We start from the raw sequence: 576,716 nt of genomic DNA on the forward strand, positions 1-576,716 counted from the left end.
CGATCGGAAGTTCGGAAGTTTGCAATTCAAATCGAGGTTTTGGGGTTGACTCAGCCCATGATTCCTCTCGGGGGTGGGGGGGAGAGGGCGTCGATAACATTTGCACCGCGTTGTGGGGAAGTGAGCACAGGACACGTGGAATTTCCTGCGGCTGTCCCGGAGTCTGTAAACAGGAGGTGGGATCCGCCTCAATGCTCTTGCAAAAGCAGGATTCATTTTCGTGCATTTCTGACAATGCAACTAACGACCAAGAAGAAAACGCGCACACACCCAAAACGAGTCACGAAAAAAAAACCCACAGCCATCCTCTCACTCGGAAAGGAAAGAGGGACGTTGCATTGCCCCGTCGTCGGCTTTCTCGAGGAGCCCGTCCGCATTGTTGTCGCTTAATGGATTAAACTGGCACGTGGAGGCGCGTGGAGGCCAGTTGCATGGCAGACGCAGCCAGTGGAGGGCAGAGTTACTCTGTCGAGACCCAGGGCCGAGGGCTTCACATCAATTCACTGACCGACTCCGCGCAGTGAATGAATGAATGAATGCCATGACCCGCTCCGATTACCGTATTCCGCGTACAAATCGTCTCCCGTATGAAACGGGGCGCCTCGTTTAACGTGGTGATTCTCGATCAAAATGTTGTTGTTGAGTTTATTTCGTATCGCGGGGATATACTGCGAACGGTTCAGATACAGCGGATGGAGCAGTGGCACTCGTGGTTATTAGGGCACTACGGTATGACACCCGGTAGACCTGGGTGGGTTACATTCCCTGCCACGATGTTTTGAGTTGGCCTCTTCCCACTTCGCCAACCCACGAGAGCCATTGTGGTGAAGTATGGTCAAAGAACCCCCACGGCCAACATGGCATTGGGGTGTGGGGAGGGGGGCTTCATTCAGCACTGAATTTTTTTAAACGTTGTAAATTACGAATGTTATTATTTACAAACAATATCAGGGGTGTGAACCCCGAGAAGGACATTGATGTCAATGCCATGTTATATGGGGTGGGTGGGCAAGTCTTAGACAGCACAAACACAGCTGGCTTTTTCACAAAGTGGTACTTATTGTATCAATCGTGAAGAGATGATGGGCTGCTGAGTTGACCTCCGGCCCAAATGTGGAACAGCGCTCGTGAATTCCTGATCGCGACTGGAGCGCTCTTTACCACGGTGACGGAATCTTAAATAAAGTCATGTCCTTTTACAATTCTGCTTGTAAAGTAGTTCAAAAGGCATTAGATAATTTCGGCGGCGAAGAACAAACACAAACCACACCGTTCTCATCATCATCGTCAACATTATCAACAATAACAGAAAGCTTTGGCTCTTCTCCCTGCAGCCGCGTATTTACTCGGAGCAGAAAGGTGGTCACGGTAAAGGCGCGGCCCTGCAATCGCTTGTTCACGCCACTGAGAGGAAGGTCAATAGAGAATTAAATAAAATAATGAAATGTGTTTACTTATTTATCCCGGAAAGCGACACTGGGTCTTAGGAGTATTTTTTCAGGCGGGTCCTGCATGTAAAAAAAAATGTTTAGCCAATTAATGACGAGTGGTGATACACGTGGGGAGGAGGCCGGAGCACCTGGAGAAACCCCACGCGTGCAAGGTAGGAACGCTCTGTCTCCGTACAGATGGGAAACAGATGGTGACTAGTCTTCGTTGTGTGCTGGTGAGCCAGGCTGTTTTACCTCGGCACCCATGGGGAAGGAGTTTCAGGAGGTATTTGTCCTACTCGTCCACATTGGCCAGACGTCTTGGAGGAGATGGGAGTAACCACACTTCACCCCACTGCGCGTGTCCTGCCATTTGACTCTGTGGTGTACACATCTCCGATCAGCACGGTTGGCTACGTACGATGCTAAATACGTTCCACGTACATACATAGCTGCTGAATCGACAGACGGAAAGGGGGATTTAATAAAAACGTGTCCATTGTTCCAGATACTGCCACACCGGGAGATTGAATTGAAGGAGCGAACCTCGGGGTCAAGGCGAGTCCAGTCTGCCAGCCGTTATACCACGGCAGCATTCCCACTTTGAGGATAAACACGTTATGGCTTTGTGATAAGCAGCAGTGGCTTTAAGTCATGAGCCATTTGAAACACATCAGTGGGGCTGCGCCAATGACCTTGAAAACGCTCCGCCAACCATACAATATTCTATTAATACTGCCTTTAGAATCATTTTCCTTTATATTGAATGCTTCAATTTGGAATTGCAAATGTTAGAGCTTAGAAACCATCTCGGGAAGCTCACACGCTTGTCTTTTTTCACTTTTCTCTTTTGCAGCATATCCAGCTGTCATGAGCCACTGACACGTTTCGCTATTACAATAATGTGCTCCTTGATCTGCATTTCTATTTCTTTACGACGGAAATCCTTGTAAATGTCTCTCGTTAGAAAATCAAACAAACAAACAAGGCAGCTGTGGAGACTGGCTTGGAATGCTTCTCCTGATTTACTTGAAACAGCTTCATAGGTTTGACTTCATTTGGCGCAAGTGCATGTTTGGATATTTCCATTGCAGTTGTTTCGCTTATTCCACCGGCAGTTGAAATGATCGGCGCGTTTTTTACCCCCCCCCCCCGCTCTCTTATCAACCGCAGTGAGGCAATCGGCAAAGTCACGTGTCGTGGGGTAAAGTGGGGGTACTCGCACTCCTTTCAAGACGTCTGACCGGTGTGGAAGAGTAGGCAAAAGACCCGCTCTAGAGGGGCCGTCTAGAACTCCCTCCAGTAGAGGCCCTTCCGGCAGCAGTGGCGTGAGTATTTATAGTCAATTTGTTTCAGCAGCATCACATCATGAGATGACAATTACTCCCATTTTTATTTTTTTTCTCACAGCAACCAGGGACAGCATCGAACTCTTAGAGAATCGCTCCAGGATAACTACGTCAGAGAGCTACTTCTGAAGTCAATTGCAGAACAGGGTGCTATCCACACTCGCCGGCACACATTTTTTTATTTCGTGGCGAAGGGTTTTGTCGAATAAAAAAAAACCCAAACGTGTTAATTCTCAAATCGTGAATGTCACGGTGGTGGACAGGATAGTTTTTTTTTGTGTGGTCACTGATGGCTGGGATGAGACCATCAACTTGCTAAGGTTTTTTGAGAAGAGTTTAATTGCAGTCGGCTGCAAACCCCTAATTGGAAACCAGGACATGTGGTGCTGGATTACCGCTCTGCCCGTGACACTCGCCCCATAAGTCACGCAGCCACCTCACATTTATTTTGCATCTTCAGGAGGTAAAGGTGCAACCCTACAATTACCTTCTCATGCTGCTTGCTGGAGGCAGGGCTCGGCGAGAGACAGCTCATCTCGAGGGTATTTTGGCCAGAAGGGGACGTGTTTTGACCTGCTGTACGGTGGTTGAACGAAGTATGGATTAGGCTACCACAGCCATTCTGGTACACGGAGTTCTCAACATGGCGGGAAGAATCAATGCGTGAGATCACAGGGACACCAAACATCGTAGCGTTAGCGAGAGAAGAGTGATAAGGAGGCAAGGGTATGCCGGTGAGAGAGTGGCTGGAATGAATCGTCGAGTGATGGATTAGCAATTGCTCTTGCACTGTTTTACGTTGAATTATCTTCTTATTCTTTCTTATGGCAGGAAGGAAACACAACAGTTTAGAAACGTGTTGTAGCTTCAACCGATCCGAAGAAGCAGCAGTACATGTTTGTTACGGATCGCACCGGCACCGCCAGGATGTGCATGGATGGCGCGTTTGTCGATGATGTGTTTCACTTGTTTCTTAAATCTTTACCAGGTAAAGCCCACTGAGTTGTGTAGCTCTTTTTCAGAAACGACCTGACCACCACAAATGGTAGCTCAACAAATTGGCTTATCACGTGGATATTATAGCAGCCAAATACTGTGACCGCGTGTTTCTAAATGTGGAAGTTAAAAACCAGAGGACCCGGATACAATCTACACGACCACGGGGAGAGAGACTCCAAATATACAGCAGGCGTCAGGGTCGGGATGGAACCCACGACCTCCTGTAGACCAGGCGAGGTAGTTAACATCTCGCCACGTGCGGGCAGAGATTCCTCACGTTGTTCCTGCAAGTGTTGTCAACAATGCTTCCTCGTGTTGTAGAATTCTGTCAAAGTACAGGGAGGTAGGAACCAGGTGGCTTCCACCCCAGATATTTGTTTGTGAACCTCGGCCAACACCGGCCGTTACATTTTATTTCACGCTGGCAAAATGCTTTCGTAATTACCTCCGAAAGGTAACCGTCGTGAAGTTGTTTAAAGCAAAATTCATTGCCGCCGTGGGAATTATCTCAGCAGCAAGCGGCTCAGTAACCAACGCACCGCTGCTACTTAATAAACACAGACAGCTAGGAAAGAACATTTCTGAGTCTTAGACTTCATTTGTTGTCTACCGCTGACATTACCCCAGGCCCTGGCTTCGTATCACAGCTTTGCAAGCATTGCCGCACAGTCACAAAGTGGCGGTAAGTATGCGATGCCCGTGTTGGCTGTGAAGGTTTCATCACAGCAGCGATCTATTCCGCTCACCCTGACGCCCGAAGCGTGCGAACACAGCGTGTCTTCATCTTAAGCCACATTGCCTCAGCCTAACAGTCGACGCAGCGCCGTCCTTAGCTGGTTATGAAACCGGCTATCTTTCGGAGGTAATTGCTCAGATTGTAAATGTTGAGACTTTGCTCTCCAACACACCGGCGTGCTGTACTAGTAACAAATTGTCACGTTCTGTTTACTACACAAACCTTACTAATTGGCTGTGTCGGGTGGTGGCGGGTTTAACGGCACACGTATATACTTACGCGATCTAACCCAAAAAAACCCTCTATTATGGATGATATTGGTCGTGAAAGCCTCCTACTACGCGTTGAACACAAACCCGCTGCTTTGTGGCAACACGCCTGGAATTCGCTGCTCTGGAGGCGGGGTTGGTGGATTGCGCAGAGATCAACGTTCGTGAGCAGGATCCAGTCTGCGGTGCTGCGAGCTGATCACGGGAAGCAGGGCTGTTCATCCGTGCGGATTTTAGAATTGTTATCCCCCTCTCTTAAGCGAGTTGAGGGAAGCCATCGTATATTATCTTAACAAGGATGAACGCAGGCTTAGGTCAGATGGTGATATCTCAAGCTAAGAGGTAAAGGTGGAGCCCTGAGATCCAAAACTAATAGCAATTAATTTAGCAATTTACTGTCGTTTTTTGCCTTTTTCAAATTAAAAGCATGGCCCTGACATCGCGACACCTCAGCGGGAGACGTCGTCAACAAGTGTGCGTGTCTACCGTCATCACATTCTTTATTAATACTGAAGGAATTCCATGAGCTATAACGCTCGTTTTCACAGATGTCCAGGAGGGGTGGGTCAGAAAGTTACAACAAACGATACGTAAACACGACCGGGGTGCAACGTATAGGAAACGGTAAGCAGATCACTAACACTATCGTTATCTTACCAGGTAAAGCCCGCTGACGTATGAACTAATTTTTCAGAAGCGACCTGGCCACAAATGATAGCTCAGCAAACCGGCTTATCGTGTGGAAATTTATCGCAGCAAAATAATCTCCGCCGATGAAAGAAGATACGATTGTCACTGATCTTACGTCGTATAATATACTGATACTGTACCGTAGTCATCATCATCATAATGCAGGCCGCAACCCAAAGCACACGGTATTATCTGTGCCATGACCCACCAAGTCTGCGCTCCATAGAGGTGTGGGGCGACAAAGTCCGGCTTGCTAAATCAGAGCTATGTAATGTGGATGACGCCTTATCATTACAGCTGAGGAAACAAACAAAAATTCACCATAACAGAACAAAGTCAGCTAAACTATGCCACGGACATGTCTGGCGAGGTTTCGTATGCACGGGTCTCAGAAAAAAACTCGGTGTAGTATAGAATAAAATAAAACAAAAATTGCTAAAATTACATGCAAAATGACTGCTATGTTTAAGTCAGACTAAAGTTAAAGCCGCTCATCGCTGCAGGTGACATAATTGAGCTGTTTAAATAGGATAAAGCGCCTGTTTAGATAAAGGAAGATGATGTTCAGAAGTGATGGAAAGCTCCTCTGCAGAATTAAGTTTGGGAAAGTTGTGGAAATGAAAGCGTTGCAGCGTTATCCTGTAGACGATTCATACGACAGAAGCCGGCAAGAGCAAAATGTGGACTGCAACTGTTTTGTCCGTGTGGGATTTGAGTGTTTCCCCCTCAAGCGCGTGGGTTTTCTCTGGGTGCTCCAGTCTCCTCCCACGAGTAAACACTCATTGAATGGCTGATAACACCTCGATATATAGAGGACTGCAGAGCTGGGGGGGGGGGGTGGGTAATTTGGCACCGGCTCACCGCCTGGCTACTCCCCTCTCCCTCCCGTCCATGGTTCCTCGTCGAAATGATTATTGTGGCGTGAGGTGTCACCCTCATCGTCAACAAAGAACCAAATGCCTCGTGGAGGACACTGCGACTTCGCCCGCCTGGGGTTCGATCATCTTCGCCGTGGACTGCGCCCTGCTCGACGGAGTTCCGAAGCGGCCAAAGGCGCCTTCCTGGCTGCAGCAAGTCACGCACAGCTGGGCCCTGACTCGACTACCCGCACTGCAGCCGTGCTGCGAGAAGGCGTCACGTTCGCATTGCTTTTGTGGGATTCTGCCACGCCTTACGCACGTACCCACGTTGAACTTCTTTCACGCCGTGCGTAGCCAACTGCGGCAATCGGAGGTGTAATGCTCAGCACACTGGACTTGCAATCCTCCACAGGTTGGAAATGATGATGTTGCAAGTTGCTAAATGTGTCCTGCGGTTTTAATGGCAACAACCACAGCTTATTGATCCGACAGGTCACGTGTGATGGGGCAAGGCATGGGTGCTCCCAACTCTTCGAAGATCGCTGCCCAAATCTCCTGTAGAAGGGCGTGAGCGTTAGCGAGTTGGTGAGTGGGTTCACAGCAGGCCGCTCCGTGACCTCGGAGGTGTGAGTCCAGCTGCGCATTGAAACACACCGAATATCGAACCAAGTTCAACCACTTTATTTTTTTTTAAACTTTATCATTTTTTTTATCCTTGGCACTTAAAAAGGTAAGTTTAACGAATAAAAATCATAAGACCTTTAAGCTGCGAATTACACGTTACTGTATCAGATACTCCGTTTGGCGTTTTGGTCCAATCTTGATTTTTTATTAAGTCACAGAAAATAAACCGTAAAAGTAAAAAAAACATCGGAATGGATCGACTCATCTCTCCGCAAGCTCGGATCACGTGGTGTGTCACTCCGCCAGAGCTGCGTGAGTGGAGCCTTAGAGCCTCCTCCACTTGATTACACCGTCACATGTAAAAACAAAGGTGTGCCCAAGCATTAATAACTAAGAGCTATCAATGTGTTATTCAGTTCAAAGCAAATGTAAAATGGTACAGCTGATTTCATGTTAAGCTAAAGTACATATGATGCATTCAGGGCTTCTTCTCCAGCTACGAGCATGACAGTTAAATACAAAGCATTGTCACAAATACCAAGCCATTTCGTTTTACTAAGTCATATCTACTACAGTATACAGAAGAAGCAATTTTGTAAAAAAAAAACAAACGAAACAAAAAACGACCTATGCAATGATAACAACAAGAAATAATTAAAACGAAAGTGGAAAACAATTCCAACGGGAACGATAATAGTACATCAAAACACATCTTTTCCATGTATTTCAGTATAATCTCAATACCATGTCGTTAACAGGTTGGTAAGAGGGATATTACATTTACTTCTTGCGATGAAATAAAAACAAAATTATATAGACTACAAAGGAATTCTTTGTAAAGAAGCAGAAAACAGTTTTTGCTTTGAGCAAAACGCCACATCGTTAAGATCACCGACACACAAGTGAAGTGTTCACTGTTTTCAAACATCCACCTCAAAGGCTAACAATATACAAACTAACGTGTATCTGCTAAAATCATGCAAATTTATTTTTACAGCTAAGTGCAAACTGTACTTTATTTCAAAGAGGTTTAATCTAGTTGAGGTATGCATTCTAAAGATGTCACGCTTGTGTGTTATGTTGTCATAATTACACATTAACCTTATTTACAATAATATGCGACTTATATTCGAGCTTTAAGCTATCGCCTACTCGCTAACAGAACACCTGTGTGTGTGTTGTTTGTTTAAAGATATAGGGTCGCATTTGAGTTAATATCACCACACTACGTTATTCACTTCAGAATTTTTTCTGTCGTAAAATTTCCCAAATACTGTAACTGTGACAAGCCACCCTATGCTCTAGAGTAGGTATTATCCTTTGTAAAGCTTTGCTCATTTAGTGCTGAGTCGACGGAGAGCTTGGAGGGCAGTAAATGCATGAACTTCTTTGTAATTATTCTTCGTCCCCACGTCATAAACATCTTCACGGTTTTCCGCTTCCGGCGAAAGCGTTAAACCCGATTTTAAATCCACAACAATCACACAATGTTACATCATGCATGGATATCAGACAAACATTTTTTTTTTCAAAAACGGTTTCCTCAAAATTAAATGTTAAACCGTCAACATCACACGTGCGCTACGGATAACTCGACGCGTACATCTTAGTATCACGATCGATGCTTTTTTGTTTGTTTTAAAAGGTATATTTCTCGGTTTCGACAACGTATCTCGCTTCAATAACTCAACGTCTGTTTAACACGTAGGCTTTCGCGACCAAAAACGTTGATTATGAACTCAACGTCTGTCTGTTTGTTTGTTTTTTGCTCGCAATGTCCGTTTGTCGCCTTCGACCGGGCCCTGAAAAGGAGGTCGCGGGCCTCTGCGTCGACGCAACGCGCTCCGTGAATTGGAACAGAAACGGATCTAGCGGCGTGCTTCGAGCCGCGGAGATTTCATAGCAGAGAATTGAGCGTGGTAGTATGAGGCAGGGATGGCGGGTGGGTGGGTGGGCATGCTAAGTGTCAACATTTACCGCTATTTTTTTAAACGACGGTCGCAGAGAGAAAACTTTGGTTCATTACACTTCGCCTGACGTGAAGGGAATGCTTGCCTTTTGGATGCAATGCATTTTGGTCAACAGAATAGTTTCTTTGCCACCTCCTTAAAAGGGGCCCGCGTCTTGCTATTTGGTTGTTACTTAAAGAAGGTACTGTATATCCGAACCATCTTTGGCAATCTCAGAGATTACACTTGGCAAAAAAGAGCGAGCGAAATAAATATGGATAACAGCAAATGGTGTGTCTTTAAAATACGGGCAAACAGCACAAATGACCGAAGGTGAATCAAAGCCAAATTTCCAAGCATGTGGGCCCTATGCTGCCTGTGGAAAGCATTCAACATGAGTGTATTCAAAAGACAACATTTTATAAATTACCAGCGACTGACTTCTACAGTCAAGACCATTTAAATAGGGGTGCGCAGTGTTAATTCAAACATATATCGACTTAAACGAAAACAACTTAACTGAAACTGTTTAATTTAAGGTCAACCATCACAAAAGGGGGCGTTAATATTTACCATTAAATATTTAATTTAACAGTGAACGTATATATTTAAAAAAATTACAAAACATATTTTTGAAAACAAATCACGTGTCCAGAATTCTGGAGTTAAATACTGTTGTTATTTTTTTGTTTTGTAATTCAAGAGAACGGCTTGAATATTGTTAAATGTCGTCGTTAGTTGTTTAAATATATTTAAATGCGCGTTTGGATCGGTGATTGACATTTAGACGAAAGGAAACCAGGCTTTAAGCTCTCACCATCACCACGAATCCAATCCAACCGTCATAAACACCACACGTGCACAAACATGAGCAAGCGACAGCACCTGGCGACATGACACAGAGTGAAAAGAGTGTACTTGAGGTCTGTTGATAATTAGAGGGATTGTAGTTGGGATACATTTTTTGGTCTCTAGGAAGCATTGGCAATCAGGTAGCGATTTTATTAGTAGCAAGTAACTGTAGAGGTCTGTTGAGTGTAACACAAGTGCTTTAATTTGACATACCAGTGACACAATGTATACCTGTATTTATATTATTATTTAATAAGACCATCCTCCACTTAACTCTATCTCCTTTCCCATTGGGTTCAAACTTAGCTAAAAAAAAACCCAAGAAATTATTTTAGCATTGCCAATTCATCTTTCTCTCCTTTATGATCATGCCACCTTGCTCCGTGAAATTCCTAACACCTTGCGATATTTTTTAACGGAAACAAAAAATCAGTTTTCAAATCCCTCTTGTACGGCGAGCAAGGAGACGAAGACGATGGCAGTGCACAGGCGGCGAGAGAGAAACACGCTTGAGGGATCGTTGAGCGCTTTCGACATTTCGAACGCGACGTTTGCCACCGCGCGGTAAATCCCCGCAAGACCGAGTCTCGTGTGTTTGTTTCGTTTTGCTCTGCTACGCGACGTGCGTATTCTTCTCAGCGCCGTCCGTTCCAGAAGCGGGCGACACACTCCGGCGAGCACATCCACAAACGCGCGGTCGCTGGACGCCAATCCTCGTGTTTCTCTGTCGTGTCTTGTCGTGGCGGGGTCAGTGTCAAAGGTGGCCAAGGCCCCCCCCCCCCTCACTCCCCCCCCTCTCTCTCTGCAATCCTACAGAGACGTCCGTGAAGCAATTTGGTAGACGTGCCACTCACAGGGCAGGTAGACGGTGTAAGATAAAGCATTTTGTTTTTTGAGCATTTTGGAACGCCGCGGTAAACCTTTGGTTTGCACCGGTAACAAAAGAAATGAGGACTTTTGTATTTTTCTAACATCGGAGGTGAGCAGAGGTAAAGCGGCACTTAAGAGATCGGGTTATGCAGACAGACTACACACCGCAGCTTGTGCAGAGGGCTTTTTCGGCGTAGCGTTACAGTTGAGTTGCCCAGTCGCCACTACCACTCATCCTCCTCATATTCATTTGAGTGGCTCCCCTGTGTATTGTGAAGCCGCACGTTTCACTGCCAGTGTGCCACACACACACCAAGCCAGAGCCAGGATGTCAACACTTCACCAGCTGGGCAATGCACCTACCCCAACGCAAACTTGGCACGTTAAAACATTTATACACGACAATTAATTTTTAGTTTTTTCGAAAGTGTGTGTGTTTTTTTTTGTAAAGAAAATGCAAAAGTAAAAACGACAAATAACATTAATAACCGTATTCTACAACTGCACGTTTAGTCAATGCGCGCACCACGCGTGCGTCGTGAGTCGGTGTCAACTTTTCGAGAGCAACTTCAGCTTGACCAGTTCCGTGTAAAATTGGCGGCACGGTTTAACCGGCCGGCAGGTTGGCCCCCAGCCGGTACGGCTCCCAACACGGCGAAGGAGAGTTGCGCTCCGGTAAGTGCTACAGCCGGTGTTTAAAACGAGGAGGTGACGCCGGATGCCTTTGGACCGTAAACAAGACGGCCGCAGAATGTACACTTCACGTCGAGTTAATACTGGCAATGTCGTTTTTGATTAAAACCCTCCTCAGGTTGGGTTAAACGCCCGCTCCGTTCGTGCGTTTGTCTTCGATGCTGGCTTCCCGTCCGCAGGGGCGCAAAGCAAAATGGAAGATTTCACAGTCTCGTGGAGTTTTGAATGCAGCATCGACCGAGAAGAAGATGCTCTTCACGCCGTCGCTGACGCCGCCGCCACCGTTGTTGCACCACCGCCGTTGTGACCACGGCGATGTCAAACCACCTCACAATGTTCACGTGGGACCATCCGATCCTTTACAAAAGACATCATCGGCGTGCAGGGTGCGTACGCTGCTCACGGCAGTTTGTCACTTGTTTTCATACGTCACGTATTCTGACTTCTTGTTGTTCTCGTCGTTTTTCGGTCCAGAAAAGCAAGCACTGCCGCCACCTTGCGTAGTAAGCGCGGTGGGCGGCGGTGGAGGTGGTGGTGGTTGGCCTTTTGAGGATCGCGTCGCTGGGGAAGGGGGGGGGCGAGAACGCACGAGCAACGAGCAACGCGCCGCCCTTCCGCCCGTCCGCCGTTCTCCGAGCCGGCGGACGTGGACGCGTGCCCCCTCACGCCGTCGCCGAGTCGGCGCCGGCGGCCCCCCTCTCACTCCAGCTCGTCGTTCATCAGCGGCTCCTCCTCCTCCGTGTCCTTGTCATCCTCCAGCTCGGGGCTGTGCGGGGCCGACGCCATCAGGGAAATGGGGACGTTGTTGTCGTCCATCTCCAGCGGCTCCTCCTTCACGTGGAAGGGATGTCTGTGGTCGGAGGGGCGCGGCATGCGGCCCGGAGGGAGCGAGGGACGGAGAGAGATGGAGATGTGCGTAGACAGAGGTAGCCAGCCAGATGGAAGAGAAAGAGGAAGAAGTCGATGTAAAGATGGAGAGAGCGTCGGCAGAAAGTAACAGAAGGAAACACGTGGAGAGGCAGAGAGAGACGGCGAGAGAGACGGAGACACGGCGTGAGGCAGAGAGATGAGGAAGTCATAGAGATATGGAGGAAGATACCGTGAGAGAGACAGAGACAAAGGAGACAGACAGAGGTACAGAGAGAGAGACAGAGTGAGACGAAGGAACATTAAATACAACGTGGTAAATATGCACTGCTCAGTCAGCCAAACAACACGGGCTGGGAATAAATCGGTGGGGTTTGTGAATCGAGGAGAGATAGAACCACGTGGTATCTGTCCAGCACACCCGAGCAGGGCTGTTAGGGAACCAGTAGAGGAGATATCGTTTAATTTTTGGCAACAATTATCAGACTAAAATAAACATTTGCCAACACAACAAGCAAGCCCAAAATATTTCACGTGGCCTCTATTAATAATTTGTCTTGAAGACGAGTTAAAAGGTGGCCACTGCTTTTGCAAGGTCGTTCACATTCAGTAATACCACTGTTGCAGTAAAAATGTCTTGGCCACGTGGTAATGTGGAATTGTGCGAACATTTTTGGCAGTGGTCTGCTGCTTTTGTGTACAGTCACAGATATGACGTTAGCAGACATCACCTATGTAACGTTACCAATGCATACGCATTATAAAGTGTATACACCTGTACATATATATGAATAGACACATACCTACTATAATCACCCAGGAATGTCTGTCCTTAACGCTCGTGACGTCACTACACATCGACCAGCCCCCCTAATTAATATTCATGAGCAGGTGACGTCCTCCAAATTGACACCCCCGCAGCCCTCATTAATAATCATGAGCGGGTGACGTCACTCAATATGGAGTACTCCCCACCCCTCACTAATAATCATGCGCAAGTGACGTCACTCCACGTCGACCAGCCCCCCTCAATAATCAAGAACAGGTTACGTCCTCCACATGGACCCCTCCTCATTAATAATCATGAGCAGTTGACGTCACTCCACATGGAGCACCCTCCCCACCATTAATATTCATGAGCAGGTGACGTCACTCCACACCGAACAGCCCCCCTCATTAATACTCATTAACAGGTGACGTCCTCCAAATGGACACCCCCCCGCCATTGATAATAATTAGCGGCTGACGTCACTCGTCATGGGGGGGCGAGGCGCCTCCTCCCCCCTCCTCGGCGTCAACTTACAACCCTCACTACAAAGGCAGAACCCTCACGTCACGTGATCTCCCTACCGCTATTGAGACATGGAAGTAAAAAGGACGTCATGATGAACAAGGGATTATAACCTTAACATGAAAAAGGTCTGTGTCACCGCGCCCTTACAAATTGCACACGAATTGATGCAATGCATATCACGTCGCGGTCTGCTTTTCGCTTGCAAGTTTCAGATTTACTGCGAGACACCCGTCCTTGAATGGGCAAAAGGCGAGTCCATATATAAAAGACAAAGATCCCCCGTGTAGTCTTAACAGACTGTTGGGGCAAGTGCTGTTAGCGAGCACCTATAAATGCCAGCCTGGCACACGAGAGAATGGGTGACCAGCGCCACGCCTGGCTGCCCTTGACTGGTTAAAAAAATCATCACTGGTGTTGACCGTGAGCAGGAATTGAAGTCGGGTCACCAGGTTCGTAACGCAGTGCGATAACCACGAGACGACACCACCACTCCCCATACACACATGCCCACACGCGCATACGCACATGGCCACAAGCTTCAAATAAAGAACATATTTCGAATTTTGAGATGTTTAAGGACATTTTCAAATGTACTTTCTGATCGTTGCCATCTCAAATTTTGCGTTAAGGCCCTATTTCTGATTATTTTTTTATTTCCGTAATCTGAAATGAGGGCACCCATCCATAACCCTCACATACATCTGTATGTACAGTATGACAAGCGATGAATCTATTTCGATACAATTCCTGTTTATATATTAACCCTGATACTGTATATATAAAATAATAAGTGCAATGATATTGGAGGTCACTTTCCCGAAATGTAAATCGGCGCGTGTGTGACTGCGCATGCATTTAATATTCAGTCCCCTCGTAAATACGCACACACAAACACGCATATCAATAAACAAGCCAGGCCATACGCTCCCTACATTTATGAATCTTGTCTTCGCCCATGAATTTAGCAAAGGGATCCACGCGGAGCCGCGAGTGTGTGCCCGTCATCGGAGAGTAACTGCAGCGCTTAGCAGCACGCGATCAGTAGTTTATCTATCTTTCTGTACACAGTATAATCTATCTGTCTGGCGGTCTCTAATCTACCTATGTATGCACTCTGTGTCTATCATAAGTCTACCCCTCGGTCAATCTGAGTGCCGTATGGGGCAATTTGAACAATGCACAGGCAAGGGTCTGTTTTGTAACAAACAAGTACTTCTCTGCTCACGCGTCTCGATCGAGGATGTGTTTGTGTTGGGATTCTGTCACGATGTAAATGGTCAGCCCATTGGACTTGCAATCCGCAGGTCACCGGGTTCAACCCCCATAGGCGGTGTTTAAAACAACAATGGTGCAAGTTGCTGGAAGCCCTCCGCCTCTTGTCCACCCAGCAGTGTCAATGGGTTCAACCGCTGCTCATTGATTGGCACCACGCATGTGTGGCTGGAATGGAAGAGTAGGCCAAAGTACAATCGAGAGGGGGGCTCTCTTGAGCTTCCTGCGGTGCAGGCAACTTCCGCCAGCCAGTGGCGTGAGCAAGCAATTGCAGGGATGCACCTTTGTCCATAAGACGTCATCAGCGTAAGGGCCGCCACACATTTGAAACCGTTGTGGGTTTGACAGCAGCACGATGATGATGGTGATGGGGAGTGTTGTCACTCTGTGTGTATTGTCGGGGGCCGCACGTCAGGGGCCGCGCTAAAGGCCACCAGTGGCCACCAGTGGCCCGTGGGGGCCTTGCGAAGATTCACAGTATCTAGATTCACAGATTCACAGCATCTAAATTCACAGCTTCACAGAATCTAGAACAAGCTGTAGTTGTTGGGAGTGGGGGTGTGTGGTGGCGGGTTTGCCTCCCCCCCTCTCCTCCCCGCCCGCTCATTGACATACAATACGGGCGTAAACAAGACGAGCGCAGATTAGCGCGGCCGCCCCGCGCGATGAAATATTGACGGCGGCGATAAATAACGGAAGGCGAGCGGGCGTCGAGGCCAATCACGCCGGCTCGGTGGTGGGGTGTGGGTGGTCGGTGCGGGCGGCACAGCGGCAAACAGGCGCGCCACCGAGCGGAGCGACGTCGTCTCGGGAGACGGCGTCGCGTGCGACACGGCGAGCGACTGACGGGAGCTGACGGAGCCCGCGGGGGCCGGGGTTTGGTTCACGTCGGGGTTGGGAACGGCGGGTCAAGCGGCGGTCGCATTGGCCCCAACGGCGCCTCTGGTGAGCGCCGCTCGGTGCCCGCTGCGGCCGCACGATGGACGAACGTCGCTGCCACTGCCGCGTTGCAGGGGCGCACGGACGTCGCCCGAGTCGTTTCGAACGACCGCCGCAGCGTTAAGGGCGGCGATTTTTGTTTAGTCGTCCGAATTAAATCGTGGTGCGGTGGTGGCTAAGCACGTGGTCCTGTGATCCAGCACTACGGAGGCAGTGAGGGTTGGCGGATCGCGCAAACGTCGTGGAGAAATTCCCTTCCCGTGGATGCATTCTCCTGGCTTGCTTGCCAGGAGAATGCGGCAAAAATGTGGACTCCACTTGGTTCTGTTTGTATGGGATTGAGTCCCCCCCCCCCCTCTCGCATGCGTGGGATTTCTCCAAAGTGCTCCGGTTTCCTCTGGCATGTAAACACTCATTCAATGGCCCGTAACATCTCAATATTTAGAGACGTGCAGAACTTGGAAAGGGAATTTGGTGCCAGGTCATTGCGTGGCCTTTGCAGATTGTCTGTGGTTCCTCCTTGCACCTGAGTCTCTCTTTGAGAGTGAGCAAATTCCGTGCTGCTCACTACAAGTTGAAATTATTATAAAAGGGTATCGGTACAGCCCTGTGATTGCGTGCTCATGCCACTGCCGACAGAAGGGGCATAGTCCCACTAGTGGGTATTTCTGGCCTACTCTTCTACATAAGTTGTACAGGACTGCGGTGAAATATACGATGTATTTTTGCAAGCGAGAGCTGACTTTATTTGAAAATAAAATCTCACAGTGCTCTATTACGGAACGCCTTCTAGCAGGAGTGGCTACATTGCCATTATTTTTGCTGATTTCGGAGATGCGCAACAATTATCGTACTAGGAAATGTCAAAGCATCACAGCCGGTGTTACAACAGCAGTAGCTACAGCAGCAGAAACTACAGCATCCACAGCTACAGCAACAGCCGCATCTGCAGCTGCAGCAGCCGCAGATGCAGGAGCACAGCTGCAATAGCTACAGCAGCTGCTGCAGCAGGTACAGCCGCAGTAGCCGCAGCTGCGTCTGGACGCTGTTGTGTAGCCCCGCACTGCGGTCCACCCTCTGCTGCCGCTGTCGTGCAAATTAACTGACACTTTCTCGTATTTTAAATGCATGAAATTAAATTATTTAAACTTGCCATACAAATTATTTAGACATGATGTATAATGTACGTTCAAACCAATTTGCATATCCCTCTGCCCGCACTCCAAATACACAATATTTTAGCGTTGCAACAAAACAGCATGTGTGTGTGTGTACTTGGGGAGCGGTGGCGCAGTGGTTAGTGCACTGCACTACAGACCCAGCGACCCGAGCTCTCACTCACGACCGACAAGTGACGAATATTTGCAACGTTCCTGGTCCTCCGCTAGGTCTACGCAGCCTTAAAAATGGGTAGCTGGTGTGGTGTGTAAACATTACCACTGAGGAGACAAAGGCGGCCGGGCGTGGTGCTGGCCACCCACACCCTCTCGCGTGCCGGCCTTCACCGGTGCTGCTACTCGCTAACACAGCACTTGTCTCAAAAGTTTGATCGTACCACCTCTCACAGAAGGGGCACAGAGAACCCCGTGGGTGGCCTTCATAGGAAGATGGCGAGGTTTCATTTTCAAATAAAGCGAAATTAGACGGTGCATTTCACCATCAATTGTAGAACGTATGTAGAAGGGAAGGCCAAGCATATCGACTAGTGGGAGCTCGAGCAAGCAACCACAGAGACAACCCATTCCCTGTGTGTGACTTGTGAGGCAAGTGCTGTTAGCGAGCACCTATTACGCACAGCGCCGTCATCAGAGTTTCGTGTCACGGCGCTTGGTACAAATTGGTGGCCTTGGCTTCCACCCCCCCGCCGATAATGGACGACGTCACAACACTTAGTCCTCCTCATTTTAGTCTGAGTTAACCTAAAAGAGGTTCAGAAGCCAATTGCCAGAGTGGATGTTGTGCGTTATGGCAAGGACATGGACGCGGTTGCCTGGACCGGTATGCCACCGCTCGCTACGGATGTACTCTGGTCAATACCACACCTGGCTGCCACTGCCTTCACACCGTGCCAATGGTTACACACCGTGCCAGATTTAAGAATGGTTCGACCTTGGGGTGGCCCAGAGCCTGATCAGATATTCGCCACGGATTATTTGAACCCGTCGGAGGGAATGGAACGTGGGTCGCTGGGTTCGTAGCACAGAGGGCTGACCACACTCCACTGCAAATAAAAACACGCGCACACCTTTACACATCGACATCGCCCACACAAGCGTTAACATCGACGCAACTGCAGGTTTTTAATTCCTGCATTATTTTAACAAGCAGCGTAGCTTCTCTTTCCAGCTCTAAAGCATGACAGCGACTGGCAGCCTACACACACACGCTCTCTCCTTAGCCTTGCTCGCTGCGTCCCAACAGAATACCTGCTTGAGTATTCAATAATGGAGCACAACACATGCTGCTTAAGTGCCGCCAACAAGTCGTAACTAATCAGGGCAGGCTGGCATGATGGAGGGCGCGAGCCGCAACGCCCTCATCAGCATGCGGCGCCTGTCCGCCGCTCCTCTTTTCAAGACGACAACCCGAGGAGAGAATCTTCCTCCATTAATCAACTTCAGGCCGGGGACAACGGTGATGCATGCTGCTTTCGCTGGGGATTAACGACCGCCTCGACTTTCCCTTTCTTAAATCCCCCCCCACTCATCCACCCTTCGACACACCGAATGGGGGGGGGGGGCACGTCGGGCCGTCGACGCGGCTGGGGGGAGTTTGCCGGTGACAGGGATGACAACAACAACGACGACGTGCCGGCGTGTAAACACGTGCCCCCCCGCGCGCCGCTCGGCGTATTAGCCCGGCCCGACGGGAGCGACGTGAGGCGGCGGGGCGATGCGAGTGGGGGGGGGGTGGGGGGCAGTCAAGGGGGGAGGGGAGTCAAGGGGGGAGGGGGGGAGTCAAGGGGAGTGGGGGGGGGGAGTCAAAGGGGGAGGGGGGGGAGTCAAGGGGGGGGGTGGGGGGGAATCAGGGGGGGGGAGTCAAGTGGGGAGGGGGGAGTCAAGGGGGGGAGTGAGGGGAGTCACGGGGGGGAGGGGGGGAGTCAAGAGGGGAGGGGGGGAGTCAAGGGGGGAGGGGGGGGAGTCAAGGGGGGAGGGGGGGAGTCAAGGGGGGGGGGTGGGGGGGAGTCAGTGGGGGGGAGTCAAGGGGGGAGGGGGGGGAGTCAAGGGGGGAGGGGGGGAGTCAAGGGGGGAGGGGGGGGGAGTCAAGGGGGGATGGGGGGAGTCAAGGGGGGGGGGGGTGGGGGGGAGTCAGTGGGGGGGAGTCAAGGGGGGAGGGGGGAGTCAAGGGGGGAGGGGGGAAGTCAAGGGGGGGGGTGGGGGGGAGTCAGTGGGGGGGAGTCAAGAGGGGAGGGGGGGTCAAGGGGGGAGGGGGGGGAGTCAAGGGGGGGGGTGGGGGGGAGTCAGTGGGGAGGTAGTCAAGGGGGGTGGGGGGAGTCAAGGGGGGGAGTGGGGGGAGTCAAGAGGGGAGGGGGGGTCAAGGGGGGGGGGGTGGGGTGGAGTCAGTGGGGGGTAGTCAAGAGGGGAGGGGGGTCAAGGGGGGAGGGGTGGGAGTCAAGGGGGGAGGGGTGTCAAGGGGGGAGGGGGGAGTCAACGGGGGAGAATGGGAGTCAAGGGGCCACGTTTCCAATGGGCTCAACATAGACACGGTTTATAACAATAGTGATGATTGCCTTTATCGATACTATCTTCAACAGGTAATGAGTATTCCGGAATCTGCTCACCTACAGTGCATACTCGTAAACACAATATCAGAGCAACCACAATCGTCGCTTCTTTATCCAGGCAACTGTCGTCTGAACCTCAATCCTCTTTTGCAACAGGGCCCTGCTATGGCGCCTTTGGCCAATTCCCCTTACATTTGAGGACAGACATTTCTTTATATTTTGGCTTCATCTGAAGGCCTGCACATTACAGCGCACTACCGTGAAATATTCACTAAGCGTAATATTAAGAGCCCTATTAGGCAGCACACTGAGTGGCAAACGGTTTATTCCCAGCGACAGAATTATTATGATGATGATGGTGATTACGGGGAGGAGGGAGGCTGCGTCGTGTTGCAAGGGCGCTGTCAGCGCGCGCGTTGCTCCCGTGTCAAACAGATGCCTCGCCTCGGCTCCCCCCCCCCCAGCAGCACCCCGGGGGGGGGGGGTGGCAAGGCGCCACGCGGCCCAAAGAGCCCTCCGGTGCAAAGGGGGCCGTCCATAAATGACGTCACGCGATTTTGGACGATTTTTTACCCGATTTTTGACCCCCCCCCCCTATCGTCACACGGCGTCACAAAAAGTCAGACCCCCCCTCAAATATGACGTCACAAAGCTCTGACCCCCTCCCCCTCAAAAAAATAAAACATGCTTCAAATCGCTTTAAACTATTGTCATTGTAGTGCGTATTTAATTGTAGGAGGAAACATTTATTAAAAAGTATATTTAATTAAGTAGAACGTGTTGTCTATATTTATTTAAAGTTGCGCATTTTGATGTGACGTCACATTTCTCATCCCCCCGACCTCCCCCCCCCTAGGTGCGTGACGTAATTTATGGACGGCCCCTAAGAGCTCGCGACTTCGCCTCTCATTCGCGAAGTTCACGAGCCAATAACAGTTGCACAGCACGAGTTAATGGACAGTTCGAATTATATCTGTTGATTATGAGTTGTGTTATTTATTCGAATGTGTTCCTGCGAATGCAGCTCAGTTCGTAGCAAAGCAGCCCTTCCTAGTTGGACATTTGCAAGTTACAATCCTGTCCAGTGTCACTTTCACATCGTCGTTAAACTGAGTAATACAAAGGTGCAGTGCTGCAATTTCTTGCTCATGCCACTGCTGGCTGAGGGAGGCTATAGAACGCCCCTCGAGAGGGTGTTTGGCCTCCTCTTCTTCCACGCTGGTCAGACGTCTTTGCAAGAGGCGGGAGAGTATCCACACTTTACCCCACCGCGCGCCAGCGGCCAATCGACGACCTGTGGTGATGCACCCATTGCCACTGTTGGTGTGCACAGAGTTGGGCGAGATTTTAGAAACTTGCCCAACTGCCACGCCGGCAGATCGAGCAGATGACCTCTGGATTTCAGGTCCAGTGTGCCGTTACCCATTTCACCGTGGCAACATCTGTAACGTGCGTTTAGATGAGATTGTTTAGAGTATTTGGCTCAGAGGTCGCAACCGGGTACCCGATACCCGTACCCTACCCGATACCCGGCTACCCGTACCCGGCTGGGTACGGGTACGGGTACTCGTTTGCGACCCTGGTATGGCCGGGTACGGGTAGGCCGTGAGTCACTGGTGAGTCACCGTTTGTCACTCATTTCTGGTAGGGTACGGGTACGGGTAGGGAACGGGAACCCGTACCTGGCCGGATACGGGTACCCATTTGCGACCCTGGTGCGGCCGGGTACGGGTACGGGTAAGGAATCAAACCCCGTTTGCGACCTCTGATTTGGCTGCTGTACATTTCCGCATGATAAGCCACTTCGTTGTGCTATCGTTTGTGGCCAGGTCGCTTCTGAAAAATAAGCGAATAGCGCGGTGGGACTTACCTGGTAAAATAAAAAAAAATAGTTTAGTTTTATTTGTAAATTTTTTTAAAAGTGATTTGCTCGCCTTTCCTATACTTTGCACTCCTATCGTGTTTTTGTTTTGTTGTCGTAACGTCCTGACCCTGTGCCCCTACTGGGCAACTGTGACAGAGAGCTTTATAGCTCATCGGATTCACCCAGTAAAAATAAATATTCAGATTCTGATCTCCACTCTGGCTTCAGACCACAAATGGAGGCAAACATTGCCCCACGCTCATCTGAATGCGGAGACACTTTGACTGATTACATCAAGATACAAGATACAATAACCTTTTAATCAATCTATGTAAGAACCCACTGACATTACCTATCAGCACTGTATATGTACGTTATATTACACTGTATATGTACATACATTATATTACAATGTATATGTACATACATAATATTACACTTTATTTGTAACTAGTTCATTAAGCCTGTGTTCGCCAGGCAAAAGTTTTAACTAAATATAATAATTAACTTGATATGATTTTTTTTACAATTTTTATCTACGACATAAAAAATTAGATTTTTCTGCAAAGAAAAAAAATTGTTGAAGACTTGATTCAACTTGTTATATTTAAAGGCGTGCCCATCATAAACTGCTCGATTTAAAGATTAAGTTATCTTTTATTATAAAGAACAAAAAATAAAGAACTTAATATTCTATGAGGGGAAGCTCCTATCTTTGATCGTTTTCTAATTATTCAGATTTGAACACCATAAAATGCGTATTTTTTCGTTCAAAACCGCTTAAATCCGAAATATCTCAAAAACAATAAAGGATGAAACAACGGCTCTCGCTTTAATTGTATTTGCCGTTTAACGCTCTGTCAAAGGAAACAAAATGCAATTTGAAATTTTGAACGGTTTATGAATGACACGCATAAATATGTTCACGGGCACTTTAAATCGATATTTGGGGGGCTTAAAATGAAAAATGACGGATTTTCAGATTTGTCCTGATGTTTGTGTCATTAAAGCTACCTATGTACCAAATTGCAGCTTTCTATCTTGTCAGTAAGTGCCTTAAGAGATTTTTGAGACATACAGATTAAGGTCTTAATATAGATTGTCAGGGGTTCCTTTTCAAATCGGGATTTTGGCAGTCGCAGGCACACATCTATTTACTTTCAATTAGCAGTAGCATTACATAACAGTTTCGTAGTGAAAATAAAAGATACCAGTAATAACGATAGTGCTGTGAAGCTCATTAAGTTAGAATGAGCTTTGGGCCTTTAAACATGTAAATTGTGGCCATCTGCTTGCATCTGTGTGGGCTGTTGGAACATCTCGGTACTAAAGCTGTCCGGTCGAGTGAGACAAACAAAGACCTCACAATAACAATAACAACAACAACAACAACCCCGTTGCAAAATGGTAAAATGACAACAACCGAACGAACCATCTATTTGCGGCAACATTTCACAACCGAACATCCCTTGGGCTAATGCAGCGAAACCAACGATGAAAAGGGATATGCAGTGAATAACGAAAGACACTTGAAGATTCAAATCCAATGCACGCGTGAATAATTAATGCGTTATAAAACAATGGTCAGGAGCTCCATCGTTTTAATTGTGCCTCATATTTATCGCTCGTTCCCACAATTTGCTCTAAATAAAGTTGAGTGTGTGAATTTAAATGAACGTCTTAAAACACGCTCCTATTTAATTACTCATCAAACTATAAATTACACGAAAGATAAAATCCTCAGTTTTAACCGTCACTAATAGTCGGTTATTTCAGGCCATTATAGTGGCAATTCTGTGCAAGAATGTGCGTATTCGTTTAACGTTAAATGATCGCTGTAAGATTTCTTGGTGGAAAAAAAGTTCAATCGTGCGCGTGTTACGCAAATGTGTAAATGTGATAACTAAGTTAATGTTCACACCTACAATGGGACAATGTGGAACATTTTAAGCACTGTAAGTCTAATAGGTACGCAATTAAATCGAGGTTACCAAAAGGATATCCTCCAATTCTTAAACACCAAACGTGGTCTGTGACAACGGTGAAACGCAAAAAGTGAAACATCCCTGACGCGTCTCTGCTGGCCCCCCTGCGCCCAGAGATGGCCACAGGGAGGCGAGCGCTGCTGGAGGCGAACATCGCCACCAGCAGCGACGTGCATGTGAAGCAGCAGAGCAGAAGTGTACGCATGTGTGTTGAACTTCTTTCGCACCGTACGTAGCCAACCGTGATGATCGGAGGTGCGGGGGAAGGACAACAAACTCGACACCAAGATCAGTTTTAAAGAAATTAGTTTCCCATCTTGATTTAAGACGACGTAGCTCCAGTGGCTTCCTGATATGAAAGCGAGCGATGCAGTGGCCGTCTTTGTTCGATCAAATATAAAGAGGGTCACACATATAACGGAACAGGCATGAGGTTGTGGGACAGAGTGTGAGTGTTTGATTTGCAGTGGCAGCGCTTAGACAAAAAAGCAAAGCAAGAGAATTGGATCCCAGGCAACTCAAGAGACCCGGGAATTTAATATAACAATCACAATGAGATCTCCATCATCCCTATCACGTCTCCATCTCTCTCTCTTCTCTCATCTAACTTTGTTTACATCTCTTATCTCGCCACTGCTATTTATCTCCCTTCCCCATCTCTTGTCACTTCACGAGAGTTTATACATTAAAAGCCCCCCCCTCCCTCCCCAACCCCACCCCCCTTCTGCTCAAGAGCCCTCAATAGACCAGCATCACCACTGCTGATCGCTCGTCCCCCCACTCCCGCCTAACACTCTGCAACCCCCCCCCCACTCCTCCTCCCTAATTGCAAAACGTGATCCGTTCCCGTCTTTGCTGGCGCTCTTCCCTGTTTGTTCTACCGGTGCCGTGGACACGTGGTGAGTGCAGGAGCCGGGGCCACGCGGGGGGCGCGAGGGGCGTGGGGGGGGGTGACCGCACGTCTCTAACCGGCGGCGGTGGGGAGGTTCTCAACGCACCTGTGTGCAGGCGCATGGCTCATAGGAGCCCAAGGTCCCCGTGGTTGGGGAGACTCCACCTCTGTCCAATTGAGACTACGGGGAGAGAGAACAAAAGCTGTGCCACCACGCATGCGTTTCGCTTCACACGCGCACACACACAGGGACACGCGTGGGGGGGGGGGGGAGTGGGGCGAGGAGACACAAGGGGGCTTGAAGGGGGAGGTCGGGGATCCACGGTGAGAACACTTCGCTCTCGCTGACACTCACCCCGCGGCTGACCGTGAAGTGACAGGCGGCCGCGAGCGTGCACGCACACGAAGGTGACCCCCCCCCCCTCGCCCTGGGTTCAGCCGTATATGCTGACTGTGCGAAGCGCCGTCATGAGTAAGCACCTCTGAAGACCAATGGCCAGGACCACGCACGTGCGGGCCACCGTTTTTCTCTCCATTGCCAATGTTGACCACATCACTGTTGACCACATCACTGCACCAGGCGCTCGCGTTTTGGAAGTCGAACCCAGGGTGGCCCAATGCAGGTTCGGACGTCGACTGTAACTGTGATTGAGTGCGGCCAGGGAGTTGAACCGTAGTTTGCTGGCTTTGTAGTGCGGTATGCAAACCGCTGCATAATACCAATGACAAAAACCTCCCCCTCCTCGTTCTATCGCCTTCTATCACTCTATCACTCGTGGGGCAAGTGCTGCTGGCGAATCCCTGTTTGGTGCGGCCAACGTCATTCCTGGCCGGGTCATTGTCTCCCGCAGTGTCGGTGTTTACGCACCGCACTGGGCACTAATTTAAAGTTCATTTGAAGTAGGGGAGGCTCGGGACCGCTTCAGATATTCGCCGCTGACGTTGGACCCGGCCAGGAACTGGAACTCGGGTCGACCGAGTCCATAAGCGTCAGGGCGCTAACCACCGCGCCGCCGCTCACCGCTAAATTGTTCATGCACGTTCGCACCGCTGCAATGACCACTGTGGAGGCCACATTTTTTCGTAATTTCACGATTAAATCACACACGTGGACGTATGAGAGAGGCTCCGCGCTGCGTGCGTACGAGACAGGGAGATTTAGTGCGTGTGTGTGCGAGAGGGCCTGCGTGCTTATCGCACGTGTGCACAAAACCCAATGAATTAGCTAAATCAGACATAATTGAATAACCAATGGAATAATTCCTTCTGCATCGCTTAATTTTGTTGAGTTAAACATATGGGAAAAGCACTTTACGAATGTTCCGCATTCTTATTATTATTGAGCAGCGATTCAAATGTCCCAAAGGGATAGTTTTGAAATGGTGCTCTTTAAAGCCAAATACGTATTGAGGAAAAAAAAACAATAAAAAAACATTTCAATCTCACGCTTGCGTGACTGCAGCCTGACCGCGGTTCCTTTCTCTCCTAAAATTAGTTGACATTCGCGTAAGGGGCTTACGCACGGAGCGCAACGTGCGTTCCCTCTCAAAGACGCATACGCAGCTCCTGTTCAGGACAGCCACCGCTGCTGCTCAGCACAGCGGCAGTGCCAACGCTGCGCTGCGGACTCCAGCATCAACACCGCAGCGCCGTGTTACACGTGGCACTTGCCGAGGCCGTTTCGGTGCGATGCCAAGTTTCCACATCTCGTGAAGGGGCAAACCCCAATTTACGGTCAAACTAATTCCATAACCGCAGAGTGCAGACCTCTGTGAACTGCGATTGGCCTCCATCCGCCCCACCCCCCACCACCTTCGCTCGCGTAATTACAGCGAAGTGACTGGTGTCTTACTGTGTAGGGTCAGCGTCTAATTAGCCGCTCAGCAATGTCTTAATTTCCCTGCCGTTTGAGGTAGGGTAGCTGCAGCCCTGCCTCTGGCATCGGCGTGGGTGACGCCACGGCTGAGCTGGGGACAGTCGTTAGCTGAGTAACGCACCACTCACTCTGGTGGTGGAAAGGAATCGTAATGCTTCCCCTGGCCCCAGCTCCCACTCATTCTATTATCGATTTGAGGAGGTATCTGTGTCTTGGCGAGATGTTAACTACATCGTCTGGTACACAGGAAGTCATGGGTTCGATCCCGACCCTGACGCCTGCATATTTGTAGTTTGCGTGCTCTCCCCCGTGGTGGCTTAGATTTTTCTCTGGGTTCTCCGGTTTTCCCCTCCATATTCAGAAACATGCATTTAGAATATTTGGCTGCTATCAATCTGGACATCATCGGATTCCTCCAGTATAAATAAAGATTCTGATAAATGTCCACGTGATAAGCCACTTACTTCAATGGCCTATCATTTGTGACCAAGTCGCTTTTGAAAAAGATGTATACAGCTCAGTGGGCCTTACCTGATAAAATAAAAATAGTTTAGTTTTAGTTTAGTTTTGCTACACACTGTGCCAATTGCCCACACTTTCCAACCCTTCCATTCGTAGTTAACATACTCATACGCTAATGCGGCGTTGGGAACACGTTGTAAAAGCGTTCAGCGCTGTAAAATTTGATCGGGGCAGAGCAGGGCAGCGAACACTTTATGGACTCTCAAGAGGCGCCCAGTTAGTCCCAGAAGAAACTTCGTTTCACTCAGAAATACTGCGGAATGTATCCTACAATGCGATGCAGCCCATTTGACCTTCATGACCCTAACTTGGCCGTTTTAACGTCTTCCACACTTGAGTGCAATGCTACATAAGTCAATGCAGCAACTCCACTTGGCAAATTCTCTCTCATAACTCAGACCCCTTTCTCTCACGTTGAACTAATTGTTTTGGTGATGTTGCTTGGAGATGCTGCTGCTGCACTAGCACAATCAACAAGATAACTCAACAACGCAGTCGTCAATATCACCGTGTGGCCTTAACAGGAAATATATATATCGGGAGACATGTTGGGCAATGGGCATTCTTCATGTATGTGCCATGGAGAAGGGTCATAGCCAAAACGTCGTCTGTTTTATATTTTTCCTGTTAAGGCCACAGTGTTACGGACGAATGTACTGAATTGTTTTGTTAATCACACTGTACACAATATCACTTCTGAATTGCACTCAGAAGATATTTAAGTCTTCGTCCAGTTTTCCTTTTCAGTTGTGCAGCATGATTGTGTTTTTTGAAATTGGAATTTAATGGCTACATGAAGAAAATAAATTAATGGAAAAATCTCTTGAGGCCAAACTCAAGTAAGGCAGAATTCACATTAAGCGTGAAAAACTACAAGATGTAAAAATAAATAAACCCAAAACTAACTGACTGGAACTCTGTATTGTAAGCGGAGGCTCGAGTCTTTGCCAGTAAGTTCGACAGTTCACCAGCATTGATTCAAGGAAGACTGACTGCTGATGAGACACTGTGTGTCAAAACCGGTCAAGAGTTTGCTTGTCTTGAAACAATGCTGCTGAAATCACGCATGTCTCAGAAGGCCGAGCGGCCGAAGGTTTGTGTGAGAAATTATTTAAAAAAATTACGCGGAGAGACGGATATGTGAAGGGCCCGTACTCTCGCGTATTAATTTTTACCGGAGCACGTTTCATGCGCGTGGCAATGTTTTATTCCCATAACGTGTGTGGAGATTAAGATGTACTCGTCAACGCGAGGAAACGTAAAGCTCATATTCCCTAGCATTGTTTTTCATACGATGGACGCGTGCTTGGAAACTATCAATTATAAAGACGCACGTTTATCTGGTGTTTTGGAATTTGGCGAATCTCTGATCTTGCACACCTGGGGTTACCGCATGCCAAGTGTCCTTTGTTGTTTTCACCGTTTTACAATCCAAGTAAATTCTTCCAAATCCAGTGAACCTCACACTTCCACCGCTGCTTCACGTTGATGGTGAGTGGCTCAGATACATTCCACCGCAGTGATGCTTTAGGTGATAATAAATTGTAACACAACGCACAGTGCAATGTTATACAATACAACGCACAGTGTAATGTAATATAATAAAATGCAAAGTGTAATGTAACATGATAGAATGCACAGTATAATACAATGCAATCTAATACAAACACTACAAAGTGGCGGCATCATACACAATGCAATGCATTGTGTATGATGTACAATGCAAGGTGTTGGAATGGTAATACAATACGGTGCAATGTGATACAAAGAATGCAAAAGCCGTGTAAAATGTAAGGCAGTGTTACGCAACACGACCATTGCAATGTAATACAGTACAACGCATGATTTACAATAGATTTTTGGGTCAGATCGTGTTTTGTTGTACACCCTCCTCCACTTGACAATGAATGAAGTTGTTGCTGGAGAGAAATCCACCCACATTGAACAATTGGGTACAAGACGTTTCGCTGGTGGTTACAGGCAACATCATCAGGCAGCTGTTCCGAATTGTGATAACGTCCGCCAGTCGTGGGCTTTAAGTAGGTGGTTGTGCGATGTCATCAACGTGCAGCCACGAGGGAGTCAGGGAGTTGATAACTCGCGGTTAAAGCACTCTAAAAAATGACAATGCGATGGTCCATTACAATAAATCCTATTACATAGCTTGGCGTAAATACTGGCGTTCGGATGTCTAAAAACACCAAACAGACACCAATTAGGAGGCATCGTGTCTGCGTAAACACGCTTGCTCGTGGGAAAAAAAACCCCGCGACCAAATATGCTTAGATAATGTACGCAGTCCTGGAAACGGATTACAAACCTGTCAACCCGTTATCAGTGCCTACATTATTACAGACCAATTCAGACCGTAGTGGTCACCCCGTGCCCTTAAAAATCTCAACGTTAATCCTACAAAGTCCCATCACAAGGGAGAAACACAAACAAATACACATTTTTTCGTCCCGTATTGAAACGGCTGTACGCCGTATGGACCTGAAACTCAATTTCCCTGCACAAGAATACGGGCTAAACCGTGTGGATTGGCAGCGATGGGGTTTGCCTGCACCAGAGGCAGCCTCTGGTGCAGGCCTCGTCTGACCAGCGCCGGACCAAGGGTCGCTAAAAGGCGAGCAGCACAAGGACGATGCAAACGGCGAAGCGGGCACACGTGCGAAACCGCGTTCAGACGCGCGAGGAGCGCGACGGCGTGCGTGTTCAAAGCGGGGCTCACAGCGCGTGCGGGGGCGAGTGGCCGGCGCTGCTGCCGCTGCCGTTGCTGCTGGCGTGCTCCAGGAGTCCGTTGAGCTCCTCGTGGCTCGCCATGAGCGCCGCCGCCGTCACCGGGTTCCCCAGCCCGCCCAGCAGGGGCAGGTTCGTCTCCGCCAGCGCCGCCTGCGCACAGCGCGGACAACGACGACGGCGCACCGCCACGGGTGCCACCGACCCCCAAATACGATGGAGTCTTGTACACTCGCGAGGGGGAGGGGGGGGGGCGAGCTGTGACGCGACGCTCGATGACACCGACGCCGTCAATTTTCCGTGGCTGGGAATCAAACTTAGGTGTTTTTAGGTGCGGTGGTTGCAGCGTGCGCACACGCGCCCGCCAAAACACACGCCAGCGGACTGCCACCGCCCCCCCCCTTCTTTTAAGCGTAGCCCCCTAATCTTGCCTCGGCTGCTCAGTTAAGGCGCATGCCTCACTCTCAGATCACTTTCATTTAGGAGCTCACAATGGCACTGCTTTTCATGCACAAAGACAAAAATCACCCAGAAAGCCTTTAAAAGACTGTTGGGCAAGTGCTGTCAGCGAGTAGCGCATGGCAACTGAAGAGGGGTGGTGTGGCCAGAAGCATGCCCGGCTGCATGTGTGCAGAATATATTTTTGTTATTTCACCAGGTAAGGCCCACTGAGCTATGTAGCTATTTCAGAAGCGACCTGGCCACAAATGATAGCTCAACAAAGTGGAATATCACATGTAAATGTAGAGCGGCCAAACACTCTAGAGGCATGGACCTAGATAAATCCACACGACCACGGGGAGAGAGACACGCAAACTCCAAACATACAGCAACAGGCGTCAAGGTTGGTATAGAACCCACCGCGTCCTGCATACCAGGCGAGGTAGTTAACATCTCGCCACCGTGGCACCTGACAAAGCCAATCAAATCAAGGAGTCACGTCGTGGGCAGATGGGCCGAATGATTCTGTTTACAGCAAAACAAGAGGAGTGTTGAAAAACAAAGGGACATTTTGACATTGTTTAAAAATACGTTTTGCTCGGGAGACAAAAGACTGCCATAAGGTGCCAAAGGTAAAGGTGCAGCTCTGTACCTAATTGATCATGCCACCACTGGCAGAAAGGCCTCCACTACAGGGTGATATGACCTACTCTTCCATGTTGGTAGAATGTCTGGCAGAAGGTAGGAGTACCCACACATAAAGAATCTGATTCTGATTACTGCTGCGAGGACAGAGGCGTTCATGGGTATTTATTAATCCTTTACCGGCTGCGGCAGGGGGTCAAACCGGGGACCTCTGGATTGCAAGGCCAGTGTGCTACCCATTCCAACATCCCTATCCTCTGCGATACGAATGTGGAATTTCTACCGCGTGCCTGGGCTGCCAATGGAAATGCATACTGCCCCGAGCCCAATGAAGCACAAGACACTTGTACACGATAATTATCGTTGCCGGGACCGAGACACTGGCGTGATGCATGCCACAATCAGCAGCAATCCCATTACTTTGGGTATTGGACGCGGTACCTGCAGGTATCACCCTGCCCTACTTCGCAGCCCTCCCAACGCACTTGTTTGTTTGAGTCGCTGCTAATTGGGACGACTTGGTTGGTTCAAGAGGGCAACCAGGACCATCAAGGATTTGGGAAAGCCACGCCGCTCAGTTTCACGCGATCATCATGCTTCCACGGGCGGGGAAGGCTTCGGGCCACGCTCCGAACCCAAGGGGCCCAAGCAGTCTTCCACGACGCCTCCTTGCATTAGGGCCGGCGAAACGACAGACTGTCCCTTCAAGCCAAAGCGTGAATTATTAAGGGGCACGCGTTTGCTCTCCGCGAGTTTACCCGTGGCACCGGGGAGGTACGCTGCACGCCGCTTATTCAGACGGATGGATTTATTTTCTACCTTTTGTTTTATTGTCGTAAATGTATTCTTTATTTTGAGTTTAACCGCCGCTGTCGCTGTCGTGAGACGAACGACGGAGGCCCTTCTGGAATTACCGCGGCTGTCAGAGCCCCGCGTCAGGGAATGGGCCCGGGAGAGAAGGGTCGATTTAGTTGACGAAATTAGTGAAGATCATTATTCGTCAACAATGACCGTGGGTGGGTGGACGGATATCGTCAAGCGGCTAAATTAACGCTGCCTGCACGATGACAGCACCTTAACACGCCTCTCCCGCCAAATGCTAGATGGTGCTCATTCATACAGTGTCAGTAATTTATAATATTATGAATTATTATAGCGCGATGTCAAATGTTATCGATGAATATTGATTCTTACGTTAACGATAAACACACCAATGTGCATGCGTGCAAGACTACATGCTTTGTTATTCGTGTTTAAGCTCAAAAGACCACTCCAGAGGCTGCTACATGCAGCAAAAAAATATATTTTAAAAACATTCTTGCATTTAATTCTGTGCCTAAATCATAATTTATTGCATCATGGGTGCAGTTAATCTCTGCAGCCTTAGCGGTAATTAAAAACTGACCTGAGACCATTCCATTAGTAGCCAATGGCCACCAACATGCATACCTGTCCACCGTTCTCTAGCCACTGCACGGGGTGATCACTTTGGGCTAAGTCAACCCAAGGGAGATGTTTCGTCCGTGTTCTAATACCAGTTGCGACTGGTGCCAACTCTGAGGGTCAACAAAAAACAATAACCCGGGACATATCCTGGGAAGACTAATATGTCACGATGTCAGAAGATGGGAAGCATGCATATAAATACATTGTCTTGAGTGGCGCATCGTGAAACAACTAAAACTGGAATGTTGCAGCAAGACTTACAGATTTCCCAAGACAGATGCCTCAACAACAGAACGATTACGGCAACACCAAGACACCTTTCATCCAGCACACCGGTGGCAAGGGTTGGTGGGTTACGCACACATTCATGAAACTCCATACCCGTGGGTGTTGAGGTTGCCAACTCCTGGCTTGCCAGGCTACGATAGCAGTACAGCAAGTGGGCTAATCTACATCTGTACGGGGATGGAGTGTTGACCCGCTCGCACGAGTGGGTTCTCTCTGGGTTCTCCGCTTTACCCGCATGTGTATACACACATTCAGGAGTGGAGTTGGTCAAACATCCCAATATAGGAGGACCACAGAGCTTTGGATATTTGTTTGCACGGGATCTGGAAGCCTTTCCCCCGCTCGTCTGGGATTTCCCGCGCCTCTGTGCAAAAATTACGTAATTTGCATGAACGACGCTATACAAAACTAACTATTACAATTCAATAAAATATGATTATTGTTATGATCACTGTGTACTGAACCGGGTTCTCCAGGACCGTTACCGCCACTACACCGCTATCGTCTGAGTAATCTTCAACCGTGGTGAAACGTGAAAATGAAGCGATACCATTATCTCGTGCGGCGTGCTAAACAACAGGGGTGGAAGTTTTGATAGCGCGTGCTTTTTGAGACATTCTGGTGGTCCGGTGTGAATAGTTTCCTCACCAGCACCGTAATCCGCTGTGACGCAACAGCAGCCGCTGCCGATAATCGCAATTATGGAAACATTTTCCACTCCGCGCAGCCTATGAATATTCACATCACGCTGAGCACTTGTCATGCCCCTGCAATTATGTATTTACGCAACGCTGATTAAACGATCGTCGCTCGAGATCATGCCTGAAAAGAAACACCCATTGCGAAGTCGACAGTGACGTTGGCATGACTTTGAGTTTAAAATTTCAATTTTTTTACTTTTTTCTCATGAGAAGAAACATCCGTCACGATGTGAATCGAGCCAAAGGGACATTCAGGAAAGCGTTTGGGGCTTACTCTGGTTAAAGCAAGCCCTGACCCTGCTGATGAGACACTGGACGTGGCACAAAGAGTGTTGTGCGTATTAAACCAATGCTGCTGAAAAACATCATTCCCAGAAGGGCGTCCGGCCAATGGGATGTGCAATTCCCATAGAGTAACAAACGTGTTGTTTTTGCTTGTGCGCGCGCGTGTGTGTGTGGAATCATTGGGGACTGGGCTGAGATCATCCACTCGCTGCACTGGAAGAGCTGGCTTAGTCATGCGTGGCTAAGACCTGGATGTTACCCCAGGATCGCGTCTGTTGTCTCGGAGCTCTAAACAATTGGCGGTAAAGTGGCCAAGCGGTAGCGCACTCTTCTGCTCGTTGCAGATGTTCGCGGTTCAAACCCAGCGGCCACCTTGGTAGCCAAACACAAGAGACGTTAAAGATGCCAACGTCGCCTCCTACCGTGGAACTGCTGCGGGCTACGTCAGTGAAACGGAGCGCATTCGTGATGGCCGCTTGCTATGCAAATGGCGCGAATACCAAATGTCTTAATCATTCGATGTGAAGAGCATCATCATTATTATAATCCTGAGCTCGCCAGGCAGACCCCCCCTCTGTACTGGAGTGTTCATTAGCGAAGGCTGGGAGCCCCAAAGCCACCCCAGAGCAATGCATTGATTGTAACCTTCATGGGATGTGTTTCCAGGTGGCCGTGGGCTGAGTACACATGACCTCTGTGCCACGACTGATGTAGCGGCTGCGCTGCGCACGGACAGTGGTCAACATCAGGGCCTGCGTCTCGCTGCTCAAGAGAGGTGTGAGCTCGTGGTGACCGCCATGCGCAGCCTCGGCGGTTGCCCAAAGGCCAAAAATGCCAACGGCCCAAAACAAACAGCAGCACTGTCGAAGGCCGTGGTAGACAAGAGTGAATGAAGGCCGTGGTAGACAAGAGATAATGAAGGCCGTGGTGGACAAGAGTGAACGAAGGCCGTAGTGGCTAAAAGTGTGAACGAAGGCCGTGGTAGACAGAGAGAACGAAGGCGTGGTAGGCCTCGATTGCTGGATGAAGACCTACCCGACACCGTGTGGGTCACGGGGGTTGTTTGACCATACTTCACCATGCCGGTCAGTGCGGGTTGGTGAAGGGATGGGAATTGAATTGGGGGGGGATTTGGGGTCCACAGCACAGTGAGCTAACCGCTGTCCCACCACTCTCGCCGCAATCGACTGCGATGTCTTCTATACATCCAGGGAAGCCACAATGAGATGCAAAGCCTCCTTTGTATGGAAGTAACTTCGTATGTTTGGCCAATTTCTTCTCACGAAGGATCGTCGTGTGTGAGAGGAAACTAAAGAAATGCATTGCAAATGAGGACCTAACACTGTTCGATCACCTACCCGTATTGCTATGATGCCTGTTACCAATATTGTCATCTGCAAAAAGAGACACGTTTTCTCCGTGCTCTGAAGTAGAGCCATCGTCCGAAACGTCTTGCCTACGTATTCATATTTTTTTCCGATAAAGCAGCGGCCGCAGTCCTTGGACATTGTGTTTGGCGGAATGCCGACGGCTCAGGGAGAGGCCTTCATCCAGCAGTGTATTGACCATAGCCGATGGTGACGGCAGCGTTCACGATGAACGGTGCGAGTGTGCATATTCACGTGCGCTTATCTTGCGCTGCCAAGGCAGTCGACGTGTGGCTGTGTTCACACGCGAACTCGCCCACCCACGCAGGGCACTGAGCGGAGTGGACTAGAATTGGTCGCGTTGCTCGTAGGGGCGCCAAGGAGCGGTGCAGCGGTGAAACCATCGCCAGCGTGGACAAGGCCACGGCTTGGCAGCGGATTGAGAATGGTTTTCCTCATCACAGTCATCGTTAGCCACGTTCAATCCACTGCTGGATGAAGGCCTCCCCAAGGCACCGCGGCCTACAATGATCCCACAGTGTAATCATCCGACGAGCACCCTGCACGTCAGCTGATTTGATCGCTCCGTCTCCGCAGTGGATGTCCCTCGGACTGACGATGGCTTAATGTTCCGTAAATACCGGATCCTCCCGTCTAAATATAATTAAGGAATCCATTTAATCCCGCGGGGATGTGACTAATATCGCGTGATTGCAATTATTTAATGAATTATAATTCTATTTGAGCGTAATCTTAACTGTGCATTTGGTGTTTGTTCATTGGGAAAAAAATATTTAATTCATTTATATGGGGCGCATTGTAAGAGGAATATTTAATTAATAGCGAATTTGCATAACACATTAAGGAAGACGAATATTTCATGCACTCCTGCTGCCCGGCTCATTGTTGTGAGTGCCAAAGCAAGCGAATCACTCTCACCCGGCGCACAATGGAGTTTCCAACTATTCACTAGAACACATTATCATCAATAATAACAATGCATTTAATCCTGGGCACAGCCTTCACGGAACACGCCAATTGTCCCCAAATTAACTGCAATGATAACGGTTGTGATGAACAACGGCTTAATAGAGCTTTTTCACCCTCGGTAAACACACACAATCGATAGAGGCGCAGACCCCGCAATGCCTCGCTCGCGGCGCTGCTGGCGGAAGGGCCTCCACTAGAGGGAGCTCCAGGTGTTTGGCCTACTCTTCCACGCTGGCCAGACGTCTTGAGAGAGGTGAGAGTGCCCACGCTTTACCCCGCCACACGCGCGACCTGCCGATCGACCGACTGACTGCGGTCGGCCCCATTTAGACTGCCGGGAGGCCACAGAAGCCGTCGTTTCGATCACCGCGAGTCGAGGCAGTACAGGAAGTAGGCTGCCGAGCTCTGCGCACGGTGGATGGTGGGGCGCTTTCCCACTCGCAAGCGGCCGGCAGCGTTCTCGCAGTGGTGTCGTTTTTTCTCGGGGTGGTGGCTCAAAAAACACTTGGCCAGGTATCGCACAATGCACAAGCAGGACCCTCCTGAGAAGACACGGAGGGGCTTGAGACTCTGCGCGGCTGCCCACGATTAAAACAAAGGGGTATTGTTTAGCACCGCGTCGCGGGGCCGAGACGGTACACACCGTGATAGGGCGTGCGCTGACCACGCCGCTTTCAAACTTTGGCTACAATTTAATCAGAGTGCTCCGCGCGTATTAAATTTTCAGGACCGCGCCTTCATTTGCGTGAAAATTTCATGGTGGCCGACCACTCTTCAATCAGGAGCATCATCATAAACAGGAGCTGTCATGGCACATTATGGCCAAAAGCGTTGGGGTCACTGAAGAATGCCTAATGCCCCACATGCAATGCTCCGTGCGCTGCACACATTCATGTTACTGCATGCGTGTGTGTGCGGTTAGCGCGCTGCGCTACGAATCCAGCGAACCCCAGTTCAATTCCTGCTCACGGCCAACACCAGTGAGCATTGTCTGAACTGCTCGTGGACCTCCCCTAGGCCAACTCAGCCTCAAATGAGTACCTGGTGCTGTGTGCAAGCATCGCTACTGGGGAGACAAAGACAGTCAGGCGTGGTGCTGGCTACCCACCCCCTCGTGTGCTGTTCCGGCCTTCATAGGTGCTACTCACTAACAGCGCTTGCCTCAAGAGTCTGTTAAGGCTATACGGGGGATCTTTGTCTTTGTATGTTGGTGAATCTCATCCTCGGTGGCCACTTTGACACCGCTAGTCGTGGTCCTCGCATGCGGAGGACTGCTCGTGCGGTTATTTCAGCTGACAATGACGGTACAATTTATTTGTCAGTGTGCCTGAGATGCTGCTACAACCACCGATTAAAACCAAAAAAACATGGGTAACGGGGGCGAGACTTTTAATTGAAAATAAAATAGAGATAACGGATGCTCTTAAGGATGTTCTATGAGTGTTCCAAAGCCGTTTTTCACATTCTGTCATTACGTCTTTGTATCTGTCTGTTTGTTTGGACAGAGAGATCTCGGTTATTAAAGAAAGTAGGACGGTGATCTTTGTGTCAACGTGCAGCTGGTGACGTGGGGATGTGTTTGGCTACATACACTATGTACACACATTACAGAGTGAGGCATCAGTTGAAACACATTTACCTCGCAATCAGGCGGTTTGCGAGTTCAAATCCTCGTTGGGGTTCGACTCTTATCTTGTTTCATGTTTAAAGAGTGCCTTAAGGCAAGGCGCTTCACAGGTTTAGAAAGCGGTAACAAAAATAGAGTGATTTAGATGACAGAGGCCCATCAGTATCCCACAACCAGGGTCTATAAATTAAGTACCGATTTGTGAAAAGCTAAACAAATATAAATATAGAATTCACAAAATTGTCTGAGCTAAACTAGTTTATACAACATATATATTTAAAAAATAATATTACCCCAGGTCTCCCTTTCAAAAGAAACGCGATGTTTGTTGGCTCTTGTCTGTTCTAAATAAAGCCACGGCTCCTGCCACACGTTTGTAAACATCGTGAGATATGACGGTCCTTGGACGTTGTGTTGACTCTGCAACAACCGAGGGTTCAAAGAGTCTCAGAATATTTGGAATGATATAGTGCAAGATAAATAAACGTTATTAAGGAAGAAAACGATGGCATCAGCAGCATTGGCCGTGATGACCTCTGGACCTTGACTTAGCAATGTCCCACCCTTGGTTCGAAATATCTATAGGGGGAGTGGCGGCGCAGGAGTTAGCGCACTGTGCAATGAATCCTGCGAGGTGAATTAGATTTCCTGGCCACCGCTGAGCTAACATCGGCGGTGGATGTCATCTGAACCAGCTCTGCCCCCCCCCCCATTCTCAAAATCTGTACTGACCATCGTGGTGAAGTATGGTCAAACAACCCCCATGACTGACAATGGTGTGGGGGAGGCCTTTATCCAGCAGTGGAATTGACAACGGGCTGCAAATAATAATTACACAAATAGTTAACCGATTGTTTGTATGAACGCGACTTAATTCACACGTGACATTCTACTCCATTAAACACAACGAAAATACGTTTCTTCAAACGTATTAATTGGGAATAATAAAAAGCGTTCGTTTGATTTGTGCAGTGGAATATACAACGTAGATAATCCGTAAGGAGCAATGTGATTCCAATAGTGTGCAGGGTTTCTCGTTAATAATTAAGCACCGATAGTGTCACAAGGACCACCAGGCACCACATCACCTTTATAATTATCTCTCCGCTATATTTAGATGAAAAGGGAATGGGTAATAATAGAACCCTTGGCTTTGGAACATTTAGAACAATTTTTTGGTCTGTCTTTTGGCGTATCGCTAATGTAACCGAGCCGTGATTGCGTTCATAAATAATGCCCATTTTCGTTTAAGGGGTATGACATTTTACGGACGATAATGTCCTTAATGAAATGGAACGCCGTACACATCAACGCACAAAGTGACACAAACATACACACACACCAACATACGCGCATCATACATTTACTCACACATCCTTGACCAATGTTGAAACGTAGTGCTGTTAGCGAGCACATATCATGTCCAGCACGACCCATGCAGGGATGTTATAGCCACCGCTATGCCTGGCGACCTGTGTCTTCGTAACACTGATGTAAAACTACCACGTACTGATGCAAAGTTAGCGAAGCAGAGGCCAGGATTGGGTTAAGTGTGACTTGACCGCCTGATGTTGTGCAAGGCCAGGGATTGAACCTGGCTCATGGGATCATATCGCAGTGTGTGAAGCACTGCACCACCAATCCCCACACAAAAAAGGGAGCTGTGGCAAGTGGCAAGTGCTGTTAGCGAGTAGCGCCTACGAAGGCTGGCACGGCCCACAAGGGGTGGGAGGGCCAGCACCACGCACTCGCACCGTTGGTTTCCCCGGTGCTGACGTTTACGCACCGCCACACCAGGTACTCACTTAACGCTCAGTCGGCCTATAGGAGAGGCCCAGGACCTGTTCAGATATTGGTCACTGATGTTGATAGTGAGCGGGAATCGAACTCGGGGCGCCGGGTTCGAAGCGCGGTGTCTGCTAACCGCTACGCCACCGCACACAACACCCACGCTTAACGTAATCAATGCAAACGGGAAGGCTACTAACTTATCTAACATTCATGCCAGACTAAGTGCGACATACAGTGCCCTTATTTAAGCTTAAAGTTAAAGTGTGCGGCATCAATCGGAATCATGTTTGCATATGAGCGGTGCGTGGGCTCGGGGATGGCTCTCGCTCGCTCCGAGCGAGTGAACGAGTTCCGCCGCTCAGACGCAGCTGGCGCCTCCGCTTTGCGATGTTGTCGGGTGGTGCGTGCAAGCAGCTGCGGCCGCACAACCGAGCGTTCCTGCTGCGGAGCAGACAAAAGACTGTCTTCTTTTTCCGACGGCTATTTGGGACGGGCGCCTATTGCGTGAGGCGGCGCAGAACGCGCGCCGCCGCCACGTTTGTCTCCCCGCCGGGCGTCGGCGTTCACGCAATGCAACGGTGCCGGAGCTTTAGCGCAGATTGTGGCAGCTGGGAATGAGGATCGCATGACCTTTTGTTACTTTTACTCCTACTGCAGTATCTTGGAGAAAAAAACAAAACTCTCAATCAACCGGGCACGGCAAGGTGAGCGTCTCAATCGCTCCTTGGCTCCAGCTACTCTTCAACAGCACCATCGGCGCTGACGTTCACACATTCCTGTGATTGCTTCCCACCTCCTGATAGATCCTGTAGTTGCATGAAAGCAGCAATTTTCTCTCCAAACTCCAGACTTAAAGTTTACTCCTTTCTGGCATCAGTTGTCCTACTTTGTCCCGTGTGCGAAGAAACCGCCGCAATTCCTTCGCTGGTATTCTGCTCTTCCTCCCTACCACACATATCCCAAGTTCTACTCTGAACTTCCACGTTGCTCATCCTTATCTCCTCGAGGAATGCCGGGACTCTCTAAGCATTATTACCCTGTATGCAACATTCAGCAGCTTCCTTAAAGGTTGCTCTGCAACTTGCCTATCTTAATATTCTCATTTCCCATCGATAACAAGTGTGCTCAAGCTCCAGCAGGGATATCATTACTTGTTACATGTCTCCACATCCACGTGGACAATGGCTATTTGTGGCCCTCAAACATGTTAACACGTGGTAGGCTTTCGCAACCAATGTTATTCATAATGAAGGCATTTTTTCGTGGTTAAATCGCGTAAATAGAAACGTGTCGTTAACCCACACCAATTTTGTCAAGTAAACCAAACATGCCAATGAGTAACAACTTCAGCACACCGCTGTGTTGGAGAATAAACCCACAACATTTACAACAAAAACCTTCATTATGGCCCTGAGACATTGTCGCATATTACCAATGGCGGTGGAATTTGTTATGAATTCGCATTTTAATCACCCGCCCATAGGTGCGTTTCAGTGTCATCCCCTCGATTATGTGGGCATTCTACAGGCACTCTGGTTCACATAGAACCATGGTACCCAGTGATAATTTACCGCATTAATAAAGAAGTGGTATCATTTCTCCATGACTAATTGTAATAACGGTTTCCAGTTTTTAATCATTGGTGATTTTCATACTTTGAGGACAGCATTAAGACTAGGGCGGAGTGGTGGCACAGCAGTTAGCGCACTGTGTTTTGCACCCATTCATTGACCCGAGTTCGATTTCCAGCCACGGTGGTGAATGTTATCTGAACCGTTTGCTTTTGGCCCACCCCGACGCCAACCCGTACTGACCAGCATGGTGAAGTATGGTCCAACAACCCCATGACTGACACAGCATTGGGAGGCCTTCATTCAGCAGTGGATTGACAAAGGGTTGTAAGGAATTAGTCTTGTTGTCGACGTTATATTGATCAAACTTGTTGTCGTCGTTACTACTGATCAAACTTCAAACACGAGAGAACCCACTAAGATGTGCATCTGTTTTTCAGGGACACCCCGCGTGTTATTTTCTTTCAAGAAATGGCAGTATGCTTCGTGGACACAATGTTCATTCGAGATGGTGAAATTTCATCTGCTTGTTAAGTGCTCTGTAAAAAAGTTATCGACGGTGATGCTGATGACGATGACGATGCTTCACACTCTGTGTGATGGTCTTTCGCCCTGCCTTTAACCATTGGTGCTCTTTTGAACCAGGTATCCCTTGAAAAAGAGATTTCTAGTCTCAATGGGCTCTCACCTGGTGTTAATAAAATATAAATGATGACGATACTACTGCGGAGGCTTTTGTGCTTTTGTGTCTGTGCTGTAGAGATCTCCGACGGGTTTTCGGGTTGAACTGCGTGTTGTTGCTCGGCTCAATGTCCGACGTTTCGCTCCACATGCTAGGGGACGCTTCCTACTCACCTCTACCAGGAGGAAATAGATTCAGTTCCTGAAGAAGCTTTCAGAGCGAAAAACGTCGGATATGATGCTGAGCAACACGCGGTACGACCCAAAGAACACGTGGGAGAGCTATTTAAGATGATGCTGCTGCTGCTGATGATGATGATGACCTGATGTTGCTGGATGTAACAACTGACCTGCAAACTTGCATTTAACGCAGCTCCGTATCCCAGTCCGGTCTGCATAGATTTCACGAGTGAAGGGCTCCTGCACCAGAGACGCGCACGCAGACACACAAACAAACACGGCCAAGAAATCGCACTCCGTAAATCAAGCGGGCCGCGTCCGAACGAGTTACGCGTTCCGACGCACACGCGCAGGAAGAGGCGCGATGGGAGTAAAAGCGCGAGAGCTTTATTAGGGGCGCACACGCGCTCTTTAAATGCACATCGGCGCGATTGAACGGAGCCGGGCGATCGTTTGTGCTTTTCATTATCGCCGCCTGACACGCGGCGCGCACATGAATCTTGGAACGGCGCCGTTGTAAATTTGACAGGTGCATTAAATCCAATTGCATTTTTACAATCTGACAAGTAAATATGCAGTTTGTGCCATTGCGGGCTGGGAGGGGCGGCAATTATTTATTTCTTTCCATAACAAAACGCGGGCGGCACTTGTGGCGCACGCACGCACCCACGCACACACACACACGCACGCACACATGCACGCACACACACACGCACACACGCACGCACGCACACACACGCACCCACGCACGCACACACGCACGTACGCACGTGTGTGTGTGCCTGCGTGCGTGTGCCAGGGAACGAGGGGGGGGGGAGCTGGGTGGGGGGGTTAAAGGCGCGCATTTAGAGCCGAGCGACGCGCGATCAGGGGGCGCGTGCCGTTGGCGGCACGTCCCTGGAAGTAATCCGACGCTCGCTCGAGCAATTGATTTTGATTGCAGAAATATTAATACGCGGCTGTACGGAATTAAGTGGGAACACGCTCTCGGGACACTCACGAATTGCCTTGTTAATAAACACCCAGAGCTCCGAGAGAGCATAGGAATCATCCGGGGAATAAATAAACTGCACCGCGTGTGAACAAATACGGTGCGCGCGCGTGAACAAACGCGCTCGTCTTAGCCGCGACAAAGACCGTCGCGGGCACAGGCGTGTGGCGCGGTGTAGCTGGCACCGTGCACCCCGAGCCACCTTTGTCTCCCCAGAGACGATGTCAATACACGTCAGGGAGCATCAATGTTAAGTCGGGTCGACTTGAAGGGAGGTACTGGCCAGGTTCAGACGCCAAGCGACGCACGTGCTGTTGATTACGGCCAGGAATTGTACCGGGGAGAGTGGAGATCGGTGCAGTGGGTGTTGTAGCGCCGCAGCGCCGCCCCCACACCCACACAAACACAATGCTGATGTGCACACGTATATATAAGGCGCATTTAATCGGGGTGGGTTTTACATCGAATACAATTGAATATCAGTAACGCGTGCATCGCACGGCTGTATACATTTAGCCGGTGTCATAGATTGTATATAGATTCCATGAGCCAATTTAAGTACGAAGAAATATTCGGGGGAAATGATAAATTTCCTGTATTCTTTCTTCAGTGTTTAGGCAGTTGTTGTTGTTGTTGTTGTTTTTGTGCGCACGAACAGTGTGGTCTACATCCTTTTGGGATCGAACAGTACCACGCTTTCATAACTTCGGGCCCGTTCACTGACCTACCAGCTTGCTTTCCGGGGGTAAATCAATTGGAATTATTGTTATTATTATCAAATGAAAAAATGTTCTGCGATCTTAATAATAATTCAAGCACGATGCCCGCATACTTGCCACAAGAGTTATTCTACCATTTAAATCTCTTACTCTGCTATACACATCTCTCTGTTGTAAGCCAATGTTGTTCATGTCAACGGTACTGGCGTGTATTCCAGCCAGTGTTTAAACAACAAAAATCACTCTACGCCATGCCGCGATGTACTTGGCAGGCATCTGTGACAGTGGACAGTGATCCGAGTGAGTCCGTCACTGCCAACATCCCTCCTGTAACGTGCATAGCTCCAGTGGTTTCCTAATATTGGAAGAGCGTTCCAGACGGCCGCAGAATCGCATCTGAAAGCGCGCGATGCCGTCTTTGTTCTATAGCTTGCCAAAAGCCGCTGTCAGCATTCGCACAAAAGCTACACAAAATAGATGAATGACTCGCTCGGTAAGTCAACTTCTACATCGCCACTTTCACCGTCTTCCAAGATCTTCCATAGACACACCCTTGCATACCTCTCCCCTCTCATCTCACTCTATTCCACTCCACTCACTCTCCTATCTATTCCCTCTCATCTCACTCCACTCCCCTCCACGCACTCTCCAACTTCTCCCCTCTCATCTCACTCTACTCCCCTCCACGCACTCTCCAACCTCTCCCCTCTCATCTCACTCTACTCCCCTCCACGCACTCTCCAACCTCTCCCCTCTCATCTCACTCTACTCCCCTCCACGCACTCTCCAACCTCTCCCCTCTCATCTCAGTCTACACTCCACTGCTCCAATTGTTGAGAGCTTCATTTCCCCAGCCATCCGTACCATCACCTCTCTGCCTCGATTTATTGCAGGACCATGTCCAGGCTTGAGGACCTCTATTCCTTTTTGTCGAGGCTTCCACATTGCCACTGACCCTGCCCACCCAGCACTGCACTCCACAGTTGGCGTCTCGGCAGGTGGCGTGCGGTGGGGTAAACTGTGGGCACTCCCCACATCTTCCCAAGATATCGTGGAAGAGTAGGCCAACAATAGGCGCTTGAGGTCTCTCTCGAGCTCTCTCCTTGTTGAGGTCCTTCTGCCAAAAGTGGAGCGAGAGAGAAATTGCCGGACTGCACCTTCACCATTACTACGATTATTATAAACTATTTTTTATTTTACCAGGTAAGGTCCCACTGAGCTGTATAGGTCTTTTTAAGCTTTTTCAGAAGCGACCTGGTTGTCACATAAGATAGCCCAACGAAGTGTCTGACCATGTGGAATGTACAGTGGCCAAATACTCTAAACGCGCGATGTAAGGATTCTAAATGTGAAGGGAAAAACCGGAGGACCTGGAGAAAAATCCATGCGACCACGGGGAGAGAGAGAGAGACACGCAAACTCCAAATATACAGCAGGCGTCAAGGGTCGGGATCCAACCCACAAACTCCTGCACACCAGGCGAGGTAGTTAACATTTCGCCACTGTGACACCCCCCGGTGAGTGGGATACTGGGGGAGGGGGGGGGATGATGGGCAGTGTGACGCAGCGCCCCCACTCACCCGGTCATTTTCTGCGGCCGTCGCTTCTGAAACTCCATCTCGTCCACGGTCCACACGGCACCCTTCACGTTCTCCACTCGCACGAAGCACTTGTGCAGGCTCAGGTTGTGGCGCACGGCGTTCTGCAAGGCAAGTGCCACCACCGCTGGGCACGCGTCCACCGCACGCTCCTGCCGGCGGTTGCCGCGGTACGGCTGTAATACTACGATCGTCAAAGCCATCACCGTCATCGTCACAATCGGTCTTCGTCAATACACCGCCATCCCTCACAATGCTGCGAAGTGACAAGCCACCGAACACCGCCCGACACCTGCCCACGAGCTGCAAATCCGGTGGCCTGAGTTCGATCCCAAATATCGCAATCTGCCCTGGGCCACTCCAAGGTCGGCTAAGCCTCAAATGAGTTCCTGGTTTGGTGTGTAAACATCGCCACTGGGGAGACAAAGGCGGACGGGCGTGGTGCTGGCCACCCACCCCCTCGTGTACCGTCTCGGCCTAAATAGGTGCTCGCTATCAGCACTTTCCCCAACAGAATGTTAAGGCTATACGGGGGGTCTTTGTCTTTGTATAACGAGGTAGGGAAGACGGGTTATTTAATAATTAGCTGGGGAGCCATCTAGGACGGCATTCTTCATCGCAAGGCCCCCGCGGGCCACTGGCTGCCCCCCTGGTGGCCTTGAGCGCGGCCCCTGACGTGCTGCCCCCCAACAATACACAGAAAGTAACAACACTTCCCACCACCATCATCATCGTCGTCTGTGTTGCAAGGGAGACCTCGGGGTGATGCAAATGAAGAGGCTGGTGTAGGTTTGTCACCGAAAAACAATAACAATATAATGCAAAACTAAATTAAAAGATGAATAAATGCAGACAATGTAAACTGGCGCAACTTGTTTGAAAAAGTTGGGGCGAAAGAAACCCTTCAACATCGCGTACAATACATACAAAAATGAGATGCGTAATAAAATAATTTACATAAAAATAGCCCCTGCAGTCGGCCGTATTATTTATCAGCCTCCACAACAAATGCATTTGTGAATCTCACAGCTGTTCAATCCGCGATAATAAATAATTAAATGCTTCAGATTCTCGATTGCCTCGGGAGTGATTCAATTTTGTGATAGACGAATTAATGAGAAGAGCAATGACCGCTGCCACGGCCGAGCGACGGCCAGGGCAACGGCCTCGCAATGCAGAGGCCAGCGGTTGGATTCCATCCCCTGGTGGCACAGCAGTTGCGGGTTTCTTAACCCCCCCCCACACACACACGTACCACCGCCTTTGCATACACGGCATTATAAGTGGGTTCATTGCAGTTAGTCAATCAACAGGTCACGCGTGGTGGGGTAAAGTTTGAGTAATCCACCCCCTTCACAATGTCTGGCCTGATAATTGTTTTTTTACCCTTCTATCTGGCAACAAAATTGACACCTTTTTTACAAGGAGTCATGTTTGCATAGACCACAATACCTGCAGTCATAATGCAAACAAAAAACTGACTGCAGGTATTGTGGTCTATGCAAACATGCCAGATAGAAGGGTAAAAAACCAATTATCATATTTTTTACTGGCAAATGAGGTTCCAATGGTGATGTCTGGCCTCTCCAGATTTCCCTTTAGCCGAGGCCCTTCCGCCAGCGGTGGGGTAAGCAAGGCATTGCAGGGCTGCGTCTTTACCTTGACATTCGGTATGGGTGCTACAGGAAAGAAAAGGCGAAATCATTCCACGTGACTCCGAAGTTTCTTCTCGGGTGCTCGGGGGGGCCTTCACGGCAGGCCCTTGGCTGCCAGTCTCCATCCTCCTCTTCTGCCCTCTGACCTCGTCTTCATTCCCGCAATCGCCCCCTCTTCCTCAGCTCCCCCAGCATCCCAATCCCTGGCCTGACTCTCTCATTCTCTTCCCTTCCCTTCTACATTGTATGTATGTATATACGTTGAACTTCTTTCGCACCAGACGTAGCCAACCGTGCTAATCGGAGGTGTGGGCGAAAAGACAACAAACTAAACGCAAAATTCAGTTCGGAAGAAATGAGTTATCAATCTAAATTTGGCTCCAGTGGCTCCCTAATATCGGAAGGAAGAGCGCTGATCATCATTAAAGCGTCCCCTTTAAAGGACGCGTCCATTCCAGTTCCTCTCTGATGACGCCCATCGTGGTTCTTCTCTCGTTGACGACATTCAAGAAGTCTTAATGGGTCTTTCTCTCTGCCCAGCTGAGGTATCACTGGAATAGCTGCAGTATCTATCATTAAATGTGCGTATTGACAAACGTTCTATATGCTGCTGGAACGCGACAATATTTGTAACCAAACGGCATTTTTTCGAGGTTTTTTCGATAGATTTAGCAACTGGGTGATTCAGATTCAGCAACTCCGTTACGCTCTGTAAATTATAAACCCATTACGTTTTTACAACCGATCCATCCGTCTGTTACCGGCATTAATTAGTCGACCGCAATATCGAAGCCCTCGGCTATCTGAGGGATGTGATATATATATATATATTTTAAATCTGGGAATAGCCCGAACAAATCGTCAAACTTCGGCGCTCAACAAAGCAGCGCTGGGCGCGAGGAATTCCGCGCGCGAGACAGCGGGAAGCGGCGGGGGGGGGGGAATGGCAGACGCGTGGCGTTGTCTCCATATCTCACGAACACCTTCGTCAAAACGAGCTCCTTCCCTTCCCAGCGCGCGCTCCCCCCGCCACACCGCATCTTCCCAGCGCGCCGCCGCCGCCGCTATTGCCGCGTATCCGGCCTCGCATGGTAACGACACAGACTTGGGGAGGGGGGGGGTGTCCATCTTTGATCTGCTCAGCTTGCCAAAATGACCTGTCTGGGGATTACAGTGCTTAACCGTTGATAAGAGCTTGTAATCTGGACTGCGGGCCAGGCTTAGCGTCATAAGCAATATACCATGCGCGGCTTAGCGTCTGACCTGGGAGAGAAACCAGACGCTGACCTTGCTTCAATAGCTCAAGGATATTCATTTGCATGTTGAAATGTTTCATGAAACCTTTCAATATGCCACTTACAACCTGTGTAGGCTGCTTTGATGGGGGATGGAGCAGTGGGGGTGGTGCAGAGATGAGTGGGGGGAGCTGGTGGGGGGGGGGGGGGGGCTGGTGGGGGGGCGAAGCGACGTTCACAAAGATTGCAGCAAACCTTTTCTCTTCCACCTCCCCCCCCCACCTCACCCCACCCCTCCCCCCCAAAGCCACCACCAACCACTGCATGGCCCCCCTTCCCCTAATGCCACACGATGCACGCGATGACACGTACAGTGTCTGCGTGCCATTCATCGGCAGCACTCAAACACACCGTGCCACCTTTCCCGCGATCATTTGCATATGTCAAGTTACCCCTTGGCTGCAAGCAAAAGTCTAACAAGGAAATAAATAAAGAATATATATATATATATACGAGTGAGGCTGAGTGGTTATTGCGTCTGACCTGGGTGTGAGTGACTTGATTGATCTGCTTGCCTGAGGCTTCTCGTGGTGACGAGCCCCATGCAAATGAGAGTCAGCTCACGGCCACTCGCGTTATTGCATATGCAAGTGGTGTGGCCGAGGCCTCGAGATTCGCGGAGCCAAAATGTGGCCAGAAGACTTGGCCCTGGGGGAACATCTGAATGTCATTTTTTTTAAGTCAAAGTATCACGGATCCATTGGCACCTCTGAACCAAAAGTGAAAATTCCACATTACCATGGAGAGCCAAATGTCCCTCCGCACAATCCAGCAAACCGCTGATCTACCAGTGACGTCGCATTCATTGCAACGATTTCGGAGAGGTGCTTGGCTGCATCGACCACTAACGATGTGGTTAATTTCTTAAAACATTTACATTCTTGATTGCCAATTAGCGATGCAATTTGCCAAATTACCATCTTAATATAATGTACTTTCAGAGACTGAATGATACATCACCGGTCATGAATGGAAACCTCTGCGATTTGATGAGAGGCAATATAATTTATTTGCAACCAGACGAGGGGGGCCTTGGGAGACACTCTCTGTTTCGCGTGGGAGCCTCGGGCCTAAAGAGGCGTAGGGAAACAACGCGTGGTGAAATTCGGTACAAAATAACCACCGCCTGGAATTAACCTACACATGTCAATAAACTAAACTATTTTTTTTATTTGACCAGGTAAGGCCCACTGAGCGATGTAGCTCTTTTTCAGAAGCGACCTGGCAACAAATCATAGCTCAATGAAGTGGCTTATGACGTGGAAACATATCGCAACCAAATACTCTAAACGCGTATTTATAAATGTGGAGGGAAAAACCGGAAGAACCAGAGAAAAATCCACGTGACCACGGAGAGAAAGAACATGAAAACTCCAAATATACAGCAGCAGGCGTCAGGGTCAGGATCGAACCCACGTCCTCCTGTATACCAGGTGAGGTAGTTGACATCTCGCGACCAGCGCTGCTCTAAAGATAAACTAAATAGAACAATAGGCAACATTTCAGGAAATGACCTTTGATCTCTCTTCTATGAAGACAGGACACTGGCATCAACACCACCTATGATATCTTTGTGACCTTTTTGCCATGATGAAAATTAAGGTTTTAACATAGGATGTATGTTTTCCTCTGGAGGGTCAGTGTAATGAACGATTGCGTTCAGTTGTTGTGATTTGTCCAGAAGAGAGACATTCTCTCTTAGAAGCCTGCATTGCCTCTTCACAGCAAGGAGCCCAGCACATGCTCCTCTGCTGTGGCTGCGAGGTTTCCCAAGCACTCGGTTGACGCCTGCAGCTCAGCGGCATCACGATTCCTGGCGACCGACGTTCCCCTGGGAACATCGGTTGCCACGAGGCTTGCCATCGTGCCAGACTCCGCTTTATAAAGGAACGAAAATGAAGATCTATTCTGATTCAGGGCGTGTTTCTACGCAGACATCCGGTCCCACCCCCTCCTTTGGTGGAGAGTCAAGTCTATCGCTGTCAAAGAATACAGATGTCTAACGAGTAACCTTACGAAGACTGTAATGCAAAATAAAAATAAACTCGCGTTGACACCGCCCAACAAATTCACTTCAATCTGTCCACACCGATGCCCCTGTATATTTGGAATTTGCGTGTCTCTCTCCCCCCGGTCGCATGGCTTTTTCTCCGGCTCCTCCGGGTTTTCCCTTTACATTTAGAATCAACATAATGCGTTCAGAGTATTTGGCTCCGATAAATATCCACGTGATAAGCCACTTCGTTGAGTGACCATTTGTGGCCAGGTTGCTTCTGAAAAAGAGCTACATAGCTCAGTGGGCCTTACCTGGTAAAATCAAAATGTTTTTTTTAGTTCACACTGCGCTTTTTGAAATTTCGCAGCGATGGTTGGGGTGGTGGCATGGGCCAGCGGTAGCGCGTCAGCCGCTCGTCGCAGAGCTTCGTGGTTCGAATCTGTCAGGTCCCCTGGTTAACCCTGCGGGTGCATTAAACTGTACACTGTGTGCCATCTGCTTCGCAGTCGACCTCAAAAGGTCCCCGAGACGTAATTCTTTAAGAGTAGGCCATTACGTGTCAGTGCCATCTTGGATAAAATTTTGCCAAATTTGAAAATAACTCAATTGAGTTTGCCACTCACACATCAGCAACACCACCCCCTGTTGTAAAACTGCTGCCGACCATGTCTGTGAAACACGGCAGCGCCTTCATTTGTGATCGCGCTACGTAAACGACAAGCGCCAATACCGAATGTACTACGTTGTTATTACGGTCACAGACCCCTGCGTGAACGCCTCGTTGCGTTCCATCGTTGTCAACAGCTTGTGAATTCCGCCAACGTGTGCGGGAGTCGGGCTTTATGAAAACGCAGCACGCGATTTAATTGTTCTGAGGAGTGCCCACGATGGGTCCTAAAACACGCGACGTCTGGATTAAGTTCCTTAATTGTGGAATTTTCATTGGGATGGTTTGGGAGTTTTACGACCTCCAATTTGTTTTTCCATTTCCGCCCTTATCGGAGGTTACTCCCCCGGTGCCTCCCAGCCCCCCCTTGCAGGCGTTCGCCTATACTACCTGGTATGCACAAGTTTGTCACTCACGCGAGCACAAACCAGGATCGACCCGAATTGAGTTGCTAGAGGCGACGAGATCGGGGGGGGGGGAGGGGGGCACGGAGATTTCCCTGAAGGTCAAACTCATACAGGAGCTCTGAAATGCAGCTCACCTGAAATAAGATATTTTCAGTGTGTCCATGACCAACCGAGAGAGGAGGAGTGGTGGGGGTCGCATGCCAGTTATTATGAACTCGACATTTTCATGGCTGGGGATCGTCTGTCCATAGGACCTCACTACACAGATAAAGTCCCATCATCATATGAGGAAGCCACTGGAGCAGAGCCACTTTCATTCTCGATTGGAAACTCATTTATTTAGAACTGCTTTTTGTGTTTAGTTTGTTATCCTTCACCCGCACCTCTGATTGCCACGGTTGGCTACGTACGGCGCGAATGATGTTCAACATACTTACATAGAATACATCTACTGCTGGATGAAAAAACCCTCCCCAAGCTGAGCAATAACTGACCGGAGCACCTGCTCTGCTCGCGTCCTCTCGGACTCGCTCCGTCATTGTTCTCGATCACCCGGTCCCACGTCGTGTGCTGCCCCAGCCCACCATAAACCAAACTAAACTTTCATCTTACCAGGTAAGGCCCACTGGGCTATGTTGCTCTTTTTCAGAAGCGACCTGGCCACCAATGATAGCTCAACGAAGTGGCTTATCACGTGGACATTTATAGCAGCCAAACACTCTAAACGCGTGTTGATTCTAAACGTGGAGGGGAAAAACCGGAGGACGAACTACGCTCACAGGTTTGCGCGATGTCAGTCGCCTACTTTCTGTACCGCCAAGTGCGGGCCGCACGGCGAGCCACGGCCGTGGCCCGCAGCAACAGCAGGGACGGCAGCAACAGCAGCAACAGCAGGGATGGCGTGGCCGTCCGGGGAACGCGCGACGGTCACGTGACGCCGGTGGAACGCAGAAGCGCGATTCCCGAACGTGTTCCACCCGCGATGGAGGCCTTCTTCCTCCTTAACTCGAGAGAAATGAATGAAATAAGACGTCCCTTAACTCCACCCCGCCCCCCAAAACAATGTCGCCAGCCTTATCGGCATTGACAGCAGGGCGTTTATGCAAATAATGATAACAATGGAGGTGAAAATAGGCTTGAAGTAATGTACTGTTTATCTTACATGATGCACATATGAAATGAGTTATGTGCCGAATTGGGGAAGGGACGTCATTTGCATTACTGCTGACATTTTCACCTGGACAGCATGAAAGAAGAACGCGATTTTGTATGGCAAAGCGTGAACAATGATTTCACAAGGCAGGCCCTTTGTAAATCATAAAATAGGTGGGGCTTTCTTCTTCTTCTTCCTTCACTCCTGCCTAAACCACATAAAATATACCCTTTAATAAGCGCACATTCTTAAAATGTAAAAGTTTCCAGGAAAAATGCATTACGTAGAATCGTCGCATGATTTTTCCAGCGTAGTAAAAATGGAAATTATGGAAATGTAATTCGTGGGGGTTTTTTTTCTCTCCAAATCAACATCGGCCACGATCAATCCCATGGCTGGAAGAAGGCCTCTCTGAGACATCGATGTAATAATCCGCAAAGCACTGACGCACGAGCCGATTTCATTATCATTGTTAAGTTGAACGATTCATATGGCCCCAATTTTTTAAGTGTGAATTACCAGAAATCAGCAGGTATTGATTTTATTTACGTCTACTCACCGGCTCTCCAATGGAATCCTGAATCAACTACACTTCTCTGTCTGCCCACACTCACGGTTGCCACCTCTGAGATACAAAACCGTGGGAAAATAATAGAACAAGGAGAATGTTTCAAGTTTACTTTGTGAACCAGGTGATGAGAACTCAAGAGACCAGGATTGGGTCTCCATTTGCGAAAGTGACAACCGGGGGCATCGGTCTGCCAGTGGGTGGCGAAGTTTCCACGATAGGACGTGGCCAGAGGCGGAGCCTAGCCGCGCCTGGGGAGATATAAGCAGGGGCGGACGAGGGCTCGGGGTCCGTGTGTGGAGTCTTGGGTCCGGACTGCGTCGCTACTCGCCGCCATCTCTCTCCGTCGTCCGCCCACGTGGAAGATCTCCTGCGGGGTTCCATCACCAGCCAGCTAGCGGCAGAGCCGAGAGTGGACGGGTGGAACCACGCCGTGTGATCGACCATGTGTGTAGCCAGTAGAGACGCTAACATCTAAGTGTTGTACTCAGAATGAGAAGATAAGGTTGGCCTGTGTTGTGCCCGTTTGTGAATAAGTACCCTCTACACGACGTGTCTGCGGAAGTCGCTCATTACACGAGTAACGAATTGGTATGTTTTGTTAAGTGACAAACCTTACTAATTGGCTGTGTCACGTGGTGGTGGGTTTAACGACACAATTATGTTTCCGCGATCTAACCCAAAAAACTCTATTATGGACATTAATGATCCCCGTGACTGAAACGAACACACTATGCTGACGTCACAATAAATATATGCCAAATTTGAATATTACTTGGTAATTGACCAAATAAGGTAAAGCCACGAAGCAACATTGCCTGCTCTTGCGAAACTAGTGCAGACTACACCCATCTGTGCCACGAAGCGCCCGTGTGAGAACCTTGCACGATAAGACGAGGTCCAAGAGCACAAACAGCAAGTGCACTAATGACCTGGTGAAATTAAAACTGCATCGTATCGTATCATCAATCATTATCATCATCATCATCATCCTCTGCACTGGTTATACAAGTCTTACTCTTGTTTTTCGTGGCATTTTATTTCGTGGTTTTAAGATCTGCATTGAATTTTGCGTCGCGCATCATCTCCTCCACGTCACTGCTCCGCAGCCTCCCCTCGCTCTGTCGGTGTGAATCGTGCGGTGCGGCGGAGGCTCGAATCCTTTCCCGTGAGGCCCGGCGATAACGTAGAACTTCTTTCGCGCCGCACGTACGCCAACCGTGCCAATCGGAGGGGGGCGGGGGAACGAAAGGCCCCTCCTCGCTGCCTCGTCGAAGCGCGAGCAGGAACGCGGCTTGGATAGTTGAAGGCGGGATGAGACCACACCTCGTATTGTTCGTCTCCCTTGACACCCCCCCACCCTCCCTCGACCCCACTTCCCATCCCCTTCCTTCCCGAGCGCTCACATCCTGACAAATTCTTTTCTCCTGATCCACCCCCACACCCCCATGGGGGCAATCATCCGAGCTCCGGCACATGCCGTTTAATTATTAGATTTTTTTTGTCCCTCACCCACTCCTCCCTCCCGTGGCTCCACCTATAATTGCCCAAAAGCGTTTAAAGGGCTGGCAGCGTTTCAGAAATTAAAATTGTGCCGGAAGTTAAAAACGACGGCGCGAGGTACAACGTGGTGCGGCCGGCATCACGTCCCGACGCGACAGGCCGCCGCGGCCCACGCGGCCGCCGGACTGACCGCGGTCCGCGACCGCGTTCGACCTGCGCAGCAGCAGCCGCAGCAGCAACAAAGGCACACATCTCCCATTACGCCGTTTGAGAATAACGGGGCAAGCGCAGTCAGGAACGCCCTGTTAAGGTTGTCACAGCGCAGAATGTTGCTGCTGCTGCTGCTGGTGGTGGTGGTGCGGGTAAGAGCCGCGCGTGCACTGCTGCCTTCGTCTCCCCGGCGGCGCTCATTGATGACCGCACCCCACTTTACCGGATGCTCATTTTAGGATGAGCTGCCGTATGGGAGGCCCAAGCCAAATTCTCATTACCAATTGGCCATTGGGAGCGTTTTCTGTGGTCAAGAATGCAACGCGGGTCGCTGAGATCGTCAAATGGCAGTGACAACCACTATTTTCGATAACCAGGATCACTTATGCCATATGCTGCATTCTAAACACACGCGCGCGCATTTATTTCAGTGCCACCGCACAAAGTACCCCCCGCCCCCCCCCCCATACATCTAAAGCAAGTGTGTGCAGGTGAATTAAAGGGTTAAGTTCCTTCCAAGACTGTATATATTACATATAAACCGGGCCAGACTTATGCTGCCTCCTTAAGAACAAGGATAGCTTGGCTGCCCTTAATTAGGAAGCTGCTTATGAGGGCTGAGGAGCCATCACTCTCAACTAATGTGGTCGGCGCAGCGATCTAACACTTAAGGTGTAATTACAGTGTCAGAAACCTCCCAGCCTCCAAACAGCACTGTGCTATTAATTGCACCAAATTAGGGACGTGTCACGGTGAAGCATAAAGAATTATTTCTGCTGCTCCCCCCTCCTGAAGCGGAGAGCTTGATGGAAAAGCGAAAATGAGCTTGGAGAATTGCAATTTGGGCACCCGGGCATGTGAATTCATACGTGTAGGAACGGACACACGCGCGCGTACACGCACGCGTACACACACACGCGCGCACGAGAATATACACACACGTGCGTGTACACACGCACAGGCGCGCACCGTACACACACGTACACACACGTTTTCGCACACACACGCCCGCACGCATACACACGTACACACGCGCGTACACGCACGTGCACACACGCGTATGCATACACACACACGCGCGTACGCACACACACGCGCACGTACACGCACGTGCACACACGCGTACGCATACACACACAGACGCGCGTACGCATACACACGCGCACGTACACGCATGTGCACACACGTGTACGCATACATACACACAAACGCGCGCGTGCGCGCACGTACACGCACGCGTGCACACACGGCCGATGCGAGCACTGTCAGGTCCTTTGCTGTTGACATTTAAGAATAAGCGTGAAGTGCAAACAGCGATAATGAGAATGCTTACCGGCATTTAATCGCCAATAGATGTTGTGAAAGGCTTTCGGTGGAAATACACCGGCCCGGAGGTCACCAGCTTTGTTTAATGAGCGGTGGTGGCGGTGGTGGCAGTGGTGGCGGCGGTGGCGGTGGCGATGAAGTCTCGGGGAAATGTTGTGCTGAAGAGTGCCACCGAATGAAAGCGCTTTGCTGCGGCGTTAGAGGGTAAAAGCAGCTTGACAATGAGGCTGCGGCGCAATGGAACGGGGGGTGGATGTGCGCGGAAGCCTCGCTCAAGAGTTTGACGCAAAGTGGAGAAGGAAGGCAACAGCTTAATTAAAGACGATATTAATAATATGTCGCGATATTCAGAATCATTTCAATTTAATTTCTTCCTCAATTTCTTTTTTTCTAAATGTATGTAATAAGCAGTATATAGTAATTGCATATTTATAGCGCAAGAATTTGCTATCCCGTAAATGTGAAAATATAATGTGTTGTAATGCGGGCGGCAGTGGCAATACTCGTGCCGCACTGCAACAAGGACACGGGTTTGATTCTCGACACGGGCTGCTCTCTCTGTGTGATCTCCCCCTGTTCTGCGTGCGGTTCCCCAGGGTTCTCTGGGTAAATATCCCAACACTCAAATTGTAACTATAAATAACTCAGTAGGGATCGCACACAGCGGACACATCCCCTCGCCACACTGTGAAAACTTGGCAGGAGCCTCCTGAAAATCAGTCTTGAGACTCATTGAGGCCTTCCTGTGTAAACTAGTGTAGTGGTAATAATAACAAGCTCACGATGAGTGACAATACCATTCACACGATTTGTAAGAAGGGTATTGTCATTCTGTGATAGTATATGTCTTCATTCTTGGAGAGACTTTCATCCAGCAGTGGATTGACCATGGCTGATGATGATGATGACGACGATGTCGTTTGACTCCATAAGCAAGCGAGCTTGGGGCAGCGCTACTCTAAATTGGCAGTGCTGAGCCAGTGGAAGAAATTCTGCATTCCTATGGTAGGTGCCAGACTCTCCGAAACAGTGGCAACGGTTGTGTCCTTTGGGGCAGAGAGATAATGGCCCAAGTTGAACCCTGACTGGGATTGAAACTCAGAACCTTCAGATTATGAGCCGTGTGATCCAACCACTGTGCCGCCTTGCCTCCACTGTGTGGTCACGCCGTGAACGTATCGGAACGTATCGCTGCCACTGAGGTGTTGAGGTTAACCCGGCATCCGAGATAAAGCATATTGAGACTCAGTTGAGGCAATACAGTGCTGATATTAGCTCACCACTGATAATAGCCATGGCTGGGAATCAAAACTCGAATTGTTGAGTTCATAGCGCAGCATGCTAACAGCTGTAACACCGCACCACCAATATCCACCCTCCATCCCCACATCCCAATTATTAGTAATATATTTTCATCTTCAAGCGAGTGAAAGGTTGAATTGAACGTTGCCATCCAGCAACAAGAATGCCTTACGACTACAAAGCAAGCCCCCTTGGTCATTACGCTTTGTTTATTTTCAATAGGCTGTGATTCTGCAGCAGAATGTAAGCACATCAGTGGGAGCTGCCATGTGTACACTAAGTCAGACTAGTTTATGAGTCCGGGAAAAGAGATAAATACAAAGGGAATTACTTACGCACTGGGAAATAAAAACAAGATGTAAATCCAACATGTCACCCGCCCAGAAATCATCACGGCCCCGCAAATGCGTGGTGCACTGTTATTTTTATGGCACACAAGTTGCACGCTCGCGTCACTTACACAATTACACATTTATAAATCACGTAGGAAACGTGCCACTTTTTCAGTCTCGGAGCATCGTCGCACGTACGGGTCTCAGTGAAATTCCTCCGTGTGAACAGGGAGGGCGAAAGTGTAAGAACGACGAGGCTTACTGGCGCATCTCGAAAATCGTTTTCAAGACGCATCCCACTTGGGATGGCCTGACCAATTCCAAGAGCGATGTACGCAGAGAAACGTGTTGCCGGACTCATCAATAGGCCTGTGTGTCTCGAGAGACAATTCTTTTGTGCCTTACGAAGTCAGCTGTAGGTTTTGTAGCGCCTAGAATGACTTAGTAGGCCAATCCTTGAGTGGCAATCCTTGCCACAGCAATTGCAAGTGAATGCGGTGGCAGCTCCGGAGGTATTTGTTGCTTTTTCTTTACGTCGCTCCCTCTTGGTCTGCCAGGAAGTGTGTCTTTTCTCCTCGCCTCTCCTGAGGCCTGTTTTCACAGCCTGCTGCCAGCTGAGTCGGTCGCCGGCACTTTTCTCCCAGTCACCTGGGTTGATGTCGCAGATTTTCATGTCCCGTTTACAGACATCTTTGAAGCGCAGGACTGGGCGACCAGTGGCCCGTGTGCCTGATGCCAGCTCGCCGTACAAGACATCCTTGGGTATTCTGCCATCCTGCATGCGGCGCACGTGTCCAAGCCATCTCAGTCGTTAGCCAAGTTGAGGGCTGAGGTGTTGGGAATGCGATCTCGCCATCTGATACCGAGGATGCCCCTGAGACATCGGAGGTGGAATGTATTTGATCGATGTTCTTGATGGGCGTATGTTGCCCAGGACTCAGACCCAGAGAGGAGGGTGCTAAGGACACAGGCCCGATACACCTGCACTTTGGTGTTGAGCGTTAGAGATTTGTTCTCCCACACTCTTTTGGTCAAGCTGAACATTCCTGTAGACGCCTTACCAATGTGCTCGTAAATCTCTATGACGAGGGGCAAATTGCAGGTGATGGTGGAACCCAAGTAGGTGAAGTCCTGAACGACTTCCAGGGTGTAGCTGCCAATGTTTATAGAAGGGGTGTCCTGACATCCTGGCCCATGACATTGGTCTTTTTCAGACTGATTGTCAGGCCAAAGTTGTTGCAGGCATTGGCAAGGTGGTCGATGAGTGTCTGCAGACCTTGTTCTGTGTGAGCTGTCAGCGCGCATCATCAGCAAATAGGAGTTCTCTGATGAGGACATTGCGGACTTTGGTTTTGGATCTGAGACGACCAAGGTTGAAGAGTTTGCCATCAGATCTTGTATGGAGAAAGACTCCCTCTTCTGCTGTCCCAAAGGCACGTGTGGGCATAAGTTAGAAAAAGATGCCAAACAGTGTTGGGGCAAGCACGCACCCCTGCTTAACACAGCTGAGTATGGGAAATTCCTCTGAGGTGGTGCCGCTGTGCTGTATTGTTCCTTTCATGTTGTCATGGAAAGAGGAGATGACTGCCAGCAGCTTCGGTGGGCAGCCGATCACTTTGAGGAGTTTGAAGAGGCCTCCCTTACTGATGAGGTCAAAGGCCTTTGTAAGACCAATGACTGCCAAGTACTGGGCATTCTCTGTTCTCGATATTTCTCCCCACAGTCACCCTTGTTTCTATATAGTCCTCCTGATGTTGGAGTCTTTCATGTCTTGAGGCATTGCTCCTTCTTCCCAGCACTGGCAGATAAGTTCATGGAGTTTTCTGAGGACGGCGGGTTTCACACATTTCAGTACCTCAGGTGTGATGCCGTCCTGTCCCGGGGACTTGCCACTGGCTAGTGAGTTGATGGCGTTGTCAAGTTCCTTCAAGGCTGGAACATTGTCCAGTTCATGTTTCGTTGGTAGGGGCTTTACAGCAGCAAGGGCAGCTTTTGACACACCGTTGTCTCGTGAGTAGAGCTCTGAGTAGTGTTCTACCCACCTGGCCATTTGCTCTTGTTTATCAGTGATGATGGCCCCTGTGCTGGATTTAAGGGGGGCAGTCCTCTTGATGTTTGGACCAAAGGCTGTCTGGATGCCTTCATACATGGCATGGATATTACCAGTGTTAGAGGCGAGTTGGATCCTACTGCTGAGGTTCAGCCAGTAGTTGTTGGCGCAGCGGTCTGGCGGTCGTTTGAGCTGCACTGCGGGCAGCTTTCAGAGCCCTTCATGATCCTATACTTGGGACTTGCTTGTACTTCAGGAACGCCATGTGCTTGGCTTGGAGGATGGGTTCCAATATAGCCAGGTGTTCCTCAAACCAGTCTGTGTTCTGCCTTGTCTGCTTGCCGAATGTATTGATGGCTACATTGAAGATGGCGTCACTGATGTACGCTCACTTTGTCTCCACGCTTCCATCTGGTGTGTTGTGTAGGGACTGCTCAAGGCTGTGTTGGAATGATTGAGTGAGCTCTGGGAGGGAGGTTTTGGCAGATTTGATGCGTAGATAGCACTTGTGTTTGAGGCGGTGTATCTTTTTGGGGCGTAGTCTGACCTTGCTGGATCCCAGTGAGTGATCGATGTCACAGACTGCACTGCGGTAGCTGCGTGTGATGAGTAGTGAGTTGAGGAGGGCTCGTTGGGTGATGACAAGGTCCAGTTGGTGCCAATTAAGAGACATTTGATGTCTCCATAATACTTTATGGCATGGTTTTATGAGAAAGAATGAGTTTGTGAAAAAGAGATTGTGGTATGAGCAGAGCTCCAGTAGTCTTTGGCCACTGGCATTCATCTTCCGATGCCGTGATAGCCAAGGCATGCGGGCCACGCGTCGTCGTCAGCCCCAACCCTTCAATTGAAGTCTCCCAATAGAAACATGTGCTCAGAGCTGGGGATTTTGCGAATAATATTGTGAAGCTCTTCATAGAACTGGTCATGAATCTCCGGAGGTGAGTAGAGTGTTGGGGTGAAGACACTCAGGATGCTTACATGGCCAGAAGCAGTCTCATGGGCAGAATCCGCTCGGAGCCTGCGGTTGGTGGTTCTATCATGCCAAGGAGTGTGTTTTTGACGGCGAACCCAACACCGTGTTGCCTTGGTTCGTTCTGCTCTTTGCCTTGCCAGTAGGAAGTGTAGTCACTCTGTCGTAGTGAGCCACTGCCAGCAAGCCGGGTCTCCTGCAGTGCTGCAATATCTACGTGGAGTCTCGCCAGCTTCCTGTCGATAACTGCAGTCTTGCGGATGTCCTCAATCTGCAATAGATCTTTGGAGAGTCCAGAAGATATTGCACGTGCATTCCAGCTTGCAAAATGAAGGGCTGGTACCTTCTTTCCTTTTATTTTGCCTTTGTCTAGTGCAGGTGTTGCAGGCCACTTGTCTGGTGATGAACCATAAGCTCCAAGCACCCATTGGAGCAGGTGAGCCGTGGCGGGAAAGCACCTTATTGGCCGGGGGCTGCCCAGCTTGAGGCGGGTGGCAGTAGCTATCCATTGGGGTGCAATGACAACTCCCACCGACGATGGCAATCCGTGGCGCCCATTTTTAACGCCAATCCAAAGTGAGCTTATAACCCGTGACTGCTGCCATCCGTGTTTCTTGGCCACGATTAGGTGGCCGAGGAAGAGTGTCCTCTCCCCATGTTTGCACCGCTTGGTGGCGCAAAGCTTGGGCAGGTTACTCTGAAAATCCTGGGTTGCTCATGCGTCAGGATCCCCCCCTCGACCTTGCTGGTGAGGTCCAAAGGAGTGCGTAGCACGACGTTTGGTACCAGTTTGGCTGCAGGGTGTGCCGGGAATGTGCCGCTGTTCATCACAAAACCGCTTAAGGGACCCCACTCCTGATTTTCTGTAGGGGTTTACTCCCTTAGCCATTGACTCTCCCGAGACACTCACACGGCAGTGAGATTTGCCGGACTAGCGCTCAAAGATCCACGAGGACGGGCCCGCAACCCGCTTGCTATACTGCTTCCCGCAAACACATCTCTGCTCCCGCCACCATCGACACCGGGGCTGTCACAGAGATAATCCCCGCACGGTCCACCAACCCCCCCCCCCACCACCGCCGTCTTTGAGTCATTCTTCACAACGCGATGTGATATTAAAATAAAAAAAATACCGAGTTGCCCATTTTCGCGAAATAAGTTTCCCTGAAGCTTGCGAGTGCATTTCGCATTATTTATCCTCTTGCTTCTGTGCTTTGATGTACAGTACTTCCAGTGTGAATAAAGATCACTTCAGAGTTATCCAACTGCAGTCCACACATCATCATAATCCGTAGGTCTTACAACCACTGCAACTTCGAAATCTAAAGCACATAAGCTCATGCTGTCAGGCCATCCAGAAATCTGCATGACAAAGCACTACTTTAAAGGGTAATAGTGATAAAAAAAAACTTTAATTACTGCATCATTGCGAACGTTCATTTTTGTTATTTCATGAAGCAATTTGGCTGTACATAAATAAATATGAAGACAATTTTTTTTGCAAAGATATTCCTAATTGGACGGTACGATTATGATGGATCTTAAAGCATAGTGTCGCCAATTTGCGGCAAACTCTCTACACTTCTCTTCTCATCAGCAGAGCCACCCAGAGATTCCCGGAGGCCCGGGGCAGAATGCTGCGTGGGAGCCCCTTATCCCACCATCTGTAGTCCCCGCTTGCGGGGCCGCACGTACGTTGAACTTCTTTCGCGCCGTACGTAGCCAACCATGCTAATCGGAGGAGCCCTCTTTTGTGCGAGGGACCCAGGCGAACGGTTTGGGACATGTGTGCGCGCTACCTTCCACGTGGCGGCGTTGTGCCGGAAGTACGCAAATCTCCGGGTGAACCAGTTGTAGATCTCATTGAGGGTGAGCTGCTTGTCCGGAGATTCTACGATGGCCTATGGAAAGACGGGGGCGGGGGGGGGGAGGCGGGAGGAGGAGGTAGAGGAGGAGTAGGGAAAGGCAGGCGCGCCGTGCGTGCCGCGTTTTTACCTCTCAACGCCTTCGCCACGGCGCTCAACATCGCGCGAACGTAAAGGGCACATCAAAAATTCATAATCACTGTCTCATTATTACATTCCGGGGAGGCAGACTCGCACTTAATAACGGCGCCCGTAATGACCCGAGTGCATTTGAGAAGGCCCGGATAGAGCGAGCCATCACAACTCATTGTTTTTAAGTGTCTGCTTTTACCCACAAACGCGTTTCAAAGAGCAAAATTTGCATATGCGGGCGATACGCACCTGCCTGATTAGGGACGCGTACGTGAAGGGCGGCCGGACCTCGGCATTCTGGTAGAACTCCTGGTTCTGTGCGAGCTCTGTTGCGACAATCACATGCAGCGTGGCTGCGAAACACCATCCCGATTGTACACACAGAAACCGTGGCTGAGCACACAGGGCACAGGAGAACAGTCGTCGCGCGCACGCAGGAACCGCGGTGCTGCTCGCGCGTTCCGTGATGATGGGTCGTGACGACGAGACCCATTGTGTGTAAAGATGATGGTGATGATGAAGTCCATTGTATGTAAAGATGATGATGGTGACGGTGAGATCCATTCTATGCCAAGATGATTATGATGGTGGCGAGGATATCCATTGTTTCTAATCATGATGGTGGTGACGATGAAATCCCTTGTGCGGAAAGAATTTAAAAGTATGTCTTGATGGTCAACATAGTAACAGACTTTGATGATGATAATTAATTCATGGTTCCATTAAATGTTAGGTTTCCATGATTTTGATGTTTTATTCATTTTTCTCACCAATATATCTTATGATCGCAGTAATAGCCATTATATGATCGTCATGATTATGATGGAAAATGCAATTATATGATGACGATCGAGATTACATTTTGTTTTAAATCACTACACATTTTTAAACAGTATGAATCCCATTTCAATAAACCATTGGTTTAGAACTATACATTTTATCAGTAACAAAAAATACTTCCACAGTATATACACATCAATTCGTAGCAAATGCTTAATATATATGTATGCATTTATGCGTGAACAAGGCAAATATTTCACTGACACGGTAAACAATGACAACAGCGCGTGTTTTCGTTCAAGATTTTTTTTTTTACAAAAAAACATGCATACTGCACTTTATCATTTCAAATGCCTAATTGCAACGCAACGTAATGTGACACGGTGTTTACAATTGCGCCTAATTAGCGCAAATAAATACGAGCGAGCGGGCACGTTGTTCGGCACGCGTTCTCATGCACGATGGCGCAGCCGACAGTGCCACATCGGAGGTGGTGCCCCCCCACCCCCTCTTGGCTTTGCGGTGCCGAGGGCAGTGGTTAAACCGATCGCCGTCGCCTTCGTGTGCGACACGGGGCGTTAAACCGATCGCCGTCGTCTTCGTGCGTGACACGGGGCGGTTAAACCGATCGCCGTCGTCTTCGTGCGCGACACGGGGCGGTTAAACCGATCGCCGTCGTCTTCGTGCGCGACACGGGGCGGTTAAACCGATCGCCGTCGTCTTCGTGCGCGACACGGGGCGGTTAAACCGATCGCCGTCGTCTTCGTGTGCGACACGGGGCGGTTAAACCGATCGCCGTCGTCTTCGTGTGCGACACGGGGCGGTTAAACCGATCGCCGTCGCCTTCGTGTGCGACACGGGGCGGTTAAACCGATCGCCGTCGTCTTCGTGCGTGACACGGGGCGGTTAAACCGATCGCCGTCGTCTTCGTGCGCGACACGGGGCGGTTAAACCGATCGCCGTCGTCTTCGTGCGCGACACGGGGCGGTTAAACCGATCGCCGTCGTCTTCGTGCGCGACACGGGGCGGTTAAACCGATCGCCGTCGTCTTCGTGTGCGACACGGGGCGGTTAAACCGATCGCCGTCGTCTTCGTGTGCGACACGGGGCGGTTAAACCGATCGCCGTCGCCTTCGTGTGCGACACGGGGCGGTTAAACCGATCGCCGTCGTCTTCGTGCGCGACACGGGGCGGTTAAACCGATCGCCGTCGCCTTCGTGTGCGACACGGGGCGGTTAAACCGATCGCCGTCGTCTTCGTGCGCGACACGGGGCGGTTAAACCGATCGCCGTTGTCTTCGTGCGTGACACGGGGCGTTAAACCGATCGCCGTCGTCTTCGTGCGTGACACGGGGCGGTTAAACCGATCGCCGTCGTCTTCGTGAGCGACACGGGGCGGTTAAACCGATCGCCGTCACCTTCGTGTGTGACACGGGGCGGTTAAACCGATCGCCGTCGTCTTCGTGCGCGACACGGGGCGGTTAAACCGATCGCCGTCGTCTTCGTGTGTGACACGGGGCGGTTAAACCGATCGCCGTCGTCTTCGTGGGCGACACGGGGCGGTTAAACCGATCGCCGTCGCCTTCGTGTGTGACACGGGGCGGTTAAACCGATCGCCGTCGCCTTCGTGGGCGACACGGGGTGGTTAAACCGATCTCCGTCGTCTTCGTGTGTGACACGGGGCGGTTAAACCGATCGCCGTCGTCTTCGTGTGTGACACGGGGCGGTTAAACCGATCGCCGTCACCTTCGTGGGCGACACGGGGCGGTTGAACCGATCGCCGTCGTCTTCGTGCGCGACACGGGGCGGTTAAACCGATCGCCGTCGTCTTCGTGCGTGACACGGGGCGTTAAACCGATCGCCGTTGTCTTTGTGCGTGACACGGGGCGGTTAAACCGATCGCCGTCGTCTTCGTGAGCGACACGGGGCGGTTAAACCGATCGCCGTCACCTTCGTGTGTGACACGGGGCGGTTAAACCGATCGCCGTCGTCTTCGTGCGCGACACGGGGCGGTTAAACCGATCGCCGTCGCCTTCGTGTGTGACACGGGGCGGTTAAACCGATCGCCGTCGCCTTCGTGGGCGACACGGGGTGGTTAAACCGATCGCCGTCGTCTTCGTGTGTGACACGGGGCGGTTAAACCGATCGCCGTCGTCTTCGTGTGTGACACGGGGCGGTTAAACCGATCGCCGTCACCTTCGTGGGCGACACGGGGCGGTTGAACCGATCGCCGTCGTCTTCGTGTGCGACACGGGGCGGTTGAACCGATTGCCGTCGTCTTCGTGTGCGACACGGGGCGGTTGAACCGATCGCCGTCGCCTTCGTGAGCGACACGGGGCGGTTAAACCGATTGCCGTTGTTTTCGTGAGTGACACGGGGCGGTTAAACCGATTGCCGTCGTCTTCGTGAGTGACACGGGGCGGTTAAACCGATCGCTGTCGTCTTCGTGCGTGACACGGGGCGGTTAAACCGATTGCCGTCGTCTTCATGAGCGACACGGGGCGGTAAAAGCGATCGCCGTGGCCGCGACTCGCCGCCGTCGTTTGTTCGTCTCCGAGCGAGAGCTCGAAACGGTGAACAGATTACGTCTCAAAGTGGCTTGGAAGGTTGACGCGAGCGAGCGCTCGTTGTTTGCGCGATGTTGCTCTTTTGTACGGTGGTCTTCTTCGGATCGATGCTGGATCAGTTGGCGCGAACCCTGGCCCGACGCTAAAGTCACCCCAGTATGCGCTTTGAATTCTCTCGCGTGCGGCTATGCGGTCGGACGTGGGACAACATCGTGCGTGTACCGTGTGTGTACTTTGTGTACTGTGTGTGTACCTTGTGTGTACCGTGTGTGTTGTGTGTGTACTGTGTGTGTACCTTGTGTGTACTGTGTGTATTGGGTGTGTACTGTGTGTGTACCGTGTGTGTACTGTGTGTGTACTTTGTGTATTGTGTGTGCGCTGTGTGTGTACCTTGTGTGTACCGTGTGTGTACTGTGTGTGTATTGTGTGTGTACTGTGTGTATACCGTGTGTGTACTGTGTGTGTATTTTGTGTATTTTGTGTGCGGTGTGTGTGTACTGTGTGTGTACCATGTGTGTACTGTGTGTATTGTGTGTGTACTGTGTGTACCGTGTGTGTACTGTTTGTGCACTTTGTGTATTGTGTGTGTGCTGTGTGTGTGCTGTGTGTGTACCTTGTGTGTACTTTGTGTATTGTGTGTGCGCTGTGTGTGTACTGTGTGTGTACCATGTGTGTACTGTGTGTATTGTGTGTGTACTGTGTGTACCGTGTGTGTACTGTTTGTGCACTTTGTGCATTGTGTGTGTGCTGTGTGTGTGCTGTGTGTGTACCTTGTGTGTACTGTGTGTATTGTGTGTGCGCTGTGTGTGTACTGTGTGTGTACTGTGTGTGTACTTTGTGTATTGTGTGTGCGCTGTGTGTGTACTATGTGTGTACCATGTGTGTACTGTGTGTATTGTGTGTGTACTGTGTGTGTACCGTGTGTGTACTGTGTGTGTACTGTGTGTATTGTGTGTGCGCTGTGTGTGTACTGTGCGTGTACTGTGTGCATTACTCGGCAGACAGCTGTCTCCCCGTGCTCTTTCGCTTTGCGTGCCTTTGTTTTGGAACGCATCTACCGCATAGAGTGTGGGCAACCTAGGCATGAATATTAACACATTGGCATTCGTGACTGATGTGATATAGTGCAATTAACACATCAGCCGATACAATTATTCTCCATTGTTACTACACCTTTCGAATGTTGCCAAATCATCTCAAAATCCGAATCTTAATTTATCGTGGAGAAATCCGATGAGCTATGAAGCTCTTTTTCACAAATCTGGAACGTCCCCATCCTCCCCACCCCGAGATCGAGTCAGACCTCGCAAGCTAAGCAGGGTTGAGCCTGTGTAGCGCTTAGATGGGCAACCACCAGGCACACAAATGGCAGGTGCAGGAGGTGCCGTGGGCAGTAGAGGGCAGTGAAGGAACATCCACCGTGTCTTCTGCACTGCCCTCTCTGCCAACCCGCACCCACCAGCGCGGTGAAGTATGCTCAGGGATGTTTGTTATACCACCACCAAAGCGCGTCGTGCTGGCATTAATAGGTGCTTGGTAACAACATTAATCCCAACACGTTTATAAAGCAAAACGGGGGGGGGGGGGGGGGAGTTTGAATTTGAGGTTTCCGCAGCTCTGATGAGAATGCATTGTCCAGCTGCGTCAGGGTGCCACTGTGAGGGACTTCATCGTTTGTTGCTTTCAGGTCGCCCTGTGCCGCTGTGCGACATCGCACACGCACACGCAGTCACGCACGAAGTTGGGCAAGGAGTACACGCACACACAGTCACGCACGCACACGCAGTCACGCACGAACACAGCGGAGACACGAACAGGGAGTCGTACCTCTTTGTGTAATCTTCAGAAGTTATTTTTCCGTTTAGTTTCTTGTCCTTCTCCGGCACCTCCGATTAAACTGGGTGGCTACGTACGGCGCGACAGAAGTTCACCATACATACATACGGCAATCCGGTTGTGCGGTGCAATGGTTGGAGAACCACAGTGAAAAGAGTTTGCGTATGTACACACATACAAGTCATCTTTTCTTTTGTGCGCATCGAAATTTGGTGCTCTCCAACACAATGCTACGTCAATGCCAGAGAAAATCAGCTCCCAATGGTTGCCTTCAGCTTTTTCTTTTAATATCTCTCCCTCTTGGCTCCCGCGGACGGACGAGCGTTTTTATCGCGGCCCTCCACGGAGCTCCCGTCGGCAAGCACGTCGCAGCGGCGTGAGTGGCGGGCCAACAGCTCCGGCGGTATCGAGGTTAAGTGTGGTGGGATTCATTTGCAAGTGATGATGGTGGGGTGGGGGAGTGGAAAGAGGCCTTCACGCGTTCACACCTGTCTGGGTCTCCCGCGCTAGCGCGCGTTCGGGAACGAAAGCGGGAGAGGCGCCGGGGTAGCTCTGGTGGAGCCGGGCACAGGGTGGGTTACAGAGGCGACCGGAGATATTTTTCCACAAGCAGGTGCCACGGCTACCGCCATCGGGGGGGATCGTCGTAACCTTTGCTGGCTTTGCGATCGCAACCACCACCACCACCACCACCAAAATCTGCAGGATAATCATCAGTGGTGCAGCAGCAACAGAAGCGCTCTCACCTGATGACACGGGCAGGTTGTACTTGTCCGAGTGGCGCCGGCGAATGGGGCCCATGGCGTGCAGGCCGGGCGCGTGCAGCATGGGGGGGCCCGGCGGGAGCGCCGTGATGACGGACGTGGCGGTCGGGGTGCTGGCCGGGTGAGGCAGCATGCCCTGGGACGGAGACTCGGGGGTGCTCTTGGCCAGAGTGGCGCTCGACACCAGGTTCAGCTGCGGCAAAAACATCGCAAGGCGGGGGGCGTCATCGTTGCGCGCGTGCGTGAGAAACCCGAGCACGAGCTTGTGCCTCTCTTTTCCACTCACACCCCCGAGCCGTGCCAGCGTGGGTCAGGGAGCACGGCATTCGCTTTTCCACCGCGCAAGCCGTGGCGGGCAGCCGACGTCGAGACGCGTAAAGGTGACGCGGTGACGCTGCGTTCTGTGTTCTATTGACTGACGTCACACACAAGTTGCACGTGTCATTATCCCTGCCCCTAGCATGGCGAGATATTAACTACCTCGCCTGCTATGCAGGAGGTCTTGGATTAGATCCCGACGCCTGTATATTTGAAGTTTTCATATTCTCTTCGTGGTCGAGTAGATTTTTCTCCGGATCCTCCAGTTTTCCCTCCATTTTCAGAAACATGCGTTAAAGAAAATTTGGCTGCTAGAAATTGCCACGTGATAAGCCACTTCGTTGAGCCTTCATTTGTGGTCAGGTTGCTTCTGGAAAAGAGCTACATAGCTGAGTGGACCTTACCTGGTAAAATATTTGTTTAATTTAGATTATTTGAAATCATCGAAAAATGATCACAGAACCGATCCTGGGCTCTTAAAGTCGACTCACCCATAACTTGATATGTGGTTCAGTGTGTGAACATCATCCCCGGGCAGACAAAGGTGGAAGGTTACTGACAACTTCATATGCTCTGCGAGTGTAGGAGATGATGACCAAACTGTCTTATAAGGCAGGCTCGACTCTGCTGATGATGATACAATAAATGTCTAAACTGGTCCACAGTATGCTGCTACGTACTAAACCAATGCTTCAGAAAAAAAAATCACTCTCAGAAGGCCGTGTGGCTGATTGGATGCGTACAAAATGTACCTTTAGAGTTTTTTTTGGAGAGGGCCAGATGTAGGAAGGATGTATAAAGTCAATTGCTAAATGCATGTGGCCAGGTTCTATTCCCAGCCGTGAAAAGCATTCGTGCCACATGGCATCTGAAGTTGTCCGGGGACTCTCACCGATCGATTCTGGGGGTGAGTGGATGTGTAAAAGTGCATATGTTGAGCGAGTCTGTGAATGAGCAGTAGTGCAGTGGTTATGGACCCGGCGAGCCGAGTTCGATTCCCACTAACGATCAATAACAGTGGCAAATATTTGAACTGGTCCTGGGGCCTCCGCTAGGTGCTGGCCACCCACCCCCGAGTGTGCCCGTGCCGGCCTTCATAGGTACTCGCTAACAGCACTTGTCCTAACAGCCTGTTAAAGGCTATACAGGGGATCTTTGTTTTTGAATGTGAGTGTGTTTGAGGGTGTATTGAGTGTATGCATGCATGCATGCGAGTGCATATGTGAATGTGTACATAATAGGTGCTTAGTGCTGAAAGCACTTGGTGCCATGCTGTATAGGCTAACTGGAGGTCCATGTATATTGTCTCTATATATGTACTGTGTGTGTGTGAACAAATATAAACAATTGGGAACGTAGCACATGACCTATTACCCGCAAAGATCTGAGAAAGCTCAACAAAAATAACGTCAAGGGCACCAAACCATTTTTTAAAAATGTATTTATATGCGTTGCAGGGTCAGCGCACTGGACTTGCAATCCGGAGATCGCCGGCTCGATCTCCCGGCACGGCAGTTAGTCGATAGGCAAGCGGCCTTTCGACTAACTGCACGTTGACGATACAATACACACACGTAGTAGGATAAACATACAAAAACAATAATCACCCATTCGCACATGCGCGCAAGCGTGCGGGGAAATTAAGCGTGGCCAGCGACCAAAATCCCGGGAACCAACCAAGTTTTAGACGAAGATAAATAGAAAATGTGTACGGTTCCCAGAATGACTTTGGTGACACCACTCAGTGGTGGTGTTGCTAACAGGTTCTTAGCCAGCGGGCTCTCAGGGCTAATTCCAACAAGGGGCTGTCACAGGTAGGCCTTTGATTAGACGAGCGATGCTCGGCGGAAATCTAATGATCACTTGCGCCTCGCAAAGAGATTGCATCCCGGCGCGGGCTGCGCATGCGACATGCATTATTTAACTGTTTCACCCTACAGTCGACTTCATGAAGGCGTGAAATGAGGGCCCGTTGCTCATTCGTTTCACGGGGACGCTTCCCTCCGTAGCCCGCGCGGGCTACGACGCCGTCCGTCGCAAGAGGCCGGACTTTGCGAGCGGGAAAATAAATATAACAAATGCGATCGCGAGCACTTAAACACGAGGGCGTAATCAATTCACCGAAAATTGTCTGAAGAGGCATTCCGCTTCCGTGCGTGGGTTTGACGAAACGGGAAATTTGAACTCACGCCACAAGTATCGGGGGGGTTAATTTGACAAAAAAAATTAATGTCGGAATTGCCGCGCGGCTTTGGCCGCCCGTTCGAGTACGAGAGGGCCCCCTCCCCCCCCCGCACCTCCTGCAGAACGGGTGCCTTCTGAAATTCGCGAGTCGTGGGATTGAATTACCGCACTCCTCTGCAGTCCGTGGCACCTGCCGTACCGCGTCAAGGTGGGGTGGGGGCAACAGGCGGCGCAGCAGCGTCGCGCCGGGGGCTCCGATGCATCATCGTGCGCGAGCAGACGCCGGGGAGCGCAGAGGGCTTTGTTGTAATCTTTGCCGTCGGTTACGCCACGAACAAACATGTTTGTTCTTTCACGAGGCGCATTGTTTTGTTCTCCCGTTAATTATTCTCGGGTTCGACGCGGCGAATGTAATTGATGCACGGACTTCCCGGCGGTCCGCCTTTGCGTGTCCACGAAAGCACATTGGCGAATCTTCGTTAATGTCTGCGGTCGTAGCGGTCTCGCGCACATGCCACCGTGGTGTAAGGTTTAGCCTCCGTGGACTATTCATCCAGAGGCTGTCGGTTCAATTCCATCTCCCGGGGTGGCAACCGGAATGGTTGGACAAGTTTATTATATCGCCCGGCCCGTGTCATGCCCAGCAGAATAAAGGGGTTCCACCACAGTCGACAGGTCATGTGCAGTGGAGGCAAAGTGTCGGTGTCGCTACCTCTTTCAAGAAGTCTGGCCAGCATAGTCGACGAATAGGCCCAATACACCCTCTAGCGCCTCCGATTAGCGCGGTCGGCTACGTACGGCGCGAAAGAAGTTCAACAAACGTGCAGACGAGCTTGCCAGGGATGGATTCTAGGACCGCGTGGGTTTTCGCGGTAGGGTCCGCGTGGCTCTCTGCGATGTGTCACCGTGTCGAGTAACTTAGGCACGGTGTCCGACGTTTCTCACCGCGCGCTGGCTGGGAGCTTCTTTAGGAATTGAATATTCACCTCGTTTGAAAACAATGCGGTGGACGGTGCGGCCTCAGCTGACTGCAGAGGATCACGTGCGTGCAATCAGAAGTAATTAAAATGTAGAGAAAAGATGAAAATCATTTGATGCGTGTAGCTGTGAGCTCAACAATTGGAGGTGCATCGTTGCAGCCATAATAGGACGACTCAACCCTGTCATAGCAATGTGGAATCTCTACTGCCGGCTGAGATGTGCAGCCGTTTTGGTAGCAAACCCTTTTTTCATGTTTTAGGTCCCTTCTATATCGTGATTGTACCGAACGATTTAATCACAGCACAGAGCATGTCCACATGGGCTCTTTACCATGTGTTGTCAAACTCTCACTCCAATAGAAATGAGCAAACATTGACAAACTACTCTCATTGCAACCCGGGGCCTGGCCATCAAAAGGTTGCAGAACAATGAATTCGGTTTACTGACTCAGACCTTTGAGAAATTGAAATTCTTATTTGAGAATGCAACTTAAACGGTTACTTAAAAGATTACAACAAAGATTAAGGCTTGGCAAGTTTAAATAAATAAGCAGATTACCATTTATTCTTGGGTAATTCATTGCTTTCTATTGTAACTGACCTTTTCCCCACGCTGTAACGCATGGATTATTGCTGGTATACATTTGTGTTGTTCGTATGTGTTGCTGCGGTTAGCGGTCGTGCAGCGGTGAGCGCACTGCGCAACCAACCCAGCGATCCGGGTTCGATTCCCGCTCACGGTCAACAACAGTAACAGCGATTATCTGAACCGGTCCTGGGCCTCCCCTAGGTAAACTCAGCCTCAAATGAGTACCTGGTATGGTGTGTAAACATCACCATTAGAGATACAAAGGCGGCCTGGCGTGGTACTGGCCACCTACCCGCTCGTGTGCTGTGCCGGCTTTAATAGGTGCTTGCTAACAGCACTTGCCCCAACAGTCTGTTGAAGCTATATGGGTGACCATTGTCTTCGTTCGTACGTACAGAGATATAAATGCTAAGGTCAATCCGGCACACAGCATCCCAGACCATTAGGACCCTGGAGGGCCCTCTCTCTTTCAAGAGGGTGGGGAGGGGGCATTTAGCGTACCCTTGACACAAACCAGACAGGGCAATAGACACAGGGCTCACCCACACTGTACCCCACCACGAGCTACACGCCGCCGTTGTGGTGGGGGGTGATTGGGAGGTAAATGCACGATGGCGAGTCTCATCATCGCCGTTCAGTCTGCGCGACGCGGTATATAACCGTACACACACGTTGGAAAATTAAAACCATTTTGAGAGCTGCGTTAAACAGAAACACGATGGCAAATCTGGCCGCATTTTTGCACGATAAGGAACGTCTTTGCAGCTGCGAGGCTTCAGCCGACTGGAAAAATTTGACGGCGACCTTTACCCCGTCATTAATTTCAAATGATGGATAATAACACGCGCGCACTCGCCGAGGAATTGCATTAATTATAAAATCATGACAGAATGCAGCTGTGGAGGAAAAGAGAGGCTCGGAGAAAAGAGGGAGGGAGAGAAAATGTGTGCGAGCGAGAGAGAGAGAGAGGAGAGAGAGAAAAAAAACGCAGACAGACAGAACGACATGGAGCTAGCTGACCCATGCTGCCAGGCTTAATTTCCAGTTAGGCGCATGCCGAGCGTATTGCTATTATACTGTCTCACGTCAGTAACCTGCGCTGTTAATTTTGCCGAGAAGCGGCAGCGGGCTATGAATGCTCCGAGTGTGAAAATGGGTTTGAACCGTTCGACACCATCCAGCTTCCTCCCCTCTCCGTGCCCCCCACTCACCACGGCCCCCCCCCTCCAACTCTCGGTGGCGTAACCCCACTCTCCTCCCAACACCTCCCCCCGCCACCTCCCCTTCCCGCACTCCATTACCCCCCTTGGCTTCGGGATCCCAAATGCGCACCCTCTGGGCCCTCTGGGCCGCCACCGTGGCGTTCATCACGCGGGAGCCGCGCGCGTCGTTATCAAATTATCAGCGCCGAAAATCCATCGAGGTATTATTGTCCGACCTCTCAGCAGACATTAGATAAGGATCGTTCAGCTGACAAAATATAAATAAATGAACTGGCGTTTTTTTTTATTTATTTGGAGGGGGGGTCTGAAACAGCGAGCGATGCAGAGTAGCGAGATAATTGTGGACTCAAAACAAAAAAAGGGCGGCTGTGATATTTGCTCGAGTTCTTGAGTGGCTTTGTTCTGCGCGGCACAGCGGCCGGCATTGCCTGATGGATGAATACGATGGCGATGATTCACGATGACGATGATGATGCCGGCAATTACCTTGCTTAATGTGTGCACGTTGCATTTATTTCGCACACCGTACGTAGCCAACGGTGCTAATCGGAGGTGCGTTGGAAGGACAACAAACTAAACGCAAAAAGCAGTTCTAAAGAAATGAATTCTTCAATCTAGATTTTTTTTATTATCATGATGACGATAGGCGGATAGGATTTTTATCTGTCCCAATTTTTTTTACATTTCAACCGATCATTTAAAGCGACTGATTGTTGAAAAAGCGGAACGAAATATTTCCTTTGCAACAACAAAGAATGTGGCAAGAGAGACGACAGTGAAGACGGCGGTGATAACGACGGCGATCGTGAATTTAAACACCTGCGACAACCCGAGCACGAATCCAGCAATCGCAACCTTTGAATGGGGCACACGGAGACACGGGTTGGGCTGGAGACTATCACTCCAGGCATGGGCGCCACGGTGGCTAGGAAATGTTAATGACATTGCCTGGTATACAGGAGAGCGTGGGTTCGATCCCGACCCTATGTATATTTGGAGTCTGCGTGTTTCTCTCCCCGTGTTCGTGTAGATATTTCTCTGGGTCCTCCGGATTTTCCCTCCACATTTAGAATCAACGTCACGCGTTTTGAATATTCGGCTGCTAGAAATGTCTACGTGATAAGCCACTTCGTTGAGCTACCATTTGTGGCCAAGTCGCTTCTGAAAAAGAGCTACACAGCTCAGTGGGCCTTACCTGGTAATGAAAAAGTGTTTATAGTTGTTTTGTTATAGTTTACGGTTATCCACAATCACCCACGAGAGTTTCAGCGCGGTCCCCTGCTCTCCATCATCCCTGCGAGAGGGTTGGTCCCCGTAACGTTGTCCCCCCTCACACCCCCCCTCCCCCACCCACCCACGTGAAATGCAGACGTTACCTCAGGCGGGGGTTGGAAGCGCCCCTTGACACGGTTCCGGTTGGAGGAAATCGCCCGCCCGCGATTCGAGGTGCGGCCACGTTCTCGTAATTAGCGGCGGAAAGCTTCCAGCTCGCTCGGGGCTGAACCTCGCCATTACCGTGATTCAGATTTCATTCTGTCTCTCTCTCCTCGCCCACCCCCGGAAAAAAGGTGTACCCATAAAGTGTATTTAAATAAAGAATGAAAGGCTCTTTTATTCGCTGTTCACGCCATCAAAACGTGAAATGCTTTAAATGATGAAAAGTAACTACTTTTTTTAGTTGTTTTACTTTTCCGAAACCACGGAGATCAAACTTGTGAAAAGTGAGTGTGTTTTCACTTTTTTCGAGCGGGGCCCTTTCCTTTGGTAAATTCCATGCAGCCGGTTTTGAGCGAAGAACACCATTATTCTAAATCTGTAGATTTAATAATGATTCTTATCCAGCCGTGGCATGGCCACAAGGTAAGGTTTAATGAAGTACTGTGCCTCCAGTTAATGGCATAATATAACTCGGGTTGCAGCCATGCCATGTGTTCATATAGTGATAGTGCTAAGGGTACATTGATGGATCTTCAGAGCTCATTTCACCTTGGTAATAAATTCCCACTATTAATATTCATCAAATGCAAGGCTGTCTCAGCTTAGAGCCTTTGAATATGAGGACATAAATCAGGAGTATAGCATCAATTATGTTCGAATTTTTCTGCCCTATATTGCCCACTAAAAAAGTCATTTCAAAACTGCTTTCTGTAATCAGATTACAGTCCTGGCGAAAGGCGGGGGGTGGCCGTTTGTCTGGGTAGGGGCGCTTCTAAAGGCGGTTTAGGAAATACATAAATGGCAGCACCTCTTTAATTTACAATTGAACAAAATGGCTATTACATGCTGAAGGCATTTTAGTTGTTCTGTAATTACTCGAGGCTAGCATTTTTGAGAAACTATAATAATAATAATAAAGTGTCCCTGTACGCTGAAGCCAACTTGGGTGGTTCGTAGCACAGTGGCGGACATTCCACATTCCTTTGGCAGGAGCCGATGTCTCGATAGCACGGCCAGCTGTTTGATTCCCTACAAGGGAGGACGGTACTTATTTTATTGGCACCTCAGGGCATGATGGCCTCAGTCAACCTCCGACTGTAATTGATATTTTAATTGTGAAATGCCACAGAGCCACATGGACGGATTATATTCAAGAGTCCATAATTTTTTTGAAATGGGCCTCAATACTAATTTTTAAGAGTCCTGCTTGGAATGCATTTATAATGCATTTATTCATGATTTTTTTTTGCATTTTTCAGAAAATTGAGGGTACACTTGTGAAGCAACACAAGTCAATCAATCAAACTGTATTCATTTAAAGGCGCCTTTCTTGAAACCAAGGCCCCTGTTCATGAATTCTAGCAATATGACACTCCAACGGCGCACAGATAAAAGGGCAAACTACTTGCTGTACCCCCTCCTGTTACAAGCACTTCATTACCTTGTTAGTGGGAGTCTTGTGTGTTAGAACAGCTGCGATAAACACAATTATAAGAGAATATTTCTTAGCAAGTCTTTAACCTGAAGATTCTTACCCAGACAGTTCCAGAATGTTTTATAATTTACTCTGTCGTGCCATTAGGAGGGTGTTTTTATTTAATCGGCTGCTTTTTCATAACAGTGCGTTCGCTATATAATGGCCGTGTGGTAAAAACACAACACCACACAGGCATGGACGAGTTTAGTTGTGCATTCACGCCACTGACAGTGACATCTAATTATCATCACTCGTGTCGAATTGTATTGTTACTTACACCTGTGCACATTAACCTCATTGGTCATTTGATGGAAAATAAATTAAGACATCAAATAAACAAACATGTAACCTGTGATGCAATTTAGTTTCACCTGCAAATAGTCAAGGCAGACCATAGTTCCCTGTTCATGTGTAAGCATGCGTGTGTCAGTTCACCCACTGGAGTGGTAGTGTAGTGGGCAGCGCAGTGCGTTACAGGGCCTGCAACCCAAGTTCCATTTCTGCTCATGGCCAACGAATATATGAAGTGGACCTAGGCCTCCCCTGGGTCGACTCAGCCTCAAATGAGTACCTGGTGCATAACCATCAGTAGTGTGGAGACAAAGGTGGCCTGGCTTGGTCCTGCTTACCCACCGCCCTCATAGGTGCTGCTCATAGACAAAGACCCTCCTTATAGCTTTCCAAAAGTCTGTTGGAGCAAGGTGTGGGTGCCCAGCACCACGCCAGGCTGCCTGCCTCTCCCTCGTGGCGATATTTGACAAATGCCCCTCACAATTTCACAGTGACTGGTGTTCTGGGTAATAACCTTAGTGATCACTCCTTCATTTTTGGGGTGAGATCATCAGCCAGACCCAAAGCCCCCCCTAAATTGGTTGAGACGTACTCAATGAGACACTTCAGCACTCAGGCATTTACTAATGATGTGCTTCACTCGGATATTGACAAGGTCTGTGATATCCCCAACCTGACTACGGCTTGGGAGACTTTCAGGTACACGTTTCTCCAAATTCTTAACAAACATGCTCCATTGGTTAGATTTCAAACTAAAGGCAACCGCCCACCATGGTTTGATCCTTTGATTACTAAGTTCATGAAAACTAGTGACAAGGCTTGGGCATGTGCTCAAAAAAGTAATTTGGTCAATGACTGGCTCGAATACAGGATTTTAAGGAATAGATGCGTCACTCTCCTGGAATCACATGGAAATGCCAGGATTTTCTGGAAAACAATCAAATGTATCGAAAAGGCATCCAAAACAGATAATCTGCCCATTGAGCTTAACCGAAATGGGGAATATTTTTCAGATCCCCAAAAAATAGTTGACAATTTTAACCTTCATTTTTCTGAAGCTGGTAACCTTTTTGATAATGTATTGGGAGTCACCCCTGCTCATGCAAAATTCCTACACCCCTGTCCAAACATTTAGTTTCTAGCCAATCCACGAAAGTAATGTTCTGAAACAACTGTCCTACCTCAAAGGGTCCTCCTTTACCAGAGCAGATAGTATTCCCGTCTTTGCTCTACTAACTGTTGGTCACCTAATATACAAACCTATAGCCCATATTTTCAACCTGTCCATCAAAGAAGCATCAATTCCTCTAGAATGGAAACATTCCTATGTTCGTCCACTTCACAAAGGGGGCCCTAAAGATGATCCAAATAACTACCGACCTATCTCAATTTTGTCCCCGTTGATGAATTTTTTTGAAAAATTATTGAACTACCAAATTAGCAGTTTCCTGTCTGCCAAAAATCTATTACATCTAAAACAATCTGGGTTCCGAAAAAATACAGCACCACATCTGCTGCATTAGACTCTTTGAATCACATTTACAGTAGCCTTGATAATAAGCAGTACTGTGCCTGTCTTTTTCTTGACTTGTCCAAAGCTTTTTATACAGTCGACCACAACACCCTGCTTAGTAAATTAAGTTGCCTCGGTTTTTCCGAAAACGCAGTAAAATGGTTAAAAAATTACCTCTTTTCTCGCACCCAAACTGTATTCACAGATGGTTGGAGGTCAAACTGTGTTAAGATAACAAAAGAGGTTCCACATGGTTCTATCCTCAGCCCCCTCTTGTTCTCTCTTTATGTCAATGACTTGGGCACTGACCTGGATCATTCCAGGGTAAATCTTTTTGCAGATGACACGATACTGATTACTGCTGGCCGCTCTCCGGATGACGTGATTGCTAAGCTCCAGGGTGATTTCAACAAACTACAACATCAGCTAGTTGCTCTTAAACTAGTCCTGAATACCTCCAAAACCAAGGTGCTATGCCTCGCACCAGGACTAAAGCAGGAAGTTATTTTTCCCCAATTACATTCCTTAAATAATTATCAAATAGAGCAAGTCAAGATCTATAAGTATCTTGGGGTCATCCTGGATTCAAAACTGAATTTTGAAGTTCACATTGATTATATTGGTAAAAAGACAAACATATAAATTGGTTTTCTGTAACGACACAAGCACTGATTCCCCCCTATGTTCCGCTTGGAATTGATAAAAGCTACCGTACTGCCTCTACTTGATTACTGTGACATCGCGTATACATCAGCCCCCAGTACTGTACTGAAGAAGCTTGACTCAATGTATCACTCGGCCTTAAGATTTGCATTGAACTGCCCATATAGGACTCACCACTGTGATCTCTACATTGGGTCAAACTTAACATCTCTTAATGTTCGACGGCTTGTGCAACAGGTCTTATTTATTCACGATGTACTTACAAAAAAAACGCAGATTACCTGCTGGATCTACTCTCTTTATCAAATAACAAATTTGACCTAAGGTCTTCGCTCATTTACCAGCTTCACATTCCCTATTGCCGTACAAATACTGGAGGAAGGGCCTTTGCTATTGATGCCCCCAGGGTCTGGAATGCTATTGCCAATAAACTGCAAACTTTTATCACTACCTATGAGATCTTCACTCAAAACTGCTCTAGAAGAATTGTACACCTCTAGCTGCCACTGCTATTCAGTGGCCTAAAATAAAATGTTTTGCTCCGGATGACCGCTGCAAAGTATGATCTGTGTTTTGATTTAGTGTGCTGATCTTAAAGGTGCATTAACATTTTTTGATACTCAGTCTGATGTTCCTGCTGTTGTGGAGTGACTCATGCAGCCAACTATGGCTGCAGGGTTTGGTGGTACATGTTGTTTACGTCGTTTATTGTGAAAATTCGATCACAGTTCCTATGATCACTGTTACATTGCTTTTGTGGCTTTATTTTGGTGATTTCGAAAAGTTTTTTTTTGGCCATGTTTGTTTGTTATAGTACGGAGTTAGACTGATGGCTTTAATCTAAGTTGTCTTGTGGTTGTTGTTGTTCGACTTGCATCCCACTGGGATTTTTGCACACAGCGTTGGTGTACGGTGCTTTTTCTGCAATATTTTGCTGTCTTTCTTGGATTTTCTGTTTGCACATAGTCACTTTAAGATGTTTTCTTGTTCATGTTTTTGTTTTTTGTTTGTTGCGGTTGCACCCGATTCAAGAGCCGAATGGCTCACAGGGCTATACCAAATAAATGAAACTGAAAACTGAAAAACTGGAGGCCGAGGGCTGGTTCAAATATTTGCTGTTGTTAGTCGTGCACTGGACTCGAACGCAGGTGGCCATGTTCATATCGCACTGTGCTAACCACTGTGCCACCGCTCCAAAGACAAAGACACGCGCGCACACACACACTGCACACACACACAGCATATGATGAAACCCCAGCCCTGCCTCCACATCAATTCTCTGGTTGATGAAGGTGGAAATACAAAAGTGCATTCAACTCAGCGCCCAGCACAGCAGAGGGAAAGCATGAGAACTCTGTAGTGGGAATGCACATCTGTGCGTGCGCACCTGCATGCACGTGTGTGTGTATATACGCGTACCAACTCAACCTTAAATGAGTACCTGTTGTGGTATGTACACATCAGCACTGGGAGGACAAAGGCGGCCGGGCGCGGTGCTGGCCACCCACCCCCTCGTGTGCCGTGCCGGCATTCAAAGGTGCTCGTTAACGGCACTTTCCCCACAGGTCTGTTAAAGGCTACACGGGGGATCTTTGTCTTTGTGTGTATGTGAGTGTGAGCGCTTTGAGAGGGCGGCTGTGGGAGGGTTGAGAGTGGTGATTTGTCACCAATTCCAACAAATCACTTAGAACTACCCTGCCGCAATGGTTGAGGGATTCTCACTTTCTCTTAAAAGTTGCGACAGCCTCTATTCGTCATTGTTAAACAATAAATGAAGATGACCAAATTACCATTCTGCACGACAATCACCTTCGTCGCGTTCTAATATAGAAGCTGTACGTGGGAAAATAATTCGATACAAAAAAACAGATAAATGAGAAATCCATTGCGGGTGCCTTGTAATATTTGAGGGTCCCCCATAAATATTTGGGAAGGTGCCGTGGCGTAATAGTCATTAGCACATTTGGACTTGCAATCATCCAGAAGTCGACGAATCCCATCTCGTGATGGGGTCGTTGAAACTCTGGGCAAGTTTACTTCAAATTACATTTACACCAGCAGCGGCGTGAAAGAAGCCACGACAGGGCAGCGCCTTTATCTACCCAACAAAAAAATATATACCCACACCACCAAATGATATACTTTGTAAAATGTACACTAATTATGCAAATATCTTGACCTATTCTAAAATGGACACATTCTGCTATTTCCATGTTCTGCCCGACTCACACAGAGGGCAGCACTGGGCATTATTTTAAAATGGCGGCCGGCAGTAACACGGGTGAGCAGAGATAAGCGATTAAATTCCTAACATTTCAATGAATTCCTTGATTGAACAACGTACGGTATTTATTGTGGTTACCCAGTTCTCACATAAAGACATACATCACCATACAAGACGATTTTGCATTGGCAACTGCCAAATTGGGCGATTACACATTCAGCTTTGGCGGGATAGTTAACAGCGATGGTTTCACAATGGCCAACCACCTCTCTCATGTCAAATGTTAATTGCACCTCGTATTGCTTATACATCGGGCATCATTTTCATGTTTTATGCCACTGTAGTTTCATTGTCCACAGTGTGCCATGCAGCATTGGCACTGTCGCTTCTCCAGCGTGGCACCAACTAGAACATGCACTGTCTTTCAAAATACCATCTTTAAAATAAACATCTTTCCAAATATCATTGTTTTTTTTAATCTGTACAAACACCGTCTCGCAAAATACTACCTTATTGTGTCTGCAAATGGGTTTGGGATTTACAGAACTTAAGTTCTGTAGTTTTGTAAATGACAGAAATCAAGTTTTGAAAATCCCATCGCAAAGTAAGTTGGAGCTCATCACCACCATCAATCCTCGACGACGCCGCATGTTTCTCTGCCTTTCAACTGAACCCACTTCTTCACATTTGTCTCATGCCCAGCAGGCTGCTCCCAAGCACCACACGCAGCGCGTTCCTTGCCACCAATCTGGGCAGCAGACTCAGTGCCTTCATCTCGCTCGAGATTCGATCGCAGATTTCGACTTGAACAACAACGCCGCCACTTCACCCGCCCTGCTTTAGGACGAGCCTGGCACGTGCCCATGAACGGCACTTGCCATACGTGGCGCGCTCTGCTGCTACGACGAAACGGCTTTTAAACAACACGCATGATCGTGTAAACATCGCATAACCTATGTGCATTTCGCAAACAACAAAACCCCATCGGCGTTCCCTGAAAAAGCATGCATGTATGTATGTATGTCGAACTTCTTTCGCACCCTAAGTAGCCAACTGTGCTAATCGGAGGTGTGGGGGACGGACAGCAAACTAAACACAAAAAGTAATTCTCAAGAATTTAGTTTTCAAAGGAGAAGTTCATTGTTGGTTCTCTCGTCTCGTGCCACCAGAAACAAATAGGTTGAGCCAACGTGACCGACTGATAATAGGGTCCTAATACGCACAAAACCGGTCCACAGTTTTCCGACCTACACTATTATTCGGTTAAAATGGGGTTTTATTGTCATTTACAGATCTAACTTGAGTAACGTGCCTCACATAGGTTTCTGTTCACTATCCATATATGGGTAAAGACTTTTCGAGCAATTTTTATCTCATTCTCATATAATGCAAATACATTAGTGTGGGTGCATCTTATACGTTTGGTATAACTTTAGTGACACACGGGACGAGTCTGTGGTGCGTGTCTTTACTTTCACGAGGACCAATAATCCGGAGAATACGGCAATTTTATCTCAAAGCTGCACGCAAATAATTGGCCGCACGTTGAAATGTGTGGCCCTCTTCAAAAACAGCCTTGAGATTCGCCGAGGCTTTTCTGGATGAGTACACAAAAGGACTATTTTTACTATTATTATTGTAGGTGGTGCGAGTGTGTGTGCTTTGGATGGCAGCGTGGAAAGCCAACTGCGCTCGGGTTTGAATGGAAAAAAAGCAAGACGCGTATAAAAACAACACAACACTCGCTGCGACTTATGAAACAAATATGAAGCCAAATTCCATCTCTGGTCAGGGTTTAGATCTGTGGAGATTCCCACTTTCTCCGCGACACAAACAAGTCAACAGAGCTCTGATTGCCACCGAGGCTTGTGAAGACAGACAGATGACATGTGCGAGCGATGGCAGACACAATCTATTGCCACTTTAGTTCAGTGTCACATTCAATCTCGGCGGCGGCGGAGTCATCGCACGCGTGACACGTGGCGTTGTGTGTGTGCGTGTGTTTTTAAACAAGCAAACACGACAGCTGGAGGACGTAGCACATGCACGCGGTAAATCGCCGTGTAAAAAAAAAACAAGGCTGAGAAGAAAAATAAATATGCCAATTTCATCACCTAGATCATGACGAATATGCGACACTGTGTTGGCAGTTGTGGACAAGCACGAATAACAAATTGCTATTACACTCGCCCTGAAGAGGAAAATAACGTGGAAAAAATATTTAGTAGCAGTAGCAGAGAAACAAGGAGAGAAGTGACTCGTGCTACTGTTTACACATTGCACCATGAGAGTGTCTTGTCGAGACAGTAACACCGGTAGTGGCAACGGATGAACAGCAAGGTGGCAGACACTCAGAGAAATGCTGCTTGCTGAATTGTAATTAATTTGGGGAGTGTACGTCGGTATGCATCCATAAAAAACACGCAAAGTTCTGCTTTCTAATTAAAACTCTCTCAGTATCGTAAGGGCTGGTGGCCAGGAGTGGTGATGATGCACGTCTGTAAAGCAGTGATTTGCAGGCAAGGTTCGTGGATCACTGGGGAATTCCATCATCATCTTCATGAGATACCAGGGTCGTTCATATAGGAGGACAAACGTGAAGAAAGGTTGCCGAAGCTATCTGTGCGAAGTTTAAGTGTTATTCCTTCACGTGTCTGGGGTTTCCCTCGGAACTTCATATCCATCCCAGAGCAAGCAAAGATACTCAAACATAAGAAATGGCCAAACATCTGTCGTGAAACTCCTTTCGGATACTCGTATTATGAGTAAAAAAATACACCGCACACAGACACATATACCATTTGGCCTTAAAGACCACAAGTGGATGTACCGTTAGCAAGACTTAAATAAGGCCAGCATGAGGCCAGTACCATGACCACCTTTGTCTCTCTCGTGCTGTTGTTTACACCTTGCACCAGGTATCCATGTTGTAGTGGACTCAACTTGGGAGATGCCCAGGACAGGGTCAGATATCACCACGCCACTGATAATATCCTTCGTCAGGAATGGAACCCAAGATAATTGCATTGTAGGACATTCCACAGACCAATGCACCATCACTCCACACAGAACCCCCATACAGCTTCCAACAGACTGTTGCGCAAGTGCTGTTAGCGAACACCTATTAAGGCCGGTGGGGCGCCTCGTTTGATTGCTGCTTTTAATTGTTACACACCGCACCAAGTATTCATTTGAAGCTGAGTCGACCTAGGGAAGGCCCAGGACCGGTTCAGATAATTGTCACTGGGGTTGTCCGTGAGTTGGAATCAAACTCGGGTCGCCGGGTTTATAGCGCAGCGTGCTAACTGTTACACTACCGCTCCCCACATACACACACACACTCCCATACAGGCACACACAAACAAGACAACACTGCACTGTTTATTCGACTATGATTTAAAGTGATGTTTATAGTGATAAATGCTTCTGTTGGAAATCTGCATTTTTCCCACTGTAATAAATTATTCCTGTCAATGATACAAGACATGAACATCAAATATATAACATTTATGGTCATGAAAAGTGTTTACGACGGATAACATAATGCACTTTCCTGGAGGGAGCCTTTAAAAAATATCCATTAAATCGCCACTAAGAACGGTCATCGGTTAAATTAAATAAACGCACTACCCATTAGTTCAGTGAAGAGAATAAGCTGCAGCCAACAATTAGAATGGAGACAGTCTGAATCATGTTGCTGAAAGTGTTGTTTGTGTGTGTGTGCGTGTCGTTATTCGGGGGAGTGATAGTGCAGCGGTGAGCGTGCTGCGCTACGAACCCGATAACCCGAGTTCGATTCCGGCTCGCGGCAAACACCAACGATGATATTCATAACCGGTCCTGTGCCTGTCATAGGTCAACTCAGCCTCAAATGAATATCTGGTGCGGTGTGTGAACATCACCGCTTGGGAGACAAAAGCTGCCAGGTGCGGTGCTGGCCACCCACCCCCACGTGTGCCGTGACGGCCTTCATAGGTGCTCGCTTACAGCACTCGCCCCAACAGTCCGTTTCGGCTCTACGGGAAACTGTGAAATAAATGTAAGGAGCGCGCGAATGGCTTTCCTAGAGGTCCTGCTGGTTGTAGCCTCGTGGTCAGAAGCTTCAGCATTAAACGGGTTGGCACTCCATTGACGGTTCAATTTCCACGACAGCTGTAGACCTTTTTATTTAGCAAATTACACAAAGTGCTGTTTCCTGTGACGTCGACGTTAATGATTAAGTTTCATTCTTAAGTCAAGTTTCAGTTGTAATTTCAAGTAAATTTCGACTTGTGAAATAATATAACACTTGTCTGTGTTGTTTATACGAATGCCATATTTAACAAGGGCAGGCCACTGCATGGCAGTGAAATTGATCATTTTAATCCTCAAATATTGCATTTTGCCAAGGTAAGTGATAGACCAAATTTAATACGAGTTTTTTTTTTCAATGTTGTTTTGTGCAATCACCATTGACCGGGCTGAGACCATCAACCCGCTCCACTAGAAGACGCGGATTTTAATCACGGAACTCAAAAGAACCATCACCGGTTGTATTGGTCCAGTGTCACAAGACTCCCCGAGCCACGCACAGCCACCTACTGGAGTGGATTATCACAATTCTGTAACGCCACTTCACGTCGCAAGCACCGGCGTCGTGTTTCGTGGGTTCTGAAGCCATCTCCAATGCACAGAAGCCACAAAACAAACGTTTTAAACTACTCTCTGTTAAAAGCTACACAACAACAATAATAATATCGGTGAAGTATGAAGATTTCCCAGCGGCGTGTCGGTGGAAATTGAATTATTTTCGTGAAAATATTCACGCACAAGTACATTCACACCTAATATAGGTGTCTGTACTATACGTGTGTTGTTCAAGAGTTTCACGTTGATTGCGATGTATGTGTGTGATTGTGTGGGGACAGATGCAAATATCTACACACGCACGTGCAAATTGTAAGAATATGTTTAAAATGTTGGGCACATAATGCCTCGTGTAAATATGCTGATTACATCAGTTTCTACGAGTTTGTCGAATGAGGGTCAAGTGTGTTAGGTTTTTCTTCCTGTAGAAATTAATTCCCTTTGACAAACGTGGGGTACGTGGCAGAGGTGTGGACTCGAGTCATGTGACTTGGACTCGAGTCAGACTCGAGTCATGAATTTGATGACTTGCGACTCGACTTGGACTTGCATAACAATGACTTTGTCCCACCTCTGGTACGTGGTATCCAGGATGACCGTTGGAACGTTATGGGACCAAGACATGAGTTGGTCAATGTAGATCGTTATCATTTATTTGTGTTGTATGAGAATGTCCAGAGGTAACACATTTCTAAGAACGCAACAAAATCCTTTGATTACCCAGCATCACGTTGAGTTACATTTGCCATGAATTTATTCACTTATGAAATAATTACGATGTTAAATTGACTTAAAACAACACATCGGTATAATGTCTTAGACTATTCTACTATGCACGGTTATTTAATTGAGCAGTAATGCCATGAGTACAATAATGGTAACAATCACAATTGGGTAGGAACGATTTTAGTAATTGGTGAATATGATCTCATGGCTTGCTGATGATGACCAACATGCTGTCGATGATAAATAACGATGATCAATCTGACAATCACGACGGTAATAATGAACATCTTGTTCATAATTATGACGATCACAAGGCTTTATGTTGATGCTCACAAGGATTAATTATGATAATTTCCACAATACTTCACAACGACGATGCGATTGATTACACTAATCTAGTGATGACTTCATCACATCACAATGACGACACCCACCGTAATACTCGACAGCGCCGATCATGACCATGACACTGATCTCCATACCACTCCGTGACACCACAATGACCAAGACGATTAGCAGCAGGAAAACTGACAATGAGGACGACGGCGATGATGATTACGACAGTCACCACGACGGTGATGATGTACGTTGAACCTCTTTCGCACCTTACGAAGCCAACCGTCCTAATTGGGGGTATGATGATGACGACGACGATCGTGACGCCCGACAATTTTTTATAGGCCGGCTGTCTGTCGACGCGCGAGTGCGCCGGCCTGGCTCAAGAGAAGCGCTCGCCTCTGACCGACGTGCTACTCACAGGCTGCAGGGGAGTCCTGGGCTCTGAGGGGCGCATGTGAAGGTGGGCCATCATGGCCTGCAGCCTCTCTCGCTCCTTCTCCAGCTGCGGGGGGCCAACGCACAACACAGCCGTCAGCCATCAGCCACCGCGCACGCAAATCAAACTGAAAGGCCCCCTTTCCTAAATAGCGTACGGCTCCAAATAACATCATCTCGTCATGCAATTTTAAAGCCCAGTAAGGCAGATCTGATAAATATTTTAACAAACAGTTACTTACAGAAAGCTATTGCTTATTCATAGCGCCTTTCTTCAAGAAAGGCAGGCTTGCATCAACCTGACAAAGGCTGCTGTGTGTTTTAGCAAAGGTTACAGATACAAATTGCGCCGCATTATTTTTCTGGTCGCATTTTTTTTAGGTCAGCAAAATGTTAAATATGAAGGGGAAAAATTGCGTGCACGTTACCAATAGCGAAGCTTTTAGGAACCAAACTCGAGCCCTGGGGATGGCGTAAAGGATTTGTTTCCGTGAGCACTCCAAAGGAACACGGATTTTTTGTCTCTTTTATTCAAAGTTGTTCCTTTAACTGCTGCCACCAGGCCATCACGATTTTTTTGATGTGAAATATTTCCGAGTTATAAATGCCCTGCATATATTGCATATTTCAGGGAGCTAAAGTGTATCATATGCTTTTGCTTAGCATGCCATGTCATTCCTGGGGAGTGCCTTTATTAGATTATGCCCGCAATATTAACTGTCCCCAGCAAAATGTCAGTCTTGAAATATTCCAGGGCTTACGGCGAAATTCCGCTGAATTATTTTTGGGAAACAAAATATATAGCGCGTCGCTTTCACATTTGATTTGCCCGCCATTGCCTGGGACACTTAAACGTAATGCACAGCCGTCGTGACGGGCACAGAAAGGGCCGTCTCCTGCAACGCAACGTGAAGAGGCCCACGCGTGGCAAATTAAGTGTCGACCGTATACGTAACGGACGCGAACAACATCGCGCAGCGGTTCGATGTTTCAAAGAGCAGCGGCGCAGGTTGCAGCGCGGCGTTTTAAAATGACGACTGCGTCGATGACCTATTTTGTTCATTACGCGTCAGTCAAACACTGACCCCTTTTTTTTGTTGTTGAAAGGATGGCTTTTCTTGGAGTGACTTGTATGCACAGTATTATGAATAACAAAACCTGCTGACCTTGTCAGCAAATCATGATGGAAAGAGGAACAACACGTGTGAGAAATTTGCCGATGTTTCGGTTTGTTTGAAACAGGTTTGTTCAGAATCCAAAACACGTGAAGGAGAATGCTCGCTCGTGAATATTGTAAACGTATCTGTCACATCGATGCTACGATTAATAACATCACTGTCATGGTTAGGATTTGTTTTTAACGAAGGATTTTTCTTTCTTCAAAAAGCACACTTTGTAGAGAGAGATACCAACATTGCTGCAGAGTGGCCAGGCAGCCGCAGCATGAGGATTGTGTTTGCAAGGCGGGACAGGCAATGGGCCACAGCCCCAAACCCCCATGCGCTAATCTGCTTCTGCGTTCATCCGCCCCTGGCCCTCACCGCAATGCAAACGCTGACGCGGAATCTCACCTGTATCTCCAACTGCTGCACCACTTGCATCTGCACCCGGCACTGGGCCGTGCTCCGATCGTCCAGAGCGTGCTCGTTGTTGAGGTGCCTGCGTGCGAAACGAGACGCAACGTCTATCGTTTTTTTTCTTTCTCTGAACATCAACAACATCAACGACATTTGGCGACAGGGCAGCATCGGCATGGAGACGGAGCTACGGATCTCCGGCTCTCGCATCCCCTGCCAGGCTGCGCTCCGTCGCCCCGGGGACCTGGACACCGCCAGCGTCCCTCGCCGAGGGGCCTCGAGACGCTCCGGACGCGCTGCGTCACTCTCGCGATCCGGTGGTCCGACTCTGCCACAAACGTCACCGGGACCGAATCGTCGTCCCGTCGTCCCGCGCCGGTCTCCCCCACCGCAGAGGACCTCCTCGCCCGACACCGCCGTATGGGCCCTGTTTTGGCGCGCGGCTCAACTTCGACCGGACGTGTTCCGGCTCGCCTCGCCTCACCCCCCGCGCGCGGTCCAGCGTCGAGAATAGATCCGGAACAAAACCCGAGTGCACGTGGGCTCTCCCGCTCAAGGGGACTCGACTCGACGCTGCTCACGGATCATCGTCGCACCCGACGATGCGGACATGAAGCGTATCCAGGAGGCTTGGCGAGGTTGTCTACGTAAGGTGCGAATGAAGTTCAGAATGCATGCATAGGGGGTGCAGGACCGTGACACCTGGAGGAACATTTGATGCGGCCCATTGACGGCGAAGCGACTGCGACGACTGCTACTGCAGTCACCTCCTTGCAGTTTTGGCCCATCTCTTCCCTGTCACACTTCTCTCGCTACAACCATGGCTACTTTGCCCGTAGACTTTGCTCCATGATTCCTCCACCATGTTGAGGGCTCAGTCTACCAAAGTGACTCTTTAGGCTCATCCGCACTGCTACACACACTCTAAGACACACTCGCCATGCACACACCACACGTACACTCCACACGTACACTCCACACGTACACTCCACACGTACACTCCACACACCACGCGTACAACTGAGAGGCAAAACTGTGCTGGCGATTATAAAATCAGCCTCCGCTGCATTACGCGTCGCTTCGCGTATTTCCTGGTCAGTGTAATGTTTGGCTATATGCGAAAGATGACACTTCTAAGGCACCTGCCTGGTGACCTGATTGTAACTAGTAGCGTAATGTCCTCAAACAATTGTCACATGTGCGTGGATTTCTCTCCAGCTCACTGGCGCGGAGTGCTGGAACGTTTGTCCACGTGGCGTTAGTAATTGGCAGTGTCGGGTGGAGGAGCGTTCACAACACACACTTTACTCGCGCAACCCAATTCCGAAAATAAATTACGAATCGTAATATCGGTCGCGACAAGCCCGCTACGCGTCAAAGAGAAACATCCTTCAGAAGCAGTGAATTTATAGAGCTGTGCAAAGTCTCGCCAGGGTCACGAATGAGAAACTTCAGATTCCGGGTAAAATGCCAACGGCTCCAGCAGCCAAACTAAAGTAACTTATCAACGATCCCTCAGAGGAGTGCCGGGAGACACACCCTGAACCGACTTGGACGTCTCTCTCGCTCGCCGACGATCGACGTTCACGTAAAGATGCGCGTTGCGCGATCCCACGAGCGTGCGGAGTTCCGCTAAGTTCTGACGCAGGCGACGCAGTCGTGTCAGGCTACAGGAAACCCCGGCCAACAATCGCGCGCACAGTACCCGGGCTCTCTCTCTCAAGGCGATGGATCTGGTCCAGGTGAAGAGAGCGACTCCAACGATAACACGAGCGGAGCGTTAGAAGCCGTTAGCATTGGACAGCAGCCACCGCTTGGCGTGGTCTGTATCCCACTCTGACCCCGTGCCCGCGTCCCCCCAGGGCGTCTCGATGAAGGCTTGGGGCCTGAACGGAGAAAAGTTGCACTCGGGGGCTCTTTATATATAAAAAAAAAACTTGAGAAATTACCTACAAATCAAATTGAGTGGGGTGCGGAGGGGGGGGGGGGGTCAGGGGGGGGGGGATTCTCGCCACCACCCCGCAGTAAAGCGCCGGCTATCAACGACGAGCGGGGAGGGTTCACGCGGCACGCGCAAGGGCGGGATGAGCACAGGAGGGTGGGCGGCTCCTGTTCACGCTCGTCCGTGACCTCCGACGAGCGCGGTGCAGCTTCGTGCGTCGACATGCGATGCCCTGGAACGCAAACTTTACTTGGCTGCAGTGCCGAGCAAACGGAATGGGTTTTAGCCTCCCTGCTCCGATGTTGTACGGCTCTCCTCCCCTTGCCTCGGCGTTCCACCCTCGCCGTGCGAGAGCGGACGGGGACATCGACGCGACGCTGCGTTGCGCAAAAACGGTTTGTTTGATGGCACGAGTTGCATGCAAACTCATCGCATCATCACAGTGCATCATCACACTTGTATGCAAACTCACAGCATCATCACAGCGATGTCATGTCTCCGTAATTGCACCGTGAAGATGTCATCGTTGTGATGATGCGATGACGTACGCGTCACTGTGATGCTACTCACACACGAACGCAGTCACGTGACAACACTGGTATGGCGATGCGCCTGACTGTATTTTTATCAATATCAAAGCTTCAAAGGTGTGTTGGAAAGCCGCAGACACACAGCTCAGACGTGTAGCTACAAGACAGGAGCTGATGGTGACGTAGTTTAGTTGATTGTCTATCGCGTGAGAACTCGGGAGACGTGCAAGTCTAATTTTAAACGGTAAGTTGGGTCACTAATATGACAAATGCAAAACAAGCGACGTGCAGCAATGAGGCGAATAGAAATCAACACAAAAATAACTGCGGCACCGTGAGAAATTTAAAAAAAACATTGCGCAAACATAAATCGATGTTGAATCAAGGTTCAGTACTAAATTCCCTGCAGCGCGATTCGGCAAGCGCCAGGTTACCACCACATTGATCGCAGCCCAACACGCAAACTTGGAGCTGACGTAAAGCTCAAACGCAACATCCAAGCACGACGACTCCCTTTCTTGTTCCGAATAAGAACGTCCGCTGGCGTAAAAACGCCGTCAAATTCAGATTGTCCCCCTGCCTCAACGAGCAACGGGGGCCCCTGAGCCAGCGGTGGACATTCCACGTTCCCGTGACAGGGGTCGTGGGTCTGTCTCTCCATACGACGACCGCCGATGACTTTCGCACGAAGTTTGCGACACGGAATCCGCACACGAAGGGGTTGGGACGGGAGACGCCTGGTCACACCGCTCGCGTAATGCTGCCTGGAGGGCATCGGCGTGATCCCCGTCCCCCAGCTTGGCGTCTCTTCCAAACAAGCCCCTGACGCTCTCCCGGGGCTCCACTCGAGAGGGGATGTTGGACATTAGACACAGCATTAGTGTCGCCTGTGCACACGGAGCAGCACTTACTTAAAACTGAAAATGCAAAACGAAGCCTAAAAAGTACTTAACATGTAAATAAATACTATGTGTGTGCGTAGCCATCAGCGCGCTGCGCTACGGACCCGGCGAGCCGAGTTCAATTCCCACTGGTGATGATTTTCTGCATTTTCTGAACTAGTCACGGGCCTCCCCTTGGCTGAGTCACCCACAAATGAGCACCTGTGGCAATGTGGAAACATCAGCACGGGGGAGCCAAAGGCGGCCGGGCGTGGTGCTGACCACCCACCCCCTCGTGCGCCGTGCCAGCCTTCGTAGGTGCTACTCGCTAAGGGCACGTGCCCCTACAGTCTATAAAGGTTACCTTTGCCTTTGTGTATGAGTACATGTGCATCCATTTTGCCAATCCACTGCTGGATGAGGGCCACGCCATGCCGTGCTAGTTCTTGAGATTATATGACCATACTTCACCATGCTGGTCAGTGGGGGTGCGGGGCTGGTGAAGGTCAGTCGCACACTTGGGCACAAAGGGCTACAGTACAACATCGGAATGTTTCTGTGCTGCCCTCTGCTGCTCAGACACACAGCCCCGCAAGCCCTACGACAACCTCCTCTTGAGTGGTCGCTGCCCCATCAAAGCATTGTCCACACTCAACCCTGCTAAGCTTATACTCTGTGTTTTCGGTAAAGTCACGTGACTTTACCGAAAAAACTAAGAGTATGAATCCTTGCAGTCACGAAAGCTTAAAATCCTGCTTAGCTTCCCAGATTTGATGAGCACGTGCACAATGCAGGTAATTTGGTCATACCGTTGGCAATTAAAATCGCGGCATTGGTTTATATTTAGACCCAGTATGGGCGTAAATGAAACCTGCTTATCAACACGTAGAATCTCTTGACGTGTGTTTTAAATCAGAGTGCATAGGCTCAAATGAGTCCTGGAGATGATGACAAAGAAAACCATAAATGTGTATTGCCATGATGATGATTGGCAAGAAACAATAATGGCGATGACAATAGCTGGGATGACGGTGATGAAGACAATAATGGTGATGATGACTACAACAATGGGTTGATTTGACCCCTGTGACCAAGGTTGTGAACTCATCATTCCATGTTTTGAATGCGAAAAAACAAGCAATATACGAGCCTGTATGTAAACATATAATAAAACCTTTAAAATACAAATAACATGATATATGACCACTAAAAGCATTTTCAATAACAACGGCACAGCAAGGAGAAACTCCAAGAATATTCCCAGCCACGTAGCACTGTGCCCGTGTGACCATGTGGCCTATGTAGCTATTTTACCATAGAGTCGTGTGTCCATGAGTCCATATGCCCCCATATCCGTGTGTTCATGTGCCCGTGTGGCCGTGTGCTCCAGCGATTTAGAACAATTTCTTTTTAGAACGTCTCGCTGAGAGGGCCTCTTGCCTTTGTGAGATGTGCCTGCCCTTTATTGGACTTAATTGTAAACTCGCTATTACATCCAATTACCATAACTGCCACATTTCTCTTGCAGTCCCAGGGGAAGTGGGGAATGCAGCATCTACATATGCTTTCGCTGTGCGAGTGCTAGGCTCACTCTCCGCCCAGTCGCTCCTGACCCCCCCACTTCCACACTCTCACGTAAACAGCGGCGGCACAGGTGTGCGGTCGCACTTTGTGAACGCGGAGATCAGTGGAATGTTCTCCCCGATTCCTGCCTTGAATTCTTCACCTGGGGTTATCGAATTAGCGCTCGAGTAGAAGAGCACTCCAAATATAATCTGTATCCGTGCACGTACTGGTGTGTGTGTATGTGTCTGTGTGTGTGGGGAGCGGTGGTGCATCGGTTAGCACGCTGCACTATGAACCCGGCGACCTGAGTTCGATTCCCGCTCACGTCCAACATCAGTCACGATTATCTGAATCCTTCCTGGCCCTCCCCTAGGTCGACTCAACCTCAAATGGGTTCCTAGTGTGGTGCGTAAAACATCATCACTGGGGAGACAAAGGCGGCCGGGCGTGGTGCTGGTCACCCACCCCGTCATGTGCCGTGCCAGCCTTCATAGGTGCTCGCTAACAGCACTTGCCCAAACAGTCTGTTAAGGCTATACGGGGGATCTTTGTTTTGTGTATGTATGCACGTATGTTTACAATTATCAGTTTCCAATCTTGTAGGTTATTCGTTTTTCTTTGTAGGGATGTGTTACGGATTTTCAGGATTCATACAAAATAAAATGTAAATCCGGCATCAGGTTGACACCACTGTGGTTTATACTAAGACATTTTGTAAGAGTGCATCAATGCTATGAGACACAAATCCGAATTTTCTTCTTTAAAAAATCTACACTTTAAAAAATCTGAAACTTATCCTTGATATGTAGTGTCAGTATGTACTGCATGCAATATGTACACACGGATTTACATCAATTGTCTGTTTCAAATGTGGAGGTTATCGTGTACGTGCTGCTCGTCTGTGTGTGCCTCGCAGTGCACCTAGCCTGGCACAGGCGCCGTGGTGACGTCGCCACACTCAGTGGCGAATGGCGGCCGCTGTTGCCGTGGTATCAACATAACGTAGCATGGGTTTCTGGGAGAGAAGTACAACACCCCCACGATCCCCGCTTTCGTTCCTGGTCATGAACAGCAGTGAAATCTCAACATTGATTCAGACGTCCCTCGGTCAACTTAGCCTCGGGTGATCAAATCAAGAACAGTGACGGGAAGACAAAGACGGCTGGGCATGCATGGTGCTGCACACGCGATGGCCTTAATAGGTGATCGGGAACAACATTTCACCTAACAGCCGATGTGGCTAACTTGAAGGATGTAGCATGGTCAAAATGATCTTTGAGCGGTTCGTGTAGTACCGTACGCCCGTCGATTCAGCGACCTGGGTTGGATTGCTGGCCGAGGCGAACGAGAATCGTCGTCGAGCGATATCTGAACAAGTGCTGCCCCATCCACCATCGACACGGTGAAGAAGTGAGAGCGAGCAATGCCCGTGTGGCCATAAGCGTTAGTCGGGAAGGTGCTCGTCCACCAGCGGATTGGCAGCGGCCGTCTAACTCAGATGGCCAAGAGGACGGAGACATCGCACGGATTTGCTGTATTTTATCCTCTAAGAGTGTTGGTGTTAAAAGCAAGACATAATAAACACCCTTTGATCGTTACGGGCACAATTTGTACGTGGGCGCGCTGTCGCATGCGTTTGAAACCAACGCTGCTCTGACGGGTAGATAATATAATAATTAATAATAAAGATCGTAATTGCTTTGGTCACCTGCCAATTCGCGCGAAAGTGCACTGGGGGTGTGTGTGGGTGGGGGGCCTTCGCCACTCGCCCTTTGCTGTTAACAACTCGCCTCCGTCGCGGCTTAATTCCATGAAGAAAAAGAAGGGAAATTAATGAGATGTTTGTTTCGGCCGTCGACGGCGTCCCCCCCCCCCTCTCGCTGTGTGTGTGCGCTGTCCGCCAAACGTGTGCCCTTTGTGGCACCGATAGCATCCGTCGCGTAGAAGCGCGGGGCAGCTTGACGAGCTACCGCCTCGAAAGGACAATAATTGGTGACACGAGCTATGACGGCGGCGTCAAAAGAAGAAAGTGGCATTCGCGAGCGCCCGCGTCGCGATGGCTGAGAGAGAGAGTCGTGGGGGTGCCGGGAGTCGCCTTCTGACCGACTCCGCAGGCGCACAGGGCCAGCAGCCCATAACGCGCGGGTGAACGCGTCTGACCTCGTTAACGCGTGCCGCCACGACACTGCCCTCCGAGTGAGAAGCTGTAGAAGGGGCGGCGGGAAATAAAACCACGGCGCGGACAGACACTGCAAGCGACGGCAGGAAACACGCGCGCAAAGACAAAGGTGCCCCGTGTAGCCTTCAAACGGACCGTTGAGGCGAGAGCTGTTAGCGAGCGCCTATGAAGGTCGGCACGGCGCACGTGGGGGCGAGTGGCCAGCACCACGCCCGGCCGCCTTTGTTTCCCCGTGGCTAATGTTCACACACCGCATCGGATACTCATTAATGGCTCGCTCGATTTATTGAGCGGCGCAGGACCGGTGCAGGCAGTGGCCAGCTCACATTTCCCGCGGCCGGGAATCGAACTGAGGTCGCCGTGTTGGAGGCGTACAGTGGAGATAACCACCAGACACACACACACATGCACACAAACAACAGCATTGTAATGCGCGCACACACAGACACACACTCGGGCTGACAAACACGGGTTATTTGTTCAGCAGCAGACAAGCCGCACCTTGGGATCACTGCTGCGTTAAATGGCGATATACATATCAGAGCTGACAAGCGTCGCTGCAACTCTCGCCCTCCCCAGGGCTCGGCTGGCAGATAAAGCACATCATCATCATCACCACCACTATCGAGCCGAGGCTGTGGAGGTTTTTGTCGCTTTGCCAGCAAAGTCCTCCTCCCAGTGAAGTGCCTCGAGTGAGCAGTGCTCAGTGGACACGAGCGTCTGAAGCGTGCAATCCGGCACCGTTTTGCATTTGTCGGTGAAGGTGGCTGTGTGTGTGTGTACGTCTTTGTCTTTGTGCGTGTCTGCGTGGTGCTGGGCAGCCACGAGGCGACCCCGGTTCGATTCCCGCTCACGGCCAACACCAGTGAGGATTACCTGAACCGGTCATGGTCCTCTCCTAGGTCGACTCAGCCTCAAATGGGTGCCTGGTATGGTGTGTAAACATCGCTACTTGGAAGACAAAGGCGACCTGGCGTGGTGCTGACCACCCACCCCCTCGTGTACCGTGCCGGGCTTCATAGGTGCTCGCTAACTGCACTTTCCCGACAAGTCTGTTTCGACTATGCATGGGATCTCAATCTTAGTCTTTGTGGTGCAGTGTGTTAGTGTGCTGTGCTGCAAGCCGGCAACCCGAGTTCGATTCCTGTTCTCACGGCCAAAAATGGTGATGATTATAACTGGTCCTGAGCCTCCCCGAGGTTTACTCAGCATTAAATGAGTACCTGGTTTGGTGTGTAAACATCAGTCCTGGGGAGACAAAGGCGGCATGGCGTGGTGCTGGCCAACCACCCCATGTGCCGTGCAGGCCTTGATAGCACGTTTGGCTACGTACGGCGCGACAGAAGTTCAACATACACACCGTAGGTATTACTCGTTAATGGCACTTGCCCCAACAGTCTGTTAAGGCGACGCGGGGTGAGGGTTGATGCGTGTCTCTATTTATTTGTGCGAATGACAGAAGGGAGAGAGGAAAGAGCAGGCATTTACGGAGAGGGGCGCACACACGAGCCTCGCCGTCTCTCTCCCAACTACGTAGGTCAGCGGGACCCACGCCCCAAATCACAACTAAACACATTTAATGAAGACGATTTAGCAAACTGGCTCGATGCACTTCATATCCAGCGCATGGGGCAGCGAGTCGCTTAAAGTAAGACATTCCACGCCATCGTCGTCAACAAAGCAGAGTTTCCACCGTTCGCTAAAAGCAACTTTCACAAGCGCAACATCTTGCGCCGATTATTCCTTTTTCGTTTTTCAAATATTCTACAACTGGAAATACTCACACATCGGGTAAACAATTTTCCCACTCGTGCCTTTGCACGCGGGATTATTTTTTTAATGTGTGAATTTTCAACAACAACAAAAAAGGATTGACTCTCAATAGACCTCGGCATCATGGGGCGACATTGTGCAGTATTTTACGTTTGAGCCAATTTGCAGGGTAAATTGGCGCACGTTGAAAATCATGCACTTTGTAATTTACAACTGCTGCGCTGTTACTCCTCCCGTATCATATACATGGGTGTTGCACAAAATGTCACATTATTGTGTGCCCAACGTGCAAAAAGATACGGCAATCCGGTTGTGCGGCGCTGTGGTTGTAGCGCCACAATCAAAAGGTTGAGTTCAAATCCCGGTCAGGAGTCGACTCAGCCACTAGTCTGTAAAATAAACAACACTTTGAGGTGGCCGCATGGCTCAGGGATTAGAGATCCTGGGTTCGAACCTAGGTTTCAAGACCCTTCTGATCAAAGTGGGCTATCATGCGGAGTGAGTTGATGGTCCCAGCCTGGTCCCCAATGACTTACAGAGACAACTATAGACTCAAACAGAGACCCACCGACTCAGTTGTGACCAAACCGGGGTTCTCACGTGCAGTGAGTTGATGGTCTCAACCCGGGTCCCCAATGGCTTAAAGAGAGAACCAGTGAGTGTGGCTTCCCACTGAACTTCATAGGCGTAGCACAAACACTAAAGGGCAATGCAGCGGTCTACCCGCCAAGCCCAAAAACGCGGAGGCACTCGCAGATCCCCTGGTGGTCCTCAACGAACAGAGGGAATTCCACATTCCCTTGGCAGCTGCCAGCCTCTCCCATTGTACATCTGCAGTTGTTCAGATGATACTTTTGTTTAATAAAATATTATTCATAAACTGATAAAGTGGTGGGGTAGGGCTGATTAGCAGAGTGGTGGTTCAAGTGCGATCATTATCGGTGTCACTCGCGCCCACAATATACGGGCGGATGTGGGAAAAGGTCGGATATCGGAACATCTGTCGAGAATGACCGTTACACGGTGCATGCACGATCAGTTCACTTGGGTGTGGACGGTCATTGGCCGGGGCGGATATGCGACGGTCGCAACAGACGGCGTTGTACCAGGCGCATGAATGTAGTGCCCAGTTGTCCTTGTGTGTCGTACACGTGTACGTTGAACTTCTTTCGCACCGTATGTAGCCAACCGTGCTAATCGGAGGCGCAGGGCCACATGCAGACTTCGTGACAGGTTCTACGGAGTCACGTGCTGTCACCGTCCACACACTTGTGTACACAGATGAACCACAATCCCTGGCTGATCTTGTCCAGGAGCATAACCATCACGTGAGCTCCGGTCATCCTTCTGGCTGGCCATCGAACAAAGACGGTCACTGCATCGCGTGACGCTTTCAGATGCGCTTCTGCGGCCGTCTGGAACGCTCTTCCTCCCAATATTAAGAGCTATGCACTTTTAAACCATCTAGATTGAAAACTATTTTTTGCGTGTTTAGTTTGGCGTGACTCGCGTGCCGCGAGCGACTTGCACGCACAAACGGCGCGGACACCGCCGCTGCCAGCGGCCGTGCCCGGGCACCGGCGGCCGCTGCCAGCGGTGGGCGTCTCCACTCCGCTGGCTCTGCCTCGAACGGTAGAAAGGGCAAGGACACGCGAAGGCCCCGCGCACGCGCGCGCAGAGGGAAGGGGGGGAGACTGAACCGTGAAATTTCACGGACAAGGTACGGTTATTTATATATTAATCAGCGAACCATTTACTTACTCAAGGACGATTTTAAATACCGAACCGCCGGCGCGAGCCGTAAAGCAGAAGGCCCCCTTTGCTTTAAATGTGACTGTGATGAAGCCCATCGACATTTCGCTCTGGATAAGAGGAGGCCCCCAAAGGGCCGGTGTCACGATCGCAATGGGGTGGAAGCCCTGGATGGGCACGGTGGACAAGCTCCCTGTATGTCTCTTCTGTGTCTGTCTCTCTCTTTAATGGCCGGTGATGGAGATCGTTCCGAACAACGAGTGGTTGGTGACGCGTCTTGCCCGTGCCATTTCAAATGTGTTACCATGGGCAACCCGCCTTGAAATCCGTGCCCGATTTTTTTTTCATACAAAGAGAAATTAATTAACACCCGCGTCTCATATTCCCCGACCACTCTGGCGTACGTTACACTGCATCTAAGCGCGTAATGTTCACCCACACTCCCACCCAACCCAACCCCTTTGTTGAAGCGGCTTTGAAAAATGATAAATACGTCAATAGACACGAAGCTGAGGTCATAACGGCTAGACGTACACTAATAATAATAATCATTATTAATCCCGCTAAGACCCACGTGATTTCAAAGCGTCTGTCGGCGATCGTCCAGACAATGGACGTTATCGCACAACGGGGAAGCGGACGGACGCGTTCAGTTGCTCTGCAAATTAATTAGTAACGTTAACAATCACTCCCAAACAGTGCATTAGACCATCGCAACTGCATAACGGTCATTTAATATTGATTAACGCAGCGCTTGCAATGAATAATGAGTCAATTGTAACAAATATGAATGTAGCACATATACATTTTCCTAAAATGACAGTTTAATTTCTAATTCAGATTAACACATACGGGGATATATTATGCACGCAAAAATGAGATACGTTGTACATTTGGAATGAAAAAACATGCACTTTAAACATTATTCATTTAAATAAGTGAACAATAACATGTATATATTAATTGCTATGTTTATTTAATCAAGTAAAGAGTCAATGGAGTTAAAAACAAATATCCCCCTCAAGAGAGAATTGCGGGAGAGGAAAAATGTAACGTAACTGTAAACACGAAAATACGAAGACAAATAGGAAACCACAACATTTTACACAAACTAGAAGAAACTAATAATGAAACCGGGAAACTTGTGACGGGCAAAAACGAGCAACGTTTGCAACGTCACATGGCCGAGCGTTTGCCGCCATTTTCGCAAAGGTTCGCAGTTCGAACCCAAAGGGCAACCCTGGCTAATACTAGCCAGGTGCACCGACGATAAATACTACGCTTCGTTAAAGATCCCGCGCACGTTGTTCCAAAACGGGGTGGGCATCACAGTCCAAATTAAACTTCACCCCTGATTGGGTAGAACCACGCAGCGACATCGCGCACCAACAGGCAACGCGATACCCATCTGTGAGGCATAGCAGCTCCTTCGCGATAACCGTGCCTGATAAGAATGGCTCCAATACCAAATAATAATTCCAATTATTCTTCTTATTGTTAATAACTACTTTTATAGTAACTAAAATGTCGAATAATATTATATAGGTTTAGAAAATTATAGGAGCGCAGATAGTATATAATGTAAAAAAAGAAGCACACGTTAGTATTTTTACCATGATAAACTGACAACGTGCAGGGCTGTTGGTTAAGTTCATCTCAACTGAAATGCTTAGATTTAAGGATCCATTCAGGAATATTATTCTACATCTGATGAATGCCTGCAAACCACAAGGCACAATGTACAGCCACTTAAAAATAATAATAGCTTAACATTTAAGCGTTAGTTCAATTACCCCACGATAAAACATATTCGCAGCGAGGGTGGCCGGTTTCGCTGAAATTATTTTCTTAAACGAATGTCACTTTTGCGTGAAATCAAGTCCTTTATTCCCACGTGGTATCATCCACAGCAACCGGGCACCTGCCATCAAAGTGTGGAATTTCCACCGCCGACGGAGGTATCGCCCCTGTCCCACGTACATTCGAGCACTGAGGCACCCTCACCCTTTATTTTTTGACATTTCCCCCCCGACCGACATTCTTAACAACAAAACCAAGACGGCGACGGGAGCATTATTTGCCTCCTAACCATTTAATTAGATGCACTCTACGCGTCAGACTCGCGGAGGGCATTGCGCTGAGCCACACAAGCTGCCCCCGTGCTACGAAAATCCCTTAAGCTGTCACCTCTCTGTGCCCGGGGGAGAGAGCGCGGGGGGGGGGTAGAGAGAGGAGGGGGGGGCCTTGAGGGAGTCAGCAGGGGCGGAGGGAGTCGAAGGATTCGGAGCCGGCGAGCGGGGAGGAAGCGCTGAAAACCTGACTCTGTGCCGAGCTACGGAGATAATTATGTCATTACAGCAGCACCAATCGAGTGTGGCCAGACGCAGCGGAAAGACAACAGGAATAAATCAGACGGAACCTGTCTGCGCTGTGAATTATGAATGCAATTACACGTGATTACTTCACGCAGCGCCGATCATTCTTTTCGGAGCAGCCGTAACTATTATGAGTAACTAGCGGTGCATCGCATGCTGAATTCCTCATAATTTATATGAAAGGGGACGAGATAAGAGCAGAAAGGAGCGAAATGGAATTGCACGGTTTAATCAGCCTGTTCTGGATTTACAGTCGGAGAATGCTGCACTGGGTAGCATTTCATTCATCATTTAATCCCGGCCCTAATGTGCAGTTTGAGCTGAGGTTGCAAATGCCCTTTCATGTCTGTGCTTTATTATCGCCCGCTGCTAATGTGATGGCGTACATTAAACACGTTGGAAATTTGAATACATTTCTAATGTTACACTGGTCAAGTGGATTTCGCTCCAAGGAAAATGGAAGCTATGTTTCATCCGGCATGTAGCCCCGCTTTATTTTATACAAGAAATGGCCATTTGTAAAAAGCAATGTGATACCGCAGAAACACAAATTCAAGGGAGGGGAGCGTGGGTGGGGTGGATGGGTGAGTGGTTTGGTTTGGGTGGGTAGATGGGAAAGAAATGTGAATTGATGAATTAATCGGACTTAAAACTTTTCCCGAAACCAACTGGGCAAACAACCCAAAGCAAGACCCTCCTGACAACTGAGTCTTGAGACTAGGGTGAAATATTCCTGGGTGAATAAATGAATAAATAATTGTTATTTTTACAAATGTATTAATGAACACGAAACGTCATTGGCGTCATTATGCTGGAAATGGTTTGCGGGTCCTTCAAAAGCAACACACAAATACATTAAATTTAATTGTCAGAATACTAAAAAAAGGGTGACATATGGCTAAATTAGTGAAAACCACATGTAAAAAAAATGTCCTTGAGAACTACCAATCTTATTCACATAAGTACTATTACACTGAATAAATGCAGTACAATACGAATGCAAACCCACGTAAACATCTTATAATAATTATCGTCGCACACCGGTACACCACGAATGCAGCTCGTGCCGAGGTGGGTGTTGTATTTCACGGTGTCTTTCCAAGCAGGAAACCAAATTGAGGAAGAGGAAATCACAATATGACAAACGGATCTATATTAGCGGCTGCGGTCTGCCCGCTGAACGACAGGGGAAATCTCGCTTCGCTAGCGACGGCTCTCACGAGCACAGCCTCTCTCTGATGAAATGCTAAATGTGCACCACCGCACGGAAATGTCTTCACAGGCGCACGGCACTCGCGATCCAGAGGTCGCCGCCAGTTCCAGCCCGTTGTGCAGGTCGTGCGTGGCGGGGCAAAGTGAGGGTTACTCCCAACTCTTGCCAAGACGTCTGGGTCAGCGTCGAAGAGTAGGCCAACAATACCGCTCTCTGCAGGGGCTCCCGAGGACGCCCTCTAGTGGAGGCCACTCTGGCAGAAGTGGCGTGAGGAAGTCTCTACTACCTGTACGTTTCACTTATTTTATCTTCCTAATAGACAGTGGTTTGGGATTGTGCAATTTGGCCAGTTGGGGCTATTGGCAGAGCACCGGTCTCACTATTCGAAGGTCGTGAGTTCGAATCTGGGTCAGCAATCGACTCGTCTTCCCCATGGGGTTGATCAAATCTCTGCCACTGTGTGGACGTAAGCAGTGGCAGTCGCTTGCTTGTTTGGCTCTCCACAACAGCAATGTGGATGTTTTCTACGACTGGCGTGGGGCAACCACATCACGTCGGCACTGCCCCGTGCTCCTTTCCTTGAACGTTTGGTCTTTTGATTATTCACCACAAGTATGACACCAATCCAGGGTGTGCTTTAAACCAAGATGTGAGTTGCGTAACCGCACCTAGGCTGAGAACGTAATTTGGTTAATTAGATACGGGCAATTCGGTAGATTTTGTTAATGAAATATAGTAACATGTGAACCTCCGGTGCTTCACCACAGAACACGGAGAAAATTCTGTGATACGATGCAGAAGGAAGTAATTTGAATTGCGTTTTAATCTACCTAAAGGAATTGGCAGTGCATTGGCTTACATTTAAATGGGCAAAGTATACGGTTCATTCAGAGACCGCAAGAAATCACGTCTCTCAAGCCTAAAAGGCCACATTACGATGAAAGTGAGTATTCTTAGAGCCCAGGATTATCTGAATAATACATAAACTGAACAAAAATACATGTACATCGAACCCAAGAGGGAGATGAAAAGTCAGAATCTGTATTTATCCTGGAGGAATCCGATATGCTATGAAGCACTTCGGATTCTGCTTCTGAATGGCATTTCTCTCGCAGGACTGGATTCTGTCACTGTAAGCGAGCACCTATTAAGGCTGGTATAGAACTAGAAGTGTGGTGGCATGATCAGGGAGTTCCACGGCAGCGTGCATTTGCTTCTTCAGAGTTCCGGAGAGGACACGCTGAACCAATCATTCATCGCAGATGAAGTCAACCTCGAGGAGTCTAAGACCAAGGATTGATTTTATTTTCCACCGGTGTTGTACATAACCGGGAATTAAACTTGTGTCTATGGGAATGTAGTCGTCTTCCGATCTAACAGCACAAGTCATCTACACCCAAAGACAAAGATCTTCACAGACTGTCTGGGCAAGTGCTGTTAGCGAGTAGCACATATGAAGGCCGGCACGGCACACACGAGGTTGGGTGGCTAACGCTATGCCTGGGCGCCTTTGTCTCCCTAGTGGCTATGTTTACACTCACTACACCAGGTACTCATTTGAGTTTGAGTCGACCTAGGAGAGGCCCAGGACCGATTCAAATTATCGTTCGTGGTGTTTTCCGTGAGCGGGAATCAAATTCGAGTCGCTGGGTTCGTTGTGCAGCGTGCTAACCGTTGCACCACCGCTCCCCTTAACAGCACAAGTCACACACCCACACACTTCATGCGCATACACACAGATTATAGAATAATAACTACATACCAAAACAAAGCAAGCATTACAATTTTTTTACGTTAATGGATATTCACTCTATACAATACGCCTAACATTTCGGTAATCGTCGCGTGATAGTGTAAAATAAATACACTTTTGTAAATAGATATCTAAAAAAATATATTATTAAAATGCTACGGTTTAATGAGTTTAGGATCTGCTCAATACATTTAAATTGCTTGGCAATAGAATTTGGTTTCCAGATAGCGCGTCCGTTTTTTTCTCTTTTTCCAGAAGAGTGGTAAAATGGAGCGCTCAGAGTTATAACCGGAATACTCATTGTGACTTTGAAAAAGTGAACAGTAATAGGATTAGTTTCATTGCAGCTCATCACTTTATCCAATGTTACTAAAATAAGTACATGGTTGTGCATATAATGAATTTTTGCAATGAACAAGACGACGATTTCTGTCACGCTGCCAGGAATAAGAATGTGTAAACTGCTTTCAAAATTGGCCAAAGGTAAAACATGAACAAAGCTTAATTACAGCTCCTTCACATTGTACATCAATAATTACCAGCGTGCGAGAGTCTCACTTTTTGTTTCAAATAAAAGTAATAATTTGACTGTTTTCTTTTTTATGATTTCACTGCTTTCACAATTTCATCAAATGCGTTGTGTGTGTTTCATGTCGACGATGGCCGATGACTGGGAATAAATTAATTGAGTAGTGGCTGGATTGGGTGAAAACGCATCCGATCAGGCTTATGCCCTGCCGGGGAGGTGGAGCGGTGAAATACTGTGCTCGTGTGCGGGTGCCAGTAGGTAGCTGTGTGTGTGTAGAGGTGTGTGGATGGCTGTGTGTGTGGGACCTGGGAAGGTGGGTGCCGTGGGTGGGTTGGTCGGTGCCTAGCTCATTGCTCTGACAGGCACTGTGACCCACTTAGGCAATGACACAGAGCAACACTAACACCGATACGCAGAGTCACTGATGCGCTGCAGGTTACATCTCTTAGAAAAGGTCAAAGTGGTTTCGTGCTCAGATGAGAAGAGGGCTCTCGCTCACGCCGTGATTACGGCCTTGAGGAAGTGACGGGAATTCCACGTTCCTATGACAGGAGTTAAGGCAAGCACGCTCCATTTATTGACAGCGATGAAGCGCCGAGTTGGCACCCGGCTGGGATTAGAACTCTCAAAACGTCGGAGTGCGAGTCACGCACTCTGAACCACAGCGCCGGCTGTCTGGAATTAAGCGTGAAGCCCTTCATGCTGACCGAATGGCCTTCTCAAAGAACTGTGACCCCGTCCCGAAGATAAAGAACTCGGCGCACAAAGCTCAGTCGAGAGGACCGCACGTGGAACACTCTGCTTTGGTGAGCAATGCGCAGGTTTCGCTCGCTCTCCGCAGTGGTGGTAGTAGGAGTAGACGCATGCCTTCCGAAAGAGGGTGCACAAGGCGAAGCCTGCACGACATTGGGCGCACGGTCACCCAGCCCACAACGCACCGCACGCGGAGACCGCTGCCTGCCGAGTAGTGCACACAGTACACACACAGTACACACACAGCACACACACAGTACACACACAGCACACACACAGTACACACACAGTACACACACAGTACACACACAGTACACACAGAGCACACACACAGTACACACACAGCACACACACACAGTACACACACAGTACACGCACAGTACACCCAATGTCCCACGACTGACCACATAGCCGTGTGTAGAGTGAATTTAACCTCCATAACAGAGCGAATTTTGCGTAGTAACAAGTTCGCCGCATATATACAGCGCAAAATCGCGCAAACCAAAACCCGCATAGAGTGAGGGAAACCAACAATGTCCTGGCATCTCGAATGAAATAAACGAACGTCTGCTTGGGCAGCAGCATCAGCAAAACCCCCAACTTAACGTGCAGGTCCATCTACTGCGGCATCGGTGTTTGTGGTCGATAACTTGACTTGGACGAGTCCCGTTTATTTCTGGCGTAAGCAGCCAGAAGGGTTCATCACCCACAAGCAAACACAAACCGCGTCTGCTGTGAGACACGTGCGTGCGGCTCGCAATGGGCCTCGACCCGGCGACATCGTCGCCTGCTGCTGCTGCTGCTGCTGGTGGTGGTGGTGGTGGTCGGTGTGCTTGAGAAGCGCACTGCGAGCACGCAACGTGGTGCCAGAGGTTGGCTGAGGTCTGGTGGGGTGGGGGGCTGGGGAGGAAGGTGCTGTGGGGGGGGGGGGCTGTGGGGGGAGAGCTGTTGAGGGTCTGTGGGGAGGAGGGTGCTGTGGGGGGGGCTGTGGGGGGAGGGCTGTGGAGGGTCTGTGGGGGGGGGGGGCTGTGAGCGGGGCTGTTAGGGGGGCTGTTGTCGTTGTTTGCCAGTTGAGTGCCCAGGGTGTGGGTGCCCGGCTGTTCTGCGAGGGGGGTAGCGCAGAGAAAGAGGTCACAAACCCTCATCCGAGGCATGTGACAATTTTCCCTGATTAGCCTCTATTACAGAGCGCTGCTGTCTACTTGGATTACGTGATTGACGCATGGGGAGGGGTTTCGAGGGGGGGAATGGCATAGAACAACAAACAGCCACGGCGGGGTCCATTGTACTAAAAAAACCATCCCCACTTGTTGCTGGGCAACAGCCCAGCCTCGTGCCCGTGGCGCTCCGAGAGCGCGTGCACTCGAAGTCGAGTCAGGAATGTGCCGGCCAAACTTCGAGCCGTGGGGCCACAACGGGGTTCGGCCGGAGAGCGGCATTCGAATGCGTGGAGCATTTCGTGTCCACCGTCTCCTGGTGCCCCGCGTGGCCCAGCGGCACGGGCGTCGCCTTGCACCTCGAGCCACGTGTGCAGGCAAGGGCCACGTGGGCCACGTGGGCATCGTGCGGAGAAAGGAAGCGGCCACACGACCCGTCGGGTTCAAAGGGCGCGCCCATTGGAGGTCCAAAGGGAGTTCAGCTGCCGCTGCTACCGCTGTCTCCCCGACGCCGATGTTCAGCCACCGCGCCGAGTCGCTCCTCATTCGAGGCTCGTTGGATTTCACTTTCAGGTGGTGGCCGTCATGAACAAAGGCGAATGATGAAGATCCCCCGTGTAGCCTTGACACAGTGTTGAGGCCAAGTGCTGCTAGCGAGCACCTACGAAGGCCGGCGCGGAACACGAGGGGTGGGTGGGTGGCCAGCACCACGCCTGACCACCCATGTCTCCTGAGTGGCGACGTTTATGCATCGCAATAGGTGTCGTGCTCCTTTAAGGCTGAGTCGACCTTGGAGAGGTCCTGGACGAGTTCAGATAATCATCACTGGTGTTGGCCGTGAGCGGGAATCAAACTCGGATCACCGGGTTTGTAGCATAGTTCACTAACTGCTACACTGCCACTCCGCATACACACGAATGCACAAAGGCAACGTTCCCATATATAGCCATTCAAGTGCTGGGGTAAGTGCTGCTGGTCAACACATAAGGGGGGTGGGGGTGTGGCCAGACCCATGCCAGCTGGGTATGGGGCCAGCCACACCACACCAACGGGGTGATCCCCCAGTGGCATTGATACACACCACAGTCGTTACTCGTTTAAGGATGAATCGACTTAAAGGGAGACACGGGACCAGTTGATGTAACTCGGGTCGCCAAACTCGCGGCGGAGCGAGCTGACTGCTTACACCACGACACACTGGCACACGCAGTGCCACGGTGGCGAGATGTTAACTACCTCGCCTGGTATGCAGGAGGACTCGTGGGTTCGATCCCGACCCTGACGCCTGCTGCTGTATATTTGGAGTTTGCGTGTCTCTCCCCGTGGTCGCGTGGACTTTTCTCCGGGTCCTCCGGTTTTTCCCTCCACATTTAGAATGATTCTGAACATCACACATTTAGAGTATTTGGCTGCTATAAATTTCCACGCGATGATGATGAGCCACTTCGCTGAGCTCTCATTTGTGGCCAGGTCGCTTCTTAAAAAAAATCTACATAGCTCAGTGGGGCCTGACCTGGTAAAATGACAAAGTTGTTTCGTTGAGTATGTCTGAACCGCGAGAGAAAATAACATCGTTTCACTGGGGCAAGCGCCTTCTTTAACGTTCCCCTCCTCTATTTGTCGAGCGAACACAACAACCCACTTAGAAGCCCCCCCCACCCAGTGCCGTCCGCCTGACAGTGCCGGAACATTTCGAGTTAAGCCCTTGCTAAGGGCGCTCAAAGCTGCTACAACCGCTTGTCAATATAGTCAATCATAGCTCTGCGAGAGAGCTGTATAACACAGGGCCGACACAAGCAGCAGCAGCAGACATCTCCTGATAAAATATTTATTCACTTTATAAACAGCGGCGGCCCTCGCATATAGTTTAGGCGTGAACGCGTTAAGATTTACAGCGGCGGGCGCATTTGTCACGGTTTTGGACGCGCCCTGCCCGCTTAAACATTGGCCGGGCGAGCGAGCGGCACTGGCAGAGCGCGCGTTCTCACTGTCGGCTTATTCACATTTGGGGGGTGGGGGCAGGAGAAATCTGTTTGCGATAAACTTTCATCGTGTGACAAACAGCCCCATAAAAAAAAAAACACTGAGATGAAAGCAAAAATATACTGCAATAAATCCTACCGCGCATTTATTTCCGCTACTTTGGCGTTCTTCGGTTCCAGGAGGTGGGGTGGAAGCCTCGGATTTCCACCGTGACTTTTATTTTTTATTATCAACATCGCCAAGCGCAAAGGCCAAAAAGGCGTAAGCCACCGAGTGGCCAGTAACAAACGGCACTATTGACGGTGTCATAGATTTGAGAGAAAAAAAGACTTGGCTCTCGAACTGAGCAAGGTTGTAAGAACTTTGAAAGAATGAAGCGTTGCGAAATGTTCTCCCGAGCATTCCAAGATCGTTCTTGGCTAATTCGACCTGCAAGGAGTGACAACTTGGATACCGGGCCTTCGATAGCGAGCGCGGGAAGAATATTGTAAGGAGTTTTCTGCATGCGAGAAGAAACCGAAGTGCCGACAAAAGAGTCCGTTGCGTATCGGAAGACGACGCTCAAACGTGCACATGGATGAGTTCATGAACCCGCTCGCTGTGGTGCTGTCGACGTATGAACTCCCAGTGTATTCGGGAGTTCCACAAAGGCGTGCGATCCACCAACCCCTGCCTGTCCAGGCACGTGTGTATGGGAGCGCATCACCGTGCCTCGACATCCTGCGTGATCCACCAAAACCCGAACGTTTAAACCTCTGCCTTAGAAGCCACGATTCTTCCCCTTCACTCAGACCTCGTGAGCACTTCCAACAACACTCAGCACAACCACCAGGGCTGCCTGAGGGTAGGTGGTGGTGATGGCCCATTTGGAGCCCGAATCATAAATTACGTTTGGGAGCTCCCCTTAACAAATGTAGAAAATTCTAGGCATATGACGGAAGAGATATAGATAAGAGATGTAGATTTAGTGATGCAATAGAGAATGTAGCCAAAAGAGAGATGTAGTGAGGATGAGAGAAGAGAGACGCCAGCAAGATAAGAGATGATAGGTCGATTAGCGTTTAAATGGTAATTAGTTCATTATATTAATTAGGATTAGAATTTTAGTTGATATAATTTGACGCGCCCATATTTTAGGAATTCGGAGCCTCTCCCCCCCCCCCCCAGCGTCACGGGGCCCTTCGCTTTTGCCTGGCGTGCTTACAAGCCAGCGCCTCCTCACCGCTGCGGGTCACCCAGCTAAGACGAAGACGGAGCCACTTGAGTTCCTCTGTCGCCACTGTCGCTGGTTTAAGTGGCGAACCCGCACGCTCTTCCCCCCCCGCACCCGCTTCTTCCTCCCCCCCCTGCACCCCCGTGCCCAGCAGCCGTTTAATAGTCCCAGGACACATCGACGGGGGTGCCCTATTCAGAGCCGTAATCTGACGGGTTTTGTACAATTAAAGCCAAACAAGTGACATTTGGAGTATCCTCATGCGTGTAAGTGCAACTTGATCTAGACTGTTAACCTGCACGAATGGAAGCTACTGATGGGAGCGGGCTCGTGCCGCCTCTCTCCAGCTGGTAATTGCGCAATTATTCTTCTCATCAAAGCGGCTAATAATGAGCTAATTAAGTTAATTGTTAACAGAAGCCAGAGCAATCCCCAAGTGACCCTGGGCCACGTGGCGCACACTTGATGTGGAATAAATGCTGACAATAAAGCCAGGAGCTGCACAACACAGTCCTCCGAGCTGACGACAAGCAGCAGTATCACTGTTGCAAGCTGTTTTGCCGCATATGTTGTGAAAACGCACGTGCTAATTTTTGTTTGTTTACATTGTGTTTGCTTTTGTTTTGCAATGCAAGACGGATTTTCAGTTTTCTTTGCAATGCCTTGCTCTGGCAATTTTAAGAGGAAAGTAAGTGGCCTATTGTAGGCCTGGTTTCAAACTCCCCCACCCTCTCATTTTGCCTCAGTGGCCCAGCCCAGAGAGTTGACCTGAACCAGGTAAGGAATCTAGTCAATTGATTGTGGCCTGTGCAGGAAATTGCAAAAAAAAATTGCCATCGTAGGACAGAATAATATTGATATATAAAAGTCAAATAACTATGATAAAAGTTCCAATTTATGAGTTTAAAACAATAAAAACAGTTTTTATGTGGAATATCTCCACACATTGGCGACCATTTTATTTTTCCATTTGCGTTGCCTCTGACAACGCGAGTGTCAATCTCACGTGACATGACTCCAGCCCAATCACAGCGAGAGAGCAAGTGTGACAAGACATATATTTGAAATAATTTATGGACAGGGGTGAAGTTGGGTTGCAAATCAACAGTCAGGATAGTATATATATAATATGGAAGTTATATATGATATGGAAGTTAAATAAATTCAGACGCTATATTACACCAAATTGTATTTTATATAATGGCCTATTCTTGCGAATAATGCTACTGGAGAAATCGTAAACCTACAAATCACATCAGACGGTGCCAATTCCCAGCAGAAATTACCAGCTGCCTGGAGTGGGAATTAAACAATCGACACTTTGCAAACTGGCTCAGCGTTGATCGCTTTGGCTGCAAAGTTATACGCAACCCCTTTACCACACCAGCGATTGCGACTACAGTAGCAGGGAAACAAATATGAACTCAAACTGAACGTGAGTGAGTGAAGGAATGAGAACTGTGGAAAGCAGGTGGAGATGTACCGCTTGCAATGCCGTGCCTCCGTTTCCCTACAACACACGAGGCAAAAGGGGTCTAGTTGGTACCACTTGAGGTGACAAATGCACGATGGGCAGTTATCTCTGGCTGTGTTATGGACACACTTCATATTCAATTTCTTATTCCGTAAATGTTCCATATCACGCAAGTTCTTAAGTTTGTTGTCCTTCCCCCGCACCTCCGATTATCGCGAGTGGCTATGTACGGTGCGAAAGAAGTTCAACATACTAGTTTTTTTCTCCAAATGATAGTCTCTATCCAACACACTATGATACCTCCCCTGTGATAAAAACTAAAATTTCCTCTCCTAAAAAGCTATGCCCTAAACCCCAACTTACAAATTTGTGATCTCGAAATAAACATTTCAAGACAATGATTGGTAGCGTTTGTCACCGCAGGTGGTGGTGCCGACAAGCCATATTTCGGGGCCAATGGCTTGAAAATGACCGCTCGACTCTCCGTGCTTACTTCAAAAACTGTCCGTACTCTTCGCAGACCGCCTCGCAGCCCGGCCACTTGCACACGCCGTGCCCAAAGAGCGCGTGGCTGCTGCTGCTGGTGCTGCTGCCTCCGCTGCCGCTGCCCAGATCGTCCTGTGTGCCGCTGCAAACACACAGAGAGAGGAAGGAGGGGACCCTCGCTTACTTAAACGATACGCCATTCTTATTTTACCAGGTAAGGCCCACTGAGCTATGTAGCTCTTTTACAGAAGTCATCTGGCTATCACAAATGATAGCTCAACGAAGTGGCTTATCATGGGGACATTTGTAGAAGCCAAATACTCGAAATGCATGTTCCAAACCTGCAGGGCCCAGAGAAAAATCCACGTGTCTACGGGGAGAGAGATGTGCAAACTCCACATATACAGGTGTCAGGGTTTGCAATCGCACCCACGACCTCCCGCATATCAGGCGAGGTAGTTAACATCTCGCCACCGTGGCACTAAGTCTCACAGAGGTTTTCTCTGAACTGTGGGGGTGTGGATGCAGAGGGGCGGGATGCGTTTGTTCAAGTATATTCAAGGTGTCTGCTAAAGGTGCCAGGTATCTGCATCGCATGCTCCAAAGAGTGACCGATGAGTCCACAGAGTGACAAAGCGTGCCCGAGCAAGATCTGTACGCCAGCTCACAAACCCCACAGAGACCGCTACGTGGGGGGCTGCCAACTGTCCTCGTCCTGGCTTGACCAAGGCACCCTCTTGATGAGGTAGCTGACCAGGGAAATATGCCATTCACATCATGAATCCCAGGTTTCATCAGTTGCTTAATAGTAATAATACACCACTCAAGGCAGTGAGGTTCTATGTAGTTCTCCCCTCTTCCGGAATTATTAAATATTCCACTTCCTACGAGGCATTACTCATGTGTGGCTGAGTCGACCTAGGGGAGGCCCAGGACCGGTTCAGATAATCGTCAACGGCATTGGACGTGAGCGGGAATCGAACTCGGGTCGCTGGATTCGTAGCGCGGCGCGCGGACCACTGCACCACCGCTCTGCGTACACGCACTCACAATGTCCCGGTACGACGTACAGATTTCCCTGGACAGCACCTCCGATCAGCACGATCGGCTACGAAGCTGTGTGAAAAAAGTTCAACATACGTGTATGTACATAGATAGACTCACGAAGACAAATGACAGACACGCACACACGCCACGCAAAGGGTGAACACGGGCAGGCACGTTCAGTTCCCGCAACCACCGATTAGCACCGTTGGCTACGTATGGCGCAAAAGAAGTCCAAATACACGTGCGTACAACAGCAACGTGAGCACGAAAGTCAAGGATCCCTTCTCTGCTGACGCAATGAGCCCCCCCCCCCTCACGCCCCCCCTCCCCCCCACGAAGGATTCGCTCGCATTGATCCAGACGCCACGCTGAAGATGAACGCCTCTTGTTGGAGGTGAGCGCATGCCCTTTATATTTGAGCGCTGTTAATTGCTCTTGGGTAATTAACGGCGTTGCTAATTACGCAAATTGCTATTTATGCTAATAATCGTGCGCTAAGAGGAAGGGGTTACGTAAATATGATAATCAACCGCTAATTGAATTCCTAACAGTTCATTAAGGCAAGTGTAAGTGAATTAGTTTAATTAGATCAAACTTTAATGCAACGTGGAGCTGACAGACAATGAGCATTATGGATTTCATACAAACGCTTTCCTTGAGAGAACAAAACGAAGTGGAATTAAACAAATCACATTCGTTAATTTCGTATTTGCATAAAAAGCATGTTTTATTCATACGAGGGAGCGAGGTACGCTTATTTATTTACGCACAATTAAGCCAAAAAAATGTGTCTAATGAATTGTAACATGTTGTATCTTTGTCATCAATAATTGTATTCCGGTAATTATATTCGAGAAAGCAACGTCTACTGGGGAGATGGAGCGATGAAATCAGTTAAAGTGCAGGTGCTGCACAGATTGTTGCATCGCAAGAATGTGAGGGGTGGGGGCGGCGATGGTTGGCGGAGGCTCGGGGAGGCCCTCATCCAGCAGCGGATTGACCATGGCTGCCGCTGATGATGTTGACAACAATGACTGTACTGGAGCACCAAAGGGAAGAGATGTCGAATGCCTCCTGCCAGCAGAGCATTTCATCGCGTGGGAGAACGCTCTGCGCAGATGACACCGCCAGACATAGATGTGGAGTCACTTCAATAGACCTCTCTGCCTTCCAACGCCGGTGAACATCACACAGCGCTCCGCTTCCACAAGTCAGTTTAACCACCACGACAGCGGACGCGACAAGAACAGACGAAAGCGGCGGCGTTAGCGCGTGGAGGGAGGGCATCCGAGCAGCCGAACCGCACGCACCAATGAAGCAAATCACGGGGTGATTGCTGCTGCGGCTGCTGCGTTGGCAGCGGTGCAGAAGCACAGCCAACAACACCAATTCAACACGTTCCCTGTCAATAACAACACCGTGGCCTTAAAAACGAAAGCAATACGCTGCACGTAATCGGTGTCGTTGTCGGTCAATGGCCCTTTTTCATGGCAACAACGGGACTTTTCTGGTTTAGGAAAAAGACGTGTAAGTTAAACCACCCGTTCAATCAAAATAAACACGATTGCTACCGCTTGGAATATAGATTTGTTTTAAGTCATCGTCACAGATGCAGACTTTACATGCGCTCATCGTTACTACCACTTTCTCTTTACACCTTGTTAAGTGTGCATGTAGGATCCAAGCGCTCATATTTGTCATTAAACCAGCGGTTATAATGCAGATGTCAAAGTCGAATAAACAGACATTAAAGAAGACATCTTTACAACCCAAATGTTTACATTATACATATGGTTCTCCTGAATAGCAGTCGACAACATATGCATTTGTTAAGGAAGTGTTTTGTAAAGAAACAAGCTATTTTTTCACGATCTCGAGGATTATCCTGTAAATATGCTAACACTAGCAATTAATTAAGATCTGGTTGCAAAAAGTTATATGATTGGGGACTACAAACTTTATTTACTGTGTCTTGGTAAGAAAAACTTGAACGAGGCACTCCAATATAAGCTTCAACAGTTTGGGTAAAATCAATTTTAATATCTGATTTTAACAATTTAAAAACTACGTGCATGTTGCCAGTTTTTATTTCATGGATCAGAGACATGGTCCTTAACACATAAATAAGTAAAGGACACAACAAGCTTTGCTGATGATCTATGGAAATAAGTAGGTTCGGAGTAAGACGAAGAGACGGATGGGTTGAGGAATGAAGACATCACGAGCATCAAGGCCTCAGCGACGCTGCTGCCAAAGCAGAAAGAGATCCCGGCGCACGTGGGCAGCAGGGGAACAAGCGACAAGAGACGGAACGAACTCCGTGAGAGCGGAGACCGAGAGGGAAGTGACAAAGAAGTAGAAGAGATGGCAGCAGCAGCAGCAGCAGCAGCAGCGAGACAACGTCACAGAGTTCGGAGGTCATGAGTGGACAGGTCACGACTGGACAGGCACAGCCAAGGGGAGGGGTGAGTGGGAGAGACTGGGAGAGGCATGAGGCCAGCAGTGGAACGCTACAGGCTCATGTCAACAACAACAACAACCTAAATGAGCCGTACCTTAATAGACAATTGCCAATTTAACAATCATTTTAAGACGCATGGTGCTCATACGTAGCGGCAGTGGTGAAAAATGTGGACCTCCCACGAAGTGGTACCGGTTGTTTTTATCAGGCACTCAGGGATGATTGGCTGAATTTCACCACGAACCAGGAATTTAATTCACAACTTTCCACAGTAACACCCAGCCAGACACCACCGACACTGTACCTGAAATTAATTTCATTGCATTACGTTTAAAAGAAAGCTATAAATTGCAACAGAAAAGTTAGGCAATTTTGTAACGATTGCAGTCTGGTGTATGGAAGGCATGGCACATACCAAGTGGTTTAAATTACAAAAAGCAACACATTAGACACACACATGCACAACATACAGAGGCACTTTGTTTTTAACATTTGTTCATCCTTATATGTCTGCTATTTAAATCGTACATCCGATGTTTCACTGCTCCGGATTGCTATAATCACTCCACTTATGGTATATTGTATGCTTATAAATGTCTGGCAAGTCTGAAATTCTTAACCCGCACAAATGCTTTCCAGAAAAAAAAAAACGTCCCTATAAGGAGGCAGTCACGAGCAACAATTACTCTACAAGAGCATGTTATTTTAAAATAAATACCAAACTGTGGGCCGAAATCAGCATTGGAAAGTTACCAGTAGTTGGCAATTTCAGGTCAAAGAAATCTTTGCTTAGTTTAAGGCTTGGGGAGGAAAAAAATGTAGAATCGAACTTGTGGGCTGAACGATGCGAGTGCTCATGTTCGCCAAGGGTGGCACAGTCGGGTTTTTTACAATCGGGTTTAATTGTCTTCATATATTAAACCCGATCATCTGAGATTGGGAGAAATCCGGTTTAATTGGTTCTAATTGCAGAACCGCACTTCGCCAACTTCTCAACGATGGGCTTCATCCATTCCAAGCCAAGGAACTCACTGGCGGCGCCCACGATTGTGGAGAAGCTCGTGTTCATCAAGACCAACCTGCCCGCCGCATTCTACGACTACCCCGTGCCCGACGGCCCCGAGTACGATATCAGCACCGACGAGGAAGCAGCCTAAGCCTTGGATCAGAGTTTCGTATTCATTAAACCAGGTTTTAATTCCCCGAAATCGGGTTTAATTGTATTAAAGAAAAAAACCCGATGCCTGCCGCTGGAAAGATCGGGTTTTTTCTACCCATGATGTTCACCCACAAGTATAAGCATTCGCTCGGTGCTGGTGACCAGAACATTTTGAGAAGTCCGAACAAATGCTTAATGCCCACACGTGATAGACATGTGTAACAGGACACATGTTCCACTCAAAACCTGGAACGAATTTGAACAAATGGATTTCTCTTTTAAGAGAGAGAGAGAGAGTGGATAAATGTTGGCTATTTATGACGATCGCCTCGATAGAAATCTACAATATGACACGATATATATTTTTTCTCTCTCAATAATTTAAAGCAAATGTTGGGGGGTACGTCACGTGATTTGTGGCCTGCTATGACACCTGGCACACGCAAGTTTACAATTGCGCCTGGTCTCCTGTCCAACCTATATCGCCTTTTCCCAATGTTATGCACAGGCCACCGCTTCTGGTGTTGGCATTGCCAAATCTTGGGGAGTGGCATTGTGGTGCTGCAGGGCATATCAGGTGATGATCCACGTGGTTTGCTTCTCCCGACAAGCACATTGGTCGGTTGCGCAGAACCCCCAGTTGCGCTCAGTGCGCCAAACAGTTTCGAGACTCATGGCATTGTGCACCATTTGTAAGACAATACCACATTAGCAGTTCATATCGTGATGAGCACCACGATACATTCTGAGCGTGTGTGATGTTGACGCACGTTCACCCGTGTTGTATTTAGTCACGTAAGTGTGGTTGTTGTTGTTAGTGTCAACATATAGGGGGGGAGGGGGGGAGAGTACGTCTGACTTCCCGGGCGCGTCTTTTAATCGGCAGAATGTGGTACTGCTCGTTACTTCTGCCTCTCACTTACGTGTGCCTCTTGACCTCCGCTCACAATGGAACGCTCATTACAGATATTCATTGAGTCCAAGGGTAACTGCTACACGAGTCAAGATTAACTGTTGTCTATGAGACAAGGTTAAGAGCTTTCCGTGATTCATTACGAATGGCTCTTAACATTCACCGCAGATCGTTAGTGAATCAAAATTAACATCGTAAGTGAACGGGTAGGTTATTAGTAGTCAGTGCGACTTGGAGAGTCAAGCATTATATGCAATGTTAATATGCTATGTTAATATGCCATTATTGCGTATGGCACTGCGTTCAGGAGCCGCATGCCAATCTTGGGGTCTGCGAGCCAAGAGGAGAGATCTTCGGGAGAGAGTTTGCGTAGCTTTGCTATTCCCCCTCCATTGAAGGAATGCAGACTGCAGTGGTTTACTGGACGGTCCATGGTGACGTACCGCACTTATCCAGGCGAGCTACACGGAGTACAAAGACTCCCGTTCATCAGGAGGGTCATGCGGTGGGACATTTCGTCAGTTCCCTTGAGGAGTTTCTTAAGCGCAAGGCTGACGGCCATCAGCTAGTCAACGGCAATGGTGTCAACAGACCACAAGGCAAACAATAACAGCCGTCAATGAAGCGGTGCTAACAGGGATCCATCGATCGGGGTTAATTGCTGTCTATGAGGCAAAAGTTAACATAAGTTAATTATGCACGTTTAGCTGTTGTTAATTGGTGATAAAAACGGTTCTCAACGAGCGCAGGTTTACAGCCGTCAATTATTTAAGGATGAAATTTGTCCATGGGTCGAGGTTAATGATTGGCGATGAACCAAGTGTCATAGTTTGCCAAGGGACCACAAGTGGTCTTTCTATGAAGACGCTGGTCTTTGATAAGATGCTGGTCCCTGCCAGAGGAAATATGGAATTCCCACCACTGGCTCCAGGGCACCCAATGGTAATGAGTGGCATGCCATGCTCATTTAAGGCAGGAGTTCTGATTTCAAGTCAAATGAGAAAAACCGAGTGGCCGTCTACTGAGCCATGGCCAATGAGAATCCAGGCTCAAGTGGTCAATCGGGTCAATGCCACACCTGGCCATCACGACCTTCTTTCTCAATTGCTAAAACCCACGTGGTAACATCGTCCCCCCCCCTACTGGCGGACTGCACCCATCTTTGAAACGTAGTGCCATAAGAATTTCGCAAATACCAAAAGCGCTCGCGAGCATCATCACCATCATCCACGAGGAAATCTGAGCCTGTTACACTTTTCATATATCGTCTTAAAACTCACCCGTTTTTATAAGCTGCCTCAGTCACTTGGATGGAAAGTGCTTTGAGGCCTTGTGCGGATTGTGTGATATAAAACTGAGTTCATCATCATCGTTCTACACCGGTTAACTGCTTCCAACTCTATGAAGCAAAACGATTGTCAACGAGCCAATGGCGAGCGGGGCCCTCGCCAATTGGAACGGTCCCCGCAGCGTTCTGGCCAACTCACCTCTCCCGCCGCTGAGAGTGGCTCACCGGGCCCGCCTGCCCGTTGGTGAGCGACGGGAAGGGCAGGCTGGGGGAGGTCTTGGAGACGGTGGACGACGACATGGAGGAGCCGGAGGAGGTCACCGAGCCGATGGACCCTCCCAGCGAGAGGTCGAGGCCTCCGTTCTTGGCCGCCGGCAGGTGCGGGGGTGGCTCCTCGGAGCTGTGCGACGCCATCGCCGCCTCCTTCCACAGCTGCTGGAGCTCCGCGGGGATGAGGCCTGGTGCCAGCGCACGGCAGACGACAACGGCGGTTAGCGGGGCGGTTACCGCAGCAGTAACTGGAGAGTGGTCGCCGGCAGGTCGCAACGTTGAAAAGCGCACGGTCGCACTTTACTTCACACGCGTTTGCAATTTACTCTGCTCAGTCGGTGGTAGCCGCCGAGGGTGTGACGAGGTTGATTTTTGTTTCATTCCTGTTGCTCCGTGCCCCCTGCTGCAATGTGTACCAATTGCCGACTTCATTGAGGGCGATATCGGCACATAAAATAAATATTGATGTATGATTGATGTAAATCCCTGTTAGACCCAGCACGAGGTTCCCTTTGGCGGTTGACAAAGACAAGTAACACTTTGTGCCAATGTCACGGAGAGAATGGGCGGCGGCGGCGGTGGCTACACACGTGGTCTGTCATCCAGCGGCACTGTTGAGGCGGCAGTGAGGGTTGGTGGATCACCGCACAGAGGTCGTGGAACTCCCTTCCCGTGGGCGTCGAGGATCTGCAATACCCCTGGCTCGCCAGGAGTAGGCGGTACAGCAAGTGGACTAATTGCCATTTGTTTCCATCTGTATGGAATACGAGTAATGCCCCGTCATATGCTTGGGTTTTCTCCAGGTGCTCAGGTTTCCTCCCCACTTGCATAATAAACACAACTCATCATTAATTGGCTGACAAACGTCACAAAATAACAACCCAGACCTCAGTGTGGCTCTCGTGGGTAAATAAGTAAATAAGTATTTATTTAAATCACTGCCTGAGTATTGCCATGGAAACGATGAGACGACTGTGCCGGTCCTATTCCACTGAAGGCAGCTATCAGACATCACGTTTGGGTGTTGTCACCCAACTACAAACATTATACGCTGGGCAAACTACATAACTTAATTCACATCACAGTTGTGTGACATCATTGAGGTTATAGACGAACTACAATCACAATTGTTTCGAAAAGTGTCATTAGGATGAAGGGATATTTCAAAATATCTGAGTATGAGAAAAAAATTAGTTCACCCCTGTTTTTGTCGTGAGTCCCTTGGACTACTTGGGGGCCCTGAGCTTTTGCGCAGCCGGCCGGTGCCCTGGTACAGCCCAGAGGTCGAAAACGGGTTTTGATTTCTTACCCGTACCCGTACCCGGCCGCACCAGGGTCGCGAATGGGTACCCGTACCCGTACCCGGCCGGGTACGGGTAGCAGTTCCCTACCCGTACCCTACCCGAAATGAGTGACAAATGGTGACTCACCAGTGACTCACGGCCTACCCGTACCCATACCCGGCCGCACCAGGGTCGCAAACGGCTACCCGTACCCGTACCCGGTCGGGTACGGGTAGCCGGGTATCGGGTAGGGTACGGGTATCGGGTAGGGTACGGGTATCGGGTAGGGTACGGGTATCGGGTAGGGTACGGGTATCGGGTAGGGTACGGGTATCGGGTACCCGGTTGCGACCTCTGGTACAGCCCACTCGAGATGTGCGCCGCTCATGCCAGTTCGGCTGAGAGACACTTTGGCTGTTGTCTCGGAGCGAATTGGCAATTTATATTCACTGCCCTTTATTTAAACAGACAATAGCCCGCCGAGGTTATTAATCTCAGATTTCCATCCATTGCAAATGTACTCATTGTCATCTTCATTAGTGAGAGTAAAAAAAAAATTACTTCTTTTTAGGCCAGCGGCCCTTTCTTGCATAAATATTGACGAGAAAACTCAATATTACGAGCGACTCATGGCCGGTGAATGCAAAGTACCGCACGATCCCTTGGACAGAGTCGGTAACACAGACGAACGCGCACAGGTTGAGCGCGACAGAATGAACCGCCTTTCATGGACACAGAATAACGTGAGCCTCACTACGCACGACGGCAACTGTATTCACGCTTTGCGCGATTTAACTCGGCAACTGCACGCCGATGACGGACATTTTGTGCGAGTTGAGGGAATAAAAATTTGCCTTCAAATTAGTTTGGATATTTTAGCAGTCTTGTGAGCAAAAAAAAAACACGGCTGAGGAATTGGTATTAATTGAGATCCAGAGCTGCAAAGTAACACCGCGCCAATGCACAATCTCATTATTTCCTGATTAATATAAATTGAGAGGGAAAATCCAAACGTCAATTAAAAAAAGAAACACATACCTGCGAGGCTTAATAAAGAATGGTGTTGTAAATTAAGTTATTCCGTAATATTGTGCGTGTGCGACCGCGCTGATAACGTAACGCGAATTACTCGGCACTAAACGGAAGGGAGAGATCTGCTCGTACGAGGGGGAATCTTTGAGTACCAAAGCACAACATCGCAATACGTAACAAAGTGACGTTTAAACTAATGACACGCTTTGCTGTAAAATATAGTGAATTTAATATCCACGAGATACGCGAGACATTCACATTTAAGCATTACCGCTTCATTTTCTCAACATAGTCACATGGTAAAATGAATGCCAGTTTTATAGCAATATAACTACCGAATATTAATGTACCGGCCTCTTTGTATCCACTGCGGGGTGAAGCCCACCCCCCATGCTGTTTATGAAGGATGGTTGACCATACTTCACCACACTGGTGAGTGTAGGTCCGTGAAGGTTGGGGGGGAGGACAGCTTGTTCTGAACTCACTCGCCACCAATGCTGGCCGTGGCAGGACCACGGACTCGGGTCGCCGTGCTCGTCACGCAGCGCCGCTAACCACCGTGCCACCGCTCCCCTTGAACGGTGCTGAGTGTTTTTTTTCTTCCGCCCATTAAGACGTTAAGAGAGACTGGCACCTACCACAGTAATGTGGAATTACCACCACTGGCTCAGGGCACCCAATGGAGAGAAATACCACCTCACTCACAATGTGACTCAGTGTCGATGAGGTGTGACAAAGAATGGTTGTCTCTTTGTCTTGGTGAGACGATGTGAAACCCCGAGTTGACACCCTGACTCGTCTGCGAATTCACGACCTTCACAACTATTCGGTTATACGAGAAAACGGAGGGAAAATCCCGAGCCAGCCTCGTTTCATGAAGCACGTGGCGATACGTTGGCCATCTAAAGCAAAACACACACAGCCAGCCAGCGGCAGCAGCGCTGAACTATGAGGGGCGAGCAATGGGATACGACACTCGGGAGCTTTTTAACGAAATCCTACGTTTGAGCATCGTCGCCTAGGCCGAGGCACATTACAGCGTTTAACCCCCCCCGTGCCCCCCACCCGAGTTGAACGCGGCGGCTGTGACCCCGCGCCTCCGAACACCCCGGTACTTGGCTGCGAACCCCGCGGTGGAACCACGGCGATGTGTCGTTGGGTTGCACTCGCTGGAAGGGGGTAACACCGCAGCTGCATGGACGTGGCTAAAGCCCCATATCTGTCACTATCCATCACCACGCAAATGGGGTAGACTGCACGCCCCCCCCCCCCCCCATTTGCGTATCCCACCCCTATAACGAGAAAAAAGAAAACCCAAAACCTCCCTATCATTAGGATTTATAATGGAGGCCACAGTCGCTGTGCGGTTTCGAGTGGCGCGCTTGAGCGTGGCGCGGGGGGCCGTTGCCGCTTCATGCCCGTGGGCGGCGGTGATTGTGAGACCAATTGCTTAAATGCGCACGACGATAATGTTGTCGTCGTTGTTGTTGTCGGTGTTGCTGAGCGTGAGCCGCGTCAAAGACTTGTTGAGATAAGACCCCTTCTACTCCTCGCGTGCACACACACGGCTCAATGGAAACACCCCCGAGATGCCGCGATAAAAACAAGGAAAGAGAATACTGCATGAAAAATACATGTACATATTTAAAAAAAAAATCTTATCGGGACACGGATAATCCGTAGCCCTCCTTCTCTTGCTCCGACACGCAGCGTTTAATCAAGGGAGGCGTTGAATGTTGTGCACCCTTCAAGCAAACAATCTGATCGCTATCGGGACACCGTGCCTGCAGGGCTAAGTGAGAGCACAGCCATCAATAACCACGGCAGTCGCTACGGAAGATCCATTCGTCACATCCGCGCCGCCAGTGCCCGCCGATGTTGGTCGCCGCAGAAGCTACGAGTTCTTCTCGCTCCACCCCGCCACGCGCGGCCGTGGTGCCATTGCGCTAAACGCAATGGCACTCGGGCTGGGGCGATATATTTTTTCACGGTACAATTTCAAATGTCACGATGCGAACGGCAATATCGGGATCCCTCCCCCCCCTAACTTTGTAACGGTGCTTTTTCATGATGTGATTGTGTCGATTTTTTGTGATTTGATGTGCCTGTTGCCTGACTAAATATCACTTTAAAACTTGTTTTTAAACCGGCGTTCGCTCAACTCAACACTGCCCTAAGGCTTTTCTAATCATTTCAATATATGACGCGTATAACGCACAGTGCGTTTAGTTACGCTAAATATAATTAAGCTATTAAACAAAATCTTAAAACGATGATGTCTTATAACTGCGATGTTGTCATTTTCCTCCCAAAAAGCATTTGGCGAAGGGCGAATGTTACGGATGATTTGCAACTTTAATTATTGCAGGTTTTTTTAAATTTCACGACTGATTTTTGTCTCGAAAGAAAATCATGAAGATAAATAAAATGAGCAACGATAATTATGACATTGCGATATTTAGCAAAAACGGACGATATGTGTTATGTTTGCAGCATCACATCAAAGTGGGTTGGGTTCAGAGGTCACCTGAGCGGAGGTCAAGTGTCTGCTTCTGCTTCTGACCTTGAGGGACTGGAATTCTGTTTCACGACTTGCTCACTCCCCCTGCTCGGTTCCGAATTGAAGACTTTCGCACTGCGTAGGTTTGTCGCGGTTGCACCGTACAGAAATCCGATGCTTTTCTGGGTCGTGGCGTGCAGTTTCTGACCCACGCATACTAGACATCTGTGAAAAAGAGCTTCATAGCTCATCGGATTCCTGCTCAGACAGTCTTCATAAAGATTCACATTCTTGGGACCTTCCTTCAGGAACTGAATTTAAGCACTTCCACAACACTATTCAGTTCTGAAGAAGCTCCTAAAAGGTGGAGTGAAACGTCGGACATTGTGCCAAACAGCATGCAGAGTGACCCGAAAACGCAGCGGAGAGCCGTACAGCCCAGCCGGGAAAAACGATGTAGTTGTACTCATTTGACAAATGTTATATATCGTTCCATATTTGTGTTACATATCGCACATCGCTATATGCGTCACTATGTAGGTAAGTCATTGCTGACCTGAATGAGGCCAAGGACTCGCAAAAGAGGTGATACTCCAGTTCTAATCACAGCTGCAACAAAGGCACAATTTGACCGAATTCCAAAATAACACCGCAAATGACTCAGTTGGGAACTTAGGTAGCAAGCGCTTCCTCCGACTGGAAGACTAATACCCCCAGTTCACCCTTGAAAATTAGACTATCGCCTGATCTCTTCCAAGTTCTCGCCTGCTTAAGCAAAAATAAAAATCGGAACATCTATTTTACAACTTTCCAAAGAGGCTAAATTGTACGCACTCAGTTTGCTATTCGAAACCTTTCACTCTCAAAGGAAGTCTGTGTCTCCACAGAAGCACCAAACCCCTGCAACTGGACATGAGCGAGAGGAACATGTCCCGAGCCTTCCAAATCTGCCCATCCTCACACCTCCAAAGGCGATGTCAGTTCCAACTGCCTGAGATAATCCCCATCACGATCCACATGCCACTGAGGGTTTCAAGATCTTTGTTTGCTCTCTTGTTAATGTATTCCCAAAGCCAATCAAATGTCTGTGCCATAGCTTTGAAGAGCAAAGACAAACAGACTTTCAAGAAAGGCCCCCCCCCCCGCCTCTTAACGTGCTTGGGGTGGCTCAGGGTTTGCTAATGCCGCGTGAGACGACTGCTCGGATTCTGGGTTAAAATCCGGGTACAGGAGGAGGACATTAACGGCTGTCTCTGACTTTCCGCTGCAAAACAACGTGTTCTCTACGGGCAGTGAGCAGTAACAATTGACAGCCCATTGTGAAACCGCTGCCGGACGAAGGCCTTCTCACGCCATGCCAGACATTTAATTAACCGTGATGTGCCGGAGTTTATTCGTGTGGGTTGCGAAGAGGAGGCCGGAAATGAGTTTGGATTTCACTCACCGCTGACGTTAGCCATGGCCGGGAATCGGAGCGAGGTCGCCGGATTCATGGCGCAGTGTGCTAACCACTCTGCCACTGCTCCTAATATTTAATGTATGAAGTAAAACAGTGTAAAGTGCACAGAGGCAGCATTAATTGCGACAATTCGACTGTGCATTGCACCTCCTAGTAATGAATCTGCTCGTCAAGATTGAGTTCAAAAACATGCTGTATGTCCAAAGTTGTTTTTCCATGACTGTATTTATCTTGTTTAGTGGTTCCCACTACTTTTCTATATGAGTTATTACTTCTAAACATTTGAATAACTGTACAATCATGCAAATACACAAAGCCTAAATCAGCATGGATTCAAAAGTGGAAACTTTTGCAGCAATTTACAAAAACATCCGTTTTAGTTGATGTGTTCGCCACTGGACTACGCATTCAAAATTTGGCCCAGATTTGTAAAAAATTGGCATATATGCTACAAAGACAAAGATCGCGTCTATAACCTCCACAGACTGTTGTGGCAAGTGCTGTTAGTGAGCACATATCAAGGCCAACATGGCACATGAGGGAGTGAGTGGCCAGCACCCATGTCCAACCGCATTTGTCCCCCCTTTGTTGATGTTGATACACCACACCGGATACTTATTTAAGGCTGAGGTGACCCACAGGAGGCTCAGGACAAGTTCAGAAATTCAGAAATTCGTCACTGTTATTGAACTTGGGTCGTCCGGGTTTGTAGCGCAGTGCGACAACCATGGCACTACTGCTCCCCGTGTCAACATCTCGCACTTGGCGAGATGTTAGCTACCTCGCCTGGTATGCAGGAGGTCGTGGGTTCGATCCCAACCCTGAAGCCTATAAATTTGGAGTTTGCGTGTTTCTCTCCCCGTGGTCGCGTGGATTTTTCTCTGGGTCCTCTGGTTTTCCACCTCCAATATTTATAATCAAGATGCGTTTGGCTGCTGCTATAAACGTCCACGTGATAAGCCACTTAGTTGAGCTATCATATATGGCCGGGTTGCTTCTGAAAAATAGCTACATTGCAGCTCGGTGGGCTTCACCTTGAAAAATAAAAATATAAATATTTATAGTTGTTTACATACATACACACACATTCACACTCTGACACACATACATTCAACTCAGCCAAGTGCTACCTTCCTTTAACGAAGATGATCACCACAAATGTAGAACAAATTTCATATTCACCGATTCCAAACAAATTAAATGAAGGGGAAAGAACGAGGACAATACTTTCAAATTATTTAGCAGAATGCTCAACCCTCTCTACATTCGCTGTGCATATTGTATGGCATTAATTAATAAAACATTGCAGACTAGTTATTTTGACATGCTCTTTTGGGATAGAATTGTCCTAGCAGTGAATTTTAATTGCCAGCAGAGACCGGTTAGAAAAGAAAAAAACTGGAAATGTCTGATACTGCCTTTAACTATGTACACATACAACGGTCCCTTCCTATAACCTGCACAGAAAGTGCTGTTAGCGAACACCTATAAAGGCCGCCACGACACACGAGGGGGTGGGTGGACAGCACCACACCTAGCCACCTTCGTCTCCCTCGTGGTGATATTTACCCATTGCACCAGGTACTCATTTGAGGCTGAGTTGACCTAGGTGAGGCCCAGGACTGATTCAGATAATTATAATCATCACTGGTGTTAGCCGTGAGCGGGAATCAAACTCGGGTACGCTGGGTTTGTAGTGCAGCGCACCAACCAATACACACTATCACTCCCCCTGCCCCTCCACGCACGCATACACACGCATTCACACACTCACAGGGCAAAGCAGATGGGATGAAACATTGTCTGGAAGGTGTTAGGGCCCCGCTGAATTATTCTCAAGAATTTTAATGTCATACACTCGTACCCCCATACCCTTTGGAAGCTGCTGTTTGGACTACGAACACACACAATTCACTGAACACACATCCATACCTGGGTAATGCATATGGTGATGGTTGTCTTAGCCGCGCGCTGAATTTACAACTCTTAACCTTTACGATGTTGGCATTTTCCCACGACACCTGTTGACTTGTACTACTACACTTGCAGCTGAGGGCACCTGTTAATATCTCATCATCATCGTCATTATCAGGCGTGCTCTATTTACTGGTCACGTGGCACAGCAATCTCTCTATTTGCTGCACACGGACTGGTTCCATAACTCCATCTCCTCGGTGGACGACCCTATTGGATGCGCTCGGTTTACTTTGGGTGTCACTCAGTCAATAATTAAGGCGTTTTCATTTTCCTGCCAGTTAAAGTTACATCTTTGTGTTGAACTTATTTCGCACCGTTATGCAGCCAACCGTGCTAATCGGAGGTGCGATGGGAAGGACAACGTGCAGGGGTGCATGCTTGTTCTCTAATCCAACTGTGAATCTTCCTGTCTCTCCGTTTAATTACAAGCGTGCATCTCTGTACGCTAACTTGTACACATTTCGGTGTTTGCACCATTGTGAGCGTCCACGTTTTCTGATCTGTAAGCCGTCGAGGCTCTCGCGTGCAATGATCTTAAACTTTCTTCCATCTGTACAATCTCAATAAACATGGCAACGTTGGCCCAGCATAAGATTTCACAGCCAATCTTAATTTGCTTGGGAGTCGTTTTAAAACAACCACGTGGCCTAACCCAAAAAGCAATCGATCCTTGTATTTCCTACCAAAACCTATGGTTTCTGGACTTTATTATTTAAAAATGTTTTGTTAATATTCAGACCTTTGTTTGTGAGCGCTCCGGTGATATCATCAATTTCTACATGAACCGAGCGCCTTTTTATTGTCGAGATGATAGTGGAACTCCAGCAACTCTGAAACGCTCACGCACCTTGCTGAAGCCCAGGCCGGGGAAGGCTCTGCTGCATGAGGCCTTGCCGCTGCAGGTTCAGCAGGTGCTGCTGCTGCAGCTGCTGCATCTGTAGCAGCTGCTGCTGGAAAGCCAGCTGCTGCGCCGCTAGCTGATGCTGAGCCGGCTGCGGCTGCTGCTGCTGGTGCTGCAACGGCAAGGGACGCACAGACACACACACATGAAACAACAACAAAAAAATACTACTACAACAACGACGACGACAGCTGCCATTCCCAGCTAAGTGACAGTGATGCCACCAAAGTGTCACATGCACACATGGACGCACGTGGTGCACGCACACGCTCACGCGCCTACATAAACACACGCGCACACAAGGGCACGCGGACAAACACACGTACACCTGCACATTCATGCACATGTACGCACGTTAATATACGCGTGCACGCGCGCGCACACGCGCACACGCATGCATGCTCGCACACACATGCACGCAATGTTTTATTTAAAGTTGTTTTGCACTCACAAGAACCCTGGAGAACCAACCTTAAAGTTCATAGGTTAATGTTGAATATTTGATCTCTCCGATGATTATGTATTTCACTGAAAAGTTTAGGCTACGTTTAAAAAAAAATTGCTGAGGCATCAATTAATTTCAATGCAGGCGTTCATGTCACACACAACATCATCATCATACATCAACACTACCGCCACGTATCCACACAGGTGGTGTGCATTACCAGCCCACGGATTTGATAAAACTAAATCTAAAAGCACTCAACAATAACAACAACAATACAGAAGCAGTCAACAGCAGAGGCTGGCTTGTCAGTCGGCTCGGAAAATGCTTGCGATTGATGTGTGCGCAGATCTGCCGAAAAGGTGATCAAAAAGTGTGGGGCGTGACATATCACTTACATTCTACCGTAACATTAGGCTGCCATGGTGCGTGTTAATGGTGAGCAGACTGGGACTTGCGATCGAAAGGGCCGCGGTTTGATCTCCCAGCAGCTGCAACAACGGTGCGAATTTCTTACGCTCCCCTTCCCCACCTCTCCTGCCACAGCAAGCAACGTAAATGGGCGTCGGAGTTAGTCTATCAGCAGGGCGTGGGTGGTGAGGTAGGGTGTGGGTATTGTTAAGTCTCCCATGGTGTCTGAGGCCAACATGGAAGAGTAGGCCAAATGCCCTCCACTAGAGGGAGCTCTGAAGACGCTGACACCCTCAGGCGAGAGGCTTTTCGACCAGCGGTGGAATGAGCAACTTATCGCAGGGCTGTGTCTTTACCTTTAGCTTACGAGAACAAAGGGCAAATGTGCAGTCGAGAACTGCATTGAAAGGCAAATATTAATTTTCATTTGAAGCTTTCACGGGTTTGAAGCTTTCACGGATGTGGACCACGCAGTTGCAAAGACAATGCATATGCTAGCAGAGCATGTTTTTGTTTGCATGTTCACCACAAGTATGTGTGGTTAATGCAGGCATAAATCTTTGCAAACGTTTTCTCTTTGGTGTTTTAACATCTTACCACCTGGGTAAAATCAATTCTGACATTTTGATACTGGCTAGAAAGGTCCCATGAGTATGTTTTATTGTTGATTACGCCTGTACTGAAAATGTAGTTAACAACAAAACACATGACAAAACATATATAGTGAGAAAACTAACTCTTGCCATTTAATACAGATGTTTTATATAATTTTGCCCGTGTAAAATGTCGCTGTAATCTTGGTAAAATATCATACACAATGGTAAAAAAATAGGTAAAGCTATCAGACAAAATGTGGTAAAAATCCTTGAGATATTCCACAGTCACCAGACATGAGCCCAGTTGCAAACTGTCACTGCTTTAAAGAATCAAGTGAATTCCATTTAAAATGTTTCAATGAACTGGCGGCCCCACCGGCTCAGATTGACTTCCATGTTTCCACAGTTAAACAATCGCACTTGCAGGGAGAGTCATTCTCCAGCAAGAATGCGGCGAGCAATTTGTTTAAGCAACGAGTCAGAGATTTATTTTGGATGGGGATTGAAGCCTTGGGACGTTGATGAGATCTGAAGGGGATCGGGAATGTAAGTCACACCTTTTCTGTGAAGGAGGTCACTCATTTCTTTCGATAAACTAAACTATTTTTCATTTCATCAGGTAAGGCCCGCTGAGCTACACAGCTCTTGCTTAGGAGCCACAAATGATAGCTCAACGAAGTGGCTTATCACGTGCAAATGTATAGCAGCCAAATCATCTAAACCCACGTTGATTCTAATTGTGGAGGGACAAAACCAGAGGACCTGGAGAAAGATCCACACGACCACGGAGAGGACGAGCAAACTCCAAATCGACATCCGGCGTCAAGGTCTGGATCGAACCCAACACCTTCTGTTTACCAGGTGACGTAGTTAACGTCTCGCCGCTGTGACACTTTTCGAAACCACGGGCTCCATCATCACTGTTCATATCATGAACCAACAAGACTATTCGTCATTTATGGGTTTCAGCATAGACGACAGAAACGGAAGTGAAGCTGTGGCTGCCAACCAGCCACACAATTATTTAGCGTCGAATCCATGCCCTCTCCCAACATCGCCTGAGGTCGTACGTGGGAATATCAGATAGAGTCTTCAAATCCGAAATAACTAACAATGACTCTATGCTGAGATGAGCATTTCCAACACTCAGCCAGTGGTGGAAATTCCACATTTTTTTTGGCAGGGGCCAGTCTCTTCACTGGACAAGCACCCTCGCCGAAATTCACAAAACTCCACCGCTCATTTGTATCGACCCTTGGTGAATTAATTGTGGGCCCAGTCGACCCCCGCCTTGACCGCGACTTAAACTCGCGACCTTCCCACCGCAAAAAAAGTCCCATCGCACTCGCGAGAGCAGCCGCCCGGCTGGACGTGCATACGGCACACGAACCTCCGTCGTCATTGTTTTTTTTGTTTAAAGTGTCCGCCCTCTCTTTATTGTTTCTCGACGCGCTGCTGCTCTGGCTTTCTGCAAGGGCTCGCGGATCACAATGGCAACGTTACAAAGTTTAGTTTTTTGACACGGTGACCGCCCATCTGGGAATAAGTGTCCATTATGCGCGGCGAAAAGGAACAGAGATAGCGGCGCTGACCGTGTCCGTCCGAACCGTCGAGAAACGGGCGGGCGAAAGGTTCCGCGCTATCAGATGTTTTCATACACCCCGCTTTGTTTACCTTTCCATCGCGCACAAAAGGAGATTCTTAATCTGGCAAAAATCTCAGCTTCCTTTGATTGTGTTCACGCGCGGCACCGTTATCAGCGGAGACAATTTTTCTCAGTATCCTGTTTACATTTCGGCAGCAGGCTGTGGCTGCTGTCTGATGAGTGCGTGGTTCAGTTTGAAATAAAAAAAAGTAGGAAAAGGGGGGTGGGAGGGGGGGGTGCACGGGAGGCGAAGGGGGTTTAGGAGAACCGCTGAGGTCTGTCAATTTGATTTATGAGGGTGTCAGTGCGCGGAGCACTCCACCTGCCCATCGCTACCCTCGAACGAGGCACTCAATTAATCAGCGAGCCGGCATCCTGCTACCTCACAGCTCGCTTCACGCTTTAAACGTCAGGCTAATTTAACTGCACCTCCAGGAAAGGGGAAGACGAAACTCCCTCGCCGGCTCTCCGCGGCTCCGAGACGGAGAACAATCAGTGTTTTCGGGCTCGGCAAAGGCCTCCCTGGGTGTCGGGTGATTCATTAGCAAACATCCCAAATGAGAACTCGCGAGACCGCGGCTCTCCCGCCGCAAAAGAAAGCGAATACGACAGAAGCGGCGGTGGCGGTGGCGGCAGCGGCGGCAGCGGGCCGCGTACCGCCCACGTACCCCTCGGCACCTTGATAGCTTTATTTCGCTCGCTCGCTTGGAGCCTGCTTGCATGAAACGCACGATCGCGTTAACGCATGATCACACGAGCGCACGCGATCGTGTGTCTGCGCGTTCACGCGATCGTGCGCTCGGTTGAACGCGCAGACACACGATCGCGTTAACGCACGATCACGTGAACACGTGAACACGTGATCGTGAGCGCGCTTGCGTGGTGAACTACGGCGATCGTGGCTACGAGCAACACACAACACAGTGCGTTTTGAACCTCCGATTGTCGACTTTAACAGGCGAATAAATGATCACTGATCCACGATCATCCATCTCGTGAGATAAAATGTGTTACCCTCTTCTTTGGGAAGTTAATGGTTGGCAATTACATAGCTGGTGCCTGATATAGTAATGTGGAATTTCCATCATTAATTAGGGGCTTCCAACAGAGATGAAGGTCATTGTCGCCCCCATTCTCATGTGAGCATAGATATATCAAAACACCATCGTTAAAATGTGCGATGTTAAAGAGGATATCCCCAGGACTAATATACGCTCATAAAGAATTGACTAAACATCCCGAGCAAGAAATGAAAACGTTACCATCGTTATTTGAAAACACTACCTCTGCGAATGAGCGGTGAATTGATGCTCTTGACGCAAGGAGGGTTTAGCGACGAAAACCAAAATGCCGACATAGCCGCGCAAACACTTGTCAAGTTGTCACAGGAATTTCGGGCCCATTCCTTTTTCAAACGACGTTTTGTGCTCAGTGTATAAAAAACAAGGGCGGTTGAACCGGGTAGGTGTTGGGGGGTGGGGGCGTAGCGGCAGTAAAAAGCACTTTATAAAAATGAGCGATTTTTTCGCTGATAAGCATCAGAGATATACCGCGGGATTTCGCGTTAGGGGATGAGGCAAGGTAAGGGGACGACACTGAAGCCAGAAATGACAAATGTGAGCTTTGCTTGGCCACGATACGAGATAAGAGTTGGTGGAGCTAAGGAGAGCACGGCGCTAAATTGGAGAAAGAAAGACATTTGAGATGTGGAAGGGACGAAAGAAACGTGAACGTAACACAACGGGGCCCTCCGACGTGTCGTCGGGTCGTGCCGCGTTGTTTGGCAACGATGTCCGACGTTTCGCTCCAAGTGCCGGGGAGCTTCTTCGGGAACCGAGTTGTTCGGGAACTTAAATGGTTGCTGAACAAGTTCCCGAGCAAGTGCAGCAAAAGCGTCCAGACCCGATTCTCAACGACGCGAGAGCGCACGGCAGAGCTAGAAATACAACTTAGTATGATGTGGCCGGGTTGCAAAGAGGAATCGTCACATTTTTGTACATTTGCAAAGCCATTCCCCTCCAAGTGGCTTATTTATTATAGGAGTGTAATAATAATGCACTCACTGCCTTGGTCGTCAATAAACAAGAATGAGGCAATTTTGTTGGAGAGCTGTGCGCTGTGGTGGATTAATTCCATTGAGCAATTTTCGACATCGCTGCTCCATTTATCTCTATGCGGTAAAGGGTATTTCATCAACGCGTTAGCTCAGAGGGTATTGGTGGTTAATATCGTTATTAATAATACTGATCGGCACTCTATATACCGCTACGCATGTTCAAGAGAAGGTGATATTGTTGATGAGGGTGCATTTGTTACACTCTACGGATTGGCGTGACGTAGATTTCACAAAATAACAACAGTTACGCACACGTGAAGATATCTCCCATACATCTCAGAGAGACGATGCAGGCATGCGATGTCCGTGAGCACCGGCGGCAAGGCCACAACTACACCCAACCCGCTTGGTCTCTTCCCCAATGCTGATGACAAAACCTGCACTGCGGTAAGGGCTTTGCTCAAGGCTGAGTCAACCGGGAGTGGGCTCAGGTTCTGGTTGTATTTGGCCGACAGGTGAAGAACCCGGCTAAGATGCGCATGGGTAGCTACTGAATCCAGATGGCTGGTATTGGTGCGCAGTGCACTAACCACCAGGCCAACACACACCGTGTCTCTGCGCCAATACGGACGTGCAGAAAACTCAAACCAAAAATCCCTCAATGGAGCCCGAGCCGGCTGTTGGGGCAAGTGGCGTTGGCGAGCATGGCACACGAGGGGGTGGTGTGGCCGTCACCACGCCCAGCCACCGTTGTTCTCCCCGGTGCCGATGTCTACACACCGTTACCATGCCACCATTTAAGGCCGAGTCAACCCAGGCGAAGCCCAGGTGCGGTTCACAAATCCGCGGGGGGAGATTTGCCGGTCATTGAACTCGGGTCCGCCGGGTTTGTAGTGCAACGCTCTAACCACGACACTACCGCTTCCCACCTCGATCTGCGCTGATATACACATGGACACATGCAGACACGTGCGCACACGCACGCACGCACCTACACGTGCGCACACACGGGCATGTCGTACAAATTGCTGTGACAGGCGTTGTGGTCATGCTTGTTTGAGGGCCGACTCATCCCCCAAATTCACTGTGTATATTTATTTATTTCATTCCATCTTCACATTTCGCCCCCTTGCCTCGCTCGCCCCCAACCCAGCCGCAGTAATCTGTAGCAGCGTGTAACGTGTGCACTAATTCAAATCATCCGGCGGGAGCAGATTAATATTTGGGACGGCCTGTCGCATTACAAATCAGCCTCATGCATGCGGACACGAGGGGCGGGAGGGGGCATCGAATGGACTCTGGCATTCAAATGAGCAGCGGCTTTCTCCCCGGTGTAACGTGGCAGGCTCACGCGATACTCTGCTAGGCCTTCTCTACAAAAAGAGCTCGGATGAAAAGATCGAAGCGTAAAGCCAACACAACCCAACAGGTGTAATTTTTTCCCAAGTTATTCTCGATGATACCCAAACTGTCGTCATCAACAACAACAACAACTCTCTGTCTATGTGCCGTGTCCTTTCTCACAGACGTCGGTGATCGTGGCGTTCCATTTAGCTCTGTCCATGATATCTCGTCAAGAACTTTGCACGACATACTCCGAGTTGCATCCAGTTGTTCAAATCGCTTATGTACTAGATTAATTATTGTACCTTTAACATTCCCAGTGAAAACATTATATTCAATACCTTGTATTCTCATTGCATGTCCAACAACATACTATACCCATGGTCAAATCACCCCAAATGCTCCTGATCTTGTGGTATCTCAGAGGCTAAGCAGGAGTTGGTCATGGTTAAGAACTGGATGGGTGAGCACCAGAGCCTGCAAGCTGCAAGGTGTTCTGTAGGTGGTGCTGGCACAGGTGGCCAGGAGATGGTGGCTCCTAGTGCTGAGCCCTGCTGTGCGTGGGGATCTGAGCTGTTTCCCCTCCTACACGAAGCCAGACACTGATTATAATTCTTCTGGCATTGGCCAAACAATCCAGATGCAGGACCATCCTGTTCAACAAGAGTCTTGAGACTCAATGAGGCTATTCTTAGATGAACAAATAGTCTGATAATTAATTATCAGTGTTAAAAATACAACCTTCATTTACAGTAAATAACCTTTTTGGGCAGGGCGGCAAATACAAAACGATTTTAGACAATGTAAAACATCTTCACTTTTGACGCAGCATATGCGTCTATAAAAATGCATGATAAGAATACGTAATAACGATGGTTATTCATCAAGGCTCAATACTCCCTTCTCCTATGTGAGTCTCTTCTCAGGGAGCTCAGACTTCTGCACATGTGACATATCTTGTTCTGCTTGCGTTGTTTGGCCAATCCCAAGAAGGCATTCGCGTAGGCATTGGCCATTTAGAGAAAGAACCCTTGGGAAAATGTGGTTCAGAGATTCTTCTGCGGAAATGAAAGAAAACTGCCGGTGTCTTCTCTTGACAACCACCGGACAAAGATCTCTCCTCGTATCGCCACACAGATCACTGGGGCAGGCGTCGTTATCGAGCACATCTCAAGATTGGCACGGAGCGCGAGGAAGTGGTGTGGCCAACATAACCCTCACTGCCTTCATCTCATGAGTGCCGATGTTTACATATTGCACCAGGCACTTATTTAGGGCTGGGTCGACCCACGGGAGTCCCAGGACTCGGTACGGTTATTTTCCACTGATTGTGAGGCAGTGGCTTGGAATTGAACTCACGTTTGACGATATTCGCCACTCATGTTAACAAAGATAAAGATCTCCCGAATAGCCTTAACAGACTGTAGGGGCCAGTGCTGTTAGCGAGCCCCTATGAAGGCCGGAACGGTACACGAGGGGGTGGGTGGCCAGCACCACGCCCGACCGCCTTTGTCTCCCTATTGGCAATGTTTACACACCGCACCGGGTACTCATTTCAGGCTGAGTCGACCTAGGGGAGGCCCAGAACCGGTTCAAATAATCGTCACTGGTGTTGGCCGTGAGCGGGAATCGAACCCGGGTCGCCAGGTTCATAGCGCAGCACGCTAACCGCTACACTACCGCTCCCCACAACTCACATTAACTCATGTTAACAATCACACACACACACGTGCACAAACTACCTCTTTGGGTTGCTTATTTGAGTGCTGTTGTTGCTGCTGCTGCTGTTGCTGTTGCTGCTGTTGCTGCTGCTGCTGCTGTTGTTGTTGTAGAAGCTGCAGGTGTAGCTGTTCCTGCTGCTTCTTGTAAAACTCCTGCAGTTGCTGGTGGCACAAGAAGGGCGGAAATACGACGACGAGTGAGGAGAGAAATGCGACTGCGATGAAAAGGGAAAACGCGGCGATCCACTGGAAAATATTAACAACTTTATTTGGTGATGCTGCTGCTGCTGTGTTGGCACAGCTGCTAAGGTGCTGTGCTTGTGAAGCACAATTAACCAAATGAACTCAACACGTACTTCAATAAGACTGTGACCTTATAAAGGAACGTATATAAAATAGGCGATGTTTCAGTTAGCGGTCGTTCTTGTCCTCATATGATGTCACCGATTATATATATTTTTCCTTTGAAGGCAGTCTTACCGTCGAATGTGTTGGGTTTTTAAATGGACCATGAAGGCACAAAACAAGGGCTGAAAAATGATCGTAGGACAAGAGCTGTTTCGTTATTTCAGATTCAACCATTTCCTTATAATATTCGCAAGGGTCACACGCGCATCAAATTTTGAGAGCCATTAATATGCGTTTCGTTAAACATGAAATGCAGCAATAAATAATTGCTAACAGATCACGTGATCTCCGAGTTCATTCCGTGACCGGCTGTCGAACTGTGGTTGACATCGTTTGTTGCATCTCTCCCTCCCGTTCGGCATACCTCAGGCACATCCGCAACGCCTTCAAATCATCCAGAACGACGCCGCTAGACTAATTTTTCAACCTCCGGAAATCATCCCACATCGCGCAAACTCTAAAACCCTTACACTGGCTACCAATCAAATACAAAACACTTCAAAAATCATCCCATTACGCATCCACAGCAATACACAACCAAGCTCCACTTTGCATCAGAAACATCATGCAGATCAAGCAAAACAACCCAAAACACTTTTCCAACCACCTAAAAGCAAAGACAAAACCGTAGGGGACAGATCGTTCTCATTTGCAGCACCACACCTCTGGAACAATCTCCCCGAAGCAATCCGCACACTCAGGACTCCGTCACCACGACATTCAAGTGACAACTCAGCAACAACAACAACAATACATCTCTTTTCACTTGCACACTAAACTCACAGCTTTTATTTTTTATATTTTAAACAACTTTAGATCGTACATACATATTTACTGATTGTATAGAATTGTCTGTCCTTGTTTTTACACGTATCAATGTGATGATGGCGCTGTGCGTGGCAGATTTGTGCCAGAAAGGCCCCACACGTGTTTTAAACAAAAATAAAATTTACTTGTCTTGTTGCTCACGGTCATAAAGTTAACCAGATGACAGCTCATAGATATTAGACTTACACTCAGTGCATGGCAGACTTGAGCAACCATCGTGGTATATTAATATTATTCATCATAAATGTTTTTGGGTGAGATCGTGTAAGTATAAATGTGTCTAAATGTGATCCAACACATTTATACATATGCGATCTAAACCAAAAACATTTATTATGAATTACATTGGTCGCCAAAGCCTACGTGTTAAACGATATTAATATTATTATTGTGGTGTCATTGCCTATAAAGCTCTGGGTATCAACATCGATACACATACCTCCATTCAGTGTCTCCACATACAACACGGACGATTTAGTTATCATCCTTTTTGGCTTTCCAGACACGTTATCCAGCAGCATGTGTTTCAGCAATAACTCTGGAGGGATTTTGACTTTCTCGGTCTCATCGGCAGAGTCTAGCCTGTTAAGCGGACACAGCTGCCTGATGAGTCCTACTGAAGGCGAGTCTCAACAATGTCTCGCAAGCTGCTTCGTGATCTGTTTGTCACAAATCGTATCTCGGTATTTTACTTGTAAGTAAAACCTACAACAGGAATAACATTTTATTATTTGCGAATCCACAACATCCTTTTGTCAGCGTAAGACGGTGGCTCTTCAGCATTCACTTTGTTTTAAGGTGATTTTAATTATTTGAACATTTCGTGTAATTACTGAATAGACCGCTCCAGGATCAGACTCTGGTGAAGCCACTCGTCGCTTTCCGATTATAACAACATATATTTGCGTTTATTAATCTTGTAGAACTAGCTGAAAACACCTTTTTATTGTAACTGATCTGTGGTAATTGTAACCAGTGGCTCTGTCATATAACCGGATTGACCCCCAACCATATGAATGTGGAATTTCCACAACCGGCTCAGGGACAGAAATTAAAATGAGCGCTGCCCTAAATCCTCAACTGCGCAGGGGAACAACTTGGATGTATAAATGTGAGCTTTTGTATACAGCACCAACACACGAAGTTTGTCCCTGTCGGGAACAACAATCTCGCAGGGGTCTTTAAGGTGTACCGCGCAGCAGGTCGCACGCTTAGATAACTGTCCGCAAACATTAGCACACGGCTGTGGTGGGATGCTAATGGGGCCTGCAATTCCTCCATCGGTCAGTCTCGCTTTTTCACACCGAGAGACCGAAGAAAGAAACACTCATCAGATAAATGCAAATCGGAGGGACGTCGCATCGACGGTTAAGGAAATGGGGCTTGGGAAGGACAAGTCACCACATGGGATGATGGCCGATGGGGAAGACCGGAGATAGAATGGCAGCCAAAAAAGAGAGCATGGCCGATATAGCGCAATCACCGCGGAGACGGAGCGATGAGATCGGCTCCTGTGCAGGAGGAAGATGGACTTTGGCATCACTGGACTCACGAGGGATCGCGACGGCACGGGGAGGCCTTCATCTTAGCAGCGGATAGACAATGACTAATGGCGATGATGTAGTTGGAGTCGAGCCGTCATCTTTGTGCATAATAGTTTGTTGGCAAGGGCACTGACCACGAGTCCACTAAACGACGTCTCAAAGCCAAAGCACGAGCATTGCTTAGGGTAGACATGTAACTGTTCACATAAAAAAGAGTAAGACCTACAATTGCTGGTTCCAAGGCCTTCATTTCGCACCACACATTTAATTAATAACTATTCCTGGGGCAGCCAAAAGTTAAAGTGTCTCTCCTTGTTCAAATAAGCGAGGGTGCCGTGCATCCATAATGCGTGCGTCCTTGAGTCAGCGGTGGTGAAAATTGTCCATGAATATGGCGGGGGGGGGGCAGTTTATCCGAACGATGACATCTGTTGACGTTCCACAGAGTGGTGCTTTTTTAACGACCCCAACAAAATGATGATGATGATGGGCTGAGTGAACCCCCCCCCCCACCAAACCCACCCCCTCCTCCTCTGATTGGGGTTTGAACTCACAACCTTTCAATTGCGAGCCGAGCTGTCGAACCATTAGGCGCGCAGCCTGGCGATATAAATAAATATATAAATAATTCCGCACCAAAGAGCAGAACCCAATCCAGTTTTTCCATCTGCGGCTGAATTTCCCCTCACTTGCATCGCATGTTCCAGATAGAATAGGTCAAACGGCAGCACTTTGAAAGTCCCTGACCTGTTTTGAAGGTGGTGCTTCTATCTTCTTTCCCCTCCCTTTGACAAAACCATCATTATCTGCCTCTCCGCAGGATGCCAACACCTGCTGATGATGTTAATTAATCTGTCATCCCGCGCGCCCGAACCCCGGCCTGCCCCGAGATAAGGATCTTTGCAAATGAATGTAGAGCAAAGCGTTCCCCCTTGCTCGCCTGCCTTGCCTGTCGCCACACAAAGCCAGCCCCCCCCACCCCCAACTCTCCTCTTCCACCTCCAATATATATATTTTTAACACCCCCTCCCCATCCACCGCCGCCCTCAAACGCGCCCAGCACCTGAAGGACATGTTAATAAGGCAAACACCGATCCTTTCTTCTTTCACACCGAATGACTTCAGCCGAGCGTCTGCTGACGGAAGGGGCCCGCTGATTATCAGCGGTGCGCAGCGCTGTGTGCTCGGCGGCCGCACGAACAGCATGACTGATGTGATAATTTCACGACACGGGCGGCACAAAGGGGTGTGAACACAGCCCTGAAGGACGCGGCGCGGCGCGGAACACCGCCGGTGTTGGGAGTTGTGCGGTGGTGGGGGGGGGAGCAAGCAGATAAAGGTGTGGGGGGAGGGCGAACTAACGAGTGGTGGTGGTGCTGAAGGGATGATAGTGGTGGTGGTGCTGAAGGGATGGTAGTGGTGGTGGTGGTGAAGGGATGGTAGTGGTGGTGGTGGTGAAGGGATGGTAGTGGTGGTGGTGCTGAAGGGATGGTAGTGGTGGTGGCGCTTAAGGGATGGTAGTGGTGGTGCTGAAGGGATGGTAGTGGTGGTGGTGCTGAAAGGATTGTAATGGTGGCGAAGGGATTGTAGTGGCAGTGGTGAAGGGATTGTAGTGATGGTCGTGTTTGTGGTGGTGGAGGGATTGTAGTTCGGTGTGGTTGATGAGTAGAGAGGCGCAGCCCAAATAATTTTTGGATGCAAACATTTTTAACCGATTTCGCGAAAAGGCTGCAAAAAAAACTTGAGGCGGACGGCCACGCTGAGCGGTGTGACGCTGAGCGGTGTGACGCTGAGCGGTGTGACGCTGAGCGGTGTGACGCTGAGCGGTGTGACGCTGAGCGGTGTGACGCTGAGCGGTGTGACGCTGAGCGGTGTGACGCTGAGCGGTGTGACGCTGAGCGGTGTGACGCTGAGCGGCCACGCTGAGCGGTGTGACGCTGAGCGGTGTGACGCTGAGCGGTGTGACGCTGAGCGGTGTGACGCTGAGCGGCCACGCTGAGCGGTGTGACGCTGAGCGGTGTGACGCTGAGCGGTGTGACGCTGAGCGGTGTGACGCTGAGCAGTGTGACGCTGAGCGGTGACGCTGAGCGGTGTGACGCTGAGCGGTGAGACGCTGAGCGGTGAGACGCCACGAGTGACGACTCGGGGTGATGGTGTTACTGTAATCAGATTCATCAAGGCACGTGCTTACCGGCAAGCCCATACCGTGACTCCTATTTTGCATCGTCTGTCAGATCACCATTAATTAACGTGGACACAGCCGATGACTTGTGACGGTTATGAGATTGTTTGAAAAATCTGAACGAAAGGGGTGTGAATCGTTGTCGTCGTGATATTTCCCAGTTTAACACAACAAAGTACATCCATTTTACTTTGATAAAAGTAATCAGACAAAAAAAGACTTTTACAACACCAATACGGGATTACATTCTGTCACCCCTAAACCCTCACGTCTTCAGCTAATCGCACGCCGTACACTTTTCACACGCAACGCTTCTAAATAACCAAATGCCACTTGAATGACGGTGGCGTGCAGATACCCGGGCAGTGTGGAGGCTGGCGGCAAAAATGAAATGTCACCCAGACAATTGGCCGCATCCAAGATGCCCCCCCCCCACCCAACCGCCGAGCGGGAGCAGCGAGTCCTCACGGCGCTTGTCATGCACCTCGCTGAATAGACGCTTGCTCGCGCATGTTCCCGCATGCACGCACGCACCCCCGCGAAGCACGCAAAGCACGTGCACGCGTGTGCCAGCGGAGCACGTGCCACCAGAGCGTGCTATGCCGCGGGATTGTGAGAGCAGGCGGCGGGATTGTGGAGGCCTTTAGCTTTGGCCATGATGAAGTCTTGATCTTGATGATGACGACGACGATGATGTTTATATTTACATCCTGATGTTGTCAATACACTGGTGGATGAGGGTCTTCCGCATGCCTTGCAGGTCACAAGGGATATTTGACTATACTTCACCACCCCGGTCAGTGTGGGTATGTGCAGGACAATGGATTTTGGCGCACTGGCCTTTAATTCCCGCAGTGACTATCGTACGCGTATCTACTGAATCACGTTCACCCATCCACCCGCTACGCAGGCTCAGCCCCTGCTTAGCTTCTGAGATCTGACGGCCGACTGCAACGGGCGCCTTTAGCGCAGAGGCCTGGACACGGGATTGGTGGACATGCGGCCACGGACGGAGGCGGCTCGTGTGTGAGAAGCACCGCCCTGGAGGAATGCCTGCTGTCCAGAGCGTAAACTAACAATAAGTGGAAGTAATTCCACTTTCAAATAAATTGCTAAAACTTCAAAAATGTGTTGTCTGAAAGTAATATATATTTAATGACCAAACGGCACGAAGTTGTGTAAACGCACGTTTCTAAATGTGAATGGAAAAACCAGAGAACCCGGAGAAAAATCCACGCGACCACGGGGAGAGAGACACGCAAACTCCAAAAATACAGGCGTCAGGGTCGGGATTGAACATCTCGCCACCGTGGCGTCCCGATGGGGTGAGAGAGCTGGCCCGACATGGACCTGAACAGACCACTCCTCATCCGCCACACTCGCCTTGATAGACGCTCACTAACAGCACTGGCCCCAGGAGTGGTGGTTTTGTGCACTACTCTACAATCCGAGGGGGCGGGTTGAATTCCAGGTCAAGAAAAACCCTCGTAGAATTTTGCATCTGAACACGTCCTATACCGCTCGCGGATTAGCCGACTTGGTCAAAACACGGATCACCAGCGCCGTCGACCAACAGCACCGGCCCGCGAATCAACCAGGAACGAAGCACTGACCACGCGGGACCTTCAAACAACAAAACCAAGAATCTAAAAAGTGGACGCGGCCGAAACAAAGATGATGAGCGCGACGCCGAATGAAATCGACGGCCACGAAGGTGCTGCTCCACGTCGCTGACGCGGAGCCCGGGAGAAATGCGCTGCGCCTGAATTGGACGGCCTCTCTTCACTTCCATAACAACAACACCAACAACGGCCGTTGACACCGGTGAATGTTTGACCCCCTGTCCCACCATGGCAACCGAACTGGTGGAAAAAATCGCGGCGAAAGGCGGCGGCGGTGGCGGCGGGAGGGATGGGGGGGGGAGCCGGTTCGAACGTCGCGACATCACAGAGCTGTGGCGACAACAAAGGCGCGCGAGAGAGCGCTACGATTACCAGGAGGCAGACATTAAACAGTGGTGGCCCGGCCACGGCGATACAAAGCTCCCATTAAAGCAACAGGGGATGAATTAAAGCCAGTTTATGGCCGCTGTTGTGGGTAATAATGTTAACAACGCTGTCTGTTCGGCCAGTGGCACAAAGTTGCGAAAGAACGCGCGCTCCGTGTGTGCGCGCGCTGCGGATGCTTCGTGTTCATTGTGGCGGCTGTAACAGAGGTTAAAGTCTCTTAATGGCGAATATTGTTTTTTTTTTAACACTGTTGACTGATGTTACGTAGGCAAAGAAGAAGACCCCTTGGGTAATTTTAAAGGCCCGTTAGTGCTGTAGTTAAGAGCGCGAGTTCAAATCCCAGTCGGGGAATTGGCTGAGTCCATCATCCCCTCTGGGGGGTTGGGGGGGCGTTAATAAAATGGTTTTATCGCTTTCAAGCAACACCGTGAGCAGAGGTCGTCGTCCCTTCAATGGGCCGGCTCCTGTCAAAGTAAACGTGGGGACTTTCCAACCTGGGCCTGGGCCTAATAACAAAGGGGGTGCTGACCCACGGCTTAATTTTTTATTGAAGGTTTGTGACATTTACTGTGGTCAAATACTCATACACTTCCAGAGGATGACAGGACACACACTTGTGACTTGTTAAGGAGACTTCGCTGTTTAAAGTGTGGATAGTCGAACCGCTTTGCTTGAAATAATGTTCATAGTTGACAGTGCATTGGCATACATTCCATCGCATTCGCGTTCAACTTCAATTGAAGCTGAGGGGAACCGCGACTGAAGCGGTGAAGAAGCGCACGTTAAAGACGCCCCCAACTTTGTCGTCACGAATTCGCTGCTGCGCTTGCTGCCAAACGGCGTGCAACGGAGCGGCGACGACACGGTAAATATTGTCCTGCCCTCCGAACCCGGTGGCACCCGAGTTCGATTCCCAGCCACGGCTATCGGTGGTGTCTCAACTGGTCGTGGGGCCCTCTTCCACAAAGCCACGCAGGTCACCGTGGTGAAGTATGGTCCCACAACCCCCGTGAGTGACGCAGCTCGGGAAAAGGTCTTCATTGAGCAGTGACTTGACAAAGGGTTGTAACTCATTAATCATGATAATAATTATAAATGTCCGGCTGTGTGGCTCAGAAGGTTATGAGTTCGAATCCTGATTGGGGGAGACGTTCCGCTCAGTCCATCATCCATCTGGGGTCTATAAAATTAGTTCCAATCTGTGGAGACGACAACTGCCGTGGTTCTAAGGAAAGACTCGCCCCCACCAGAGGAACGTGGAATATTCATCACTGGCTCAGGGCTGTTATCTGGAGATGAGCACTGCAATGCTCATTTGACTTAGAAATTATTTTGACTTTTTTTATCCGACAGTGAGATAAACAGCCCCATGTGCGATGTCCTGGAAAGAACATATTCCTTGCAGTGCAGTACAACCACGAAAGGCGGCGATTGGCTATGGACTTTGCAGGAAAACAAATACAATCGTGAGTACCCGTGGTGTCTGCGCGATCATTCTGATGGCATAGGACGCCGCAGCATGTCACAGGCACAGTCTGTGGTAGCAAGCAGCTACCTTAACGAGGAATTGGCGCGTAATGTGCCATTTTGTCGAGGGCCTACTACTGCGTGGCGCTATCTTGGTGTGGGCTGAGATTGTTTCGTCGTTGTTTTTGCTGACTCGCCCAAGGTTGATAAATGAAACTTATATAAAAATGAATTTGTTATTTATTTAAATATTGTGATTTGGTTACGCTTTTATCTATTTTGCACTCCTATCGAGTGTCTGTATTGTTTGCTGTTGTAGCTTGCTGACCCGCCCATACTGGGCATCTGTGAGGAAAGAGCTTCAAACCTCATCGGATTCCTCCCGCAGCCTAAATAAACATTCCGATTCTGACAACGCACAACAGAGGGCACGTTTCAACGAAACAGCCGGGCAGGGGGAACTGCTTCTGTGGCCTTCTCCTTACCCCAGCATCTCCCTTATTCCCAAGCCTCATCGTCAGATGCAGCCCAACGGCTAAAGCATGCACGTGTGGGATGGGCAGTAACCGCATCGGCAAATCAATTTGGCGCGTGTAATTGTTTTAGTTGATTCCATTGCGAGAGAAAGAAGTGAAATCGATGGCGCGGTCAGTCACTGCGAAAAGACTTAAATGTTTGCGAGACTAAGCATACAAGACGTGATTGGGAACTGTTCCCTGTACGAAAAAACAGCGGCCCGTACAAGAGCAGTATTAAAATATATATATATTTATAAAACAGGTTTGTATACCAATATATAATATGGTAGAATACGTGGAAAAATGATTCCTGTATTGTAAAATAAAGTGATCATTTTCAGGAATATGAATATTATTAATATAGCTCTCAAAATGACGACAAGCATGTCTACTGCAGATTGTGTGTATGCAGGTGTGCACAAGCGATAAACCAAACTGTCAAAAGGTAATTCTTGGCATTTCCTATGAAATTCATCATCATCATCATGATCATGTGCCATCATGCCATGCCATTCATCCAAGGGTGGTCCACTCTTTCACATCATCTATTCATATCCTTCACTGCCTTCCTTTTGCCTTGCCTCCTTTCAATATCATGTTATGTATGTTTAACTTATTTTCCACCATACGTAGCCAACCGTGCTAATCGGAGGTGCAATCAAATCAAAGCAACCACATTAATTTAAATCCTGCACCGAATGCATTTGTACGACATTTTCCACTTTCGAGAAGAATGAATAAAAAAAACACACACACCTTAACCGCATAAGCAGATTTTTTTTTTTTCACCGACACGCTGTTGCTGTGATGTGCTGTGGAGTTGCAGCAGGTCTTGACTTATTGCGCTATCCGCCAGACACGCGGGGGGGGGGGGGGTGCAGAGTGGAACGCATCTCGCGCTCCTCCCGCAGGTGAGCCCTGGCAGGGTCACGCGCACGGTGAAGCCGCCGCCGCCGCCGGGATAAGTAGCCTCCGATGGAGCCATTACCGTCGCGCTCCTTCCAATTATCGAATTAAGCCACCTGCATGCGCCGACTCAGTCGGACTGTGTTCCTCTCCGCGAAGGCAGACAAGCGACTCGAGTCAGACGTGAGAGCGTCTCCCTGCTCATTTCCCTCAGTTGCGCTGCGTAAGCGAGCGGTGGAAATTCCACATTACTGTGATATGGATCCGTCTCCCCAAATATTTTCAAGATCGTGCTGTCAGCGTCACGTCATGGGATGAAGCATCCATTCGGACCTCTCGGAAAGTGGTGCGACTCTTCCTTGTTGGAGAACGCTCCACGGAAGGGGAAATGACAAAACTACCTTTGAGATTGCACACGTAAAAAATATTTACTTTGGAGCATTGTTCCTCATTCGCAAAACTTCACAATTATTTCCAGACAGCGTAAGACTCACGGCCGATAGGATGTCTTTAGTGTTCTTGGTAGCATAGTCTTTGTAGCAAACTAGAGAGCTCGACTTATTTCTCGTGGAATATTTTCCAAGGACCCTCCAATCGCCAACCCCTCAGTAGCGAGAGGGGTGGATGGGGTGAAGATGAAAAACATTTTCCTGACCTCAACCCCAGGACAGCTCCAGTTAAAATGAATCTCCGCCAATAATGTATTGGTAAGAAATTCTGCAAGTGCGTACTTGTATACATTTCCTGCAAGTGTTAAAATAGTGAAACGCTGACAGAAATACTGATATTTTAAATATCAACAGCGAGGTACAAATAGAAACATAGAAAAAAACAAGGCCAGGAATGCTCGTTATCCTGTGGAACATCTCTCAAAGTTTTACGCGTCAACTCCTGTGAACTAGACAACGTGGGCTCACGTCGTTACGAGCGCGGCAACGCAACATCAGACGCGCAACGCTGGAACGCGCTCGTGAAAAAAATCCATCACTCGAATCGCATTAAGTGGCTGATCTGGCAGTCACTCGATGTCCTGTTGCGGCGCTTGTGAGTAATGAGAGCCGGTTAGGAAACAAAAAAAAAACACCGTAGATTGGCGAGCGCGGCGTCTCGCGAACATTAACAATAAAACACCTGCAGCGGCAGCGGCGGCGGCGGCGGCAGTGGCGGCGACGACGGCACTCTGCCGTGAGCACACGCCACCGGCGAATTACCCGCCGCCCCGGTCGCGCGATGCGTCCCGCCGCGCGCCGCCGCCGTCGGAGCACTCGGCTCACAATCGCAAGGACGCCGGTTCAAACGACTCTCGATCGCCGTCGTCGCCGTCGTCTCTCCGGGGCTGATCAATGAGCACAGTGCTGTACTCAGAGCCGTCCCGAGGGTAACGGCGAATCGGGAACGGGTGCCCTGGGCCAGTGCTTTGGGGGGGGGCTGTCAGATGTAATACCTCCGGTTTAGTTGGAAGGTGTCTGGGAGACCCACACGGTGGGGTTCCACCTGCACCTCCCACCATCCCCTCACCGACGGCCCTGCCTGCACTGCTTGATGAGAATGTAAACAGCGGTCGTCATATGTTGGGAAACTGGCCACCGCCATAAGAATGTGGAATTTCCATCACTGGCCGAGGGCTACCAAGGTGAACTTGCATTACTAACATTTACAGCTTGCGCAGCGGATACTGTTGGTGGTAGCTACGCACGCCCATGATCTAGCGCTGTCGAGGCAGCGAGAGTTGGTGGATCACCGTGCAGTTGTTGCAAAAGTCCCTTCCCGTGGGCGCTGCGGTGCCATACCCTGGCTAGCCACGAAAAGGCAGAACAGCAACTGGATTAAACGTCATCTGTTTCCATCTTTACGGGGATGGAGCGTCGCCCCCTCGCGTGCGCCGGTTTTCTCCGGCGGGTGGTCCGGTTTCCTTACACTTGCAAAAACACCGATTAATTGGCTGACAAACATGAAAATAAAAATCCGTTGCAGCAAGCCCTTCCCTGAAAAAAGCGTCCTCAGACTTGGAATGCCTTTCCCGGATAAATAAGTAAAAATAAGTCAAGAAAATTCTCATCGTGACAGAAGGAGGGCGATGTCCATCGACGGCTCCTACTTGAATATTGCCCCCATATTGGGTGCATTTCGGCATTTGTTTTGGCCAAACGCCATGACCCCAAAGCGCGCTGGCGCTGTCCCCTCAAACTCAGCGTGGGAACGCGGTCCGCAGGGCAACCTCCATTCCCGGGGGCTTCCTCTCCGCGGGTCCCACCGTGCTCTCCACGGAATCCAAGCCCAGCCCACAGCCGGGCGTGGCTGTGGGCATGGGGCAGGGACAAAAAGTGTGACCTCCTTACCAAATGAACGCCGACCTTCTGACCTCGCGAAACTGGAGGTTTTAGCGCAACCGCCGCTGCAAGACGTTAGATCCCTCGTGGCGTCTTCGGGCCGCAGCTGAAGTAGTAACTAATTGGCACCGTTTGTTCACGTGACAAACCTTACTCATAAGCTGTGTCGGCTGGAGGTCGGTGTACGAGACAGTTACATTTACGCGATATAACCCCAAAAACGTTATCATGAATGTATGCATATAGAACTTCTTTCACACCGTACATAGCCAATCATGCGAATCAGAGGTGCGGGTTAAGGGAACAAAACTAAACACAATAAGCCGTTCCAATTAAATAAGATTTCAAGCTAGATTTAAAAGTGCATAGCGTCAGTGGCTTCCTAACATCAGAAGGAAGAGCCTTCCAGACGGCCGCAGAGGCGCATCTGAAAGCAGGCGATGCAGTGACCGCCTTTGTCACGTGGTCACACCAGGCTGCAAAGGCCCAATCATTGCACACCACGCACCACGAGGGCAATGGGAAGACGCCCCCTAACCTGATTGGTTGGCGATCGCAGCGACAAAATTAGAATATACAATTGAGGCTGCTGAGGCCTTAAATTTTGATGGCATTGTTTTTTTTCTTTCTGCGTGTAAAGCTGAGTGAAATCCACATCAGCGAGCCCCCCTATTAAGGGTCCCCTCTTGGCAAAGCCCCCAAGCGAGCCCCCTTCCTAGGCATCCCTCCTGGCCAAGGTTGCAAGCGAGCACCCTCCTCGCCGCCAAAAGCCACGTTATTATAAATTAGTACACTAAAAAAGGACCTTTCTACTGTGGCAAAGTACTCAACTCACAAATCAGAAGGTGGTGGAATCTGTTTTTAGTCTACGATTGACTTGCGTCATCATCTCTCAGGGTCAAAAAATTGAGTACCACTTTGTAGGATATCAACAGTGATTGGTCCTGTTGATGAGCTAACGTCCCTGTCGTTAGAATATCAAATGTTCATCAGAGGCTTAGTGCCACCTATGAATATGATGACTTGCCCAAGGAAATTGCTTTCACAACCCAATCAATGAACAAGTCACCTGGATATTGAGCAGATCACCTATGCCACCAAGGCAATGGATTGATGACAAAGACAACGAATAGGTCAACTTGCATTGAATATTTCAGCATGCTATTGAATGGACCACCAAGTCACGGAATTTAGGTTACCAACGATGTTGAATTAAGGATGAAAAGGTCACCGCAGCATGTAGACCTGGTCATCAGCGCACTGCAAACCATTACAACAATGGGTGGGAAAATGTAGTGAAATAATGACCAGTGTTTCAGCCATTGTGTGCTCTTACTTCTATGCGAACATCAATAAAAGTTAATTTTAAAAAGTCCATCGCTGCTGGAGTGGATTTCACATCTCCTTGATGTTGCCTAAACGTCGAATCGAGAGATTTTGGTCTGATGTCAAATAGGAAACTTAAAAGAAAGTGGAAGGGACTACCCCCGCCATTCGCCCAACCTGGAGGAGAAAATCCCATTTTACATTCTCACAGTTAACTCTTCATTGGCCGTAGAATCTAGTTTTACATTCTCACAGTTAACTCTTCATTAGCCGCAGAAGCTAGTTTTACATTCTCACAGTTAACTCTTGTTTCACCATAGAAGCTAGTTTTACATTCTCACAGTTAACTCTTCATTAGCCATAGAAGCTAGTATTACACGCACACGATTAGCTCTTGATTATTCGTGGGATGGATTATTAGGGTTGCGAATCGACCGTGACAATTCTCGCCATTCACGCAAGCGCTTGTTAAATTGTTTGGCGCTCCTCGTTCGTGGACGTCCAGTGACCACCCAGCAGCCACGCGGACCGTAAACACGTTGGCAAGTCCAACCGATTGTTCACAACCACATTACACACGGGCGAGACGCGCGCCTCCCATAGTCCCATGCCTCCGATTAGCACGGTGGCTACGTACGGTGCAGAAGAAGTTCAACGTACACACATATACTCGAGACACGCATTACACGTCTTCACCCACGATCTGCAAAGCCGAGCAAAGATATTCAAGTTTTAAAACCCAATCATAAGTTCTGCACTATCCGTGCGTTTTTTTTATATCTTAGTCACCATCCTCCCCCGTTAACCCCAGATTATCAAGTTGGTTGTATAGGTAAAGTAAATATTCTGCAATTAATACACGACGTAAATTTAACAAAGAGACAATTAATTGTGTGACAACATCAATGCATTGACTACTATTTCATTATTTGGCAGTTTCTAAGAATAACGTAAATTTATGTGAAGATTAATCAACTTAAATTTTATAGAGCACTATAGCTTATGTAATAAATGAACACATAAAAACGCATTGTAAGTAACTGGGGCTCATTCGCTATTCACAAAAGCTCTGTGAATAGTTTGATAATTATGGTGATGATGATGACGACGTACAGCCATTTCGTAAATCCACTGCTGGATAAGGGCCTCTCCAATGTTGTGCCGGTCACGGGGGATGTGTGACCATACTTCACCACGCTGGTGGGTGGGGCGTCCCACAGGCAGTTCAGGCAAGAGCCGTGGCTGGCAGTCGAACGCTCGGGTCGCCGTGCACGGACTGCCATGGCACCATCGCTCCACACGCAGCGTTTACAGGGAAATCATTCGGGAGGCAATAACCGCCGCCACTTATCGTTTCTACAATATCGAATGCACTGCAAGTGTGTACATTGCCGTAGTTGTCAATCGGAACTTGAGCGTGTGGGAGGGATGTTTGTTGCCACGGTTACAAGGCCGGAGGCTTAATAAAAACGTGTGTCACACGTCTCAAAGGCAACATTTGACCTCTGTTCCAGCAAATTTAGTTTGTTCCTGTGAACACCTCATTTCCAAGCCGGCTTTCTTCAGTCAACATTCGTGGTCACTTGCCCACAGGGATCCAATTAAAAACTTTGAATCCAGAAATAAAGAAAATCCAGTAACGAAAAAAAAAATACCGACATTTTATTTATCCTCTGCTCAAACACCCATCCCCTAAGAAGGGTCGGTAATTTTCATATTTAAGGCAATTTTTTTAATCTATTACCGTATAAACTCTCCGATTGAATGAAACCTTTCCACTGATAACCGCCATGGTAAAATGTTTGCCGAAATGCTGAACAGTCTCCCCCCTAAGATGACCGACGTTACGCCTACGCGCGTGCGGCTAGCGCGTGCCGGCGAGCGCGTGCCGGCGAGTGCCCGCGTGTGTTGTCTCGTGTCAGATTACGGCAAAGCAGGCGGAGACAACCGGCAGATTCCCCCCGGGCACCTGGCGAGCATTTTGTCTCGATCCGCCAGCAGGTAATTGAATGTTTTGGGGAATATTTTGCGCGATTTATGTGGCAGTCGTCGCCGCTGCCTTCGTGCCACCGCCGCCGCTGCCGCGTGCGTTATTTACGCCGGCTCGCAATGAGCGATGGTGGCACGCACCGTAAAGCAGGATACACAAAAGTGATGGACTGTTACACGACGCCTGTCCGATCCTTAACGCGCGTCCCAGGCCATGATGCCGGATAGCAAAGCGGCTCTGCCCCCGAGAGAGAGACCGATGGGAGCGTATGCACGTTTGCCCATTCGTTCGTTTACGCATCGCACCTTGTTAAACCAGGTGAGAGCGTGACGACTGGATTCATCAGTCCCGTTGCAAGTGAGAGTGAGATTTCAATTGCGATGTCGCAGCCACTGACGCTTTTATTAATGATAATGACGTTTATTGACCCGAGGATAAATTCAATGAGTGTCGAGAATTTTCAGGAGATTCCTGCATTTACAACCTCACGAGTGATTTTCAGTTCGAAGGTATCCAAGGCATTGAGGATGAGGAAACATCACCGAAAGCACCACACAGATGGCTTCCCAAAATCCATCTCCTGGCCACCCCATAGCTCTGTTTCTCTTTCATAATCGAGACAATTTTTGCAGGGTGCAACAGGACAAATTCAATATCAAATGAGAACTTTTTAAAGTCTGAAATTGAATCGGCTCACATACCCAAAAATTGTTAAACTAAGTGCACGGCCGTCATTGTTGTTATCTCTCGAGTTAGTTAACCACTTGGTTTTTCACTTTTTATTTATTAAATGTCAAAAGTCAACAAACCACTTCCACTGTACAACGTCTTCCGATGGTCGTTCTTTGATTCAAATGAAAACACATTTTTTGTCAACATTTTTTTTTCTGCAGGAGTAGAAAGCGCAAAAGCTTGCACATGTGAAAAACCTGCACAAACAGATGACTAGAGTAGCTCTATAAACATTTAAAATGTTTTATTTGGCCCAGGGAAACTGGAAACACAGCAACCTTATTTATTAAATGATGACATCACAGGTTCGTAGCTTTCTTACCCGCCCCAACTGGACATCTGTGAAAAAGAGCTTCACAGCTCATCGGATTCCTCCTCCAGAAAAAATACAGATTGCGATTCTGGGTCGCTGCTGCCACTTCTCACACCGTAGCGGGCAGCACCGTTTGCTAACTTGTGGGGGCTGTGCCAGGAATTGAAATGTCCCCTCGTCGCGCACTGACTGTGGTCCAGCGGACGAGCGCTCTCACCATGGGGCTGCCAAGCGAGGAGAACGCACATCCTGAGCACAGGCCCAAAGAAGTAGGCCCAAAGAAGTAGGCCCACAATGCCACAGTCATCAACGACGAGGTAGAACGGACACAATTATCGAACTGAGCAAGGTTAAAAGATGGGAAGGAATCCCAGAGTCGTGCAGTTTGGAAGTGCATTTGGTAACGGTGCGACAACACCCAATTTTATTCTACTCTTTCATACAGCAATACGTTCAGGAGCCGAATGCCAATGTCGAGGTGTGCTGGCCGTGACGCGAGGGAGTTCATGTAGTTTTGCTGTCCCTCCGTCGTCAAAGGAGCGTAGCGTCGTCGAAGGAGCGTAGACCACAGTGGTTTACAATGTGGCCCATAGGGCAGCTTTGCATGGCCACAATGGCCCTACTGCGGCTTTGCGGCTTTAATCTCCCACTTTTACGAAGGGGACGTGAGCACGACGACCGTGGTCCGTTTGTAGAGAAAGCATCGCGACGCGGTGGCCACCGGCGCCACCCAAACCGTCGCCCCCCTCCTTCCTCTAACCCGCCCCCGTCACGCACGGGGGGCACGCGCGTGCGTGCGTGCGTGTGTGCATGCGTGTGTGTGCGTCTGCGTGCGTGTGTGTGCATGTGCGTGCGTGTGGGGCGCCCCGCCGACTCACCTGCTGTATCATGACATTCTGCTGCTGCTGGAGGAGCGCTTGCAGCTGCTGCGGAGACAGCACCTGCTGCTGGAGCAGTTGCTGCATCTGCTGTGGGGTGATCACTTGCGGCGTCATCATGGCCATTGACACGGGCACCTGCGGAGGAGACACACGCGGGTTTGGGTTCCCGTCAGTGGGGTTGGTGGGCCACGCGCGCGAATGTCGTGCATGGTTCAGGCAGGTGTCATGCCATGGTACTCGTGGTGGTCTTGGTTTTGAGTCACCCTTGCAATAGAGCTTCTTAGCGCAATGGACTTGACTCGGGAAATGTACTCTTGAGCTTCAGATTCTGTTTCGATGGGGAATTGCATGCGCGTATGTATGTTGAACTTATTTCGCACCGCACGTAGCCGACCGTGCTAATCGGAGGTGTGGGGGGAAGAACAACAAGCTGAAAACAAAAAGCAGCTCTATAGAAATTGGTTTTCGATCAAGATTTAAATGTGGGCATAACTCTAGTGGCTTAATAATATCAGAAGGAAGAGCATTCCAGACAAACAGAAGCGCATGTGAAAGTGCGCGATGTGGTGAGCGTCTTGGTCTAGTACTCTTACACATTTCCACCTGCATCCGAGCCGGTATAAATGTAGCAGAGTACTCGACTTACGTTAGAATTGATTGAGAGTTCAAATACTCGAAACAAAATTGACTTCCGGCAATCATCTATCCAGATCCCCGCACTATCCCCGCACCCATCGGAGGTGGTCTGGGTCATTTGAACTTTTTTTAAATTTTATTCATTCGGGAAATCATTCCCTGAATTTCCAATGTTTATCCAATTCCCCGTTGAGCATTTTGCCTGCTGCAAGAAACCACGGCGCCCCCAAAAAAAACATCCGAAGAACAGCGGAGAGCCCTCAAATTCAGCACGGCTATCTACATACGGTGCGAAAGCAGTCCAACATACCTAGGTGCCAATGCACAGCCTGAAACATGGTCTGCTGGAACTGGTTTTTATAAGACCACGTCTGTGTAATTACTAAAAAACACCTTTGCCCACGAGAGCTCACGTAGGCCTGAATTAATTCCATGTTGATACTTAAGTCCATAACAAGGGCTGGCCTAAGACCTATCTAATGCCGTGTTCATGCTCCTGCAAAGCTGCATTCATACCAGGTGGATGCCGTAATAATGCCTGCGTAAGTCTGTGCCCACACTGGTGGTAAATCTGCATCCACACTCGCTTGTGTAAGCCGAACGCAATAATTCATTAAGCAGCTTTTGTACTTTGCGGAGAAATTATTTCCACGCACACATGCGGGCACACAAAGACAAAGATCCCCCGTATAGCGTGGACAGGCTGTTGAGCCAAGTGTTGTCAGCGAGCACATATAAGGCCGGGACAGCTCACAAGGGGGTGGGTGGCCTGCACCACGCCTACCCGCCTTTGTCTCCCCAGTGGCGATGTTTACACATTGCACCGGGTATTCATTTGAGGCCGAGTCGACCTAGGGGAGACCCGGGACCGATTCAGATAATCGTCACCAGTGTGTTCCGTGAGCGGGAATCGAACTCGAGTGGCCGGGTTCATAGCGCAGAGCGCTAACCGTTCCACTACCGTTCCCCACACACATGCAGGCACACACATACACACACACATAGTGCGGTGAGTGAGCACCTATTATTACTCGGACCAGCATGGCACAAGTGGGGACAGTCAGGCCGGGACTACACTCAGCCACCGCTGTCTCCGTAGCGCTGATGGTTAACGCACCACAACAGGTACCCATTTGAGGCCGAGTCGACCTAGCACGGGTTCTGATACACAGAGCGGTGCACGGGTGCCTCGCGCATCCCTCAATGTAGTGCACCGCGTGTGCTTGAGAGTGAACGGCACTCAGTCGCCTGGTCCAGGCTCATGCGAGGCTCTCGCGACTCTCTCGCGGAGCCCGACTCTCGCGGCGCGTCCCACGTGGCCACGCGCGGTGGCGTTTGCCCATCGATTTCATTTTTGCACGTCACGTAGAGTCGTTCGTTTACGTCGTATGCACGTGTGTATGTTAAACTTCTTTTGCACCGTAGTTAGCCAACTGGGGGAAGGACAACAAACGAAACAGTTGTAAAGGAATAAATTTTCAATCTAGATTTAAAAGTGCGTAGCTGCAGTGGCTTTCTAATAACGGAGCGTTCCAGACGGCCGCAGAAGCACATCTGAAAGCACACGATGCAGTGACCGTCTCTGTTCGATGGTTATAAAAAAAACCGTTAAGGACGTTCTTTTACTCGTGTCAGATACATCAAGGATGCTAACATTAGGATTGGGTGGAAGTCATCTGCTTTGTTGGCCATAAGGCACAGATGGAAATTCTACATTACTATACGAGCCACTCTTGATTTCCCGCAAAGTGGTACTGATTGCATTGACCTCGGAGGGGTGATGGGTTAAGTTGACTCTGAACCAGAATGTGAACTCAACTGCTGTGATGACGATGACGGCGATAATGTGATCACGATCATGATGATGAGTGCCGTCGATTCTGTACTCATGCTCAAATCCACGCTCGCGATCCCTCCTCCTGTTCTCTCTCCCTTTCTCGGTGACTGACTGCCTCCTTCTCTTTGTGAAATAAACACGCCCACTGTTCTGTGCAACGACTTGAGATGTGGTTGTTTCAGATGATATACGAATCGACATTGCATTGTATAATTAATCAAGTGATGATGAGAATGTGATTATGGTGATGGTAATGGGAAGATTGTGGCAATTAAGGAACGATAATAAAAATGGTGATCGTGATGATTATGGGGGTCAGGATTTGAACTCACGACCCCATGATTGTAAGTTTAAACAGTACAATGAAATGCAAAAAAGAAGTATATAACAGGGAAAAATATATTGTCAGGCAGAATAAAAACATAAAGTAACAAAAATAAGTCGTCAATAAAAAATGTGTAATTCCAGATGCATAATCTACATTCTTGACAACGATCACAATTGTGAATTTAACAATTGTGCAAAACAAATATCACAACAGCAGTGGCAACAACATTTCGGATATTAATTTAACAGGCACGCACACACGCGCACGTGCGCAGAGTGCGTGGCTTAGCACGTAACAACAACTTGGCACTGCCATGACGAGAAGGCACCCAGAGTGGCGTACATTTTTAAGCAAACACCACACGACCTCAACGTGCACGCTCAATGAGCGCTCCCCTCGCGATTCAACGTCCCAGGCATCGGCGACGGGAGCCGCCGGGAAGCGAAGCCATTCGTGTTGAAACAGCGGCCGAGAGTTAAACCTGCGCTGCGCGGAGCGGAGGAAATCGCGGCGCCCAAAAAAAGTGCTCTGCAGGCGACCACACGTTTGTAATTAAAAGCGGAGTGAAATCCGCCGCTCGAGAACGCTCGCGTCTATCTGTCGCCGCCCGACTCCCCCAGCGAAAGCGCTCTGCGGGGGGAGAGAGCCCCGGTGGCGTGCGGCGTCTTCCGCGGTGCGCCGCGCGCAATATCCAAGCACGGTGACCCTCCGCCGTGCATTAATTTCTTATATCATTGCCTCCGGGCAAAGAACGATCTCATAACCTCGGCCATTCTCATTCTGCAGTCAATAAGCTCCTCGCACCCTGATTGCCTCCCTCAGCTTATCTACCTTAATTTAAAGCCACAAATGAAGGTCAAACTTTATCACGCGTTCGCCGCCCGCCGGTTAGCATGCGGGATCGTCCGACGGGCGTCCGTCGCTCCGCCGCGCCGTCGAGGCCGCCGTTGGACGGGTGGAGGGGTGGCGGGGGGGGCGGGCGGGCGACCGCGGAATCGCACGCGGGAACCTTGCCGGGGAACCTTGCCAGGGACGCGATCGTGACCGCGTGAGCTTCCTGCCGTTGCGTCCCGGTGGGTTTCCGCGCGCGCGCGACCCTCCTGTCGGCCACGCGGCTCGCAGGGTTTTAGCGAAATCACCAATCGCCACAAAATCCTGTAGCAACGTCCGTCAGATTACATTAAGAAAAATAACAAGAACACGTATTGACTAACGGACATTGATGGACTCACGTTCGCGTCGTTCGACGTGATCTGGTAATTTTTGTCCCGTCGGTGCGCATTTCTGTCACGTTGTTCGCAACATTATTCATTTTTTTACTGCAGCAGCAGCATGAACTGAATATGTTTGTAAATTAAAAAAAATAATATATACATTCAAACGCTATCCCAGGATGTGTATAGTTTTTAACTCATAATGGGATTTAATGCCCATAGGAATTAATTAATTGAGAGTGTGGATCCTGCGACCTGCTTATCTCTGTGCTTTAATTCGAGGCAATGTTTAATGACCACAGGTGAAAAATATAAGCGTATATTTTGTGTATATTGGGCAATTCTTTCACCTATGCCACCACCACCTTTCACAAGCGCTTACATTTCACACCTCAGGTCTTCAGCTGTTGGCATCTATTATATCCCCGGAAGAAGGAGATTAAAATTAAACGAATGTTGATAATTGTACAATCGCCGTGTTCTTTGTTGATCAAATGTAATTTTTGGTTTAAAATGCAGGTTTGCATAAAATATGGCCATGCTATTGTGTGTGCTCTGGGCACAGAAATCACGGGTTCATCTGTTAAATTAATTGCACCGAACGTATGATGATGAATATATATTTATATACACTCATGTGAACGCGTGCGTGCGTGTGCAAGCGCGCCAATTATTACATCGAGAAAACAGTGGTAATATTGTAATACCAAAAAAAATACAAAAAGCACAAAAACGACACACATTTACTCGAACGAAAACAACCACCGCCACATTTGAACTGGCGATCGCAATTAAATGCGCGCGAGATCAACGCCGTGCGACAATCGACTTGAAACAACCATCACCGTGCAATAACAACATCGACAAACCGCCGGCCAAACATTTCGGCCGCTGTTTTTTCAATTGTACAATTTTAACAGCGACTCGTTTAAATTCCCAAACCCACGCAAAAGGAGGGTGCATTTCACGAGGGGGGGGGGAACAAAAAAGAAAACGCAAATTAAGAAACACAAAAAAGTAGCGCACATCTTACCTCTTAATCTGAGGCGCCCCGATGCGCGCTCGTGCTACGGAGGCACCAGACGCCGTCAGAAGAGCTCCCTGTATTGTCTAGCAGCGGGTACCAATCAGCCTTAAGGAAAAAAAAATCCTGCAATCTAAACTGCCGCTCTCCAAGCCGATGCGTGCTGATGAATATTAATACGCCTGAAATGCATGGTAACAGCTACACAAGCCCGTGACGAACAGCTCGCATTATGACAGTTTTTCCGGTCGGCTGTTTCAGAAAGCACGGGGAGCCCTGTGCCCGGAGATTTAGGTGGCCAATGAATACGTCTGCTCCTGGTGCGGATGCACTAAATGCAAATTATATTATCTAGACCCTATCCTGTCAGACATACATCAAGTCTAGTTAAATGAAGGCAGGAAAATTAATAGCTTGCTTGGTTATTATCTTTCCCTGACATGCCATAAATTTAATTTTTACAGACGCTTTCAGTTGCGTTTTAGTTTATGACACGATAATTACAAGTGTAATGTACTTGAGTTGCATAGCAGGCGCGGGAATATTTTTTCCTTCCCCCTCCCCACCGCCCCCTCACTCTCCCCGTGTGCTGTGCGTGTGTATGCGCATGTGTGCGTGTGCGTGTGTGCGTGTGTGCGTGTGTGTGCGTGTGTGTGTGTGCGTGTGTGTGTGCGTGTGTGTGCTGTGTGCGTGTGTGCATGTGTGTGTGCGTGTGTGTGCTGTGTGCGTGTGTCCCATGCCATCTGCATATGAAGCAGGATGCCTAAAAGATTGCAGTTGACCAAAGGCTGCCCAGCAGCATTGGCAGTAATGGTCAATGTGTATTTCACACGTTTTCATTACAGACTATTAATCTGTCTGCTGTCAATGCTAAGTGTGCACGTACGCTGAGACAAAAAGCATCGGAATGAAGGAGCGATGGGATGGGATGGGGGGGTGGGCGAATTCACGACGAACAAAATACTTTTTTTTTACCATCGTGCGGTTTATGTAATTCTGTCAGCTCCATTAACAAGAACAAAAGGGACACCGTGTGCCCATAAAAAAAAACATTTGGCAAAATATATAGAACATTATATACGGGTATATTAACATACGCTGCTGTGTTGAATGTGCATAACTTTCGCGGGGGGTGGATGGTGAGTAGATGCGAGAGGTGACAGATGCATCTGCCGACTCATACAAAGAGAAATATCCCCCGTATAGCCTTGGGGCGAGTGCTGTAGGCGAGCGCCTAAGAAAGCCAGCACGGCACACACACGCGAGGTGGTGCGTGGCCAGAGCCACGCCCGGCAGCATTTGTCTCCCCAGTGGCGATGCTTACACAACATGCCAGGTACTCATTTTAGGCTGAATCGACCTACTCATAATCATAAAGACACGCACATGATATTCACACACCCACAGACACACTGTGTGTGTATAAGCGTATTTGTATAAACACGGTCATATATATTGGAAATGCAGTTTTCCAATGAATGTGTGTATACATGCACACATATATACGTAGACATGAACATACACACACATATAGAGCATGGATCATGAAAATGCATATGTACTGTGATAGTCTGTGTTGTCTGAAAGTTATACGATTACTTATGTCACAGGCCACCTCTGCACGGACAGCAGAAGCTCACGCAATGCATTTATTCACACGCCACAAAGCAGTTACCATGAATAAGATACAAATACTTAAGATATATATTAACTGTTCATGGTTGATCCGCGTGTCGGTGTCAGACAATGGGGGGCTGCTTGACCATACTTCACCGTGCCCGTCAGCAAACACGGGCTGCTGAAGATTCCGCTCGCCACTGATGATAGCCGTGAGCGGGAATCAAACTCAAGTTGACGGGATCAGGGTGCAGTGCACTAACTGCTGCACCACCTCCACGAATAAGACAATTCATTATAACATTCTCATTATAATCCAGGAATCATTAGCATCACCAATACCATCATATGTATGCTCATTCTTACATTATATACAATACATATCTTTCATTAAATATAAGTGATTTCTTAAGAATAATAATAGTGGAAGAGGAAATGTATCTCCTGCTCAAACCATCGATCAGTGAGATGGCATTCGCCTGGGTTGGACACCCCCTCTGATAATGACGGAAATTCCACATTCACATGGCGGGGAAGCCTGCACCTCAAAGGGACGACCCACCCCCGAGTGGGTATCTACTTCGCTGATGCTGGGAGGATGATGGAAAACAATCAACCCCCGTACGGATTCATCACCCATACGGATTTGAACTTCCGAGAGCAAGACCTGCACTCAGACGGAGGCGATTATTTCACACCGGTAAAGTGAACTCACAGACCATTCATGGCCACAAATAAACAATCCAACAGACACTATGCAAGTGGCAACGTATTCATTAATAGTACCAAATGAGAACGCGTATCTATTAATATGATGACAAAACACCAGGGACAGCTAAATTGACTTATAATAAAGGCACGACACACATGTAACCTAAAAAGTCGGTTGAATAATGGCAATGAAAATAGAATCATAGAACTAATTAGACTTCCTGAACGTTAACAATACTAATATTACACGTGCACTTCAATAACAATAGCCATATACAAATAATAATTTGTTCCTATCTATCTAATGTACACATCGTTGAACCATGACTGAGGTAATTTTAAAGTAAGATACAATCCAACACCCCACCTCCCTCTTTTAATTCCTAAACTATGGCGAGACAGTGACTGGCTGTGCTCACCTCACGCTTGAAGCTTCCCTTAATCAGGACAAAACACATTACAGTTCACATCGGGCGTGTCATTTCAGCACTCTGGTGATGTCAACGCATTGATGTCGTAATGGAACCTGGAAGGTCACGGGTTACGTTGCAGTGATGCCACTCGGTTGGTAGCGGTGACAGGTATGGCCGCAGCTTTAAAGTACATCTCCTAATTCTTCTTCTACTGCTCATTATTGTTAAAGAAGCTTCGATCTTGCGTCGAACATTTCCAACGGTGGCAACGTCCGTGCGGCGACCTCACAACCTCCTCCACGAGAGGGACTTCATTTCTCATGGAATCATTTTCTGAAGCCCCCTCTGACCACCCCCCCCCCCCCCTATGGCCTTCCTTGCCCCGCCTCGAAAACGAGAAGATCCCGCGGGGAAGGAGGGAGGGAGGGTGGCGCAGGACATACAGGAGCTCAGCCCTGGACATCTCCGATTGAAATCAATCCCCTGGCCGGTAACGGGCAGCATTAGAACATTGCACCTCCTCAGCGATGGGTGATTCATGGAGAACCCACATGCCCATCATCACCATCACCACGATCATCAAGTTCAAGTTAATTTATTAGGTATAGCCCTGTGAGCCATTCGGCTCTTGAATCGGGTGCAACCGCAACAAACAAAAACATGAACTAGAATACATCTTATAGTGACTATGTGCAAACAGAAAATCCAAGAAAAGACAGCATCATCATCATCACCACGATCATCATCACCATCACAACCGAGTTGTGTTCCTATCCGCGGTGCGTTGTGCGCGTTTGGTGGCTGTTTGCTTGCTGCCCTCAGGGCCGGCCCTCCGCTGCCCGTGGGGCGAGCGCCTTCACGTCGGGGGGGAGAAGCGGCGCCGGTAACGACGCAGGGAGCGGAGCTCTGCGCTCTCCTCCCCCTCGTGCCGAGCCGCGCTCCCTACCGCGTGACCCCCCCCGTGCCCCTCAACCCCCTCGTCACCCCCCCCCTCCCTCCCCCCACCGACCGGCCCCCAGCCCCCACCCACTCTTGCCCTGAGGGGCCCTGCGAGCAGACATCACGGCAGCACAAAGCGGCGCAAACGAGCATCTAATGAGGCTCGACGCGCCTCCACCTCCCCACTCACTCCACCTTCCTTCCCGTCGTCTCTCCCCCCTCTGCTCCCACCCACGGACCTCCCCCTTCACCCCCTCCCCCCTCCTTCGAGGACTCGTCCACCCGGCCGGCCCCAGCAGAACCCCTCCCAACCACAACCACCACAACCACCACGCACGCACGCAGGACATTACGGGACGTGCAGGCCGGCCTGACACGATTGCTGTCGAGGCAGGGGGCCGTGGCGCTGCTGACACCGCCGTTAGCCGCTTGGCGCAGAGCTCCGCGGTCGGAGCCCCGCGGCCGCCCTGGTTATCGCTTGGGCGTACGTGAGAGAGAGCTTCATAGCTTATCGGATTCCTCCCGTCTCAATACATTATTGCGGTTTTGATTCTGAGCTGCGCGTGGGCGAACCCCTAAAAGCAACGTGCCGCCCGCTTCAGAATGGACGTTAAAGATTCAGTTTGTCGGTGTCACGGTCCAAATGTGACAAATGAGAAAATTACCCCCGAACCACTTAATTAGGTTAACCACAGAGCCTCATCGCCGCCGGACCGCCTCCCTCCCCCTACTGGCGGACTATACCCGTCTGCAAAAACCTGCGGCCTTGGTGATAAGTCTTTCTGTGAGAAGAGGGCAAATACCGAACGTAACCCATAATTACAAAACTCCCAGTGTGTCCGAGCTCAGTTGCGCGTTCGGCATGCTGTCCGACGTTTTTCTCCACGTGCCGGGGAGCATCCTGCACAGAGCTAAACATCTGGCCTATTTTTTAGGAAAAGCCCCCAGAGCAGTTTGGGTCGAAACGTCGGACATCGTGACGAACAACACGCGGCAAAAAAACCAGAAAACCCGTCAGAAGGATCTGTGTATTATTGTTGTTCATCTCTCCCTCTGCACAGAATCGACATCTCGCGGATCTGTGTCTCCTATACATTGCACCCATTGGACTCCATTGCAGGAGAGGCTTTTGTCTCAATGGGCTCTCACCTGGTTCTAAATAAAGACCCCCCGCTGCCCGATTGCATTTGCAGAGCCACCAGAGGCTCCTCGTGTCGCGTATATTCGAAAGCCTCGTGAGATTTCCAAGAAATCCTCCTCTGAAGGTCTCCCAATGGCAAGGGGTGGGGGTGGTTGGGGGGTCACGGAGGCACTTGAAACCTGCGGTCCGGAAAAGCCTTCGATGTATAAATAGCTTAAGCACGGCCACTTGAACTCCCCCCGCCGCTGCCATGGGCCAACGGGCGAGAGACCACGCAAGTAGCGGGCCCCCTGAGTGGCCAATTCTGTTTTGTGCGACGGCCGGTGGCGACGGCGGTGGCACGAACCGCCGCTCTCGCTTCCCGGCGCTTTTAATCAGCGGCACTTAGAACAAAAAAAGAAGAGACGTTCACACCTTCACGAATGAGAAGGGTAATGAAAGAAGACGATGTTTGACGACGATGATGATGATGATAACAGCGACGTGTTTGATAAGTAGCCAGGGTAATGCACTTGATTGGAGTGATGCGATGTAGTGTTGCAGATCGGTAATGATACATTGCTGTGCATTTCGTCGAAAAATCATGCAACCGCATTTTTTGAATAGATAATCAAAATAAAAACCGTCGTAATAATGAGGGTCCTGCTGTACTCCTCTTGTCTGGCAATCAAAATATTTAGTTTGTGTAGAATCAGACATTGCGGATCAGAAAGATACTTTTCGGCTGTAAACTACATTCGTATCCACATATTTTTCTAGTTAATGGCAATCTGCAAGAATGCATATTTCTCAGAATGTGCTTAACAAATACTGGGGGAATAAAACTTTTCCTTTCATTTTCGTGCGGGGTGATTTTCTGGTGAATTTGAAGTGCCGAGTCTTTCTTTCATTTTTTTTTTACCGGTATCTGCGTGAAATTTCCACGGCAAAAATAAATGTTGCACACTCACAAGAATGAAAAACGAAAGTGGCCAAGACAAACACGTCGCGAATTTAACAAAAAAAAGTATACCGCAAGACAGCAAAAAAGATGCGTTTTAAACAGACGCAGAATAATCTTTAAAAAAATAAAAAATTTTGGCACTTTGTCCGTATAAGCGTTACAATCGCAGCATTATTCCAAGCAACGTTTAAAATCCAATTGCAGGACATGTATTCCCTCATTAATTTACCAGTTACCACCGACTGCTGAACATTATTGCAGAGTGTTAACCTTACTCTCCTCCCCTGTGCCAAACACAGAGCCACCCCCTTGGAAACAGTTTAATTACTGCGTTAGACCCTAATGGGTTCCTCATTACTGTGGATAAACTAAATTACACTGTTCATTTCTGGCAAGCTCTAATTACAGGCTCAGGCAATGGTGGGCTCTTTTAAACCCATTTATAGCGCAATGTCCTTTCATTCTCCCCCCCCCTCCCAGACTGCTAATGAGCCTTGAGGCAGGCTGGAATTAAGCTCTGTATATCAAAAGAGCGTGGTTGATGCATACATGGGTGCGTTATATTGGTCAAATCTCCCCAGACAATTTTTTTTTCAACTTTTTCACAGATAATTTTCCATTTCAAATCTACTGCGTCTTTTAAAACAACTGAAAGGCTTATAAACCTCTCGTGGTTATATATAAAAAAAAATATTTAGCAACTGAAATACATGCGGTGAGAAATGAAAATGGTTATTTTTACCCCCCTCCATGAGAGATAGGTGGATTATGGAGAGATAGTAGATTGACGATGACGGGGAATTTGAACAGACACATGACAACGAGTACTTTATATGTGAAATTACTTTTAACATTTTCAACAAAAACCTGGGAAAATGCAAGTAATCTTATGTATAAAATGTCGGAAGAAAAAACAATTAACAAAACTATATATAACTAACACCGATAATGCGTTAACCACTACATTTTAAAATTACTCCACATGAAGACAATACCTTATTATACTCCACTTTGTCAACATTGTGACCGTCAATAACGCAGGTTTGTAAAACATTATCTTGAGATACGTCTGTATTTGGATGCATCGTAAATCTAATTTATCTAGGCCCCAATCGAATAAGAAAATGTCCATGGGAAGGCTGCAAGCTGGTTTAATAAAGCGTGTGTAGATTGCCTGGCACATGAATTAAAATGTCCACAGCTATCTCGTCGCGTTCAAAAATTCCCAATCCGCAGACTCTCAAGGGACGTCCATAAATGACGTCACGCGATTTTGGACAATTTTGACCCCCCACCTCGTCACACGGCGTCACAAAAAGCCAGACCCCCCCTCAAATATGACGTCACAAAGCTCTGCCCCCCCCCAAAAAAAAATAAAAATAAAACATTCTTCAAATCGCTTGAAACTATTGTCATTGTAGTGCGTATTTTATGTGCCGCTGCATTCTGCTGTTGTAGGAGAAAACATTTATAAAAAAGTCTATTTAATTAAGTATAACGTGTTGTCTATATTTATTTAAAGTTGCGCATTTTGATGTGACGTCACATTTCTCAAACCCCCCCCCCCCTCGTCACACATCGTCACAAATGTCTGACCCCCCCCCCTAGGTGCGTGACGTCATTTATGGACGGCCCCTCAGATGAGAGTCCCGTGAGCGAGCACCTATTGAGACCCACGCAGGCAGCTGAAGGGCTGGTGGTGACGGGCACCACGCTTGCCCGGCTCCGTCGTGGTCACTAGCATTGCGGATGATGACCAGGGATCGAACCCAGGTGCCTGCGATCGTGCCCTAAATGTTCCCCTGACGTACTTTTTGGTCTTTTTCGTTAAAGTCATGTAGGTAAAAAACTAAATGAATTAAAATCAAAAGAACTAAATTAAATCACGACGTTTCGGAGGGAACACAAGCGTCCCTCTTCAGGTGGAACCGCCACAGCAAAATTACTGTAGTGAATAAATTAAAAATGACTGTACCTACGTGACTTTACCGAAAAAAACAAAAAGTATGGATCCTTGCAGTCATGAAAACTTCAAATCTAGAATTCCCCTGACGTGTTTTCGGTTTCGACCGCGTGTTGCCTGCCACCGTGTCTGGCGCTTCGCTACAAAGCACAACTGCAAAAACCTACACAGCTGGACTAATTGTATTATTGCCCCCAACGAAGACAAAGACCCGAACCCCCCCGTATAATCTAAACAGACTGTTGGGGAAAGTGATGATAACGAGTAGCAGTCATGAGTGAGAATTTCACTGAGGTCACTGTGTTCACAGCGCAGTGCGGTAACCACTACACTACCGCTCCCGACACAGACAAGTTTACACACAAGCACACACAAGGTACATAGATTCTCGCTTTGAGATCTGAACACCTAAATAGATATTCTAGTCCTTGAAAAGACATACCAATTATGACAATGGGATCTGATTCGGTTAAAATAAAGCAATAAAAAAACCAGCAAGCGAAAATCAAGTCGTACTGTTAGATTAATTAATAACAGCCACAACGACGCCTGATTTTATCATCTTTATTGATAACGATCACCAACTTGTTGTTCCATCATGAGTCGCTGACTGACCACCGTCAAAATATAATTATTTTAATAAAATCAACCATAGTCTCCATCCTTAGCAACGAGCAGCTGCACAATTATGACCAGATTAAAAACTGACATCAGTGTTTCCATTACCTCTGGAAGTTACAACAGAGGGAATTAATTGTAAGTTGATCGCATGAAGTTACCAGAGTTGGGAGAAGAGAAGACGTACAACACACAACCTACGATCGGTTCTCTTATAGAACTAAAGAAGATAAAAGAGGATCGACTGACTTTTATAGACGAGTGTGGCACATCTTAACGAACATTATCGCACTCCTTTTATTTTAAGACCTCACCGTAAATCGTTAAGCGAATCAAAACTGTGAAGTTGTGCTTAAGCTCAATATGGGCGTTTGAAGTTGCGGTGGGCTGTGATCCAGAGGCTCTACCCGGGTCTCCCACGAGGCCTGGATTAGATCAGAGTTTACCATAACTGCTCCATGATCTGGGACGCCTCCCGCTGTGGCACAGTAGCTCTGGGTGTTTTGCAGAAAAACCCAGAAAGCCAAACGAGACCTCATTCGCATCGTCCACAGGCGCTAGCGACGCGCGCGTTGCGGGGGGAGGCAGGCAGAGCAGCGGTTGGGGCATTGCGTTACGGAACCGGGCGACCTGACTTTGATTTACTAGCTCACGGACGGTTTCAGCGGCGAATGACGGATCTCGTCTAGAGCCCTTCCCCGAGATCAACTCGACCTGGAATGATTGCCCAGTGTGTTCCGTAAACAGTAATGGGGAGACAAAGGTGGCTGGGTGTGGCGCTGGTCACACCACCCTCTTGTGCCACACTGGTCTTAATGGATGCTCACCAACGAGACTGTCTGTCTGTCTCTCCGGTTAAACGGGGGATCTGTATGGCTCTCCGATGTTGACTCGGGTTGTACCGCGTGATTTTTGACATGGTGTCTGACGTTTCGGCCCACCTGATTGGGGCTTCACACACGGGAGTGACACGCGGTTACAACCTTCAAAAAAAAAACCATCGAAGGGCTGCATGGCAAAAAAAAACGCCGAAAAATCCTACAAGGCAACAGATCCATGAGTATTTGTCAATTTGACAAAACAGCGCCTCCTGTGATTGTCACGTTTAATATGTGCTCGCAAACAGCACTTTCCCGAATAATTTATATGGCTAAACGGAGGAGGGGGCATATTTGCCTATGTGTGATCATGCACCAACTACACTGGCCTCCAATGCCCACTTTAAACAATGTTCCATATTTATTGAGCAATTCAAGCCGGGGGAGGTTGTTGCAATGAGAGGCAATGTGCGTGCATAATACACTCTGCAAAATACGCATTCAATGCACTCTTGACTTCAGACCAGAGGCACGTCATAAACCTCCCGCCGTTGGTGTGAGAAGAATGCAAGTTCTCACAGGGAACAATACGAGTTCCACTCGAGCCTCGTCGTAACACCTTCTGCTGCTGCCCATTTGGAATCCTTCCAAAAACTGCCCTGGAGCAGCTGCCTGCCAAAGTTGTTGAGTAGTATTTGTTAGCGAGTTAAAACGTACGAGTGTCATGCCCCCCCCCCCCCACCTCGCAAGTGCGGGCGTTCTCCGGGCACTCTCTGAGTTTCCTCGCACAATCGACACGCAGAGTTGGAATTGGGCAATGCTAAGGAATCCTCTTCTGGAAAAGCCATGAGGCTCGGTGGGGAGATTTTGTATGTTGGGAGTCTCTTCTTAAAGTGACTTCAAGTCAGGTTGATCGGCGAGGCCTCTCATTGGACGGTAACTGGCTAAGCTTCGGAAAAATGGGAAGGTGCAGCTCCACTAAAGGGAGCTCTAGGTGAGGGCATTTGGCCTACTTGTCCATGTTGGCCAGACACCTTGGAAGAGGTGGCAGACCCGACACTTTATCTCACTGCTGCTGGGTTAGAGAGAGAGGCGAGGATGGGTATGAGAAGCCTGCCTCATGGCTTCAGCTGCCGTGCGGGATATCGAACCAGGAACCTCTCTGGATTGCCAGTGCAATGTGCCAACCATGAGACCACATCTTGACTTAGCCCCCCTTTTGTCCTGATGACGACCATTTATGTTGCGATCGAAACGTCGTGGTTTTTTGTTATTTTCTTTGAACCTATCTACGCGACTTTACCGAAAGACCCAAAGAACATGAGACCACAGCAGCATCATCGGCCGTATCAGCACGAAGCCAGCAGCACTCTGCCCCTAGGTTCAAATCCAGGCTGCAGCCACCGCGGTAATTAAAGCAATGCGGATAGGGCAACAGTGGTGCAGCGGAATCAAACTCACGTTGCCCGGGGTTCTATGCACAGCGAGGAAACCACTACACCGCCGCTCTCCACGTGATTTAAAGAGTGATAGCAAATGTGATTTCGTGAAGCGTTCGCTGTGAAGACGACGACTCGGATGAGCCGCCGTTCCATTCCTTGCTTGCTGTCCGTCAGCAAGCAAGCCCTTCCGTGGCCGTGCCCACTCAACGTTCTGAACGGGCAACGTGACGCGTCTGTTCTCCCCTTCCTCTCCTTCACCGGATCAAGCACGCACGAACGCACGAGGCAATGCAGCAACCAAAGCACGCGGTTAAAAAGAAAGGCAATAAAAAAAAATTAAATCCATTAATCCTTTTCAGCCCTCTCACTCACTCACTCGCTCGCGAATTATTAATTTATTTGGGGCCACCACCGCCGCCACCGCCGCCGCATTATACTTTCCCGGGGGTATCTCTGGCGAGATGAAGGCTCTTGTTTACAGAGAGGCCCCTTGCGGTGGCGCTGGGGGTCACTCGCGACAACGCAGCGCGCCGCGCGCGCACGCCCGACACGCCCGGCACAAAGGAGAGGCTAAATAATAATAATATGTATCAGTGCGCAGCACGGGGCCACGGGCGAGCCGATGGCATTGTCACCGGCGCCGGCATCAATTCCAAATGGGGTACATGTGACAGCCGTGTTAAAGAGGGGGTGGAATCATTGTTGGATTCGCGCAGACGCAGATACACACGGAGACAAAGATCCCCGTTTAGCCTTCCACGTGTGGGGTAAATCACTCACAGTCACAGGCTGCTGGCGAGAATTCTGTTAGTGAGCGCCTGCTAATGTCGCGGGGAGGGGGGGGGCTGGTGGTGAGATACAGCACACCGGGCCCATCCCTCCCTGGTCACCCGAATGCCGATGTTAACACACACCGCACCGATGTACTCGTTTAAGGCTGAGCCGACCTAGGGGAGGTCGATGCTTATACATCGCTCCAGTGCAAAACGAGTACCAACTCTCGCCACCGTTGTCTCACCAGTGCTGGGGAGACAAAGGCGGAGAGGAGTGGTGATGGCCACAGTAACCCTTCAGGTGCCATGTCAGCATTTTGTAGGTGAGACAAAGGCGGCCAGGTTAGGCGCCAGCCACACCAGCCCCCGCACGTACCGCGCTGGCATTCGTCGTTGCACCAACAGCACCCGCTCGCCCCTATCTCGAGTCTGGAAGGCGAAGCGGGTGAGAAGCGCGCCCGTCACGACTTCTCCGTCACACCAGTCCCGACGACGTCGTCTAGCGGTGACCCCCCCCCCCCCCCTGTCAACGCTCCCTCGACTCTAATCCGTCGAGCGCTCGCCGGACGAATCGTCAAATCCCAACAGTCGCCCGTCCAGCAGAGCCCGGAGCGCTGTGCACTTTGTCGCGGGATCGACCGTGAACATCGGGGCGGCTGTTGCCTTCTGCTCTCTCCCCACGCGCGGTCATCAGCGACTGCACCGACACCGTCAAATAACACGCAGCGAATGTTATTTATTTTACTTCACCAGGTAAGACCCCACCGAGCTATTTATCTCGTGTTCAGAAACGGCCTGGCCACAAATGATAGCTTGACGAAATGGATCATCATCATCCTGTGGAAATGTATGGCAGCCAAATAGTCTGAACGCGTGATGTTGATTCTAAATGTGGAGGGAAAACCCGGAGGAACCGGAGAAAAATCCACGCACCCACGGTGGAGAACTTGCAAACTCCAAATATACAGCAGCAGGCGTCAGGGTCGGGATCGAACCCACGACCTCCTGTAGACCAGGCGAGGTAGTTAACATCTCGCCACCTTGGCACGCCTGTGATCGTGGGATAACCCTCACGCCCTGCCACCCGAGTTTAGGGTTTCGGAGGTGCTGGCCACACACACCCAGCGAGTGAGTACAGAGCAGCCAGCAACCACACGGGCGACAGCAAGTCCTTATCGAGGGGGTCGTGGGTGCCCAGACACCACCAACACGTTCAGATGTGGCTAAGAGACACACTTGTACAAGAATTGTGATTTTTTTTTTAAGTCGGCATATTTTCTCCCATCGACAATGTGACACGAACAACAATTGCGCGGGATGACGGACCCATTACATACACAGTAGCACGCAGTAGACTCAGTACTGAGGACAGCAACACCCCAGCAGCTCGCACTACATGCGAACACGTTGTCTGGCTGGATGGCCTGGGTGGATTCCTGTCCGGCTGGGTGCCGCGCTCCGAAATGCGGGTTGTGCGGTGGTGACTTCACCGCTCGCATCTGCGCGATGACATCACCCGCGGTGTCGAGTCGGGCTGCCGGCTTCGTGCCGACGTCACGCCAAGCCACCCACCCTCCCACCCTCCACTCTGGCCGTGCATCCCACGCAGATGTGCGGGATTACTCAATATTCACCACGGACTCTCGCTATCATCATACCCACACGGAACTACCATAGCGCGTGGAATCAAAGGAGGGAGGTGAGGGAGGGATATGGAGGAGGGAGGCCAGGGAGGGAGGGAGGAGGGAGGTGAAGGCGGGAGATCGAGGAGGCATAAGAGACGGAGACGGTCACGTGGTGAGAGTGACGGGGCAATGCAATGGAGGGGACAAATAGGGCACAACGGAAAGAGGAGAGCGAGGTAAAGTGACAAGCAGAGGGAGGGATGATTAGGGAGAGCCAAGAGAGATTGAGACGAGGAAGGGAGAGGTGGGGATAAGGAGAGCGAGGGTGAGAAGAGGTGAGAGAGAGGAGCAGGGAGATAGGGCGGAGGGCAGTGGAGGGAGGAGATGAATATATAGGGAGAGGAGGGGACGGGAAGAGATAAACGGAAGAAATCGAAATAAATTGTGATACACAGTGCAGAGAAGGCAAGTGAAAGGTGGAAAGAGATGGGGCTCTATATAAGATTAAAAGTTTTGCTGGCTGGCCGCGAGGGATGGACGGACAGTCACGGCCAAAGGACGTGTGGGTTGCTCGTTAAATGCAAATATAACATTTCAACTCCACTCACAAATAACCACCGGAAACCATTCCGAGAATTTCTGCAGCCCCCCCGTGTAGAGATCAGTGAGCCAAGGCGACTCCATCCACTCGCTCTCACTCGCAGAGACCACCTGCATTGGCAAATAACGAGGCAGCGGCATCTACAACGTAACCAGTCATCACCGGGAATCATTCGCCCGCTGCTGGTGAGGAGTTCCCCAACAACGACTTCCAGCACGTGGCTGCGCCCCTGGTCCCAACCGCGAAGCTTCGCTACCGTACAACCTCCTCGATTAATCGAGCCTTTTATTACAGGGCACCGCGAACCAACGCCACCCACTCCTGTTAGCCGTACCGTGCCGCCTAGAGGCTCATAATTACAAGGGGGGTGGAGGGGGGGGCTGGACAAGCTTCTTCCTGCGAGCGCTCCTCTGCAGGTGTTTACAATAAGGATATGACAAGCCGACTTTTCAACCGGGCAGAAATGTTTGCTCAGTGTCGCGGGGGGGGGGGCAGAAAAACAGCACCTGTGTGCTGGAATGTGTTTACCTTCGCTGTCTCCATTACTCCCGATTCCTGACCCCCCCACTCCCCCACCCCCTGGCATTCAGATTCGATAAATTAAAACAGACCCCCCTCGAGTAAAAACAATTGCTTGGGGGGTGGGGAGTGCGAGGAGAGAGAGGCACGGGAGGCGAGGGCAGAGGTTGTACGAGAGGGCTGGCGAAAAGTCTGCAACAGTACGGGATTGAGGATGAGGCTGTCAAAATGGCAATCAACCTTCGCGCGTCTCGTCGTCTCCTTTGGAGAGGAAAATACAAAAACAAGTGAGAGAGACATGCTGCGATGATTGAATGTTGTTTTCGGTTTTTTTCGGGAAGGACATGATGGAAGTCGACTGGACAAATTAAGTGAACACGCACACGTGGGGGAAACGAAAGACGAGAGTGTGAGAAAGTGTAACAATGCGTAGAAATACATTTCAACAAACAGGCATGAGACCTGTCAATCCATTCGCGTGAGTGTGAGGCCCGTTCGATTTTGACAAAGAACATTGTTGAGGAATAATATGTAGCTGTATAGCTTAAAAAAAAACGTACATAGTCCGTGTCAATCCACTACAAGTGGATTTGATCAAGGGTTGTAAATCACGTAGGCCACGTGCCTGTCATTTATTATCTGGTCGAAGCATTCTGATTGGCTGGCGAGGCCAAGGATCGCCCACCGCATCTTCTGATAGGCTCCCTCCACCCTTGAGTGACGTCGGGACATCAGGGGGGGGGGGGAGGGGCCCAGTGTGGGGTGAGGGGGGCAGAGGGAAGGGGGCACGCGGGGTGCATGGCACGGGTAGTCGGGCGGTGTTGGTCAAATAAAAGTCGAAATTGAATTTGAACTCTTAATAACACTGGCATTTTTGCCAAATTAATGTATTTTTGTGATGGTTGTCTGTGCAGTGCCTGAGCCGAGACTATTGGACTCTCGCGCACTTGAGATGGCCAACTCGCGTCAACCCATGCAGACGATCCCCTTTGGTTCGATCTTCCGCGAAGCTCATGGGCCACAAAGCCCCTCACTAAACCACATCCGCACACAAACCACGGCAGTAGATGCAAGATACTGGATGCACAAATGGAAAATAAAAACTCTTCGGCAGTGTGTGCACTGTGCAGAGACTGGCCACCCAAAACAGACCATGGGATTTATCAAGAACGAATCAATCCCCGATTCACAAATAAGTAGGAGGAGACATCATCATCACAGCGACGATTCGCCACTCCGATACTCCTGACGCAATTATCTGCCTCAACCACCTCAATGTAAAATTATAATTCTGGGCTAATATCAATAATAGCCAAACGGAGAACAACGTTTTCAGCAGAAGCACGTTGAGTTGCTTGCACCTATTAATTTCGGCCAAAATATTTATGGGGATTTGTCAAGGAGTGAAACTTAGCGTTTGGAAAAAAACACCACAGTGTTAAGATGTATAAACCTCAAAGGAGCTGTATTGACATAATGCCAAACTCCTTGCTGAGTACAAAGTAACTGCACGTACAGTGAATGGCCAATCGCATGAGCACACACTACCTTGGAAGCTGACTGCCGCCCACGCAATAGCTGAGGGATCTGGCAGAAGGAAATAAGCGATGGCTATTGGCGGTGGCGTTAGGCGTTGGCCATTATGAACTCCACAAGACGTCAAACCTTGGTCAACGATAAAACAGTCGTTTAACAAACTCAGCGAGAGAGCAATCACATTCGTTTGGCAGGGGCAAGTTTTTTCATAGGGCAGCAAACAATAACATCCCACAAAGTAGTACATATTTGATCGACCTTCAGATTAACTTCTAGATCAATGCCCCCGGCTGGGATTTGAACTCGCACCCTTCCAATCAGTGACCAGCGCACTCAGACCACCGCAATAGCCGTGCCGCACATAGCAACATTTATATTTAGACACACACAAAACACCAAAATTAAATTGTCCCAATATATTTTTTGCAACAAAAAAAAAACATTACTCGCTCTTCCACCGAAATGAGAAACAAACAAAAGTGTTCAGAAAATAGTCAACAAGCAAGAGGGACAAACAGTCTCTAAATGATTGCCACTTGAAGCTCCCACGAGAATCGAACACTGGTACAAGGCAAAGGCGAGAAGGATCACTGAACGCGGGCCGTTCTGCTCGCTCTTCCAATCCCAAGCCAGAGCAGCCAAACGCCCCAGCCGGTGCCGGGCTCCGTGCGTCTCACGTGGCAACATCGCCGTGTCAAGTCAGACACCGCGCCAGATTACAATGGTAATCCCGAATAACAAACAATTCACTTACAGTGATCGATAGCCCTTATCGCTACGCGACAACCGTCACTGCCGGGGCGCTGCGAAGCTGCGATCTTAGGGCTGAGCGGCCTGAAAGCCAAATGGCTGTAATAACTCACCGCCACTCACGCTCCCCTCACCCGCTGTGAACCTTCAGGCGATAGATGCTTGCCAGCCGGCGGAATGTCAGAGTGCTTAGGAGTCTTTTTTTGTGTGTTACGCTCTCCTCTCTCTCTCGGCAGAGGCGAGGTGGAAGCGGTGTCGAGGAGGGGAGGGGAGGGTGATGTGGTGCGCGATTGCGTCTTACGTTGCGCGCAGTCACCACGCGCGCGCTGGCCTGTGTCTTTCTTAGCGACAATACAATGTGTGTTTGTATTTTTTTTGTATCAGGTAAGAAGAGCCCCGCACTGAGTGAGCTGTTAGCGCTTTCATTTTTTTAAGAGGCGAGCTGACCGCAACGCGACGATTGCTCGTCGAAGGTGGACGTATGTTGAACTTCTTTCGTGCCGTACGTAGCCAACCGTACTAATCGGAGGTGGGAGGGAGTGGCTTATACCATTATATGTGGGAATTTATAGTAATAGATAGATAATCCAAACTCGCGTTTTTCTAAAACGTGGACGGGGGAGGGGGGCAAAACTGGAGAAACCCAGAGAACAAATGCACGTGACCACCACGGGGGAGAAAGAGTAAGAACACTCGGACCCCAAATATATAACGACAACAACAACAACGACAACAACAACGACACCGGGCGGCGTCGTCGTCAGGGTCCGGGATCGAACCCACGCGCTGCAAGTGAAGACGACGCAGCGTCTGTCCGCATCATTCCGCGGCCGCGCAGGCGTCGTCCAAGTCGCTGAGCTGGGAGGAGAAGATGGTCGCGCCCTCTCACTCCCTGGGCTCGCTCCACGTGAGATCGGAGCCAGGAGTGAGGCAAGGCCGACTTCCCCATCCCCCCTTCCCGCCCCCTCCGTGCCCATTCCCCCCGCGTGAGTTTGGGAATATTTTGGCTCGAACTTGCACGGCGTGCGAGCGGCCCGGGTATCATGAGCTGCTACGCAAAAGTGGAATATGTAGAAAAAACACAGGTGCAGCTGTGCAGACCGGATTTTGACATTTGTCTGGCAGCTCTTGATAATTCTCGTTGATGAGGGGCGCCTTGCTTTGGCACTATCCCGAGTCTCGTCCGTTTCCAGTGAATCTCAAGAAGCGCAAATGCGTCAGTTTGGCTCGGGCGCTGCTGTAGCACGGTGGGCCCTCGGGCTCCAACAAAGCATGAAATCAAGCCCTCTGGCTTCTCAAAATTAGAAGTAAAATAACACGGCGAAATTTCGTTTGCTCGCGTTCTGCTCCGTGCAAATGCCAGCGTCATCGCGGCAGGCACGGTAGCGTGTTCTAAACCATCAGATTGCTTCCCGCTTTAAGAATCTCGTGTGTTGATAATAATTCTACACGGTTATTTATTACAGCTACTTGTGCTGGCGGTTGGATTTTTTTCTTTCTCCTCCAAATGGCACAACTAGGCGTTATCCTAGCTGCCTCTTCATGCACCGTACGTAGACTACGATGCTCATCGGAGGTCCGAGGAAAGTACAACAGGCTAAACACAACATTCAGTTTTCAGTTTCATTTATTTGGTATAGCCCTGTGAGCCATTCGGCTCTTGAATCGGGTGCAACCGCAACAAACAAAAAACTAAAACATGAACTATTAAACATATTAAAGTGACTATGCGCAAACAGAAAAATCCAGGAAAAAAAACTGCTAAGTCTTCCAGAAAAAAAGCACTGTACACCAACGCTGTGCAAAAATCCCAGTGGGATACAAGTCAAACAACAACAACAACAACCGCAAGAGAACTTAGATTAAAGCCATCATTCTAACTCCGTACTACAACAAACAAACAAACATGGCCAAACCAAAAAACATGCAGTTAGGCAGCCCGCAGAGGTTTACCGGCCCTATCCAGCAGCCACCACGCAGGACACCACGAACGGCATTGACACTGGGCAAAGTCAACCCTGCCCCACTCTACTCATTCATTCGACGAGAACCCGATGCCGATGTGAATTCGCGACATGTGACTTTGACAGCGGGCTCCTCGCTTTGCAGTCCCAAAGAAATATGATCGCTGCAGCACTGCTGGCTCTTAAGTATTAATTAGCATGCGACCACACTGGGGAAATCGGCCACAGCTCCTCCCCACATCCGACCGGTACCGTCTTTGCAAATATGAGCGAGGATTTTGACAGCCACAATACGTATAAAGGTAGAGGTGCTGCCCTGCAATTACTTGCTTACACCACTGCTAGAGGGAAGGCCTCCGTCAGAGAGAGTTCTTGAGAGCACCTCTCGACCGTATTCTGAGGTAGTCTTCAATGCTGGCCAGAGGTTTGGGAAGAGGTGGGTGTACCCACGCCTCATTGCACACGTGATCTGCCGGTCGACTAACTGTGGCGTGGCCATTGATGATGTCGCACGGATGGATTTCAAGGGATTTAATACTTGGCTGTTCTTTCAGATCGAACTGGTGATCTCTGGATTGGAAGTCCATCCAGTGTGTTCACCATTACAGCACAGCAACATCCCAAGAATATATACACACATACACAGCAGACAAAATCAATCGTATGTCCATAGTGTGATGGTAAACATGCTGTTAGAAGATGAATGTTAAGGCTGCCACGGCACACAAGGGGTTGGTGGAGCCAGCACCACGCCCGGCCGCCTTTGTCTCCCGAGTGGCGATGTTTACACACCGCACTAGGTACTAATTTAAGGCTGAGTTAATCTAGGGGAGGCCCGGGACCGGTTCAGATATCGCACGCCACTGATGTTTTACACATGCAAGGAATCACAATCAGGCTGCCAGAAACGAAGCAATGCCTGCAAACTGCGGCTCAAACCGCGTGACGCATAAACGCCACAAAACAGCTGCGATTCGTTTGTCCAGGAGAGCCTTGCTGCCTAGCAAAAACCTCGCAAGACACTTCCAAGAGCAACCTGCACCAAATTAATGCGGCCAATTCCTACCCCCCCCCCCTACTCGCCATCAGTGTGATTTGCGTGCGCAAGGAAACGCGAGTACGCCGGGAGAACCCATAAGTATCGAGGGACAGCACTCAAAGGTGGAGTGGAGACGTGCTCGCAAACCTACTTGCTGTACTGCCACCTGTCGGCCATCTCACAGCCCGGGAAGGCTTGGGAGCTTGCACAGACATCTCTAGGTGATCCATCAACCCTTGCCTCCTAAAGTGCTGCTTTACAAGCATGCACCCGCTTCTGTGAGCTGAGCCATATGCCTGTGTTTCCGATTGGAATAGGAGATATCAATCGACTTACACGACTACAATGGCATTCACATTCACTCCATCCCACACGCAGAAACACGAAAACAGTTACATCTGTTGACGCTATAATTTGTATCCGTCCCATTGAAACACAACACCGTTTTTCTTTGAAAAAAAGCAACTCTTATTTGAGCCACATTCCCCACTATGGACCCAGCGTACGAACTCTGCTGCTCCTCGTGCCGTTGCGATGCGGGTATGTACGTACGTATGCAAGTTGAACTCCTTTCGCCCCGTTACGGAGCCAACCGTGATAATTGGATGCGTGGGGAAAGGACAACAAACTAAACACAAAAAGCAGTTCTGAAGAAATTAGTCTAACACGTCGGAGGCTTTTGCAACCAATATCGTCCATAATACAGGTTTGTTTTGGGTTAGATCGCGTACATATAAATGTGTTGTTAAACCCGCCACCCTCGACACAGCCAACGAGTAAGGGTTGTCACGTAAACAGAACGTGGCCAATTCTTTACTAGTACAGCACACCGGTGTGTTGGAGAGCAAATCCACAACATTTACAATCTGAGAGCGACGTTTCACCAGTAACTACAACAAGCTTCATCAGGCGACAGCCAGATTTGTGGCGAAGTCCACCTAGAGAGTTTTCAATCTAGATTTATAAAGGGCATGAGCTCCGGTGGCTTCCTAATTCGGGTAACCGAATACGGCACTAAGAACCATCGACGACTCTTGATGCTGCAACACAGCGGGCAGCCCATTAACACGCGATCACTCGGGGCGTACTTGCGTCCTTTTTATTTGCAAATAGATAATCAAACCTGATATTTACATGAACACCGATTTTTTTTCTCTCCAAATTTCTGGATTGGTTCAGTGAGTCGGACCGACTGCATTGTGAGATAGCCAGATATCAACATAAATGTGGGCTCTTGAACCCATCTGTGTGGACCTGTGAGTGTTCTCTCCTCATATTCTGGAGGTGTTCACCAGCTACAATATTCAGGTTGGCATGGCGCATTAGTGGGTGGCATGGCCAGTGCCATACACAGCTGCTCAGTTAGGACTAAATCAATCAATGTGCATCTATTCATGAATAATAAGCACGGTACTACAAGAAGACAACTATTCCCCGAATAGCATTTAATAGGCTGTTAGGGCAAGTGCTGTTAGAAAACACCTATGAAGGCTGGCACGGCACACGAGGGGGTGGGTGGGCAGCACCACGCGAGGATGCCTTTGTCTGCCAAGTGCTGATGTTTTATAACACACCACACCAGGTACTCATTTGAGGCCGAGTTCACTTTGAGGACACCCAGGATCGGTTCAGACGATCACCACCGATGCGAGCTGTGACCGGGAATCAAACTGAACTCACGTTGCAAGCACAAAGACAAAGACCCCCCTTATAGCCTTAACAGACTGTTTGTGCAAGTGCTGTTAGCATGCACACGCACACATGCAAACACACGCACGGATGCCAGCACCCACGCACGCGGTCCAACACAAGCGCAGACACAAGATGGACAAACGCACGCAGGCATGGACACACCTTGCGTGCGTAAGCCGGCTATAAAAGCAAGTATCCAGGAGGAACAGCAAAGTACATGCTTTTCGATACGTCTCGTAATAGAAGACACCGCATAACAGCCTCGGCTCTCTCATCACTGGCAGCCGCAACATCTCCGTTGCATTCACGATCATGACCTTCGTCCTGCCAACATAAATGTTATGGCGGTTATCCGGATGTCCCAAACTGACTGTAAAAGTGGAATAAATAAATAAATGCACTGATACTTCATCCGCAAGCTTAAAGCTATAACGCAAGCCAAGTGGAGAATGAAAATATTTTCTACTCTCGTCATTGGCTTAAAACGGCTTACAGTGGTGATCCCCCCCCCCCCCCTACAGTTGTTTAAATGCGCACATTTTCACACAATCGTTTATTTTGTTTTATTTCCCCGAACGTTTTTGTTGCTGACGATTGTCCCGGAACCTTCCACCAGAGTCTGTTTCCAACCACAGCATATTGTGTCACGAGTCAGCCGATCACAGGGCGTGGTGGACCTTGCCTGTCATCGGCCTCCTTGGAAGGAAGGGGGTTGGTGAAGCAAGCAGGCCAGTGTTTTTCACCAATATTCAGAGGGGAGCCACTTCCGCCGATAAGACATCGGCACGAGGTCCCCACACACATGTTAACCGTTGTGGGGTTTGACAGCAGCACGACGACGATGATGATGATGGGGAGGGTTCTCACTCTTTGTGTCTTGTTGGTGGCCGCACGTCAAGGGCCGCCAGTGGCCCGCGGGCCTTGCGATGGAGAACTTTGACGTAAGTCACTGAAACACCAACAACACACTGGGGGCCCCGACGTGGCCAGGAGATGGCAGTACAAAACATGGGTAAATGGACTCATCTGTGCAGGCCTGTCAATCTCATCCCCTCGGATTTGCGAGTTTTCTCCAGGTACTAGGGGTTTTCTCCCAAATACAAAATACTCATTGCAAAGGAGTTGCCAAAATGTCTCAAAACAAGACCCTCTGCCTCCTCCTGCTAATTTGCCTTAAAACCCCCCGTGAGGGTTTTCCGTGATAAATTCATGGCAATGTTACTGTTCATATTACCGTGTGACTTCCATAAGGAGCATAAGTTTGCACGCGAACAAAACAATGTGGGATTTGTAAAGCATCTAATACTGCATTTCACGATGCTGTAAACCAGGAGCGGGATATGCATTGGGGGGGGGGGTGTATCTCTAAACTACGTTTATAATTTCTCTCGTAGGGAAAGAGACAGTCGGAGGCAGGGGACAAGGGCACGATCTTGAGTCTCGGCTTGAACAGGGGCAGGAAGTGGACGATACAGATGGCCCATGGGAGGGCAGACGAAGAGCATTTTTTTCTTTGCGATGTGGGTGGTTGAACACATTCATTACATGCTATATATATGTAGTATATATACGTATCGCATGGGTGTACGTGAATATCCCTCCGTGCGATGCAAATTCAGAAGAAGAAAAAACTGGTCATCATACTCCTCCGAAATTCATAAAGTGCCACCCGGCATCAGCAGCGAGTGGCTGGCGTTTCACCTGTGTGTGAGTGTGCGCAATGTCTGTGAGAGAGCATCGTAAACAGGCGCTCGGCCCATCTGCGTGGAATCACATCCAAGAGGTTTTTTTTTGCTCGCAAATGCGCAGCGGCGACTGCCTTTTGTGCCAACGGAAAACTCTCCGGCAAGCAGATGGGCCGATGAAATACAATGCTGGAAAAAGAGAAGAAAAGCCCTAAAGTACTGACCATTTCCTGAATTCTTGTAATGGCCCACCCACAATTAGTGCTTGCCGGGACCAAGCCGGCTGAAGGGGAGGGCATTAATCTTGCTTGAGTGCATTAGTTGTTAAGTCACGTGATAGGCCCCAATTATTACTCAGTATTCCACATGCCTGTGGAAGCTAGCAGCGTTCTCTCGCGCAATGCGGTTAGACCAAAACGAAATTGCACCACGATTCAACGCGCGCACCGCACCGCGTGAAGCCACAGTTCTATTTTTGTTATTATCGCTACTAACACAGAGCATCATTTACAGCACAATGTCAGCCGGATTAATTCGGAGGATACGGTCACGGTGGAAGTGGCTGTGCGGTGGCAGTAAAGTTGTTCACGCTGCAGCTCGGTGGCGATAATAATTTAACAATTTTTAATCTGCCCACGCGTGCAATGGTGAAAGTGGATATGGTGCCAATGAAGGAGACGTAACAGATGATAAGACGCACCACCTCCAAATTCAAAGTATCTCATTGCTCACATGGGCACTGGTTAAAGTCATATCTGTTAACAGCCCTGAGTCTTGGATGTAAATTCCATATTCGCATGGCAAAGACCAGCATCGTATGTATGTATAACACGTATATATTTTTTTGACAGCTGTTTATTAAGTTTTACTACATAGCTAATAAGGCTGCTGTGGCACACAAAGGTGGTGGCATGGACAGCACCTGGCCTGGCCACCTTTGTCTCACCAGTGCTGATGTGCATACATTCGACCAGACAAATAGTTGTTTCTATCTGGTCTGGGTCAACCCCTAGGTTGGCTCAGCCTTAAATTAGTACATTGTATTAGTTTGTAAGATACCAGGTATGGTAATGCTCAAAATGTCGCATGTGTACGAGTGTTTATGTATTTGCCGTGTGTGTGTGTTTATCACGCATGTGTGAGTACGTATATATGTGATTGATGTAATTGCTCGCTAACAGCACTTGCCCCAACAGTCTGTTAAGGCTATACAGGGGATCTTTGCCTTTGTTTTTTTGTTTGATATGGATGTTCAGAATAAGCTCGGATAACAGAGCAGTGGGATTCCTACAACTGTAATGAGGCTGTGAGTTCAAATCCCTGACTGGGGATTTGAACGGAGTCTCAGGCCCCATCATCGTTACAATGATCACGACACTACGGTCGTGATTGTCACTCTAATCATTCCTCTACGGCAGGGGTGGGGAACCTTTTTTCTGCCAAGGGCCATTTGGATATTTATAACATCATTCGCGGGCCTTACAAAATGATCAACTTAAAAATTAGCCCGTTATATTTGGTCAAACATTTAATTAACTCACCCCTAATGTGATGGCTGGAACTGCTTCTCTCTGGCGAGGCGTGTGATGTTAGCTGGTATTGATGATGTTGCTGCTACTCGCAACTGCTTTTCCAGGTTTGCTCCTAGATTTATTGAATTTCGAGTCCCGCCTGCGGTTGCCTTGGCAGGGCCAGACTAAATGATTTTGCGGGCCTTATACGGCCCGCGGGCCGGACGTTGGCCACCCCTGGTCTACGGTCACTTCTTATTTCTTCCGTACGGCTGCTGATGTAGATGCAGAGCAACGACTACAATGTTCTGGATGACCACAGTAGTACACTACTGGAGAGATGTTAATTTTCTATTTGTGCATCATAGCTTGTGCATTGGATGCGGTTTAGGGTGGACCATGAGCTTCGTGGACGATCAAACACAGGTATCTTCTGTGTTGGGTCTGTCACGAGGTCACTAAAATGGACACACAGAAATTACCTTCTGAGGCTGCTGCTGAGCCACTTTCTGTCTCTGGGTAGACTGGCCCCTGCCACGGGAACGTGGAATTTGCAAGAATGGCTGACACTCATTTGCACATGGGTTTTTGCTTGACACACACAAAACGCAATTACATTATACAGACGTGTTATCAATTGTAATGGTAGAGGCATTTGCACATGTGGAGTACGTATACCAGTAAATATTTAGCAGTGTTGTATACAGCACAATATTTACAACATACAGACGTGTGTGTGTGTGAGAGTCCATTTAAGAGGTCTATAGCTGTCTGTGAATGTAAAAAACCTGCCCGATAGTTTTTGCTGGCTCTGCTAACAATGCTATCATTAATGCGTCTTGCATGGACTCATTACAAATAGCAAGTGCTCTGCTAATTAAAGCGTGCCCCCATGCTATAAAGGCTGCCTTCATTTAACTTTACAAGCAGGGACATTAATTTCAATCTTTCGCAAATATATTCTGCGTATGATCAACTTTAACTTTTACAGACGTTTCAAATGTTTGCTGCCGACCGTTCAGCGGAGGATCACCCTGCGCATGTGTGTGTGCATGTATGTGAGTGTGCATCTGTGTGCACGTATGTGAGTGCGTGTGTGTGTGTGCATGTATGTGAGTGTGCATCTGTGTGCACGTATGTGAGTGCGTGTGTGTGTGTGCATGTATGTGAGTGCGTGTGTGTGCACGTATGTGTGCACGTATGTGAGTGCATTTATGTGTGTGCGTGTGTGTGCACGTATGTGAGTGCGTGTGTGCGTGTATGGGGAGCAGTGGTGTAGCGGTTAGCATGCTGAGCTACGAACCCGGCGACCCGGGTTCGATTCCCGCTCACGGCAAACACCGGTGACGATTATCTGAACCAGTCCTGGGACTCCCCTAGGTCGACTCGGCCTCAAATGAGTACCTGGTGCGATGTGTAAACATCGCCGCGAGAGAGACAAAGGCGGCCGGGCGTGGTGTTGGCCACCCACCCCCGCGTGTGCTGTGCTGGCCGTTATAGGTACTACTTGCTAACAGCACTTGCCCCTACAGTATTTAAGGCTATACGGGGGATATTTGCCTTTTGTGTGTGTGTGCTGTGCCGGCCTTTATACGTGCGCGCCAACAGCGCTTGCCTCAAAAGTCTGGTAAGGCTATAAGGGGAGCTTTGTCTTTGGGGAGCGGTGGGGTAGCGGCTAGCGCACTGCGCTCCATACCCGGCGACCCGAGTTCGATTTCCGCTCACGGTCAACAACCAGTGACGATTATCTCGCTAACAGCACTTCACCACGCCGTTTGTTAAGACTATACGGGGATATTTGTCTTTGCGTGTTTTCAGGAAGCTGGAGCTACTAAGTAGAGAACATATCGCGCCGCAGTGCAACCCGGTTTAAAACTTCGTAACCTTGCCTGTGAGTTCATACAGGCAATTAATGAGACCATACGTCTCACTGTGTAGCAATGATTAGCACACCGCATACTACAAATAATTAAAATATCACGACGTTTTGATCGAAACATCAGGAACAGGGGTTTTGTTTTGGCGGGATGACGACCGCTTGTGTTGCGATCGAAACGTTGTGATATTTTTATTATTTTGTATTCACTTCATTTACATTATTTTATTGTTATTATTAATTATATCTACGTGACTTTACCGAAATAACCATAGAATATGAATCCCATCTCTCGTTAATTGAATACATCACTCTGCAAATTCACAATAAGCAATGTGTCATTGCACTGACAATCTAAAACATAACTCTCACCATCACCTATGCCATCACAGCCACGATCACAACAACCACCAATGCCTGCAACACCCCAGCCAATGCCACAACTATCCCACCACTACCACCAACACCAATGCATTCACCACCACATGCACAACAAGTGCCGTTACTATAACCACCCATCAGCATGAAATCCATTACCACCACCACCAAAACCGCCACCACCACTGCTGTCCGCTGCCACCACCGCCACCACCGCCACCACCTCGACCGCAAACATTCCGAGAAGCAGATGGAGACGTTTCTGTTTGTGAAGCGCAATTTAAGCGACGGTGACCTCACGCTCCGCCAAGAAGTTCCCACCACGCGTGTAATGAAAAGAAAATAAAGAAACAAAACGTCGGTGACCCCGAGAGGCGCGTCACCCGTTGCAGCGTGGGCGCGTCTCTCGCCAAAACAAACAGCCGATGGGAGATTAGCGCTCCGGGCCCTCGCTGTGGAAAGGCTGCCACGGGGGGCGGCAGGCCTGTCCGTTACTCGCGGGAAGCGGAGTTCTCTCTCGGCTCACGCCTTTCCATTTTGTTTGTGAAGAGCAAGCACGCGCAAGTCTAACCCATCGGTTATGTAATTCAGACTGTGATAGCGGGCAAATATTACTTCTTCCCTTTCTTCTTGTAGAAAAGGCCGCGCCGTGTCCGCCCCCACGCTTTAACGAGCGCTGGGACGCGCTCATCTCCCTTGACGATGATCCTGAGCCGGCGGGTTGAGAATTCCACGTTTCCATGACAGGGCCCGGTCTCGAGCATTGGCCAAACGCTGCTGATTTGACCACAAGGTTTTTTCCGAATGTGTCGAGCTTGTCCACTCGGTAGACCGAGTCAGCCCTCGACGGGGAGTTTAAACCCTTGCATGCTCCGATTTACCGTTGGTTACTGGCTTAGGTCACGATGTGATCTGGCCAAAAAAATGTGTGTCGTGCACCCTCTACCACTCAACACAGCCAACCAAATTAAATTGCAATCACGTGCTCAAGCGTTTAACTAAGCGCCCGCTATTATTGCTTTAGCTCTACGGTGGGCTGGAGAGCTACTGTCACAAGCAGCACGCTTTGTCACTATTGTACCAATCCAGCGATTAAAATTCCAGCCATCCTAAATCTACCAATGAATTTAGGCTTCCCCATGCTATGTGTTCGACCATGCTTGGCTTCGCTTGGTCAGGGTGGTATGATGAAGATAGACAGAGGAAGTCGCTGATGTGAGCTGTGGCCGGGAATCGAACTCGGGTCGCCGAGTTGATAGCGCAGCGTGCTAACCACTGTGCCACCGCTCCACCCACTCAAGGAACAGAGTGAAACGTTAAAGGGCTTTCACGTGCAACTCATGTTGCATCAAGACATTTGAGAAATTACACGAACGAAAATGTTGTGCAAGAACAATGAAATGAAATCATACCCCTGCACCGTGATATGTACTGGCATGTACCGAAATCTACATTGATGGCACCACAATGACGACGATGACGATGATGTCACATCCGTAGAAAAGTGTCCGGCTCGTGCAACAAAAAAGCCTCCATCTGCGGTCTGTGTCAGTAGATTAAAAAATAAATAATACGTTTGGTTACCCGGGGCAGCGGCCACAAAACACGCACGCATTCTGCGTGAATAAATATGCCGAAAATAAATAAATAGATGGAAGTTACGGAAAGGGGCGCGCGAGAGAAAAGGCGAGAGAAAGCCGGGACCCTAACTGCATATCCATGGAGACCGCAAATAAACAAGCCCTCGTGTGCATAGATGCGAGGGCACGAAGCTTCCACCCCCCCCCTTTCTCTCGTGGAAACTCTAACAAAGCCCAGCGGTTGTCCAGGGAGGAATTACTTCATGCAACAGGTGGCTCTTTTATGGCTCCGAGCACCAGGAGGTCCCCGGCGCGAGCACTTGTGGATGTTGTGTAAGCCGCCGCCGCCACCGCCACGGCTGTGCGAGAGGATCGTTTTTGTGCGGAGTAAGCAAGGCGCGGGCGCAACGCCGGCTCGCGTAGCGGCTGATGGTAAAGCAGAACTGTGCAGGGGGAATTTATGGGGCGTCTTAAAAAAAAAACTTGGAAGTTGCTTCGCGCGCTCGCGTACAGGCAAAGTAGCACGTGTGTAAAAAAATAAAGACAAGAATGTTTTCAATCAGCGCACGTCACCTGCTGTTACGTACGGACAACGGGCTGACTAAGGTCACTGCTATTGAGAAAACGGAAACCCAAGTTGAAAAGTGCGCGGATAAGCGCGGAGAGAGTTGCACGCTTCGACACAGATGGAAACACACGCGGGGAATAGAATGTACAGAGATTCTAGACATCGTATCGAACGTCAAAAAACACGGTACATAGGCTTTGGCAAGACGCGTCTCTGGACGGTGGAGACTCAGGATGGAGGGACGATGATCATGATACAAGCGTGTACACATATAACCGTGTGTGCATATATTCTGTAAATATATGTCCGACCAGTTAGCACCAAAGGAAAGCACTCGACCCCCACCTACAGTGGGAAGGTGGCGAGTTACAATGCCAAACGATCGACTCTGACTATTGTTCATCTCGGAGGGGTAACTGCTGCGCGGGAGATCGATCGCGGTTATTCCATAGGAATGTGGAATTTCCACCGATGGCTCAGGACCGGATCCGATGGAGATGAGAGTCGCCCCGTGCTAAACCGAGTATGGCAAATCAAGAATGTGAGAGATGTCCAATTCCCTCACCCCTTCATAGGGACCTGTCGCGCCGAGATCGGGTTGCCTTTGCGGAGTTTCTGTACCCCTTGCGTTTAGCGACCGGCGTATTGTAATGGGTTCGCGTCGAGTGGCAATAGAAACATTTACACAAACAATGTGAGAGATGTGAATCAGACAGCATCCGAGATGTAGAGGGACAAACCGAGGCAGCCTATGGAGAATCCTCCGTGTTTCTGGATAAATATCCACAGCGGGCCGCCGTGTGAATGCCTCGGTAATGATGACAACCCCTGTCATGTTACCGTTCCTCAATTTGGCCCTCGGTGCTGGGAAAAGCGAACGTTTGTCTCACGCAACCTAAAAAACGCGAAGACGTCAAGAATAAACTGACAAACAAACAACAGAAATGCCTTTGGCTGGGAATAACAGAGGCACGTGCAAAAACTGGATACTCGTGAACGTTTCAATAATTTTTTGAATAGTTGAAAACAAAGTGGAAATTGAGGCAGAACAACATTTCTTTTTTTAAACGAGAGCGAGCGAGCGTGGCGGAAGCCAACATTCTTTCGCCTTAAAAAATAATCCGGAATTTGTTCCGAGCAGCGCTACAGGTGACCCGTCCTTCGCCCCGCCGCGCACGCAGGCGAGGTAACGGCCGTGAGATGACGTGTCTGAGCGCGGCTTGCGCTCGAGGAAGACGGATCCACAATTAGCGGGGGAGAAAAAGAGACGCGTCCTCATTTTACGCTAACTTCTCACCCGCCCGGTGCCTCCGTCGTCCCCTCCAAGCGCTCGCTCGTAGCGGCGCGACGGCGGTCGGGGGCGGTGGTTCGCGGGCCGGTGGAACACAAAGCGTGTACTTGTTGGGCCTCCCACCGCAGGGCCCGGCCTCAATGACAATAGGCATCCTTATGGAGGCCAGGTGGTATGTAAGCCGTAATTTTCTAAGTTATTATCAGCAAGAATCATAAGCAGTTACTGATTGATTCTGCCTCGAATTAGGATTACATTTCATGCAATAAATCTGAAACAGTCCCTCTAACTGCCCTGCTATTAATGAACCTTTTTCCCCCATTCTCTCTCTTTTTTTTTACGTATTTACAACTTCCGGACACAACTTTCAACAAAACGCATTTCGGCCCGCAGCTGAGAAGACTCGAGTTACCAGATTGTTCGTATACTTTCCCCACATTCAGACAGGAAAGGATTTAGCTGTCTGTGATGGAGGAAATTACATCAGCCACCAAATAAAACAAAGCGCGGCGGCGTGCCGCACGTGTGTACGGCCAACGACAGTTTTCTGATCCCCCCCCTCCCCGCAAGACGCTCTCCCCCTCCCTGACTATTGCGGCGAGTTTACGAATATCGCTCGGGAGTGGCGATTGTCGTTCACGGGTTTGTTCAGAGAGGTCACGGCAAGCGACGCACGCAGCGTCAGCACGGATTTGCGCGGACGGGCAAAAAGCTCCCAACTTGTGACCCCAGCCGCACTGCGGTCTGCAGAGTTTAGTGAGCGCCTATTCGAGATTGGGCATCACACGGGATACCTGTGGCCAGTCCCGTGAACCATCTCCTTGCCTTTCTCTCCAGGTTATGTTCGATTTCGCCGATTCGTCGACGGACAATTGTAATCAGACACTTTTTGTTGTTGTCGGTGATTAGTCGATCGTGTTTAAAACAGGAGGTGGCCGCCACGACTTCCTGCCTGCTGAAGGCAGGAAACCCCCCGACAAAGCCACGCCCAGAGTGGCGCTGCTGGCGATGAGCGGGTAACGTTGCCACGCCCCGTCCGTCACCTCCCGTCCAGTGGCACAGAAAAGTGAGACCCCGCCCCCCTCCTACCCCACCCCCCCGTAACATTATTTTGTGATATCCGATTGGTTGAGTAATTAAACGGATAATAGGTAGTGTAATCAGTTTCTCACAAAACAATCCGACTCTTCTGCCTGCAGTCGCAATACGAGCACGAGGGAAACAAGGCAAGCCAGGTGCAGTCAACCAAACCATCCACTTTGCACCATGGCGGGCCTTAATAGGCGCTCACTAACAACACTTGACACCCCAACAGGGCTCTAAGGATCAACGAGGGAAGGGAGCGGGGGGAAGGGTGGAGCAGTTCTGATTTAAAATGCACTGTATATATATAGAGAGAAACAAACATTTATTTTCCTCCGTCCTTTTTAATTCCTTTTTTTCTTTTATTAATATATCTCAGTGGCTGGCGTGCTGGAGTGTTTGTGGAAACTTGAAATACAACCCTAAAGAGGCTAATGCGTTTTCCACACAAAACGCCGGCTGGACTGGTGCGCTGCAACAAAAACCACACCGTGCATTCTTTTGCACTTAGAATGTGGTCAGAACGCGGGGCCTGTTTTTGAAAGATGATCGCAATAAAGCTCTTGAGATGGTTACTCCGAGCAGACTTTTATAATATCAAAAACAGCAAACAGAAGTATTTGCTTTCCCAACAGAGACATTTTCAGCTGAATTGAGCACCATTTCCTGATACATCTTGTGCACTTTTAAAATAAAAATTCCTCATAGGTTTTTTTATTTTTTATATCTTTCGCTTTGAAGTACACCAGATGTAGGGTACATCTGGCGATGCAAATATTGTAGTTTTGTCAACACACTGGGATACACCTGCTTTCACATACACGGGTTTGTTTACACAGCGATTCTAGGTACACATCAACCAAGGTGAGATGAATCAAGCATTTACATTTCTTACTATGTTGAATCATTGCCATCGTCGAGAGTAGATTCCATCTCAGAAAGTTACGGAGTGTTGCTCATTTCCTGTTTAGGTGCCCTGAGCTAGCGGTGGCAATTCTACATTCCTATGGTAAGGGAAAGTCACTCGATCATCACCAGCGCTGCTCAATCCACTGCTATTAATAATTATTAATGTGTCAGTCATGTGGACTGTGCGCGCGCACACACACACACACACGTACACATGCACACACACACACGCACACACGCCGATTTTTCATGGTGTCACCTCCATGAAGGACATCCTCTTGGGTACATATCCTCCTTTTGGCGACAGGCAAGACCTTCATCTAGCAGTGGATTGATGGTGATTGTGATCATGGTGGCGTGACTCATCCCTGCCATAGCAATGCAGAATGTTTATCACCATCACAGGCCAAGTAAACAGGACATGAGCAACAATCCACACTTTCTTGAAACTGGATTCCACTTTCAAGAATGACGACTATACAAAATAATGGCTAGTCTTGGCCACTGCACCATCACCCCGATTAGCCGTTTTCTTAACGGTCAACATGAGTCACTCCACAGAAACAACCAATAAGACCTCCCTAGAATGTGGTACTCATTTGGGCAAGGGATGAAGGGGTTGAGTCATCTCCCTCCAACCAGGATTTGAACTTGCAACCTCTCGGTTTCCAGCCGCGTACTCTCGCCACTACGCGTAACTCTTTCATACAGTATTTAGAGTTTCACCGTCTGTGGGTCACCACCTTATATATGTAGAGAAAACCTTCCTACAATGACAAGTCACACTATTCAGCCTTCTCAGATGTGTGCTCTAAAGACGAGCCCCTCTGCCATTAATATCAGGCCAACGATATAATCAACCTTCTCTACGTAACACTTTGACTCGACCTTGGAAAATAGATTTCTTTGAATCTCGAACCGGCAAAGGATTTCCCTCCAAACGGAGATGCTACGGGCTCTTTGTAGCTATCATGGGGCGCGGGGGGGGGGGGTGATGGGGGCACCAGGGGGGGGGGGGCCCTTGGAAGGCCTGTTTAAGTTACACGTTTAAATTAAAAGCAAACATTGCTGATGTTTGATTCGGAGGAGAATATTACGTGCGGTGAGAGACACCTGCAAAGTGTGCCCAGTCATATAATACCCCAGTTCTACTCAGCTTTATTAGATCATAGGTGTTACTGTATCAGGGCACATCTGCCATTCATTTAGATGTCTGCAAAAAAAAAAGCCCCTGTACAACACCCAAACGTATCACATGGTACACATTGTAGACATGCGCACCCATAAAAAAACAACGTAACAACAAGGGCACGAAAATGCAGACAGAAAGAAGTGGAACCTTGACATATCACCGTCTCGGGCGTTAATAACCAAGCGTGTGAACGCTTCATAATGTGCATTTATAAGCGCGTTGCCACATGCAAGACAATGGAAACTCAACGCGCCATAAAAGTCGACAAATCTTTTATCAGCACCCACAAAACTTTATAGGATTCATATAATCGCTTGTTTTGTGCTCATTTTTCTGGCATTCTCAGATACAAAACACCTCGCGGAACAGCAAGAACACCATTACAATAACAACAAAACGGCAACGCCTTTTAAAGTCGTTGTTGCAGAGTTTCATAGTCGTTCCACGTAAAAAGTTTATCGAAATTGGTACAATTAAGCGTTGCCTTAGCAGACATTCACCTTTTGTCGAAACTAAGTAAAGCATCCACAGCCTTCTGGGACTGCATATTATTACCACCAGTATTGATCGGTTCAATGCAAGCATAACTGGACCGGTTTCAACATTTTAATGTCTGCTCGAACTAATGCTGGTGGACTGCCCAATGATTATCGGAATCTTCCTTTAAGAAATGGATCCGAGTCTGATGCAAAACTATAAAATCCACGAGACAAATCTGTACACATCGCCAGCATTTGTTGAAGTAAGCCTGACTGCTGATGAGACGGTCAATGTCACAACAGGTCCAGAGAGTGATTTTGTTAATTCTAGATTTGAAGCTTTCGTGACTGCAAGGATTCATATTCTTAGGTTTTTTAGGTAAAGTCACGTAGGTAAAAAAATTAAATTAATAAAAGTAAAATAAAAATAAAATAAAAATCACGACGTTTCGGAGGCAACACGAGCTTCCGTCTTCAGGTGGAACCGTCACAGCACGATAGCTGCATCGTGCTGTGACGGTCCCACCTGAAGACGGAAGCTTGTGTTGCCTCCGAAACGTCGTGATTTTTATTTAATTTTTATTTTACTTTTATTAATTTTAATTTTTTACCTACGTGACTTTACCGAAAAATCCTAAGAATATGATTGTGTTAAACCAGAAGGCCGTAACAGCCAAGGGTTGTGTTGACAAATACTTGCGCTGTTCACGTGGAGAGACAAATACGGTGGTGAACGGGGCATTATTTGGTTGGTAATTGACGTCCTCCACGATGACGCTTAATGATGACTTTGAAGCTGTAGAAAGTTGTCCTGTAAATGTGGCATTTCTCCAAACAGAAGAAATTAAATATACATTTCTAACCGTACACACGTATATTTTAATCCCTCCATCAACATCCCACACCAAGCGCATGTGTCTGGAGAATGAACGTCACGGAGCAAGGGTTGGCGCATTTGTCACGCACTTATGTGTCGGCGTGCACATTTGTATTCCTTTAGTGGTATTTCTCTCTCTCTCTCTCTCCGCTTCACAAAGGTGGGGTGTGCACGTAACACAATGAACAACAGCCAATTCCTCTGGGCAAACCTGTTGCGCGTGCGTTACACTTGGCAGCGCCTCGTATAAACACTTCATTGTAAACATGTGCAAAGTAACGGACTGCCAATGAAATGCTTTATACATGAACAGCACAGAGTTCACAAGATTTCGCTCCCCGATGCTGTTCAAAAACAGCGCGTTTACAAATCAATTTGCGTTTCGCGATGCGTCTCTTGTTTGTTGCTGTAATGCCACACTTTCAAACAATGCTGCGTAAGTAACGGAAAGGTTTTGTTTTTTTTAAGCTTTCGTGACTGCAGGGATTCATATTCTTGGTTCTTTCGGTAAGGTCACGTAGAAGGGAAATAATAAAATAATAAAAATATTAAACAATAAAAATTCTCACGACGTTTAAAATTTTCTTGCTGTAGATTTCACACCTGACGACGATTGATTGTGTTGCAGTCGAAACGTCGTGATATTTTTTATTGTCTATATTTTTATTATTTTATTATTTCCCTTCTACGTGACTTTACTGAAAGAACCAAGAATATAACGGAAGGGTGTCACGTGCAGAGTTGTGTACACGTATTTGCCAAAAGGCGAATGGCCTTAGTTTAACCGGATCGACTTCGTCAGGAAAGTGCTGTATGTAGTCCAGGCGGAAAATCGATATACAAGGACATCGGTAGTCCCGTGCCCCTGCAATAGCTTTGAACAGACTGTTGGAGGGCACGTTCTGTTAGCAAGCACCTATTATTAAGGCCGGCACAGCACGTGACGGCGATGTGACGAGCACGGCTTCCCTACATCACTCCTCAAGTGGCGATGTTTACGCACCACACCGGGTATTTATTTGAGGCTAAGTCGACCTAGAGTTCCCCCGCCACTGATGTTAGCCATGGCTGGGAATCTCAATCGGATTGCTGTGGCCATAGCGCAGTCCGCTCACCACTGCACCACCACTTTCCACACCTATAATCGTGTAAACAAACAAACACAGACGTACACATTTTGTTAAATACAAACGTACCCCCAAGTTGTGTTTGCTATATATGTGCGTATTCATTTTCGCATATGGGAATTGCCATTAATTTATTTTAATGTATTTCCATACTTATCTAATTGAACATTGGACGTGGGCCATACACAGTCTCTCTCTAGCAATCTCCCAAAAAACCCAATTTTCAGAACATTTCAAATTAACGTGCAATTTGCACCATTTTAATAATGCAGGTGGATCTACAACATCTTATATTTAGGGTGGTATTCAACATCACCGGAATATCAAGTGAGGCTGAGAGTGTTCATCTGTTTAGTCATTTATGTTTTAATTAATGCACATTTCACCCATCACAACTAAACAGTTAAGATAATAGGGCTTCCCCGAATTAATCCACCGACTCCCTGCGGGTCTGAAGCAGTCCATTGTTCGTTGATTTTAAAAACCCACCCCACATTTCCTATTTTTTTTGTTATCTATATATAATAAAGGAAAAATTTCCCGCCATCCACAGCAGCAATTAAAAGTCCATACTTTCATTGCGCTAAAAACCAAAATTTAATTGTACTTTTTACCGACATCTGATAATTACGACTCATATTTAATGCATGGCCGCAATGTCCTGCCACACTTAACCCTTTGAGTAAAACAAATCTCCGCGCGCAGCTCCGTCACATCGCTCGCGGGGATTGCGCCGTGTCGTGTCGCAACACTCGGGAGTTTGTGCATCGCCTGCGCTTCGTAATTCCCGACGTATACAGACGATGCTGGCGATCACACTCGCCTCGTAGGTGACATTTATTGTCCGCGGTATTATCGAACAAAGGGTGACTTGGTATAAACATAACAGCTTCATTTCTGTGGCACGCTGGGCAAAGCCGTCGTCAAAATGGTTAACTGACAATTACAAAGACATACATTAACAGTCTCGCGTAGAATAATGTACTTAAGTAGAGAAAGGAGTGCATTTAAGACAATGCTTGAATATATTAGGTTGTCCTGGGCCTTATTCGGACTTAACAAAAGGTGCATGCCAGTGAGTATAACAACCTTTAACTCCCCGGTTTAATGTGTTGCCCAAGAAATTTTTTAAATCAGGCTACACTCTCAAATTGCCATAGAGATTATTCAGGCACTTAAAATGTCATCGTTCAATTTATATCTGCGTTTCAGTTTTTCTTAGTTTTACTTTTGTTGAAACAGGGTGGAGGTGGGGGGGATATTTGACCGCACGAATATCAGAGCCAGTCCTGAGCCTCCCCTAGGTCGACTCAGCCTGACATTAATACCTGGTGTGGTGTGTAAACATCGCCACTAGAGAGACAAAATAGCAAACGTCTGTTAAGGCTATCGGGGGAGATAGATGTCATGTACTACGGGCATCTGTCCGTACAGATGCAGTCAAATACTTCTTCACATTGACTGCCGTGACTGAGAAGTGGGTCCGTTTCATCGTCGCTAAACTCCTTGCTGAGAAACATGATCTGAATCTGGAGGAGACTCAGAGACTGACGAATCGACCAAAGGTTAATTCAGACGTAGCAGATTTTTTTAAAGTGTTTTAGATTGATTTAACGTTGCAAATTACATAACCCTCATTGGCTATTTGTATTGTCAGAGTTTTGCAACAAAAACGGAAGACCCGAAAGCCAAATCGTGGGACGCTGTACGTGCAGTACTTGGAGGTCAAGGATCAACTGTCAACAGCTGAGGGATCGAGCAGAAGGAAGGAAATGATGGCCCAGGATTGGTGGCATCAACAGGACTGGTGAAGATGACCTCTTGACCTATTCTTGGCATAATTTACAAAACCAAAAAAAATTTTGTGCAAATATGACCAAAAATATTGACACGAACACGTGGATAAATGCAAACATTTGCTAAATAACGCAATTTTTTTTTTACAATTAAACACAAGCATGATACGTAACAGAAGCAACTTGAAGAACCTATTAAAATTCACATAGTTTTTTTCTAGATGATATACACATATATAAAGTGACCTGGCTCACACTAGAAAGTTGAAAATGTTTCTTATTGTATTACGCTAACGGAACAAAGACAACTTGTTCACGTTGCTAGGACAGACACATTGGTCTTGATCACACTGGTATCCTGAGGCGGAATTTGTTAAAACTATGAAGACTTTTTGTTGGGATAATTATCTGGGTTTAAAGTTGGTTTAAACGAGGCGGGGGTAAAAAAGAGACATCAATCATAGTTATTATTTCACAGTGATCATCACTTGTGAAAATGAGGTGAAAGTGAAGGCCGTTAACATGAAGCCACGATATTGCACGAGAATATTTTGAGGATAGTTTGCTTGCGAGGGAACACGTGTTAGTTCATTAACGGTTAATACATTGTTTGTTTTTTCAGCTTAATTAATGTGCGGCTATGACTAACATACTGCGTCGGTAAAAACAAAGGTAAAAGCGCAGTGTGTGATGAGCATCTCACCCCACTGCTGGGGGAAGCACCTCCACTAGATGGAGCTCTTGAGAGCCTCTCAAAGAGGGGATATTTGTCCCACTGCTCCCGTACCTTACCCCACCACACGCGACCTGCACCCTAGCAACCAATTTCAACTCCTGGGTGGCCCGAGGTGGTGGTGGTGGTGGGCAGGGGGAGAGTGGAGGGAAATGTGAAAATTGCACAATTTAAAGTGGCGGCCTCTGTATTGCAAGCCCATTGTGCTACTACACCGGGCACTCATTTAAGGCTAAGTCGACCTAGGGGGGAAGGCCCAGAACTGGCTTAGATAATCATTTCTGGTGTTGCCCATGAGCGAGAATTGAACTCAGGTCACCGGGTTTGCAGCGCAGTGTGCTAACCGCTACACCACCGCTCCCAAACACACAAACAATCGCACGGTTAATTTTAATGAATGTAAGTTCCATTAGTGTGAGCACCTGTATCTGGCCATACAAATCCACACGAGGTAATGCATCGGTAGTGGTGAGTAATTCACTCTTGCAATCGGATTACTAAAGCACGTACCAGTTATGACTTTAACTACGCGACTTGTTCATTCCTCCCCATAATTACGTTCATGATACAAAGAAAAAATAATTCCCAAAACAATTGAAAGGGGGGAAGAGACGATCACAGGGCACAGCTTGAGGGGATGCGAGGACATCAGTAGCCACAGTATCCACTGCTACTGATGATGTGGAGATCTTTCCATAACGCCTTACGCAATAGCGGGGTGCGATTACGTATAAAGTTACAGTGGCTTCAATCGTTTTAATTGAAAACTTTGTTTTATTCCATTAAATTGTAAATCCTGATGATGACGCTTGGAAAGCCGAATGGAGATCACAAGAAGTCACAGCCACCTCCTCCTGCTCCTCATCAAAGATCCGACAACGCAGGAGATCCCCGCGAAGCTCATGGCCACATCCGCACAGAAACCACGGCAGATGCGGACACTGGATGTACGAATGGAAAATGACGGAGACTGTGGTCAACACCCAGAACACAAACACAAAGGAGGCGGCATCGCCACAGCGATGATTCACCACTCCGCTACTACTGACGCAATTGTTTGGGCTCAACGGCCTCAATGTAAAAGTGACAATTGTTTCCCGACGTCGACACCGTCCAGAATAAGTCTGAAGGAATCAAGAGAGTAATCGAATGACTTTATAAACACCAGACGTAGGTGTAAGTTACCTATAGGATCTCGAGCGCACGGTAATCAGAAACGGCGCACGGGAATCGCACGGAAAGCTCCTTCACTCACGTGCCTGCATGTGCGATCTTGTGTGTTGCTTATACAACGATTTGTTTCCTGCGATGTTATTCCTCTGCATTGAGAGGCGAGCGATAGCGCGGCTTTTATCTCCATTGTTTTAAACTGATAACGGCACCATTGGACATTTATTTACGTTGTGGCCCCGCATATTTGTTCCCGTATTTAGATTAAAACTTTTGCACAATGCTTAACTGATACCGCTCGTGGGTCTTACATCATAATAATAGTGGGCCGACAGACCTCACAACTGTCACAATGTGACACGGGGGTCCATGCAACCGAACGGGAACAAAAAAGACCTCACTTCAAGTTATCTCCCCGCTGATAACATTTTAGCCAGTCACTTTTAACCGATGTTATTATCGTGCTCAAATACAATGAGCAAAGCGTGAGCCAAGGAGTTCACTAACTAATATTATGTGAAAGTGACCCTTCCCAGGACTTGCCACAGGCACTAAATAAACAAATCGGGGCAAGAAAAACAGAGCGCGAGGAGCGACCTCCAAGCAGTGCCTCCCAAAATAAGCGACTTTACAAGCGACTGTCTGGGGCAACACGTTTACTCCACTCAATGGGTGATAGCGAACGTTAACAATGACACGAAATAAAACATACGCACGCCAAGTTGAAGCGTAAATGAATGAGGCAGCCGTAACAGAAGCAGCCGAGCACGTTTTTCCTTCTCCGCTTACAAGGTCTGATTGGGTGTCGCGATTGGCTCTGTAGGGGCTTGACGAGGCCAACCTTCCCCTCGTATCCGACCCGTCACAAACCCGCCATGACCGATTAACCGCCCACACCCAGTGCGCTATTTGTGCACGGTGCAATCTGTCGCTTTCTATCGACGTTCACGTATCTGACCTTTCCCAGATATTTGTCTATGTACCTCAGTCCTCAGTGAGTCAGCTATGCTATTTATTACCAAAGCAATTTTGGGAAAGTCAACAGCGGTTGTCTGATGGAAAAATAAAAATGGGCCCCTTCATGTGAATATGGAAGTTTGAACACTGGCTCCGGGTCACCAAGGACGAGGAGGACATTTAGACTTATTTTGGTTCCCGAGTTTGTCTCCTTTTGAGTCTTAAGTCTGAAAGACTTCAGTCTTGACGATTCGGAAATCAAATGGTGCAAATGGACTCAGCGAGAGTGGCGAGCCAACGGACAGCACCACCGACAGACACATTGCACTCATTGCCATCACGGGGAGGAGACGTTAGTCAACACGAGTGCCACTCTTCGTAGCATGTTATTGACGATGCAGTGCATTGCTGCAGCAATAATGGGCGCAGCCCACGTGAAACATGAACAGTGGCAGGAGGCTGGGTCCGGCCTGCACCATCGTTGGGCACGGATCACGGCCGATTCCTCACCGGCCGAGCCAGTCGGCCGGTGAAAGACTTCCCTGCGCTCAACGGATCCCACGTTTGGCCGCTTACTCGGGCCCGTTTGAGCAAAATGCACGGGGAGATTAGGCTCCCCAGGGCCGTCAACTCCACCTTGACGCATAAACCATCTCCCCCAGCTTCTACACGCGGTGAGATCCAGCGGTCCACACGCACGCACGCACACGCACACGCGCACGCACGCACCCGGGACGCGAAGCCATTACGAATTCAGGCGAACGGCGGCGCGCGGAATTCTCCGGGTCGATACAATTTATTTACGGAGCGCATTCCCGCCGGCCGGTGTCAGTCACGCCCAGGATCAAAGAAGACAGGGCCGTTCCAACTCCTGGCATCAATTTAAATGCTTTGCTTTTAAGCGCTCTTAAACGTTATCTTTTGTTTAACTATACCAAAGCTGTTTTCATTCGTGCGTCCAAACGGCGGGGGTGTAAGGGGGTGGGGGGGTCTCGCGCCGTCTCTCGCCGCACATATTTTGACAGTTACCTAACTCTTTTTCTCCCGTCCTGTGACGCCAGCTTATCACATTTTGCTGTAAACACATATGCGGGGCAAATTCTTGAAAAAGCAAACAAGGCACGGGGCGCTGTCAGCCGTGTTTATCTTCAAAACAGTCTCGAAAAGCCAGGGGGGTAATGCAAAGTGCAACACTACGGAGGCAGTGTGAGTGTGTGTGGAGTACACTGCCTCGCCGTCTATTAATAACTGGGTACTCTTTTTTCGGTACTTAGCAAAACAAATCTCGGCACAAACACGCTGATTGCTGGCGCGGCCGGCCCCGCATGCAGTAAGGCCGTAATTATACACAAGTTGTTATCGTTCTGATTATGCGGGTTTTTTTCTCACTTTTTTTTTGTTACAGAATTCCGCTCAAATCGTTAAGGACAATAACCAACGAAACGTATGTTTCGGTGACGTTTGCACCTTTCCACAAATTGGATGACAAATGTTTCTAAACAAACTTGAGCGTTTAATTAAAAAAAACCGGCGTTTTAGATGATTACTCAAACATTGCAAAGTGCTTCTGGACAAGAAAAGTTCATAGCAAGACAAATGATGGTGTAAATCAACGGCTCTCATTGTTTTATAACAGCAATAATAATCATTTGAAACCCTTTTGTCAATCCACTGCTGCATCGAGGCCTCCGCACAGCAGCTTGCTTGTTTGGCCATACTTCACCACGCTGGTCAGCGTGGGCTGCTGGTGAAGGGTGGGACAGGTCACAGGACCGGTTCAGGTATCACTCGCTCCTGATTTTATCCATCGTTGGGAATTAAACTCGGGCTGCCATGTGACATTAAAGTCTGCGGATAGATCACGCAACGCACAATTGGAAGGATATCCCATTCGGGGGTTGAGAACCAATCATCTTTCAATACAATGAGTACGTACCACGTTGTGCGTGGTCAGAAGTGGTATTCTGTGCAGAGGCTTGACCTCCCACGCCGTAGGAATATGGAATTGCCACCACTGGCTAATGGCAGTGGCTTGAGGTGAGCACAGTGCCCCATTGATTAAGCGTGGAGACACGGAGACACATTTTAAACACAAAAGCAGACCTACACACCCATTTTAGCTTTCTTATACCGCAGAGAGCACTTCTGCCAACACTGATTATGGTCATTATGCACACAAACTTCACACATCTCGTACACTGGACGAACAAAAGTGTTATTTCACAAATAAGCATATACCCTTGTCCCCAAGAATTAACAGTGTGTGTGCTTAACACCTTCTCAGTATCAACACGTAAAGCGCACAAAGACAAAGATCCCCAATTGTAGCCCTCCCAGGTTGTTGGCGCAAGTGCTGTTAGCGAGCACCGGCGAAGGCCGGCACGGGCACACGAAGGCGTGGGTGACCTTCCTCACGCCCGGCCGCCTTTGTCTCCCCAGTGGCGATGTTTACACACCGCACCAGGTACTCATTTGGGGCTGGGTCGACCTAGAGAATTCCCACAACCCATTCAGAGAATCGTCACTGATTTTGGCCAGGAGTGGAAATCGAACTCCGGTCACCAGGTTTGTAGAAAAGCTCGCACGTAAGGCACTCACAACGCAAAGATCCCCCAGTATCGCCTTGACAGACTTTTGCCGCACGTGCTGTTAGCAAGTAGCTATGAAGACCGACACGGCACGCACGCGCACAAACACACATAGCAGGGCCTTTGGTCCGTGCAAGTTCGCGAGTGAAAACAGAGCGCGGCATTGTTAGCGGGCACGGTGAGTGCTAACGACAAAGAGAAGGGGAGGGAAACGGAACAAAAACCAACCCCAGAGACAGTGGAGGCAGAAGAGAGAAGAAGAAAAAAACACCCTCGCGTTACAGTTTGACCCTGTTATGCATTTTCGTTGTGCCGCTCGTTCTAATTAAATGTGTGTAGATCTAATGAGGAAGCCTTACTGTCTGTGTGCCGATAATGTTAATTAGATCGGCAAAGGTGCACGTTCACGCTTGAGGTGGGGATCACAGTCAATGTGCAAGAAAACGCTAATTACGGCTATCACCTCCTGTCGCCGAGAGAGCTGGCAATTTTTTTTTGTGTGTTGTCGGGGAAGGTGTGATCGTGGGGGCGAGATCCTGGGGCAGGCGAGCGAGGGTACGAGCGGGCGGGCGAGCGGGCGAGGAGGGAGCGGGCGGATGGACGATTCGAGGTGCCCTGCTGCTGTATCCCGGCCGCCACTCCTCTCGTTGCCAATGGCCAAAGTTGGGGGGGGGGGGGCAGGGCGAGTGAGCGAGGTCACGGGGCCCAGACGCCTCCTGGCCAAGTGTTCGCTTCGAGAGTGCAACCGTCGGTCTGCCCAGCTGTTCATTTTATTCAGCAAACTTGTCCACTTTCTCTCTCTTAATCGGAGAGTTCTTGGTTCGCTGTCTGCATCGCAAGTTAAGGTGCCGGGGATTTGTTTTTAACTGCCGTCAAACTGCACTATGCGTGGTTTAAATGTAATTAATTACAGTGCCAATGATGAGGGGAGCTTCATTGTCATTAATTTAATGTTTTATGAGTGTCCAAATTGCATACGTCTTCATTGTACAATCCTGTTTGTCTCTTTGTCAATGCAGATGAAGGCAACCATGTCAGTCAATGACCATACTTGACCACGCTGGCAGGTTGAAGGAGGCCTAGGACCGATATCACTCACCACTGATGTCAGTCATGGCCAGGAATCAAGCTCGCAATACTGGGTTGAGAGCACAGTGTGTGCTAAACATTGCATCACCACTACCCCCCATACATTATAGAAATAAATGCATAGTTTGAACAGAAATTGTCCGCCCTGTTTTTTTATTTCTATCCACCACTGGGTTGGCTAAAATGAGGGTCACGTGGGTTTGAGCATTCAATGACGTTGTCAAGAGTAAGGCCCAATCAACCGACACAATAGCTTGACAAGCTCCACTAAAACACGAATGTGTTAGACCCACCGCACACCGCATGTGCCAGAAGTATTTTAAACAATATAATGTGGTGTTTATTTTAATACTGATATGATTTGCGTGTTTGCTTTTTTTGTATATGTGTTTACTGTGTATTATTCGGGAACATATATACGGCAGGTTAAATACATAATTGAAACTGTTAAGGAAAGTAAGTGGGCTTGGAAAAGAAGAAATAATGGGTGAAGGTCAAGGATTGAAAACTATAAACTTTTTTTATTTTACCAGGTAAGGCCCACCGAGCTATGTAGCTCTTTTTCAGAAGCGACCTGGTCACAAATGATAGTTAAACGCATGATGTTGATTATAAATGTGGAAGGAAAAACCGGAGGACCTGGAGAAAAGCCCACGCGACCACGGGGAGAGACACGCAAACTCCAAATATACAGGCTTCGTCAGGGATCGAACCAACGACCTCTATGTATAGCAGGCGAGGTAGTTAACATCTCGCCACCACGGCGCCCATAGTGAAGGAGTGGCAGCCACGGAGTGGAACGCACTCAGGAGGACACCCTAGGTGAAGATGGAGCGATGAAATCACGTGGTCTGCAGGCTCTAGGTGCAAATTCACATCACAGAGCCATGAGAGATGGCGATGGCTTCAGGAGGCCTTCATCCAGCAGCGAATCGATCATGACTGATGAATATGAACGAGTGCCGACGTCTGCCATCAGAACGTGGAATGTTACCACCTCTGTGTCAGGACCATCACGAGTGCACTTGAACCACGTGTTGTGTACGTGCCTGCACGTGTGCACCTACTCTGGAGGGTGTTTTCATTTTTGTGCGCGAAGCACCAAATACAATTAGGCAGTTTTGTGACAAAGTAGGATTTAAGGAGGCTTTAACAAGCCAGCCGTCTGCAGGAAATATATATTTGCCACGGTAAAACAACCGATCCCTTTACTAACCAACATTTCAAAGCGTCAAAGGAGGTTAGCAAGCAATGCAGTGGTGATTAAACGCGCTTGCATCAGCCACTCTCCTCTCCGCACCGCCAGCTCACGTCTGTCCTTTCGTGTGTCGAGCGTTGCCTTGCAGTCTGCACTGCCACTTTATTAAAATGTTTAACAAGGCAAATAATTAAAAACAGTGACCTGTGCTTGTTTCACCTGCGCAACACGCATCATACTCTGCACTAGGTCACAAGTACAACCGGGAGCAACGGTTGCGGCAGCCTTGCGGTAGGCGTGATGTTGTGCTCTGGAAACCGGGAGGGAGATCGTTGATCGATGTTGATGATGGCATTATCAGTTGTGCATTTTCTCACTTAGCAGAGTGGGGGCCATCTTCCACGACTCCTGACGCAATGATATGGGCTCAAGCAGCTCAATTGTTGCTCAACATCAACATTAGCCATCACGAAGATGGAGTGCATCGCCTGCACCTTTAAAACAATGGCTCCACTTGGAGCCGCGTTGCCGTGTGAATTGTAGCATGACTCGGGTTTGACAATTAGCGTGCGCCACCCGGTCCCTTGGGATTCCAATGGTGCAAAGGCTGATATATGCGTGAACTTGGTTATGTATATTGTGGAGAAAAGATTGCAAGAGGGGAGGTCCTTTGGAAGACCGGGATGCAACGATTTCACGAGATGCCCGGCAAACACGTGTTTGGCAGAAAAAATGCCACCCAGCAGCAACAATAAATGTGCAGCTGTATTTTCGTTGCAAGTGAACCAAACATTGAAAGAAGCATTCCAGTTGAAATTTACAATGCATAAACCATACAATGCCGCCACTATGAGCACGTTCAGATCTCTGTTTAACTTACAAAATGCAAACTGCTGCTACTGTTACGATGATGATGATATTGTGGCATGGAGATATGGGAAAGATTCATCGGGTAGACGATGATGGTGGTTGTGGTGGTGATGATGATGATTATAATGCTTGTATTAACATGGAGACATGGTAATGACCTCATCAGTGAATTGATGATGATGACCTTGAAGATGGATTTTGCTGCCATTGCAGTGTTCTCCACGGCAGTGCACCTGAGTGTCCCAGCTGGTTTCATCTCTCACAGGGAGGGTAGACGGATGAGTGCGAGAGTTGATGGGCGCCAGCTTACCTGCAACGATGGCTGCTTGTCTGATTTTGGAGACTTCACACCGCCTCCTTGATGCTGCTGCTGATGCTGGTGCTGCTGATGCTGCTGATGCTGCTGATGCTGCTGGTGCTGCTGTTGCTGCTGCTGCTGCATGAGGTACTGTCTTGCTGCAGCATGAAGAACCTGAGATATTACATACACACACACATTGTCGTATTTTATTAAAGTTACACTTTTATTTGCGTGAAGGCCGCCCCTTGCCGTGTTGGTCATTGGGGTTGACTGACCATACTTCACCACACTGGTCAGTGCGGGTGGTGAAGGGAGGCCGCAGGACCGGTCACCGCATCACCACCCTTCAGGTGTACTTCTTATAGCCGTCTGGAATGCACCTCCTTCCGTTATTAGGAAGCTACTGGAGCTATGTACTATCGTATCTAGATTGAAAACTAATTTATTTAGAACTGAGTTTTGTGTTTAGATTGTTGTCCTTCTCGAGCACCTCCGATTAGCGTGGTTTGCTACGTACGGTGCGAAACAAGTTCAACACGCATACGTACACACATACACGTACACAAATCCCACTTTGCCTCTGATGTTAGCCACGGCCGGGAATCGAACTCAGGCGTCTAAATTGGTGGCGAGGGCGAGATAACCGCTCTCTCTCCACACACCAAAAACATCCCAGTGGGTGCTTGCACGGGAAGGGGGCAACAACGAGGGTAGGACAGGAGGGTTTAGTCGTGGCACGTGGTCAGGTGATGCAGAGGGAGCACGCGGAGGCAGTGATGTAAGGGGGCCCCCGTAAGATTAGAGTTCTTATCTCGGCTCCTGCCTTTTCGTTATGCTCTTTTACTACGTTTATCTTCCTGAAATGCCCACGTGCATGAGAGAGGACATTCACCGAGGACAATTGGGACGTTCCGAGCCGTGTTTGTGAGACTGGCTTCTGCGGATGCCGTGCTCTGATGGCCGGCGGACGTCGCGAGAAGAGGTCACGGAAGGGGTCGTAGCCACTGCGGCTTTTAGCATTATCGCGAGCTGCCACAATCGCGAATCCTAGCCGTTCAGTCGCTGCACAACCGCCTCCGCAGTTACAGAGGACAAAGACAACCCCACAACGAACAGGCGTGTCACATTTTGACGTCTCAAACCTGTACGCTTAAGTCCAATAAGGAAAACTTTGCGTGTTTTTACGTGTAAAATGCAAAAACGCAAGTGATATTTTGTCACTGGTGGTCCTTGCAATTAACAATAACAATTAATAATTCACGGCCCGATGGTCATTCTACTCGTGGATGAAGGCCTTGCCACGCCACGGCAGTCATGCGAGTTGTTTGACCAAACTTCTCCACGCTGGTCACTCGCACCGATACCACTCACCACTGAATTTAGGTGTGGCAAATAATCACCCTCCATTGACTGGATTTGCAGGCTGTGCGGTAACCACTGGGCCACTGCTGTTTAGCTCTCTGAGTGGACAAATTGAGGGCAGCATGGCACACAAGATGGAGGTGATGCCACCTTTGTCTCTCCAGCACTGATGTTCACAAACCATGTCAGGTACTCTGTTTAAGCCAAGCTGACCTAGGGGAGGCCCAAGCCAAGTTGAATTAACATTTTCCAACGGTAAGCGAAACCAGAAATAGAGCCCCAGTCGCCAGGATTATCGTGCACGGTCGACAATTCCAATGCACTCGCAAACACTCAAAACGCGCAACGGTAACGCTGATGCAAAATAATAGTTACGAGAAGAGGAATATTCGTCGCTTATTAAGTAAACATTTCCAGTGGCATGTCAACCATGCCCTAATCTAGTCCTTCAGTGCATTTAATTACAACTCGGCTATAACACGCACACAAAATACTGCCGCAGCCAAACAACCGAGAATATCCCAGAGAAATTACGGAGCCCCATTATTCTGCAACACTTCACGTCACAGCGGCAAGGAGAGTTGTTGCGAGCGGCTCTTCATTAATACCGCTATTATTTACTCCCCTGCTTTATTTTCCAATAAGCCGGCGCAAATACGACCAAGGAATGCCGCATCCTGCGCGGCTCGTTACCGCCGCGTGCCACGCTTAATGACGTCCTACCACGGGGACCGAAAAGATAACAGAGACCCATTACTGTCCTCCTGTCGACTTTGGTTTCGAGGGTGGTGAAGGAGAAAAGGGCCCTTCTTAATGACAAGAGGCAGGCTCGTTATGAACCGGGCCACAATTGTTTTAATGTTTATGGACATAAAAGATCCCATTAAAGTTGCACTCACATGAGTGGGCTATTTTACCACCGTCGTAAAAAGGGGGCAAATTGCCCAGGCGCTCACTTTTGTAAACACAAGGCGATGCCGTTTACAACGCCACCGCCGCCGCCTCGAGTGAATAGGTGAGATCTCGCAGGCACCCCGCGAAGGTTTAAGTGTGGCGCTAATATACGCTCGGTCAGTGGGTTGGTCGGTGGGTCGGTGGGTCGGTGGGGACAGGCGGCTCTTTGTTGAGATCATTCTACTTGCGAGACAAGTTCAAATCCCAGTCGGGGTGCGTGGGGGGGGGATTGACTCAACCCATAACCACCCCACCAGGGTCAATATAAATTACAACCACCACCAATTGACTGGTCCTTGTCATAGGAAAGTGGATTTTGATCACCAGCTCAGAGCTGCAATTTGAGATTAGCACCGCTCCACACACATTGAGGGTTTGGAGATATGTATTGTAATGCCTCCTAACCGATTTTAAATATTATTCGGTTAAGACACTAAGCTCCGGTGCTCCCCACGTCTCTGTTACTTCCGCTAACTTCAGATGTACGGTAGCAGTTGGCAGCGGCTAAAATGGCAGTCGGCAGCGATATGCCTGTGAAGCTGAGAAATTGCGTTACTGCAAAACCAATCAGTGGCGCATACGGTAAGCTGAGATTTCTTGTCAACCCTTAAGAATGATGAATGGACTCTTATAATATGAATAAAAGTAACAACTGTTTATTTATCCGGGAAAGCGTTCGCCGAGTCTAAATACTTTTCCAGCAGGGTTCTTTGCTGGGGATGTTTGGCCAATGTCTTAGCCGAGTATTTCTGCAAGTGGGAGGAAACGCGAGTGCCAGGAGAAAACCCGCACGGGTAGCGGGCGACGACAGTGAAACCGCACAGATGCGTTTGGCCGAGCAGCTCGCTGTGCGCTACGGGCAAGCGGTTGCCGCTCACGAAGCAAGATCTCCCGCGCGATCCACCAACGCCACACACGCGCACAATATTTATATAGAATGAAACCCCGTCGGTTAAAAAAGCACAGACGCAATTAGCGAGATTTCAACAGCTGTGGCTCAAAATTTCACAACGTTTCTTCCGCGACAAACCCAAGCACACCCCCCCCACCTCCCCCCTTAAATCTCCCCCTTTTTCCTGTAAACTTGTATAGCACATGCAGCACGTATCCAATTGCAAAAACATCATTTAAGAAGAAAAAAAGACGTGGAGCAGTGTGGATGACAAACCGAGGCAGGAAACGTAGAACGTTCAGAAATAACACTGCCGCTAAGCTGTGACACTATGCAGCCGGCCGCCTGTTGTGTGGCCACCGCACTTGCCGATGTGCGAGAGAGTGGATGGATGGCGGAGGCGAGAGAGTGGCCACTGTTTGTGCAGCCGACAAGGCCGAGCGATGCATGCCGAGTGGCGCTCACATCGCACGCTTGGTCTGCGTTGAGACGCCTCGTGGCTTCACGACGCTCAGACGCGAGGCAGGCAGCAGGTAGGGCAGCAGCGACAATGACGTTTTAATCGCGTGCCGTTAATTAAAGGGCGTCGTTTGCGTTCTTTCACTCGATGTTTGAGCGCGTGATGAACGTCGGGCGGAGGAGGGCGTACGACGCACATTCTGGTCGTGCGATCCGACCCAAAAATCAATTACGAATCGCAATATTTGTTCGCGAAAACCTTCTATGCGTTCAATTTGCGCAGTGGTGAATCGTAGCTCTGACGTGTTCGTATTTTAGACATAACTGTTACTATTACACAAACACAAACAACAGATCCCCCAATCAGCCTTGTAGACAACCGTTAAGAACCCCACACGCCACCAATGTTATCCGTGTCCAGGAATCAAACCCATGTTGCTGGGATCATAGCGCGGTGCAAAAACCACTGCGCCACTACTCTCCTATAAATGTCAATTCATTCTTGCGGGAAGGTCAGAGCAGGTGTTGTCAGTGAGCACTTATTAGGACCACAGGATCCTTGATGTAGGGGAGGTCTAGCAAGCGCCAAGCATGCCTGCATTCAGACGCTGTCGCCTCGACAGATCTGGTTTCACCTGAGGACGGCTGCTTGCGTTGTGGCCGAAACGTCGTGAGAATTATTTTATTATGTTTTATTTTTATTATTTTATTACTTCCCTTCTACGTGACTTTACCGAAAGAACCAAGAAGATGAATCCCTGCAGTCACGAAAGCTTTAAATCGAAAAATAATGCCTGCATTTCTTTGTCAGCCCAGTACTTACAGCTGTACTATAATAATGAGTTAAGTGCAAATGGCAATGCAATTAAAACGTTCAACTCTGCAGTTATTCATCATTGGAGTGACACGATTAGCTTTTTCTGTTACACAATGACCTGGCAAAAATGCCGAGTGCGGGGGCCCAGGATTTGAATCCGGCATCTAAAGCAGTGCCGGGCTCGGTGCTCAGACACGGGATTTAGTCACCCCACAAACAACGTGGCCTCCTCGTTATCAGTACATCTCAACGTTTATTTCAATGCCACGCAGACCAAAAAACACCCATTCCACGTTAAATGATATTGACAACTTCTGGAAACTTGGATCGTGTAGATGTAATATGGCTTTTACCTCAGGAAATTACTTCATTATATCGTACATTTGTGGCTAATGTAAAAAAAAATTATATTAACAATTAGATTGACCCAGTATGGTTTTAAGATGTCAATGGATGGAGAAATTCTTGGAAGAGTCAAAACGCTTTATCATTTTATAGTCACTTCTGTTCAAAGTCACAGCAGTTGTATTAAATGCCTCATGGGCAGATAAAGGCTTGGGAGACGTGGGAGGTTATGGAGCAGGGAGAAAGAGACGGCACACAGCTCATCATCAATCTCACACCACCTTGGACGCTCACCTTGCTGATGGGCAAGCTAATATTCACGTCTAAATGTGCTACGCATTGTCTGACAGTCTCATTATGCGCACACTCATATTCACTATGCAGACCATACTGAGCATCTTTATAAATTACAAAAGGTCTGAGCACATGTGGACGCATCTGTGTGTATGTATATATTAGTGTGGTGGCCCATTGGTTAGCGCGCTGGACTATGAACTCGGAGACCCGAGTTCGATTCCAGCAGTGGTGAACACTGTATATAAATTGGTCCTGGGCCTCCCCTAAGTAGACTCAACCTTAAACGAGTACCTGCTGTGGTGTGTAAAAATAATCGCCACTTGGGAGAATGAGCCATGGGATGAGCTCACACCATTGCAGGGCTTCGAGAGATGGTGACGCAGTGGGGAGGCCTTCCTCCACGGTGACGAGATATCGACTACCTCGCCTGGTATACAGGAGGTCATTGGTTTGATCCCACCCATGACGTCTGCATATTTGGAGTGTGCGTGGTCTCTCTCTCCCCGTGGTCGCGTGGATTTTTTTCTGGGTCCTTCGTTTTTTCCCTCCACATTTAGAATCAACATCACGCGTTCAGAGTATTTGGCTGCTATACATTTCCACGTGACGATGATAAGCCACTTCGTTGAGCTATCATTTGGGATAGCTAGGTCGCTTCTGAAAAAAATAACTATATAGGTCAGTATTGGGCTCTACTTGAATTTTTTTTTTAAATAGTGATAGTATCCAGCGATGGATAAAGGCCACGGCAAATAATGAGGATGTTCGCTGGGAGTGCCATTGTTGTGAGCGGCACTGCACCAGAGCCACGTGCGGGTCATGGCGCCATCCCTGCTGCCGCCTCGCCCCTTGCTACGGCACCACACGATCATGCCGGCAACCCAAGTTCGATTTCGTGATGCGAGCCGCGATTTCCAGTCGCACACGGCATCCGAAACCGTCCTCACCTCGGCCTCAAACGAGTTGGCGGTGCGCTGTGCGGCCATTGGCGCCGGAAAGACAAAGGTGGCTGGGGCAAGGTGCTGGCCACACCGCGTGGCAACGGGCCGCGACAGCCGTAATAAGCGCCACACCCAAAGCCACCTCACACACACGCGCGCGCGTATATAGCGTGCCGGCACTGCGATTAAGGGACATGCGCTGTTGCGAGCACACGGCCACCCTTCCATGAGTAGTTGCTGTATGCGACGAGCCGATTGCTTCTCATCACAAAGGCACGCAATCCAACAGCCGTGCCCCGTGAGCCCCGGTCGAGAGTGGAGGGGAGCCCTCTGAAGAGCAGGGGGGTTGCCTCGTGAGGGATGCGAGTGAGCGAGAGGTGAGCTTCAACTCTGAGCCACACTTGACCTTGCGCGTGACACCCAGAAGAGGAGGGCAGTAATGATGCAAAATAATTGGCTGCGATATATATACACTCTGACCGATGTGAGAGCAGTAGTCGTAGTAATATACATTGCCTTCAACATTCTGTCCGACGGCTGTTAAGGACGCTCTAAAGGGCTATCAAAATCAAAATGCCCCCTTGCTCAAACGAACACCGCTGTGGTACTCGTCTCTGTACGAGGCTTTGAGGCAGTGGTGTAAATTCCATGTTCCCATGGCTGGGGCGAACGCTGTAATGGAAATTACAAACTGCGAGTGAGCCTGGAGGGTGTATATTAAATAAAAGGTTTAGTTTTTTTTTTTGCGCGTGTGTGTTCCAAGACTCTCATTAGGACTGCATTCTCAAATGTTGACAGTCGTGCGCGAGTATGTTCTGCTCCGGGAGTTAAAGTTAATTGCCTTTTATTTTAGCCAACACTTAACCAAGCGCTCAAAACAACAGTCGCATTCACACGGCACTGAGAGCAACATCAAGAGGCAAGCTTCCGTTTGTCGCTGAAGCTTTACGTGGCGTGAACTACAGCCCTGGCTCCGTGATTTATGCCGTACGGTGAATGTAAAAATTATCGCTTGGAAACACCTGCACAGTCAACGCATGGGCAGGTGTGCACACACGCTCGCGTACAGAGACACATATGCAATTATGAACCTTTACAAAGAGAGGTTTTTAGTTTAAACCTCGACACAAGGTCAAGGTGACACCATGGCAAATGCTGTTCATATGAACCTCCCTCACTATCACTTCCTCCCCCCTGTGAGGAGCACGAGTGTTGTCGAGTTGACGTACACTAAACCAAAACTAAACTCTCGTTTGGGTCTGACCAGGTAAGGCCACTGAGTGGTGATGTCGCTGTTTAGCAGAAGCGACCTGGCCACAAAAGATAGCTTGGCGAAGTGGCTTGTCGCGTGGACATTTGAAACAGCCAAACACCACCAGGCCTTTTCGCTCCGTGGCTGTAAATCTGGTAATAAATGTAATAATACATGACAAATGCAACAATGTATGATTTACATTGCCAAGATGCATTTCAATGCACCCTGTATGGAAATCGACAAATCAACAAAACCTGCATGGTAAACGGACATAACTAGGGGGTGAAGGCCAATTGAAAGAGTTAAACAGCTCTAGAAGCGGTGATTGCCTAATTAGCAAAGGCACAAAACATTGCTCCACAGTCCGGGAGCTGCACTGGCAAAAGCCTCATCACATCAGGGACAGAGCCTTGACCTCCGAGTACTTAGAAGAAGGCGATCCAAAGACCCCAGGAATCTCGTTGGAGAGTAAACACGGATCGGTCCCTATAAATATCACGGGGCCAGCCCATTGGGAATAGCCACTGAAGAAGCTTTAGGTGGATATGGAAATCCCTTCGATGTTTTTACATTTACTGTTGGATCCGACATTGTTCATGGATGGCAACTCATTATAACGTTAGGGTACCCAGGTGGCACTGAATTACAGGGCCGCACAACACTGCTGATGCATCGATCAAGTCTTAAGAAGGCCATGGTTGCTTTGTCAAACAAGCAAGGAGAATTGGCCATGTCCTGTGGCATCAGCTGCTGAAGCGCTGGTGTGAACTCCATATTTATATAACTGGGATGAGTCTTTAAAAAAAAAAACACGACCCCTGTTGACCTACAAAGTTGGTGCTCTCAATTTGCCAGACAAGGAACGAAACGCGTGCCACAGCACGTCCAGCGGGGACAGCGAGCGACAAAATCAGCTCGCATGCTGACGCCAAGTACTGTCTTTACTCCCAGGATCGTGAGGAGGTGACGACGGATTGGGAAGGCATTCATCCAGCAGTGGATTGATCATGGCTGCTGATGATGATGTATGTATGTTGAACTTCTTTCACGCCGTACGTAGCCAACTGTGCTAATCGGAGGTTCCTGATGATGATTATTATTTTATCAGCCACAGAGGGATGAAAATATGAGTTTACCACCGACTGGGAATTGAACCTGCAACCCTCCAAACAGTGAGTCGTGCGCTTTCGGCATTGCATGCAGCAGCCGGGTCGAGCTGGACAGATTACATTTTATTTTCTTACAAACTTTCCAAAAAATGAAAAACGTAATTCATTATGAATAACAATAAAATAGCAACTTCAGCAGCATTGGCATCGTGAACACCAAACACTGGTATTTTAAAAAAATGTGTGCATAAATATGTATCAAAATGTGTACACGTCACTCTTAACACAATATAAATAAAATCTCCCTTCATATTAAAGGCTATGCATAATGAATCACAGCGCTTTAGCAGATGCCATAACGTATTTTGAAACTGCTTTAGGCTAAATGCTGCTTCCATAGCAATAGAAGACAATATTTTTTAAATAAATTTAATCATTTTGAAGGGGAAATAAAACAAGAAATGTAAAAAAAACCCTGAAAGTTCATATAGCCTGAGTTTGTGAAAACACAAGAACAGTCATTGTGATGCTTATCATTTGGAAAATGTTCAGAAATGAATTAGGTGCTGGTAGTGGCACAAATGCTTTAAAGCCCTAATGTTCTGTCTAAACGCACCAGTGCCTTCTGCGCAATGTCAGCCTCCAGATATCTTGAGTGTGCACAACTTCTGAGCCTTGAAGTTACCATTACAAGCACTCACATAAGCATTAGTGTGTGTGTGTGTTTAATAGTCGCAAGTCAGCGTCACATGAGAAATTGCATCAAGGATGTCGCAAATACCATTGCACATAGCCTTCTCGCCACACACGCCTTGACCATTGCAACTCTCTGCTGTACAAAGTCAAAGATCGCCTAAGCAGACGTCTCCAGCATCTCCACAACACCCTCCTTGGTCGTTAAGAAGAGAGCCATGTTCAAGGTCGCAGACATTAACCAGCTTACCTGTGCGGTACCATCCACCCACAGGTAGCGTCACGCAACCTGCACTCATTTGGTATTGACCATAATAGGCCCTGACTAACAGGACTGCTTTCAACACAAACATCGTACACACACGCGCGCGTGCAAATGCATGCAAGTGAAGACAAAGATCTCCCCTCTAACCTTCACAGACTGTTGGGGCAAGTGCTGTAAGCGATCACCTATTAAGGCCGGCAACGGCACGCGAGGAGGTGGGTGGCCAGCACCACGCCTGGCGGTCGTTGTCTCATTTAAGGCTGAGTCAACCGAGGGGAGGCCCAACATCAAATACTTGCCACTGTTGTTGGTTGTGAGCGGAAATCAAACTCGGGTAACCGTGGTTTGTTGCGAAGTGCGCTAATCACTGCCCTGCCACTCCCCCATGCAAACACACAGGCACACGTGCACTGACAGGCATAGACAACGATTCCCAGTATAGTCATGCACAGACTGTTCAGACAAATGATGTTAGCGAGCACCTTCTAAGGGCTGCAAGGTAACATGACGGGTGGTGTCTGGTGTGGCCAGAACCGCAAATGCACCAACGCTTTCATCTGCTCAGTGCTGTTGCTTACCCACCACGCCAGGTGCTCATTAAAGGCCAGGTGTGGCCCAGACTCTTGTTGACCACACCAAGAATTGTACCTGGGTCACCTAGACTCCGTAGCCCAGTGCACTGACCAATGTGCAACTGCTCCCAACAGACGTGAACAATGAAAACGTTCCCCGGTATATCATTTGTCGACCGCTGGGACGAGTACTGTTAGCGAACACCTATTAAGGCACGCACGACACACGAGGTAGTGGTGTGGTCACCATTGCACCCAGGGCTGCCTTTGGCTCCTCAAATGCGGATATTAACACACCGTAACAGGTAGGCATTTAAGGCCAAGTCGGTCTAAGAGAAGGCCACAACCTGGTTGGGTTATCACTCAGCGCACTGTGGCGGGTAATTTAAATAAGGTTGCCGGGCTCACAGACGCAGTGTGCTAACCATTGCACCACCACTCGGCGCAGACATAAACACACAAGCGAGCCAAGGGGGATGGTGGTGCGTGTGTGAAAACATGGCGAAGTTGTTTATCACAACTCATGGCAGTTGTCTACATCCCCGAGATCAAAGGGGATGCAGCACTTGCAACATGTGCTTCAGTTAGGAGGCAGTGCCTTCGCAGCATCTGTGGACTTCCGATTGTTTCTAAACACGACCTTGGCCTTGTATGTTTTGTTTGCGGCTTGAAATTTACACGCGGGGCTGAGTTCATTCCCATGGAGCGCATTGTACCTGCAGCGAGCATGGACAGGAGACGGGAGCAAAGGGAGGAAAAGTTAAAATGGAATGGAAATAATTTCCCATTGCAGTCATCAACAGTGTCGTAAAACTGCTAGGTGCGTGCTAATAAGTCAGGCGGCCGCCCTTCTTCAAAAGGTTGTGTGAGAGAGCGTGCGGACGACTGTCACCTACAATTTGAGGGCATTTTACAGAAGGTATCCCAGGAAAATAGATGTAGAATCACAAAAAAAACGGTTTAGTCGGGGACATTTATTTACCCCAGGAATTGTTTGCATTGGCATTGATAGTGTTGGCATTTCATTATTATATGCATTTTAAACGAAATAATATGATAAACAAGTTATTTTACTTAATAACAAAAAATGTTCGTGCAGTGTACATTTGCTGTTTTCGACACATGGGCACCGACGCTGGCAACGCGCCCACACAACCCACCTGACCTCATTGTGGCCAATCACGTGCGGATGGATGGGTCGATGGCCAAACGAGTGGATGGACAACTTATATTCGTATACATATGTAGTGACATAGAATGGGTCACTACGGCGCATAGCGCTGGTTACTGACAGAGAGAGGGAACGTGGGCGTAACGGCCGACCTGCCGGCAGAGCGGGGTGTGGCAGCCGTTCTGCCAGGAGAGCAATGCCACCGAGTGGGTCACTGGGGTGCGTGGCGCTGGCTGCTGGCAGAAGGGGGCATATGAGGACGTGGCACCCAGGCCGGTTGGTGGAGCACGTGATCGGCCAGGGTAAAGGATGTGGGGCAAAGGTGACCGAGGGGACACGTGAGGTATAGCCCAGAACCTTCTGGTAGGTTCCAAAAGGGGGCGTGGCCAAGGGCGGAGCCAGGTCATGCCGGGGGTGGGGGGCATAAAAGGAAGTCCCGATGCTGGATAGGGGCTGTCTGTCGGTGGAATGGAACCCAAGGTGCTACATCTTTGTCTCCGTCTCTGGCGTCGTGGGCCAGACAGCGTGCCGGCTGTTTATAGTTACCCCGTGTGTGTGAGCAGTGTCCAAAGGTGTAGAATAAACGCATGTTGCCTCCTGCTATTAGCGTCTCAGAAGTGACTCACTACACATACAACGGCAGAGTAGGTATGTGTTTCGTAACAAAAATCAGATTTTTGTGTTTTTTAAGGATAAATTCGGATTTATTTTTATTTTAGAGCAATTCGCATCTTGTAATACTTTAGCGTGTCTTTGTGCAAACGAGAGTGACCTAACGCTATGGTCACGTGATACCACCGTTGGCGAGAAAATTATGAAAATTCCATTTCCAGCCACCACATCAGAAACACGTTCTTCCCACTCCAATTAGCACGGACGGTTACGTACGGTGTGAAAGAAGTTAAACATACAGAAAGATGGGCATGTGTAAGATAGCCACCGATTAAATCCAGATCTTTAACAGACTAACAACATGAACAAAAACATTCAAAGCAATACAAAAATATAAAATACGTTACCACTTACATTTTCACATATAGATAAATAAAGGATGTGTTTTTCAAACGTAACCCTGTAAAACCACAATGTTTCCCACCCAATGACTAACCCCAAGATGCCAAATTAGACTTTAATGGCAGACACCACAGGTATTAAGACATAATATTCCATATAGCAGAGACATCACACTTAAAATGCTTTTGACAAAATGTTAGACTGAGCTTTGTAACAGCGCAAGCAGAGACAAATCATATCTTGCATCTCAAGGATTCCATCATGGCCCAAGCATCCTTGGCAAAGGGAAAGATTACATATAAATAATGAAACTCTTGTCAGCCCTTGCGTGCTCTTCTTACGCGTAGAGACAGGCACGGGAGAACGTGGATCAGGGAACAAACGCAAATCAGAGCTATCACAGCGATCACTGATAAAGTTACGTGGGCTTAGGCAGTGCACATCATCGTTAGACACAACGATGGCTGATGGATGAAAACTGTGACTGAAAACTGACCCACGCCGACACCGAGTGTCAAGTGCATCCAATTTCATTTTCGCCACGTGTAGGTAACGACAAACAACAAGATGCCCCGTACACCCCCTTAACTGCGCATCGGTTGGAGGCAGCATCGGGGATGCGGGGAACTTCTAGCGCAGTGGTTCGTACAATGCACTCCCGGGGATCCACACTCGCTCTCGGTCCGTGGTGAAAATCACCAGCAGCAAGTGGAGTCTGAACTTGTCCCGTGGGTGTCCTCTAAGGTCGCTGCCACCTGTACTGGATTTCCCCCCAGGATTAGCCCCCCCTTGTTGCGCAACGCTGTCCTGGGAAATCTGTACGGCTTCCCGGGCAATTAAAAGTCCAAGGATTTTGTCAGTCGCGTAATAATAATAATATTACACCGACTCAAGTAATATCATTGAAATGTAAGGTCTCTCCTATTTTGCTTTTGCAAGATGTTCTCCTTCTGCCCACGATACATTCTGAGTTTTTGGCACCTCTCAGATGGCAACCTTCGTGTCCCCCATGAGTCAACTCAACCATGAACGAGTACCCACTGTAGTTTGTCACACAATAAAATTCGGGGGAGACAAAGGCAGCCAGCAAGGCACGTGCCACCGTGCCAGTCTTAACAGGCGCTCGTTAATAGCACTTTTGCTCTCACAGTCCACAGGGCTGATGGAAGATCTCTGTGTGTGTCTGTTGACAGGACGGCGGCGTGATCTAGCAAAGCCATCTTCAGTTGATCTCTTGAACCGTTCGAATCTCCCTCTATGATAAATCTTAACGACGCGATGAAGGGGCCCTGCCCCGGGGCCACGCTATTTCAGCACGCGATTGATTTCCTGCTTGGTGCCAACAAACACCCCATGTCCCTAACAGTCCATAAAGTCTTCGCAAAACACACTCACGCACGCTCCCGCGTCTCCGCTGCAATTATATGGTTTACTGCACTGCAGTGGTTTCACGAGTTTGTGCACATCGGTCTGCAGTAAACCACCGTTGGCTATGGAAACACGGTCCACGATTTAATTGGACCCATAGAACGTTTTTTTGCGCGTTAATTTCGCCAGTTTACAATGCGGTCTGTGGCGTGCTTGGGCTGTTTGGATTGCTCCTTATCGAGGTCACATCCTCAACCCGGCCACCTACTCAGGCTCAATTAATTATCCTTTTGGAATGGACAAAAGAAGTGCCACTCTGTGGGAAGTCCATAGTGGCTGTCCTTACCACTGTCATAGGAATATGGAGTTTATATTTGAGGGCTGTAAACTTGTAATGAGCATTGCCCTAAACTAATTTGAAACAACTCCCAGTAGTGTTATTTTTATTATTGAAGGCTGGGAGGAAAAGTGAGGTCCCAGACAAACACCTTTGAGGAGATAGCACAAAGTAAAAATCACCAGCGAAACGCCACGGTATTCAAATTGTAAATGTCGTGGGTTTACTCTCCAACACACCAGTGTGCTGAATTAGCAACGAATTAGCACGTTTTGTTTACTTGACAAACCTTACTAATTGGTTGTGTCGGGTGGTGGCAGGTTTCACGACACATGAATACTTACATGCCCTAACCCCCCCAAAAAACCTCTCTTATAAATATGTAGATAAGTTAGAAACTGCTAAATACGACCTACTTTGGGTCACCCCGTTGCCCTGCGAATGGGTGTGCTCCTGGAGTGAACAATCCCAATGTTATCCACCAATTTTGTCTCAAAAGTGTGAGCCACAAGGTCGTGTACAATCAAGAGATATATCTAAAGGAAGGCCAAACTATCTAGAAAACGTAATGACTAAGAGACTTCTATCAGGACACGTGAGGCTGTGATTTACAGCCCTAGACACTCAGTACATTATTTCTCCATGGTCAATAAATTGAGCACTGCTTTGTGGCCAGTCGCAACAGATTGGCTGAGAGAATGTGACATTTCCACCACTGGCTCAGAGCTGCTAAACAACGCACCTTTGCATCAGCCGCACCTAGTTTACACAACAAAGGCTCATTCCTAGCAGCGTGCTTCAGCCGCACCGAACCTCACAAAAACAATATTCAGGGCCTACCTTGGCTCCTCCCACCCTCAACCATTATATATACAAATACTGTTTCTTGGAATTTCTCTCACTTGATACAGCTATCGTGCTGTGACGGTTTCACCTGAAGACGGAAGCTTGTGTTGCCTCTGAAACGTCGTGATTTTTATTTTATTTTTTATTTTACTTTCATTAATTTTAATTTTTTACCTACGTGACTTTACTGAAAAAACACAAGAATATGAATCCTTGCAGTCACGAAAGCTTCAAATCTAGAAGTAGCACAAGCCTCATTCACTAAATGTGGCAGAAAGATGCATTCAGTTTTTGTTTGTATACTGTTGTAGATATTGTATTTGATGTGCAATATAACTACAATTAGCACGAATACAACATATCTCCTGTGTAGCCTTAACAGACTGTTTGGGCAAGTGCTGTTAGCGAGTAGCACCTAAGAAAGCCGGCACGGCACACGAGGGGGTGGGTGGCCAACACCACTGCCGGCCGCCTTTGTCTCCCCAGTGTCGATGTTTACACACCGCACCGGGTACTAATTTGAGGCTCAGTCGACCTAGGGGAGGCCCATGACTGCTTCAGATAATTGTCACTGGTGTTGGCCGTGAGTGGGAACCGAACTTGGGTTCGCCGGGTTTGTAGCGCAGCGCAGCGCTAACCGTTACACTGCCCCTCTCCACGTGCGCACACACACCACGCACACACCTGCAGGCAAGCACACGCACAGCAAAACGCAGGCTTCACGCTGGGAGAGGTGCAGTCGAGTGCTTTCAGCGTCGTGTGAAGGGAATGCAAGGGAAGCGAATTATTGAGTTGGAGACGTCAACTACAGAAGTCTGACTTTACAGGAAAGTCCTACGCTACCTGCTCCGAACTGGGGCGTAACGGCGTACGAAATTAAACAGCCAGCGCACGTTTTACAACCACCGCATGGGTAGTTTCCTACATTTGACTGATTGTTTTCTGGTGGTAGCTGGGTGAATCGAGGGCTCATGATGCCACTGGCCAGGGCAACATGGCCCCGTGAACAAAGAGCTTCGCAGCCCATCGGAATACTCCAGGGTGTAACAAAGATTCCGATTCTGATATCCGAGGAGGTTCGGGACACGTTCAGCCGCAAGCGATGACGCCGACTGCCGCGAGATTGGTACTCTTAGTCCAGTCTCGAATAATTTCGTGAAAAATTAGGTTTTTTTCTCTTCTATTAATTCATCCAAGCACAGGTGTAAGAATTCCAAAATGATGAAAATGCAAACGTATAAGATCACTGATATGCAGCGAACCACTATTTACAAAGCAAAAGGAGGGCTGACTGGATGATGTAGCCCATCAAGACGTTCACAGCAGAGAGAGAGATTTACTCTCCCTCTCCTTTCAGGAAATGAGGGCTCATTGCCTGAAATGTCACCTATTACATCCAGTATCTTTTCCTTAGAGGGCCAAGTTATTGCAGAATGTGTTGAGTTTTCATCCAGCCTGGGGTAAGAGACCACCTGCATTCACTCGCATTCAGCGCAATCAGTTTCCAGGCCCATTGCCAGATGTGATACCTTGTTAAATGAAGAATTTTGTCAAAATAAGAAAAAAAATGCACTGCTTTTACACCGACTTTGCTACTAACACCTTGATATATAATGGTGCCTTATTGTAACGTGGATTTTTCCTTTAAACACACATTATATAAATATATATGTTGTCCCGACTGCATCACGATTAATGTATCTGCAAGAAATCTGAGTTGAAATTGGAGCAGACATGTGTGAGTGATGCCAGGCACGGCCTTTCTGAGCATGGGCCAGTGCCACTTTTACCTTTTAGGTCGTCGGATCTAGCAAAGCCCAGCGAGCTTTCACAGATGTTTGGCATGCGGCGGGATTGCACGCTGGAACCTGGACAATGTTACATTCTTACCCTGCCACCGTGCGGAGGGGGAATTCTACGATGAGCTAAGATTCCCGCGTGAGCGTGAGTTCGCGTGTGTGTTTGCGCACTCCGTGTGTGCATGTGTGCGCGCGTGTGAGCGTGCGTGTGCATGCCTGTGCACGCGTTGAGTGAATGGGATTGTGCTGCCTATGCGATGGCCTTGACAAAAAAATACGAAGCATCGTTACTTCGTCTAAGTCCAGCCGATGACACGGTGTTTACACGAAGTGCACATTAGGAGCAGAGTAAAACCTGGTGATGCGCGGTGCAAAACATTGATTCATTTACTAAAAACGTTAACCAAAGAATGTCGGCCTGTGAATGCGAAAGAAAATCAAAGTGGTGGTAGATGTTGTACTCAAGTGCCTTAGTGGCTCAAAGACATTCATAACAGCCACTTCAGAGCGGTGGGCCGTCAAAGTTGAGACAATGGCTTAGAATCCTGGCAGCCACCTGTGATTTAAGCAGCTGCTCCTGTGTAATGGCTCGGTGGGTTTAGCCCGATCACCAATTACCACGTTGGTGTTATTTTGTTTAATTAACCTACGCTCTGCATGGGGGATTGGGGGGCAGCGAGGGTGGGAGGGGGCATAGCGGAAGGAACAGAGAAATGATCTGCGTGACCGACTTGTGGTAAACCGACTTGTGGTAAACCGACTTGTGGTAAACCGACTTGTGGTAAACCGACTTGTGGTAAACGACTCGCTAGAGGCCGGGACGGGAAGCTGACCTCGAGTAGTCGCTGGGTGGGTGCTGGGTGAGTGATGGGTGAGTGCTGGGTGAGAGCTGGGTGAGTGCTGGGGGAGTGCTGGGTGAGTGCTGGGTGAGTGATGGGTGAGAGCTGGGTGAGTGCTGGGTGAGTGATGGGTGAGTGCTGGGTGAGTGATGGGTGAGTGATGGGTGAGAGCTGGGTGAGTGCTGGGTGAGAGCTGGGTGAGTGCTGGGTGAGAGCTGGGTGAGTGCTGGGTGAGAGCTGGGTGAGTGCTGGGGGAGTGCTGGGTAGGTGATGGGTGAGTACTGGGTGAGTGATGGGTAAGTGATGGGTGAGTTCTGGGTGAGTGTTGGGGGAGTGCTGGGGGAGTACTGGGTGAGTACTGGGTGAGTGCTGAGTGAGTGTTGGGTGAGTGATGGGTGAGTACTGGGTGAGTACTGGGTGAGTGATGGGTGAGTACTGGGTGAGTGCTGGGTGAGTGATGGGTGAGTACTGTGTGAGTGCTGGGTGAGTGCTGGGTGAGTACTGGGTGAGAGAGAGACGCCCGTTTGAGCTGCCTCTGAACCCTGTTGGCGTTATCTTCCATGCTGGGGGACGTTCCCTGGTGTGAGGTGAAGCTCTGCCGCTTGAAGGAGCCACCAGCTCGCGTATACGACGCCGATTGCGGCACACAATTGGGCACTCACAAATAACGCACTTTCCCTTCAAAACACGTGTCTGTATACAGATGATGGGGTACATATCGGTGGCTGTGTCTGTTTGTCTTTGCGTGTGTATGCGTGTGGTCGGCTCAGCCTTAAATGGGTATCTGGTGAATTGTGTAAACAACAGCGCTTTGGAGACAACCGATGGCCAGGTGCGGTGCTGGCCACACCACCTTTGAATGTGCCGTCCCAGCTGTCTTCAGTGCGTGCTCGCTGGCAGCACTTACCCCTGCGGTATTTAAGGCTAAATGGATGATCTTTGTTTTCGTCTTTGTGTGCCTCGAGCCCATCGAATTCAGAAACGTGAAATTTGGGTGGCATTCCACTCCGTGCGCTCAATTTCACCGTAAATAAAGAGACACCCCCGTCGTCGAATGCGTTTGACCTCAGATGCTTTCTTGGGTCACAAAGCAAACAACACAGCTCGTGCCCCTGAAGAAATTACATCCTCTACTTGATACCAGCAATAGTCGTCTTATTTTTTTTCACTCTTATGCAGCATTTTCTGCAACTTATCCCTGAAAAACAGTTTGTAAATGTTGCCATCAGCAGCGTGGCACAGTGACGTTGTTCCATTCGTTGTGGAACATGCTCCAGAGAGCACCATGTCCCTGCCCGCCCGGGAAAGACGCTGGAAGGGAAACCGCAAGGCCTCATTCAGTCCGACTCCTTTAAGGCGGCCGCAGGAGGAGAACTTCTTCATAGCGCGCAGCTAAATGTGCATTATGAAGTCAAAGTGGATCATCACTAATACGCATTCGTGAACGACATAGCCAGGATGAGAGATCATACGGGGCTAGTGTTCATCTCCTGTGATATTGTTTTTTGGGGGATTTTTGGTCGAAAAATTCTCGAAGGTGTCCCAACCCTACCTACAGTTCCTAGCTCACCACGTGCACAACCACCCCCCCCCCACCCCCCACGACTTCCACAACCCACACCATGACCCAGAGCTGCCCAAAACCCGTGTCCAGAGGAAGGGGTCTAGAGGCGAACAAGCGGGGCTCAAAAAATGAAGTGCGTGGAAGCAGAAACAGGAAGAGGTGGGAGGCCTAATCCGGAAGGGGTTGGGCCTAGAAATAATAGGGTGGAGCATACAGAGGAAGGGTCGGGTCCTAAAGAGGAAGAGGCAGCACCTAGAGAGGTTACATTTCCCTGTCGATGGCAGCTAATAAAAGCATGCAATCAAACACATGCAGCAGGCAGCGGAAGAGCTTTGGTGCCACAGATGTGGCCACAGGCTCAACGTCAATGGTAATAACGATCGTGCTTTGCTTTTGATTGAGACACCTTCCTTTATGCCGGGGCGTCTCAGGGCATTATATTCGCGATAACAGAATCGCATTTCATCTCAACGCGCGTGACATAAAGGGCACCCCCGCTGGCAGCTGTCCCTGTGCGACACAATGTTACTCAGAGCCTGGCGATGATCGCTTTGTGTAATCCCAATTGAGTAATTTTGACTCAATGGTGTCGAGTCAGTGGTGGGTATTGCGCATTCCCTATGGCGAGGGCCAGTCTCTCCATTGGATAACTGTTGTTGACAATACATTCAACAGTCATGTTTGTATGAAGAACGATTTCTTTTTTTAAATGTATGAATAAAGTTACTACATATCTGCTGGATTCATGACTTGACAATGTTTGCATGAAGCCACAATCCATGAACACGCATATCTCTGATTTGGTAGAAATGTACTCGGGCTCCAAGTCTCGGGATGACACCACACATGTGGTATAAAGCTTCAATCATCGTGCTCTAGTGACACAGCTTCAATGTCACTCGTTACATTCTGCTACAATTGAATGCCATGACATCACGAATGAGAGGTGGTCAACGAGGCCTCGAACCGATGTCCTCTGGACCGCACGAGCAGCTTCTGACGCGACACTCAATCTCTTCCCAACAATCCGCGTCCTAGATAATTGCACAATTCACTTTACACTCTATAACAACAACAACAACCGCCATTCGCCACTAAGTGGCGGTGACATCACCACGACGCTTGTGCCAGGCCATGTGCACCTTGAGGCCACGTGAAGTGTCGAACGCCCACTGGCAGGAGGTCACGGGGCAGACCCAGGTGCCACGGGTCGACTGACTGAGATGACCGAGACCGACTGCTATACATAAGTGCAACACATGCTGCTTGGGAAGTGTCAGGGTTACCATATGATAGGTTTACATCGTTTTTTGTAGTTGCTATCATAGTACCAGTTTAGTCCAAGATAAATTGCTCAGCGTTCACACTTAACCTCCGATGATGCAATCGCAAGGCACACAGAGCCATGGAGATGTGTTTGCACATGTTTCTGCCAGAGCACAATGCTTTTCTCAACAAGTTGTCGATTGCAATCTCGCACACTTTGGTTTGTTTGCTGTTTTCTTTGTGTCTCATGCAGGGGGGGGGGGATATTTGCATTAAGGCCAGCCTTGACCAGTCTGCCTGACTGGTATTTATTCTATCAGACTGGTACTTACTCTGGTCTCTGAAACAAAGTCACTGAAGCCGTCAGATTACTGTTTATACAAGCTGTCTCCTTCCTTCATGCCAGATTCCTTTTTTTTCACTTTAATTTTGTAACTCCCCAGAAAATTAATCTCCTTCCCCATGTGTGCACAGTGAGGTCCTTGACAGGATCAGACCACGGTCTGTAACTTATCCTGTTGTCCGCCCACAGACACGAGACACCCAAGTGAGAGCCGCAATGGAAACCTGTTGTGTCTGCAGGCAGATTTAGGAGGACCCATTTAAATGCAGTGCATTCCAGGCCGACTCACTGGATGACCAATTGAACTGCGGAAGATTATAACCTAAGGGGAGGAATTACCCACACATGCACACACGTGTGGGTGTGTGTGCGTGTGTATATACATAGGAGCGGTGGTGCAGCAGTTAGCGCGCTGTGCAATGGACCCCCCCCCCCTCACGGCCAATATCAGTGATGATTATGTGATCCTAGTCCTGGGCGTTATCCAGGTCGACTCAGCCTTAAATGAGTACCTGGTGCGGATTATAAACATGAGTACTGGGGAAAGAAGGGTGGCCGGATGTGGTGCAAGCCACCCACCTCCCTCTGTGTCCCGTGCTGCCCTTAATAGGTGCTCGCTAACAGCACTTGCCCCAGCTGTCTTTTCGGGGTCTCCAAATGTTTCTCCCAATGCTAACGTTTACACACGGCGCCAATAACTCACTTAAGGCTGAGTCCACCTCGGTGAAGCCCATAACAGGTTCAGATAATCACCGCTGCTGTTTGCCGGGTTGCCGGGAGTCGTGAACTTGGCGGTGCAGGGCTCATCGCGCAGGACGTGAACCACTACACCGCTGCTCCTCACTTGAACTGAATAAAGATTATAACCCGAGAGGCGGAAATCTTTTTTTTTTACCACAAGAACATATATATACAGAGAAAAAGATCCCCCATGTAGCCTTAACAGCCGGTTGGGGCAAGTGCTGTTCGTGAGCACATATGAAGGCCGCCACGCCCGGCCGCCTTTGTCTCTCCAGTGGCGACGTTTACACACCGCACCAGCAACGTATTTATGGCCGAGTCGACCTAAGGGAGGCCCATGACAGGTTCAGATAATCGGCACCGATGTTGGCCGTGAGCGGAACCTGATTTCGTGTCGCCGGGTTCGTAGAGCAGTGCGCTAACCACTGCGCCACCGCTCCACACATACATGTACACACATGCATACGTGTGTATGCAGGATCCCGAGTTCAGCTTCACAGATTGCAGGGACAAGTGAGTGCTGGGAGTCAGCCCCGATTAGGGACAGCACAGCACACACGGGGCTGGTGTGTCCAACAGCACACCTCACGCGCGCTGACAATGTGCACACTGCACCAGATACTCGCTTAAGGCTGAGTTGACCTAGGGGAAGGCCCCGGAACCAGTTCATAAAATCAATACCGATGTTAGCCATTGCCAGGGTTCGTAGATTATTGTTCAAAACTACGTCAGTACCGCTAGCTTCCCACACACACACACGCGCGATATGACGGTAAATTTATAGTTTTAGTTTGTAGGAATAAGTGCTATCTTGATTTGAAGCTTTCGTGATTGCAGGAATCCATACTCTTTGGTTCTTTCGGTAAAGTCACGTAGGTAGAAAAAATATTAATAGATCACGACGTTTCGATCGCCACACAAGCAATCGTCTTCAGGTGGGAGAGAATAAGTGCTGTTCGGGGGCACCCATTCAGGCCGGCACTGCACCACGAGGGAGTAACACACACGCCAGACAACATGAACGTATGAAGATTTTCCAAATAACAATTATTTTGAAGAAAAGGCACTTATTCGAACAAACACGTGCATTGTAAAGCAGGCTACGGGGTCATCGCGATCGTAACTCGGTGCTCGAACTGCTCCCGCGCCGCTACCTACACTTCACGCACGGTGAGAACTGCGGCATTGGAACGCACGATCAATGCTAATCGCATCGCTGTTTGCCAACTCCAGCTTTGTTCACGTGCATCATTGTCTGCTTATATTTAATAGAAACGTCAATAACTACATTTCCATGAGACCTAACCTTTAGTCCACAATGCATCTTGGACGGCATCCAAACAGCGCGGAATAAATAAATGAGTACAATACGCTAATACGTTTCACAGAATGCACATGTTGAGTGATCATATGTGAAGGCTGCCACACGAATGGCTTCAAAGTCAAGTGTCTCCCCCACTCAAACGAGCTGAGGGCTGGTGCTCGTCAAAATCAGAATCTTTAATTATACTGGAGGAATCCGATGAGCTATGAGGCTATTTTTCACTGATGTTCAGCAGTAGTCTCCTCCACTGGTTGCCCTGCGAGAGTGTCGGAAATTCCACATTCCTATGGCAGAAGCTAGTCTCTCCATAGCAAAGCTGCTGCTGTTAAATTCCGACAAAGCGGTATTCACTCGATCAATCAACCCTACAGGGACGATGGGATGAGGAAGAACACACGCGGAGCGTGACGCTCGGGTTTTAACCAAACTGTGATCCCAGTACATTATTAACAGTACGCGGCGAAATAAGGGGACTGGTGAAATGTCACGTGGACCCCGTGGCCCAAGAGCTGATTCATTCAAATTTCAAAACTACGAGCTAACAATCGTTGGAAATTAATATCAGAGGGAAGCGCAGACGCAACTTACAATGGATAGCAGCGGCAGCAGCGGCGCATTTGGTGAACGTGACCTCGTCACATCCACGCCGGCCTCCGCAACTTTTTGATAGTTTTGTTTGAAGACGATGTCCATTTCGAAACAATGCTCAGCTGGTGTGAGGTGTGACCCGGGCCTGCGATCGATGAATCCCTCTTTGAACCACGCATCCCCGATGAAATTATTGAACCGAGGAGACGAGACAGATAGACAGAAGGACAGGTTTTAGATACATTTTATTTATTTTAGCAGGAAGGGCCCAATGAGCTGCTCGTCTCTATTTCATCGGTGGCTTTGGGAGAACCGGCTGCTTTGTGTGAGGGACTAGGCACCACGGGTCGCTCGATGTTAAGTACCTCACCTGGTATGCAGGAGATCGTGGGTTTGATCCCAACCAAGACGCCTGTATATTTTGAGTTTGCAGGTTTTCTCCGTGGTCACGTGGATTTTTTTCTGGGTCCACCGGTTTTTCCCTCCACGTTTAGAAACACGCGTTTAGTGTTTTTGGCCGCAATAAATTTCCACATCATAAGCCACTTCGTTGAGTTATCATATGTGGCCAGGTCGCTTCTGAAAAAGAGCTCTATAGCTTGCTGGACTTTACTTGGTAAAAAACATAGTAAAACAAAACTCCAAGACGTTATGCATCCTTTGTGAGAGTACCTGGCAAGAGGGTCTATCGCCGTGGTAAACAAGAGGAACCAGCACCAGCTAAACAACACGTGGGGTGTGAATGGATGTGATCAGTTGAGGGGTAATTCTATCGCACCTGACAGAAGCTAAGAGGGCTACAGGAAAATGAAAATTCACTCGTCCTGTTCGATAACCGTGTACTGTTGATGTCCACATTTTTGTTAAAATTGGAGCGTCACACGCCGTGTATGCTTCTCGTGAGTTGCCCCCGGATGGGATTTGATCTCATAACTTTCCACTTGTAAATCGAGCACTCTGCCACAATCCACATTTACAATTTACTCAAGGATTACTCGAGTTAAATTCGAGTGAGTAACCGTTCCACGTATTCTTGCGATTGCCAAACAGTATGTATATATATAAATATATAGAAAAAATAATAGTACAGGATTTCCACGGGTAGTGTTAACCAAGCCCAAGCCCTGCCTGCCCGTTCTTGGCATGGGCCTGGCACTGCTCAATTTGCGTCACTTCATGCCCATGAGGATCTACGCAGGGTGGACCACCTGAGTCTGGTCAGTCCAATCAAACTATTTAAAAGATTTTTATTTTTTCATTTTACTAGGTTGAGGCCCACTGAGGTATATAGCTATTTTTCAGAAGCTATGTGGCCACAAATGATAGCTCAACGAAGTGGTTTATCATGTGGAAATGTAAAGCAGCCAATTCTAAATGTGGAGGAAAAAACCGGTGGACCCGGAGAAAAGTCCATATGACCACGGGGAGAACATCCAAACTCCAAATATAGAAGCTTCAGGGTCGGGATCGAACCCACTACCTCCTGCATATCTGGCAAGGGAGTTAACATCTGACCACTGCGGTGCCCCAGGATCCAGCCCCCTTGCCCAGGTAGTCTCGAAACTGAACCCGCGTTACTTCAATGTGGTCGTGGGAACGCAGCTTTCGGAATATACAAGAGAATCAGAGCGGTAATTGCTTCTGTATTTAGGTCAAAGGAAATTAAACGGTGTCTTTATAAACACAACCAAAAACATTGCCATTGATTTATATAATACACCGACAGTAAATTAATGGGTTTCGAACAACAAGGAATGTTTTTTTCTTGTTATTAAGGACCATTATTTGGTAGGATAAAGGCTCTGTGGAGTAACATTCCTTAATAAAGCAATGCTGTTTATGCAGCGTTAATTTATTTATTTATTCCAACTCAGGCTTAAAAATAAAATGCTTGGGAACTTAATTAGTTCCTCTTCAAACCCCTGTAGAGGGATGTGCCAAACATCATCGCCTGAAATTACAAAGGTGTCTTATTTAGCGAATGTGGTGCTCTATTTTTTACATCTGCTGGATGTATAAATATATTTGCAATTGTACATGCGTAAATGTGTACTGCGGCTTGTGCTAACCTGCCAACGTTGTAGATCAATTTAGTATCCTATCACGAGTGCCATTATCACATAATATTCTATGAGCAAACGCTTATCCGGCTGATTTGCCGGTGTCTGCGATGTTGCAATGTTGACCACAGCAGACCAAGTGCTCGTTCTCACTGAGTTGACCTAGGAACGGTACAGGTCAGGGTGACACGGCCCAGTGGAGGTGTCTTCACTATTTATTGCACAAGTTCACAGTTCGAATCCAGGCGCTGCCCTGATGAATACTGCAAGTGCATTAACCATCGCAGTGGATGTAAAAGATCCCGTGACGTCAGTGTGGCATCATTTTCAAATCCAAATTTGAAAATGATCTGCAAATCACTCAATTGGGATGATGCAAGGTAATCGTCACCCTCCTCCTGTGAAGACTTGGCAGGACCCTCCGGTGAACAAGTCACGAGACTCGTTGAGACATTGTGAGGTCAACAGGCTCTGGTGGAAAATTAGCAGCTAAACAAAAAAATAATGCATGTGGGCTGGAAACGAATTCCTCTGTATGCAATGTAATTCGTAACAATAATCACCGGCATGCTTTGTATTTCAGGTGGTATCACTGGCTCAAAAGGGCCAAGGCTGGCATTTAGAAGTGTACCAAAGCTCAGTCTTCGGTCACTGAAAGCAATTCCACATTCATATGCCAGGTACGAGTCTTTCCTGAATACCACAACTCCTGATGACTTACCGATAAGTGGTTAAAGCCTCACAAATTGGTTCCTATTTTACAGACCTCAGAGGGATTATTATAATGGGCGTTCTACAAATATACACCTATGGAGGTGCAGGGGGCGTTGTGGATTGCGTACTGCGCTGTGAACCGAGCAACGCACGTTTGGGTCTCATCCACAACTCACAGCAGTGATGAGTGACAGCTCAATCAATCCCCCCCCCCCACTCCACCATCCCTCAATGACCAGCAAGGGGAAGTATGGTCAAACAACCCCCATGACCAACACGATGCGGGGAGGCCTTCAGTCGGCAGTGAATGGATTGACAAAGGGTTGCCAATGATGATGATTATAATAATTATTATTTTAAACAAACAAACACAAATCAGATAGCACACTATATGAAATGATTACCGTACTCAAAGGAGCGTTTCGATATACAGCATTTCCCATGCACGTCGGCTAAGATGGTTCCCTCTCTCTCCCTGCTTGCGATTGAGGTTCTTAATTTGCGGTGTTATTAATGGACTGCGGGTTTTCTAGCCGTAAAATTGTCACCAGTGTGCAATCATTAAAGTAAACTGTATACATTCCTCACTCCCATTACGAGCATATTTACACAAACAAGCCACAAATAAAACGCTGCAGGATCTGGCTAATACAATCGTTAATATAAATAAGGTCACGTGTTAGCTCGTAACTTTTTGTTACGTTTCAAATCTTTAAGGTGGAGATGAAAACAAAATAAACCTGCAGTGTTGCGTGCGTTTATCAACGGGTCGTGTTTCGAGCTTGTTGTGCTTTCAAACATTTTCATTTTGTTGCATTAATAAAACATGCCCGGTAATTTGCCGATGTTTTCATTGTGGAGTGCACGCCGTGATTGTGACGCGAGACTGCTGGTAAAAAAAAACAAGTTCCACAGCACTGGACACGTGCTAGACGGCGCACAGGCATTATACACATAATCGACGTGTCTTGGGTTAGATTGCGTGAATAAAAATTGTGTCGTTAAACCCGCCACCACCCGACACAATTGCAAATGTTGTGGGTTCACTCTTCAACACACCCGTGTGCTGTACTATGTGACGAATACCTTACTAATTGATTGTATCGGGTGGTGGCGGGTTTAACGCCACAGTTATATTTACACGATAAAACCCAAAAACCCTTATATTATGGATAATATTGGTCGCGAAAGCCTACGTGTTAAAGCAAGCATTATACAATCACCTATTCGGACTTTCGGAACCCCTTTGTGAGAACAACGGTTCACGGGCAAGATTCAAAGCAAAGCGCTGCTGGAGGCACAATCCAAAATTAACTTCACGGGATCTGCACTCTTAATCTTCTTACCGTTATTATGTTTGAGCCCGAGGAGTTAGACCAAGCACAGCAAACTTAAACACAAGCGGCGAGTCCAACAACTCACTGGGCCCTTCTTGATGAAATAAAATCTAAATAAAAAAAGTGTTTTAAATCAGACCTGTGTAAATTCGTTACATTTTAAATGGCTGTGAAGTCAGACGCTGTGTATCTGGGTTGCAGGCTTCTGTTTATAGGGAAATGTGTGAACATTGCCAAATGTTGTCTAATAAGTAGTTATAATAATGATGACAATAATAACAATTATAATAACGCATTGCCATCTATCAACGCAAACTGTATCGTGGAGTTTGCTGGACCATGCCGGTTGGAGAGTGTGTGGGTTGGGGAATGGGAACCCGAGAAACGATTTGCGTATCGCTCGCCACTGAAGCGAGTCGTGACCTGGAATTAAACTCAGGTTCATAGGACTGGCGGAAAACCGCTGCACCACCCAAAAAGGTGAAAACAAAGGAAATCTTTACACTCATGAGTTGGCATTGAGGTCGTTGAGAAAATGTAAAATAAAGAGTTAGTTTCAAAATTCATGGAGGTAAACCAACGTCGGCGATTACGACAGAGGCCTCGTCTCCGCCGTAGCGTCACACTTTTAAATCAATCGGCGGATTGATCCCCGTTTCACTGTCTGCCTGGTTTCCATTGTAGCCGGATTCTCCTGTCCCGGGACAGGCTCCTCACTAGTAAATCATTAAAATTCCACCGTGTCAGAAAAAAGTAAAAAAAACACCAAAAAAAGCACTCATACGGAAAGTATGTTGCATTATGTCACTGGCTGCTCGTTTAACGCTGCCAGCTTTGGCGCTAAATTATTTTCTCGACCCCTTGAATTCAGCGTCGCACGCCACTCAATAAAGGACGCTGTCAAAACCAATGCTCTTTGGACGAACAAAAAAGCCACTCCTGCTCCCAGAGTATTCATTCACGCTGCACTGTCTGTGCCAAGTCCACAGGAGAAGGGGTTGGGGGGAGGACGTGGGGGTGGGGGCTTTTAACACGGCACCACGTGCCATTCTTGCCGGGTCCGCCGGCACCATGGAACGTTACCGCAGGTGAACGCCGGTGTGCCCCGAGTCCAGCCGGCGAGCGGCCCAACGCATTTCCTATTGAATTATTCAATTTGGCTGAGTGGACGCGTCGAGGAAAGCTGTCAGCCGGCATTTCATAACCTGTCCATACGCCAAGCCACTCGCCTATTTAGAATGTTGATGCGGCGGGCAGGAGCCTGATGAAGTCAGCATGTATGGAAATGCGGTGTGCGGAGGGGAGCTGACACGAAAAAAAAAGTGAGCAGATGTGCAGATGTCGGCCGTTTGTTGTTCGGTCTGAAGCATACTCCCGACATGATAGAAATAAAATTATTTACATGACGTTGTCATAATCTGCATTTAAAAGAGGAATGCGTTTGAAATGTCCTGGGAGTTTAAACTAAACGCAGGAGATGCATTATTTATTTGTACCCACTGCCAAAACGAACACTTTTTCCACAAGTGTCTTTCAACGTGGCCCTCCTGGCACTTTACAGAAGACAGAAGCTTGCCAGACAGCAAGTGCCGAGCTGCCTCTTACACATTCTGAATATTCAAGTTGGCATGCCATTAACCTCACCGCTTTCCATTCTCCTGCGACAGAATAAATTGTTCTGCCACCATAAGCATTTTATTGAGGTCCCTGATTAAACCAGGTGAGGGCACACAGAGGTTTGTTAGTTTATTTTCAGTATCTTGTCAATGCGGTTCACATTATCCGGCTGACAGAATTTGATTGTCAGCCATTGGCAATTAATATCTGAACTGGTCCTGGTCTTCCACACTTACCTCCCCCTTCAACTTCGGCTGAGCAGTTTGGCAAAGCACGGTCAAAGAGCCCCCATGACCAACACAGCATGGGCAGGCCTTCAGCCAGAAGTGGGATTAAAGTAAGAGCTTGTAAATGATCATCATCATACATTAATTCGGGCAAATTTCATTCCCATCTGGGGTAGATACAATTCGGACCGTTTTGTAAAATTTAACATCAGATGTCCGATGGAGATACTCGCCCCCAAGGCATGGCAAAGCGGAATGTTTGACCACCGGCTTAGAGCCACCAACAGAGGTAAGTGCCACCAAATCATTTTCTTGAGCGGAGAGGCACTTTTTGACGTTTGACTTGACTTTAGGCAAATTGAATAAGAAGTGGTTTAGCTTTGACCAAGATGCGTTCGGACTGTGACGGACCTGTTCGGGAACTTACTTCTCAGCGCGAATCCATTTGCGGCAATCAACGGCTGAGCTGCGAAGCGTGCGCGCGTGCTATGCAGGCGAAACAACCGGCTCTATTTTGGCACTGTCTATTCAACGGCGTTTAGAAAGAAGAGCCGCTTTCCACTCAATACGTCCCCCCCCCCCCCCTATTGACCGATTCGACAAAAGCTCAGCACCAGAGCCGGGAGAAGCGAACCCCACTTTCTCTTTTGCTGCGCGCCCATCTCGTGGAGGCTACTGGCGCCTCCACAGCCCGAGCAGCGTCCACGCTCGCAGAGCCGAATCCGAGCGCGAGTGAGCCCCACCGCCTTCTCACTGCCGCTGCGTGGCACGGTCAGGCGGGAGCGAGCGAATGAGCGAGCGAGAGCGAAGGAGTTTTTGTTCGCGGGCATGGAGCCCAGCGTTGGATTTCCTGGCCTAATAGCGGACACATAAAAAAAAGAAATGCTTATATATTATTATTATACTTTAAGCCCCCCGTGGCGGAGTATCTGGCATGAATGCTTGACCGCACACACGCATTGTTAGTGCGTGAATGCACAACCCAGACGGGGCTCTCTCCCCGCCGCCGTCCCTGAAAACGTATGCCGCATGTAAAAAAAACTAAAAAGGCACCCGTGACAAATGCCATGCGTTTGCTAAATAAAAATAAAGAGACCAAACTGACTCACGGCCTTGCCGACACACGCACCAACCACGGCAAAAGAATGTTCCGCTGGCTCCCCCCCGGAAAAATCATACAAAAAAAAGGGGAGAGAAAGAGATCCCACAAATTCCCGTAAATAGGAGGTGGCCCCTGAGTGTTTCATTGTCATTCAGACCGGGGCTGCTTTGACTGCGGGGATGCACAAATTTACCACCTTTTTTTTGTTTAAACAAAACATAATTTAACTACGGCAAACACCAAATGCAGAACTATTCAACAAGACAAATAGCAGGCAGGGCACACCATCAACCCCCTGCCCTTATCCCCGCTGTACCAACAGCATGCGTCTCGTGTCTCCGTACCAGGCGGTGACGAGCCCGCGCTGTGTGTGCGAGTGGCTCGAGCGGCTGACAATTCCCTGTTTACAGAGCGGCGGTGCGCTGTTTGGACACTGCACCCCTTCTCCCAACATCTCCGGGACAACAGCATTCCACGCAGCTTCAGCCCAAAGCCCCAAATAAGGCGAGCGGAGGAGAGATGGGGGCGATGGGAGAAAGGGAATTTTGTTTTTGTCGTGTGGGGGTGCAGGGGGGGGGCATCAGGCGAGTGAACTGTGCTCACCTTCAGCCGGCTTGCCGAGCAATGACAGGGATATTTAGAATATGGTGAAAAACAAGAAGACTTGCACCGTAGCGTATCTGATACGCCCAGGTGAAAGGCCCAGGTGTAAGCCAATTAAGAGTAAGCTATACACAGATACCACGCTCATTCGGGGGTCCGTAAGGCCCACTGAGCTACATGGCTCAGTGGGCCTTACCTGGTAAAAAAATAAATGCTGCGTTCAACCAGCACACTGCAGGTCCAAGCAACACACTCACCCAGTGACTCACTCCTTCCCTACCTCACCCACCCACCCAGTCACTCACTCCACTACTTCACTCACCCACCCACCCAGTCACTCACTCACTCCACTACTTCACACACCCACTCACCCACCCACTCACTCACGCACAACACTGCAGGTCACGACACTTCTCTTAATGCTGATTTCCTGGTCGACTTTAGCATTCGCTCCCATAGTCTCGTTCCCCCAAATTCGTATAACCATGCTCAATGGAAGAAACGTGTTAACTCTTCGTTATTAACCCTCTGGTCGTGCTGTTTGTTGCTCGCCGCTTGGCATTTTTTGACCTTTTGGGGCCCTGCGCTTGGAAAACGAACGGTGATTTACGGAGGAAGAAAAAAATGCAGAGAGAATGCCGTTGAAGTGAAAGCTGCTGGAAGGTTTACTCGGGGCCACGCATTAAAATTGTTTGTTTATGTTCAGGTGGAACAAGGCCATGGCCATTCCACACTTCGAGAAGGGAAACAACCGCTCCTAATGCGGAACAGAGCTCAGCTGTCTGCGCCCGAGAACGAAAAAAAAACAACCCCCCACTTCAAATCTCCCTGGTGGAAAAAATATATATAAATAAAAGAATCACACACTCGCACTAATTGTGCCTCTTTGTTCAGATGTTGTAGGGAATGCGCTTTTATCTTGACACGACACAAAGCCCGCAGACTGAAAAACAATCCCCGAGCAGTGTTGCCGTAATTGGTGTTACAATCTGCAAAAGAGGCGGTGGGTATAACAGAGAGGACACAGCTCTTGGCATAGTTGTATCACATAAAAGCCACGTGGCGGGGGGGGGAGCACAGATATGGAAAAAAGAGCGATTCTGGGGGGGTGCGAGCCCCTTTTTTGCGCTGCGAACAATGCGCAGTGCCTCTCTTTTTGTATTTTGACTGCCAATCACGTGCCTTGGTTGAGAAAGGCAGTTGTGACGATAACCCGCCCGCCTGCCCGCCTGCCTGTGGTGTCAGAGACGTGACGTGCGGAGGCCCCCGCGAGTGGGACTGGCGCGTTAACGGGGCGAGCGGCTGCCGCGGAAGCCGCATGCGCGAGGCACGAGGGGGTCGGCGCTAACGCAGTCCAAGGGCAGAGCGACGGGTGTCGAATCTGCACGATGCAGACGACGTGTGTGCCGTGCTTCGCCATTTTGGTCAGTGCCGCGATTGGTGAAGGGAAGGGCCCAGGACCGCTTCAGACGTCGCTCGCCGCTGATGTTTTAACCGTGGCCAAGAATCGAACTTGGGTTTGAGTGTTCTCACGACTTTCAAGCTCACGTTTCCGTTGTTGAACCGGGTGAGAATTCAAGAGACCGGATTGAGTCTCACTTTGCAAGAGTGGCCTGGGTCGCTAAAAAAAGTACTAAACAACACAAGGCACAGCGATGATGCAAAGCAATCTGGACAAAAAACTAAAATAATTTCACACGAGGAATCGAAAATATTTCAAAACTTAAAATAATTGTTTAAGTCAAAGAAACATACTCTTAGTTCTTTCGGTAAAGTCACGTAGGTAAAAAATGAAATTAAAATTATTGTTTAATTTTTTTAATTTCACTTTTTACCTACGTGACTTTACCGAAAGAACTAAGAGTATGAATCCTTGCAGTCACGAAAGCTTCAAATCTAGAATCAAAGATACATAATGAATTCCCTCTGCTTGGTCAGTTGATAACTGCTGCCCCGCAGCCTAATACTGTTTGTTGTGTAAAAACAAAAACTACATTTGAGATATCATCTGATGTCCACAAAGTGAAAAGTCCAAGTTTTCCCTGCTCACCTCTGTTGGTGACTCTAAGCCAGTGGTGGAAATTCCACTTTTAAAGAGCAGAGGCACGCATCTCACTGAGACCAGCATCCCTCCGTATGCACAACGAGTGTTGACTTCTCACAAAGTGGCACTCATTTTAATCGTCCCAAAGTGATGATGGGCTGAGTTGATCCCTGACCAGGTTTTGAATTTTTAACGAAGAAATTGTTGCTTGCGATATTTTTATAATTTCTACGCGAGAATTTACTTTTTAGTTTTAAAATGAAGAAACCAAAGTCACTGAAAAAAAACTCACACGTGGGAGGTCCTAACAAGGAAAATATATATATCTGGATAGGTCATCAAACCTACTTGCTGTACTGCCTCACAGAGGCAACTTCTGGGCCCTGCGGCACATAACAATCTACGCATGATCCACCAACCGTGCTTCCAAAGCTCAGGATTACAGATGTGTGGAACCACCGCATCACTGTACATATCTATAGAGTTGTTCAGAGTCATATACGACATATCAAACGTATCTCATAGACAGAAGGATAGTGACAGAATGTCAGCCAAATGAGACAATGTGCCTGAGAGGATGGCCACTGCGGAGATGGAGTGAATAGATGTGCAGGAGCGACGTGGATTGTGGAATCAGAGAACATTGAGTGATGGCGACGGCATGGAGAAGCCTTCGTCCAGCAGTGAATAGATCATGGCTGCTGCTGTCATGGGTTACAAAGTGCAGCATCTACGTTTACCCCACAGTGTGACATTGAATCGATTCTTCAATGAAATTGGGAGCCTAAATCACAATTCATTCAGTTGCAAGTGAGGGTGAATAATTGTACCTGTGGTGAATTAAAAACAATTATTATCGCATTATCATTAAGTAAAGAACGCTTGACTACCAGATGCAGCTGTCTTTCATTAGGGTACAATGCAGAATAATCCCAATTACAAAAGAGGGATCTGATATCCCGATGTACAGGAGTAAATTTGGCTTAATCATGTTTCAAAATAAGTTTCAAGTTAATGTGGAGTACTATTGATATTCTACTGACTACGGCTGCTGTTGATGAGGAGAGAGAAACTTTAATGTTACATCGAGGCGATTAAGCTAGATGCATGCGTCGGGGTAGCTGAGTGGTGCATCACTGTGATGATGATGCCCCCTGCTTCTTGTTTGTCAATCACTGAGTCGCGGTGGTCAGATGTTCACCACCTCGCCTGGCGTGCAGGAGGTCGTGGGTTTGATCCCCAGCCTGATGCTTGTATATTTGGAGTTTGCGTGTCTCTCTCCCCGTGGTCGCGTGGATTTTTCTCCGGGTCCTCCGGTTTTTCCCTCCACATTTAGAATCGACATGTGCTTAAGAGTATTTGGCTGCTTTTAATTTCCACGTGATAAGCCACTTGGTTGAGTTATCATTTGTGGCCAAGCCGCTTCTGTAAAATTATCTGTATAGCTCTGTGTGGGACCTTAGCTGGTAAAATTAACAAAGTTGAGTTGAAATGGAGTCGTTACGTGTTCCACAGTTCTTGTCAGCGTGACGAGTCATCCGCAAAGTGCCAGATTTTTTTTTATTTTCCATTTGTATTTTTTACGAAGTGTTGGCTTGAAATTAACACAGCGTTAAATACGACAACAACCTCCTTTTGATAATGCACGTGTGTACGTTGAACTTATTTCACACCGTACGTAGCCAAGGTGCGGGAAGGACAGCGCTTAAAGTAAGTACTCCACTTCGCCTGAGAAGAGTTGAACACTTTTTCAATTTTAATATAAACAGTGTGTTTTTTTTTGTAATGTACCACTCTCCCTCGCCCTGTTAACATTTAGCCTTAACGCTGCAACTCAGTCAGGGTGTTCGGATTACATAACACAAATGCGTTTTTTTTTATGAATATTAACGCAATCTGCAACTTTTAGTATGGTAAATAAATGAGCATTGGTCTACAGATTGCGACTCGGGGAGCATAGGGCGAGGGGGCGGAGGGAGCCGACGGACGGACACGGGGGGATTAAGTGCAGCGCGCTCACGGGGAGATTTGTTGGAAGAGACGGGATTGGGGACTCCGTTACCTGGACTCCCTTCATGCCAGAGCCCAAAGGGACCTCACGCCAAATGGGAGAAATTCACTCTCGCAACGCGCGGCGCTCGCTCACCGCACTACCCACTCCGGCGGTGTTCCCCCTCGGCCAGCCTCTCCTCATGTGCCTCTGCAACTCATTAACCTACTTGGCTGGTGTCGAGTTACGGGCAGCTTGGCTCGTTCTCAGGTCTTGTGCAACACATGCGCGCCACGGGTTTTTGTTTCTCTTCTTTACGATGTATATTATATCTCTCTGCCGTGGCCGCAATACGGAATCCTGGCACTTTCGCGCAGGCTGTCAAGCAGCTGCTGTTACAAAGTGGGAAATGACTTTACTATCAGCATTCGTTATATCGGCTTCTGGTTTAAAAAAAAAACCGCAAAAACCCGACGGCACACAAAACACGAAGTACAGCCTGTGTGCATTGCGTTTTAAAGCCGACTCTCTCGCGTAGTTATCTACATACAGCACGTTAATGCCCGTGACATTCATACAAAGACAAAGATCTCCTGTAAAGGCTCGAGGAGACTTGTTGGGGCGAGTGTTGTGAGCGCGGATCACCTGTGGAGGACGTCACGCATACAAGGGGGTGCGTGGGGTGGCCAAGCTACAATCCCGGCTGCCTTTGTCTCCCCAATGCTCACCTTTCTACATGACACCAAAGGTACTCACTTAAGGCTGAGATGACCTAGTGGAGGCCCAGGACCAGTTCAGATATTCGACACGTGATGTTGGCCTTGAGCTTTAGAATATATGCCCCCACCACTTCCCACCATTACGCTGATACACGCTGCATTGAGCTCACTTACTCTAATTGATTAACTTATATCTCGTGAACAAAATCTTTTGTATCCACTTAGTAATATGAACAGCATCCGGACACCTCAAACATTATTATTTTTATTACAAGAACTACTGGAATTAATAATTTAATTATCTGAATAGTACATAAGGAGCAAGGTTAAGTTGATAAAAAAATTATTTTACGAATAATTTATTTATGTTTAAAGACAGTTGGGCTCACCGATATGTTTATCCAGATGGTACAATAAACCTGACGTACAGATATCTATAGAGAACATAATACATTGCACACGGGAAGAGAAAGGCCTTATTCTACAAATAGAAAAACAAGGGGCTGAATCATATTGCTCTTCATTGTAAATAACGATAGTCTGTTAAACAATGGCTCCTCAGCGAGTCTCAAGACAAACTTTCAGGAGGGTCCTGCCAAACGATGTTTGACCAATTTCTCACGGAATAATTTTGCGAGCGATAAAACGAAACAAATTCTTTTGCAAGAATGCTCGATGTCATCCACTACTGGATGAAGGTCTCCCCATGGCGTTTAACTCTACAGTACTTGACCACGCTGGCCAGCCTTGGTGACTGAGGAGGGGCGATCACTTTCCATTTAGCCATGGCTGGGAATCGACCTTGGCTCGCCGGGTTCGTAGCGCAGTGCGCTAACCCACCGTGAGACCACTCCACCCAATGCCAAATACAGGCTAGCAATTTAAACGCGTTTTCACTTTAACATTTCCAATATTATAATTTATTGTCACTTTAAAAAAGTGTCCATATTCTTACGGCGCGTTTCCGCCAGCTAATGCAGCTATCGAGCGAAGTGTTTTGTTTCCCCTATTTAGAAATTACATGCTCACTTACAAACAGCATATCACAACAGTAAGTTTGTTTATTTCACAACGTGTGCATGCCTGTGTGTGTACGCGCATGCAATTACTTACAAACACAGCGACATGGGTGTTTAAATCCAGGAGACGAGAATTTAATCAATACTTGTAAACGGTGATGCTAATACCGCAAAAGCTCATTACACGCAAATTTTAAGGCATCCAATTAAAGAGACAAATTACTTAAAACAAGCTAAATTGCTTTCTAATAATAACAATAATCACATAAACAGGATTGCTGTTAGCACATCCAAATACATAAGTGGACGTGTAACAAGGCTCACCGTGGTTAGAGTCAATTATGCATTTTCAGGAATGATAATTTTCTCATGTCTAGAAGCAAATCCACGAAGCACCAGCCGTCAGCATCAACAAACAGTGGTTTGTCACGCAACCACGCAAGAGGGGAGAGGACGTTTCCGGGCACCGTCTCATAAGCGAGTCACTTGAAGTTTAAGAAATGAGATGACTCAATGAGTTCATGAAATAGGCAGTTGAAGCACTACGTATTGCATTTGTTTGCATGAATAGTGCGATAAAAACATAGTGTGATTGATTGATGTACATCACGTAGGCTTTCGCGACCAATATCATCCATGACAAGGTTTTTTGGGTCAGATCTCGTAAATATATAAACGTGTCGTTGAACCCGCCACCACCCGTGGCCACGTCCTGTTTACGTGACAAACGTTGCTGGCTGGCTGTGTCAGGTGGTGGTGGGTTTAACGACACATGTATATATTTACACGATCTCACCCCAAAAATAAAACTGTATTATGGACATGTATATGTATGTATACGTATGTGTATATATTGGCGAGCTTGGCACGCGGTTTGCGTTTTCAATTGGCTAAATGTGTAGGGCAAGACGGTCGTTTTGTTGACAGCTTCACTCTGGAAGCACCACGGCATGAGTGAGCGCATTCAAATGTCAATCACAATCCTCGACCTCCTCTTGCGCTGGTGAAGGGCCACTTCCCCAACCGATGCATTTGCTCACTTACAAATATTTTTTTAGAGAAAAAATGGCGATCCATTTATGGATACCCCACTACATATTATATGCAGAAATTATACAGAGACAGCGTTACATGTCAATGCCTCTACGTAATCGCCTCACCAATCTCAAGGCACTCAATACATATTTTTTATCACACTCCCCTCATCTCTTCCGCCACCCTCCTCTCTGCAAGACACGGAGCCATCCCTTTCACAAAATTCAATCAATCGCCCGTTCTGAAGGAAACGTGGCGAGGATCATTGGAAATCATTGGGGTAGCTGTGAATGGATCACCCTGAATATAGATCTCCGTTATGAGCGAGTGTTTGCATAGCTAAGCTATTCTGTGGTGGGTTTCCGCAGCTGGGGATATAAGCGAGGGGGTGACCAAAGAGTGCACGGCCTGACACGGGACGAGCGGTACGACACCGGAAGGTAAACGGACCGTCAAAGGGTGCATCGTTTTAAATAAATAACAACACGTTCTATAGAAATATATTAATAATGTCACGTTTTAAAGGGCATTCAGGGTCACCTCGCTTTTGTGTTAACCGAAGAATAGAGAAATAGGCTGGAAAATCTGGAAGGCAAAAAAAATAGGAAAACTCTCAGGGAAAAATTTGAAGGAAATTTGGGAATAATTTTGAGGAAAACCCAGAGTCATGGTACCTCGCTCCCAGTGCCTCCTGCATACTTCCACGGACACAACAATCACCTGCAAGAGGTGGAGTGATTTTGCCAGCGACATTAAAGTGCTTGTGTGGTGTGCTACCACAAGTGGTCGAGGTGGAAGACATCGTGGTCTTCCAGGTAGGGATTAACGACTTGGAACATGACCGAACCAAGCGCAACGCAATTAAGGGCCACCGTTTTAGAAAGAAAAAAAAACACAACTTCTTCATCAAGGTCACTCATCGCGTCCTAGGCTCCAGACTTTTCCGTGGGCGCTCACGCGTCTGTGCCGCCACCCACTAAGCCGCAACGGATTGTCAGCCCCGTGGCCACGTAAAAAGAAAATCTCACTTCCCGTGGCAAACGCTCAAACCTTCAGAAGGGTTCGGCGTAAACCTGCCAGGAGAGGTTTAAGGGGCCGGTAAAAATGGCCCCAAGTGCGTCGCCGCTCTGCGCAGAATTTTAAAAGAAAAATGCAGAAATGATTTGCAGGCAGCTAATATGACCTCGCCGTGAGGGGCAGGCGTTCCTACAGCAAGAGCCTCCTTCCATGTTTGCACTGCGCCTGCAGACAATTTTACAAAGACCTCGATTTGGCTGCTAATAATGCAGGACAAACAAGAATGCCGTGTGTACATTTCCCCTTCAGATGAAAATTTTTATTAGCTCCTTGCCAAGGTAAACAAAGCTGCCACGGCTTAACCCATTCCGCCGACGCCTTTTTGCGAACTCGGCAGAAAAGTCCCGACGCGAGAGGCCGCGAGTCGTCCAAGTTGCGCCGACGTGCTCACGACTGGCGCGCGCATTCGCCAATCCGGGTGCTGCGGCGAACGCGCAAAACGCCCGGCCACCCGTGCCCGCGCAAAGCCCGCGTCTCGGGCCACGTGCGGGCGTGCGCTTTCGAGCGATTTTTTTTTTGTCCGAGGAGGGCCGCGCTCGGACGAAGGCGAGCGTTTGCGTTTCTGAGCGCGGAGAGCGAGAGTGTTAATGTCGCCGGTGCATCGCGTACGAATCGGAGTCTCGCGTGGCGGCACAGAGGGAGGCATTCACCTCGGCCGAGAGGGGAGAAATGTCTGCAGCGACTAGCGGCGCAAGCCCCCTCCGCCGCGAGACTCTCAAAGGGAAAATAAAAAAAAATCCCGAAGCCATTTGGGTCTGCCTACGCGCAAAATCCAAAGCAAACACATTGGCCACTGGATGGTTGCATGAAGAAGAAAAAAAGCACGCACACACGGACAAGCTCAGAGCGTGGACACTGCTCGCCTGTGTCCAAGGTAAATACGGTCGGCAGTGGAGAGGGTCGCGGCTATCAATGCAGCTGCGAATTCTGCCACTTCCAAGGCAATTTCGTAAAGCTGTGCGAAAGCTCTCAAAACAACAGCTGCATTTGTGGGCCACGGCTCGGAGCGTTCGTGCAGCTCAAGGAGATTCTGGGGACACCGAGCAAACGCGAGGACGAACGGCTCGAATATTATGAATATTTACATACACACACACACACCAACAACAGAAGCTTTTAAAGAAAATATCTAAATTAAAGCAAAACAAACAAAAACAAGGCGTTTCGTGAGGTTGGGAAAAATATTACTGAGGTGTATTAACGATATATTGCGCTGATGCATGCTGAACGAAAACAAAAACAGTCGATTTGAAATGCATAGGCCTATAAGAGGGCCCCTCAAGATGCACTTGTGATACCATGTGCACATATTCCGTGATGATTCAGTACGTTTAACAGCAGCACCATTGGTATAGAGCACGTGGTCCGTAAACAGTTAACAGTGGCAATTCATACAATGGACTATACGTAGTATTTTTGCATATTTGTGAAATTATGATGTGCATCTTCAATGCCATTCATCCGCTGTTCTTCTATCCATTCAATTATTTACTATTTGGCCAACAGTTCCTTCAGGTAATAAGTAAATGACAGTACAGCAATGTCCGTGCCATTTATTTATCAGGAAAAGAAAGTCTCAATACTATTCCGGAAGGGTCCTGCATTTGGGATATTTTGATATTTGTATTTCAAGAACTTGTGTGAGGGGGAAAAATCAACAGAGAGACACCACGCATAACTCGGGGGGGGGGGGGGGGGAGGTTCACGCTCGACGCACCCACGTGTCCATGAACCCACCCACGTGTCCATGAACCCACCCACGTGTCCATGAACCCACCCACGTGTCCATGAACCCACCCACATGTCCATGAACCCACCCTGCAGCGCCGACTGGGCACCAGGCAGCCCCGCGGGTTAATGGGAGTTTTACAAATCTGCATAATCAAGCGAGCCTTGCCTCCAAAGAAATGAATATCTCGGTATAGGCCAACCCCCCCCCCCACGTGCGTCTAATCACTCCTTATCCTAGCACACGCCAGACCACGACGTCGTCATGGCCACAGCCCTTGATGCCACCACCACCAACACCACCGCCACCGCCACGTCTTGGCAACGCTCTACCCTCCCTGCGCCTCATCCCGTAGTTGCTGCGCAGGTGGCACATTGCCCTCTAAAAACAAAGATAAAGGTCCCCCCATATAGCCTTAACAGACTGTTGGGGAAAGTGCTGTTAGGGAGCATCTCTGCAAGCCGGCACTGTGGCACACGAGGGGGTGGGTGGCCAGCACCACGCCCTTTTGTCTCCCCAGTGGCGATGTTCACACACCGCACTAGGTACTCATTTGAGGCCGAGTCGACCTAGGAAAGGCCCAGGACCGGCTCAGAAAATCGTCACCAGTGTTGGCCGTGAGCGGGAATTGAACCCAGGCCGCCGGCTTCGCGGCGCGGCGCGCTGACGGCAACGCGACCTCCAAGATCCACGCCACAGACTCCCACCCCTCCTGCCCGTCATGCCCTCCTCTCGTTTGCCGGAATTGTGGAGGCCACTCCGATGGCTGCCTCTGTAACGGCCCTTTCTCCACCCTGGCGCCTTATTGTGTCCGCAGCACCAGTGCCGGATTCAGCTAGTGCGAGGCCTGTAGCATACGTTGTTATAAAGGGGACCTAAATAAATAAAAATGTAAATATAAAAAAAAATAATTACTTGCATAGTAAAGTATTTTTTCATTTGCTATACAGTCAGATAATACGACAAATCGCTAGCCTTAAACACCCAGTCGTTCATAAAAGTTGAAGGCAGTATATTACTATTGTAATAGAGCAAGTGCAGAATCACTGAACCGGAGTTGATAGCTTGAAAGCATTTAGCGTGGGGCCCTTGTAAGTGCGGGGCCCGTAGCACGTGATACTCGTGCTCCTGGGATAATCCGGCACTGTGCAGCACTCACCCGCCACATTCTCTTCGGGACTTCCGCGTGGCTGGTTCCTCTCTTACCACAACATTCCTGCCATCGGATTCCAACACCTGTCACTCAATTATCATGTTTGCGTATCAAGCTGCAATAAATATGTTTGCAGAATGTGTGTCTATGAATGTGCCTGCGGGTCTGTGTGTGTGTAAGCAGCTTCTACTCATAAAAAAACCCCGTAATACTGGCAAATACTAGAATTATTGTTTTACCGGGTAAGTCCACTGAGCTATATCAGCTTGTTTTGCAGAAGCGACCTGGCCACAAATGATAGCTCAACGAAGTGGCTTATCACGTGGAAATCTACAGCAGCCAAATATACAACAGTGCAACCCCAATGGCCACGGGAAGTTTCTATGACAAGGAAATCAGTTGATTGAGCTTAAGCTTTGTAAGAACAGCAGATTTATGAATGCGTGTAATTAGCTAAGCAATCAAGAAAGCCATTTTTAAGCCAATCACGCTTTTTCTTCTTTATTGACTCCCCGGTTTCCATTGTAAGCGTTTCCCCACACTGGAACAAACTGACTCTAACCTCTAAAACACGTACGCGTATGCACGCATTCAAAACGTGCACGTGACACACGCATGCACGGCCGATGGACAAGACTGGTGATGGAATGGCAGCAAAAGGAGCCAACACATCCCACAGAGAGAGAGAGAGAGAGCGGACACCGTGGAGATGAAGCAACTGGATCACTGTTGCCCCCCTCGTATTTGTGGATTTTTGTTTTCCCTTGGGAACTTGAGTTTCTTCCCACACGAAACAAAAACATTGCAACAGAATCGGTCAAACAACCGGAATTAGGTCGGATTCGAAGCGTCTTTATGCTCATAGTGAGAAAAATGGGGCTGGCACACTTCTCGACGTGGCAGGCTTAAGCCATTGCTAGAAATTCCACATTCTTACGGCAGGGATTATTGGTATTTGGACAGGACGACGGCGGAAATTGGAGACCTCCTGAAAAATATATCCTGATGTGGCTTTTTTTTGGGTGTGTGCGTACAAATACAGCTATTTCTTGTAAAACAAAAGAAAAAGTAAGAAAAATAACCAGCCCTTGAATTCCCATGCCGCTAATTATATTTGAGATGCAGCGATTTAGCACGAAAGATTGCACTTCTCACAGAGCAACCCTGGATGTAATAACGGGTTTTCTGTGTCTGCCGAACACATGGCCCCACCATCCTCCTCAAGCCCTAAATAAACTGACCAAGGAAGTACATTCACTGCAAACGCTCCCCTATAAAACATCCACGCGGTGCTTTAGATAAGGGTGAAAAGGGGGCTTGCTTGGAGCTTGTGGGTTGAGTGCGCTAACATTATTGTGCTCGGATTGTTTTTGAAATGGTCTAGCCCAGTCCAAGGAGTTGAAACTTAACGCTAATCAAAATTGATTGTACATCGGCACCCCCTGTCATTAAGCAAATGCTGCCTGATTGCTTGAGTGTAAACAATGCGACAGCACGCTGCCCGAACTTTATTTGTAACCAGGTGCGCAGCTCGCTGGGACAAGTCTCTTGCGATGGATACCTGGCTTGCAAAGAAATAAGAGAACACTACTAAAATGTGTTTGTGTATGTTGAACTTCTTTCGCACCGTACGTAGCCAACCGTGTTAATCGGGGGTAAGGACAACACAAATAAACGAAAAAGTCAGTTCTAAAGAGATTCGTTTTCAATATGAATCTAAAAGTGCATCGTTCCAGTGGCTTCCTAATACCTGATGGTGACAAGGTTGGAGACAGCACTGATGAACACGTGAATACAAAGTACAATCACAGTCAGGCGCATACACCTGTGCAGTACACAGCGTTGTAGGTAGGTGCAGGCGTTCACGGTCTCACGTCCTTTCCAACAGGAGCCCTTAAACAGTCACACCGGGTCACGTGACCAGGTATGCGATATGCATGGTACACAGTTGTACCCTGCCGCACCCCCTAAATGACTCTAAATGGTATTCCATGAACTACAAAATGTATCAAACCAACCGTCATAAATATATATATATAGGAATAAGGTGCAACCCTGCAATGTCTTGCTCACACCACTGCTGATGGAAGGACCTTCACTGGAGGGAGCTCTAGCGAACCCTCCCAGAGGGTACTTGGTCTACTCTTCCATGAAGCGACTCACGCTTTACCCCACCACGTCTGACCTGTCGGTGTTGCGCCAATTTATAACTGCTGGGTGGACTGAGGCCAGGCTGGGGTGACATTAAAAAAAAAGACTTGCACCATTTTGTTTTAACTCCCAATTGTGTCAACAATTCCGAGAGATGAAATGGAACCGGTGCCCTCTGGCTTGCGAAGTCCGCGTGCGGCTAGCTAACACGTCACTGTGGCAGCGTCCCTCTGTCTATGGGAGACTACATCAACGTCCATTTCGGTGATCAGGGTTCAACGCAGCCCTAGGCTGCTGAAGCCAGCCTGCTGACGTTTTCAGCAGAATTAATTTGCCCTCTGCACCCCGCGTGTGCCCTCCCCCAGGTCGACTTAGCCCAAAGTAAGTGTGCGCTGTTGGGATTGGGGCGCCGAGCGAGGGTTGAGAAAATAAAATAATGTAGTCAGACGCCGTAAAGGGAAACGCAGGCACCACTTAACGCAAGTGCGCACAATACAGATATACAACTGAACAACTACATTTAAGTGAGGACTTTGTCCCTTGTTACTTTAACACGATTTTTCCAGCGCTCAGCAAAACTGTCTGTTCTTGGTCTTCTGACAACTCTTGCGACTATTGTGCAAGTAGCTGCGCCCATATGTTTACCGTTTTAATGAACCATCGACAATTTCTCATTCATCTGTCTGGGTGGCCCGATGGTTATACAGCGACGTCGACTCGCATCATGAAGGTTGCCAGTTCAAATCCCGGTAAGGGCGTTTGTTCTAACCCGTCGTCCTTGTAGGTTCAATAAAGACGACCACTTTGTGGATGATCAACGGTAGTTGTTCCAACAAGAGACTGGTGCTCTGCCACAGTAATGTAGAGTTTCCATAACTTTCTGAGGGATGGCAAAGGGAGATGAGCGATGCCCAATTGCTCATGAGAGGAGGGAAATTATGTCCTGACAATGTATCACCGTTAAACTTCTCTGATGTGAAACATTTCAATTTATTCTTATTTTCATACCACCAAAAAATGCTCGTTGCTGTATTTGGTTTCCCCTCGTCTCAATAAAATCTCAACTGGTCTCGGCTGGCTCTAAAACCTCTCTCAACAGATGCATTGAGTCGTCTGGTTAGCTGTCGCTCTGTCGTACTCTTCCCATTGAGTCGCTTTGCCCAGATGGCCCATGGGCTGTGCACGAAGAAGAGGCGTAGGAGGAGAGTGCTAAGCGTGTCTTGGTGGGAAGTCTATTTTGCTGCAATGAAGCGGCTCAATGGGGTGACTATAATAGCGTAATTGCCCGAGCTGTCCAAGACCGCTGCATCCACGAGGCACTGGGGGAATGAGTTGCACCTTTTATCCATTTTTCAACAACCTTGTTCATAAGAAACGCGCAAACGCAAGCCTCGCATGCTCACGCGCACGCACGCACGCACACGCAGCCAGAGAGCCTCCCGACGAACGCCAGTCCGTTCCGGGCGGTAAGTGGCCGTGTTCTTCGTGGCAGTTACCCGGGCGGCCTCCGAGGCTGAAATGTTCCAACGGCTCCTAATCGGATCCTTCACCTCACGAGGGCCTCCCCCCCTCCCCCCCTCCCCCCCTCCCCCCTCCACCGCCTCCCGACCCCAGGTCAATGGAGCCTCAAATAAGCAACATTGGCACGCGGGGGCTCCTGAGTGCTGCCCAATGTTGCAGGCGAGAACCCCCCCCCCCACCAAAAATAGCACTTATTATCAATATCACACCTTATCGCGCGTGCACGTGGCGTTATTGGTCAGCTGCCTGCAGAGCACAAGCGCCGCTTTGTAAGTGGCCGCCCTTGGCCTGCTTCTCTTCGTATCGCACCGAGCGGCTGTGATTGCGACGCCGGGGCCCCGGCAATGTTTTTTTCTCTCCGACTCCCCAACCGCTTGAGCTCGGGGCCCGTGGCATGTTCAGTGTTGTTTGTCTGGCGCTCTGGCGAATGACAATACGTCGCTCATTTCCCTGCAGCGAACCGGAAACCGACTTCTCAGTCTCAATGACCTGCAGGCTTGTACTTTATGTTTTTCATAATTCTCTCTTTTTCTTTTTCCCTCCTTCCCCTGCCTCTCAGCAGTGGCCCGGCTTCCTGAGGAAACCATCAAGGCTGCGCTATTTAGTGGATCCAGATTGTGAAAATACACGTCCCAGGCGCCACTGCTACCGAAATTCCTCACCGTGAAACGAACGCGCGAGCTGCGCGGAGTCCATCGCCGCCACGGCCGTGGCCCGCTGGCAGAGCCCAGTAACCGATACGCGTTGCCTCGGACCCACAGCGGGGCCCGTGACAAATGTGGGGCACGTTTAGAAAAAAGAAAAGCATAAAAGGGAGTGGGAGTGTGTGTGGGGGGGCGATGAGGGGCACGTGAGAAACCCGGGTAAATAATATAACAATGTACTGCTAAACATGACTGTTTGCCGTACATCTTGAGGAATTTGTACCAGAAAACGAATTGAAACCGCTAGGGCCCTTATACGATGTCTGAAGGTCGACCAGAAAATGGATTTAACCGATTTGGCCTGATAGGTTATGGCTAAGCGGTGATGGAATAAGACAGCGTAGAGACCCCGGGGGACAGACCCAAATGTAAAATACAGATGTGAGAGGTATTCTGTTGATAGTATGAGGTGCTATGAAGGCGCTGGAAAGTATGTGTGGACCAAAAAAACGTGAGTTATGGAACTTGTAACCACAGCTTCAAGAGCAGCTGAAATCACACACTCACCATTTGCCTTTCAAATGATCACACAATCCACGAACTATCTTCATAAAAATACTTCCAAAGCCAATGCTTCAATCCTTAATTATCTGCCATATATGCACAGGTAAATGTGAACATACCTGATTAAGCAAAAATAAAGAAAAGATTATTAAACAGATGGATACACTACAAACATACAAGACGTTTTATTTTTTTCATCTGAAGGATTACCTTCAGATTATTACGCCGATGCTTAATAAAGAGCAGCCCTATGTGTTAAAGTGCTGATAAAAAAAAATACAAATACATTATTGCACAATTAAAGAGCGGCAGTGTCGCTTTCATATTGATGTTTGATTTTAAATTAGCACATAAGGCATGAAAAGGGAACGTCATTTCATCCTCAAACGGAGGGCACTCCACTCAGACTCCTCCCGATACAACAGACGTGCCAGTATATTAAAATATGTTGTGTGATTAGTGTTAGTTCATGCACATTATTATTATTATTATATTTCGCTCCCCCCCCCAACCAACCCCCACCTTTCCGCTATGTAATGACTGCTGCTCGCTCGGCGATCCACAATGGAGATCCCAGAAGGGCTGCTTGCTGTCAAGCGGGCACGAAGGAGAACACAATCATTCGTGAGCACACCCAGCGATGCGTGCAGACTATTAACACTCCGCTTGATTACAGCCAGCCCAGATTGCGCTTTGGGGAAAATTACAATTTGCATGAGCGGGTGTCAGTTGATGAGTGCAATTTTTGTCAAGACAACAGCATGCAACACCTCCTTTAATTTTCTCCTTTTCCCCAAAGGACGATAATGCCGACTGTATTGCCGGGAAACAGGATTTCTCTCTCCCTGTGTCATTTAAAATGTTTATATATATTTATTATCTCCCCCGCCAAGGAACTATCAGTTGAACAATGTAATTTCTTAACAGACATTAATTAAAAAATCCCTCCGGTGAAACCCGCGCTCAACAAACACGACAAATAACGCCGGCGCATGACGACTGCCATTAGCGCCCAGAATGCATGCGCGCACAACCTCAAGAACGTTAATGCTCGTGGAGAGAGCGAGCGCTTTATTATTTTCACACAATAACTAAACCCCCCCCACCCGCATTATAAAAATGCCACCCACTTACTTTCCCACCAATATGCCCTCCCACCCATAACATTCACTAATCCCAAGTTACCATTATCCACGTGTTCCATGGTTTATCAAGGCGTGCATTTCACCGTCGCAGCCTCAGAATCACATTTCAATTCACGCACTGAGCAAACCCTGTTGTGTATCCCGGCTGTACTGAATTGCCCGTGGTATGCTCACCAGTGTCCCAGTGAGGGTTCCGTAACAATCCACTCTTTGTAAATGTGGATCGCACGGCATTAGTTCTGCTTTTGAACGGTGGCGCGGGTGGCGCACGCCTCCAGTACGGCGATGCGGAGGCAGGATTATGGTAGTCGACGGTGCAGAGATGAAGTGGGCGAGACAGTCAGTGTAGTGAGCAGGTTGCTGACGTGTGTGTGAAGTGTAAGTGGTCTTCCTCCCGCTCGCGAGAGATTCCTCCGGGACACTTTGATTTCCTAACCCACGCAAATATATTCGGAAAAGGGAATTGGCCAAGCATCCCAGAGCAGGACCCTCCTGAAAACGAGTTTTGCGAATCATTGAGGAGTTCTGGGGTAGTCAAAACATGTATATTATTATTAAAATATTACGATTATAAGTTACAATATTCTAATTAATATGCGGGTTTTTTATACATAAGTTCATTAAATTATTATTTTACTGGAATAATTAGCCAAGTGGAGCACTTTGGAGGAAAGCGGACATTAAATCTGAGCGAGTTATGGAGTCATATAAGGCACCATTGCCAATATGTAAATTGACAAAGTCAGACATGTGAGTGTGCGTGTGAGTGTACGTGTGCGAGTGTGTGTGCGAGTGTGTTTTGGAGCGGTCAGCACGCTGCGCTATAAACCTGGCGACCCGAATTCGATTCATGGTCACGGCTAACACAAGTGACGATTATCTGTACCGGTCCTGGGCCTCCCCTAGGTCGACTCAGCCTCAAATGAGTACCTGGTGTGGTGTGTAAACATCGCCCTTGGGGAGACAAAGGTGGCCAGGCGTGGTGCTGGCCAACCGGCCTGTATAGGTGCTCACTAACAGCACTTGCCTCAACAGTCTGTTAAGGCTATATGTGGGATCTTTGTCTGTGTTATTGCTCACAGCACTTGCCCCAAAAGTCTGTAAAGGGGGGGAGATGAGAGGGATCTTAGCTTTTATGTGTGTGTCTTTGGAGAATGCACCACGATATGAAAACAGAGACCTGAATTTGATTCCCAGCCATGGCTAACATCAGTAGCAAGCGCTATTTGAACAGGTTATTAGCCTCCCCGAGGTCAACTCAGCCTTAAATTAGTATTTGATACGGTGTGTACACATGATCATGTGGGAGACAAAGGCGGCACCTTCGTATGCCATGTTGACCTTCATAGGCGCTCGCTAACAGCACTTGCATCCAACAGTCTATTAGAGATTATAGGGAGGATCGTTGCCTTTGCGTGAAATATAACAACAATGATGGGCACATTGCTGCTCTATTATCCTGGAGATCTGGGTTCATGTATTGGCCATGCATATCTTCAGTGGCCAGTGCTATTTGAATCTGGCATGGGTCTTCTTTAGGTCAACTCCAGCTTAAACGACATCTCCGGTGATGCGTGAACATCATCACTGGGGGAGACCAGTACGGTCGCAAGCAATGCTAGCCACTCAATCCCATCAGAGCCTTAATAGGCAGCACGTGAAACTACGGTCGCCAACAAAAACTAAACGAGCAAACTCTGTTTTCGTTTAAAGACTGGCACGCATAAAACACAAAAAAGCTCGACATTGATACAACACTAAACCACCATTCACATACTGACACTTAAGGCAAGTGGACATCTCATGCAGGTTCCATCTTTGCGTGATTCACCAGCCTTCGATCCAACAAGTCACTAGATTCCTGGTGGTCCCACACGTGGTATGTGAAACACATGACACCTTAATGCATTGCGCCTTAAGCAGGTGATGAACATGAAGATCTCTGATGTTGAATATCTCCCTACAGGTAGACACGCATTCATGTCTGTAGGTATTCGCATATGTATATGTATTGATTGGCCTCCTCATTATTTGGAAGCGGTTGTCATATTGATATACTGATCCCCTCCATAGGAATGTAGAACTTCCACCACCGGCTCTAGACAGACAAAGATGAGCACTGCGCTATGCTAAGTTGAGCACGGGGTAAAATGCCCTTTAAAATTAAACCGTGACCCAATATTGACCATATTTTTTAACATTCGATATTTTTCAAAGGCAAGCAGAACATTGTCCCGCAACCATTGCTGTTCATGATGCCATCACTCATTAGTCCCCCTCCCACAAAGCAGGCAATCAATGAGTTACAAATTGTGAGAATATTTTACATCAAATTCTACCTATTCCAATAAACCACGGCCACCAGCTTCTCTGCGCACTTGCCTCACCTGCCCCACCGAGCCGCCAGGCAGAGCGCGGCACGGAGACGCATTTGTATCGAATCGAGCGCTCGCGCCAAATCCGCCCGACGCGAATTTCGGCGCGCCACTCACAACGTTCAAGACGAGTGCCCCCGCTCGTTGTTTCACCGCCTCCGTTTCCGGGGACCGCGTTATTCTATTGACGGATTACGCTAACAGATCATGCCGTACACTGCTTAGTCAATTTGTGTCCATAATGCACGTGTAATGGACTGTCACCGAGCCGGGCAATTTGAGTGAGTCATTGCCTCGCTCGCGTGAGAAATTACACGTGCAGCGGTGACGGCATTAAGTCTGACACGGCGATATATTTCACAGTTCACGAGGTAAACTCCCCTTCCCGGTAAGCAGGTAAATAAAGTCTTTTTTTTCGAACAATATACACGGACGTGAAATATAATTAAACGTTCTGCGCATCACGCGAAAGAGTCTTACGCGGTAACATTGCGTTAGAGGGTTGAGGGTTAGGGTCATTGTTGCGCGGAAATATTGTTTAGCGAGTGGACAAATGGCTTCGGGAATTCCGTTTCAGAAAATAAATGCGCTTTTGGAGTCCTCCACTGGCAACCGTGAGCCAGTGGTGGGAAATCCACCTTCCCAAACTTGCTAACGCTTGCGCCTCACAGGAACAAGGACCTAGGTTCGCCCTTTCTGTATGGGGTCTGTGTGGGGTTCTCCCCATATTCTACATGGGTTCCCAAGGGGTTGTCTAGCTTCCTTCCATACCTCGATGTATAATATATATAATTGAATATATCTCTATAAAATCCATATATACATTTCGATTTAAAGCTTTCGTGACTGCAGGGATTCATCTTCTTGGTTCTTTCGGTAGTCACGTAGAAGGGAAATAATAAAATAATACAAATAAAACATAATAAAATATAATTCTCACGTTTCGGCCACAAGCAGCCGTCCTCAGGTGAAGAACAGACGCTGTCTTTCCGACAGCCCTGTTCTTGACCTGAGGACGGCTGCTTGCGTTGTGGCCGAAACGTCGTGAGAATTGTATTTTATGTTTTATTTTTATTATTTTATTATTTCCCTTCTACGTGACTTTACATATATACATACAAATGTGTCTCTATGTAAATAATCAGTCTATTCCATTTCTTGGGGAGATAAAACGCGAGTACTATTTTTTGGGCAGCGAACAAGTTGCTTTGGTATGGACGCACGAACGAGGAATTTCGACCAGTGGAGATGTACACGTGAGAGTGCATTGCTGCTGAACACTCATTGCGAATGGAGGCACCACTCCGACTTTTGACTCTTAACATTTGGCGCTATCTCAAGCAGGTGAAAGCCCATTTCCCACGACTTTATGTGAACAAGGTGTACGAGATACGCTGCAGACAACGGCGCTCATGCACGTCGCAACACGTGTGCCGCTCGCTTTGTGTACACAGGCTTGTTTATTTAGCCTTGAGCTTACTCGTTCCTCCGGCCCGTGAATGCGACTGAGTGTGTGTGCGTGTGCGCGCGTGGCCTTGAATGATGCAGTTATCATGCGAGCATGGGCGTTGCTCATTTACATTTGGCGCTCGAGCGTCAGTGGCATCGATTCATCCTCGTGCCCCCCCCCCCACCTCCGTTTGGGTGGCGCAGCCTCTCGAAGCGCAGCGGCAACAACGACGGAGCTGTCGACGTCCTGCCACACGGAGCGACGCAGCCACGTCAGGCGGTGCTCATTTTACGCACCCACTCCCTCCCCCCCCCCGAGGAGAGATTTTGATGATTGATGCCATGCCGTGGGGATTTGGGAATTTCCACCACGGTCTCAGTAAGGGGCCACCGCCGGAGGTGTGCGACACCGAGGGCTGTAACGATGAGGTCCGATTAAGTAAACGAGTCGACTGAAATTATTTGGAAACGAGAGTGCGAATATGTTGTTCTGGAGCTGCGGAAGAGAGCGAATTAGTGTTACGCGAGCAATTTTAACAGTTGGATGCAACCGAGGGTTATCCCATGCAAAGTCGAGTGATATAATTGACGGAGCTGAATGGAAGAAAGGCCGTGATTACCGACACCTTTGAGCAAGGACATGGCTCATTAGGCGAGAGAGCGAGAGCCAGCAGGTTGCTGACACGTGTGTGAAGCGGCAGTGTTCTACTCTCGCGAGCGAGAGATTTCTCCAGGCGCTGTGGCGGGCATCAATCAAATGTTGTAACCGACTCGATTACTCAGGCCCCTTCCCAAGGTCTTCCTGCGTGCCGAAGGCAGGAAACCCCCCTTCGAGCCACGCCCAGCACGAGGGCAGCCGACGATGATGTCGCCAAGCCCCGCCCACCTCCTCCCGTGCACGACGTGACATTTGTGATTGTTCGTAATTGCAGCGGGCAGATTCTGAGAAGTCATGGGATCGTCACCTCCTGCCAACCGGCGCACTCGTGCAATAATCCAACCGAGAGCACAGGCAGATCCTGCCGTTGCCATGACAAATGAATGCAAAACATTGCCTTCTCCTGACAGTAGGCAGCATACTTCACCCTGCCGCTTAGAGGGTCAATGTCCCATGAAGGAGGACCATTAAAACTCCACTATTTCAGACACTGGATGCTTACATTGGACAATCAGCCTCTTGTGCAACTGTTTGTTGCGCCAAGTCACGGCGTGTCTCATCGACATCGATGACAACGCTGTCTGGGGGAAACACGCGCCTCCTGTGCCATTGAAGCGCTTTCACGTTCGTACCTTATTTTTGAGGTTATCTTTGTTTTCAATGATCAGCGGGACAAACTGCACCTGCTCCTGCGAGTGCGCGGCATAAATAAACGTCGCAAGTCAAACAAAACGGCGGGCGAATTACGAATAAACCCATAATTTCCACGGTCCCTCTCAATGAAGCGTTACAACGGGGACACGCAGCTAATTGATCAAATAATCAATCAGGCAAGTGGCACATTCAGCCCGCGACATTCCATTACTCACTCAATTAGTTGTTAAATTAATTGAGCTGTCGATAAATGAACGGGAGGGTTAGCTACGATTTGACGAGTTTACAATGAGGTCCCGTCTCACTTGTGTGTGTGTGTGTGTTGAACTTCTCGCGCACCATACGTAGCCAAGATGCGGGCGAAGGACAACAAACTACACACGAAAATAAAAGGCTACAAACGTTGCAGATTGCACAGGTTTGCGGTAGTAGTTTTTTTTCTCTCGGACACATTGGCTCAATTCTGGAGCTGCCATGGTGTGAATGAGGAGCGCAGGGGAATTGCAAACCTGGGGTTCGTCACTTCGATATTCCGTCGTGGCAATCGAAACAACGGTGGAAGTTTCTCAAATCCCACTCCCCACCACATCGGTCCAACCAGCAGCAGTTTGTCGATCAGGAGGTCGTGTGAGATGGGGTAAAATGTGGGTACGTCCACCTCTTCCAACATTTCAACGTGAAAGAGCAGACCAAATACCACTTTAGAGATCGCTCGAATGGAGGCCATTCTGCCAGCGGTGTCGTGAGCATTCAATTGCAAGGGCTGCTCCATTACCCATTTTTTTTGTTCTACATCGGTGTAAAAACGTCCCGTCCTTCCCATGCCATGCGCTACGAAAAAGTAGCAGTCGGAAAAATAAAAAGTACACATTTTTTGCGATTATTGAATTACGTTGGGTTTTTTACTGTCAAAAAATGGGGTTATTCCAACAGCAATTGAGTCGAATGAAAGTGTCTCTCTGCTTAAGTCATCGTCACCGCTTGCCTTCAGCCAGCTGACTCAATCCCACAGATCAATGGCAAGAGCCTCGATCTCTAACAGACATCCACTTCGGCTATTCCGCTGTAAGCCCCGTACTTATTTTCCCACTGCACGGTTTTAGACAACTCCACTCGTGGTAGCAAAGGACAGCGCGTTGCGTTGAACATTTTATTTCTGTAGTGACATTGACTGTGGCCAATCTTCAACAATATTGACACAGTGGCAGCCAAGGAATGGGAACGCATTTCGGGGGAACGTCTATTAAGGAGATTGAACGATTAAACCAGATGGTGTGAATGTACTGCGTGGATTGTAACATCACAGAACTGTAAAATATGTAGTTACATTTTTACTATGGTTGCAGTGCAAAGGGTCCAAAATTCTAAGATGGCTTGGGAAGGCCTTCATCCAGTAGCGGATTGATCACGGCTGATGATTACAATAAGCTGGACTGACTATTGATGTGAAATTGGCAGTTCATAGCAGAAATCGTCTTGTTCCTCTGAGTAAATCAGATCGCCGTGACGATCGCTTTTCAATAAAATATGAATTTAAACTTGTCGTTTTAAAGTGCCCGACAAAGAAAAAAAACAGGAAATAAACCGGCAATTAAGAACACAATAATCTAACGCGGTACTCACAATCATAAGCACACACACACACAATTCATATTTTTTTTAAAGACGAAAATGTCTTCACCACCACCACCAATATGTCTAATTACGAGCAGTGGATCCGCACAAATCTGCCTACGCCAATGTTTTTTCTCCCTAAGAAGCGGTGAAAGGACGCCAACAGCGGCCAAGGGGTCAAACCGCGGCGACCCACCGAGAATTCCACGGGCGGTGGAGTAGAAACGGCCGCCTTGTTTACACTGACATGCAATATTTATTAGACAACACGGCCGTGCACGTGCGCGCGCGTGTGAATCGTAACGTTTTGAATGGGGACCCTGGCTGCCGGTGTCATCCTGCCACAACCTCTGTGTGTGGCGCTTCCGCGAAAGTCAATAATAAGCTACCTTTGTTTCAGTCCGGGATCTTTGAAAGTGTCCCATGCCGGCAAGCGTTCTTCCAACTTCCCCCTCCCTTCGCTCTCACATCTTGATTTCTGATAAGCAGCTTGCCGATAGATTAAAGTTATTGGAGGAACTAAATTTGCCATGGTAAAAGGCTCATCTTCCCATGAAAGCCATTCTGAAGCAAGGATATCAAACGGATTACTTTGAAGTGATATCAAGGACACGTTAAGTCATTTTGATTTATGCACAATTTGAACGGGAAATACACACGTCGAATTAAAAACAACTTTAGACATTTATGTTGAAACTACCCTGTTGGAAATGTCTATAATTTGTTTTATTATGGATGCATATAGCAATTCTGCTTCTGAGTAACACACACACACATATACACATCTAAATATTTAGTCAGCAGAATTTGTATGGACTTTTTCTATCTAATGACGCAGGTTCAACAGCACTACCGTAAACATAACACGAAACTAAACTTGTGTGATTTAAGCACGAGCCTAGCCTCAACTGATATTTCACATTTTATATTCATATATTTAACACTTTATATTTATATATTTAACACTTTATACTTAATATTCTTGTTTCTTTCGGTAAAGTTACGTAGAAGGGAAATAATAAAGTAATAAAAATAAAACATCATAAAAAAATTCCTAATTTAGGACGCTGTCTTTCCAACAGCTCTGTTCTTCACCTGAGGACGGCTGCTTGCATTGTGGCCGAAACGTCGTGTCAATTTTTAAAATGTTAAAATTGTATTATTGTATTATTTCCCTTTTACGTGACTTTATCGAAAGAACCAAGAATATGAATCCCTGCAGTCAGGAAAGCTTTAAATCGAAATTTATATTTATTACTTTATATTTAACACGTTATATTGAGACACTTTATATTTATATATTTAACACTTTATATTTAACACTTATCAGCACGTTGCTTACGCGCCCCGCCGCAATTCACGCTGCAGCATAATGGAATAAACGCTCTGCTATTGCAAAACACCAATAAGGAGCGCTAATGCGAAGCAATACATTCTTGAGGGCCCCCCCCCCTCCCAAAAAAAGATATTAACAGCATCAATCGTCACACCTGTTTAGTTCACGGCTCGCGCCACGCCGGTACCATTAGCGGTAAACACGACCGTCCACCCCGTCATTGTCCAACTCCCCTGCCGCTCTCTCCCCGACACCGTTCGTCAAGCGGTCGGTAGCGGATCGATGCGCGAGGTCCAACGGGGTGACGTGGTCAAGTTTTGTACAAACACCTCCGACCCCCCACCCCCCCGCCCCCACCCTGGGTGATTTTAGCCCGGAGATAAGTGGCGCTTTGCGAAAGCCTCTTCTCGAATCGTGTTTGTTCACGCGGCCCAAACCTTGACGTTGGGAGCCACATTACGGCCGGCCCATGGTCAAGGTGCGCGACAGAACACCCCCCCCCCCCCCGTGCCCACCGGCTCCCAACTTCTGAAACGGCCGCTCTGTCACCGCCACGTCGCGCTCCCCCCGAATGCCGCACCGTCGACCGAGGGGGCCCGTCGCAACTTTTGCTTTCGTCCAAATGGGCCGCGGCGGCGGCGGCAACGCTGGCCGCCTTGGGCCAGGTAAAGGGGAACGATGTCCGCCTTCCGGAGCAGAGGCGTGGGGGCTTTTTTTTTCTTTGCCACTTGTTGTGCGACAAAAATCGCACAGCACTAATCTGGGGAATAAGTAAATCACACGAAAAAAAACGCGACGGAGATATCTCTCTCCTTTCATCCGCGGTAAAACATTTTCACACTTTGTTTAAAGAGCTTGAATGCCTCATTTCTTAGAAACGTACTCAAATGTTATGAAATGCACTCTTGATGTTTTGAAATATTCTTTATTCCAACATGTTGCTGTGCACTGTCTGGTAAGCCGTACATTTAATACGGTAAGTGCATTTCCTCGCACGAAGGCCCGCAATTTGACAATTTTTCTCTGCTATAATATTTCTAAATCTCATTTCAACCCGCGGTAATGATGTGCAGTGGGTTTATCTATTTCCACATTGCCAAGTTTTAATGTTTGTTAAATCAACAGGCCAGATTGTTGTAGGCTAAATCTCACATATTAATAACATCTGTAATCATTTACTTGTTTATACACCGAAAGCTTCGTTGAGTTATTTTTGTTGAGTGTGGGAAGACACCAGAATGCTCCGCAGAAAGCCCGCACGTACAACGACTACAATTCCGCATCGGTGAGTAAAGCCTACTTGCTGTACTGCCTGTTACAGTGCTCTCATTTCCCTCTGGGTGGTTGGTGTCTCACACGATAGTTCAATCTCCACATGATCCTCCAACCCCACCTCCAAGACCATTCATTTTGAGGCATTAGTCATCACACAACCGCCAATCATAGTTGCATATTTCCCAACACCTTTGACCCGGCTGTCAAATCAAGTAAAATTGGTTTCCCACTCAAGCACCACGGTGGCAGTGCTCGTCCAGCAGCTGGTTATTGAAATTCCGAATTCCTATGGCAGGAGTAGGTATATCCAGATGACAAAAATATATTGACTTCCCACACAGCAGCACTCATGTTGCTCTCCGATGTGTTTTTTCTGGTTCTACCCACGTCTCGTTCTTCAGCAGCCCCCCAGGATGCAGAGCGAAACGTCGGACAAGTGAAGAACGGCACGCGACGGCACATTTGTATTCACCCTCGTGCAGGAGGGCGGCCGCGTTGAAATCTGGTCAGGATTTGATCTTGAAACCTTCTCATCGGAAGTCGCCGTGCTCCGGCTACTGCAAACACTCAGCTGACTGGATAAGTGTTTGCAGTTGCCGGAGCACGGCGACTTCCGATGAGAAGGTTGCACTCCTGAACTAAAACAACAACAACAACAACCACAACCACAACCACAACAACCACAACCACAACAACAACAACAACAACGACAACGACGACGACGACGACGACAACAACAACAACGACGCCAATTAGCACAACACCTGCGCCCAGAAGTAGAAATTATCTCGCAACTTCATTGCGCCGAGCATCCACGCACGGCCTGTTGGGGCGAGGGCGGTCCAGCCCGGTCTGCCCGTCCTTGAAGTGCCCCCGTGGCCCTTCGCTAAAGACCGGCGGGCCGTGGTGGTGCAGCACCAGCGGCCGCGCCCACAGCAGTGGCGGCAACGGCATCAGGAGCAGCGGCGGTGGGACGAGACGGATCACAGAGGGCCCGTCGTAGGCAACGAATGGCCATCGACGGGACAATCGCGCTCATTGGGCGACGCTGCGGCCCTGTGCTGGCCCAGGAGCGAGAGATATGTTATTGGGCAATAGGGTAACACTGTGGGGAGGCAGCCTGAGAAGTAAAAATATATATCCTCTCCGCTAAATATTCTAATATTCAGCTGTACCCATTGCGACGTATGCACACACTTGACGCATTTCCAGACAAAATGTGAGAAAGCCCACTTCAGAACGCCGTCTTGAAATTGACTCTACGCGAGGCCTTTTTCACGTAATTATCAATGAGCTCCGTAGGTAATTGGACACTTATAACGCATTAATAATTAATGCCCATTTGTTTTCATGATCATTTTCTGCAGGGCGCAGAGCTCTCCGTGTGCCCTGAGTGCGGCCAACGTTCGTACAAGGTTAACGGGGCTATAAGTTTGCACTACTGGGCTCCAGGGGCCTCGGCTGATTGGGTTAACACAACCCTTGGGATCCGAGTGAGAGCAGTGGAAAAAAAATAGTATTACTCCTGCAACATACAACAAGGCAGCACTGATTGTGCATTAAGGCGGCGGTTTAATAACCACGGACGACGTCTTGCAAAAGTAATCGAAAAGTGATGCCGCGGCCAGACAGATGCGTTGGTACTACAGCGGAGTAACGATCATGGTGATTTTAACACGTAGGATTTCGCGACTGATATCAACCACTATTACAGGTTTTGTTTTGTTTTGTGAGATCGCGTAAATATATAAATGTGTCGTTAAACCCGCCACCACCCGACACAGCAAATTTCTCCACAAATCTGGCTGTCGCCTGATGATGCGCATTGTAATTACTGGCGAAACGCCGTACTCAGTTTGTAAATATTGTGGGTGTAGTCTCCAACACACTGGTTTGGTGTACTAGTAACGAATTGGCACGTTCTGTTTACATTACTAATTGGCTGTGTCGGTGGTGGCAGATTTAACGACACATTTATATTCATGTGATCTAGCTCCAACAAACAAACTGCATTATGGATGATGATGATGACTTTTGTGTGCTAAGCACTAACTTTAAGCCGAGTCAATCCCGGTTCGGCCATCAACTGTTGAGCGTCACGAAGAGGAATCAAACCTGAGTCATTGGGACGATGGTTCCGTTCGTTACCTCCTACCCAACCACCCCCCACACGTGTTACACGGATACATGCTGCACATAGACGCCTACATGTAATGCACAACATGCCTTGCCTATCCACTGCTGGATAAAGACACCCCCCCCCCTGTGCCACGTCAGCCAAGGGCATTGTTTGACTACACTCACCACGCTGGGCAGTGTGAGTTGGTGAAGGTGAAGGTTGGAGAAGGGTGCCTAGGACCAGCCAAGGTTTGGCTCGCCACAGACGCTGGTGGCGCGCCACGGCCAGGAACCAAACTCACAGTGCAGTGTGCGAACCACTGCTCCCCCAAAGACAAAGATCCCCCTTGTAGCCTCAACAGACTGCCGGGGCAAGTGCCGGTAGCGAGCACCTATGAAGGCACACGAGGGGGTCCGGGTGGCCAGCACAACGCCCGGCCGCCTTTGTCTCCCTCGTGGCAGAGTCTTCACACCGCACCAGGTACTCGTTTGAACGCTCGGGGAGGCCCAGGACTGGTTCGGATAATCGATGCCACGCGTACACCCACACCCGTGCGTGTGCAGCTAACTCCTGTGACACTTCTGAGAAACAGCAACCCCCCCCTCCTCTCTCGTCTCCCCAATTCCCTCTCTGCCTTACAGCTACGTCGCTGCGCGTGTGTGCCATTCCGCGGGGGCTGTTGGGATAAATTCGCCTCAGCCACACATCCATGTGAATGGAGGAGGATGGGGCGGGGGGGGGGGATGAAATTGAATTATGGCGGGATCCCTCTCGCTCGCTTGTTTTGATAACGGGAGGCTCTACATTAATATGCGGCCATTAAATAAATCCGTGCGCTCCGAGGAGCCTCCGCAGAATGATGGGCGCATAAACAGCCTCATTACGTGCTTGCCCAGAATTGTCCAAAAAGCCTCTTCTTGATTTATCGAGAGTTTGGTCCCTACCAGTGGGCAATAATGCGGCGGACGCTCCTTCATAAGTGCTTTCTCATTACCGCTCAGCGACGGGGCCCTTTGTCCTCTTTCTGCGTCTCATTACTTGCGCTGTTTATCGCGCAAAACACCCCGATGCGGGGGGCAGCGTCGGGGCCGGGGGGGACCCCGTAGCGGTCGCGCCGAGACTCCGGGGCGCTCTGCGCCAGCAGCGGCGGTGGCCTACAAATAACTTGCGCGTTCCAAGTTGACTCACTCGGGTTTGACGCGTGCATTTGACGGGACACACCCCCCCCCCCCCCCCCGACGAGACGCCGCTGCTGCTGCTGGACATCTGCGGAAAAAAGAGCTTTGGAGCTCATCGTATTCCTCCAGTAGAAAAAAAAGATTCCGATTCTCTCCGTGGCTTTGAGTCGATCTCTGCGCCGCGGCTGAACGGCTCGTCGGGTGAGGCTCAACGGAGACGATCGGTGCATGCGGCTCCACAGAGCCCAATAGAGATGAATGGAGATTAGCAGGCAGCGGGCATGTGGTTCCACGCAACCCAATGGAGATAAATGGAGTGTAAGAGACAATGGTGACTGTGTAGGAATTGAAGTGAAATTAACATTGGTACAGGCAAGTGCCAGAGAACTCAATGGAGACAAACATCAGTACATGCGGCCCGCAAGAAATCAATTGAGATGAATAATCAGTCTGTGTAGCTGCGTCGTATTGAGTGGTAGATAATCAGTGCCAATGGGTCTATAGAATTCAAATGAGACTAATAATCAAAGGACATATCCCCATAGAAATAAATGTAGCTAATCAGTCCATGTAGCTGAATATAATTCAATAGGAATTAACAAATGGTAAATGCGATCTTTTGGAGTTGAATGCGGATAATTAACGACACGCATGGCATAGTTTATTCGCTATTTGTGAATGCAGACAATTAGTGAAAGTAGCTGAATAGAACTCCACTGAGCTTAATAATCAGTTGCATGTAGCTCGAAATAACCCATTGGCTCGAAGCTGGTCAGCAGAACGCAGGGGGTAACTCAGTCAATTAGAAACTGTCCTGCCACATACTAAACACAATATCAAACAACCACAGCACGGGAGCCGTCGCTTCTCAAGTCTGTTGCTGTGAACATCGGCGCAAAAGAGAGCAGTGCACTCCCTTCGTTCTCAATACGCTGCCCTCTTTTCGACGGTTGTTTGTGTGGATTCATTGCGCATATATTACAGCGCACTGGGCTTGCAATTCAGAAGTCGCCCGCTTCGATCTCCCGGCGTGGCGGTTAAGACGACGGTGCAAGTTTCTTAAATCCCCCGTGCTCAGCGCACCGCCTCTGTCCCAGACAGCAGTGCGATTGGGTTCAACCACAGCCTATGATCGGCAGGTCGCTTGTGTGTGGGGTAAAGTGTGGGGACTCCCACGTCTTTCAAGAACATCTGGACAGCGTGGAAGAGTCGGGTGAGAGCTCGCCCCAGTGGAGGCCCTTCCACCAGCGGGTGAAGTGAGCGAGGAATTTCAGGGCTGGACCTTAACCTTTGACGCCGTGTGTGTGTGTGTGGGTGAGCAGCTTCTGACAAGAGTGGACACGACTCGGGCTTTAGATATGGGCCCAAATATGGGTCACAATGTTTGTACCATCTTATATTCGGAGATAAGATAAGGCAGGGGCATGTTCAAGATTTCTTTGCATGGAAAACATAACATGTGATGGGGATCGCGTCCATGTACTGCGCATGCCGGAGACAATACGGTTAGAAATTTGTGGAGCATATATCATATATATAAAATACGAAATAATAACAATATTATTTTTTCCACCAAGCCACTGACTTTTGATCAAGGTTTTGATGCCGGTGTGCGTTTTGGGAATTGACTTATTAAAGTTATGTTCGGCATCGCGGCTCGGCTATTGCGACGCTCGTATTACATTTTGTGCAAAAAATAATAAACGGGGATGACTTTGGAAATTCTGCGCACCTGTGGAGCGGTCATGAATCTAAAAGAGCAGATCACCCGACAGGTAAACAGAGCACCAGACACGGCGAGGAGCAAACACTGGGCCTGCTGACTCAAAACAAATGAAATGTCCAAAAGGATACGACAAGGAATTAATTGATTCATTCACATATTGAGGGGCGCTGAAAAGGAAGTTTCGGGCCAGGTGGATGATCTGCCCCGCGCACATCCATAAAGACGCAATGACTATCAATGGCGAGCAGCGGAGCCTTTAACCGGCATTCTGAACCAGACCCATTTGTATTTGTGCGTTGAACACGTGACAGCGGAAACAACGCCCGCCGTTCGTGCACAGTGACATCGGAAGTCGCCGCAGTGTCAGCGCCGGGCTAGGTACACCATGATGCTACGTAGAGAAATGCAGGCTCGGCCGGTAGGCAGTCATGGGTTAACGGAGCGGAGGCAGTGGCAGCAGCGCCACAGGCACTCTCCCACTGTGGCAACTCGCTGTGTCTAATCCGCCTGGAGCGCCGATCCTTTGCTTCTCTCTGTTGTTGGGGAGTTGGCCACTGTCAACTGCCCAGCAAGCCACATTTACACGAGCTTTGTACACAGAAGCCAAGCCCAACACCAGCGGCAACAGGAATCAGCAAGTCCACTTTAGCTCCAAGTCCTCCTGTACTGCATCAATCCATGCTGTGCCCGTTCAACCAACTCTGCCCGGCTAAAATATAGCCGCTTGCGTAAGCAGTGGCTGGCCAGAAGACCCAGCTAAGGCATTCTTTCACATGCCAAAGGAGCTCACGGATGGGAATTTGTCAGGATATTTCATGATATTTCAACACTTCTCCGAACGCTGTCCAAATTTGAACAGCCCAGGATGGATATCACGGGCAAACCAGCCAGAATCTCAAATCAACGCTGGTGTTCCTATCAAAGGGACCACATTTCACAAGCACAGGGAAGAGAGAGTGATAATGTTCATGGCTTGAGAAAGACCTGGCGTTCCTTTCATGCAGTGTAGCAGGGCAGGTTGCTTTCACACAACATTACAGTCAATGGAGTCATATTAGCAAATCATAGCAAGACGTCTGCTTGTGGGCACACTGCCCAGGATATGGGAACTCCACATTGACAAATATCTCCCCCTAATAGACATAGCAGACTGTTGCGACAAGTCCTGTTAGGGAACACCTATGAAGACCAGGCAAGAGCACAACAGTGGGCGGTGTGGCCAGTACGTATGCACTGTTTGACCTGTATGTTGAACTTCTTTCGCGCCGTACGTAGCTGTACATGCTCATCAGGTGCGGCTGGCCGCCTCCATCACATTGATGTTTTAAATACCGCACCAGGTACTCATTTAGAATGCTGAGTCGATCTAGAGGAGGCCCAAGACAGGTTCTGATTTTCAACACTAATGTGGTGATCCGTCATGCAATGCTACCCGAACTCCACAAAGACAAATGTCCCGCACAGCTGTAACATACTTTTGGGGCAAGTGCTGTTTGGGAGCACCTATTCAGGCCAGAACGGCACAGGAAGTGGTGGGTGGCCAGCACCACGCCCGAATGCCTTTGTCTCCCTAGTGGCGATGTTTATACATCGCACCAGGTATTAATTTGAGGCTGAGTCGACCTAGGGGAGGCCCAGGACCGGTGCAGATAATCGTCACTGGTGTTGGCCATGAGCGGGAATCGAACCCGGGTCGCCAGGTTCATAGCGCAGCGCGATAACCGCTACACTACCGCTCCCCACACAGACACACAGACAATCACATGCACGGACACAAACGCACAAATACACGCGCGTACCTGTTGCTGCTGCAGGTGCAGTAGTTCGGCTGCAGTGAGATCAAGGGCGGACGCCGTTTCCCCGTTTATCCGGCTCTTGCACACGGAGTCTGGCTGCCCGCTGGCCCCTCCGTTGGCTCCCACTGGACTTGAGAGCACATTGCTTGCAGCCTCGACCCCACTGTCCTGCATCGTGGCGTTTAATCTGTCGGAACAAAAGCGGGTGTGCTCAGAGAGGATACATTTTCTCGCCGATGACTCACGCGAGCGCTAATTAAGGCATCCGAATGCTAATTGATCTCCAGCAATGAGCCACCTTTCGCTGGCAAACAATCGCCCGTGCCATTGTGTTTGGGGGAAGAATTTTTTTTTTTCTCGTGGAATGTATTTCTCACATCTGTGAGCGACAACATGGGAATATGTTTTTTGCATTTCTTAGATGTCGGTGCTTGGTCTGATCGTATTTGCTTACAGTGTGTAAACAAGAGCTGGAGGTAAATGTTTAAAAGGCATATCGGAGAACCGTCGTCAGGACTTATCGCGATGGTGATTGTTGGCTTCAATCTCGAGACCGCATTTATTTAATTCTCGCAATAATGGCCTTGCAAAAAAATGTGAACGGGAGGCTTCAATTGCCAGTGGTCGTTCATCAGAGATTATTAAAAATGCCATGATTAAATTAATCAGGTTTCTGTCAAAAATCACACTCTGCTCACCGATGGAAAAAAAGGGCTAGGATATTATGCAGTAAATTTGATTCGCAAGACATCTTGAAGGTCACTTAGTTTAACCTCTTTATGTGCAGCGACGCGCTTGGCACGATGATATCATGACAGAGTGGTCACAATTCGCGAGCGTTTCGCCATCGTTGTCTTTGCCGCATCTCCTGTCATGCCACGGTGCGTTACGCCTCGAAGTCAACACTCATCAACTGGGTAAGCGAGCCTTTGTTCCGTTGTCACCGGCGATGCAAATCACCTTCACGAGCGCGGCCGCGTTGGGAACGTGAAAACTTGTCGTCGAGACGGAGGGGGTTAAAGGTATTCATGGAAATTATGATGATCATTACACAGCAAACTCCTACATCATCTGCTATGCTGATAAAGACAGCAGACAGCGGAAAGCACTTATCCAGCACACATTGGTACGTACACACACGCACACGCGGCGGCAATCCAACATCTTTACACGATGAATATTCAATATAAAACCATTTCCAAGCAGAGCAATTATCCTGCATTATCCAGGATGACTCAAATTAACACTCAATTAATTTTCTAATAACCAAACAAATGAAAACTATAAATCTCAGCCTTCCATTAATTTCACCATTATTTAGTGCCGCAATATCCACAGAAAATATGAAAATAATATTCGTCATGAATATCACCGAGGTCTATGCTAAAACAGCATAAATTATGCATATGGACCATCTTTAAAATCATGAATGTTTCATCATTTTTACTGCTGAGGGAAAAGGAGTGAGATGCATTTCTTAAATCTCAGAGGAACAACCACAATTTAAAAATTCTCATTGACAGCGCGGGGCATACCGTACACATCTTACGGTAAGTAAAATGTGGGAGGCGGGAAAAGAAGAGAAAGATTCTTTTAGCCTAATGTCTGTCTGAATGAGTTTCCAGGATTGCAATCACCAAATAATTTAATTGAGCGACTGATTTCATTTTTTGGTCATGTCATTTTTTGGAAATCAATAGAACAAACACAATATGCTCTTCAATTTATAAGTGTCAAGTTCTGAAATGTATATATCATAGCTCCAAATGTGTGATATATTCCGCGGTGCGTTTCTGTACATTTTGACTCTTGATATTTAAACGAAAATCGTCGTAGAACTTCTTTACGTTTCACAATGTCCTTGAAATAAATCGTACATTGTGACATTTAACGGGCACTGCCCCATCGTCTCGTAATGAGCAATTTTCGCCAGAATCACGAAGGCTGCGACGTGTTTAAAAGAAAAACAAGCTCTCTCATGGATTGTTTTACACAGATCTTCATCAATCCACTGCTGGATGACGGCCTTCCCCGATGCCTTTCGATCGCAGGGGGGGGGGGGGGGGTGGGGAACGGGTGGATTGGGTCGTAGGTCACCACGCTGGCCATTGCAGGTTGGTGGATGGGGGTGATCGAGGCCCAGGACCGGTTCAAATAATAATCTCTCGCCACTGCTGGCAGCCGTAGCTGGCAATTCAACGTGAGTGGCCTGGCACACTGCTCAGCAGCAGCAGCACAAGAGCAGCAACGCCACCTCTACCAGATGAATAGGTCTCATTTTTTAACAAAAAGTCTCTATTGGTTCTCCGTTGCCTCAAGAATTAATACGGTAAATCACGAAACTGTGACTCACATTTTCGGCTGATTCCACACCGCTTAAGTGTTTTTTTTTGCTACAGCGGCTTGAGGTGACATCATTGAACACCGATGTCAGAAACAAGGGGCGACATCGCCAAAACGCTCCTCAGTAGAGTGACGCAGCGTAGCCACACTCACTGCGCCACTGCTCGACACCCCCCTGCCCCCCCCCCCACTTAGTCAGAGGAAGAACTCAACAGGAGGAAAATCATCAAATACCTTCCCTTTGAATTAAAACTAAAAGTCTTCTAGCACTAAGTTGGCAGCGGTGCATTATTTGTGCACAAGCAAGACGTTTGTCAATGAAATTCCCTAAATGTAAAACAATATATCGCAGGTGACGTTTTGGATGAAAGGCATTGACCGATGTATTTGTACTTTTAGGGTTAGTCTTATTGACCTCCGTTTTGCGTTATATATGTTTTTATTAGAATCGTAATCAAACACTTTCTCCAAAAATATCCCAACGTGCACACAAAAACAGCGTGTTTTTTTTTATATAAACTAATATAACGAAATAAATAAAGACACAGCACGCTATCCACATTAAAATGTAAAGAATACTACGCATCCGAACGGCAAAACTACACGAATAAAGTTACATAGTAATGAGGAACTGCATATATTACTCAAACACGATAAACAGTTTGACAACACGGCTATACTTGATCTAGGTCTCAAAATGAGAAATTGACACAAAATCCCAACTTTTATTTAATTTCTATATTCGGCAATAAGTTAAAATATGTTCACAATCTGAATCCATAAGATAATAATCCACACAAATAATGAAACATACATTAACATTGGTTTTAAAAATATATGAATAAATATATAAACGCAAAATGTTAACCCACGGGAGAACAACCATCATCAGTGACTTAAATGTGCTTAGTCGGGAAAAATGTCGAGATTTGAAACTAAATATTTTCCCAATTTAAAGCGGGGTGGTTGATCAAAGTGCCTCCACTGGCTTATTAACACGCGGCTTTCAAGGGCTCATCAACAAGCAAGCAGGGCCCTCTCTGAATTATGGGCCAAATGAGAGAGACGATGCCCCGCCTCCTCCTACTTTGTCAGCTCATCTCAAGAGTGTGGCCAGGCAGAGGACGCGTGATCGCGTGCATGCGTGACTTCTCACCTGCAGATAAACCCACTTCGGCACCACCAACAACAACAGCGAACAAAAACGGCGATTTGAAAACGTGTGCGGTGGTGGCGGCGTGGGGGAGACAAAGGTGGCCGGGCGTGGTGTTGGTCACCCACCCCATCGTGTGCCGTGCCGGCCTTCATGTGCGCTCACGAATAACACCTGCCCCAACAGTCTATTAATGCTCTATGAGGGCGAGTGGCGTGGTGCTGGCCACCCACACCCTCGTGACGCCGTGCCAGCCTTCATAGGTGCTATTCGCTAACAGCACTTGCCCCAACAGTCTGTTAAGGCTACACGGGGGATCTTTGTCGTTAGTGGCGGTGGTGATGAGGATGAATGTTTAGAGGTGAGAAAGTTGCAGCCTTGCGATTTCTTGCGAGCAACACTGCCGGATTGTTTATTGTTTATTGAGTTTGTGAGGTGAGCTGGGCCAGGATTGAGCAAGGACAGAGGCCACTTTTCACCCAGGCAACCGGAGAGCACAGATAGTTCTTGACGTATCGCCACAACAACAACAATTACATATATTATTTTTAAATGCACAATTTATACAATAAATAACAAATATACAATTAAGGAGGAGAATTCAAAATGTTCTGTTTACTTAAAATCTGGTGGGAAGAGCCTCCACTACATGGAACTCTAGAGAGTCACTTGCTAGAGGATATTTTGACTCATTTCTGTTTCGGGAAAGGCAGGATTACCCACGCTGCACCCCACCACACCTCACCTGCCAATCACCTGCTCACCCTGTGCCCATTTCTACTGCTGGCTGCATCGAGGCGGGGAGGGGAGGATGTCAGAAACTTGCCCCATTGTTTCAACTGCCCCGCACCAGGAGATGGAATTGAACCGTCGGGACACTGCATTGCAAGTTCAGTGCGCCGCGAACCATTACATCGTTACATCACGTGGGGGGAAGGTGGGTGGGAGAGGGCGGATATAAGAAACTCGCACCATCGTTCAAACCGCGCCGGGAGATCGAACCGGCGACTTCTGCCCAGCGCGTCTAACTGTTACGGCACATCAGCGTCTCCCCTCACATGCGCGGAGTCACTCACAATCGGTTCCATTTATTTATACCGAGCGAATCACATGAAGCCTTTTGATGAGTGGCTTTGCTTGGGACATCACGTGAACATTTTTACAACCCACTGCATGTCTCTGCATGGCAGTCAATTATAATCCTTTCTCATTCCTTTATTTTAAACTCGCTCTGCTTTGGGGGTAATTTCACGTAATAATTTACGTAACAGCATAAATTATTAGGTAGCGTCTCTGTTCAATATTATTATTATGAGTTAGATGTGTCAAGACTCTTTTTTAACAGGTTGCGGCTCTGGATGTTCGGCAAACCCAATTTTGAATGAAAGTATTATTGTTGTTGTGGGCAGAAGGAATTCACAGTGCCCAGAGAGAACCCACACATGCACTGGAACATTCATTAAAACTCTGTAAATACATGTCTGCAACCTCGTTGCTGTACTGCCTCCAATAGACGCATGTCTTGCCCTGTAGGTAGGTGTCTCTAACACACGCTCTGCGTATGATTTACCAAACGGGCGTACGATTCGGTGCAGGAAACCCGCGTGGCTAAGCAGTCTCGCGCTGAAATGCAGATGTCTGCGCTTTGCGCTAATAACGTGGCGGGGCGCGTTCTATTGTTTCCAAGACAGAAAAGGGAAATGACTGTGCATCCTGGAGTTATGGCAATACCTGAGGTCAAGATCAAGGTCAAGAGGTCGGCGCGTCCAATGTTATGCCATCTTGCCAATGGCTCTGTCCTTCTGTTTAAAAGTCCCCTCGGCAATTGTACGGTCGACACGCCACTTCCTGGACCTTTCCTTGCCGTCCCATCATCATCATCATCACCATCGCCAACACGGCCGCCTCCGCCCTCTGGCTTGAGGTTATCCCCTGGTCACCAACTCTCTGTCGCCCGACCTCCTCCATCCGGCGCGCACGGCAGCGCCCACCGTCACAATCTCATCTTCCTCACGGCTGCACACCCACGCCGACCTGCTCAGCCCACAAGCGATTCCGAACCCACCGAGTTGCTTACACTATCCTTGCCAATGCAGTCCTAAGTGGCCTCCATATCTCAACATCATTCCGCCCCATTCCACTCCCCCCCTGCCTCTATGCAAAGGTCAGAATCATCGTTTCTGGATGTTTTCCTAAAGTCCAGCTCTCTGACACGTGTTAGGGGGGAGCTTGAGCAAACATGTTAATGCTGCGGATTGGGACGCCAAAGGGAGCCCAGAGAAGCAGCAGGAGAACGTTGAGTCAGGGCATAAATTCATAATCACGATCCAGGCGGATAAAACAGCACAGGGCCTTCACACCAGCTAAGGTCAGCGTGCACGCTTCGGAAGTTTTCCTTTTATTTGCAAATGATTTAGCGATTTTTTTCTTTTGGCCAGCAGTGTGAACGCATTAGATTAAGGGCAAATCAAATTCTATGAAACTTGCAGAATATACATTATGAAGGTGAGAAGGGTGAAAACCTACAGTACTGTCAATAAGGACAGCGCGTCCGCGCGCACACACACACACGCGCGTGCACATGTGATATCGCAAAACCGGAGAGGTGTTAAAAATTGTAACATTTATATATTGGAAACTAAATATGTTAAATATATATTTGAATGATAAAAAAAACTAACCCCATTTTAAGGAAAAATTACCAGCACAATATATTTCCACATATGATATCACGTTATAGAAGCTTTGCGTGAGCAGCTCTGTCTGAAGTTACTCGACTGGATGGCACTGACCACATGAGTGAAATGATGGAATTAAGAATCTATTTCAATATAACAGCCTTCATGTATATTATTTTATTGACTAATGCATTTAATGTATTTTGACGTTTAGGGGCATTTTTGTATTATTTTGAGCATTATTTTAGGATTATTATTTTAGGATGATTTTTATGTTCATATTATTTAGTATTATTGATATTATTTTACATTTTGTATACTTCTTTTTCGGATCCTAACATTTTTAGAATTACATTTTTTTTGAGGATTCCAACATTCCAACGAGAGTAGAAATGTGCCGACATCAGCGACGACGTCACCCGATGCCACGTGGCTTTTACTTCCTTCGAGAAAAGTGACGCAGACGTGAGGACCTTTCCTGCGTTCGAATCGATCCGAAGCAAAATAAAAAAAAACACACACATTTAGATCCATCTAAAAAAATGCACCCATCTAGGTCTGAGTTTTTCCGATGAATCAAAACATGGGGAGCGAATGCCCATAATCCACACTCTGGTTTGACCACACGATATGCGGCATCTCTTGCCAGCTCTTGCCAAACAGCGTTTATCCTAATGCACGACACTCGCCTCATTCTACTCCACACACTCCATTTTTCTCTCAATTTGTGCTCCTCCAAAAACGATTTCGTTTTTAATTAGCAGACTAACGATATGCGACTTTTGATTTTCTCATGAGTTATCTTCGTCCCAACTTGCCAGTCTTCTTTGTTAAGGTCCGCACACTGTTGCCTTGCAGTTAATTTCAATCAGTTTATCATAATGAATGCATAGTCAGAAATTCTGAGATATCATTATTTTCTCTATTATCACATCTTTATTTCTACAATTTCAAATGTCTTCTCGTAGCACGGCGAGCAGCCTTGGCAGTGAGAGATTCTCCTCCCCCAACTCTTCTGATTCCTACTTTAACTACTTTATTCTTTTCAACGTCATTTTATACCACCACGTCATTTTAAATGGTTTTGATAATAATTGCTAAAAATTACGGAGAGCGATTCTTGAACGAGAAGGGAGATCAAAACGTTAAAATAAAGATCCGAGCGCGAGCAGGTTGCAGTGGTTTTAGGCTCAGTGGATTTGATAATGAAAAGCAACATTCCAATGTGTCTGTGTAAAGGAAAGTTTTCAACCAGTGCACGTGGCACGCTCTTGACAAGTGGATAGAAAAAACGCACATTGGCAAGGAAAATTAACAAAAACTGCATATTGTGCAAAGCAGCAGCACGCATGCTCCGCATTGACAAAAAACACATGAATGACCGAAACAGAATTATAAACATCATATTGACAGTTAAGAAAATAAAGCAGACGTATGCTTAAAGGAATGATGGCTGATGAGATGGGAGTGGTGATTCAATGGCAGCCAAAGGAGGAAAAACAAATGCAGGTCCATGACCAGGAGTCAAACCCAGGAAATGGAGCGCGCTAACAAATACATCTCTCCTCTGACTACAAATACATAGATTCCGTTAAAGACATGCAGACTAATAGGGAAAGTTCTGTGTATGTGAGCACCTATGAAGGCCAGCACAGTGCAAGAGGGATTGGTGTGGCTAGCATCATGCACGGCCACCTTTATCTCCCCAGTGCTGGTGCTTTCACAGTGCACCAGGTACTTATTTAAGGGTAAGTCGACCAAAGGGAGTCTAAGCACCGGTTCAGATAATCAACACCAATGTTAACCAAGGCCAGGTTCGTAGCAAAGTGCGCGATACACTGCGTTGCCACTACTGAGACACGCACACACACACGAACACAAGTATATACAAACACAAACAAAACAAATGTTCCCCATATAGCCTAAACAGACTGTTGGGGCAAGTGCTGTAACGAGCACATATGAAGGCCGGCATGGCACACAAAGGAGCAGGTGGCCAATACCATGCCTGGCCGCCTTTGTTTCTCCAGTGGTGCGGTTCACACATCGCATCAGGTAATCATTTTAGGCTGAATCGACCTAGAGGAGACCCAGGACCGGTTCAGATAATCGTCACTGTTGTTGGCCATGAGCAGGGATCGAACTCGGGTCACCGGGTTCATAGTGCAGCGCGCTAACCATTGCACTTCAAACCCACACACGAACACACACGAACACAGACCAACACACACCAACACAGACCAACACACACCAACACACACCAACACAAGTACACAACACACCAGGCCAAGACGTATTCGAGGCTGTTGGCACGGCAGTATCACGACATGTGAAGCACACTGCGATGAGTAACATCGGGTTCTATGCAGCTCAAAGTTGAGTAATTGGAAGTAATTCAAACAATTATACTGGTTATAGTTAAAACCAGAAAATGGGTTCTCTTCTTCCAATAGATTAGCATCTTCAAGCGTGGTTAATAATAATAATTCAAAAAAATGACAAGAGCCACAACGGATAAGCAGCTATTTAGTATGATAAGTGGAATCAACAGGAGCAAGTGATGCCAAGGCAGGATAATTAATTAACACATTACAAAGCAATTAGCAGCATAGGCCACTTAACCACAAAAAGGCAGCTCAGTTTAGATTAAGACGGAATGAGAATGAAGAGTGAGTGGGTAACACAGTTGGAGGTGTTTCAGGACTCATGGCGATGCCTTGTATAATATAATGGCGTTGTTAGCAATTGGTAGCCAAAAAAAATCAAGGCCAGTTAACTAAACCGTGAACTACATTGACAATGAGAGAAAAACCAATGGTAAAACAAAAAAAGAGCGCATTTAAGACATGAGCTATTTAATTAGACGGCTTTTAGGGAATAAAAAAAAACCTTTCTGGCTGCTACACGTCGCTCTGCTCAAGATTCCCTAAGAATATCCCCTTCGGCTCAAACGTCGACGAGCACTTGCTCCGATGCTCGTGGCAAAAACAAAACGAGTAGAGAAAGGCGCAGCCCTGCAATTGCTTGGCTCACGCCACTGCTGGGAATAGGGCCTCCACTTGACGGACCTCTAGAGAGCCCTTACACAGAAGGTGTGTGTTACTTGGGAACAATGGAAGGAACCGGAAAGAGAGGAAGACCTAACAGAGCATGGCTTGATGACGACATAAGAGATTGGTGCCCAAAAGATGTGGCCCACTACGTGAGCATGTTACCACAAGACAGATGAAAGTGGAAACAAATGACGAAAGGGGCAGTGGACACCTACACGGGGAAATCTGCCCATGGACCGTGACGATGATGATGATGCCAGAAGGCGCTTTGGCCTGCTCCTTACAACCTGGCCAAACATGTCCACCCTGCCACACGTGACCTTGTGGTGACCACATTTACATGGCGGACACGGGCACTCGTGAGGGTCTCACGACAGGACAGAGTGCCGTGTGGCGCTGCGGGGCATTCAGATGTCCGCATGTTCGAGGCCAGCCGTGCCAAAGCCATCGACCGAAAGGAGTGCACGCCAGAAACCACACCAGCGATGTTGTACTTCTCTGTGAGAGTTCCTAATGGAGTAATTATCTCATGACGTCGTAGTTGCTACCTGTCCTGATTTCCCTAGGATTGTGCTGTGTTGGAGGTGGCTGCTATCCAGGGGGAAATGTCAGTCTTCTCAGGACGTTAAAATTTCCAGGTTTTTGTCAATTGAGCTCAAGACAATGCATTCGCATGCAGTTCTCACCTCTTCGGATGACGTGAGATATTCTTCTTCGCTTTGATATGGGATAAAATCTGGCCAAAAAATGGCACGAAAAGCAAGCGAGCAAATAAAGACGTAACGAGAACTCGACGAGACTTGAACAAATCTGCACGACCACAAATATTCATCTGAGAATGCGGGCTGGAGTCGGAAGAGCGCGAGGCACGGATGCTGAATGCACGGTTGATGTCCCAACAGAAAATCACCGCAGCATATCCACCACTGAAGTGGCACTGCCAGTTCCCATTATTAACTGAATATGTGTATATGTATATACCCCCCACCCACTCTGAAGTTTAAGTGAAAAAGAGGCCATGGTGAGTTTAAAGCTCAGAGTGGAAAAAAAGTTCTCATGATTAATTTAGTTCAGCCACATGAAAAGCCTATTTCATCATTAATTTTAAAGTGCTGGCCTGTAGGGTTTTGTTATTTGCAGGGCACTGGCCAGATATGATGATAATGAGGGTGGCTATTGTGAGATTTTGAAAAACCGCAGCAACTGTTCCTTTAAGCGTACACATGCCTCACTAAGTCAATTGACTGCAGAGTTCATTATTCGGATAAGCAACACGCCTATACATGCATGCACACACATATAAACATGTTATGTCAACACGTTCCAGCATGATGATAAGACTTTTAAAAAATCATACGGGACAACCTAGCGCATTCGAATCGCTGGGGACCGAGGTGGACGCGAATTTGTGGAAAGGTCTGATTTGTAAACAATCTTAAGACATTTTCCAAAAAAACGCAGCACTTCCTTCGATCAAACTATGGTCTTAAACCGAAAAAGAAACAATCGCCGACGTTTCAGGCAATGGCCCATCTTGCGTGTTGACTGTTTCGCTGTTTGTTCTTTTGCACCACTGGCATTGAAGTGTATCAATACATCATTTGTGGGCGGTTAGTTGGAAATGGCGGATACGTGACGATCGGATGAGATGCGACTTTGTACTCAGTTGAATACTGTCGCACGCTTACAACGCAGCTAGCAATTAGGTTTCTCCTCAAGGAGTAAAGCACATGTAAAGTCTGCCGTTGTAGGTCAAGCAGCTTGGAGGTATGGAATAGAATGCATGTGTGTGTGATTACCATTTCAAGCTCGAGTCACACTGAAGATTCAGCCAGCAAGCAAACTCTCATTGTAGCGGAACCACGAACTGTGAGCATGTATTCAACAGTTTATTGAGACATGCTAGAGACGACTTTTGAGGTAAACAGGACAATATCACCGAATTATGATGGCGCATCAAATACCACCCCAGCGATTCACTCACTGCGCCACCACCAATTCAATGACGCGAGTTTCTTGGAACCAGTCCTGCCCCCCCTGCCCCTTCCCCAACCAACACTGACCATGATGGTTCAGGATGGTCAAACAATCCCCATGATGACTGAAACAACATGGAGGGGTATTGCATACAAGCAGTGGATTAATAAATGCATGGCCAGTACATCAATTGAAATAAGTCTATTATATAGTGGATATGTTTAAACATAATTATTTAATAGCAGAAGACTCCATACCCATTCCATGCCAAAGAGTTGATCCCAGAAATATCATTGAAGCCTATAATGTAACTTTAAGATGTTCTACCACATTCCAAAATTAAACATAACACTTCTGCATCTGCCTATGTGCAGATGTATGTATGTATATTGAACTTCTTTCTCACCATACGTCGCCAACCGTGTTAATACATGCGTGTGTGCATGCTTCTATCCCTACATTCATGCGAGGAGTGGTGGCACAGTGTCACACATTGTGCTATGAAATTGGTGGCCTGAGTTCGATGCATGGCAGTGGCTAACATTAGTGGCAATTATCTGAACCGGTACTGGGGCCTTCCCTAGGATTTAAACATCACCACTGGGGAGACCAAAGATGGCTGGTGTGTTATCGACCACACCTCACCCTCGTGCGCCATGCCGCCCTTAATAGGTGCTCGCTAACAGCACTTGCCCCAACAATCTATAATGCGAGAGTGGGCATATTTTGTCTTTGTCTTCTCCTACGTAAGTGGCTTCATATTTACGAATGTGGTCTCAGTGAAACCGTTATAGTTCTCAGAAGGCAATGCCATGGGCAGATTAATCACAAACCATTTGAGGAAAAGGGATTGCATATACCGCATTTATAAAACGTGTGACGTTAATCAACATCTGGAGTGAGGTCCACTTCTTCCTGAGACATTGCAAAGGCCACTTCTCCAAAGCTGACAAGTCAAGGCCATTGATTTGAGGGTCTAAGTTTTTGGCCACTCAAAACTGTCTTAACAGCATTCATCTTCACTGCGTAAGGAACATGCTTTCATTAATACAAACGTGTTTATCAAACCGGATGGGAGGCAACTGAGATTGTTTTGTATATATTTTGCAATGGAGGTCTATAAAACGACTCTAGATTCATGTCGGGATGAAGAAATCCACGGAGCGTTTTTGGGGGCGGTGAGGATTTTTGTTGTGGCTCCAAGCCCTGATGTACTGATAGAGTGCACGATGACACCGGGTTTGTATTAGTCTTCACTTCATTGCAAATACCATAAAACCACCAAAAGCCAGAATTGGTGGTAAGCCAAAAGGTTACCTGAAATAAAAATTTTTAGTTTTTTTTAATAAACCGAAAACTTTGACCGGAACACTTTCGCACCGTAATGAAGCTGCACGCGAAAAAGAGATGACATGCATATGTGCAGTAGCATTTCTAAAGGCATTTACTTATCTGTTGTATGAAATTCGGTGAACCCGTTCCCTTGGAGGTCACATTCAAAGCTCTCCGCCTCTCAGCTTTTACATTTATCTTACAAATAAACAAAATAAGTTTCCGAAGTCCATCAGAAAATATATTCAACCTTACAAACGCAATGTACGTGTGTATGTTGAACTTCTTTTGCACCGTATGGAGCCAACCGTGCTAATCAGATGTGCAGTGAACCGCAAGCAGTACACATCTTCTTCACGTTGACAAAAAAACTAAACTATTTATAATTTACCAGGTAAGGCCTCCTAGGCGATGTAGCGCTTTTGCAGAAGCGACCTGGCCACGAATGATAGCCCAATGAAGTGGCTTGTCATGTGGACATTTATAGCTGCCAAATATTCTAAATGCATGTTGATGCTAAATATGGAGGGAAAAACCTGAGGACCCGGATAAAAATCCACGCAACCACGGGGAGAACGTGTAAACTCCAAATATACAGGCGTCAGGGTCGGGATCGAACCCATGGACCTCCTACATACCAGGCGAGGTAGTTAACATCTCGGCGCCACTAGTGTGCGGCAACTGCGGTCACCACCCAGAACAGAATAACCACAGAACGTGGAACTGAGTGCCCCGATTCACAAACACGGAGGAGAAGGAGGAGGCATCGTCGTCATCACAGCGATGATTCACCACTCCGCTGCTCCTGACCCAATTACCCAGCTCGACCACCTCGGTATAAAATTAAAGTTTGTTGATCTACACCAACGTTGGCCTGACGAAGAAGGGGAAGACATTGATGGGAAGTAACTGAGATTAAACTGTACAGCAGTGATTTACGAAATTGTGTTGCAACATTGTAAATATTAAATTGTAAATATTTAGTGATTGACTATTAAGTCCGCATGTGTAAATCAACTGTCTTAGGTTTAAATGACATGTAAATTGTAATTAAAATTAAGTGACACAGAGTTATTTAATTACTCGCAGTACGCCGGGCATTCACCGTGACCGGAAAAGGCTCTCCCTCCAAACAATTCTGGCTGCTAAAAGATTCACAGGATTGCACTTTGCGATTTCCATTCACAACAATAGCCTTTATTTACCCAGGAAATCCTGCGTCCTACTTGGAATGGAGGGCTAATTGCTCAATGAGCGTTACTCCAGTGTACTGTGCAGAAAACCCTGGCGTACATACCTCATTCACCGCCTTCTATCGCACCGATATGCGGCCAACGAGATGGGAGTCTCACGCACGTGATGATCTCCATGCGATCCACTAACCCTGTGCCTCTAAAGCGCCTCATTAACCGGCGCCGCATGTGGCACGTTTCACGAAAGAACGTGCGACCATGTGCAATCTGGCTCGGTGACAAGCGCATTTAGCACTCGACTATCACTGGGGCTATACCCAGTTAACCAAGCATGGGCGTTCAAACACCTAAATCCTTCATTCAGTCGTGTCTCACAGTTGAATCCCATTGTGGTCGAGAATAAAATCCAGCTGTCTTGCGATTACACTTCGCCTTTGTGCCAGCAAGTTTACAAGTGGTCTCTATCCATTTGAAGGCGCGACAATTGCCACTCAAATGAAACCCAGGGACAGGGAAGCGAGTGTGGGTGTTTTTTTTTTCTAACGGCAACTTTCCATTAATTCACGGTGTGCCTCGACTCCAAAAGGAGGATACGCGATGGGCAGCACAAGTAGGTCGAGGAGCAGCCCCTGCAATGGCCTGCTCACGCCGCCGCTGGTGGATAGGCCTCCCGCTGGAGGGAGCTCTCGGTCGCCCCTCTAGAGGGAAGAGCTCGGAATGTGAGCACGGACGCCGTTACCGTGCTGCGTTGTGAGATGCAATGGCGTGAACGGCGCTACGTGAAACTGAAATCGTCATCGTTATATTGGTGATTTGGAAGGGCCGGGAGTATCCACACTTTACCCAACCACAAGTGACCTGCCGATCGAACGTGGGTGGTGCCATGCTGGGTGGACAGAGGTGGGTGGTTTAGAATGTTGGCCGTTGTTTTATCATTTGCGATATCTGAATTGTAAGTCCCAGCATCCATTTTTGGCTGGTGGCAACTTGAAGCAACATAAAGCAATGGGCTTGCGGCCTAGGATGCGATGGAGAAAAAGACACGGGCAGCCAAACATACGCACGCATGCGAGAACACCTATCAAGTACCAAACACTTCCCACGCAGTTGGGTTTCTATTTATTTATTTATATCAATAAACACGCCACTATATCTTACTAGCTAAGTCTCTGAACAAGTTTACTGAAATATGCTTCAAGGCTTCTGGGAAACGGTAAGGAAATAGTGAGGCTTTTAGAATCTCTGCAGAATTTGTTTTTATATTTGAAGCCGGAGTCAGCGTCCCACACGAAGCGTCCTGCAGGGCAAGGTGTACGATATAATTCTTTGATCGACTGCTGTATATGTGGGGCTGGCAGTGAAAGGGATTTGAATGCCTGCTTCTGGTACTTTCATTCTATGGGTTGTTTTTTTCTTCCTTCCAGGCCACTGCCTTGCCAAAGAGGAGGCTTCATAGTAAATGAACAAGACACGATCATTACAGCCACAGCGACTACAGGGATAAGTGCTGTTAGTTGAGTCACCTATTAAGGCTGGCGAGGCAAATGATAATAAGAGTCACTTTCATACAGCGCTTTTCATCAAGGATCTCAAAGCGCTGTAACAAGACACAGCAGCAACAGACACTCGGCATGCAAATAATATTCAAAATACATTTTAAAAATAATTTACTAAATTAACAAAAAATGTAATAAGATGGGTGACGTGAAAAGCTACACTAAGCACGCCTGCCTGCCTTTGTCTCCCCGGCACCGATGTCGACCACACCACGGCAAAGTTGTTGGTAGTTTCACTCGTGAGCTTAGCAGCGGGTAAAGCTCAGCTCCGGTGGTGGTCCCGAGCCAGTGATAGGAATTCCAAAGTGTTACAACGGTATCCATTCTATCCTTGGGACAGTCACTTTTAACCCCCACAAAGCAATTTACCTCAGGAGGGAACATGGGTTGCGTCTACTACCCAACAAGGATCTAAACTGGCAATCTTATGATCAATAATTTTACGTCGCAAAATTTTTGAATTGCCAATATTAGGCTTAGCGAACTCAATCAAAATGTTTCTGTGCATCATGGCCAGGATTCAAACCTGTTTCACTGGAGTTGTAGTGCAGTGCACAGACCACTACAACATAGCTCACGCAATAATCTGCATTGTATACCTCCACACAAAGACAAATATCCCCCATAGAGAATAAATATACTTTTGGGGCAAGAGCTGTTTGCAAGCACCTATGAAGGCCGGTACGGCACACGAAGGAGTGGGTGGCCAGCACCACACCTGGTCGCCTTTGTCTACCTATTACCGATGTTTACACACCGCACCAGGTACCCATTGGAGGTTGAGGCTATCGGTTCAGATAATCGTCACTGGTATTGGTGGCCATGAGCAGGAATCAAACTCAGGTCGCCGGGTCCGTAGCGTAGAGCACGAACAGCTACACTACACTGCATACACACACACACGTGCTCACAGCGTGCGCGCACTGCACATGTAAAACACAAACAATACCAGCGCTCTGTTGTAAAATAAAACAAAGATTACAAATGTGCTTAAATAAACATGCTAATACAACTTAACATTTTCATCTTTATTATATGGAACGAACCGTATAATGATGGGAAAACCTACGGGTGTGTTTCTTATATTGTAATTGTGACATCTGACTGCACACGCGCATCAATGCAGCCTTTATGCATCAAAGCCACTTTCTAGCGGGTGGCTTGCACTTTGCCGCACGATTTCCCCCGTCCCACCGTGCGGGCGTCACATTATAGAATGTTCGTTTCTCTTATTGCCGGGGATACAGAGGGCCCTGTGGAAAAGTGAGGGGGGGGGGGGATATGTATAATAATAATAATGAATTAAAAATAAAAATAATAATAATAAAAGAGAAGGAGAGAATTGCGCCCGTGACAAAGATAACAGGTTATTTTTCATTTCCTGAACCTTAGCGCCAGAGCAATTATGTGGAAAATGAAGACATTTCTACGAGACAATTTCACACCAGTGACAGGAAGGAAAAGGGCACTCATTTTGCTCCCCAGGGAGAGAGGGGGAGAGAGAGAGAGCGAGCGAATGGTGTGAGAATGATGAGAGAGAGTTAATAAAAATTAACTGTGAGACAAGACTGCTCGCCGCTGCCGGATGTGATAGAATGCCAAAAGACATCTGAGTATGTGGCGAAAGTTAGCAAAATGTGGCCAACAATCCAAAGCTTGCCCTCACTGTACCAATGTGAAAGTCTAATGCCCGAGACCCATCTATGTGTAAATAGACCAACTCGATGAGACAATTTTAGACCCATTTGCAATTTAAAAGTGACTTATGGCTGTTTTTGTAACACACTGTTTATATTTCATCAGAATCGATTCAAGAAAACCTGACTCTGCTGATGAGACACTCTACGTCTAAACCAGTCCAGAGTTTGCTTTGTACTGATGGAATGTTGCAGAAATTGTTCACTCCCAGAAGGCCGTAGGGCCGATGGGGTCGTGTAAATGTGTTTTAATTTGTTATACGTGGAGAGACAGATATGTGAAGTAAACGTATTTTCTTCTTATCTATTTTGTTATTTGAGGGTTAGGTCGCTTTCGAATTAAGTTAGAATTATATCACCGCACCACTTTTGTATAACTAATTCAGATCAGTGTGGCTATGTGGAAATGTCTGTTCAGTTTGTGCTGCTCCACTGATAATCTGCACCGCATTGTTGAGGTGGTGTATTTTGTTCTGCATGCATTTCTGTAAAAACAAATTTAATCGACGACTTTTATTTTCTTCCTGCCCCATCTCGCTTGGACAAGCTAATTATTCCAGTCGGTTCATAGATTATAAGTACATACAAACTTTGCAAATAAAAGCTTCCGACTGTGAAGTACGTTTTTTTATTCTCATTATTTACGAAATTTTCTATCGTAGGAGGTAAGATAACAAGGTACCTGCCGAAGGCAGTGCGCAAGAAGGATTGCCACGGGCTTCGTGAGCACTATAATTTGAACGTATCTTCTCTGTGGCCACGAGAGTTTAGACCCACAAGGGCGGGAAGGCCCGATGGTCGAGACTCAGAATGGGAGTGGCAGCCGTGGAACGGAACCTGCCAGGGAGTACGTGCGTTCACTGTGGGAGACGGAGCGATGGAATCGTCGCGGGTGGATTGTTACACCACAGCATCGTGGGGGTGGCAGTGGAGGTCTCTGTCCAGCGTAGATGGGTCATTGGTGATGATGATGATGATGAAAATAAAGCAGAAAGAATCAAAGGAATTCATATTCTTTGGGTCTTTTGGTAAAGTCACGTAGATAGGTTAAAAGAAAATAACAAAAAACTACGACGACACCGCTTGTGTTGCGATCGAAACGTCGTAGTTTTTTGTTATTTACGTGACTTTACCGAAAGACCCAAAGAATATGAATTCCTGGAGTCACGAAAGCTTTAAGTCAAGAATCAAAGGAGAATTGACTCCGCAACCAAAGGCAGCACCCTCAAGAACAATTAGTATTGAGACTCAGTGAGGATTTACTGAGTAAACGAATACCATTATTATTATTATTCGACAATATGTTTTGGTATGAACTGTATTTCATGAAGCAATCTCGTGGCTTCTTATTTTGTCATCTTTTTCTCGTCCGTTTTTTTTCTTGCCTCTTTTTTTTTAAATAATCCACATTCGCAGCAATGCGTCAGCTGTGTCCCGCGACCTTTGCAAGTAAAAACAAGTAATTTCATCCATTAAAGAAAAGCCTGTAACTTAATACAACACACTCGTGAGAACTGCGTAATTACTCCCCATTCCGCCGAAAAGCATTTTCAAGCCGACGCTTTTAAAGCATCAATGGTGCATATTTACAACCGAATTAACCGTTGTTTGTAATTGCGGGCGCGGTTACACAGTCCGGCTGTAACATCAATATCAAAAGGAGCACCGCGGTTCGGTGCCCATCGGAATAATTCCACACCGACGGTGAGCGCGGAGGCATCGCTCGACACTCCTGACAGATGTTTTCGCTGAAAGGAAACGGACTTGCGAGTTTCGTGGCCGCACTCCTTCCCTGGCCTCCCGTTATTTCGCCACCCCGTGCGGCCTCGTCTGGAGCGCGTTGCATTGAGACGCCCGCAGTCATTGGATAAAGTGAAGTTGCTCATTATATTGGAACCTGATTTATGTTGCCAGAGCCCTCTCGCTAAGCTCGCATCACTGGGTCTTAATGAATTGGTAAATACGGGTGAAGATTTCGCTCCGGGAAAGCTATTCTCTCTCTCTCTGTTTTTTTACAGCACAGTAGATTTATGCAGCCAATTAGGACACATCATGGAAAATGTGTTTATAGCAAAACCCCTTTTTTTTCTCCACTGAAAATAACTTGCTTAACCAATTCGTCCAAAACACTCCCAAAACCCACGATTTCAAATTAAGCACCTTGCCACGAAAAAAATAAATCAAAAAGAGTGAACGTGAGATGCCATGCTGCTGGGAAATTCAGAGTAAGTTGTTAGACATTGCGGAATTTAAGGGGGGGGGGGGGGGACACGGCTGTAGGCAAACAAATATGCCGAACTACTTTGGTGCAATTATCCACCAGGATTTCAGTTAAAGGCAGCAGATAAGCAAGCAGAATGTCAGCGGTTTATGGGTTAAGCCCTCTCGAAGGCGGAAATGGCCAAAGGCTTAAGATTGTACAATGAAGGGTCACGCTCCTATTCCCTTTCTTGCTCATTACTTTTTCACATCAAACCATCTTTGCTGCAGACAACTGTGTAATGAACTGTAGAAATCGCTTTTTTCTCTCTCTCTCTCTCTGTGTCTATGGCCTTAATAATATAATATGCAAATTGGAGTCGGGCAGAGAATGCATACACCTGCTACTGAATGCCGCCTATAAAAAATGATGGCACAATAAAAATAATAATAGGACGAAGCAAAATGGTCATTTCGTTTTTTTTACCTTTACCCTTGCACTTAACGCGCCGAAAACTTAAGTTTTTACACCGAGAAATCGTTATGCTGCATAACATCATCGTAGCCAAATGGCGATCACAGCAATGTGACGCTCGGTTCCATCAACGTAAATAATTATTCTTAGTCTTTGTGTCAATCCACTGTTGGATGAAAGGCCGCTTCATACACGGGGTCGGTCATACGGGTTATTTGACCATACTTCTCCAATCTGGTAAGTGCGGGTCTGTGAACTGGGCAGGTGGGATGGGTGGGGGGATAAGGTGTGGGTATTATTTCCACTTCTTCTAAGGATGTCTGGCCGGCATGAAAGAGTAGGCCAAAATGCTGTCCAGAAAAGCTCTTCAGAGTGACTTCTAGTGGAGGCCCTTCTGCCAGCAGTGGCGTGAACCAAGCAGTTGCAGGGCTGCACCTTTACCTCGTATTTTTCACTTTTACTTCAGCATTGCAGCCATTGTTTCAACTTTCAACTGCTAGATCACATTTGATATTGAAGGCAATTCAACCGCCATGAGGTGTTTGGCCATACTTCGCCATTCTTGATATATTATGTGTGGGTTGGTGAAGTTGGGGCGGGCAGGTGTGGCTCAGATTTTCCCTCGCCGCTGATGTTAGCCACGCGCCAGCTCTGAACACAGGTCACCGGGGTCATAGGAGCGAGCTCCTCACTGAGCCACCGCCTCACCCCTCTCGAAAGAGTTGAGTGGTTATTTTATTTTATGTACATAAAAGTACACGTCCAGAAATTAACACCTGAGACTACGATGTTTTATTTTAAAAAAACTACATCGAGACGTATGCATGCATATAATTGAATATTTGTATCTGTCCAAGTTACTGCATACTAATGGTACATTTTATTTCTGTGTTTTTTATTTACTCCACGGTGGTGAAATAATTGTATCTTAATACAATTACAAAGAAGCACTTTATTTAAATGTAAATGTGTATTAAGCAGACTGGTTAGAATGAATATGATCAGCAACAGCCATTATCCACTGCTGGATGAAAGCCTCCACAGGGCATCACTATCAGGCTGAGTATAGAGGAACAACAGGCTCACTCTTGTTCCTTGACAAGATACCATTACAACAAGAGGAAAGTCAGACGACTCAAAAAGAATCGTCCAAATACATGACAGCGTCTGATGTAAAAATGTTTTTCTTTTTAACATCTTAGAATGGACAATCATTTGACCTGAATTACGGCATCCTGATGGACATTATATTTTACTGGCCTAATCAGCGCGATCAAGGTGGATGTACACGAAGTGTGAAATCACGAAAAGCAAGAGACGAGAGCAGTAATTAAAGCAACAGACAGGATTTTCACTGCAGCACGATCCTGCCGACCGCGATTGTGAGCGACGTATTATCACGTGGACATTTACGCGGCCAACAAATCGCTTCGAAATAAAAGACAACCTCAATAAAGCTCACAGAAAAATCTGAACAAAGTTTCAACTGCTTTTATTTCATTGATATTAGCAGTAAAATATATGTATCACACGCACTTAAATTTGAACCGCTTGCAAGAAGTGTGTGCGGTTTGTTTTTTGCACATTTACACACCGCATTATTACTTACGGTGCACAGCAATGAATGATTTTATCAACACCATCAGCACCGTATTACGATTCAACAATTTTGTCACGTCACGTTTGCCATGTCATGTTTGGCTCAAATTGAATTTTCCGTGTGCCTAGCCTCATTTATGAGTAGCCACCCTAGACGTTCAAAGACTATATCCCCCGTATAGCCTTAACAGAGTGTTGGGACAAATGCTGTTAGCGAGTAGCACCTATGAAGGCCGGCCGGCATACTAGGGGGGTGGGTGGCCAGCACCACGCCCGACCACCTTTGTCTCCCCAGTGGTGATGTTTTTGCACACCATACCAGGTACTCATTTAAAGCTGAGTCGACCTAGGGGAGGCCCAGGACCGGTTCACATAATTATATAATCACTGTTACTGTTGTTGGCCGTGAGTGGGAATCAAACTCGGGTCACTGCGCTAATCGCGACACCACCGCTCCCCACCCTACACGTCCACACACGCTCACTGTTGTAGAATCTATTTCCAAACTCCCCTTAATATCTCCGCTGCCTTATTCATGTCGGACACTTTAACTGCATTACGATGTCCAATTCAGCCCATAAATTCTCAATAGGGTTGTGATTGCTTCTTTGTAGTGCTCGTGAGAGGGTCCTCATTGAATTGGCTTCCTCCACTCCACTGCTGTCATATTTTGACAGAAGGAGACATCATCATCGCCACAATCACTATGACCGCCATCGTGCCGGGTGATCCCCATGACCAAGCGACGTTGGAGGTTGCTCCGGAAATACGAGAGGCTCGGTGAGTAAAGACGAAAGCACCTGTTTTTAATCGTAATAAAAAAAAAACCCTCAACGCATTCGTCAAAAGCACTGCCTTAAAACTAAAAGTATGTAATGGGTGACGTTTCTGGTAGCCACCATTATTCATAGCACGTCACGGCACATCTTGTGCGATAAAGACAGGCCATTACCCGAAACGTTGTCTGTTATTGATGAACGTGTAGAGTTTGTTTGTAGCAGCATCAACAAATAATGTGTTGTACTAGTAAGGCAATGGGCACATTGCTGGCTCACATTCTAAATGAAGCCCACCTACAAGTCTCAAGTCAACACAAATGATCCTAGCAAGAGCGGTTATGGTTAACAGTCCACAACAAACAAGGCAGCATGGCAACACGTGATACCATAAGTAATAATCAGTTTTAACGACTTAACTAATCCTTCGATGTAATTATCTTTCATTGATTACTTTAAGGCGCTTCTCTTATTTACCGAGTCTCAAGATTCGTTTTCAAGGGGACTCTGTCTGGGACATTTGCAGATTTATATGTTACCAGTTGTGCAATTAGTGACGTGAGCTGGAGCGGTGACGTGAGATGGAGCGGTGACGTGAGATGGAGCGGTGACGTGAGATGGAGCGGTGACGTGAGATGGAGCGGTGACGTGAGATGGAGCAGTGATGTGAGATGGAGCAGTGACGTGAGATGGAGCAGTGATGTGAGATGGAGCAGTGACGTGAGATGGAGCAGTGAGATGGAGTAGTGACGTGAGATGGAGCAGTGACGTGAGATGGAGCAGTGACGTGAGATGGAGCAGTGACGTGAGATGAAGCAGTGACGTGAGATGAAGCAGTGACGTGAGATTGAGCAGTGACGTGAGATGGAGCGGTGACGTGAGATGGAGCAGTGGCGTGAGATGGAGTAGTGACGTGAGATGGAGCAGTGACGTGAGATGGAGCAGTGAGATGGAGCGGTGACGTGAGATGGAGCAGTGGCGTGAGATGGAGTAGTGACGTGAGATGGAGCAGTGACGTGAGATGGAGCAGTGAGATGGAGCGGTGACGTGAGATGGAGCAGTGAAGTGAGATGGAGCAGTGACGTGAGATGGAGCAGTGACGTGAGATGGAGCAGTGACGTGAGATGAAGCAGTGATGTGAGATGAAGCAGTGACGTGAGATGGAGCAGTGACGTGAGATGGAGCAGTGACGTGAGATGGAGCAGTGAGATGGAGCAGTGACGTGAGATGGAGCAGTGAGATGGAGCGGTGGCGTGAGATGGAGCAGTGAGATGGAGCAGTGACGTGAGATGGAGCAGTGAGATGGAGCGGTGGCGTGAGATGGAGCAGTGAGATGGAGCAGTGGCGTGAGATGGAGCGGTGACGTGAGATGGAGCAGTGACGTGAGATGGAGCAGTGACGTGAGATGGAGCAGTGACGTGAGATGGAGCAGTGAGATGGAGCAGTGACGTGAGATGGAGCGGTGACGTGAGATGGAGCGGTGACGTGAGATGGAGCGGTGACGTGAGATGGAGCGGTGACGTGAGATGGAGCGGTGACGTGAGATGGAGCAGTGACATGAGATGGAGCGGTGACATGAGATGGAGCGGTGACGTGAGATGGAGCGGTGACATGAGATGGAGCAGTGACGTGAGATGGAGCAGTGACATGAGATGGAGCGGTGACGTGAGATGGAGCGGTGACATGAGATGGAGCAGTGACGTGAGATGGAGCAGTGACATGAGATGGAGCAGTGACGTGAGATGGAGCGGTGACGTGAGATAGAGCGGTGACGTGAGATGGAGTGGTGACGTGAGATGGAGCGGTGACATGAGATGGAGCAGTGACGTGAGATGGAGCAGTGACGTGAGATGGAGCGGTGACATGAGATGGAGCAGTGACGTGAGATGGAGCAGTGACGTGAGATGGAGCGGTGACGTGAGATGGAGCAGTGACGTGAGATGGAGCAGTGACGTGAGATGGAGCGGTGACGTGAGATGGAGCGGTGACGTGAGATGGAGCAGTGAAGTGAGATGGAGCAGTGACGTGAGATGGAGCGGTGACGTGAGATGGAGCGGTGACATGAGATGGAGCAGCGGCGTGAGATGGAGCAACGTGAGATGGAGCAACGTGAGATGGAGCGGTGACGTGAGATGGAGCGGCGACGTGAGATGGAGCGGCGACGTGAGATGGAGCGGCGACGTGAGATGGAGCGGTGAGATGGAGCCGTGGCGTGAGATGGAGCGGCGGCGTGAGCAGGCGTGCAGACCTTTGAAGGATCTTCATGTCACCAGGTGGCAGGAGATGGCAGCAGTCTTTAGGAGGCCTTCATCCACCAGTGGAGTGACCACGACTGATGATAACGCTGATACAATGGCAAACGTTTTTAACGATGGTACTAAGTATTTAGAAATCACTGCATTTGGTATCATCGTGTGTTATGGGTCCCATGTTAAATTGGCAGTATGAATAATTGTGTGATTTGTATATTCCTATTAGGATTGTGATGACCGTGACCGATTTTGTTCAAATAAACTGTGCTCAAATTCTTCTTGTCGCGCTCACCCCATATCTCGCAAGCAAAATGGACGTTACCTAAACGACTTGTCACCTGGTTATAAACAAACGTTGCACATAAATCAATTGATGACATTATTATTATTATTACACACTACTAAACACTACACGATTGCAAATCTCTACGGCTACCACAAAATGTAACAAACCGGCTGCGTAGGCTTTTATTTTATTTTGCGTTGGTGCCGTTTACCTCGGCACGGCGTAATTGTATTCGTATGAGAATTGGTTTTACCCTCTCTGGCAATAAAAAAAAGATCTAAAGATTTTAAAACACCAAACAGAAACCTTTTGCAAGGAATCATGTCTGCATTAACCACATATACTTGTGGTGAACATGCAAACAAAAGACATGCTCTGATAGCATATGCATTGTCTTTGAAACTGATTGGTCCACACCAGAGACAGCTTTCTTTAGAGCCTAGTCTCAAACAGTGTTAGACCAGAGGACGCCAAAGGGCGAACAGCACAAAGACAATACCACTATCAGGACATTGAGAGCTCGGGGTGAGCAGCTCATTTATGCGACCTCCCTTGCCAGTATCGAAATATAATTGTATTCGCTTCCCGAATAAATCTCCCGGCACGTGGGGAAGAAACATCGGACTTCATCACGCCGGAAAACATCGCACGGCGCCAACCGGGGAAGCAAATCAGAGAGAGAGAGAGCGAGAGAGCCGATACACGACCCGGTCGTTCAGAAAACGTCCCCCCCCCCCGCCCAAATAACCCGCGGCCCAAAAAATCCCAACCGAACGCGTCGCTCCAGCCGCCGAATCAACGGGGCTCCGACGACGCGAGACGCTGCCTCCCCCGGCGTTGCGGCGCTTGTGAAGCAAGCAGAGTCAAAGCGGTCGGCAACACGTGCCGCCGATCAATTATGGATGTTCCGCTGGGCAGGTGCGCAACCAACCTGCGGGACCCTCCGCGCGAGCGCACGCACTCGCTGTTCGTCTTCCGCGTGACTCGGCGCACTCGAGACGGCGGTTAGCGACGCAACTGGCATCCGTCCTGGATGCGTTGGGTATGCCGCTGTCGCTGCCGCCGCCTGTACTACTATTTTATTTCGCCAGGTAAGGCCCACTGAGCTGTGTAGCTATATTTCGGAAGCGACCTGGCCACGAAAGATAGCTCAACGGAGTAGCTTATCGCGTGGAAATTTGTAGCAGCCAAATACTATAAAGGCACGTTGATTACAAAATGTGGAGGGAAAAAGTGGAGGACCCGGAGAAAAATCCACGCAACCACAGGGAGAAAGACACTCAAACTTCAAATATACAGTAGGCGTGAAGGTCGGGATCAAACCACGACCTCCTGTATACCAGGCGAGGTAGTTAACATCTCGATAATACACAGGCAGTGGATGGGGGCAAAGCTTGCGGCACGCTCGCTCGCTGGTGGCAGACGAACGACGGTGCCGTGCGCAGAGAGGAGTTAAGCGAGTATGGATAAACCGTCGGGTGAGCGCGATGGCTTTGATGATTCCCTGCTTCACAAACGAAGGCAAAGCCCGAGCAGCTGTGGACATTCTACTCCCTGTTGTCTCTTGAAGAGGCGCTGAACATTTTCCTGCACGTCATGCTCCATCATTGTGGAAGGAAAGTCAGAAAGTTTTGAGTTGTGAGATAATTAGCCGAGGCCATGCATTCATATTCAGGCTGAACGTCATGATATATTACGCCTGCAGTGTTTGCGTGCAGCTGCACATCTTAAACGATTCTCTCTGCACCAAATGCTTTAAATTAACCACAAGAACGTCACGAATTACGCGAGTGTGTATAATAGAACCCGAGTATAAATGGCAATAAGACAAAAAATCTCCTGATCATCTTTGTCCTCGTTGCATCAGCTTTAACCTGGCGTTCATTAATAGTGATTGGCTCAACAGCCCTTTTTACGTAGAACACACAAACGCACGCAACACAAGCGCATAATGAATGAACGCGCAGCGAGCCCTCGTGCACGTACCGGTTCCGGCGCACAGATGGACGTTCAAGCGCACCGATTTCTGACAAACACAAAGGCTTAAAAAAAACGGACTCCCGCCACCAAAATTAAAAGCCAATTTAACGTATTAAATGATTAACACTGACTTACAGAAGCCACCGTAATTGAAGAGCAGTATACAAATAACATTATTTAACTCACCACACTGGGTCTCAGTGCGGTAATAACGTCATTAAGAATATTACCGCTTATAATTACCGCGCAGTCGTTCTGCATTTTAATATAAATTGCTAATGAACACTTTTAATTGACTTGTATTTCCTGGTGGCAATAAAGATCTAAATTAATGTTCATTATTTTCAAGAGCCGTTCGCGTCCGGCCGGGCCCTGAGCACAGACGCGAGGCTGCGCCAACCACCACCATCCGTGGGATTTCACCAACACCCCGGACGAGTTGGTCCACTGCATTTCATTTCCTTGCAATAAAAAAGCTGTTTCGCAATGAGCTCCGCGGTGATGATGTAAATTATCAATTCCTCCCCCCCCCACACGCACACACTTTCAGGAGCCGGGGATGTTGGAGATGCATTTGCCTACACTTGCTAATGATGTCCCATCAAGTGCCAGGAGTATTAATTATAGAGCGGCTGAATTGTTCCCCTTACGAGAAATCCCAAGGAAAGGTGGGGATCTGGGCTGAAAACCTGCCCTAATAATGAGCTTAACTTCACATTATTTCCTCTCCGCTTGCCACGGATTACGCTTATCTTCGAGTTTTTTTTTTCAAACGCGCTCGCAAATAACTCAGTTATGCTGCCCCCCTCCCGATGGAAGAAAAACAAATGCCGTTGTGATGCGTGGCCTCATTGTAACAGTGATATTCGGTACGCTGGATTGTTTGGCTGCACGCGGAACTAAATCCGGTTATAATCCAATTGTTCTGTTTTATGAACAGTGGTGCGGGAATTCATAAACACCCAATGTCTAGCTTTTATTTTCCTCTAACAACGAAGGTGCAAGTCTTTATTTAATAACAGATGTTATTAAATAAAGATGTTATTAAAGCATATAAATACTGGATTTTGGCACCGCAAAGCACGTATTTAAGAGCTTACATTATTTAATGTCACAATACAAAAATATACACGTGTTGTGCATTAGCTCTGTGTTCACATCGGTTTAAACAATTACCCGTAAAGGAATTTATTTTGCTGCGATATAAAATATTAAGGGACGGCATTTAAGTGAATATGCAAAAGTTTAACCCATATACCAGTAAAAAGAGTATTAAGTGCTGACCAGACTGCTATAAAAGGCATAAAACCCGTGCAGATGTTTCTTTAAATTGTAAACATACGTAGATTGTTTTTTTTTTAACAATTCACTTATACATGAACACATTTATAAATATATACGCACAGGATATAATATAAATGTTGATTTATATTGCAAATTTACACGTAGATTCGTTGTACATATACACATATGAAGACACACATTTGCCAATAGTTGTACCCGTTTTAACTGACATCACACGCACTCGGCACTCAAACACGTACGTATGCACACTTATACACCTTCACACACTTTGCACGCATGCAACTAATACACAGCACTCGTACGTGCTTAAATAAGTTAACACTAACGCACAAAAACACACTGTTTACACTACGCACATTTACGCAAACCGCATTAACTCACAAACTCCGCGTTCTAAACGTATACATTTGCATACACACGCCTCGACGTGTACGTATATAGTACAACATTAAGGACCGCCAATTAGTATCTTAAAAACAAATTCTAAACGATGTCGAGACAGCGAATAGAACAACAAGCAAAGACTGCCGCCTGCCCCCCTCCCGTCCAGCACCTGCGTGCACCTGCAGCGTGTAACCCCGGGGGGGGGGGGGGGGGTCGGTGCAAGTCGCACGCCGGGACACGACCTGCACGCGAAGACGCGCCGCTCACTCGGCAGGAGTTCAGCGCGCGCACGCGCACGCACGCGAAGTCTCCAAATCGATCGAGGGCGGTGGCGGGCGAGTAGAAGTTGGCACCTTGTAATTACCTGGGCGGCGTGTCAGACCATGCTTAGCAGGGAGGGCAGAGCCGTTAGTGGCCGGGCGGGCAGGCGGGCAGGCAGGCAGGCGGGAGGCTGTCAGCAAGGGCTCAGGGTTCCACGCAAGGTGAGCGGCGGTAGCAGCAGCGGTAACGGCAGCAGAAGCGGCGGTCGAGACAGCAGGAATCCCTGCAGATGCTCGCCTCGTACACCACCAACCCCCACCGCCACCGCCGCCTCCTCCTCCTCTATTCGGACTTGCGGCATCTACCCACTCCCGCCCTCGTTCGCTCAAGCCACGCCAAGCCGAGACCTCTGCCGGGCCACTAAATCAGCCGGTCCCATTAACAAAGCCGCCGCCCCCACCCCCATTCGCAACAATTAGTCCATCACTTCCAGTTGTCCTCGGCCTTGTTACGGCAGCGGCGAGCAGCGAGCCCCCTTTTTTTGGTTATCACCGCACGTGGACTCTGGCGGGCCCCGTGGCGCGGGCAAGGGGCTCTCCCCCCACCGTGGACGGAGTTTGGGGGGGGGGCGAAACGGGGAAGGCGATGGGGGGGAGTGGGGGGAAGGCGATGGGACGGGGGGGGGGGTACGGTGCGCGAGAATCGAGGGGCCTGCTCAAGAACGAGAGGGCGCTCAGCACAGATTTATCGCTCGTACGTTTACGGCGCCGCTGCGCGTACGGAGAGCTCGCACATAAAGAGAGAGGCCTCCATCGACAAAGCTACGTATTGATTTGAGCTAAATGCGAGTCATAAGCAATGGCTTGAATGCACTTCATCTGACATGCACGGATATACATAGAGTACAGTTTGTGTCCGGCCTGCAGACTCGGCGTTATATGCGTATGCTCTGCGATTGATAATTGGCTCCAACAATGCCAAACTGATGGATGTGAATTTTCCGTCGAACATTTTTTTATTTGCATTAAAAACGGCGCCATGAAACATTTATATCACAAATTAAATACCACGCACGATTGCGGTGCGATACATTAAAATCGTATTGGCTTAAAGTTTAACATTTATAATAGACCATACATATATTAACTATTTTTGGATCCTTTCTTATCGTTATAATTGTATCAAAATTGTGTTTGCTGACAAAAACGCTTGATACAATAAATCATTCATAATTTAAATTGTTGCTTTATCATCCATGGTATTAATGACACATTTCTTTGTTATGTGTTAAACACAAATACATTTCAACGTGAATATATATATCAATTGATAAAATCACCTAATTGTGAACACAATTAAATGAACACGTTTAATAATCAACGCACGTGAAAACAAACGTTGCTTAGTCAAACATCCCTGACACACGGCCACCCAGCAGCAAATAATGTTTACATCGAATACGGACGTTCCAAAATTTTACTAAAGATTTTGAGTAATAAAAAACGGTTTAACACATTCATCTAGAACACGAAAACACCAGAGCATTGTGATACATGTTTAAATCTAACAAACGAATGATTATTGTTGCAGCAGTATCGTCACAAACTCCGATAAGGCAACAACGCCTGCAATATTTATGCCCCAATTCAATCCTTCCGACTGGGAGATCCAACCCCCACCCATCCCCATCCACCCTTTCCTCTAAGGCCAGCCAAGGCTCCCCTCTGACCCCTAACAGGGCAACACAAAGGGGATCCCGAATGAACTTTTGAGAAGAGAGAAAAAAATCCCTCAATCAATCAGTGGGCAGCGAGAGAGCCCTGCACAGCCCCGCACGTGCTCACGAGGGAGAGGAGAGAGAGGAGAGAGAGGGCGACGGGCACGGGGATTGACCGGCGAGTTTCACGGGGAAAGCGGCGATCACAGCGGCAGCAGCGGACAGAACAAACCGGCAAAACCCCCGCGGACCTGGGCTGTGACTGCAAGGCCCCCCCCCCCCTCCTTACCTTTGTTGCCACTGCGTCTCGGACGAGTGGTGGGGGGGGGGAGACGAAAAAAAACCGGAGGCAACAGAATAGCCGAGGCGTCCGTCGTCTGCAAGAGCGCTCGACTCGTCAGAAGTTTTTTTGTTGTTGTTGATGTTGTTGTTGCTTTAGTTTTGTCTCTGTCTCTCTTCTCCCACAACGCTTCGTTCGACCCGAAAGCAACGGGGGGGGGGGGGCGTGTGGGAGGCACCGTCCGACTCTTCACGACTCTGCTCACCGCCGTTGCAGCCGTCACCGCCTCCGAGTCGCAGTGGCGGACGCGCGCTGCGCGCTCACGACGCCGCAGATGCCGCCTGTTTACCGGCGTGTTTGCCCGCCTGTTTACCCGTCTGTTTACCCTCGCGCCAAGTCGCACCTTTGGCCGGTCTCATCCGAAGCCCCGCGGCTGCGGCGGCGGCATTTTCCCTTCCTTCCTCCCTCCTCCCCCCGCCGCCACACACACCGTGGCACCCTAATTACCGCTAAAACAAATCGGAGAGGGGAGTTTTGTGCGAGGGGCTCGCGGGTGGGGGAGGAGAAAGCGCGGAGTGCGGGGGGAGGACGAACGCAGCGCGGCGAGATGATCCTTGAGCCGAGGGGGGGGTGGTGGGGATGCGGTTGGAAATGTGCTGCGGAGACCTCTCCCTGATTGTTTAGTCGTCTGCAGGCAATCATACACACAATCAATGTTTAATCACTGTCGAGGGGCGTGCGGGAGAGGGGAGGGGGGGGCATGTCTCTGGCTCGAGACGTGAGAGGTGACTAAGGTCTGGGGAGTTGTCGCGGTCGCGCCGTAAAGTCTCGAGCAGAGGCGCACTCGAAAGGAAAGATAGAAGGGGGGACGACAATCCCAGAAAGAACAGAGGAGCAACAACTCTACCTCCTACAGCACGCATCCTCCTCTCTTCACTCTCTCTGCGCTGTTGCTGCTATTGAGTGAAAGTTGCCACGAAGAGGAGAGCGATCGCTGTGCCCGTGCGACTTTGCGTGTCGCGCACGGAGCCGAGGCTGTTCCCTTCATCCGTCGCGGTGCCACGTGCGCGCGTACGACGCGTGCAAGCAGTAGGGCTGAACGATTTGGGGGAAACATATCTAATTGCGATTTTTATGACAGATATTGCGATTTGAGATTATTTTTTTTTAAGTCAAGCATCAGTTCAACATTCACTGCGTTATAGATTTAAAACATGATGGAGCATTACCACATGATACCATCAAAATATGAACTGCAACTTAAAAGATATGAATTGCTTCCAGAATGTATTTATTAAAATGTGTAATTGAAATAGGACAATCAGAATATAACAATTGTTACGTAAAATTAATAAAGTTATAATGATAAAAAAATGAAATAATTCCATTAAGAAAGTAATAGGACTTTTCAAATCGCAAAATATCGCAGCCTTTGCGATATGCTAATCGCATTGTTTCAAATTGCGATTTCGATTTGAAATCGATAAATCGTTCAGCCCTAGCAAGGACCGAGGTGCAGAGAGAGAGAGAGAGAGGACACGACGCCGAACGTTGTTGTATGTGTGTGTGCCGTTGTGTGCCGGAAACACAACGCTTTGTCTTGGTAAAAAAAAAATGTTATCGCGTCGCCGAATGTTTGCGATGACGTTCGGCCGACGTTAGGCCGACGTTCGGCGCCACAAGGTGCTCGTGTGCGAGTGAGACCGCGTACTCCAATAGGGCTCTCACGCGGCGATTCAACAAACGACATTGATGGATCCATCAATGTCGTGGGTTAGATCGCGTGACTATGTAAATGTGTCGTTAAACCCGCCACCACCCGACACAGCCAATTAGTAACGGGTTGTCACGTAAACAACACGTTGCAATTCGTTATTAGTTCAGCACACCGGTGTGTTGGGGAGTAAACCCACAAAATATAGAATTTGAGTCCGACGTTTCGCCAGTAATCACAACGCGCATCATGGACTTTATGCATTTGATTTTAGTTTTATCATAATGCCTTCAGCAATGATACAGTGTGTACATTACATACGTTACATTCTAAAGCATCTGTATGAGCAGCCAATACCGATACTGTATGTAGAATATCTCAGTGACCTACTGATTATTCCATTTAATGGACCTATAAAACAAGTGGCAACGATATTTTCTGATGATTTTTAGCTAAACAACCCGCAATTTGTACACAGCATTTGCACAATGGGCAAACGCCATTGTGCAATAACGTGGCTGTTATACATTGATCGGTAACCAATGTTATAATTAACAATCATAATAGAGGTTTTTGGGTTCGAGACTGAGTGTAGAATCGAGTCGGTGTGTGTGTGTGTGATCCAGGTAATGCTCCTGCGCCATTCATTCCACGCAAAACCGCGCAAGTGTCGCTTAATGAAAATAAAACGCGCACATACGTAAGCTAAAGACAAAGAACCCCCGTGTAGCCTGCACAGACTGTTGGGGCAAGTGCTGTTAGCGAGCACCTATGAAGACCGGCATGGCACACGAGGGGGTGGGTGGACAACACCACGCCCGACCGCCTTTGTCTCCCGAGTGGCGATGATTTATTACACACCGCACCAGGTACTCATTTGAGGCTGAGTCAACCTCTGGGAGGCCAAGGACCAATTCAAGTAATAATCGCTTTCACTGGTGTTGGCCGTGAACGGGAATCGAACCCGGGTGGCCGAGTTCGAAGCGCAGCGCGCTATCCTCTACGTAGACACACACACTGCCCACACAAAGCTCAATGCTAAACGTCTTAAGACAAAGACGTATCGCCGCCGGTGCTCTTGTCAACCCGACACAAACTGCTGCGGTAAACATCGCCCATTGTGCGTTGGATCGGCCATTCCGCCGGCTGCAAATTATTCCCTTCGTCCGTACGGGTCTACGAAGATCGGCGCGATTAGAGAAGCCGTCCCGAAACGATGTTAGCCAAGCAAGTTGCTTCGCCTGAGAAGTTGGTCAATCGCAAACACACCCACCCACTCACCGCCCCCATATCTATATTTATATAGGCAGGGAGGGGGGGTGCTGAGCAAAGTTGTACGGTCCACGGTTTTGGTAGCCGCAATCGCACACAGGACACAGATTCATAAATCAGAGAGAGAGAGACAATAAAAGTGGTGACTCCCCGGGCTGCGAGTGGGAATGGCTCACTCACACGTTACCCCGGCCAGAACGGGCGGAGGGAGGGTGTAGGGTGGGGGGCAGCGAGAGGGGGGGGGGGAATTGAAACGTTAACAAGTTCAAAGCCAAGTCTGGGCAGCGCACCAGGGGCTAATTTGATCGGGCAGTAAATTAATAACTCGGCTTGTAAAGACACAAGTGGCAATAAAGCAGCATTACCGGCTCCACGTGCCGTTCTTCGACTACGCGTTATAAGCACCCGAATAAACATTATAGCAGGCTCAAGGAAAACAAACCCCAGTTGAATATATGTAATACCAGATTGCTCTAAATGCTAATGTGCTTTTATGACCGCAGTGTTAAAGTGGATCGCACCCGACTTAACCGATGAGTTAATTGTAATGATTTCTACAACATAAAAACAGCATTACGTGTTTGAGCTATGCAGTAGGCAGATGTAATGTTACGAAGGATAGACTGCTCCCCGTCATAAGAATGTGGAGTTCCCACCGTTGGCTCAGGATGAACATTAATGATACCCTCTAGTCATCTGAGGAGAGAGAAACTTGACACACCGCACGCGCAGTAAAAAGCGCCGGTAATTGCTTTACATGGCACCAGCATATCAGATCAACTTTGATTCCATATTTAATTTGAATTAGTGCACTACACACATACACCCATTTTAACGCTTTGCAACTCAGGTTTAAACCATTAATCGCTTAACTATTTCTGTCCGTAATAGAGAGCATTAAACGCGATCCAATTTAGAAGAGCGTTGGCTACGCAACCTACGATCTAAAGGGTCGGATGTGAACAAAACTTTGTTACGAAGTTGGGTTGCTATTATAGATTTACGTGAGAAAAATAAGCCTCCTTTAGCCCAATAGTCGCCCGAGCCTTCCCTGACAGAGCCGCTATCTGGTCTCCGTTGTCTTCACGCGGCCTACACATTGTAACACTTCCTACGCACCTGGAGAGAGAGAGAGACAGAGAGCTTACTACCGCTATGATCAATTACCTTGCGAACAAGCGCGCGTTGAACAGCGTTAGAATAAAATTACATGCGTGTGCATGATTTTTCTTCCTCGCTTCTACCAAGCGCTACCTCCGATGACAAGCGCACGTTGGACAACATAAGATGTTAACTCCCTCGCCTGGTATACAGGAGGTCTTATGTTCGATCCAGACCCTGGCTATGCCTGTATATATTTGAAGTTTGCAAACATGGTCGTGTGGACTTATCTCCGGATCCGCCGGTCTTTCCCGTCCACAATTATTAAGATGTGTCTACAATCTTTGACAGCTATAAATGTCCACGTGACAAGCCAGGTCGCTTCTGATAAAAAAAAATCTATCAAGCCCAGCGGACCTTACCTGGTCAAATAAAACAGTTAAGTTCAATAATTTTTTAATCCATGCGTGTGGGTGATTTTTCTTCCTCGTTTCCTCACTCTCGCGCTCGTATCAGACTCGCGCAACTCCCAAGACCCAAGGCAACGCCCTGGGTCTCACGCAGTGACTGGGCGCGCAAGGGGACGCGGGCGGAGGGAGGAGGACGAGAGAGCCACACGCACGCGTGATGGCACTGCCGCCCCCGCCACGGCTAGCGAGTCGTCTCAGCGTGCCACAACGCAAAGGCACAAACACAAGCGGACCCAAGTCTGGGGTGGTGTATACACCACCACCATCACCCCCCCCGCTCGCCTTGCGCGCTCAACATCAGGTTAGGGGTTGTCACTTTCCCAGGAAAATGAAGCGGATTTTTTCTCTTTTTTTCTGACCAAACTCAGCTCCAAGTCTAAACAGACCATTAGTCATGCTGCTTGCATGTCAAAGGGGTGGGAGGGATCCATAACTGAAGTATTTGTAGCCATAACAGTGTGCTTATTTGTTGTGAGATGTACCATGTCATGATGTGTTTATGTTGTCAGTGGCTGTCCCGTGGAGGTTTTCAAAGGTAGGGGGGGGGGAACAACACGCAGAGCTCGCCAGAGAGCACTCAATTTAAAAGTGCCCTTCGCATTGTAAATCTCTGTAAACACATCTCAGCTTTTCGCATTCAAATTTATCTCCCGAAGCCCCCTTTTTGTCGTTCCCCGCGAGAGCCTCGCTCCCCGGGGCTCGCGACGCTGTGGGAGGGACCCCGTCTCTCCCTCCCCAATGTAGGAGGAGAGACAACGTGGGACTAACGCACAAAGACAAATGTCACCCGTATAGCCTCACCGGACTGTCGCGGGACAAGTGCTGTTAGTGGGTAGCACCGATGAAGGCCGGCACGACGCACGAGGGGGTGGGTGACCAGCACCACGCCCGGCCGCCTTAGTCTCCCTAGTGGCGATGTTTACACACCGCAGCAGGTACTGATTTTGAGGCTGAGTCGACCTAGGGGATGCCCACGACCGGTTGAGATAATCGTCACTGGTGTTGGTCGTGAGCGGGAATCGAACTCGGGTCGCCGGGTTCGGAGCGCAGCGTAGCGCTAACCACGACACTACCGCTCCCCACATTCACGTGCCGACACATACACAACATAGACAAAGACCCCACCCCCCTCTTCCCCCTATAGCCTCAATAGACTGTTGGGGCAAGTGCAAGTGCTGGTCGCGAGCACCTGTAAAGGCCTATACACGTGGTGGCGAGGAGATGTTCCATCTCCCTTGTGTCGTACATGGGAGGGGTGTCGTGGGTTCGATCCCGGACCCGGGCGGTGCCTGTTGTATAGTTGTTGTTGTAGAGTCCGTGTGTGTGTCTCTCTCTCTCTCACCGTGGTGGCATGGATTTTTCTCTGGGGGTTCCTTCGCTTTTGCCCTCCTCTAGATTTAGAAACATGCTTTGAGATTATTTGGCTGCTACTATAAATCCCCACGTGTATTGATGACATCAGCCACTTTGGTGCGCTATCATGCGTGGCCAGGTCGCCTCTGCAAAAGAGCTCAAGGCTCAGCAGACTTTGCCTAGTAGAATAAAATCGTTGAGTTTAACGCAGTGCCTTTGTCTCCCCAGTGCTGATGTTTACACACTGGTACCCATTTGAGGCTGAGTCAACCTAGGCTAGGCCTAGGACCGCTTCAGATACTCGTCACTGGTGTTGGTCGTGAGCGGGAATCGAGCTCGGTTCGCCGGGTTAGGAGCGCAGTGCGGTAACCGTTGTGGCATCCACTCCCCACACAAAGACAAAGACACACACACGTGCACACACACACACGTGCGCGCACACACACGTATACCGTAAACAATTGAATGAGAACACACAATCCCAGAGCTGAACACAAGAAGCACGATCGTCAACGCTGGAGCGATACGCCAGACGCTTTTTTTAGTATCTCCACGCTTGTCCAAAACGCCAAATGACAGCATAGCAAAATACACAATTAGTGTACATTAATTCTTACGAGTCGGATTTAATTTTAAAACAACTTTAAGTGTTATTTCCCTTTAATTATCTAAACCAACTAAATCCAAAAGCTCCGTCGTCTGGGGACACCAGAAGCCATTTCCAACATTAATTTTCCATTAAGGCTGTTGCGTGCAGAGAGCAAAAAAAAAAGTGCAGCGAGCATTTCCAATGAGTGTAAATGCGTCCCCTTCAATAGCCACCTCTTATTGCACACACGCACGCACGCGAGTGAGCGTGCGCGTGCGTGCGCGTGTGTACCTTGCCCAGAGGAATGGCTCTGAGCTCCTGCCGACAATCAGCGATCCGTCGACACTCGCCAGCCGTGCCAGCACCGACGTGGCGATGCCACTGCGGCGGCTCTCCGCGGGACACTCTGGGCATGTGCGCAGCGCGTTACCGAGGATGCCTGCACATCGGTGCAGTTGACTGAAAAATAAGCGAGACGGCGCGCGTTTGAATAATAAAAGTGGCGAACGGCTGACGCTGGTTTTATTTTGGGTGGGCAGCCGTCTTCTTGCGCGTGTCTTTCAAAAGCCAAGGTTGGCACATTTACCCCGCGAGCAGGAGTCGTTTAATACACGCGTGACGCACACCGATTCGCAGACGTCGGTGCTACATTAAACAAAGTGTACGTTTCTGGACGCATCCTGGAGGATGTGATCGATGGCACATTGTGGCGTTGAGACTTTATAAACTGCCGTCAATAATGGTGTGCGCAGTCCCCTAATATCGTTTGCAGATAATTTGGCTCGCCGTCTAAATGGCTTCCCATTTTGCGCGCAGGAGATTCGCCAATTGTGTCCTGCGTTTCGCGTCGAGTTAAGTCTGCGAATGCGTTCACTCGTTAAACGACGGTGTGAGAAGAGTGCATCGTTCGTGCGTCTGTGTGCATCGCCTGCCATGCGTGCCTGCGTGTGAATGAATGCTCATGAATGTGAACTCCACGCACATGGACTTGCCCGTAATGATATGGAGACAGAGCTGACCTATTTAGCCGTGTGGAGCGTCGGGGCTGTCAGCAAACACATGGCAGGTGAATGTGTAGACAAAGACACACATACATGATATGCAACGACAAAAACAAAGACCCCCCCCCCCCATATAATCTGACGAGAATGTGGGGGAGCAAGGGCTGTTAGCGAGCACCTATGACACACGAGGGTGGCCAGCACGACGTGCACAGACAGACAGACACTGACATTTAGGATAATTTCGCTTCGAGTTACAAATCAAGTCACTTGACTTTTATTTGTAAAAAAAAAAACGGGAGAATGAAATGAGAGTCTTAAACACAAAAAAGCAAATCTCCATTTCCTGAAATGAAGACATCCGAGCACATCCTGTTCTACAGGTGCCGTCACAGCGTCCGACGGCGGTGTGTGGTTCGCTTTGAAGGCGAAGCGTCGTCTCGGGGACGATGGGCGCCTCTGCGAGCTAATTTGGCCGCACGGCCATCGATGTTCAATTGGCCCCAAATTCTGCTCCCGCCCCCCACACCGCTTACCCGTTAAGCAGCGAAAACAACACGAGAGGCGGTGCGCGCAAGCCGTCCTCGGTAGAAACTTCCAACAATAATACTCCGTTGCATTACTAAACCACCTTTCTAGAAGGTACTCAAGACGCTGTACATCACAGCACTTAAATAAATAGATCGTCGGCCAGTGGGAGGAAATAGGGAGCAGTGTTAAAGACAATTTAGAGACACGGATGCGAGAGAGATAGGGAGAGAAAGAGAACGAGTGCATGTTGGGGCGGGTTCCAAACACGGCCTTTGTCTCCGAATATACGAACGACGCTAGGCACCTGGTGCGCATCACAGCCGGGGGGGGGGGGGGGGGCGGTGGCAGCAGAGGGCACGGCACGTGGCGTGCGGAGCAGGAGGAGACGCACAGCGACCACCACCGGCCGTCGGAGTACGAAGCCTTCGGTGATGGCCACGCATACGGGGGCGAGGGACATCTGCGAGGATAACTTGGTTGTTACCTCTTGACTTAAAGCTTTCTTTGGGTCTTTCGGTAAAGTCACGTAGATAGGTTCAAATGAAATACCTTCCACCTTTGAGAGCCATACAGACGAGGAGATTATTAAACTCTACTCTGAACTTCACAGGAGGCCAGTGAAGAGGGAACGAGTGTGGACGATGGCGCCACAGTCAGCAGCGATGGGAAAATGATGCGTGACCTTGACCCAGGGCAGTTTCCGTGCGATGCGCAACCAGGAAACCCGACCGAAGGGGCACTAAAACCCCACTGAAAGACAACTGGCACTACAATTGTTTTGCAAGCACACGCTCCAGGACCTTAGAAAGAAATTTAAGATTTGTCGAATGTTGCTCAATAATCTGGGGGTTTGGATTGAGTGTTTTTTTAAGAGAATAAACAGGAGGCAATTGTGAAATCAGACGTGAATGGTCGGAGATAATTGTGACAGCTGGACATAACGGTGTGAAGTTGATATGCGATAGGAATCGGATCGAGCGAGCGAATGGATGACTGGCTTCGAGCTGGCGACCAACGCAGCAATTCCAAATGATGAGACATGTGAACATGTTGCCAAATGGGAGCCCAATAACGTACCGGGAAACTCCGCCATGTCGAATTCAGACAGCGTGGAGAAAAGATTGGATCGGATATTTTCAACCGAGAGAAACGAAGGAGGGAGCTGAAGAGCTCACTGCTCGATAACTGGGAGAAAGACCACGTGGCCAACGCTTCTTTGTCTGAATAATCGAGGAATACAAAGACACGTGGGCACTTCGAAGAGCATCCGTTAAACCCAGAGGTGGAGTTTGTAGACCGCAGCTTGGTCGGTACGACCAGCGGACCTCCATTTGGGCTTCTGACGGTACACCACAGCCTTCGGAGGCTGAAGGCGACCGTGAAACTGGGGTACGATCGTTACACCGGGGACGAGAATGTCCCAACGACACCATCAATCCGGGTGGTGCAAGGTGGTCAAGGGTGGCCGACACCGTGCGGTTGTAATTATTCAACATCCCGATCACGCGACCTAGAAGATGAGATGTTAACAAGCGGGGGCCGATCGATTGCAGCAGAAGCAGCAGCAGCAGCAGTCGCAACTGTAGCGAGGGATTCATTGTTCCAGACAATAAATCGACTTTCCATAGGAGCTAAGTGTTCGGAGTAAGGGTGACGTCGAATGTGAGCAGGTCATGATCAGAAATGGTGCAGTCGATTAGCGTTACGTTTTCGACCACCTGGTTGTACGAAATCTCTATGTCAAGCTTATGGCGACAGTTGTGAGCAAAGGAGGTTAACCCACGGCCAATAACCTCTCCACGTACAACAAACAAACACGAGCTCGCGATTTTAGAATTTACACCCAACGTCCTTTTATGAACCTCGGGCAATATCAAGGTGCTGCATCGCTAAAAGAAAAAAACATTGCACGCCAAGCCGCATGCACGCATACGAATCATAAGATTATCAGTATTTATATTCACTGTATCAGACTGACCTCAGTCAAGTGCCTTGTATCGGCCCTGGAAAAATCCACTATGCACTTGACTGTAAAAATCTTCAACGATATAGGTCGCCGCGTTTATAATTAATGCACACTTTCGCACTCAGAGCGCACGATGCAAGCGGGTCTAAAATTTGTGCAATTAAATTTGTCAAATGACTATTTGTCGTAAGTTACTTTTTTAAAATACGGGAATAAAATGCTTGTCAAAATTTTTTTTGGAAATAAATGAATGCATATTATAATATTGCCCTATGAAATATAAAATGTCATATTTAAATCAACTCCGCTATTTTAAACAATATCTCCCATGTATCTACACGCTCTCTACGCATATTCACGTGGACTGCATTAGCGACGGCATGGTTTCTACGCGGTAATACACCTGCCGAACACATTCCTCGTCACTAATGTATCATTGTTCCCACAATAAAAGAACCTCTACACTGCGTGCATCACCTATCCAGAAGACTAAACACAGAGATACCACGAAGTCAAGAGATTACACAGTCAACGAATCAACGTGTCTGTGGACTTAGTTGATTGATAGCGATTTTTTTTTCAAGTGGAAGACCTTTAAGATAGCGCATTTGTTCTCCCCCTCAAAGGCATATCCGGAAAATGCAAATAAACACAGTATAAAAAGATGTAAATATCGAAAATAAAAAATAATTTTAAACCTTTCGAAGTTCTAAACACATTAAAGACACGCGCACAGCAAGAATGCGCTCACATGTCAAAGCGAGAACTGCGCATTCCTGCACGCCAATAACTGCGGCCTTAATCACAACAATGTTTTACGATCGACAAACTGTGTGCCACACATCACAGGTAAAACACACGCACGCCAACGAAACAAGAACACAAATACGTGAGCAGGTGCATTGCTTAGCACCACGCAACAAAAAAGAACAAAGCTAAATAATGCCAGATCTTCAGTTGTTGTTTTCGCGTGTTATGGGGTTACCAATCTACAACACAACCAGAGCGCACGGCCGTTCTGTCCCGGTGTTGGCCACTGCTCGGAGGTGTCGGCGGCTTTGACAGTCACGATGCTCTTGGCCAGTGGGTGCCACCACCCCTCTGCGTGGACGCTCGCTGCGTAAGACGAAGCTTGCAGACGCCGCAGCACGGCGGCCACGCGCGTGACAGCGACTCCACAGAGACATGTCTTCACGGGCGCCTTACACGGATTGGTTATGGCAACTACCACTTAGTGCTACGGAGCTTGCTTATTTTACACCCCCCCCTCCTCCTCCTCCCCAAGTCCTTCCTCTGGGACGACTTTGTAAATAGGGGAGGAAGCAGCGGCGGCGGCGGCGCGATGTTTAGGCTGCTATTAGTGCCGTAAAGTACCTGTCTGTGCGGCTTATCCGCTCAGGCGTGAACGGCGAGCGGAGAGGAAAAACAAGAGGGGGAGAGAGACGGGAGAGCGAGCGGGAGGAGAGGGAGACGCGAGAGAAGGGCCGCGCCGCTGCCGGGCGAGGTGCGAACGCGATGGCCGCGCGGCTCTGAAGAGCGATCGGTGGCACGGAGATGGATGGAGGGGAGGCCGGGCATCGGCAAAAGACAAAGCCACCCCCTACCCCCACCTGCACAGACTGTTGGGGCAAGGGCTGCGAACATGCACCGATTACGGGGCTGGCACGGTGCACTGGGGGAGGTGATGGTGTGGCCAGAACCACGCGCGCAACACTTTGTTGCTGCTGTTGACACACCACACCAGGTACACACACACAGCTAAGGAGGCCGAGTCGGCTTTGGGTACACGACAATATCTATCCCTCTACCCACAAATGAACTCGTTTAAAGTGCTGTTTCGATTCACTATGTTTTTATTTAATTGCTATAATTACAACTCATTCGCTCGTCGCAAACTTGTTAGCCTGCGTGTGCCCTGACAATGTCCAGGCCGAATTGTTTCCTGTAGCCTCACGACAAACGCGACCGTTTAATTGCGTATTACAGATGTTGTCGGGGCGGGCTCTTACGATGCAACGGGATGTGAATTAATGCAAGAGGTGCAGCGGTGTGGTCATACATCTTCCTATCATTGGCTTCGCGATTAGGATGATGTGCCACGCACGTGACGGCGTATGTGACACGCTGCTGCTGCTGCACATACCGGACAGACGTCAAGTTGTGTACTACGCACGAACGTTCATTACACGCAAACGTCACCGCACATGGAACAACAATTAGACGGGGAAGTGTCCACCCGATATGCATTAAACATGAGCACATGCTTTGCGTGGAAATGTATCGTTATACACGCAGATGTTACGTACGTCTTGCGCTGTGCGTGTAACAACTGTTGGATGAAGAGACGGCACCGCAAGTGAAAGTTTGAACGGCGTTGATATTTTATATTTATAATTGTACATTTTGTGAGCGTTATATTGTTTTACAGTAATGGTAGATCTGCCGCATGATTCACATCGATGTTTGGGGTTTTTGCTCCAATCAGCAGTTAATACACTATAGCTAAACTTAAAGCTTTTTTGTACTTTTAACATAAAAATAAGATACTAATTTTGTTAGCTTAAACAATATATGTCGCAGAGATGTGCGGATAAATTGAGCTTTAGAAAATGCTTCGTCTAGCCGGAATTCAATTTAAAAATTATTGGCAAATCTAATGATCAGAATTGATTTAATTTGTCCTAAAATCCGACCGGCTGATTTCAGAAGTCATCCTTCCCCAATTGACTTTCATTCAACTGATATAACCATCACTTTAAATATGTATATATGTAATTAAGGCCACGTATTGTAACAAGAGCCTCAAGGATTTTTAAGCTACTTCGGTATTGTGCAGACACATTCTATGTTACTCAACGGCACTAATTTGTGAAAATTCACAGGAATCCAAACAAAAGTGTGTTTAGCACATTAGAAATAAACAAACACTAATGCACAGGAAGGACAGATAATGAAGGTTTTTTGTTGTTGCAAAACTGCCCACAGTAATGTTGACCTTGGGGCCAATTCACCAAGCGATGAGCTCACAGCTGTGATGTCTGTGATGCGATGGCTCACGAGATATGACCGCTCCATCACTTTGGAGAAAACTGGAACTTAATTCAACGCGTGTCTACAGTGCTTAATTACCGCCGAAATAAATCTGCTATCGTCCCGTGATTTTCTCTCTCGCCGAGAGTGCATTACGGAGAATCGTTTTCAAATCAGTGACGCAGTTGCCAACAATTATTTTCACTCTCAAACCATCGGGGCACATCAAGCTTGCACACATGCTCGCATTCATTGTCCACTTGACGCGGCCGCGTGGAAGTTTGATGTTCAAATCCTCATTTCCCTTACCCCCCACCCCTCTTTTCCACCTCTTTGGTCGGCGACGGCCAGAGACGTAGATCGCTCGACGTCGCTTTACGTTCTCCTTGTGTCGAGACGATCCGTTGGCTACGCTCAGCCGGAGCGTGCACACGCACGCACGCGCGCGCAGGCGAGAGAGAGAGCCAATGTTGAACGATGCGCGATCTTGATTAAGAGGGCAGTTGTCAATGTCACACCTTTCATTTTCCGAACCCCTTTATTCTCGCGTGAATAAAGGGGTTCCGCTGTCTCCGTCACCAATGACCTTACCAAAAGGCTGTCATTTAAGCGGTGGAAATGTGTGGGATCGCGCGCAACGGGCGTTAAGATGTAAATTTCAGCAAATTTGAAAGAAAAAAAACCACGAGCGTGGAAACGGGGATTCGACAATAGATCAATTAGCACGAGGACGGACATTCCCAGGAAATAATCTGCCCATCTGTAATCGTAAAAAAAAAATTATACGAGCTTAATTTACAGTAATGACACAATGTGTACAATCTACAAGTTACCATGCGTGTCAACGTGTATGCACCCACGCGCACGTGCACGGCATCCTCACGTGCACCACACTGCAAAGTCCATCATTTACCGCTTAACCTAACAAACTGCTCAATAAAGTGATGTTAGCGAGCACCTATTGAAGGTCACCGTGGCACATCTTGTATGGAGGGGCGAGACCAGCATCCACACCTGTCTCGTCCAACTTTGTCTCCCCAATGCTGACGCTAACCACACCGAGCTAATCATTCAAGGCCGAGCCAACCTAAGACGGGTAGCAGCTCGGGTATAAAAAATAGCAATTGCTACGAGTGTTGAGTCACGGATGTGAATCGAACCCAGGTCGTCAGGGCCGTTGCGCAGTGCGCGAACAATCACAGTGCCACCCCTCCACACGTCCGCGTGCACTATATGCATGCGGACACGCAGAAAAACGCACACGCGCGCGCACACACACACACACACGCCGCACACACGCACGCACACACGCAGTGACATATAAAAGGGACTGGCAGTGAGTGAAAGAGCGCAAATCCTGAGCAGCACCCATGCTGACTGGCGCCCAGCTCAGCCCCAACCCAAGACAAAGATCCCCCGTACAGCCTGTAACAGACTGTTGGGGCAAGTGCTGTAAGCGAGCAGCACCTATAAAGGCCGGCACGGCACACTAAGTGGTGGGTGGCAAGCACCACGCCCAGCCACCTTTGTCTCCAGAGTGGCGACGTTTACTACACACCGTACCGGGTACTCATTTGAGGCTGAGTCAACTTAGGGGAGGCACCGGACCGCTTCAGATAATCGTCACTGATGTTGGCTATGAACGGGAATCGAACCCAGTTTGCCGGGGTTGTAGCACAGGGCCGTAACCACTACACCACCGCTCCCCGGCCCCAACCACACACGCAAAATAAAGACGCACACACACACGCGTGCGAACTGCAAGCTGCTTATTTCATTTTCAAAAGCTGGAGTGCGTTCGATTTTTTTTGGGGGGGGGTTAATTACTCAACGATAATTTCCACAAACGGTCTGTCCGGTTAAACTTGTGTGTAAGATACATAATCGAATAAACATGTGTATGGGATCACACCCAATGTCATTTCAGCTTCCTGTGCCATGCCAAATATAGACTGCTTGTAAAATGATTCACGATATCCGACTGGAAATAAGTAAATGTTAAGTTAATATTAACATAAGTTAATTAACATAATTAACATGCGTTAATTAACATGAGTTAATATTAAGAGTGAACATTTGCTGGAAGCATTCCTTAAAATGTTAAAATTCAAAGCCACGTTTTGGCAAAGGTTGTTCAATATAAATCATTAGCTAGGCGTAGTAATATCAGGGCGGTATAATTGTGGTAATTGTTAAATCATAGTTTGATATTTTAATCCATTAAAGCTGAATGACAATAAAACAAAGAGCCTTTAATCAAATATTTGATAATTATTTATCCAAAATCAGTGATTCATAACATTTTTTTAAACAAGCATAATTAAGCGTAATTTGTTCTGAATCATTATTAACGACATTTAAAAGGACAATACATTTTTATTAATATGGCATAGAGATATCGTTCGCACATTTCATAAGTAGCAATTAATTTAAAATAACGTCAAGACACATTTAACATACACCTATGTGTGTTTGAAAGTGCTACAATATATATGACTGGCCTTTGCTTGTGAATGTATGTCGTCGGTCTATTAAAGTCATTCATATTGACTTTTTTCCATTTCATTTTCCCATGCAGCCATTAAGTAAATACCAAAAAAATATATATGTTCACGCCAGATATTTATCTATGATAACACACGGCTGGTAGGCCACTTGAAAAGGTCAGCCTCTGCCTTCTCAGTCACCGCCCTTGTGGTGATCACAGACACGAGTCTTAATTCAAGGAGACTTACCCTGATCGCACCGAGACAGATGGTGCGCTATGAGGGATGGGAATTCCGGTTTCCAAGAAAGTGCAGCCTCTCCCTCTCTCTCCTCCTCCTCCTCTCTCTGCCCTCTCCTCCCTCTCCTTCCCCTGCACCTCGCTCAGACCCCGAGGCCGGTGTCGGCTGCAACGAAACAAGAGGGAGGGGAGAGCTCTGCTGTCGGCTGCGTGCGCGCTATCTCACCTCGGCGGGGATGTGTGCGGACGAGCGGCGCGCTCAGCCAAACGGCAACGAGGCATTCGGTACAATAATGCCAAGATGTGATACGAGGTAGGGTGTTTTTGCGCGCACGTTTTTGGAAAGGGTAGGAGGGGGGGTTGGAGTGCTGTGGCGGCTGCGTAAGGGGGGGGTGGTGGTAGGGGGAGGCTTGGAACATTGCAGACAGCCACCATCAACCCCCAGGTACTTTAGCCATCTCATTATCTCTCCATTCCGTGCAACTCATTACACCGCCAGGTCTGATAATAATCTGGAAGGAACATCACTGGGAGAGGAATTTATTATGAAATGAATTATTAATCGAGGGAAAAAATTAATAAAGATAGGCCTTCACAGGAATGGCTCTTTCGACTCAGGGCCTTTAACGGGGCACGTGGCGGCTAGAAGCTTTAAACAGTCACTTGGGCGCCGGCTTTGATCAATCAAGGGTGGACACACAATCGTGACACGCGGAGAGTCTGAAACACACCTTGCCGCTTTTATTGCTCATTTTTATTTCTGTGTTGGAGAAGAGAGGGCGTGGGGCGGCGGCGGGGGGGGGGGTCTTCTATGGTGTTAAAAAATAATAGTTGGGGTTTTTTAATGTAGAGAGATTGGGTGGAATAGACAGCATGAAACAGAGAGATATTGCAAGAGATTGCATTAGAATCTCTGCATTTTAAGACTCCCAAGTTAGGGATATATTTCTTTTTTTCTTTCTAGGTCGGGTGAAATGTACTACACTGCATAGTCATAATGCCACACTGAGTCCGATGTATAAATCCCACGCCCTCAGCACACTCACAAAGACCCACATCAAATGACAGCATGGCTCCATCTTCTCCCGTAGAGATACGCCAGCGATAACGCTATGACCTATTCATAATTAAGGTACAATATTGCACCGCTCTACATTTAAAAAATATATATTTTAAGAGATTGAGATATTTGAAATGTGCCCTAAAATATTCACACACCCGTAAATATCCTTCATTTCATTTTTGGCAACAATGAATGATGGGGATAAAAGAAAGACCCAAAAAATTCCCTGTAAAAATTAAAAATCAATTTATGTCATAGCCACATCAGACCGAAAAAGCGGGCAGTGGAAGCTGTAACAATGGGTATTGATTATATGCCAGGGATTGTCATTAGCGAGACTTGCAGTGAATGCAGGTAAACAGAGGCAGCATGTAAACTCTGCGGCGCAATATGCCAACTTTCTTTTTTTATATTTGTTTAATCCCTGAAAATATTTGGTGGCTTACTCAGTAAAGCAAATTAGCTCGGTGGAAATAATGCTGCGAATAATGGTACAAAAAAAAAGACTTGTTGTGCTTACAATTTATTTTCATTTCATCTGTTTATCACCAATTATATTCCACTTGTGTTAACAGTGGGGGAGAGAGGGGGGCATGTCGTGGCCAGGTGAAAAAATGTTGTTTCAGAATTCACATGGCCTCAGGGAAGAGTCCGGGAAGACAAGGAAACCCAGACTTGATTATTTCAGCTGATGAGGGCCATTGAGCTCAGCAGCTCTGATACAAACAAGGACGACCACAGCCCAACATCGTCTGGCTGTGGTGGCAGTTACAGGACATTGCAGCTACCTAGAAACCCAAATATATTCATAGAGTTGCATAGAGACCCAAAGAGTTACATAGAGACCCATAGAGTTACATAGAGACCCACAGACCATAGCCCAACATCGTTGGTAGTGGTAGCAGTTCCAGAACATTGCAACTACATAGAGACCCAACGACATTCATAGAGTTGCATAGAGACCCATTTAGGACAGCCCAACATCGCCGGTAGTGGCGGCAGTCACAATGCATTGCAGAGTGGGAATGTGCAAACTAACAAGAGTGAAAAAAACAACAACAATTTTTAAACTAAACTCACGTCTGAATTTACTGCAAACAGTAAAAATAATAAATTGCCCTGAAACACGAAATAAACCATTATAAAGGATAAGAGATACTATCGTTTATTTATAGTATTCATAGCAATTGTGTCAGAGGTAATTCTGCAGCATGGCTCGAACACATGCGGCTGAAGAAGGCAACATTGCAATATTAACATTGGGAATGAGACCATTCCAAAAATTTGGTGGTCAGCAAGACAACTCTTTCTAGAGACATTTCAAGTTGCCTCTCTTATCCGATGCTCGATGGCACTTGTTTAGGTTCTCAAGCAATGCTTGCCAAGTGCCAAATATTGCGATGTAGTGGCGATTGTCCTTGTATTTGAATCAATTTGAAAAACATCTACATTTCAGGTGATCCGAATTTTGTTTGTTTTGGGAATGACGTAATACAGCATGACCTCACTTCTGTGCTTTTCCTGCCAACAGTGATGTCACGTGACACCGAGTGATGCCACTTGTGTTACCATAAAGACGCTTTAAACCAGCGTCCTTCACTAATTTTCAGATGGAGGGGCTAATTTCGCCGATAAGATATCATCAGCGTGAGGGCCACCACACATTTCAGAAACCATTGTTGGGTTTGTGACAGCAGCACGATGATGCTGATGGGGGTTGTTGTCACATGTTGTGTATTGTCGGGGGGAGGGGGGCACTAACGACCACCAGGGGCTGCAAGTGGCCCACGGGCCTTGCAATGAAAAACACTGCTTTAAACTATTACATATGTAACGACATTAATGGGCCGTTATATGGCGACAGTGGGTGTACTATACACAAAGGCTCACTAGAGGGCATATTCCGGATGTCACAGAGGTCGGGTCAGGACATGGCAGTCTGGGTGATCCCGCGAGGGCACGTGACCGGACGAGGGGGCACGGGGGGCGCCGGAAAAGGGTGAGTGGGCCACGTGATGTGGACCCAGACTCTTCGAGAAGGATCGAGAAGGGGGCGTGACCAAGGAAAATAAGCCGAGCCCAAAGGGGGAGCGTGGCTGTTCAACCCGGGAAAGAAGTGGTCTTCTCCGATCCTCGATCTTCAGTCTCTTCACACGACGGCGTCGGCTGTTCTGGTTCAACCATATAGTGATTGCGCTGTCTCCCCGACACACCTGAGGACGGCTGCTTGCGTTGTGGCCGAAACGTCGTGATAATTATTTTATAATGTTTTATTTTTATTATTTCATTATTTCCCTTCTACGTGACTTTACCGAAAGAACCAAGAAGATGCGTTCAAGTGGTGAGGTGGTTAGGAACGGTGGCCACCAACTTATGTAGTTAACCTGTAATGTACATAGTCGCTCGGAATGTACATACTACTCCAAAGAAAATCCCAAGAAAGATAATAAATTGGCGTTAACATTTTTTTTTCCGCTGAAATTGACCCCGACTACGTTGATGTACAATGTTCGATCCCGGAGCTTGCTCAAGATAATGGAATAACCAAATGTATACAAACGGTTTCTTGCCATTGGTGACTGGGCTAAGACCCTCAACTCTCTACACACGAGAAGCCGCTTTAATCACACGTGGCTCTTCAGATTCGTACCTAGGATGTATGTACTTGTATGTTGAACTTCTTTGGCACCGTACGCAGTCAACCGCGTTAAATCGGATGCTTGCTGAATGCTCATGGACATTATGAAGCACCCCTGAGTGGTCAACACAAATAAATAACGTATGTATTCCTCTCGGTTTGGTCCAGGACACGTCGCCAAGCAGGGGATGGTGGCTCACGGTCAAGAATAAGAACGGAGCGGCAGTAGCCGAGGAACGTCGGGACGCAAGCGAGGTGACGTCTACGGAGGAGACGGAGCGCTTAAATCAATCCTGGTGCAGACGTCCCTACGCAAAGGGGCTGCGCGATAGTGAAAGGCCGCAGGGCTGGCTACAATCAGCACGAGTATGAAGCTGGAACACACTGCGTCTGTGTCTACGTATACATATATGCATGTGTATTTGATTAGAGTTTACGTGAATGTATATCCATGCATATATATACACAGTATATACACTTAGCAGGTGAGGTGGATTATTATTACATCGCGTCATCGTGAGATGTGGCTGCAGCTTCGCCGGAGGCCTTCATCCAGCAGTGACCAATGATGCTGATGCTGGTATGTCCACAGCGCAGCATCCTGAATGCATATTCCAGCATCAGCGAGTTCAATTCCCGGCCACGGCTCACATCAATGGCAAGTGAGATCTGAACCAGCCCTCAATAGCCCACTTCGCAAAACTGCACCGACCAGCGTGGTGAAGTATGGCCCAACAACCCCACGCTTGACCAAGCATAGGCATGCTTCCATCCGGCAGTGGATTTGCCGTGGCCGACGAAGACGATTGACAACATCGAATGTCACATGTTATTTTGGGTGTTGCTGTAATAGTGAGGTGCTGTGGCCCATAACGCTGAAAACACAGACATCTGCACGGCGAGAAACAGAAGCAAATCGGGCGTGAATATAATATAATAATAGACATTGCAGATGTCTGGCCCCTGGAAGCAGGTGACGCGGACCGCGAGAGGTTCTTGGCCATAGAGGTGAGGAGTGATGACTGGCTGGCAATGCGAAGTAGTGGGAGGGGTTATTGGCCATAGAGGTGAGGCGTGATGACCGGCTGGCAATGCGAAGTGGTGGGAGGGGTTTTTGCCTGCGAGGGAGATGTACAAAAAAAATGCGTGCCGAATTAAATAAGTAAATTAACAATTGTCGCATGCGGAACCGAGACCCACTGTGGGTGAGGCTCAGAGCGGATGAGACCCACAGTCTCATCCACAGCGGGTGAGACCCAGATTGGGTGAGATCCACAGTGAGTGAGACCCACAGTGAGTGAGACCCAGATTGGGTGAGACCCACAGTGAGTGAGACCCACAGTGAGTGAGACCCAGATTGGGTGAGACCCACAGTGAGTGAGACCCACAGTGAGTGAGACCCAGAGCGGGTGAGACCCACAGTCTCATCCACAGTGAGTGAGCCCCAGAGTGAGTGAGACCCAGAGCGGGTGAGACCCACTGCAGATCTCACCACAGTGGGTCTCACTGTCGAGGCTGCTACAAAGCGTGTAATGTTGGAAGCAATAAGCCAAGGCATTCCCATCAGATAGCCGAGCTCACGCGGCAGAGGTGTCGACAAAACGGATGCGGAGATAAAGCGATAGCCAATCTGGGGAAACAGATCCATCGGGGAAAACTGAATGCCCCAGAAATTGAAGCCGTGAAGTCAAAGTCAAGAGTGCCCTCCCATACCCAGCGTGAGTGCAGGGCGCTGCTCCATCTCCATTGGCGGATCAAAATAAATAAATAGTGGAAACTCTACATTGCTCCGGCAGGTGCCAGTCCATCCAAATTGGTGCAGCCTCAGCAGTTGCGGCTCAATTAACTTATCTGTGGAAGGATGACAGTGATAATGATGGTCACGAGTATGATTCTACTGTTGACTTTGCTCTTTCTGCTGCTGATGCTGTTTTTGCTGATGATGATGACATTGACGCTGCCGTTTGTCGAAGGCGATGAAGAAGATGCCGCCGATGACGCGACGATGACGATGGCGACGGAGGTTGAATGCCGACTCGCTATCGCACCAAAGTGACGACAACAACAACAACAAGATCAACAACATCAACGCTGACGACTGAACCAACAAGACAACAACAACAAGATCAACAACATCAACGCTGACGACTGAACCAACAAGACAACAACAACAAGATCAACAACATCAACGCTGACGACTGAACCAACAGCAGGTTTGGGATTCGACCTCACGACCCCACCACCCAGCACTGTTCCCCCAACTGAGCTCGCATCACGGAACGAGACGTTGTCGACATGCGCACGTGATCGTCACAACACGCAGAGAAGAGGTGGGGCAGCAATAATGGAGGGTGGGTGGGGGGGGACATTGGGGGAAAGAGAGATGGCCTGCTGGCTGGAGAGAGAGAGGCTTAGGAAAGGGTTAGACCACAGCCAGAGCTCAGCGAAGAATAAACAAAGTATTTAATTTCAAAGGAAGGCTGCACAGACATTCCATTGTTTGAGTAGATTAGTCGCCCAGAGAAGAAAAACACCAGATGCAGTTTCTAACTCCTAGGCACATTCCAGTTTTTTTTTCGCTGCAGGGCTGACACGAAAGTGAAACGCTATCTAGCGAGAGAGTTCTGTTTGCCAGCGGTGGGTAGTTTCTACATTAAGGCACCGCCGTCGACTGGTAACCCCACCTTGGAGCTTGCGGGGAAGGGGGAGGAGGGGGTGCCACGACTTTCCAGTTCACGGGGGTCCGGAATGATGCTCTTCTCTTGGACGCAAAAAAAAAACCCAGCTCCTTCCTGAGAGGTTTGGGTGGCTTCTTTAACCGACGGATTCAGTTAACAGGAGACCTCACTGAGCTGCCACACGACTCTGATAAGAATTAAGGAGGACGGGGGAGGGGAGGGGGGGATGTTGAACTAAACAGTGGAAGGCTGCCACCGTAGCTGTGATGGTTTAGCTGCGCCCTGGCCTCGCAGGCCGAAGGTCGCCGGTTCGATTCCGTTTCCCGGCGTGGCAGTTTAAACGACGGTGGAATGTTTTTTCACCCGCACCTACTAGACATCTGTGAGAAAGAGCTTCATAGCTCATCGGATTCCTCCAGTCTAAATCAAGATTTTGATTCTGATAAATCTCCCCCCCCCCCCGAAACCCTCCACACCCCCCCACCTCAGTCCACCTATCAACAGAAATAATTCCACCCAACAGTCGATCTGCAGGGCGCCTGTTGGTGGGGAAGAGTGTGGGTAGTTCCATCTCTTCCAGGACATTCAGCCAGCGTGGAAGAGTAGGCCTAAATGCCCTCTCGAGGGGCTCGCCCTCGTGGAAGCCCTTCCTCCAGCGGTGGCATTAACAAGCAATTGCAGGGCCGCACCTTTGCTGGCGAGTGCCTGTAACTCAGAGGGGAGAGAATTCACCATCCTGGTAATTGGAATAATTGCCAGAATTCGACCGATGTGGAGCAACAACTAAAATTTTACTTTGACGCAGTTGAGCCAGATATTTTGGCTCGGAGTGGTGCACGGGGCCTCCTTCGTATTTGTGAAAAGTTCCCCGCTGATGTTGGCCACGAGTGGGGAAATAACTCGGCTGGCCCAAATGGGAGCGCAATCCGCCCTCGCTCCCCGCGTAACGCGCGCACGCGCTACGTGCGCGCGCTACGTGCGCGCGCTACGTGCGCGGACTTACACAAACACATACCTTCCCGGTGACCTTACGCTCGCTCCGTACATCTCCTCGCTGCCTTCCCACAACTCCCCTGCACACCCCCCCCCTACGCAAATCCACGTGCCTGCTGCGAGTGAGCTGGGGGGCATCCGATGCCAGATGCCGCCCCTCTCACGCAGGCAAGGGGGCACGCCGGGTTTGCCGCACTGACGTCGAGCAGAGCCTCGTGCCAAGAGCGACGCGTCCACCTTCACCCTCCCCGGGCGTGACACTCACAACGCCTCAACTGAGCTTCATGGCTGGTGTTCAGCAGGGTCCTGCTTTTGATGATGATGATGCTGCTGCTGCCATGCTGTTAATCATCAGTTAAGTCGATCGCCAGGTCCCGTGTGGTGGGGTAAAGTATGGGGACTCCGACTAAAAATGCCACTCGAGAGAGATGGTTTGTTTCCAGAAGTCCGTCTAGTGGAGGCCCTTCCACCAGCGGTTGCGTGTGTACGCAGTTTCGGTGCTGCACCTTTACCATTAAATTTTTTGGTACTTATGGCGAAACTATAAATAAGGGAGGGGAAATCGGACGTAATGCACGCACGGGTGGGGAAACTCGTCTGCAGCTATGCCACCAAGTTCCCCGTGTGCGCTCGGGGTGGCCGGGCGGGCGGGCGGGGAGTGCTATAATCTTTGATGTTTCTCCTCGGGCCTCGACTCCGAAAAATTTGGAAGTTAGCGTAACTTACAAGTCACCTTGCCAACCCCCGGCCTGTCACAAAGATTTACTTTGTGCGCTTCGAGGCCCAAGCCAGCGCGGGCTTCCGTGCGCTGAGCCCCAGCGAGAAGCTTGAGCCGGTGCCAGCAGCGCGCGCTGGCTTGATTGAAAAACACGGGGGTAAGACTAAATGCTTGTTTGCCGAGATTTTGCGCCGCTCAAGGTAAGGTCGTTGCCCATTACAGGAAAAATGGATTAGTAATGTAATACCTCCGAAAGTAATCTGGATGTGTGTGTGGGGGAGAGGGTGGCGGTATTGCTTGGCAATTGAAATGATTCAATCAAAGGGCTACACACCCAGTACGTTTTATTCCTCGTATTATTGTTGAGTTTATCGACAGAAGTGGCGTGAGCAGGGCTGTGCGGTTTTCTTCGTATTATTCTTAAGGTCACTTGCAAATGAGACATTCCCAGTCCCTTGAGTCCTTTTCGGCTGGTTTAAAAAAAATAAACTTGAACTTCATGATTTGGGCTTGTTTTTGTTGACGTTATGGCTGGCCCACACTTGTAGGCTGGTGAGTTGTGAGCTGAGGTTGGTGAATTACGGGGACATAATCTACCAGGCCTGAAGAGGACAGTCCAGCAGGCAGGCAGCCGCCGCGTCAACTCACAATGCGAGTTGGTTTTCTCTGGGCACTCTGCTATCATTACCGTGCACAAAGGCACTTAGAAATAATGTGGTCAACATCGCAGCCCGGGCGAACGTATAAGGGGGTAGGGGCGGGCTTTGCGAGTTGCTGGCCAACGCCACTATTAAATAAAAAAAAGTTGTTCTTTTACCAGGTAATGCCCACTGGGCTATATATCTGTTTTCCAGAAGCGACCTGGCCACAAATAATAGCCGAACAAACAAAGAGGCGTATCATCATGTGGACATTGATGACAGCCACATACTCGAAACGCATGTTTCTAAATGTGAAGGGAAAAACCGGAGGACCCGGAGAAAAATCCACGTGACCACGGGGAGAGAGACACCGCAAACTCCAAATATACAGCAGGCGTCAGGTTCGGGATCGAACCCACGACCTCCTGCGTACCAGGCGAGGTTGTTAACATCTCACCACTGCCGGCACCCTCCCATACACCGAGCTCGCGAGAGCTACTCCAGAGGGTACTTGGTCGACTACTCAGCGCTGATCGACAAACCGTAGTGTGACCCCTTCACACTGCTAAGGGAAACAGAAGATGTGGGGGGGGGGGTGGGAGATTTAAGAAACTTTCCCCATTGTGTTTACTGCCGCGTCGGGAGATCGAACCGGTGACCTCTGGATTGTAAGTCCAGTGCTGACCGTTGCACAACGGTCGAATTCGATGTTTGCTATCTATTCAATATATACAATCTTAAATCAGATAGAATGCGTTTTATTACATATCTTGACTTAAAGCTTTTGTGACTGCAGGAATTAATATTATATGGGTCTTTCTGTAAAGTCACGTAGAACACATTTATTTTTTTAAGTATTTTTTTTACACATTTTTGTTTTATGTGACTTTACCGAAAGTCCCAAAGAATGATTACATATCGTTTCAATGTCCTTCATGAAACGCTGTTCAAGCTCACTGGTATGTGATGTCCTGTAAGATGAGGATTTGAGTATAACTCTTTGAAGAGTTGTTGCAAAGGGGCGTTAATTGTTGTTTTGTACTGTAATACCATAAGTGTAAAATTCCATTTGTTGGTTATTTCCACTGTTTGATGCGGCCACAGGTCTCTCAAGGCCACTTCACAGCAGAGGCATGTTGCGTTCGTACGTAATTATGCCCTTTAACAATGAGCACCCGTCATAAAAAAAAGTAAACTAATAACAAGTTATTTACAAAACTTGGACCTCATATCCGAAGGGGAGGGTCATTGCCGTGAAGATTGGCAGTTCACCAGCATCGATACAAGCTAGACTGACTGCTGATGAGTCACTGCGTGTCGAAACCAGTCCAGAGTTTGCCTGTCTTGAAACAACGCTGCTGGAACGACGCACTCCCAGAAGGCCGTGCGTCTGATGGCGTGTGTAAAGACGTACTTTGATTTTGGACGACGGATAGAAAAGACACGTGAAGGAGACGTCATGTCTGCTGAGTTAGACAATTATTTTAAAAATACAAATGATAGCTGCAGCGCTTTTCACGCAGACCCGGCAAAGAGGCATGCTACAATTGTCAACCTCTTACATGGGCTATATACATCCAACGGCTGTGAGCGAAAAACCTTTCATGGCTGTGCCAGCTTTACTTTTAAAGCATTATTAAAGTACAGCAATAACGCAAATAGTAACTGCGTGACGACATTGCATGTTGACTTATATCCGCGCACTACTTCATTTCACCTGTTTCGCCTATGTCGTTTTGGGTAACCCAGGTGGCACTCTTGGCAATGAGACCTTAAATTTCGATTTTAAGCTTTCGTGACTGCAAGGATTCATCTTCTTGGTTATTTCGGTAATGTCACGTGGAAGGGAAATAATAAAATAATATAAATAAACAGACCTGTTCTTCACCTGAGGACGGCTGCTTGCGTTGTGGCCGAAACGTCGTGAGAATTGTATTTTATTGTTTAATTTTTATTATTTTATTATTTCCCTTCTTCGTGACTTTACCGAAAGAACCAAGAAAATGAGACCTTATCCTGCTCTTCCGAGCTCTCACCCGGCCAAACCGACTGGACTCTGACGCGACGTCGTGTTTTGGTCGCGGGCGGCACGTGCGCAGCGGAGGGAACAGCCGCGCGCACGCGGTGAGATCCCGGCTCGGCAAGCTCGCGCCCTTCAATCCCCCGCTGTTCTGATCCGGTAATTAAGTAGTTACTCCTCCTATTAACCACTATTCACCAACACCGCGAAGTTGCTGAAATACATTCATCCACTTTTTCCCGAGAGCCCGCGTTCCCGTTTAATTGCTGTCACGATTCATTATTTGCGCGGCGCCTTTTCGCGACGCGCACTCCTCCTCCTCCGCCGCGTCTCTCCCAAGCAACGCGACCGCGCGCGCAAAAAAGCGCGCAAACACCCGGGGCCCTTCAACGCGTGCTCAACAAAAGTGTCCCTGCCGTTTTCGTCATCCCTATTTAATTCCCTCCCCCCCCCCCCCAAGACGCGACAGCGACGATTTAACTTGTACACCTCAGCGAGAATGTTTATTTTGCCGAGTTAAGTGGGATGCATTTCCCAGCGATCGCTAGAATTGCGACATTAACATCGCAATTTTAGATGATCGTAAATATGTCGTTCGCACTTTTCGTCCGTTCGTCCACCCCTCTTTGCTTCGCGACTGCCTCTTTCTGTCTGGAAAAAAAGGGATATTCTGTACAGCAACTTGAGATGCAGTTGCATTCAGATGCCACGTAAGTGCAAGTTGCATTTGTGTTGTGAGGATTACTTGGGCTCCACCGATGTCCACAAATTGCCAGTGCCGATGATGCCTCGAGTGCTGGAAACAACCGCAGCAAACACAACAGTAACGCTTGGCTGGGAGTACTCGCGGAACATTATTTGTCGTATGTATGCATGTCGGACTTCTTTTGCACACCATACGTAGCCAATAGTGGCAGTATAAAATTTAGTAAAATAGAAGGTATTATCACGGGGGTGGGGGGGGCGGCAGTAATAGGTGAAATATCACAACGGCTAAAAATAATAATAATACCGCGACTTAGCGATACTTTTAGTTTCTTATCCTTGCCCCGAACTTTCGATTCGCACAGCTGGCTATTACGGTGGGAAAGAAATTCAACGTCACACCTACATAGGAAGTTCAGCGTACACACCTACATAAGGAGTTCAAGGTGCACACCTACATAGGAAGTTCAAGGTGCACACCTACATAGGAAATTCAACGTCACACGTAAATAGGAAGTTCAGCGTACACACCGTGCTTGGTTCAACGCCCACGCGCGTAGCTGTGCATGAACGAGTCGCGCCCGCCCGAGTCTATTTCTCCGGGGTCACCCAGGAGCGGGTGACGCTGGCTCACGGCGGGAGCGCCACCATCACCGTCGCTCGCAGGGGAGCGAGCGCCTCGACCGCGGTCTCCCCCCCCCCCCCGCGCTCACGGCACGGCAGATGCTCCCGCTCGCGCCCAACAATGTCGTGGGATGGGGGGGGGATCCTTCGGGAGTGGAGACTCGGGAGGCGGCGGCGTCGCTAACGATGGACGGGGGGGGGGGGGCGAGAATCCGGTGCGAGTTTACCGCGCCGAGCGCCGAACTCGTGAGAGCGCGCAAAGACGTCACGTAACGGTTTCACACGACCGGGCGGGCACGGCCGAGTGTTTTCTTTCTCGCCCCCCTCTGTTTTTTTTCTTTTAAACTTTGCCAATCTGCTACAGGCAGCGGTTGCACCACAGTGCTTTCAGTACTTAGCTCGCAGCAGCAGAATGGAATGCAACTCTCTTTGCCGCCAAATACAAAAAAAAGGAGGGTGACCGTTTAGATACTAGAACGCGCACGGGTCTCAGAGTTTATGATCACTAAAGTCATGCCAGCAGCCCTCCCCACTTTGCAATCCTCCGGGGTAAGTGAGAAGGGACATTTCTGGGTCCCAGTCATCTTATATTCTGACGGCTCAGGCCTGAGACGGACTCCACCGTGACACCAAATGCTGAATCTCAAAACCACGTGAGTCAATGCGGGTGGCATTAAAGACCCAGACGACTTGACAAAACTTACGCCATGTAAATGACGGGCTTGATAATGCGATTATAATCGCATTACACTCCGAGACAGTTCAAACCGTTTTGAATCGCAGATGTGCTCGAACGTTATAGCTCTCCGCCATGTTGGCGGGTTCTCCCGCCGTGTTGTCTGGCACGATGTCCATCCGACGTTTCGCTCCACCATGCCTATTCAGTTCCCGGAGAAGCTCCCAGCACGTGGAGCACCGCGGTAATTTCCAGCGGAGCTCCAGCGTTCCGGCTTCGCCGAGTGCTCTGCGTTACAGCCGTGCGCCACCACAGGCCCGGCGCGCTGATGTCTAAATTTACAAAGTGCCGGTTTTCCTTTACAATGCAATGAATGCGCCCACCGCACGCAATTACGCTAAGTGCTACCACAGGTTGGCAGCAGCAGCAGCAGCGCTCACATTGCAGCCGGCGAATGCAGCGCACATCTGGAAGTCAACGATGCAACGGCGTGCTCAAACTCCCGGCATTGCAGCCGAAATAATCACCGGGCTGAAGCAGGTAATGGCAGTTTCCTTGGCAGTCGTACACGCGGCAATTAGTTCCGTTTCCACCTCTTTATAGTGACTTTTTTTGTATTACAGTCTTATTATTTGAGCTGAAGCCCGGATTAAGATTTCACTCTCGCTAATGGGTCTGGAGCTGCTGAGTGTCACGTCTGGGCCTGTTCCTCACCGGTCTCGATGAGGCACTTTTGTCTGCAGGCTTGGTGGATCGCAGAGAGATCGTGCATGAGACTCGTGACCTACTGGGCTAGTGAGGTGACCAAAGAGATAGCAGCACTCACGGACACAAAACATTGGGTTGTGAACCATCTGCACTCATTGGCCACCAATTGGATGCCTGCTGTATATTTGGAGTTTGCAAGTCTCTCTCTCCCCATGGTCATGTGGATTTATCTTCGGGTCCTCCCGTTTTGCCCTCCACATTTAACAAACGTGCGTTTAGAGTATGTGTCTGCTAAACATTTCCACGCGACAAGCCACTTCGTTGAGCTATCAATCGTGATAGCCAGGTCGCTTCTGAGAACAGAGCTACATAGCTCAGTGGGCCTTACCTGGTCAAATAAAATAGTTTAGTTTTTAGTTTAGTTTGAGAACCCGGTCTAATCACGTGTGGGGGCTGCCCAGATTCGAGCCCAGGATTCGAGCTGTCACGGCTCAGTGCTCTGAGCCCTGAAACCACCGGAACCACCACCCTCCAAATCCACTCATTCCATCGCTCTCCCACTCGTGCCCAGCATCCCCCGCAGCACACACACTGTGGGGTTTTCTCTGGGTGCTCTAGACCCGCCCCCCCCTTGTAAACGTACCTCGAAATGTAATGGGAACACACAACTCGAAGCACAATTAGACGTGCGTACATGTGTCCCACAGTGACTACAACTGTCAAAATAACACTGGTACGTGGATTTGGGACCCCAATAATACATATTCTATCAATAAAAGCGGTTATGCCGCACATCCATTTATCTGCACAGCAGCAGATAAAGTCAGTAATATGGTTATTGTGTAATTACTTACTGTGTTGTTCCTCTTATCCGCGCACTTGCGTGTAGATAACAGGATGGATGATGGTACTTCCTTGAGACCTCTTGCAGGTCAACTCAGCTCAGGCCAAACTACCGGATAAGCGCGGATAATCATATGAATGTACACGTTTCTTCTCTCACCTGTGCAAAAGCTTCTCTCTATTATCTGCATGAGAATGGATGTGCGTGAAATAGGAAGGTCTGAGGATTAACTTAGGAGTGCTGGTCATAATAAAAGTGGGAACGCTTTGGTTCTTGCCATGTCTTGCTCAGGTTACTGCTGGCGTAAGGGTCTCCACGACAGACAGCTCCAGACGGCCTCTTCTAGAGGGTATGGTGTTCTATTCTTCCACATTGGCCAGGCATAAGTACGTATGTTTATCTTCTTTCGCACCATACACAGCCAACTGTGCTGATTGGAGGTGCGGGGCAAGGACGATCAGACGTCTTAGACATTGTGCGAGTACCCACACTTTAACCCACCGCACACACGATCTGCCAATCGGCTGCGGTGAATCAATTTACACCGCTGGGTGGACAGACGCTCTTAAGAAACTCGCACAGTCGATTCAGCTGCTACGCCGGTGACTGAATTGAACCAGCGGCCTCTGGACTGCAAGTCTAGTGAGTTGACTGTGAGGGCACGGCAGAATTCAATAGTGGCAAAATAGTTGGTTTAACTGTGAATTCAGGACCGGACCGAAGCAGACTTGGAATTAAGTTTTGCAATAACATTCTCTTAAGCTGTAATTTACATGCATTTATTAATCATTAATTTTGAGTCAGGAAGTCAGCCGGGTTTGAAGTGCAACACAAGCAGCGATGAGATTGGGGAGTAGAACAACAAAATATTTTCATTTCCAGGTACAGATTCTATTTACACATCCTGGCTGCCAAAGTTCAGAGTGCATGCATCTACAGTAACCTTGAGACCTCAATTAAAACTGAAAAAAAAAGTTAAAAGAAAACCGACATCAATTGCCAACACGCTGACTGCAAACTATGCCGGGCAGCTAATTCATTGCAATGTTTAGGGCACAGAAACCGGACAAGACTGTGCAAGCGATTGAGCGGCCATGTCTATAGGTTTAGTTTGTGTCAGCTTTTGAAAATAACAAAAAAAGCACTTCAAAAAGAGCTCAAGCAATCAACAGAATAAATACTTCGCATATTGCACAGTACCACTGGCAGTACACTCCAGTAAGTACATCTTTGAATGGGTTTAGAATTCCTTTTGAGTAGCGGTGGTGGTGAAGCCCTTACACCGCTTGCTCAGGCTGGCAGAAGGGCCTCCACCAGAGGCTGGTCTAGAGGTAACTTGGCCTACTTTTCCACGATCACCAGACGCAGTGGAAGTGGGAGTACTCACACTTTACCCCACTGCATGCGACCTGCGGATCCACTTATTGTGCTGTGCCAATTTGACACCGATGTGTAGCAGATAAAAGTCAGTAATATGGTAATTTTGTAATTACTTTGTGTTTTTCCTCTTATCCGCGCACTTGAGTGTAGATAGCAGGATGGATGATGGTACTGCTTTGAAACCCCTTGCAGGTCAATTCAGCTCAAGCCAAACTAACGGATAAGCGCGGATAATCAGATGAATTTACACGTTTCTTCTCTCACCTGTGCCGAAGCTTCTCTCTACTATCTGCACAAGAATGGATGTGTGGATAATAGTAAGGTCTGAGGATTAACTTAGGAGTGCTGGTCATAAGACGAGTGGCAACGCTCTGGTTCTTTCCAACATGAAAATGGATCAATGTCATCATCGCCATCATCAACCACGGTCAATTTACTGCTGGATGAAGGCTTGCACACGCTGCCACCACCTCTCGAGATCCTGCAGCATAACAATCCACCCAGCACCTGGCATGTGATATCAGCACTCCATCTCCTTGGTGTACGTTCTTTTGGACACGTTCTTTCCTTTGGTTGAAGCTCCTTTGTTAGTCTTGACCATCGGGGCATCATGCCATTCACACGGTTGGCTACGTACGGTTCAACATACATACATACACCCTTCCTAGCAACACGCTCTGCCCAGTCGCATTCGCTTTCCTTAAAAGTGTTGGTTGGTGTCATTAAGCTGCAGACGTTCTCTAATCCACACGTTCTTCGTCCGGACATTAATTACTCCATACTTTGCATTATCATAAGAACTTCTTAACGTTTATTTTTTCATCGGACGAAATGTAAAAAAAAACAAATTCGTCTTGATTATACCTCACTAGTTGGCAGGCATCACTGTCATCATTATCCTTCTCATGTAATTGGTGATTTTGCGATGACATCAATGATGCAATTAAAATATATTTTTTTGCGGAAGGAGCAATTATATAGAACACTGCAATTCCCCTATGAACATCACCGATGTGAACCAGTTTCATTGGAAGTAAGTTGTAGCAGATACATTTGAAAATCAACCTGTTAAATATTACAAACACTTCTTGATTATAAGCACATTGTAAAAAAAAAACATTTTCTTTTACAGAATGTGTAACTTTAGACATCTTACCTTAAATCATTATGTGCATTCACTTCGGAACCTGATTTAATCATCTCGTGGCTGCCCAGAATCTGAATCTTTATTTCGACTGGAGGAATCCGATGAGCTATCAAGCTCTTTTCGAATCAACGATCCTCGCAGTACTGGCTCAGTGCTCTGACCCCTGACCCCTGAGCTCACCGAGTCTTGTCTGGCATCCCGGAAGCGCAGCGCTAATCTAGTCGTGATTCATCACAAGCGTGCATAAATACAGATTATAAAAAAAATCCTTGGCCCCCTGAAATGACTGCCACACCTAAAATAAATGAATGAAAAACTCATTGGCAAGCACACGTTGTAATTATTGCATTTGTGCATGTGTGTGTGGCCCTTGTATGACTATGTCAATGTTGGATAAAGCAATTGCCGAGTAGCAATGGTTCTAAATAAAACCCTTGCTGACTACAAGGCATTGGAATGGGACGCTCATGGTGCAATGAAAGAGCATCAATGGTAATGACGTCTTCTCCAGAAATATCTTAAATAGATTTACGCATCGTATTTGTGAATGCATAAACATTGGTAATTGTACGTCCTGTTGCCTGCAAAATATATAATTCACCTACCATGACGTCAAGGTGCACTCCAACTCCTAAAGCTCACAACAGGGGGCTGCGCTCCTCTGCCTTGGCAATAGCGAGCCAGCAGCAGGAATTCCACGTTCCCATCGTGAAGGTCAGTCCGTCTGTCCATCAATGGTCGTCGCCCGCACACTGCCCGGCTTAGATCGTCCACGGGCAGAACGTCCAATACTGAGCAGGCCCCTCCTGAGGCCGTCCACTTTGTCTCACCAACCCCAGGGTGGACGAGTGTCGACGTTGATGATCAATTCTCCACCGTTGGAAAGGAATATAATTCTGACCAAGAGGCAAAAACTCTTGGCTTTTCGAAACATAGTCTGGATTGATAATTGCGATTGACCTCAGATTTGGGATTTTAAGTTTTCGCAGGTTTTCCAAAAGCGAGTTGTAGAGTTTATAATTGCAGAGGCCCTTGACCTGCGCACTGAAATTAAGCATTCACTCATCCGTACAAGTTAGGTCTGGAGGGTTAAAAATAAGCATTTATCTCAAAATGTGTGTGTCTTGTGCTGGTATGTGTATGAGCTGGGAATTGTAGTGTCGCGGTTAGGGTGCTGCGGTTGAACAATCTACAAAGAGCGCTTGGAAACCCAGCAACCAACTTTGGTGAGATATTTGAATCTGTCCTAGGTCGACTCGGCCTCAAATGAGTACCTGGTGCAGTCTGTAAACATCAGCATTGGGGAGACAAAGGCGGCCTAGCATGGTGCTGGCCACTCACATCTTCATGTGCCATGCCGGCCTTCATTGGTGCTCGTTAACAGCACTTGCCCCAACAGTTTGCTAAAGACAATATTGGGGGAACTTTGTCTTTGTACAAGCAGGGACCATTTTTCAGATCTGCAAGCATGGTCTGTACCGTAATAGAAACGGTATGTCTAACAAATAATAAATGTGAATCCACCGACTGACAAGATTGCGATACTCGAGTGAGAAAATGTCTGAAGTTAGTTATCTCGACGAATCCTCAAACGTGAGTTTAAGTTCTTCACGTCCTAAACTTCTGACGGCCGCTCTGGTCCCAATGACAGGTCTGGCGACGATCCATCATCTCTCGGTGGGCCCAGCGGCTTGCACGCCACTTACAGGGACGGCGACCCTGAGGGCCGGGAGTCTGCGCACGAAAGAACTCGCCGCTGCGATTGACGTGACGCAGAATAAAAGCGCGCGCTACCAGCATCGGCTGGCTCGCAATGCGGACAACAACAGCAACAACAACAGCAACAACAACAACGGCACAGAGACCAGCAGCGTTGGTTGTTGAAGCTCATTTACTAGCGAGGTCTCCCCAATTTCTACCCCCCTCCTCTCACGAAAAAATATGTGAGTTAGTCGCAGGAATGTCCCTGCAGTGATTAAAAATAAGCTAATAGCTCGGTGGCCTTTACCTGGTTAAGTAAAATAGATTAGTTTTATTTGTATATTTTTTCTAGTGATTTACTTACCTTTTTGCTATACTTTGCACTCCCTATCATGTGTTGTTTATTGTTATAACGTTCTGACCCACCCCTACTGGGCATCTGTGAACAAGAGGTTTAGAGCTCATCGAATTCCTCCAGTATAAATAAATATTTTGACTGTGATGTACGTATATAGAGCGCTGCGAGATGTCCCCCACCCACCCTCCCTCCAGGCAGGAGAACGCAGACGCGACATGCGCAGAGGAGGATGGCGTGGGCCTCCTTAGGGGGGGGGGGGGGCTAAGATTATAAAGAGTGGAGGACGCGCCGCTCAAAAACAGGGGGGGGGGGCAGCTTTTGCAACGAGTAGTGTGCCGACGTCTGCCGCGTTGGCGTTAGCGAAACAAACGGCCTCGGCCCTTTGTGCGTTAAACAGACGGGGGCGGCAGTGGCAGCGGCCGTCGACGGACGATGTCACGGCAGGGCCCACGTGAGCCCAGGTGCAATGCGTTCACTTTTTTTTCGAGAAAATCCGTGAGGACGCGGGTAATCTATCCGGCGGCAACAGCGTCTGTAATGAATAAAAAAAACTCGCTACCGCTCTGCAGCTACTTGGGACGGAGGGGTGGGGGAAGAATAGTTAAGGGTGTTGTTATATGGACGTTAAATCGTTCGATATTAAGTGTCACACGGAAACTGCGACACTATTCTACATCGGCAACAAAGGGGTTCCACCAAAGTGACGAATGATAAATATGCCCTGGAAATAAAATTGCGGTGCGGTAAATAGGCTTCTTATTACAGGTTTAGGGAAATTGTTGTGTGCTGTAGTTAGATTACACGTGTGTATGCCTGCCTGTGCGTGTGCACTTGTATGGCAAATGGAATTTAAACCTGGTTCTGAGCTTCCCCAAGGCCGACACAGCCTAAACTTGCCGGTGTAGCAGTACGGTCACCACATTGGCACTGGAGAGATAACGGTGGTGAGATGGGTGTTAGTGTTGGACCTAAAATTCTCCCATTTTGGCCTTAATAGGCGCTCACTATTATAGTTATACAGTATATATTCATGGACTCGAAAAATAGTTGTGATGTGTCTGCGATTATTTTAATATATTTTGGCCCAGCTTGTTTCACACCGCTGTTCCACAAAGCCGAAAACTGCAGCAAATGTGTTTTGAGAACTACTAAATATTAAACATGTTCAGTTGTATAATTTAAGGAGCTCTAACTCAAGAAAACGAAAGTGGCGATAGTACAGCAACAAAAAAAACACGGGCTCAAACTGGCTTCCACCGCCACTTAAGCCACTGACTGCGTCTGCAAGCCAAGGCCAGCGGACTTGCAAAACGACTTTGACAAGTGCAAGTCAAAAGCAGCCAAAGCAAACACCGTCACATCCACGCACAAGGCTCCGAAATTATCTTGAAAAATAACCGTACTTAATCAACCGACGTTTGCTGAGAAAAAAAGGAGGCTGCTCTACGGCATGTTGAGGCCGAATAAATATTTGTTTTAATGAGCCACTGACATTAAAACTCTTAAGGTCTGCATCAACGTTACTGCGATGAATTAACGTAAACAATGTGCGTGTACGAATCCTCGTCTTGCCCAGGCCTCCCGTCCCCGATATATATTTTTTTTACACAGCGGGATAGCTGTTGCTCTTTAACGACTGCCAAGTGAGCACAGCCCTGCTTGAGGTCCCAACGCCTCTAAAACCACATCCTCAGAGTCAACAAACTCCCTCCCGAGTGAGCGGCACAAATCTCAGAGCCCCTCCTCGCCTTTTGCCTCCCAGCAGAGCCAGTACAACTGGCTGCAGCACTAAATAGGAAACAGAGGAAGGTAGAGCACATTACAGATCAGTACTGAGTCAATACGCAATTTTTTCGCGTGTGTATGTTTTGCCGAGAGTTGCCTTGTTTCCCAGATATATTTTTCCGCTCCCCTCCACCCCACCCCAACCTCCGCTCGACCGCCCGCTGGATTCAAAATTGACTCGGGTGTCTCACAACAATGGTCAGGCCATATCCTGACGACACTGAGATCATCTTCACGATGGCACCAGGCTGGGTGTATGCGCCTTCTGGGTGTGTTTTGTGCCCCACACCCTCAAAGTAAACACTGTGCGAATGCCGATCGTTATGTACCGGGCTGGAGGAACAATTGCACGCAAAAAAAAATCCCCACGTATGAAATAAACAGTCTTCATTTTGAGTCCGTTTAAAAATAAACTGAATCTTTCAACTCACGGGAGCGTGTGTCATGCGAGATGAGCAACTCACTTCCTGTTATGCTCTGTGGCGACTGTTTGTGTTGGTGCCGAGTGTCCTTCACTACACTGCCACGTGCGTTGTCTAACGATTGGCCAATCATATAATACACCACGGTCAGTAGAGGTCTTTAATGCACACATTATAGCAGACGGCACGCGTTTGTAATGCCTCATTGCTGGGCAATCGCATCGTAACTGCTGAACCCGTGTACACTGCCAGCCTCAGTGGCAAGGCCCATGACCACTAGACTATCCAGACATGTGACTGACGATAGATAGATACGCACGGTTGTATACTGTATGCTGTTTGAGACGCAGTGGACACGGAGTGGGTTAGTGCACTGCGCTATGAACCTGGCGACCAAATATGATTCCCGGGAACAGTTGACATCAGTGAGCCAGTGAGATCTGAACCCATCGTGGATATCATGTTTCACCAACCCACGTTGACTCGTATGGTCAAACAACCCACGTAACAAATACGGCATGGGAAGGCCTTCGACCAACAGTGGATTGACAAAAGCTGTACATTTACGATATGCCGTTTATTTATTCGCTGCTAAAGTGACTCTACAATGGTTAATAAAACAAGAAAAAAAATTGTTCTTGCACTTGCAAACGGAAGGAACTGATGTTTCAGCCAACAAGCCCTTTTCAGGATCTCATATGATAAGCTTCAACATATCATATCCTGTACCACATGACATCCTCCGGCCAGTTGGCTTAGATATAACACCCTTCCTTTGTGCACAGTGAAACACGCCATTCGTTTGTGTGCACAATTGCACACAAAGTCAGAGGTCACCGGTTCGATCTCCCGGTGTGGCGTCTGAAAACAATGGTGCACGTTTATTAAATCCCCCTCCCCCCCACCTCTGTCCACCCAGCAGTATGAATGGGTTACACGCACAGCGAGTCGATCGGCAAGTGGCCTGTGGTGGGGTGACGTGTGGGGTTACTCTCACCTCTTCTAGAGATGGCTGGCCAACATGGAAGAGTAGGCAAACTAAGCCTACAGAGTGGATTTCGAGAGCCCCCTCTCGTGGAAGACCTTCAGCCAAACAGTGGCATGAGCAAGGAATTGCAGGGCTGCACCAAACCTTTGACCTGCCTTATCTAGCCGTACGTACTGCGAATGTAAGTGCTATTAGCGAGCACCTATTTGAAAGTGACAGGGCGGTCGGCTATGAATCACGCATGTCCAGTTACATTGGTCTCCTTAGTTCTGTTACCAGGCTGAGTTTACGTCGGCCCAGGACAAGTCAAGATACAAGTTTACACAACTGCTGTGGATGTGTTTCAATGGGATATGTGTATATTGGATCACAGCAACAGTGCACGAACCAATATACACACACACACTACATCGTTGTAATATATACACTTAATTTCGCAAGCTACAATAACACTTCAAATTGTTTTAAATGTGTGCCGATTTAATCTTCATTAATATTTAAATGTAACGAGAATTAATATTATGGCCCATTAGCGGTGCACGTGCTGTAAATATTTTCAGTGGAAGGCATGTAATTATTTACAGGTAAATAATGTGATGTGTTCTGCCCAGTGGGTTTGGCGGAATAGATTAAATCCTTGCGGTGTATCATATTGTCATATTTTATCTCAAATTAATTGTAAAGCGGTTACAGTGTTGACAGATTAATACGTGGCATAATTGAGCTCAATTCACAAGGCTTATTTTTTTTGTTGTGGATGAGATTTAGTCCTCTTGACATTAAATAATTGAAAAATTAATAAGTGCTTCATGTGAATATCCATTTAGTTGGCTTTCATTAGTTAGCATGGAACTATTGTGTCTAAAGGCATACGACTGGAAGCCTTGAAGTACATTCATAGCTAAATGCTAACGGTTCTTTGGCTATGAGGCTATTTGGCTAAATGGAGAATCTTGGCCTACGTCAGTCCCTGATGACTTATTGACGTATTAATAGCGTATTTATCCAGGATATCCATACCGATTCGTACGACTTTCTTTTCAAGAGGGTCCTGCAATTGGGTTTTTATTTAGAGATTGTGGCAAGACAGGCTCTAGCACCTCGATGCCCACGGAACGGGAGTTTCGTGATAGTTGTGCGGTGATCCACCAACCCTCGCTGCAGCCTCCACACCGCTGGGTTGCAGGCTGCCACGTGCAGCGTCGTCACCACTGCCTGGCTAAGATGATGATGACGGCACAGCAAACTGAAATTAATAAAGCCATTCGGTGGGATTTCTGGCGTGGCCATCCCTGAGTTACAGCATCCGGGAACATATCATGAGAAGAAGAATATCTCACAATACTATAAGAGGGGAGACCCTAACGCAAATGCATTGTTTTGAGTGGTGCATGACTATTTTATGCACCCTATAGAAACAACCTGGGACTTTAATGGCCTGGGAATACTTACAAATTCCCCCAATCCTGGGGAAAAGCAGGGCAGGTCGCAACCCGATGGGATACTGGATTAGCAGAGCTTCCAGGTTCATTGTGGACTTTTGAAAGAGCTGTGGCACTTGCACACCTATCGCTTTGAGGCCAAGTAAAGGCTGAGGTACATTGCATGCCAACAGCCTAATTTACCAGGCCGCGCGCGCACACACTGGTACGGTGACTGTCTGCAGGCCGCAACTGCGACATGCAGAGAGAGGCTTGTTCATTTGCCCTTGACACAATGGCCCACTTTCAGATTCTTCTGGGGGAGTCTCTAAGCATCTCTAAGAATTCAGGACAAGGTATTTCCATGCAAACGGTGATCTACGGTGATAGGACTCAGAGCTGGTTACAATAGTGAATGCTTGAGTCGTAAGTATCTATGGGACCCTTTTTGCCGGTATCAAGATGATAAAACAGAAGAGAAGGCTCTACCCCTTTCTGGCAATAACAGAGGAGGTGCATACACACCTGGGTATATGCATTTATGGTAGTAACCTAATGAATATTTATACAAGAGATGTATCTGTCTCCTGTGTAAGTATGAGGGGTGCTGCCGTGGTTATAATGGTTATCACGCTGGAAAATCCAAGAGGTCACTGGGGGTTTCTCCCTGCGTGGCAGCTGAAACAACAGGTAAGCACGTTTCTTAAATCCCCCCATGTCTGGAGAGATTTAAGAAAGTGTTCTCCAATCTCTTCCGTGCATCTGGCAACGTGGAGGAGTAGGCCAAAACACCCTCCTATAGGGGGGCTCCCTCTACTGGTGACCCTTCCTGGAGCAGTGGCGTGAGCGGGTGACAGCAGGAATGTTGCACCTTTACCTGCATGGCAAGCACGAATGTGGCAGTGTAAACAACCTGTGGAAATAAATGTGTCAGTGGCAATTAGAGCCTTTTCAGCGGCAGACAAATGAAAGCCAGGACACGTTATATGCGGCATAAAGAAAGAACACACATGCACAAGCGTAACCTTTGCGGAGAGCGCGCGCACCTGCCTACAGCACGCAAGTGCCGAGGAGGATATTTTTTTTGTGGGGGGATATGGTGGTGGGGGGGGAACAATCATAGCTGTTATACACTACACAAATCACAGTAAATAAGGCTAAAGCACGGACAAATTTACTCTTTTGAAATTATACACATGCACACGCCGCACATGCCCGCACTCCCCCCACCGCCTTACATTTCAAGTAGCTTGTAAAAACAATAACATTCTCCCCGTCTCCCTGCACATTCCAGGTGAAGGGGGCCTCGTGCAGGGGAGAGATTGAAATCAACGGGGTTTGTCGGAACGGGAGCCAGCGATTGAGCGCCGCTATTTTCACGAGCCCCAACTGGACTACCTGCGCCACGTGCACAAGATTCCCATCGTCAGTGGCCTTAACCGTGGGAGCACGCACGCCGGACAACGCGGAGAGGGGTGACCACACTGTGAGTGTCGTGGGTTACTTGGGCACCAGTAGCTCAGAGACACGGCACAACATTTTGGACAGAATTCATCCGTGGTAATTTTTTTTTCTCCCTTCGACAGGGCGACATAAGCGCCAAAACCTCCGATTGCGTACCCCGCACCTCCGATTAGCACGGTTGGCGGCAACGTATGGCGTGAAAGAAGTTCAACACACTCTACGTAGATGCCGATAACGGAACCTTAGATTGACGGTAGCGCACGAACTGCGGTGTTAAGTTCCGAGTCAGTAGTGGCCAGGACTGCAGGTGGCTAGAATGAACTTCGTTATCGTTACAGGGGAGCTCTCGTCCCTGACGACAATGTGGGGGTTGTGGAACTTCAAGGACCCTTTGTGTAACCTACCCTGTAACCACCAGGAACCAATTAGATCCCTTCGTCAATCCACGTGTATATATATATACACATCGGGAACAATCTGCCTGAATAGACCCAAGAATGTCGAAACTGAAACAAATGTTACTTCTGAGTGATATTGGTTATAGATAACTCATTGGCCGATGGACTAAACAATGTTTCTAGATTTGTATGTGGGACCACAGAAGGGAGTTTTGCTGACCTATATTAAATCTCAAGGATTGTTTTCAGGAAGATCCTGCATTGGGGTGATTGACCAATACCTTAGTGAAGAGTGTATTTCAAATGAAAACCAGCATTGTATAGAATATCCACACACACACAAGAAGACGACACCTAAGCGTTTGCAACAGATGGGTCACTTGCCAACTCACTGTACTGCCATCTGCCAATCTCAAAAGAGGCCCAGCTGACTTGAGATTTTCACGAACTGCCGTGATCCTCTGACCCCCGTCTCCTCAAGTGATGGCTGACATGGGTGGGGGGGGGGAGGAGGTGCCACCACAAGAATCATTCTTAGTTACTGCGATTGTATTTTTTTCTAATGCATTCCGTTATAAATCTACCGCATTCATCACCCCTGATGAATGCCGCTGCGGTTGCCTCGCTTCGTGTGCGGGGGGTTGCCGTCGTGAAACAGAGCGATGTGCTGTGATTACCACAACATAGTCGCGCATCCATTCATGTAGAGCCTTCAAAATTACGAGAAATCATTCAATCCGCCCGGGTGAAACTTTACATTGACTACAGTTTTAAGCACGTGCTAATAGCATACAACTCGCAGTTTGTAACCTCTTATGAAAGTCATGAATCATTACATTCACAATACGACCACGAAGGCTTTCGTGGTTGGCCTGCAACGGCTCAATTCGGTTCCCGGAGAAGTTCTCGGCACGTGGAGCGGAACGTCGGACACCGTGCCAAACAACATGCGGTGCGACCCAGGAACACATCGGCGGCATTCGTGTCAACGACCCCAAAGGGCTCCAATCGAGTCCTCAACCGAGTCAGTCATCACAATATGTTGTAAACCGGACGATGCGATCATCTTGGATATATCATAAAATATCGCAGAATGGCAACAACGCGGCAAAGTTGATCACAGGTGGCCAAGGCGATGCTTAGGCTTTGAGAGGGTGCCTCGCTACGGAATCCCCAGCTCTCAGCTACGCCACGCGCTTTTGAGACATCCGCGGTGTGACGGTTCAAATGGCCACAATTGAGAGCGGGAGATCATTTCAACAAAACACCTTTCAACCTCTGCACTCACAAGTTGGTATATTGACCCTTTTTTAAAATGTGTTTTTCTATCGCCTTCCAAACGGAAGTATTCTGATGCTAATGCTGAACAGCATTTGCCGCAGAAGCGTAATTGGATTTTTAGCAGGATATTGAAAGCCTCGTCTCTCTGGGTGCACGCCACCCGGCTCTGTTTGCATTCTGTTAACCGGCGGACGCACCAAGGAGGGCGGCGCTGTGGGTGCGTTAGACGCGAGACGCGCGGGATAAACACGCGTGCGAGACGGAGAGAGAGAGAGACACGTGTCCAGCACGCTCACAGTGAGCAATGCGGCGGTGTGGCGGCACCTCGGCTGCCTCCGTTACAGGGCCGAGGGCAACCTCTTGGCGCAACACGAAAAGACGTCTTGAGAGTGCGACGCTCGTAAGCGAGCCAATTAATTTCCATCGTTGACATTTGCCATGCGATTCGTTGACTGTTCTGATCGATTGGCCGTATTCAGCCGTATCGTGTCGTACTTTTTCTCTCGTACTTCCAATCTTATAATGAGGATAATTGCATTGTCTTCCCGGTGACGGGTTTTTAATCTGGTTGTTCAGAACAATCTTCGGCAAGAAGGGTATGCATAGCGATATGCGACCATTACCACCCAACACACAGAGGATCAGCAGCGAGTATCTTTTAGAACAATTCAGAATAGGCACAAGGTGTGGATGGAGCACGTTCCCCGAGGTGAACATTCTAGAAGGATGGGATGTCAGAAACGATGCTGTAATACTGCTGATGATGCTGTGCGTGACGATGAAGATGCTGTGATGATCCAGAAAAGGCAGACGAAGTGGAATGGGCACGTTCCCAGAGGTGAAACCTCGATGGAGGAAGTTCTGGAAAGAAGGATGTTGCTAAAGAGGCCAAGAGGCACAAGAAGGAAGATGCCGGTTGAGGCAAGCGAGGACTGAAGGAAGGCTGGCAGGGGGGAGCAGACAGCGACATAAGAAGAAGAAACCTCAAGAACGGACGAAATGGAGGGAACTCGATCCAGGGAGCTGCCACTGGGTAGAGGACACGTGAAGAGAAGCAACGCTTCACCAAGGCCAACTCAAAATGTGAGATCCGCCTCGTGCCAGCGTGAGGCAGGGCTATTATTGCGCTGCAGAGCTCATAACTGCGGTCTCTCCCTCTATAGGCTGGCTGCTTGGCCAAGTAACGTGCACAGTATTTACTGAGCGCTTAGGAGACATTACAATTGCTGTCCTGGGAACCCCCCTTGTGAAGGGGACAGCTTTCAGGAGCAGACGTGTCCTCGCACAAAAAAAACGAGGTTGATGAAGAGCAGAACACTCACCAGCACTCAAGTACACTCTTGACCTCCCCTGCACTCTGAGAGGGTACAGCAAGTAGGTTGACAACTATTTGTATTCATTGTGCGGTGGGGTGGAGCAGTTGCGCAGTGGTTAGCTATCGATCCACATCATTAGAAGATTTGCTTTATAATGAAGAGTTACTATTCCCTGTTGTCTTTTGAATTTATGTTGAACTTCTTTCGCACCGTACGTAGCCAACCATGCTAATCCAATGTTTTCTAAGTGTAACTTGATTTACGGGTACAGCGATTGGCCAGTTATTAATGTATACTTGCTATGAACCTGGTTCTCTAAGTTGGATGTTGACTTAAAGCTTTCGTGACTGCAGCAATTCATATTCTTGGGTCTATCGGTAAAAGTCACGAAGATAGGTTCAAAGAAAAAACATGTATGCCCAACCACAGCCAGTGCTAATGACGAGTGATATATAAACTGGTCCTGCCTACCAACCCAATTTGAAAAAGTGATCTAACCACGATCATGATCGATCTCAAACCCCAGTGTTGTGTTCGTGAAATTAGTACCGCACATTTGTCAAATAATCGTGTTTTTTTTTTATTTGAAGTCAATGATGAGTACGAGTGGAGACACGCAGTGAGACAATGCTGGTCACGGTAGATCGGAGGCTGCAGTGCACTTGAGGGTGACCAACAGTGACAATTGCCCACCCTGCATATGCACGGCTTACGAAACGAATTTTTGCTTCGGCTGACCAAATTTCATGCCCCTCACCAAGCAACATTTAAAAACCAAATGCCTGACTAAACAGGTGACCACCACAGTCGGCTAGACGAACAGACCCACGACATTAACTCCGCAGACTCGCCAATGTGGCTTAGCTATCACACGTCGCTGTTCGTCAGTAACTAGCCCGAGGCAATGACTTGACGCAATATTAAAAATGGGATTTCGGAAGCTACGCGTTGTTGGGTCCGGGTCGCGCTTGGCTGGGCCACCACCACCACCAGGGTACAAGGCAGGTGCAGTAGGCGCTCTGGGCAGCAGAGGGCAGCGCTGCGAAATACGTCAAAACAAACTTCCCACTCCGCTGACCTTCACCAAACCCGCATTGGCCGTCATGGTGAAGTATGATCAAATGTGATATTCTTTGGGTCTTTCGGTGAAGCCACGTAGATAGAAAAAAAATAAAAAAAAATATCACGACATTTCGATCGCAACGTAAGCAAGCGTCCTCAGGTGAAACGTCGTGATATTTTTTTTTATATTTTTTCTGCCTACGTGGCTTTACCGAAAGACCCATAGAATATGAATTTATGCAGTCACAAAAGCTTTAAGTCAAGATGGTCAAATATGTCTTGTGCGGCGGCAAGGTGCGTGTGGGGTGGCCCTCATCCAGCAGTGGATTGCACTCACGTCGATGTACCAAACTCAATGCAACATCTGCGCTGTCCACATCCCGGCAGAGAGAGAGAAAAAAAAACCCCAGCACACAACTGAGTGGCAGTAACGCGAGAAACACATTCGCCGAGTGTGATGCCCCTTGCAGCTCCAAATGTATGCGGGGTGTAGTGACTGCGTTCTATTAAATGCTTCGTTTGTCGTCGTTAATCGTCGAGAAGGGCTGACGCGGCGGCTGAAAACACCACGCAGATATTATTCCTGTTTGGAAGTCGCTCACTGGCAAGGCAGGAGGAGGGCTATTTTGAGATGAATCACCGAATATGCAAATGATGTCTTTCTGACGTGACGTGCTCTACATATTAAGTGGGCACGGGCTAAGCCACCCCCCAACCCCCACCCCCTCCTCCTCCATTCCCAATCGCTGTAAATGTCCACTCGTGATGAGACCCGCGGATCAGAAAAAAATTAACCCAGCCACGAACACACAGTGCGCACACGCGCGACCACACACGCGCGCGTCAGCCAGGAGCTCCTCCTATTTAACAATCAAACTAATTAGGCGAGTACAGATTGCATATTGATACAGCGGCGTATCGCACGCTTTAACGTAGCGGTATTGCCTTTGATGCGCTATATATATATTTTTAAAAACCACTTAATGCATAGTGCACGACGTATGCACAACTGTGCTGTAGATCGGAATGAAATGAAAAGGATCGTGCAACGCATTGGCACGTGACAAGTGGGGAAGCGATGGTGGCACCCAAACAAGAACCTCATTGAAGGGCCGACGGAGGAGCGGCGCTGGGTGTGTCTCCGCGGCCCTGACGAGAGACTTTGTGGACCGCTCTCAACCATGGCACGACGCAGACGACGACGCGGAAAGAGGTGCGGATGTTTCCTCGACGAATGGAACGTGTCGAGGGCTCCCCAAGCCGCGAACGCAGCGCGAGACGCAATCCATCAAGCGTGCGTCGCCGATGACCGACCACCACGACACACGTCTCGTTCTGGTGGAGCAAGTGGACTACACTCGGCTACTCAGGATGCCGGAGAATGGCCTGCCAAATTAACAAGCTCAATACGAAAGGAGATATTTACAATAAAATAACAAATTATTTACAGTTCATATTTAATCCACTACTAGATGAATACTCCCACCCCCTCCACCCACATGCCATTTGTTTGACCATACTTCCCCATATTGGTCAACGCGGGTCTCTGAATTCTGCACCAGTTCAGATTTCACTTAAAGCTGATGTTAGCCGTGGCCGTGAGTTGAACTTGAGTCGCCCAGTTCGTAGTTCAGTGTGCTAACTGTTGCAACCATCACTCTACCTTAATTATAGCAAAGCATTATTTATGTGTCTGCCCAGGAAACATCTCAGTGAATATGAAGACTCTTTACCGAGAGGTTGTCATCTTTGCACTCCTTGGCACATGGCATTTCTTAATGCCCAACATTGTATTTGCATCCAGCAGAAGCTGAAGACGGCCTGGAGAAAGCCCATAAGTGCGATGGGGATAACCCTCGAAGATCCACACGGATGGATTCAATGAACCAACTCCACTTGATGCACTGCCCATAAATTCCCGGAGGTCCCGGGGCTGTGGGCTCAGATCATAGCGCCAGGTGGGGCCCCTTTACCCATTAAACACAAATACGGGTCCATCGCGTGGTCCTCTTCAGTATGCATGCTGAACTTCCTTTTGTGTGAAACCCAGGGCACATTCCCCCCTATTGCCTCCCCCCTCCCCGCCCTTCCTTCTGGGAACACGGTTGTTCCATCTCCACTCTGTCCACCAACCCTGCCCGGATTGCAGGCAAAAGCCAATCAAACACAACACAACAGCATTGCTGAACAACCTGGACGTGTCACCGTGGTTTGTGTTTTGGAATCTGCCTCGTCCAAGCCTTGGCAATGGTTACTACGGCTTCACTTGTACATTATTGGTCAGCTGTTTAAGAATGTGTTAGCGGGTGAGGGGAGACGGGTGGGGGGGAATAAGCTTTTGGGAAATGAAAAGGATTATGGAGGCATGCAGAAAATGCAGCAGACATTGGTCTTTTCAGCTGGGCTGCAGCGCACCGAGCACTTAATCAGCAGATTAAGGTAATATCATCCTGCTTGTTTGAAAACTCAACCTCCCCTTCTATTCTGTTTCAAAAAATATTTTTGTGCACTCGAATATAAATATATATCCACACACACACGTGTGCAGATCTGCGATGGGCTGTTGGGTTTTTAAGCATGATGTAATTTCGTAAAATATATATTTTTTGAGGTTTGTTATGTTTCCGTTTCGACCGTGAACGCTGTGTTTGCTCGTGGAGAATTGTTCATATGCCATCTCTCACATCTCCACATTTTCAAGGCCCACCCCCTATACTGTCAGGCGTATGAGCTTCAAGCCTCTCTTCCCTCTTAATGTTCCGGACACTCCACTGCCAAAAGCATTCAGAACCATCAGCCATGGTCAATCCACTGCTGATTTGAGGTCGTGCTACCACTTTCCAAAGGCAAAACGAGCACACAGCCCTGAATCTATAAAACTGTGCAGTCCACTGCAATACATATCAACAGAATACCACCAGATCTTGGTACGAATACATTCCTACCACCAGATGCCAAATTCCGGGAGTGTCTGAGTCAGCTGGACAGATGATAACCCTACGCCTGATGAAGGCCTACATCCCAAGCTGCTGCCACCTCCCGCTATTCTGCACGTGATCCTGCACGTGAACTCATCCCGTCGCTCCATCTCCTTCCGGTTGTTTCATAAATGTGCGCGCTGCCACGAAGTAACGCATTCTCTCCCTCTCTCTCCACACATCGCTCTCTTTCTCTCTCTCCCCGCGCCCACCCGTTAACTTAACTCGGTTACTCTGGCTCATTTCCAGCTCCCCAAAAATGGACAGTCTCAAACTCCTAAGGTGACTGCATTGCGGGCTCATTAGCCTGTAATCTCGTTCGCGTTCTCCTCCGGTTGCTAAAGTAAACAGCAGCAACCATGGCGACACGGGGTTTTTTCTTCTTTTTCTTCTTCGGGCCATTCCGAGTCAGTGAGTCATCACTAACCTTACACAATGAACAGACTTGTACAATGTTTACTCTTTCCACAAGCACACACAGTATCAGCAGATGAGCTGTCATGCTAATTTCCCCCTCCGCCCCCAACTCCCCGCCCCCACCCTCTACGCCGACCGCCCCCCACCCCCCAACCAAGCTCGCAGGGAGTAGTAGAGGAGAGCCCCTGTTGGCCCTGTAGGAAAGGGCAGTGCTGGCAAGAGCGATCGACGGAGACGACGCGTCCCTCGGTGCCCCGGTTCGGGGCGGCGTGGCACGGGCGCGCTGCGACCAAGAAAATCCCTTCTTTGCACCACCTGAAGTGGCAAAGTCTAGTAATGATTCATGTAATCCTCCATGTGTGTGGGGCATATTCTGATATGACAACCTCTGCGGAGTGGCAGCTTAGTAGTTGCAAATACCGTGAATTGTATACCCATGCCCTATGACAGGCGTCTGGAACGATGAAATGGGCATTATTACTGAACAACTACCTTGACCATAGCCAGTTAGGTTACAAGCTGGTCTTTATTGGTTTAAATACACAATGAAAACACAGGATAATAAGGAATACCGTAGTGAGGTAAGGAATTACTTGAATATTATAAACATTGACATTCGCATATACTTAGTGAATGATACATTTAATCCCATATATATCGTTAATGATGGGTATATGTGAAGAAGGTTACATTATTGCTATCAAGCTCTGTGTGTACTTAGATGGTGTTAACAAGGGTAACCAAGTCCAGAATCACCACCCTGTGTCACTCAAACTGCTCGTCTATCTCGTCATCTGACTCCCCGAGTTCAAAGTCAGGTTCTGGATCATCCTGCAGTTTTTGGTTACTGCAGGTCTGTAACCTGCACATGTCTGTGCATGTCAGTCCATTTGACAGGCACGTGCAGCTTGGCATTCTGCATGAACGCACACACTTGCATGCTAGCAGTACCAAGACCACATTTGGTGCAGGTGGGGCACGCATCCAGTAAATTTCCAGCTTGCCATCATCGCCTGTCCATCCATACTCAGTAGGGCTTGGCACCACAGGGTTAGCCTGCAGACAGCACTTCCAGAATGCTGCCTGATAGTTGGCTCGTTGAACTTGCGTGAAGAGACCGTCTCTACATGGTGGCAGCTGGCGGGACTTGACTTCTCCCCCTTTTGGTGCAGAAGAGCTGGTAGCACAGTTCGTTCACCTCCCCAGTGCTGCTATTAGCAACATACAGGCGACAGGTGAACTGCTCAATTTTCTGGAACAGCTCATCACTCACATTCCATGACTGCCCCAGTCGACTGAAAGTATCTTGGCAGGAAGTGTCCTTTCTCACCATCTTCAGGGCATTCAGCTTCCCTCGACCGGCGAATGCACTGACAGTGTCGCAGCCTGTGAAGGCGTGTAAGCCAATTAGGCTGTCACAGATGCTGTCTCCAAGTGACCTTACCAGTTTGCTGATATCGACAAACTTCTGGTAGATGGGACAGGTGATGTCCTTCTGGAAGCCAAGACAAAGCACCAGGTTCATCCCATCAATGATGGAAGGCGATGGGGTTGGGATGTCTTCTGCAGAAGACACATTATTTTCAAGCTCTCTGGCAAGTGCAGCCTTGTTTGTTTTTTGTAGGGACCCATCTGCATTTGCCAGTGCCCATGGCAGTGGGCCCAGTGGGTGGGCAAGGGCATCCTTCATATTCACCTTCCTGCTGTCAGTCACCAGGATCATGAACAGGTTTCTATCTGCCTTCAGAACCACATCCTGTGCTTTCTTTCCATGTGCTGTTTTTGTGCTGATAGTGGATAATATCTTTATACTTTGCTTGGTCATCTTGTCATGAGATTTCACAGATGATGGGTCCTCAACTAACCTTGTTTTCATGAATACCTGGTAGGCCTCTTCTCCTATCTCAAGAGCTCTCAAGAGATCCCTGGTAACACCAGGTGGAGCCATGGTGCCAGTGGAGAGGCTAACCAGATCTGTCTCATCAGGGGATATAGGATTGATCCAGTTATTCTCCATAAGGTCATTGAGAGACTGGACATCTGCTTCATCTCTCTTGATCATTGGAACCTGTAGATCTGTATGGGACAGTTTGGACCTGCCTTGACCTATCAGGTCTCTCAGCTGTCTGAAGTATATGCTTCTGTACTCAGCTGTTAGTGTAATATTTGGTCACGGCTCCTGGCTTCAAGCTGAATCCATTTGTCCCTCCAGCTGTCTGGGTGTCTTTGTTCACCGTTTCTTCTATAGTTTGATCAACAGGGATTCGGCCAAAGGGATTGGTAGAGCCCAGTTGAACTGAGAAGCCTCCTTCCATGAATTCCGTGGACACATCTGGGTGTGTGATGGGCAGCTGAGACATCTGGGCGTAATAGTAGGGGAGGTAGCGTGCATAATTAATCCTATTACAAGCAAAGCATCATGGGATCATTGCTCGAATGCTTGCCAAGTGTTGCATCCAGTCTCGCTCTCTGGATGCTCGGTTGAGCCCCATCAAGATTTCAACCATGTCCAAATAGGACATCCAGAAGGTCGAGAGGCTGCCGTTTCCACCTCTGAGGAACTCGCGGTAGACTTCAAACAGTTCCATGATGCGTGTACATGAGCTGTTCTCGAGGACCTCCTTCAAAGCTGTTGTCAATGGTCCTCAGTGTCTCATCCAGGTGAACCATGTCGTTCATGTGAGTTGCTTCCAACCAGGACAGGAAACCATTCCATGTCAGCCGCATGGTAATAATAACACAGTTATTTGTGCATGTTATGAAAGTTTACAATTTATAGAAGCAAAATATAAAAAATATAAAAACTGACAAACTGAACAAAAATCGTTATTTTTGCCTGTAGTAGCTGGCCTTAACTACTAATCTTAACAAGTACATTAACAATACATAGAGGGTAAAGTCAGCACTTGAGATATCTTTACTGAACAGAAATAATACAGAACCACCAGTACTTGCCTTACCTGCCAGTAAATGAACATGTGCAAACAAGCTGCTGGAAACAGAAGGAAAACAGAGAGCGCCAATCTAACAGAGACTTCACTAAGTCACTGACATTGAAGAACAAGCGCGAATAAATGCAGGAATATGTATGAAATGCATGCCTTGGGGACAAACATCAATTTTGTAAATTATATATTGTCTTAATTAACAGCAGAGGTGTTGGAGTGTCAAATTTGTAACGTCCGGACAAATACGCGTGATTGTGATAGGTGCAAAAACAGGTTTCCTGCGAGAAAAATTAAAACAGCTGCTCATTTGGAAAGGTTATCATGTATGATTTTACTTCTGTTGGTGTCACAAATAAAATGGCACCATTGCAGCTTTGCCACCTTTGGCGCAATCGATATCTGGTCTGGCCCAAGGGTGACTTGTGTGTTGGGGAGCGACAGTCCTTGTCGCCTAGGTTGCATACCTGGCTGTACTGATCGCCAGCAGCAACTGAAATATGAATCTGGCCCTTGACATCTGCTGGGCCAATGTCACCTGGAGTGTTAGATAACACTGGGAAGACAAAGGGCATGGCTGGTCCTGGTCAAAGCCTCATCATCCACTTGAGTGCCACACAGCATTAACAGGTGCTCGCAAACAACACTTTCCCGATTAGACCGCGGTCTTAAATGGGGGAGCTTTGTCTTCGGCTGTGTATAAATGTATGTAAACACTCGTGTGTGTGCGAGACAAAGCGAGTCTGGCAGTGTGAGTGTGTTGTACACTTGGACGCCTGGACGCACACGTGCAAACGTTTGTCTGTGCACATGTTTGTGCGTGCGTGTTAACGGTGGGGAGTGGTGGTGCAGCGGTTAGCGTGTTGCGCTACGAACCTGGCGACACGAGTAGATTCTTGCTCATGGCCAACACCAGTGACGATTATCGGAACCTGTCCTGGGCCTCCCCTAGGTGGACTCAAATGAGTACCTGGTGTGGTGCTGGCCACCCACCCCCACGTGTACCGTGCCCGCCTTCATTAGGTGCTAGCTAACAGCACTTGCCCCAACAGTCTGTTAAGGCTATACCGGGGGATCTTTGTATTTGTCTTGCGTGCACAACGTGTGCACGCACAGAATTCCTGTGCTCAGCTCTCTTTCTGGGATGGGGGCATGGAGGGTGGTGGCTGGAGGTGGGGGTGGAATAACCCAATACCTGTGTTTTCTTCTCGTCTTTGTCCATCCCAGCGTGTTTACACATGTCCCAGTACTTGCGTAAGCGTACTTAAGCGTGTACATGGACTGTCTTATTTTTTGTACGGTTTTTTTTGCGATTAAAATCAATAAACGCTTTCCACGATGATTTCGCTGGTTCGGAAAGTGAAATAAAAACAAGTTCGCAAGAGTCGAGGTGGGTGCGGCAGGAGGAGGAGGGGGGGGGCATGGGTGGGTGGGGATGCATTAATGGGTTTTTGTGCGGCTAACTCCTGTCGGGCAGCTGTGGACCGTAAATAATAGAGGCCCAATGCATCACGCGCAGCCCCGTCGCACTCCCTTACGAGGGCCAGACACATGCAGGGATTTTCATTGCGGCTCGAAAAAAAGATGAACACGAGTTATGTCACGTGCATCTATCATGAGCCCCGACGCCTAATCTGCACGAGAACGATGCACATGCCTCCCCCGCGTGAAGGTCCAGAAAAAAAAATCGTGGGCGGGGGTTTTAGTTTTATTTCTTCAAAATATATACATACGCCTTCATATACATTCTATAGAAAATGCGTGCACAGAAAGTGAACATTCTGATGAAGCAGGAAACACCCCCCCCCCACTGACTCTCAGGACTCTTACAGGACGGCGAGGAGGAGGAGGGTCTCGACTTCGGGTGTTTAGCTCAATTCCTCTTCAGCACGTTTGCAACAAACGAGCTCAGCCTTGGTGCCGCACATGATTGGCTACGACCGACGAATCGGGCTGCTACGTGAAGGCCTCCCGCCTACCCCCCCCCCCCCAAAGCTACAGACACCTCTACGTAATCTCGCAACGTAAACATCGACCGTCCAAGCACGTGCTTTAGTTTATCGCCCCGCCTCCAAGGTGGACGTCCTCCGAGGCGCGTTCCCTCCCTTGACTGCCATTCCTTCGTTAGCCTCGGCCAGCGGCCAGCGGCCTTTCGAGCGACGCGTCCTGGCCAGACCCACTCGATTTTATTGACATTCAAAATGTCTTTGACCTGCGTATGTTTTCGAATCCGTGTGTTCCTCTTTGTGTCACTCAGTATAATTCCAAGCAAGCATCTTTCCCACACTTGTTTGCCAAATCAGACACTTGTACTCTCGCAACGAATATACTGCTTGCATATCAAGAATATACGATCTATAGATATTTCTCGCTAAACCTTAGATATGTTACCGCTTTTTGAAATAATTCCTAGGGAAATATCTTCAGCCTTTTGCGTGTGATAACATTTGATAGCTACCAAAGTGTTCACCCAAGGCACGTAGTAGGATTTGCGGAAGATGCGATGGCACGCAGCTGCGTGGGTTCTCGCCGTTGTGCTGCTGTGCGGATCTCTGGTAAAGCGTGTTTGTCGAATCCTCGCCACTTCTCATTTGGCACGATGTCCGACGTTTTGCTCCACGTGCCGGGGGAGCTTCTTCAGGAAATGGAGCAAAACGTCGAATAATCGTGCCGAACGACACGCGGTAACAAGACGCATCCGAGAGCTGAGTCAACTCACCAAAGCGCCACCGAAAACAGCAGCGGATTCTACCACAGTTGAGCAAACAGAGTGAGTGCTATCAGACTTTGTAAAAGAGGCGCTGTTGTTTCACGTGCCTCACTCCCTCGCTTCATTTCACCTCCCGGTTCGTTAAAATTGAAGGAGATTACCGACACCGCTTGCCGAACGTCATCATAAAAAACGTCGCCAACACTTTGGGGAATTCCTTCACCTCGTTAGCTCGAGTGATCCTAGCACTTTACAGTGGGGTTAGAGGGGGGGGGGTCCGGGGAGGGGGGTGATACAAAAAAAGAAATGGGACCATGTATGATGTGAACCTCTTTCGCACCCTACGTAGCCAACCGTGCGTATCGGAGATGCTCGCAGCAATGACGGCAGCCGGCAAAGCCCCCCCCTCCCTCCCATCCACGGAAAGCTGTCCCCCTTTTATTTACTTTTCAATCGTGAATCCAGAAAAAAAATTGTGGCGACATAACAAGAAGAAACTCCCCGCCACACAAACCGACGCATTCTCGAATGTGCAACGGCACTCTCTGCACACGCGTGTGTGTGCATGTGTGCGCGCGCGCCACTCGCCACTTTTGTTTCCTGCGATACACAAAACAGTTACACCCATCCTGTGCGGTCGCGCGGTGCAACTTTGGCAGCGCGCGCCTCCTCCTCCGTGCGGACGAGCCGCGGCCGCGGTGGCTTTAACGCAGATTACGAGCAATAATAGCGGCGCGCGTGTAATGGCACACCTAAAGCCGTCCTGCCGCGAGAGTCAAAGGGATCGCTCTTCCTTGGCATCGTAATTACCGTCGTCATTACCGCTCACCTGTCGCACCGCCAATTCCTGGCGGAATGCGGGAAATCGCAGACGGCCACGGGGGGGGGGGTGGGGGTGAGGCGGGAAGTGGGGGGGCTGGTAACGGGCACGAGCGTGGCTTTTGCGTGATGCCTGCGTGCACTTTTACCTCCCGCTGTTTGACTCCACTGACCTTAAATCTGGAATCTCGCGTGACCCACCCTCCCTCCCACCCGACTCCTTCCCCACTCGACTGCGCCGGTCTCCACGCGGTCTCCACGCGGTCTCCAAGCGGGCATCACCCAGTCACGGCGGCAGAGTGACGTGGATTTGTCAAAGTGGCCGAAACGTCGCCGTTCAATCACGGAGATTCGCGCCCGAGCACGTACGGCGTGCGCGTGGGTCGGGTTGGCGTCTCGGATGGTCAGAGCAGCCGAGCAGTCGAGCGTCCGTGGCGGTCGAATCCGCGTGGCCGCTCGCGATCGCCGCTGGGTTTCTCAAGCGGAGCACAGCGGACGCTCTTGGCTCGGATGATTAAAACTGCCCCCGTGTTAGCATTCCTTCGCGTGTGTTTTCGGGTTATGCCGCTGAAAGCTCCTGGTTGTTCAGGAACAAGTTGAGTTCTTGGAGGAACAAATTTCAGTTATTGAGGAACAAATTCAGTTCTTTGGACTTGACCGTGCGTCCGTCCATCCCTTCCATCCAAACTTTACGTCCTGCCTGCTAGCCAGCAAAACTTTTTTCGAATATAGTCCGATGTAGTAGGGCCCTATTAAAAAAGTATTACATTTTTAACCCCCCCCACCCCCAACTATCCCCAACCCCTCCACCCCCCATTCGACCCCCCAGGGTGTTTCTGGATGCCCCCTCTGGCAGTCAGCGAGAGTTGTGGGGGTAATGGGAAGGCTTGAGTGGGTGGCTCAAGAGGCCGTATCGCGTCGCAGCACTGAACTGATATCGACCACGAGCTGGGTAAACTCCAGGTTGCAGTCAACTTCGACTAGATCACGCTGTCAAACGTAGTGAGCTCATGATCTTGTCCCAGTTACGGTATGGGTAGCAATGAACTGGGAGCGATGGAAAAATGGAATGAGCGTCTGCGTAGGTGCTACGCTATATGTAGCCATATCTCGCACAATGAGATATGGCTACATATGGGGAGGAGCTAATCCAGCAGTCGATTGATCATGGTTGATGATGATGTTGATTATCGATAGGCTCATAAGCAGTATCCTTCACACAGCTACTATTCGTTCGCTAACAAAGACTGTATTATGACATATGAAATATCCTCTAAACAGACATAACTCCGGTTTGTAATTCCCATCGTTAAATTCACCACCGTCCAAAACACTTCACTCTCTGTGCAATCGACACAGGGGAACGTCTGTTGAGAGAACGACAACACACGAACCTGTCATCACTGTGTAAGTCCCATGCAGGAAACGTGGACGGATCGTGTCGGGAACCACCAAGAGGGGCTGGGTTTGAGTCTGGAGCCGGAGGACCCCCAGACACCTCGGTCCAGTGCTCCGTGGAAATCTGCGGAAAAAATCAAGAGAGGGGGGGGGCGCAATGGGTGTCAAGCATTCGTCACAACTCATCCGTCTTGTCAAAAATGTGAAAGAAAAAAACCATTGCAACAATGATTTTAACCAATGCGCATTATTTACTGTTTACCCAGTGTGTCGTGGGATGCGTGAAAATCAGAAAAGGTCGGGTTGAGGTCAGGATGTCATCACAGCCGATGATGTCACCCCCCCCCCCACCTTGTTTCTACCAGATCCAGCAATTGTTGCTGGATCTGGGTAAACTGGAGTGGTGAGGTCGGTGAGATCTGTTCCGAGTCGTCTGGCCTTAGGTCTTCTCTTCCCCTTGTCGATCTCTTCTGTCATCTCCCTAGCAATGTTTACGTTGAAAGCGTTTCCCTCAAAAAGATGTTTCCGCTTCGGGTTCTCATCGATGGGTCAAGTGCCCCACCAATGAGTATGCCGATATGTTTTACAAAGTTTAGTCCCTTGGGGACGGGATGATTTAAATTAAGTCATGCGGCGGCCGTGCCAAAGACCATAAAACTCGCTACATCCGAGCAATGCGCTCGCAACCCAGATTGCAACCCAGGCTCTCAGCCTTGCTGGCTTAGAGCTCTTGATGGGGGTGGGGGAGCTTTACGAGCCCCCCACCCACCCCTCACGAGCCATCCGGCCGCCTCACTCCGCGTTATTTTCTGCCGCGTGCTTTGTGCAACGTTTTTCCTTTCTCCTCCAGCCCCCTTCTCTCCGAAGCGGCGAGCGCCGCGTGAAGTCCATGAAGTGGGGGGGGGGTGACCCAGAAATTCCACGGGGGGGGTGGAGAGGGGGAAGCCTTCGACCTCTGACCCTGAAAAAAATGCCTGTTGAGCTTTCTGCCACCCGGTTACATTGAGACAACGTGCAAACAATAACAACAGCAGCAGTCTGCTGCTATAGGAGCCTGAAAAGCCTCCACAAACGCCCCCCCCCCCTCAGGCAGGCGGCTCAGCAAGGCACTAATAGCAGACAAAAATAAACTCACGCTCCTTGCAAAACTCCGCAGGAGAAAGCTCTGCCTTGAGGGCACACAAAGTGGTGCGGGATCGTTTCTAAAATTATTATTGTATTAAAGAAATGATTACGGGCGCGTTTAAAACATTAAACGCGCCTGCTTATTGTGCGTTCGCCCGTTCGCTTGTTGACTTAAAATTAGCGCTTTCCCGTGATAGAGTCCAGCAGGCCAGAGACTTTGTTATTGAATTGGAAGTAATGCGTGTGCACATAGATGTGAAATTGTGCTGAGGTGTGTGCACAAAGACAAAGATCCCACATATAGCCTGAACATGATTTTGGGGGAAAGTGCCGAGTAGCACCTATGAAGGCTGGCACAGCGCAAGAGGGGGTGGGTGGGTGGCCAGCATCACACCCGGCCGCTTTTCTCTCCCCAGTAGCGATGAATACACACTGCACGAGGTACCCATTTAAGGCTGAGTCGATCTAGGGGAGGCCAAGGACAGGTTCAGATACTCGTCAGTGGTGTTGACTGCGAGCGGGAATCGAACTCGGGCCGCCTGATTTGTAGCGCAGAGAGCGCTAACCACTGCACCACCACTCTCCCGCGCTATTGGATTGCTTACAAACACACACAGACAAAAACAAGTGAATGTCTTTAAATAAGTGAATAAGTGAATGTCTTTTGTAACGGAAGACATTACAAGTGCTACTGATGAGAAATGGTTTCACATTCCTAATCGAGGGGCGGGGGGGAGGGGGAGTGCTTCGAAAAGTAAATTTCTTTGTTGCCTCTAATATTTGTCAAGTGCCCCGGCGGACAGCCGCTCATTGTCGGCGTCACAAAGACACCGCAATTGGGAGGCGTTCTTTTAGTTGAGAAACTTTCTGAATGACAGTACAACTGCGGTGTGGCCGAACACGCATCCAGCCACAGCAGCTCCGCTCACGTTACCGCTTGCTCACAACCGCGGCCACTTTAGTTTTTATTTTATCTCGCAGGCTGCTTTAGTTAAAGGAGTTCGATTCACGCCGAGGACGATGCGAGCAGCAGACTTACTTTAAAAATCGCTTCTGGACACAGCGAGCTTTGCATTGGTAGCGGGCCATCCATGTCTCAGTCGATCGGCAGTGGGGGGATCAAATGTGGGCACTCCGCAACTCGTCCAAGACGTGGAAGCGTAGTGGACAATACTCTCTAGAGGGTCTCTAAAGAGCTTCCCCTCGTGTCCCGAGCACGTAATTGCAGGGTTACACCTGCACCTGCTATCGCTATGTGCAGCACACACTGCAAGCGTTAACTTGTCAACCTCCCCCCCCCCCCCCCAATTCATCGCAGGAAGAGATCCCCAAGCCCCCCGCGGAACGCGTGGATTGTCCGAGCGGACAGACCGAGAGACGCTCCACGGCGCGTCTCTCGCCGCAGTCACACGCGTGTCGGTGTCGCTGGGGTAACCCCACTTCCCTCACATTGACCTTTGACCTTCCCACCCCCACCGTTCAATGGCGATTTCTACCAGCAGTCCGTCCACTCTGTAAGGAGTGGGAATTACCAACATGTCTACAAGGACCAACATCTTAAACGAGAGGGTCTACTTGCCATTAACTGGCAGTTTGTATCGGTATCGATTCAACCAAACCTGACCCTGCCGATGAGGTCACCGCACGTCAAAAGCCCCGTCCAGAGTTTGCCTGTGCTGTTAAGCGAGCGCTCGTCAGGGCCAGCACGTGTGGGTCGCGTGGCCAGAAAAACGTGCCCGGCCGCCTTTGTCACCCTGGTGCCGACGTTCACACTCACAGCAACTGGTGCCCAGCTAAGGCCCGAGTCAACCTACGGGAGGCAATGGCCGCATTTATCCAGCACGGACCCCTGACAGTGGCTGCGTTCGTGAAGCTGACGCGCCGCTGGGGAGATGTTTGTGGCTGTGGCGGCACCCTTTCATCGTCGGAGGCAGGCGTGGGCTTGAAATGTATTGCCCGTTTTAATTTAATCACTGCCTTTTCTTGGAAAGGTTAAATATGTTACAGCGGAAATAAAAGTTATTTTTTTTTACAGAACTAGACAAAGGATTAAACCCAGGGCGTCAAGCTGTAACGCGTAGTTCGTGGCTGCGAAGGCGGTGGAGTTTTCGGGTGGGTTCCAATCGCAATTTCTGAATGGGGAAAGTCACAAAGGTGCAGCCCTGCAACTACTGTACATCAGGAGCTTGAGAGATAGAGAGCACCTCTAGAGAGTATTTGGTCTACTCTTCCACGCTGGCCAAACAGCTTCAAAGAAGTGGGACGTTTCACACTTTAATATCACCACACGAGACCTGCCGATTGACTGTGGTTGGCACTTACATTGCTACTGATGCTGGGTACACAGAGGCAGTAGTGATGGGGGGGGGAGGGTAACTGCAATAATTGTTGTTTTATTTTAATCAGGTAAGGCCCACTGAGCAATGTAGCTCTTTGTCAGGAGCGACATAGCCACAAATGATAGCTCAAATAAATGCTTTATCATGTGGAAATCTGTATAGAAGCCAAATACTCTAAACGCATGTTGATTCTAAATGTGAAGGGAAAACCCGGTGGACCCGGAGAAAAATCCACGTGACCACTGGGAGAACATGCAAACTCCAAATATACAGCAGGCGTCAAGGTCGGGCTCGAACCCACGACCGCCTGCATGCCGAGCGAAGGAGTTCAAATCTCGCCACCATTGTTTCGGCAGCTGCACAAGTGTGCTGACCATTACTGAACTGCAGGGTTCCCAAAGAAGCTCCACGGACACGTGGAGCAAAACGTCGGACATCGTTGCCAAACCGCGTTCGAGATCCGTACAGCACAACCGTGAAAACCGAGACGGTGGTATTGATTTTAACTCAAGCCTGTGTCTAAGTATTAAAAATGTTTTATGAGGGTACAACTTAGCATATTTGTCCAGTGTCTTGAATATGTGTAGGAGGGAAACTTGAGTGTCTGCAGAAAACAAACATGACTACCTCGCCTGGTCTACAGGAGGTTGTTGGTTCGATACTGCACTTAGCGTATCTGGCTGCTACAAATGTCCACGCCATAAACCACTTCGTTTAGCTATCATTTGTGGCCAGATTGCTTCTGAAAAAGAGCTGTATATTTAAGTGGGCCTTACCTGTTAAAATAAAAATAGTTGATAGTTTTTTTTTTATATCATGGAAATAACACTGAAATTCTATCAGGAAAAATACCCAGTAACCAACTTGCTGGGCTGTCTTCCTACAGCATCAACTTAACATGCCTGCAGGTGCGTGTCACACAAATCATAGCTCCTCCTTTGCACGATCCACCAACACCCACTTCCAAGTCATCATATTAAAGGTGTTGTATCACCGCCACACCACGGCGGAATAGCACAAGGCACGCAACCGCACTGAAATATATACGAATAACCTTTGACCAAAACTATCGCACGGCAATAATGAACAGGGCCCAGGCTTGCCTACTGCAACATAAAACGGAAATAACGGAATATATAATGGCATGAGAATGGATGTTCGGAGCAAGAATAATGCAGACACACTCCAGCGATAACAAGACGATAACAATGGGACTATTCACCGTGGCAATAGGTCACAACACTGCACGTTTATGTCTTAATATTTGCCATTGATTTATGCGCCACGCCGTTGTTTTATTTGTCCTGAAAGGAGGAAAAAAATTGCCGCATTTCTCAATGGTTCAATTCAGTAATGGAATTGCTTTGCCACGCAGCACACCTTCAAACGACCGCGATATTTGACTGACTAAATCGTTAGTGGTGTAAAGCGTTAGACGATAAACGCCTAAAGATAAATATGAAGGCGGCATAAAAGCCATAATTGGAATTTGTACGGGATACGCGAGTTGTACGTACGGTTGTGTTTTAGGCACATTTTTTGAGTTGTTGCATTTTTAGGCCCAATTTTATCTATATGTCCCTCTATTTTCTTAATTTCAGATTTGAATTCATTACATTTTAAAAACTCAATGCTTATGGGCTACATTTTATAATTGTAAATCATATGAAATATTGATCATTACATTTTAATGTCCAACACGAAGCTGAATCGGTAAAACGTTAGCTTAAACGTAAATCAGTTTTATATTCTAATAAGTTAAGCAAAAGTTACGTCACACATGATGGCACTTTTGGCAGATAAAGTGCAGATGTTTCATCGTAGAAGTGACATCACTTCCCGTGATGCCGCATTTATGGATCAATCCAAAACAATTGCTTTTTTTGGATCGTTCTAAATGTTCGAATCAATGCCCAAGTTTTGGATCTTCCTGTTCAATAAAAATATGATCTTTCACTTACATGTGGAATGCAGGGGTTATAAAACAGTGATTGTTTTATACCAAGACTGGGCCTCATCATAGCAATGCGGAATTTACAATGCTGGTTCACTAACGGAGAGGAGCACTGCTGGATTGTTTAAACAATAAATCAATGTCTTATTTATTTACACGTGTAGCCAGTTGCCCAGCTAGGTTTGCAAGTGAGATTCGTGGTGCATCAGCACAGAACACGAACAGCAACATCAAAGTGATCCACACGAAGGAACAGCCAACAAGGGAACAGAACGCGTGGGAGGTACAGTACAGCCAAAATAATTGCTTAACAACCAAAAATGAATTATATTAAATTAACAATTAACAATATAAACAAGACACATTGGCACTTTGTCTGAGACATATTCCTTACAGCTTCCACTAAAGTTAAAATAGGTGACAACAACTCATGTTGATCTATTCTGTACACGTATTTCTTATTGCACGACATCGTGAACCCGGTGACCCGAGTTCGATTCCATGCCGTGACAAACATGAGCGGCAAGTGGCATCCGAACCCGTCCTGTCCTCCTCATTCATCAACACGCATCGACCAGCATGGCGCTGTATGGTCAAAAACAAACCTTGGTTGGACACGGTGCAGAATTGACAGGGAACTAAACTATGATTATTATCATTAAACCTACAATCTGAGTTCCTTCTATTGTTACTCCAGAGATTCACTAAATTATAAACAGACACCTTTACAATGCTCATTAGACCGGCACTTAGACTTTATAAAACCATCTTATGCTGGAAATAGTTTTAAGTAACCATTCGCTCACCCAATTGTACCCGAACCTTGCATCAAACTTAGAAGCTATTTCTAAAAAGGCACAAAGACAAACATAAGGTTTTTATTTTATTTGATTTTCGGGAGAGAAAAAAACTTTGGCAAAAAAGAGTTTTTTTTCATCCTTTCCTAAGGATCTCACGGCGAGGTAGCACGTGTTTGTGTTATAATCTCAGGTTACTTCAAAACATCGAGAGACTCACATCGAACAAAGGAGGTAGCCGCCAGAAGAACAGCTGAGATCCGTAACTAGGGCGCAGCATGCAACGCAGTATGCAGTGGAAAAATGATCGTTTCAAAATGATGACAATTACGTTTGCTAATGTCGCCAAGGTTTTTTTAGTGTTGTTGCTTTCGATTGGAAGCAGCAAAGAAAGGTTACGTTTTAGCTTCACCATTCGCTAACGATCATTGTAATTAATTATCCAGAGATGGGTTTTTTTTTCATAACGGGTCCTGCTTTGGAATGTTTGGCCTATCATCATCATCACCATCAGCCATGGCCAATCCCCTGCTGGATGACGGCCTCTCCAAGCCACCGCCACCACCACCTCTCACGTTCCTCCGATGTAATAATCCACGAGGCACCGGCAGATTGCATCGCTCCATCTCTCGGGTAGGCAGGCGCTGCGATCCATCCCATTCCTTGGCTGCTGCCAAAAAATAATTATTCGTGACCATCGGCCATCATCCGTTAGAGCCACGTGACTTTTAGTCACACAAATATCCAGAAAAGCAGCTTCATTGAGTCTCAAGACTGCATCGCCAGGGATCTGCTTCTGGGTGTTTAGCTGGTTTTGTTCTGCTCGTCCAGAGGCCAAAGTCAACATCGTCACCATCAGCCATGATCAAAACGCTGCTGGATGAAGCCCCCCCCCTCAATCCGCTGCCACCTCTCACGATCTTGGTTTGTAACAATCCACAGGAGCGCGCACCGGCCGTTTTAATTGCTCCATCTCCCCAGCGTACGTACCCTCTATCTAGGACATGTTAATTTCCTTTCGTTGCCACTCTGGGTTACTTTTAGAGGCCAAAATTCCCGGAGAAAACCCGCACAACATAGAAGACAATAAAGTGAGGATCCGTACAGGTGGGCTTCACAAACCGACTTGCTGTACTGCCATCTCCTGCCCATCTCTCGTGAACATGAGAACTGGAACAATAAACACAAAGATCCCCACATGCAGGCGACAAACGCCGTTGGGGAAAGTGCCGTTAGCGAGCACCTGTGAAGGCCGGCACGGCACATGGAGGGAGGTGGGTGGCAAGCGCCTCGCCTGGCCGCCTCTGTCTCCCTGGTGCTGATGTTCATACAGAGCACCAGGTACACATTTCATGCCGAGCCGACCTAGGGAAGGCCCATTACCGGTTAAAATATTTGTTACTGGCCTGGGATGAGAATCGAACTCAGGTCGCTGGGTTCGAAGCGCAGTGCGCGCTAACCACCGCGCCATCCCGCTTCCCACACACAACAAGAAGAAGAAGCTGCCATTCGCCACTCAGCGGCGGTGACGTCACCTTGGCGCTTGTGCCAGGATATGTGCACACACAAAGACAAAGATCCCCCGTATAGCCTGAACAGACTGTACGGGCAAGTGGTTTAAGCGAGCACCTATTAAGGCCGGCACAGCACACGAGGGGGTGGGTGGCCAACACCGCGCCGCATTTGTCTCCCTCGTGGCGATGTTTACACATCGCACCAGGTACTCATTATGAGGCTGAGTCGACCTAGGGGAGTCTCAGGACCGGTTCAGATAATCTTCACCGGTGTTGGCCGTGAGCCGGAATCGGTGGTACATGTTGTTTATGTCGTTCATTGTGAACTTTCGGTCACAGTTCCGATGATCACTGTTACATTGCTTATGGCTTTATTTTGGTGATTTAGAAAAAGTTTTTTGGTTTGGCCATGTTTGTTTGTTGTAGTACGGAGTTAGAATGATGGCTTTAATCTAAGTTGTCTTGTGGCTGTTGTTTGACTTGCATCCCACTGGGATGTTTGCACAGCGTTGGTGTACGATGCTTTTTTTTCTGGAAGACTTTGCAGTTTTTTCATGGATTTTTCTGCTTGCGCATAGTCACTTGAAGATGTTTTCTTCTTCATGTTTTTGTTTTTTGTTTGTTGCGGTTGCAACTGATTCAAGAGCCGAATGGCTCACAGGGCTACACCAAATAAATGAAACCGAAACTGAACCTGGGTCGCCAGGTTCGTAGCGCAGTGTAGCGCTAACCGTTACACACATCCACACAAGCACACACGTGTACACACAAGCACACACACGCAATTTGACAACAAGTGTGCACGTTCACATAATGCCTGAGCAAAAAAAAAAGCTGGCAATCCACTGCCAATCATTGCCACTCTGATGATGATGATGATAATAGCCTCCCGGTTAAATGACCGCTCAGCAATTAATTAAGATTTGATGGTATAATTGAGACGTGCTGTTCAATAAAACAAACACGTTTCCCTTAATAAATTGCCGCCAGCGAAGGCTTGCAATCGCGTTAGAATGATTTATTTATATTTTTAACAAGTCCTCCACTTCCACGGCATATGTTCAACAGGTGTTTGCTACACGAGGACTTGTCCGACGATGCTCAGTGCTAAATGTCAAATCTCATCTTTGTCTCGCTGTCCGTGTGTGGCATTCATTGGGGAGCGGTGGGTGCAGCGGTTAGCACACTGCACAACGAATCCAGTGGCCCGAGTTCGATTCCCGCTCATGGCCAACGTCGGTGATGATTATATTATCAGCCCTAAATCAGCAATTGGTGCGGTGTGTAAACTTGGGAGACAAAGGTGGCCAGGGGTAATGTTGGCCACCCACCCCCTTGTGTGCCGTGAAGGCCTTCATAGGTGCTGCTCGCTAACAGCACTTGCACCAACAATCTGTTAAAGGCTATACAGGGGAACTTTGTATTTTTGGGGTCTATCCAGATCGGATTGTGCGAGGATCTCGCATTATACCCGACAGATCTGGACGTAATCCCATCACTGGCTTCCTCTGGCAGGCGAGGGTGCATTGGCTGAGTCATGTAGCCCCCATGTCCAGCCACTGCCATGGCCAAATAGCTCCCGTTTGGCCAGATAGAGTGAGTTAAACTGACACAGCATAGACAAAGGGGAGAGACGGGCTAACGTGGTCGAGAAAAAAATTTTTGGGTCTGGTGGATTTTGCGGACAACTGCTACCAGTGGTGTCAAGATCAGCCTCTGTGGAAAGGGATCGTGGAGGGCGCTGCTGGGAAGGTTGTGGAAGCGCTCCCCCCCCCCCCCCCCAAACAACATAGAGAGGGGGAGGGATGGACTCTCACAACAACGAGCGGCGCATCGGGTGGCTAAAGCTCGGCGAGATGGCATGGTGCCGAGTGAAGGTTGTGCATCTGCCGGTCCCCACGGCTGGTCAACCCGTAACACCTGGGTCCCTCCAGTGATCTCCTGCCACAGAATTCTCACCTCTTTTCCATGGCTTCAAAGAGCACCTAGCTTGGCACAATGCCGAGGTGACCTCGCCACTGTGTTTGTGAAGGGCGCCGGCTGCTGTTGTTGTTGCTGCTGGTGTTGTTGCTGCTGGTGTTGTTGTTGTTGCTGGTGTGGAGTGGTAGGATAGTGGGGAGCGGAAGTGCAGACAGATTAGCGTGCCGAGCTCCAAAACCTGGCACCCCAAGTTCGATTCCCACTCAGGGCCAACAACATGGACGATCACCTGAACCAGTCCTGGGCCTCCCCGAAGTCGACTTAGCCTCAAATGAGTATCTGGTTGCAATGTGTAAACAACGCCAGTGGGGAGACAAAGGCGGCCGGGCGTGGTGTTGGCCACCCACTGCCTCCGTGTGCCGTGCGCTGCCTTCATTAGGTGCTGGCTAACAGCACGTGTCCCAACAGTCTGTTTGGGAGCTACACGGGGGGTCCCTCTCACCGTTTGGAGTGGTAGGAAAGTGTTTTTTTGTACGCTGCCTTCGAGTCTGCTTCGATTCCTAAGCGTGCACAGCAGTGCTGACACAGCACGGCTGAGGCTGCCTCCTCGGTGGTGGGCTCAGACTGGGACAAGTCGTTGTCGGTGTCACGGTCGGCATTGCGCGAGAGATATCAAGGCGGTCGGGGAGTGCAGCTGGCCCCACACCATTCCAGCTTGTAAGCATGTCACCCCTAATAGGTGGTCACTGGCATTACTTACCCTGACAGTCTATAAATCTACCCGGGGATATGTCTCCGTCTGTGTGTACACGTGTGTGTATGTGTGTGTGTGTATAACAAACTCCTAAACTTTAAATTCAAACACAAACGCAATCTCAAAGTGCGCATGTTCAAATGTTACCAGGCCCAGACGCACACACACAAAAAATATAACAAAATTGTAACGCCGCCGTGTTTGAAGGTTGCGGTGATTAAGTGCAGAATTCACAGGCTTAAAAACCTCGTGGAGCCCAAAACTTCGTATCAACATGTGGCTTCAATAACGTTAAACCTTTGTGTAAACTCCCAGACGCTACAATGTCAGGGGCAGAGCCCATGAGTGGGCTGACAGACAAGGTGCAGCGCAATACAAACGATCCCTTCACGGCAGGAATGCGGGTTATGAAGAAACAAGAGCTTGGGAGCAGGTTACGCATACCGCTGCTGAAAAGGACAAAACAGAAAAGTTTGCCCCGCCTCGTTGCTTTTTTTCTTCTTCTTTCTGGTGTCAACTTTGTCATCGCCGGTAACGCCGGAGGAATTCATGATATCATTAATCAGGGCCGCACATCTTCCGACCGTCGTCGTTTCCCAAAGGAAAAAAGCCACCGTGCCGTGCCACAGTTGTCATTTCACCGCTGCCCGCGCTCACACAAAGGAAGGGGGCATTGAGGAGGGGCGGCGCTGGCGTTGCAAGGTCACCACCGTGTGCCATCGCCGGAGCTCCTAAAAACCATCACCCCCCCAAACTCGGAGCCATCGAACAAAGACGGCCACTGCATCGCGCGCAGCTTTCGGACGCGCCTCTGCGGCCGTCTGGAACGCTCTTCCGTGCGATGTTAGGAAGCCACTGGAGCTGTGCACTTTTAAATCATCAAGGTTGAAAACTCTTTCATTTAGAACTGATTTTTTTGCGTATAGCTGCGCTTCCCCGCACTTCCGATTGGCGCGGTTGACTATGTACGATGCGAAAGAAGTTCAACATACAGACATACACATCACAACCTGTACAATTACCAAACGTGTTTGAGATGAGTTATTCATGTCTACTGCGCACACGTCTCTACGTAAGAACGCTTAGACGTCTCCTTCCCCCACCCCCCACCATGAAGACTGTTAAACTGAAACTCAACGGTCTCGCACAAATTAACAAACACCGAAAACGATCAACATCGACAACTGCACAGACATCTCAAAGCGACGCGTCGGTGACCGCCAGCGTGCATCTAGTCGCATAATTAGCCATCAATGCCAGCATCACTGGCAGCATCATCTTGACCGCCACCTCTGTTAGCACGGTTGGCTACGTCCGGTGCGAAAGAAGTTCAGCATACAATCAGGACCCAGAAAAACGGTCGAGTGGGCAGCAGGAAAATTCAAGTTGCACGAAAAAAATCCACGGCTACGATCCGTCTTTCGCCATTGTCCAATGCTCACAGGACCTCGAAGTGCTTGCAACTCGCTGGCTTCACCTTGCACGAAGATCCGCCGCTGCACCGTAGCCTCCACCTCGCAGGGTACAGCTGCCTCCTCTTGCATCTCATCCACGCAGCCAAGCCACAGCTCAAGTATATTTCACCGAGTTTCTGGATTTACCCTGCTGACCGCCGAGCCGCTGTCCGGGGAAGCGACAGTGAGATTCCCACTTCCTCCCACCAGCGCCTCCCTCGCCGGCCGGTGGGCGGTGATCCAGGGTTGGTGGACCACACGGAATGTTGTGCAACTCCCCTCCCGTGGGTGTCGAGGTGCCGTACCCTGGCGGGCTGTGAGAAGGCTGCACAGGAGCGGTGGCCAACTGGCGTCTCCCGAGCCGCCCGCGGCTCTTCAATGCGCAACATTCGTCTCCATCGAAGGGGCATAACGAAGAACATACTATCAACAGTAGCACAAATAATAATGAATGTCTCCCGTGCTGTGCCAAAAACAGTCTCGAAATTCACTTACATTTCCCCTTGGCTCTTGGTACAGGTTGGCCATCCCTGCTGTAGAGCAAATGTGGACCTCACCTGTTCCATCTGTACGAGATAGAAGTTTCCCTCCGCGTGTAAACATTCATTAATTGGCCGATAGCGCCTTAATATATACAGGATAATATATAGAGGACCGCTGAACTTGGTGGGATGTTTCATAATGGCTCAGCACGTGGCAGGCCTTTTCTGTGGTTCCTCCTCGCATCCCCAGTTCGCTGTTTCTCTTTTGAGTTCTGCGGCACATTACGAGTTGAAATTATCATTGTTGTTATTAAAGTGTGATAAGTGTCAGCAAGGTGCTGTTGGCAGGCAGCGGAGCAAGCAGGTTGGTAACCTGCCTGTGAAGGGTTGGGAAAGTTCGCATGTCTCGTCTTCATGTCTTTGTGGTTTTTCCCCCAAGGTATTCCAATTTCCCACTCAAACACAAATTAACCCAACATCCCAAGTCCGGGACCCTGTTGACAAAAAAACAAGACTCGGGATGAAGTGAAGCTTTCTTGAGCAAACATCAAAATGAGTAGGGGAAGCGTACAGACGTGTGGAGCAGGTGTATGATGCTAAGCAATCTGGCCTTAACGTCATGCGAATTCGCTGAAAGCCAATGCATCAGCAATCTTAGCAGCCTAACAAATGTCTCATTGTGCTGGTTCCCGCTTGGCCGTGTGCATGCGTGCGTGTGCTTGCACTTGTTTGCCACTCTGCGTACTTGCTTTCCCGAGAGACTGAATGATTGCATTCCTTCACCTTACCCAGGGCCCGGACAGGTGTCCTGTACAGACGTTCACACCCCATGCAACGGGTCATCGAAGCGTCCCTCGTCGCGCTCGCACGCGTGCCACGGGGAGAGTGCAGCCGCGTCGTTGCACCTTCAACGTCGCCGCCGCTTTACCAACGCGGATGCTCGAGGCCCGTGTTAGGTTTGTAATTAAGCGATCAATTAACCAAAGGGTAAACAGGGGAAAGGTGCAGCCCTGCGATTGACTGCTCACACCGCTGCTGGGCAGAAGGCCCTCGACGGGAGGGGGCTCTCGGAACCGACTAGGGCAGGGGTGGCCAACCAGTAACAGACGAAGAGCCAAACAATATACCCAGGCGTTGTGCAAAGAGTCAAGTGTATATATGTAGTCATTACTCTTTGCTACTGTGATCGTATGTTCTACGTTTTGCCCCTTCGACAGAGGCGCGTGTGGTGGATTAAAGAGCTCCACGCGGTTGGGGAGACGCAGTTGACCGACCCCTGGACAAGGCATTTTTGGCCTACTCTTCCATGCTGGCTAGATATCTTTGAAGAAGGCGGGAGGCACCCACGCTTCGCCCCATCGGACGCGACCTGCGAATCGACTGACGCCGCTCGTGTGGACAGAGGCGGTGCGCGATCGTTCCGCACGTCCGCCAGATTGAACTGGCGGACGTGCGGACTGCAGGGCCCCAGTGCGTCGACCATTTACACCGCCGCCGCCGCTGCTGCTGCTGCAGCGACGGCGGCAGCCGCAGCATCCCAGATGAATAAAAAACAATCAGTCGCATCGCGGTGTGAGGCCACTCGGCTCAGGAGAGATCGGGGGGGAGGGGGGAAGTCGAACAATGAAGAGGACATTCCAATGTAAGAAAGTGCGAGGTTTGTGAAATGCATGAAACGCGTTTTGTGGAAATTAAAAACAGGTTTGTTTTTAAATAAGGGGGGGTGGGAATGCAGATTTGGTGCAGGCTAAGTTATGCACTGCACGCTTATAACTATGTGTTGCCGTATGTTCGAGAATAAAAGTGGGAAATAATGTAACGCGCCAGTATCATTGTACGGGAGTGGAGGCAGGCAATGTAAGAAGGCAGTAGGGTGCGGGCCTCGGTGTCCGGATATTGAATGTTACCTCCCTCACACATGGCTGGGAGTTCTCTGGGCACTCCGCTTGCCTCTCTGACTGTGTAAATTCCTTCATTGTCTAATCTTTGTCGCAAGGGATTACAACCTTACTAAAGTCGAAACGTTACCCGTTCACACCTTCAAATCGTGCCACGTGTTGCTGGCCACTTGTCATCTTTGCGCTTTTGGGGACCTGGGCTCAGCGACTAAGATTTTTTTTTTTTTACCCATGCAGAAAACACAATCAGGGAATTGGGATAACATCCTTAACAGGGCCCCCGCCTTGAAACTCGAGAGTCTTTCTGGGCAAAAAAACACGTGAATTAATAAGAGTAAATCAGACATTTGGCACATCTAGATATTTCCTCCGAATAACAGAAAATAATTAGTTTTTTGTTTTGTGTTTAAATTCGCTTCAGGAGCAAAACGGTTTTCCAGAGCTCTCTCTCTCCGATGTGTTTACGGGTCGCACCGCGGGCTTTGCTCGTCGTGAAGTCCGACGTTTCGCTCCACGTTGCCGGGAGCTTATTCAGGTCGGAGCTTCTTGAGGCAAGCTCAACTCAGTTCGTCTTGTGCTCCACATGCTGGCAGGTTCTTCAGGACCAGCGTGGTGAAGTACGGTGAAGCAACCCACCGTCGGCCCCGCCATAGTGACATTAAACTAGACTGAAACTAAACTATTTTTTTTTTTAACAGGTAAGGCCCACTGAGCTGTATAGATCTTTTTTTTTATAAGCAACCTGGCCACGAATGATAGCCCAACGAAGTAGCTTAATCACGTGGAAATGTATAGCAGCCAAATACTCTAAATGTGTGATGTTGATTATAAATGTGAAGGGAAAACCCGGAGGGCTAGGAGAAAAGTCCACGCGACCACGAAGAGAGAGAAATATACAGCAGGCGTCAGTGGTCGGGATCAATGGCTTGGCGAGGCTTTGACTTAGCAGTGTATTATTTCATACTAAATTCAGGTCTCGAAGTTCCTCAAGAAGTGAAATCAGTTAAACGCCGAATCTCAGCACACGCAGCGAAATGTCAAAACATCGTTCAGAACAACTGGCAGCACAGCACGGAAACCCAATAGACAACTGCACAGCACAATCGCAAAAACCTACTCAAGTAGCATGAATTTTAAAAAATAAATGGAAATGTACAAGACAAAAGAACACATTTCGGAGATAATTTTTTGAAAGCTGCGCTGACAAAAATTTCACCAGTGCCAATTTCACGGCTCTCACAGAACACAGTTCAAATGAGTAGACTGGCTTTGTTGTTGGTGTGGACTAGTTGTCTTGCAGAGGAGGTTCTCCTGATCCGTGGCGAGGCACTGACCCGGGCTGATTGTGAGCGCGGTCCCAACATCTTGCTCTAATTAGCAAGAGTCCTGGGCCCGTGCCGGTGTGGGTGCCGTTACGGCCCAGTGTAACCGCTGCCGCTCTCTGTCTGCATGTCTCGCGACTCGCCAATCTCCCCAGGGGGAATGCTCGGCAGCTTCAAGTGAAGGACGCGGCCTCGCAGGTGGACGAGGAGGTGGCGGCGGCCAGCCGGCGAACTCGGGAGGCTCACGGCGTGTCGAGAGCTCCAAGCCGCCACCGCCGGCATCCCCGGGGCACCACGTTTGGGCTTCAGTCGCCGCTCCATTAAACCGGGTTCCGAAACTTAGTGGGGTGGGCACCACGGTCGCGAGATGTTTACTACCTCGTCCGGTATGCAGGAGGTCGTGGGTTCGATCCTGACCTTGACGCCTGTCTATTTGGAGTTTGCGTGTTCGCTCTCCCCGTGGTCGCGTGGATTTTTCTCCGGGTCCTCTGGTTCTTCCCACCATATTTAGAAACGTGCGTTTAGAGTATTTGGCTGCTATAAATGTCCACACTATAAGCTACTTCTCGTTGGGCTATCATTTGTGGCCAGGTAGCTTCTGAAAAGAGCTATATATATAGCTGAGTAGGCCTTACCTGGTGAAATTAAAATAGTTTAATTATAGTATAGTTTAGGAGTTTGCCGAATAACGAACAACAGCCTGGCCTGAGATAACGGATAACAAAAATGCGCCTTGTTAAATTAATAACACAGTACATAGCAGCCCTGACGCTGCCACGGTAGAATATTTAGCACGCTGGACTTGCAATGGGCAGGTTTCTTAAATCCCACCACACTCCAATCCACCCAGCGGTGTAAATGGATAACAACCCCAGTCGATCGGATACACCAAACTCTTCCAAGATGTCCTGGCCTATGTAGAAGACTCCCCTATAGAGCGACTCTCTAGGGCTCTCTCTAGCGGAGGCATATCCACCAGCAGTGGCACAAGTAAGCCATTTGCAAGGCTGCACCTTTAACTCTCTACGTCAGCCCCGAGGCTCAAACATGTTGGTTTGATTGCAATACTAAAGGAAGACTCAGCAGAGCGCATCTGAAGGGACGCCCCCTTGTGCGTGTTTATCAGCCTCCTGAAGTAATCCCAGACAGAGTTCCGTGACGTTTGCTTCCAGGAACATTCTCCAACACGCGCCGTGAAGTGAACACTGCTCGTTCCGAGAGTTCCAAACGGACATTTTAGAAAACTTCTTGAACCTGGCACCATTCACATGGCGAATGAAAGCGAGCGTTTTGGTTTAGTTTTACATTTGGCGTCATCATTGTCGTTCACACAAACAGCATCTCTCACGATCGCAGAGGGACCACAGACGAGCGGGAAGGCAGCAGCAGCCAGCTGGCGATGCGGCACCAACAATTGCCTACGCTCTGTGGTGCTCTATATATGAAGATGCTTTCAGCCAATCAGCGAGTGTTTACACAAGCGGGAGGTCACCGGAGCACGCGGAGAAAACCCACGTGTGGCGAGGGGGCAACGCTCTATCCCACACAGAAGGAGACAGACGATATTCGCCCGCACTTCACCGTACCGTCTTCTCGTGGCGAGCCAGGATACAGCCACCTCACCAACACCCAAAGGGAGTTTCACAACATGTGCGCGGTGATGCACCAACCCTCGCTGCCTCCACGCTGCTAGATGACGAGCATCCGACATGCAGCACGGCACTGCCGTGAATAGAATCAGGCTTGGGAAACACCTATTCTTGATGTCGACTCACACCTGCTTGGGAGGTTTTGGGTTGGGGGGGAGGAGTAGGACGAGGACACTGTGGTTCAACACGTGGATTGGGGCCACAAACCTGTCACCCGCTTTGTTGTTTGGATGTGGCTTGCGAGGCGGTATCCGACAGCGTGGCACTGCGGTTGGGGAGCGCTTGACTCGCGAGTTCAAATCGCGGTCAGGGGTTGCCTCCGCCGAATCGTGCCTCCGAGTACCACGTTTTTTGGGAAGTCCAAGGAGTGGGTGTCACACGGAAAGATGGGCTCCCGTCCACTGGAATGTGGACTTTCCACCGCTGGCTGAGGGTAACCAATAAAGAGAAACCCCACTACACACTTTGACTCTGATATGCATATTGCAATACAAGGCTAAAAGAGTCCTTAACAGGGCTTGTGTTGTTAGCCGGCAGCGATAAGTAAGCGTTGTTGATCACCAGGAGCACAATTCTAATGTCTATTGTTAACAAGGCCACCTTGGAGGGATGCTGCCACGGTGGTGTAATGGTCAGTACTTACTGCACGGGGAAACCGCAGCAGTGAGTCCATTGGCAGGTGGAGTATGTTGGGTACATTGTGGGCGACTCCCACCTCCTTCAAGACGTCCTGGCCAGCGTGGAAGAGCAGGCTAAAGTGAACCCGGCAGAGGAGCTCTCCAGAGCTCCACGTTTCGGAGGCTCTTCTGACGGCAGTGGCGTGAGCAAGCCATTGCAGGGCTGCGCATTCACCTTTGCTGCACGCACGATTTAGAGCGACGATGTACTGCTGTACTCGTGGACTGAGCCACTTGTAGGAAACGTCTCGATACGCGCAGGTCAACACTGCACATCCACTCCACTTCGCATCGAAGCGTCCCGTAATCGCCACCACGGCAAACTTCACACTAGACAACGATCCCCCGTGTAGCCTCGACAGACCGTCGGGGCAAGTGCCGTTAACGAGTAGCACACGATGAGTTGGGTGGCCAGCAGCGCGCACGCCCGGCCGCCTTTGTCTCCCGAGTGGCGATATTTACACACCGCCACTCGCTACTCATTTGAGGCCGAGTCGACCTAGGGGGTTGGTGGTGGTGGGGGGGTGCTCAGAACCGGTTCACAACAACCGTCACGGTGTGGGTGGAACTGTGAGCGGGATTGGTTCTCGAGTCGCCGCTGGGTCTGTAGGGCAGCCCCCCCCCCCCCCCCCCGGCTGGGGGCGGCAGCAGTCGCTTTGTATGTGGGGGGGGGGGGGCACCACGGCAGCGGCTAAGGAGAGCGTCAATCCACGGCCGGTGGGGGGGAGGAGGGGGTGGTGGAGATGGAGCAACGCGGATCAGACTCGGACAAAGGTCCCCACGGTGAGGGCACGGGTCAGCGGTCGCACGGGCTTCTGAGCGAGCGAGCGAGCCAACAAAGTGGCGCGCCACGCTGAGGCCACGCCAGGGGTTACCGCGGTCAGGCAGAGGCTGCCCGGGTCACTCGGCGCAGCCTCCTGGGTAGGCAGGGGGGGGGGGGGGGACGAGTGGACTCTCAATTAACCGTGGCCAGGGCCGGCCGGATGAGCCCGGCCTTCCCAGCCCCTTTAGCAGCGTGAGGTGCAGGCCCCCAGCCCTCCCCCTGTGCACACTCCCACTCCTCCTTTGGCCAGAACCCCCCCACCCCTGCCAGGCCCCCCCCCCCACATCACCCCCGCCCCTCCCCCCACAACTATGACACGGGTGAGCCCGACAGCGAGTCGGATTCTCCTACGAAAACTCTGAAAAATAGTCGCTTTCTACTCAGATGTATGTGTGTGTGGGCTTCACGGTGGCGAGATGTTAACTACCTCGCCTGGTATGCAGGAGGTCGTGGGTTCGATCCCGACCTTGACGGCTGTATACTGAGTTTGCATGTCTCTCTCTCCCCATGGTCGTGCGGATTTTTCTCCGGATCCTCTGATTTTTCCCTCCACATTTAGAAACTTGCTTTCCATTTCCACATGATAAGCCACTACGTTGAGCTATCATTTGTGGCCAGGTCGCTTCTGTAAAACTGACCTTTGTAGCTCAGTAGGACTTGGTAAAATTTTAAATAGAATATAAATGTTAAACTTCTTTCGCACCGTACATAGCCAACCACGCTAATCGGAGGTGCTGGAACTAATCGGCTGGGATTGCACACAACAATCATCGCCTCCGACTGGCAGACTAGCGCCCGTTTGCAGGCCAGGGTAAGGTCGGTAAAAACGAGTACTCGTCTTTAGTGGGCAACAGACATCATTATGTTGATACTGGCCCACAGTGTCGGGGTGCGGGATTAACACCGGTGATACAATCGGGGATGTTTGAACGACTACTTATATCCAGGGGAGCCCTCACTGTCCCAAGGCTCCTTCTCACCACGGTAAAGGCTTCAGAGGTATGGCGAATTCCTTTTTGAGCAATCGTGGATGGTTGGAGGAAACCACAGTACCTCGTGAAAAAGCTACACGCAGTCAGGGAGAACGCCAAAATAAAATGCGTGGGTTTCAGCAGACTAATTGTTGTACTGCCACCTCTGCCCCTGCAGATGGGCATCTCGTCCATACGATCGGAGATCTGTATACGACGATTTTCAAAGTTGGAATACTGATCTCACGTAAGGGCCAGAGTTGCTACCTCTCCGTACTTGATGGAATTCAGCGCAACGCAGCCAGGTCGATTGATGATCCAGCACGCCGCTCATTTCACTCAAGTGGCTCGCTCACTGGCAGTCGGTCAGCCCGTTATCACTCTTCAATGATGGTTAATGTCCCCTGTGAACTTCACTCGTCGATTCACCCACCCATGTTGAGGACTTGGTCTTCCAGACCGTTTCATCTCATCCTCACCGCATTCATCCACAATGAAGCAGGTCATAAAACAATTCACTTTTGGATACTCTCGACTTTGGGATTCCATCCAATCACCGTATATTTTCAATAGCAGAAACATATCAACTCTCACGCACTTTTTCTTCAATCCGTGCTTGCCACTTGGCTTTTTGTTGTGCCTATGGGCACAAAGTGCCGCTTTGCAGGTGCGTTGTTATTGTTATATAAAAATCACTGCCGGCAGTTTTTTTAAAACAATGTCAGGATAAAGGTGCAGCCCTGCAATGTCTTGCTCACGCCACTGCTGGCGGAAGGGCGTCAACTCGAGAGAGCTCTGGAGGGGGAATTTTGAATTCCTCTTTCACGCCGGCCAAGGAAGAGGTGAAAGAGTTTTGGGTGTACCCACCACTTGACCAAACCGCACACGAAATGCCAAGCAACTGTGGTGTCAGTTTATACCGCTGGCTGGACAAAGGTGCGGGGTGGGTATTTAAGAAATGTTCACCATTGTTTGAAATGCTATCCATCGAACAAAAACGGCCACTGCATCGTGCACTTTAAGATGCGCTTCTGTGGACGTCGAGAACGCTCTTCCTTCTGATATTAAGAAGCCACTGGAGCCGTGCACTTTTAAACCATCTAGATTGCAAATTAATTTATTTAGAACTGATTTTTGCGTTTAGTTTGTTGTCCTTCCCCCGCACCTACGATTAGCACGGTTGGCTACGTACGGCGCGAAAGAAGTTCACCATACATACATACATACAAATCGTACCCAGTTTGCTAACCATTACACCACGACAGCATGGGTTTTAAAACGGTTTTCAAATTTCACATTCTCCAAACGAAAGCACTGTCCGATGGCTCTTCATCATTCTCTTCTTCTTGCACCTTTGTGCATTTTCGAAGCGAGCTATTTTCTCGGGCAAAAAAATCAAATATTTCACGTTAATCCAGGATAAATTACATTTCTGCATAGAGGATGCCAGCTGATCCACTTTAAGACTGCTTATTGATATCAGGAGGGAGAAAAATAAACATTTGATATCCACAAATCTCAGCTCCGATCTCCTGTACACAGGTGAAGCCTCCAAATTGTGGTGACAGGATTAAGATACGGAGTACCAAACATTGGTGGACTTTGAAGACAAAGCCAATTATAAAATGGACCAAATAATTATTATTAGAAATACAATTTAGCATGTCAATTAGGCTGAGAAATTGTAATCTTAAGTAAGCAGGTAATGACTAACTTTTGGCAAACAGCATGGTCAACTAATTATGCATTTTTACCTTCGGGCAATCGGCTTATGCTCTTTCTCACGTCCACTCACAATTATAAGAGAGTTTATTTTATCAGACCCTGAAATAGACAAAACATTTGTACGATCACATGAGAAGTCCTGTGTGGTCTGACCCACGTGTACATTGTTGCCTCTGTGATGTCACCGGAACCTAACCTGCCTCTTGGTCACGACGCTGAATGGGAACACGGTGACCTGATCATGATGATGTGTCAGTGGTGTGTCCAGCAGGCTATTCACCAACCCACTCGTTCACTCACTCACCCACTCACTCGCACATGTTAGTGGTGTCCCACCTATATCCTCACTAACCCACTCACTCGCACATGTTAGTGGTATCCCACCTATATCCTCACTAACCCACTCACTCACTCGCACATGTTAGTGGTGTCCCACCTATATCCTCACTAACCCACTCACTCACTCGCACATGTTAGTGGTGTCCCACCTATATCCTCACTAACCCACTCACTCGCACATGTTAGTGGTATCCCACCTATATCCTCACTAACCCACTCACTCACTCGCACATGTTAGTGGTATCCCACCTATATTCTCACTAACCCACCCACTCACTCGCACATGTTAGTGGTGTCCCACCTATATCCTCACTAACCCACCCACTCACTCGCACATGTTAGTGGTGTCCCACCTATATCCTCACTAACCCACCCACTCACTCGCACATGTTAGTGGTGTCCAGCCCACCCACTCACCCACACAACCACCCTGGCTGTCCAACTGATGATGCTAGTTGTAATTACTGGCGAAACTTCATACTCAGATTGTAAATATTGTGGATTTGCTGTCAAACACGCCGGTGTGCTGTACTAGTGACGGATTGCCATGTTCTGTGTACGTGATAAACCTTACTAAATCGGCTTTGTCGGGTGGTGGCAGGTTTAACGACACATTTAGATTCACGCGATCTATCCCCCTCAAAAAACCTATATTATGGATTTTTTAAAATCTTGTTTCTACAGGTACTATAACAGGCTAATATTGCAAGCAAGAGCTCTTCAAAATGGGCAATTGCAATAATGGTCAGTGCTTCTCCACCGCTGATAACGCCACCTGCCCCCCTTGAAGCTGTCAAGGCACGCCAATTGTGTCTCGTTTCCACACACACACACACAAAAGCCACAAACCGTGCTTCGCCGTGCCGGCAGAAGCTGCAGAGTCCTTTTACCTGCACGGGGTGGAGCGGCGGCATTGTTGTTGCGAGAGGCGAGCCGGTGGGAGGCAGACAACAACAACTCCTCTGTTTGCCCGTGGCGCTTTCAAAGTGGCGTGCAATAGCTCGCCCTGGCGCTGTCGGCTCGCGTTGAGTGAGCCGCGCTCACCCCGAGCGCCGTCATTCCACACGCACGGGCGCGTCGTGAACAAGCGCGCGCTGCGTGGGTTTCTGCGTTCGGGTTTTTCTTCTACTTCTTCTTGGGGGCAAAACATAAAAATTGGTTCTTGACAATTAATCCCGAATTGCGCTGCAATAGCGCCGGATCGTATAAAATAAAAGGCATTGTGCCATTACACAACTGACGACAGGTGACAGAGAGCACAGAGCTACAATGGGAAACTCTCGAATGGTGGAACCGTTCAATGTGTCCAGCCACGTGGCACAATGTTTACCAACGGTAGCAGAATCGAATCAACACATCATCTCCCGAGGTGATATAAAGTGGGTACTGCTTTGTAGGAGATCGACAATACTCATTGTATGGGGGAGGGGGGGCTGGGGGAGGCTAAGCACCACCTCCGTCCCCAGCTAAAGGTTCGGCCCCCCTTTAAAATGTAAAGTCAAAACAACGTTGGTACAAATATATCCATGGAAGGGCTGAGACCCCACCCCCTTTAAGAAAGGTCCTGCTACAGGACATAGAAGTGTCCTGATGCAAACATTCCATCTCAACAGTGATTGTATACGCTTCTAGGCCAGAGACAGTGGTGGAAATGCCACATTCATCTGTCCTTATTTACACAATATCTCCTGTCGGCTTTTCACCAGCTGGTGGTGATTATTGATCATGTTTGATTGAAGGTGGTGGCCTGAGTTGATCAAGATCTGGAGTTCATATCCCCAATGAACTTTGTTCGTCATTGAGTGTGAAGTACTCCCCCCTCCCCCCGCACAAAGAACGGAACTGCCCCGGGCCTGAGAATGTGGAATGTATCCCATTGGCTCGAGGCTGGCCAATGGGGATGAGCACTGCCGAAGCTCACGCAGACAGACACAGTCACCTTTGAAAATAACATGTGGTGTGTTTGTTATGAAATCTCATGCAGCAGCTACATACTTTGTAAACAAGGGCACATCAATTTTCAGATCAGACACGCACCGCAGCACGTGCATCATGTGACCTTGCTATGCTGACACGCACGGAGGCGTGGGTGAGCTGTGACACCGAGCCAAGTCCGTGGACGTGCACCCCAGAGAGTAGGTGGTACCTGAAACGGACCTGGGACCTCCGCTGGATTGACCCTGCCTAAGACGAGCACCTGAACGCATCGCCAATTGGCGCACAGACAAAGTGCAGCAGGGTGTGCGTCGTAGCAGTCACCAGGGCCCTCCGGCGTGCCTTGCTCGTACTTGACGGTACATCGGTAAAGATGCCAGCGCTCTGCAATTGCTTGCTCAGGCCACTTCTGGCGGGAGAGACCTCCAGTTGAGGGATCTCTTCTTCTTCTTCTTCTTTCTTCCGTACGGCTGCTGATGTAGATGCAGTGCATCGACTACAATCTCACGTCTCGGAGGTCAAGCCAGATAACCGCGTCAAGAAGAGCGGAGTGTCGATCATCGCTGCGATGTCTCCTTCGTATGTTTGTGGATTGGGCATTGCGTCGTTATACGTTGTTACGGTCTGTCCTGGATGACCACAGTCGCAAGCTACTGGACAGTTTTACATTTTTCATTTGTGCATCGGGTTTCTGCGGATGTGGTTTAGGGTGGACCATGAGTCTTGTGGCAGATCAAACCCAGCGGTCTTCTGCGTTGGGTTTTTCACAGATATCTCTAAAAAGACCCTTTTTAGGGGCAGTTGGCCTACTCTTCTATGCTGATCAGAGGCGGGAGTAGCCACTCTTTACCCCACTGCACGCGCACTGCCGGTCGACTGACTGTGGCCTACCCGAGTGTATTGCTGGGTTGACAGAGGTGGTGGGGTTGGGATTTAACAACAAAAAATAACAACCTGTTTGAGCACAGTTATCACTGCCTCTCCAGGAGGTCAGATCAAACCGGTGACCTCTTCATTGCAAATCGGGCGTGCGTGTTAACTACAAACCACCGTGATGGCAGCATCACCCTTCTGATGAATGTGTGCTTGCAGAACACTTACCGCTGAGAGTCTATGAGGCTAACCGGGAAACACATTGATTTGCTACAAGGCCTATATATACACACACACACGGTGTGTGGTTATTTTTTGATTGGAGATTAAATAAACTTTCATTACAGGCTTGAAATCATGCATGGAAATAACATCAGTAACGCCCGCATGGAGGAGTGAGTGCGTGCTCGAGACGAAGGCTCGGGGCAAGCGTTTGTGGAACTGGTTGCGAAGGATCAGACCGATCCCATTGTGTCTGCACGCCCGTTTACAAAGTGGCCAATTCTTACTCATTAGCCGTAATTAAATAATTACCGAGGATTAGCCGCTCTAACGCCAGAATTGTAATTCTAACAGTTACTGCTAAGGGGGGGGGGGGGGGGGAGAGACAACAGTGTCGCTCAATGCCGAGGTGACTTGCAACCCGCACGGGCGCCTTGGGCAAGCAGCGAGACTGGAGCACGGCTCCTGGCCCAGGGGGATTGGCGCACGGATGGCGGTGGTGGTGGTGGTTTCTCTGCTGTTCTTGTAAAGGAGTTAATAAACACGGGAGAACTCCTCTTATCCATTGTGATACGGAGGACCAATATAGGACCAATATCTCGGGGGACGATTGCCATGCACGCCGGGATAGAGGGGAGGAGGGTTGCCCGCGAATTGACTCCACGATCGCGGTTAAATCGCGAATAATTCGAGTGAAACCTTGTACCCGTGACACACCGCGGGAAGGGGAGGAGAGTCAACGATAACATTAATGCGCGAGAATAAGACAAAAGGAGAAGAGAGAGAGGATGGGGGCAGACGGGCTTAGATGGCCAGCAGAGGGAAGGGTTGCCGAGAGGAAAGTCCCCGAGGTGGACAGCGGAGGCACGGGGCTCGAGAGGGGCAGCAGGAAGAGGTTGAGGAGGGGAGCACCGGGCAGGAAGGAAGGAACTGTCGGGCCAAGATGAGTAGGTGGTGATGATGATAATGGTGATAATGAGAGGGGAGGAGAGAAACGGAGCGACAAGGAATGAACGAACAGAAGTGAGCTGCATGGAGTGGCGTCTGTTTTGGCAGTGGGCGGAGAGGGATTCAGAGTGGGGGGGGGGCAAAGATAAGTCACGTGATTTACTGGAGGCTTGGAGCTGATTTTAGCACCAGGTACTTATTTGAGGCTGAATTGACCGACGGGAGATCCAGGACTGGTTCAAACATTTGTCACCGATGTTGGCCAAGCGCGGGAATCGAATTCGGGTCACCAAGATCGTGGCGCAGTGTGATAACCACTACACGACCACCACTGCCCATTTTGTAACACCACCGGACACAACACCGCCGCAGTAGCAAGAGGATCAAACAACGCTCCGTGGATGTGGCGGGCCAAAACCAGTGCTGTGAGTATCGCTCGTAGCTACGTGTCAGTGGCATTTACCACTGGTTTCCCGAGCAAGGCGGACGCGCTGCCTCGTCTCAGTGGGCGCCTCATCTGCTTTTAAATAAAAGGGGACTGAATGGATGAAAAGTGAACATAAAAGGATTGTATTGATAATGTAACGGTAATGCCGATGATAAACACCACCGGACAAAGAGGTGACACGCGCAGTCAACAAAGCGGAAGAGCGCGCGCGGCACGGTTTATGAATATCACACGCGCCTCCAACGCCGCCGTAAACAACTAAAAAGCAAAACACTGGAGACGCTCCGCAGCTTTGCCGTAACAATTGCACATTACAATATAAAAGGAGCGGTGGGTGGTTTTTTTCTTTCTTCTTTTTCTCCACTGGTAGAAGCGAGAGCGACGCATAATGCTGTTGAGTGTTGCACAGTTTTTTTCCCCCATGAAATGCGCATTAAATATTATAGTCCCCGTGTGATGTGGCTTCCCTGATCATCACGAAAAGGCTGGATTTGTTTTAGCTTGTGGATTGGAAAACGAACCGCGAGCCACGTGTGTCCAACCGGTCACCGTCCGACCGGCTACCACAAGGGTGCGACGGGTCTAACGCAGAGTTCGATTCCCGGCCTTGGCTAAGGTTCGTAACACAGTAAACACACCACACGGCCATCCCTGTACATTCCCCCGTCCACCCTCCCGTCACCCATCCGGAATTGACTGACAAGGAGAGGTATGGGACAAATAACCCCCTTGATTGGCATGGCATCAGAAGTCCTTCATCCAGCAGTGGTTTGACAAAGGGCTGCCAATTGCGTGGTATCGTAATTATCGGCATCACCACAGCAGTGATTGTATTCATTTTGCGCGACTGTTTATCGTCCACACTTGTTGCATCGGCACACATGCTGTGTCGGGTGGCGGCGGGCTGAACGACAACACATTTGTAATTACTTTTTGTTTCGGCAAAGTAACGTAGAAAGAAAAGAAAAGAAATAATAGAATACCACGTTTCCATTCAACACAAGCAATCGACATCAGGTACGAATGACTGAGAACACATTCCTGCGGAGGGAGCTGGTAGGAACGTTGGGTTGCTCGGTCAATGGCCAGGATCAACGGCGGCGTGGTGTATTCCGCAAATATGCCCGACTGTGAGGGCGGGCACAAGCCGGCGTGAGTAGGTTAAACGTTGAGTTTTATAAGTGCACCACGGGGTGATCAGCCCCTCCTCACCCAGCCCCACCCCCCACCCAGCCCCACTCTCCCCACCCAGCCCCACCCTCCCCACCCTCCCCTCTCCACCCCTCCCATTTTTGGATGCACGACGGACGGACACAATAATCCCCTGTGGGCTGGTGTGACCAGGAGGTTCCTACCAGTAAAAACCAAAACCTAGTAAACGTAGAAATATAATGCAATACAACACAGACAGTCGGCTAACACAACAGTCAACACCCGACCTGGTTGACTACGTTCTTCCAAACAGTGCTAAATTTGAGAGAGAGAGAGAGACAAAACATTTGTAATTGCGCGATCTAACCCAGAAGCAACGCCGGGCCAGCAACGTGAGGGCGGGAGGAGGAGGAGGAGAGAACAAACACATCTCCAGCGCTGTCGCAGCCGCAGCTTGAACGCGAGCGTCGGCTGCGGTGGCGCGAGTCACGGGACCCCCAGGACGGGTGGCCATCGCAGTGCCAGCACGTGGAGTGGCCAAGCCGCCGCGCTCGGTAAACACCGCGCATGCAGAGCGCGTTGACTATTTGCCGAGTGCTGCTGACATTTTAATGGGTGACCGCGTTCACGCGAGCGCTTCTTTAGAAAGGTGAGCGGCGGTGTTTGCGAGATCCAATGCACCGGGGGCTCAACATATTTAAAAGAGGGGGGGGGTGGAGGGGGCCCACCTCCTTCCCGAGTCAACGTGTACGATCCGCGGCCAATTGCCGGGAACAGCAGTACACCGTCAGATATTTTAAGAAATCCCGTGGGTTTTTTTTTAAACACGTAGACAACGGTACGATTCGTGAATTAATTTGTTTTGGTTGCGCGTCCGTGTGAGCACGGCGCAGTCGATTCGATAGCCCGGTGAGATCGGCCAATGTCGACTTCCGCGGACACGCATGTGCAAGCACGAGTGCTGGCCACCCACCCCCTCGTGTGCGGTGCCGATCTTAAATCGGGGCCACCAACAGCACTTGTACCCAAACACACTGTTGCGGCCATACGGGGGGGATATTTGTCTTCTTGTCAGACTCCACAACGGCACACATTGCCCTCGCTTGCCAGTGGGCTTGATTGATCACAAATATATGTGGAGTTTACAGCATGCTATTGTCGACAGGGAAATGAGGTGCAGTCTGTTCTCCTATAACGCGGTAGTTGCGTTCCTGAAGAACACCGCGTTATGGAAACATCTCGTTATAATAAATGACATGTAACAAAAGGGTAAAGCAAAGTCCGCGATAACACGGCGAGATGCGTACGCAAGCTGAACAAAGACGCAAGCACGTGGGTAGCATCTGGAAGCATCCAGCAGTATCCCGCCGTCGTGTGTGGTGATGATGATGATGCTACGCCGAGGCAGCCGTACAACTGCTTGTTCCTACTCGCGCGACGAAGTTCTGTTCATTCAATCGCATTATATCAAATTCGCATCCGCGTTATCAAAAAATGTGTTCCCTCATACATCCATCGTATTATTTCCAATTCGCGTTATGGCAAGAACAGACTGTACCGGTTATTAGCAAGTATGTTAACGAAATATTTGTTGTGCAATTATCGAGTGGTATCTTCTAGTTTTAGTGACATCTCCTCGCAGGTATAGGTGTGTGTGTCTGCGTGTGTGTGTTTGCATACACAGACAGAGGCTGTTGTGAAACTCGTGGCCGTCAAGGTGCCGATACCCTGGCGAGGCATGGTGTGTGTGTGTGGGTGGGGAGCGGAAGTGTAGCGGTTAGCGCACTGCACTACGAACCTGGCGACCCGGGTTCGATTCCGCTCACGGCAAACACCAGTGACGATTATCTGAACCGGTCCCGGGCCTCCCCTAGGTCGACTCAGCATCAAATTAGTACCTGCTGCGGTGTGTAAACATCGCCACCGGGGAGACAAAGGCGGTCGGGCGTGGTGCTGGCCACCCACCCCCTCGTGTACCGTTCCGGCCTTCATAGGTGCTTGCTAATAGCACTTGCCCCTGCAATCTGTTAAGGCTATATGGGGGATCTTTATCTTTGTCTGCGTGTGTGTCTGCGTGTGTGTCTGCATGTGTCTGTCTGCGTGTGTGTGTGTCTGCGTGTGTGTGTGTCTGCGTGTATATCTGCGTGTATATCTGCGTGTGTGTGTCTGTGTGTCTGCGTGTGTGTGTCTCTGGGCACTCCGGTTTCCTCTCACAAACTCAGGAGAGTAATCCGCTACAGATCCCGAGGCAGCACTTTCCTGACAGTGATCGTTGAGACGCATTTAGGATCTATTGGGTAAACAAAGAATGATACGGGCATTAATTAACTTCAAATTGCAGCCGCGGCAGCTTTGAAAAATACGTGATAACGGCCAATTGGGCAAATTGTGCTGATGAAAATTATGTAATCATTGCAACCTAACGCATCAGTAAATTACAAGTGCATTGATTTTGCTCTTTCGTGATGCACACTTGATGAGCCTTATCTGGAGCATTTGTCTGTCTTTGGCCAAGGGGCCTTTCGTGCAGGACCCGGGAATATGACCTCCATTAAAGATATAATGAGGCCCGAGCAGTTGGACTGCGGGCAGCGCTTACTGAGAGAACACCATGCAGAGGTGCAGCCCCTGCAATTGCTTCGCTCACAACACTGCCGGCGGAAGGGCCTCCCCGCTGGAGGGATCCACTCTCCAGGTACCGTCCTCTATTTTTTGGCCTACTTTTCCACACTACTGACCAGATGTCTTGGCAGCAGTGGTGGTAGTAGTAGTACATGCACTTTAGCTCTCTGACGTTCAACATGACGATCGGCTAACTGCGGTGTTACCCAGTTTCACCGCTCGGCGGAGAGAAGCAGGAGCGGCTCAGGAAGCGTGCCCCCATTGTTTCTGCTGCCGTGCCGGGAGGTTGGGTGAAGCAGGCATTGCTGGATTGCAAGTCAGGTGTGTGAACGTTTAAACCAAAACTATTAAACTCAACGATGTTTTATTTTACCAGGTAAGGCCCACTGAGCTATGTAGCTCTTTTTTCAGAAGCGACCTGGCCACAAATGATAGCTCAACGAAGTGGCTTATCATGTGGGCATTTACAGCAGCCACATAATCTAAACGCGTGTTTATAAATGTGGAGGGAAAAACCGGAGGGTCCAGAGAAAAATCCACATGACCACGGAGAGAAAGAACATGAAAACTCCAAATATGCAGGCGTCAGGGTCGGGAGAGAGCCCACGACCTCTGCATACCATGCGAGGTAGTTAAGATCTCACCACCACAGCGACGTTCCAATGAATACATATGGCAATTGTTTATGAAGACATCATGACCTCAAAAATTGTATGCCCACTGTAGTATTAATGTACACTTCAACGGAATTTCGTGTCTTACATTAATGAAAATGCTATTTATTCTATTTGCTTTCACTAATTTTGTCAAACGTTCTTTTCTTACTTTTCCCCCTTGAAAGCGCCTCAAGTTTCCCCATGTAAACCGTGCACGTCACGTGGTTAAATAAAGCACAGAGTACATTCAAGAATTCCCAGCAAGACACCGTCACAATTGCCCCTCTCTCCCTTTACAAATCCACACTGGCCTGCTCTCACGCGCAATGCACGCACAGCGTTGCCCCGTGCAATCACACATCCAGAGAATGGAAAATTAATGGAACCGCTCTACCAAGAAACTCTAACGGCTCAGTCCCAAACATGTTGAACTCGTAGAATGCCCACCAGGGACTCCTCCAGGGTGAGGCGGAAGGAGAGAGCGCCTCTGGTTCCTGCCTTACAGCACTCAGCGCGCCATCACGCTGATATAAATCAACAGATACGGATACAGCCGCATTCATTTTATTGAGTTATGTACATTTTCAAAAGCCCAGTAGATCCCTTAAAGTGAATCCACAGGTTTCACAAACCACTTCACTTGTAAGCACTCGCGCTATAAGGATTATAAAATGGTAATGATTTCTTATTTGGCCAGGTAGGCATAATCTTAAGACATGTATTTTTTATGGGGGGGTAATTATTGGAAGGAATTTCTTCTGATCGTTTTAAATCACAGTTGCTCTGAACAGGCCCAAAGACCCAACATGCCGAGCAGGCAGCAACAAAAGCACTACAGAGAAAGTTAATCAACATCCATTGATTCGAGAGCAACGTTGTAAGAACTCGGGAAAGCAGTCGATCATGTCTGCATGTATGTTGAACTTCTTTCGCACCGTACGTATCCAACCGTGCTAACTCGGAGGTGGAAATTCTAAACTTTGAGCAGTGCGAGGAAAAAAAGCAGCAATTGGAGTGTAGTGACTGCCAGTGTGGTGGTGGTGGTTGTGGTGGTTGTGTTGGTTGTTGTGGTGGTGGTGGTTGTGGTGATGGTTGTGGTGGTTGTTGTGGTTGTGGTGGTTGTGTTGGTTGTTGTGGTGGTGGTGGTTGTGGTGATGGTCTGGTGGTGGTGGTGGTTGTGGTGATGGTCTGGTGGTGGTGGTGGTTGTGGTGATGGTCTGGTGGTGGTGGTGGTTGTTGTGGTGGTTGTGGTGGTGGTGGTGGTGGTGGTGGAACAGAGAGCGTGGATGAGATGAAACGGCGAGTCTGGGTAGACCGAGTCCCCAACGAGGGTAACGGAATCAGCGAGTCAAGTTCACGGGTAGAGTGGCACCGGAGTAATCGTGGCGGAGGAGTGACGAGGAGACGACTGACCACCGATGAGTGGGTGGCATTCAGTGTCACGATTAACGCTGGCAACGATGTCTTGAGGTGCACGTTTGTTTTGTGGGAGGAAAGCAGAATGCAAAGAGTGAACTCTGGTCATGCTCGCAGCAGCGGCTTTTGGCTAGCGAAGACGGTCCCCGCATCTCGCACTTTCAGATGCGCCTCTGCGGCCGTCTGGAACGCTCTTCCTTCCGATATCAGGAAGCCGCTGGAGCTGTGCACTTTTAAATCATCTGGATTGAAAACTAATTTCTTTAGAACTGCTTTTTGTGTTGAGCCTGTTGGCCTTCAAACGCCAAGTACGGTACGAAAGAAGTTCAACGTACATACCATACATATGAGCAGATGGTCCTCAAAAATACGAATACAGATAGATCAAAGACGTCATCACCGCTCTGTCTCACAGAGGCGACACCACAGCCTCGTAACCGCGACTCTCGTGTAACGTGATGTCGTTTGGACAAGTCACCCACCCCCCTGTTCAAAGGCATTGGATTACAGGCGTGAGCCACCACACCTAATACAGTCTTGACATGGCAATTGTATTGTGTTAGATTATACAGTCATTAATAATTATACAGTGATATACAGGAGAGGGAAGGGCAGTGATGCAATGGGCTGGGTTCAATTCCAGGCCATGCCGAACGTCAGTGGGAGAGCGACGTCTGAACAAGCCCTTTCACTAACCCACACAGACCAGAAGAGTGAAGTATAGTCAAACAACTACCATGAGTGACACAGCGTGGGGGGGGGACTGCTTTCAGAATTGGATTGACACAGTGCTGTTATTGTTTTGTATTTAGTAATTAATGCAGCACAGTGTTTACATGTGTCACCGAGTCAAAGCCAGCAGTGTGTTTTAGCTCAAGCAAGCATGCGGTGGAACTGATGCGGCAGTGATGTTTGAGGCCTCGAGCACGCGGTGAAGATTCCACATTCCTGCTTTTTTGCGTCTCGTTTGTTGTCCTCCCCGCACCTCCGATAAGCATGGTTGGCTACGTCCGGTGTGAAAGAAGTGCAATGTGCATACATACATACAGGGGTCATTGTGCACACACTCTTTTGAGCTATTCTACCGAATCAAGGCTGACCTATCTCCACGTGCTCAGTGCGTGGCCAAAATGCGCTCCGAATCCCAGTGGGTGGGCCTTTGTGGAGTAGTCCCCAATGTTTATTTTCTCATGGCAACCAGTGCACAACGAGCCTACGCTGGCCCACCGGGTCTTGGGCTCGCTCGCACTCGGGGAAGTGAAGATGCACTTGAACGACTATAATATAGTAGTGTGTCCCCGACTGCAGGTAATTTACAAAGGCTGCGGTTTGGATGTGAATCGGTGAACCCTGGATTGCCAGAGAACGGGCGTTTCTAACCGCTAGATTTTGCGTACATTTCGTTCAAGCCGCAGCCAACTGAAATACCACTACATGTTCCACGTATTTTTCACCTTGACCTTCAAACCCTCTGACGAGTGGTGGAGGAAGTGACACTGACATTATTTGCATTAAATAGCTCATGATTGTTCATTTAATGTGTTAATTTAAATAAGGTACAAATTTTGAAAAATTAACAAATCTAAAGGCAGGCATTACCATTTCAATCATGGCAAATATTGAAATGAAAATGGGTTCTGACAACATTAAATATGGTCTATAACAACTTCACCCAAACATCAAAAATACAGCGTGACAGGCATATGGCATTAATGCCCCTTGGCTGTTTTGATCCGCAAGAACAAATCTGCATAGTGTGTTAAGAATCTTGGTTCAAATGAAGCCAAAATTAAGGATGAATATTACATTCCACATCAAATTCTCGCCGTATATTTCTTGCCGGCGTTCTCTTTTTGCGTTTTAAGGCCACTATAAATGCTAAGGTTCTGCATTTATCTTAGGAAAATGTACTTAAGGAAATTGCACAGCTAATCAAATGTTATAAATGAAAAGTGCTTTAATCACAATGCAGGATCGAGTCTGCTCCAGTTTTTTTTTCACTCATCAGAGCTGCATATTCGCCAAGACCTTACATGATGTCTTAAGCCTTTAGAATATCTATTTGCATGAAAGTGTAACTCTCTTTTTATGCAATTGTTGGATGTTTAAGTATAAGGTTTACTTTGAATAACTTTTGTTTATTTATATCGCATTACTAGATATAAGTATTATTTTTGAACAACAACACTTTCATTGTTCCATATATAATTTCAATTGAACCTTACAATTTATATATTTTCAATAATAAGTTGAAGGTCAGAGCGTGCAAATTTAAACACCCACATTATTGCATTTGCGTTCACATTTGACTATTGTAACAAGGGAAAGAATTTTCTATTACACCACCTTAGCATTTCAATACAATCCTATAACCAAACGTGTTTAATGGGATTCTTCTCACCATTGGCGCTGCGTGATTATCAAAAGGGATGCGGTGCAGAAAGTGCACGCAAAAGTCAGTATGCACACGTATTGAACAAGGAACAAGTGCAAAGGAAAAGCCACTACAAATTAAAGCCACTACATACCTGTATTATATTCATATACACATTCAGTATAATGCCTTCCAGGTAAGAGTCAATTAAGTAATTGGTCAAGCCTACTCAGCAATTAGACAGCTCTCATCAAAGTCAACAATCAATTACATTCAATTAGACTCCTGTTAATTTCTGTAGTCGGTTTACAAGTTGTGCACTTTGTTGAAGGTATTGTAATGCCATTTGGCAAGAGGAACAACCATTGTATACTGGTGTATCGTCTTCAAAACAATTATAAAAAATTACCTGCAACTAAATATTATTATTTTTAAACAGTAGCTGTCACTACGTAGTGATTAAATCAGATACCCATATCATTAATCGGAATATGGAACAGGAATGTGTGGCCCTTTGTCAATCCACTGCTGGATGAAGTCCACCCTCATGCCATGTCAGTGTTGGGGGGGGGGGTGCTGTTTGACCATACTTCACCACGCCGGTCAGTGGCAGGTTGGTGAAGTGGGGGATATTGAGAACCACTTCAGATGTCACTCGCCACTCTCCGTCAGCTGTGACCGACAACTGTGCGTAGAAATAATAAAGTCTAAATGGGCTCTCAGCAGCTGCCTAAGTAAATAAAAAGTAGGGCTACTGCGTATTTTGTTCTTGCAGTAATTATAACCCTGTGCTGCATGAAGCGTGGTAAAAATAAAAACCACTCATGGATTTTCAGAGCTGTCAACCCAGACGGTTTTAGTCCGTATTCTTGTACAGGGAAATTGAGTTCAGGTTCATACGGCGTAGAGCCCGTTCAATACGGGGGCATATTTTTTTGTCTATTTGTTTGTGTTTCTCCCTTGCGATGGGATTGTCGGATGAACGCTGTGATGTACAAGGGCACGGGGTGACCAATACGGTCTGAATTGGTCTGTAATAAGATAGGCACTGATAAGGGGTTGGCACGTATGGATTTCAGCAAAAAAAAGTTTGACAAAAACACCAAAAATACAACTCAAAAATAAATCCAACATCGAGCATCTCACGCACGGGAAAATTCTTAGCAACGAGGAGGCGGCAAATGAGACGGAGAGGACGTGCGTGGCCTTGTTCATTCGCTCCCAACGCCGCAAAGCATTATACATCATTCCTTGAAGGCTTTGGAGCAACTACATTTTAAGACAGCGGGCGGCAACACGCGCGCACACCACCACGCAACAACAACAACGAGACCTCGTAACTGCAGCCTGAACATCGCAGAGATCACCGTGTGAAAACCCCGACCCGACAGGCCGGCGTAGCCGCTGTGCTTGCAGCATTGACGACGCCGCTGTCACTGTTCGTTGTGGGAGTCGCTGCTACGCCGCCCGCGTCAGTTCTTGACATGTGCACTGCGCCCCCCCCCACCTCCACCCCTCCACTAACCCGACTTAATGTGTGCCGGGGTGAAGTCACACTTGGACTCCATCCACGCCACAGACGCAAAAGTGCCACATCTCACCCACCCACTTACCCCCCAGCCAGCCAACAGACAAAGAGCCCCCACCCCCGTATAGCCTTAACAGGCTGTTGGGGCAAGTGCTGTTTGCGAGAAACTTTGAAGGCTGGCACGTCACACGAGGGCGTGGGTGTCCAGCACCACGATGAGCCATGAATCTCTTTATAGAGGCGACCTTGGGGAGGCCCGGGACCGGTTCAAATATTCGTCACCGGTGTTGGCCGCGGGAGGGAATCGAACGCGGGCCACCAATTCCGTAACGCGACACGCCAACAGGCGAGACTACCGCTCCCCACTATCCAGCCAGCCAGCCGCCCGCTCACATCCGAGCCAGCCAAACCCAAACCGACCCACCACTCCCTCCCGGCATGTCTGCCCACCGTCCACGTGGCCTTCGTGTCAAGCTGGGGCTGGCGGCCACGGCAGCCCCGAGCCGGCGGAGTCTGCCGGAGGAGACGCCCGCTGCTTCACCTGTCTGACGTGACCACCTGCAGCAGCAGCGGCAGCAGCAGGCACTTACGCAGCGGGACCTCATTACAGGAACGACAGTGGATACGACACGCTGTCCTCGAATCCGGCCAAAAACACACACACACACACCACACGTACGTAAATAATAAATTAAACCCACCTTTTTTTTGTAGAAATTTAATTAAGTCCCCATGACGTTTGGCGAGGCGACGTGCCAAAACGTGTCCCGTGCAATTGGGAAAGGTGATTTTTTTTATGCTTCCGTTTGTTGCCAACAAACTCGTGTTTTACCTCTATATTTATATTTTTTATATATATAAATTAAACTTGGGTAACTTGGTAAGTAGGAAGCATATTCGAAGCAGATGGCTTGCTATAGATAGGGGGGCCAGGTAGTTGAGGGTAGGGAGAGGTGATTGGGCAGGTCGGTAGATCAGTGAGTAGGTGGTGGCACATGCCTCTGTAATCCAGCACTGTGGAGGCAGCAGTCAGGGTTGGTGGGTCACCGCACGAATGGGAAAATGTTGCGAGATTCCCTTCCTATGAGCATCCGAGGAGGTTCCATTCCGTGTCTCGCTGGCAGAATGCAGTCCAGAAAAGTGTGGACTCATATCGTCTGTCCCCCTTCTGCATGGTATAGAGCTCTGCCCCCTAGCATCTGTGGGTTTTCTCCGGGTGCTTCGGTTTCTCCCACATGTATATAACACTCGCCAATTGCCTGCAAACAACTTAATATATAGACAGAGTTGCAGAGCAGTTGCTGATGCCGGCTGACCTTCTGGCAACCTTCCAGCCTGCCGTGGTTTCCCGAGCGACTGCGACACACAATTGAACATGAACGCGTGGACAACACAAGGGTAAATATACCGCACACCGTACACTTAGTGGATTTATAACACAGCAAATACATATTTACATTGTCAGCATGTGTGGAACGCGTGACCACTCTGTGCTCGATTCACAAACACGGAGGAGGAGGAGGCGGCGATGATTCACCACTCCGCTAATCCCGGCGCAATCATCGAGCTCAGCCGCCTCAAAGCGAGATCGCGGTGGCTGCTCGACATCAGTATCAGTCACACGAAGAAGATTTGCATTGGGAAGATTAAACATTGTATGCGTTTACAAATTGTGCAGATTCCTGAAAAGTTATATTTTCTGCACTCAAACATGTTGCGTTATATATCCGTGCACTTCCCTCATCCAAGTTGCCCGTGTAAAGAATACAAACTTTTGTCTCCATGGGCTTTTAACTGATTATAAATAAGATTCATGTATATATACACATATTGTGCGTTTATGCATGCAATCATAGAAATTAAAGCTGCATGAGGAACGTATTAAAAAAACAGCCAATCGCCAATCGATTAGAGGATCGGTCTAACCAGACAGCTACGTCTTGCCACTCTGTGTTCACCCATCACTCTGTGTTGACCTGCCACCTCGGGTTCACCTGTCACTCCAGGTTCACCTGTCACTCCAGGTTCACCTGCCACTCCAGGTTCACCTGCCACCTCGGGTTCACCTGTCACCTCGGGTTCACCTGCCACTCCAGGTTCACCTGTCACTCCAGGTTCACCTGCAACCTCGGGTTCACCTGTCACTCCAGGTTCACCTGCCACTCCGGGTTCACCTGCCACTCCAGGTTCACCTGCCACTCCAGGTTCACCTGCCACTCCAGGTTCACCTGCCACTCCAGGTTCACCTGCCACTCCAGGTTCACCTGCCACCTCGGGTTCACCTGCCACTCCAGGTTCACCTGCCACTCCAGGTTCACCTGCCACTCCAGGTTCACCTGTCACTCCAGGTTCACCTGTCACTCCAGGTTCACCTGCCACCTCGGGTTCACCTGTCACTCCAGGTTCACCTGTCACTCCAGGTTCACCTGCCACTCCAGGTTCACCTGCCACTCCAGGTTCACCTGCCACTCCAGGTTCACCTGCCACCTCGGGTTCACCTGTCACTCCAGGTTCACCTGCCACTCCAGGTTCACCTGCCACTCCAGGTTCACCTGTCACTCCAGGTTCACCTGTCACTCCAGGTTCACCTGCCACTCCAGGTTCACCTGTCACTCCAGGTTCACCTGCCACTCCAGGTTCACCTGTCACTCCAGGTTCACCTGCCACTCCAGGTTAACCTGTCACTCGAGGTTCACCTGCCACTCCAGGTTCACCTGCCACTCCAGGTTCACCTGTCACTCCAGGTTCACCTGCCACTCCAGGTTCACCTGTCACTCCAGGTTCACCTGTCACTCCAGGTTCACCTGCCACTCCAGGTTCACATGCCACTCCAGGTTCACCTGCCACTCCAGGTTCACATGCCACTCCAGGTTCACCTGCCACTCCAGGTTCACATGCCACTCCAGGTTCACCTGCCACTCCAGGTTCACCTGTCACTCCAGGTTCACCTGTCACTCCAGGTTCACCTGCCACTCCAGGTTCACCTGCCACTCCAGGTTCACCTGCCACTCCAGGTTAACCTGTCACTCGAGGTTCACCTGCCACTCCAGGTTCACCTGCCACTCCAGGTTCACCTGTCACTCCAGGTTCACCTGTCACTCCAGGTTCACCTGCCACTCCAGGTTCACCTGTCACCTCATGTTCACCTGCCACTCCAGGTTCACCTGCAACTCCAGGTTCACCTGCCACTCCAGGTTCACCTGCAACTCCAGGTTCACCTGTCACTCCAGGTTCACCTGTCACTCCAGGTTCACCTGTCACTCCAGGTTCACCTGTCACTCCAGGTTCACCTGCCACTCCAGGTTCACCTGCCACTCCAGGTTCACCTGCCACCTCGGGTTCACCTGTCACTCCAGGTTCACCTGTCACTCCAGGTTCACCTGTCACTCCAGGTTCACCTGTCACCTCGGGTTCACCTGTCACCTCGGGTTCACCTGTCACTCCAGGTTCACCTGCCACTCCAGGTTCACCTGCCACTCCAGGTTCACCTGCCACTCCAGGTTCACCTGCCACCTCGGGTTCACCTGTCACTCCAGGTTCACCTGTCACTCCAGGTTCACCTGTCACTCCAGGTTCACCTGCCACTCCAGGTTCACCTGTCACTCCAGGTTCACCTGTCACCTCGGGTTCACCTGTCACTCCAGGTTCACCTGCCACTCCAGGTTCACCTGCCACTCCAGGTTCACCTGTCACCTCGGGTTCACCTGTCACTCCAGGTTCACCTGCCACTCCAGGTTCACCTGCCACACCAGGTTCACCCACCACACTGGGTGCTACAAAGAAGGGCCAATGCCTGCACGTCGCCTATTATCGTGTGGCCATTCTAAGGCCACGGTGCTGCTGATGGACGTGTTTTGTTTTTTTTGTGCACCGATGCCAAACGCGGCTTCAACAGATCGTTTGTTTACTTTTGCCGAGAAATCACCTTGAAATAAGTAACGTGTGGCACATTGTGCTGCATTTTGCAGGCAGGTGGTACAGCAATGTTCACGTTGCATTGTGTACACTTACACTGCAGGAAAAATGTGGTAATTCTATCTCAAGTAATTGTATTTATATACTTGACTGTAACATTACAGCGGCATCTCTATTTAAATGTAATAGGAGTAACCTTTTTTTTAACCAAGTGGGAGCCCACTGAGCCAATCACAGTCACATAATCTGCAAGGGAGACCAGGAAAATAATGAACAGAATTATGGTAATGAATACTGTGTACATTTTTAAACAAAGCACCTTCGCACAATTGGGAAACATTAGGAGTGCGAGGTTGGGATTGCTGTTTAATACCATAACAGGGCTCGGTTAAGATTGGAAATTAGGTTGTGAATAAAGCTGATCTGATCCAATACAGCATGGAATTAATCAGTCAATAATTCCATCTGATATCGCATGGTTTGGAACGAATTACTAACAGCAGAAAATAATAATAATAAAACATTGACAAACCAATAATAATACAATAACAGACGACAATAATAGTCTAATAATACAACACTGAAGTTCACTTGACAGTACATTTCTATGAAATGTAACAGTTTCCAACATAATAATAAGCAAGCCATCAATTGGCAAGAATTAACTTCGATGGTACTGCACACTGCGTACTGCAGACTGCAGAGACTGCTGGACCAGATTCCACGCACGGGAATTCTCACGCAGCCCCTAACGGCACTCGTTCGATGCATTAACCAGAACTGATGAATGAGATTGTGCGCGCGTGGAATTGAGCTGTGTGAGCGTGTCGAGCGTATCGTATTTAGTCGATGTCGTGTAAACCGCGTGCGTAAACGTTGCACAAGAGTGGAAAGGAACGTATGGAGAGAGCACCACGACCACAGACCATGCATGGGACGGTAAGTTGCAAAGACAAAAATAATAGATTTCAGAATCAACTCGTAATCGCCAATCGTGACGAACGGTGTAAGAGGTAGGAGCACCGTTACTATTCTTAAAGTATAAAAAACAATTGCAGTGCTCTGCAAGCGAGGACGGGGTGAAGTAATATTTGCAGTTCTATATTTACCGCTAAATAATATTTACTATGTAATTACAATGTTAATATTCAAATGTTTGTCTTACAAAAATTCGTGGCATTACTTACTAGTTAATAGATGATTTACGGTCCTTGAATGTGTTTTAAGTGGTTTTAACCGATTCTCCGCACATATCACCATAACTATTTAAGGGATCAGATGTAAGCCAATATAACCATTGCGCTAAAAATCTGATAAAAAATATTTTAAAATGTTTTTACGATAGCATTGGTAAGCCAATCCTTCTAACTGGAAGCTTGCATGCTTCAGGAATTGTTCCAACTCCTGATGATGACTCGATGCCGACGGGTAACCCCTACCTGTCAACACACCGCGTGTTCACGTTGCGCTCTCAGAAGTAAGACAACAGCAGCAGCAATGCATCTTATAAAAAAAAAATCTCATTTCTGGGCAATTTGAGAAGCCCTACTGAAATGACAATGGTGAAACGCGTACTTGAGATTGTGATGATACGCAAAAACGAGTGAACGATTATTATTGTTATTATCGTAATGTATAACCTCTTCATTTGTTTTTTATCCTATTGACTTCAAAACTGCCATCGGCATCATGTGATGAGATGATGCATTCACGTCCGAAATCTGGCACGGCAATGCGGGCATCTACATCACAGAATGGCCCGCGAAAGAAAATTTACACAGGACTTAGGGAAACTCTTTCAACTGTCATTTGTTTCGTTTGCAGTTGACACGATAGGCAGCACACTTTCCTGTGCATCTCTGCAATATCATTTCTTGTCACAAGACAGTCGAACCAACATTTTACATTTTCAGCATTTAGCCAAAAACATATTTGATCCATTTTTTGTTGCTGTCATTAGGTGATCAACTCGCGATACAATACTTGAGAAGCAGGTTTAATCATGCACAGCTGCCTGGATCAAACCCCAGATTTCTAAGCTGTGAATAGCACGGTTGGTTATGTACAGTGCAGAAGAAGTTCAACATGCATGCATGCAGCACCATGACCTACCAGCCGGCCGACCGACCAATTAAAGCGAACGCTGATTTAAAAGAAATGTAACAACAAATGCACATCTAATTCCTTTCTATATTTATTTAAATATAGAACCCATTGTTAGTTTGTGCACAATTCCAGCTATTAAAACCTTGACTTAAATCGCATTTGCATTGTAGAACACGAACCGTACATCGTCGGCATGAACACAGCACGACCTACAACTAAGTAGCCATTTTTTTTTACAGAAACCTGTTACTTTCCACAATTGGATGAACGGACTTAAGCTACGAGAAACACGATTGGAAAATTAGACCTTAAAGACAAAGACAAAGAGCTAAAGGTCTACATATTAAAATCACATTCTCGCATCATTGGTTTAGAATACTGCGCTGGGTAAACGACGAACCTCTCCGTCTGAAGCAGCTCAAGCCTCTGGTCAAGCACGTGACTTTGTGTGGCCACGCCCACTTTGAATCACTCTCCCCACCCCCTGTGGAAACAGACGCTGCTCCTCCGTGCAGCAGCGTCAATGCCCTTTGGTAGCCGCTTTTTCCCCATGCTCATCTGCTTTCTGACCCTTTGGTCCGGTTCTTACATTCCTTTTCTATCATTTTCCCATTCTTTCGCTTCTCTTTTCTTTTTCCATTACATCGTGGACTCGACTCCCCTGTGTGTTAAACGTTGCTAGTCTTTGCCATACTTTTTACTATTAACAAACTATTTTTTAGTTTACCAGGTAAGGCCCAATGTGCTATATTGGTCTTCTTCAGAAGCCATCTGGCCACGACGAATTGGAAATTTATAGCAGCGGAATACTCTAAAACGCATGGTGTTAATTCTAACTGTGTCGGGATAAAAATCCACGCGACCACGGGGAGAATATGCACACTCCAAATATACAGAAGGCGTCAGGGTCGTGATCGAACTCACGACCTCCTGTATACCAGGCAAGGTAGTTAACATCTCGCCACCGTGTCGCTCCAATTAATGCATAGCACACAGAGCTCAAATAAAAACCTTGGGAATGGATTTGGTAACTCACATCTTCTTGAATGGGGCATGTTCTATCAATGAGACATTCAAGGTCAAACAACACCTGAATTTAGCGGAATGTAGACTCATACCTGAGATTTATTTCTGTGAGCGCTTTGCAAACATGCCATGCGTTTCACTCGCCAATGGGGTACGCATATGATAGATTGGCATCTCACAGAAAAAGTGAAACATTCTTAAAGTTATTGTATTAGCAATGCTGTGCAGCATTAAACATGTACGAGATTTAGATATCATCAAGCTTGCTCGATAGTTTAAATCAAAGTTTGACAATTGCAGTACATATTCACAAACACACACCTACCTACGTTCCATAAAAAGACAATGCTAAATGTTGCAACGCATCAATAAAGTGTTGGTGTTTTCAAGTGCACTCCACAGAAGATTTAACAGCAGCAAAATATCCGTTGAACCCCACCTGTAACACTATAACTACAATATCGTTACACTAAGCAAGCACTTAACACAATAGTCATGACCACGTTGGATAAAGAACACATGTGCACTTGAGTGGCACGACCGACAGTAGAGACGGGCTGGAGCGGTGGGTACAGAAAGATGCCGAGTTGATTGGACTTCACAGAGGACTGGTACGGTAACATGAACGGCGTCAAGATCGGCCCCTGTGGATGAGGCGCGTGAAGGACGCTGCTACTGGGCAGTTGGAGGCAGTCGCCCTCCCAACGACAGAGGGCGGAGGAGCGACGCTCACAACAACGAGCGGGAGCATCGGGCCGATAAAATACACCGGGCGGATACAATTAACTCAGGAGCACAGTTATCTCAGTCCGGCAACCCACGGGACCTGGTTTTGTCCCGTTACCACTTGTCAGCGAGCCTTCGACAGTTTACGTATCCTAAAGGTGCACCTAGCCTGGCACAAGCGCCGTGGTGACGTCGCCACCACTTGGTGGTGAATGGCGCCTGTTGTTGCGCTGTTACATCAATTTCTCAAATGTTGCAACTGCTCCTTGTACACAATAGCAGCGTGCGTGTAATTGTGTAAGCATACAACAAAATTACAGTAATTAAATACAAATACTGCTGTAGTTGTATTTGCATTGTTACCGAGACGAAAGGAAACTCGACGTTTCGACCGACTGGCCTTTTTCAAGAAACACGGTTAACGTCGAGAATATTTAGTCTTGGTAAGTGAGTGTTGGATGTTTAACGATCTTCTAATCATATTGACTGCTATCATAATCAGAATATGTATTTAAACACTGGAGGAATCCGATGAGCTATAAAGTTTTTTTGTTCACAGATGTCCATTAGTTCACAGATAGTCAGATACTATTATGCGGTGATGCCTCTGCGGTAGTAATGGTGCACAGGCACAACACTTGTCAATAATACTTCCTTTAAAACAAGACAATATATATAATAGGCAAAGTTTCAGGCAATGGTCCTCCTTGATAGCACATTATATTATGCTAGCACGCACACTTGTACTATGAAGGGTCATTGCCCGACACGTCGTCTGTGTAGTTTCTTTTTAAGGCAGTGTTATTTACGCTTGTGTAAAGTCTTATTTTTATTCATTGAAAATGCGGTCTTAATATGGAACATGGCATCATTGCATTTCACAATATGTGAAGTATACAAGTCTATTCCGGTAGTATATTTACATTGCGCTCATTAATAATAGAAGTATACGGAAAGTACTGACAGCATTTGAGTCGCATTGTTGTTCTATTTGTACGTGCGTCATGATATCTTTATGATGAAATCACATTCCATCGTAACTTACCGACACTGCCATGTGTGATGCACATGTTTACAATGTACATCATACATATGTATGAAACGTACATACCTACATTACATCTCACGTACATACCTAAATACATCTCAAGGGCAAACAATCTTTATTTCTATTACTGCCATTGAATATCGATTATTATAAACAAAATTAAACCATCTCCTCACACTGAAAGTTGACTCCTTCGGATACATATCGAGTTCTTTATAGTAACATGTTAGAATTCATAATTATGGTGTTTAACCTGTTATAAATAGTACGTAATCCTAACGTTTGCTATATATGAAAATAACTATTGCGTGTAGGGATACTAATATCGGAGTCATCACGCACGCCTCTGAGCCAGTTTGCAAACAAGTTAAGAGTTCGATTCCTCCTAAAGGGAAACTACCGCGTTGTAAAACAGATTTCACACTCGTTGAAATAAGTCTAAATTAAAGACTACACAACAGGCGTGAGATTCTAACTCGATGTTTGACGGAATCCTGCTATGACTGGCTTGCAGTTCAGATTGTCAGCGTAAGGCACTATCACTATTCGTAATCATCGTGTATCATTGTGCTCTATGCGGCTGTAAGGCTATGAACGCTCCACGGCACCATGGGGTTGCAGAGCAACAACGCGAGATTGGATGAAGCGTGCCAACAGCATTCTTGGAAGAGCGTCTGAGACTGAAACGCAGCACTGTCTAGGGCATCAGGCTCGGAAAAGGCGGCGGAGTGTCGCTGTTGTAATCCACGCGGCGACCTGCCGACATCACCTGCAACGCGACGATCAAGACACGAGCCTTCCTTGAAATGATCTCACGTAGTATTCCATTTCGAGAGACACCGCATATATATACGGTCATTTATTGGCGCTCGCATGTTCAATCAATTAGCTAATTGAAATCAATAATATAAGATCATCATCGGCCATGGTCAATCCACTGCTGAATTAATGTCTCCCCCACGCCGTCAGCTTTCACAGTCCTGCAATTCAATAATAACAATAATCAATTGAACACGATCCAATTTCATCGCTCCATCTCCTTTCTGTTTGGCCAATTTCTGACGGCTTCCGTTCCTTAGCTGTCAATCAAATCACGATTCTCGACCATCTGCCGTCGTCGTCGTAGCTTCTAGCAATGACGTGGCCTGCCCCAATCCCGACTCACCATTTGAAACTGCTTGTCTAATGTCAGTGACATATGCGTATATTCCCCATGTTCTGTATATACTGGATATATATACGTGCAGTATGATTCTGACCCGGTCCTGGTACCTACGGCCGGCATCACCAACTCACATTGGCCAGCGTGGTGAAGTATGGCCAAGCAACCCATAGGATCGAGACGGAGTGGAGCGAGCGAAGCCTTCATCAGGAAGTGAAATGACAAAGAGCTGTATATTTGTCATCTAAAATATACATAAAGTATTGCGTCAACTCACGACATACGCTGACAAATGTAAAGTATGCGTGTGCCGTTGGCAAACAGTTGAAAATGTAAGTGCAGGAGCGTTATGCATAGGCGCTTCTCAGAAAGATCCATTCACTCATTCATAACACACTGCTTTGAATGCAACGAGAAAATCTCAAACGGATTGAAATTTTAAATATATATAATGCGTCTTACGGGTTATTTCTGCAAAAAAATAAAATACGCGCAATATTTACTCTGATAGAGTGTACAGAAATATTCTCTGTAAAAACACTTCTACTGTGATAAGATTGCATGTGCAGAATTCCACAGCAGTCTGAATTCACCACAGCACTTCAGCAAACTACTACCCACTCATTCAGACCACACGTTAACTTCCCAAAGCACACACATACGCGTCTTTGATATCTATATGCACATCATCCGTGCGCATATTACCGATTCTTGATACGAACATCGATATGGTCTATACTCTGCATAGGCGCTCGTGTCATTATAATTGAAGGCTTCCCTCTCAGCTGCGTCGGCCATCGGAGTCGGCTATAGCACTTCAACCACGCGGTGCAACAGAACACGTTCAGACATCAGTCAGCACTGATGTCAGCCCTAGCAGGGAATCGAACTCAGGGGATGTGGCCGGGTTCGTCGTCCCCGGTACGCTAACCACGTCGCGTGAGCGCTCCATCCTGTTCCCATACGCGGTGATGATCCTAAAGCGTTTACTGCTAAAGCTACTTACAGGGACACAGCGTCTGTGTATCGAGTACATGCAACACAAGTATCGTTCACTGCTATGTGTGTCGCTGTAATGGTGTACAATTAAGTTATCCCGTACACAACAAACTTCATGTTAGCTGGTGCCAACTATCCCAAACAATGTAACTCTTTCATATCTCAACGCCAGCCAGTAAACGTATCGTAGACAGTCTGTAATCCCTCCGCTCACGACAGTACTTTTGCGAGAGAGATCATTGAACTGATCCTGCCCTAGATATCCTCCCTCCGCCAACCGACAATGACCAGCGTGGTGAAGTATGATCTAACAACCACCATGAGACGATTGCGGCGTGGGGAGAAAAAAAGAACAGGACTTCATCCAGCAGTGGATGATGATGGTGATGACTATGATGACACTACAGTTGATTTTATTGAAGATTACAGTGCTTAGATTTAACGGGCGATGTAGACTTGACAGGCGCCCTGTGCGCAATACGTACTCGATAAACAAACTGAACGCACAACTTCAACTTTGCGATAAGACATTATCTTTCTCCGTAAGGCGCTATCATCTGCCAAACTACTTCACTTATCCGGCACACATCAGGCGATCGAGGAGAGTGTGTGTGTGGTGCGTCAACGCGATCGGTATGACCGCACTCCAAAAACTCGACACCCCGTATCAAACACCAAGCGAGCACACAGAACGTGAGAGAGCGTGGCGGCGGCGTCTCTTCGCCTTGTACGCGCACACGTGAACACGCGCGGGGTGCGATGTTTAAACAGTCGCGCAGACGCAAAGCTGCAGTGCTCTCAAAGCAAGTGGCGCTCCAAGTAAGAACACGCGCGCGCACGCGCTCACTAGCTCATACAAACTCGACAACACGGCACGCACACACACACCACCACAACACACACACTCTCACCTGTAAGAGTCACACTTAGTGCCCGTGAACTGCAGTCACTCCGGCAGTCAGTCCGGCAGTGTCACAGTGAGAGATGGAAGCCTCTCTCGGACACACAGAGAGAGAGAGAAGCGTGCTTGGTGTGTGTGTGTCACAGAGGGACTCACACACACACAACAAGGAGTGTTCTCTAAACTCCACACACGCCCTGCTGATGCTGCTGCTGCTGCTACCGGCGCTGCCGCTTTGTCGCTGATGCATGTGTGCGTGCAAGTGTGTGCGCACAAAGGGATATGTGTGTGTCTCGTACAGGCGACCTAGGTCGACTCAGCCTTAAATGAGTATCTGGTACGGTGGGTAAGCATCAGCAACTGGGGAGACAAAGGGCGGCCAGGCGTGGTGTTAGCCCCCCTCCCCTTTCCCCTTCCACCCATCGTGTGCCGATCCCACCTTCATCATAGGTGCGACTCGCTAACATCTTTGTCTTTGTGTCTCTACAGTAGTCATATCTCTGTACACAGGGATGGCACGTCAATTAAAACGACGTGTTGTCTCACTGATGGCGGTTAAATTATAACTTACACCAATCCACTGCTGGATGAGTGGCCTCTTCCAAACCGCTCACGCCATGCAGGGCGGCGAGTTATTATTTGGGCATACTTCACCACGCTGGTCAACGCGAGTAAGTGAGAGTTGTGCGCAGTACAGAACAATGGATCTCGATGCACTGCCCTCTACTGCCCACGACGCCTGCGCTACGGGTGGACTGTGTGCATGCCGGTCGCCCATCCTCGACACTCGCCAGGCTCACACGCCTGCTTGGCTTACGAGGTCTAACCGATGCGTGCATGTTCTTCGTAATGTAGTCATATGCTGTAGTGGTGATGGTGATGATGGTGATACAGGGATACAATTCACATCCAGAGTTATACCTACGTATCTGAGTATACAGTGGAAAGCGTTGCCTCTTTGTGCTGTGTATCCCCTCCAGCACCACAATGACACACAAGCAGCACCACAATCACTCACAAGCAGCACCACAATCTCACACACGCAGCACCACAATCACACACAATCTCACACAATCACACACACGCAGCACCACAATCACACACAATCTCACACAATCACACACAAGCAGTACCACAATCACACACAATCTCACACAATCACACACACGCAGCACCACAATCACACACAAGCAGCACCATAATCACACACAAGCAGTACCACAATCACACACAATCACACACAAGCAGGGCAGTTTCTCCAAGCGACGGCTCCGCAAAATGTTTCCTTTGAGGCCATTGTCGAGTTCACATCCCGTGGCTGGTCACTAAAACTCACCCCCCGTGCCAATCACCCAACGACGACAAAAACACCCAAAACCCACCCCGACGGGCGAATAATGTTGCCGCATTGTAAGACGCCCCGGAAAATAAGACGCCCCCCCCCCCACAACAAAGACAAAGATCCCCCGTGTAGCCTTAACACCCTCCCCCCCAAACGTGTGCCCGGAGTTAAGAAGGTGACAAAGACGCGTATATACCGGATTATAAGACGCACCGCACATAATTTCCTTGAGAACGCAGGGGAAACGTGCGCCTTATGATCCGGTGAACATGATCACTTATATCTTGAGCACACAAAGCCCCTGTACGGTCACGTGTTGAACTGGTGACGTGTTGTCTGCAAGTCTGTGATGTGTGTGCCGTAGTGTAGCGGTTAGCGCTACGCTGCCCTGTGAACCTGGCCACCCGGGTTCGATTCCCGCTCACGGCCAACACCAGTGACGATTATCGTTCCTGAGCTCCCCCTAGGTCGACTCAGCCTCAAATGAGTACATGGTGCGATGTATAAACATCGCCACTGGAGAGATAAAGACGGCCGGGCGTGGAGTTGGCCATCAAGTTGTAGCGTGCAATGATTGTATTACATTATACTACTAGTCACTCACGCCACCGCCGGCAAAAGGGTGTTCTCTCGAGGGGTCTGTTCACCGACTCTTCCACGCCGGTCACACGCCTCGTGAGACGCGGGAGTCACCCAACACTTTGCCCCCCCCACCACCACTACACGCCACCAGCCGATCGTCTGCATTCTACCTATTTGCACAGCTGGGTGAACAGCGGCGGGGAGGTTTTGGGGGGGATTTAAGAAGGAACTTGCATCGTCGTTTTCCACTGCCCTGCCCCGAGATCGAACCAACGACCCGTTTGGATGAAAAAGTTCAGTACGCTCACCATTACGCTACGACAGCCTCCTTCACACAAACATGTCACGGTTGAGATCTGTTGAAATAACAAAGGAATTGTTTAAGAAATATATTATAATTGATGCGTTATTTAAATTTGGGAAATTACAACTTAAAAAAGGAGTTGCAGCCTCAACTATATAACGTTTTAATAATTACAGATACAAGTAAATTCACTGCTTGTTTACGATTCTTTACACGTCACGTCGGCCATGAGGTTTGTTTGACCATACTTCACCACGCTGGTCAATAAGAGTCGGTTGAATGGAGGGCAAGAACCAGCTCAGAATATCTATCACTCGCCACTGATTGTTGAGTGTCAAACTCAGGTCGCTTGGGATTCATAGCACATTGTGCTTACAACTGCGCCACCGCTCCTCGCTGCTGTATAATGCTATTCATAAGCTATAATAACTGGACAACCGATCATATTTAACCGGGTAAAGCGATCAGACATGCGTATGGGCAAATGCACGCGTACATTGCTTGAGCTGCATCATGTGTAGGTGTGACGGGCTGTTGTTTTAGGATGTGAACGTGTGTGTACTTGTTCGCCGCGTTCAAAGGGTGTAACGGTGTAAAAGTGGCTTTTAATCCGAGAGTCGATGGCTGATGCTCGGAAACTACCAATGTAAACACACGACACGTGTTTCGGGGCTGATATTAACCCGAGTTAATATCAGACAAGGTCCATTTCACCTTGCCACACCCTCTTCACCATCATGCCCTCGCCAGGGTGGTGAAGTATGGTCAAAACAATCCCCATCACAGACACGACACGGGGAGGTCTTAATCCGGCAGTTGATTGGCACGATGATGTAAATTATTGTTGCTTAATTATCGAGTATACTTATATTACGATAGCTCCGCGAACATGTAAGCATGAACTCCACGTAGATTTGGATGATACACAGCAGTTACCGTCCCCTACTGCCAGTGGGATGCCCGACGGTGTATGTTGGCGTACTCTGGTTAGAGAACATCAACTTGAACTACACACAATCACCGCCCCCTGGTTGACCCCACACACGGTGGAGACAGACAAAGCGCCAGGTCATACTGCCACGACATGCGAGGTTACGTGTCCAGCTGCACTCCAAGCCGTCTTTGTCTCACCGCACCGTACCCGGTACTGATTTGAAGCGGAGTCCATATCCACTGAAGCTCAGGGTCCTTGTCACCGATGTTTATGGCTAGGAATCCAACCTCGGTATCTCGAATCATTGGCCAGTAACACGAACCTCACACACAAACACACACATACAGTATATAAAACATAATATATTGGTCGCGAAAGCCTACGTGTTAAACTGAGTATATATATAGATAGAACCGGGCTGTGATTAGCATATACAAACCGCCCAACATGTATGGAAGATTGGTTCCTGCACAACTCAGGTTGAACACATGTTAAGGCATTTAAGTTCTCATTCGAGAGCAACGGCATTGATATCGAGCGAGCGTCAACATCGCAACTATGCGGTGCAATGTGCAGCAACGCTGTCGTTCTTTGTTCATCTTCCAAGCACACTTGCTGCAGCTTAGGAAGCGATATCCCCCTATTTCCAACCTGAATTTTAATTTAACTTCCATTCTCTACGCCTCGGAATTCCAAAAACCGCGTGACGGATCAGATTAAGTGACCCCGGTTACAATTCAGGGGCAGTCGCTTGCTGCCATCAAGCGGAGCCGTGTGAGCGGCACAGCCGTCGCGAGCGCTCCACTCGGTGGGCACGTGACCCTGCCATGGCAGGCGTTGCATTCACACGTGGGTCCAACAATGCAAGCTGCGGTCACCAGCTGGCAGCGATCTCAGACGTTCACAAACAAATACAGAAGAAAACATCCACTCCCCGTAGTAGTCTCAATATCAACACGGAATGATGTTTTATGTTCAATTGCGTCGTTCGTGCAAATTGCGTCTCGTAACGCTGTCGAATTTGTATGTAGCTCTTGTGGAGGGTTTCACGCCACGCCCGTCGCCCCCACTGATGTCCTCTCCTCCACCCCCCCCCAATGTGTGCAGATACTTCTGACTATTGTATGTAGGGTGTGTATGCATACATGCCTACAAAATAAATGTCGTTTCTTTTAGGGGGGGGGGGGGTGGACATATAATAGCTGTATGTTGAATTTCTTACGCGCCCCCCCCCCCCACCGTACGTAGCCCCCCTGTACTAATCGGAGGTGCGAGACAATTTGTAACACGTGACTTCGTGCGGATGCCCCGGGAAACCCACGGAAAGGCAGAACGGGCGTCAACAATTGCCCAAGCTCTGCGTTTCAATATTGGGATGTTTGGCCAACTCACCCGCTCATAGGGAAGAAGGAGAATGGGCAGAGGTTGCCCCGTCGCGTCCTTACTCATTCTGCTCGGCGTTTAACACGATGCTTAAAGTTTGTTTAACATTGTGTTCACTCGCGAGACCAAACAATAATATGCTGTATTGTAAGGCACATTATACAGGTATCCCTCGATTTACGAAAGGGATACGTTCTTTAAAAAAACACACGCGAAAAACTACATTTCGTAAATCTGAACGGCCTGTCCCATTAATTTAATACGAACATTTTGGGATACGTTTCGGACAATAAATCCAACTCTACTCCTGACCTAAAATATATATATACACCTGTTTCACTTTTCGCAATACAAAACACATTACAATAAAGAACATAGGAAAACCATTCAATTAATAAGTAACTTTAAACAAAAAACAATTCACCCTTTCCAGGGAACTCACCAAAGAAGATCTTGCCGCACGTTGTTGGGACGACTGTAAAGTGGAGACTCATCTCTGCAGGGACATCCTGGCGAATGGATGACGACGCAACCTCACATGCGTTTCATGGCGCGTGCCGTCGTGACAATTTTCGTGAACGCAGAAATTCGATTTCGTTAATCGAAAGGTGCCCATAATTTGTCAATTGCCTTCACGCGCAATGTCGTACACAGAATGTTCGTAAATCGAGGAATACCTGTATATATATAAATTGTAGTATGTATGTCGGCTTGTGTAAAGGTAAATCACCTTTCATATAAACACAAACTCACCCTCGGTGTTAATAAACCTACATATGCAGTAGTTTTAATTTGATTGACTACAGCGCATTGCCAATCTGCTGCTGCATGAGTGTCTCTTCAAGTTGTTTCGATTGTGGAGGATGTTTGACCATACTTCACCACGCTGGTCAGTGCGGTTTGTTGAAGGAGGCATCCCACGGCTCGTGCAGGTGCCACGCGCCACGAACTGTAATCGAAGTCAGGTGGGCCGGGTTCGAATCGAAGTGTGGATCAGACAAAGATAACGTACACAAGACACCCGCCAACAGGCCAGCAGGATGCAACATGAGGAAGTACAGCAAGTAGGTTCCTCTATTGTTTTCACATTCCCATGTTGCATCATCATCATGTTACTAATAATGCCATTATTATTTGGATGTCACAGAAGGCAGAACGGCACCTGCAAGCGTATTGTCCCGCCATCCTGCGCGCACACCTTGTGTGCTGTGTAATGAGATACACGTGCCAATTAAACAGAAATGGGTAATTCTCAGGGCTGCAATAAATACAAACGGCCAAATTGCGAATACGACTTTTTAAATATCCATTGACGACTGAGCTGAGACGATAAACTGGCTCTATATGAGAACCCAGTTTAATCATCGGTGCCATTCCTGGATTCGAACCCGGGATTTTCATGTCACTGGCGAAGTTACACAATGCAGTCGAGTATTAATCTGCTGAGCCTCTTAGCCATTTCCACACCATCTGTGTTTGAGACCTCTCTGTGTGGAATTTGAGTGGTCGCCCCTCATGCGTGCATTTTCTGCACGTACTCCAGTATCGTTGACACATTAAAACAAAGGAAATGCCCCAAAAAATCCTAGCAGGACCCTCCTTAAAAATAGTACAGTGTTGAGACTCGGTGAAATATAGACAAAAGATAATGGTGTTTTTGCCATAACTTGTACTGTGATTGCACCTTGTGGCCAAAATGCAATTATATCAAGGTGAATATTTCTCCCTCTCGAGCTTGAAACTCCATGTTGCAACGTAACGAGCTGCGGGGAACAAGCATGGTGATTAGAGGAGGCAGGATCACTACGGGGGTTTTAAGTCAGCAGGGTTAAGACACTGCAATTGCCACAATTCCCTGGCTAGGTGTGGCCAGTACAGCGCCAATCAGCAACGCGACGTAATTGATTTCATCTTCAATTAGCTCTCGTGACCACACCTGACACACAGTCCCAGTGGAACGTAATTAAGAAGGTTCTTCTCTCTCTCTCGCTCGCACCTCCTACTTCCACCCCCAACTCACACCCCAGAGACGCGAGCACAGTGCCTTTGTGAGAATGATGGGGTGTCTGAGAGACACACAAGGATAAAATACGAGCCGTTTTTTTTTAGTTTTCATTAGACACGGAGTACGTGTGCTCTTTGTCTTGTAATGTAGCAATATCGACGTTGAAGTGCCCTCTTACTCAAACGAATGTGGGACGGTGCTCATCGTGGTCGGTGGCCTTAAGCAAGTGGTGGACATTCCTTATTCTCTCCGTAGCTTCACTACTTAGACGTGCATTTTATTTTATTAAGCCCACAGTGATGATGAGCCTTCGACATTACCATCGAATTGATCTGGTTTACTCATTCAGGGCTTGAGACAGTACAACAATAGATTGTGTTGCTCTGTTCTCTGCTGACAAAAATAAATCCCGCAGCCCCTTTCACCAGTTGATTTTTTGGATGGTGGTCGCCCATGCAAACGTTATAAAGGCTTAACTCGGCTTAGCTTGCAGGATCTGATGAGATTGGACGCATTCCATGTGATCTGTCGCTGTACTTAGCGACGCACACACCATTGGTAGTCAAACGGGAGTAGGGGGGGAGACAGACGGGTGGATAGATGGCAGTGGTGGGAGATTCTAGATGGATGGAGATTTGGCAAAGCAGTGACTATGTCTATAGACAGACACCCAAGGTAAGAACTCACTCGGCTCCATTGTCGCCAATGAGCCGACGGAAGGGATAAATGAGGATGACGATTATTTAAAATCCGGGTCTTCCTTAAAGAAGGGGGGGGGGGAGACTTTTAGTCTCAATGGGCTCTTACCGAGATATTAAAGTTATCCGTCTTAAATCGTGCACACATTAAGCGGCTGAAATAACTTCTAACTTTCCTATGAGGTTGTGTTTTTAGGTCAGTGGTGTTTAATTGCCCTGATAATTTTTTAAATGAGCGCCACGAGAGTTACAAACACCCAACGCATTGAAGTGCAACTCCCGCCTGAGAGCGCCTTGCTTTGGGGTTTAAGCGGTGCTATGCTGCCACCTTGCGCTTGTGTTCATGCCTACGAGCATAACACTGGGAGCTGACCACATTTAGAAGAGAGAGAGGCAAGCAGTCTGTTGCCCTGTAACATCTGGCAGTTAACAAGCTATTGGTTGAAGCAAGCCTGACTGCTGAAGAGAGACACTTGTAGGTCAAAACCGGTCCAGAGTTTGCTTTCATCGAACCAATCCTGCTGACATGATGCACTCCCAGAAGACCTTGCGGTTGACGGGAAGCATGAAACACACCTTGATGTGTTCCGTGGGGGACAGATATGTGAAGGAAATTCATGCAGTAGATTGCCTGCTTATTTATTTTGTCGAGAAGAGCGAATGGCTGTGCACAAAGGACATGTATGCAGGTACAAGTGAGGTGTTTCACTCATGTATAATAAAGTGTAATATGTAATTAGATATCATGTAGTGCTGTGAGATTGTAAACAAAAAAATACGAGTGTAAAGTTTGTCAAGGGATGCCGCCGTGGTGTAATGCCTGGCACACTGGACTTGCAATCCAGCGGTCGCCTGCTCGATTCGATCTCCCGGTGCGGCAGTCGAAACAACGGCGCGACCTTTTTAACTCACTTAACCTCTGTCCACGCAGCAGTGTCAATGGGTTCAACCACACTTCGTCTATCGGCGGGCGGTCGCATGTAGTAGGTTAAAATGTGGACACTCCCACCTCATCGGATATGTCTGATCGGCGTTGAAGAATAGGCCACATAGCCTCCAGCAAGTGATTGCAGCGCTGCACATCTACCCTGTATTTTTCATGTGTATGGGGGGTTGGGACATGTGAGGTTAACAGCCTTTCACCAGCGGTGGAAATTCAACATTCCTATGTGAGGATAAAGTCAAAGCATATAGGTTAGATTAACTGTGAACAGCAGACCACGCAATCTGCAACAGAGTTGGCACTCATTGTTTAAACCGCCGTATCAACCCCAACCGGGATTTGAACTCATACTTTTGAATGCGGGCTGCGCGCTTTAACCGCAGCAGTCGCACCCCACTAACACAAGAGACGTATCAGAGAAAACAACATTGTTTCAAATCATCCACGAATGCTCCCACCAATCCCAATACACTGCATTAACTCCTGTTAACATCCTCCTCCTATGCACGATGTTTAAGCCATTGCCTTCACAATATCCAACCGCCAGTACTAGCAGAGTGCCCAGTATAAGTCAGTACTGTAGTGTGTACGTACATGGATAACCCTGTACAACACGTGCACTAGCTGCGTTATATACATAGACAAATATTACCCGTATCGCCTTCAAAGGATTGTTGGGGCAAGCGTCGTTTGCGAGCACGTATGAAGGCCGGAATAGCACACGAGGGGTGGTTAGAGGTCACCACCACGCCTGGCCGCCTTTGTCTCCCTAGTGGAGATGTTTACACAACACACAACTGAGGTTGAGTGCGTAATATACGCACACGTGAGCACACTATCGTAATTGATCACAGACGTATTACTCCAGTATTTAAAGCGGATGCTTTGTGAGGTAACTCGAGAGCTATTTAGCTGCCCAACGTCGTTAATGAACCGGTTTCTCAAGTGTCATGAGCTGATGGTCCCAGTGCGATTTATCACGTAGGCTTTTCCCGACCAGTCATTGATTATTTGGTGTCGTGAACCCTCCTCCACCCGACACAGTCAATGAACGAAGACGTCACGCGATCAACAAAAGTGGCAATTTATTACCGCTTGAGCAGCAGCAGCCTCACCACCGGCGATACTGGATAACAATTCCACGACAGCGATGAACAACGTGGCACGAGGCTGAGCTGGTGGTCACAGCCAGCATCGTCAAACAGTTGATTTCAATACACACATGTGTACTGTACTCTCAATATATTTCCAGGTTATATTTAGTTAAAAAAAACCCATAACGTAAAAAAAACGCTCAATATAATGCAATGTATTTATACACTTCATAGCAATATTGTAATCATTCAGGATAAGGCACAATATACATTTTAACATTGTAATCAGCACAGGATGAGAAAAAAAATCTACATTTATCAATGAGCATTATGTTAAATTCCCTTCCACTCAGTATGCTGCCGTGGTCAGCACACCGAACTTGCAATCCAGAGGTCACCGGTTCGATTTACTGACACGCCAGTTGACTGAGTGGAAACGTCAATTAAATCCCTCCACCATTGCCCAACCAGCAGTGTAATCGGGCACAACACAGTCTATCCACAGGTCGCGTTTGGTGGGGTAAAATGTGGGGACTCCCACCTGTTCAAAGACATCTGACCACAGTGGAAGAGTAGGCCAAATTACCCTCGAGAGGGGCTCTCGAGAGCTCCCTCAAGTGGAAGCCCTTCCGCCAACAATGACGTGATCAAGACACTGCAGGGCCGCGCCTTTAGCTCTACACTGAACAGTACAGACTGGGGTGGGTCAACGCGCTTGTTGCAATGTTGCGCACGAGACAGCCATGGCAGAGAGACAATCCGGGCACAACCCAACCCCAGGAGCGCGCAGGTGTTTCAGCCCAGCGCATCGCCTCCCGCCCGCAAGAGCACAGGAGGCACACGTGGGGGGGAGTAGTGTAAGCGCAGCAGCAGAGGCCCCGGAAATGCCACCCGCAAGCGTCCATCGGACCACTCGTCCGCTCCACCGTGAGCTCGGGATCACGGAATCCCGCCGGTCTCCTGCGACGCCGCGAGCCGAGGTTCAGCCTGAAGTCGCCTCGCTCGAACGCCTCCACGTGGGGCTCGTGGATGCCCCAGTAGTTGCCCTTGCCGTCCTCGCACCTGCCCACCTTCACGAAGCACTCGTTGAGGGACAGATTGTGCCTGACGCTGTTGCGCCAGCCGCGAGCAGCCCGGCGGTCCTGTCGTCCGTAGAAGGGGTAGCGCTCCTCGATCCAACTGTAGATGGAGCTGAGGTTGAGGCGTCTGTCTCGCGAGGAGAGGATGGCGTTTGCGATGAGGGCCGTGTAAGATAATCGGGGCTTCTCGCTTGAATGTTGCGCAGGAGCCGACGCCTCTGCGGGTGTTCGAGTCGCGCGGCCAGGATGCTGTCGGACGCCCGCTGAAAGAAACGCGAGATCGTCTCGAGCGGTGTCCGAGGCACCGCTGCAGCTGCTCTTCGGCGAAGGCGCACTGCGCACTTTGAGAGTGTGCGCGCATGCATCATCAGCATCATCAGCAGCAGCAGCAGCTGCTATCTGCGTTTCTTGGCTGCCGTAAGAAACACGTTGTCCATCGATGTCTTCAAATGGTCGAAATAGATTCGAATGCGCAACCTTGCGAGGATCCATAAGCCCGCTCGTGTTGTGTGTGATAGTGGTCACAATGCGAACTCCTGCGTAAACGAATTAAACCAACCTCCTTGGGCGAGTTCCAGCAAAATGCATGGCACGCTTCTCGCGAGGTGAATACAGCGCATACTTGCACCCGTTCTTGGCTCTGGCTTCAGAGAAAAAAATGTGGACATGAAAGAGGCCAAAGCCGAACCGCTTTGAAACGCCTTATCTATACCAATTGGTTAATGATTGAACGCTGGAACTACCTGAAACAAAAAAAAGTATGACATTTTTACGGCGATAAGAAGGCTCTTGGATATGTAAACAACAGCTTTAGGTGAAAACAATGTTTACACAATTCACGCTACTTTATTGGTAAATCACAAGTATGTGTTCTCTGAAGGACATATCATAACACTGGCCTTGTCCAAATATGTTATACCTCCGGCTAAACGAAGCATGCGATCTTATGAATCTGTGTATCTACGTTGTTTGAAACAATCAGAGCGAGTACTGTGAGCGACTCCCTATTACGTCCCACATGATAGGTTTGGGGGTGGTGCGGATTGCATCACACCCGGCCACCTTTATCTCACTCGTACTGATGTTGACACGTTGCACCAGTTAGGGGCGTATGGTACAGCCAATGCCATCCAATAGCAGCAACTCTGCCTTCAGCTTAGCCGCACTCCCATGCTGCGGGGTGACTGTGGGGCTTTGGTCGCCCCATACTGGCACTCACCTCCCCCCTGTGCCTCCAAGTAGCTGCTTGTGTTGTGTGGCACTGGGCACACCCAGGTCGGGCACTCGCCTAGTGGGTTAAACCAGCCGAGAGTAGCCGGAAGATGTACCTGTGCCGGTGACTGGAACTCATTCTGTCCCTCCTAATGGCAGACCAAATCGCTAGGTCACTTTTGCAAGTGAGACTATCCTGGCCTCTTGCGTTTTCACCTAGTTAATCAAAGTAAACTTAATTATCTGATTTAGATGTAGTTCTTGTGTAAATGAAAGCCAATACTTCAGGCATTATAGATTGCAATTGTTTTCATGATTAGAGGCTTATTAAACGCTTATCTTGCATGATCGACAGTTGAAATAACTGTTAAGCAATTTATATTCATCCTAGATACATCATGGCACGCAAAAACGCAAGACGATAAATTTATATATTCCATTACAATGCGAATGCAAACTGATCACGCAATAATTGTCATCACGTGAAAAGTTAAAATGTATCGTTTAGAGAAAAATAAACACTAATAACCAGGGAAATCGCTTTCCCATATCTCTCACGCCCCTGCACGTGTTCGTGTGAACGGGAGTCAGTTCTGAAGAAAAACGCAGCGATGATACCACCCACCGTGGACACATCTGGCAGGACATGCAGAGGCAAATTCCAACACTAGCAGTAGTCCGTGCGTTTTACTGCCAAACGACAAATTATATTCATTGTAGTGTGTTGAATCGGGGGGGGGGGGGGACTGTGATCTGCAGAAAGTGCTCACTGCCAACACAAATGTATAAGCTGTGCAAATATTTGGGGCCCAAAAGGTTTAGATAAACGATGGTTGTTGCCAGCTTTATCAGCTTTCAAGCCACAGGAACAAGCCGTATAGTCCTGATTTGAGTTTTTCTCTGAAACGTTGTACACGAATGTAGTTTTACAGTGTTGTTCCACCACCAATATTCTTTTTTATGTATTAAGCAAATAAAATCAGCAGAATGTGCACACCTAAGGGAAAATAGTGCACGGGGTTTGGGATCAAAAATGATTAATTAAGGAAGTGAACAATATCAGGATGCAGTTAATTAAAAACACATCAACATTTCATGAGATGTTCAATCAGTGTATATTTGCTAGCTATAAATGCTACATTTAATATCTGTATTAATTAGATTGTATTAAATATTAATATGTATATATTATATTCGGATCACAATGTTTGTGTGCACGTTTATAATAAAAATATATATATGTATATAGAAAAATAGTGAGTTTGAATTTAAACGGGTGTCACAAGGTGTCACTGTCATTGCCGCAAGGACAATTAATCAAACTTTTTGCTGATTTCAGACTTTCAATAAATATATGAGAATGGAAAAAAGTAAACAACCTTAAATATTACATTATTCATATAGCCAAAAAAGCTTCACTGAACCTAAATATTATTTTTCAAGCGGATTCTACGTTGTTGATGCTTGACCGTTTCCAATGAATCTCACTAAGGGGCCGTCCATAAATGACGTCACGCACCTAGGGGGGGGGGATCAGACATTTGTGACGATGTGTGACGGTGGGGGGTTTGAGAAATGTGACGTCACATCAAAATGCGCAACTTTAATTAAATATAGACACGTTCTACTTAATTAAATATACTTTTTAATAAATGTTTTCTCCTACAACATTAGAATGCAGCGGCACATTAAATACGCATTATAATGACAATAGTTTAAAGCGATCTGAAGCATGTTTTTTTTTGGGGGGGCAGAGCTTTGTGACGTCATATTTGAGGGGGGGTCTAACATTTTGTGACGCCGTGTGACGAAGAGGGGGGGGTCAAAAATCGTCCAAAATCGCGTGACGTCATTTATGGACGGCCCCTAATGGTCAGATACCGAACTAGACAAAATCCATGCACAAGACGGGAAAACGCTGCGAAGTTGACGCAGACGGCTTCCATTGCTGCACCGCCATCTGCTGGTAACGACGATGCCACCGCTCGTTTGGGAAATGAACAATCTACGAGAGCCACTTACCTTAGTGGGCCCCCTCGTGGTGGCATGTTCCGTCAATACAATATCTTTGAGACGTAAGTGAAATTCACAATGGAATAAATTGTACTACTGATGCCTCCTATCCACCACCCATATCAACACTATCCAGGTTACAACCTGATTAGCTTCCTGGTGATGCTGCTGCAGAGGGCATGTGGACATCTTGATGTTAAACGTAACTAATCGCTAAAAGTATAATATAGTTTAAATATATGTGCAAAATATAAATGATCAGTTTAACACGTAGGCTTTTGCCACGAATATCCACAATAAATATATTTTGTAAACCTTCATTAAATATATAAATGATGACAGTAAAATTCACTCCGTAATTAATTGTAACAATAACATGTTTATAGTGGAGCACATATTATGAACATGTTTATAATTTCAGTTTTTACCTTGTTCCTTCATGGTATAGATAGAGTATGTATAACTAAGAGTACAGTATACCATGTATACTGACATATCACTTGAAAAAATGCAGCCATTTCTGTACACTTAATAATACATATAAGGTGATGTTTAACATTATACGATAATGGCATGACTACTCTGGATGCACAACAGTACTTATGCATGCCTTAGAAAGATGAGGCTTACTTTTTTCACACGGAATAAAATTCAAAACAAATGACAATAATAGTCTTTGGTTATTTCGGTAAAGTCACGTAGATAGAAAAATTATAAAGTAAAGTGAATACAAATAAAAAAAACATTAATGTCGACTGTAGCCTGGTTCTTAATCGGAGTGAGTCGACTGGCATTCTATAATGTAGACTGTAGCCTGGTTTTTAAGCAGTACTGGCAGTCTATAATATTATTAGTCTATAATATAGACTGCCAGTACGCTCACCAAGCTTGACAATAAGATTAGACATTGGTTTGTTTAACATATGTATCACGAGTGTTTAACATTTTAAACATATCAATATTCATGAACAATCGTGATCTATCCCTTACAAAGATGGCGCTGCCTTTTTGACTACAATAATATGCACATTAAAAACAATCCCTAAAATACATTACTTTATATAAATGAAGGTGGTAAAAAGTGTGATTAATTCGAATAATATTTCATACGCGATTTTAAACAATAGCAGCACTATAAATATACAATATACCGTGAGCTATCCCTTACACATATGGCGCTGTCCTTTTTTTGCACACAAATAATGAATGATGCATAATAAATGGGAGAAGATTTGACCTAAAAATGCTATTTATACACTTTAAGCAATTACAGCATTGTAAATATACAGCTAATGCATAGAGTACTGGACTGTATACGACGACGTATCCCTTACAACGATAAGCACTGCCTTTGGGCACATATCCCGCTGTAAAAATACATTGAAGAGAGGGGAGTGTTTATTTATAGCCACACGTAACATTCTACAACTTTAAACACCAGCTGCAGCATTATTAATGTACGTCTCGTCCATATGCTGCTACTATTATCCCTGACAGAAGACGGCAGTTTGTTGGCAGACACAACATAAATGTATTATTAAAATAAGCCATAGATACTAGCGAGCAGTCGTGCTTGCAGAGAAACAGTCAGTCAAAGGTATAACTATTCATATGCAACATTTAAAAGCTGTTCATCAGGAAACAGACTTTTGTAAATGTAATCATGCTGAAAAGTGCAGTCTCCGCCACTTATGAAGGGCCATTGCTTGAAACGTCGCCTCTGATGTTGTTATCCTCTGCAGAGTTCATCTTCTTGGTTCTTTCGGCACGTGACTTTACCGAAAGAACCAAGAAGATGAATCCCTGCAGTCACAAAAGCTTTAAATCGAAATTCTCTGCAGAGTTATTGGCTGTGCTGGTTCAGCTTCACCTGCATCGTCGTCTTTGTTTCAGGGCAATGAGAGTCAGGATGGAGATGAGGATGTTGATAAGGATGATGAAGATGATGAGGATGGTGATGATGATGATGATGATGATAAAGCAGATGATGATGGTGATGATGATAATGATGATTAAAATTATGATACTTATGATGCGGATGGTGATTAAAATTATGATGAAGATGATGAGGGTGGTGATGAGGATGATGATGATGAGAGAGGTGATGATGAGAAGGAAGATGATGATGATGATAACGACGATGAAGATGATGATAAAGCAGATGATGAGGATGATGATGGTGATAATGATGATGGTGATTACAATTATGATACAAATGATGCGGATGGTGATGATGACAAAAGAAGATGATGATGAAGATGGTGAGGGAGGTGATGATGATAAGGAAGATAATGATGAGGATGGTGATGACAAGGAGATGATGAGGATGGTGATGGTGATGATAATGATGATGGTGATTACAATTATGATACAAATGATGCGGATGGTGATGATGACAAAAGAAGATGATGATGAAGATGGTGAGGGAGGTGATGATGATAAGGATAATGATGATGAGGATGGTGATGATGACAAAGAAGATGACGAGGGAGGTGGCTCTGCGAGGCACGGTGATGTCATTGCCCACGTGGCTTGCCGGGGTCGTCACCACGAGCCCGGATAAAGAGACAGAGAGGGGTGGGGGGCACTGCGAGGCTGCCGCTGCAGCAGTCCCGGAGCAACGCCGATCGCCCGTGGCTCGCTCTCTCATGCCGCCCGGGAGGGAAGAAGGCGAATGTGGAGAGATTGAGGCAACGACACCACAGAGATAAAGGACGACACGACGAGGAGCGGCGTGTTCAGTGTTCGTCGTTTAAAGCATCGGCAACCACCGCCGTGCTGGGTGGGCGACGCGCGCTGTCTCCGCGTGTGAGAGTTGTAATAAGTAGCAATGATGTTGTTGTTGTTGTCGCCCTAATGTTGTTGTTGTTGTGATAATGTTGATGTTGTTGGAGAGCTGCGCTCGGCACGGTAATGAAGGAGCCCTCATCATCACCACCCCACCTCCTCTCGCGTGCGTGATAGATGAGCAGTTATTCAATTGGGTTCGCAGCAGCAGCATTGGCAGCAGCAGGTAAATGTAATAGGATAACGACGCAGAGACACACCGCACTCACACCCCCACCACCACCCCCACGTGGAGTGTGTGTGTATGGGGGGGGGGTAAGTGGCGTGCCATTGGGGAGGAGAGCTCCTCCACGTCGGCGTTGTCGCCCCTCTCGTCACAACTTTGCTGCTGTTTCGCTCCATGCGTTGTGAACGTCGTCGTCTGACGCTGCCTGCAGGGGAATAAAGCGACGGACATAGAGAGGGAGACAGAGAGAGAGAGGGAGAGACACGAGGGGCAGTGGGAGAGCGACAGCTGCGCACACCGAAGAGGCTATTTGAAGCGGAGCTCTCCGACTCTCGCTCTGGTGGTGGTGGGGGGTGGGGGGTGATGGAGCTGGGTTAAATTTAGGAGCAGCATTCCCCTCCTCCCCTCTTGCTGGACTACAGCTACTGGGGGGCTGTCTGCTCGCACGTAGACGCAGCCGCCACCACCATCGGCACCACCCACCCTTCCGTGCTGCTCGAACAACAACATCAGTTGTTGCTGCTGCTGCTGGAACCATTATTTACAACCACCACCAATTAAAAGTTGCCTAACCGCTCGTCCTCTAGAAGCTGCTCTGCCGAAGCGATCGATCTCGATTTGTGCTCCATTCACCACGAGACTCGATCTCGGCAACGACCGACTCCACCATTTCAGTCGTCGGCGGGTTATTGTTTTACTTTTCACGAGGCTACTTGCGATTCCCCATTGGCGAAGAGGGGGCCCATCCAGCCCAACGTTCCATCACCTTAGCACCTCCACCAGGGGTCCACCATCTCGGAACAATCTGCGCCGTCAACTCTGCGGTTCCTCAAGCGCCACCGACGTTCTACACCAGCAGCATCACTCACCCCCCACGCTCGACTTTCGGCTCTTTAACTGCTGCCAACCACCAGAACCAAGCAGGCTTTGCGAGAGCTGCCACTCATTGTTCAACGCCGGCTGCACACCTCCATTCGAGGTGGAGGAGGAGGAGGTGACGATGTGGAGCACGGCCACGTGCCTGGGAGGTTGATCACTTGGCCGCGCCGAGCGTTGTCGAGGTGGAGCGCGAGTTGAGTTTCGTTTGATTCGCGTGCCTTTTCCTCTCCCGCACACGCGGGCTGGGCTTTGTTGTCGCATCGTTAGAGCTGTGTTTAACTTTGCTCTCTCGCTCTCTCTCACTGTGGCCCACGTGTGCGTCTCGCTTGCAACTTTATCGTCAATTGCAACTTGTGTATGTTCTCTCATTAGCTCTTGTTTGATGGTGTAACTCTCTCTGGCTTTGCTCTCACAGACTTGAAGACCTTCAAGTCACCAGAAGCTCGAGTTCCAAAGTCTTGACGCCGTGCACGAACACTATAACTTGACGCCGAGTACGCTGCCTTCACCACCACCACCACCAGCAGCAGCAGCACCAACCTACTGGCTCGTCCACCATGGCTCTCCACATGTCGGCCGATGGCCTCCTGAGCGTGCATGGCAAGGAAGACTCCAAGTGTCCTCCGACGCCAGAAGATCAGGACGAGGGAGAGGAGGGTGCCTTCCATCTCCTGCCCAAGTCGTCGCCACGCTTGCCCAGGCGATCTTCCAACGACGACCTGGAGGTGGGAAGTGGGACGGAACCAACGAGCCCGTTGATACCTACGTCTCCTTCCATGGGCTCGCCCAGGAGACGCGTCTCCTTTGCGGACAACTTTGGACTGGAGCTGACCGCGGTGAAGTTCTACGACGAAGCCGAGGTGCCGGAGGTCCCCGAAGCGATTCTCGACCCGCTCCGGGATGAGACCGACGACGATGTGATGAGGAGGTTGACGTTGAGATTCAGGAGCTGCGACGTGATGAGCGCCGCCACCAACTCGACCTCCCCCATCTCGCCCCCCTCCGCGTGCAAAGGCCACCTCTTTTTGAAACCCAACTTTGATGTCCCGTCCAGCAGGTCCGACCTCCTGGCCGAGGTTTGTGCAAATCAGGTGGCGCTGGAGTCTGTCACCGTTGAAGAGGAGGACCCGCTGTGCGTCCGGATTCTAATGAGGGTGCACAACATCTGCTACCAGAAAGCCGTGTTCGTCCGCAGGACTTTCGACGGCTGGACCAGCTTCTACGACCTCCTTGCCGAGTACGTGCTGGACTCGAACGATGGCGCCACGGACCAGTTCGCGTTCCGTCTCTCGCTGCCACCTCTCCTGGCACTGGAGGGCACCGCCATGGAGTTCGCCGTGCGTTTTGAGACCCCCTTTGGCTCCTTCTGGGCCAACAATGGGCAGACGAACTACAGCCTCGTCTGCTGCTGGGCAGATGATGTGGACGGGATTGGAGCGGCGGTGACACCTGCTGCTGAGGAGGAGTCCGCAGACAAGAACTTGAGGAGCTGTCTCAAGACGAAAAGGTGCGTGGTGGTGAGATACTTCTGTGTAGTGTTTACATTAGGGGGGGGGGGATGGTACGGCCAGAGTAACATTTGAAACAAACTTTAACTTAATGTTGAATGTTAAACTGAGTAACTATACGGTCTGCCCCTTGTTTTTCATTCTGCTGCCCATGTCCTGTGTAAGAAGAATGGCAGCTACGGCCGTGATTTAAATGCCACTGGCAGGTTTTAAAATATTGTCAAAAATTTGGCTTGACTTTTCACAAATTAGAAGGGAGGCCAGTGGATTCCATACAAAATATATTTATTTATTTTTACGAATGGTGACAATCTATAATGTTGTGGTTGTATTTTTACAACCAATGAAGGAATTTACATTGGCCATAAAATGTAATAATTGTAAAAAAAAACTAAAACGCTCAGTCTCATTTCGGGGATGTGGTTTAAAACCACGTGGCTTTTCACAAAGTTGTACATTCTCAACATTGATGATGCGTATATTATCAACCACAGAAATAATCTCTCTAGCGTATGGCAAGTGTGCAAATCAAACGTCCAAGTTTAAGTCTGTCTGATCAGTTGGCCCTTGAAAGGACCGTTTTTTGGACGCGATTTACACATTTGAAATAGAAAATACACGATTTCCAAAAAGGCCGAAGTGATGGTATTAGTCGTGCGATGAGGCACTTAACAGGTGGGCCGCGAGAAGGCTACCATCTTCCACCCAAAAATAATAATGAACTGTTGACACTTGCCAACCCGTAGCCTCATGATTTGGAGACCTGTTAGAATATATATTCTATTATATGGTTAGTACACTAACAGTATTCTTCTTTTATGTTAGATAGAATTGGGCCAGCTTTTCTGGTATACCTTCACAATAGTTTCAAGTGCCAAGTTGTCAATCACTATATACAATTAGCAAATTGCCTGGTTTAGTTGCTGTCACACTTAACATGTATTTTTTCATCTCAGTTCTGCATGAGTATTTCTTGAGGTTTTGTTTATCATAGACCGTATAGTTACATCATCTCGTGCAGCCAAAACACCTGTTCGTCTTGACGTGTTACTGGACAGGAGGTAAAAACAAATGCAGATTTTTTTTTCATTCGGGATGCGATACAGTAAAATTGATTGTTCTTGAATGACATTGCGGCGATGAACATCACCCAATTGTATTCAATTGAATCCACTTATCCACGGAAAAAAACACGTGATTGAAAGGATGAGTTTTCCAATGAGCTTATATTATCTGCAGAAAAAACTTCCCAGATAATAGGAGTTATGATGTAATTTCCCACATTGCATTTCTGGAATAAGGGCTCCTTCCAGACTGGTGCATGGCCCCTCGGATAACAGGATGAATTTGCCGGTAGCTTCCTCTAAATCCACGAAAACTGTGAATAATATGAACCCATGTTGCAATGCAGACAGAAAAAGAAACCGATAATTGTAGATAGGGAGAAATAATGGTGTGGATGCCAGGACTTTTTGCAGCTCCCTCTGATAATAGGAGCTGTGGGTAATATGATTGCGGATTAATATGATGTGGATTATGCTTTTGGATTGGGGTTTTAAGGTCCTCTCGTTGTGCCCTCTGCAGCTGGGAGCCCTCTTCAGAGACACTGCAGGCCGAGGACATCGCTGACGGTACGGAGATTAAAACGTGTAAAGGTATTGGTTGAAATGACGAATCGCCGAAATTCATCTGTTGTGGGCAACATGTGTGTTTTGATAACAGCGGATTTAGATTTGTTAAAAAATAAAACTTTGCGTTCAGCACGATCCATCTGTTTAACATCATTGTTAATAATAAAGAACCAAAGAGTAATACAGGGTGTTTAAAAATGATGGACCCGATTTGACATCGCTATATCTTTGAAATTGGGTCCATCTTTTTAAAACACACTGTATAAGAGTTGGTAAGTAGAGGTTTTTGCTGGCAGGTATTGTCCATTATTTAACCAGGTGAGTGCATTGAAATGTATTACTCGTGCAAGAGGAACTGAGTAACCATGATTTCAGTTGTTGCGAGTGCAGCATTGTGCTAAATTTAAATAAATAAATCTGGCTACGTCACTTGGCAAAAATAGCCCACAAAATATATGGAGGTATTTTATGTGCACTCTACATCAACGAATTCCTTTTACAATGCAGTAAGTGGACCATTGACTTTGTGCAAATACGTTTTGCCACTCGGGAAATGTATTTCTCCACAGTTCTAAAAATGGGCATACTCCCTGAACCCCAAAGCAAGCACCAACTATCCTTACCGGGGAGTAAATGTGGACATTTCAATGCATTTATACCGCTGTAATGAAACGCAAATATCAATTCAAATACGTGTGTGATGGCGTAGATCTCCAATGGTGATCTTGATCCTTTTGAAATTGCACATTATTGTATAGCAGGGACAAGTCCACCCACAATGCAACCACTGTTTATCGTTGCACAAAGTGATTCGGCCTCCTTTTAACCGGGGGCGGTGCTCGTTTCACCGAACCCAAAACAAATGATGATGGCTTGGGTCAACTGATGGTCTCAAAGTTGTGAAATTTGCTGCCTTGCAAATGTGTTGAGGTCGCGTGTACTATCCGCTGCGTGGCTCCTGATAGCTGCTTCTTAGCAACCGCTTCATGATTGTAGTTAAACACTGCAGTGCCAATGTTCATAGCGTCGCCACTGAGCTATTGAGACTGCCCAAAGGTTATGTTTTCATTACTGTACTGCCGTTTGTTAATAACGTCGCCTTCTGACTGAAAGTAAGCTAATGCATCAACCAATGTGTGCCTCTTTATTGGTGACAAGGCGGTGTTCGTGATGAAGGTGGTGAAAAGTGTTTTCAGCTTTAGCTTCTCCACTGCCAATTCGGACTCCCTCCCGAGTGTTATTTTTCTTAACTCGTTGAAAGGGAAACTGCAACGCGTGTCGTTGACTTTTTCCTAAATAATATTTGGTCAATTTAACCAACACACGACGACTTGTTGCAGACTTGTCTTTGCACATCGACCTTGCCTTATTATGTTATCTGGGGCATTTGCTTTCTGCTTGTATATATTTTACGGCCGGGCGCATTCCTGCATGTGCAGTTGAAACAAGTGCAAACTAAAGCGAGTTTCTAGCACGACTCTATTTTGTAATTCACATCACTGCCTGTGGCCATTACTGGGCCGAGATGTTAATGAGTTTCTTCTTTAACCCAGACGTCCTAGCTGCAGCCAAGAGTCGAACTGTTGAGGGCCTATTTATTGTCATGTTAAACTCCCATTTGCGATAAATAACAATACGTGCCAGTGTTAACATTACTTGTGCGTAGGTTACTGCTCCATTGGTGGTGGGGTGGCGCTGGGAACGAGCCCTCGTTTTGAAGTGGGGAAGTCTCGTGGAGACGGAGGGAGCGTAAAGTTTCGTCTTCCAACAGCTGCAGCGTACAGGGAGAGATCCTTTGTTTAATACGTAGGCTTTCGTGACCAATATCATCCATAAGAGGCTTTTTGGGTTAGAGCGTGTAAATATATAAATGCATTTCTGCGAAGTGCATTTGTCGTTTTAAAAAAGTGTGAACACAATTCTAGAAAAACATATTTCTGTAAAAACGTATCGATCCACTGCTGGTTAAAGGCCTCCCCCAAGCCATGTCAGTTGTGACCATACTTCACCATGCTGGTCAATGTGGGCTGGTAAGAGGGGGACAGGTGTGTGTGAGGGGCAGTCTTTCAGGACGGATTAATTTGTCACTGGCAGCCGTGGCAAGTAATCAAACTCGGGTAGCCCAATTTGTGCGCTAACCTCTATGTATGTACGTAGCCAACCCTGCGAATCAGAGGTGTGGGGGAAGGACAACAAACTAAACGTAAAAAGCAGTTATAAACAAATGAGTTGTCCATCTATATTTAAAAGTGCATAGCTCCAGTGGCTTCCTAATATCACAAGGAAGAGCATTCCAGACGGCCATAGAAGCGCATCTGAAAGCAGTGACTGTTTGTTCGTTGGCTAGCCAAAAGCCACTGCGAGGAAGACCGGAGTTCACGTGATGGTTTGTCCCCTTAGACGAGATCGGCAAGGTATTTTGGTTCATCTGTGCCACAATTGTGTTAATTAACGTGTAATTATCCTAATACTTAAAGACCCTGAAAATCAACTTTTGAGTCGTGTTGCCCTACAGTCTCTTTTGGTATTAGGGACCTGGGTGACATTCAGGTGTCCAGCTCCACGCCACCACCACCACGACCTTCCCTAATCCACACAGACCAGCATGGTGAAGCATAGTCACCCCCCCCCCAAACCAACATGGTACGGGAGGGGTTTCATCCAGCAGCGGATTTGAACAAGAGCTGTATATTGTTTCATGTTATATTTTCAAGATTTCCAATTCTGGTTACACACAACCAACACTGACTGGGATTATAAGATGTGCCAACTACTTTTGTTTTAAAATACAAGGGGGGAGAAAAGTGCATGTCATACTGTAAAGAAAACGGTAATTATTGACAGCTTTTTTAAAATATCTTTTTTGTAAGTTGGCTATTGGCCAATGGCACGGGCACTTGGGGGACTCCTTTCATGGGTGATGGGGTCTCTGACTTTTGCTTGGGCAGAATAATTTATTTTGGAAATGCCTCGCTGCATTACACTGGGTCTGCAGGTATCAAACTTCCAAACCAGTACAGACTGGCGCAGTGGCTTGGCATGTGAACTGCGCTGTCCTCGGTGTAGGTATTTTGCCAAGGTTATCATTGCAATCGTTACAATGAACATGATGGTAATCCGTTAGATTCCACTTTCTTTCCTTTTTGAGTGGAGTCCAAGACCATAATAGGATGTTTTTACAGCAATGTGGCCGAAGCTCGTAATTCCGCAGCGTTAAGTCTGAAACGTGAATCTTTCTTTCTGGGATCCGATTGTAATCCGCACGGCTCGATAAAATGCGGTGCTTCATTTTGACAAAACGCGTGCTCGCATTTTGTCAAATATGCGTATTTAAACGTGTATGTACGTTTAAATTGTTTTGCACCTAGGTAGCCACCGTGCTAATCTGAGGTGTTGTTTGCAATTCAAGGCCAACTAGTTAGATGAGTGTTACGTTGCAAACCTGCCCGATCAATATGCTTGAGGAGTTGCGGGCGAGATGACTGTGGTTTGGCGAGGTCAATCGAATGCTGGATGAAGTCCATGTCTGATGATGGCTTGAAATGCAAAATTGCATAAACTAAACACGTAGACATAATGCTACATTTGAATAGACATTGTTGTTTGACATGCAAAACCCATTTCACAATGTACAAGACCAGTAGTATACGTTAGCCATTTGCATGGCATTGTCACTCGAGTTTATACTACGAGAGTAACCATGGTAAAATGTCAGTTGACTTCGCAAGATCCGTCCCATTGGTGACCCGTGCCATGGTCATATTTCATCGGCCAATCATTCATTGCCTTATCAATCGTGTTGTGGGCGCTGCATATCAAGTTATGCCACGGAGCAGTATCTTTATTTTCGTGCAAACACCAACCTTGGTGGCGAACGGCCCAGCGTGTTCATTTGCTTGGGGCCCCATGCTGGGCAATAACCGTGGAGCCCATTGCAGCAAAGCACTGTATACTGCTTGGCCGCGTGCCATCATTGAGCAGGCGCATTTGCAACGTTGCACCCCCCCCCCCCTATGCATGGCTAATGAAGAGACCAATATGGCAAGATGAAATAACCCACCAAACCTCATCGTGCCCAATTCCTGTGCACGTTGCTTTCTCCGGGTGAAAAGTAGCTTCGTGATTCCCCCCCCACGTCCAGGAATAAAAATCCATGGATTATGTGTGTGGCTTCCCCCCCCCCCATTATTTGGCACACAGGCTTGTCGCGTTGCCTTGTTTGACCCGCTGGTCTGGCTCTGAGCCCGAGGCATTTCAACAAATCCAAGTCTTTTCAACCATGCCCAGTCTCTAGGGGGGTATTGACATACGCCCACTTATTATACTCCCCGACTATGTTTATGGTTTTGTATTTACCAGACCCCCGTCAATTGTAAATATTATTGTTAATGTTTTTTTATAATTATCGCAATCTTATAATTTAGATTTTATTTAAACAAGTGTTTGTGGAATTAGTTTACAGCAAATCAATGGTGACCTAACTTTTGACATTGCCAAGAATTGATTTCTGGTGTAGCAGCCCATGTTGCAAATTAAATCTGGCCGCAACTAAAATTGGAGAAGTATTTACTTGACCTACAAATGTGTTTTCCAACCTTTTTTTCCCCTTTGCAAAACAACACCGGGCACTTCTTTGAGCAAAGGGCATGCAATAAAATGAGGGCTACAAAATAACTATTATGAATTACAACACTATGGTGTAAAGCAAATCTGATCTTCTGGTTCTGGGGGTTAAATGTTCTCGCTGCAACTGCTGCAGTGCATTGGCGTGAGCACGAAAAGTAATACTCTGCACTGTACTGCAGTTTTTTCTGACTGCGCTAAAAATATCACAGCCAGTGGGCCAACGCTGACAACACTAACTGACCGCCAAGGCATCTGTCCTTTTGCAGAATAAAACCCCTTCCAGTTAAACGCCCAGGCTCACACGCCGAGCTACGCAGGCGGGCGCACAAACCTAGGCATTGTCTCAAAACGCCAACGTTGATTCCGAAATGTAAACACGTCCTTGCCGTACACTGCAGACAAACCCCCGTGCAGCTCACCTTTCCCCCACCTTGACTTCGCTTTTGTAGCAGGGAGGGTTGTGGTCTTTGAGCCACTGTAAAGTCTGCAGGAATGTGGTTACAGTTGCTTTGCTGACCCACTTGGATACCGCTCGCCGATTCGAGTGTGCTTGTTGTACCGCTGCATGGGTTTTGTTATCGCTGTGGTGCCGAACGGCTCTCCCTCCGATGCCTCCTTCGGATTGAAGAACACGCGTCGTTCATTGTGATGTCTGACGTTTCGCTCCTCGTGCCGGGAGATGCTTCTGCGGCGGAGCTAATGACACCGAATGAGTAGAGAAACGACATTTGGACGTTGTGCCGAGCAGCATGTATTGTATTCCACAACGCAGTGCTCCTTGCTTGACTTTATTTTTATCTCAACATTGGAAACTTACTTGAAGGTTATTTTGCATGACATAGTGGAAGAAAATATTGGGATTGTTTTTAAGGCAACGTCTGTGTCTGTCTCAAGACCTGTACACTAATGTCAGAGGAAATTTCTCGTCCTTGTCCCCAATTTTTTCGGACGACTTTTGGTGTCGGTAGCTAGTGCTGGTGATTAGCCAGCAGAAGGAGATGTTGCAGAACTACTTCTGAGGTCCCCTCCACACTAGCAGCACGACACTTTCCCACATGCCCTGCCGTAGAGAAGTTGTCGTCGTATGGCAGCCAAACCGATATTTTAATTGCCAGAGCTGGAATGTTTACCAAATTCATTAAAATAACCTAAATTATAATGATGGATTTGTTGTGCTCATTGGCCAGGCTGCTTGATACAGCTGAGACGCGAGTGGTACAACCCAGAAACACGTGGCACTATAGCATTAACAGGATATCTGGCAGGTGTTTTATCCAGCGGAAGTAATGGATTTCATCGATTGTATTCGATTTGTTATTGAATATAATGTTCGGAATTCATACTCGGCATGAATGCATTTCAGTTGCGTATTGACATTCGTAAGAGAAAGTACTAAGCTATGCACCCTTTTAATTCCAATTAATTGTTCAACATTTTCATGAAATATTATTGATGTTCATTGGAAATCGTGCACAAGAACACTTTGAGTAATACAGACTGTATAAGATGTGATTGAATGAAGAGCGTCTTTAATATTGTTGCCATTCTCCCACAGACATGAAGGTGAATGATCTTGGAACTTCAGACCCACTTCACCCAAGCCATCTCAAGCCCAGCAGTTCAATGGAGGTACATTTCCATCGTGCTGTTTACTCCACAGAACGTGGTCGTATACGAGTCGTGTAGTAAGGCATCGACTTAATGGATTAAAGCAAATTTTGCACTCGTGATACGTTCGTCGAATCGTGCACGCAAGAAGCGATTTTGTAAAGTGATATTCACATGGTATGCTAAAATGTAACATTTAGGATAATAGCAGAAGGAAACCATACAATGTAAGAAACAACTAATGAGAGATGGTGTTGATTCCTTAATCCTGACTTAACACCTAATTGTAAGAATTCTTTGATTTGCCGGGGGGATGTATCGGTTGGTTAACGCTGTGCCTGTCTCACAGCGTTAAGCCAGCGCAGCAAAAAAAACGAGTTCAAATCCTACAATGGATTTTGCTTGCGTACACAACTATACATTGTGTCAATGCAGTGTGTGATGCAGAACCGTGTATACATTGCACAAGTCAACAGTGAAGCAAACCTTGGAGGTTAGAGGAGGTTGACTTTGCAACAGCCGCAGGCTGTAGCAGAAGGAAGGAAACCATGGTGAGTTGTGGTGCCATCAGGGTATTGCTCTCGTCATGAATTAGGAATGAGACTAAATTCCGCCTCTCAGAATGACATGTCGTTGTGGCTGACATGCGACGGACGTTACGCTCTGTGACGGAGCAGGTGGGACAAGTGCTGCCCGCTGTCGTGTGTGCGAGGCCCAGAGGTCGCTTGCAGGGATCTCGGAAGTAGCTCTGCAATATCTGCTTCCGTGGGTCATTTTATTACAGCAGATTCCCGTGAGAGATCCAAATGGATACTTTGTTTCATGATGCTGATAGACAAATTGTGATAAAGTTTGGGAACATTGCAAACCCTTTTTTACAGGAATTTATTAAACATGACTGCCATGTATTAGTTTTGAGATTTGGAGGATTTTTTGGTTAAAGGGGTGTAATAGTATGGCCACGTGTGTGCATATAAACATCAAGTACTGCGCGTGTCCAGAGTTCAAGCATTTATCTCTACGAGAAGCTTTTATTATGAATCGTAACATGTCACAGTGGGTATGAAGAATCTCTTTCCCCACGTAATTGCAGCAGCTCCATAACGACTATAGCTCCTATGTGTGTGTGTTTACACAGTACAGTATTGCAATTATCGACTTCCATTCAGCCAGCCATATTGATGTGTCCCGGGTTCATCGAGTTCATAGCCATGGCTGGCAAGCAAAAAAGTATTGTGAAATTGATAGCACTTTCATGTTGGCCAAGGCCTCTAAAAGTTTGTTTTTACAATCTCAGGGCATTTAATGAGAGTTTGCACACACATGGCCAGACACACGTGCAAATATCCTCAATTTAGCTTTATAGGCTGTTAGGGTAGTTGCTGTTTGTGAGCACATGTTTGCACCAGGTATGATTTATTAGGCTGAACTAACTTTAGGGGATACCCAAGCCATATCCAAACACCACTGTACTGTCGGTGTTAATTGACAGCAATTCAACCCAGATTCGGGGTGATTCATAGCACCGAGTCCTGCAACACAACAGACATGCGCAGTCTAAATTGCAGTTCTTGCATTTTAAGCAGTGCTTTGTGCAGGTTATCTCTGAGCAGATTTTAAATGGCAGCGTAAAAGGGCAAAGCACAGCTGCCTCTTGGCTGGTCTGCTGGAGAATGCCCTTGGTGTCAGAGCAGAGGGCACATTGAAGGAGAGGGGGGGGGGCTCTTCAAGGAAAGGTCGCGTGCCCTTTCTTGTCCGTGTGCGTGGTGTAACATCCTCGCCACTGGGGTGGCGAGGATGTTTCGGGTGCGCTTCTGCGACCGTCTGGAACCGCTCTTCCTTCCGATGTATCGGGAAGCCACTGGAGCTAAGCACGTTTAGATATAGATTGAAAACGAATTTCTTTAGAACTGCTTTGTTTTAGTTTGTTGTCCTTCCCCCGAACCTCTGATTTAGCACGGCTGGCTACGTGCGGTGCAAAATAAGTTAAACATACATGTAAACTCCCTTGCCTAGTACAGAAGAGGTCATGGGTTCGATCCCGACCCTGATGCTTGTATATTTGGAGTTTGCATGTTGTCTATCCCCGTGGTCACGTGGCTATTTCTCCGGGTCCTCCGGTTTATCCCTCCGCATTTAGAATCATCATCACACATTTAGAGTATTTGGCTACTATAAATGTGCACATGGCAAGCCATTTCGTAAAGCTATCATTTGTGTCCAGGTCGCTTCTGAACAAAGAGCTATACAGCTCAGTGGTCCTTACACCCTGGTAAGATAAATAAAGTTTAGTCTTTTATAAGGCCTGTGGGACAATTGAGAAAAAACTTAAACTTAACTCGTTGGGGTCAGATCAACCTTATGGCGGGACCCCGGGGTCTCGAATAAACGGAAGTCAAAATCGTAATTAATTTTTGGCGACTCCGTCCCACCGCGCACATAAATGCCACGACCCACCAAATATCAATCCTCTCGTTCTTCACCAAGCACCCGTCGTTGCCAAAATTGCCGTAGTCATAAACAAAACTGATTGGCGCATCGTGTCGAGCTCGTCGAGAGGAATAGATTGCCTTATCGTTTGCCTTCAACAGACATAAAATTACGTCGCAACGCAGTTTATGCGAGAGCCGGGGGGTTATCAGATCCCCGGGGTCCCGCCATAAGGTTCAAGAGTGGAATGAGTCGCAGCGTTTAAAGCAGCACACTGCCAACCGCTGCCCCACATCACACCAAACTTCCAAGATCGATTTTCGGTTTCTCTTAAAAGCTGTGTGTTACAATTAATGGAAACAAATAAAATCCATGAATAATTTAATCCGGGCATTTGCGATCCACCAGGCCTCCGTTTGGAAATTGCGACCATACTTCACCACCCTGGTCAGTGCAGGTTGATGAAGGCCGGGTTCTGTAGGAACGATTCTGACGTCGCTTGGCTCCCACTGATGTTAGCCGCGGCCAGGAAATGATCTCGTGTCACCGGGTTCGCAGCACAGCGCGCTCACTGTTGTGCTGCCACCCGTTTGTATTTTAACGCAATGCTTCGTACACTTGTCGCTATGTGTAGTGATGTGTACATTTGTTATTAAATAATAATTCCCCGTGTCCACGAAAAGCCTGGCCGAGTTAAAAAGTCATGAATGTTTGGTGGGGGGGGCGGGAGGTTGGTTTTATTTTAAGGAGCATTTTGTTTCTGGGGGACCGAAGCAAAGAACGTGTAGCAGAAAAGCAGCGTACTGCTGGCCACCAGGATGAGCTTCACTCAACGATAACGTGGTCCCATAACCTTTGCCTCTAATGCACTGCATTCCAGCTATGCGCCACCTCGTCTGGCGAACTTTTCCACGCACGAGCGGCGCAAAGGCAAACGGCCAAAGCGGTCGCCCGGATTGAGCGATCCCTTGGGGTAATTGCTCATCCTGATTGGCTGCCTTGAGCGCGGTGGTGGTAGTGGTGGTGGAAAATCAGAATCTGTATTTATACTGGAGGAAGCCAATGAGCTATGAAGCTCTTTTTCACAGATTTTCAAGTAGGGGGCAGGTCAGAACGTTACAACAACAGTACAAAAACACGATAGGAGTGCAAAGTATAGGATCGGTAAAAATATATGCACAAAAAAACCTAAACAATTGAATATCTCACCAAATAAAGCCCATTGAAGTATAAGATTTTTCAGAAGCGACCTGGCCACAAATGATAGCTCAACAAAATGGCTCCTCGTGGAAATGTATAGCGGCAAAAATGAACTTGTCCCGAGGCAGCGAGTGCGTCCCCTTTGCTTGTCGGTAGTTTTGTTTCGCCCCAGGGGGATGGATGGCTAAGCTGTTCACCGAATGGGATTCTCTTAGTCTCAAACCTTTTTTTAGGTTGTGATTGATGCAGTCTGCCGCAGTTACATCCAGCGAGAAACTATTACAAAACCCACAGTTGTGCCAGCTTCAACGTGCTCCTATCTCGGGGAAGTTGCCGTGGTGCAATATAAGATTGACAAGGAGGAAATTACGCAAATGTTTGGTCCGCCTACGTACTTTTGTATGTAGGCATGATTATGTGGTCGAATTTTTTTTATTTCACTAGACGTTAAGAGTTGACTGGCCCATGTACCAATTCTGCGAAATGTTATTCACTCTGTGCTGTGAACAGAAAACTGTGGATGACACTGCTGTGTTCGTAAGATGGTGCCCCAGGCTAGACCTTGGGTCCATTTATACATACGAATATAGCAAGCATTTTTCGATTTAAAGCTTTCGTGACTGCAGAGATTCATCTTCTTGGTTCTTTCGGTAAAGTCACGTAGAAGGGAAATAATAAAATAAATAAAATTAAACAATACAATAAAAATTCTCACGACGTTTCGGCCACAACACAAGCAGCCGTCCTCGGGTGAATAAACAGAGCTGTCGGAAAGACAGCGTCCCAATGTCTTTCCGACAGCTCTGTTTCTTCACCTGAGGACGGCTGCTTGTGTTGTGGCCGAAACGTCGTGAGAATTTTTATTTTATTATGTTTTATTTTTATTATTTTATTATTTCCCTTCTATGTGACTTTACCGAAAGAACCAAGAAGATAGCAAGCATTGTTAGAATTACATCGTGATGGCTATTTGTTATGAATGACGTAACTGCCGTTCATCTCAGGGCCTGGCCTAAGCTGCCACTGAATAGAATTAACACAATTTTCAGACTTGCCTTTGAAGAAGTCTATTCGATCAGGTGTCCAAATGCCCGTCAGCTATTACTCTCTTTCATTGCTGTACCCGAGCCATTTGTGGACGTTCCACGTTCCCGTGACGGAATATTATTTACTTGCAACAGCCACCATTTGAATGAACTAACCCCGACTTGGGAGTCTAATTACGCTCCGTTCTAGCAGGGCCTGTCTGTGCCACGTGGTTCATGTCCTGGCAGGCGACTGCGGTTCACACAACAGCCACCGAGCACGACCGTCCAAATTTACGTTGCCCGTCAGCCTGGCTGCACATCCCTTTCATTGTCCCGGTTGTTTACGCTCCGCACGTAGGTTTAAGTGACTGCCAAGCAGGTCAACCGTGATTAACGGGGCTCTGCTGCAATTTGCAGTGCATCGACGGCAAAGGCGCGCGATCCAATTTGTACCAACGCTCTGTTAATTGTCCCGCTGCCCGACCAAACGAAGGCACATCTCCCTTTTCCCTCCTCATTCCACGCAGCTATATCTGCACGCTGAGATAGCATGACGAGCCCGAACAGATTGGCACGAAGGGTAGAGCGAATGCATTTGGTATTTATCGTGGCAAGACGTAGTCCCTTAAGGGAATGTGGCTCCTGTTAGCTGAAGGTGCAGCTCTGCATTTGCTTGCTTAGCCAACTGCTGTCAAAGGACCTCCACTGGAGGGAGTGCTATAGACATCCGCAAAAGGGCATTGATGGATAGGAATACGTGGGAGTGACCCACACTTCCCGCCATATGCATCCTGCCGATCGACTTAACTGTGGCGAACCCATTAACTGTCTACTGCTGGGTGGACAGAGGTGGAGGGATTTAAGAAACTTGCAACGTTGTTTCAACTGCCGTGCCGGGAGATAGAATCGAGTCGGTGCCCTCTGGATTGAAAGTCCAGTGTGCTAACCATTAACCACGGCATGATTCCCTCTTTCTGCTGTTACTTTATTGAAAGATTTTTTTAAAATATTTTCCTTGAAAAGTTTGATTTATAGTCAAAGATTTTCCTCTAGGCTCGTAATAATTTACCCTCCCCACAGTTAGATTGATTGTCCCGATTCGGGGTCACAATTAAATTGTTTTGTGGCTCTAGTTTAATTTGATTCATTCCACTAGTCTAAAGACAACATTTCCAAATCTTAAATAATTGTCACTTGTACAGTTTTATGAAGGCATGTGAGCATAATATTTTAATTGCATTGTTGAATTGCTACTTTTATTACGTGTGCTTGCAGGCACTACAGAAGCACCTTTCTTAAAACAACACGTTATGGCAGCAGGATGCAGACCCTGCTACCTTCCTTAGGGGGTTAAAACATACCGTTTGGCTTCCGATAACTGCCTGGAAGGCATTTGTATAAAGTAGGTTTGTAATTTTCGACATAATTCGAGGTCCATTCTATTATTTGGCAACAAGACACGTGAATTTAACATAATCGGTTCTTACAAGCATTGTTCAATACTCGTATCATAAACATAAGAATCGATGTTAATCGATGAATTGATACATTCTCCGTAAGATTAAACAGCTGCTGTAAACCAACTGCCAAATATGACAGCCGTAGCGAGACGTATACTGGATGTGGTGTGCAGGCCGCGGCAATATTTCCCGCGTCGTTGGTCGACCGGAGGTGACGCGCAACTTGTTGCTACAACCACCGCAACATGAACACTGGAGAGATGTCATGTGACATGGCTCTCATTGCACTTGTCTGAGTGTTGAACCTGCACTGCAGAGAGATCCTGGGTTTAATTTTGTCCAGATATATGTTTTTATCAAGCCAGATTTTTTTTTTTTCTATCACGGTCACCGGGCACGGACCTAAAGCCACAAAAAACGTCAAGTGGCCAGCAGCAAACAGTGCTATGGACGGGTGTAATAGGTGAGGGTGTAATATCCTTGGTTCTTTCGGTAAAGTCACAATAAAAATTCTCACGACGTTTCGACTGCAACGCAAAGCAATCGTCATCAGGTGTGAAATCCACAAGCAAGAAAATTTGATAAAAAAAATCTTGCTGTGGATTTCACACCTGATGATGATTGCTTGTGTTGCAGTCGAAACGTCGTGAGCATTTTTATTGTTTTATATTTATATTATTTTATTATTTCCCTTCTACGTGACTTTACCGAAAGAACCAAGAATATGAATCCCTGCAGTCACGAAAGCTTTAAATCAAGAGGGTGTAATAGATGAGGACATTTCTTGATTTTAGCAAGGTTAGAAAAATTGGGTGGGAACAGAAACGATGATGGCAGGAAATTAGAGTTTAGCAGTGTAAGGAGTGAGTTGCTTGTCCTTAGCTTGGTCATCATTGACTGCACAACACTAATATTCTTGGTTCTTTCGGTAAAGTCACGTAGAAGGGAAATAATAAAATAATAATAAATATTAAAATATACCGAAAGAACCAAGAATATTAATCCCTGCAGTCATGAAAGTTTTAAATCAAAATTGTGCAACACTAGGTTTGGCTTTTCACTAAATTCAGCTCTGCCCAGGTAAAACTGAAATTTATCAAATGATGAATATTTAAAGAACAATTCTGAGGGCAGTGGTTTTCATTTGCAAGGCCCGTGGGCCACTGGCGACTCGCTTTGGCGGCCTTTCGTGTGGCCCCTTACGTGTGGCCCACGACAATACACAACATGTGAAATCACTCCCCATCATCATCATGCTGTCAAACACCCAATGGTTTCAAATGTGTGGCGGCCCTCATACAGATGTCTTATCGGCGAAAGTGTATACCCCCCCCCGCCCCTGAAAAATGTGTGAAAAATGCTGCTATAGACTGTGAAAGAGCGCCGTGCAGTGTTGTGTGAGAGGCCGATTGGAGAGATTCCAGACGTGGTTCTGTGGTGTCGTCTGTCATGTGCCTCTGCTGACAGCGGTGAGAATTCTGCAATGATGTGACTCCACCTCAACATATGACTTGGCCAGCACAGATAGGATATAATTTATAATCGCGATGCCACCTTGGTGTAATGGTTAGCACGCGGGGCTTTCAATCCATAGGTCACCAGGTCATTTCAATCTCCCGGCGCGGCAGTTGATCAATTCATCCCCACCTCTGTCCATGCGGTAGTATGAATGGGTGCGTCGGTTAGTCGATGGGCAGGTTGCGCATGTTGGCGTTTAATTGTGGGGCACCCCCACCTTTTCCAATATGTCAGACCAGTGTGGAAGAGTAGGCAAAAACACCCTTTCTTGAGGAGCTCTCCATAACTCCATCTAGTGGAGGTCCATCTGTCGGCAGTGGGGTGAGAAATCAATTGCAAGGCTGCTTTCTTTGTCTTACTCTTTAGAATACACTCATGCATGTCTGTGCACAAAACGGCATAACTCGTGTATGAGTGTGTGCCATAGGTAGTTGTGCTATTTCCTGTGTTTTATCATCCAGCTTCATCATATAAATGCTGGGGAATTTAACACTGGTGGCAACTATAGCAAGTTACAGTGAGCAAAACCAATTTCCTTGCTTCAGAAGCCCACGGCCTACCACCTCCTATTAGTAACAATACTAAAAATAACTTGTAAGCATCCCGACTAATCCTAATACTCCGTGCCACCACCAAAGCACATCTACGTCTCCCTCGGAAGCATTTCGTCTGCAGTCCCGAGTCACCTCTTCTGTCTGGTGGCTTCGTTAGCTTTCTCCGGGTGTCATTGGCCTATATTTAAACGGATTTTAGTTTTTTCTCATCGTTGGGGGAAATATAATTTAATCGGTCTTATTTCTTATTTCTGGATTGGAGTTTCACACAGAACAGCTGCCGGTGAATATGAGATTAAAATTAATGCGTGTGTGGTGTGGTCACCGGATCGCTGAGCTCGTGTAACTTTTCATTTGCTGGTCTATGAATCACCTTTTTGCGTGTATTGTTATTCCTATTTGTTTTCTTCCTGGATACACTTTTTTGACCGAGTTTCTATTACGGGGAAAAAAAAAGCATCGGAATTGGTTTATTGTCGCCCTTCGGCAAGGCCAAACGGTCGCCACAGTGTCCAGGCAGGGCTTGTCCACACGAAGCCCTCCGAGGCACAAGGCAGCAATAGTTGGCGGTAATTGCTGTACTGTCCCGGCGATTCCTAACAGGGATGAAACCGGTATACTGTACGGTTATCGTCAATGCTGCTGTCTAAAATAATATGGCCGCAATTTTTACTCCTTCGAGTTGGTGGTTTAACACACGGCTCTATGTGCGCTTATATATACCGCACGTACGGTGTGGTGATGTGACGTGCAAGGCATGATGGAAGAACCGATCTAGAGGTCACTATCACACACTTTTCCATCTCATCTTTTGTGTGTATTACTCTTGTGATGTTTACTTAGATTTTTACGTCTCGCTTTGGCAGGTATTTTTTTCTCTGCAGCCCTTGATATTTGCTCCTTTTGAAATCGCATCCCTTAATTTCCCTCCCAGATAATGAGTATCAAATAGTTAACAGAAATCTGTGTGCTTCAAATCTGCTTTCAAACTATTCCCGAAGTATATATACCATTGTCTTCCAATGGCAATCCAAAAATAATAATTATTTGATCAAACTTGTTACGTGTGCAACTTTTTGCTCGCGTTTATCGCAGGCTAACTTGATAGCCTTCTTTTGTCAAGTTCTTAAATCACACCTTGACCTTAATGTCATTCTCATGACTGTTGTCAGAATATCACAGGCGGTAAATCTTGTTACAAAAGTCAAATTATGGTTTTATTGATGGTGACAACGATTTTGGTGATGATGATGACACTTTAAGACATGCCTATTCCACACTTCTGTTGGCTTATGTTGATAAGTATTGTAATAATATGGCTCTAATGGCTAGTCATCGAACAAAGACGGACAGTGCATCGCGCTCTTTCAGATGTGCTTCTGTGGCCTTCTGGAATGTTCTTCCAAAATTAGGAAGCCCCATCGAGGGCTATGCACTTAAATCTAGATTGTAAACTAATTTCTCTAGAACTGCTTTTTGTGTTTAGTTTTCCTTCCCCCGCACCTGAGGACGGTTGGCTACATACGGTGCGAAAGTAATGCATCCATAATGATGATCTCATTAATAAGACCCGTTTCAAACTGTTGTTTGCAGAATTTTGTGCCGCTGCAGCTGATGGTGACGAGTCCAACTGGAGAAGAGAAGGTGCTTGGAGGAGGAAATGAAAACAACCGGGAACTTAGGCTGCATGTCGGAGGACAAGAGGGCACCCATGCTGAAACGCCTGCAGACACTGGAGAAATCAAGAAGCCTGAAAAACGGTCCAGATTTTCAAGAAACAAGCGAATCGCGGCTCTTTGCAAGAAAATGAAAGATGAGGGTGGAATTCACCCATTCTCTCACATCAGCCTCGACGACGTGGAAGGGAATGACAACACTGACGATTCCTCAAGTGAAGCAACTTCACCGGCTGCTAATTTTGAAGCCGACTCTGAGAATAATAATGTGTTGGACAATGCCAGTTCGATGATGCACCGGGATGCCGATTCGCGCAACGATAATTTGGCAAGTTCCAAGGACGCCACTGATATGGTCGAGCCATCTGCTGATGCGGACCGGAACGAGGATCCTGACCGTGCTACGCGAAACGAAACCGGCGCCGCGCAGCGACGCGTCGAGCTCGCCAAGATGACGGAGGTCGAAGTGAGCACCGTGCAGACTGTTGTGAGGAGCGAGTTGCCAGTGGCCACCAAGTTGGACGACGATCGCTCCAGGGTGCTGGTCCAGAACGACGAAGAGGTAGGGGGGGAGGCCGCCTCTGGTGATGGTCCTTCGTCGGCCAGCGAGCGGGGCGCAGAGGGGAGTGCCGAAGGTTTGATGAGCACTTTGCGGCAGGAGCCGGCTGCGGACTTCAACATGAACATGCCAACGGATGGTGACGCCGCCTTCGAATCGGTGGTAGTGGTGCCGCCGGCGGCGGCGCGCAGGCCGACGGAAAACGCTTACTCGCATTACGAGAGCTACGAGGACCTCCGGATTGTAGGTGAAGCTGAAACGACTGCTAACCCCGGCGAGTGCATTGATGAATCCCCCACGTCGCTCGGAGTGGATGAGGGCTGGGACGTGGAGGGGAACAAAGCGGCGGGCGTGGATCTACCAGGAACAACCGCCGCGGGATGCTCGGAAAAAGACGTGCAATTGAACTACTCCAAAGATGACGCAAATGAAGCACTTGAGGCACAGGCGGAATTGGACGTTTGTGACGAACCGCAAGCTCCGGTGGACGTCGATGATCATGTGGTTGCTGCTGCTGAAAGGGCTGCAGTGACCGAGTGTGATGTTTCGGTGCAGACTGAAGATGCCAGTCTCTATGAAGAAGTCTTGCCGGCGGATCTCAAAGGCAGTGAATATTTGACCGAAGTGGCCTCCATGCCGCTGCAGGCTTTTGAGATGGCCAATGTTTCCTACTCAACTCGTCTGCACGAACATCGTGCTCCAACAGAACACTCGGAGTGCGAGCTCGATACTGCAGACGCCGTTGTTCAGCACGCAAAGGAGGCTCCTGCAGATTTTGGTCGAAATAGCAATGAGTTGCAACACGACTCGATATCGTGCGTTCATGTCAGAGGGCAATTGGAGGAGTCTTTGCGCCCCGAAGAACCAGTCGGAATGGATACAAGCTGTGATGACGTGCAGTTGGGTGAAGAATTGGATCCTCCTTGTGCGTATGTGTTGTCAAAACAAGCGGCACTGGGTGATTACAAATTGGTACAGGAAATGCACGAAACCTCGGACGAGGACTCCATAACCCCAACTAATGTCAGCCAAGAGCACTCGCCAGAAGTCTGCCAGGGCAATGAAATGGCCAAAGGGCATACTGAGACCGATCTGAATCCAGCGAGCGAGGACTCTTGGGAAGATTATGAAATTGTGGAAGAAACGCCAGCTGTGGAAAGTTCAACCGAGGGGGTGCTGCTGGATTCAAGTGATGGAAAAGCTCGTGCAGCACCGGAAGCCGAAACTGTTGGTGACTTTTCGTGCATGCCAAGCGACCCGACCTCCTTGTGTCACGAGCATGCCGGTGCAGCCGAGGCGGCGGAAGAACGGGAGACGGCTGTCGAGCAGACCCTGCCAATCCAGGAAACCCCCTGGGTGGCCGATAGTCCACCGCTGCAGAAGGAACCGTGGGTAACAGGGGTAACACAAGATGTGATCGTGAAGTCGTCTCCCGTCTCCGCTAAAGAATTGGACGAGGGTAGCGAGTGGGTGCCCGCGCGTGGAATGCATGCTGACCGCGAGCACGAAGTTCCTGCAGAGGGGTTGGCCGGGATCGTCTATCCGGTTGATGAACTAGTCCAAGAACTCCTGGAAAGTTCAGAGATGATCTGTTCAGAACCATGCCTTCTGGAAAGTTCAGAGATGATCTGTTCAGAACCACTGCTTGTGAAAAGTTCAGAGATGATCTGTTCAGAACCACTCCTGGAAAGTTCAGAGATGATCTGTTCAGAGACCTGTTCAGAGATGACATGTTCAGAACCACGCCTTCTGGAAAGTTCAGAAATGATCTGTTCCGAGATGATCTGTTCAGAACCACTCCTCCTGGAAAGTTCAGAGATGATCTGTTCAGAGACCTGTTCAGAGATGATCTGTTCAGAACCACGCCTTCTGGAAAATGCAGAGATGATCTGTTCAGAGATTATCTGTTCAGAACCACTCCTCCTGGAAAGTTCAGAGATGATCTGTTCAGAGACCTGTTCAGAGATTATTTGTTCAGAACCACGCCTTATGGAAAATGCAGAGATTATTTGTTCGGAGATTATCTGTTCCGAGATCTGTTCAGAGCCACTCCTGGAAAGTTCAGAGATGATCTGTTCAGAGACCTGTTCAGAGATGATCTGTTCAGAACCACGCCTTATGGAAAATGCAGAGATGATTTATTCAGAGATTATCTGTTCCGAGATTTGTTCGGAACCACTCCTTCTAGAAAGTTCAGAGATGATCTGTTCAGAAACCTGTTCAGAGATGATTTGTTCAGAACCACGCCTTATGGAAAATGCAGAGATGATTTGTTCAGAGATTATCTGTTCCGAGATCTGTTCGGAACCACTCCTTCTAGAAAGTTCAGAGATGATCTGTTCAGACATGATCTGTTCAGAATCGCGCCTTGTGGAAAGTTCGGAGATGATCTTTTCAGAACCACACGTGCAGCTTCAAGACGACCCATTATTCGCAGCTGTCCCTCCAAAGCCCATTCAGAAAGATGTAAGCATTGCGAGAGATGCTGTTGAAACTGTGACTGACTTGGTACCCAGTGTAGAAGATAATCAGTGCATTTTACAATCTGCTGTTTTAGAGCAACTCCAGCTGGATTCATTATCTAATGCTGAAGAAGAAGACAATGCTCTAGACCCCTTTCTAAAGGTGGCAAACCAGACATTGTGCATCACTGAAGCATCTCCACTGCCTCACCAGCCCATTGGTGATGTAGTTAAAGTCCAAGAAACAACTGACATCGAGCAGAACTTTTCAGTGCAGGAAACTCGGCCTGTGGCACAGGAGTATCCATCCTATAATGATTTCGCACTGCAGGCGACGGTTACAGAAAGCCTGCCGACGAGTTCCACGCCAAGGGTCTGTCACGTGCACCATGCAGTCGCGGAGGAGCATGATAATCATCCGACTGATGTGCTTAGAGAGGAACTGCAGCAGCAGGAGGAGGAGCAGGAGGAGGTTGACGTTCAAACGGCTAACGTCTTGGTAAAAAAGAAGACCCAAATATCACACTTGGGTGAAGAGAGCGTGAAGCGTTACTTCGAAAGCGGCGACGCCGATGCACACTTTCCTGTCGGTGCCTCCGACTTGAACCTGCAGTATGAAGAAGTGCCGCTGTCCGAGTTCATGTCGGACGCAGTGGGACTTGGAGAGGCGTCGCCGTGTGAGATAAACGAAGAGGTCAGTGTTGCGAGCGTCATTGTTGAACCGGGCAGCTGTAATCTGTCCGACGTAGACGACGATGCTGAACTAGATCAGGATGTTGAAGAAGCTCCCGATCTAGAGCACTATATGGAGCAATTCAAGCCAAATCACGACTTCTCAGATGTGACGTTAAACATTCAGGCCATTCAGGAGGCATTGCTGGGAGCGATTCGCCCATTAGTCGACCTGCCAGACAGTGAGGAAATTGAAGCTGTATCCTCTCTTGTTGAACCGCAGCCCAGAGACAGAGGTTTTGAATCCACGGAAGTAACAGTTTGGAATAGACCCTTTCTTGAAACATTTTCAGCTGTAGAATCCTACGTGATGACAGAGCAGCCAGGACAACTTGGGGAGACACCTGATTTAACCCCAGAGATCAAATACCAGCACGAATTAGAGTTTCCAAAAGTGCCAATCCAAACGCAGTGGTTCCCCGAAACATCTGATGTGCCCAACGAACGCGTGGACGAGCTCCTGAAATTGAAAGAAACAAGTTTGATTGAGAAGACTCCACCAGAGGAGCGAACCCATTCACTGGAGGAACATTGGGCAGCTGACTCGAGCGTGACTGATGATCCAGCTGCGGGGAACGGAACTCAACATGACCTTACAAGGGGAGAGTATGTCGAAGACGACGAACAAACGTCCGGTTGTGAAACCCACGTGCTTCTGGCCGAGGGGACCGATAAAACTGATGCCCTGGCGGAGCCCATCATTACGCCAGAGCAGCTAAACAGGATCGTGGGCATGGTGGAAGAGAACGTCAGACGCTTTTTGGAAGCCAACGCCGCCACGCTGCAGGTGTCGCCAGACGATGCCGGCTTGGCGGAGCGATGTTTACCGGAGGGCGAGGAAGACTGCGCAGGGCCTTGCGCGCAGCCTGAAGGGGAGGAGATGGTGCCCACAGCCCACCTTGAAGATGCACAAGGCGACGAACTCGCGGAGGAGACTAATTTCGAAAGCTCTGCTTTTAAACCTCCGCTGAAACTCGCCGATTTGGAAACCCCTTGGGATGCTCTTGCCGTGTCTTCGTGTACTCAAGGAACTCGTGATTTGGAGGCCTCTGCAGACGTCGTTCAACCCGCTCGGTTGCTACTCACCTCGGTTGCGCCGGCCGTAAGCAAGGAGGACGGCGCGGTAACTCCTGAACTAGAATCCGTTGACCAGTGGTTACTTGAAACCCCGCCTCTATCGCGTCGTCGTCCGGCGAGTAGGATTAATGAAGGACTACTTGACGAGGATGCCGTGCCCCAGTCGCCAGTGGAGCAGCATCTCACTGAGGAGGTGAAACGGGTCGGAGAAGATGCGCCTGCAGCGGGAGAAGGCGACGAAGATGTGTGGGATAATGATGAGGATGATGGCGTTGACTTGCGTTTTGAGAACCAAGAACTGTATAAAGATTTGGAGCCTCGTGTTGCGTATGAGGAGCTAAACAAAGATGTAGACTCGTTCGAAGAAGACGAAGAAAAGCAGTACCCGGAAACAAATGTTGTAGATTTGCAGCTGGAAGAAGAGAAGGCTGACTTGAAACGAGAGCAAGCAGTATCAACAGGTACCATCTTTCTTCACTCAGATCCGCAAGTGCAACTTCAAAGTCTGTCCGTGTCTGGCTCTGTCTTGGCAGAGCCTGAAGTTGAAGTGCTCCCAGTATGTGATGAAATGGAAGCGGTAGGTGTAAAGAGTAATGTGCTTGAAGCAGGCTGTGACTACATATTAAATGTACAAGATACTGTCGCAGATGAAAGCCTCTCTGAGGAGGCCCAAGTGTCGCAGGGATCGTTGAATGAATTGCCAATGTCAAAGAGGGGAATTTATGACCTTGCCACCAAAGTTGACCTTGACTCTGCATGTGACCCGTCAAAAGCATTTGGGGAGGAAGAGCAGCTCCGTGAAACTCGCCTCTTGACCGAAGTTGGAGAAATCCGGGACATTCTGCAGAGCATGCTCGTGGAGGTGAATCAGCCAGTGGAACGGTTCACACTGCGAGACTCCGCGGAGGGAAAAGACGTCCTCGCCAGCATCATTGAGGAATGCGGCGAGACCAAGGGGATCGTGGGAAACGCGCTGCGGGGCATCGCCGACGACAGTCCGGAAGAACGGGAAGAGCCACGTGCGACCGAAGGCTCTCCTCCGCTCGAAGGCGATCTGCACTCGTCTCATCACTCGCGACCCGACTCGTCCCACGCGGCTCAAGCGTTCGGCAATTCTGAAGGGCGCCCTGGCGCCGCAGCCGACGGCGACGGCGGCGACGAGTCGGCCGAGCAGCCGGTTCCTGACGCGAACAAAGCGAGGCCCAAGCCAAGAAGGCCCAGGCCGGCGTTCCCGACCATCATCGTGAACGAGGTGATTCCGGAAGAGGATGAGAGCCGGGCGTTCGTCGAGGACGACGACTCCTCGCCCGGAGCTTCGGGCTGGGACCATGTCGCCGCCGAGCCCTCTGGGGGGGGAGGCGAGGTCAGGCAGAGGAGGGGGTGGGTGGAGTCGGCCACGGCGGTGGCGTCGGACGTGAGCCCGAGCTACAAGCGGCTGCAGCAGGTGTTCGAGAAGGTTTTGTACTTCCTCGCTTTTGTCGTTTTCCTCGTGGCCTTGTACCACTACGACATTGTGGTGTGTTGCGCACTTTACGTTGTTTCCTTGGGTGTCCTTTACTACGAGAACGAGATAACAGAGTCCGGTCACAGGCAGTATCAACCCGGGGAGTGAATAGCTAGATTTTGACATGAAGTTATTTTAAAAGTGGTTTTAAGTACAGTTATAGGTTATGCAATAATGTTAACGATGCCAATTTATAATTATCTCAATTTGGTGTTGATAGATTACATCTGAGGAATTGTTCTCCTTGTTTGTGAGCTGTTTGGTACTTAGGGTATCTTGTAAAAAGTGTAAAATGACTTGGCGTTCAGTCATCCTTAGTCTATTTTTATAAGCAATAGATCAGTTGTCCATACTTGCACAACATTTAAAAACCTTCAAACCCACACCATGCACACACCATTAACTATGAGCAGTTACAAAGTAAAAGCATAATTTATAGCGTGTTTAAAAAAACATACTGGCATCGAATACTTAAAAAAATCACCTTCAATAGCGTGATAATTTCTTGCGTAATGGTAGAAGATTAACTGAATGTAACATATATGTGCATAAAAGGATTTGGGATATTTTTGTTAGGATGAAGACATTAACAGCTCTGGATTTTATATGGGGGGAATAAGTAATTGTCCAGCAGTTACAAAGTGCAGTCGGACTGTGTGCAGTAGCTGTCGTTATTTCCGTACATTTCAAGGCGTTGCAGTGAAGCTGTTTTTTCCCTTAATTGTTTTGTTGTTGGCATCAGCCTCCTCGGATCGTTTGAAGCAGCTTCCACGTCGTCAAATAACCGCTTTTACCTCTTTCGTACCTTGAGCAATAATGGGGAAGACTCGCTTGGGCTAAACACACGGCAATGTTAGCGGAGCACTAGATTTTTGTAAAGGATATCTTTTGGAACGCGTTGGGTGCCACTCGTCCTCCAATCGGCTTGCGATGCAATTGGCGCAACGGCCAAATTTCGCGTTTTGAGGGCTTTGCACATGCGCAGGCCAGTGCGTGCGCAAACTTCACGGACTTCTCGTACCGCGAACCTACAGTAGCGTGTAGGCGAATTGAGAGTACGGCGAGTGTCAATGCTGAATTTGTGGCGTGTATCAAATAATACACGAGGATTTGTATAAAGCGGCTTGGCTTCAAAGCATCGCGCGATAACCCCCCCCCCCCCCCTTTCCCTTCCATTGGTGTGAATTTGATCCTGGGGGTTGAATTTTAAGGCAAGATGGTCAAGGCTTTTTTACATTTCAATCCGTCACCTCGATCCATAATGAACGTCTCCCAATTCACATGGAGAAATTAATAAGCTTTCATGAAATAAATAGCCTTGACAGCGTGTTGCCTTCTTGATGGTGTAGTAGTGCGTCTTGGCCCACTGTTTTCGATGTGGCATCAACAGCCGTTGCTATATTAGCAGTACAGTTTGGGCCCTCCAGGCAATTCTGGCCCCCCCACCAGTTAGCCTGCGATCGATAGAGAGATGGACTTGTATTAACACTGACATTTGTAACTTTATTTCAAAGTCTTAGCATGTTGGCGTGCTCCTGCATGCATTCTTCACAGACGGTCTTCCCCCATCGCGTGTGTCCCAATGCAGCCAATGTAAATTGTATTTTGAGTAATAATCATAATAATAAATGTATTACCGTATCAAGATGTGGTTTTCCCGATTGGCCACATCTGACAATGAGCGTTTTATCGGTGCACGTGTTTTTAACTATGCCCACCTACGTTGAGTTTGAATGAAAGGTAACTCCAGAAGATTACGATGAATGTTTATTGAAATGTTAAAGTGTTTGTTATTTAAGGAAAGAGTAAGGGGCAGTGCAAACATAGGTCTGCGTTGGGAATTCACTTTGGGTATGTCTAAAGGATATTAAAAATTTTAACTATTAAATAACGACCTATATCAGGCCGATGTGTACAAACGTGTGACTTGGGTTTCTGAATTACTTGCATCCATGACATTTTGCCACTAAAATTTACATTTTATAAGATCACCATTGTGATGTTGTTAAGTCTACAATAAATCTATATTAAATGTTCCTATTTTATCATTAAAATCTTCTGCAGTGGCAATGTGGACAATAACGATCTTGTGACCCCCCCCCCTCCTCCATTTACAAGAGTAACCCCCGATGTGCCATAACCAAACTCCAAACCTCGGCTTCGTGCAACTAATTATATCTTTTAAAATGTAACATTCTCTTGCCCACCTCCCGTTCTCAGGTCCCCGCTTTCTTTAACACGGCTCGCGAATCTCGGTGGCCTCGTCTGGTTAAACAACTAACACGAAATGGAGTTAATAATACGGTGATTTAAAGTGCTGCGTTTCCCATCCGCTCCCATCCCAAGACCGGCTTTAACACACTTTTGCCGCGACGCCCCATCCCAGGATTCGCCTCCACCGCACGATGTGGTCACGTCGACCGCCGCGCTTTTTGGCATGAAGCTCGAGCCACCTGCTTTGTGTGTACAAGGCGGGGGAGGGGGGGTCGTCTCGCGAGTGTGGTCCCTGTCCAAAACTCGATTTGTTGAGAATGTGGGAGCCTGCACGGAACACCGCGTTCAGGCCGGCGGGTTTGATAACCGGGGCCTAAAAATAGGGTCGTGCCAACCGTGCGTCTCCGGCGTCACGTGGCCGGTTGAACCTGCGGTGGTGGAACGACGAAGGGAGCAGCACGTGTTGGTTCCTGTGCTGTTCGTACAGCACAGGGAGGTTATAAGACGGCTTTTGTGCGGGGCAAATAGGAATACGCATAGACGCGCCGCCTTTCCTTGAGTTTTCGTTGTCGCGACCCCCCAAGGTCGGCATTGAATTGAAGTTGGGCCTAGAGTTACGTTGGCGTGCGTTTGAAATGGTTAATTTTTTTTCACCATTGTTCATGAACCGTTTTGCCGAGCCAGCAGGAAAGAAACGAGGTGATATTTTTTTACACGCGTTTCAAGGACTTTATTTTCGATTGTTCATGAGCGACTACTTTGGTTCGAGTTGTGGTGAAGAGTTTGATGGCTCAAGTTGTTGTCAATGTTTTCGTTAAGCCCTTGTAGTACGCATTATTTTCTGAAATATATTCTTGTCATTGTTTTTAGAACATTGATTATCCATAATTTGACGTGATTGCTAAAATTACGTCAAAAACATATCCCCGCAATTTAAGTACAAAGTATTATTTGGGTGCCGTAATTACCCTGGCAATTTCCAAAACGATCACCACTATGAAATGTTACACAGTGCATTTAATTGTGCACTTTGCGAGTGTCTTATGTAGTCGCGGATAACACACTTGTATTAATCATAAGACACTGGGTAGCCTTGTTCTTTTACTCTAACCTTTGTAAAACACAGCGTGTTAAACTTTTCGCGATTTAAAAAGCCTGGCATTTTAGTCTCCAACATTTATTTGGGTTTAATCTGCCTTGCAGAATGAGTGACCCATTGCACCAGAAATTAATGAATGGACAAAACCAGCGCCCATTCTGGTTCGCATGCAAAAACCGTGAACGGTCAAGCGTGAGCACGGGCAATATTACCTGTCTATTGTCTCTTTATTGGCCCTCATTTCAATTAAGTTGTTGATTGCAAAGGCCGGAGGACATTTCAATTTGAGTACAGAGATGAAATGAAACATTGATCTGCTGTGCATACAAAGACTCGGCCTTGTTGGAATTAAAATGACTTTGAGTACATCATTCACAAAACTGTTTATTTTTTGGTGAAAATCAAATGATTCGGGGGTACGGAACAAGGTAATTGCACAACATCGTTCGGAGTCGGCTTGGATAAGTATGGGGAGGCGCTCGGTTATTTTTAAGAATGAGATACTAAAAAGGAAATTGCACCGACTTAACACTTCTTCTCACGTCTCGTCGCCGAGTAATAATTACATGGTGGCACTCGTGTTGATGCTGCGAGGTTGTCATTTGAAGAAATATTGTAGTCGTGCATCTGTGCGCTCACGTTGCGTCCAAAATATTTCAGAATGTTTGTTTCGAAGGGATGGCTTGTATCATTTAACTGCAAAGCTTCCCACCTGCAGCGATGTTTTTGTGGAGTGTTTTTTTGTTTTTGGGGTGATCGTTTTTTTAGGTAATTCTCTAAACTGAAAATCGAATTACGGCTGGCACGGATTTTCTCACAGTCGTGATGTAGAGCTCTCCCGTGTGTCATTTGGATTGTGTCGCTTGGTTCTCTGGCGCGATGTCCAAACGTTTCGCTCCACACGTTTGTACCTTGAGGAGTTCACTTCCTCTAGAACAACACGTGGTACAGTCATACACTCGGCGGGAGATACAAGTCTGTTGCTAATGAATACAAGCATAGCGTAGTAACAACTTGCAAGCATAAGTAATGTCTAGAGGTATGAATGTAAAGCAGGTTCTGAAGCTAAAAGGGATTTTCACCGTACAAGTTTAGGCTAATTGTAATTCCATTATAAATATATGCAAATAGTTGTTTTTATATATATACAGCGTGGTAGCACTAAACTTTTGAAATGCAACCCAATAACTGAAAAAGTTGATTTTTTGGGTTAAGTGTTTCTTTATGATAGCCATACACATTAGGATATGCAAACTGAATATGCTTTAATGTTCATTTGAATCGGCCGTTTCTTCGCAGAGATTACGTGATTCTTTTTGATTTTTCCGTATCGTTAAGCAAACGTTTAAATGATAAGTATGGAGACGTGCATGCAATTGTGTTTGGTGGTGTTGAAAGCGGATTCAGTTTTTTTGTGATTTCTCAAATGCTTATGTTTTGACGAAAGTATTCATTGCTTCTCTTTTTAAATTGTCACGTTTCTCTGCAGTGGGATGGCATTTTGCAAATGCCTGTTTCAACACAGTTAAATCGGAGGCACCCTTTTATGCTCTGCAAGTTCATCCGTTTAGTTTGGCAATACTATGAATGCTATAACTACTAAATTAGCGTGTAGTGTGCAATGTGTGTGTGCGCGCGCGCGTGGTTAGGGTTCTTGTCCACACTGTGTATTTGAGGTTGCTCGTTTGCACTGTCGGCTTGCGTTGTTTTTTTTGTGTGCGTTTTTTGAGTGAACCATTTGTTGTCTGCACTTGGGGACTGCTGTTTCAAGGGAATTGAAGTGCAATTAAAGAAAGATGATCTCCTGCTATTTGTCATTTGTTATTTATTTTTGTTAGAAGCCCCAATTCTACTCCTTAGCTCGTGAGCTGCGATGGTCTCTCACCGAGCGTGACCCCAGGAATCTTGGTGCATGGCCCTGGGAGCAACGGCTGTCCATCAGCATGGGCGGGGCCCCAGTGGACAACTGCAGCCTCCTTCGGGTGCTTGTGGTCATCTGTTTAATTACGCGTTGGTAGTGGCTGTATATGGTTCCTTGTATGCAATTTATGGACAGCGTTCTGGGATGCGATTAGCATGAATGAGGCTATTTAAAATAAAAGTGGTATCATGGGTCAAACGAAGGCCACTTGGTGTACAAGTCTTCTTGAGTTATGATGTCCTTCCGACAAGCAGTTTCTGTATTTAACACACTGCAACCTGACCCACGGTTGCTTTGTGTAACAATTGCTGACCGCCCAGTGACGTGAAGATACATTTCCTGGAGCCATATAGATCACATTGTACTGTTGGAGTAGCTCAAAATAACCTTCAAGACTTGGAGCAAGGTGACTGCACGCGCAAGCCAATACTGAACACGACGTTTGTGGCAGTACACGCAGCACCATGTGTGTGTCGGTTCACATGTACCATTTAAAAATACATTGGCTTTGGAACTCCCTGAGCTCCCAAAATGTATGTAAATGCATTTTTGAGCATTATATATAGAATAATCATGCAGGAGATTTCCTTACGGTGTATTGCATTTCCTGAAATGGATGATTTAGACGACTTAGACGTTGGCTACTTGTGCAATATAATTGAATTCTTGTTACCTTCCATAGGTCACGCTGAGACGGCGGGACCCGGAATGTCAAGGTGCCTCCCTGATGTAAAAACATGCAACGGGGCAGCATCCATTGACAGCCCTGAGCGAGTGATGGAAATCCCACATTCCTATGATGGGATATGCCAGTTAAAGTACAACCGCTGCTGACTTTCCATGAAGCGGTACTTATTGTATTGACCCAAGAGAGGTGATGGTCCAAGGCAGGGATTTTTATTTGCAAGCTTCCAGGAGAGTAAATCTCTCGAATCGGGACGCAGCATAACGCACCTCCGATTAGCACGGTTGTATGCATACGGTGCGAACACAGGTTCAGCATTCATACAGCCAGTTCACCATACATACATACATGCAGTTCACCATACATACATACATCCAGTTCACCATAGATGTAGAGGTTGACAACTCTCCGATTCCTGGATATTCTCCTCGGCCACGGCCAAAACGATCAAATACCACAGCGTTTATCCACAAAAACTCACACTGACGCCGATCTGAATGCAGAGTCGCACCATCACCCTGTACAGAAATTCACTCCTCAAGATGCTCATACATCAGGCTAAGAAAGTGTCGGATGGTTATAGTCTGAGTAGTGAGATTGAACATGTTAAAGAAGTGCTGCAATTGAAAGGTTACAATGATGTGCAAATCAACCGGGCACTAAATTCCAAAACAAAATCAAATAGCACAAGCAGTTAAAAGTATTAAAATACCATACATTGCAGGAGTAACTGATAAATTAGCCAATTTTTTGGGGGAAAAAACATCTGAGTGAGATTTGGCGCGATACATAAAATACAGGAACTAATATCTGGTACTAAAGATGCATTACCGAAGCTATAGACAGAAGGTGTATATCGGATACATTTCTATTGTGGCAAATGCTATGTTGGTCAGACAGAACGAATGATCAGCATGAAACTAAAAGAATAAAATAATATTAAATCATCCCAAACACAACTGTCGGCAGTGGCACAACACGCGTGCCAACAAGGACACTCAATTTATTTTGATAATGTTGAAGTTATGTGCAAAATTAGTTACGACTGGCCAAGACTAATTAGATAATCTATTGTAATTGAGAGAGAAAAAAATAATTTTAACCGTTCTGATAGCTCGAGGCTTGGTGCTGCTTGGAAGCGAATCATCCAGTAATACTACACTGATCCACTTCAGGCCACCATCCGTCGAAGGTGATTGACCTTGAGCAGACAAGAACAGGTATTGTGATTTCTTACACACACAAACGTCAGGATGTACATGCATGGTGTGCATGAATAGCGTGTGTTGATTATCCTATGTACAACCCAACCGGTAGTTGATATCCATTGTTATGCATTTGCATACATAACCCCGACGCCTCTGGCCTTCGCACCTGATTGGCTGACAAGTGACGACACCACGTGCGTCACTGTTTAAGGCCGAAACGGAAGGAAATATCCACAGCTCTGGCTGCCGCCTGATGTTGCCAGTGGCAATTGCTGGCGAAACGTACTCGAATTGTTAATGTCGTGGGTTTACCCTCTAACACACCGGTGTGCTGAGCTAGTAACGAATTGGCACGTTCTGTTTACGTGACAAACCTTACGAATTGCCTGTGTCGGGTGGTGGCGGGTTTAACGACGACACATTTATATTTGCGCGATCTAACCCCCCCAAAAAACGTATGGATACATACACAGCACGTCGGGCACGTTTTATAACACTTAGAACAGGACACATTAGTATGACAAGCGAATGTAAACTAAACCCCATCTAACAACTAAAGATAGCCCTGGTGCAACAACGTGAGCCATTGAGTGAGCTGCCCCGCATAGACAGACCTTTGGCTCCCAGCGTGAGGTGTGACCACGAGGGCGACCGTGGCCTGAAGGTCGTTACAGTTCAGCGAAACGCGGATGCACTCGGAGACCGAGCCCCAATCGGCATTCCTGCCTGGAAGAAAACAAACCTCACCCCCCCCGCCCCGCACCGTAAATGTCACCGACTCAGCACGATGCTAAATGCAGTCTGCGAATTGAAGGCTTCACAGTTTTCCCGAGTTGTCTCATCCTGACCACCCGGGCCCCCCCGCCACTCCACCGCACCGCGCGTGTGCGCGTAGCGTGTCGTGCGGCGTAACCGATAGGCGCCTCGTTCCGATGCAATATCACTCTCAACCCCCCCCCCACCCCCCAGACTGTCGTGGCGACAATGCCACGGGTGGGTGCGAAGCCGTCAGCCCCGCGTATCCTCGCTCGCCCCGCACGCAGCCGCCAGCATCGCTGCGATCACATCTCACACGTCAGGGACACACACCCGTCTCAACTGACTTGTTTTTATTTCCCCAGGTAAGGCCCTCTGAGCTATGCAGATCTTTTGTCAGAAACGACCTGGCCACAATTGATAGCTCATCGTGTGGAAATGTATAGCAGCCGAATACTCCGAACGCGCGTTAGAAGGAGTAAAAAAGCGAAAGACCCGGAGAAAAATCCACGCGACCACGTGGAGAACATACACACTCCAAATATACAGGCGTCAGGGTCGGGATCGAACCCACGACCTCCTGCATATCAGGCGAGGTTGTAAATATCTCGCCATCGTGGCACCAACATCAGCGTCAACCACCGCTCGCGATCCTGCTACGCGCTATTCCGATTGGCATCCGAATCCATGTGACTCGGCAGGAGAGCGGCCGGTTCACATTCCGAAGGTTACGAGTTCAGATCCTATCTTGATTTGAAGCTTTCGTGACTGCAGGAATCCATACTCTTTGGTTCTTTCGGTAAAGTCACGTAGGTAGAAAAATTATAGAAATAAAACAATGAATAATTATTATTCTGAGTTCAAATTCTGGTTTGGCGTTGACGCATCACCTTTCCACAAGAGGCAGTATAATAGGTACTGCATTGTACAGTGTTGCAAACAACACGCGGGATTTTTTTTTTTATAAAAAAGCAGTCTTTGCAAAATCCATCAGATTATCCTGAAGAAGTGCATTGTGGTCCTCTTAGCCCACCATTAAAATAATTAGATAAAATATAATCAACTGACAGCAGCAGTGATAGACAACTCCTCATTGGGGCCCATCACAACAGTAGCTATCGCTGCTCTCTGGAAACTACACCCCACAAACTACACACCACTAACTACACACCACAAACTACACACCACTAACTACACACCACAAACTACACACCACTAACGTGTTAAAAGCGCACGGTGTCAATGCGCAAAAGCCAGCCATCAGCGGTGCATTGTGGGTCCATGGAAAAGACCGAGGAGGTGACACCGGAGGAATACTTGTGGAGTCATTTCAAGAGGCTCTCTTACACAGCATAAGCCGGTGCTGTTTCGCGACCTACACAGAATGTGAATGCCGATGTCACTCAACCAAAACGGGTTTCCTCCATACTGTTGTATTGCCAAATTAAGCTCAACGCCACATTTTAGATGATGGGAGATTTTTGTGCAGTCACCGGTTTAATCGAATCCATTACCTCGGCATTCCTCGCCGATTGCTACGACATCGGCGTTATGAACCCGATAAACGATCCCAAGTGATAGTCTTGAACAGAAACTTCATAAACTGATGTCTTCATAAACGTTACCCATTTCGAATGTAACAGGAGGTAACGTGTATGCATATATTGCAGCTGTATGCGCAAATCGTTGAAAATCTCCCATCCAATTTTTTTTATTTGTTATAACTTCACTCTGATGCAATTCAAAGTGCTCACACGTCCGCGTGGAACTTGGGAGCCGTACGCAGTGGCGTTACGTTGAACGCTGCGCACACGCTGGGAGAATGTCTCTCCAAGTTGACACGGTCCCTTTTGAGAACACTGACATGGGTTGCGTTCCCTATTGCGACGCGTTACATAGGACTGCGCGTCGCTGGTTGCACTTAAACGAAAAATCTGTACAGCCACTGAAGATGACTCGTGAGATGGAGTGTGTCAGCACAACCCGACACGGAGAACTACCGAATGAAAGATGTTTCTCGCGGTCATTCTCCCCCCCCTCCCCCTCCCCGTGCATTCTCTTCCCCATATGAAACACACCGACCGCTTGCCGATCACAGTCCCTTTACGTGCGTGTGGCAGTGAGCCCCAATCTCCTCCCCTTCCCAGAACCCAGAAGCATCGAGTTTCGACTCGGGGGCCACACCAATGTCTGTACTCCACCTTCACTCGCTCCGCTCGGTGACTTGAACCGGGCTCTCGTCAAATACAAAACAAAATTGGTTTCTCGTCGCCGTGCTTATTTTTGTTTTGAATCCAAATAATAATTCGGCACGCAGAGTGATTGTCCTTTGCAATTGCAAAAATAAGTAAGCACGTCACACACATCCGGCACCTCCGATTCGCAAGGGTGGCTAAGTACGGTGCGCAAGAATTTCACCATGCATACATGCTTACCATATCTGTCCCATTCGCATAACAAAATAGAAGTACCCCTTACATATCTCATCAGCTGCACGGCATTCTGGGAGTGCATAATCTGAGCATCATTGGTTCAACGCGAGCAAACTCTGGACCGGATTCGACATTGAGTGTTTCAGTGTCGGATTATCCTAGAAGCAAAAGTAGCTACATATGTAGCTACACATGCAGTAGCTACATATGTAGTAGCTACATATGCTACGGGCTCCGCACTCTCAAGGGCCCCGCGATAAATGCTTTCAAGCTATCAATTCCGGTTCAGTGATTCTGCACTTGCTCTCTTACTATAGTACTATGCTGCCTTCAACTTTTATGAACGACTGGGTATTTACGGTTAGCGATTCGTGGTATTATCTGGCTGTGTAGCATTTTTTTTTTATTTTATTACTTTACTATGCAAGTAAAAAAATTGTGTCTTAATATTTACGTGTTTTTTTATATTTAGGGCCCCTTTATAACATATGCTACAGGCCCCGCGCTAGCTGAATCCGGCACTGGTGTCTCATCAGCAGAGGCGGGCTTGCTTTTCTTCGCTGTGAACATCGGCTCCGACGAGCCACTGCTGCCACACACGAGCCTCGCCCCGATGATAACTGGGAGGGGATCAAAACCCACACGTCACCGTCATGCGCTTTAGGGATGACCAAGTCTGATCAGGTTACGAAAACCAAAAGGGTACTCTTGCACTTGATAACCTCAAGGAAAAATAACCTCATGTATTTCCGTACGCCAATTAATGCATACATCATACGTTACTTGACAAGTCGCTGGCTCTATGTCTAAATAATAATCATCATCATACGGGACCGCTGAGGTGAAAACAAAACGGAGGCGTAAATTACCCAGTTATTGTTAAACAAAGTTTAAGCAGACGCTAAACGCCACACACAGAATGAGTAACGACACAATCTGCTCTTGTCTGTTATTCATTCTGCTCCAGCGGTTACCTGCTGTTTGCACGAGGCATGGCTGTGACACTCAGTTTACTTGGGCGCCACGGTGGCTAGGAGATGTCAACTACCTCGCCTGGTATACATGAGGTCGTGGGTGTGATCACCACCCTGACGACGCCTGCTGCTGTGTGTTTGGAGTTTGCGTGTCTCTCTACTCGTGCTCGCGTGGAGTTTTCTCCGGGCCCTCTGGGGATTTCCTCCACATTTAGAATCGACATAGCGCGTTTAGAGTATTTGGCTGCTATAATTTTAAACGCTGATAAGCCACTTCGTTGAGCTATCATCTTTTTCAAAAGCGACCTTGGATACATAGCTCAGTGGGCTAGGTTGCTCAGTGGGCCTTACCTGGTAAAATAAAAAAAAATGTTTAGAAAAATTATTGTCATTTTTTTTGTACATTTTGTCCAGTCCTCTCTTAACTACTGCCGACAGTTTGCACATCAAATGATTTGACTGCAAGAGTTGAAGACTTTGGAAGGGGGCCGAACCCCCCCCCTCCCTCCCCAGTTCCCCAAGGCGATCGGCCTGTGGTAAAGTATTATTATTATTATCCTCAGAGTAGTTTTTGGAAATTCCACATTCCATTGTCTTTTCATAGCACAACCACTGTTGAAGTCCCACGGATTGGTACCCGTTTTATCAACTGCAGCTTAGATTATGGGCTGAATGTTAACTTCCTTGAAGCAGAGCACCGTCTGACCAAATACAATAATACATTCACCACGAATGTTCCTTGTGCACTATTGTTTGTAAAATCAGTGGTAAGTTCCCAGATATGGAGATATCTATTCAATAAAAATAATGAAATCAACAAAATAATAAATGTATTCTTCTTTAAACAATATAATAATAGTAACACATCACAGACTCTCCACTGCTGTATGAAGGCCTTCCCCATGGCCTATCAGTCATGGGGTTTGTTTATCGCCGCAGGTTGGTAGAGGAAGACTCAGGACCGATTCAGATATACCTCACCACTGATGTTAGCCGTGGCTAGGGATCAACCCTTGCTTGCGAGGTCACTCGTGCAGTTTGCGAACCACTGTTCCACCCCCAAATATGACGTCTTTTATTTGCAATTTCATCACGAAACTGCAAAGCTTAAATGTGATGTAAGGTTCTACATCAATCCACAATTAATACGGTTCTGTTCTTTAACGTTGTTGTTCTCTTATAAGGAAACAGCAGCTGAGCTTTTTTTTTTTCTATGTTGCAAGTTCAAACGATTATAAACAATGAATTGTCATGATTTTGTTAAACAGGTGAGGGCCCGTTCATCAGTGGTATCCGCTATTTTACATGAGGCAAAGGTAAACATTTATTGTAGACAAATACATGAAAATAAGTTCGGAAAAATTGCGCCTATGCATGAACATATACACTTTATAATATGCGGAGTGATATATACAGAGCAAAATTTACTGCTGTAACTGAATAATCTGCCCAATGTGACCATACAGTAAACAGCAGCCCTGCCCAGCCACATGATACAATTACTAAGTTAACAGGACACGCTTTCCTCAACATATGCCTTGGCTGACTGTTCTGTGCTGATTGGGTTTGTTTATACCTAGTAATTCGATGATAAGGTCACATCTGTTTTTTAGATCTGGCCGGGCAGTGCTGTTGTGAGTTCTCAACTCAACAACTTGAAGGTGGCACGTTCACATCCAAAATGCGACAGTGGATCTGCGTGTCCGTCCCATCATCCCTATGCTGTGATATAAACCGGGTATACCACTTCGTGAGTGGCCAACAGTGGCCATCCTAGCACGGAGCAGTCTCCTGTACGTGAACGTGGAATTTCCGCCACTGGAGATGAGGGACCACTCCGTTGGCCTGTTTGAAAAGAGGGGCATCTTGACTTGGATGCATTGTGGATGTTGACGATACGATGGTTTTCACTCGATGCTTTGCGTTACGTGCATGCACACAGAATGGCATAATCGTTATCAATCAGCCACGATCAGAACCCACGACGGAAAGAAGACCGCGTCACACCCCCAAGTTGTCGTCATCTCTCACAGCTCTGCCCGTGAACGATCCACCTGGCACCTTCACGCAACCATATTTATTCACCGAGTTTCGGCGGCGTGTCCTCGGCATCCTTGGTTATCACTCTGTTGACCAATCCTGACCATTGCCCATCATATCTTGCCGTGACCTGTCCTGGCCAAGCCCACTTACATTCCACAACGGGTTGAATGATGTGACACCCATTGTGTGTTCTCTAATCCATCCATGTTCGTTCCACTTTACGGCTCTCAATCGTGCATCTCTCAAGCACATGCACGTCATGCAACCACGTTAGGCTGCATGATTCTCCCCATTTCTGATGGTTGTACGCCATACCACGTACTCATTTAAGGCTGAATTGACCTGGAGAGACCCGTACCAAGTTTAGATACCATTTGCCACGAACATTATCCATGAACAGGAACCAATCTCAGGTTGCATAGTTCACATCGTAGTGTGCAAACCACTGTACCCCTGCTCTTATACACATGCACACACATATGCACACATATACACAAATGAACACAACAGCCACCAATTTTCACTAAGTGATGGCGACATCACCACAGCGCTTGTGCCAGGCTCGATGCACCTTGAGGCCACGTGACGTGTTGAAGGCTCGTTGGCACGAGGTCACAGGACAGACCCAGGTGGTATGAGTTAACGGGCTAAATGATTGTTCGATGCCACACCTGTGCTTCCCACTTTGCCAAACTTGCTGTGTGGTGCTCTGCTCATTGTTGTGAACGTCGCTCCTCTGCACTCTGTTGTTGTTGGAGGGCGATTACATCCAATTGGCCAGTGCCATGCTTCATCAGCCTCCAAAGAGGCTGATCTTAACACTGCCGGTACCAGTCATCGGCAACTCTAATCATCTCAACGTACTTCTGTACCACATGAGTCTATGTCTTCTTTAGCCTATCCTGTGCCTGTTAAGCCTCCTCTATATGGTCAAACAGAAGCTGCTTGGACATGCGGGCGACATGATTTAGCCAGCCAGCCTCATCTTCCAGAGGAGCTGATGGGACAATGCCCAGATGTTTAAAATATCTGTGAGCTCTTCACACAATCCAGCCTGGTTAAACCCAGGATGGATTCCGGGCAGGCCACCCTGAATATTTCAAACTGGTACAGATGTGTCTTTAAAGGGCTCAACGTTTCACAAGAATATAGGAGGGAGAGCATAACTGTGGCCGAGAAGACCCAACTTTGTTTACCGAGTGCTGATGTTCACACAAAGCACCAAGTAATCATTTAAAGCTGAGTAGACATAGGGGAGGCCCAACACCGGTACAGATATGCGTTACTGATGTTTGCTGTAGAGCGGGAATTGGAACTCTGATCACCGGGTTCGTAAGCGCTGTGAGCTAACCACTACACTGCCATTCCCCATCTTCATATAATTTTTAATACGGTATACACAATTATAAACACACGCGGATATTCCCACACATATGCCCACAATTGTGATCACTTGCCGAATTTAGGCAACAGGTTTTTTTTTATAGCCCCAATCATTAAATAGCTCACTGGCATCCCATTAATCATGTGTGTGTTTGGTAGAAGCTTTCATTGGAGGAAAGATGGTCAAAACCCCGGAGTGTATACATTCATTTTATCCAAGCGCGACGTTTTGCGGCCGCGTATTCGATTTTTGGTGAGCAAACGAGCGTCTGGTTTCAGACTTGCAGCATGACCCGGGCATACACGTGTTTTATTTATAACCGTGCCACGTGTGTTGGTCTGGGTGAAATTATTGAGCTGACAGCATAGCCATGAGTATTCTCTATATGCATGCACACAGACACATGCGGGGACAAATACAAAGATCCCCCGTGCAGCGGAAGAGATGGTGCCGCTAGTGTTGATAGCGAGCACGTGTTGATACTGGCTGTCGCATAAAAAATATAAACTAAAACTAAGCTATTTATTTTATGTATTTTACCAACTACGGCTAACCGAGTTCTATAGCTCTTTTTCAGAAGCGACCTGGCCACATCTGATCGCTCAAAGAAGTGGCTTATCACGTGGACATTTATAGAAGCCAAACACTCTAAACGCGTGTTTCTAAGTGTGGTGGGAAAACCGGAGGTCCCGGAGAAAAACCCACGAGATCACGGGGAGAACATGCAAACTCCAATTATACAGGCGTCAGGGTTGAGATCGAAATGACGACCTTCTGTATACCAGGTGAGGTAGTTCACATTTCGCCGCCACGACATAAAAATATGATGACCGCCAACCGGGTCTAATCACTTAGAAAGGAACGTTGATGGGTTTGCGTGTGACTGGTAAGACCAATCGTGGCTGTGTAGAGTTGTTTTGCACTTTGGGCAGAAATGGACCGAGTCTTGCATTGCATCTTTAATCGGTTGTCCAAAGATGACACACAAGTGGGTAATGTGGCCGGCAACTCGGCCATTGTCGATGTTAACACATTGCCCCAGGTATTCAAATAAGGCTGAGTTGAAATAGAAAAGACACCGCCTGCCACTGGTGTTTATTCATGGCCTGGTACCAATCACAGGTCGCTCATTTCACAATATAGTCCACGAACCTCTACAGCACCCCCCCCCCCCCCCCACGTAAACGCTCACGTGTACACTTGTGCGGAATAGAACCATAGCCAAAAAAAGATTGCCGTCAAAAATCCAAACACTGCTTTCATTTTTGTGATAGGCCTAATGTGGGAGAGCAATTCACAGTCAATTTTTTTTTATGAATGAGTTCTACGAGCATACAACGAAGAACCCCCGTATAGCCTTAACGGACTGTTGGGGCAAGGGCTGTTAGCGAGAAGCAGCACCTATGAAGGCCGGCACAGCACTCGACGGGGTGGGTGGCCAGTACCGCGCCAGGCTGCCTTTTTTATAGTGGCGATGTTTACAAACCACACCAGATATTCATTTGAGGCTGTCGACTTTGGGGAAGCCCATGATTCGTTCAGATAATAGTGACTCGTGTTTGCTGTGAGCTGGAATCAAACTTGCTTTACCCGGTTCGTACCGCAGCATTTTAACCGCTCCACTGCTGCCCCCCACTATACAAAGATCCCCCGCATAGCCTTAACAGTCTGTTGGGGCAAGTGCTGTTGGTGAGCACCTATGAAGGCCGGAACAGCACACGAGGGGGTGGGTGGTCAACACCACGCCCAGCTGCCTTTGTCTCCTTAGGGGCGATGTTTACACTAATTTGAGGCGGAGTCGACCTAGGGGAGGCCCAGGACCGGTTCAAATAATCGTAAAACTCGAGTCGATGGGTTCGTAACGCGGCGCGCTAACCGCTCCACTATCGCTACCCACCTGCTCTATATGAGATCGGGGTCGCATGAATCTAACGCGGTTAGCTGCATTGTCATCTTGCACGTGGTGCTCGCTATTCACGAACACCATTGCAGTGGCGCTCGTGGTAGGAGTTCAAACTTGTGAGCGAGATCACAGGAGGGGGACTGTTAACTGAGAATTCTGCTTCACTTGAGTTTCTCTCCAAAGATCATCATCATCATCAGCAATGATCAATCCCCTGTTGGATCAATGGCTCCTCTCTCGTGATGTTGCAACATCGAAATCCACCACGATTCCGAGCAACTGCACACGAGCTTATTGACTCGCTCCATCTCCTTGGTGGACGGTCTTTCTAGCACGTTCCATTCCTTGGCTGCAACCCAATCATTGCCCTTGACCATTCCCTATCATTCCTGCGAGCGACGCATCCTAACTCAGCCCACTTTCTTAACAGCTTGAAGTTGTCTTTAACCCGAGTGTGTGTGCACTAATCCACGTGTCCCTACGCTTGTGTCCTTCGCTGTAATTGTTTCTTGCTCATGTTTTGTTAATGAAAGACCGTGATTATGATCTGCACGTCATAGCAGTGAGCACTCAATGATTGAAAGCCTTTGGTTCTTTCGGCACATTGGCGAGTTGCGTTTCATCATCAAGTTCGGCTTTACAAAAACGTAGACCAACCGGCTCCCATCCACAATCTGTGTCATCGGTTTTATTCCAGTCTGCCTTCATTCGCTGTCCGCGCCTCCTCTGGATTGCAAGCCCAGCGTTGCTGACGGCCTTAACACCCACGGCAGCCCTCCCCCATGCGCTCTACGGCAATGCTGCGAAGCACCAAACGCACGCGACGTATTGCCACCGTGTCGTGTCAAGCGCGTGTCTTTCAGAACGACACCGCGTTCTCCGGTGCGCGCTCTGTCAAAGTGCACTGCTGCTGCTGCTTGCTGCTGCTGCTTGCTGCTGCTTGCTGCCTGCTGCTGCTACTGCTGCTGCTTGCAGCCCCAGGACCCTGGCGCAATAAAAAAAACCGACCCAGGCTCGACTGCCACCACTCCCCCCAGCCTCGGGCTCTCTCGGGCGTTGGCGCACACACGCAGACGCACAAAGCGCGTCGGGCTATATCAGTCCGCATCACCCCCCACCCGCCTCCCAGCCCGGCCACTGCCACCCGATACCCACGCCTGCGAGCGGCCAGGGGCGGCCGCATGCCGCCAGAGTCACGCTTCGGCATCGGTTACAGGCGAGCGGCGACTCTTTGGAGGAACGCTCACACTTCTCTCACTCTATACCACACGCGCGCTCTCTCTCTGTGCCTGTTTAACAAAACTAAAAAAAATACGTTGTGAAGCGGTGGTCCGCAAAAACACATTTTTATGGGACTCTTGCGTCTATTCGGATGCGGCCGTGGTGTAATGGTGAGCAGCAAAACCGGAATTGCAATCCGGATGTCGACTGTTCGATTTCCCGGCGTGGCAATTGAAAGAACAGTGCAATGTTCTTAAATCCCACCACCACCACCACCAACTTTGTCCATCCAGAAGTTTAAATGGATGCAACCACCGTTAGTCGATAATCGAAACGTCACGTGTGGTGCGTTGATGTGTGGGTCACTCGTGCCTTTTCTAAGACGTCTGGTCAGCGTGGAAGAGTAGGCCAAATACACCCTCTAGAGGAACGCTCTCGAGCTCCCTCTGCTGGAAGCCCTTCCAGTAGCAGTGGCGTGAGCAAGCAGTTGCAGGGCTGCCCCTGAAGGTGTGCTTGGTGGATCGCATGACGATTATCATATTATTCTATTATTTTATTTTATTATGTTTTATTATTATTATTTTATTATTTCCCTTCTACGTGACATTACCGAAAGAACCTTAAAGATGAATCCCTGCAGTCACGAAAGCTTTAAATCGAAAGATTATCATAGCGTTGTGGTCCTGCGTGCTGGATAACCGGCCGAGTTGTGAAGTTTCAAGGATGTGGCAGTACAGCAAGTGGGTGGTTGTGTGTCCCTTTGCATACCTTTGAGTGTCATGCTCTCGTATGTGTGGGATTTTTCTGGGATCTCTATTTCCTGACTAAACGAGATTGTTTTGTTTGTAATTTAGGCGTGGTTCATTTCCAACGCAATTGGCTTTGTAATTAAATACATTATAAATCAATTGTCTGCTCGAGCAAATTGGAGTGACCACATTCATGTTCATTTAATCGCACTTTTTTTCGAGTAGTTGCTCATTGGCCACACGGAAGATGACGAATCTCACATTAGTCAGCATCAGAGGGAACGTTGTCTTGCAGTGATTGTGTAATAAATGAGCTTCAGTTCTCCTCTCACACTCCAAACTTAATTGGACAAAGTGTTAGGGTGCAACCAGGGCCAGATTCAGGCTATGAGGGGCCTAAGGCTAAGAGGAGCGAAGGGCCTAAACATGTATTGCATATTGCATTTGTTAAAATCAAGTCATCAAACATTTATTTACCAACGTAAAGATAACACGTGTATTCGATTCAAGGGAAATCCATTAAACATACATCACTCACTACATTAATTCCTTCAAAAAGACTACACTAGTTTCCCTAGCTTAAGCTATGGAAAAGTCAGAATCAAAATCTGTATTTCTCCTGGAGGAATCTGATGAGCTATAAAGCTCTTTTCCACAGATGTCCAGTAGGGGCAGGTCAGCAAGTTACAACAACAAACAATTGGCTGCTAGAAATGTCCACGTGATAAGCCACTTCGTTGAGCTGTCATTTGTGGCCACGTCGCTTCTGAGAAAGAGCTACACAACTCAGTGGGCCTTACCTGGTGAAATAATATTTTTGTTTAAATACAAAAAAAACCCGATAGGTGTGCGGTATAGAGAAAGGTAAGCAAGTTGCGAAAATAAATAAACATAAATTCAAGTCCAAATTGCATGAGTACGTAAATTCCTAAATACAAGTTTGGGCAAGGCAGCAAAACAACAACAACAACGAAAACAGTCCCAGACCACACCAAGACAATACCACAAGTCATGAATGACACCATCGTCAATAAAAGACGACAAAAACATTCCAGTGGCTGAGCTAACGTCGCTCAGCTGTCACTTCCACATTGAATGGAGGGCCTAAAGGGGGGCCTACACAATATGAGGGCCAAAGGCCTAATTAGCCTATGAGATCTCTCTTTTACCAGTGGCAAAATATAATAGTAGGTTTTTACCCTTTTAACTGGTACAAAAGTGACACCTTTATTCAAGGCATCATGTTTGCAATGACCACAACACAAGTAGTCAAAAAAGCAACAAAAAGAAGCAACTCTGATAAGGATAATAATAATTATATTTTGCCACTGGTAAAAGACATCTCATAGTGTAAATGCTTACCCCGAGCTCTCAATAATCTGATATTGCACTGTGTTTGAGTTGTACGCCTTCTGGTGTCATCTGGCCCAACACCAATAGGGACTAGGCTCTAAAGAAAGCCGTCTCGGGTGTGGGCCAATCAACTTCAAAGGACAGTGCATATTATTATCCTTATCAGAGTTGCTTCTTTTTGTTTGCTTTTTTGACTACTTGTGTTGTGGTCATTGCAAACATGATGCCTTGAATAAAGGTGTCAGTTTTGTACCAGTTAAAAGGAAAAAAACCTACTATTATACCTTATTAGCCTATGGGTTAAACCGGCCCTGGGTACAACAACGCAGAGCGATTTGGTGTGGCCGGGTGCTGTGGTGTTAGGGTTGTAAACCACTGCGCCAGTTTGCACACCGTGACTTTACTAATAAAAGTAATTGTGAATATCAGCAGGGGTTCCCTCAGTTAAGTAAAGGCCAACAAAATAAGTTACAATAAACCAAACATGAATGAACCATTCATGTTTTCACCGTAAGATACTAGCCACCTGTGATGAAACTGAATAATTCAGTGTAGTGAGTTAATGGTCTGAGTCCAGTCACCAACGGCTTACACGTCATTACATTCAAATGTTTTGCACTTAATTTGGCTAAAATTCCAGTTCTGAGAATTAAAAAGAAGCTTCGATTGCCATGCGACAAACGGCCATGTTGAGTGGGGCTGGTGGACGAGGGCTGCCGCCTGGTGGAGAGAATGGCACCTGAAAGAATCTCAGAAGGAGCTCTGTGATATCTGTTTCTGCAGACAATTTCTCTAGCGTGGGAAGTCGCACTGCGGTGTGAGAGTTCCCAAACGGACTATTTGACAGGATAACATTCTATAGAGAGATAAAATAACTTACGAATCCTCCCATTCAGAATATTCCCATAAAATTGCCTTAAAAATCAGTGGGAATATCCCAGATAAATAAATGCCAATTTATTGTATTGACCTATTCAAATGGTCCACTGCACTAATTCCCTTGACACATCCCTGAAATTCACTCTTGCATTTCCCGAAGCTATGGACTGCTTATCAAAACCATACAGCATACGGCAAAGTGTTGATGCTTCTTCCACATTACATCATCCCACAGCCGTAGTGTGCCAAGGTGCTTCCGCGTCAATGGAGCGCTGTTCAGGTTATCTATGTTATTGGTTACTGGCAGCGAGAACAAGCCCCAGATATGCCGTTACTCGGTGCCACAATCACCCTGATGCCAATGCCATGGTGGAGTGGTGCCTGATTCACGGGACCTGCTGAGTGAAGCCGTTGAGAGAGGTTAAAAATAGACTTTGCAGAGATTTGTCTGAGCGGTCTTGATGTGGCAGCCTGAGAGGAGGGCACCGTGCGCTGCTATTTAGAAATGTACAAAGGTCGCGTTTTTCTCGGAGTTGATACGGTCATACACCTATGTAGGTACGTGTGTTGAATTTCTTTCGCACCATACGTCACCAACCGTGCTAATCGGTGGTGCGGAGGAAGGACAACAAACTAGACACAAAAAGCAGTTCTCAAGAAATGAGTTGCCAATCTAGATGATGTAAAAGTGCACAGCTCCAGTGGCTTCCTAACATCAGAAGGAAGAGCGTTCCAGACGGCCGCAGAAGCGCATCTGAATGCGCGGGATGCGATGACGACCGTCTGCGTTCGACGGTTAGCCAGAAGCCGCTGCTGCGAGGATGACCGCCGGAGTTCGCGTGATGATTTATGCTCCCTTGAGATCAGCGAGGTATCGTGGCTGATTTGTGGCAAGCACTTTGTTGTGTGCAATGACTGCTACCTTAGAACAATGGATTCGTTCGGCAAACCGGAAGCCAATGCAGACTCGGCGAGCACTCGCGAACGAAGGGCGTTGCTGGCGGCACAGCTGTTGGAACCAATGGTGCAAGCATCTTAACACATTCCTGCGGAGGGAGCTGGTAGTAACGTTGGGTTGCTCGGTCAATGGCCAGGGTCAACGGCGGCGTGGTGTGTTCCGCAAATATGCCCGACTGTGAGGGTGGGCACAAGCCGGCGTGAGTAGGTTAAACGTTGAGTTTTAAAAGGGCACCACGGGGTAACCAGCTCCTCCCCACCCAGCCCCACCCCTCCCACCCTCCCCACCCAGCCCGTCCCATCCCAATTTTGGATGCACGACGGACGGACACAATAATCGCCTGTGGGCTGGTGGAACCAGGTGGTTCCTACCAGTAAATCTCCCCAACTCTCTCCAGCCAGCGGCATCAATGGATTACACCCCAGTTAGTCGATAGGCAGGTGGCGCGTGGTGGGATGAAGTGTGCGTACTCCCACCGTTTCCATGACGTCTGGCCACCGTGGAAGAGTAGGACAAATCCCCTCTAGGCCCAGGGGGTCGTCAAACAAAATACCGAGAAGAGCCACTTTTTTTTTTTAGAGAATTCGGTCAAGTAAAAATCCGCCTCCTAAATATTTCAAGAGCCACAATGCAACGTGGAGAACGTCACGAAGCAGTGCTGAAAGAGGCGCTCGCGACTGCGGAGCCCGCTCGAGGCCTTCCCCATCGACAGTGGCGAGGGCGAGCAGGGGGCAGGGCTGCACCTCGCCAAGCGCTTTGTGGGAAGTCAATGATCATTGTTGTGATATGGAGGGGCTAACCCGTGCCAATAGGAAGGTGGAACTCCCATCGCTGGCTCAGGTGAGCGCACTCCTGTGCTCATTTCACGCGGTGAACATTTCTCCTTTAGTTTAATTGGAAGAAAGCGAGCTCAGAATGATTATTATCTTTAAGTGCACGCGCGTATTTACAATTGCTGTTCTGGTTAATAAATTTTAAATGAATGCCAGATGATCCAGTGCTGAACAGAGCCCTAATTCATACCGATGTCTACTACAGAGCAACGTGCAGACAGCACGGCATTGTTCAGAAGCAAGTGCCTCATCTGTGTCTGGTTGATCGCTATGACAGTGCTATTGAAGTTGCTCAACCAACTAGAAAAGGGACACAGAGTCTTGATGGAAGAAAGAAAAAACGAGGGAAAAAGCTGTGGTGTGTGTATGTCAGGGCGCGGAGAGTCGCTTATTGTTGCTGGACTTGTGAACAGGCGCGCGTTACGTAACAACATCGCGCAAACGTTGATGTTTTCCGATGAGAAAGGTCAATGCGCACGTCGAAAAACATGTTTTGCAATGACGGAAGGCTCCACGGCCGGCTGGATTGGCGACGAGAGTTCACATTCATTGGCGTATTTCAATTTAATTCTTGCAAACGAGGTCACTACATATTTATATATACAATTCAGGCAATCATTTATATAGTTACTGAAACGAATAGCACTTTGTAGGGAAACCAACAAATTACATGCTATGAATGGACTGCCTCTGCCATAGGAATGTCACATTTCAATCATTGGCTCGAGGTCGCCAATGGAGATGGGTGCCACCTTTGTGCTTATCTCTTAAAACTGCAATTGATAAGACGCGCGCGTGGACACAGCGATAATGTATAACACATACAATGTCCATTTTCACCTACGCGAAACTCAGTCGCCCAAGATATGATGGTCACCGTGGCCCTCTCAATTGTGGCACGACACTCCTGTTCGGCAACACTCACTGGCACTCTTCGCCAGATGAAACTGAGTTCAATCCACTGTGATCTGTGCTTTCAGCTTACTCCATAATTCATCAAGTTATGAGCCAGGCAAATATATATATATAGCATTGGGTGGAGCGGTGGCGTCGTGCTACGTGTGTTGTGTTACGAACCCAGTGACCTGAGTTCAATTCCCGATCGCCATACGTGGCGAGTGACATTTGAACCGATCATCGGTGTTCCTTCCACCAATTCACGCTGAAGTATGTCCAGACAGTCCCCACGTCTGGCGTGGCACGGGGAGGCCTTCATCCAGCAGTGGATTGGCACGCGGCTGTACACCGCATCTTTCTTCACTCCTGTCCCCCTGCACTACAGGTCACGGTGGAAGTCTCCGCAGCAGCAGTAGCAGCGCAATTCACAAACCTCGTCCTCTCTACACCGAGGACCGTCAATTATACACTGGTCCATATTCTTAGGTTTTTTCGGTAAAGTCACGTAGGTAAAAAAATAAAATTAATAATCACTTGATACAGCTATCGTGCTGTGACGGCTCCATCTGAAGACGGAAGCTTGTGTTGCCTCCGAAACGTCGTGATTTTTATTTTATTTTTATTTTACTTTTATTAATTTGAATTTTTTTTACCTACGTGACTTTACCGAAAAACCTAAGAATATGAATCCTTGCAGTCACGAAAGCTTCAAATATAGTAATATACACTGGTCAACAACAAAAAACAAAACATTTTCTGGCCTGGACTTTTGCAGCTGTTTTAGACTAATTTCAGGGTGCTGATTCCAAATCTGATCTCAGATTTGCTCTATCACATCTTATTTTTATGCTATCGGCATACCCCATTTTCATTGATTTTACCCGAAATTAACTCTGTCACTTATGATTGCAAGTTGTTGCGAGTCAGTGACTGCTTTAGTGTTAAAATATGGTGCTGTATTTTTAGGATAGTGTGTTTATAATACCATTTTATGTAGATATCCACATTTATTTAATATTTTTTTTCTGAACTTTTTATTGAAAATGCAATATTTGATATCTCAAAAACCTGATGTGATAGACAGAAACTGATGCCAGATTTGGAATGAGCACCCCAAAATTACATTAAAACCGTTGGAATACCTCATGCCAGAAAAAGTGTGTTGACCAGCGAATTCTCCGTGTGCAGTCCACGTCATCTGGAACGCCCGCTACCAAAGACAGCAGCAGCAGCAGCGTTCAGCCCACACGGACTCTGAAGAGGCAAAGACCACCACAACTCTTTCGCTCCGGGCTTTCGAGTGACACTAAGCTTGGCTCCGCAACGCACAGTCACGGGCATTTAGATCCGTGAAATACCGTGCGTGTTTCAAATCGCATCATCGTCAAAATAGTATGGGGCCATGCTCAATTACATTGAGGGTGCTGTGACAGTGGTGGAAATTCCATATTCACATTGCAGGAGCCAGTCTCTGTATAGAAAATAACTGTTGGCTTCATCTACTGCAATAATCATGGTCTGGACCGTGGCTCACTCAGTTCTTAAACTGGAATTTTAAAGTCACGTACGCTGTATAATAATGTTAATACAAGAATATTCATATCGTACACATTATGGAATATTTTGTTGAAATTAAATAATAAATGATAAGTCATGGCCAATTTGTCGATCCATTTTTGGAGAAAGCCCTCCACCATACCAAGAGATAGGTTCAGCAAGCTTTGGTTGAGCTATCGCTTACCGGCGATTTTAGCCACAGCCAAGAACTGAACTGGGGTCACCAGGTTTGTAAGGGAGGGCTCAGCCCACTGTGCAACTGCTCCCCATTCTATTACAATGCACAACTTAAAAGATTGAACGTATCAATATGTATGCACTAATTTGTACAGGTACCGATATACGATATGAATAAATAATTTCCATGAACATTTATAGTGCTTATTTGTTGTTTACCACAATAGTATATTGTTTTATATCATTGCTTTGGTAAAATGAATGTTAAAACAAAGATAAAAACAATGCATGTGATAATAATAATAATAAACAATAATGTGCAATTCATTCAGGGTTCTCAGTGCATTGACTACACAATCTTTGTCGTCGGTGCATTATTTGTATTCATTCCTACAGGCAATGGCTCACGGTGGCTTTGCGTGCAGAAAGCTTTTGGCTGTAGTGATCCACTAATGTAATAGAAAATACATCTGTAGCATTATTTAATATTTAAACAGTAACATGTGAGATGTGTGTTCCATTGGAAAGGGATCCAAAATACCGTAATTCTTCATTCCGGTGTACCATTATTATTATTGAATGTTTCATCAGGCTATGTGACCCGATATTAATCTTAATGTTCATTGAGTGTGTAGTATTGTATCATGATGAAACAATAGAGACGGGACTGGATCTGAGTTCAGCAACAGGAGTTCTCTAAAGCTCCCTCTGGTGGACGCCTTTCTACCAGCAGCGGCGTGACCCGAGACATTTCAGGGCTGCGCCTTGACCTCCATACGCGTTGTAACCAGTGTACAATCATTCTGTCCGCCTGTTAGTCGATTCACTTTAACGCGGGGAGTTCATGAGGGTTCGTGCCTGGGTTATTTTGAGGCGCGGATTTATTTACAAAACCGGCTGGTTTCATGAGGGTTTGTCGAGGACACTTTCCAATATACACCGATACATTTGTAATTACGTCTGGCAGGGACATATGATGTGATTTGAGTATGGTAATATGCAATCCACATTGGGGGGTGAGTCCACAGATGGCTGATGGCAGGCACTCATTCTTTCCTATGGAAATAGCTAACATTTGCAACAGTAAATGGGGTTTAGATATCTAGTCAAGAAATATCATTGCATACCGCATTCACTTTTGTCAACCTGCCCCGGGAAGTGACTTTAAGGGGCCACTGTTCAGTAATTTGCTGTGACGGCTCCACCTGAAGACGGAAGCTTGTGTTGCCTCTGAAACGTCGTGATTTAATTTATTTTTATTTTATTTTTTACCTACGTGACTTTACCGAAAAAATCCTTGCAGTCACGAAAACTTCAAATCTAGAATTATTGTTTGAAGTTCGCAACAGCCGCATTGTCGATCGCCTTTGAATCATCGCCATTCGTACGTCAAATCACATCAACATCACTCGTGGGAAGAAGCCCCGGTGCCATTTATCATCACCAACTGCCGCGGGTAAAGCGCGAAGCCAGGAGATTCAGCACGTGGGATCGTGCACAGTGCAGTACAACATCTGATCTTTACGTATCCGCCCCGACCAATGAACCGCTCACATCCAGTGCAGCACTTGAACCGCGTGGCGGGACCCCGGGGTCCCATAAGCCCCCGGGGTCCCATAAGCCCCCGGGCTCCCATAAGCCCCCGGGGTCCCATAAGCCCCCGGGCTCCCATAAGCCCCCGGGCTCCCATAAGCCCCCGGGGTCCCATAAGCCCCCGGGGTCCCATAAGCCCCCGGGGTCCCATAAGCCCCCGGGGTCCCATAAGCCCCCGGCTCTCGCGTAAACTGCGTTGCGACGTCATTTCATGTCTGTTGAAGGCGAACGGAACGGCAATCTGTTCCTCTCGAGGAGGTCTACACGACGCGCTAATTAAAGTTTAACATTTTAGTTTTTTTCTGCGCATTCGTCCTCGCTTCTGCGCTTGGACACGACATGACAACAGAAAGATCCGCGCCAAGCAGGTCACGGCGTTGATGTTGCGCGGTGGGACGGAGTCGCCAAAAGTAAATTTTGTTGCCAGAATAAATGGGAAAACCTATTCTCAAAAACAAATGAATTAATTAATTACGGTTTTTTTTTCGGGACCCCGAGGTCCCGCCACAAAGTTCACTTTGTGTAATGACCGAAATTAACGAGCGCTCACCCCAAGCCAACGTGCCAGCCAAACGGTTATTCAAAAGTAGGCCAAGTGGTCTCCGATTGGCGGAAGGAGTCCTCAACGGTGATTGGTCGGGAGTCGGAGCTTTTGGTTTGGTTCGAGGAAAAGGCTTTGAACGGGAATAGGCTGGAAACAAAGCGGAACCCGGAGGCTACACTTGGGAACCGTTAAGAGAAGGACAGGGAATTGGCTGGGGGTGGGGGGAAGATTCTAGAAAGGGGGCTCGAGTGATATAAAAGGGCAGAGGACAAGGGGAGGAGACGTTCAAGGGAAGGGACGAGCTTCAAGACGAAGCCCGGACCTCGATTGTTCTGTGTTATAATAGTAGTCTGTCGTTCGAGTCATTTCACTTGCGCGCGGACTAAATGTCAAGTTTTATAGATGTTAACATATCGTCGGCCTGTTACGGTCCGTGGCGACGTTGTTACTGTGCATGGATTTTCTCTAGGGTTTTTTTTCTTCCTTCGACGCAAACGATCTTGGATTTACTCTGAGGGCGGAATAATGGCGGATTGATTATACACTTAAATCAAGATTGAAAACTAATTTATTGAGATTTGCTTTTTGGGTTTAGTTTGTTGTCCCCCCCCCCCAAGATGAAGAAAAAGACGGATCTGGTGTCGTGGTGTATGCCATGCTGACCTGGCTCAGCGTGTCGTGCATCACGAAAGCTTGTACCCAGAGGAAATGTCGGCATGCATTGGTCCATCGACCTTTGAACCCGTAGCTGACATCGATTGGCCATCGATTGATCATTGGCCATGATCAATCCACTGCTGGATGAAGGCCTCGCTAAGCCATTGTCATCTCTCAAGATCCTGCGATGTAACGATCCATCCAGCACCTGCACACCACCAATTTCTTCGCTCCATTTCCACAATGGGTATCCACAAAAGATGCGTTACATTCGTTGGCTGCCACTCTTTTTATTGTTTTTCACAACCATCATCAATTCTCGTGACACATCCTGCCCAAGGCCGCATACTCTTCTTTATAGTTTGAACAATGTCATCAACATGCTTATCGTTATCTTTTTGTATCCGATTGTTGCTCTTACTGTCTCTCAACGTCATTCTAAGGGTGCATCTTTCCAAAGCACCATTGGATGAACAGGCTAAAATACTCAATCAAGACTGAACATTCCAATGCTGGATCTGCCACCGAAATTATTTATATGTTTTTGGACAATTTGGAAGGAATATTCACAAGCTCAAAATACTGTATTGCACTGTGTATATGCATTTCGAGAAACGCACATTGTATTATTTGTCTGCATTCCGAGAAATGCATGCATTATGCATTTCGAGAAGGTTGCACACATTTTTTGTTGAGAAACCCATGTGGCGAGATACAATATTGTTGGACTTTGGTCAAAGTGTTGCATCGTTCGTCCACCAAATTATATTACAAAGCGCTCACATTACCGTAACGCAATGTAAAGTAATTGTACCCAGGCCAATGGGAAAACGAACTTAATTAATTCATTAAATATTCGCCGCCATAAACGCTGTTCGAGTAAAGCGTGCCTTCTGCGCTGCGTTTCTCGTGGTGAACCCAAGCACATGAAAACATCAGGGTAGAATTACATTTGCTCGATCGCTGGATCAGAATTGCATGATAGCCAAGCGGGGCACATTATCCTTTGTCGCTGCAACGTCCACGCACGGGCATACCACCGCCTTTGAAAAAAATCGGGAAAATTAATTACGTTACCGTCTGCATGATGTGGGATCAGACGCAGGCATTGTTGAGTTGATGAAATACGGTGCCAAGTTGTAACACGTGGGGGGGTTACTGCCAATGAGTAATCATGCGCACGTTGTTGTGATGCAACCCTCCGAATTCACGAGGTCAGGGTCAGGAGGTCACCGTGGTCAATGCCTTCTGCTGCAACCCACAACTCTGTTGCACAGTTGACACCCCTCCGATGTGCCACTCTCTGGCGTCTGGTCTCCTGCCTTGGGGGCCAGGCCATCCTGGGCGTCCTGCGCTCCTCCACTCCGCACGCGAAACCCACCCAGCGCATCTTTACCTTCCTTGAAACATTCCTGTGACGACTTCAACAAGAAGCAGTGAAAGGACAGGAAAAAGTGAAACAGGGACAAGGGGAGAAAGAGAAGAGATGACGGGAGGAGATCGTGTGATTGGAGAGAGGGTTCAGATCATAAACAAACCATCAAAAGAGGGCCAATCCTCCTATGAGCCATGATTGATCCCTGCGATCGAGGCCATCACTGTTTAAGGGTGGAGACTTCTTGCGATAATTCTTCCCAGCGTTGAGCGCGGGTAGCCCATGGGTCGTGCATTGCCTCAACTGGAGGAGTCTAAGGGCACTGAGAGACATTCTCAGCAGGGTGCCGCGTGCCACCCCAAATCAATGAGAGACCAACAGCCAACGCCATTGGCAAAACTGATTTATCATCCAAGTGGCCTTTTTTATCGTTTACACAGTCGGGGCCAACTTTCTCACAAGCTCCGTCATAAGATTGCTACGTGGCGATGAAAACGATATTCCTTTTTTTCATTATCAGAGCTACAATTTAACCGTATCAAGTGCAAAACCAAATGTAATAGAATGCGGGCTTTGTTCTCTTGCAGTTATCAATGAGCTGCACTGCAGAAGGAGCATTCATCACGGGTTAGGGGCTTAGACTCAAACCCGGATCGTCAGTTGTGCCAGCTCAACGCTCTGACCTCGAAGCCACCCAAGATATCTCGACAAAGAAGGCAAATTGGCAGAAGGTCATTTTGTCTTTTTCTGTCTGTTCATGTAACTTGATAGCGGTGTAATTTTTGCTGTTTTTTTTATCTTGCACTGTATATTAATGTACCCTTTTAATGCTTCGTTTTTTTGGTTATATTTATTATTGTTCTTCTTTTGCTTCCACTGCACACGTTTTCTTTCGTTGGATGTACCTTTGTTTAAATGTGTTCTTAAATATACATTTATATAAGCCAAAAATTGCAGTCATTTTCAATCCACCGATGGATGAAGGTCTTTTTTTTTAGCCATACTTAACCATGGGCTGGTCAATGTGGGATTGGAGAAGTGGGTGGGAACGGGAGGAGCGCTCCTTGTGTCACTCTGCACTCGTGTTTTTCGTGGTCGGAAATCAAATTCAGGTCACTGGGTCCATAGCTCAGCCGCTGCGCTCCCCCCTAATGGACACTCAGCTACGATGACAGTTAACTGATTGATAGATTGTTTCAATAAATAAGCAGACATTACACCTCCCTCTCAAATTTGTCTCTCCACGTGTTTGTTTGTTTGTTTACACAATGCATCGGCGCTAGGGTTTCCAACTTTTATCAGCTAACACGGGGGTCTCCTGTGATGAAGCTCAACAGGTACCAGGTCTCGGTACAAATCAATTGCTGCCACCCTGAATACAGATGCCAGTTCCCAGACTGCCCGGGTAAAATCCAGACAAGTGTCACCACTACTTTACGCTAATGTTAATTTTGTATTTGATTTATTGATTAAAGGGAATCCCATTGACATGCGGTGGGAATTAACTCCCCCCGATTTAATTCAGCCAATCAAAGTAAGCACAAATATCTGCTGCGGTTTCTTTTGTCGAGTATTACGGATGTGTATAACTTCCACATCACAAGCAAGTGATTGTTTCCCTCCCCATACTCATAAAACGGTGCGTGAATTAACCCCAAGTAGGAGAGTCTAAAGCGTCGTGCGTGCTCAACAGAGCTCACAAGCTACTATTTATACATTTTTTCCGGGGTAGATTTCGCTTACAACACTGCCTTATTATATTTAGTTTGAGCCCTGCAAATGTGACAGCTCGTCTTACAGAAAATGAGACCTACGGGGAGGGCATTCTGCCTCGTACGTGGCTCGAGGTGTCACTGCAGCAGAGCAACCCGCGGTTCAGATTAATTCATTTCGCTCCAAAGCTGCTCCCTTGCAGAACACGAGGATGGTGTTTTGGGCACACGGTCAACTCAGTATGTGCCGCGTGACTGATCCTTAATATTATTGTAAAACATAGTTACGTATAAATGTTAAATAAAAACATCATTGATCTTCCTTATTATATATATGTTTTTATTCCCAGCACCAATGCGCTTATCATTGGCCATCGATTGTTTAGCTTCCTCAATCTTAACCCTGAATGCATCTCGCGACGAAATCATCGCCCGCGTGGGCCTTTTGTGACGTGGGCGTGCGTCGCTCCAGCAACGTGCGCGCAACACCCTCGGGTCAAATTTTGAGTTTTTAATCTTCGCGGGGTTCCCGAAGTCGGCTGCACCGGAGGTCAGAGTTCAGATGTTAAGCACCATGTTGACGGTCGATGCAAAGATAACGTCTCTCGCTGTTGATATCTGAACCGTCCTGGGCCCTAGCCCCCAGTCGACCTCCACCTCGCCCCCTCGCCCCCCCGCCTGCTGCTCTAAGCAGCCTGGTGAATTATGGCAAAACAAGTCACGTGGCATGGTGGTGGCCTTCATCCAACAGAGAACTGACACCATGGCTCTTATTTATTGTTATCAGTATTATCTAATCAAAAAATTTGTAAACATGGAACAGCTTGAATTGATTTTACGTAAAGTAAAACATATGTAGGAATATGTTGAGGATTTGGATCAATAAAGGCATACAGATGTATATGTATGGTTGAAAGTATTTACCATCTTCGGTGTGCTGATGACATTATATAATACCGATGGTAATGATTGACAGTAGTCAAGAAATTACGTGGAAGATCGAGTGCCAAATCCTAATTTAGGCCTCATATAGCAGTACACCAACAGCATGCTATTGTTCATGTATTCATGTACTACTGGGAACCTGTTACAATTCTGTAAATTACCTAATAATACCGGTGTAAGTTTTTGCTTACATATTATACACGCCTATGTGCCTGTGTGTATCTGATTAATGAACATCTAGTCTGAAGACAATTTAACAAAATAATAACTCAAATCGCATTAATTTAAATTATCATTCTTTATTCACTCAGGAAAGCGTCACAGAGACTCATTTTTAACAAGAGGTTCCTGCTTTGGATCTTTGGCCAATCCCTCTTTTGGAATATTTGCTTGTCACAGTAAGCCAGGGAAAACTCCCACGCGAACAGATCACAGAGGGGTAAACGGCCTACTTGCTGTACTGCTACACCGGCATCTCCATATACCTGCATGTGGATGTGTCTTGCATACAATCTCTCCGTGATCCACCAACCCCACCTACAGAGAACACGTTGGGCACTACCATCACAAAACACTTAATTAAGTGTAAAGACAAATTCATTTGATTTGTCTTTTGCACATTCAGTGGTGAGTGGGCTGAGGTCTCAAATCCAGAATAGCATTCATTCATGCTGGCTCATTGTCCTGACAATTGTCAATTACAAGCCATCCAGATATCTTTATTTAACAATAATGATAATTATTATTACAAAGTATAAACGTCGCACTAATTTTGAACGGTATATTAAACGCGTCCCAATCCTGCAGGATTTTGCTCCCCTAATGTTCGTGATTATATCCCACCAACGTGACACATTTTTTTCTACGAAAGCCGCCACCTTTGGAAAATTGTCTTTTAGGTCACCCCAGAATTTTCTCTCTCTCTTCTTATTTGTAGACACCGTAGATTTTCCCAGACCCAAGTCGACAGGAGCAGCTGTTGGTGTTTGTCTTTCAACGCGTGGGTGCCGTGTTACAGCTTGCCAAGCCATTGCCCTGCCAGCGCCAAGGTCGTGAGCTGGCTTTCAGGCGACAGTATCCCATAAGCTGCAACAATCCACCGCTAAAATAAACAACTGATGTATATATATTATTGCTTCAGGGAATAATATTCAAACGTGGCATACAGTTGGCATTGGTAAAGGTGCAGGGGGCGAAATTATTTTCCCATCTCACTGCTGGCAGAAGCCCTCTCACTAGAGAGAGGACAGAAATTAATGAGGTCATATTCTTCATCGCCGCGGTGAGTTTTTCGTATTTTGGAGGCCACGTGCCTGGTGACAATGAATTTGTTATATATATAAACATATTTTAATTCACTATTAATCAGTTTAGTTATCTGATGTGTTTTCTGTTTGAGTCGCGTGTTGTTTGACATGACGCCTGACATTTTGCTCCATGTGCTGGGAGCTGATTCGTGAACTTGATATGTTCTGAACTGATTTGTTCTTAACTGATTTGTTCTTCAAGAACAAGATTCCAGCATGGTGGAGCGAAACATCGGAGGTCGTATCAAGCAATACGACGGCACAGCCCGAGAATACATCGGAGAACGAAACTGGAGCTGTTCTTCAGGGACAATTCAGCGTCACCGAGATAGTTCAAGGTTTTGCTTCGGTTACTCGGCTAATTAATTCGTGGATATTTGTGCATGTAGAACAGCATGTCCTACCTGGAGAAACCCCGTGCATATGAAATAAGGAACCAACAAACACCCGAATGGACAGGTTAGTGACTTACTGTGCAAATCACAGTGGGATAATCCGGTGTCCAAATAGGAACAGAGAGAAAAATACAATTTGGGATGACCAAAAATAGAATTTCGAGGGTGGTGGTTGCATAATGTTTCCCTACCCTGCAGGTTGGGTAAAGCTACAGTCCTGTCAGATGAAAAAAAAACTGTCATCACTTGCCCACCTCATTGTTGGTATAAGAGGGAGTTCTAGTGGTCTCCTCTAGAGATGGTATTTGGTCTACTCTTCCACGCTGGAAATACATCTTGAAAGAGCTGGAGGGTACCCGCAATTTACGCCACCACGTTTGCACGTAGAACTTATTTTGCGTCGTACGTAGCCGACCGTGCAAATCGGAGTTGCGGGGGAAAGAAATCGACTACCTGTGGTGTGACCCATACCGTGCTGCTGGGTGGACAGAGGTGAGCGCGTGGGGAGGGGAGAGGGATTTTTTTTAATGAACTCTCACCATTGATGCGACTGCCGCGCCAGGAGACGGAATCTAACCGGCGCCCTCTGGACTGCAGGAGGTCCAGTGCGCTGCCCATGGCACCGATGATGTGGCAGCTTCATTGACAGGTTGGGCGTGCCACACATTTTATGGTCTCCGTGCGGACCCGACCCGCCGTGATTGCGAAGTGTGGGGTAATAGGCAACATTTAATGCCACCACACCCGGCAAAGGCAACGAAAGCTGAAGGCGGGGGTCATATTTTGCTGGGTAAATATAGCTCGGGCTTGGGGGAGCCCCGACCGCGCGTGAAGCTGCCAGTCAAACAGGGCCCCCACGCTGCCCCCCCCCCCGCGCCATTCAAGGCGATCTACAACACGCTTCCTTTGGCTGTTTGAGTTGACAATTGAGAATGCGCGTCCGTTTGAAGTTGTTGCCTTTGTGTGTTGAACTTCTTTCGCACCGTACGTAGCCAGCAGTGCTGATCGGAGGTAGGGGTCTTTGCCGGTATGTCAGGAGGCCGCGTTGTCGAGGTGAGCGGTTGCATTCCGTGACAGTGTTGACCGACTGAGGGCCCTAAGCAGAACGGTTTTTTTTTATTTGGAGGAAAGTCACCCCCTTTCGAATTATAAAATCCTCGTGCGATGACTGAAGATATTAACGCAAGAGACACCGATGTAGCAGAGAGAGCGAGAGATGTAGATTAGACGGAGACAAGAATAAACATGAATGGGTTCATTAGGCCTCGTATTGAGCTGATATTTGACGCACACCCCGAGCTGCTTGGGACCAGACGCTTTGATCCCTGCACTGCGGATGACTGCCCGACTTGTTCTCTCCAACCCCAAGTTAGTAAGCCAACGCCTGGTCACAGCAAAGGTGCCACCGGAAAGTAAATAGGGACTTTGAGATAACGAATGTCAAAGTTTAAAAGCTCGAGCGATTAATCACTTTTTGTGTTGAGTCATTTGTGAAGCAATCTACGCGTTCGGCATCCAGTGCTGATTGTGAAGCGTTGTGTACACTGTGCACTGTGGGTGTCAGCGCGGCTTCACACACTCGTGACTCCTATCGAATGGATAATTGTCCCCGACCTTTAAGTGGTGGCAAGAATGTTACCCTTTACTGGAAAAAAGGACACGTGTGTGCACGTGTGTGTGTGTGGTGTTTGTGTGTGGTGTTTGTGTGTGTGTGTGGTGTTTGTGTAGGAGCATTTGGGGAGCGGTAGTGTAGCGGTTAGCGCGCTGCACAACGAACGGCCAACACCAGCGACGATTATTTTAACCGGTACTGGGCCTCCCCTAGGTCGACTCAGCCTCAAATGAGTAACTGTTGCGGTGCGTAAAACATCGCCACAAGGGAGACAAAGTCGGCCGCCCGTGGTGCTGGCCACCCACCACATCGTGTGCCGTGCTGGCCTTCATAGGTGCTCGCTAACAGCACTTGCCTCAACAGTCCGTTAAGGCTATACGTGGGATATTTGTCTTTGTGTGTGAGCAGTGGCCCTTGTGGTTAGCAGTCGGTGTCACATTTATCAGCTGTGATTCACACCTGTGAACCCTGAACCCCCGCCAGGTGTAAGAGTTATCACGGGGGCCTGCCCCAGTGATGTACACGCGTCTGTTACCTTTCTCACTCTCCAATTTATGAACTCACCATGCGCAATTTGTAATACCGCCGTTTTGCGTCACGACAGTTTTTGTTGATTAGGATTGGCAATCGCCGTGCCGAGGTGGTTATTACATGGATTTTTTTCTTAAATTTACCACCTAAGGCACCACCGAGCTGCATAGCTCATTTTCAGAAGCGACCAGTCCACGAATTATAGCCCAACGAAGTGGCCTATCACGTGGACATTTTTAGCAGCCGAATACTCTAAAAGCGTGTTTATAAAAAATATATGTGGAGGGAAAACCCGGAGGACACGGAAAAAATTCCACGTGACCACGGGGAGAACATGCAAACTTCAAATATACAGGCATCAGAGTCGGAATCGAACCCATGCATCTCCTGCATACTAGGCGAGGCAGAGGACGTCTCACGTCACGGCCTGGCCTGCGTGGCCCACATTAGAATTCTGGCCGTGAGGCTAAGTGGTGGAGCGAGTGTCCTGTATTCGTAAGGTTGCGAGATCAAATCCTGATTGGGGGGGGGGGGGGGTGTTGACTCAGCCCATAATCCCTCCGGGGTCGATACATTTTTCTACGAAATTGACAGTGGTCGTCCTATTGACAGACTTGCCCCTGCCGTAGAAAGGTGGAATGTCGGTTTTTTTCTACCACTGGGCTAGGATTGTCATTAGGCGAGATGATCACCATGTTAATGACTGCGCGACGTTGCTGGGTAACTGGCTACACGGGATTATCCGTGTAACAAGCAAAACACATTCACCTGAATTGAAACAGCAGAAGAAGACTTGAGGAAGATGATACATGGGACCCGAAGAGGTGGGAGTAACAAATACAGAATTGCTAAAATATATAAATTTGTGCTCCTATTACTGTCTTTAAATCCCAGAGAATACAACATTTTAATCCAATTATCTTGGCATTTAATTTTATTCGCGTACATTTCAATGAAGATTATTTTTAGTGAGAAGCGAATTAAAATGACAGCTGTCTTTTCTCATCCTCCCGTTTTTTTATTCCTAATTCACAAATTAAGTTTGAGATTAGTTCAAAGTAAACCTGCACATATAAAGTATTCTCCATAAACCACAAACGCAGCGACGTAATAAAAAAAAAAGTTAAAATAAAGGCGCAACCCTGCAACTGCTGCTCACGCCACCGCTGTGGCAGAAAGGTCCCGATAGCGGGAGCTCTAGGGCGCCCCTCGAGGATATTTGGCCTACTCTTCCACGCTGACCAGACATTTTGGAAGAGATGATAGAATCCCACAATTTTCCCCACCGTGTATATTGAACTTCTTTCGCACTGTACAAAGCCAAGCGTGCCAATCGAAGGTGCGTGTGTCCCTAATCGCCTCAACGTGGATGTACCCGTTCACGTTGCAGGGTGGACAGAGGTGGAATGGAGTACAAATAGAAACTTGCCCCAGTGTGTCAACTACCGTGCCAGGAAATCGAACTGACCACCTCTGGATTCGATAAATAAATAAGTAAAGTTGTTAATTTGTGAGTTTAATCGTGACGCTGAATTGGATTATTTCAGCTAATTGGTGAGATTGAATTTGCACATCTCTTGTGCATTAGACTTGGCTTACGTGGCTTATGCTGTCCTGATTATTTATAGCCACTGGGTGGCAGACTTGTGCTGGATATCAAGTCTCACATTCAGGTTCAAATTCTTCTTCATCTGTACTCCGTTTATATCACAGTATGATGGAAATGTACTTCAATGTGTGATACGAAATAGTCATTCTCTTGCTTGCACAAGCGATGGTATTTTATTGTGTAACGATGCTAGGTTTTTCGTGCATCAAAAAATGTGGAAGTTCGTTGAACAATATCTAACCGAATGGGAATATTTGTTGTTTGACTCAAAGTGGGAAGGTTTTTGAGTTCAGATCCGATCAAAGATTGACTCAGCCAATGTTAATCTGTTGCCTGTAAATCAACTTACGAGAGACCGGTTGATATCTGGCTGCTATGAATTTCCACGTGATAAGCCACTTCGTTGAACTATCATTTGTGGTCAGGTCGCTTTTGAAAAAGAGCTACATATCTCAGTGGGCATTACCTGGTCAAATAAAAAAAACACATTTAAAATCCAACACTTTAAACTTAGAATGCAACATTTAACGAGATAACACAAATAATAACACTGTGAGAAAAACATTGTGCGTAAATATCAGTGTTGGAAGGCTGAGTCATTGGCCGTGAGTGTGGTACTGTGAGCATGTGTGGAGTTGTACTTGTTAAAACATGCAACTTAAAAACATCACTACATCTCCCAGAGGATATCAACAGTGTCTAATTTTGGGCCAGTCTTGAGCTTATTACCCACTTAATTTTAGCCGAGTGTGATGAGTCAAAATACAAATTGTTCATTCACATGAGAATTACGTGAGAGAAAAAAAATCCATCGCAAAATAAACAGGTTGTGGAAACGACTTGTCGGTAAGAGAGGCAAACCTTACAAAAAAAAAGAGCCGAACGTGTGCACAATGTTCCCAACAACGCACGAATGCTCCGCGTGATTTGTAAATAATACCTCGACAGCCAATTCATCCTCCTAGGTTTTCCTGCCCGGTACACACTTAATTGTAGAGAAATCAATATTTCATGTGACATTGCAATTCTCATCATGTTACAGAGGATAAACGAAAAGCACAGCATGCTATGCCCCATTGGAGATATTTAATTACCAGCAAGGAACATTGTTCCGTGGCTTGGAAGACTCGGTGAATGAAGACTAAAAGGCTGATCGAAGCTTCGGCCATTAACCTTGCCCTTAAATTTATAAACATTAGCTACGATAATTGGTTCTTTACCCTTCTATCTGGCAACAAAACTGACACCTTTTTACAAGGAGTCATGTTTGCATAGACCGCAATACCTGCAGTCATAATACAAACAAAAGAACATAACTCTGATAATTTGCACTGTCCTTGAAGTTGATTGGTCCACACCCGAGACAGCTTTCCTTAGAGCCTAGTCTCATATGGGTTGGACCAGATGACGCCAAAAGTGTGTTTGTATTATGACTGCAGGTATTGCGGTCTATGCAAACATGACTCCTTGTAAAAAGGTGTCAGTTTTGTTGCCAGATAGAAGGGTAAAGAACCAATTATCATATTTTTACTGGCAAATGAGGTTCCCATAGTGTAAACATTAGCTACATTTCATTTATGAATCTTAATTCAAGGGTTTGAAGGAAAAAAACAACAGGATAATGTTGATTTAAAGCTTTCGTGACTGCAGGGATTAATATTCTTGGTTCTTTCGGTAAAGTCACGTAGAAGGGAAATAATAAAATAATATAAATATTAAACAATAAAAATTATCACGACGTTTCGACTGTAACACAAGCAATCATCATCAGGTGTGAAATCCACGGCAAAAAAAAAAATCTTGCTGTGGATTTCACACCTGATGATGATTGCTTGTGTTGCAGTCGAAACGTCGTGAGAATTTTATTGTTTATAATTTTTATTATTTTATTGTTTCCCTTCTACGTGACTTTACCGAAAGAACCAAGAATATGAATAGGGTAATGTTCTTAAGCCATTCCACGGCACTATTCCGGATGGTAGCTGAGCGGAATCTGCTTGTTCCACCAGAATGCGCGTGTTGTATCGGCGCAGTCGTCGGTGATACACGCCTGCTGGTGTGCACCTCGCCGCATTCACAGCTCGGTGAGGCCTCGAGGAAAATATCCGCAGCTCCTTGAGCGTGTTGTTGTCAATGTTGTTCTGACACGGTCGAGAGCGGCCCCGACTGTCGTTGAGTGAGAGAGAATCAGCGCTGTTCGCTCGTCGGGAGTTCAACGAAGTCCTGATTTCTTTCAGCAATAGTTATGACAGTCGCGCAGCGTGCGGGAACATTGCACCATCGCTCCACTCACGTCTCGACGTTAGCTAATTGATGTATGTTTGATCCGGCTGGGTGGCACACCGGTAGTTGCAGAGTGAGTCTCACAGGTGGAAAGTGAGTCTCACAGGTGGAGAGTGAGTCTCACAGGTGAGGAGCGAGACTCACAGGTGAGGAGCGAGACTCACAGGTGGAGAGTGAGTCTCACAGGTGGAGAGTGAGACTCACAGGTGGAGAGTGAGACTCACAGGTGAGGAGCGAGACTCACAGGTGGAGAGTGAGTCTCACAGGTGGAGAGTGAGTCTCACAGGTGGAGAGTGAAGCTCACAGGTGAGGAGCGAGACTCACAGTCGGAATGTTGCAAGGTTCGAATCGCTCAGGGCAAGGATCCACGGTCTGTCAATCAACGGTGCAGAGGGTAACATTGGATCACGAGATCCATTGTATGTGAATCAATGTACAGGCAGCTATACATTATATTCAACATTAATTTAAACAAACGAATGTCTGCAATCATCCAAATGAATAGATTTTAGTTAATGTAACACTGAGCACTATTGATGTGCTGGCATTACGATGTATACAGTATTAATATTGGGTGATTCTGGGATGTTCAGCTATGTATGCAACACTTATGCGTATTGATTAAAATAAACACGCAAGGGTTGCCTAATTGATACCAGTTTAAAACAAATCTATGCACATTTTCCTGGGATTAAATTAAGCCAAGCGTCGCTTTAAAAAAATCACGTTTTCCAAGAAAGTCGGCAGGTTTCCATGTATCTCTTGTTCCCCCCGTGTCTCGCCGTTATTAACACGCCACCGGCGTGTGATGGGATTTGAATTTCCTACTTTACAACCTCCTGTCGCCTTTGTTAAACACATGCTAAAGCAGCTCGCACGGAATTATAAATGTACACTTAAAGAGTGATTCCTATTTCCCCTACCCCCCCCTCTCTCTCTCTCTCTCTTGAACAAAGATGCGGACGTTACGTCGTGGACAGCGGCTGTTGAAACAATGGGGCACGTGTTCTTAAATTCTCCACGGTGCAGCCGATATTGGTACGACAGGTCGCGTGCGGTGGGGGAAGGTGGGGGGGGGGGGTGCTCCCACCGCTTCCCGGAAGTCGGGTTCGTGTGGAAGAGTAGGCCAAAACATCCCGGAGAGGAGGCGGGGGGCTGTCTACAACGTGGTCCAGATGTCTTGTGACCCGCATTTTAAAATGTAAATGAATATATAAAAGCAAAAAAAACAGGTTGGGAACAATTCATTTGGGGTCACAGGACACCTGGGCCATCCTGCAAAGCCACCCTCTAGTGGAGACGCTTCTGCCAGCAGTGGTGCGAGCAAGCAATTGCAGGGCTGCACCTTTACGTCTTACCCCAAATAAATGCAAAACGGTTGTTATTTATGTTGCATTATTAAAGTCTGAAACATATCCCTAACATGGACGAACTATGATGTTAACTACCTCGAAACAGCTCAGCGAGAGAGCTTTACTTCCACTTATACGTCCGAACTGTCCACTCCGATGCCTTCTTTTCTAATGCACGCAATCAGAGTGACGGTCGATTTGAATACAAGGAAGCTGTGATCACTCTTCATGGCAGGCAACGAGGGGGGTCTGTCCACGCTGGGGTGTTGGCGCGTGTGCACATCTCACCGATAACAGAGGTTTTGTGAAGTTTATCTACAGCAGTGGAGCCACTGTGGTTATTATAGCATTTGACTCACAAGCAGGAGGAGATGCGAGGTCATATCCTGGGTCACGATACGCGTTAGCCCATCATCCTTCTGGGTACAATAAAATGAGTATCGGTTTTATGGGCAGGCAACGTTGGTTAATTCTGTGGAGGGACTTACGCTTGTCATGGGAATATGGAATTTCCATCAACGGATCACAGATCACCAGCGAGTATGCGCACTGCACCATTGCGTGAGCATGGAGACACGGTGACTTTGAGTGGTTGAATACTGCAATGCGACCTAGCAATACAATGTAGTACAATACAATCAATCCATATTACAGTACAGCATATATAACAAAACATTTTACCCTTCTGAAAGAGTCCTGATAATCAGTAAAACTGTATTACGTAAATAAATATTGCTGTTACTAATACTACAATATAATTATTAACAATACTCGAGGAAATCCAACAAACTGACAAACATATGTGATGTGACACCGCTAGACAGTACATCAACATAACGACTTCACTCACTTAAACCACAGATCCGTGTCAATGCAATATTCACTGGGAATCATTCAGTCAGCCTCTCTCCAAAAGGCAGGTAAAAAAAATATATATATGGAAATGTGAACTGACATAAGGCAATCAGTTAGCCGCAACATCAGTGGCTGAAGACGACGGTGCAGGCCATGCAATGCCTTGTAATCGTCACAATTAATAACAATTTAAATGCGCAATGAGCATTCCATCTTCGGATCCCAATGAAACGCACTGAATGAAACCCGTTGTTGTGTTCCTCCCGCACAGCGCTCTTGCCACCTTAGTGAAAACGTAGCGAAGCCCGTTTCTAGCCTTTTCACGAACACGTTGCCTTCGATAGGAAGGCCTCAGGCCTTTCGATAGAGCCACGTGGAGTCTATGAATGACGTGGCAGGAGAGGTTTAACGACGTGGTTGTTCGCGAGGTCGCACGGTATGCAACATGCTCCAAGATGTGAGGCAGGAAGAGGTAAGCGATTGGTATGGCGCTGTTTTTGAACATTCTGATAGGCCTCTCAATCACTTCCTTACAGAGTAATCAAATATATATATAAAACTCGACACCGCGGCATTAAATGGAAAACATGTATAATAGACAACGATTCGGGCAATGACCCTTCTTCATAGATAAGTTCAAAGAAAATAATATAATTAAAAATAAGGATGCCAGAGAAATCTTGACTTAAAGCTTTCGTGACTACAGGAATGCATATTCATGGGTCTTTCGGTAAAGTCACATAGATAGGTTCAAAGAAAACTTTAAAATAACAAAAAACTACGACGTTTCGATCGCAACACAAGCAATCGTCATCAGGAGAAAAGAAGAGCGGGAAAGCTGCTGAGGCAGGCTGTTTATAAAGGTTTGAAATGTGTGTAGCCCAAGGGTCACAAACCAAGTGGGCGTGGCCAGTGATGTTCTAGAAGGAGACATTATAATCTCTCACAATACAATGGCCACCTCTTGCCCTCGTCATGGAGGTAGCTCTCCGATCTTACATTGACATGCAAATTTCTCACATTAACATAACTAGCCCCGCCCACTTCGTTCATGACCCTTGGGCTAAACCCATTTCAAACCTTTAAAACAGCCTGATTCAGCAGCTTTCCCATTCTAGTTTTCTCCTGATGACCATTGCTTGTGTTGCGATCGAAACGTCGTAGTTTTTTTGTTATTTTTGTTATTTTCTTTTAACCTATCTACGTGACTTTACCGAAAGATCCAAGAATAGGCCAGAGAAAGTGGATATTAAGAGTTGGAGACTGCACATCATGGGGCCTGATGACAATCACCAAATAATGTGCTTCCTGAGTACTGTCATTATCTCCAATCCAGCTCGGGTCTGGAGCCTGGAGATGTTCTCCAGGGGAGGATGGGTGGCAGGCCATTCATTCGGTGGATTTCATAGATGAACAGGGCCACGTTAGGCGGAGGTGAGGAGGAGCAGGAGGGGAATTGTACAATCGCTTGCCGCCTGTGTTAAACCTTGGACGGGAATGAAACTCGTTTTCTTCACCAGGTTTGCAGGGCAAGGCCACACGAACCACTGCCCTGGCACTCCCCCCCTCCCCCTGTACCTTGACAAACACAGCGAATTAAACTGTTGCTGGCTTCGGCCAGATATGCGGGGGAAAAATGAATCCCATCTTACCCAGGCTATGCATTATTACAAGTGCAAACAACATTTGCATAAGAGAGTTGATAAGGGATGGAGCCCTTTATCGAACACTGCTCAGAAGCTTCAATGTGCATCAGCCCAGCTCTTTGAAATGCATTCCCTAGGGATATAGAATATATGGCTTGAACAGTTCCCTCTTGCCTCAGTGTTGGTCCAGGTCTATATTGCTAAGTATTAAGAATTTATGCAGCCCTGCTTAATTACAGCCATATATCCTTTGAGCCCCCTTTTGAATTAATTAACGGTGTTTATTCCCCATCATTCCCAAATGCATTCGCCGGCAGTAAATAGATCATTGTTGATGTGTTCTAGACACTTGAGTATTGTACATCATCTACAGTTCAGTGTTTATATGGAAAACAATCTATTTGTGTTGTACTGTACTCTATATGCTCTTACATAGTTTGCTAAATGAGATGCCGCTGTGGCGTGATGGTCAGCACACTGTGGGCTTGCAATCAAGAGGTCGCGAGGAAAGTGTCTTCAAATTGCCTTGCCTGTCCACTCGGCGTGCTCCATGGCTTCACCAAAGCTGTAGTAGGTACCCCCACCACGATAGCTGGCACTTCGTGGAGGACTTCATGCCAGCAGTGGCACAAGCAGGCATCATTTATTTTACGATGCAAACATTCTATAACACCACTTGTTTGCAAGGAAAGCCATTTTAGCGAGAAATTAAAGGCCATTTTGTGTTTCCTATTCTCGTGACTTCGGATCTCTCGCAAAAACATTTTTTTTTTTTACAAACATCTCAAGTGGGACCATCCTGAACAAGATACATTGAGACTCAGAGTGGCTTTCCTGGGTAAACCATACTTACCTATAAATATAATGCATGTCTGTCAAACGTTGGGATTTTCATCCCAATCAATGAAATGGGCACACGCTGTTTTTAAAAGGAGCCTTGAGTTGAAGTGCAGTGGTTCTTCAAAGAAGATAATTAATGGGCACAATGTAAATGGATCGGGAAAATGTAACCAATGACAGTTGTGCTTTAAGAGGTAAAATAAAGCATCTCTCAGCCTCAAGCAGATTGCTTTTAAGTAGAACAATTGACTGAAGCGAAGCTATTGGAAATGGAAGGGTTCAGTACATTTCCACGAATTCGAAACCCAAGTGGAAACATTGGAAGTGTTTTTGAATACAACCTTCAAAAGTAATCAACATTTCCAAAGAAAAATATCCACCACGCGGTTTTGTGCGCATGGTGTTCCGTTGTACTATGTACATTGAATAAAGCGAACAACCCATGCACAGTTTGATGGCTTTGCTTGTGTGTTCTTCTTTGCAAAACGGACGCGCGTGTGTGTGTCTGTGTGTGTGGGGAGCCCACTGGCACTTCACGTGGCCTCAACGTGCACATAGCCTGGCACAAGCGTCGTGGTGACGTCACCGCCACTTAGCGGCGAATGGCGGTTGTTGTTGTGTGAGCGGTAGTGTAGCGGTTAGCGCTACGCTGCGCTACGAACCCGGCCACCCGAGTTCGATTCCAGCTCACGGCCAAAACCAGTGAAGATTATCTGAACCGGTCCTTGGCCTCCACTAGGTCGACTCAGCCTCAATTGAGTACCTGATGCGGTGTGTAAACATCGCCACAGGGGAGACAAAGGCGGCCGCGCGTGGCGCTGGCCACCCACTTGCCCCAACAGTCTGTTACAGGCTATACGGGGGATCTCTGTCTTCGTGGGTACAAACAAGATTGAGGAACACTTCTGTAGTGGTTTGCGCAAATTGCGATGAATCAGCCCACCTGAGTTGGTTTGCCAGCCGTGGTCAGGATCAGTGAGCAGTGATTGCAATGTGAACGTGGAAGTCCCGGTACGAAACCCGTTCGTCTGCTGCAGCTCAATGTCCATCGCTATTTCTTGCCCCCCCCCCCCCCCCCCCGTGGATTCTGGAGCTTGATGAAAAGTGCCGGAACATAGTGGCGTGGTGGTCTGATGTGGCGTCACCCGCTGTGTACCGGCCCGTTCCGTGCCTGGCGCGGTGTGTGAACATCAACGCTGTGGAGACAAAGGCCGGGATTGGGCCCATATCGCGAGTCGAGGAGAGATCAGGCATTTGTTCGTATTGACCGTTGATGTCTTGTGGGCTTTGTCTGCCATCGGAATGTGAAATTTCCACCACTGTCCTAAGGGCCAGCATTGGAGGCGAGTGCCACCCCATGATCACTTTTGAAGTGATTGAAACACGAAGCATCATGTCTTAATTGGAAGTAGAGTTGCGCTGCTGGGGTAAAAGAAGAATATGTCCCAATAGCTGAAGAGGAGAGACCTACACATAAATGCGTCGTCTTTAGTGGCTATTATTATGCGGCTCACACAACCCAAGATTTGTTTTAATTAATGGCACCAGGAAGACTGACACATTTCTCAGAATGGCTACCTCGGGGAGGAATGTTGGGGTGGGGTGTATGAGCGGTGGGACGACATTGTCCACTGTGGCGGGATGTTAACTACCTCGCCTGGTATGCAGGCGGTCGTGGGTTCAATCCCCGCCCTGAGGCCTGCTCTATATTTGGAGTTTGCAAGTTCTCCTCGCGGTCTCGTGGATTTTTCTCCGGGTCCTCCGGTTTCTCCCTTCCACATGTATAATCAACATGACGCGTTCAGAGTATTTGGCTGCTATTAAGTTCCATGTGATTATGATAAGCCCACTTCGTTGAGCTGTCGTTTGTGGCCAGGTAGCTTCTGAACAACTGCTACATAGCTAAATACCTGAGAAAATTAAATTAAAATGGGACCTCCATTTGTATACAAACGCATTCAATGTATTTCTCTGGTTAATGTCAATACAAAGCAATGTTTTCGAGGCCTGAAGACTTACCCATCGCTCCCCTGTCCCACCACTGCAGATCCAAAAGAACCCAGAGAGGATTGCGACCGTGACTGAGAGTCGATTGCACATCTAAAATTACACCTGCACGCGTTTGTATAATGTCGCAGTTTAACTGCCTTATTGATGCAATGTCCCATCCACGAGGCACCATCCCCTCTCGGTGTCTTTACTACATTTACGCGGAAATTGCCTTCCTGGGAGTCATTCTGAATCCATTCAAAGCTCGAAGGATTTTTGTCAAGCTTCCATGGCTTTTTCATTCAATTTTTTTTGTTATGTAATGTAATGAGAAAAGCGTATCTTGCTTTGAGACGGCGGTTTACCTTGGGACAGATAAAGAGAGTGGCTCATAGAAGTGACGTATAAAATATAGTAAAGTTTCAAAAGCTTTTGTTTCCTTGTAGGTGTGCTGTTGCTAGTTTTAGCGAGGCTCTGAACAACATTACCGTCTAAAGGGTTTTAATATAGGCACAGCAATGTATATATGATAAGAAAGGATACGTGAACATCAACAGAAAATGACAGTTACATCGTTGACGAATCGGTTACTTGACGCATATAAAACGCAAACTGCTTTCAACACGGGGACATGCTTTACTCTGCGTCAGACGTGATTCAGTGTACGTGAGGTGAAGAACGCATGTGTGTGAAACAGGTCAGATTTGTGAACATCAATAGATATGTAAAATCAGAAAAAATTACACTGTACGCAAATACTGGACTGGGCATTTGGGATTCAATTTGGCCGAGGTGGATATGTGACGACGGTCGGATATACGACCGGGTACTGCAGCTGTATTAACCGCAGCCCATCAACACTTTGAGGTATTTTACAAAAGCATCACAATGCTTATAAGCCTGTTCCACCTACACAAAAGGCAATTATAACGGGACACCAAGTGGTTAATGCACGACACGTTGTTATTATTATTATCTAGTGGGTTGTTTAGAGATCATGTGCTTTCTTTTTTTAGGGAACTGTAAAAAAGAGATGCATCTCTGCAATGTCTGGCTCCAGCCACTGCTGGCGAAAGGATCTCCACCAGAGGGCGTCCCGGAGAGCCCCGTAAGAGGCGATTCTTGTCCCCTGGCCCGCCCCCCCCCCCCCGACTCTCGCTGGACTAAATCATCACGCGAACTCCGCTCATCCTCGCAGCAGCTCTTGACGAGCCATCGAAGAAAAAAAACATTCACTGCATCGGGCTCTTTCAGATGCGCTTTCTGTGGCCGTCTGGAATGCTCCTCCGACATTAAAGCCACTGGAGCTTTGCACTTTCACATCTCTGTATTGAAAACGAATTTATTTGGAAATGCTTTTTTGTGTTTATTTTGTTGTCATTCACACGCACCTCCGATTAGCGTGGTTGCCTTAGAACGGTGCGAAAGAGGTTCAACATACATAGCGTACACACGTACTGCATTCTCCAGACCAAAACAACCCTGCCTCCAAGGCATGGATTTATGGGAATGTGCCACTACACCAGGCCAAGTTAACCTCTTCACGTGATGCTGTGCTGTTTTGTTCTTGGGGAGCACAGTACATTGTGTGTACCTAAGAAATATAACAATGATGGCTAACCATTTCAATTGAATGTGTTCGCTTAAAATCCACTCGAAGCATAACACGCTGTTATTATAACAATCACCACTGACTACAAAATTATCGGGTGCTGCCGGTTTTTTTTTATTTTTACGAATAGCAAAAACATTTCTCAATGTAACGCCATCGGGCCTTCGGATTTGAATTTGACGGGGGCATCGTGAAACCCCAGACACTGGTTTTTTTTTCCCGTGAAATTTTCCACAAGCAATTTCCCCACGTCACCCCCGGTATATTTTGAGCATTGTGTCTGTCGGGTTAAATAGGCAGCTCCTATTAAAAAGAGAGAAAAAATTTCGCTAATATCAGCAGCTAATCTTGTCATAAGTTTCCGACAGCGTTAATAGCACTGTCAGAATTTAATTATCACTTTCCCATCCATATTACCTCTATCATGAAAGTCAGGGATGAGGCACTTATTAGAAGAAAAAAAAAACAGACGTCATCTCCTGCTGTCCGTAGATCTGCGCAAATTCATCGCCAAAGCGATGTGATGGTTTACAAAATGTAAATGCATTATGAGTGTTTTACTTATTCGCGATATGTTAGTTAGAAATTAAGTGAACGTAGTGATGGTAATTAAAACCTTGGTTAAGAAATAATAGTAAAAAAACATGAAGAAATGGTGTTGGCAGTGCAAACGATTAGACCATTCAAATCCCAAGCTCTCTTATACATGCAATTATACGGATGCGCAGAGGGTTCACTACATTAAAGCGTTGACACTTTTCACAGTTGATGCTTATTTAAGGAAATGTACATCTTGCTATTTCTCGTAAAAATAGAACATCGAGTCTCAGTTGTGTGTTTTTTTAAGATGTTTATCGTTTTAATGAGGGGGATCAAACCAAACCTAAAACAGGAGCCGTTAACTGTCTGAACCACATCTTGTTTTTTTTCTTTCCCGGAACGAAAACCGAACGACATTTCATGTTGTTGTGCGGCGCTCCAGATGAAAACCCACCCATCGGGATGCGGTTACTGTTTCCAAACCGGTTAAACCTTACAAATATATCATGCCCTTGGCAGCTTGGGAATTGTTGATACATTCCGTGAGCCGTGTCACCGAATTAACCATTTCTGCCACGAATATTCGGTGAGATGATTAATTATTGTTTGTTATTTACTCACAATCTCTGCCACGAATCTTCGGTGAGATGGTTTATTATTATGGTGAATTACTCGCCATCTCTGCCACGAATATTCGGTGACATGGTTGATGATTATTACCCACCCGACCACGAATATATAAAGGTGCTTCCATAAGGCGACGCAGCCACACGCAGGGCCTGTGATCGGTGTTCCCGTTCACGCAAAGGAGCAAAGTCGTCGCGTTCAGCGTGTGTCTGTCGGGGCAAGTGCAGTCAGCGAAATCATATCAAGGCCGGTACTGTGCATCATGTTTCGACGGCAGTGGGGGTCAGCACCGATAATGTGTTATTCCTATGCTGTGGTGGCGATGCACAGCACAATTCACTTATTTTCAGGTTCAGTTGACCTAGGGGAGGCCATAGGCATGTGTATAAAATACACACGGAGGCTCTTCCAATGGCACAAAATGCAATTATTTCGAGGTCAGTGCTGGGTCACTGATGGTAGAGGAGTGTGCTTATCACCGTGTTACAAGGAACGCAACAATCCCTCGTTTAGCCCTGTCGACGAGAAGCAAGTGCCGGTTCAGGCATGGCACACGGCGGGGTGTTGTGCTGGACTGCCTTTATCTCCCCAATGCAGACGTTTACACACCCACACCAGGTGCTCGTTGAAGGCTGAGTTGATCTAGAGGTAGCCCAGGCGTGATCCGAACACCACATACTTCTGATGGAAGCTGGGAATCAAATTCGGGTCGCTGGGAGTGCAGTGCAACCGCGCGACCGCTGCTCACAAGTGTGCACGCACAGTCGCACACTGACATCTTAATAACAAACACGTTTCGTGGTAGGTGGCACTGCGTCAACGGGCTCACAACTGGGAGGTTGTCAGTTTAATTTCTGTCTTCGGGGACAACTAAGCCCTGTCATTATGTGTGGGAACAGTAACGCTAGTTCGTGGTAAGTCGACATCGGTTGGCCAATGCCGAGACCCCCAACTTTTGCAATGTGAATTTCCATGATTTACCCAGGTCTGCTCATAAAGATGATCGCCACCAAATGCGTGTTGGAAGAACCAGAGTTGCATTCGGAATAACTACAGCACTCTTACTCATTGATAATAATGATTACAATTGAAGATATTAATCGCTTGTGGACACATTTGCGAGGATTCATTTTTTTAATGGGCTGTAATGTTGCGGGTGAGGATTTAGTTATTTTTAGAAATGTAATTGAGGAATGAGCTGACTTTAAACGTCTTCAAGGCTTCACAGCACACTGAGTGAGCATAGGCGCAGGTTACCACAGCATCTGTACCTTGCCTTTAGCTTGTAGTTGTCAGCTGACAAGCTGCACGATGGCTCTGAACTCCTTTAATGAGTCGTGCACACATGTACCACACATGTACCACACATGTACCACACATGTACCACACATGTACCGCCGTAATTGCCAAACTACTTTGCTAAAGTGGGTAAGATGGGTGAACGGGGAGAAGCATGAGCATAAAATTATATATTTTTCTCGACCCAAAAACATACCGAAAATATAGCCATACATAAAACGATCTAGAGTTTGTTCTAGATTAGCAAACATTAAAACAGGAATTTGTATCCGTAAATTCATCACTGGGCCGCATTGTACATGTGTATATCCACTGCTGGATGAGGGTTTCCCATGCCATGCAGGTCGTGGGGATTGTTTGACCCATGCGTCGCGTCATGCTAGTCAGTGTGGGTTGGTGAAGGTGAGCAGCATTGATATAGGAGCTTAGAGGTACAATCAACAAAGGTGTTTGCTGCATTGCAATACTGCTGCCCACCAAATATTTCGCGCAGCTCTGATGGCAACATGATGTTGCATGGTGCTCGGCCATCCCAACGCGATCCAGGCTCAATCTTGCGTGGCTTGCGAGATCTGATGTCAGGTGTATTTCTGTTGATTTGGTCTCAAAACATAAACTTTTTTCAGGAGAGTCCGGACTTGGGCGTGTCAATAATTCCTGAGTGTTTTGCACTTGGGAAGAAACTATCGTGACCATCATAAACTCTCGCAAGAGGGATATACATATCCACTGCACGAGGTGGGTCAGCAACCTACCTGCTGTGCTGTCCACGAATGTCCACGTCGGAGTTGGCAGCTTTTCGAGTCTTAAATCCACACACTTGACCATCGCTGCCCTCGGAGCACCTTACCTGCAGGCGCGCATCACATTGACGCGAGAAGGAGCTATCGGCCAACCAAGTTAATTAAAAGCTCCATTTGAATTCGTCGATAAAAGCTCGGCCGAAATGTGTGCGCACGGCAAGACGTCTGCCTCCTAATCTGGGGGCCCAGTAACGAGGTGGTTACGGTGCTACGACCCAACAGGGAGCGCGCGCCGAGATTCAATTAGGTAAACGGTTGAAATTAAGATTGGACGATGGGCAGACGGGCTCGCGCGGATTGTTTCCAAGCACGCGGTGCCGAAGGTGGCTCGCGAGGTTGAAGAATGTAAATCAATCGGGGGGGGGGGGGATCGTGGCCAGGCAGCGGTAATCACTGTTCGCTAATGCACGCCGATTTTTCTCGGCCATGCATGTGTGTGTGCGCACCAATGCGCACCAATGCGCAATGGAGAATGCCCTCTTTTTAGTTGTAAAGCCAATCGCCCGCCGTCATTGTTCTGTTTATTTATTGTAGCGGCATATACTGGGAAAAATGAATGCTGCGCTATTGTGGCGTTTGTCCAGATACTGTAGTACGTGTCAAGGTGCCGGAGACAGACTCTGCAAGATCCCGAGTGCAAACCCTGGCTGTCCTTACAGCGTGAACTGAGTTGGTGTCACGACAGAGAGAAGAAACATCTTCCTGGGCTCTCTTCTGGGAGGGTCGTCTCTGTGCGATACCGACAGCATCACTGCCAAACACAAACAAAATACCGATAATAATTTGTAATGTTTTTAATTAGCACTCTATCTTTTTTTTCTTACCTCCCCCTGTCCTGAAAGCCATCTCTCATTCCTGATTATAGTATCTATTAACAAACTCACGTTTTTATTATTGGTTCTTTCGGTAAAGTCACGTAGAAGGGAAATAATAATATAATAAACATATAAAACAATAAAAATTCTCACGACGTTCCGACTGCAACACAATAAATCATCATCAGGTGTGAAATTCACAGCAAGAAAATTTTGAAAAAAGTGGCGTTTTTTAAAATTGTTTAATATTTTTATTATTTTATAATTTCCCTTCTACGTGACTTTACCGAAAGAACCAAGAATATGAATCCCTGCAGTCACGAAAGCTTTAAATCAAAACTCACGTTTGTAGAAAAAGAAAACATTCTGCCAGGTGGCTCAGCAGTCGTGTGAGTGGCGAACATTCGGACGGTTGTGAGTTCAAATCACGTTTGGGACTTAGTCAATCATTATAATAATACCACGTTGTGGGGAAGTCAACAGTGGCTTCTCCTTTACGTAAACATGCCCCCCGTCATAGCAATGTGAAGTTCACACCACTGGCTTCAGAGCTGTGAAGAGGATATGAGCACTGCATCAATGCTGATTTGATGTGGAAATCATTTTGATTTTATATATTTTTTTAATACAAAAGCAGTGTGATTATAAACCCGTTTTAACCGAGACATTTCTGAGAAGTCTTGAGACTGTTTATGAGGATCATGCATTGTGATTTTCTGACGAAATCTATGCTTTCAATAGGATAATAAAGAAAACTGCTTGCGGGATAAGTCAACGATCTACTTGCTCTACGACCTTGTGCTGGGTAACATGATGATATCTGCATTATCTACAGGATCAAATGCATTAGGATCCCATGATATTCACTGACCAGAGTCGTTCTGAGCCAGGACTACAAATTACTTCGATGACTGAGCGAGTCTCTTAATAGGAAAACCACCATTAACCTCAAGACACGAGGGATTAGTCCATGCCCGATTTGGTGTGTGAAGTCACAACCCTCCCAGTTGTGAGTCTTGTGCTCCAACTACAGCACCACCATTCTGGATATTCATGAAATTAAAAGGTAAAAGTGCAGCCCTGGAATTGCTTGCTCACGTTACTGATGGCAGAACTGTCTCCGCTAGAGGGAGCTCTTGGGAGCCCCTCCAGAAGGTGTTTGGCCTCTAGTGCCACGCTGGCCATCCTTCAAGTTCAGTCTCAGAGCTGTACACGGTCAAATAAACTAAACAAAAATAACCTTAATGTAGTGTGTGTGCGTGTGGAAGTCGATTCTGACCAGGGTCACGATGCTTGAAAACTCACTTTATAACAATGCGGCTGAAACCTGCATTCGAACCCAGTAACTCAGTGGTGCCGGCTGGGGGCTCTGTCTGACCCCGAGGCCACACAGTCACCTTTACGTGTGTGCATCGTTCAGCGTGTTGGTAATTCTGCTGCGAAGGAAACATCTTGACAGCTCCGGAGCAACCCAACCACACCTTTCCAGCAGCACTTGAATGCATCCTGCCCTTCCCCCCTGCGCCTGACAGCCATTAGAATCAAGACGTTAACACAACAATTGACTCCCTACAAAGGCTCAAAAAAGTCCCCGAGGATGGCTTTGACCCCTTGGTAATGCCTCGCAGTAGCCAGCATGCACACCGACGCAGGAGCAGATGAGTAGCGTGTTTTTTCCCCCCACCTTCCACTTCCCCGGGGAGTGAAATGGGCTTAGTGCTGAACCCAGCGCACTCCAGGCCACCGCGGAATGAGAGTGTGATTTGGGAAGGGACGTGTGGTGGTTAAATGGGTGAACACATTGCGCCGGGCCTTCAATTCGCACTCGAGGCTTTGGTTTTGATGTCAGGCGGCAAGGTAGTGAGAAGCTCCTGTAATGAGTTTCTTGTTGCGCAAATGATCTCGCGGTTGAGAGCGCTCGTCTCAAAATAGCGAGGGTTTGTGAATTCAGAAACCCGCTCGGGTGTTGACTCAACAACATCGGCCCTGTGGCTTCTCCTCTCGGAGAGAATGGCACCCACCATGCGGATGTGGAATTTCCACGGCTGGTTTAGCGCCACTGACACAGAGGGAAACTGTTGTTCTCTTCACAAGTGTTATAAACTGTATTATCTTGAAATATAGGTTTTAATATTCATAGCAAAATTGGCCGCAATATTATGTAGCTGAACTCCAACAAAAAATGAATCATTAATAGTGCTGATAATAAAACTGTTACAATTTTTTTTGTTCCTGGGTAGTAAGTGTTATTTTCTAATTGCTTATGCCTCAAAAGTACCAAAAATGGCTATTATTCCCCACAAACTTTGCTTTTGTGACCAGGACAGTTATATTTTGAAATTTACCTATTTTCCGGAACATTCCAGATACATTCAGTGCTGAGTAAACTTGGAGTAACTTCTATAACATTCTTGAACTTTCCAGTAATATAAATATTAGTATAAATACAGGGGCCTTAAGTCTACCTGTTCAGTTTAGTTCCAGCTGCCTAAGTGGACACATATCTGCATTTTTCCGAGATGGGATCAAGAGGCTGCAAGCATCCGCAGACGCATTTTGCTATGTCTGCGGCCAATTTATCAAGACAAGATCGAAAAAGTACTCTGTGGAAGCATCTGCTAAGATGTGTGAGGCCTACAAGGCATATTTCGCATGCATGTCGGGGAACAAGATACATCCTGGGCACCTCATTTCACATTTGAGCAATGCAAAAAAAAATCTAACCCAAAAACCTATATTATGGATGATATTGATTGCGAAAGCCTAAGTGTTAAACTTAAAATGTAAAAAAACCCTGGAAGGTAAGATGGACAATTGTTGCTCAGAATTTTATGTTATAAAATTTGTTAACATTTTAAATATTGCAAAAGTTTTTAATTTTAAAATGCTTTACAATTTTCAATGTTATTGAAAAAAGATATCATACATGAAATATGTTGCGAGAATCTCTTACACATTAGTCATGGGGGAAATAAATGCATTGTTGTAGGATGGTACAGATGGGAAAAGAGAGCCATGAAGTTCGCTATCCCAAGCATTTGGCGGGAACCCACTAACCACTCAAGCAACTGCTACTTCTGCATGGTGGACCCTTCCAAACGTCGGACTGGCAAAAATGCACCTGCTATCACGTATCTGGACCTTCCTTCATCCATCGCCACGGTGCCACACTGCCATGAGCTCCCCGTACCCACTCCTCCGGAGAGAGAGCAGCCGTCTTTAGAAGAGAGCAGCAAGCCAGAGAGCGAGGAAGACGTAGAACCAGATGACAATTTCAGAGGTGGAGCTGAGGAGAGAAACCCATACTACCCCAACTAAAAAGACCTCAAAGACTTGATCAAAGATCTTAGTCTCACCAAGTACAATACCGAGCTTTTGACGTCTAGGCTCAAGCATTGGAACTTGTTGGATGAAAGTATGCAAGTCGCAGATCAAAGGAAGCGTAACCAACCTTTTTGCAGCTTCTTCACCCGTCAAAATGGGCTCTGCTTCTGCCACAATGTGACCAGTCTGTTCGAGGCAATCGGAATCGCCTGTAACCAGAATGAGTGGCGCCTCTTCATTGACAGCTCAACCAGGAGCCTCAAAGCCGTGCTGCTCCATAAGGGTAACAAGTACCCGTCTCTTCCCCTGGCTCACTCGGTGCACTTCAAAGAGGATTACAACAGCATCAAGACCTTGCTGGATGCCTTGAAGTATGATGAGTACTGCTTGGTGGCATTCCTGATGGGTCTCCAAGGCGGTTTTACCAAGTTTCCCTGCTATCTTTGCCTTTGGGACAGCAGGGGCACCAAGGTGCACTACCACAGGTGGGACTGGCCACAGCGGACCGAGTTCTCTGTGGGGAGGAACAACGTCAAGTAGGAGCCACTGGTGGACCCCCGGAAGGTGCTGATGCCACCACTGGTACATCAAATTGTGCCTTATAAAACAATTTATCAGAACTGTAGATCAGGAGTCAGCAGCCTTCAAGTACCTTCAAGACTTCTTCCCGAAGCTGTCTGAGGCAAAGGTCAAAGCCGGTGTCTTCGTCGGACCACAGAAAAAGAAGATCCTTGAGTGCAATGAATTCCCTAAGAAGCTCACTAGTAAGGAGAAAGTGGCTTGGGACAGCTTTGTCGCAGTGGTTCGTGGCTTCCTGGGCAATCACAAGGTCGAAAACTATGTGAAGCGGTATGGGAACCTCATTTGCCAGTAAAAATATGATAATTGTTTTTTTACCCTTCTATCTGGCAACAAGGACAGTGCACATTATCAGAGTTATGTCTTTTGTTTGTATTATGACTGCAGGTATTGCGGTCTATGCAAACATGACTCCTTGTAAAAAGGTGTCAGTTTTGTTGCCAGATAGAAGGGTAAAAAACCAATTATCATATGTGAAGCGGGTTGAGGCTCTGGTGAAGAACTATGGTATAATGGGCTGTAGAATGTCCCTCAAAGTCCGTATCCTTGATGCTCATCTTGATACATTCAAGGAGAACATGGGAGCGTACTCGGAAGAGGAAGGCGAGCGCTTCCACCAGGATATACTAGACTTTGAACGCTGCTACCAAGGAAATTATAATGAGAACATGATGGAAGACTATATTTGGGGGCTGATTCGTGAAAGTGATTTGCAGTATAATCGTAAATCTCGAAAAACGACTCACTTATACATCTTTTGCAGTCATTTTGTATTACGTTATAAATACATGTTAATGGTGTTTCATATTTTTTTCTGGCTATATGTGAATGAAAATACACAAATTCGCCCGCTTTCTCATTGAAAATAGGTAAATTTCTAAATATCACGATCCTGGTCACAAAAGCAAAGTTTGTGGGGAATAATAGCCATTTTCTATACTTTTTAGGCATAAGCAATTACAAAATAACACTACCCAGGAACAAAAATTGTGTTACGTAGTGTTATTACTTGTGTGCAACAATTCACTCTCAACCTTGTCAATGTGACAAGGTTGAGAGTCTGAACATTGTGGTGGGGGGGGGGGGGTAGCAGCCTCCAAGTGTCCACCTCTAAGTGGACTTTGAGTGTCGGTTGGGTAAAGTGTGGGTACTCTCACCTCTGTCAACGATGTCTGCGTGGGAGTGTGGACCATATGTCCTCGAGTGAAGACGCGTCTGGCAGCAGCGGCGTCAATCACTTGATGGAAGAACACATCTACTTTGGGCCTTGTTTGTCCGGTAAAGCCTTCACAACACGTGGTTCAATAAGTCGATCGTAATGGCTAAAAATAGTGAGCAGCCAGCCTTGTCCAGAACGAGTGCTTACGAGAGCGGCGACGGCAAAGGAAGGTCCGGGTGCAATGGCCAAGGCTCGGAATCGAAGCCCCACGTGTAGTGTCGCCATCACGGCAGCGCCCTGTCAACCAGAGACGTAGCCCTCGGGGCGTGAGAGTTGTGGGCCATTTGCACCAACGGTGATGGTGGTGGTGGTGGCTCACCGGTTTGTTGGGCTCTAAAATGCGAACGTGGCCCAGTGTACTTGGAAGCACCTGCAGGGAACGGGCAAGATAACGCCTCTCTTTGTTTCGGAAGGCACAAAGGGGCTCTTCGTGTACGTGGTCAAATAAAAAACAATCCATATGCACTTCAGCAGAATTGCGCATTGAGCCCTGCATTGTATTCAGAATTGAAAGTAGATTTTTTTTTTATCGGCCGCTTTATAAAACAGGAAAATGTGGTAATAATAACGTTGGAAATGCCTTATTACATGGTCAATTATACTCTCTGAATATGTTTTATTGCAAACATGTGTCCCCGTTGTTCGAGAGAAGGTGTATTATTTCGGAGGATGCTGTGGTGGTGTTATGGTTAGCACACTCCTCTCCCGGCACGGCAGCTGGAACGACATGGAAATTTTATTTATTCTCCCAGCCTCAGTCCCAGCCAGCAGTAGAACTTTGTACAACACAATAGGTCGGCAAGTCGCGTACATCGAGCTAAAGTTTGTGCACTCCTACCCCTTCTAGGATGTCTGGCCAACGTAGAGGAGTAGGCTCTCCTACCTCTCCCCTCTCATCTCACTCTACTCCCCTCCACGCACTTTCCTACCTCTCCCCTCTCATCTCACTCTACTCCCCTCCACGCACTCTCCTACCTCTCCCCTCTCATCTCACTCTACTCCCCTCCACGCACTCCTCTACCTCTCCCCTCTCATCTCACTTTACTCCCCTCCACGCACTCTCCTGCCTCTCCCCTCTCATCTCACTCTACTCTCTTCCACGTACTCTCCTACCTCTCCCCTCTCATCTCACTCTACTCTCTTCCACGCACTCTCCTGCCTCTCCCCTCTCATCTCACTCTACTCTCTTCCACGCACTCTCCTACCTCTCCCCTCTCATCTCACTCTACTCCCCTCCACGCACTCTCCTACCTCTCACCACATTCCTACCCCACTCTGTGCACTCTCCTACCTTCCCTCTCATCTTACTATACCGCACACCTGCATGTGAAATTGCTGTTGAACATTTTTTAGAGGGTTCTCATCTGCCTGTTGTCCTCTCTTTTTCTCTGGCCTCCAGTTGCGTGCTGTGAAGGGCTTTATTGCCTGGAACGACATCTGATATATAGAGGTGTTTTTCCCCTTAAAGGCAGCGTCATTGACGAATGCGTTGAGTTTGTTGTTTTATGTGTGCTCGTGCCACACTGCCAAACGCAAATAATTTGGCAAAATAAAGGACATTCAGCGATTGATTGCCATTGCAATGACCCCCTTTGCCAAATTGAAAAGGCTCGATATTGTGACGTTAGATAATTTTTTACATTTTTTAATTCTTTTTTTTCCTTCTTGCCTGGTTCGAAGTTTGTAACGGTTCCGTAGCTTACCGTTGACGTCGTGAATTGGCAAAGTGTCTTTGCCGTCCATGCTGACCGATGCATCTGCCTCTCATAGTCCCGCATCGCGTTTGTAACGAGTGCAAACGTTGCCGTGCCAACCTCGGCAACCCTGAAACATTTTTCATTACACTCCTACCCTTCTCATTTTCTTTATTATTGCCCACTCAAAATAATTTGCTGGATTCGAGAATCGCAATTGCCAACTGTCTGTAGTTTTCCTCGAAAAAAAGAAGATATGAAAGCAATTTTATACTTCTTAAAATATGTGGGCCACTTTGTTAATAAAATATTGCTCCGATGGCTTTTATATTTTTTTTATTGCTCAGCGGGGTCTCCAGCCGCGAGAGATGCAATGAAGGGCACGTGTCGTGATTCGGTGCTCCTCACTCTCGGTTGACCTGGCTCCCTGTTTGGTCACAGCAAACAACACAAGTGGCAGTGGCGATTCTGACCCCGGCCTGGGGCTCCCAAAGGTAAACTCAGCCCCACCACACGAACTTTCACCGTTTGTCAAGATCCTTCGTGGACTCACACCTGCCTGCCTAACCTCTCTCCTCTAACATCTCGCCACGGTGGCGATATGTTAACTACATCGCCTGGTATACAGGAGGTCGTGGGTTCGATCCCACTTCGTTGAGCTATCATTTGTGGCCAGGTCGCTTCTGAAAAAAAGCTATACAGCTCAGTAGTGGCCCTTACCTATTGAATGTATTTTAGTTTTAGTTTAGTTTCCTCTAATCTCACTCTACTCCCATCCCCGCACTCTCCTACCTCTCCCCTGTCCCCTTCTCACTCCCCCCCCGCCCACCTGCTCTCCACTCCAGCAACTAAAGTGTTCTGCTCAGCTTACCGATCAAACTTCACTGAGTGGTGCATTCCTCTCTCCACCTCTGCTGCCTCTATCGGTCCACATCTCCGTCTCCACAGACGTCAGTGCTCTCAGCTCCCTGGGCCCTGCCCAAGTGCAAGCTGGCGATTTGACGCGCTTATTGAATTGAGCACGGTCGTACAAATAATATTGAAAAAATACTTGGGCTAAATGAGACAACGGGAGGGAATTTTCATGTCGAGCAATGCAAGGGACGGCGCGAAAAAGGCGAAGTTTTGTGACCTGAAGTGTCGTGATTTTAAGAAATTCGTTAAATGTAAATGTATGTATGTTGAACTTCTTTCGCACCGTACGTAGCCGATTGTACTAATCGAAGGTGTGGAGGAAAAATTAGAGGTCTTGTCTGGCAATTACTTGCTCACTGCTTGACCGAAGGGCTTCGATGGAGCTCTAGAAAAATGTTCTCGAGGGTACTTTGCCTACTCTTCCACGCCAGCTAGATGTCTTTGAAGGGGTAGAGAAGTGTCCAGCCTTTACCCCAACACACGCGGCCTGCCAATGAGCTAACCGTGTTGAACCCCACTGACACCGCTGGGTAGGATGGGGAAGGTGCGGGATTTTAGAAACTTGCCACCGTTATCTCATCCGCCGTGCCCTCTGGATTGCAAGTCCCGGTGCGCTGACCCTTGCAGCCACAACAACATCCAGCAATTAGTCTGCCCTGTGAATTCTCGCAATTGGCCATTTCCAAATGTCATTGAACACCAAAGGGGCAGTGGGAAACAAAAATCGGTGATGTACATTCACAATTGCACTCGAAAATTGCCGTTTCTGCCAGTGACAAAAATCACACGCTGATGCTTTTAATTATTATATTGCTTTTGAATGAAGCTAAGGCTCAACAGTGAATCGAATTAAATTGGACCATTACTTTTCAGTTGCATCACAGTATTGAAGCGACCAGTCCAGTCTGTGTCTGTATATTTGTGTTTATGTGGAAATGTGCGTCCAGCTGTCGTGATTGACACACCACGCTACTAACCTGGCCACCCGAGTTCGAATCCCACCCGTGGCCAACATCACTGGTAATTATCTGAACCGGTCCTGTGCTTCCACGAGAGTGACTCAGCCTTGAATGAGTAGCTGGTGTGGTGTATAAACCACCGCTGGGGAGGCAAAAGCGGCCGGAGGTGGTGGCTGGTCACACCACCCCCTTGTGTGCTGCGCCGGCCTTAATAGATTCTCGCCAACGACCTGGATTTGTCCGAGGATGTGCAAATATGTGCCGTATGCCCATATGCGTGAGTGCGTGTACGTGAATAAGCGTGTAGCGCATCCGCACCTGCGTGTGTTCTATATAGCACGCTCGTGCGCGTCCGTGCGCTTGCGTGAGCGTGGAAGCAATTATTCTCCAAATCTCTCAAGGCAAGTCAATTGGACCGATGTTATGTAGCCGGATGAAGTGGCCGAGAGGTTCGCGCGCATCTGGGTCAAGGCGCGCATTCCCATCCCCTGTACGTTGCTCATTAGCCCAGGTGTGTGTCGGCACGAGGGACACTTCATCCGGCGCTCCAGTTAAGCTCAACAAAACCCTGCTCCCCAGACCCATCCCACCGTGGTCCCCGGAGGACACTGAACGGTCTCGGCACGTGACGGCGCTGCAATTGAGCAATGGTGTCGCTGTAAGTGACGGAGGGAATGAGTGAATAGCCACTGCCGAGCGGGGAAGAGTCACCGAGTAGCTGGGGATTTCAAATGCGATCGGGGTGGAATGATCGTTGGTGGTGTTCACTCGCAGTGCGCTTGATTGGCTCTAAACAACAACAGCAGCAACAACAACAACAATAAAACACGCGTGATTGTGAACGGAGGGTGGCACGTGACTGGGCTGAACGCTATGGACACGCAGGACGCAGAGTCGATGGGAAGCATCTCCCTCGGTAGCGTGGCTGGCGTGGAGGGAGGAGGTTGCCTTGTCACCCCCAATCCCCGTGGCCAGGGCTACGAGGTGGGGCCCCCTTGACAAGCACCATGAGATTTGTTTTCAACGACAGTGGACAAGGAACAAGACACTTACTTTAAACGCGGTTTAATTTTTTTTATTAAATGAAAATACTTTCACGTAGGACTCCGTTTCTAAGATATTCATTGCATTTGACACGCGTCAATGATGTTGCAAAGAGTTTCGACGGAGCTGTTGTGACTGCATTTTGCGAAAGACGGAGCGCCCCCTGCAGCGTTAAGTGTTCGAGACCGTGAGCGTAACGACAACGTGTTGAGGGCAAGAGGAGCCGCGACGTAGATTAGCCTCCTGGTGCGGCCGCACGACACAAATCAAATATCGGCGCACCCCCTGAGCTGATAATGTGGTCACTACACCACTGATAATGTGGTCACTACACCACTGATAATGTAGTTACTACACCACTGATAATGAAGTCACTACACCACTGATAATGTAGTCACTACGCCACTGATAATGTAGTCACTACGCCACTGATAATGTAGTCACTACGCCACTGATAATGTAGTCACTACACCACTGATAATGTAGTCACTACGCCACTGATAATGTAGTCACTACGCCACTGATAATGTAGTTACTACACCACTGATAATGTAGTCACTACGCCACTGATAATGTGGTCACTACACCACTGATAATGTAGTTACTACACCACTGATAATGAAGTCACTACACCACTGATAATGTAGTCACTACGCCACTGATAATGTAGTCACTACGCCACTGATAATGTAGTCACTACGCCACTGATAATGTAGTCACTACACCACTGATAATGTAGTCACTACGCCACTGATAATGTAGTCACTACGCCACTGATAATGTAGTCACTACGCCACTGATAATGTAGTCACTACGCCACTGATAATGTAGTCACTACACCACTGATAATGTAGTCACTACGCCACTGATAATGTAGTCACTACGCCACTGATAATGTAGTTACTACGCCACTGATAATGTAGTCACTACGCCACTGATAATGTAGTTACTACACCACTGATAATGTAGTCACTACGCCACTGATAATGTAGTCACTACACCACTGATAATGTAGTTACTACGCCACTGATAATGTAGTTACTACGCCACTGATAATGTAGTTACTACACCACTGATAATGTAGTCACTACGCCACTGATAATGTAGTTACTACACCACTGATAATGTAGTCACTACGCCACTGATAATGTAGTCACTACGCCACTGATAATGTAGTCACTACGCCACTGATAATGTAGTCACTACGCCACTGATAATGTAGTTACTACGCCACTGATAATGTAGTTACTACGCCACTGATAATGTAGTTACTACACCACTGATAATGTAGTCACTACGCCACTGATAATGTAGTTACTACACCACTGATAATGTAGTCACTACGCCACTGATGATGTAGTTACTACACCACTGATAATGTAGTCACTACGCCACTGATAATGTAGTCACTACGCCACTGATAATGTAGTCACTACGCCAATGATAATGTGGTCACTATGCCACTGATAATGTAGTCACTACGCCACTGATAATGTGGTCACTATGCCATTGATAATGTAGTTACTACACCACTGATAATGTAGTCACTACGCCACTGATAATGTGGTCACTATGCCACTGATAATGTAGTTACTACACCACTGATAATGTAGTCACTACGCCACTGATAATGTGGTCACTACACCACTGATAATGTAGTCACTACGCCACTGATAATGTGGTCACTATGCCACTGATAATGTAGTTACTACACCACTGATAATGTAGTTACTACGCCACTGATAATGTGGTCACTATGCCACTGATAATGTAGTTACTACACCACTGATAATGTAGTCACTACGCCACTGATAATGTGGTCACTATGCCACTGATAATGTAGTTACTACACCACAGATAATGTAGTTACTACGCCACTGATAATGTGGTCACTATGCCACTGATAATGTAGTTACTACACCACTGATAATGTAGTCACTACGCCACTGATAATGTGGTCACTATGCCACTGATAATGTAGTTACTACACCACTGATAATGTAGTTACTACGCCACTGATAATGTAGTCACTACGCCACTGATAATGTAGTTACTACACCACTGATAATGTAGTCACTACGCCACTGATAATGTAGTCACTACGCCACTGATAATGTAGTCACTACGCCACTGATAATGTAGTCACTACACCACTGATAATGTAGTTACTACGCCACTGATAATGTAGTTACTACGCCACTGATAATGTAGTTACTACACCACTGATAATGTAGTCACTACGCAACTGATAATGTAGTTACTACACCACTGATAATGTAGTCACTACGCCACTGATAATGTAGTTACTACACCACTGATAATGTAGTCACTACGCCACTGATAATGTAGTCACTACGCCACTGATAATGTAGTCACTACGCCAGTGATAATGTGGTCACTATGCCACTGATAATGTAGTCACTACGCCACTGATAATGTGGTCACTATGCCACTGATAATGTAGTTACTACACCACTGATAATGTACTCACTACGCCACTGATAATGTGGTCACTATGCCACTGATAATGTAGTTACTACACCACTGATAATGTAGTCACTACGCCACTGATAATGTGGTCACTACACCACTGATAATGTAGTCACTACGCCACTGATAATGTGGTCACTATGCCACTGATAATGTAGTTACTACACCACTGATAATGTAGTTACTACGCCACTGATAATGTGGTCACTATGCCACTGATAATGTAGTCACTACACCACTGATAATGTAGTCACTACACCACTGATAATGTAGTTACTACACCACTGATAATGTAGTCACTACGCCACTGATAATGTAGTCACTACGCCACTGATAATGTAGTTACTACACCACTGATAATGTCGTTACTACGCCACTGATAGTGTAGTTACAATGCCACTGATTATGTAGTTACTACGCCACTGAAAATGTAGTTACTACACCACTCAATGTAGTTACTACGCCACTGATGATGTAGTTACTACACCACTGATAATGTAGTTACTACACCACTGATAATGTCGTTACTACACCACTGATAATGTAGTCACTACACCACTGATAATGTAGTTACTACACCACTGATAATGTAGTCACTACACCACTGATAATGTAGTTACTACACCACTGATAATGTAGTCACTACGCCACTGATTATGTAGTCACTACGCCACTGATAATGTAGTTACTACACCACTGATAATGTCGTTACTACGCCACTGATAGTGTAGTTACAATGCCACTGATTATGTAGTTACTACGCCACTGAAAATGTAGTTACTACACCACTCAATGTAGTTACTACGCCACTGATGATGTAGTCACTACGCCACTGATAATGTAGTTACTACACCACTGATAATGTCGTTACTACACCACTGATAGTGTAGTTACAATGCCACTGATTATGTAGTTACTACGCCACTGATAATGTAGTCACTACGCCAATGATAATGTGGTCACTATGCCACTGATAATGTAGTCACTACGCCACTGATAATGTGGTCACTATGCCATTGATAATGTAGTTACTACACCACTGATAATGTAGTCACTACGCCACTGATAATGTGGTCACTATGCCACTGATAATGTAGTTACTACACCACTGATAATGTAGTCACTACGCCACTGATAATGTGGTCACTACACCACTGATAATGTAGTCACTACGCCACTGATAATGTGGTCACTATGCCACTGATAATGTAGTTACTACACCACTGATAATGTAGTTACTACGCCACTGATAATGTGGTCACTATGCCACTGATAATGTAGTTACTACACCACTGATAATGTAGTCACTACGCCACTGATAATGTGGTCACTATGCCACTGATAATGTAGTTACTACACCACAGATAATGTAGTTACTACGCCACTGATAATGTGGTCACTATGCCACTGATAATGTAGTTACTACACCACTGATAATGTAGTCACTACGCCACTGATAATGTGGTCACTATGCCACTGATAATGTAGTTACTACACCACTGATAATGTAGTTACTACGCCACTGATAATGTAGTCACTACGCCACTGATAATGTAGTTACTACACCACTGATAATGTAGTCACTACGCCACTGATAATGTAGTCACTACGCCACTGATAATGTAGTCACTACGCCACTGATAATGTAGTCACTACACCACTGATAATGTAGTTACTACGCCACTGATAATGTAGTTACTACGCCACTGATAATGTAGTTACTACACCACTGATAATGTAGTCACTACGCAACTGATAATGTAGTTACTACACCACTGATAATGTAGTCACTACGCCACTGATAATGTAGTTACTACACCACTGATAATGTAGTCACTACGCCACTGATAATGTAGTCACTACGCCACTGATAATGTAGTCACTACGCCACTGATAATGTGGTCACTATGCCACTGATAATGTAGTCACTACGCCACTGATAATGTGGTCACTATGCCACTGATAATGTAGTTACTACACCACTGATAATGTACTCACTACGCCACTGATAATGTGGTCACTATGCCACTGATAATGTAGTTACTACACCACTGATAATGTAGTCACTACGCCACTGATAATGTGGTCACTACACCACTGATAATGTAGTCACTACGCCACTGATAATGTGGTCACTATGCCACTGATAATGTAGTTACTACACCACTGATAATGTAGTTACTACGCCACTGATAATGTGGTCACTATGCCACTGATAATGTAGTCACTACACCACTGATAATGTAGTCACTACACCACTGATAATGTAGTTACTACACCACTGATAATGTAGTCACTACGCCACTGATAATGTAGTCACTACGCCACTGATAATGTAGTTACTACACCACTGATAATGTCGTTACTACGCCACTGATAGTGTAGTTACAATGCCACTGATTATGTAGTTACTACGCCACTGAAAATGTAGTTACTACACCACTCAATGTAGTTACTACGCCACTGATGATGTAGTTACTACACCACTGATAATGTAGTTACTACACCACTGATAATGTCGTTACTACACCACTGATAATGTAGTCACTACACCACTGATAATGTAGTTACTACACCACTGATAATGTAGTCACTACACAACTGATAATGTAGTTACTACACCACTGATAATGTAGTCACTACGCCACTGATTATGTAGTCACTACGCCACTGATAATGTAGTTACTACACCACTGATAATGTCGTTACTACGCCACTGATAGTGTAGTTACAATGCCACTGATTATGTAGTTACTACGCCACTGAAAATGTAGTTACTACACCACTCAATGTAGTTACTACGCCACTGATGATGTAGTCACTACGCCACTGATAATGTAGTTACTACACCACTGATAATGTCGTTACTACACCACTGATAGTGTAGTTACAATGCCACTGATTATGTAGTTACTACGCCACTGAAAATGTAGTTATTACACCACTCAATGTAGTTACTACGCCATTGATAATGTAGTTACTACACCACTGATAACACTGTGGAACAAAAAAAATGTTCCTAGGTAGTAAGTGTTATTTCCTAAATTTCGATTTGAAGCTTTCGTGGCTGCAGGGATTCATCTTCCTGGTTCTTTCGGTAAAGTCACGTAGAAGGGAAATAATAAAATAATAAAAATAAAACATAATAAAATAATTCTCACGACGTTTCGGCCACAACGCTTTACTTTCGGTAAAGTCATGAAGAACAGGTCTGTCGGAAAGACAGCGTCATTCAGACGCTGTCTTTCCGACAGACCTGTTCTTCACCTGAGGACAGCTGCTTGCGTTGTGGCCGAAACGTCGTGAGAATGATTTTATTATGTTTATTTTTATTATTTTATTATTTCCCTTCTACGTGACTTTACCGAAAGAACCAAGAAAATGAATCCCTGCAGTCACGAAAGCTTTAAATCGAAACATTGGAAGGATGTTATTAACCAGGTAAAACGTTAACTGTCGATGGTTGTCCCATCATATTTACTGAGCACTATTCTATTCTGCCGAGGTAATTGCATCCCCAGCGTTTGGCTGTACTGCTACTGTTGCTTTGATGTCTTTCATTGGCTTTGCTGCAGTGGCATTGGGTTTGTGCACCTTTCTAGCCCCGCCCACTTTCCCCCCCGTCCAGTAGCATTCCACGCAACGCTACCCTCCCCCTAATCCCCCCCTCGCTTGCTCCTCCCCCCTCTTATATAACCCCGTACCCCAGCATCTCTCCCACTTCAGCTGAAATTTTCTTGCTGTAGTTTTCACACCTGATGATGATTGCTTGTGTTGCAATCGAAACGTCGTGAGAATTTGTATTATGTTTTATTTTCATTATTTTATTATTTCCCTTCTACGTGACTTCACCGAAAGAACCAAGAATATGAATCCCTGCAGTCACGAAAGCTTTAAATCGAAAAAATTCAGCCGGGTGAAGTATGATCAAACAACCCCCTATGACTGAGATGGGGCAGAAAAGCTGTAATTCAGCAGTAGATTTGACATGTTTTTTAGTATCATTGCACATAAGTAAAGCATCCTCCTTATGGCATTATAAACCTTCGAGGATGGCTGTTAGCGAGCACCTATTAGGATGAGAACAGCATACAAAGAGGGAGCATTGTGGCCACTATCACTCACGCTGTCATCCTCTTCTTCCGAGTGACCATGTCGACCACACTGCACCAGATACTCGTTTTAGTCTGAGTCATCCTATAAGACGTCCAGCCCACTATCCCATTCCATTTGTCACTTGTGTACGTACGTGCATTGAATCTGGGTTTCTAGGAGTGTACACTGCATTATGTGCAACAGTGTTTCTATATTCGCACGAGTAACAATTTAACTGGCATAGCAGAATCATCTGTGTATAGCCACAAGAGCCATCGTTCACGGTTATGGTTTATTTCCCTCGGGAAGCTGTAGCAATAACATAGACAAATTGCATGAAAACACTCTACAACGAAAGAATGCAAAGCAACACAGTATGTGGTTTAAACACAGACTTTACCAGTAGATATAAAATCTACGATGCATCAAGCATCACAGAGATTCTGAGTGCCAGTCTGGGATTCAGTCACCAGTGTTCTAAGTTATTGAGCTAGGTTGTCTTGTGTGCTGAATTTAAAGTTTCAGCCCAGTCATCAGTGACTGTAACACCGCTCCCCTATCCTGTTAAGGGCACCGCGGTGGCGAGATGTCAACTACCTCGCCTGGTATGCAGGAGGTCATTGGTTCGATCCCGACTCTGACGCCTGCTGTATATTTGGAGTCTGCGCGTCTCTCCACCTTGGATTTTTTAAGCGCGCGTTTAGACTATTTGGCTGATATACATTTCCACACGATGATAAGCCACTTCGTTGAGCTATCATTTGTAGCCAAGTCGCTTCTGAAATACAACAATACAGCTCAAGTGGGCCTTACCCGGTAAAATAAAAATTGTAGTAAAATGTCATACTAAAGTACATGGAATCCTGCCATGGTGTCATGGTTCGCACACCGGACTTGCAATCTAGAGGTCACCGGTGGCCCAGTGTTGGGTTCCAAGTGGGATTACCGCTTTGCGACGATACCACGATAGATCGCGCGATCTAAGATCCGCGATCGTCATTTTGTCCGTTTTTGCTAAAAATTATGGTTAACAGTGGCTCATTTTATTTTATTTCCTGACAAAATAATGATGAAATAACAAACAAACGTCATAAAAAGCTGTAAATAAGTAGCTATTGTCCATTAAATTAATGGTTTGTAAAGAAAATTAATTGACAGAATGGTGGTTATTTGGAGTCATTATGGTCAAGTAAATTAATCTGTTTTAGGATAATTGGCAGCATGTCGTTATGAGCGTTACAGATCGTGATGAAACGGTTCGAGCCGAGGCACCAAACCGCGGTAAGGGGAGCCGAGTCACCTGCACGAAGAGCAGCAGACAGAGCAAGGTGATCGGGGAAGGGAAGTCGGGATGAACGTCCCCGAGACGATGAGGGCGGCGCTCAAGGCGAGCGGCGGAGGAAGATGGGGAGGAGGAGGAGGAGGAATGGCCAGGTCAAGATGTCGAGGATGAGATGTTGATGAGAAACCAACAATGCCGTCAATTTGGATCGCGGTGACCCGTTACGTCCGCCTTTGTGGCAAATGTCCAAAGGCAAAGATCCCCCGTATAGCCTTAACAGACTTTTGGGGCAAGTGCTGTTAGCGAGCACCTATGAAGGCCGCCACAGCACACGAGGGGGTGGGTGGCCAGGACCACGCTCGGCCGCTTTTGTCTCCCTCGTGGCGATGTTTACACACAACGGTACAAGACACTCCCGCGAGCCTGAGTCGACCTACCGGAGGCCCAGGACCGGTTCAGATAATTGTCGCCGGTGTTGGCCGTAGGCGGGAATCGAACCCGGGTCGCCGGGTTCGTAGCGCAGCGCAGTGCTGACCACTGCGCCACCGCTCCCCACTAAAGTACGAACACAAAGCCCCCCACACACGGCGTGGCTCATCGTAGAGCTAGTAGCTTACGGCTTCATCGTTGTCATCAATTATGTAGCTGAACAATATTAAAAGCAATACATAATAACGTAATCCTCTTTTTAATCCGCTGCCAGATTAAGGTCTTTCTCGACGAAGACACGACTTTGGGGGGGAGGGGGGGTGGTCATACTTCACCGTGCTGGTTAGGCAAACACTTGGGGCCCAAGCAGCTAAAGGGGTCATAGATTCATTAAAGGCAAATATTAGCTGAAATTCAAAACCTAATAACACTAAAAAGTAAATTAACATTAAACCTCTAATTTACGTCATTTCTTTCATCCGTCACGTCTGTATCTCTCAAATATCATCTCACTCCGTCTCTATTGCTTGTCTTTATCTCTGCTGTCATCTCGCCAGGATTGTATCCATGGCAGGTGAGATAAATTTCAGAAATTAGCGGTTCAATATTCCTCGTGCAATGGTAGAGCACAACCTCTGTTTACTCATCCCGAATCGTCGCCATGGCTGGGAATTTAACTCAAGCCACAGGGTTCATAGCACAGGACACTGAATTCTGCACCATTGCTCCCCCAGGTCAACATGCTGAGTAGCCGACCCACAGCTGTAATATAGGAAACGGAGTTAGTGGGTAAAATGTTCCAATTTCCACAATAAAATCGCCCTTAACGTTTTAGTTTGCGTGCCCAGTGGAATATTCAAACTGGCGTTGAGACCTTGTGGGTAGCCGTTTGTGCGCATTCTACGCAAACATCTTTCATCAAGGGTAATGAATAAGTAATGAACGCTGCGATGCAAGAGAGATGAATCTCAATTAATTGAGGAAGCGGGCGGCTGTACACCCTGGCATTTCGAGCCATTATTCACACCATTTGCTGTGCCACCTTTGGCTGAAATGAGTTTCCTTCAGCAAACCCCATGGATAACAATCGTTCATTTTTATTTAATTCAGAAGTGCCCTAAATTTGAGTGTCTGGTCGATTCCGGGAGATGGTGGTGGCGGCTCCGCACGCGGCTGCCCGTGATCCGGCACTGTGGAGGGCACGAGGGGTTTGGTGTACCACTGCACAGATGTTGTGGGGAACTCCCTTCCCGTGGGGTATTGAGGTGTCGTGCCCTGGCTACACCAGGAGAAGGCAGTACAGGAAAATGTGGACTCCACCTGTTCCGTCTGTATGGGATAGCGTGTTTCCCCCTCGCACGCGTGGGGTTTCTGCGAGTGCTTCAGTTTCCTCCCACATGCAAGCACTCATGAAATGGCTGATAACAACTTCATATACAGAGGACCGCAGAGCTTGGGAAAATTTTTGTTGCCGGTTCATCACCTGGCTACCTTCCTTACTGCTGTCTGTGCTTTATTTGCACATTTGGATGTGAAAATTTGTTTTACTTATCATTCAGATTAAACGTATGCATGTGGGGTAATAACACTCAAACTTTCACACAAACTGGTCAGAAATCCACTTGCTGCACTGGCATCTCCTGGCCACCTCCTAGCTCAGCAGGTATTTGTGCCATTCCTATATCACAAAGGCTATAACGTAGGCACTGTGTCTATGCCTTGTAAGCGTAGCAGAACATGTCTGACTTGAGTCTGCTGCAGAGCTAGCTGACAGTGATACATCCTAGAAAGTGACTGGCAGTGAGAAGATGGTCCTGACACTCCAAAAGTGTGCAAGTTAATGGGTGGGAGAGTGAATGAGTGGGTGAATGAATAGGTGGATGAGTGAATGAGTAAATGAGTGAGTTCTTCCGTGGGTTAGTGAGTGGGAGAGTGTATGATGAAGGGGGTGAGTGAATGAGTAGGTGAGTGGATTAGTGGGTGAATAGGTGAGTGGGTAAGTGGGTGAGTAGATGGGTCGGACACCAGAAACTGTAGGGGACAAATTTCGATGTTTCGGGGTGAGGGACGATTGTTGTGTCTCTAAAATCACATGCGTGTACCACCAACCACTGATTTTGCAAAGTTAAGAAGCAGTGCTGTTTAATTATTTCCTTTATTGAAAATAAAAAAAATATTCTTCTAATGGGATTAGTGTACTTGCACCCATCACAGTGCTGTGTAAGCAAGTCTTGAGTTTATGGGTTCAATCCCAAGTGACCTTTAAGATGTGGTGCGATTTGATTCTGTTGACCTGGACACAGACGACTGCACAAAAATCCCATTTGACGACGGTATTTGCATTTGATTTGACCCATGCATAGCTCTGAGGTTGGAGAAAATTGAACCACAGAACAAGTAAAATGATTCACAGTAGCATCACTCTTCTATGGCTAGCAGCACGATCACTGTCCCCATGAGCTTGGCTCGTTGATTCCTGCACCCGCACTGAGGAGTCGCTCTACAAAGACGACCGGTTCAACTCACGCTCACTTTTACTCAACCTCCACAATGCAGGTCACACACCTTGCTCAGTTCAAGACGCGTACTGTAATAGCCCTCATCCAGTGCTGTATTAACTCTTATCTGGTGTTGTATTAATCCTCATCTGGTGTTGTATTAACCCTTATCTGGTGCTGTCTGTTGCTGTGCCCTTGCTTAGTAACCGTGATTATTATCAAACAAAAAACTAACGGGAGCCTTTTAAAGGACACGTGATGACAAATTCTCCAGCTGTTCTTTGCCACGTTGTATTAATGTAGCACAACTGGCAGGGGCATGGATATATCATGTAAAAAAATATATAGTATGTGCGTGTGATTGTGTCTGCTCTAAGGAGCACAGTGATGGCGCCTATGTTCATCGTGGCCTTGAAACGCCAGTGGGAATTCCACATTCCCATGCCAGGGGCTGGTTCTTGCAAGGATAATCACTGTTGACTTTTCCACGAAGTGGTAGTCATTTCATCTGCATTAGAGGTAGGATAGGCCAAATCATGACCCCAACTGTAATTTGAACTCACAACCTTCTGATCGAGAGTCAAGCCCTCTGCATACGACACTCATTATCATCATCAAAACTCATCACCACCATTTTCTGGATTAAGGCCTCCTAAAGTGGTCGTCATCTCTCACTCTTCTACGATGCAACAATCTGTCAAGCCGCCAACACTGCCTGGCAATACTCGTATATAAGCCGCACAACTTTATCTATATGTGATGAACGCTGCACTTTTCGTCGTTTTCATGCAGGGGGCGCGTAGGTTTGAACGACGGAGGCGCAGGGACAGACGTTCGATTACGTTGGAATCGATCTGCAGACGGCAGTCTTCTCGCACGGCCAGCAGCTCCGTGTCGCCTTATCTCGATCCCGCAATCCCAAACAGGTGAAAGTCCGCATCGAACCGAACCCCCAGCAAGGCCATCTATTTAACGATGAGAGAAAATTCAAACGAAATGTCCTTTTCAATGGAGTATTCGAGATGTAAAATGATATAAGTTTTTAATGAGGAAATACAATTATCCAATTCAAAACATAATACAATTCAAAGATGTTTCACTTTAAAACTTCAAAACGGAGCATCGGGTGCTTGCTGAATGCATCGTTCGCGTGCAATTATTTTCGTGACTTTCCTGGCCGAAGACCGTAAATGGTTGTGAGGGGCGCCACAGGCGCCTGCGAACAACCCCTAGTGGTATATAATAATGCAGTACTTAATCATAACCTTAGAAAGCAAAACAAAGGGAATGTGTCATCATTGGGTACTATTAATCAGCACCGCAGTGGCAGCAATGGGACACGTTTCATGAGTCCCCCACCACGGTGCACCACAGTTAGTCGGTAAGCAGGTCATGTGTGGTAGGGTAAGGTGTGGGTACTCCCACGTGTTTAAAGATGTGTGGCCAGCATGGAAGAGTAGGCCAAATACCTTCTATTAGAGCTCTCTGAAGCTTGCTCGAGTGGAGGCCGTCCACCAATTGTTGTGTAAGCAAGGAATTGCAGGGCTGCACCTTTACCCTTTAATTATCGTTTCCTAGTGTGCGATGTTGAGTTTCCTTACAGCTGTAAGGGTGCCACGGTGGTGTGATGTTGACTACCTCGCTTGGTATACAGGAGGTTGTGGGTTCGATCCCAACCCCGACGTCTGCATATTTGGAGTTTGCATGTCTCTCCCCGTGGTCGCGTGGATTTTTCTCCAGGTCCCCCAGTTTTCCCCTCCACATTTATAAACATCCGTTTAGAAAATTTGACTCCTATACATTTCCACATGATAAGCCACTTATTTGCGCAGTCATATGTGGCCAGGTCGCTTCTGAAAAAGAGCTACATTGCTCAGTGGGCCTTACCTAGTAAGATACAATAAACATGTAGTTTATAGTTTAAGTTGCAGTGTAGCCATTGGGAGAAAAAAAAAACATTTTATTTAATGTGTGGGGGAATAATCGGTGAATGGCATGTCTATATCTCAGCAGACGGTTTTGCCCCCACTCACATATGCAAGGGGAAAGCCGACTTGGTTAATTATATTATCATTGATCGGTCCCGTGATCTCGTTATCACGCCCGGTCATATAATGAGCAAAACGAAGCCACTGCCATTGCCCTTCCAGCTTCCCTGGAAGTGAGCTTCTTTAATTGAGCCCATTCAAAGCAGCCGCCGAAATTCAATGGAAATTGCTTGTGAGGCTCCAGAATCATTTTGCCAGCTCATGGTGTGGAAATCAGACATTTAGGCAGAAGTGCAGTTTCTGCGAGGAGGCATTGGCAAAGGAATTGAAACAAATATTCTATCTTTTCTTAATAGCAATTCCTGGATGCTGAATATGATGTAGCAATGTGACTGAAAAGAATTGGAAATGGTGGGGTGAGGTGTGGGGTCCTCTTATGGTTGCCATCATATCCGCAGATAGCACAACTCTGCAGCCATTCATCTTCTTGGTTCTTTCGGTAAAGTCACGTAGAAGGGAAATAATACAATAATACAAATAAAACATAATAAAATAATTGTCACGACGTTTCGGCCACAACGCAAGCAGCCGTCCTCGGACCAAGAAGATGAATCCCTGCAGTCACGAAAGCTTAAAATCGAAATTGTGCAGCGATTGTAATAAATTTAAACAGAATATCAGCAGATCTCGATGAAAATCAATTCTTGCCACCGAAATCCGGACAGGAGGCAACCTCTCGTAGCCTTGCCTCTGTCTGCTGATCCATCTAGCTGTATGTAAGACTTGGATATATGTTCCTTAAAAAAAAGGAAAACTATTTTGCCTTCATCACTATAAACACTATGCAGGACTGGTATTTATTTATATCATAAATATACTGCATTTCATGTAGCAGTGCCCCTAATGAGAGCTGGCATGGCGAAGACAGGCCTTGTTCTTGAGGAGGTTTGGGACTTGGTGGATTGCTTTAATGAATGTGTTTCCCACTGCTACATCGGAAGTTGTAACTGCATTTGTGTAAGGCTCAAAGGGATAAAAGGCAAAATTAATAAGTAACAAAAATTGCAGCTCAACAACTTTCAGCTGCTCTAAAACTTTATAATAATAGCAAAGCACATAACTCTCTTATGGGCACACAGTCATCATACCTAAAGTACACATACACTCTCATAATGCAACCACAGTATTAATGTGAGATGCCATTCTGCCAGGGCAGAAAAATAAAATTCTTCCAATGGGACGAGTGCACTTACCCTTATCGGAGTGCTGTGTGAGCAAGTCTGAGCTCGTGGGTTCAATCCCAAGTGACCTTTAAGATGTGGAGCGATTTGGTGCTGTTGGCTTGGACACAGATGACTGCACAGAAATCCCATCTGACGACGGTATTTTTCACTTGGTTTTGCCCGTGCGTTAACGGGTAAAGGTGCAGCCCTGAAATTGCTTGCTCACACCACTGCTGGAAAAATAGCCCCCACCAGATGAAGCCCTGGAGAGCCCCGTTTAGACGGTATTTGGTCTACTCTTCCACGCTAGCCAGACATCATGGAAGAGGTAGAAATAGCCACACTTTCAATGGGTGCATGGTGTCAATGTTATTTCCTATCTTCTTCCTAGCGTTGTTCCCGCTGTGGCACAGGGTCCGCTTTTCGGCATTGTCTTCTCCATTTGCCTCGGTCCATGGCATCTTCGGGGGATGCGTTGACCGTCTTCACGTCTTCCTTTATTCGATCCATCATCCATCGCTTCTTCGGACGTCCGCGTGGACGGCGGCCCTCTGGCTCAATACGCACAGCAGTCTTGGCCACTGATGACTCTTCACTTCGCATCACATGGCCGTACCACCGAAGCATTGCCTCAAGCATCTTGTCCGCAATGGGGGCCACACCAAGTCGCTTCCGAACGTCTTCGTTCATGACACGATCCCATCAAGTCAGTCCAAGGCCATTTCCTATCGACTTTGCCAAATCTGACCTACCGCTACACAAGGGGAGTAGTCGTCTTAATATCGCGAACATTCGCTCCTTTTCAAAATAAAGCGAAGCATTTTTCTCTTATTTGAAGCAGTTTGTGCTTCATTATTTTCCAGTAACCGACGGTATCTGTGGATGGTGTAACTATCGATGGTCACGTATCTATCATCTTTGCATTGTCGCCGACACCTCAGGCACCAGCAAGTATTTAGAGTATCTGGCTGCTATAAATTCCCACGTGATAAGCCACTTCGTTGAGCTGTCGCTTGTGGCCAGGTCGCTTCTGAAAAAGAAGCTAATAGCTCAGTGGGCTTTGCCTGGTAAAAATATAAATTGTTCTAGTTTCAGTTGTAATTTTGTATTACGTTTCCTATATTTTGCACTCCAATCGTGTTTTTTTTATTTGTTGTTGTAACGGTCTGACCCGCTTCTCTAAGACATCTGTGAGTAAAAGAGCTTCATAGCTCATCGGATTCCTCCAGTACAAATAACGATTCTGATTCTGAAGTCGCATATGCGATATAAAGATTCTGATTGTGAAGTCACAAATGCGACGCTGGGCTGTACTGCATGTCTCGCATCGACGTACGCGTGCGTTTAAAAGAAATATACATCCAGAGTTAAAACGCTATCGGCCTATCTTCCATTAAAGGTTATTTGTTAATGAACGCTCTTTCTCACGAACGCACATTTTTTCGTGTAATTTTACTACTGCGCAAATTCTTTTTTTGGCCTCGCATAACAATAAAATGGGAGCGCGATTTGCATTTTACTGACATTCTATTACGCAATCGCTAATCTACCTGCGACATTTGGCGTGCGTCTCGAGTTTGTTTTATTCTTCCCCGCCCCCACCCACACCACGCGTCTCGCCACAATTCCACTCGTCCTGCCGTCATCGTCGTTTTAGGGCGCCCGATGGAATTTCCATTCGCGGCCCTAAAAGTCAACAGCGGCTCGGAGAATAACCTGGGCGAGTTGATGTCACGGCTACTTTGTGAAGTCGCTTTTGAGAGGTCTGTTGTTGTGTCCGCACCCAGGGCACACGCTTTATGCGCTCATCTTATGCAAGCGAAATAAACACTTCAACATTTCAGAGCTGGAATAAAAAACACAAAGCTCAAACAAAAACTCATCATTCATAATAAAGGTTTTTGGGTTAAATCGCGTTATTTATAAATGTGTCGTAACCCTCCGCCACCCGACACGGCCAATCAGCAAAAAAGTGTCACGTTGATAAAAGACAAATAGTTCACTGCTTTAGCCCACCGGTGTGTTGAAGCGTGAAACCACAACATTTACAATTATAAATAACGCGATCTAACCCAAAAACGTTGATTATGAATAATATTGGTCGCGAAAGCCTACGTGTTAAAAAAAAAACTCATTAACTGTCATCTTCCTCTGATCTCGTCGCTTTTTGAGCCATTTTCGGGCTTGACTGTTTCCTTCGCCGATATCTCTGCAGCGGTCTCTTCTTTCCATTGCTCTTTCCACTGAAGTGGCTTTCATCCCGTCCACTGTTTGATGCGTGAAATCCATTCAGATGGCGATCTCGCTCCTCTCCTAGCACATTCGAGCGTTCCCTCCACCACCGTCCCTTGCAGCCGGTCACCACTCCTCCTGGTCGTGTGTCCAAGAGATTGCGCTGAACTGATCCTGGCCCTTCGCTAGGTCGACACGGCCTTTAATGAGTACCACACGTGTGTGTGTGTGTGTATACACATCAGCACTAGGGAGACAAAGGCGTGATGCTTGCCACACCAAGGGGAATCTTTGTCTTTTGCTTGCACGTGGTCTCAGTATTTAGCTACCCTGGCACAAGTACCATAGTGGCATCGGCACCACTATCAAATAGCCATCCATAATGTCGTCGTCGTTGTTGTTGTTGCTGTGTGTGTTCCATTTATTTACGAGACCTTGTTACATTTACCATTTAATTGACATGTCAACAGCACCTCATAGAGGATTTTTTTTAGCAAGGGGTTTTGCATCTTTATTTTAGTCTAACTTCGCAAAAACAGATTGCTAAATGTGCGTCACTTCATCCATTGGTGGCCCGACAAATTGAAGCGCTATCTCATTTCAACGACCGCGAGGAGGCATATCGCTGGCTGATTTACGCTGTCAAATCCCGCCGCCAGCTCCGTTCACGGAGAGCGCCCTTAATGAATGTGAGTGTTTAAATCGGCGCCTCGTCCACCGCTCCGCGCTATATCTATCCCCGTCCCGAGCGCCCCGCGAGACGTATGGAGGTCGCCTTGGGACGTGTTATTTAGGGTGGCGTACTTGTTCGCGCCGAACAATTAACAGCGCTTCTATTTCTGCCAGGCTTCACCCATTAGCGAGCCAATGCCGCGTTGTTAATTGCGAGCCGTGATACCGAACCTGCGATTGCAGTTGCACAGTCGCCTCCCAAATATAGTGGCGGCAGTGGCTATATGAGGAGGAGGAGGTGGTGGTGGTGGGATGATTCACAGAGATTGCGTGCGTGGCACAGCACCGAGACGACACCCCGGGGGTTCCGAGTTCAATTTCAAACACGCGCCCGTGATTAAGCCAGGTTCTACTCAATTTATTTAGTCGATGGTCAAAGCCCTACCACCGACGGTGGTACAGAAACAATAACTATATTGTAAACATTCGAGCTAGGCGACCCTGGCGCAGCTTGGACCGTGGGACCTTGAGCTTGTTTAGTTCGTTGTCCTTCCCCCCGCAACTCCGATGAGCACGGTTGACGAGGTACGGTGCAAAAGAAGTTCAACATATAAATGTAGCTCACTGTCTGCGGTTAGCGGTCTTTGCGGTCCCACGGTCGTAACGATCCTGCCAGCTCGAGGCTCCGCTGGGACGATCGTTAGACGGTGCTCTTGGCTCAAAACTTGATGAGGATATGCGGGGTTCGGAATGTCCAGTTCCACCAGCCCCTGGCAATGACGATAGGTCGCCGAAGTAGCAGTCGGTTGAACACGTAGTAGGCTTTTCGCGAACAATATTATCCATAATAAAGTTTTTTTTGGGGGGGTGGGGGGGGCGTAGATCGATGGCAGCGGATTCATTTATATTTACGTCTTCTTTCACGACAAAAAACCCTTTATTATGGATGTAACAGTACCGCCGAGTCCACTGTGGTTTCATCGGAAGAGCGGCGGTTGGGTCCTGGTGCAGCTGCAGGAGTTGTCTTGCCCAGTGGCAAAGAGCTCGTGCTAAATTGGACGCCGACTTTGTCCTGTGGGCCTGTTTATTGCGACCTGCTGACAGCGCTAAACTGAAACGCTCCTGACATATTTCTTGCCGGTTTGCGCATGATGCGTCGGAAGAAGTTCCCATGAAACTGCTCACCGTGTTCTGCGAGATTGCTTGCATAAATCACAGTTGCTTAGTGCATAGAATGCAAAGTGTGACTTTGCCAGGACTCGGCAATTATATTAAAACTCTGTGTGTGGTGTGTGTGCAATGATAGCATGCTGCCCTATGAACATGGCGAACTGATTCTCAGCCACGACTAACATCAGTGCTGATCAGCTGATCGGGTCCTGGGCCTCCCCTTAGGACTACTGAGCCTTGAAGTGAGTACCTGGAGCATTGTGTACACATTAGCAGTGGGGGAAACGAAATGGCTGCGCGTGGTTCTGGCCACACCACCCCTCCGTGTGCTGTCCCGTCCTTAATAGGTGCTCACGAACAACACTTGCCTCAACTGCCTGTGTAGGCTATATGGGGGGGGGGATCTTTGTCTTTGTTATAATTGCATTGTCTCTGTGTTTGGATAGTTAGATATACATTGCCATGGAGATGTAACGACTGGTAGCATGATTTAAGTATGTTAAAAGATAATGGCTTTAGGATGTGTCACTGAGATAATTATTTATAAATGAGCAGAGAAAGTATAAATATGTAGGGAAAAGCTCGGTTTATAATAGTAAGCTGGGCTACAGCGGCCATCCGTGATCCATAATGCGGTCAATAAAAAGATTAAACATTTTTCAAGAGCAATTTAATTGGTTGCATTTTTTACACGCCATGTTAACTGTAAATTATGCAGCAATGTAGCAAATAAATACTATAGTTGCTCCTCTATATAGTTAAGCCATTGTAATGTATTATTTTAATTCACATAATCTCTACCTTACCACATGTGGCAACAGAGCAGCTGTGATGAGGGCAGATCTTGAAGGTCACGCGTCTAATATGCAGCAGCTGTTGGGATTGTTTGCAGGTTGTGGTGGCATCAACGGATTTCGCCATGATGACGTCTGGATCTTCTTCATCTTGAACATAGCAGTATTTGTTTAACAGATCTGACAGCGAATGACGCTCTGGATAATCGACATATGGTTGAATTGAAATATTGTTATTTTACACGGAAAGATACGGCTTTTTAACATTACATATTTTTGCCACGGTGGCGAAATGTTAACTATCTCGCCTGATATACAGGAGGTCGTGGGTTCGATTCCAACCCTGACGCCTGTATATGTGGAGTGTGCATGTTCTCCACGTGGTCGAGTGGATTTTTCTCCGGGTCCTCCGGTTTTTCCCTCCACATTTCGAATCATGCATTTATAGTATTTGTCTGTTCTACATTTTCACGTGATAAGCCACTTTGTTGAGCTATTATTTGTGGTCTGGTCACTTCTAAAAGTGGGCGTTACTTGGTCAAATAAAAATAGTTTAAATAGTTTAGCTGACGAGGAAGCCACTGGAGATATTCACGTTTTAACACGGTTGGCTACGTACGGTGCGAAATAAGTTCAACATACATGCATACAAGTTGCTGTCTGCTGCCGATCAGAATGGCTTTGGATTTGGAAGCATTCAAGGAGAGACCGCGGGCTCAGAACTAGTGCTGCAAGGTGGCAGTGCACACTAAGGGCGTCTCCAGAACATGCAAACTGCAAATATAGAGGTGTCAGGGTCGGGATCGAACCGATGACCTCGAGCATTGCAGGCGAGGTAGTTAACATCTCGCATATCTACACTATCCAAACACATTTTTCGATTTAAAGCTTTCGTGACTGCAGGGATTCATCTTCTTGGTTCTTTCGGTAAAGTCACGTAGAATGGAAATAATAAAATAATAAAAATACAACATAATAAAATAATTCTCACGACGTTTCGGCCACAACGCAAGCAGCCGTCCTCAGGTGAAGAACAGGTCTCTATTATTTTATTATTTCCATTCTGCGTGACTTTACCGAAAGAACCAAGAAGATGTATCCAAACACAGGTAGTTAACACCTCGCCACCGTGGAAGGAAGAGCGTTCCAGACGGACGCAGAAGCGCATCCGAAATTCCAGACTTCACCACGTCCCTGCTTCCTTCCTGCAGTTGAACTGCAGGCTCCGCTCTCCATTCCTTTAGCCGCATCAAGTTCGTCTGCGTCACTCTCAACTCCACCGGATCATTCCACAGCTGCACTCCACCTTCATCATCGGCTCCGGCGACTGCTAACTCGCAAGTTTCCTCCGTCGGTGACGTCCACCCGTCGTAGTCCGTCCTCTTTAGATGTTCGTCCCGGTAACCCTGAAACAATAACTCACAACGGTGGCAAGGATCATGTCGCCAGCGCGTCGCCACTTGGTGCCTGTCGTTGTCAGCGAGATTCTCTCGCTCCGCTGCCTGCGCTCGCTTCCCATCGCCGGCAGGGACAGCGACGAGGTCGCCTTCTGCCTGTGCCACCGCGTCTCCAGCGCTACTTGTTGTGTTCATCCACCGTCGCTTCCAGTGCCTGTCCCCCCCTCGCATCACAGCTAGTGGTGGAACTCTCCGCAGCAGCGCCACTCACACATCTCCTCCTCCTCCTCGTCTCTGCACCGGACACATTTGAACGCTATGAATAGGACATTAAATAACCCGTTAAAGTGTGGAAAACTCAATGCATTCGTCAATGACACTGCCTTGAAATGATGAGTATGCAACAGGTGACATTTCAGGCAATGGACCTCCACAGCACATGCTGCGCTATTTTCACTTGTACACTGCCATTGCAGAGCAACCAATAAATGAGTTAAACTCTTCAATTGTATTTAAGCATTATAGTCAAATATATCAAATGTAATGATTATAATTGGTTAGGGATGAAGTCTGCCCATCACTGTGGGGGGTCAATACAATTAGCGCCACTTTGTGGGAAGTCAACACTTGTCCTGTGATTAAACTGGCCCTGCTATGATGTGGATCCCCCCCCCCCCACAAACTGCCTCAAGGAGCCTAACATAGATGAGTGTCCATTGCATCAATTCCACGTGGAATCTGTCCCCCGAGAGCAGACCGAGTGAAGAGACGTAGTGCACTCTCGCAGTAATGCCACCTCCACTAACAGTGCACATGGCTGGCCTTTCATTCATCGCCTTTTGCATCACGGTATATATTATGTCTGGTCGCTTCATCTCTATGAACACGAGGAACAGCAGCACCTGTGCTGCTAGGATTTCGAAAGCAAATTCAAAGGGGCTCTGAAAATGAAACCAAGGCTTCGTCTCCGATGCAAAAACGCCGCACTGCAGCGTGGAACTCAATGGGGAGGGGGGGTGGGGGTGATTCGTACGACGCTGGGACAGAGCCTGGCAATGATCCTGAAGCGCATGCAAGAAAGCGGCTGCAAGAATGCGCGTCATGGTAACACATTAATCAAATACCAAAAATAGCAATATCCTTCTGAAGATGCTGAATGTATCGCCAAGCTGTGTTTTTGATTTAAAAGTATTGATTGCAGTGCGGGGTCTATTTATTACATGCTTTAAGTTATTGCGTTTCTGTCACTGTATCCAGTTTTGATGGCCCGTGCAGAATTTTTGCCAAACTGTTCTGCAACGCCGGCGGTGCGGTTGTTGCATTTTCCGTCGGCAAAGTCGCGGGGAAACGCACGGCTCGCAATGACACCGAGGGCTATGACGAGCACAGGGAGAAGATAGCAGAAGCCTCGGTGACCCAAGAAGCGCACGTGGCCTTGGGCAGGACGCAACGCTAGAGGGAATAATGGCCCATGGACGAGATTGTTTGAACAATGTTTTATTTTGTTTGGCCAGGTAAGGCCCACTGAGCTGTAAAGCGCCGTTTTTAGAAGCTACCTGGCCACAAATGATGGCTGAACGAAGTGGCTTATCATCGCGTGGGAATTTACGTCTGCCAAATCCTCTAAGCGCTTGTTGAGTCTCAATGTTGAAGGCTAAAAACCCGAGGACTCGAAGGAAAATCCGCGCCACCATGGGGAGAGGGAGAGGTGCAAACTCTAAATATACTGGCGTCAGGGTCGGGATCGAGCCCACGACCTCCTGCATACCACGGCGGCGAGACGATGGTTGCATGGCAGCCTACGTAGAGAAGATACGTGAGAGGATGATCACTGGGGAGATGGAACAATGAGATGATTTGACTTGCGAGAGCGAGATGAGTTCTGGAATCGTATGAGAATGAGGAATGGTGATGGCGAGGAGATGCTTTAGCAGCTCTGTGAAAGCCAGTGGCTTTGAAGCATTCGCTATTGGAAGGATTCTTTATGCTGCAGTTATTACATTGAACATCTTACTTTTGACTTTTACTTTGCAAGTGCAAATGCATTTTATCATTGTTCTACCTCATTCTGTCAGTACGTGAGTATTGTATTTTTTTATTTTACCTTTTCACCTAACTTAATGGTTATGATTAGTTCTCATGAAGGGTTTTATTCATGATGCTTGACATTAGATTACCATTGTTGTGCAATTGTTTTTACGAATGTGGTGCCTTTGTTAATTGGGTCTCCGTTGTAGCCACAATGCTCTTAGTCGCTGGATAAAATACATAACATTAATGAACCATTAGCCTTTAACTTTTACCGTCATCATTGAGTTATTGACTTTGACTCATTAGCAAACTATAGTCGAATGAATTCACCACTCCCACGTGTGGCAATTCTGCAAATATTCAGGACGGGCAATGAAGAGACTGAATACCCAATTCTCAATTGTACACGGGGACAGTTTGACTTTAAATTAATGATGTGTTAAGTATTTTCACGGCTAATATCAGGAGATCATGAGCCAGTGATATCTGAACTGGTTCTGCGGCGCCCCTGCATCACGCAGCTCCGAACCAATGCGCTTACAGTACCTCCTCCTACATTGTGTGAGGCAGAATGAGTGATCTGTGCTGTGTACAGAGACATATCTGTGCCCTTGGCTCTCCACGCTGTGCTGGGAGCAGTCATTTAAATGTCAACAGCGTACAAAGTGCCGATAGCGGGAATACGTTACAGACTAGCAATGAATGATTTACCCAATGCAGCGATCAGCTCTAATTGCCAATTTGCATGCTATGTTATTCATCACTTATACACATATATAAAGACAAAGATACCCCATATAACCTCAAATAGACTTTTAATGCAAGTGCTGTTTGCGAGTACCTCTGAAGGTCGGCGCGGCACACGAGGGAGTGGCCGGCCAGCACCACGCCTGACCACCTCTCTCTTCCCAGTGGCGAGGTTTACACAGCGCAGCAGATACTCATTTGAGGCTGAGTCGACCTAGAGGAATCCCAGGAACGATTTAGATCATTGTCACTGGTGTTGGTGGCCGTGAGCGGGATTCAAACTTGTTTCATCAGGTCCTTAACGAAGCCCGCTAACCACTGTGCCACCGCTCCTCCATATCTACACCATATTCCCTGGATCAGAAGAATGCACTTTTTTCCTCTCTTTGGCAAAAGTTGGGGTGGGGGCGGGTGCGTCTTATAATCCAGTAGAGGTGTGTGTGTGTGTGACCATATCAGTATAACATCACTGACACTGAGCCACTAGTTTGGGATACGTATCATTTTCGGGGAGTCTTATAATCTGGAGAATATGGTCGGTGTATTTATCTAAAAAATAATGACCTCATGCATCATGGTAATTATTTCATCTTCTTGAAAATATTGTCTGAGATTACTTTGTACACTACTTTGTACACTACTTTGCCCATTTATTGCAGTAAATATCGTCCCCCCCCCCGTGGGGCAGAATTTATAGCGTCCACCGAGTGTCTTGCGTTTTTAATTTATGTATCTTTCTCCCATTATTTTATTGCTAATGCACTCCATAAATTGCTCCGCGCAGCATTCAGAACACACCACAGGGCAAACAATCAGCTTAGGCGAGGCGCGTTCATCATTAAGGCCGAATTATAAATATACATGACAGCTGGCACATTGCGTGGCGTTCAATGCCGGCATTAATTCCAACAGACATGGGACTCTGCTGTACACCACTAATGCCCGCGGTGCTTCGCAGGCAGATATTGAGTTAATATCGTCGTCACCACCACCATGATCATCATCGCTGTCTTCATTGCTATAATGATCACCACTCTGACTAATTCGCCCGTGGCACCACATCACCTGGAATGCACCCGATCTCATCCAATCTCGGAGCTAAGCTGGGTTGAGCCTGGATAGTGCATTGGTATGCAACCATCGTGCATAACACGGGCGTTTCGTGTCTGCGTTCACGGCAAATGGCAGTGCAGCACAATCAATTGCTGTACTGCACTATTCCCCAAGAACCGTCATGATCTATTTTTATTTTATTTTTAGTTTATTTCGACATCCGTGACTTTACCGAAAGAACCAATGAGTTGAGTTATTCCTGCAGTCACGAAAACTTCAATCCTAGATTATGCCCCAAGGTCTCTCTGCTCCTTGTCTTCACCAATCTGAACTGACCGGCATGGTGAAGTATCGTCAAATAGTCCCCATAATCTGTATGGTGTGGGAAAGCACTCATTCAGCTGTGGATTGATGAAAGGGCTGCACGTGTATACATGGGAGAATCATCATGATCACTATAACAATGCAATACCAATACCAACAGCATGACTATTGTTGTCATTACAATGACATCATTATCATCTCCCCCATTGTCGGCATCCTCATAACCTCCTCCAACAATCAAGATCATCATAGTCATCACCGCCATTATCATCGTGATCATGAACGTCATAATCATTATTGTGACTAAATCATAATCATGTAAACCATGAACGATTGTCACCATTACCAACACCATCATCATCATAACCACTCCAAACAACAACCACCATCATCAACATCATTACCCCTACTAAAATAAATACAATCGTCACTCACAATGCTATCACTACCATCAACATCATCATTACTAACGTAACTTTCTCTGTGAAACATCCTGTTGTATTTAAAACAGGTATTCCTAGAATATCAAAAAAATCACACAACCGGTTTCATTAAGCTATAATATTCTGACATTGATGTTGATTCCAACGACTGCTACGGGCATTTCAGTCGGGCAGAATGTAACAAAAACAAAGATCCCTGCATAGCCTCAACAGACCGCAGGGGCAAGTGCTGTTACTGAACACCTATGAACGCCAACACGGCAGAAAATGGGGTGTTCTGGACACATTTATCTGGTGATATTACACACCACACCAGGAACTCATTTCACCATGAGTTGATATGGAGGGGGGGGGGGGAAGTTCAGCACCGGTGGAAATATTTGCCACCAATGTTGGCCGTGAGCGGGAATCAGGTCAACGGATTTGTCGCGCAGTGCAAAATCCGCCATACTTCTACACAGACGCCGCCCAGATCGTAGAAACAATCGCCAAGTCGCACGCTACCGCGTCCACCACCACAGCCAACAGTGGACACGCGCCCACCACGCGCACGATCGCCCATCGCCCTGTGCCATGACATCATCGGTAGTCGGTTGGTGTCTCTCCCCCCTGGCCTGGACTCGAACCCGTGTGTGCGCAACATGCCAGCGGAGCCATCCTTCACGCGAGACGTTTCAACCGATCTCGCGTCTACCCACGTGGACATTAAAGAAGACCCCGTGGCTCTTTGTGATAAAAGCGGCAGACAACCCCAGTGACCCGGTACAAAACAAACAAAAACATCCCACTACGGGTCAATAAGTGTTCGTGCCTTCGCCATATTCTCCCGCACGTGGCTGGTTCACGAAGCGACTTCACCGCACCATGCCGACCGGCCAGCCCGGCTCGGCGTGCCTGTAAATGAGAGCGATGGATCTCCGATGGTGGACCCAGCAGGGATAATGCTAAATCATAAAAGGGATAATAAGATCCACCTTTAAGCCATATAGCCTTCTGGCTGGTGGGGGGGGGTATTCTAGGCGAGCAACCCTGAAGGCTGGCAGAATGTTTATTGGGTTGCTGTTGCAAAAACAATATGTCTTTCTAATGTTGACACACCCGACTGTATAAAGTATAAATTTTTGGCCGAGTTGACCTAGGGCAGCTAAGTGAACGTAGATTCTGACGAGGCAGGGTGCAGAGCATGAGCCCGAGAAGCATTCACAGAGGATGTAAGCCTACTTTCTGTACTGCCTCCAACAATTACTTTGTGCCTAAAAACTCACTGCGTCAGTCACGTGACTGACACCGCTCCACCACGCCCACTGTGTGTCAGTCACGTGACTGACGCAGCGCCACCACGTCTGCGAACCACTGGATCAGTGCAACAAACAACACATAGACTCATGTATACACGGCATGGGCTGTTAGGGCACACCATTGCGTTACCACCTTAGTCTCCCCAGTGTTGATGGTTAAACATCGCACAAGGCACTCATTGAAGACCTACAGCAGGCCCAGGATTAGTTGAGATATTCGGCACAAAAGTTGACCGTGATTGGGAATAGAACTCGAGTCACTGGGTTTGTAGCGCAGTGCACTAACCACTACAATGTCACTTCCCATATAGCAACAAACACAAACGTACGCACGTAATTTTTTTTTGGTGGCACAGAAGAAAGTGTACCTCGTATTTGAGGCATCCAATTCCAGGGCATTAAATTCAGCACTGTTAATATAATTGTGCGCATTCTACAATTTACACCTACTGGAAAACATTAACATGGTTTATTATCAATAAACTGATAAATTAAAATGCAAAGGCTAATTATACAAGCACTTGCAATGGACAATTTATTTAGGCAATAATGAATGCCTGCATGTGTCACGATATTTTCCCGGTGCGGCAAGTTTCTGTAAAATTAAAATTAGAAATAATATTGTCAACCATCTCAATGGAAATAAATACCACGTTACAAATGAATGATTAGTGCTCTAATATATTTATACATTTATCAAGTGACAAAATTGAACAACTACCTTATTACTGTAATATGCAGAAATATAGCAATGTCGTAAGTTTGGTCTGAGGTAAGATTTCTCGGAAATTCGACTAAATGAGAGAATTACGATCTTGGCGCATTTGTAAAGTTGCGGTAAATCTAAGGAGCGGTGCAGGCCACTCTTACGAGCGAATAATATGAACATCTATTGAGGATATCAGTTTTAGCCACGCACAAATACAGCACTTGGGTGTGGAGGAAAACGATGAGAGGGGATAGGGGACGGTGAGATATGTGACGTGGTTCACGTTGTACGTCTTGAGTTGATGTCCCGCAAATTCTCGAGGCAACTTCCGTCCACTTCACGTGCCACGATGTTAAAACAATGAATACATTCTTGGATCAATTCACCACGTGCGTTCATGCTGCCCAGATGAAAAGTCAAAGCTCCATTGAAAGCCGACGCACACAGGATGGTCGCCGAACTGCTTACTGTAGGAATTCCAGAGGGACCTCATGATATGACGCCATCATGTGATGAAGCATTAGATCGCGTAAATATAAATGTGTCGTTAAGCCCGCCACCACGTGACACAGTCAATTAGTAAGGTTTGTCACGTAAACAGAACGTGTCAATGTGTTACTAGTACAGCACACCGGTGTGTTGGAGAGTAAACCCACAACGTTTACAATTGTAATGAACTAGTAACGAATTGGCATGTTTTTTTTTTACGTGACACACCTTACTAATTGATTGTGCCGGGTGGTGGCGGGTTTAACGGCGTATTTATAATTACATTATATCAACCAAAAACCTCTATTTATGAAGAGTATTGGTCGCGAAAGCCTACCACGTGTTAAACTGGGATATAATGCATGATATAATCCAATGTAGGGGATTGCGAAATGAGAATATATTTACTGTATTAGCGTGCAACTTTCGGTTGTGATTGAAATTGGTGACGATAATGAAGCAGTACAGGACACAAAAACAAATGCCGCGATGAATATTTAAAAACAATGTTAACATTGTTATTATCATTATCTCTCCATACTTTCAAAGAACAATGTGCAGGGAACATGCCAGCAATGTATTAGCATCATGTAGGACTTTAACCCAACAGACGTTTGAAGTTTTTGCAACACAGCTGCTGTGCTGCTGTGCTGGAAATAAATACAATAATTGATGAGAATGGATTGCGCCCTAAGCCTGGAGCCAGCCCAGCTGCTTGGCACTCAAGCTAAACCAACCGTCAGCTGTATTCCGTAATAAACGGAGTAATATAATTATGAAGCAACGCATTAGTGGTTGTGCAGATAATATACATACTGCATCCTGATTGAATCCGAGCATGTATGCACGATGTATGCACGGGTATGTGTCAATACGTGTGTATGTGTTTGTAGTGGCGAATAAAATTCGGCAAGTTGGCACAGTGAGGGTGGCACAGATGGTGCATCTGCCAGTCGTCTTAGTCAGTCAACCCATGGCACCTGGGTCTGGCCCAGTGACCTCCTCCTGTCAGCGAGCCTTCAACACTCCACACGGCCTCGAAGTGCACATAGCCTGGCTCAGGCGCCGTGGCGACGTCGCCACCACTTAGTGGCGAATGCCGGCTGCTGTTTGTACAGTAACAGGCGGAGTTTAATCCATCTGTGCAGCGTTTTGACTGATGCCTCCTTGCAAGTGTGTGTCTTTTTCGGGCACTCCGATTTCCTCCTGGACGACATTCATTGCAGGATTTGCATGAAACTAACAAAACAAATCACTGTCTTGAGATTTGGTGAGGCTTTCCTGGATAAACATTCTCATTTTATAAACCCTGGAGGGATTATTGGCCGAGTTTATCCCAAAATCATTAGGATTTCAACTCGCAACCTTCTAATTACACAACTGCTCGGTCGGGTAATGGGAAGCAAATGGATTAAGAGTGCCGATCCTGAGTCGAGCGGATTTAACAGCCACGTTCTCCAGACGACCTGGCGTGTTTAATTGAAGTTACTGAAAAATAAATGTAAAATCTGCAGTTCTGAGCTGCATTAAATTAGTCCCAGTTGGCGTGAGTAATACATAAAGGCCGTGGCATCTTAGCATCGTGGCAGAGACCCTTAACTGGAATCAAGCTTCGCTGCTGGTTTACAGCCAGGAGCAGCTGTTTAATCGTGGCCAACGAGAGAGAGAGAGAAGCTCTTTCCGTGTTGTTAGGTCCGAGGTGATGCTGCTCAATATCCCGCTGCTGCTTGCCACGCGGAGCGTGAATGCCTGGAACAACATCACACGAGCACCTTGTCCTGTCGCTTATTATTCTTGTTGTTGTTGCTTTTAAAAGGCACACGCTGGGGATTATCGCTGAGATTAGCGGAGAAGAGACGCAGGTGGGAGAAGCAAAGGGGAAAAATGAATCAGGCAATGCCTGTCGTTCATACGGAATTAATAATAATGGTAGTTAAAAAATGAAATCAAGCGCGGCTTAATCCCGGGAGCTTTGCTTGACGGGACGCAACGGATGACAGAGTGGAAGATAACCAGGTTAATACGTCGTGCGAGACTCAAATTGTCGATTGAGAATCAGAGGCACCGCTTCTTATCTCCATCGGCTCGTCCACCCGGCAGCGGCAGGACAAATGGGGTCACCACAGTTAGTCGATCGGCACGTGGGGCGTGATGGGGCAACGCGTGAGGACTCCCACCACTTCCAACACGTCTGCTCAGTGTGGAAAAGTAGGCCAAATATGCAAATTAGATGTCCCGTCAGCAGTGGTTTGATCAACCAAATGCAGGGCTGCACTTTTAGCTTTTGTATCCATGAGCAGACCTGAGCGAAGTGGGGGTGGAGTGCCCAAATTCTCACGACGATGAAGAGCATCTCCACGCCACAACTTCCAGGGGAGTAACCTTTGTTGTTGTTGTTGTTTTAGACCACGGGCAAACGACGAGCTGACCAGGATTTGAACTTGCAAGCCTTGTGAGAGAGAAGCGGGTCGACGCGGCTACGCGGTGGCGAGACAAGGGTTGGCGCAGGCGAGACACCGGCCGGCAGGGCAATCCAAGTCAGGTTTGACTCGGCGATCGCTCATTTTTAAATCCTTTATATTAAGTTTGCTTGCTTGCTTGCGTGCTTGCGTGCTTGCTTGCTTGCTTACGACCGTGCAAATCTTTCGGTCGTTTTTTAACCCACTTCCCGTGATCCAATCGAGCTGACATTTTCCACACAGACTCGTTGTGCGTGACAATGAATTTTCGTTAAATTTTTTTCTCCAAAATTTTACACTGTTTAGGGAATTTTTTTAAAATATTTATTACCAATTGCGTAATGCTGACAGACAATCATCTGAGCCATAGGTGGCAGCCATCTCAAGCCAGAGGACGAGAATGACTCTAGCCGCCACGCATATAAAGGATTTATAGTGAAAAACTTTGTTTTTACGGGTTCATTTTTTAGGGTCGATGAATGAAGAAGGAGTGCCACTTGAGGCTGGTGCGATGGCGCATGTCTCTAATCCGGCGCCACCTAGGCAAGGTTGGAGGATCACGTAGATTTGTGCAACTAGCCTGGCCCGTGAGATGGCTAGGAGATGGCAGTACAGCAAGAGGGTTTGTGAACCCCACCCGTATGGATCTTCGACCGTGATCTCTTGAGCGAGTGGCTTTCTCGATGCACTGCGGCTTCCTTCTACGTGGAGACAGGACACACTCGTGGGTGAAAATGCCCGGACATTGCGATGCAGAAACCTCCTGAAAACGCCACGACCCTCAGTCATCTCTTCCTGAGTATGAAGAGCAACAACAGCAGAAGCCCGATACAACGCGTGTGTGGGGGGACATGATAACATGAATGCAGACTACCCGCATCATCATCATCATTTAAATTGCATGCGTGTGTCTCCGTGTCTGTATTCGTCTTTGTGGGGAGCGGTGGTGTAGCGGTTAGCGCGCAGCGCTACGAACCTGGCGACCCGGGTTCAATTCCCGCTCGCGGCCAAAACCGGTGACGATTATGTGAACCGCTCCTGGGCCTCCCCTAGGTCGACTCAGCCTCAAACGAGTACCTGGTGCGGTGCGTAGTAAACATCGCCACGAGGGAGACAAAGACGGCCGGGCGTGGTGCTGGCCACCCACCCCCCTCGTGTTCCGTGCCGGCCTTTATAGGTGCTCGCTAACAGCACTTGCCCCTACAGTCTGTTAAGGCTACACGGGGGATCTTTATCTTTGTGTCTCTGCGTGCGAGTGTATTTGTGCCTCTGTGCGTGCCTTTGTCTTTTTGTCTCCACGTCCGTCTGCCCGTCTCAATGTCTGGTTGCCCAACCGCGCATGCACAACCAAAGGGATGGAGAGGGCCGGAGGTGGGGGTTGACGGCTCTCTGCCGAACTCCGCCGCAGCCGAGGGAGAGGTGAGGGCGGCAGGCGGAGGGAGAGGTTCTGTATCGGCCACTGAGCACCCGCTGGGACTGCACCACGCCAGTTGCGAAATACGTATCGACATGATCAAGCGTGATCTTAATTTGTATTTTTCTTTCGTCCGTCCTTGTACATTTATGTTTTTTTTCTTCAGTGGACATGATTTCACCCGTGGTGTATCCCCCTCCGCGATATAGCCTTCCGGAATTAGTTTTTTTATGACTAAGGCTTTGTCGTAATTTAACAGTGACTGTCCTAGGAATAGACTGGCTTCCCCCAAAGGAATTTGGATTTCCGGAACATTCTCAAGACCTGCAATGTTGACAAGTAGCTCCCCACACAGATCTGGGCTCTCGATCTCGCAGTATTATTTAAAGTGTGTCCCATGTGCAACTTAGCTTAAAACACCTTTGCGTTGGCTCGGATTGCTGTTAATTCTCGACGGCACGTTGTGTCGTTTAAGGACACCGCGTTCTAAAATGTATGCACGCATGCCCTGTTGAGCAAAGACCCTTACATGCCCTCCCGGCCTACCCCCCCCCCTCTCTCTCTCCACAGATAAACAAAGCTTGTGCATAATTAGCAGCCCGGATTAAAGGAATTCCAGCACATGTACAGCTGGCAAAAGTATCAACGTAATTACACTAAGGCTGCTAGCATGTTCAACGACTTGTCCAAAACGCCTCTCGTCGTGCGATGGCAGTCTCTAAAGCGTTCGTGACATCCACCAGTATGGCTTTGAATAACTTACTCTGCCAGCAGAAATTACGTCTCACCTCAATATTTTGTGCTGTTAGGAAATGCCAAAGCAGCAAATGCGTAAGGTCATAATAATGTCGCGAGATGTTTAGCATATGTAATTATATTGTTCTTCTCCGCATGTTAAGGTGACATCATATGCAGGTCAGATGTCCGTGGGGACGGAACGGCTTAATTTAACAGTCGCTATGTTCTTCTCATGGTTTGGGTTTTATATTGTTGAGCCATTGCATCAAGCTTGGTTGGAATGCTTTCATATCTACCACGCATCCCGTACATGAGATGCTTGATTGTAATTCCACGAAGCGGACTGAAGGATGAGCACATGGGTTGAAGAGCACGTGTGGGTCAAAGGCACAATTCAAATGTTTTTAGAAAAGCATGACGTGGGCTTGGGTAGGACGCGTCGCTTGAAGGGAGGACCACCGATGGTCAAAAAAAACAGCGACGGAGTGGCAGCCGAGGATTGGAACGCGCCGGAGAATACGCGCACCAAAGAGATGGAGCAATGAGACCCACTCGTGTGCAAGTGAAAGGTGGATTGTTACATTGCAGAAGTGTAAGATGGAGATCGGCCTACAGAGTTTTTATCGAGCGGTGGATTAAGCAGACTTGGGGTGGGAGTGAGGTGTTCCCATTTAATACTGCTGGGTGGACAGAGGTGGGGAGATTTAGGAAACGTTCACTGTCGTTCCAATGTTGGACTTGTGTTTAAAAACCATAACATTGTTTCAGAATTTAATGTTCTAAACTAAACTATAAAGCTATGTTTTATTTTACCAGGTGAGGCCCACTGAGCTGTCTAGCTCTTTGTCAGAAGCGACCTGGCCACAAATGATAGCTCAACGAAGTGGCTCATCACTTGGAAATGTATAGCAGCCAAATACTCCAAACGCGTGATGTTGATTCTAAATCTGGAGGAAAAAACTGGAGGACCCGGAGAAAAATCCACGCGACCATCGGGAGAACATGCAAACTCCAAATATACAGGTGTCAGGGTCGGGATTTAATCCACAATTTCCTGCATACCAGGCGAGAGAGTTAACATCTCGATACTGTGGCAAGTTCAAATTGTCGTTGAATCAGCCGCATCATTCCTCCGTGTCAACAAAATGAGTACCACTTAATACGAAGCTACCCGTGGCTGCATATGAATAAAAGTGGCCCCTGTCCCGAGAATTGGGAATTTTGACCAATGGCTTAGGGCCGCGATTGCAAATGTGCAACAGTGGAATGTCCATTCTGGCTTGTGGAAACAATTTCGCTTGACTCTAAAAACTTCAGATATGCAAAGTGTGATTGAAGTGAAAAAAAATCAAACTTTCATGATGGGTTTTCTCCAGTCATTGCCGCCTGGCCAGAGACACTGTATTTGTTACCCTTGAAAAACGGAGACGTAATTCAAGTAGAAGCTTGCGAGTTAAAGCGAGGATTTCCGCAGTGCTGGCTCGGTCGTTTGACAGGAGTCACAGCGTGAGCCCTCTGATACACACAACCAACCTTGTCTAGTGTGCAATTTAGAATGATCTTGTCAGCTGTTCACAAAAAGCAAAAAATATATACACTGTGTCTGCAACGGGAAAACTGAAATCAATGTTCACCCTCGCTCGTGGCACGGATCGCAAGTGTGATCAGTGGCAAACAAAATACCGCAGTGCACGAGGTGGACAGGATACGCGAGGGCGTCGAAAACGATTCATGATTTCAACAGCCTGAACAGGCGAGAGGATGCACCTAGCCCTGGCAAGTCAGTGAGCTATCAGTGAGTGTCCTTTATTTAACCAGGTGATGAAAAAAAACCAATGATACTCTTTCACGAAGTGCGACCTGGATTACGTCGTGACATTTTATTGTAAAATAAAACACATATATAAATATATAAAATAAACAACTATTACAAAGAGAGACTAAATAAAACAAAACATATTTTTATTTGAATAAGGCCAAGTTGCATTGCACTTAAAAAAATAAAATCGATCAACAAAGGAGTCACCAAGTATTAAGACGTGAGTGATATTTCACTATTACAATCCTATTATTGAGCTGGGTTTTTTGTCTTAACATGTTAGTCCAATTCCTAAAGTAATGCGATGGTGTACATTTCTGCCTGGGTTCAAAGCAGTGCCCGGAGAAAACTCCACGCATACAAGGGGATACTGTACAGGGGTTGAGTGTTGCACCCTCGTGCAAGACATGGGGGTTTCTCCAGGTGCTCTGGTCTGCCCCCCACTTGTGTAATTAGCACAACTCATCTGTATTTGGCTGAAACTATCTTAAAATAAAAACCCAATGCAGGACACTCCTGATAACACAACTCAGGGTGGCTTTCCTGGATGAATGATTACATTTGTATTAATTACATTCAAATTAATTAACTGTAATTATACATTTATAAACCCAGTGGTATAGATAGGTATACTACAGTTAGTCGATCAGCAGGTCGTGTTTGGTGGGGTAAACATATTCCATGTCATCTACCCAGCATGGAAGAGTAGGCCAAAACTGCCCTTAAAGGTGCCCTCTAGAGCCACCTCTAGCATGGCTGGCCTTCCTCTAAGAGTGGCAAGTTTAGGTACTCCCACCGATTCAAACCCACCTCTTATTGAGACACCTAGCCAATGTGGAAGAGTAGGCCAAATACACCTTTAGAGGCTATCTCTAGATATCATTGCAGTGGAGGCCCTTTTGTCAGGAGAGATGTAAGCAAGCAATTGCGGGGCTGCACATTTAACTTTTGTATGCGTGTTGAACTTTTTTCACACCGTACGTACCTACCAGGACAACAAACTAAACACTAAAAGCAGTTTACGTTAATTCACGTACAAACTTCGAGTTCAAAATGCCTTATTAGTTCGTTTCAAGCCACCGCGTATATATTTCTCTCTCCCACTCTAAAGAACGGCCACTGTCGGCACGTTTGACGTTGCCATCGTCCGCATTGACGACAAGGCGATGAGCGGAGCGTTCGGTCTTCTTCAAGTTCAAGTTCATGTATTAGGTGTAGCCCTGTGAGCCATTCGGCTCTTGAATCGGGTGCAACCGCAACAAACAAAAAACAAAAACATGAACAAAAAACATCTTAAAGTGAATATGTGACTGAGTGCAAACCGAAATCCAAGAAAAGACAGCAAAATATTGCAACGCTGTGTGCAAAAAATCCCAGTGGGATGCAAGTCAAACAACAACAACAACCACAAGACAACTTAGATTAAGGCCATCAGTCTAACTCTCTACTACAACAAACAAACATGGCTAAAATCACCAAAATAAAGCTATGAAAGCAATGCAAAAGCAATCATAGGAACTGTGACGGAATTTTCACAATAAATGGCATAAACAACATGTACCACCAAAACCCTGCAGCCATAGCTGGCTGCATGAGTCACTCCACAGCAGCAGCAGGAGCATCAGTCGGAGGCCACAAAATGGCGCCTCCTCGTGAGCAACGCAACGGCGCTACGCTGGGAGGATACCCGGAGGGGGGGGGGGCGAGCGCCGTGAGGTGTCCACTCACGCAGGGAGCCCTCGCCGGAGTTGTATCGAGCTCAGAGGTTTAAACCGGGTACCCGATACCCGTACCCTACCCGATACCCGGCTACCCGTACCCGGCCGGGTACGGGTAGCCGTTTGCCACCCTGGTGCGGCCGGGTACGGGTACGGGTAGGCCGTGAGTCACTGGTGAGTCACCGTTTGTCACTCATTTCGGGTAGGGTACGGGTAGGGAACGGGTACCCATTTGTGACCCTGGTGCGGCCTGGTACGGGTAAGGAATCAAAACCCGTTTGCGACCTCTGATCGAGCTCCACTCGTGTGCGAGCTAATTGACGTCCCCTCCGCGGTGGCGATCATGTGACTTGTGGCTTTATTCATCGAGCACAACGTAAAATCGCACGCTGTGAAAGAGGAAATATTAAAAACACGGATAAACAAACCGTAAAGCACAGAAGCGAGTATAGAAAATAGCAAATTTATGTGTTTTCCTTTATTATTTCCTTCCAACGATTACATAAAAGCAGCAAGCGACTTGGTTGCGGCTGCTATATATTTGATAGATAAATGCTGATCGTGCCAGCATTAAAGACATTTATTTATTAATCGCCAATAGTATCTTCATCGCGTTCACAAGTCATTGTTATTTATCACTGAGTAATGTATTGATCTTTGTTAACAGATTTATATTTTTAAATCGCCACTGAAAAGACTTGATTATTTTGGCCGGCAAAGCCCATTGAGCATCTCCGTTGCAAGGACTACCACAGCTTGAGACCATTGGCAGTGGCGGAAATAGCAAGACGTCGCAGTTCCAGTTACATAGAGATTCATGGAGTTACACAGAGACTTATAGAGTTACATAGAGGCACATAAAGCTACACAGACACATAGAGTTGCATAGAGATTCATAGAGTTACACAGAGACATACAGTTACACAGAGACACATAGAGTTACACAGAGACATACAGTTACACAGAGACACGTAGAGTTACACAGAGACACATAGAGTTACACAGAGACACATATAGATACATAGAGACACATAGAAAAACATAGTTACACGGAACAATTGTATTCACAGAGACAGCGCTGTTGACTTTTTACAAAGTGGCATTTGTTTTATCAACTCTAAAGCGATGACGAGCTGAGTCAATCACACGGGGCGCTTCTCACGCCCAACGTTCCAAGTGCTCTTTCCGCATCTACATGTCACTTGCAATTTGGGAAATGTTCCAAGATTTCAGTGAAGACTCTGGCTCTCTGCATCCACTGCGCTAACAGTCATCTCGTTGTAGCAGCGGACGACCCCTTCGTCAGCAGCAACAGTGACATTGGGTTAGCATTGCTTGGCACTGGGTGATGAAATATTTTCCCACACCATCGCACTGTGATGCCTTCTATGGGCCCTCTCAGGACAACGACCCAACGCCGTGCAGAGCCTTTAACAGACTGTAGGGGCAAGTGCTGTTAGCGAGCACCTATGAAGACCTGCACGGCACATGATGGGGTGGATGGCCAACACCACGTCCACCCGCCTTTGACTCCCCAGTGCTAATGTTTACACACCAGGTACTCATCTGAGGCTGAGTCGACACATACACACACAGAGACACACACCCACAGACAACAACAACAACAACCGCCATTCGCCACTAAGTGGCGGTGACGTCACCACGACGCTTGTGCCAGGCCATGTGCACCTTGAGGCCACGTGAAGTGTCGAATGCCCGCTGGCAGGAGGTCACGGGGCAGACCCAGGTGCCACGGGTCGACTGACTGAGATGACCGAGATGACTGGCTGATGCACCACCTGTGCCCCCTACTGTACCAACTTGCTGTGCTTTAGCCACCCGGCGCTCCGCTCGTTGTTGTGAGCGTCGCTCCTCCGCCCTCCGTTGTTGTTGGAGGGCGACTGCCTCCAACTGCCCAGTAGCGTCCTTCACGAGCCTCCTCCACAGAGGCTGATTTTGACACCGCTGGTACCAGTCATCGGCAAGTCCACTCAGCTCATAGAGACAGACACACACAGACATACACACACACACAGACAGACACTCACCCTATGTCTCACACACACACACTCACCCAATCTCTCACACACACACTCATCGAATGTCTCACACACACACACTAACCCAATGTCTCACACACACACACCAGCCTCACCCTCCCTATGTCCTCCCACTCCAAACCCCAAACTCTCCCCTCCCTCTAACAGCTTGTCCATGCAGAACAAGAACTGTAAAGTGTTCTTGAGTTTACCCTTCTGCTTTGTGCACCAAATATGAATCGGTGACCCTTGTAATTGCGTGGCATCGGCAGTTAACAATCTCTCGAAACATCGCTCCGTGATTTGTCTGTGGTCGGCAGAGCGGGCGAGACAATGACAATGATCAAATTATAAAATGACAGAGGGGGTTTTTTTTTGGGAGATAATCCCCTTGTCTGTACACCTGTAAATGCTTCGTACAGCACACAAATATACACTCTTATTTCAACGTGGACTTATTTTGTTGCAGCGTCGTAGATTGAATAATACGAGTTTCAATAATCTACAACACACATACACATCGTATGATGGATCACCTTCCTGATTGCATCCCGCCCTGCGTATTCTTGCCACGCTCTGTTCCGATTTCCACAGTTGCCTTCACGCTACCCTTTGCGAGGTTGCTAAACCGTAGCCCGTAAATTAATGGCAACCTCTGCAAACACCGATATGCAAAGGCCAAAATGCCTCCTTTTGCAACTGCTTTGTCAAAGTCCGAGCCGCACATTAAGGCGCGCACGGGTTCCGGCTGCACCAAACGCGTGCCTCGTTAATGCTCCCGTTGATTTGCTCACCCAGAGATGTTTATGTTGTCTATAATAATAATTATTATTAAAAAAATATAATTAGCCGTGATCTATGTACTGCTGGATGAAGGCCTCCCCAAGTCATTTCCATACCTCAAGGCCGTTCAGTGCAATCATCCAACCAGCTTCTGCACACGAGCTGATTTAATCGTTCTCATCTCCGCAATGGATGTCCTTTTGGGCGTGTTCCACGATTTGGTTATCAGTCTGGACCGTCGGCCACAAGCGAAGTGTCCTGCTCAAGCCCACTCTCTACTCCTTGCCAGACGACACGATGGCTCTCAGTTGTGTCTGTTCTCTGATCCATGTGTTCTCATTGTTTGTCTCTCAATGTAAAGGCATGCATCTCATCACTGCTTCCTTGCACACGTTTCAGCTGTTAGACCATTTTCTGAAATTGTTTCTTTATTTAAATATCACTTAAAAAGACAGGCCAGTACACTCGTAAAAATGTCATCTCCGGAGAGGTTTTTTTCCTTCATTCTCTCACATTAAAATAAGACACGTATGATCTAACCCCCCAAAACCTGTAGTATTAATAATATTGGTCGCGACAGCCTACTACGCGTTAAACAAGTGAGGGGATTTGTCATCTATTTGAGGCGAGATCTTCCTGAAAAAGAGGCGTGGGACTCGACGAGGCCTTCTTGGTATAGCCCTGTGAGTCATTCGGCTCTTGAATCGGGTGCAACCGCAACAAACAAAAAACAAAAACATCAACAAAAAACATCAATAAAGGGAAACCCAAACGGTGATATTTAGTGATTCTCAAGTGTCAGGTGAGCTGGTAAGAGTCCGGTACTCTGGTCTATGCGAAGGTCAGGAGCACAAATCCCACTCTGGGAGGTTAACGACACGAGGTCGACAAAACGAGTGATCAATGCCATGGGAATGTGGAATTTCTACTCCTGGCTAAGGGCCACCAACAGAGATGAGTGTCACAACTGCGCGCTTGAGCAGAGAGAGAGAGAGAGGAGACACACACGTTGACTGGTCACTTCGCCTTTCTCTCTGCATGAGCGTCACGTCAGGCTAAAGGGTTAAGTGGCCGTGTGCCAAAGAACGAGCGCTCCCGTGAGGACCCAACGGGTCAGGCGAGTGAGACGGAATCTCTGGCACAGAATGAACACCCATGAGGGGTGGACTCAGCATAGCCCCGTGCCAGCCGCTAATTGTGACGGTCCTTCCCGAAAACATGTCCGCACACAACAGATCTCCGTGTCTACATTTGTATTTTAATGATGCTTGTGATCACACAGACCTCTTGGCTCGTGCTTGATGTTTTACGTTTCACTTAGGGGCCGTCCATAAATGACGTCACGCACCTAGGGGAGGGAGGGTCAGACATTTGTGACAATGTGTGACGATGGGGGGGGGGGGGGTAAGAAATGTGACGTCACATCAAAATGCGCAACTTTAAATAAATATAGACAACACGTTCTACCTAATTAAATCGAATTTTTAATAAATGTTTTCTCCTACAACATCAGAGTGCAGCGCCACATTAAATGCGTACTACAATGACAATAGTTTAAAGCGATTTGAAGCATGTTTTATATTTTTTTTGGGGGGGGCAGAGCTTTGTGACGTCATATTTGAGGGAGGGGGTCTGACTTTTTGTGACGCCGTGTGACGAAGGGGGGGGGGGGGTCAAAAATCGTCCAAAATCGCGTGATGTCATTTATGGACGGCCCCTTATTAAAAATGTTGCATTCTCTGGTGCGGTGGCTCAATGTTACGTTGCAGGAATTTGGAGATGGGGTTGGTGAATCACGCAAAGATGGAGCCAGCATTGCGATGAGATTCGACCTCCATGAGACAGTGGAGCAAGTAGGATGCTGACCTAGTCGTGTGTATTTGGATGAGTACTGCGGTTTCTCACTGCACGCGATGACGCGAAATGCAATAACAATAATAATATCATCACGAGATGCAACCTGCAACCGACCGATCGACTCACGATGGTGAACCCATTCATACTGCTGGGTAGACAGACAGGATTTAGTCCTTATTGTGATTAGCCATATAATTAATCGCGCAGCGTTGCGAGATGCAATTGGCATAAAAGAGCTGTATTAAACTTAATTATTATTCTTCTTGGTTCTTTTGGTAAAGTCACGTAGAAGGGAAATAATAAAATAATAAAAATAAAACATAATAAAATACAATAATTACCCTTCTACGTGACTTTACCGAAAGAACCAAGAAGATGAATCCCTGCAGTCACGAAAGATTTAAATAGAAAATGAATTATTATTGTTACAACTGCCGCGCCGGGAAATCGAAGCAACGACATCTGTACTACAATTGCGACCCATCACACCACGCCAGCATCCTACGTGTGTGCAGAGCACACGTGTGTTTTTTGTGTGCGTGCTTGCGTAAGGTGACTTAAGATATAAACGGTAGCCGCGTTATTTGAAGTTCGTTTGCGAGTTGTGTCATTCCCCGTACGATGAACCGCGCACGCATTGTCACATCCACAGTGGTTTCGAGTCTGTTGCGTTCATATTTAATGACAAATTAGGGAACGGCACCACGACATTAGCCGGTCACTGTTGCCATTTTAATCACGACGAGCGCTTTATTGCTACCTCCTGCACACACACATTGCAATTATTGGAATGTAAAAGTTATTTCATAAGATGTTGTTGATGATGAAAAAAATGTATTCATGCTGTTTAGCGTCGTAGATTATGCCACACCGCATCACTTCATTTCCGTGCTGTTTTTATGGCCTCTTTCATATGCGTTTCTCCTTCGTAACAAAGACAAACTATTCTCATTACCCATGAACATCTCACATTGTAAAATGTATTTTTTCATATCAGATGTGTATGCATTCACAGTCGGATTAATGAAAATATGTATTTAAAATGGTTGGTTAAAATGTGCACACAAATTGATAAATATATTTTTACGGATACATTTGTTATTCAACATATATATTATTAACGTGTTGGCTAGTTAATAGTCAGTGTTTGTGGTTTGAACAGACTACTGACTGCAATATCCTGGGTTCGAATCCAGGTAAATGCTGTAGCATTTAAAACAATAACATTTGTTTGTAAAGTCGTGCCTTCGACTGTGTGGATCAGAGGACACGTGCAGGGATCTCAGACGTAGCTCTCTGATGCCTGCATCCACGGGCCACAAAGCGGTGACATTGCTCTGCGAGACGTGATTACTCGTCTCATGCCGTGATGCCTGCATCACAACGTGGGAAAAAAAAGCTTTGTGTATGCACCATGAACATGCAGAGCAGAGCTTCTTCTCGTGGATGCCCTTCTGTCTAACGGTCTTTTTCTTATTTCGTAGATGCAGAGCAACCGCTACGATGTCACATTCAGGTGGTCATGCCCAGACAACCGCGTCAGGAGTTGCATCATCGCTGCGATGTCTCCTCATTCGTATTTGTGGATCAGGGGCATTGCGTCGTTCCGGTCTGTTCTGGATCACCGCGGTCGCTCACTGCTGGAGACGTTTGAATTGTCCATTTGTGCATCGGGTATCCGCAACTACTGCCATGGTTTGTGCATTGGATGCGATTTAGGGTGGACCATGAGCTTCGTGGAAGATCAAACCCAGGAATCTTCTGCGTTGGGGCTTTCGCAATGTTATTTGTGAGTCCAGTGGCGTGAGATTACAATTGCAGGGTTGCCCTCCTCTTTGAATGGTATAGCTCCCCACACTGCATCTGACCCTGTTCACGCTCTGTCGGTGTTAGATTTACGCTGGTGGGGTCAAGCCAAAAACGCGTCTCATGTGGGCGGGGGGGGGGGGTCTCAGCGCCGCCGTCGCCAACCTCTCAGTACTCCACGTTTAAATGTCTCTTCCTCCCTGCGGGAGTCACCTAGCACCACCTAGCTTAGCGGGTGGTGCCAGGAAAGGGCACCGGAGATGTGACGCGTGTCTTGCGACGCTTGGGCAACATTGCCCGTGGCTCCAACGTCTTTCACGCTTCTTCTTGGTTCTTTCGGTAAAGTCACGTAGAAGGGAAATAATAAAATAATAAAAATAAAACATTATTAAATCATTCTCACGACGTTTCGGCCACAACGCAAGCAGCCGTCCTCAGGTGAAGAACAGGTCCTGTTCTTCGAATAAACCATAATCTTGACTACGCATGAGCGGTGCATGTGTAGTGGTGGTATTGACGTGCGCCGACTGTGACAGTGATGGATCACGGGGCGGCGCGGGGTGCGGGGTTGGGCACGCGTTGTGGGCGTGGTGTGGACGCGCGCGCCGGGAGGGACAGATGACGAGGCGGCGCGGAGTGAGTGGTGAGGCACGATGAGATGTGGGAAAAGAGGATCGTAGCCAGCGCCCGGCGATTGGTCGAATAAGTGGGTGCTCGCAGCGACGTCCGCAGGTGGGGTATAAAGGGGGACGCGCGAGAGCACTCGGGGAGAGTTACCCAGTTGAAGACCCGAAGACGGAGCTGAAGACCTAGTGAAGCCGAGTAGCTCAGTGGCGTTAGTCGCCGAGTAGCTAAGTGGATGTTGGTCATCCGAGTAGCTCAGTGGCGTTAGTCGCCGAGTAGCTAAGTGGATGTTGGTCATCCGAGTAGCTCAGTGGGCGTTAGTCGCCAAGTAGCTAAGTGGGTGTTTGTCACCCGAGTACTAAGTGGATGTTGGTCATCCGAGTAGCTCAGTGGCGTTAGTCGCCAAGTAGCTAAGAGGATGTTGGTCATCCGAGTAGCTCAGTGGGCGTTAGTCGCCAAGTAGCTAAGTGGGTGTTTGTCACCCGAGTACTAAGTGGATGTTGGTCATCCGAGTAACGCAGTGGGCGTTAGTCGCCAAGTAGCTAAGTGGGTGTTTGTCACCCGAGTACTAAGTGGATGTTGGTCATCCGAGTAGCTCAGTGGGCGTTAGTCGCCAAGTAGCTAAGTGGGTGTTTGTCACCCGAGATACAAAGTAGGTGTTAGTCACCTGTAACCAAGTTTGGTAAAATAAAGAGTGTGTTACCCGTGAAGTCGTCTCCCGTGGAGTTACTACATTACACATGCATGTGCGTTCAACTTCTGTCGCACCGTACGTTTGTTCTGTTCTTCACCTGAGGACGGCTGCTTGCGTTGTGGCCGAAACGTCGCGAGAATTATTTTATTATGTTTTATTTTTATTATTTTATTATTTCCCTTCTACGTGACTTTACCGAAAGAACCAAGAAGATGAATCCCTGCAGTCACGAAAGCTTTAAATCTAAAGTCTTCCACGCTCTTTGACGATGCCGCTTTCACCCGTGCATCCGCCAACTCGTTTCCAACGCACGAAGCCGTCGCTGCGTACCACGCGTCACGAGCTACGCACCTCCAATTGGCACGTTTAGCAAACGTACGGTGCGACAGAAGTTGAACGCACATGCATGCACAGCTCATGCGTAGTCAAGATAATGGTTTATCCCTGGCCATGCAAGCGACGGACCGACACTCATCTCCACTGGCGGCCCTTAGACATAGTTGGATGATTCCACATTCCCCACGGCAGGAGGCCAGTCTCTACATTGCACGACCCAAATTTGACTTTGCACAGAGTTGTAGTCATTTTACAGGCCCGGATGGAATGATGGGGGGGGGGGGATGGGGGGTGCTGAATCGGCTTTGAGCCCTGGAGTTGTGCCCGTGACCACACTGAGCACGGGAGGGGCCTAGTCCGGCCACTGCGTTCAAGCTGTCTGCGCCATTCAGTCTCGCAGCGCATTGAGAGTACGACGAGGAGGTCCCATCAGATAAGGTCCCACCACAAAGGGTCCCACCACAAAGGGTCCCACCACAAAGGGTCCCACCACAAAGGGCCCCACCACAAATGGTCCCACCAGTTTCAAAGGTTTCTTGTAAGTGGGCTCATAGAGAAAATTTATTGTATCGTTGAACCAGTTTTTGTTGTTGTTATATACTTAACACAACTATTGATATTCCTTGCTTTTGTCCAGAATGGGACATGCTCGCACCCCGCCAGTACATCGAGACAACTGTTCACACGTGAGGGATAATCGTATAATGTGACCCTTTGAAAAAGCAATGGTCGATTTGGTTGAAACTGTATTTTTTCTGCACAGTTCGCTTGAAATGCAATGCACTCGGGTCTCTTGATGTTGCAAGGCTTTCAAAAATGTTGTTTTTTACCTCTCAGAATATGTCTCTATACTGGACGAATCCGATGAGCTATGAAACTCTTTTTCACAGGCTTTAAATGCTCACCCACGAGAACCCATTGTCTCGCTCGTCAAGCCACTTCTGCAAAGCATTTCATTGACTTTGTAAAGCTCTCTCTGTCTCTCTCTCGTTCTCTCTATCTCCACGTGATACCTCTGACTGTTGAAATGTGTGGAAGCCAATGGGAGTCTGGTCAGTATGGGGGCGCCTATTCCCTCCAAAGCTCGTCTGTATTTTGTCTCATTTTGTACTTCTTCAGATTTCTCCACGTCAGTACGCCCCCAGTACTAACCAGGGGTGGCCACTGGATTCAAACCGTGAACCTCTGCAACGAGTGGCGAGCGCACTTAGAACAAGTCACTGCCCCACTTTTGGCGTGTAAACAAATATCCAGGTTGACACGAAGCAGGGGGCTTTCGCGACCAAAATTCTTCACGATAAAGGGTTAGAGCAGCTAAACCTCTGAGCAGCTAAGCCTGAATATTGTTTTTCATAATAAAAGTGTTTGGGTTAGATCGCGTAAGTATAAAAATGCCTCGTAGCCGTCCACCACCCGGCACAGCTAGAAATGTTCTTCACGTAAACAAAACCGCGCCAATTCACGTGACAAACCTTCCTGCCTGTGTCGGGTGGTGGAGGGTTACGACACATTTATACTTACGCGATCTAACCCAAACACTTTCATCATGAAAAACAACATCCAGGTTTAGCCGCTCAGAGGTCGGCAACCTGCAGCTCCAGAGTAGCACGCGGCTCTTTAAGGGCTGCTTAGTGACGTTTATTGACTAATCAACACCGTCTCGAACCCTTTAAGGGCTGCTTAGTGACGTTTATTGACTAATCACCACCGTCTCGTATTCACCACGCATTGCATTTTCGGCTCTTGTAATTTCGAGTTTTTTTTACTGAATTCGAGTAAAATGCCTCTTCATCTTCTTGGTTCTTTCGGTAAAGTCACGTAGAAGGGAAATAAAACAATAATAAAAATTAAACAATAAAATAATTCTCACGACGTTTCGGAGGCAACACAAGCTTCCGTCTTCAGGTGGAACCGTCACAGCACATGCTGTTCCACCTGAAGACGGAAGCTTGTGTTGCCTCCGAAACGTCGTGAGAATTATTTTATTGTTTTATTTTTATTATTTTATTATTTCCCTTCTACGTGACTTTACCGAAAGAACCAAGAAGATGAATCCCTGCAGTCACGAAAGCTTTAAATCGAAATGTCTCTTCATGTTATGTTGGTTGCGGACCCCTGATCTAGCACCTCACAACGTCGCAGATTCTTCTGACCGCATCTTGCTTACATATTCAGCAACCACACAGATCTGTGGGTGCTGTTCTTGCGTTGGATTCCTTGGTCAGCTTAATGGATGGAGAGCTTTAACGTTTGGCCTTCCACGACAAAAGTTATCTCGCGTTTCTTTAAAGGTTTCAAATCTGTCAGTGCAGTAAGATGCATTCTCTTGGCAACAGAGGAGGGCGCAGAGATATACAACCTAACGGAGTGCCGTAAAACCAATGTGGCATGCACCAAACGCTGTCCTGTAATGCTTGAAATAATTTTCCTTGATTTGACATTTTTATTACCATTGCCCTTCTAGTGCTGCATAATGCCTAACACTCTAACCTTAATATCTTCTAACACACAGAAGGTGAAACGTCAACGTGCACGTAGTTTTTTACTTTTTTTTTTACTCCATTGCTTCACAGGCGGTGAATATGATGAGCTTGGATAATCTTGTTGAAAAGGTTTGGCTTTAATATCGCATTAAAGTTCAGTTTACGCTTTTGTTCGAGCATTTTTCAGCATCAGTGCTACGTGGTAGAAGCATAGAAAATGTTTCGTGATGCACTCTAAATAGTTAATACTAAAAAATACAGCAATATGAATTACAAGTTTTGAGTTATGTGGCCGTCTAAATTGTAAGACATTTATTATTGCAGAATGTAGTGAAGTCTTGATACACACACCCGATAATAATTCAAAGCAAAAAAAGAGCTTTAATGAATATGTAACAAAAGTTAAAATATTCCTGGACAAGTCATTGTAAAACATTAATCTTCTTACGCGCATTTGGAAAGTGTGACAGAAAGATTTAATATCGATTCCAATAAATTGGGCTCTCTTTTTTTAATTGAATTAAATATTGTATTGCCCTCATGGGCAATAACCGAGAAAGCTGCCGAATTTGCGAAGCGACATTAACTGAATCTGCGCAATGCGATGGTAATCTTAAAAGGTAATCGATGTCACGTGACGCTCGCATTGAGAACTGGTCCGCTAGGAGGGTGAGGGTCTCGCGCCAGCAAGCACTGGCTGCTGCCGTACGGCGCGCGCGAATCACCGACCCGGTAACTGGTGCAGCCCAGGTTTCGACCTTCCACGGAAAGTAAAAATGTCGCAAAAAAAAGCCTCAACCGCTTGAAGACAGGGCCAGGCGAGAAGATTCGGTCACTTGAGCCACACAAATGGGCAGAACAAATTGTGACCGTGGCCACCATCCGAGTCAGACGATCGGCCACCGTGCGGAACTCCTGACCCTGAGAGATCCATTCCCGGTGGCATCACGACCACTCACTCTGCCTCGCCTAAAGCCGTCGAATTGGGTCGCTAACCTCAACATCAAACTATAACTGTTCCCCCAGCCATACGACGGGTAAGTAGAGGAATAATAAGTATACTCTACATTTATATAAAGTACTTACAAATGAGTGCATGTTCGTATGTTGAACTTTGTTTGCACCATACGCAGCCAACCGCGCTAATTGGAGGTGCGGGAGAAGGACAGGAACCTAAACACAAAAAAGTATTTTAAAAAATGAGTTTCCAATCTAGATGTAAAAGTGCACAGCGTTCCAGACGGCCGCAGACGTGCATCTGAAAACGCGCGATGCGGTGACCATCTTTGTTCGATGGTTAGCCAAAAGCTAGCCATCGATTAGTGTCTCACCATCTTTGTCTGGTAAACCAGCCCTGTCGCCAGTGCACTATATCGTAGAGTTATCAACACAGAGAAATGTTCATTATTGATGAGGACGATGATTGTCATCACAATAGAGCACGACTGGATTTCCTAATGGTGTGATCATAATTTGGGTAAATTACCGATACCTATGCACACACATTCACAAATATTTGGCTTATCAAACGAATAGTTTAAGTAGACAGTTTACTTTTGGGACTAGTAGTGCAACTGCTTACATTCATAAGCGCATGTCAAGTCAAAGGCGAGTGTCTTCCTACTCAAACAAGCAGCGGGGGTGAACATTTCAGATTCCTTTGGCAGGGTCAAGTATATCGGTATAAGAAACACTGTTGACTTTTCACAATGTTGTATTCATTTTATTGACCTGCTAGAAATGATTGGCCAAATCGACTCTGGCCTGAGATTGGAGTGCACTCACCACATTACTGCCAGAAATTAGCGCACACACACACAGATTAGCACACACACACACACAGTTTAGCTCACACAGTTTAGCACACACACACAGTTTAACACACACACACAGTTGAGCACACACACACAGTTGAGCACACACACACACAGTTTAGCACACGCACACAGTTGAGCACACACACACAGTTGAGCACACACACAGTTTAGCACAAACACACAGTTTAGCACACACACACACAGTTTAACATACACAGTTTAACACACACAGTTTAACACACACACACACAGTTTAACGCACACACAGTTTAGCACACACACACACAGTTTAGCACACACACACACAGTTCGTATTGCTCTACCAATTTAAGTCAATCGGCAAGTCACATGTGGTGGGGGGGAAATGTGGCTACTCCCACGTCTTCCAAGTAATTTTTGCCAGTGTGGAAGAGTAGGCCAAATTCCCCTCTAGAGGCACTTCCTAGTGCACTTTCTATGGGAGGCCCTGCCACCGGTAGTGGCATGGCCAAGACATTGCAGTGCTGCACTTTTACTTGTTATTTTCCATATAGTCAGAGCAATGCCATACTAACGCCTTCCCTGTCCCCAACTCCCCATGGTCACCCATCATCAATCCACTCATCTCATTTCCATCTTCGTTTTGTCCACGCATCGCCGCCACCACCACCACCACCTCCTCATTATACAAATATCCCATCCACTCATCTCGTTTAATCTCGCCAACCATCTTGTACCATAGTTAGTTCACTCTACAACGCCTTGGCTAATGCGCTATATAAATTCATGATAGAAAAATATGATTTTTATTAAAGCGCCTTGGGTGTGTGTTTTTATCGAAAACATCTTTCACTGCGAGCACAGTTCACATGCTTACGTACAATCGCACACACGTGAATTTTCTCTCTCTCTCTCTCGTTGTTTATCGCTTCGGTGGCACGGTCGCGTTCAGCCTTTTTGTTTTTAGGGGGAAGGGAGGGAATTCCCAGCCGTCTTCCCTTCGAACCCCTTTCCCTCATTTCTTGTCCGAGAGCTCGGAGAAGGGGGAGAGCAGCAACAGCGGCGTGCAGCGGAATGACCTTTCAAGCGCTCACGCGCCGTTCCCAGAGTTCACGTTTTGCTCCCCACAATTTTATGTTCTTGCCGGCGGTGGCGTGTGCGCGAATGGCGACATACGCGGCGCGCACGCAACGCTGGCCCCTGAACGTGCACCGCTTGTGTGCCCCTGGCCAGGAAAACGGAATATTTTGGTGAAAACAATAAAAATAAAAATGAATAAATAGAAAAATAAAATGAAGGCCTTTAAACTGTTACATTTGTATGCCTCTGCGTTGTGAGCTCTTGCACCGCTGCAAGGAATGTGTGACATTTGAGATGTCTACTTATATTGCGGTTATAAAATATGCACGTGTATGTTGAGGCTTGATTCAAAATGATTTGTTTACTTTCTGTAAAATTCTAGTACTCACGACAATTTCTGTACAGATTTGTTATCAGAACATGTTTCATTCCACTCATGTGTATCGATTTTTTTTTCCCAGGGCGCCACTGATTTCCCACAATACACCAAGACATATTTCACAGGAAATTATCAAAACATACCAACCGAGGACTCCACCAAAGGTTTTGTTTGTTTTAAGATGCAAATAGACACGCCCATTGCAAGGCATCAAGTCTGCATTAACCACACATACTTGTGGAAAAACATGCAAACGCACATGCTCTGATTCCCACATCTTTAAGAGGTGGGAATCCGCACACTTCACCCCTCCGCACGTGACCTGCCTATGTGACTGATTGCATTCTCGTCCTGTTTGAAGTGTTACAATGAGTAACCCTTTAGAAAAAAATGTTGATGTACAAAAACACCTCGCATATTAATAAGAGATAACAATGACAACAATAATACATGATTATAATAACATGACACTTCAGATATTACTAATGACATGTGCTGGGTTATACGAGCATATTGCATCATATCCTTGAGTTTTGTGTGAATCCATTACGGATTTTTTTCTCCAACCGTGCATAATACGACCATTCCATATCCCATCTACTGGATAATCCCTGCGTAAATGAAGGAGGGCCTAGCATGCCGTGGCCTTGACTTGGCTATCAGCTGTGATTTATACACAGGCATGACGAGGCAATAATCATTCCTTCCAGCAGGTGTGACTTTGACATCATATATCAGAGTCCATCTGCAACATCTCAGTTTTACGATGCCCCTGCCCCCCCCCCCAATATAGTTATTTTACGCACCACCTATTGCTTCACCGGCCAACGAGCCTGTGGCCGGGTAGCCACTCGCCACGTGTACACCCCTCAACGGCGGCGATTTCCGCCCCAATAAAAAGCGTCATTAAAACAAAAAAAACACTCGACACTTCGTAATGGGGATTGCTGGATTTAGGACAGGGACGGCCTCGTGCCTTACGGGCAGAAGTGCTGACTTTGGAGATAAATGTAATAGCCATTTACAGCCCTTTGTCTATCCGCTGCTGAGTGAAAGCTGCTCCACTCGCTGTCATTTACGCTGATTTTACCAACTGGGGCGGTGAGCATAAAAAAAAACAATGCCCTCTGAATCTGCTGATCTGAGTTTAATCCGCACGTCATCGCTAACATTGGTGGTGAGTTTACGCGAATGAGCACGTTGAAGTGGTCTCACAATTGGGCGGTTTGGTGGCCACGCATGTGGCCTATAATGAAATAATTAATTAAATAATTAACCCCCCCAACGTGGAGGCAGCGAGGGTTCGTGGATCACCGCACAGATGTTGTGAAACTGCCTTCCTCGTGGGCGTCAAAGTCCCATAGCCTGGCTTGCCAGGGCAAGGCAGTACTGCAAGTGGACTAACCTCCACCTGTTTCCATCTGTATACGGGGATATAGCGTTGCCCCTTCGCATGTGCCAGTTTCCTTCTTATTGGACGAATAATTTAATTATTTCTAGATTTGAAGTTTTCGTGACTGCAAGGATCCATACTCTTTGGTTCTTTCGGTAAAGGCACGTACATGAAAAAATAAAAAAAATAATAATAAAATGAAAATAACTTAATTAAATCACAATTTTTAATTCAGTTATTTTCTTTTTTTTTCCATTTAGGTGACTTTACCGAAATGATTAAATTATAATTATTATCCTCATTACAAACATGGTGTGGGCAGGACCTCATCCAGTGGCGGATTTGCAGCTTTGCTGTACACGTACGCACATGTACGCACTTATATGTGTACACTCTTACGTGTACACATTTAAGTGTGTACATCTGGGTATGTGTACACACATGTACACACATATGCGCTCACATGTACGCTTACAGCCCTTTCCCGCATGACCAATACGGTGTGGGGGAGGCCATCGTCCAGAAATAGATTGGCCGAGAGCTGGAACGTGTTATTTATTTATCCAGAAACCCTTCAATTATTTTCAAGTCGTCCTTTTTTTGGAAGGTTCCGCTGGGCTGTCTTGTGCCCAGAGGAGATGTCAGCGCAGAAAATGGGTTCGTGACCTCTCTATATGGATGCTCGAGGTTTATCTCCTCATGTATGCGTGTTTTCTTCAGGCACTCATATATCCTTCAACACTCTTACCAAAAAGGAAAGTGATTGAACATCCCAGCGTAGCATTGGGTAAGTCTTTATCAATAATATGATAGGATTTTTGTGTATCAGTGTGTGGGAGTTAACTGAACCCATCATGCATCTGAGCAAAAATAAAAACAAATTAGCAAGGGTTTATATTTTCAAACTCTCAGTTTCTTGTCTCAGCTGTGGACATTAAAGATACCGTGACTATTCCATGCTATTGTCATCTGGTTAAACAATGTTCTGACTAGAAATAGGTTTTTACCCTTTTATCTGGTACAAAAACTGACACCTTTATACAAGGGATCATGTTTGCAATAACCTCAACACAAGCAGTCAAAAAGCAAACAAAAAGAAACAACTCTGATAATGATAATGATGTCCTTGAAGTTGATTGGTCCACACCCGAGACAACTTTTCTTAGAGCCTAGTCTCCATTGGTGTTGGACCAGATGACGCCAAAAGGCGTACAACTCAAAAACAGCGCACTATCAGAGTATTGAGAGCTCGGGGTAAGCATTTACACTATGAGACCTCCTTTACCAGTAGCAAAATATAGTAATAGGTTTCTACCAGATAAAAGGGTAAAAACCTATTACTCTATTTTGCTACTGGTAAAGGAGGTATCATAGTGTAAATGTTCTGACTATAACACATTTCCATGACCACTGTATTGGAAGTCACTGCACTAACCACTGCGGCACCGCTCCAGCAGTTCATTATCACCGCCGTTGTTTACCTTCAAAAAATGTGGTTGTTTCTTAAATTTCAACAGCGGCGCTCAGACATGTTATTATTAAGGCCATGTTCAAGGAGTCGCGGGTGTAGGGGGTTAGTTGGCGCGTGTATCTGCCATGCTGAAATCTCCCGGGCAGAGATGTTGAGCTGTGATTTTAAATTCAAATGACAGTCACATTGGACGTGCTCATGCCAGAACCTGTGCCACTGGCCTCTTCAGAGACTCTAGTCAATGGACTCAATCACCCAGACCTCATGGTCTCCTTTGATTATTAAACAGGGCCCGCTATGTAGCCTTCAACTACGTGGAGAATTACTGCACCACACGTATTTTCACTTGCATAACACAATTCAGGATCGGTCGTTTTTTTTATAGTCAAGAAGAATATCGTGTGCTGTGGGATATTGTGAATTCATGGAAATTCCATTTTTGACAAGAGAAATTAATTTGGTTATGTCACGAATATGAGATTATGCAAGCATCGTTGTATGATTGGGTCTCTGCACATTGAGCATACAAGAATTGCAATGTCCTTGCGAGTGGCAATAGTGGTTATATCACTTAATTTCGAAATAAGGTTTTGAATTGATATGCATTTGAAATCTCACGATGTCTGAGATATTCCAATGTGTATGCTTATATAATCTGTTTCACGTGATGGTATTTAGTTAATTAAAGGAGGAAAAGTGCTTATGTTTGTGTCAGAGCATTCCATCCACACCACTGGAGATGCGTCGCCAGGTTCTCAAGTGGAGATATTTTTTGTCAACAAATGCTGCTTGGTTAAGGCATGCTTGAACCAATCATAGAAAATTAGTTTTTTCACTTTACTCAGCAAAGTGAAGCTCCAAGGGGTTAAATGGGTATATATGAAATGTAGTGAATAGATACATTAAAGAGCCCTCCCTATATTGTGGTTTCATCTTCCTGGCAACCTTGCAGCGTGACCTCGTTTAAATGGGGGTACGATATTCAGTGTTCAAGGAAATTCAAACACATGTCAAACACGAAACAAAATAACGATAAGATCTGATGTATCTATCATACAGTCTTCTATAGCTGCCTTCATACAGTCTTAAATAGCACGGTTAGCGACGTACGGTGCAAAAAAAGCTCAACATACATATGAGGACATATTGTACCAATAGCTTATTGACTTGGCTATCAGACTTTCGATGTTTTGATTATGTAGCACTTTACATTATGTAATTAATGTGACAACATTTGGAAAGTGGGGCTTAGCCCTGAGCAGGGGGTTACAGCCCTGTAATGACCCCACCCACCCAATTATTTAGTAGTTCTATGTTGTCTTTTCCTGGGGTCATTCCTCCACTATGCATTCCCGAACGACATGTCTTCACCGCACATCTTGACTGTGCAAATATTACATTTGAGAATGTAATCTGTGCCCCGGAGACAAAAATGCAGACTTACATCTGAAAACTACAGTTCCCTTCACAGTGTAAGCAAAAGTAGGCCAGAGTACAAGTGGCACGTAGGAAAAAAAAAGCTAACTCGCACCAAAAAAATATCCTGCCTGCAAAACTTACGTAAGAGGAAATCAAATAAAACCGTTAATGAGCCTCTTGATGTTACATTGTCACTTTTGACGGTGAAATTGCCTGCGGCTTTATTTAGAATTCATACCAATAAGAGGACACCAGCAAGGGGCAATTACCCAACAAGTTAACGTGACACATTGCGGGTTGTAAATCGTTCCCACAAAATGCTACTTAAATATCAACACCTGCCCTCCATACGGCAGACGGCAACTTGACTTTTTTTTATTTGGACGGCAACTTTTTCTGAAACTCTTTTTTTGTCGTTTTGTTTCGCCCCAAAGTCGCAAAGGGGTTGAGGTCCGTCTCGCAGGATCCATTTTGATAAGCCGGCAACCCGTACGTTACCGACGCCTCCTCCTCGTAAGACGGCCCAAGCTAAGCAGGTGTTCGGAGCTCGCCACGGTGCTCGGACGGGAGATTGCTCAATGAAATTAATTAGTGCCCCGTGAATCAGCTGCGCTGGATTGTGCCCTGTGTGATTCACTCACTCCTACGGCTACAGGGATTAATGTGTGCCATAGTTGAGCCCTGGAGGGTACTGCGTCGTGAGATGTGATTTATATCTGGCGACTAGGCACTAAAACAAAGCTCCTCTCTACCCTGTGAAGAGTAAAGATCTTGTCACTATCTTTGATAGGATAGTGATTATTTAAGGGTATTTTATCATATAGATGCTGTAATTAGCAGGAAGTGGTGACATTGTAGCTAGAGCATTGCACTATTATCCTGGCTACCTGGTTTCAATCCCTAGCAGTGGACACCATTGGTAGTTCGTATACGAAGTGGTATTGAGCCGAGGTATGGGCTTCACTAGGTCGACTCAGCATAAACTGCTTACTTCTGGAGATGTAAGAACATTAGAACTAGGGATAAGTAGGTGGATGTGCGTGCTTGATACGAGCTATGCTGCAGCGTCTGGTATGTCACGCCAGCTTTAATACATGTTCTCCACAGCAATTGTTTGAACATTCTACACGGCAGTGTGGAAGGGTTTGCCAATGTCCTCTAGAGGGGGCTCTCCGGTGGAGGTCCTCCTGCCTGCGAGTGGCAAGAGCAAGCAATTGCAGGGCTGCCCCTTTACCGGGTCGCACCATGGCTGAGTAGGCAATGTTTGATTTTTTTTTGTTATTAAGATAGCCAGTTAATATTTACATATTAATTTCAATGGATATAAATATCACATATGTGTATGCCTCTGTATTTGCCAATGTGTTTCCTGCAGCCCATGGTAAACGCCACGGTGGCGAGATGTTGACTACTTTCCCTGGTATACAGGAGGTTGTGGGTGCGATCCCGACCATGACGCCTCCTGTATACATGTGGTTGGTACGTCTCTCTCCCCGTGGTCGCGTGCATTTGTATCCGGGTCCTCCGATTTTTCCCTCCACATTTAGAAGCATTCATATTCTTTGGGTCTTTCGCTAAAGACCCATGTAATTTGAATTCCTGCAGTCACAAAAGCTTTAAGTCAAGATAGAATCATGCATTTAGAGTATTTGGTTGCTCTAAACTTCCACGTGGTAAGCCACTGTGTTGAGCTTTCATTAGTGGCCTGCTCGGGTGGCTTCTGAAAAAGAGCTACACAGCTCAGTGGGCCTTACCTGGTAAAAATAAATTTTAAAATGTGTTTAGAAGTTTAGATCATAGTTTTAAGCTTCCGTTGTGTGCCGGTGCTCGCCTTGCATGAGGGGTCAGAGAAGCCTCCAACGCCGTTGAGACTCCCAAAGCTGCTGGGCCCCTTCGTCAGCAGACGTTGGCAGCGCAGCGCGAGGAGTTCACGACCTGTCCGGGTGGACCTGCCAGTGTTTGCTCTCCGATGTGTGCTTTTTTATCCTGCACCGGCATCGTGCTTGCTCGGCACGACGTTTCGCTGCACGTGCCTGGAGCTTCTTCAGTCGCTGAATTGTTAACTTAATGCCCTGACATGCTGCATCACTGCCTATAGAGGCAAACATTGATTCTTAACAAATCACATTTTAGAGAAATGAATAGCGGTCTTGAAGTCACAGTAATGACGCCTTCGGTCTTCACTGCAAATGCATTATTGGATCACAACGGAAGCTCTCCGATGGGTGTTCAGCTCGTGCCACTTGCTGTTTGACATCTTGTCAGACGTTTCGCTCCACGTGCTTGAAGCTCACAGCACGTGGAATTCAGTTCCTGAAGAAGCTCCCGAAACATGTGGAAAAATGTCGGACATTGTTCCGAGTGACAAGGTACAACTGAAAAACACTTCAGAGAGCCATGCAGCACAACTGCGAAAACACACGCAGCAACACACAACTTCTGAGTGTTAATACCCTGAGTGTTAGCAGTTTTCTCCAGCTACTCCATTTTCCTTTTGCGTGCAAAACTATTATTAAAAACAAATCCGTCAGACATCATAATTGTAGTATTTTAAACAAAAAAAAGTAATATTATTCACTGTGACATTGCTGGGTAAATTAAGGGCATTTTCATTCGTGCGGTACACTGTTATTAAAATGTTATTATTGCAATCAATATATTCTTGAACAATTCCAGAAAGACCAACGTCAATGTCACGATTATTTTTTTCTCTTCGCAATCACGGTGGCGGGAATGGTGGAAGAGGGTGGCCAAGCGAGTGGAGGTAACGAGGCGGCCTGTGTGCCCACTCGTGGCTTCTACAGGGCACATTCGTCGACGTTCTAAGCATCGAAGCAAAGTGACAAGAGAGAGGGAAAAGAAAACTGTGGAACCCTCATCCGCCAACATCCATGCCAACGGAGCCGCAGGGATTTGCAGTCGCGGTTTTTTTTTTTGGCGAATTCTCGTGAATCAAACGCAGCTGGCTCACGGATCTCTTGGAATGGAGGGGAAAGAAAGAAAGAACCTGTATGGCCGGCGATTCCTTGTTATTTCTCCTGTGCACACATATGCAGGAAAAAAGGGCAATGGTTCAAGATAAAAAAAAAACTTTGGTGTGTCCAACTGTTTAAGGAGGCTTGGAATCGAGTGCCTGGCGTTGCCGAATCCTACAGCCTAATTGGACAGTTTCGCTTGCGGGCGCCTTGAAATTAATTTGACCTTTGGTATTTAGGGCATTTTTGACTGGCCACAGCCGAGCCACACAGTCCGTACGTGAGTTGTGATGATGACGATAACAGGGATGGCTTCAATGGCGCCACGCTGTGAAAACCACACCTTGACGGTGCTGCACAACACCACAGAAGAGAAATAGCAAAACGGGAGCATCTTTGTTTCTCGAACGACCCCAGTGTTGGCGCGAGTCGAATGCGGGCAGGTAGAACCTGCTCCGTGCGACGCGCTTCGGTACTTGGGGAACGTTCCGGCTCGTTCCGTGAGCGGTGTCGCTGACCGTGCGTGATGATCGCAGCGTGGCTAGGCACGTGGCGTGGCTAGGACGGGAACGACTAAGTGTGGTGACACTTTGTTACTAGGCACGCAACGACGCGCACAGTCGTCAGCTTATCTTCTTACTTCCACGACATGATCCTACGTTGAGTTGTTTCTGTAAGAATCAATCAACGTTTCATTCGAGTCGTACGCGATCGGTCCGCGCTGGACGCGCGCTCCTCTGGTGCCTCTACATTCACAACTACAAGGGAATAATCGATATTTAAATTGAATAATGACCACAAAATTTGACGATTCATTTTGAAGCGGTGAATCATTAAACGCCAATTCGTTATGAACTCTTTCCAATTGAAGTTGATAGAATTTCTCTGACTCCACATCTCAGTGGATTTTCGTCATTCCGTGATAGGCAGCGATTACTCCTTCAAGCATGTGACATCGCAGCGTTATTCGCAGCTAGTTTAGCAGATATGTTATGAAAAATGTGTTGAGAAACGACGGTACATTCAGAGATTGCAAGGGATTGGGTAGATCTTCATCCAGCTGTGCATTGATCATGGCTGATGATGACATTGTTTGAATTTCAGACGATTGAGTCAGAGACTCTTTGCCAGGACGGTACTGTTAGGAAAGTCTCGCCAGCTCCTTCTTGAATATTTTCAGCTTGTGGGAGTAAATTGGATTGTCTGACGAAAACCCTTAAACGCGAGCAGGTCAAAACAAATCTAATTCACAATTCAATGTTCAGCAGTTGAAACATTTGGAACATGCAAGTCCCTTTAACAATTTTATGAAATGTTTGGGTGGAAAGTGACAGACAGTTTGAATGCATTCACGTTTACTGCACATGGTTGTATGGTATGAAACTACATCTCCCAAAACAAGGCTTTAATCTCAAAGCAATATCACCACTTCACCAAGGTTTAATGGGACATGCCAGAGCATGACTTCAGTGGGTCTAGAACACAAGAGTCAAACGCACACGCAATTGTTGAACGGTACCGTCCATCATTATGGTTGAACTCTCTTTTGTATAAGTCACATCATTAATGGTTATATAATGCACAACATTCCTCTATAGGGATCCTTAATTGCTGTTCACAGTGATTGAGAACAATGTCACGTCCTTAAACATCCATATTACGCAATGGCTGTAGCATTTTGTTTGAATGTCTCATGCAAGTATTACTAATTGAATGCAAACTTCATCTTCATTAGGGTTGTCAAGCTCTCTCCGTTTGCTGCCATGAGAACACTGGCTCCTGGGGAATCTACAGAGCAAGTACTACTCTCACCACGAGCGTGTCTGTGTGTGTGTCTGCTTGTGTAGCGTGACGCTGTGCTTGGCAGGGTGGCTCGGAGCGCCTGAACCTTAGAAATTCCTCGCCTCGGGTCTTAGGCGACTGCGTGGGCATGAAGGTTATGTGTGTGTCGTGAGTTTGACGGATTCAGACTTTTCGCCAATTACTACACAAGACTCCACTCTAAATCGGTCGTTCTATGTAATTAACCCTTCAAGGTGTAAATCTAATATCGTTATTTTATTCATATATATAAAGACAATATTAGTGTTTTCTTGTCATCATGAGGCATTGTTGGCTACGAGAAGACTTCAAATATTGGTTGGGAGGGCAGCTGGGCATGCTTTCTAACACTGACACAGGTCTGAAGATTTGGCAAAAGCCAAATCAGCACTGAAACCGGCTTCGTTTTCAACCGAACACGAACTCATTATGCGTTGCCGTGGATCATCATTGGTAAAAAAAAAAAACTATATATAAGCGGAGCTCCGTTCTCTCCACGTATATATGCAAACCTTTGTTATTGTTTTGTTGTGCAATGAATGGCGTCACATTTTATACAGAGTGATCCTGCCAATCACATCTTGCAATCCAGCAGAATGTGTTTAACAGGCCTGACACTGGTGATGAGACCCAAAAGGTAAAAACCGGCTCAGAGTTTGCTTGCTTAAACAAAATGCTGCTTGATGTGTCATTTCCATCAGCTCATCAGCACCAATTGGGCCGAATGCATTTCCTCTGCGCGTCTCTTCCGCTGGCATGCGTGGCTGTTTCGTTTCGTCTCGTTTGTATTAGTATTCTACATCTCTTACGATACCCTCCCTCCACCAGACTCTCCGTCTTCCTCTGCTTGATAATATTGGTCTGGAGAAGCCAACACGTTGACAGATTTGTTTTGAGAGGCAGAATTGAGTTCTGCTTACACGTAGTTTATGTATGAACTGCGTCAACCGCCTTGCTCCTTCTGAGGCTGACATAGTTTATTTCCTTAGCATTCAGAAAACACATGTTGCTATTGTCAATGAAAACCATCCTCTAATCTGTTTGCATATTTAAACGGTTCTTTTTTTTCTGTTCGCGAAAAAAAATCTTCCGCTTGCATAGAAATTCAACAGCAAACTGGATTCGACAGACGGCTTGCTGAACGCACGCGCTAAAATTAAGCAATGCACCTGAGAACCCCTTTTAAGATTACGAACGCATGCCTGCATTTGAAAGCAATTCATGGCGTTCACATGCAACATGAAAGGAGCTACAAAATTGATGCACACGTTGTATGAGGATAAGAAGAAGAACCCGAAAGCACACTACACATTTTCATTGGGGACGTCTCGGGTGTAATGCATGCAGAGCGCTTCGCTCGGTGGGAAGGTGTCATTGTTTCGACTGTTACCGAGATGCCAATTTCAGCAGACAGCATAATGGGCCGAATGTTCATCCGTCGGCTACTTGAGGACACAATGGCACTCGGAGACACGGCGATCGCTCGTGTGTGTGTGTGGTGTGTGTGTCTTGTGGCTAATGAACGTTACTTTGTTTGAGTAAAATTCTCTTCATGTACCCAATGGGATTAGAATTGTGAAACTTTAAAATAAGAATTGTTTTGGAGAGGGAGGGTGGGGGCTGGTACTGGTGGAGGGGGGGGGGTAGAAAAGTCCCCGAGTCAAATAAATGAGGTTGCCAAAAGTTGTTCACACTTCCCGTGAACCCAATTTAAGTGTGCGTCTCTCGGACATTCTGTTCCCTCTTTCCGAAAAAAGAGAAACCATAACTTCAGTCAGCAGGAGCCGTGAATAAATTAAACGATTCTGCCTGACCTACACATCCAATAAATGATGTTCGTTGAGGAATTGTAGCCTTAAGCGCTATTGATAAATCGCACAGCATCCCCCCCCCCCCTGGAGACTACCTTTCGATACAAGGGGCCTGTGAGCCTGTGAGCGTGTGGGAGAACAGTCGTTCTTGTGTTGGGCAGCAGCTCGTCGATGAGCGGGCTACACGCAAAGGGAGAAACGAGTTGGCCAAGCTTACATTTCAAAACGCGGTCTCTGAATACTGCACAATGCAACGTACCAGAAGCACATTTTAAAACACTACCTATTTTATTCTAAGTGTACTATGGGTGTCATGTGTGTTTAGTTTGCTGTCCTTCACCATGCACCTCCGATTAACGCGGTTGACTACGTATGGTGCGAAAGAAGTTGAACACACAGACAAAAACATTTATCATTGGAGCTCTGGAAGATAGCAGTACACGAGTACATGTACAGCCAGTTCGTCAATCCACTGCTGGATGAGGGCCTCCTCACACCTTGCAGGCAGTGAGGGTTATTTCACCATACTTGTAAGTATGTATGTTGAACTTCTTTTGCACCGTACGTAGCCAACCGCGGCCATCGGATGTGCGGGGGAATCGTATGGCTGCACCTTTACCTTTGCACTGTATCGCATTCAATAATGTACGTTCGTAAAATACAGTTTTTTTCCTTTCTATATTTGGCCAGGCAGCACTACGGTTAGAGTGCTCGACTTTCAACAGCAGGTCGTGAACTCAAATTCTGGCCGGGGATTGACAAAGCCACCTTTTTGTGGCCAGTCAATGGTGACTGTCCTGCGCAGAAACTGTCGCCTTCCACGTGAGCGTGGAATTTCAACCACGGACAACCAGGCTGCCGATGTCGATGGTAAACCTCGCCCCCCTCCCCATCCCTCGACTTGAAGACTCTGAGGCTGACGCTCCTGAATGCTTGCCACGCGCCTCAAAAGGGTTAAAGTACTTCCGCCAAAATATAAATTGTTTCGCATCTTTCGTAGATGCTTGTTATCGCACCGCCGTTCCGTAGATAGCACGCTGGCAGTGATCGATTCCGTGAAAACAGGGGGCGAATGAAACAATATGGCTACCAGATATATTTAGTATTACATTTTAGGAAATGAAATCACTGCTTTGGTCAATAGTTTATTATGCGTATGCACGAGTCTGAATCTCTGAAATGAGGCGTGTACATACCGTTGCTTTGGCAAGATCACATGATGCATCGTTATAAAACGTAATGAGGTGAATGTGTGCACGGGGTTATGATAACTTGAATCATTAATACATGCATTGTTATTGCTGAATCTTGATATTGTTCATATTGAGGCATTATTTTCTGTTGACATAAAAAATATGAGATTGGATTTCGAAGTAATATTTGCTATTCATTTACATGCAAAACAAGACGTATATTGTGACATAACTTGGCCAACTGTGAAGGGCATATCCCCGTACAAAAGTGCACGGACATAAAGTTTACACTTCCCTTGTCAATCGGCCCAATGTCTCCTCGTGTTGTGCCGGTCATGAGCGTTGTGCCGGTCATACTTCACCACCACTGGCCAGTGCGGAGAGATGACGGGGGGTGGGGGGGGTAACCAGGACCGGTCGAGATCTCGCTTGCCACTCTCTCTGGCCTGTATGGCAGGGACTGTCTGTGCAGATCACACGTCCAAGTTGAGGTCTGCGAGCCACGCGAATACCGCTCAGTCCTCCGGAGAGGGAGCGGGCGTCGCGCTGGCGGTTGTTTGCGATGCGGTGGTTCTAGATTTGAAGCTTTCGTGACTGCAAGGATTCATATTCTTAGGTTTTTTTCGGTAAAGTCACGTAAAATAAAATTTATAAAAAATAAAATAAAAATTACGACGTTTTGAAGGCAACACAAGCTTCCGTCTTTAGGTGATTTTTATTCATTTTAATTTTAATTTTTTACCTACGTGACTTTACCAAAAATAAACTAAGAATATGCGGTGGTTCCATTGCCCGGTTCGGGTGGCCGCCGCAGTCGCACCGTGGGCTGCCTCTAATCCCCCACGTGTGGAGGAGGAGACGCGGGTGCAGCGACAAGGTGCCGTTCTGAAGCGGTTGATGGAGCACCGTAGTTGGTGGTCAAATCCGTGGCCTGCAACTGACGTTATCGGACTCGCAATGTTTATTTATCCCGGAGAAATCCGATTGGCTGCTATAAAGCTCGTTTTTCACAGATGTCCAGTAGTGGAGGGCCAGAAAGTTGCAACAACAACAACAACAACAAAAGCAACGATAGGAGTGCAAAGTATAGGAAAGGTAAGACAATCAGTAAAAATAAATACGTAAAAAAATGATAAAGTATACAAGTTCAAATTGAACAAGTACATCAATTCCTAAGATTGGGAAAGGCAGCAAAACAACAGCAAAGAATAGCCCCAGACCAGACTAAGACAACCAGCCATGTCTGGGAATCAAACTCAGATTTCCAGGTTATTTGCATGCAGTGCGGTGCTGGCCACTGTGCTACTGCTTCACCCGTGCATACAAATTACATCTCGTTTGGGCAAAATAGCTGTGATGGTAATAAATAAATAGCTAAATAAATAAGTACACACTTAAGTTCACAAAGAGGGATATCCATATTTTAGGTTGGACAATTGTCGGGGCGAAGTTTGCCCCTTGCGAGCATTTATTAAGGCACGTCGTAGGTAGATGCTGTGGCCATAGACAACACATGCCCAGCCACCTTCATCTCCCCAAGGCGAATGTTGCATTACCCTTGGGGGAGCCGAATGGTCCGCGGATTGCTGCCCATACGCACCGTGTGGTGATGTGGTCAGAACCTCAGCCGAGCTGTGTTGATGCCGAAGTGGTCATACGGTATTTGAAAACCAATCTAGTTACTCATTTGATGCCGAATTAACCTAAGGAATGTCAATGTCAGGTTGATAGAACCAATTTTCACCGATGTTTGCCATGGCTGGGCATTGAACCCAAGTCTATGGGATCGTAATAAGCTGCAGTCACCGCTTACACAACTTCTTCACACACACGCACGAACACACACCGTGCCAATCGCTCCCCAATGTAATTTAGGCCCAGCCTGCATTTGCGGAATACATTATTTCTGGTAGTTATGAAAAAAGTCCTCGCTGCACGAGAGCTAATTTCATTTCCACGTGTCAACGTTCCACCTCTTTGCATTTGGGATCTGCACAATGCCCGCTTGAATCATTGCACGCTCCTGCTTTTTGATGTTAATGCAGAAACAAAGAGCCACTTGACATGAGTTGTTTTAGCACGACAAATACCGAGGCGTGCTCTCAAACATGTTGAGTATCATTTGACTTCAAGTTATGAATTATATATTGTTGTACCCACCCAAGCATCGAAGAGTCCCCACATCACCACATCGAGTGCTGGGGAGAGTGCTGTTATTGGGCACCGACTAAGGCTGTAACAGTGAACAAGGGGGTGGTTGGATTCCCACCACTCCTGGCCACCTTTGTCTCCCCAGTGCTAATATTTACACACTGCCCCACGTACTCATTAATAAAGCTGATGTTAGCCTTGGCTGGGAATCAAACTGAAGTCACCAAGTTTGTAACTCAGCGCTATATTAATTGTACTTCTGCTCCCCATAATACAATACTTTATATAAGGCATACATATACACACACAGACACAAAACCTGTTTTTATGTGGTTGCTCTGATATTAATGATATATCAGCTGACTTAAGACAATGCTTGTATCTTATTGATTTTGGGTATTAGAACATCTGAAATGTTTTGATTTCAGATTCTGGGCAAGGTCAACTTGGCTATGTGCCCTTCCATGATGATTTTAAAAAAGTGCCATTTGGTGTTGGTTTGGTAAAACAAAATCCCGCGTCATATGAACGTGGAATTTTCATCACCGGTTGAGAGCCACCAATTGATATTATCACCACCAAATGCTCGCTTGGATAAGGAGGTGATCACTTAATTTTTTGTTTAATGATGTAGATTGCAGTGGACAGGGGGAGTGAGACCATGGCAGAGGTATTTCATCGTCGAATGGGAATCCAGTTCAGGGGATCTCAAATGTCAGTGACGAGCACATTCTGTGCGGACCTGCGCATCGTTCGAATTGTTTCGCGCGTGAGTTTCTTTTCGCTTCATTTGCAATCGGTGCCCATCGTGATTCACGTGTCGTCTTTCTAAGAAAGAGCAATTACAAGTGAATTTCTGTGTGTGCTCAAGCGTGCTTTGCTTATAACTAGATCGCTTTCAAAAACATCAATCACTTTGCGGTGTTTATGGCGTTAATGAAGTGATGGCTCAATGGCTGTTCCGTCAATAGTGGGATTAAGCTGCATTCAGCTTGAAGCTGCAAGCAGTACTCGAGTACTGCACTCTAAATCCGCGTTCGGTTTGCAATCAGATTACTGTGACTCATCATGCACCAGCTGATTGCTTGAGATGATTACTCCATTATCATGAGTTGACAAATTATTCCAACATCGCATGGAAGTCATGATGTTGCATCATCACATTTTGGGGACAGCAGCACAGAGCATCTATGAATAATTCTACAAAGCCTACTTAACGCTGCTATTTCTGAGTTTCAAGCAGCCTAAAGTTTTAAAAAATTGGAATAAAGTAATGCATTATTGAAATATTTTTACTTCAACAAGTGTATGGCATGTAGCGTCACGTGCTATGTGACAATCACAATCAGCACCAGGTAGTGCTCAAAACCACTGCCCAATGAAGGCCTCCCCAGGCCATCGGCATCTCTCACGACCCTGTGAAGTGATAACAATCCAACTAGCGCACAAGCTGGTTCATGACTCTCCATCTCCTCGGTGTGTACCCTCTCCTTAGCTGCCAATCCATATTGACCATCGGCTACCATCCCTTGTAGCTGCAGAGTCCTGACCAGGCCCACTCACGTTTATGATTAGTTGAGATGATGTCATGAACCTGGGTCATGTTTGCCTAACCCATGTATTCCTGTTTTAATCTCTCAATGACATTCCAAGGATGCATCTCTCCATGCTTTGCTGCATACATTTCAGTTGCGTGCATAATAAATATTGTTTATACCACAAACATCGAAATACATCTCCAGATTATGCACATGGCGACCTGCATCTATATATATAAAATCGCAAATCTGTCTGTCTGTGTGTGTGTCTGTGTGTCGCCGGACCATACGCAGTTTCATTGGACGGCGGTTGCCCTTGGCAACGGGTAGCGACGCATTCGCTGCCGGGTGGACGCCATTTTTAATTCCCGTTAAAAATATGCGCACGCATTTGTGGTATAAACTCGATATACCCAGCGTTGCCCGGGGGGAAAATACATTTAAAATCTTATGAAAACTTTCAAACATTACATACCAATGAAAAAACAACTGTGTAATTACTTTTAAACCCGACGCGCCAATAATCGATTCTCTGAATCGCGCAAAGGAATCGAAGGTTGTAGATTCCTTTAGATTCGGACGATTCCCGTTTACTATAAGTTGTTTAAAGTCCATATAAACTGCTACGAACGGGAAATATCCGGCGTTGACCGGGGCAAAAATGTAATTAAAAACTCATGAAAAAATAAAAAAATACAATAACAATGAAAATGAAACTCTATCATTCAAAATGTAAACCCCCAACATGCCAGGAATCGATTCTTTGAATCGCACACAGGACTAATCGAAGGTTGTAAATTACTTTAGGATCGCGCTTCCTGTTTAATATAAGTTGTTTATAGAGTTGATATAAACTGCTACGAATGGGAAATATCCGGCGTTGACTGGGGCAAAAATATAATGGTGAGGGCGGTTGTGAGTGGCGATTGTGAGTGGTGATTAGTGAGTGCTGAGGGGAGGTTGAGTGGTGAGGGTGAGTGGTGAGTGGTGAGGGTGAGTGTTGAGGGTGAGTGGTGATTGGTGAGGGTGTGATTCGTGAGGATGAGTGGTGAGGGAGAGTGGTGAGGGAGAGTGGTGAGGGTGAATGGTGAGGGTGAGTGGTGAGGGTGAGTGTTGAGGGTGAGTTGGTGAGTGGTGATTGGTGAGGGTGTGATTGGTGAGGATGAGTGGTGAGGGAGAGTGGTGAGGGAGAGTGGTGAGGGTGAATGGTGAGGGTGAGTGGTGAGTGGTGAGGGTGTGTATATTTGTAAAGTTATTAAGAAATATATTTTTCACCCGGGCAACCCCGGGTACTTATGCTAGTATAATATAAACATAAAAGACAGAGAAAGAGGTCTATATTTCGTAAGGAATGTAACAAACCGATTATACAATAAAACAGATTAATTGCGCAGATCGAAAAGAGGAGTGATGATACTTTATTTTATATCAGTAAGTTCCGTTAGTGAGCACATATACCGCTTGTCACTGGTATAGTGTCTCGCCAAGAATCCAACTCAGGGCTACCAGATTTAGGTAGAGTGAAAAATCCATTGTGCTACCACTGCTCACACACATGTTGGCACACATGCAAGTTGCAGCATCACTCCACGTATGTCGTGTATTGGTTTGCGGAAATTTGGCTCTGGGTGGTCAGTGAGGCAGGATTTTAGGGCCAACACTCGAGCCATTGAGATACACTGTTTAATGAGTTTGCACGGATGGGCACATTTGATTTAATGGACGCAGGCGATTATGAAGTTGCATTTTAAACAGAAAGCAGCATTAATGGTCATAAATTAAATTATGCTCATCAACATTCTTTTGCCCGTTGATGGAATTTAAAACGGATTCTGGAATAATGATTCTCCCGTGGAATAAGTGAATGCGATGAAAATAAATTGTTTAAAAAATGTCAAGGTCAATAGGTCATCATGGCACTGACACGACCACACCTCACCATCGCTTCCTTATTTCTGCCAAATCTCACCGCTGTTGCAAAGTTGCACACCCCACGCCCTTGGTGTGCTCCTACAGTGTCCAACCGTCTGGCTCGGTCTCCGACCTCTGCGCGCGACTCCAATATCCATCTCCAGTAACCGGCCCAACTCCATTGCAAATTTAACAATCCATAAAAAAGGTTGTTTTTGGGGTTTGATCGCGTAAATATAAGTGTATCGGTAAACCCACCGTGACCTGACACATCCAATAAGTATGGTTTGTCATGTAAACAAAACGTGCCAATTGGTTACTTCATCAGCACACTGGGGTGTTGGAGAGTAAATCCACAACATTTGCAACTCGAGTACGACGTTTCACTGACGATTAAAACCAGCTAACCCCCCTCCCACACACACACACACACAACCTGTATTATGGATAATATTGGTCGTGAAAGCCTACATGTTAAACTAACTTGTAGAAGGAGGCCTCCTGAAGGGTTAGGCCAGTGTCACGTCAGAAGCACGCGTCCCTTGGACAGCCGACTGGACGGTGCAGTGATGCAGACAGTTGAGATCCATGGACTTGTGTTTTTAACTGGGTGCAATCGGTTCACTGCAGCTCAAAGACTCAGTTCCTACAAGGGCTGTGGTGAAGTTAGGGGATGTCCCACGTGTGAGTGTGTGTGTGAGTGTGTGAGTGTGTGTGTGCTCGGCATTTGAAGGCCTGAAGACCAGAATCGGTGATTTCGCTCACAATGCGTTCAGGGAGGCATTTCCAGGGAGAGGCAAATTCGTCCTAAATTAGTCGGCAATACGTGTTTGTATCAGAGCAACTTGAGAATTGAACGTGGAATGCCTGCGTTGGCAAAGAAACCAGAACAACATGTCCACCCTCAGTGTGAAATGAGTGGATGACAAGAACACGGCGTGCCTTTGTCCAACAGCTCACTGTAGAAATGAATCTGAATCCACTTTAGTTCCTCGCTGCATCCTCGGTGGAAGGGGGGGGGGGTGTCAGCAAACA

General features: G+C 47.6%; 2 protein-coding genes across 4 annotated transcripts; one reads left to right on the forward strand and one right to left on the reverse strand.

The window, feature by feature from the left end:
* Positions 1-10,548: 10,548 nt before the first annotated feature.
* On the reverse strand, positions 10,549-355,958 carry LOC144944273 (forkhead box protein P1-like). Its single transcript, XM_078872291.1, has 21 exons — positions 355,834-355,958; positions 315,550-315,705; positions 269,295-269,478; positions 205,509-205,670; positions 154,096-154,233; positions 136,686-136,826; positions 128,393-128,558; positions 125,554-125,634; positions 119,224-119,482; positions 112,164-112,298; positions 88,592-88,679; positions 87,004-87,087; positions 67,978-68,188; positions 62,300-62,403; positions 61,853-61,954; positions 44,599-44,720; positions 41,479-41,548; positions 40,691-40,744; positions 29,288-29,448; positions 24,265-24,339; positions 10,549-12,171 (listed from the first exon to the last, which is right to left on the reverse strand). Exons 3-21 carry the CDS (start codon positions 269,463-269,465, stop codon positions 12,021-12,023), a joined length of 2,475 nt encoding a protein of 824 aa, XP_078728417.1. The 5' UTR covers positions 269,466-269,478; positions 315,550-315,705; positions 355,834-355,958; the 3' UTR covers positions 10,549-12,020.
* A 63,848-nt stretch (positions 355,959-419,806) lies between these two features.
* LOC144944274 (uncharacterized) lies at positions 419,807-451,805 on the forward strand. 3 transcript variants are annotated; one of them, XM_078872292.1, is made up of 5 exons: positions 419,807-420,008; positions 421,534-422,625; positions 424,211-424,257; positions 430,439-430,512; positions 440,275-451,805. In XM_078872292.1, the coding sequence occupies exons 2-5, from the start codon at positions 421,676-421,678 to the stop codon at positions 446,797-446,799; spliced, it is 7,596 nt and encodes a 2,531-aa protein (XP_078728418.1). In that variant the 5' UTR covers positions 419,807-420,008; positions 421,534-421,675; the 3' UTR covers positions 446,800-451,805. The 3 variants fall into 3 exon arrangements, with proteins under 3 accessions (XP_078728418.1, XP_078728419.1, XP_078728420.1); XM_078872293.1 differs by lacking the exon at positions 419,807-420,008 and adding an exon at positions 420,014-420,034; XM_078872294.1 differs by lacking the exon at positions 419,807-420,008 and adding an exon at positions 420,927-421,311.
* The last annotated feature ends 124,911 nt before the right edge of the window (positions 451,806-576,716 follow it).

This window comes from Lampetra fluviatilis, chromosome 34 (assembly GCF_964198595.1).
Source record: "Lampetra fluviatilis chromosome 34, kcLamFluv1.1, whole genome shotgun sequence".
Classification (NCBI taxonomy): domain Eukaryota; kingdom Metazoa; phylum Chordata; class Hyperoartia; order Petromyzontiformes; family Petromyzontidae; genus Lampetra; species Lampetra fluviatilis.

Excerpts from the sequence above, each read along its gene's own strand:
- LOC144944273 (XM_078872291.1), bottom strand. The coding sequence starts at position 269,465 with ATGCAGGACAGTGGGGTCGAGGCTGCAAGCAATGTGCTCTCAAGTCCA. Across the intron at positions 205,671-269,294 it reads TGCACCTGCAGCAGCAACAG|GTTCTTCATGCTGCAGCAAG; the intron begins GTACGCGCGTGT and ends GTAATATCTCAG. Across the intron at positions 119,483-125,553 it reads GGCCATGGCTAACGTCAGCG|GCCTCATCCCCGCGGAGCTC; the intron begins GTGAGTGAAATC and ends CGCTGGCACCAG.
- LOC144944274 (XM_078872292.1), top strand. The coding sequence starts at position 421,676 with ATGGCTCTCCACATGTCGGCCGATGGCCTCCTGAGCGTGCATGGCAAG. Across the intron at positions 422,626-424,210 it reads AGCTGTCTCAAGACGAAAAG|CTGGGAGCCCTCTTCAGAGA; the intron begins GTGCGTGGTGGT and ends TGCCCTCTGCAG. Across the intron at positions 424,258-430,438 it reads GGCCGAGGACATCGCTGACG|ACATGAAGGTGAATGATCTT; the intron begins GTACGGAGATTA and ends ATTCTCCCACAG.